The following is a 576,716-nucleotide window of genomic DNA, read 5'->3' on the forward strand; positions in this document are numbered from 1 at the left end:
AGAAATTTGTACTTACGCAGATTTCTGGACATCGCTAGTTTATCCGACTTACGGCACTTTAGCAATTGCTGGCGGGGTATATTGGATAGCACGAGTTGCGAGCTGAAACTACGGGCGGCAGGGGTTCTCTTGCTTGCGCCGCAAACTACGATGTACATCGGATCGCGCCCATGCTTTGGAGGAATTAATTTTTTTTAATTTTTTTACATTTTAGCAACTAATATAAATATCAACACAGTTATGCCAAAATGCATACAATACACTCATTTTGAAACTGAAACAAAAACAGTCAAAACAGAAATTAATAATATATGTAACACCATTTTTATTTATCTTTATACATTTTCTGGCATAGTGTGCATTAAAAGTTAATAAATGTTATGTTCTTATTTGTCTGTAGAATTTAAAGCGAAAACCCCCCCAAAACAGTTTTATTTATTTATTTTTATAAAAACTCCTGAATTTTAGCATGAAAATGTATCTCTTCCTGATGTATTTATATGCAAGAAACGACACTGGTGCATTAATATGGCTGTACACATGCTACAAAAGTTTTAATATATCTATATCTTGTCTAACATGATCCTTTAAATGTGTCATGTCTTCCTGGAAGACTGATTTTTAATTTAAGGATTCCTGAATTCTATACATATAGGTCAGTTGGTCCTTCTCCTGATTTCTGCAACTAGATTTTCTCTGGAGATACTAATCTGTTAAGAAGAAAATTAAATAATTATTATTATAAAGGAAAGAAAAATATTTGAAATAAAGTAATATAGATAATGATAACAGTATGGCAGTGTGCACTGCTAATGGTTTTGTGACCTATGTGAAAGTCAAGTACAGCAGAGAACAGTTATGTACTAGCAATAATAACCTTATTTATAATACAACTCAAGAAATTCAACTGACATTTATTGTGTTCAAAAGTCTTGCAGAGCTGTGAGTAAAATGTACATTTTCCCTTAGGTAAATTACATGAAAGGAACATTTTTACTATTTAAATTCATTAAAAGAGCATGTTTATAAAGTAGAAGTATTATAAACATTTTTGGCATGACCAACAGTGCTCTAATATGTACAAATCTTCCAGCATTTGTGGTCCACAACTTCACCTTTTTTTTTTAATTAAAATCAAAACAAGTAAAACTGCAAGGCCTTTGATCACTTGTATTTCAAGTCTAAAGAAGTCCAAAAAACATAATTTATGTAAGAAGTTACCTGATAAATTCATTTCTTTCATATTAGCAAGAGTCCATGAGCTAGTGACGTATGGGATATACATTCCTACCAGGAGGGGCAAAGTTTCCCAAACCTTAAAATGCCTATAAATACACCCCTCACCACACCCACAATTCAGTTTAACGAATAGCCAAGAAGTGGGGTGAAAAAAAGGAGCGAAAGCATCAAAAAAATAAGGAATTGGAATAATTGTGCTTTATACAAAAAAATCATAACCACCACAAAAAGGGTGGGCCTCATGGACTCTTGCTAATATGAAAGAAATGAATTTATCAGGTAAGTTCTTACATGTAATTAGCAAGAGTCCATGAGCTAGTGACGTATGGGATAGCAGATACCCAAGATGTGGAACTTCCACGCAAGAGTCACTAGAGAGGGAGGGATAAAATAAAGACAGCCAATTCCGCTGAAAAAAATAATCCACAACCCAAAACAAAAGTTTTAATCTTTATAATGAAAAAAACTGAAATTATAAGAAGACGAATCAAACAGAAACAGCTGCCTGAAGTACTTTTCTACCAAAAACTGCTTCAGAAGAAGAAAACACATCAAAATGGTAGAATTTAGTAAAAGTATGCAAAGAAGACCAAGTTGCTGCTTTGCAAATCTGATCAACAGAAGCTTCATTCCTAAAAGCCCAGGAAGTAGAAACTGACCTAGTAGAATGAGCCATAATTCTTTGAGGCGGGGACTTACCCGACTCTACATAAGCATGATGAATCAAAGACTTTAACCAAGACGCCAAAGAAATGGCAGAAGCCTTTTGACCTTTCCTGGAACCAGAAAAGATAACAAACAGACTAGAAGTCTTTCTAAAATCTTTAGTAGCTTTAACATAATATTTCAAAGCTCTAACTACATCCAAAGAATGTAACCATCTCTCCTTAGAATTCTTAGGATTAGGACATAATGAAGGGACAACAATTTCTCTACTAATGTTGTTAGAATTCACAACCTTAGGTAAAAATTGAAATGAAGTCCGCAACACCGCCTTATCCTGATGAAAAATCAGAAAAGGAGATTCACAAGAAAGAGCAGATAACTCAGAAACTCTTCTAGCAGAAGAGATAGCCAAAAGGAACAGTACTTCCCAAGAAAGTAATTTAATGTCCAGAGAATGCATAGGCTCAAACGGAGGAGCCTGTAAAGCTGACAAAACCAAATTAAGACTCTGAGGAGGAGAGATTGGCTTAATGACGGGTTTGATACAGACCAAAGCCTGTACAAAACAATGAATATCAGGAAGATTAGCAATCTTTCTGTGAAAAAGAACAGAAAGAGCAGATATTTGTCCTTTCAAAGAACTTGCAGACAAACCTTTATCCAAACCATCCTGAAGAAATTGTAAAATTCTAGGAATTCTGAAAGAATGCCAGGAGAATTTATGAGAGGAACACCAAGAGATGTAAGTCTTCCAAACTCGATAATAAATTTTCCTAGATACAGATTTACGAGCCTGTAACATAGTATTAATCACTGAGTCAGAGAAACCTCTATGACTAAGTATCAAGCGTTCAATCTCCATACCTTCAAATTTAATGATTTGAGATCCTGATGGAAAAAAAGGGCCTTGAGATAGGTCTGGCCTTAACGGAAGTGTCCAAGGTTGACAACTGGCCATCCGAACGAGATCCGCAAACCAAAACCTGTGCGGCCATGCTGGAGCCACCAGCAGTACAAGTGAGCGCTCCATTAAAATTTTGGAGATTACTTTCGGAAGAAGAACTAGAGGCGGAAAGATATAAGCAGGATGATAATTCCAAGGAATTGTCAACGCATCCACTGCTTCCGCCTGAGGATCCCGGGATCTGAAAATCGCACGGAGTTCCAAAATGTTGATTGGTAATCTCGCCTCTTGAGATTCCCAAACCCCTTGCGCTGTCAGAGATCCCCATACAGCTCCCCAACCTGATAGACTTGCATCTGTTGAGATCACAGTCCAGGTTGGACGAACAAAAGAGGCCCCTTGAATTAAACGATGGTGATCCAACCACCAAGTTAGAGATGATCGAACATTGGGATTTAAGGATATTATTTGTGATATCCTTGTATAATCCCTGCACCACTGGTTCAGCATACAAAGCTGGAGTGGTCTCGTGTGAAAACGAGCAAAATGGATCGCGTCCGATGCAGCAGTCATGAGACCTAAAATCTCCATGCATAATGCTACCGAAGGGAACGATTGAGACTGAAGGCTTCGACAGGCTGAAACCAATTTCAGACGTCTCTTTTCTGTCAGAGACAAAGTCATGGACACTGAATCTATTTGGAAACCTAAAAAGGTTACCCTTGTCTGAGGAATCAAGAAACTCTTTGGCAAATTGATCCTCCAACCATGATTTTGAAGAAACAACACAAGTTGATTCGTATGAGATTCTGCAGAATGTGAAGACTGAGCAAGTACCAAGATATCGTCCAAATAAGGAAATACCGCAATACCCTGTTCTCTGATTACAGAGAGAAGGGCACCGAGAACCTTCGAAAAGATCCTTGGCGCTGTTGCTAGACCAAATGGAAGAGCAATAAACTGGTAATGCTTGTCTAGAAAAGAGACTCTCAGAAACTGATAGTGATCTGGATGAATTGGAATATGCAGGTATGCATCCTGTAAGTCTATTGTAGACATATAATGCCCTTGCTGAACAAAAGGCAGAATAGTTCTTATAGTCACCATTTTGAATGTTGGTATCCTTACATAACGATTCAATATCTTTAGGTCCAGAACTGGTCTGAAAGAATTCTCTTTCTTTGGTACGATGAATAGATTCGAATAAAACCCCAGACCTTGTTCCAGAACTGGAACTGGTATAATTACCCCAGCTAACTCTAGGTCTGAAACACATTTCAGAAATGCCTGAGCCTTCACTGGATTGACTGGAATGCGTGAGAGAAAGAATCTTCTCACAGGCAGTCTTACTTTGAAACCTATTCTGTACCCTTGCGAAACAATGTTCTGAATCCAAAGACTGTGAACCGAATTGATCCAAACCTCTTTGAAAAATCGTAACCTGCCCCCTACCAGCTGCGCTGGAATGAGGGCCGCACCTTCATGCGGATTTAGGAGCTGGTTTTGACTTTCTAGAAGGCTTGGATTTATTCCAGACTGGATTAGGTTTCCAACCGGAAACTGTTCCTTTAGGGGAAGGATCGGACTTCTGCTCCTTATTCTGACGAAAGGAACGAAAACGATTAGCAGCCCTGTAATTACCTTTAGATTTTTTGCCCTGAGGCAAAAAGGCACCCTTCCCTCCAGTAACAGTTGAAATTATAGAATCCAACTGAGAACCAAACAACTTATTACCTTGGAAAGAGAGAGAAAGCAAAGTTGACTTAGAAGTCACATCTACATTCCAGGATTTAAGCCATAAAGCTCGTCTAGCTAAAATAGCTAAAGACATATACCGGACATCAACTCTAATGATATCAAAAATGGCATCACAGACAAAGTTATTAGCGTGTTGAAGAAGTTTAACAATGCTATATGTATTATGATCTGTCACTTGTTGCGCTAAAGCCTCCAACCAGAAAGTTGAAGCTGCTGCAACATCAGCCAAAGAGATAGCAGGTCTTAGTAGATTACCTGAACATAAATAAGCTTTTCTTAAAAAAGATTCAATTTTCCATCTAAAGGATCTTTAAACGAAGTGCTATCTGCCGTAGGAATAGCAGTACGTTTGGCAAGAGTAGAGATAGCCCCATCGACTTTAGGGATTTTATCCCAAAACTCCAATCTATCCGATGGCACAGGGTACAATTTCTTAAACCTTGGAGAAGGAGTAAATGAAGTACCCAGACTATCCCATTCCCTAGCAATCACATCTGAGAAAGCATCAGGAACTGGAAAAACTTCCGGAATTAACACATGAGGTTTATAAACCGAATTTAAATGTTTAGCAGTTTTAGTATCAAGAGGACTAGACTCCTCCATATCTAAATCAATCAAAACTTCTTTAAGTAATGAACGAATAAACTCCATCTTAAATAAATATGAAGATTTATCAGTATCAATATCTGAAGTAGAATCTTCTGAACCGGAAGAAATCTCACCAGAAACAGATAAGTCAGAATGATGGCGGTCACCTAAAAATTCATCTGAAGTGTGAGAAGTTTTGAAAGACCTTTTACATTTACTGGAAGGAGGAATAACAGACAGAGCCTTCCTAATAGAATTAGAAACAAATTCTTTAACATTAACAGGAACATCCTGAACAATAGATGTTGAAGGAACAACAACAGGTAAAGGATTATTACTAATGGAAACACAATCTGCATTGGAAAGTTTATCATGACAGCTTTCACAAACTACAGCTGGAAGAACAGTTACCACAAGTTTACAACATATACACTTAACTTTGGTAGAACCAGAATCAGGCAGCGTCTGTCCATTAGTGGATTTAGATCCAGGGTCAGGGTGAGACATCTTGCAATATGTAATAGAAAAAACAACATATAAAGCAAAATTATCAAATTCCTTAAATGACAGTTTCAGGAATGGGAAAGAATGCAAAAAATAAGCTTCTAGAACCAGAAGCAAAGAAAAAGAAATGTTTAAATAATGTGAGTAAAAAAGACGCCCACATTTTTTTGGCGCAAAAAAATGTCTGAATACGCATGCGTAACAGAATACAACTTCCGGCGTAAACTACGTCACCGGAAATGACAAAATTTTTAGCGCCAAAAAAGTTCGTGCCAAAAAATGACGTAATAAAAAGAAACATTTTCTGCCCCCGCGAGCCTAACAGCATGCAGGAAAAAATGGTCAAATGAAATTTTTCAAGGTAAGAAAAAATAATTAAATGCATTATCCCAATAATGAAACTGAGAGTCTGTATTTAAAAAGGAATACTGATTATCCTGAAACAAGGCAAATATAAGTTTATAGACATATATTTAGAACTTTACATATAAAGTGCCCAACCATAGCGTAGAGTGTCACAAAGAATAAGACTTACCCCAGGACACTCCTCTACATATAGCAGATAGCCAAACCAGTACTGAAACGAGAATCAGTAGAGGTAATGGTATATAAGAGTATATCGTCGATCTGAAAAGGGAGGTAGGAGAAGAAATCTCTACGACCGATAACAGAGAACCTATGAAATAAATCCCCTAGAGGTAGACCATTGTATTCAAATAGGCAATACTCTCTTCACGTCTCTCTGACATTCGCTGCACTTCGAGAGGAAAACCGGGCTTCAGCCTGTTGCGAAGCGCATATCAACGAAGAATCTTAAGCACAAACTTACTTCACCACCTCCACGGGAGGCAAAGTTGATAAAACTGAATTGTGGGTGTGGTGAGGGGTGTATTTATATGCATTTTAAGGTTTGGGAAACTTTGCCCCTCCTGGTAGGAATGTATATCCCATACGTCACTAGCTCATAGACTCTTGCTAATTAGATGAAAGAAACATAAATTATGCTTACCTGATAATTTAATTTCCATTATGGGGAGGAGAGTCCACGGCTTCATTCATTACTTGTGAGAATTAAGAACCTGGCCACCAGGAGGAGGCATAGACACCCCAGCCAAAGGCTTAAATACCTCCCCCACTCCCCTCATCCCCCAGTTATTCTGCCGAGGGAACAAGGAACAGTAGGAGAAATATCAGGGTATAAATGGTGCCAGAAGAAAAAAACTAGATTTAGGTCCGTCTACCTGAACTCTCCTCCCCACGATGGAAATTAAATTATCAGGTAAGCATCATTTATGTTTTCCATCTAAAGGGGAGGAGAGTACACAGCTTCATTCATTACTTGTGGGACCCTGAATGAACAAATTGGAGGGTAAAAAGGAGGCGGACCCTATCCTGAGGGCACCACATCCTGCAAAACCTTTCTCCCAAAAACTGCTTCCGAAGAAGCAAAAACGTCAAATTTGTAAAACTTTGTAAAAGTATGTAAGGAAGACCAGGTAGCCAACTTACAAATCTGCTCCATAGAGACCTCATTATTGAAGGCCCAAGAAGAAGCCACAGCTCTAATTGAAGGAGCCATGATCCTCTGAGGAGGCTTATGTCCCGCTGTCTCGTAAACCAAGCGAATCATGCTCCTCAACCAAAAGGACAAAAAAGTTGAAGAGGCTCTCTGTCTCTTGCGTTTTCGTGAATACACTACAAAAAGAGATGTAGATTGTCTGAAATCCTTTGTAGCCTGGAGATAAAACTTCAAGGCTCAAACCACATCTAAATTATGTAGTAACCTCTCCTTAGGGGAAGAAGGGTTAGGGTACAAAGAAGGAACAACTATTTCCTGATTGATGTTACGGTTAGACACAAACTTGGGAAGAAATCCCATACCAGTGCGAAGAACAGCCTTATCAGCATGAAAAACCAGATAAGGAGGCTCACATTGCAAGGCCACCAACTCAGATACTCTGCATGCCGATGCAATAGACAACAGGAAGAGAACCTTCCAAGAAAGAATCTTAATGTCAATAGAGTGCATAGGTTCAAATGGAACCTTCTGCAACACCCTAAGAACCAAGTTCAAGCTCCAGGGTGGAGCAGAATGTCTAAAGACAGACCTGATTTTAGACAGAGCCTAAACAAAAAAGACTGAATATCAGGAAGCTCTGCGAGCCTCTTGTGAAACAAAACAGATAACGCCGAAATCTGTCCCTTTAAGGAACTGGCGGCAAGCCCTTTCTCCAACCCATACTGGAGAAAGGACATAATCCTAGATACCTTAACCTTGTGCCAAGGATATGCATGTTTCTCACACCAGGACAAGTAAGTCCTTCGCACCTTATGATAGATGCGACGAGTGACCGGCTTCCTGGCCTGAACGAGAGTATCAATCACTCTCTCAGAGAATCCTCTCTTGACTAAGACTAAGTGTTCAATCTCCACGCTGTCAGCCTCAGAGAATCTAGATTTTGATGTTGGAAGAGACCCTGTACCAGCAGATCCCTGTGACAGGGTAACCTCCATGGCGAAGAAGATGACATCCCCACCAGATCCGCAAACCACGTCCTCCGTGGCCATGCCGAAGCAATCACAATAGCTGAAGCTTGCTCCTGAAAGATGAAGGCCACTACACAAGGTAGAAGTGGCAACGGTGGAAAAATGTAAACTAGGTTGAACCCCCAAGGCACCGCCAAGGCATTGCCCAGCTCTGCCTGGGGATCCCTGGACCGCGACCCATATTTGGGTAGCTTGCAATTGAGTCTGGACGCCATGAGATCTATCTCCGGCGTCCCCCATCTGTGACAGATCTCCACAAACACCTTGGGGTGGAGAGACCATTCCCCCGGATGGAAGGATTGTCTACTGAGTAAATCCGCTTCACAGTTGTCAACACCGGAATGCGGATTGCTGATAGCGAGCAGTTGTGGGACTCTGCCCATAGAAATATCTGCGATACCTCCACCATTGCTTGAGAGCTTCTCGTCCCCCCCTGATGGTTGATGTAGGCCACCGAGGTAATGTTGTCTGTCTGGAATCTGATAAAGCTGAACGACCCCAGGAGAGGCCAAGCTTTCAGAGCATTGTGGATTGCTCAAAGTTCCAGAATATTGATTGGGAGGCGAGATTCCTCGAGTCCACCTTCCTTGTGCCATCCTGGCACCCATCCTGCCAGACTCGCGTCCGTGGTCACAATCTCCCAGGACGGTCTCAGGAAGGATGTCCCTTGGGACAGTTGTTCCGGACAGATCCACCAAGAGAGGGATTGCGTCGTCCGATCATCCAGAGAAATCTGTTGGGATAGTCTGAATGATTGACGTTCCACTGCCGCAACATAAACAGCTGAAGAGGTCTGAGATGGAACTTGGCGAATGACATCGATGATGGATACCATGAGCCCAATCACCTCCATACACTGAGCCACAGAGGGTCTTGAGGAGGACTCAAGGACAAGACAGGTGGACACAATCTTCCTGCATCGCTGATCTATGAGAAATATCTTCATGGATATAGAGTCTATTATCGTGCCCAGGAATTCCACCCTGTTTCTAGGAACCAAGAAACTCTTTCCTGAGTTTATCTTCCATCTGTGAGATTGGAGGAGAAAAAGAAGAGCCCTCAAGTGTTCCTCTGCGAGACTGAACGATGGCGCTTGGAATAGGATGTCGTCCAGATATGGTGCCACAGCAATGCCTCTGGATCTTGCTACTGCAAGCAGACCCTCAGAACCTTCGTGAAGACTCCCAGGGCCATTGCCAGACCGAAGAGAAGGGCCACAAACTGGAAGTGTTGGTCCAGAAACACAAATCTCAGGAACCAGAAGTGATCCCTGTGGATTGGCACATGAAGGTAGGCATCCTTCAAGTCTATTATTGTCATGAACTGTCCCTTTTGAACTAGGGCCAGAAATTTGTTTAAACATTATTGGTCCAGAATCGGTCGGAACTTGCCCTCCCCTTCTTTGGGACCACGAAAAGGTTTGAAAAGTACCCTAAACCTCTCTCTGCTGGAGGTACTGGTACAATTACTCCAAAAGAAGAGAGATCCCTCACACATTCTAGAAAGGCATCCCTCTTCTATGGTATTGAAGACAGGTTTGACAGGAGGAATCTGCCCCTGGGCGGATGAGATCTGAACCCTATCCTGTAACCCTGGGCGATGACCTCCAGAACCCAAGGGTCCTGAACATCCTGCAATAAGACTTCTGAGAAGAGAGATATATAATCTGCCCCCCTACTCGGTCCGTTGACCGGTCGGGGGCCGCACCTTCATGACGATTTTGTCTCGGCAGGCTTCTTGTTCTGCTTGGACTTATTCCAAGACTGAGCTGGCTTCCAAGATCCCTTGGACTGCTCCACTTTTGCCGCGGGCTGCTGGCGATAGGCCTTGTCTGAACGAAAGGGACGAAAAGTAGATCCCTTAGGTTTAGCCTCCTTATCCTGAGGCAGGAAGGCACCCTTGCCTCCTGTGACCATGGATATGATCGAGTCCAGTCCTGGACCAAATAGGATCTTTCCCTGAAAAGGAAGGGAAAGAAGCCTAGATTTAGAGGTCATGTCTGCAGACCATGACTTCAGCCACAGAGCCCTACGGGCTAGGACGGAAAAACCTGATATTTTTGCATTCAAGCGAATAATCTGCAAATAAAAGAATCAGTTACCCTTAAGGCCTTAATTCTATCCTGTATCTCTTCAAGGGGAGTCTCCCTCTCGACCATCTCAGACAGGGATTCACACCAATATGTCGCAGCTCCGGCTACCACAGCTACCGCCGCTGCTGGCTGAAAAACAAACCCTGTGTGCTGAAACATCTTTCTCAACATGTTTTCTAACTTTTTATTCATGGGCTCCTTAAACGACGAACTATTCTTGAGAGGAATCGTTGTACGCTTTGCGAGCGTGGAGATAGCACCATCCACCTTAGGGACAGTCCCCCATAGCTCGAGCTGAGAGTCCGGAACGGGGAACAGTTTCTTCAAAGAAGAGGAAGGGGAAAAGGATGAACCCAATTTCTCCAATTCATTTTTAATAATGTTAGCCATCTTAACAGGAACCGGAAAGGTCTGACGCCCCACCCTGTCCTCATATACTTTATCAAGTTTAGGAATCAAAGGTTCCTGCGGCAGTTTCGGTTCCGGAACCTCCAGCGTAGCAAGCACTTGCTTCAGTAGAAAGAGTAAATGTTCTGGGGAGCTGCATGTGTAATTGAAGATGAAAGTAGGGAATGCACCTCACGGGATGGAGAACCCTCAGAGGTGGACAGCTCAGTAGTACTAAACATCTTATTCATTCTAGATGTAGTAATCTTGTCAAGGCATATGGAACAGAGTTGAGCAGGCGGATTTACCAGAACCTCCTCACAATAAACACAGGTATTAGACTAAATAGGGAGTTATAGAGGGAGTACCCTCCAACGCGTCAGAGTACTCCATAGCTTACGCCTTTATTACGGACTCGATATACTATATAAATGGCACCTTTATACTTCTAATGGCCGGGCACTCACCACCTTCCTTAGACCAGGACCACAGAAAAAAAACCAATTTGTCTCCTGCAACTGCTGGTCAAGAAGAGGAAGTTGAATAGGCCCCACCCGGTCACATGGAGAGCCTCGCAGGACCGTCCCTGCACTAGGGAGAAAAAACGCGCCAAATCAGCCGCGTAAAGTAACTCTCGGAAATGAAACCTAGAGCCTCATCTCACATATATCCCAGCAATGACACAACAAATAACATTATGTACAACCCCCCCCTGTTCAATAATCCCCCTTCTAGGGATATTAACCCTTGATTCTATAGAGATAAAAGGTGTCACACTGTGACTCTGTCTTCTTGCGTTATCATTATGTATATAAAAAATGAAACTATCTTACCAGAATCTATGCCATGGAACAGGAACACGGCTTCTCAAGTGTGATAGTATAGTAGCATCGCTCCTGACATGGACTTAAGTGCAGGAAGCAGGCAGCGAAACTCGTCAATGCCGATTGCTTATGGAGCTGTTAATGTGAGTTGGGATGGTTTAGCAGAAAGACTCTCCCTGCATCTGCGGACTCTTTCACCCATGCTCTTAGTGAGAGGCTGACAGGACTGCTTAAAACTCCAGTCCCATTTCAAAGAGTACTACCTTCCATAAGAGACTACTCTGAATATTCTGACACTTCTCTGCCAACCTCCTGTGACGAAAGGCAAAGAATGACTGGGGGATGAGGGGAGTGGGGGAGGTATTTAAGCCTTTGGCTGGGGTGTCTTTGCGTCCACCTGGTGGCCAGGTTCTTTATTCCCAAAAGTAATGAATGAAGCCGTGGACTCTCCTCCCCTTTAGATGGAAAGGGGCATTTTTAATCCACTACAGAGAAACTGGGAGGTATATATATATATCCTCTGAAGTTGGTCATTATTATAGTCATGTAAATATCTATACATTATATATATATAAATGTATATACAGTACACACACACACACACACACACACACACACACATATATATATATATATATATATATATATATATATATATATATACACATATATCTGAACTGGCATTTCTCCTTCATTGTATCTTCCTTTTACTTATTCATTATTATGTATATGCTTCTGTATCAATCTTGCACATGTATGTCTGTATCTCATTATTCTGTTAATATAATGTAAAGTAAAAAAAAAAGTACATCTGACCTATTACCATTTGGCAGTAAATTCCGAATCTAATAACAAACACCCTGTTTTGATCTATGAGGGCTTAACATTTCCAATAGTCCTCAGCTAGTAAGAAATGTCAGTGAACAAGTAATTTGGCTTTTTCCTGTGTTTATCATTAAGACTAGACATTTCCCTCCCCTGATATAAAAAAAACTAATATTATATCTAGAAATGCCAGTTTTCTATTACCTCTTCTCTTGTTGCAACAACTCTCAGCTTTACAACACCAGCTTTCAGTTCATCTTCCCCAATAATGGCCACAAGAGGGATTCCCTTCTCTTCGCAGTAATGCAGCTGACTCAAAAACTTTGGATCCTTCTTGTAAAATATTTCTGCCTGTGTGGGGGGAAAAAACCATAGGAAAGGGTCAGGTGAAATAAAAATGATGGGTGACTAACACCTTGTTTTTACTTAGCTTTACTTTAAAGTATTTGACACTTGTAACTTGAATGTGATTTCCACTCTCACAAGATGTTATTGGTAAACTTTTACTTACATAGATCCCGCACCTCAACCTTTTCAGCAAACCAAACCTAAATCCAGGGTGAATTTCTAAACTGTTTCCACCCATTTTGGATTAGGAGGGTTAGGATGTCTTAATTCGATCCATCTTGGATTAGGTTGGGAGAGAATAGTTCAATTCTACCCATTTTAGATTCAGTTGGGAGAGCGTGTCTTAATTGTACCCAGCTTGGATTAGGTTGGGAGAGCACAGTTTAATTATACCCATTTTAGATTCAGTTGGGAGAGCGTGTCTTAATTGTACCCATCTTGGATTAGGTTGGGAGAGCACAGCTCAATTCTACCCATTTTAGATTCAGTTGGGAGAGTGTGTCTTAATTGTACCCAGCTTGGATTAGGTTGGGAGAGCACAGCTCAATTCTACCCATTTTAGATTCAGTTGGGAGAGCGTGTCTTAATTGTACCCAGCTTGGATTAGGTTGGGAGAGCATGTTTTAAAGGGATAGGAAAGTAAAATAAAACTTGCATGATTCAGATAGAGCATGTAATTATTTTTTTTCATTTTATTTATTTTTTAATGGAAGCTAATTGGAAAATTATTAAAACTGCATGTTCTATCATCATTAGTGTCCCTTTAAGCACACTTACAATGACACATTAAAGGGCCATAATAAAATAGCGTGATTTTGTTGGTTAAATATTCTAAGTGCCCCACTCTTTTGAAAAGCACTTTCATTTTTTTAAGAAACAAGTTAGAAATAACACATTTACTTGCCTTTCTTTTTTTATTATTATTCATCATTTTTCAATACATTATAATAATGAAATAAGATAGTGGAAATAAGGAACCAAGTAGAATAAAACGAAGAAAAGACAGAAAAAAGCAAATGAACAAAAGAAGCATTAATCCAACAGAAATATTCATTGGATGTTTTGTCTCACGTTTGGGATGAATAAGTTCAAAGATAGTTCAAAGAAACCTTGAAGAATCCGTGAGATCCACCACGTCAAAACAATGTTCGTTAATAACAATAATACATGTAAACAATTACTGAAAAAAAATTACATTTTAAAAAGTTATACATTTGCTGAATAGCAAAATAATGAAGGGGGAAAAAATATTTAAGTACTATGACATCTTCTGCATTTGAATAAAAACATTATTTATGTAAGAACTTACCTGATAAATTAATTTCGTTCATGGTGGCAAGAGTCCATGAGCTAGTGACGTATGGGATATACATTCCTACCAGGAGGGGGCAAAGTTTCCCAAACCTCAAATGCCTATAAATACACCCTCACCTCACTCATACCTCAGTTTAACGTATAGCCAAGTTAGTGATGTGTAAAAGGAGTAAAAGCATAAAAAAGAGAAACCGGATAAATAAAGTGCTTTATATAAAAAAAATCATAACCCCAAAAAAATTGGGTGGGTCTCATGAACAATTTCCACCATGAAATAAATGAATTTATCAGGTAAGTTCTTACATAAATTATGTTTTCTTTCATATAGGTGGCAAGAGTCCATGAGCTAGTGACATATGGGATATAAATACCCAAGATGTGGAAGTCCACGAGCACTAGAGAGGGAGGGATAAAATAAAAACAGCTATTTTCGCTGAGAAATTAAATCCAAAAAATAATTAAGTTTTCTTTAAAAAGAATTAAAAAAACTCAAATCATAGGGACTAGAATCAAACTGCTGCTTTCAAAGAAGCAAACACATCAAAATGGTAAAATTTACTAAATGTATGCAAAGTTGCTGCTTTGCAAATTTGATCAACTGAAGCTTCATTCTTGAAAGCCCAAGATGTGGCGACCAATCTAGTAGAATGAGCTGTAATTGGCTAAGGCGGAGACTCCCCCGCCTCCAAATAAGCTTTGTGAATCAAAAGCTTCAACCAGGATGCCAAGGAAATGGCAGAGTCTTTCTGAAATCTTTAGTAGCCTCAACATAATATTTCAAAGCTCTTACCACATCCAAAGAATGTAAAGACCTTTCAAGAGTATTCTTAGGATTTGGACACAAGGAAGAAACAATAATTTCCCTATTGATGTTGTTAGAATTCACAACTTTAGGTAAAAATTTCAAAGAAAAACAGCTTTATCTGGATGAAAAATCAGATAAGGAGACTCACAAGAGAGAGCAGACAATTAAGAAACTATTCTAGCAGAAGAGATAGACAAAAGAAAACATAATTTATGTAAGAACTTACCTGATAAATTCATTTCTTTCATATTAGCAAGAGTCCATGAGCTAGTGACGTATGGGATATACATTCCTACCAGGAGGGGCAAAGTTTCCCAAACCTTAAAATGCCTATAAATACACCCCTCACCACACCCACAATTCAGTTTAACGAATAGCCAAGAAGTGGGGTGATAAGAAAAAAGTGCGAAAGCATATAAAATAAGGAATTGGAATAATTGTGCTTTATACAAAAAAATCAAAACCACCACAAAAAAGGGCGGGCCTCATGGACTCTTGCTAATATGAAAGAAATGAATTTATCAGGTAAGTTCTTACATAAATTATGTTTTCTTTCATGTAATTAGCAAGAGTCCATGAGCTAGTGACGTATGGGATAATGATTACCCAAGATGTGGATCTTTCCACACAAGAGTCACTAGAGAGGGAGGGATAAAATAAAGACAGCCAATTCCTGCTGAAAATAATCCACACCCAGAATAAAATTTTTAATGAAAAAACATAAGCAGAAGATTCAAACTGAAACCACTGCCTGAAGTACGTTTCTACCAAAAACTGCTTCAGAAGAAGAAAACACATAAAAAATGGTAGAATTTAGTAAAAGTATGCAAAGAGGACCAAGTTGCTGTTTTGCAAATCTGATCAACCGAAGCTTCATTCTTAAACGCCCAGGAAGTAGAAACTAACCTAGTAGAATGAGCTGTAATCCTTTGAGGCGGAGTGTTACCCGACTCAACATAGGCATGATGAAATAAAGATTTCAACCAAGATGCCAAAGAAATGGCAGAAGCTTTCTGGTCTTTTCTAGAACCGGAAAAGATGACAAATAGACTAGAAGTCTTTCGGAAAGACTTAATAGCTTCAACATAATATTACAAAGCTCTAACAGCATCCAAAGAATGCAATGATTTCTCCTTAGAATTCATAGGATTAGGACATAATGAAGGAACCACAATTTCTCTACTAATGTTGTTAGAATTCACAACCTTAGGTAAAAAATTCAAAAGAAGTTCGCAGCACCGCCTTATCCTGATGCAAAATCAGAAAAGGAGACTCACAAAAAAGAGTAGATAATTCAGAGACTCTTCTGGCAGAAGAGATGGCCAAAAGAAACAAAACTTTCCAAGAAAGTAATATAATGACCAAAGAATGCATGGGTTCAAAAGGAGGAGCTTGAAGAGCCCCCAGAACCAAATTCAAACTCCAAGGAGGAGAAAATGACTTAATGACAGGTTTTATACGAACCAAAGCTTGTACAAAACAATGAATATCAGGAAGAATAGCAATCTTTCTGTGAAAAAGAACAGAAAAAGCAGAGATTTGTCTTTCAAGAAACTTGCGGACAAACCTTTATCTAAACCATCCTGAAGAAATATAAGTCTTCCAGACTCTATAATATATCTCTCTAGATACAGATTTACGAGCCTGTCACATAGTATCAATCACAGAGTCAGAGAAACCTCTTTGACCAAGAATCAAGCGTTCAAACTCCACACCTTAAAATTAAGGTTTTGAGATCCTGATGGAAAAAAGAACCTTGAGACAGAAAGACTGGTCTTAACGGAAGAGTCCACAGCTGGCAAGAGGCCATCCGGACAAGATCCGCATACCAAAACCTGTGAGGCCATGCTGGAGCTACCAGCAGGACAAACGAGCATTCCTTAGAATATTGGAGAATACCCTTGGAAGAAGAACTAGAGGCGGAAAGATATAGGCAGGATGACACTTGTAAGGAAGAGATAATACATCCACTGCCTCCGCCCGAGGATCCCTGGACCCGGACAGATACCAGGGAAGTTTCTTGTTTAGATGAGAAGCCATCAGATCTATTTCTGGGAGTTCCCACATTTGAACAATCTGAGGAAATACCTCTGGGTGAAGACCATTCGCCCAGGTGCAACGTTTGGCGACTGAGATAATCCGCTTTCCAATTGTCCATACCTGGGATATGAACCGCAGAGATTAGACAGGAGCTGGATTCCGCCCAAACCAAAATTCGAGATACTTCTTTCATAGCCAGAGAACTGTGAGTCCCTCCTTGATGATTGATGTATGCCACAGTTGTGACATTGTCTATCTGAAAACAAATGAACAACTCTCTCTTCAGAAGAGGCCAAGACTGAAGAGCTCTGAAATTGCACGGAGTTCCAAAATATTGATCGGAAATCTCACCTCCTGAGATTCCCAAACCCCTTGTGCCGTCAGATACCCCCACACAGCTCCCCAACCTGTAAGACTTGCATCTGTTGAGATTATAGTCCAGGTCGGAAGAACAAAGAAGCCCCCTGAACTAAACGATGGTGATCTGTCCACCATGTCAGAGAGTGTCGTATAATCGGTTTAAAGATATTAAGTGAGATATCTTTGAGTAATCCCTGCACCATTGATTCAGCATACAGAGCTGAAGAGGTCGCATGTGAAAACGAGCAAAGGAGATCGCATCTGATGCGGCAGTCCTAAGACCTAAAATTTCCATGCATAAGGCTACCAAAGGGAATGATTGTGACTGAAGGTTTTGACAAGCTGAAATCAATGTTAAACTTCTCTTGTCTGACAAGGACAGAGTCATAGACACTGAATCTATTCTAGAAACCTAAAAAGGTTACCCTTGTCTGAAGAATCAATGAACTGATTAGTAAATTGATCCTCCAACCATGAACTTGAAGAAACAACACAAGTCGATTCGTATGAGATTCTTCGAAAATGAGAAGAATGAGCAAGTACCCAGATATCGTCCAATAAGGAAATACCAAAACCCTGTTCTCTGATTACAGAAAGAAGGGCACCGAGAACCTTTGAAAAAAATTCTTGGAACTGAGGCTAGAGCCACAAAACTGGTAATGCTTGTCTAAAAAGAGAATCTCAGACACTAAAAGTGATCTGGATGAATCGGAATATGCAGATACACATCCTGTAAATCTATTGTAGACATATAATGCCCTTGCTAAACAAAAGGCAGGACAGTCCTACAGAAACTGAATGTTGGAATCCTTACATAACGATTCAATATTGATAGATCCGGAACTGGTCTGAAGGAATTGACCTTCTTTGGTACAATGAAAAGATAAAATAAAACCCCAGCCCCTGTTCCAGAACTGGAACTGGCATAATTACTCCAGCCAACTCTAGATCTGAAACACATTTCAGAAATGCTGAGCCTTTGCTGTGTTAACTGGGACACGGGAAAGAAAAAATCTCTTAGCAGGAGGCCTTAACTGAAGCCAATGCTGTACCTTTCTGAAACAATGTTCTAAAACCAGAAATTGATCAAAATTTCTTTGAAGAAAACGTAATCTGCCCCATACCAGCTGAGCTGGAATAAGGTCCACACCTTCATGGGTACTTAGGAGCTGGCTATAGGTTTTCTATAAGGCTTGGATATATTCCAAACTGGAAATAGTTTCCAAACTGATACCACTCCTGAGGATGAAGGATCAGGCTTTTGTTCCTTATTGTGAGGAAAGGAACGAAAAATGAATATTAGACCTAAATTTACCTTAGATTTTTTATCCTATGGTAAAAAAAGTTCCCTTCCTTCCAGAAACAGTTGAAATAATAATTTATTACCCTGGAAAGAAAAAGAAAGCAAAGTTGACTTAGAAGACATATCAGCATTCCAAGTTTAATCCATAAAGCTTTTCTAGCTAAAATAGCTAGAGACATATACCTGACATCAACTCTAATGATATCAAAAGATGGTATCACCAATAAAATTATTAGCATTTTATAGAATAATAATAATGCTATAAAATTATGATCTGTTACTTGTTGCGCTAAAGCTTCTAACCAAAAAGTTGAAGCTGCAGCAACATCCGCTAAAAATATAGCAGGTCTAAGAAGATTACCTGAACATAAGTAAGCTTTTCTTAGAAAGGATTCAATTTTCCTATCTAAAGGATCCTTAAAATGAATTACTATCTACCGTAGGAATAGTAGCACATTTAGCAGGAGTAGAGACAGCCCCATAACCTTAGGGATTTTGTCCCAAAAAAACTCTAATCTGTCAGATGGCACAGGATATAATTGCTTAAACGTTTAGAAGGAGAAAAAGAATTACCCAAATTATTCCATTCCCTGGAAATTACTTCAGAAATAGCATCAGGGAGATTAAACACTTCTGGAATAACTACAGGAGATTTAAAAACCTTATTTAAACGTTTAGATTTAGTATCAAGAGGACCAGAATCCTCTATTTCTAATGCAATTAATACTTCTTTAAATAAAGAACGAATAAATTCCATCTTGAACAAATACAAAGATTTATCAGCATCAACCTCTGAGACAGAAACCTCTGAACCAGAAGAACCATTATCAGTATCAGAATGATGATGTTCATTTAAAAATTCATCTGAAAAAGAGAAGTTTTAAAAGACTTTTATGTAAACTAGAAGGAGAAATAACAGACATAGCCTTCTTAATGGATTTAAAAAATAAAATCTCTTATGTTTATCAGGAACACTCTGAAAATTAGATGTTGACGGAACAGCAACAGGTAATGTAACAGTACTAAAGGAAATTTTATCTGCATTAATAAGTTTGTCATGACATGCAATACCAACAACAGCTGGAGAAACAGATACCAAAAATTATAGCAGATACACTTAGCTTGGTAGCTCCAGCACTAGACAGCGATTTTCCTGTAGTATCTTCTGACTCAGATGCAACGTGAGACATCTTGCAATATGTAAGAGAAAAAACAACATATAAAGCAAAATTGATCAAATTCCTTAAATGACAGTTTCAGGAATGGGAAAAAATGCCAAAAAACAAGCTTCTAGCAACCAGAAGCAATGAAAAAATAAGACTTAAATAATGTGGAGACAAAAGCGACGCCCTTATTTTTTAGCGCCAAATAAGACGCCCACAATATTTGGCGCCTAAATGCTTTTGGCGCCAAAAATGACGCCACATCCGGAACGCCGACATTTTTGGCGCAAAATAACGTCAAAAAATGACGCAACTTCCGGCGACACGTATGACGCCGGAAACGGAAAAGAATTTTTGCGCCAAAAAAGTCCGCGCCAAGAATGACGCAATAAAATGAAGCATTTTCAGCCCCCGCGAGCCTAACAGCCCACAGGAAAAAAAAAAGAGTCAAATTTTTGAAGGTAAGAAAAAAATGATTAATTCAAATGCATTATCCCAAATATGAAACCGACTGTCTGAAAAATAAGGAAAGTTGAACATTCTGAGTCAAGGCAAATAAATGTTTGAATACATATATTTAGAACTTTATAAACAAAGTGCCCAACCATAGCTTAGAGTGTCACAGAAAATAAGATTTACTTACCCCAGGACACTCATCTACATGTTTGTAGAAAGCCAAACCAGTACTGAAACGAGAATCAGCAGAGGTAATGGTATATATAAGAGTATATCGTCGATCTGAAAAGGGAGGTAAGAGATGAATCTCTACGACCGATAACAGAGAACCTATGAAATAGACCCCGTAGAAGGAGATCACTGCATTCAAATAGGCAATACTCTCCTCACATCCCTCTGACATTCACTGCACGCTGAGAGGAAAACCGGGCTCCAACTTGCTGCGGAGCGCATATCAACGTAGAATCTAGCACAAACTTACTTCACCACCTCCATCGGAGGCAAAGTTTGTAAAACTGAATTGTGGGTGTGGTGAGGGGTGTATTTATAGGCATTTTAAGGTTTGGGAAACTTTGCCCCTCCTGGTAGGAATGTATATCCCATACGTCACTAGCTCATGGACTCTTGCTAATTACATGAAAGAAATAACAATTTCCAAGAAAGTAGGTTAATATCCAAAGAATGCATAGGCTTAAAAGGAGGAGCCTGCAAAATCTTTAAAACCAAATTGATACAAATCAAAGCCTGAATAAAAACAGTGAATAACAGAAAGCTTAGCAATCTTTCTATGAAATAAGACAGAAAGAGCAGAGATTTGTCCTTTCAAAGTATTTGCAGACAAACCTTTTTCCAAACTTTCCTGAAGGAACTGTAGAATACTAGGGATTCTAAAAGAATGCCAAGAATAATCATGAGTGGAACACCATGAAAACAGAATTTATGTTTACCTGATAAATTACTTTCTCCAACGGTGTGTCCGGTCCACGGCGTCATCCTTACTTGTGGGATATTCTCTTCCCCAACAGGAAATGGCAAAGAGCCCAGCAAAGCTGGTCACATGATCCCTCCTAGGCTCCGCCTACCCCAGTCATTCGACCGACGTTAAGGAGGAATATTTGCATAGGAGAAACCATATGATACCGTGGTGACTGTAGTTAAAGAAAATAAATTATCAGACCTGATTAAAAAACCAGGGCGGGCCGTGGACCGGACACACCGTTGGAGAAAGTAATTTATCAGGTAAACATAAATTCTGTTTTCTCCAACATAGGTGTGTCCGGTCCACGGCGTCATCCTTACTTGTGGGAACCAATACCAAAGCTTTAGGACACGGATGAAGGGAGGGAGCAAATCAGGTCACCTAAATGGAAGGCACCACGGCTTGCAAAACCTTTCTCCCAAAAATAGCCTCAGAAGAAGCAAAAGTATCAAACTTGTAAAATTTGGTAAAAGTGTGCAGTGAAGACCAAGTCGCTGCCCTACATATCTGATCAACAGAAGCCTCGTTCTTGAAGGCCCATGTGGAAGCCACAGCCCTAGTGGAATGAGCTGTGATTCTTTCGGGAGGCTGCCGTCCGGCAGTCTCGTAAGCCAATCTGATGATGCTTTTAATCCAAAAAGAGAGAGAGGTAGAAGTTGCTTTTTGACCTCTCCTTTTACCGGAATAAACAACAAACAAGGAAGATGTTTGTCTAAAATCCTTTGTAGCATCTAAATAGAATTTTAGAGCGCGAACAACATCCAAATTGTGCAACAAACGTTCCTTCTTCGAAACTGGTTTCGGACACAGAGAAGGTACGATAATCTCCTGGTTAATGTTTTTGTTAGAAACAACTTTTGGAAGAAAACCAGGTTTAGTACGTAAAACCACCTTATCTGCATGGAACACCAGATAAGGAGGAGAACACTGCAGAGCAGATAATTCTGAAACTCTTCTAGCAGAAGAAATTGCAACCAAAAACAAAACTTTCCAAGATAATAACTTAATATCAACGGAATGTAAGGGTTCAAACGGAACCCCCTGAAGAACTGAAAGAACTAAGTTGAGACTCCAAGGAGGAGTCAAAGGTTTGTAAACAGGCTTGATTCTAACCAGAGCCTGAACAAAGGCTTGAACATCTGGCACAGCTGCCAGCTTTTTGTGAAGTAACACAGACAAGGCAGAAATCTGTCCCTTCAGGGAACTTGCAGATAATCCTTTTTCCAATCCTTCTTGAAGGAAGGATAGAATCTTAGGAATCTTAACCTTGTCCCAAGGGAATCCTTTAGATTCACACCAACAGATATATTTTTTCCAAATTTTGTGGTAAATCTTTCTAGTTACAAGCTTTCTGGCCTGAACAAGAGTATCGATAACAGAATCTGAGAACCCTCGCTTCGATAAGATCAAGCGTTCAATCTCCAAGCAGTCAGCTGGAGTGAGACCAGATTCGGATGTTCGAACGGACCCTGAACAAGAAGGTCTCGTCTCAAAGGTAGCTTCCATGGTGGAGCCGATGACATATTCACCAGATCTGCATACCAAGTCCTGCGTGGCCACGCAGGAGCTATCAAGATCACCGACGCCCTCTCCTGATTGATCCTGGCTACCAGCCTGGGGATGAGAGGAAACGGCGGGAACACATAAGCTAGTTTGAAGGTCCAAGGTGCTACTAGTGCATCCACTAGAGCCGCCTTGGGATCCCTGGATCTGGACCCGTAGCAAGGAACTTTGAAGTTCTGACGAGAGGCCATCAGATCCATGTCTGGAATGCCCCACAGTTGAGTGACTTGGGCAAAGATTTCCGGATGGAGTTCCCACTCCCCCGGATGCAATGTCTGACGACTCAGAAAATCCGCTTCCCAATTTTCCACTCCTGGGATGTGGATAGCAGACAGGTGGCAGGAGTGAGACTCCGCCCATAGAATGATTTTGGTCACTTCTTCCATCGCTAGGGAACTCCTTGTTCCCCCCTGATGGTTGATGTACGCAACAGTTGTCATGTTGTCTGATTGAAACCGTATGAACTTGGCCCTCGCTAGCTGAGGCCAAGCCTTGAGAGCATTGAATATCGCTCTCAGTTCCAGAATATTTATCGGTAGAAGAGATTCTTCCCGAGACCAAAGACCCTGAGCTTTCAGGGACCCCCAGACCGCGCCCCAGCCCATCAGACTGGCGTCGGTCGTGACAATGACCCACTCTGGTCTGCGGAAGGTCATCCCTTGTGACAGGTTGTCCAGGGACAGCCACCAACGGAGTGAGTCTCTGGTCCTCTGATTTACTTGTATCCTCGGAGACAAGTCTGTATAGTCCCCATTCCACTGACTGAGCATGCACAGTTGTAATGGTCTTAGATGAATGCGCGCAAAAGGAACTATGTCCATTGCCGCTACCATCAAACCTATCACTTCCATGCACTGCGCTATGGAAGGAAGAGGAACGGAATGAAGTATCCGACAAGAGTCTAGAAGTTTTGTTTTTCTGGCCTCTGTCAGAAAAATCCTCATTTCTAAGGAGTCTATTATTGTTCCCAAGAAGGGAACCCTTGTTGACGGAGATAGAGAACTCTTTTCCACGTTCACTTTCCATCCGTGAGATCTGAGAAAGGCCAGGACAATGTCCGTGTGAGCCTTTGCTTGAGGAAGGGACGACGCTTGAATCAGAATGTCGTCCAAGTAAGGTACTACAGCAATGCCCCTTGGTCTTAGCACAGCTAGAAGGGACCCTAGTACCTTTGTGAAAATCCTTGGAGCAGTGGCTAATCCGAAAGGAAGCGCCACGAACTGGTAATGCTTGTCCAGGAATGCGAACCTTAGGAACCGATGATGTTCCTTGTGGATAGGAATATGTAGATACGCATCCTTTAAATCCACCGTGGTCATGAATTGACCTTCCTGGATGGAAGGAAGAATAGTTCGAATGGTTTCCATCTTGAACGATGGAACCTTGAGAAACTTGTTTAAGATCTTGAGATCTAAGATTGGTCTGAACGTTCCCTCTTTTTTGGGAACTATGAACAGATTGGAGTAGAACCCCATCCCTTGTTCTCCTAATGGAACAGGATGAATCACTCCCATTTTTAACAGGTCTTCTACACAATGTAAGAATGCCTGTCTTTTTATGTGGTCTGAAGACAACTGAGACCTGTGGAACCTCCCCCTTGGGGGAAGCCCCTTGAATTCCAGAAGATAACCTTGGGAGACTATTTCTAGCGCCCAAGGATCCAGAACATCTCTTGCCCAAGCCTGAGCGAAGAGAGAGAGTCTGCCCCCCACCAGATCCGGTCCCGGATCGGGGGCCAACATTTCATGCTGTCTTGGTAGCAGTGGCAGGTTTCTTGGCCTGCTTTCCCTTGTTCCAGCCTTGCATTGGTCTCCAAGCTGGCTTGGCTTGAGAAGTATTACCCTCTTGCTTAGAGGACGTAGCACTTTGGGCTGGTCCGTTTCTACGAAAGGGACGAAAATTAGGTTTATTTTTTGCCTTGAAAGGCCGATCCTGAGGAAGGGCGTGGCCCTTACCCCCAGTGATATCAGAGATAATCTCTTTCAAGTCAGGGCCAAACAGCGTTTTCCCCTTGAAAGGAATGTTAAGTAGCTTGTTCTTGGAAGACGCATCAGCTGACCAAGATTTCAACCAAAGCGCTCTGCGCGCCACAATAGCAAACCCAGAATTCTTAGCCGCTAACCTAGCCAATTGCAAAGTGGCGTCTAGGGTGAAAGAATTAGCCAATTTGAGAGCATTGATTCTGTCCATAATCTCCTCATAAGGAGGAGAATCACTATCGACCGCCTTTATCAGCTCATCGAACCAGAAACACGCGGCTGTAGCGACAGGGACAATGCATGAAATTGGTTGTAGAAGGTAACCCTGCTGAACAAACATCTTTTTAAGTAAACCTTCTAATTTTTTATCCATAGGATCTTTGAAAGCACAACTATCTTCTATGGGTATAGTGGTGCGTTTGTTTAAAGTGGAAACCGCTCCCTCGACCTTGGGGACTGTCTGCCATAAGTCCTTTCTGGGGTCGACCATAGGAAACAATTTTTTAAATATGGGGGGAGGGACGAAAGGAATACCGGGCCTTTCCCATTCTTTATTTACAATGTCCGCCACCCGCTTGGGTATAGGAAAAGCTTCTGGGAGCCCCGGGACCTCTAGGAACTTGTCCATTTTACATAGTTTCTCTGGGATGACCAACTTGTCACAATCATCCAGAGTGGATAATACCTCCTTAAGCAGAATGCGGAGATGTTCCAACTTAAATTTAAACGTAATCACATCAGGTTCAGCTTGTTGAGAAATGTTCCCTGAATCAGTAATTTCTCCCTCAGACAAAACCTCCCTGGCCCCATCAGACTGGTTTAGGGGCCCTTCAGAACCATTATTATCAGCGTCGTCATGCTCTTCAGTATCTAAAACAGAGCAGTCGCGCTTACGCTGATAAGTGTTCATTTTGGCTAAAATGTTTTTGACAGAATTATCCATTACAGCCGTTAATTGTTGCATAGTAAGGAGTATTGGCGCGCTAGATGTACTAGGGGCCTCCTGAGTGGGCAAGACTCGTGTAGACGAAGGAGGGAATGATGCAGTACCATGCTTACTCCCCTCACTTGAGGAATCATCTTGGGCATCATTGTCATTGTCACATAAATCACATTTATTTAAATGAGAAGGAATTCTGGCTTCCCCACATTCAGAACACAGTCTATCTGGTAGTTCAGACATGTTAAACAGGCATAAACTTGATAACAAAGTACAAAAAACGTTTTAAAATAAAACCGTTACTGTCACTTTAAATTTTAAACTGAACACACTTTATTACTGCAATTGCGAAAAAATATGAAGGAATTGTTCAAAATTCACCAAAATTTCACCACAGTGTCTTAAAGCCTTAAAAGTATTGCACACCAAATTTGGAAGCTTTAACCCTTAAAATAACGGAACCGGAGCCGTTTTTAACTTTAACCCCTTTACAGTCCCTGGTATCTGCTTTGCTGAGACCCAACCAAGCCCAAAGGGGAATACGATACCAAATGACGCCTTCAGAAAGTCTTTTCTAAGTATCAGAGCTCCTCTCACATGCGACTGCATGTCATGCCTCTCAAAAACAAGTGCGCAACACCGGCGCGAAAATGAGGCTCTGCCTATGATTTGGGAAAGCCCCTAAAGAATAAGGTGTCTAAAACAGTGCCTGCCGATATAATCTTATCAAAATACCCAGATTAAATGATTCCTCAAGGCTAAATATGTGTTAATAATGAATCGATTTAGCCCAGAAAAAGTCTACAGTCTTAATAAGCCCTTGTGAAGCCCTTATTTACTATCTTAATAAACATGGCTTACCGGATCCCATAGGGAAAATGACAGCTTCCAGCATTACATCGTCTTGTTAGAATGTGTCATACCTCAAGCAGCAGGAGACTGCTCACTGTTCCCCCAACTGAAGTTAATTGCTCTCAACAGTCCTGTGTGGAACAGCCATGGATTTTAGTGACGGTTGCTAAAATCATTTTCCTCATACAAACAGAAATCTTCATCTCTTTACTGTTTCTGAGTAAATAGTACATACCAGCACTATTTTAAAATAACAAACTCTTGATTGAATAATAAAAACTACAGTTAAACACTAAAAAACTCTAAGCCATCTCCGTGGAGATGTTGCCTGTACAACGGCAAAGAGAATGACTGGGGTAGGCGGAGCCTAGGAGGGATCATGTGACCAGCTTTGCTGGGCTCTTTGCCATTTCCTGTTGGGGAAGAGAATATCCCACAAGTAAGGATGACGCCGTGGACCGGACACACCTATGTTGGAGAAATATAGGTTTTCCAAACCCTATGTTGAATCGTCCTTGAAACAGACTTACGAGCCTGTATCATAGTGTTAATTACTGAGTCAGAGAAACCTCTATGACTAAGAACTAAGCATTCAATTTCCATGCCTTCAAATTTAGAGATTTGAGATCCTGATGTAAAATTGGGCCTTGAGACAGAAGGTCTGGTCCTATAGGAAGTGACCAAGGCTGGCAACTGGACATTCGGACAAGGTCCGCATACCAAAACCTGTGAGGCCATGCTGGTGCTATAATAAACACATTAGATAGTTCCATTATGTTCTTGGATATTACCTTTGAAAGAAGAACCAGAGGCAGAAAAATTTAAGCAGGTTGGTAAAACCAGGGAACTGCTAGAGCATCCATTATTTCCGCATGAGGATCCCTGGACCTGGAACGGTATCTGGGAAGTTTCTTGTTCAGACGAGAGGCCATCAGATATATTTCTGGAAGACCCCACATCTGTACAAGATGAAAAAACACATCTGGATGGAGAGACCACTCCCCCGGATGTAGAGAATGACGGCTGAGATAATCTGCTTCCCAATTGTCTATACCTGGGATATGAATTGCAGAGATTTGACAAGAGTTAGATTCCGCCCAAGAAAGTATCAGAGAAACTTCTTTCATTGCTAAAGGACTGCGAGTCCCCCCTTGATGATTGACTTATGCCACTGTTGTGATATTGTCTGTTTAAAAATGAATGTCAAGTTCTCTCTTCAATAGAGGCCAAGCCTGAAGAGCTCTGAAAATAGCAGAGTTCTAAAATATTAATTGGTAACCTCGCCTCTTGAGGATTCCAAAACCCTTGTGCTGTCAGAGACCCCCAGACAGCTCCCCAACCTGTAAGACTTGCATCTGTTGTGATCACAGTCCATGAAGGATGAACAAAGGAGGCCCCTTGAACAATAAGGTGATGGTTTAACCATAAAGTCAGAGAGAGCTGGGTGTTGGGATTTAAGTATATCAACTGTGATATCTGAGTATAATCCCTGCACCACTGGTGCAACATGCAAAGCTGTAGAGGTCTCATATGAAAACAAGCAAAGGGGATTGCGTCTGATGCCGCAATCATGAGACCTAAAACTTCCATGCACATAGCCACTGAAGAGAATGATAGAGACTGAAGGTTTAGAAAAGCTAAGACCAATTTCATTCGTCTCTTGTCTGTTAGAGAAAGAGTAATGGACACTGAATCTATCTGGAAACCTAAGAAGGTGAACTTTGTCTGAGCAATCAAGAAACTCTTTGGTAAATTGATCCTCCAACCATGTCTTTGAAGAAACAACATTAGTTGTTTTGTGTGAGATTCTGCTAAATGAAAAGATTGAGCTAGTACCAAGATATTGTCCAAATAAGGAAACACCGCAATACCCTGCTCACTGATTCAAGATAGAAGGGCAGAGAGAAACTTCGAGAAAATTCTTGGTGCTGTTGCTAGGCCAAATGGAAGAACGACAAATTGCTAATGCTTGTCTAGAAAAGAGAATCTCAGAAAACAATAGTGGTCTGGATGAATCGGAATGTGAAGATAAACGTCCTGTAAGTCTATTATGGACATGAAATTACCTTGTTGAACAAAAGGCAGAATAGTCCTTATAGTCACCATCTAGAAAGTCGGGACTCTTTCAAAACGATTTAAAGTTTTCAGATCCAGGATTGGTCTGAAAGAATCTTCTTTGGGACAATGAATAGATTTGAATAGAAACCTAATCCCTGTTCCTGCTGAGGAACTGGTACAATCACCCCTGAAAGCTCTAGGTCTGAAACACACTTCAGAAAAGCCTGAGCATTCACAGGGTTTGTTGGAACATGAGTAAGAAAGAATCTTCACATGAGAGGTCTTATACTGAAACCTATTCAATACCCTTGAGAAACAATATTCTGAATCCACTGATTTTGGACAGAATCTGTCCAAATGTCTTGAAATAACTTTAGTCTGACCCCCAGCAGAAGAACTGGTTTGAGGGCCGCAACTTCATGCAGTCTTAGGGACTGGATTTGGTTTCTTATAAGGCTTGGATTTATTCCAATTCAGAGATGGTCTCCAATTAGAGCCAAAGGTCTTAAGGGAAGGAGAGGTTTTCTATTCTCTATTCTGACGAAAGGAATGAAAACGATTGGGAGCTTTAAATTTACCCTTAGATTTCTTGTCTTGGGCAGAAAAACTCCCTTACCCCCAGTGATAGTGGAGATAATAGAATCCATTTGAGAACAAAACAAATTATTACCCTGAAAAGATAATAATCTAGATTTAGACATCATGTCAGCATTCCAAGATTTAAGACATAAAGCTCTTCTAGTTAGAATAGCTAAAGACATAGATTTGACATTCATCTTAATGAGATCAAATATTGAATCACAAATGAAATGATTTGCATGTTGAAGTAAAAGAACAATGCTAGATAGTTCAGGATCTGATAACTGCTGCGCTAAACTGTCAAACCAAAAAGTTGAAGCAGCAGCAACATCAGCCATAGAAATAGTTGGTCTAAGAATATAGCCAGTATGTAAATATGCTCTTCTAATGTAAGATTCATGCTTCCTATCTAAAGGATCCTTAAAAGAAGGAATAGTAGTACGTTTGGCAAGAATGGAAATAGCCCCATCAACCTTTTCCCAAAACTCTAGACTAGCCACAGGTAAAGGATACAAGTTCTTAAACCTAGAAGAAGGGTTAAAAGAGGTACCAGGTTTAGACATTTCTTTAGCAATCATATTGGAGATAGCATCTGGAATAGGAAAAACTTCAGGAGTAACCTCAGAAGTCTTAAGTACAGAATTTAAACGATTATTAGCTTTGCTATCAGTAAGACTAGACTCCTCAATACCCAAAGTAAACAATACTTCTTTAATAGAGAACAAATATGTTCAATTTTATATAAAGAAGATTTGTCAATTTCTGTCTCTGATGCAGGATCCTCTGAGTCAGAGGAACCCTCATCAGTAGAGGATATTTCAGTATGCTGTCGGTCAGTACAAAATTCATTAGATCTATGACAAGTTTGGAAAGACCTTTTACGTTTATTTGAAGTAGGAATAGCAGTCATAGCCTTCTTTATGGCTGTAGCAATAAAACATTTCATATCTGCAGGAATATCAGGTACATTAGACTGAGAAGGAATAATAGTAGATGCATTTATACTTATAGAAACATTATCAGCATGTAATAATTTGTCATAACAAATGCCACATAATTGAGCTGAAGAAATAAGATCAGCTTGTTTACAAAAAACAAACTTAGCTTTGGTAGAATTGTGTTCAGGCAGCTTAGTTTCTACAGTAACATCAGAGGCAGGATCAGTTTGAAACATCTTGCAAAATGTAACAAAAAAGAAAAAATAACATTTAAACAAAATAGCCAATTTCCTCAATATAGCAGTTTCATGAATGGAAAAAAATGCTTATGATAAAATTCTTATACAAAAAGTAAAATCAAGAGCAAGCATCATATATCTCTATAATATAATGAGAGCAGCGAGCATTAGAGGGAGAGGCTTAATATAACAAATTTTGGCGCCAAGAACGATGCACTGAAAAGACGCAACTCGCGTCATAACAGGCGCGACTTTGCGCCAAAAATGATGCAATGAAATGACGCAAGTCACGTCACAGCAGTGCAATTTCGCGCCAAAAATATTTGTGCCAAAAATGACGCAATAATGATGCAATTTGTGTCATTGCGTGCCTAATTTGCCCGCAAAGATTTTAAAAACAGACTCCATGTTAACAGCTAACCGGAACCCCAGGTAAGAAAAAAATACCTAAATTCTCCCATAAACATAATTTCCATTCTGAAACTGTGTGGCTGTAAAGGGAAATATTAACAGACCTGACTCAAGGCTAATATATGCAATATACATTAAGAAATTTATAATATAAAGTGCCTTCCATAACTGAGTGTGTTTTAAAAATTATATATACTTACCAGAAGACACCCATCCTCATATAGCAGACAGCCAAACCAGGTAATGGTAGAGGAGTATAATGTCGATCTGTAAAGGGAGGCAGCAGATGAATCCCTGCGATCGAATTTACAGAGAGCCCTAGAATAGATTTCCCATAGGCGAAAACATGGTATCATCAGGCAATACTCCCTTCACATCCCTCGGACAAACACTGTACTTAAGAGAGGAACTGGGCTACAATATGCTTAGAAGCACCTTTCACTGAAGAAATCAAGCACATCATGCTTCACCACCTCCTAAGGAGGCAAAGTTTGTAAAACTAAGGTATGAGTGAGGTGGGAGGTGTATTTATAAGCATTTGAGGTTTGGGAAGCTTTGCCCCCTCCTGGTAGGAATGTATATCCCATACATCACTAGCTCATGGACTCTTGCCACCTAAATGAAAGAAACGTATAATTTTTCGCTGTAAATTAATCTTTACTTTGTGTGTAAATCGATATCGGTATAGATTTTTATTCTTAGACTTTTACTTCCAGAATTGCCTCAATTTCAACATACAAATCTATCTGGTCCGTTAGCTGGTAATGTATTTTTTCTAGTGAGACTGTGGAGTATACTTGAGATCGCAATTCCAATACAGATGGAACCTTAGTTTGTTTCCAATATCTAGGTATGACTTGTTTAGCACTATTTAAGAGATTCAGTAATGCTCTATCTTGAGCTTTTGAAAATGTAGGTATAGGTTTATATAATAAAATAATAGTAGGGTCTTTTGGTATTTGGATCGTGAGTAGCCTATTTATCTCTTTTATTACTAAGGACCAATAGTTAGATATTTTTGGGCAGAACCACCATATATGTATGAGCGTTCCTCTCTCCCCACAATCTCTCCAACACTGGTCAGATTAATTCAGGTAGATTGCTTTGATTCTATTAGGGGTTAGATACCACCTCAGTAGTAATTTATAGTTTGTTTCTAGGATGGAAGCCAAAATAGATGCTTTAGCATGTCGTAAAAATATTGAGTTCCATTCTTTCCTAGAAAGAGTTGACATAGTTTTGCGCAACCAGGCATATGAGGGTAGTTTGGGAGTCTTAGGGGTATTTAGTAATTTATATATCAATGACAGTGTGCATTTGGTTTGGATATTTACAGTGCATAGCATTTAGAATGGAAGCCTTTGTCTAATTAAATTGTATTTTTTAGGATGAAGCTTCTGTTAACCAAATTTGCAAGGCAGCTTCTTGTTTGTTTTGTTTCTTTTTTTGCATTTTTGTTTTCTAAATTTTCCTATTTTGATGATTTTGCTTTTTCTCAGGCTCCATTTTGTAGGTTGATAAAAAATGTTTGAGTTGGAGATAGCTCAACCAGTTGTTAAATAATTCAGCACCACTTGGCCTTGGTCTTTAAGTTGTTTCCATATATTAAGGTATAAAACGGTATAGCATTGCTTAATAGTTTTATGTTAGTACAACTAGAGCATTTGCCAAATGGTAAGGAGTCATCCAGTAGAATAGATGTAAGTGGGGATGGTATGGATGAAATAGCGTTTGAGCATTTAAGGGTCTTTTTCCATGTCTGGTAAACTTCATGTATTATGGAATAGGTTCAAGATAATTTTGGCCATGTTTTTATTGGTGACCAACATCTACCCATCAATTGCCTATCTTGTTTTAAATTATGCTCTAGTTGTACCCATTCCTTTTGATTCACATTTTTGCACCAATCTACTATTCTTTGTAGTACAAATGCTCTCCTATACCTTTCTAAGCATGGAACCCCAAAACCCCCATTTAATTTATGGAGAAAAAGGGTAGATTTGGATACTCTCGGAGTGGATCCATACCATATATATTTATTCAGAATTGATTGGAATTTAGGGATATAGGAGACAGATAGAGGGATAGGTAAAGTTTGAAATAAATATAACAGTCTTGGAACAATGGTCATTTTCACTGTATGTATACAGCCTAACCAAGAAATAGGTTTTTGCTTTAATCTGTCCAACTCAGTCACAGTCTCTTTCAGTAACTTCTCATAATTTAGTTTTACTAAATTCTTCTGGTCATTAGCTATAATAATCCCCAGATATTTTATACAGTGGGACTTAGTTTGGAAATTACTAATTTGCTTAATTAATTGGAGATTGAGTTTGTCTAATCCAGAACTCAAAAGTTCAGATTTAGAGTGGTTTATAGAAAAGTTTGAATACTGGACATAAGTTCCAAGTGCATGGAGCACTGCAGAAATAGACTGAATTGGGTCAGAAAGTGTGAAAAAGACGTTGTAGGCATAAAATGAGATTTTAAAATGTCTTATCTCCTATGGAGATACCATGTATCTTATCATGATGTCTAATTTGGGATGCCATAACCTCTATTGCTAGAGCAAATAATATTGGAGATAATGGGGATCCCTGGCGGGTGCCATTATGAATGTAAAATGGGTTAGACAATGGGCCATTAAATTTAATGGTTACTGAAACCAAATTGTTGTAAAGTGAGTCATAAGAACTGCCAATTGAGTCAGTCGAAGGCTTTTTCAGCGTCCATTGCCAACACAACTGCAGGGATTCCCTTTTTTCTTAACAAATTCTAAGATCTGGGTAATTTTGTTGGTATTATCACAGGCCTCTCTCCCTGGTATAAAACCCACTTGGTTAAAGTGAATAAGATGCGGTAAAAAAAATATTAACTCTATTGGCTATGATTTTTGCATATATTTTTATATCTAAGTTTAATAGAGAAATTGGCCTATAGTTAGTTGGGGAGTCGGTTGGTTTACCAGGTTTAGGGATGACTGATATTCTGGCTCTGACGGGAAAGGATTGCCTGCATCAATTTTATGAAAGAGTGTTAACAAATGGGGAATAAGTATATCCTAGAAGGTTTTATGATATTTTGCAGATAATCCAACTGGACCCGGACGTTTTCCAATTTTTAAGCTTTTAATTGTATCTAGGAGTTCTTTTTTAGTAATAGACTGATCTAACATACCCCTCATATCATCTGAGAGGCATGGAAGGCCAGCGCTTTGAATATATTCTGTACAATGTTTTACAAAGTCTACTCAGTAAAAATTTGGCCTATATCTTTAGTAGTTTTAGCAGTCTTTCCCTCTTTATTTTTTAATTCATGTACATAGGATTTAAGGGTCTTTCTTTTTTAAGGTCCTTGCTAGGAGTTTGCCTGCTTTATTACCTTCAATAAAAATGTTTCTCTTTAGGTAAAATGCTGTTTCGTGTGCTTATTGATTTAATTGATCTTGAAGCTGCTGCCCAGTGTGATAATTGTAGGGTGTAATTTGTGTAAGTAATCTAGTCTTGATAGTTCTGAGGTTAGAGTGTTGTATTTTTCTCTTTTTTGTTTGTTTATGTATGCTTTATGTTGTATAAAGTTGTCCCTGATATAACACTTATGTGTTTGCATAATGTAGATGGGTGCACTTCTGGGGAGTTACTGATGTTAAAGAATTCAGATAGTGAAGTGGTAAGCTTTTGTGTAATAACTGGGTTAGTAAGCAAAAATGCATCCAGTGTCCATAAGAAGGGTGTGTTTGGTTTAGTTGGCCAATGTAATAGGTGTCGTTGCCGAGTGATCTGACCAAGAGGTATGACTAATATAAGCCTTTGTAATAAGCTGTAGTCCATTCTGATCAACAAATATATAATAGAGATGAGAATATGTTTTATTAGGGTTTGAAAAAAAACAAGTAATCATCTTTATTGGGGTTAAGATATCTCCATGAATCATGGAGATTTATATTTGAAAAATTAGACCAGATGGATTTAAATGTTTTTTTGTGTGGAACTGCAGTACTAGAAGTCGAAGAGTCTATTTTAGGATTGAAGGGGACGTACCTACAGGCAAAAATCAAAACAGACCTGCCTAAAGGACTTTCCTACAAAATGCCGCCCCGAGAAAAAGCAAAATCATCAAAATAGGAAAATTTAGAAAACAAAAATGCAAAAAAAGAAACAAAACAAAAAAACAAACAAGAAACTGCCTTGCAAATTTGGTCAACAGAAGCCTCATTCTTAAAAATCCAAGAAGTGACAACTGGAAGAATGAGCAGTAATCAATTGAAGAGGAGGCCATTCCACCTCCAAGAAAGCCTTATGCATCAAAAGATTCAATCAAGAAGCTAAAGAAACAGTAGCTTTCTGCGTTTTCCTGAAACTAAATAAGAAAACAAACAAACTAGATGTTTGTCTGCAATCCTTAGAAGTAACACTAACTACATAATACTTCAAAGGTCCAATAACATCCGGATTATGAAGAAGCCTATCTGACTAAATCTTAGGACTAGGACACAAAGAAGGGACCCATATTTCCAGACGTATATAATCCAAGGACACAACCCTAGGTAAAAAGACAAATTTTGATTCTCAAAACTGCCTTGTCTTGTTGAAATAAATACCATAAGGAGAAACACATGAATGAATGCCAAGAAAAAAAACATACAGAAAGAAATAAAGGCCCTTCGGATCTTATGAAAAATCTTCTTAGTCACAGGCCTGTATCAAAGTTTAAAAAACAAAACAAAAAAAAAACAATCAGAAAAAAACTCTGAGTAAAGACTAACTGATTAATCACTATGCCATCAACCTTAGAAACTTGAGATCCGGATGGAAATAAAACGGACCTTAATGGATGCAAAGGAAGAGACCATGGTGGGCATCTGGATAGCTGAACTATGTCTGCATACCAAACTCCCTCATGCCAAGCTGGAGCAATCAGCATTACGCGCACAATTATAAACCTACATGCGCTATCTTGATGTGCATAAAAAAATGGGCGCACACGAAAACTCGACATGCGTAAAAAAAAATGTCCGAACGTGAAAACCTGATGTAAGTTAAAAATCAAACTATAATTTTTTTTATTTAAAGAAGAATAACTAAGTGTAACATATCTGTCCCTAGGATATATATATATATATATATATATATATATATATATATATATATATATATATATATATATATATATATATAAATAGAAGCATGTACCAAGAACTATTTGTATGTATATATATATATATATATATATATATATATATATATATATATAATATTCTGCAAGAAAAATACAAAGCTATTCTTATCCAGCACTAACCAATCCCTATCTATATAAATGGATATGCATCCTAAAAAGTGTCAAACCTTGCAATAGCACAAAAATGTAAATATATATAAAGTGATACTGTGAAACAGTCATATACTACACAGAAAGGAGCATTAAAGGGACATTCAACACTGCCCACAACAATAATCTATGTTTCTAAACTAAGTATAAAGAGCAAGCTTCAATGTTCCCCCTTTCTCTTACTTACTGCCTTCACTGTTCAATCCTCATCGATAACTTCAAAATTTGTCTCCTAATATGGCTGCTTAACTCCCCCCACTGTGACGTATAGCTTGTCTTCTTCAAACTAGCCGGCAGTTATATCTCATTTCTCCTACTTCAATCCCAGCGCGTTCACGGGCGTTAGCGCATGTGCGATACAATAGGAACATTAAAAGCGGAACCATAATAACCCAAGTTGTTTCCGTTCCGATTATCTTACTTATAGTACTCCATTACGTAATATAAGCGGAACGGAAACAACTTGGATTATTTTGGTTCCGCTTTTAGTGTTCCTAGTATATTGCGCATGCGCTAACGGCCGTGAACGCGCTTGGATTTCAGTCCGGGGAATGGGCTCTCATTGGCTGCTAGTTTGAGAAAGAAGGCGAAGACGTCACGGTGGGGGGAGTTAGGAAGACATGTTAGGACACCAATTTGGAAGATAACAATGACGATTCAACAGTGAAGGCGGTAGGTAAGAGAAAGGGGGCACCTTGGAGCTTGATCTTTTTATTTAGTTTTGAAACATAGATTAATGTTGTGGGCAGTGTTGAATGTCCCTTTAAAAAGAGTGTTTAATTTGGAATAACACAAGGAGGTCATAAATAACAACCCAATGGATAATCTCACAATTCCTATCATAGTGCACTATGAAAATTTTTTCACCAGCTGAAAAATCATATAGACTAAATAAACAATTCGCTCAACGCAAATAATTTTGAATAAAAAATTATTTCTAAATAATATAAGGCCTGTTCAAATTCACAGGGCAATCCTGAAAGTTCCAATTCTATGGTGTAGGAGAGAAATCCAAAAAGTTCCTTATAACATGTATGATAGACTGAGTGAAATAGGCCTCGGTTGAATCAAGATGGCTCTATAGCAATAATAATCTCGGATGCAACTTGATATTACTAACAACCTGCAGTATGGTTACTGTTATTTCAACATGCTTGAACTCTTTTCACGTCAGCAAAATCCGCCGTAGCAGTAAATATTAGCCAGTCCTTAGCAATCAACAGCAAACACTGTGTGGAGTAGCGTGTTCCGCCGTAGCGGTAAATACTTGCGATTACTAGAGAGTCCCACTGTTGAGGTGCCGCACGTCCTAGGTCCCTTCTGTCAGTATTACGATACAGGTAATGAAAATCCTAGGGTGCTCCTCTCTTTGGCTGTTAAACTGCTTCGTGAACCAGTTATCTGCGGTTGCTTTCTCGGCCTCCAGGTCACTTCAGTCATCAGTTACTGCGCTGTAAACCTTTGCCTCTCTGTGTCCAAACAACACTCCTGCCAGCTACGCGCGTTTCACCCCTAAGGCTGTGGGGCTTCTTCCGGCTCCAAATTCTAATCAGTGAATAACAGGTGTTTGTAGATTCCTTTTAAAGAAAAGTTACGAAGGAAAACTCCTCCCTTCCTTGAAGCCTTTTAAATTTGATACTTTACTTGGGGTAAAATAGTAACATTGTTTAACAAAGATAATATACATTTCTTTCTTTACACCTTTAAGGACCAGCAACGTACCCTGTATGTCACTGGCCTTCTTTTGGGACTTGATTGTTTTATAGCGCGGTCTTGCCACCAGCGTTGAGACTGCTCTATTCCACAAAGCCTGCTGGAGGGAGTGCATTAATAGCGTGTTCTTGCTAGACTTGTGCTATTATGTCCGGAAAAAACCCTTAACGACCAGTGACATACAGGGTACATTGTGGTCATTAAGGGGTTAATACATATCTTTGATGCTAAACATAGGAGTATAAATAACGGAATTGTGAATTAAAAAAATACAGATTTCATAAAAATAAAGAATGCTCCTTTTCGATGTAGTACAACTTAATATAACTTACGAATAGATATTTGCCTAGATTAAATCTATCTCAAAGATATAGGTACCCACCAGGGTTTGGATATATTTAATTTAAAGCAACACTCAGCTGCTATAATGACGGATTTGGATACATAATAATTTAAGCAACCTTTTTGACATAATGAAGCCTATTTATGTAAGGGCCTTTTATTAATGGAGTATATTAAGACTCTCTGTGATTGGGGATTTCGACATGGATTAACCCTTAACTTCCACATTTTAAACCTTTCCCTTTTGGTTGAGAACAACAGATAGAGACAAAGAGCTCATAGATTTTTAGTAATTCACCCAAAAAGCATGCATAATTAATCTCCTCATTCATGCCTAGAGGGACAAGCGCTTTCAAATTAAAAATCCATTTACATTCGTTCTGCAATAATATTTTGTCCAGATTACCACCTCTATCTCTGAGGTCAATTTTTTGTAGACCTCTGAATTTTAATTCATGCTTGTTGCTGTTATGAAAATGGAAAAAGTGTCGTGCTACACTACTAGTGTCAATCAGTTTGTTCTTTATATCTCTCTTGTGTTCTTTTATTCTCTCTTTTAGTTCTCTATACGTTTTCCCAACATAATAACAAGGGCAGCTACAGTAAACTAGATATACAACTCCTTCACTAACACAATTTATGTGTCCCTGGATGTACCACTGCTTGCAAAATTTGTCAATGAATTTATTTCCAGTAGTCATATTAGGACAGACTGAACATTTTGAGCAATTAAAATTTCCATCTTTACATTTGTATTGTGACAGACAGCTGCTGGACTTATTTGTGCGAAAATGGCTTTTGACTAGTTTATCTTTAAGGTTGGGGGCTTTTCTTGCTGTCATTTGGGGAATACTGCCTACTTGCTTGGCTATGGAGTAATCTAAAGTCAAGATATGCCAGTGTTTTAGCAAGAGTGCTCTGATTTTGGTCCAAGAATCATTATAAGTACTAATAAATCTCACTGTGTCTACTTGCAGTTTGTCTTTTGGTTTGTATAACATTTCCTGCCTATCCCGATATCTGACTTTTCTGTATGCCTGTTTTAGGCAGCTTTGGGAATACCCCCTTTCTTTGAATCTTGTTTGCAAATCACTAGCCTCCATTTTGAATGTTTCAATTTTTGTGCAATTTCACCTATGTCTAAGTTATTGGCCATGTGGTATGTTGAATAATAAATGAGTTGGATGATGGCTATCAGCACGTAATAATGTGTTGCCAGCTGTAAGTTTTCTATGAGTGGAGGTGATAATAGTTTGGTTCACATTACTAATAATTAGGTCTAAAAAATTATTACTGTTTTACTGCTTGTATATATGAATTTTAAATTAAAGTATTTTTATTCAAAAATTCCATAAACATAATTAATTCTTCTTCTGACCCCTCCCATAGTAACAAGGCATCATCTATGAAGCGTATCCATAATCCTATAAGGTCCTTGTATTTACCATCTCAGATTACTTCTTTTTCCCAGTAGCCTAGGTACAGGCATGTATACGTTCATACGTTGGTGCACAACAAGTGCCCATGGCTGTACCTAGTGTTTGTTCATAATTTTTTTGATTAAATGTAAAATAATTGTGTCGCAGCAAAAAATCAAGGAGTGATAATACAAAGTTTGTGTGTTCAGTATATCTTTTTCCTCTCTGTTCCAAAAAGTACCTACAAGTTTCTACACCTTTAGTGTGTGGAATTGAAGAGTATAACCCTTCAACATCAATTGTTACTAAAAGTGTGTCTCTCTGGACAGTTAGGCCTTCTAGTTTTTTAAGTACATCAAGTGAGTCTTTCACAGAGGATGGCAGATTGTCAAGAAAAGGTCTTAAATTGTAGTCCACATATTCAGAGATTTTTTCTGTCAAAGAACCAATCCCCGATATTATTGGTCTACCTGGGGGCAGTAGTCTCCCCTTGTGTAATTTGGGGATGGTGTAGAAGGTGGGTGTAATCGGAAACAACTTTTAAATAATCAAATTCACGTTTATTGATTATACCTTCTTTCAAGGCTTCTAATAAAATGGAATCTAATTCAGAAGAATACTGTTCAGTAGGATCCTTTTTAAGATTTTTATAATGAGTTCTGTCCTGAACTTGGAGAATACACTCTTTTAGATAGTCTTTGGTATTAAGGACTACTACATTTCCGCCTTTATCTGACGGCTTAATGGTAATGTAGGGATTTTTTTGTAATTCTTTTAAAGCTGACTGCTGTTTTGATGTTAAATTATTCTTAATATATGTGCTATCTTCCATGTCAATAATATCCTTCTCCACTAGTTTGACAAAATTTTGTACACATGGTACCATTGATAAGGAAGGCATATAGGTAGATTTATTTTTCAGTGTACTAAATCCTATATGTAACGGTGATAAGTGTTCTTGTGTGTCTCCTTCTGAAGCCAAAACTTCTAGACCTGTCAATATTTGACGGTCATGAATATCTAGGGTAATATCAGTTGTTTTGTTCTCAAAAGTTTTCTTTAGGATTAGTTTTCTTGCAAACAAATTTAAATCCTTAATTACTGTAAATTTGTCACATTTGTTTGTAGGAGCAAAAGATAACCCCTTATCTAATACTTCAATTTGATGATCAGTGAGATTGGCTTCAGAAAGGTTCACCACTTTTTTTGATTTTATCAAATTTTCTGCTTCTCTTTCAGTTGATTTCTGAGTGGATATTTTCTGCTTTCCAGTGTGGTTTGCTTTGTGTTTCCTCCCTCCTCTCCTGGTTCTTTTGTTTCCTGTTGTCTCTGACCTAAAAAATCCCTTCTTCTGCCTCGTCTTGATCTAAATCTTTGCTTATTTTTATCCTCAGTTGATGAACCTCCTGATTCTGAGCTACTTGTCTGGAATGTATAGTTATAAACTTGGTTCTTTTGATAGTCATCCCAATCTCTTTCAAACTCTCCTTTTCCTAAATTTAATTGTGTCTTGGATTTTTCTTACTTCCAATTTTGCCACACCCATTAATTTATCATATTGTTCATTTGCCTTCATCTATTTTTTCAGTCGCTGCATTCAATTCAGTCTGCACTTGCTTCAGTCTTAATTCATTTTCATCAATCATTAACTTCATCCAGTTAAAGGCACACTCACTTGCATAATTATCCCATTTTTTTCTGAAAATCCTCTAAAAGTGGTTCATTCAGATTAGAGCCAGGTATTTTTCTAACCCTTAATCCCCTTGGTATCATTTTAGCTTCTAAATATTTATTTAAGCTTGAAATCTCCCATTTGAGTTTTTTTTTTTAGATTACTCCATAGCCAAGCAAGTAGGCAGTATTCCCCAAATGACAGCAAGAAAAGCCCCCAAACTTAAAGATAAACTAGTCAAAAGCCATTTTCGCACAAATAAGTCCAACAGCTGGCTGTCACAATACAAATGTAAAGATGGAAATTTTAAATGCTCAAAATGTTCAGTCTGCCCTAATATGACTACAGGAAATAAATTCATTGACAAATTTGGCAAGCAGTGGTACATCCAGGAACACATAAATTGTGTTAGTGAAGGAGTTGTATATCTAGCCGAAAATTTTATAAAATAAAAAAAAGTGGTGTACCTTTCTGAAGCCAATCTCACTGATCATCAAATTGAAATATTATGTAAGGGGTTATCTTTTGCTCCTACAAACAAATGTGACAAATTTACAGTAATTAAGGATTTAAATTTGTTTGCAAGAAAACTAATCCTAAAGAAAACTTTTGAGAACAAAACAACTGATATTACCCTAGATATTCATGACCGTCAAATATTGACAGGTCTAGAAGATTTGGCTTCAGAAGGAGACATACAAGAACACTTATCACCGTTACATATAGGATTTAGTACACTGAAAAATAAATCTACCTATATGCCTTCCTTATCAATGGTACCATGTGTACAAAATTTTGTCAAACTAGTGGAGAAGGATATTATTGACATGGAAGATAGCACATATATTAAGAATAATTTAACATTAAAACAGCAGTCAGCTTTAAAAGAATTACAAAAAAATCCCAACATTACCATTAAGCCGTCAGATAAAGGCGGAAATGTAGTAGTCCTTAATACTAAAGACTATCTAAAAGAGTGTATTCTCCAAGTTCACGACAGAACTCAATATAAAAATCTTAAAAAGGATCCTAATGAACAGTATTCTTCTGAATTAGATTCCATTTTATTAGAAGCCTTGAAAGAAGGTATAATCAATAAACGTGAATTCGATTATTTAAAAGTTAAGTTTCCGATCACACCCACCTTCTACACCATCCCCAAATTACACAAGGGGAGACTACCGCCCCCAGGTAGACCAATAATATCGGGGATTGGTTCTTTGACAGAAAAAATCTCTGAATATGTGGACTACAATTTAAGACCTTTTCTTGACAATCTGCCATCCTTTGTGAAAGACTCACTTGATGTACTTAAAAAACTAGAAGGCCTAACTGTCCAGAGAGACACACTTTTAGTAACAATTGATGTTGAAGGGTTATACTCTTCAATTCCACACACTAAAGGTGTAGAAACTTGTAGGTACTTTTTGGAACAGAGAGGAAAAAGATATACTGAACACACAAACTTTGTATTATCACTCCTTGATTTTTTGCTGCGACACAATTATTTTACATTTAATCAAAAATGTTATGAACAAACACTAGGTACAGCCATGGGCACTTGTTGGGCACCAAAGTATGCATGCCTGTACCTAGGCTACTGGGAAAAAGAAGTAATCTGGGATGGTAAATACAAGGACCTTATAGGATTATGGATACGCTTCATAGATGATGCCTTGTTACTATGGTAGGGTCAGAAGAAGAATTAATTATGTTTATGGAATTTTTTAATAAAAATACTTTTAATTTAAAATTCACATATACAAGCAGTAAAACAGAAATAAGTTTTTTACCTAATTATTAGTAATGTGAACCAAACTATTATCACCTCCACTCATAGAAAACTTACAGCTGGCAACACATTATTACGTGCTGATAGCCATCATCCAACCCATTTATTATTCAACATACCACATGGCCAATACCTTAGACATAGGCGAAATTGCACAAAAATTGAAACATTCAAAATAGAGGCTAGTGATTTGCAAACAAGATTCAAAGAAAACAGAATTTATGTTTACCTGATAAATTTCTTTCTCCAACGGTGTGTCCGGTCCACGGCGTCATCCTTACTTGTGGGATATTCTCTTCCCCAACAGGAAATGGCAAAGAGCCCAGCAAAGCTGGTCACATGATCCCTCCTAGGCTCCGCCTACCCCAGTCATTCGACCGACGTTAAGGAGGAATATTTGCATAGGAGAAACCATATGGTACCGTGGTGACTGTAGTTAAAGAAAATAAAATATCAGACCTGATTAAAAAAACCAGGGCGGGCCGTGGACCGGACACACCGTTGGAGAAAGAAATTTATCAGGTAAACATAAATTCTGTTTTCTCCAACATAGGTGTGTCCGGTCCACGGCGTCATCCTTACTTGTGGGAACCAATACCAAAGCTTTAGGACACGGATGAAGGGAGGGAGCAAATCAGGTCACCTAAATGGAAGGCACCACGGCTTGCAAAACCTTTCTCCCAAAAATAGCCTCAGAAGAAGCAAAAGTATCAAACTTGTAAAATTTGGTAAAAGTGTGCAGTGAAGACCAAGTCGCTGCCCTACATATCTGATCAACAGAAGCCTCGTTCTTGAAGGCCCATGTGGAAGCCACAGCCCTAGTGGAATGAGCTGTGATTCTTTCGGGAGGCTGCCGTCCGGCAGTCTCGTAAGCCAATCTGATGATGCTTTTAATCCAAAAAGAGAGAGAGGTAGAAGTTGCTTTTTGACCTCTCCTTTTACCTGAATAAACAACAAACAAGGAAGATGTTTGTCTAAAATCCTTTGTAGCATCTAAATAGAATTTTAGAGCGCGAACAACATCCAAATTGTGCAACAAACGTTCCTTCTTTGAAACTGGTTTTGGACACAGAGAAGGTACGATAATCTCCTGGTTAATGTTTTTGTTAGAAACAACTTTTGGAAGAAAACCAGGTTTAGTACGTAAAACCACCTTATCTGCATGGAACACCAGATAAGGAGGAGAACACTGCAGAGCAGATAATTCTGAGACTCTTCTAGCAGAAGAAATCGCAACTAAAAACAAAACTTTCCAAGATAATAACTTAATATCAACGGAATGTAAGGGTTCAAACGGAACCCCCTGAAGAACTGAAAGAACTAAATTGAGACTCCAAGGAGGAGTCAAAGGTTTGTAAACAGGCTTGATTCTAACCAGAGCCTGAACAAAGGCTTGAACATCTGGCACAGCTGCCAGCTTTTTGTGAAGTAATACCGACAAGGCAGAAATCTGTCCCTTCAGGGAACTTGCAGATAATCCTTTTTCCAATCCTTCTTGAAGGAAGGATAGAATCCTAGGAATCTTAACCTTGTCCCAAGGGAATCCTTTAGATTCACACCAACAGATATATTTTTTCCAAATTTTGTGGTAAATCTTTCTAGTCACAGGCTTTCTGGCCTGAACAAGAGTATCGATAACAGAATCTGAGAATCCTCGCTTCGATAAAATCAAGCGTTCAATCTCCAAGCAGTCAGCTGGAGTGAAACCAGATTCGGATGTTCGAACGGACCCTGAACAAGAAGGTCTCGTCTCAAAGGTAGCTTCCAAGGTGGAGCCGATGACATATTCACCAGATCTGCATACCAAGTCCTGCGTGGCCACGCAGGAGCTATCAAGATCACCGACGCCCTCTCCTGCTTGATCCTGGCTATCAGCCTGGGGATGAGAGGAAATGGCGGGAACACATAAGCTAGTTTGAAGGTCCAAGGTGCTACTAGTGCATCCACTAGAGCCGCCTTGGGATCCCTGGATCTGGCCCCGTAGCAAGGAACTTTGAAGTTCTGACGAGAGGCCATCAGATCCATGTCTGGAATGCCCCACAGGTGAGTGACTTGGGCAAAGATTTCCGGATGGAGTTCCCACTCCCCCGGATGCAATGTCTGCCGACTCAGAAAATCCGCTTCCCAATTTTCCACTCCTGGGATGTGGATAGCAGACAGGTGGCAGGAGTGAGACTCCGCCCAAAGAATAATTTTGGTTACTTCTTCCATCGCTAGGGAACTCCTTGTTCCCCCCTGATGGTTGATGTGCGCAACAGTCGTCATGTTGTCTGATTGAAACCGTATGAACCTGGTCCTCGCAAGCTGGGGCCAGGCCTGGAGAGCATTGAATATCGCTCTCAGTTCCAGAATATTTATCGGTAGAAGAGATTCTTCCCGAGACCAAAGACCCTGAGCTTTCAGGGATCCCCAGACCGCGCCCCAGCCTATCAGACTGGCGTCGGTCGTGACAATGACCCACTCTGGTCTGTGGAACATCATCCCTTGAGACAGATTGTCCAGGGACAGCCACCAACGGAGTGAGTCTCTGGTCCTCTGATTTACTTGTATCTTCGGAGACAAGTCTGTATAGTCCCCATTCCACTGACTGAGCATGCACAGTTGTAATGGTCTTAGATGAATGCGCGCAAAAGGAACTATGTCCATCGCCGCCACCATCAACCCGATCACTTCCATGCACTGAGCTATGGAAGGAAGAGGAACGGAATGAAGTATCCGACAAGAGTCCAGAAGCTTTGTTTTTCTGGCCTCTGTTAGAAAGATCCTCATTTCTAAGGAGTCTATAATTGTTCCCAAGAAGGGAACCCTTGTTGACGGGGATAGAGAACTCTTTTCCACGTTCACTTTCCAGCCGTGAGATCTGAGAAAGGCCAGGACAATGTCCGTGTGAGCCTTTGCTTGAGGAAGGGACGACGCTTGAATCAGAATGTCGTCCAGGTAAGGTACTACTGCAATGCCCCTTGGTCTTAGCACCGCTAGAAGGGACCCTAGTACCTTTGTGAAAATCCTTGGAGCAGTGGCTAATCCGAAAGGAAGCGCCACGAACTGGTAATGTTTGTCCAGGAATGCAAACCTTAGGAACCGATGATGTTCCTTGTGGATAGGAATATGTAGATACGCATCCTTTAAATCCACCGTGGTCATGAATTGACCTTCCTGGATGGAAGGAAGGATAGTTCGAATGGTTTCCATCTTGAACGATGGGACCTTGAGAAATTTGTTTAAGATCTTGAGATCTAGGATTGGTCTGAACGTTCCCTCTTTTTTGGGAACTATGAACAGATTGGAGTAGAACCCCATCCCTTGTTCTCTTAATGGAACAGGATGAATCACTCCCATTTTTAACAGGTCTTCTACACAATGTAAGAACGCCTGTCTTTTTATGTGGTCTGAAGACAACTGCGACCTGTGGAACCTCCCCCTTGGGGGAAGTCCCTTGAATTCCAGAAGATAACCCTGGGAGACTATTTCTAGCGCCCAAGGATCCAGAACATCTCTTGCCCAAGCCTGAGCGAAGAGAGAGAGTCTGCCCCCCACCAGATCCGGTCCCGGATCGGGGGCCAATATTTCATGCTGTCTTGGTAGCAGTGGCAGGTTTCTTGGCCTGCTTTCCCTTGTTCCAGCCTTGCATTGGTCTCCAAGCTGGCTTGGCCTGAGAAGTATTACCCTCTTGCTTAGAGGACGTAGCACCTTGGGCTGGTCCGTTTTTACGAAAGGGACGAAAATTAGGTCTATTTTTTGCCTTGAAAGGCCGATCCTGAGGAAGGGCGTGGCCCTTACCCCCAGTGATATCAGAGATAATCTCTTTCAAGTCAGGACCAAACAACGTTTTCCCCTTGAAAGGAATGTTTAGTAGCTTGTTCTTGGAAGACGCATCAGCCGACCAAGATTTCAACCAAAGCGCTCTGCGCGCCACAATAGCAAACCCAGAGTTCTTAGCCGCTAACTTAGCCAATTGCAAAGAGGCGTCTAGAGTGAAAGAATTAGCCAATTTGAGAGCATTGATTCTGTCCATAATCTCCTCATAAGGAGGAGAGTCACTATCGAGCACCTTAAGCAGTTCATCAAACCAGAAATATGCGGCAGTAGTGACAGGGACAATGCATGAAATGGGTTGTAGAAGGTAACCCTGCTGAACAAACATCTTTTTAAGCAAACCTTCTAATTTTTTATCCATAGGATCTTTGAAAGCACAACTATCCTCTATGGGAATAGTGGTGCGTTTGTTTAAAGTAGAAACCGCTCCCTCGACCTTGGGGACTGACTGCCATAAGTCCTTTCTGGGGTCGACCATAGGAAACAATTTTTTAAATATGGGGGGAGGGACGAAAGGAATACCGGGCCTTTCCCATTCTTTATTAACAATGTCCGCCACCCGCTTGGGTATAGGAAAAGCTTCTGGGAGCCCCGGCACCTCTAGGAACTTGTCCATTTTACATAGTTTCTCTGGGATGACTAAATTTTCACAATCATCCAGAGTGGATAATACCTCCTTAAGCAAAATGCGGAGATGTTCCAATTTAAATTTAAATGTAATCACATCAGATTCAGCCTGCTGAGAAATGTTCCCTAAATCAGTAATTTCTCCCTCAGACAAAACCTCCCTGGCCCCCTCAGATTGGGTTAGGGGCCCTTCAGAGATATTAATATCAGCGTCGTCATGCTCTTCAGTAACTAAAACAGAGCAGCCACGCTTACGCTGACAAGGGTTCATTTTGGCTAAAATGTTTTTGACAGAATTATCCATTACAGCCGTTAATTGTTGCATAGTAAGGAGTATTGGCGCGCTAGATGTACTAGGGGCCTCCTGAGTGGGCAAGACTCGTGTAGACGAAGGAGGGAATGATGCAGTACCATGCTTACTCCCCTCACTTGAGGAATCATCTTGGGCATCATTGTCATTATCACATAAATCACATTTATTTAAATGAATAGGAATTCTGGCTTCCCCACATTCAGAACACAGTCTATCTGGTAGTTCAGACATGTTAAACAGGCATAAACTTGATCAGAAAGTACAAAAAACGTTTTAAAATAAAACCGTTACTGTCACTTTAAATTTTAAACTGAACACACTTTATTACTGCAATTGCGAAAAAACATGAAGGAATTGTTCAAAATTCACCAAATTTTCACCACAGCGTCTTAAAGCCTTGAAAATATTGCACACCAATTTTGGAAGCTTTAACCCTTAAAATAACGGAACCGGAGCCGTTTTAAGCTTTAAACCCCTTTACAGTCCCTGGTATCTGCTTTGCTGAGACCCAACCAAACCTAAAGGGGAATACGATACCAAATGACGCCTTCAGAAGTCTTTTATAAGTATCAGAGCTCCTCTCACATGCGACTGCATGCCATGCCTCTCAAAAACAAGTGCGCAACACCGGCGCGAAAATGAGACTCTGCCTATGCTTTGGGAAAGCCCCTAAAGAATAAGGTGTCTAAAACAGTGCCTGCCGATATTATTATATCAAAATACCCAGATAAAATGATTCCTCAAGGCTAAATATGTGTTAATAATCAATCGATTTAGCCCAGAAAAAGTCTACAGTTTAAATAAGCCCTTGTGAAGCCCTTATTTACAATCGTAATAAACATGGCTTACCGGATCCCATAGGGAAAATGACAGCTTCCAGCATTACATCGTCTTGTTAGAATGTGTCATACCTCAAGCAGCAAGGGACTGCAAACTGTTCCCCCAACTGAAGTTAATTGCTCTCAACAGTCCTGTGTGGAACAGCCATGGATTTTAGTTACGGTTGCTAAAATCATTTTCCTCATACAAACAGAATTCTTCATCTCTTTTCTGTTTCTGAGTAAATAGTACGTACCAGCACTATTTAAAAATAACAAACTCTTGATTGAATAATGAAAAACTACAGTTAAACACTAAAAAACTCTAAGCCATCTCCGTGGAGATGTTGCCTGTACAACGGCAAAGAGAATGACTGGGGTAGGCGGAGCCTAGGAGGGATCATGTGACCAGCTTTGCTGGGCTCTTTGCCATTTCCTGTTGGGGAAGAGAATATCCCACAAGTAAGGATGACGCCGTGGACCGGACACACCTATGTTGGAGAAAGGGGGTATTCCCAAAGCTGCCTAAAACAGGCATACAGAAAAGTCAGATATCGGGATAGGCAGGAAATTTTATACAAATCAAAAGACAAACTGCAAGTAGACACTAGGGCCTAGATTTAGAGTTTGGCGTTAGCCGTGAAAACCAGCGTTAGAGGCTCCTAACGCTGGTTTTAGGCTACCGCCGGTATTTGGAGTCACTCAAAATAGGGTCTAACGCTCACTTTCCAGCCGCGACTTTTCCATACCGCAGATCCCCTTACGTAAATTGCGTATCCTATCTTTTCAATGGGATTTTTCTAACTCCGGTATTTAGAGTCGTTTCTGAATTGAGCGTTAGACATCTAACGACAAAACTCCAGCCGCAGGAAAAAAGTCAGTAGTTAAGAGCTTTCTGGGCTAACGCCGGTTTATAAAGCTCTTAACTACTGTACTCTAAAGTACACTAACACCCATAAACTACCTATGTACCCCTAAACCGAGGTCCCCCCACATCGCAGACACTCGAAAAAATTTTTTTAACCCCTAATCTGCCGACCGCCACCTACGTTATCCTTATGTACCCCTAATCTGCTGCCCCTAACACCGCCGACCCCTGTATTATATTTATTAACCCCTAATCTGCCCCCCTCAACGTCGCCTCCACCTGCCTACACTTATTAACCCCTAATCTGCCGACCGCAAAGCGCCGCCACCTACGTTATCCTTATGTAACCCTAATCTGCTGCCCCTAACACCGCCGACCCCTATATTATGTTTATTAACCCCTAATCTGCCCCCCACAACGTCGCCTCCACCTGCCTACACTTATTAACCCCTAATCTGCCGACCGGACCTGAGCGCTACTATAATAAAGTTATTAACCCCTAATCCGCCTCACTAACCCTATTCTAATAAATGTATTAACCCCTAAAGCTATATAAGCTATATAATAATATAATTTAAATCTAACGAAATTAATTAACTCTTATTAAATAAATTATTCCAATTTAAAGCTAAATACTTACCTGTAAAATAAATCCTAATATAGCTACAATATAAATTATAATTATATTATAGCTATTTTAGGATTTATATTTATTTTACAGGTAACTTTGTATTTATTTTAACCAGGTACAATAGCTATTAAATAGTTAAGAACTATTTAATAGCTAAAATAGTTAAAATAATTACAAATTTACCTGTAAAAGAAATCCTAACCTAAGTTACAAATAAACCTAACACTAGACTATCAATAAATTAATTAAATAAACTACCTACAATTAACCTAACACTACACTATCAATAAATTAATTAAATACAATTGCTACAAATAAATACAATTAAATAAACTAGCTAAAGTACAAAAAATAAAAAAGAACTAAGTTACAAAAAATAAAAAAATATTTACAAACATAAGAAAAATATTACAACAATTTTAAACTAATTACACCTACTCTAAGCCCCCTAATAAAATAACAAAGCCCCCCAAAATAAAAAAATGCCCTACCCTATTCTAAATTACTAAAGTTCAAAGCTCTTTTACCTTACCAGCCCTGAACAGGGCCCTTTGCGGGGCATGCCCCAAGAAATTCAGCTCTTTTGCCTGTAAAAAAAAACATACAATACCCACCCCCAACATTACAACCCACCACCCACATACCCCTAATCTAACCCAAACCCCCCTTAAATAAACCTAACACTAAGCCCCTGAAGATCATCCTACCTTGTCTTCACCATACCAGGTTCACCGATCGGTCCAGAAGAGCTCCTCCGATGTCCTGATCCAAGCCCAAGCGGGGGGCTGAAGAGGTCCATGATCCGGCTGAAGTCTTCATCCAAGCGGGCCAGAAGAGGTCTTCCATCCGATTGAAGTCTTCATCTAAGCGGCATCCATCCGGAGCGAAGCGGCAGCATCCTGAAGACCTCCACCGCGGAACATCCATCCTGGCCGACGACTGAACGACGAATGACGGTTCCTTTAAATGACGTCATCCAAGATGGCGTCCCTCGAATTCCGATTGGCTGATAGGATTCTATCAGCCAATCGGAATTAAGGTAGGAATATTCTGATTGGCTGATGGAATCAGCCAATCAGAATCAAGTTCAATCCAATTGGCTGATCCGATCAGCCAATCAGATTGAGCTCGCATTCTATTGGCTGTTCCGATCAGCCAATAGAATGCAAGCTCAATCTGATTGGCTGATCGGATCAGCCAATCGGATTGAACTTGATTCTGATTGGCTGATTCCATCAGCCAATCAGAATATTCCTACCTTAATTCCGATTGGCTGATAGAATCCTATCAGCCAATCGGAATTCGAGGGACGCCATCTTGGATGACGTCATTTAAAGGAACCGTCATTCGTCGTTCAGTCGTCGGCCAGGATGGATGTTCCGCGGTGGAGGTCTTCAGGATGCTGCCGCTTCGCTCCCGATGGATGCCGCTTGGATGAAGACTTCAATCGGATGGAAGACCTCTTCTGGCCCGCTTGGATGAAGACTTCAGCCGGATCATGGACCTCTTCAGCCCCCCGCTTGGGCTTGGATCAGGACATCGGAGGAGCTCTTCTGGACCGATCGGTGAACCTGGTATGGTGAAGACAAGGTAGGAAGATCTTCAGGGGCTTAGTGTTAGGTTTATTTAAGGGGGGTTTGGGTTAGATTAGGGGTATGTGGGTTGTAATGTTGGGGGGGGGGTATTGTATGTTTTTTTTTACAGGCAAAAGAGCTGAATTTCTTGGGGCATGCCCCGCAAAGGGCCCTGTTCAGGGCTGGTAAGGTAAAAGAGCTTTGAACTTTAGTAATTTAGAATAGGGTAGGGCATTTTTTTTATTTTGGGGGGCTTTGTTATTTTATTAGGGGGCTTAGAGTAGGTGTAATTAGTTTAAAATTGTTGTAATATTTTTCTTATGTTTGTTAATATTTTTTTATTTTTTGTAACTTAGTTCTTTTTTATTTTTTGTACTTTAGCTAGTTTATTTAATTGTATTTATTTGTAGCAATTGTATTTAATTAATTTATTGATAGTGTAGTGTTAGGTTAATTGTAGGTAATTGTAGGTAGTTTATTTAAATAATTTATTGATAGTCTAGTGTTAGGTTTATTTGTAACTTAGGTTAGGATTTCTTTTACAGGTAAATTTGTAATTATTTTAACTATTTTAGCTATTAAATAGTTCTTAACTATTTAATAGCTATTGTACCTGGTTAAAATAAATACAAAGTTACCTGTAAAATAAATATAAATCCTAAAATAGCTATAATATAATTATAATTTATATTGTAGCTATATTAGGATTTATTTTACAGGTAAGTATTTAGCTTTAAATTGGAATAATTTATTTAATAAGAGTTAATTAATTTCGTTAGATTTAAATTATATTTAATTTAGGGGGGTGTTAGTATTAGGGTAAGACTTAGCTTTAGGGGTTAATACATTTATTAGAATAGCGGCGAGATTCGGTCGGCAGATTAGGGGTTAATAATTGAAGTTAGGTGTTGGCGATGTTAGGGAGGGCAGATTAGGGGTTAATACTATTTATGATAGGGTTAGTGAGGCGGATTAGGGGTTAATAACTTTATTATAGTAGCGCTCCGGTCGGCAGATTAGGGGTTAATAAGTGTAGGCAGGTGGAGGCGACGTTGTGGGGGGCAGATTAGGGGTACATAGGGATAATGTAAGAAGCGGCGGTTTACGGAGCGGCAGATTAGGGGTTAATAATAATATGCAGGGGTCAGCGATAGCGGGGGCGGCAGATTAGGGGTTAATAAGTGTAAGGTTAGGGGTGTTTAGACTCGGGGTACATGTTAGAGTGTTAAGTGCAGACGTAGGAAGGGTTACCGCATAGCAAACAATGGGGCTGCGTTAGTAGCTGAACGCGGCTTTTTTGCAGGTGTTTGTTTTTTTTTCAGCTCAAACAGCCCCATTGTTTCCTATGGGGGAATCGTGCACGAGCACGTTTTTGAGGCTGGCCGCGTCCGTAAGCAACTCTGGTATCGAGAGTTGAAGCTGCGTTAAAAATGCTCTACGCTCCTTTTTTGGAGCCTAACGCAGCCTTTATGTGGACTCTCGATACCAGAGTTATTTTTATGGTGCGGCCAGAAAAAAGCCGGCGTTAGTTTTTCGGGTCGTTACCGACAAAACTCCAAATCTAGGCCAGTGAGATTTATTAGTACTTATAATGATTCTTGGACCAAAATCAGAGCAATCTTGCTAAAACACTGGCATATCTTGACTTTAGATTACTCCATAGCCAAGCAAGTAGGCAGTATTCTCCAAATGACAGCAAGAAAAGCCCCCAACCTTAAAGATAAACTAGTCAAAAGCCATTTTCGCACAAATAAGTCCAGCAGCTGTCTGTCACAATACAAATGTAAAGATGGAAATTTTAAATGCTCAAAATGTTCAGTCTGCCCTAATATGACTACTGGAAATAAATTCATTGACAAATTTGGCAAGCAGTGGTACATCCAGGGACACATAAATTGTGTTAGTGAAGGAGTTGTATATCTAGTTTACTGTAGCTGCCCTTGTTATTATGTTGGAAAAACGTATAGAGAACTAAAAGAGAGAATAAAAGAACACAAGAGAGATATAAAGAACAAACTGATTGACACTAGTAGTGTAGCACAACACTTTTTCCATTTTCATAACAGCAACAAGCATGAATTAAAATTCAGAGGTCTACAAAAAAACAGAATTTATGTTTACCTGATAAATTACTTTCTCCAACGGTGTGTCCGGTCCACGGCGTCATCCTTACTTGTGGGATATTCTCTTCCCCAACAGGAAATGGCAAAGAGCCCAGCAAAGCTGGTCACATGATCCCTCCTAGGCTCCGCCTTCCCCAGACCCAGTCATTCGACCGACGTAAAGGAGGAATATTTGCATAGGAGAAATCATATGATACCGTGGTGACTGTAGTTAAAGAAAATAAATTATCAGACCTGATTAAAAAACCAGGGCGGGCCGTGGACCGGACACACCGTTGGAGAAAGTAATTTATCAGGTAAACATAAATTCTGTTTTCTCCAACATAGGTGTGTCCGGTCCACGGCGTCATCCTTACTTGTGGGAACCAATACCAAAGCTTTAGGACACGGATGAAGGGAGGGAGCAAATCAGGTCACCTAGATGGAAGGCACCACGGCTTGCAAAACCTTTCTCCCAAAAATAGCCTCAGAAGAAGCAAAAGTATCAAATTTGTAAAATTTAGTAAAAGTGTGCAGTGAAGACCAAGTCGCTGCTTTACATATCTGATCAACAGAAGCCTCGTTCTTGAAGGCCCATGTGGAAGCCACGGCCCTAGTGGAATGAGCTGTGATTCTTTCAGGAGGCTGCCGTCCGGCAGTCTCGTAAGCCAATCTGATGATGCTTTTAAGCCAAAAAGAGAGAGAGGTAGAAGTTGCTTTTTGACCTCTCCTTTTACCAGAATAAACAACAAACAAGGAAGATGTTTGTCTAAAATCCTTTGTAGCATCTAAATAGAATTTTAGAGCACGAACTACATCCAAATTGTGCAACAAACGTTCCTTCTTTGAAACTGGATTCGGACACAAAGAAGGCACGACTATCTCCTGGTTAATGTTTTTGTTAGAAACAACTTTCGGAAGAAAACCAGGTTTAGTACGCAAAACCACCTTATCTGCATGGAACACCAGATAAGGAGGAGAACACTGCAGAGCAGATAACTCTGAAACTCTTCTAGCAGAAGAAATTGCAACCAAAAACAAAACTTTCCAAGATAATAACTTAATATCAACGGAATGTAAGGGTTCAAACGGAACCCCCTGAAGAACTGAAAGAACTAAATTGAGACTCCAAGGAGGAGTCAAAGGTTTGTAAACAGGCTTGATTCTAACCAGAGCCTGAACAAAAGCTTGAACATCTGGCACAGCCGCCAGCTTTTTGTGAAGTAACACAGACAAAGCAGAAATCTGTCCCTTCAAAGAACTTGCAGATAATCCTTTCTCCAAACCTTCTTGAAGAAAGGATAGAATCTTAGGAATTTTAATCTTGTCCCAAGGGAATCCTTTAGATTCACACCAACAGATATATCTTTTCCATATTTTATGGTAGATTTTTCTAGTTACAGGCTTTCTGGCCTGAACAAGAGTATCAATGACAGAATCTGAGAACCCTCGCTTTGATAAAATCAAGCGTTCAATCTCCAAGCAGTCAGTTGGAGTGAGACCAGATTCGGATGTTCGAACGGACCTTGAACAAGAAGGTCCCGTCTCAAAGGTAGCTTCCATGGTGGAGCCGATGACATATTCACCAGGTCTGCATACCAAGTCCTGCGTGGCCACGCAGGAGCTATCAAGATCACCGATGCCCTCTCCTGATAGATCCTGGCTACCAGCCTGGGGATGAGAGGAAACGGTGGGAATACATACGCTAGTTTGAAGGTCCAAGGTGCTACTAGTGCATCTACTAGAGTCGCCTTGGGATCCCTGGATCTGGACCCGTAGCAAGGAACCTTGAAGTTCTGACGAGAGGCCATCAGATCCATGTCTGGAATGCCCCACAACTGAGTAATTTGGGCAAAGATTTCCGGATGGAGTTCCCACTGCCCCGGATGAAATGACTGACGACTCAGAAAATCCGCTTCCCAATTTTCCACTCCTGGAATGTGGATTGCAGACAAGTGGCAGGAGTGAGACTCCGCCCATTGAATGATTTTGGTCACTTCTTCCATCGCCAGGGAACTCCTTGTTCCCCCCTGATGGTTGATGTACGCAACAGTCGTCATGTTGTCCGATTGAAACCGTATGAATTTGGCCTTTGCTAGCTGAGGCCAAGCCTTGAGAGCATTGAATATCGCTCTTAGTTCCAGAATATTTATCAGGAGAAGAGATTCTTCCCGAGACCAAAGACCCTGAGCTTTCAGGAGTCCCCAGACCGCGCCCCAGCCCACCAGACTGGCGTCGGTCGTGACAATGACCCACTCTGGTCTGCGGAAGCTCATCCCCTGTGACAGGTTGTCCAGGGACAGCCACCAACGGAGTGAATCTCTGGTCCTCTGATCTACTTGTATCGTCGGAGACAAGTCTGTATAATCCCCATTCCACTGACTGAGCATGCACAGTTGTAATGGTCTCAGATGAATTCGCGCAAAAGGAACTATGTCCATTGCCGCGACCATCAAACCTATTACTTCCATGCACTGCGCTATGGAAGGAAGAGGAACAGAATGAAGTACTTGACAAGAGTTTAGAAGTTTTGATTTTCTGGCCTCTGTCAGAAAAATCCTCATTTCTAAGGAGTCTATTATTGTTCCCAAGAAGGGAACTTTTGTTGACGGAGATAGAGAACTTTTTTCTACGTTCACTTTCCACCCGTGAGATCTGAGAAAGGCCAGGACGATGTCCGTGTGAGCCTTTGCTTGTGGAAGGGACGACGCTTGAATCAGAATGTCGTCCAAGTAAGGTACTACTGCAATGCCCCTTGGTCTTAGCACCGCTAGAAGGGACCCCAGTACCTTTGTGAAAATTCTTGGAGCAGTGGCTAATCCGAACGGAAGTGCCACAAACTGGTAATGCTTGTCCAGAAAGGCGAACCTTAGGAACCGATGATGTTCCTTGTGGATAGGAATATGTAGATACGCATCCTTTAAATCCACCGTGGTCATGAATTGACCTTCCTGGATGGAAGGAAGAATTGTTCGAATGGTTTCCATTTTGAACGATGGAACCTTGAGAAACTTGTTTAGGATCTTGAGATCTAAGATTGGTCTGAATGTTCCCTCTTTTTTGGGAACTATGAACAGATTGGAGTAGAACCCCATCCCTTGTTCTCCTAATGGAACAGGAGGAATCACTCCCATTTTTAACAGGTCTTCTACACAATGTAAGAATGCCTGTTTTTTTATGTGGTCTGAAGACAATTGAGACCTGTGGAACCTCCCCCTTGGGGGAAGCCCCTTGAATTCCAGAAGATAACCTTGGGAGACTATTTCCAGCGCCCAAGGATCCAGAACATCTCTTGCCCAAGCCTGAGCGAAGAGAGAGAGTCTGCCCCCCACCAGATCCGGTCCCGGATCGGGGGCCAACATCTCATGCTGTCTTGGTAGCAGTGGCAGGTTTCTTGGCCTGCTTACCTTTGTTCCAGCCTTGCATTGGCCTCCAGGCTGGCTTGGCTTGAGAAGTATTACCCTCTTGCTTAGAGGATGTAGCACTTGTGGCTGGTCCGTTTCTGCGAAAGGGACGAAAATTTGGTTTATTTTTAGCCTTGAAAGACCTATCCTGAGGAAGGACGTGGCCCTTACCCCCAGTGATATCAGAAATAATCTCTTTCAAGTCAGGGCCAAACAGCGTTTTCCCCTTGAAAGGAATGTTAAGCAATTTATTCTTGGAAGACGCATCCGCTGACCAAGATTTTAGCCAAAGCGCTCTGCGCGCCACAATAGCAAACCCAGAATTTTTCGCCGCTAATCTAGCCAATTGCAAAGTGGCGTCTAAGGTGAAAGAGTTAGCCAATTTGAGAGCATGAATTCTGTCCAAAATCTCCTCATAAGAAGAATCTTTATTGAGCGCCTTTTCTAGTTCATCGAACCAGAAACACGCTGCTGTAGTGACAGGAACAATGCATGAAATTGGTTGTAGAAGGTAACCTTGCTGAACAAACATCTTTTTAAGCAAACCCTCTAATTTTTTATCCATAGGATCTTTGAAAGCACAACTATCTTCTATGGGTATAGTGGTGCGTTTGTTTAGAGTAGAAACCGCCCCCTCGACCTTGGGGACTGTCTGCCATAAGTCCTTTCTGGGGTCGACCATAGGAAACAATTTCTTGAATATAGGGGGAGGGACGAAAGGTATGCCGGGCCTTTCCCATTCTTTGTTTACAATATCCGCCACCCGCTTGGGTATAGGAAAAGCTTCGGGGGGCCCCGGGACCTCTAGGAACTTGTCCATCTTACATAATTTCTCTGGAATGACCAAATTCTCACAATCATCCAGAGTAGATAACACCTCCTTAAGCAGAGCGCGGAGATGTTCCAATTTAAATTTGAATGTAATCACATCAGGTTCAGCTTGTTGAGAAATTTTCCCTGAATCTGAAATTTCTCCCTCAGACAAAACCTCCCTGGTCCCCTCAGACTGGTGTAGGGGCACTTCAGAACCAATATCATCAGCGTCCTCATGCTCTTCCGTATTTTCTAAAACAGAGCAGTCGCGCTTTCGCTGATAAGTGGGCATTTTGGCTAAAATGTTTTTGATAGAACTATCCATTACAGCCGTTAATTGTTGCATAGTAAGGAGTATTGGCGCACTAGATGTACTAGGGGCCTCCTGTGTGGGCAAGACTGGCGTAGACGAAGGAGGGGATGATGCAGTACCATGCTTACTCCCCTCACTTGAGGAATCATCTTGGGCATCATTTTCTCTAAATTTTGTGTCACATAAATCACATCTATTTAAATGAGAAGGAACCTTGACTTCCCCACATACAGAACACAGTCTATCTGGTAGTTCAGACATGTTAAACAGGCATAAACTTGATAACAAAGTACAAAAAACGTTTTAAAATAAAACCGTTACTGTCACTTTAAACTGAACACACTTTATTACTGCAAATGTGAAAAAGTATGAAGGAATTGTTCAAAATTCACCAAAATTTCACCACAGTGTCTTAAAGCCTTAAAAGTATTGCACACCAAATTTGAAAGCTTTAACTCTTAAAATAACGGAACCGGAGCCGTTTTTATATTTAACCCCTATACAGTCCCTGGTATCTGCTTTGCTGAGACCCAACCAAGCCCAAAGGGGAATACGATACCAAATGACGCCTTCAGAAAGCCTTTTCTATGTATCAGAGCTCCTCACACATGCATCTGCATGTCATGCTTCCCAAAAACAAGTGCGCAATAGAGGCGCGAAAATGAGGCTCTGCCTATGATTAGGGAAAGCCCCTAGAGAATAAGGTGTCCAATACAGTGCCTGCCGGTTATTTTACATAATTCCCAAGAAAAAAATAATTCCTCAAAGCTATGAAGTATTAAAAATGCTTATATATCAATCGTTTTAGCCCAGAAAATGTCTACCAGTCTTAAAAGCCCTTGTGAAGCCCTTTATTCTTATGTAATAAAAATGGCTTACCGGATCCCATAGGGAAAATGACAGCTTCCAGCATTACATCGTCTTGTTAGAAATGTGTCATACCTCAAGCAGCAAAAGTCTGCTCACTGTTTCCCCCAACTGAAGTTAATTCCTCTCAACAGTCCTGTGTGGAAACAGCCATCGATTTTAGTAACGGTTGCTAAAATCATTTTCCTCTTACAAACAGAAATCTTCATCACTTTTCTGTTTCAGAGTAAATAGTACATACCAGCACTATTTTAAAATAACAAACTCTTGATTGAAGAATAAAAACTACAGTTAAACACCAAAAAACTCTAAGCCATCTCCGTGGAGATGTTGCCTGTACAACGGCAAAGAGAATGACTGGGGAAGGCGGAGCCTAGGAGGGATCATGCGACCAGCTTTGCTGGGCTCTTTGCCATTTCCTGTTGGGGAAGAGAATATCCCACAAGTAAGGATGACGCCGTGGACCGGACACACCTATGTTGGAGAAATTGACCTCAGAGATAGAGGTGGTAATCTGGACAAAATATTATTGCAGAACGAATGTAAATGGATTTTTAATTTGAAAGCGCTTGTCCCTCTAGGCATGAATGAGGAGATGCTTTTTGGGTGAATTACTAAAAATCTATGAGCTCTTTCTCTCTATCTGTTGTTCTCAACCAAAAGGGAAAGGTTTAAAATGTGGACGTTAAGGGTTAATCATGTCGAAATCCCCAATCACAGAGAGTCTTAATATCAATTAATAAAAGGCCCTTACATAAATAGGCTTCATTATGTCAAAAAGAACAAGGAAAGAGGCGCCGTATGTGTGAATCTGCAGCGACCAAAATAAAAAAATACAACAAGTGCAGGGTACTCACAATGTGGAACGGCACTCAATTGTGCCTGTGGGTGTGGGCTGGTATTCACAGCTGTGAATACCAGCCCGCACCCACAGGCACAATTGAGTGACGTTCCACATTGTGAGTACCCTGCACTTGTTCTATTTTTTTGATTTTGGTCGCTGCAGATTCACACATACGGCGCCTCTTTCCTTGTTCTTTGTTTCTAGATATGCTGACCTTTGGATGGTGAAGATAGAGTGCTGCCTACAGTATTATTGGATTGTCATACTGGACTATACCACAATTTATCACCCTTATAAGGACTTTGATACTTATTGGTGATTGTATATTTACTTTGTGTTCTCTTATATACAATGATGTATGGTATTTTGTATATGGTATAGCGCCCCCTATTGGGTCCATTACCCTTGCTGCTTTGGATTATGTCAAAAAGGTTGCTTAAATTATTATGTATCCAAATCCGTCATTACAGCAGCTGAGTGTTGCTTTAAATTAAATATATCCAAACCCTGGTGGGTACCTATGTCTTTGAGATAGATTTAATCTAGGCAAATATCTATTCGTAAGTTATATTAAGTTGTACTACATCGAAAAGGAGCATTCTTTATTTTTATGAAATCTGTATTTTTTTAATTCACAATTCCGTTATTTATATTCCTATGTTTAGCACCAAAGATATGTATTAAAGAAAGAAATATATATTATCTTTGTTAAACAATGTTACTATTTTACCCCAAGTAAAGTATCAAATTTAAAAGGCTTCAAGGAAGGGAGGAGTTTTCCTCCGTAACTTTTCTTTAAAAGGAATCTACAAACACCTGTTATTCACTGATTAGAATTTGGAGCCAGAAGAAGCCCCACAGCCTTAGGGGTGAAACGCACGTAGCTGGCAGGAGTGTTGTTTGGACACAGAGAGGCAAAGGTTTACAGCGCAGTAACTGATGACTGAAGTGACCTGGAGGCCGAGAAAGCAACCGCAGATAACTGGTTCACGAAGCAGTTTAACAGCCAAAGAGAGGAGCACCCTAGGATTTTCATTACCTGTATCGTAATACTGACAGAAGGGACCTAGGAGGTGCGGCACCGCAACAGTGGGACTCTCTAGTAATCGCAAGTATTTACCGCTACGGCGGAACACGCTACTCCACACAGTGTTTGCTGTTGATTGCTAAGGACTGGCTAATATTTACCGCTACGGCGGATTTTGCTGACATGAACAGAGTTCAAGCATGTTGAAATAACAGTAACCATACTGCAAGTTGTTAGTAATATCAAGTTGCATCCGAGATTATTATTGCTATTGAGCCATCTTGATTCAACCGAGGCCTATTTCACTCAGTCTATCATACATGTTATAAGGAACTTTTTGGATTTCTCTCCTACACCATAGAATTGGAACTTTCAGGATTGCCCTGTGAATTTGAACAGGCCTTATATTATTTAGAAATTATTTTTTATTCAAAATTATTTGTTTTGAGCGAATTGTTTATTTAGTCTATATGATTTTTCAGCTGGTGAAATTTTTTTCATAGTGCACTATGATAGGAATTGTGAGATGATCCATTGGGTTGTTATTTATGACCTCCTTGTGTTATTCCAAATTAAACACTCTTTTTAATGCTCCTTTCTGTGTAGTGTATGACTGTTTCACAGTATCACTTTATATATATTTACATTTTTGTGCAATTGCAAGGTTTGACACTTTTTAGGATGCATATCCATTTATATAGATAGGGATTGGTTAGTGCTGGATAGGAATAGCTTTGGATTTTTCTTGCAGAATATAGTTTAAGTTTACTACTTTCCCCTTGAACCAGTGACCTGATAGGTACTCATATATTCAGATCACTGTCACCACCCCTTTTATTGGTAAAACTAGTAGTGCTGACAACATCTCTTTTACATATATATATATATATATATATATATATATATATATATATATATATATAGGGTCTCTGTACCCCAGACTGGGTATACCCCCTAAAGTCCGCTTCCTCCCACCAAGCGCCAACCAATGAACCTCCACTGGATACCAGCCGCTATTAGAATGCCGCTATTAGAATAACGGCTGCAGTAAGTTGTTATAGTTACCCCCAAGAACATTTTTACTGCACAGAAAACACAGCTTTTATACATTTCCAACAAAGGGGTGATAGTCGCCACATGATCAATAGAAACAAATATTATGCAAAGGGACAAACATCAGACAATGGTTAGCTAAACAAGATTCTAATCACAGCATGACTTACAAAAGGACAATGGATAACTCACACAATAACAGAAAGACACTTCACACCTAGACCAGATATGCAAACACATAACAGCAGAAGGTCCCAGCATAAGAGCAGGAGGCTGCAATCAGCTCAAACATTCTGTGTCTGAGTCGGGGGGGGGGGGGATTGGAACAGGCAATGCTGGTTTGGACTATCACCATATACTCCAACAAAACACAGGAACCCCAACTCTGTATCAAGGCCCTCCAGTTCTCTGAGTCTCTGGGAATTCGGGGAAACAAGGTAAACCTGAATCCATGATAAAAGTACTCCATATGTACCCTGGGCACCCACCTCCCAAATCACAGAATCCCCTCAAGTTCCAAGATCCATAGTCGGATGAGGGGGAGGCTGGTCTGCAGTCCTCTCCAAGTACAAAAGTAACGGATGCTTCTGTTACAATATATATAAAATAAATATATATTTAAATTAAGCTAAGAGGCTAACAGAGTGGCAATACAATAAAAAAAAATAGTATTTACCAATAGGCACTCCACTACAGGAGGAAACCAGTAGGAAGCCAAACCTGAAACATAGCAGAGGATATGGAATAGGAGTATACCAATGACCCAACAGGAGGAGGCAAATGACAGGTCCCCACTACACCTGTGGAAGGCTTGTGACTAATTCCCAACAGATTAAGTTTCTATTAATGACGTGTATTCAAATGAGGGGGCCGTTACTACAAGGGTCAATTCTTGGGCTTCCTGATTGCTTAGGAGCTGTTAATGCGAGTCTGAATGCGTTCGCAGAAAGACTCTCCCTGCAACTCCAGACATTTGTCAATGCTCTCACTGAGAGGCTGACAAGACTACTTAAAACTCCAGCCCCATTTCAAAGGGTAGATACCCTTCATAAGGAACTACTCCGAATCTTCTGACACTTCTCTGCCAACCTCCTGTGACGAAAGGCAAAGAATGACTGGGATATGAGGGAAGTAGGGGGAGTATTTAAGCCTTTGGCTGGGGTGTCTTTGCCTTCTCCTGGTGACCAGGTTCAGTATTCCCAACAGTAAGGAATGATGCCGTGGACTCTCCTCATATTAAGAAGGAAAAGGGGTTCAATGTATAGTTAAACTACTGTTCAGAAGCCTTAGAGAACTGTTGGTGCTGAGCAGAAACTGCCACAGACTCAATTAGCAGTGACAGTCACACAGCTGTGTTGTGCAACTACTGCTACTAATTGGGTCATCGGCAGTTTCCACCCAGGGCCAACAGTTCTTTGTGGCTCCAGAGCAGTATTTTAACTATGTGTTTAATGAATTAGAGCATGTATTTTTTTCACTAGAATAGCCCTTTAAAAATGAATATGTTCTATTGCTACCTAACAATGAAGATGTGTTGTGTTGCATGCTATATGTTAGCAAATGGAGAGGCAATGTAATCGTGTGAACATAGAAATAATACACTGATATGTGAAGTAGCGTATAGAGCTGCTTGAAAGGGATATTATTGCACTGCAGAACAAAATGACATATTTCAATGTACCTGGCTAACTGGTATAAATGGTAACTATATACTTATTTGTTTATGCACCAGATACATAATGCTCTGATAGAAAGCTACTCACTTTAATTCCTGAATTCCAAAGTATTGAAATAAGCTTTAATTTTTCATCAATTAACATTTTTTGTGCTGTTGCCACAAGGATTTGTGTCTCTGTGGAACGGATCTCCTCTTTGGAAGCCTAAATGATTGGAAAAGCAAAACAATGAAAAAATAAGAATTTTCAGCATCTGGAGGAAAACATAAAGGAGACGGATTTACAGAAAGTGGTGCAATGCAATGTTTTGTCAGAAGATCAATTATACAAATGTGTATGAAAAGGCCAAATACCTTTTATTCATATAAACTTTTTTTCTTTTATTGCTTTAAATAAACAACAGAAGGTCAGAGGTGACAACAGCATTTATCTTTGTTCAAGGAGGAAAGGGGAACTGTCAGTCAAGCAAGAGAGATCCCTCAACTTATAATATGATAAACTCTTTGTTAAATATTTATGTCTTGATATCTTGTATCAGTACTGAATGTGTAAGGTCACTGAAAGATAAATTATACAGACTTCAAAATTTATGATGATGTGTCACAATGTTTTCAAGTACTTCTGTGTGACCTCAATTGGAAGGTGATAAAAACTATCTAAAAAAATAATCAAATAACCAAAAAGCATTTAGATATTTTTAATCACCATATTGTATTTTAATTGTTATATCTGAATAATAGTAAGAGAGTTACATTTTTTGTGTGAAAAAAGACATCTGCCAACTGCAGCACATCATAGCATCATTTCTATGAGCAAATTGTTACCATCTTTGTTTGTAACATGACATTAGATTCCGCTAATCAGGGCCACAAAGACAAGACTAGGAAGGCAGAGTGGGACAAAAGCATTCGAGACCTGTATCCCAGAGAGCTTACAATCAAAGTGGTAGTTTGAGACAAGTCCGTATGTTGTTTGCACTTTCACTTACATGTATCAGTGGTTCATATCAGAAAGGGCTATACCACACTTGCTGGATTTCATTAAAGAGAAAAAATGCTGTTTCGGGGATTTCCTGAAATGTCTGTGTGTGTGTGTGTGTGTATATATATATATATACTTACGCACTAACTCTCTCAGCCGTAGCTTATCCAGTGCCTGGGTGTCTCCTTAAAGCCATGTACAAAAATCCTCCAAATGAAAGGGCATTCACAGGACTTGACAAAGGAGAATATCTTTATTGCATATAAATCATCATAAAGTGACACTTTATGATGATTTATATGCACTAAAGATATTTTCCTTTGTCAAGTCCTGTGAAACCAGGATGCTACAGATGCTTGGGATGCACCACCTGCAACGCTATGATTCCAGGGTCCACCTTTGGACATCCCCATCGAAACCAAAGATTTAAGATTAGGCATGTGATGACGTGCACCACTTCTCACGTGGTGTACCTACTGAACTGTAGCTGTGGGCGTTTTTATGTGGGAAAAACCACCGATGATGCCAGAACCCGGTTTGCTAATCACAGGTCATCTATCAGAACTGCTCTGAAAAAGGACTCTAGTGACCAACCTGTGGCCCGGCATTTTGTGGAGAAAGGTCATGGACTTCAGGACCTGAGATTCACCCTAATTGATCATGTCCCCCCATTGAGGAGGGGGGGTGATAGGGATACACTCCTCCTACAGATTGAGGCCAAATGGATTTTTCGCTTAAATACCCTGCAACCCCATGGACTCAATACTATGTTTGACTGGCATTGTTTTCTGTAGTATGGACCCAGACCTTGTGGATGCCTGACTGTCATACTATGAGAGTCCACGTCATTTAGGTTACCTATTTGGAGAGTCCACACTCCATTCTATGTCTGTTTATTCTTTGCTATCTTTGTTTCATTCTCTCTTTGTTTCTCATGCACATATGGGGTTTCTTTAGTTCATTCTTTCTGGGTTCTTTTGATCTATTTTGTATCTTTCATCTTCGTCTGAGGGGTTTCTTGTACCTCTTCTCTCTTGTACAACGTCTATTGGTGGTCGGGACTTGAGTCTGCTCCTGTGGCACTACTTTGCCATGCGGAGTGCGCTACCTTGTATGTGACCTATGCATTACTTACCAGGTTATGGCGATAGTATGGTAGGATAGTCACACTGTATATGTACAAACGTATAGAATGGTACTTTACAGCAATGTTGTAGCTAATACAGTGGCGCTTACTATGAGTGAAGGTGCATGTATGATACAGCACAGATAAGTTCCATTGATTGAGGTCTGACAATATAGTGCTATGCAATCAGGTAGGTTATGTCTTATTGACAACTTCTAATACCGCTACACACATTGTGTTGGTGCCCTCTCTGTTACAGATTGCGATCGTTGTGACTCATCACCATGGCAACCACAACCCTGTTGATTGGTGCATCGCCACCCACGTGAGCGGCTGATGCAGTTCCGGGTTCTGTTTCCCTTCTCAGCGTTGTATGCGGTTGCGATGGCGTGATGTATAGCGATCGGGGACAGGACTGTCTTCAAGTTTGTGTTTGGTAGGTTGTCAGTCATCTTATATTCATTTAGCATCTGACACGCTTGTTTTGAAATTTATGAGGCTATGAGCACTAGTTGGTTTTCCAAGCGTAATAGATGTATTGTTATAGCTGTGGAATGTATGTTTCTCACCATGTCCAGTATTGCTATAGGTCTTTTAACATGAACATATGCACTGTCACAATTTGTTTAAGAGCTGTGATGGCTCATATCGCATTTTATGTATTAGATTAACAATATGTTTACTTTGTGACGTATGGTCACCCTAGCAACATATTTGGCGTTTTTTTTGCTAATTGGGGGGAGGGGTTTGTTTGTTTGATTGTATAAATTCACTAATGTTTGAAGCAATCACTGTCTGAGGAAGGGGATACACTGTCCCCGAAACGTCACTATTTTGCCAAGTAAAGTTTTGTTGAAAAGTCCAGCGAGTGCAAGTTCTTTTTGTGATGGTATATTCAATTCCACTAGCACCCTGGCAGTTGCAATTGAGTGAGAGTGCACATCTCTGCTAACGGATATCATTTTGTTGTTGCACCCACATGATAGAAACCTCTCTCCAATTAGACATTTGTCTATTCACCACTATCACTTCACACCACACCTGACCTGTGGCAGTATATAATGGAACCTGATGTAGAAAATACACAGACTCTAACCTTTACGGTGGATGATGCAGCCAGAATTCTATTTAATCCTGAGGAGGAGACTACTGGTGGCAATACAGCACAAGCCATTTATTTGGCTTTGGTGAAATTGAAAAAGAAAGAAGTTGACTTGCGACTACATGGGGTCTACCTCTCAGAATACTATAGAAAGCTCATGATTCCAAGGGGCTTCAGGATACGTAATCAACCTACCATAGGACGAAACAACCCTGAGTTCTGTAAGCGCTGGTGCGCAATACTTAATAAATGTTCCCTTGACCTCATTCTCTTGGTTACAGAGGAGGTGAGGAATCAACTTGAAAAAATTAAAGTGGAGATTCAGGAATGGGAAAGAGATAAGATCTCTGTAATGATCGAGGATTCATCTGAACAGTGGCTTGACAAATTGTCTTCTCAGATTAAAGAATATAAGGAGACCCTCGTGCAATTCAAGAATAGGAAACTGCAAACAGTAACCGAGGACCATAAGGATAAAACTGTCTATAGATGGTTAAGTGGTGGCGAGAATAGAAGACCATTCCCCCAGAGGCGTAGGAGACAAAGATTCTACACAAAACAATCTCTCCAAACAGTTGATAGTAGCTCTGGATCAGACACAGAAACATCACAGACCCAGAGTGGAGTAAGTGGCGGCCAACCATCTGGCCAACAGGTTTTTCAAGGGGTTACTACCAGAGCCGGCCAGAGAGGACGAGGAAGAGGCCACACGTACGGAGGGGTGGCTGGAGAGAGAAAACCGCCACTGCCTACCAGAAAATAACCACCACTGGTCCTGTTGAGGACCTAGTGGTGAACATCAGTGACAGAGTTCTATCCATGGCAGAGAGAAGTGTGTTAAATAGAGGCTTGAGCTTTGTCCCTTCTGGCAAGGGCGACGAGTTCGCCAATTACATTGATTGCCAGAAATTCCAGCGGTCTTTGAGACTAAAAGAATTTTTCAAAGACCACTCCGCAGATGGTGACATACATAAGTTTAAGAACAAAAGCTCGTTTGACCCTTCAAGCAACAATGCCAGTATTAAGACCTTTATGAGATTGGTCTCTCAAGATCTGGGAGGATATGAGTCCAATAAATACCATACCAACCTAACTCCAGAAGAGAAAGCAGCCATCACTACATTGTCTAAGGACCCTGACATTGTGATTTGCACCGCAGATAAGGGCGGTGCGGTAGTTGTACTGAATTATAAATATTACAGTGACGAGATTAATCAGCAACTTAGTGACAATGAGACGTATCAGCCACTTCCAAGGGATCCCACTAACAACTTTCAAACCTTGATACATCAGGTGGTTCAGGAGGGACTGAAAGAAGGGTGGATCGATGAAGACATAGCTGGTTTCTTGAGGATCACACATCCAGTCTGTCCCATACTGTACACGCTTCCCAAAATTCACAAGGATTTAGAGAAGCCTCCGGGGAGGCCAATTGTTTCTGCTCGTAACTCTATCACCTCTAGGCTAGCAATCTTCGAGGACCATTTCCTACAGCCCCTTGTGAGGAATATGAGGTCATACCTAAGGGATTCGTCACAGCTGATTGCAGAACTTAAAACTATTAAGTTTGATGAGCCATATATTCTGGTTACAGCAGACGTCAACAGTTTATACACAATTATTCCGCACGAGACAGGGAAACAATATGTGTCTGATGCTTTGGATAAACATCCCTATGTAGGTCCCCCTAGAGACTTCCTGATAAAACTGCTAGACTTGAGCTTACGTCTTAATTATTTCAGGTTTGAGGGCAAGTACCACCAACAAATATCAGGTACGGCCATGGGATCAAACGTGGCCCCCTCACTGGCTAACATATATATGGAGCATTATGAATTATTCGTGATGGGGATATACCAGAAACCTGAAATACTATACTATAAACGGTATATAGACGATTTGTTAATTATTTGGAGTGGTACAGTTATGGAGTTGGAAGGATGGGTTGAGTATCTGAATTCACTTACTAATCCAGTGAAATTTAAATTTAAACATGATTTGGAAAGTATTGAGTTCTTGGACTTAAATATCTTTAAAACAGAGAGTGGCTATTTGGGTACCTCTTTATTTAGGAAACCCACAGACAGAAACTCTATCCTACACGCCACGAGCAACCATCCGACAGCACTCCTCAAGGCAATTCCGAAAGCCCAACTGCAGCGGGCCGCAAGGAACAATAGCGATGAGACCAAAAGACACCAACAACTCAATGAGATGCAACAACGATTCACTCAACGAGGTTACAATCCACACCTTATAAAACAGAGCAAAATGGTAGTGGAAAATGATACCTTGATGTCTCCCCGAATTGATCCAAAAGATGAGCATAGAATGACCTTCACTACGGTCTATAGTCCCTCAACGAGAGCCTTGGGTACATCATTAAGGGAACACTGGCACATTGTACAAGGCGATCCCTCTCTCCCATTCAATGGGTGGCAACCCCCTAGAGTGGGATATAAACGCGACAAGAATTTAAAAGACCTTCTGATGCTCACTGATCCTACCCATTGCTATAACCCGGAGACATGGTTGACACAAAGAAAGAAACCAGGATGCTACAGATGCTTGGGATGCACCACCTGCAACGCTATGATTCCAGGGTCCACCTTTGGACATCCCCATCGAAACCAAAGATTTAAGATTAGGCATGTGATGACGTGCACCACTTCTCACGTGGTGTACCTACTGAACTGTAGCTGTGGGCGTTTTTATGTGGGAAAAAACACCGATGATGCCAGAACCCGGTTTGCTAATCACAGGTCATCTATCAGAACTGCTCTGAAAAAGGGCTCTAGTGACCAACCTGTGGCCCGGCATTTTGTGGAGAAAGGTCATGGACTTCAGGACCTGAGATTCACCCTAATTGATCATGTCCCCCCATTGAGGCGGGGGGGGGGGGGTGATAGGGATACACTTCTCCTACAGATTGAGGCCAAATGGATTTTTCGCTTAAATACCCTGCAACCCCATGGACTCAATACTATGTTTGACTGGCATTGTTTTCTGTAGTATGGACCCAGACCTTGTGGATGCCTGACTGTCATACTATGAGAGTCCACGTCATTTAGGTTACCTATTTGGAGAGTCCACACTCCATTCTATGTCTGTTTATTCTTTGCTATCTTTGTTTCATTCTCTCTTTGTTTCTCATGCACATATGGGGTTTCTTTAGTTCATTCTTTCTGGGTTCTTTTGATCTATTTTGTATCTTTCATCTTCGTCTGAGGGGTTTCTTGTACCTCTTCTCTCTTGTACAACGTCTATTGGTGGTCGGGACTTGAGTCTGCTCCTGTGGCACTACTTTGCCGTGCGGAGTGCGCTACCTTGTATGTGACCTATGCATTACTTACCAGGTTATGGCGATAGTATGGTAGGATAGTCACACTGTATATGTACAAACGTATAGAATGGTACTTTACAGCAATGTTGTAGCTAATACAGTGGCGCTTACTATGAGTGAAGGTGCATGTATGATACAGCACAGATAAGTTCCATTGATTGAGGTCTGACAATATAGTGCTATGCAATCAGGTAGGTTATGTCTTATTGACAACTTCTAATACCGCTACACACATTGTGTTGGTGCCCTCTCTGTTACAGATTGCGATCGTTGTGACTCATCAGCATGGCAACCACAACCCTGTTGATTGGTGCATCGCCACCCACGTGAGCGGCTGATGCAGTTCCGGGTTCTGTTTCCCTTCTCAGCGTTGTATGCGGTTGCGATGGCGTGATGCATAGCGATCGGGGACAGGACTGTCTTCAAGTTTGTGTTTGGTAGGTTGTCAGTCATCTTATATTCATTTAGCATCTGACACGCTTGTTTTGAAATTTATGAGGCTATGAGCACTAGTTGGTTTTCCAAGCGTAATAGATGTATTGTTATAGCTGTGGAATGTATGTTTCTCACCATGTCCAGTATTGCTATAGGTCTTTTAACATGAACATATGCACTGTCACAATATGTTTAAGAGCTGTGATGGCTCATATCGCATTTTATGTATTAGATTAACAATATGTTTACTTTGTGACGTATGGTCACCCTAGCAACATATTTGGCGTTTTTTTTTGCTAATTGGGGGGAGGGGTTTGTTTGTTTGATTGTATAAATTCACTAATGTTTGAAGCAATCACTGTCTGAGGAAGGGGATACACTGTCCCCGAAACGTCACTATTTTGCCAAGTAAAGTTTTGTTGAAAAGTCCAGCGAGTGCAAGTTCGTTTTGTGATGATATATATATATATATATATATATATATATATATATATATATATATATATATATATACATATATATATATATATATATATATATATATATATATATATATATATATATATATATATATATATACATACATACATACACATACACACACACACACACACACAGGTAGAAATCCCCAAATCTGGAATACCAATATCCAAACTTATTCTGAAATCCAAGATTCTAATTAATATGTTTAAAAAAATAAAAAAGTTTTAAAAATGACTTTCTTATTTGGTTTGATATTTGTGTTCTAAAATGGAAATACTAGTATATATGTATTTAAAACCACAACTATTACCTTCTGATTACAGTAATGTACTATCTTTCTGATGGTACTATGTCCAATTTTTAAACAGCAGAACACATTTTTATAATTAAGAAAAACAAAACCCCAAACTGTTTGAAAAGAGGTAGAACTAGAAAAGGTAGACTATCACGGTTTATAACATCCTGTTATTCACTCTTTCAGAAACTTTGCACTGAAATGCAAAAATTTCAACATGTCCACATTTGCCAATTTTGCCAAAGTGTGATAATTAACTTTTGGCCAGATTACGAGTTTTGCGTTATGAGCGGCTCGGTAATAACATGCAAGTTATTTCCACCGCTCACCTTTAATAGCGCTGCTATTACAGGTTTGCAAAAACCCGGAGTTAGCAGGCAATATGGCAGCGTTGAGCTCCATACCGCACACAAATACCAGCGCTGCTTTGAGCTGGTTTTATGTGCTCATGCACGATTTCCCCATAGACATCAATGGGGAGAGCCGGTTAAAAAAAAGCCTAACGCTCCATAACACAGCCCCATTGATTCCTATGGGGAAAGAAAATTTATGTTTACACCTAACACCCTAACATAAACCTCGAGTCTAAACACCCCTAATCTGCCGCCCCTGACATCGCTGCCACCTACCTACACTTATTAACCCCATATCTGCTGCCCCACCTACATAAATTTATTGACCCCTAATCTACGGCCCCCAACGTCGCCGCCGCCACTATACTAAAGTTATTAGCCCCTAAACCTCTGGCTTCCCACATCACTAACACTAAATAAATATGTTAACCCCTAAACCTAAGTCTAAATCTAACCCTAACTTTAATATAATTAAAATAAATCTAAAATAAAATTAATATCATTAACTAAATAATTCCTATTTAAAACTAAATACTTACCTATAAAATAAACCCTAAGCTAGCTACAATACAACTAATATTTACATTGTAGCTATCTTAGGTTTTATTTTTATTTTACAGCTAAGTTTGTATTTATTTTAACTAGGTAGACTAGTTAGTAAATAGTTATTAACTATTTACTAGCTACCTAGTTACAGTTACCTGTAAAATAAAACCTTACCTGTTTTACACTAACACCTAACATTACACTAAAATTAAATAAATTACATTAATTAAATACAATTAACTAGATTACAAAATAAAAAAGAAATTACCAAATATTTTAACTAATTACACCTAATCTAATAGCCCTATCAAAATAAAAAAGCCCCCCCCAAAATAAAAAAAAACCTAGCCTAAACTAAACTGCCAATAGCCCTTAAAAGGGCCTTTTGCAGGGCATTGCCCCAAATAAATCAGCTCTTTTACCTCTAAAAAAAAATACAAACAACCGCCCAACAGTAAAACCCACCACCCACACAACCAAACCCCCCAAATAAAATCCTATCTAAAACACCTAAGCTCCCCATTGCCCTGAAAAAGGCATTTGGATGGGCATTGCCCTTAAAAGGGCATTTAGCTTTTTTTCGTTGCCCAAACCCCTAATCTAAAAATAAAACCCACCCAATAAACCCTTATTAAAACCTAAACAATAACCCCCGAAGATCCACTTACAGTTTTTGAAGACCGGACATCCATCCTCATCAAGCCGGGAGAAGTCTTCATCCAAGCGGGCAGAAGTCCTCAACGAAGCCGGGAGAAGTCTTCATCCAAGAAGTCGTCCTCCAGGCAGGCAGAAGTCTTCATCCAGACGGCATCTTCTATCTTCATCCTTCCGACACGGAGCGGCTCCATCTTCAAGACATCCGGTGCGGAGCATCCTCTTCTTTAGAATCCTCTTGAAGAATGAAGGTTCCTTTAAATAACGTCATCCAAGATGGCGTCCCTTGAATTCCGATTGGCTGATAGAATTCTATCAGCCAATCGGAATTAAAAAGTAAAAATCGTATTGGCTGATTGCATCAGCCAATAGGATTGAGCTTGCATTCTATTGGCTGATTGGAACAGCCAATAGGATTGAAGCTCAATCCTTTTGGCTGATTGCATCAGCCAATAGGATTGAAGCTCAATCCTTTTGGCTGATTGCATCAGCCAATAGGAGTTTTTACCCTTTAATTCCGATTGGCTGATAGAATTCTATCAGCCAATTCAGAATTCAAGGGACGCCATCTTGGATGACGTCATCTAAAGGAACCTTCATTCTTCAAGAGGATTCGAAAGTAGAGGATGCTCCGCGCTGGTTGTCTTGAAGATGGAGCCGCTCCGCATCGGAAGGATGAAGATAGAAGATGCTGTCTAGATGAAGACTTCTGCCCGCCTGGAGGAGAACTTCTTGCCGCTTGGATGAAAACTTCTCCCGGCTTTGTTGAGGACTTCTGCCCGCTTGGATGAAGACTTCTCACGGCTTGATGAGGATGGATGTCCGGTCTTCAAAAACTGTAAGTGGATCTTCGGGGGTTAGTGTTAGGTTTTATTAAGTGGGTTTTATTTTTAGATTAGGGGTTTGGGCAACGAAAAAGAGCTAAATGCCCTTTTAAACGCAATGCCCATCCAAATGCCCTTTTCAGGGCAATGGGGAGCTTAGGTTTTTTAGATAGGATTTTATTTGGGGGGGGGTTTGGTTGTGTGGGTGGTGGGTTTTACTGTTGGGGGGTTGTTTGTATTTTATTTACAGGTAAAAGAGCTGATTTCTTTGGGGCAATGCACCACAAAAGGCCCTTTTAAGGGCTATTGGCAGTTTAGTTTAGGCTAGGGTTTTTTTTATTGGGGGGGGGGGGGTTATTTTGATAGGGCTATTAGATTAGGTGCAATTAGTTTAAATATTTGATAATTTCTTTTTTATTTTGTGTAATTTAGTGTTTATTTTTTTGTAATTTAGTTAATTGTATTTAATTAATGTAATTTATTTCATTTTAGTGTAATGTTAGGTGTTAGTGTAAGAGAGGTTAGGTTTTATTTTACAGGTAACTTTGTATTTATTTTAACTAGGTAGCTAGTAAATAGTTAATAACTATTTACTAACTAATCTACCTAGTTAAAATAAATACAAATTTAGCTGTGAAATAAAAATAAAACCTAAGCTAGCTACAATGTAACTATTAGTTATATTGTAGCTAGCTTAGGGTTTATTTTACAGGTACGTAGAATTAAATAGGTATTATTTAGGTAATAATAATAGGTTTTATTTAGATTTATTTTAATTATATTAAAGTTAGGGGTGTTAGGGTTAGACTTAGGGTTGGGGTTAATATATTTAGTGATAGTGGATGTGATAGTTATGTGGGAGGCCAGAGGTTTAGGAGTTAATAACTTTATTATAGTGGCAGCAGATTAGGGGTTAATAATATTTAACTAGTGTTTACGATGCGGGAGTGAGGCGGTTTAGTGGTTAATATGTTTATTATAGTGGTGGCGATGTCTGGAGCGGCAGATTAGGGGTTAATAATTTTATTTTAGTGTTTGCAATGCGGGAGGGCCTCGGTTTAGGGGTTAATAGGTAGTTTATGGGTGTTAGCGTACTTTGTAACACTTTAGTTATGAATTTAATGGTACAGCTTTGTAACGTAAAACCCATAACTACCGACTTTTCAGTTTACGGTACGGATCTTGTAGTTATGGGCTGTACCGCTCACTTTTTGGCTGGACAGGCAAACTCGTAATACCGGTGCTGTGGAAGTCCCATTGAAAAAGGACTTTTTAAAAAGTGCGGTAGTTACATTGCTTGACGGCCAAAAAAGTGTGCGGTACAGCTGTACCTACAAGACTCGTAATACCAGCGGTAGTGAAAAAGAGCCATAACGCTGCTTTTTTTCACTCATAACGCAAAACTCGTAATCTAGCCGTTTGTTGGCTCTTCACCAATGCTACGTGTTTTCCACCTTGGCAAGGGGCCTCTCAACAAAGTAAGCCTGGACTTCATTCTAACATAAAAAATATATTGAATATCTATATGCAACGGCAAATAACCAGCTATAAGGTTAGGGAAAAATATCTAGCTCCGCTCTAAAAATAACAGATATATACTTAGAGGTTGAATCTGGTACATATCACAATTTATAAAAAATATAAAAAAAAACAACAATAAAAAAAAAATTCAAAAGCACTAAGTACTTTATATCAATAACAGGACAAAGCCTTAGACATTTATCTATACAGTACATATAAACAGCAATAGCAAGCAATCCGCTAATAATTGTGCAAACAGATACTAGTGCACATCAACTGAAATAACTCCCATGAATCTAGAGCTAGGTGTAACAAGCTCTGCACAGCATAGTCCCAAACCACCTGATTTAATATAATCAATCCAAATGATGACTCCTATTATTTCTGGGTTGCACATAAGCCAGGAGTAGTTATAAACTTATACCGTTCTGAAAAAGTGAAAAGTAAAAGTAGACGTCCTTTAGGCTAAGGGCATAACCATAAAACACAATACCATGTGCATAAGCTCAATGGAGTGAAGCAGCTGGTGTCGTGCACAGACCAACTAATTGCAAACCAACTAATCGATTATGAGATTCGCTGACAAATATTTTCATAATCGATTATAACAAATAGTTGTTTCAGCTCTACATGTAAATATTACATAAAGGACAAGAACATAAATTATGCTTACCTGATAATTTTATTTTCTTCAGATGGAAAGAGTCCACAGCTGCATTCATTATTTTTGGGAATTCAGAACCTGGCCACAAGGAGGAGGCAAAGACGCCCCAGCCAAAGGCTTAAATACCTCTCCCACTTCCCTCATCCCCCAGTCATTCTGCTGAGGAACAAGGAACAGTAGAAGAAATATCAGGGTAAAAAGGTGCCAGAAGAATAAAAATAACAGACTCCCCACAGAAAAAAAAATCACGGGCGGGAGGCTGTGGACTCTTTCCATCTGAAGAAAAGAAAATGATCAGGTATGCATAATTTATGTTTTTCTTCATAAATGGAAAGATTCCACAGCGGCATTCATTACTTTTGGGAAAACAATACCCAAGCTATAGAGGACACTGAATGCAAAAACGGGAGGGTACAAAAGGCGGCCCATTCTGAAGGCACCAGGCCTGCAAACCCTACCCAGAAAACCCCCCACTTCATTTGAAGCCGAGAAAACTTTGAAAAGAAAAGCCCAAGGACACTGACCCGCAGATAGTCCATAAGCCTAGCTAGAGACCGCAGAAATAGACTCGACTGAGCAAACACGCCTCCAGGAGACACCGCCGCCCAGCAGTCGGTCCCCAACAACACACCCCTTACAGAGAAAGGGAGCAACACTGACAACAAAAAAGGAGACGGCGTGAATAAAAATGAAAGATAACCAAAAGGACCCTAAATAGGGAGCAACCATTTCCAAAATAAAAAAATAAGGAACCCAGAGCCCAAGCTAAGCCCACAGAGACCCGAACTGGTCTTAAGATCAAGGCAGGCAACACCCAGACCCCGGAAGTACAGAAACCACAAGGTTAAAACCAGGAATCTGAAACCAAGAAGAAAACTTCTCTGAAATACAGTGCAACCGTGCCCTGAAAGACAACTGAAGACAGAGTCTTCAGGATACAAAATTATATAGAATACTGAAATATTCAGAGATCAAACACGTGCAGAAGACCCAGATAAACGAACACCTGAGTCAACACCACACGCCACAGTCATACCAGTATGACTCTAATAGAACACTTGTAAGAAAGGAGAGCAGCTGAAAGAGATAACAAACCCCAATCGACAGACTGCTAAACATACACTAAATAGTGGGTACATCACAGGCTATCTAAAAGCCGCCAGACCTACTCAAATATCTGGAACATGGAGAAGCACAGAACCTCAAGGAGGCTCACTGAACCTTAGGGACCCGAGGACGGATAACAGATTTCAGATCCTGCTCCACACCGGGCCAGCCCAAGCGACAGGCAGGTCTGAAAAACAGGGGAACAGAAAGGACCCCAATCACCAACCCCTACAGAAGGACGGAATGGAGAGGACTCGGCCCCCCCAACAGAACTTGGATGCTAACCCAAGAACTCCTCCAAGAAGTAAACTCAAAGAGAACCACAAAGGAGATGAACATAGTAAAATGCAGTAGACTTCAATGAAGACTTAGCATACTGACAGTCTCAACATGGAGATTCTAATCTCCCCAGATGGACCCAAACAATCCCCAGAGGGATAAACTGCTCATCCTAACAGGCTAAAAGCACCTGTCCCAACCTCCTGTACACAAGACAGGACAATAACCCTCCAGAGAGAGGAACCAAACAAATAATAAGCTTCCGGACATCCAGAAAAATCCCAAACAAAACTAAAGGCCCGAGCCACAGAATTGTTAAAAACAAACAAGAGCCCCAGGGAACACGCATACCTCGTCTGAAAAATCAGACCTCACAGGGGAATAACCAGACTAACGCCTAAGACAAAGGGAGAATATCAAGGACAAAGTCACCCGAGCGAGTAGCACAAAGACTAGTCTCCATATCTCCTCAGAGTACATGACCAGAGGACCATACCCAGGAGCATCCCAAACTCCCTGTAGAGAAAAACTCCTAAGCGAAGCTTGGGGAATGAGACAACCCAGCCTAACGTCCCTGAAAGGGAGACAACAAACTCTCGAAAGCAGGAAAAGCCACACGGCCCTCCTTAAAGAGAGTATAATCATCAGATGGCTCTTTCGGAAACCACAAGGCTACCTTGTATCACCCATAAGGCGGCCAAACCACTAAGGGTAACGGACAGTTCAGAAATTCCGACCTGAAGGAAGAGAACCTCAAAAGGATCAAGTCCAGGAAAAGGAATTTCCAAGTCCTTGAAGGCAAGACTGTCAGGAACCAGTGGCAAGGAGGCCCTAAGTCCTCCAAACTTCCAAACTACGCGGGAAGGAAACTCTCTAAGTCCCAATGAAATAACGGAAACAACCGAGTGTGTGTCGCAGCGGAACCTTACTGAGTCGCAGTCGACCAGCTAGAAAGACTAGCAAGGAATGAACAAATCCTCCATACCTCGCAGACCCCCAGATCCTTTCAAATGCTTAGCTGAACTTGTAAAAGAAAGACAAGGAAAAACACAAATAATAATGAGAAACACTCTGCGCCCCAACCGGACCAGCCAGGTAAACTGGCGCCACGTGTCTAAGATAGGTTGCAAGACAGAAGTGTCCTACTGTCAAGGCCGCAGATAGACATCCCCAGAGATGGAGGAGAATAAACATCCGACAAACATAGGACTAACATGTATTCACACCAACAAACTTCCAAAGAAGTAAACTAAGTGATCAAAAATCGCGAGTGTCGATTCCAGAAAAAATCCCGAAAGAAATACATAAACATGAGCTCAAATAAAAAATCATCCTAACTGGATTAAAATAAAAATAAGGCAACCCATAGGTTATCGCCCAAGAAGAACAGACACACCCGTATGACTGGGATCCTGTTCTCCCAGCTCAGGACTAGAAAGGATACTCAACAAACAAGGCTATAGAAAGATTACTTCATCCTCATATAGCTAATGCTGCAAGCCGCTCGAAGTAGAAGACTGAGAATTCCCACATCCGTTAAGGATGGGTCCTCCAATAACGCCAGAACGTGTCTCAAAAGAACACGAAGGTGCGCCATTTTAAAGAAAGGCACAGCATACCTTCGCCGGAGCAGAAGACGACCCCGAAGGTTGACCCCCTGAAGCCTCAGGGACAGTCGTTCCCCCGGAAAGCTGAGCAGGCCATCCCATGCCTGAAGAGCCCCTGTCAACAGAACACATACAATATCGCACGCACACTTCTGGCAGTTGCAAATGCGCCAGCGCCATAATAATGGACATGCAAAAACGTGCCATGACCTCCGGGGGGGAGGGGGGGAACAAGCCACCTTCCAGAGAAGGATAAGCAAAATCTGGGTTACCTGCATGTATAGTAAGTGTTGGTGGTAGGGAACTCGCCACTCGGTGAATGGATTCCCCCAGAGACGGATGGCTCAGCAGCCCCTTGATTCCCCGATCCCGAGGAATTGAGAACTCTAAGGCGGCATTCTGAACATAACTGAAGGGCATGTATCACCCGGGCCAATTCGTATTCCTCATGAGAAAAAGAATCTGAGTCAGAGACGTTCGTCTCCGCATTATCAGAATCCTCCATAACTGGGATACTGAATAAAAAAAAACCAGACCAAATAATAAACTGTAAACGGCACCTGACACCAACAATGGCTGGGGCACTTACCACCTCCTAGGACCCAGACAACAGTGGACCAGAAATTGTCAGTTGCCACACTGTCAGGAATGCGGAAATAGAGAGTTAAAACGTGACCACGCCCAGTCACCAGGTGCACCATGCGGTCCAAAAAGCATGCTCAACCGTAAAGGCCGCGTCACTTCTAAAGGCTGTTATGTTCCATAGCCAAGAGCCTAAGTAACATTTGTATGAATGTTGGAAAGTTTATGTAACATTAAACATAATCAGGTTGAATCACATAAACATGATTAAAAATCCCTGTTCAATAACCCCCCTCAGGAGATATTAAGCCTTGATTCCAAGATACAAAAGGAGCCTCACTGAGACCCTGAGTTATAGTTAGTCCCGCAAGGTGGTAGCCTGTCGGGAAAACATTTGTAATACAGACAATCATAACGAAAGTAAAATGAAACGATCTTACCGGAATCTACGCCGTGGAACAGGAACACGGCCCTTCAAGTGTGACAGATAGTAGCATTGCCTCTGCCATGGACTTGAGAGAAGAAAGCAGGCAGCGAAACTCGTCAACGCTGATTGCTTGTGGAGCTGTTAATATGAGTCGGGATGGTTTCGCAGAAAGACTCTCCCTGCATCTCCGGACTCTAACTTTCATCCATGCTCTCACTGAGAGGCTGACAGGACTACTAAAAACTCCAGTCCCATGCCGAAGAGTACTACCCCCCATAAGAGACTATCGAAACCTTCTGACACTTCTCTGCCAACCTCCTGGGAAGAAAAGCAAAGAATGACTGGGGGATGAGGGAAGTGGGAGGAGAATTTAAGCTTATGGCTGGGGTGTCTTTGCCTCCTCCTGGTGGCCAGGTTCTGAATTCCCAAAAGTAATGAATGCAGCTGTGGACTCTTTCCATTTATGAAGAAAATATTGTTTTTTTACACCTGGTTCCATCCCCTCTCCAAACTGTCCCATTTTACAGACTATTCCAAAATCCAAACTATTCCAAAATACAAACCTTTTCCAGTCCCAAACAGTTTGCATAAGGGTTTTCTAGCTTTACATTAGAACACACACAGGCATTTCAGAACATCTTAGATAACGTGATATTATCATTGCAAAAGAATACCCCTTGACACATATAGACTAACACTGCACATATTTATTTCCCCAGTAATTTTACTGTTGTTACTTGTAAATGTTCCTCCAGCCAGCAGAAGACTAGTCTACTCTAATCAGCTAAACACTTTTCTTTCATAATCTTTGATGAAAAATGTGGTACTGAAAATCATTTTCACAAAGGTAAAAGATGTGCTAGAAAAAAAATCAGTTCCTGATAGAACCTTGAGAACTAATCTCTGCATCCTATTCATACTGATTTGTGTGCTGTATAACAGCATCAAATATTTGCTTTTCTGAGATTATTGGGTTTGATTAACTAAAACAGCTTTTTCCTTATCTCCTAACATGGAATTTTATCAATTCAAAAATAAACAGGTCGTCACCTAGCTATGTGTAACCTCTTGTCCCCTAAATAGTAAGAGTCAACAAAGATATTAAACTAAAAATGTTGAATTATGCATACAGGAATACCCCGCCACTACAGCAGGTTAGGGAGTGGAGAGCCGCTGTAAAGCGAAAACTGTGTTAAAGTGGAGCAAGGCAGTTTTAGCATTTCATTTCACTTACCAGTGTGTTTAAAAACTTGAAAACATTTGAACTTACAAATTTTAGGTGTGCAATAGCTCTTTTTACTTTAACACAAGCACAGTACAGTACAGTAATCAATTAGTATTCCATAAAAACTGTACAGTACCTGTAAAACAGTGAAAATGACTGTAGTAAAATTTGCGACACTGAGTCACGGAGTCCACTGCAATGCTGTAAAAAGACCAAACTGTGCTTTACAAAATGGTATCTTTCTCGCAATGAGTACAGTACCGTTTCAAAATCCTTGGAGGTTCATATGAGCCCTGTATTAGCAAATTGCTGAAAAGCAAAGTGCCATAAAGCGGGGTATTAATAAAAGAACAACCTACATTCTTGATTCAGTTTGATTTTTTTCTGAATTTTTTTTTTCTCACTCCCCCAGGGAGGATGGAGTGGATCCTACAGGTTTCAGTTTTGAGACCCTCCTATATGCAACACATTGATCAGCTTGATCAGCGCAGGAGCATATTAATACCTCTACATAAATAGCCAGAGCAAACAAGTTAAGACAAACAAACATACTCAGGAGGCTTTTTAAGGGGTAAGTCACTGGATTTCTAAACAATAAAAACTATGGTTAGAAAATGAAAATTTGAAATAATGTTAAAACATGTTTTTGGAATGCACACCTTTAAAGACTGCGGTCCTTAATTGCTAATATATACTAGACCTTTAAAAAAAATATAATACCCCTTTAAAGATACTTCCTAAAATGCTAATTTATTTGCAAATGAGATGCCATTTAAAAGCAGAGTATTGGTTTCCTCTTTAATCCTACTGTGGGTGAAAGTTATTTACATGGTTTCTCTAATCTAAATAAAAAGAGACAAACGCACACACTGAAAAGGGACAAGCAAATCTCAGAATCAAGCATTTGACACCATATAAGTTAAAGAGGTATTTGAAATAACATATATATTAGAACAGGTATTGTTTGTTAAAGGGACATTAAACACTTTGAGATGGTAATATAAAATTATAAATTGTATATATACACAACAGCTCTGCAATATACTTTCATTATTTATTTTGTCCTCTTTGCCTGCAATTCCATTCTGAAATTGTGAGCTTTTCAGTTAATATTAGAAATGGTGCAGAACACTATTATATCCAGCACAACCATTGGCTGCACACTCTAGTGACCTATTTATAACGGTCCCTAATTGGCCACATCAGAGAAGGTAACACAAGTTACAATATTGCAGCTCCCAGTGTTTTATAGACACTAAAACTTTAAACTTATTTCTTTCATGTAATTAGCAAGAGTCCATGAGCTAGTGACGTATGGGATATATATTCCTACCAGGAGGGGCAAAGTTTCCCAAACCTCAAAATGCCTATAAATACACCCCCCACCACACCCACAATTCAGTTTTACAAACTTTGCCTCCCATGGAGGTGGTGAAGTAAGTTTGTGCTAGATTCTACGTTGATATGCGCTTTGCAGCAGGCTGGAGCCCGGTTTTCCTCTCAGAGTGCAGTGAATGTCAGAGGGATGTGAAGAATGTATTGCCTATTTGAATACAATGGTCTTCCTCTAGGGGATCTATTTCATAGGTTCTCTGTTATCGGTCGTAGAGATTTTCTTCTCCTACCTCCCTTTTCAGATCGACAATATACTCTTATATACCATTACCTCTACTGATTCTCGTTTCAGTACTGGTTTGGCTATCTACTATATGTAGATGAGTGACTTGGGTAAGTAAAATCTTATTTCTATTTATGACACTCTAAGCTATGGTTGGGCACTTTATATCTAAAGTTCTAAATATATGTGTTTAAACTTATATTTGCCATGATTCAGGATAATCAGTATTCCTTCATTCAGACTGTCAGTTTCATTATTTGGGATAATGCATATGAATAAATTATTTTTTCTTACCTTAAGAATTTTCAATTGACTTTTTTCCCTGCGGGCTGTTAGCAGAAAATGCTTCAATTTATTGCGTCATTCTTGGCGCAAACTTTTTTGTCATTTCCGGCGCCATAGTTGACGCCGGAAGTTTGTTCGTGGTTGCGTCATTTTTTTGACGTATGTGTGTTACAGACGTTTTTTTGCGCCAAAAAATGTGGGCGTCGTTTTTGATGTCAGAGGATGTTGCGTCATACTTGGCGCCAAAAATATGGGCGATGTACTTGGCGCAAATAATGTGGGCGTCTTACTTGGTGCCAAAAAATGTGGGCGTCATACTTGTCTCCACCTTTTTTCACATTATTTAAGTCTCACTTTTTTATTGCTTCTGGTTGCTAGAGGCTTGTTTATTTTGCATCTTTTCCCATTCCTGAAACTGTCATTTAAGGAATTTGATAATTTTGCTTTATATGTTGTTTTTTCTATTACATATTGCAAGATGTCACAACCGTACCCTGGATCAGAATCTACTTCTGGAAAGACGCTGCCTGATGCTGGTTCTACCAAAGTTAAGTGCATCTGTTGTAAACTTTTGGTAACTGTTCCTCCGGCTGTAGTTTGTGTTAGTTGTCATGATAAGCTTTCTAACGCAGATAGAGTCTCCATTAGTAATAATTCCTTCAACATCTAATGTTCAGGATGTCCCTGTTAATGTAAAAGAATTTGTTTCTAATTCTATTATGAAGGCTCTGTCTTTTATTCCTCCTTCCAGTAAACGTAAAAGGTCTTTTAAAACTTCTCATATTTCAGATGAGTTTTTAAGTGACCGCCATCATTCTGACTTATCTGTTTCTGATGAGGATCTATCTGGTTCAGAAGATTCTGCTTCAGATATTGACACTGATACATCTTCATATTTATTTAAGATGGAGTTTATTCGTTCTTTACTTAAAGAAGTGTTGATTGCATTAGATATGGAGGAGTCTGGTCCTCTTGATACTAAATCTACTAAGCGTTTAAATTCGGTTTTTAAATCTAATGTAGTTATTCCAGAAGTTTTTCCAGTTCCTGATGCTATTTCAGAAGTAATTTCTAGGGAATGGAATAGTCTGGGTACTTCATTTACTCCTTCTCCAAGGTTTAAGAAATTGTACCCTGTGCCATCTGATAGATTAGAATTTTGGGATAAAAACATAATTTATGTAAGAACTTACCTGATAAATTCATTTCTTTCATATTAGCAAGAGTCCATGAGCTAGTGACGTATGGGATATACATTCCTACCAGGAGGGGCAAAGTTTCCCAAACCTTAAAATGCCTATAAATACACCCCTCACCACACCCACAATTCAGTTTAACGAATAGCCAAGAAGTGGGGTGATAAAAAAGTGCGAAAGCATATAAAATAAGGAATTGGAATAATTGTGCTTTATACAAAAAAATCATAACCACCACAAAAAGGGTGGGCCTCATGGACTCTTGCTAATATGAAAGAAATGAATTTATCAGGTAAGTTCTTACATAAATTATGTTTTCTTTCATGTAATTAGCAAGAGTCCATGAGCTAGTGACGTATGGGATAATGATTACCCAAGATGTGGATCTTTCCACACAAGAGTCACTAGAGAGGGAGGGATAAAATAAAGACAGCCAATTCCTGCTGAAAATAATCCACACCCAAAATAAAGTTTAATAAAAAACATAAGCAGAAGATTCAGACTGAAACCGCTGCCTGAAGTACTTTTCTACCAAAAATTGCTTCAGAAGAAGAAAATACATCAAAATGGTAGAATTGAAAAAGTATGCAAAGAGGACCAAGTTGCTGCTTTGCAAATCTGATCAACCGAAGCTTCATTCCTAAACGCCCAGGAAGTAGAAACTGACCTGGTAGAATGAGCTGTAATCCTCTGAGGCGGAGTTTTACCCGACTCAACATAGGCAAGATGAATTAAAGATTTCAACCAAGATGCCAAAGAAATGGCAGAAGCTTTCTGGCCTTTTCTAGAACCGGAAAAGATAACAAATAGACTAGAAGTCTTTCGGAAAGACTTAGTAGCTTCAACATAATATTTCAAAGCTCTAACAACATCCAAAGAATGCAATGCTTTCTCCTTAGAATTCTTAAGATTAGGACATAATGAAGGAACCACAATTTCTCTACTAATGTTGTTGGAAATCACAACTTTAGGTAAAAATTCAAAAGAAGTTCGCAACACCGCCTTATCCTGATGAAAAATCAGAAAAGGAGACTCACAAGAAAAGAGCAGATAATTCAGAAACTCTTCTGGCAGAAGAGATGGCCAAAAGGAACAAAACTTTCCAAGAAAGTAATTTAATGACCAATGAATGCATAGGTTCAAAGGGAGGAGCTTGAAGAGCTCCCAGAACCAAAATCAAACTCCAAGGAGGAGAAATTGACTTAATGACAGGTTTTATACGAACCAAAGCTTGTACAAAACAATGAATATCAGGAAGAATAGCAATCTTTCTGTGAAAAAGAACAGAAAGAGCAGAGATTTGTCCTTTCAAGGAACTTGCAGACAAACCCTTATCTAAACCATCCTGAAGAAACTGAAAAAAATTCTCGGCATTCTAAAAGAATGCCAAGAAAAAAGATGAAAAAGACACCAAAAAATATAAGTCTTCCAGACTCTATAATATATCTCTCTAGATACAGATTTACGAGCCTGTAACATAGTATTAATCACAGAGTCAGAGAAACCTCTTTGACCAAGAATCAAGCGTTCAATCTCCATACCTAAAAATTTAAGGATTTCAGATCCTGATGGAAAAAAGGACCTTGCGACATAAAGTCTGGTCTAACGGAAGAGTCCATGGTTGGCAAGAGGCCATCCGGACAAGATCCGCATACCAAAACCTGTGAGGCCATGCCGGAGCTACCAGCAGAACAAACGAGCATTCCTTCAGAATCTTGGAGATTACTCTTGGAAGAAGAACTAGAGGCGGAAAGATATAGGCAGGATGATACTTCCAAGGAAGTGATAATGCATCCACTGCCTCCGCCTGAGGATCCCGGGATCTGGACAGATATCTGGGAAGTTTCTTGTTGAGATGAGACGCCATCAGATCGATTTCTGGAAGTTCCCACATTTGAACAATCTGAAGAAATACCTCTGGGTGAAGAGACCATTCGCCCGGATGGAACATTTGGCGGCTGAGATAATCCGCTTCCCAATTGTCTACACCTGGGATATAAACCGCAGAGATTAGACAGGAGCTGGATTCCGCCCAAACCAAAAAAATTTGAGATACTTCTTTCATAGCCAGAGGACTGTGAGTCCCTCCTTGATGATTGATGTATGCCACAGTTGTGACATTGTCTGTCTGAAAACAAATGAACGATTCTCTCTACAGAAGAGGCCAAACTGAAGAGCTCTGAAAATTGCACGGAGTTCCAAAATATTGATCGGTAATCTCACCTTCTGAGATTCCCAAACTCCTTGTGCCGTCAGAGATCCCCACACAGCTCCCCAACCTGTGAGACTTGTATCTGTTGAAATTACAGTCCAGGTCGGAAGCACAAAAAGAAGCCCCCTGAATTAAACGATGGTGATCTGTCCACCACGTTAGAGAGTGTCGAACAATCGGTTTGAAAGATATAAATTGAGATATCTTTGTGTAATCCTTGCACCATTGATTCAGCATACAGAGCTGAAGAGGTCGCATGTGAAAACGAGCAAAGGGGATCGCGTCCGATGCAGCAGTCATAAGACCTAGAATTTCCATGCATAAGGTTACCGAAGGGAATGATTGTGACTGAAGGTTTCGACAAGCTGGAATCAATTTTAGACGTCTTTTGTCTGTTAAAGACAGAGTCATGGACACTGAATCTATCTGGAAACCCAGAAAGGTTACCCTTGACTGAGGAATCAATGAACTTTTTGGTAAATTGATCCTCCAACCATGATCTTGAAGAAACAACACAAATCGATTCGCATGAGATTCTTCGAATGAGAAGACTGAGCAAATACCAAGATAATCGTCCAAATAAGGAAATACCAAAACCCCGTTCTCTGAATACAGAAAGAAGGGCACCGAGAATCTTTGAAAAAAATTCTTGGAACTGAGGCTAGGCCAAACGGTAGAGCCACAAAACTGGTAATGCTTGTCTAAAAAGAGAATCTCAGACACTAAAAATGATCTGGATGAATCGGAATATGCAGATACACATCCTGTAAATCTATTGTAGACATATAATGCCCTTGCTAAACAAAAGGCAGAATAGTCCTACAGTAACCATCTTGAATGTTGGTATCCTTACATAACGATTCAATATTGATAGATCCGGAACTGGTCTGAAGGAATTGACCTTCTTTGGTACAATGAAGAGATAAAATAAAACCCTAGTCCCTGTTCCAGAACTGGAACTGGCATAATTACTCCAGCCAACTCTAGATCTGAAACACATTTCAGAAATGCTGAGCCTTGCTGTGTTAACTGGGACACAGGAAAGAAAAAAATCTCTTAGCAGGAGGCCTTAACTTGAAGCCAATTCTGTACCTTTCTGAAACAATGTTCTGAAACCAGAGATTGAGAACGGAATTGATCCAAATTCCTTTGAAGAAAACGTAATCTGCCCCATACCAGCTGAACTGGAAAAAGGGCCGCACCTTCATGGGTACTTAGGAGCTGACTATAGGTTTCTATAAGGCTTGGATATATTCCAAACTGGAAATAGTTTCCAAACTGATACCGCTCCTGAGGATGAAGGATCAGGCTTTTGTTCCTTATTATGAAAAAAAGAACGAAAAAATGAATATTACCCTGGACAGAAAGGGAAAACAAAGTTGACTTAGAAGACATATCAGCATTCCAAGTTTAATCCATAAAGCTTTTCTAGCTAAAATAGCTAGAGACATATACCTGACATCAACTCTAATGATATCAAAAGATGGTATCACCAATAAAATTATTAGCATGTTATAGAATAATAATAATGCTATAAAATTATGATCTGTTACTTGTTGTGCTAAAACTTCTAACCAAAAAGTTGAAGCTGCAGCAACATCCGGTAAAAATATAGCAGGTCTAAGAAGATTACCTGAACATAAGTAAACTTTTCTTAGAAAGGATTCAATTTTCTTATCTAAAGGATCCTTAAATTTAGTACTATCTGCCGTAGGAATAGTAGTACATTTTAGCAGGAATAGAGACAGCCCCAAACCTTAGGGATTTTGTCCCAAAAAACTCTAATCTGTCAGATGGCACAGGATATAATTGCTTAAACGTTTAGAAGGAGTAAAAGAATTACCCAAATTATTCCATTCCCTGGAAATTACTTCAGAAAAAACATCAGGGAGATTAAACACTTCTGGAATAACTACAGGAGATTTAAAAACCCTATTTAAACGTTTGGATTCAGTATCTAGAGGACCAGAATCCTCTATATCTAAAGCAATTAATACTTCTTTAAAATAAAGAACGAATAAATTCCATCTTGAATAAATACAAAGTTTTATCAGCATCAACCTCTGAGACAGAAACCTCTGAACCAGAAGAACCATTATCAGTATCAGAATGATGTTCATTTAAAAATTCATCTGAAAAAAAGAGAAGTTTTAAAAGACTTTTATGTAAACTAGAAGGAGAAATAACAGACATAGCCTTCTAAATGGATTTAAAAAATAAAATCTCTTATGTTTATCAGGAACACTCTGAAAATTAGATGATGACGGAACAGCAACAGGTAATATAACAGTACTAAAGGAAATTTTATCTGCATTAATAAGTTTGTCATGACATGCAATACAAACAACAGCTGGAGAAACAGATACCAAAAATTTATAGCAGATACACTTAGCTTGGTAGCTCCAGCCCCGGCAGTGATTTTCCTGAAGTATCTTCTGACTCAGTTGCAACGTGGAACATCTTGCAATATGTAATAGAAAAAACAACATATAAAGCAAATTGAACAAAATCCTTAAATGACAGTTTCAGGAATGGGAAAAAAATGCCAGTGAACAAGCTTCTAGCAACCAGAAGCAATAAATAATGAGACTTAAATAATGTGGAGACAAAAGCGACGCCCATATTTTTTTAGCGCCAAACAAGACGCCCACATTATTTGGCGCCTAAATGCTTTTGGCGCCAAAAATGACGCCACATCCGGAACGCCGACATTTTTGGCGCAAAATAACGTCAAAAAAATGACGCAACTTCCGGCGACACGTATGACGCCGGAAACGGAAAAGAATTTTTGCGCCAAAAAAATCAGCGCCAAGAATGACGCAATAAAATGAAGCATTTTCAGCCCCCGCGAGCCTAACAGCCCACAGGGAAAAGAGTCAAATTTTTGAAAGGTAAGAAAAAATGATTAATTCAAATGCATTATCCCAAATATGAAACTGATTGTCTGAAAAATAAGGAAAGTTGAACATTCTGAGTCAAGGCAAATAAATGTTTGAATACATATATTTAGAACTTTATAAACAAAGTGCCCAACCATAGCTTAGAGTGTCACAGAAAATAAGATTTACTTACCCCAGGACACTCATCTACATGTTTGTAGAAAGCCAAACCAGTACTGAAACGAGAATCAGCAGAGGTAATGGTATATATAAGAGTATATCGTCGATCTGAAAAGGGAGGTAAGAGATGAATCTCTACGACCGATAACAGAGAACCTATGAAATAGACCCCGTAGAAGGAGATCACTGCATTCAAATAGGCAATACTCTCCTCACATCCCTCTGACATTCACTGCACGCTGAGAGGAAAACCGGGCTCCAACTTTCTGCGGAGCGCATATCAACGTAGAATCTAGCACAAACTTACTTCACCACCTCCATCGGAGGCAAAGTTTGTAAAACTGAATTGTGGGTGTGGTGAGGGGTGTATTTATAGGCATTTTAAGGTTTGGGAAACTTTGCCCCTCCTGGTAGGAATGTATATCCCATACGTCACTAGCTCATGGACTCTTGCTAATTACATGAAAGAAATCCCTAAAGTTGATGGGGCTATCTCTACTCTTGCTAAACGTACTACTATTCCTACAGCGGATAGTACTTCCTTTAAGGATCCTTTAGATAGGAAGCTTGAATCCTTTCTAAGGAGAGCTTATTTATGTTCAGGTAATCTTCTTAGACCTGCTATTTCTTTGGCTGATGTTGCTGCAGCTTCCACTTTCTGGTTGGAGGCTTTAGCGCAACAAGTGTCAGACCATAATGCTTATAGCATTGTTAAACTTCTTCAACATGCTAATAACTTTGTTTGTGATGCTATTTTTGATATCATTAGGATTGATGTCAGGTATATGTCTTTAGCTATTTTAGCTAGAAGAGCTTTATGGCTTAAATCTTGGAATGCAGATATGACTTCTAAGTTAACTTTGCTTTCTCTTTCTTTCCAAGGTAATAAATTATTTGGTTCACAGTTGGATTCTATAATTTCAACTGTTACTGGGGGGAAAGGAATCTTTTTGCCTCAGGACAAAAAATCTAAAGGTAAATATAGGGCTGCTAATCGTTTTCGTTCCTTTTAGTCAGAATAAGGAACAAAAGCCTGAACCTTCACTAAAGGAACGGTTTCCGTTTGGAAACCTTCTCCAGTCTGGAATAAATCCAAGCCTTTTAGAAAGTCAAAACCAGCTCCCAAATCCGCATGAAGGTGCGGCCCTCATTCCAGCACAGCTGGTAGGGGGCAGGTTACGATTTTCAAAGATATTTGGATCAATTCGATTCACAGTCTTTGGATTCAGAACATTGTTTCACAAGGGTACAGAATAGGTTTCAAGTTAAGGCCACCTGTGAGAAGATTTTTTCTATCACGCATTCCAGTAAACCCAGTGAAGGCTCAGGCATTTCTGAAATGTGTTTCAGACCTAGAGTTGGTTGGGGTAATTGTGCCAGTTCCAGTTTTGGAACGGGGTCTGGGGTTTTACTCAAATCTATTCATTGTACCAAAGAAGGAGAATTCCTTCAGACCAGTTCTGGATCTAAAAATATTGAATCGTTATGTAAGGATACCAACATTCAAAATGGTGACTATAAGGACTATTCTGCCTTTTGTTCAGCAAAGGCATTATATGTCTACAATAGACTTACAGGATGCGTATCTTCATATTCGAATTCATCCAGATCACTATCAGTTCCTGAGATTCTCTTTTCTAGACAAGCATTACCAGTTTGTTGCCCTTCCGTTTGGCCTAGCAACAGCTCCAAGGATCTTTTCAAAGGTTCTCGGTGCCCTTCTCTTTGTAATCAGAGAACAGGGTATTGCGGTATTTCCTTATTTGGACGATATCTTGGTACTTGCTCAGTCTTTACATTCTGCAGAATCTCATACGAATCAACTTGTGTTGTTTCTTCAAAGACATGGTTGGAGGATCAATTTACCAAAGAGTTCATTGATTCCTCAGACAAAGGTAACCTTTTTGGGCTTTCAAATAGATTCAGTGTCCATGACTTTGTCTCTAATAGAAAAGAGACGCCTGAAGTTGGTTTCATCTTGTCGAAACCTTCAGTCTCAATCATTCCCTTCGGTAGTTTTGTGCATGGAAATTCTAGGTCTCATGACTGCTGCATCGGACGCAATCCCCTTTGCTCGCTTTTACATGAGACCTCTCCAGCTTTGTATGCTGAACCAGTGGTGCAGGGATTATACAAAGATATCACAATTAATATCCTTAAATCCCAATGTTCGATCTTCTCTGACTTGGTGGTTGAATCACCATTGTCTAATTCAAGGGGCCTCTTTTGTTCGTCCAACCTGGACTGTAATCTCAACAGATGCGAGTCTTTCAGGTTGGGGAGCTGTATGGGGATCTCTGACAGAAAATTTACCAATCAACATTTTGGAGCTCTTCAGTTCGGGCCTCTTCAGTTATTTGTTTTCAGACAGACAATGTCACAACCGTGGCGTATGTCAATCATCAAGGTGGGACTCACAGTCCTCAGGCTATGAAAGAAGTATCTCGGATACTTGTGTGGGCGGAATCCAGCTCCTGTCTAATCTCTGCGGTTCATATCCCAGGTGTAGACAATTGGGAAGCGGATTATCTCAGTCGCCAGACGTTACATCCGGGCGAATGGTCTCTTCACCCAGAGGTATTTCTTCAGATTGTTCAAATCTGGGGACTTCCAGAAATAGATCTGATGGCCTCTCATCTAAACAAGAAACTTCCCAGGTATCTGTCCAGATCCAGGGATCCTCAGGCGGAAGCAGTGGACGCACTGTCGCTTCCTTGGAATTATCAACCTGCTTATATCTTTCCACCTCTAGTTCTTCTTCCAAACGTGATTTCCAAAATTCTAATGGAACGTTCGTTTGTATTGCTGATGGCTCCAGCATGGCCTCACAGGTTTTGGTATGCGGATCTCGTTCGGATGGCAAGTTGCCAACCTTGGACACTTCTGTTAAGGCCAGACCTTCTATCTCAAGGCCCTTTTTTCCATCAGGATCTCAAATCATTAAATTTGAAGGTATGGAGATTGAACGCTTGATTCTTAGTCATAGAGGTATCTCTGACTCAGTGATTAATACTATGATACAGGCTCGTAAATCTGTGTCTAGAAAGATTTATTATCGAGTCTGGAAGACTTACATTTCTTGGTGTTCTTCTCATAAATTCTCTTGGCATTCTTTTAGAATTCCTAGAATTTTACAGTTTCTTCAGGATGGTTTGGATAAGGGTTTGTCTGCAAGCTCTTTGAAAGGTCAAATCTCTGCTCTTTCTGTTCTTTTTCACAGAAAGATTGCTAATCATCCTGATATTCATTGTTTTGTTCAGGCTTTGGTTCGTATCAAGCCTGTCATTAAGTCAATCTCTCCTCCTTGGAGTCTTAATTTGGTTCTGAGGGCTTTACAGGCTCCTCCGTTTGAACCTATGCATTCTCTGGATATTAAATTACTTTCTTGGAAAGTGTTGTTCCTTTTAGCCATCTCTTCTGCTAGAAGAGTTTCTGAGTTATCTGCTCTTTCTTGTGAATCTCCTTTTCTGATATTTCATCAGGATAAGGCAGTGTTGCAGACTTCATTTAAATTTTTACCTAAGGCTGTGAATTCTAACAACATTAGTAGAGAGATTGTTGTCCCTTCATTGTGTCCTAATCCTAAGAATTCTCTGGAGAAATCCTTACATTCTTTGGATGTAGTAAGAGCTTTGAAATATTATGTTGAAGCTACTAAAGGTTTTAGAAAGACTTCTAGTCTATTTGTTATCTTTTCTGGTTCCAGGAAAGGTCAGAAGGCTTCTGCCATTTCTTTGGCATCTTGGTTAAAATCTTTGATTCATCATGCTTATGTAGAGTCGGGTAAGTCCCCGCCTCAAAGGATTACAGCTCATTCTACTAGGTCAGTTTCTACTTCCTGGGCTTTTAGGAATGAAGCTTCTGTTGGTCAAATTTGCAAAGCAGCAACTTGGTCTTCTTTGCATACTTTTACTAAATTCTACCATTTTGATGTTTTCTCTTCTTCAGAAGCAGTTTTTGGTAGAAACGTACTTCCGGCAGCTGTTTCAGTTTGATTCTGCTGCTTATTATTTCATTTTTTTGATTCGGGTTGTGGATTATTTTTTCGGCGGAATTGGCTGTCTTTATTTTATCCCTCCCTCTCTAGTGACTCTTGCGTGGAAGTTCCACATCTTGGGTATCTGCTATCCCATACGTCACTAGCTCATGGACTCTTGACAATTAAATGAAAGAAAACATAATTTATGTAAGAAATTACCTGATAAATTCATTTCTTTCATATTAGCAAGAGTCCATGAGGCCCACCCTTTTTTGTGGTGGTTATGATTTTTTTGTATAAAGCACAATTATTCAAATTCCTTATTTTTTTATGCTTTCGCTCCTTTCTTATCACCCCACTTCTTGGCTATTCGTTAAACTGAATTGTGGGTGTGGTGAAGGGTGTATTTATAGGCATTTTGAGGTTTTGGAAACTTTGCCCCTCCTGGTATGAATGCATATCCCATACGTCACTAGCTCATGGACTCTTGCTAATATGAAAGAAATGAATTTATCAAGTAAGTTCTTACATAAATTATGTTTTTGTCACTTTTTAAACAACTAATTAAACTTTAAAAAATACATCTACATGTTAGTCATGGACTAATCTTTTCTTTGAATGCATCATTCTATCTAGCATGTATTTAGTGTTTAATGTCCCTTTAATATCTGCCATTCACACACACGCTGGCCACAAGTAAATCCAAAATTGGTCAGTGTGGTATTTAAACTTGCTTGGAAAAGCAAATTACTGTAATGTTTCATTAATGAGGACTGTCACTTTAACCTTTTAACATTATTTATATGGTATGGTCTTGTCAGCATTATCTACAATTCCTCAATTTGCCTGGAAAATTAATGTGACTTCCCACCTTGACCATCTCACCTTTCTCCATCCCATGACTGTCCATCTTTCTTTAACACTATACTGACCTACTTTGGTCCTCTTTCTGCAAACTCACTCTCAGCCATGTCATACTCAAATGCACTGCTGAGTATTACTGGAAGAAACCTTGCACTATGAGTTTATACTACTACACTTCTGTAAGCAGAGCTATTCTTTCATATCCTTTTTTTTACTTGGTCCCAAATGTCTAGTTTACACTTAAACTAGAAGGAATGGTGAGTACACACCGCTTCTATTGTGCCCAGAATGTTTTCACACCGAGATCTCAGTTAGAATTAGTAAAAAGGAACATTCTGAAATTCAGTCATTTTGCTCACCCTGCATCTTGTCTGAAGGAAAGAAAAACAAAATTTATGCTTATCTGATAAATTTCTTTCTTTCTGTATATGGAGAGTCCACAACGTCATCAATTACTAGTGAGAATATCACTCCTGGCCCGCAGGAGGAGGCAAAGAGCACCACAGCAAAGCTGTTAAAGGACCAGTAAACACAGTAGATTTGCACAATCAACAAATAAATGCAAGATAACAAGACAATACAATAGCATTTATTCTGAATTTCAAATGAGTAGTAGATTTTTTCTAACACATTTCAAAGTTATGTCTATTTCCATTCCCCCTGTACCATGTTATAGCTATCAGCCAATCACAAATGCATATACGTATAGTCTGAATTCTTGCACATGCTCAGTAGGAGCTGGTGACTCAAAAAGTGTAAATATAAAAGACTGTGCACATTTTTTTTAATGGAAGTAAATTGGAAAGTTGTCAACACCAGAATTTTTGTTGTTTAAAAAGAAAGATAATCCCTTTATTACCATTCCCCAGTTTTTTATAACCAACACTGTTATAGAAATGAACTTTTCAACTCTGTGATTGCCTTGTATCTATGCTTCTGCAAACTGCCCCCTTATTTCAGTTCTTTTGACAGACTTGCATTTTAGCTAATCAGTGCTCACCCCAGGGTAACTTCACGTGAATGAGCTCAATGTTATCTATATCAAACACATGAACTAATGCCCTCTAATGGTCAAAATGCATTCAGATTAGAGGCATATGAACCTCCTAGGTTTAGCTTTCAACTAAGAATACCAAGATAACAAAGCAAAATTAGTGATAAAAGTAAATTGGAAAGTTGTTTAAATTTACATTCTCTATTTAAATCATGAAAGTTTTAATGGACTTGACTGTCCCTTTAAGTAAGTATCACTCCCATTCTCACAATCCCAAGTCATTCGACCGAAGGGAAATGGAAAAGGAATAACACAAAGGTGTAGAGGTGCCTGAGGTTTAGTAAAAAATAACTGTCTTAAAAATACGGATGGGGTCGTGGACTCTCCATATCCGGAAATAAATAAATTTATCAGGTAAGCATAAATTTTGTTTTCTTTCCTAAGATATGGAGAGTCCACGCCATCAACAATTACTAGTGTGAACCAATACCCAAGCTAGAGGACACAGATAACTAGGGAGGGAGAACAAGACAGGCAGACCTAGACAGAAGGCACCACCGCTTGAAGAACCTTTCTCCCAAAAGAAACCTCAGTCGAGGCAAAAGAATCAAATTCGGAAAAATTTGGAAAAGGATGCAGAGGACCAAGTTGCAGCTTTGCAATCTGTTACACTGAAGCTTCATCTTTGACATTTTAAGAAAAAGTAGATAGCCCTTATGGAATCGCCTGTAATTCTCTCAGGAGGCTGCTAACTAGCAGTCTCAAAAAACAAAACGAAGATACTTCTCAACCAGAGATAAAGAAGTAGCAGTAGCCTTCTGACCTTTACGTTTTCCAGAGAAACAAACAGAGCAGAAGACTGGCGAAAATCCTTAGTCGCCTGTAGATAAAACTTTTAAACCACCTAGATCTAGATCTATCTTCTGAGACAGATCCGAATGGTCCCCGTTCCACTGTCTGAGCATGCATAACTGCAGAGCTCTCAAATGAAATCGAACCAAGGGAAAGATGTTTATGGAAACAACCATCAAACCAAACACCCCCATACAAAAAGCCCGAACAGCAGACTGCAGAGAGAGGCAAGAATAAACAATTTAGGATTTTCTGATCTCTGTCAGAAATATTTACATAGATAGGGAATCTATTATGGTCCCTAAAAATCTACCCTTGTAGTCGGAGCAAAGGAACTCTTGTGTATATTCGCTTAGATCCGAGAAAATGAAGAAAACACAACAAGGTCTCTGAATGAGAGATTGCTTGAAAAAAAAAAAAAAAAAGGATGGCGCCTGAACCAAAATGTCATTCAGGAACGGCGCCCCTGCAATACCCCTAGACCTGCAAGAGTCTTCTAGAAAGGCAAATCTCAGGAACTTGAGACAATCCCTAAGGATGGGAACATGAAAATACACATCCTTCAGGTCTATGTAACGTCATGAACTGACCCTCTTGAGCCAAAGGAAGAATGGAACTAAAAGTTTCCATCTTGAAGGATGGTACTCGAAGAAACTTGTATAATAGATCCTAGGCCACTGTTCCATTACTGGAACTATCGCTCCCAGGGAGGAGGTCCAGAACACAGTTCAAGAATGCCTCTCTATTTACCTGGACTGCAGATAATCCTGAGGGGAGTAAACTGTCCTTAGGAGAGAAAATTTGAATTCTATTTGAAACCTTAAGATACTATGTCCACAGCTCAAGGATCTGGGACAACTCGTATCCATATCCAACCCCAGATTGGGTAAAACCCAATATGCTGACTTAGATTCAGTTGCGGTTATCTTTGATTACTTACCCTAGTTTCAAGACTGATTGGGTTTCCAAGAAGACTTGGACTGTTCCTGCATGATAGAGGGAGAGGAAGACGTTCCTTAGAAGTTACTGAAAGGAACGAAAATTAATTTGACATCCTTAATCTCTATTCTTCATAGCTTGTGGAAGAAAGGACCTTTCCACACGAAGAATCAAGAATTATTTCTGCCACCAGGTCCAAACAAATCTTACCCTTGTAAGGAAGCGCTAGAGCTTGGACTTTGATTTTAGCCACAGCGTCCTGTGGCTAGGACAGAGAAGCCATATATCTTGGTTCCCAGTCAAATAACTAGCACTGTAGCATCAGAAATAAAGGAATAATCCTGACTAGGATCTCCAAAAGAGTCTCTACCAAAATTGATACAGACAAGGCGTTGCACCAATAAAATGCCGCACTTGAAACAGCAGCAATACAAACTGCAGGTTGCCATGGAAGACCTTGATGAACATACATCATCTTCAAATATCCAGCCTTTTGTCCATAGGATCCTTAAAACTGCAGGTATCCTCTATAGGAATAGAAGTTCTCTTAGCCAGAGTAGAACAAGCCCCTTCTACTTTAGACACCATGCACCATGAATCATTAATGGAGTCAGCGACATGAAACTTTTAAAGGACAGGAGACAAGGAAAAGGGTATCCCTGGCTTCTCCCATTCCTGTGCAAAAAACTCAGATGCACGGTCTGGAACAGGCAACACTTCCACAGAGGAAGGAACATCGTAGTAACTCTTAAAGGGAACCACAACACCTGCTTGAAATGTTTTAAACTAACTTTTTCTGACTATTATTATTATTATTATCAGGTATTTGTAGAGGGCCAACAGATTCCGCAGCGCTGATTATCCAAAATAATCTGGCTTTAATTCTGTATGCAGTCTTTATCTCACCACATTCTGTTGTATATAAAAGCTTTACAATTATACGTTGATCTGCAGCATTGGATATGCTATGTATGCTGCCATCTTGTAACGTACGTTCCACAACACTGTCACGTGATGCACACGGCACCAGCTATTACTAAATTATAGTGAACCCTGCAGTCTCTCAGAAGGACGGCTTCAGGCACTGTTATGTTTTTAAACAGCATGAGCAGGGAAGGAAGTGTGAGGGGGGAGGAGAGGTGGAGAGGGAGGCACAGGGGGAAGAAAGAAAGCAAACGCATGCTGCATACATTTTTTTTAACAAGAGACATTTGCATTCCTTTTATCTACAACAGAATGCAGTAAGATGAAAAGACTGCATACAGCATTGTGAGTTAATTTATTTTGCACAATTAGAAAAAGTAAGTTTAGAATATGTCAACCAGGTGTTATGGTTTCCTTTAAGTTTACTAGATTTCTTAGGGTTGACAACGACAGACATATCGGAGTCGTCCAAGTAGCCAAAACCTCCTTTAACAATACACAAAGGTGTTCAAGCTTAAATATGAAGGATACTACTTCAGCATCAGATGAAGGACTCATACTGTTCGAATCTGAGATTTCACCCTCAGAGGCTACCAACATATCCTCCTTAGACTTATGAGGAAGGGCAACCTGTGTAGCAGCAGGTAGGACAGAAATCTTACTATCTGAATCACTTATTTTCCACTTGCGTTTTCCCTTTAACATAGGAAAAGCAAATAAAGCCGCAGATACCGCTGAGGATACCTGTGCAGCAATTTCTGCAGGCAAATACCCTCCTCCAGGAGGCTGAGAGGAACTGCAGGGCACTGTATGAGATGCCATTGAGGCTTGGGACATTTGAGGAGAAAGCTGTGGCATTGCCTTAACAGCATCATCCTGAGAGACATGAGGCTCAAACAAAAAAAGTTATCTTTTTTAAAGACTTATACTAAACATGAGGAACAGAAAAGTCTAGCACAAAATAATTCATTCCTCAAAAGACAATAATCATAAATTCATAGGAACCATGAAAAATATGCACTTTAACATTGAAGTTATTTAAATGAACGTTCATTAACAATGCAAAAACTTTTAGCCATGTCCTCTCTTAGGAAAAGAAACATAGCTGCTTTAGTATTCAAAGTCTCTTAACACTCATAGACAGTCTAAACACAAGTGCCGCTCCGTTCTCAGCCGGAGAAGGAGGCAGGGTCACATGACCGGACTCAGAGAGAGCCGAAAATGGCGCCGTTCTGCATCTTTAACAATGAAGGAGGTGGAGTCACGTGATCAGCAAAGAAATGAAGTGCGCAGAGACTAACAGCGCACTTCATTCTCCCAGCAGATTAGAATAGTACAAGGACAGTGACAATAGTGAGCATCCGGAGAATACTACCGAGAAGCAAAAAAAATAAACAATTCAGACCGTTGCCTCTGAAACTTGCGTGTCTCCAAGTTATGAGAGGGGCGCAAAGTCTCCTAAACACTCTGCCGTCATTAAAGATTAGACTATAAGCGGCACCCTGTTAAGTTAAAGCACAAACAGCCCAAATGCTTGCGTGTCTCCAAGTTATGAAGTAGGGCACAAAGTCTCCTAAACACCCTGCCGCCATTAAATATTAAACTATAAGCGGCAACCGGTTAAGTTTTAAGCACAAACAGCCCAAATACTTGCGTGTCTCCAAGTTATGAGGGAGGGCACAGAGTCTCCTAAACATACTGCCGCCATTAAAGATTAACTACAAACGGCACCCGGTTAATTTTAAGCACAAACAGCCCAAATAACACATAACCCTCAAAGTGGAATTAAAAGGAGCCTCAGGGAAACATTTCCCCAGAGAAGGGAAAATTAACCCTTATTCCCACACATTTCCCCTGCATACTGCCAATTGAATCCTGTGTAAAGGATTACAAAATCCCAACATTTTTCTGCAGTATTAAATAACTGATCCATTAAGTGCAAAGTCTTCAGTACGTAGACAAAAATCACTTACCTGCAGTCTTGCTGTCCGGCAGAAAGACAGCTTACACGGTGCGAGAGGACGCCACTCCTCACAGAGACCTGTACAAAAAAGAAAGTAAACCTACTTTGGCTTTCTATACTAGGGCAGCAAAATGTTAGAAAAACGCAGCAAGGCCCACCTTACAAGTTCCTAACTGCTTTAAAGGCACCACTACCCTACTGAAGAGATTAATGTGGATTACGGCTAGACCCAAAAATCTTGCTTGTAGATAAAGAAAATCCAATTTTCTTCAGACACCAAAACTTCACCTCCTCCATTGACAAATACAAAGAGAATGACTAGGGATTGTGGGAAGAGGAATGATACTTAACAGCTTTGCTGTGGTGCTCTTTACCTCCTCCTGCTGGCCAGGAGTGATATTCCCACTAGTAATTGATGACGTTGTGGACTCTCCATATCTTAGGACAAAAATAACAGATTTGTAAAGGCACAAGAAGGTGAATTTGGCTGCCATTGAGAAGAAGGAAACATTGTTATCTGTGATATGTACAACATCATTACTAGCCTTGTAAACAGTAGCAATTATATCACAGAGTTTTATAGTTAGAAGGGACAGTAAACACCTTGTAATTAGAAAACATTTCTGTTGTGTTGCTATAGAATAACCTATAAACAAGTCTAAATGTTTTTAAAATAAATTAACATCCTTTTTACTGAAGTTGTTTTTCAATAGCCAAAGTCCACCCACCGTTTGCTTTATTTGGTGGAGCCAATCTGGGCCTTAGGGGCCGAATTATCAAGCTCCGAATGGAGCTTGGTGCTCCTGTTTCCGCGCGAACCTTTCAGGCTCGCTGGAAAAGACTGCTGCTCCATAACTTGTCCGTCTGCTCTGAGGCTGCGGACTCAATCCGTCTGATCCTTTACGATCGGGCTGATTGACACCCCCTGCTAGCGGTCGATTGGCCGTGAATCTGCAGTGGGTGGCATTGCACAAGCAGTTCACAAGAACTGCTTTTGAAATGATAAATGCCGACAGCGTATGCTGTTGGCATTTATTGATGTGCGGCAGACACGATACGCTACATTGTATCATGTCCGCTCGCACTTTCATAAATTGGCCTCTTAGTCTGCAAACAACAAGGCTAGCCATGGTCATAAAGTTAGTATAAAGTATTTTTTTACAGTTGTTATTAGTTAAAGCCAATTATTGAAAGATATGTACTAGGTTTAGCCTAAAGAAGTCAACAGGGAGCGTTTCATTTTCTGTTTACTGTCCCTTTAATTTTATACAAAGGTACTGAAAATATCTTACTTTTTTCTTTTTGTCAATAATGGAAAATATCCTCTCAACTCCAATACTGATCCCCACGCAAGGTACTTTCTTGCCTTTCGGATCAAACATTCCCACAAGGTCATCATAGCGTCCTCCTGCAGCCACACTGCCTATGTTGACCATCTTCTCCATATCATAATGAGGCCTTCCCTGATTCTTGATCATCACAGCCTCATATATCACTCCTGTGTAATAATCCAATCCTCGGGCAAGACCAAGGTCAAAGGAGATCTAAAGGGGGATATAAATCACCTATTTAGTATAACAAAAGTGCCATATTTAGATGTTCTCACTGTATGGAGGGTCCAGCTTGTTAAAATGATGTACAGTATTTTTATAACAGCCTGTTCATTTTGCAATGCAGACTTTAAATGCCATTGAGCCTAAGGCAGACTGATACCTGGGACTAGTTTTTTAAACTGATATGTGGCCTGCTAGGTATTTGTAATGTTCTGGAGTGGTCTAACTTATTATTAGATCCCAAGAACTATTTTGGTTTCTAATTTACATTAAAGGGATACTAAATCTAAACTTTTTCTTGAATGATTCTGATAGAGCATGCAATTTTAAGCAACTTACTAATTTACTCCTATTATCAATTTATTTTTTGTTCCCTTGCCATCTTTATTTAAAAAGCAGGATTGTAAAGCTTAGGAGCAATCCCATTTTGGTTCAGAGCCTGGGTTACGCTTGTTTATTGGTTGGCTGAATGTAGTCACCAATAAGCAAGCGCTATCCAGGGTGTTGAACCAAAAATGGGCTGGCTCTTAAAGGGACAGTATACACCATGCAGTTAATTTTCATTTAACTACATGTAATAGACACTACTATAAAGAATAATATGCACAGATACTGATATAAAAATCCAGTATAAAACCGTTTAAAAAAAAAACCTTACTTAGAAGCTCTCAGTTTAGTGCTGTTAAAAAGGTTAGCTGGAACACCCACTGCAAGTGGTTATATAGCAAACAAAGCACACTCCCCCCCTTCCCCTGCATATGAAAAGACCCTTTAAACAAACAGGAGCAGGCTGAAGTAGGTATACGTCGGTATTCTCCTAAAACTTTGGGGCTTGGTTAGGAGTCTGAAAATCAGCGCAATGTTATTTAAAAATAAGCAAAACTATACTTTTTTTAAAAAAAAAAAAAAGCTGTATGGGCTATATAAATGGATCATCTAGAAAACATTTATGCAAAGAAAAATCTAGTGAATAATGTCCCTTCAAGCTTTACATTCCTGCTTTTTAAATAAAGATAGCAAGAGAACGAAGACAAATTAATAATAGGAGTAAATTAGTAAGTTGCTTAAAATTGCATGCTCTATCTGAATCATTAAAGAAAGAATGTGGGTTTAGTGTCCCTTTAAATGACACAATTATTATATCATTTATTGCTATTCGCTTCTGCTTAGAGAGGAAGTATATGGTAACATTTTTACTCCTTTTTCAATATCTCCTCCACTTAAAAAAGCAATGTCCTATATTTGTCCCTAAAGGTTGTAAACAAACACCACTGTGTACTGACTCTCTTGTTATCAAGTAACATGTAATGCTGGTCTTAAAGGGGAGTTCTATCTTAACTAACTAGTCTCCCTTAAAGGGACAGTAAAGTCAAAAATAAACTTTCATGATTCAGACAGAGAATGCAATTTTAAAAACTTTTCAATTTACGTCTATTATTTCATTTGCTTCATTCTCTTGGTATCCATTGTTGAAAAACACACCTAGGTGGGCTCAGGAACAGCAAGGCACTACTGGTAGATAGCTAGCTGCTGATTGGTGGCTGTACATATATTCCTCTTGTCATTGGCTCACCTCAGTAAGTTGTACTAGCTCCCAGTAGAGCATTGTTGCTGACAGGCTGCATATTTGAGGAGTAAGAATATTTAATTAGATGTATTAAAGGGACATGAAACCTAAACATTTTCTTTCATGATTCAGACAGAGTTTGTGATTTTAAGTAACTTTTCAATTTACTTTTATTATCCAATTTGCCTATTTATCTTGGTATCCTTAGTTAAAAAGCCTAGGTAGGCTCAGGACTGAGAGATAGCTTTTGATTGGTGGCTGCAAATAAATACATCTTGTCATTGGTTTACTAGATGTGTTCAGCTAGCTCCCAGTAGTGCATTGTTGCTTCTTGAACAAAGGATACCAAAAGAATGAAGTAAACAGGGAAATTGTTTAAAATAACATGCTCTATCACAAAAGAAAAGTTTTGGGTTTCATGTCCCTTTAAGGTTGGATATTCTGCACCATTTGGTGTTTTGTGTTATATATATATATATATATATATCAGAACTTTAACCCTGGTCCCTTAACGTGATATACTATCAATATTTGATGTAGAATATTCTTTGACTATCTGTAACTTCGTATGCTATTACTGAGTTAAATGGAGCAGATTTTGACTATTTGGGACACTGGTCAAATTGGAATTATTTTAATTTATTGCCATCTAGTGTTTACTTTTGTGTCTATATGTTTTTATGATAATATGTTTATTATGTTTTGGGAGATTTGTGCACAAATCAATTATTTATGTTTTTATTAGAACATATTAAATGATACTTTAGCTTATGATAGCGCTACCTTTTTGTTGATCACTTAATACACATTATCATCATATCACAGCCTCAAATTGTCATACAGTTTGCAGAATTGTACTAAATAAGAGCTGTTTTACTGTTCCTCTTTCTCTATTGAGCTTGTATTTATGCTCTGATTTCTCATAGAGCAGTGGTTCTCAACCAAAGTGACCTCAAGGCCCAGTAAATTTTAGCTAGACATGTCCAGGGCCCGGTAGTTTAAAAAAATAAATAAATAAATAAAAAATATATATATAGTGAGCAGCAGGGGCAGGCTGATCAGCCAGGCAAATAGGACCTGGGCCGAGGGACCAGCATGTAGGGGGGGGGGGCACAAATGGCATCTCCACGGATCCTGGTGCATTCCTTAAGCTGGAGTTTTCAGTTGCCCTATGAGTAACTAAGCAAAAAAAGTGTGGGTTTAGTGGGGGCCCTGGCGGGGGTCTGTCGCTGTGAGGGCCATGGAGTGTGGGGTCTGGCCCTGGAGGTTGGGTGCCCTTTCTCTGGACCTTAATGTTGGGGTCCTGGCTCTGGAGGTGGCGGGACCTGTTGGGGGCAGGGCAGGGAGACTACAATGTTCATTTGCATACAATTGAATACATTTTGGTCAATGTGAGACAGTTTTCCTGGGGCCTTGATTGGTATCAGTCTGCCCCTGGTGTGTAGTGGGGTAAGAATGTGCAGTGGGGGCATGACAGGTCGGGGCCCACCAGCAGGGCTATCACGGCCCGGTACTGGGCCACGGCCCGGCTGTTGAGAAACCAGGTCATAGAGAATACTGACACTAGCCCCCATATCTCACTAAGAAATGCCACAGCTTCCAAAACTACTGCCATCTGGTGGTCACATATAGCATAAACAATGTACTCAATGATACAATCTAATAGTCATTATTCTTGATTCATATAACACTGCCACCTAGTGGTCACAGAGCAAATTATCTACAATTAAAAAGAATAAAAATATACAAATCATGTCAATATATAGTACAGAGGTGCAGTTATATATTATAAAGGGTTTGAAAGGTGAGGCTGAGCAGAACCTATCGCTCCAATTAGAGAAAGAGACCAAACTAAGTCACTATTCAAGCCCTTTGATTATAAAGTATCCAATTTATAAATCCAGAAAATTTCACATTTCTTCAAAATAGTTTCCCTGTTACCACCTCTCCATGGTTTCTCAGCCAATTTTATAGCCTGATACTGTAATTGACTAATATTGTCACAATTAAAAAAAAAAATGACAAGCAACAGGGGCATCCAAATCCTATCCATTTTATACTCCCTTTTTGTTCTGATATTCTGTCTCTAAGTCTCCTAGTCATCTCACCTACATATATTAAAGAACAGGGGCGCGCAATTAAATATATCTCCCACCTTGAATTACAAGTCAAATAATTTTCAATCAAATATTTCTCTTCTGTAAAAGGTTGGTTAAAATATGACTCCTTTATGGCAGAATTGCAGCTGGCACAGCCCAGGTATGGAAAATAGCCTGTCCTTGCTGGGCTACCTCAGTATGCTGTCATGGAAAGAAGCTGTCAACAGAGGACAGCAACTGAAAGTGGTACATTTGATAATAAAAGTGATTTGGAAAGATGTATTTTTTTTTTTTTTTTTTTTAAATAATTTTTTATTGAGGTTTTTGGAAACAATGGTAATAGTAAATGAACAGACATCAATGTACAAATACACAATTGTAAATACTGGTCAAACTGAAAAAAAAAACAGCATTACAGATATAGATAATACACGTAAATTACGCGTAGATGAGTACCACATAGGAAAACAATTGTCATCGCAGAGGTGATACTGATCATAAGAAATTAGAGCACCTTTTAAGTTATTTGGGTGTCCTTCCTGCTGCTAATAGTGTCACTTATCAATATTGCGGGTAGGAGAGTAATTAGTATCATTTGATAAGGCTGCATAGTGCGTATATATAAGAAGTGGTAATCTATGGTAGAGATTAGATAATGTAGGTGTCTGAAAATGGAACCTCATTTTTCTTGTTTATAACTGTAATGATTCCCTGCTTAGGATAGTGGCCACTTTTGGACCTGAAAAATCTGATGAGGCGTAGTGAGGGAAATTGGTTTTTGCATGGCCACTTGTGGGCCTTAGTAGTGGTTGTGGGTAGGGGAAACAGCGGACAAGAGCCGCTCTAGAATGATAAAGGAAAGGGAATGGGAGGGGGCGTGTCAAGTTATCAGTGTCTAACAATCTAAATATAAGTGAAAATATCGTGGACCACAATAAAATGGTTATGTAAAGTCCATTCCTCTTAGGATATCTAAAGTCATTCTCAAATCATACCTATGGTGGACAAACTGAAGGAGGGGTAGTATTTACAGCGATCACTCCTGATCCAAGGAAGTATTGATGGGTGATAGGCTGTGGGAGTGGTTGAGTGGAGTATATGGCATAACGTATACAGAACACTCTAATTAGGCAATGATAGACATTAAATAACTATAAAGACATATATATTGGTGAAGATATATAGAGCCTATTACCCACCAGGAATAGCAGTGTGTAAAATACAAGGACATACCTGTGGTCTGAATAACTCTATCTAGTTCAAAGCCATAAGACAAGGAAATCTTTGAATAAGTATGCTTGCAAGAACAAGGGTATATGATAGTTGCCAAACTTCTCTTGCCTAGGGTAGTTAATACTCTTATCTGATTTAGGCTCTACGTTAAAAACATAGACAATAGGTGAATTTGCAGGATTAGTTGCTCTGTAGTAGTTAAAAGTAGTGTGGCTATGTATTCTAAGGTAGATCAATGTAGAGCAGTATATCTGTGCAACAGATATTACAAAGGACCTAAGGTAAGGAATAGGGAATGGACTATTTTTAGAGGCGCCCGAGAAGAGGTCGTCCTATAAGCCAAATGAAGGGATAACTATGAGAAAATTTTTTCATGAGGAGTGGGGAGCTGTTTGGTGTATGGTAAAAGGGGGCAGGAGTGCGTAATATTACATTAAGAAGGGCTATCCTATATAGTGGTAGACTAAAAGCCTAACGGTGGAATTGAGTACTACAGAAGCTCTATGTCTACTAGAGCCTATGATAGAATGGCTTGAAATGGGTTTCATATGAAATGGTGTGAGATGAAATCTGTCCATATACTGAACACTAACAAGCAAATGATGGACCTCTGACACATAGTGTGGTGATTAGATCATAATACATGGTCATTGGACTTATCCTCATTGACCTAATAAGGTATTTCTGGTTACCATAAACAGGTATTACTTATAAGCAATGATAGGAGTGTCTCAGCATATACATATAGTAGGTATCTCATTACATATACTAAGTAGATAAACTGGGTCAGGATCAATGTTGGAGTATAGAAAGGATCTCATATGATATCACAGACCCTGTAAGAGAATTATAAATGTGCAGACAAGAAAAGCATGAAGGTGAGGCTAACAACAGATCTAGTATGTCAGGTATTAAGTTATGGGAAAACAACTGATTTGCATGTCCGCATTGCAAAACACCATATACTTCTTAAATTTGTAAGTTTTACAACAAGTTTAAAAACCTCAAGATCAGGCAAAGTATACCACTACCCTTTCTGCTTACTATTACATAGACAATGAAATTAGCTGAGAAAAAGTAGTCCAGATAGTAAGCTAGATACGCTTATTCAGTGGAATGAGGGTTGGGTATTCAGTCCAGCGTATATTCTGAGCATAGAGGATCATATAAGCTCTAGGGTTAATGACTGAAAAATTGTTTGCAAATAGAGAGCATGCTATATCCCCAAACCACCCCATGAGAATTTATATGCTAATAAATCTTCAAGCCTGTAACATATTTTAGCAGATATTTGAAAGAGGTTAACCCTTGCATGGTGGCTTAGACAGAGCAGTAAAACATAAGAGGGTCACTCTTCAAGAGTGTTTATTGAGGAGGTTTCATGTGGCTGGGGTGTAAGATACTTCCTGCATGTGTGGTGTGATACAAGTTTAGAGTTACTAATATTACTGGTACGTGAGGCCTCTGCTATACTCCTAAGTATCAAAAAGAGAAATCAAAGCTTCCAGGTTTTATGAGATACATTATATTATTATGCTATAAAGAATCCTAGCTGTGTATAAGTGTGATAGCTAAATGAGCAGAGATTCAATTGCAGCCTTACCAAAAATGTAAAAATGTTAAGCAAACACTCTCATATGTAGAAACAATTAGCTCCCAATAGGAAAATAACATGCAATAGATATAATAAAACAAGAACCCAGAAGTGAGTAGGGACCCTCATGGCTTAGCATCTTCCTAATCTCTGGAGCCATGTTATTAGGGTAATACAATCGTCTACCTCACCCTATTCCAGTTCTAGTGCGGCGACTTAGGAGGAGATCACAGTCAGGTTGCAATACTGGATCACTTGCAGCGAAGATCGCACCAGATGGCCGTAGAACTAGATTGCATGGTGTGTAGGTCATACTAAGTGCCTTGTTAGATCTGGGCCATAGTAAAAGTCCTGTTGGCATGGTGATTTTAGCGCGATTGTCTGTGAAGCACATGCCGGAGAAAATTTGCATGCAGCTCAGATGAGATGAGACCAGAGCTGACACCCTGATCAAGTCGCAAGTTCTCCAAGCATCCTCCAGCATCAGTTCTGCGGGCGCTATAATCCAGGTCTCTGTACTCATTGTGATTGTCTTAGGGTTAGGAGGCCAAATAGAACTCGAGGAGCCAGAAATCTTCCTGTAGTGTTTCTCCGTTGCCGCCGCTGTCTCGGTATGCTGCGCCACAATGGTAAAGTTGAGGGGATCGGACTGCCGCCATTTATGCGAAGCTCCAGCAGTGAAGGGGTCATCTATGGTTGCAGATTCCAGATGCGCAACTCCGCTTCCCTCATTATTGTGGTGTAAGTCAATCTCAGCTATTTCTCGATCACTGCTCCGGGTTGGATAGGAGACTGGCTCAGCAGCGTTCCATTCCGGCGGCAGGCTTTCAAATAAGTTAAGGAGGTGCCTCGATAAGCTGTGAAAGCAGTCATCCAGCTTCTGCTGCATACGAGCCTCCCATCTATCAAGGGCCATCAGAGGACTTAAAGCCGCCAACTCTTGACGCCTGTCTTTGCAGCTCATGTTAGGTTAATGTACAAGTCAGGTATCCGTGTTGCCCTTAATAAAGAACGTTTAGACAGTTTCTTTGATAGTTCTATACCCGGTAAACCGGGAAGGGATGATAAAGGAGATATATATGGTAGGCCAATGGCAGATAGTTGTCCGTCCGATCCAGCTTCATCAAAGCAATCTATGCAGAAAAAAATTATATATCCATGCTCAGGTTCCCCTCAAAAAGCCAAATAGATAAGTTGTAAGCGTGGATGCAAGGGGTTTCTTATGATATTTTCCAGATTATCTTATGGATCCTCAGAGCTACTAAAATTTCAGTCTGCCATGGCTGCTGGTTAGACACGCCCCCCGGAAAGATGTATTTTTATTAAATTGACACGCTAGTTGAATGTTATTGTGACTTACATTTTCCTTTCACTATAAATATCCATTTATAATTCATAAAATGTGGATCTAACCATTTCTGATTATTTTGAGTAATTTTTATAATGATTTCTTTTAAATGCCCAAACAGTTAATTGTGTTCATCAGTTATCAGATAACACCTTATCTTATCTAAATGTATTTGTGTGCAAGTTTCGTGGTATAAAAGTATAATTTGAGTAATATTTCCAACTTTTTATTAAGCCACGTATACATTTTTAAAAAAATAAATAAAAAAAGCCAGAATCCCATTGGCTATCTTTAATAGATTGGAATAGCACTGCTGAACTGTCCCCATACAAGGTAAAAGGACAGTCATCAAACAATAAATGCATTTGAAAAGTTTGCATTAAATGGTTATCACAAAGTTTTCTAATGTAATGCAATGGTTATGAATTTGAAACCCCTGCAAAAAAAAGCTATTCTATGCATCTCACACTGTAATTCTGTCAGACTGGAAAATGTAGCCTTTGTAAGCGTGTACATAAATGGGTTATTTGCTTTTTATCATGAAAGGTGGGTGTGCAAGACCATAAGAAGAAAAAGACACAAATAAATACGTCACTTTCTTTGTTGTTGATAATTCTTAACAAACAGCCTCAGTTTTTACCACACTCACCTTGTCTCTCACATCTAACAGCTCCAAGTACTTATACAGCAGCTTCATGTCTCTCAGTCCTCCCACTGCCAGCTTATTCTGAGAAAGTTTTGGATCCTCCAGCAAGTGCTCAATTAAATCCAATCCACCTATGGGTGAAAAAATAACAGATGCCATATGATATAAGGCCATAAACTAACGTACACATACAAGGACACTTATACAGCAAAGAATATAACGGTTGGTTTCTTGGATGTGTAAAAGTTTATATCTTATTTTGGAAACATGAATTTCATACTTTATTTTTATTTTTTTGGTGTCACAGCACTCAGGATTTTACATGGTGATAACTAGTATAATTTTAACAGCTTATTTGCGTATGACAACACACTGTTGGTGTGTGCAGATGTCCCTGCAGTGTAGATTACACTGACAGCCATATATATGTGTTCATAGTACTGGGGGACCCTCTTCTGATTTGGATCCTGAGAATCCCCACACTGCAAGCTAGCCGAATGCAGATCTGCTTGTGAAATCCCCATGTAGGGGAGTGATGGCATTACATAAACCAGGAAGGGCATTCCTTTCCTATAGAGGGGTCACATGCCCCTGTAACATGCAGAAGATTGCCATAAAAAAAAAAATAACTGAAAAGCTGTTTACCCTAAGCAGGCTCTAAGAGGGCCCCTATCTACCCCTAGCTTGTGCTAGAGTGACAAGTGACACTAATTGGAAATATGGTAGTCTACCCGTTCAAGCTCGGGGTTGCATATCCTTGTAAGATGCAGGTGATGATTGTAAAAAATGTGATAACCTGCAACAACACTAGATTACGAGTGGAGCGCTATTTATCTCTCCCGCGTTTTTTGCAGCTCACTTATTACAAGTTGAAAGTAAAATGTTTTCGCTCGCATGCTAACCCGACAAACGCAAAAAGCTGAAGTTAGAATATTGCGACCGCGTTAACGTATATATATATAATAAAATTAAACCTAAACTAATACCTCTTTAAAAATAAAAAATCCCCCCCAAAATAAAAACACCCCCTAATCTAATACTAAACATCCAATAGCCCTTAAAAGGGCTTTTTGTAGGGCATTGCTCTAAAGAAATCAGCTCTTTTACATTAAAAATAAACAAAGTCCCCCATAACAGTAAAAACCACCACCTACCAAACCCCCCCCCCCAAAATAAAAAAAAACTAACACTAATAAACCTAAACTACTCATTGCCTCTAAAGGGGCATTTGTATGGGCATTGCCCTTAAAGGGCATTCAGCTCTTTTTAAAATTGCCCAATGAACCCTAATCTAAAAAAAAGAAATAAAAAAACTAACACTAAAGCCCCAAAAAGGTACTCACGGTTTCAGAAGTCCGGCGGAGAAGGTCTTCTTCCAGGCGGGTTCATCATCTTCATCCACAGCGAAGGCGGCGAGGAGGTCCGGAGCGGTCTTCCCAGATGTGGCCATCCTTGGCGGTGGTCATCTGTGGCGGCGTTGGTGGAGGCGGTGGTCCAAGGCGGCATGGAGCCTCCTCTTCATCCAATGTCAGTCGTATACTGAATATTGAATGCAAGGTACCGCAATCATTTTGGGGTACCTTGAATTCCTATTGGCTGAATTTTTCAAAACAGCAAATAGGATTAGAGCTACTGAAATCCTATTGGCTGTTCAAATCAGCCAATAAGATTTCAGTAGCTCTCATCCTATTGACTGATTTTGAAAATTTCAGCAATTGGAATGCAAGGTACCCTAATAAATATGGGGTACCTTGAATTCAATCTTCAGTGTGTGGCGGACGATCGCATGAAGAGGAACCTCCACACCTTCGCCAAGGATCGCCACATCATGGAAGACCGCCACATCTGGGAAGACCGTTCTGGACCTAACTGTGGAAGATGATGGAGCCGCCTGAAAGAAGACCTCCGCCGGACTTCTGAAACCGTGAGTACCTATTTGGGGCTTGTCACGCTGCTTCTCCCTCCGCTCTGCTGTGGTGTGGTCATTGCCACGGACGCAGTCAGTCCTCCTGTTGTGGGATGCGGCAGTGTAAATGCAGCACGGTAATGACATCATCACCGCCCGCCCTGTCTTCCCTATATAAGTGCCTAAGTCTTTCTCATCTGTGCCCAAGTATAGGTGTATTACTTTGTGTTCTCCTGGGTGCTGTATTTCTGTTTACTGGATTGCTATATTGATACTCTGTTGATGAACTCAGCCTGTTTGACTACTCTGCTTGCTTTAACCCCTGAACTACTGGATTGCTATAATGATACTAAACTCTGCTTGTTTGACTACTCTGCTTGCTTTAAACCCTGAACTACTGGATTGCTATACTGATACTGAACTCTGCTTGTTTGACTACTCTGCTTGCCTTAACCCCTGAACTAGGATTGCTATACTGATACTGAACTCTGCATGTTTGACTACTCTACTTGCCTTAACCCCTGATCTACTGGATTGCTATACTGATACTGAACTCTGCTTGTTTGACTACTCTGCTTGCTTTACCCGTGAACTACTGGATTGCTACTTTGTTGCTGAACTCTGCCAGTCTGACCATTCAATTGGTTTACCCCTGAACTGCTATACTGCTGGATATCTTTTTGATGCCGACTCCTGCCTGTTCCTGGTCCTTCTGTTGTTTTGTCCCTGAACTGCTATACTTCTGGATTACTTTCCTGTTGCCGCTAAGTACTGCCCTGGCTGCTGTGAGTACTGCTTACCTCATTTTACAAACTCTCTCTCTGCTCTGGGATATTTCCTATCATTCCACTTGATGCCGGCATAAGAAGACACCTGGCCAAGTTTGGTCTGATAGTGGAATATCTCATGAGCATTACAGGGCTTTAGTGTTAGTTTTTTTGAAAAAATGTTTTAGTTTTTTTTTTAGATTATGGTTTATGCCCTTTTAAGGGCAGTGAAAAACATAATTTATGCTTACCTGATAAATGTATTTCTCTTGTGGTGTATCCAGTCCACGGATCATCCATTACTTGTGGGATATTCTCCTTCCCAACAGGAAGCTGCAAGAGGATCACCCACAGCAGAGCTGTCTATATAGCTCCTCCCCTAACTGCCATATCCAGTCATTCGACCGAAGACAAGCAAGAGAAAGGAGAAACCATAGGGTGCAGTGGTGACTGTAGTTTAAAAATAAAAAACACCTGTCTTAAAATGACAGGGCGGGCCGTGGACTGGATACACCACAAGAGAAATAAATTTATCAGGTAAGCATAAATTATGTTTTCTCTTGTAAGGTGTATCCAGTCCACGGATCATCCATTACTTGTGGGATACCAATACTAAAGCTATAGGACACGGATGAAGGGAGGGACAAGGCAGGCGCTTAAACAGCAGGCACCACTGCCTGCAAGACCTTTCTCCCAAAAACAGAATTTATGTTTACCTGATAAATTACTTTCTCCAACGGTGTGTCCGGTCCACGGCGTCATCCTTACTTGTGGGATATTCTCTTCCCCAACAGGAAATGGCAAAGAGCCCAGCAAAGCTGGTCACATGATCCCTCCTAGGCTCCGCCTACCCCAGTCATTCGACCGACGTTAAGGAGGAATATTTGCATAGGAGAAACCATATGGTACCGTGGTGACTGTAGTTAAGAAAATAAATTATCAGACCTGATTAAAAAAACCAGGGCGGGCCGTGGACCGGACACACCGTTGGAGAAAGTAATTTATCAGGTAAACATAAATTCTGTTTTCTCCAACATAGGTGTGTCCGGTCCACGGCGTCATCCTTACTTGTGGGAACCAATACCAAAGCTTTAGGACACGGATGAAGGGAGGGAGCAAATCAGGTCACCTAAATGGAAGGCACCACGGCTTGCAAAACCTTTCTCCCAAAAATAGCCTCAGAAGAAGCAAAAGCATCAAACTTGTAAAATTTGGTAAAAGTGTGCAGTGAAGACCAAGTCGCTGCCCTACATATCTGATCAACAGAAGCCTCGTTCTTGAAGGCCCATGTGGAAGCCACAGCCCTAGTGGAATGAGCTGTGATTCTTTCGGGAGGCTGCCGTCCGGCAGTCTCGTAAGCCAATCTGATGATGCTTTTAATCCAAAAAGAAAGAGAGGTAGAAGTTGCTTTTTGACCTCTCCTTTTACCGGAATAAACAACAAACAAGGAAGATGTTTGTCTAAAATCCTTTGTAGCATCTAAATAGAATTTTAGAGCGCGAACAACATCCAAATTGTGCAACAATCGTTCCTTCTTTGAAACTGGTTTCGGACACAGAGAAGGTACGATAATCTCCTGGTTAATGTTTTTGTTAGAAACAACTTTTGGAAGAAAACCAGGTTTAGTACGTAAAACCACCTTATCTGCATGGAACACCAGATAAGGAGGAGAACACTGCAGAGCAGATAATTCTGAAACTCTTCTAGCAGAAGAAATAGCAACTAAAAACAAAACTTTCCAAGATAATAACTTAATATCAACGGAATGTAAGGGTTCAAACGGAACCCCCTGAAGAACTGAAAGAACCAAATTGAGACTCCAAGGAGGAGTCAAAGGTTTGTAAACAGGCTTAATTCTAACCAGAGCCTGAACAAAGGCTTGAACATCTGGCACAGCTGCCAGCTTTTTGTGAAGTAACACAGACAAGGCAGAAATCTGTCCCTTCAGGGAACTTGCAGATAATCCTTTTCCCAATCCTTCTTGAAGGAAGGATAGAATCCTAGGAATCTTAACCTTGTCCCAAGGGAATCCTTTAGATTCACACCAACAGATATATTTTTTCCAAATTTTGTGGTAAATCTTTCTAGTTACAGGCTTTCTGGCCTGAACAAGAGTATCGATAACAGAATCTGAGAACCCTCGCTTCGATAAGATCAAGCGTTCAATCTCCAAGCAGTCAGCTGGAGTGAAACCAGATTCGGATGTTCGAACGGACCCTGAACAAGAAGGTCTCGTCTCAAAGGTAGCTTCCAAGGTGGAGCCGATGACATATTCACCAGATCTGCATACCAAGTCCTGCGTGGCCACGCAGGAGCTATCAAGATCACCGACGCCCTCTCCTGATTGATCCTGGCTACCAGCCTGGGGATGAGAGGAAACGGCGGGAACACATAAGCTAGTTTGAAGGTCCAAGGTGCTACTAGTGCATCCACTAGAGCCGCCTTGGGATCCCTGGATCTGGACCCGTAGCAAGGAACTTTGAAGTTCTGACGAGAGGCCATCAGATCCATGTCTGGAATGCCCCACAGCTGAGTGACTTGGGCAAAGATTTCCGGATGGAGTTCCCACTCCCCCGGATGCAATGTCTGACGACTCAGAAAATCCGCTTCCCAATTTTCCACTCCTGGGATGTGGATAGCAGACAGGTGGCAGGAGTGAGACTCCGCCCATAGAATGATTTTGGTCACTTCTTCCATCGCTAGGGAACTCCTTGTTCCCCCCTGATGGTTGATGTACGCAACAGTTGTCATGTTGTCTGATTGAAACCGTATGAACTTGGCCCTCGCTAGCTGAGGCCAAGCCTTGAGAGCATTGAATATCGCTCTCAGTTCCAGAATATTTATCGGTAGAAGAGATTCTTCCCGAGACCAAAGACCCTGAGCTTTCAGGGATCCCCAGACCGCGCCCCAGCCCATCAGACTGGCGTCGGTCGTGACAATGACCCACTCTGGTCTGCGGAATGTCATCCCTTGTGACAGGTTGTCCAGGGACAGCCACCAACGGAGTGAGTCTCTGGTCCTCTGATTTACTTGTATCTTCGGAGACAAGTCTGTATAGTCCCCATTCCACTGACTGAGCATGCACAGTTGTAATGGTCTTAGATGAATGCGCGCAAAAGGAACTATGTCCATTGCCGCTACCATCAACCCGATCACTTCCATGCACTGAGCTATGGAAGGAAGAGGAACGGAATGAAGTATCCGACAAGAGTCTAGAAGTTTTGTTTTTCTGGCCTCTGTCAGGAAAATCCTCATTTCTAAGGAGTCTATTATTGTTCCCAAGAAGGGAACCCTTGTTGACGGAGATAGAGAACTCTTTTCCACGTTCACTTTCCATCCGTGAGATCTGAGAAAGGCCAGGACAATGTCCGTGTGAGCCTTTGCTTGAGGAAGGGACGACGCTTGAATCAGAATGTCGTCCAAGTAAGGTACTACAGCAATGCCCCTTGGTCTTAGCACAGCTAGAAGGGACCCTAGTACCTTTGTGAAAATCCTTGGAGCAGTGGCTAATCCGAAAGGAAGCGCCACGAACTGGTAATGTTTGTCCAGGAATGCGAACCTTAGGAACCGATGATGTTCCTTGTGGATAGGAATATGTAGATACGCATCCTTTAAATCCACCGTGGTCATGAATTGACCTTCCTGGATGGAAGGAAGAATAGTTCGAATGGTTTCCATCTTGAACGATGGAACCTTGAGAAACTTGTTTAAGATCTTGAGATCTAAGATTGGTCTGAACGTTCCCTCTTTTTTGGGAACTATGAACAGATTGGAGTAGAACCCCATCCCTTGTTCTCTTAATGGAACAGGATGAATCACTCCCATTTTTAACAGGTCTTCTACACAATGTAAGAATGCCTGTCTTTTTATGTGGTCTGAAGACAACTGAGACCTGTGGAACCTCCCCCTTGGGGGAAGTCCCTTGAATTCCAGAAGATAACCTTGGGAGACTATTTCTAGCGCCCAAGGATCCAGAACATCTCTTGCCCAAGCCTGAGCGAAGAGAGAGAGTCTGCCCCCCACCAGATCCGGTCCCGGATCGGGGGCCAACATTTCATGCTGTCTTGGTAGCAGTGGCAGGTTTCTTGGCCTGCTTTCCCTTGTTCCAGCCTTGCATTGGTCTCCAAGCTGGCTTGGCTTGAGAAGTATTACCCTCTTGCTTAGAGGACGTAGCACTTTGGGTTGGTCCGTTTCTACGAAAGGGACGAAAATTAGGTTTATTTTTTGCCTTGAAAGGCCGATCCTGAGGAAGGGCGTGGCCCTTACCCCCAGTGATATCAGAGATAATCTCTTTCAAGTCAGGGCCAAACAGCGTTTTCCCCTTGAAAGGAATGTTAAGTAGCTTGTTCTTGGAAGACGCATCAGCCGACCAAGATTTCAACCAAAGCGCTCTGCGCGCCACAATAGCAAACCCTGAATTCTTAGCCGCTAACCTAGCCAATTGCAAAGTGGCGTCTAGGGTGAAAGAATTAGCCAATTTGAGAGCATTGATTCTGTCCATAATCTCCTCATAAGGAGGAGAATCACTATCGACCGCCTTTATCAGCTCATCGAACCAGAAACATGCGGCTGTAGCGACAGGGACAATGCATGAAATTGGTTGTAGAAGGTAACCCTGCTGAACAAACATTTTCTTAAGCAAACCTTCTAATTTTTTATCCATAGGATCTTTGAAAGCACAACTATCCTCTATGGGTATAGTGGTGCGTTTGTTTAAAGTGGAAACCGCTCCCTCGACCTTGGGGACTGTCTGCCATAAGTCCTTTCTGGGGTCGACCATAGGAAACAATTTTTTAAATATGGGGGGAGGGACGAAAGGAATACCGGGCCTTTCCCATTCTTTATTAACAATGTCCGCCACCCGCTTGGGTATAGGAAAAGCTTCTGGGAGCCCCGGCACCTCTAGGAACTTGTCCATTTTACATAGTTTCTCTGGGATGACCAACTTGTCACAATCATCCAGAGTGGATAATACCTCCTTAAGCAGAATGCGGAGATGTTCCAACTTAAATTTAAATGCAATCACATCAGGTTCAGCTTGTTGAGAAATGTTCCCTGAATCAGTAATTTCTCCCTCAGACAAAACCTCCCTGGCCCCATCAGACTGGGTTAGGGGCCCTTCAGAAATATTATTATCAGCGTCGTCATGCTCTTCAGTATCTAAAACAGAGCAATCGCGCTTACGCTGATAAGTGTTCATTTTGGCTAAAATGTTTTTGACAGAATTATCCATTACAGCCGTTAATTGTTGCATAGTAAGGAGTATTGGCGCGCTAGATGTACTAGGGGCCTCCTGAGTGGGCAAGACTCGTGTAGACGAAGGAGGGAATGATGCAGTACCATGCTTACTCCCCTCACTTGAGGAATCATCTTGGGCATCATTGTAACATAAATCACATTTATTTAAATGAATAGGAATTCTGGCTTCCCCACATTCAGAACACAGTCTATCTGGTAGTTCAGACATGTTAAACAGGCATAAACTTGATAACAAAGTACAAAAAACGTTTTAAAATAAAACCGTTACTGTCACTTTAAATTTTAAACTGAACACACTTTATTACTGCAATTGCGAAAAAACATGAAGGAATTGTTCAAAATTCACCAAATTTTCACCACAGTGTCTTAAAGCCTTAAAAGTATTGCACACCAAATATGGAAGCTTTAACCCTTAAAATAACGGAACCGGAGCCGTTTTGAACTTTAACCCCTTTACAGTCCCTGGTATCTGCTTCGCTGAGACCCAACCAAGCCCAAAGGGGAATACGATACCAAATGACGCCTTCAGAAAGCCTTTTCTAAGTATCAGAGCTCCTCTCACATGCGACTGCATGCCATGCCTCTCAAAAACAAGTGCGCCACACCGGCGCGAAAATGAGGCTCTGCCTATGCTTTGGGAAAGCCCCTAAGAATAAGGTGTCTAAAACAGTGCCTGCCGATATTATTATATCAAAATACCCAGATAAAATGATTCCTCAAGGCTAAATATGTGTTAATAATGAATCGATTTAGCCCAGAAAAAGTCTACAGTCTTAATAAGCCCTTGTGAAGCCCTTATTTACGATCGTAATAAACATGGCTTACCGGATCCCATAGGGAAAATGACAGCTTCCAGCATTACATCGTCTTGTTAGAATGTGTCATACCTCAAGCAGCAAGAGACTGCTCACTGTTCCCCCAACTGAAGTTAATTGCTCTCAACAGTCCTGTGTGGAACAGCCATGGATTTTAGTGACGGTTGCTAAAATCATTTTCCTCATACAAACAGAAATCTTCATCTCTTTTCTGTTTCTGAGTAAATAGTACATGCCAGCACTATTTCAAAATAACAAACTCTTGATTGAATAATAAAAACTACAGTTAAACACTAAAAAACTCTAAGCCATCTCCGTGGAGATGTTGCCTGTACAACGGCAAAGAGAATGACTGGGGTAGGCGGAGCCTAGGAGGGATCATGTGACCAGCTTTGCTGGGCTCTTTGCCATTTCCTGTTGGGGAAGAGAATATCCCACAAGTAAGGATGACGCCGTGGACCGGACACACCTATGTTGGAGAAAATAGCCTCCGAAGAAGCAAAAGTATCAAATTTATAGAATTTTGAAAAAGTATGAAGCGAAGACCAAGTCGCCGCCTTACAAATCGGTTCAACAGAAGCCTCATTTTTAAAAGCCCATGTGGAAGCTACCGCTCTAGTAGAATGAGCTGTAATCCTTTCAGGAGGCTGCTGGCCAGCAGTCTCATAAGCTAAGCGTATTATACTCCTTAGCCAAAAAGAAAGAGAGGTTGCCGAAGCATTTGGCCTCTCCTCTGTCCAGAGTAGACAACAAACAATGCAGATGTTTGACAAAAATCTTTAGTAGCTGGTAAATAAAACTTTAAAGCACGAACCACGTCAAGATTGTGTAAAAGACGTTCCTTCTTTGAAGAAGGATTAGGACACAGTGACGGTACAACAATCTCCTGATTGATATTTTTATTAGATACCATCTTAGGTAAAAAAACAGGTTTGGTACGTAACACTACCTTATCTGCATGAAAAATGAGATAAGGGGAATCACATTGTAAAGCAGATAACTCCGAAACTCTTCGAGCCGAGGAGATAGCTACTAAAAACAGAACCTTCCAGGATAAGAGCTTAATATCTATGGAATGCAAAGGTTCAAACGGAACCCCTTGAAGAACCTTAAGAACTAAATTTAAACTCCAAGGCGGAGCAACAGGTTTAAACACAGGCTTGATTCTGACTAAAGCCTGACAAAACGTCTGCACGTCTGGAACCTCAGCCAGACGTTTGTGCAAAAGAATAGACAGAGCAGAAATCTTTCCTTTTAAGGAACTAGCTGACAAACCCTTCTCCAATCCTTCTTGGAGAAAAGATAATATCCTAGGAATCCTGACCTTACTCCATGAGTAACCCTTGGATTCACACCAATGAAGATATTTACACCATATCTTATGATAGATTTTCCTGGTGACAGGCTTTCGCGCCTGTATTAAGGTATCAATGACCGACTCTGAGAAACCACGCTTTGATAAAATCAAGCGTTCAATCTCCAAGCAGTCAGCCGCAGAGAAATAAGATTTGGATGGTTGAAAGGACCCTGAAGTAGAAGGTCCTGCCTCAGAGGCAGAGTCCATGGTGGAAAGGATGATATGTCCACCAGATCTGCATACCAAGTCCTGCGTGGCCACGCAGGTGCTATCAAAATTACCAATCCTCTCTCCTGTTTGATCTTGGCAATCAGACGAGGGAGCAGAGGAAACGGTGGAAACACATAAGCCAGGTTGAAGGACCAAGGCGCTGCTAGAGCATCTATCAGCGCTGCCTTGGGATCCCTGGACCTGGATCCGTAACAAGGAAGCTTGGCGTTCTGGCGAGACGCCATGAGATCCAGTTCTGGTTTGCCCCAACGTTGAATCAACTGTGCAAACACCTCCGGATGGAGCTCCCACTCCCCCGGATGAAAAGTCTGTCGACTTAGAAAATCTGCCTCCTAGTTCTCTACTCCTGGGATATGGATAGCTGATAGATGGCAAGAGTGAATCTCTGCCCATTGAATTATCTTTGAAACCTCCAACATCGCTAGGGAACTCCTTGTTCCCCCTTGATGGTTGATGTAAGCTACAGTCGTGATGTTGTCCGACTGAAATCTGATGAACCTCACTGCCGCTAGCTGAGGCCAAGCCTGAATTGAATATCACTCTTAGTTCCAGAATGTTTATTGGAAGGAGTGCCTCCTCCTGAGTCCACGACCCCTGAGCCTTCAGAGAGTTCCAGACTGCACCCCAGCCCAGAAGGCTGGCATCTGTTGTTACTATTGTCCAATCTGGCCTGCGGAAGGTCATACCTTTGGACAGATGGACCCGAGATAGCCACCAGAGAAGAGAATCCCTGGTCTCTTGATCCAGATTTAGTAGAGGGGACAAATCTGTGTAATCCCCATTCCACTGACTGAGCATGCAGAGTTGCAGCGGTCTGAGATGTAGGCGGGCAAACGGAAGTATGTCCATTGCCGCTACCATTAAGCCGATTACTTCCATACACTGAGCCACCGAAGGGCGAGAAGTATAATAAAGAACACGGGAGGAATTTACAAGTTTTGACAACCTGTCCTCTGTCAGGTAAATCCTCATTTCTACAGAATCTATCAGAGTTCCCAGGAAGGAAACTCTTGTGAGAGGGGATAGAGAACTCTTCTTTTCATTCACTTTCCACCCATGAAACCTCAGGAATGCCAGAACAATGTCCGTATGGGATTTGGCAATTTGGAAATTCGACGCCTGTATCAGAATGTCGTCTAAGTAAGGGGCTACTGTTATGCCCCGCGGCCTTAGGACCGCCAGAAGTGACCCCAGAACCTTCGTAAAGATTATTGGTGCCGTAGCTAACCCAAAGGGAAGAGCCACGAACTGGTAATGCCTGTCTAGGAAGGTGAACCTGAGAAACCGACGATGATCTTTGTGTATCGGAATGTGAAGATAAGCATCCTTTAAGTCCACGGTAGTCATGTATTGACCCTCCTGGATCATAGGTAGGATGGTTCGAATAGTCTCCATCTTGAAAGATGGGACCCTGAGAAATTTGTTTAGGATCTTGAGATCTAAGATTGGTCTGAAGGTTCCCTCTTTCTTGGGAACCACAAAGAGATTTGAATAGAAGCCTTGCCCCTGTTCCTCCTTTGGAACTGGGTGGATCACTCCCATAACTAGGAGGTCTTGAACACAATGTAAGAATGCCTCTCTCTTTATCTGGTCTGCAGATAATTGTGAGAGGTGAAATCTTCCTTTTGGGGAAGAAGCTTTGAAGTCCAGAAGATATCCCTGGGACACAATTTCCAACGCCCAGGGATCCTGGACATCTCTTGCCCAAGCCAGGGCGAAGAGAGAAAGTCTGCCCCCTACTAGATCCGTTACCGGATCGGGGGCTGATCTTTCATGCTGTCTTAGAGGCAGCAGCAGGCTTCTTGGCCTGCTTACCTTTGTTCCAGGCCTGGTTAGGTCTCCAGACCGGCTTGGACTGGGCAAAATTTCCCTCTTGTTTTGCATTAGAGGGAGTTGATGCCGCGCTCGTCTTAAAGTTTAGAAAGGCACGAAAATTAGTTTGTTTGGTCCTTAATTTATTAGACCTATCCTGAGGAAGGGCATGACCTTTTCCTCCAGTAATATCAGAAATGATCTCCTTCAGTCCAGGCCCGAATAGGGTCTGCCCCTTGAAGGGAATGTTAAGAAGCTTAGACTTTGAAGTAACGTCAGCTGACCAGGATTTAAGCCATAGCGCCCTACGCGCCTGTATAGCAAAACCTGAGTTCTTAGCCGTTAGTTTGGTTAAATGAACAACGGCGTCAGAAACAAATGAATTGGCTAGCTTAAGCGCTTTAAGCTTGTCAAGTATATCATCCAATGGAGTTTCTACCTGTAAGGCCTCTTCCAGAGACTCAAACCAGAAGGCCGCAGCAGCAGTGACCGGGGCAATGCATGCAAGAGGCTGGAGAATAAAACCTTGTTGAATAAACATTTTCTTAAGGTAACCCTCTAACTTTTTATCCATTGGATCTAGGAAAGCACAACTGTCCTCGACGGGAATAGTTGTACGCTTAGCTAGGGTAGAAACTGCTCCCTCCACCTTAGGGACCGTTTGCCATAAGTCCCGTGTAGCGGCATCTATTGGAAACATTTTCTTAAAAATAGGAGGGGGAGAGAGAGCGGTACACCTGGTCTATCCCATTCCTTAGTAATAATTTCTGAAAACCTTTTAGGTATTGGAAAAACATCAGTGTAAACAGGCACTGCATAGTATTTATCCAATCTACACAATTTCTCTGGCACTATAATGGTGTCACAGTAATCCAGAGTAGCTAAAACCTCCCTGAGCAACACGCGGAGGTGTTCAAGCTTAAATTTAAATGTAGACATATCAGAATCAGGTTGAAGCATCTTCCCTGAGTCAGAAAAATCACCCACAGAAAGAAGCTCTCCTGCCTCAGCTTCTGCATATTGTGAGGGGATATCAGACATAGCTACTAAAGCGTCAGAGAGCTCTGTATTTTTTCTAATCCCAGAGCTGTCTCGCTTTCCTTGTAACCCTGGTAGTTTGGACAATACCGCTGTAAGGGTATGATCCATAACTGCCGCCATGTCTTGTAAAGTAAACGCCATGGGCACGCTAGATGTACTTGGCGCCACTTGAGCGGGAGTCCCTTGAGCGGGAGTCAAAGGTTCTGACACGTGGGGCGAGTTAGTCGGCATAACTTCCCCCTTGTCAGTTTCCTCTGGTGATAAATCTTTTAAAGACAGAATATGATCTTTATAACTTAAAGTAAAATCAGTACATTTGGTACACATTCTAAGAGGGGGTTCCACAATGGCTTCTAAACATAATGAACAAGGAGTTTCCTCTATGTCAGACATGTTTAAACAGACTAGCAATGAGACCAGCAAGCTTGGAAAACACTTTGATAAATGTAAACAAGCAAAAAATAAAAACGGTACTGTGCCTTTAAGAGAAACAAATTTTGTCAGAAATTGAAAAACAGTGATAAAAAGCAGTAAATCTTACGAAATGTTTACAGTGTGTATAATAGACTAACAGAGCATTGCACCCACTTGCAAATGGATGAATAACCCCTTAGTTTCAAAACCGATATAAACGTTTTTTTAACAGTCACAACAAACTGCCACAGCTCTGCTGTGGCCCTACCTGCCCATACAATGACTTTTGAAGGCACAAAAAACCCTTTGTAGAGGTTCTAAGTGTTCAGGGAACTCCTTCAGAGAAACTGGATGTCTCAAATTGCAAAATCTAATGCGCATTTAAACGCGAAAATAGGCCCCTCCCAACCTGTATTCACAGTGAGAGGGCCTAACAAAACTAACCCTAGGCAAAATCTAGCCAGCCATGTGGAAAAAACTGGGCCCCAATAAAGTTTTATCACCAATATGTAGAAAAAAACATTTAAACACTTCCAGCAAACGTTATCTTATTTTCAGTAATGTGAGAAAGTAATAAGAATATTACCTTTTACAGCAAGCATGATACTAGTCATTATTAAATCACTGTAATCAGGCTTACCTTAAATAAATCCGGTATTAACAGCATTTTCTAGCATATTCATTTCTCTAGAAAAATTTAAATTGCACATAACTCATAGCAGGAGACCCTGCACTCCATTCCCCCAGCTGAAGTTACCTCATCTCTTCAGTTATGTGTGAGAACAGCAATGGATCTTAGTTACAACCTGCTAAGATCATCAAAAACCACAGGCAGACTCTTCTTCAACTTTCTGCCTGAGGCTAAAACAGTACAACTCCGGTACCATTTGAAAATAACAAACTTTAGATTGAAGATAAACTACATAAGTTCACCACATCTCTCTAGCTACTTCCTATCTTGTCGAGAGCTGCAAGAGAATAACTGGTAGTGGCAGTTAGGGGAGGAGCTATATAGACAGCTCTGCTGTGGGTCATCCTCTTGCAGCTTCCTGTTGGGAAGGAGAATATCCCACAAGTAATGGATGATCCGTGGACTGGATACACCTTACAAGAGAAAAGAGCTGAATGCCCTTTTAAGGGCAATGCCCATACAAATGCCCCTTTAGGGCCAATGGGCCAATTATGCTTACCAGATAATTTCCTTTCCTTCTGTACAGGGAGAGTCCACAGCTGCATTCATTACTTGTTGGAATAGAGAACCTGGCCACCAGGAGGAGGCAAAGACACCCCAGCCAAAGGCTTAAATACCTCCCCCACTTCCCTTAACCCCAATCATTCTGCCGAGAGGACAAGGAACAGTAGGAGAAATATCAGGGTGAAAAAAGGTGCCAGAAGAAAAACAATTTAAATTTAGGGCTGCTCATCGGAGAACACCGGCGGGAGCTGAGGACTCTCCCTGTACAGAAGGAAAGGAAATTATCTGGTAAGCATAATTTATGTTTTCCTTCTTAATACAGGGGGAGTCCACAGCTGCATTCATTACTTGTGGGAAATTATATCCAAGCTACAGAGGACACTGAATGCTAACGGGAGGGAAAGTAAAGGCGGCCCAAATCTGAGGGCACCACAGCCTGCAACAAATCCATTCTCCTGATGGCTGCTTCAACAGAAGTAAAAGAATGCTAGGAGGACCAGATAGCCGCCCAACAATCAGAACCATAGAGATCTCATGCCAGAGATGCAAGATGACATCACTGCTCTCAAACTGAGCTATAACCTCTGAGGAGGCTAGTGTCCCGCTGACCCCTAGGTCAAGCGAAAAAAACATAATTTATGCTTACCTGATAAATTTATTTCTCTTGTAGTGTATCCAGTCCACGGATCATCCATTACTTATGGAATATATTCTCCTTCCCAACAGGAAGCTGCAAGAGTCCACCCACAGCAAAGCTGCTATATAGCTCCTCCCCTAACTGCCATATTCAGTCATTCGACCGAAAACATGCAGAGAAAGGAAAAACCATAGGGTGCAGTGGTGACTGTAGTTCAAATGAAAAAATTACCTGCCTTAAAGTGACAGGGCGGGCCGTGGACTGGATACACTACAAGAGAAATAAATTTATCAGGTAAGCATAAATTATGTTTTCTCTTGTTAAGTGTATCCAGTCCACGGATCATCCATTACTTATGGAATACCAATACCAAAGCTAAAGTACACGGATGATGGGAGGGACAAGGCAGGTACTTAAACGGAAGTTACCACTGCCTGTAAAAAACCCTTTCTCCCAAAAATAGCCTCCGAAGAAGCAAGGTATCAAATTTGTTAAATTTGAAAAGTATGAAGCGCAGACCAAGACTCCGTCTTGTAAATCTGTTCAACAGAAGCCACATTTAAAAAAGGCCCAAGTGAAAACCACAGCTCTAGTAGAATGAGCTGTAATCCCTTCAGGAGGCTGCTGTCCAGCAGTCTCATAAGCTAAATGAATTATGCTTTTTAACCAAAAAGACAGAGAAGCTGCTGAAGTCTTTTGACCTCTCCTCTGTCCAGAATAGACAACAAACAAGGTGAACGTTTGATGAAAACTGTAGTAGCTTGTAAGTAAAACTTTAAAGCACAAACCACGTCCAATATTGTGTAATAGACGTTCCTTCTTTGAGGAAGGATTAGGATACAAGCATGGAACAACTATCTCTTGAGTGATGTACTTGTTAGATACCACCTTAGGAAAAAACCCAGGTTGGTACGCAGGACTACCTTATCCGTACGAAGGACCAGATAAGGAGAATCACATTGTAACACAGATAACTTGGAGACTCTACGAGTCGAGGAATTAGCTACCCAAAAGGAACTTTCCAAGATAAAGATTGATATCTATGGAACAAAAAAGGTTCAAACGGAACTTCTTGAAGAACCTTAAGAATCAGGTTTAAGCTCCATGGCGGAGCAACAGTTTTAAACACAGGCTTGGATCTAACCAAAGCCTGACCAAATGCCTGAACGTCTAGAATACCTGCCAGACGCTTGTGCAAAAAAATAGACAGAGTAAAAATCTGTCCCCTTTTAAGGAATTAGCTGACAACCCTTTTCTCAAAAACATCTTGGAGAAAAGATAATATCCTGGGAATCCAGACTTTACTCCATGAGTAACCCTTGGATTCATAACAATCAGATATTTACACCATATCTATGTTCAATTTTCCTAGAGACAGGCTTTCATGTCTGTATTAAGGTATCAATGACTGACTCGGAGAAGCCATGCTTTGATAACATCAAGCGTTCAGTCTCCAGGCAGTCCATCTCAGATTGATTCTATTTAGATGGTTGAAAGGACCCTGAGGTAGAGGGACCTGTCTCAGAAGCAGAGACCGTGATGGAAAGGATGACATGTCCACCAGATCTGCATACCAGGTCCTGCGTGGCTACGCAGGCGCTGTCAAAAACACCAAAGCCCTCTCCTGCTTGGTCTTGACCTCCGGAGGAAATCCCACTCCCCCGGAAGAAAAGTCTGACGACTTAGAAAATCCACCTCCCAGTTCTCAACACCTGGGATATGGATAGCTGATAGACAAGAGTGAGTCTCTGTCCAGTGCATTATTGTAAGACTTCTAACATCGCTAGGGAACTTCTGTTCCCCCTTGATGGCTGATGTAAGCCACAGTCGTGTATATTGTCCGACTGAGTATGATGTACCTCAGAGTTGCTAACTGAGGCCAAGTCTGAAGAGCATGGAATATCACTCCCAGTTCCAGAATATTTATTAGAAGGAGGGTCTCCTCCTAAGTCCACTATCCCTGAGCCTTCAGGGAATTCCAGACTGCATCCCAACCTAAAAGGCTGGCATCTATTGTAACAATTGTCCCATCTGACCTGCGGAAGGTCATACCCTTGGACAGATGGACCCGACATAGTCACCAGAGAAGAGAATCTCTGGTCTCTTGGTCCAGGTTTAACAGGGGGACAAATCTGAGTAATCCCCGTTCCTCTGACTGAGCATGCATAGTTGCAGCGGTCAGAAATGTAGACGTGCAAACGGTACTATGTCCCTTGCCGCTACCATTAAGCCGATTTCATTCATGTACTGAGCCACCGAAGGGCGCGGATGGGATGAAAAAACACGGCAGAAATTTAGAAACTTTGACAACCTGGACTCCGTCAGGTAAATTTTCATTTCTACAGAATGTATCAGAGTCCCTAGGAGGGAAACCCTTGAGATTGGGGATAGAGAACTCTTTCCTTGTTCACTTTCCACCCATGTGATCTCAGAAATGCCAGTACTACGTCCATATGAGACTGGGCAATTTGGATGTTTGACGCCTGTATCAGGATGTCGTCTAAATAAGGGGCCACTTCTATGCCCCGCGGTCTAAGGACCGCCAAAGCGACCCCAGAACCTCCAAAAAGATTCTTGGGGCTGTAGATATCCCAAAGGAAAGAGCTACAAACTGGTAATGCCTGTCTAGAAAGGCAAACCTGAAAAACGATGGTGATCTTTATGCATCACAATGTGAGGATAAGCATCCTTCAAATCCATTGTAGTCCTCTATTGACTCTCCTGGATCATAGTTAAGATGGTACGAATAGTTTCCATCTTAAATGACGGAATTCTGAGGAATTTGTTTAAGATCTTTAGATCCAAAATAGGTCTGAAGGTTCCCTCTCCTTGGGAACCACAAACAGATTTGAGTAAAAACTCTGTCCCTGTTCCTCTCTTGGAACTGGATGGATCTCGTACACAATGTAAGAATGCCTCCTTCTTTATCTGGTTTGCAGATAATTGTGAAAGGCGAAATCTCTCCTTTTTTTGGGGGGGAATCTTTGAAATCCAGAAGATATCTCTGGGATATAAATTCCAATGCCTAGGGATCCTGGGCATCTCTTGCCCACGCCTGGGCGAAGAATGAAAGTCTGCCCCCTATAGGATCCGTTACCGGATAGGGGTCCGTTCCTTCATGCTGCACCTGACGTTTTTAAAAGGTACGAAAATTAGACTTTTTTTTTTTTTTTTTTTCCCTTGATTTAGACCTATCCTGAGGAAGGGCATGACCTTTTCCTCCAGTGATATAAGCAATAATCTCCTTCAAACCAGGCCCGAATAGGGTCTGCCCCTTGAAGGGAAGTTAAGTAGCTTATTTATTAAAGTCACGACAGCTGACCATGATATAAGCCATAGCGTTCTGCGCGCCAGTATAGTAAAAAACAGAATTCTTAGCCGTTAGTCTAGTCAAATGAACAAGGCATCAGAAAACAAAGGAATTGGCTAGCATAAGCTTGTCAAATATATTCATCCAATGGAGTCGCTTAACTGTAAAGCCTCATCAAGAGACTCAACCCAGAACGCTGCAGCAGCAGTGACAGAAGCAATGTATGCAAGGGGCTGCAGGATAAAACCCTGTTGAATAAACATTTTTTATCCATTGGATCTAAAAAGCACAACTGTCCTCGTCAGAGGTAGTGGTTCGCTTAGCTAGAGTAGAAACTCTTCTCTCCACCTTAGGAACTGTCTGCCAGAAGTCCCGTGTGGTGGTAACTATTAGAAAACATTCTTCTAAAAAATAGGAGGGGAAGAGAATGGCACACCTGGTCTATCCCATTCCTTATTAAAAAAAATTTAGTAAACCTCTTTAGGTATTGGAAAAACATCAGTACACACCGGCACTGCATATTATTTATCCAGTCTACACAATTTCTCTGGCCCTGCGATTGTACACATTCATTCAGAGCAGCCAAAGCCTCCCTGAGCAACAAGTGGAGGTTCTCAAGCATAAATTTTAAATGTAGAAATATCAGAATCAGGTTAAATCATCTTCCCTGAGTCAAAAAAAAAAATCACCCACAGACTAAGCATATTGTGAGGTAGTATCATACATGGTTCTTAAAGCGTCTGTATGCTCTGTATCTACCCCCAGAGCTAACTGCTTTCCTTAAATTTCAGGTAGTCTGACTAATACTGCTGCCAGAATATTATTCACCACCTTTGCCATGTCTTGTAAAATAAACGCTATGGGCGCCCTTGATGTACTTGGCGCCATTTGAGCGTGAGTCCCTGAAGCGGGAGTCGAAGGGTCTGACACGTGGGGAGAGTTAGTCGGCATAACTTTCCCCTCGACAGAATCCCCTGGTAAAAGAAACGCTATGGGTGCCCTTGATGTACTTGGCGCCATTTGAGCGTGAGTCCCTAAAGCGGGAGTCAAAAGGTCTGACACGTGGGGAGAGTTAGTCGGCATAACTACCCCCACGACAGAATCCTCTGGTGATAATGTTTTTAAAGACAAAAAATGATCTTTATTGTTTAACATGAAATCAGTACATCTGGTACACATTCTAAGATGGGGTTCCACCATGGCTTTAAAACATAATGAACACAGAGCTTCCTCTATGTCAGACATGTTAGAACAGACTAATAATGAGACTAGTAAGCTTGGAAAACACTTTAAATCAAGTTAACAAGCAAATATATAAAACGTTACTGTGCCTTTAAGAGAAACAAATTTTGTCAAAATTTGAAAAACAGTGAAAAAAAGGCAGTAAAACAAACGAAATTTTTACAGTACATGTAATAAGGTAACAGAGCATTGCACCCACTTGCAAATGGATGATTAACCCCTTAATGCAAAAAACAGATAAAAAAAAAACAAAAAAAACGACATAGACGTTTTTAAAAACAGACACAACAAACTGCCACAGCCAACAGTGGGAAGCTTCAGTTAACTGTTTCTATGCAAAATTTAAGCCAGCCATGTGGAAAAAACTTAGGCCCCAATAAGTTTTATCACCAAACATATGTTAAAAAACGATTAAACATGCCAGCAAACGTTTTAAAACACATTTTTACAAGAGTATGTATCTCTATTAATAAGCCTGATACCAGTCGCTTTTACTGCATTTAAGGCTATACCAACATTACAGTGTTATCACCAATGTACGTTAAAAAAACGATTAAACATGCCAGCAAACGTTTTAAAACACATTTTTATAAGAGTATGTATCTCTATTAATAAGCCTGATACCAGTCGCTATCGCTGCATTTAAGGCTTTACTTACATTACTTCGGTATCAGCAGTATTTTCTTAGTCAATTCCATTCCTAGAAAAATATTTTACTGCACATACCTTATCTGCAGGAAAACCTGCACGCCATTCCCCCTCTGAAGTACCTGACTCCTCAGAATGTGTGAGAACAGCAAATGGATCTTAGTTACGTCTGCTAAGATCATAGAAAAACGCAGGCAGATTCTTCTTCCAAATACTGCCTGAGATAAACAGCACACTCCGGTGCCATTTAAAAATAACAAACTTTTGATTGAAGAATAAACTAAGTAGAAAGCACCACAGACTCTCACGACCTCCTATCTATGTTGAGGCTTGCAAGAGAATGACTGAATATGGCAGTTAGGGGAGGAGCTATATAGCAGCTTTGCTGTGGGTGGACTGGATACACTTAAGAGAAAACACCCCTCCACTAAAATAAAGAAGGCAACTAAGCCTCCATAGTCTAAAAGGAACAGCAAGACTGGATTCCCTTATAGGGGGAAAAAAAATCTTCCCATTTAGAAAGGGAAATGACATATAAAATAAGAATTATAGGGGAAAAAAACCTGTCTCTCTCCCCCTCTCTTTTGCTCGTTCTCTCCCCCTCTATTATGCTCTCTCTATCCCCCTCTATTATGCTCTCTCTATCCCCCTCTCTTTCCCCCCTCTGTTTTGCGCTCTCTCTCCCCTCTCTTTTGCGCTCTCCCTCCTCTCTTTAGCTCTCTCACTCTCTCTTTTGCTCTCTCTCTCCCCTCCTCTCTTTCCCTCCTCTCTCTTTTGTTCTCTCTCTCCCCTTTCTCCCCCTCTATTTTGCTGTCTCTATCTCCCCTATTTTACTCTCTCTCCCCTTTCTTTTGCTCTCCCTCCCCCCTCTCTTTTGCTGTCTCCCGCTCTCTCTATCCCCTCTCTTTTGCTCTCTCCATTCCCCCCCTTTTGCTCTCTCTCTATCCCCCCCTTTGTCTCTCCCGTCCGCCCCCCCCCCCCCCCACATCACGCCCGGTACCTGATAAAACACAAGCAACAGCTGTAACATAAAGGTATAAGAACATTGGACTTCATGCATGAAGCAGCGTAAATTAATGCAAATCCCTTGGGGGGCAGGTTTGCGAGCCTGCTTCCCGCAATGTAAGAAAGCAGTGGTCTACACTCTAAGGTGGCGAAGAGAAATCACCCTGAAGTCGCTCACTCTAGGTGATTGACAGACCACATCATAGTGTGTAATAATGCATAGAGGACAGTGGACATACAGGTGTGCGTTCAACTTCTCAAGTTCAGAAGCTTGTCCGCACGCCGTTAATACATGGAGCCCATTGGATCTGAGTAAATGCTGTCTGTATAACTTCACCAGATTAGGATGGCAACAAATAAAACTGGGTATATACTGTATATATATATATATATATATATATATATATATATATATATATATATATATACAAAAACTGACTTTTTTTTTAAAGTCGCTTGTGCTTTACTTTCTCATGCATTTTAATATCACACTGTTGTTTTAATACCAATCTGACATCCTATTTTTCTCCACACAAAAAGCAAAACAAAACATGATATATAATACAGAATAAGATGCAAATCTATTTGGTCAGCTTAGTTTGATATGCTATACCTGTTAGGAAACCTCAGACTCAGGTTGACCTTTTAAAGATATATCAAATGGTGCATGTCTTCTTGAATTATATTTAAATGTCCCTCTAAAACCTTTTTCACATACAGTCCATAAATTTATGTACAAATCTTTATCTACTCAATTTTTCTCTTACAACATTGTCTAACCTATCTTACTGTAAATAATGTATGCAGCATACTTGGTTTTGTCGCTTGCTGAACTTTAACAATGAACAAACGTGATATCCAGACCTTAATTTGTTTTGTTGAGTTTTACTGTTTTTTTCTGCTTTATATTTATTCTTGTGATTCTTGAAAATAATCAGTCAAACTTTATAGTTGTGTGGAGATTCCTTAAAGGGATAGTAAACACTAAAATGTTATTGTTTAAAAAGATAGATAATACCTTTATTTACCATTCTCCAGTTTTGTATAATCAACACTGTTATAGAAATATACTTTTTACCTCTGTGATTACCTTGTATCTAAGCTTCTGCTGACTGCCTCCTTATCTCAGATCTTTTGACAGACTTGCATTTTAGGCAATTAGTGCTGACTCTTATATAACTCCACGTGCGTGAGCACAATGTTATTTATATAAAACACATGAACTAACGTCCTCTAGCTGTGAAAAACTGTCAAATACATTCAAATTAGAGGTGGCCTTCAAGGGCATAGAAATTAGCATATGAGCCTACCTAGTATTAGCCTTCAACTAAGAATAACAAGTGAACAAAGCAAATTTGATGATAAAAAATTAGAAAGTTGTTTAAAATGACATGCCCTATCTGAATCATGAAAGTTTAATTTGGACTTTGCTATCCCTTTAAACACAATAATTTATATGATGTAAATGGATATTGTAAATGTTTTATGTTTATGTTAAACCCTTAAGGACCGGGCATTTCAGACTAAAACTACCCCAAAAGACCAGAGCATTTTTAGCATTTTTGCCATTACTCAATTTAAACAGAAATACAGGGAGTGCAGAATTATTAGGCAAGTTGTATTTTTGAGGATTAATTTTATTATTGAACAACAACCATGTTCTCAATGAACCCAAAAAACTCATTAATATCAAAGGTGAATAGTTTTGGATGTAGTTTTTAGTTTGTTTTTAGTTATAGCTATTTTAGGGGGATATCTGTGTGTGCAGGTGACTATTACTGTGCATAATTATTAGGCAACTTAACAAAAAACAAATATATACCTATTTCAATCATTTATTTTTACCAGTGAAACCAATACAACATCTCAACATTCACAAATAACATAATTTATGTAAGAACTTACCTGATAAATTAATTTCTTTCATATTAGCAAGAGTCCATGAGCTAGTGACGTATGGGATATACATTCCTACCAGGAGGGGCAAAGTTTCCCAAACTTCAAAATGCCTATAAATACACCCCTCACCACACCCACAATTCAGTTTAACGAATAGCCAAGAAGTGGGGTGATAAAAAAGTGCAAAAGCATATAAAATAAGGAATTGGAATAATTGTGCTTTATACAAAAATCATAACCACCACAAAAAAAGGGCGGGCCTCATGGACTCTTGCTAATATGAAAGAAATGAATTTATCAGGTAAGTTCTTACATAAATTATGTTTTCTTTCATGTAATTAGCAAGAGTCCATGAGCTAGTGACGTATGGGATAATGATTACCCAAGATGTGGATCTTTCCACACAAGAGTCACTAGAGAGGGAGGGATAAAATAAAGACAGCCAATTCCTGCTGAAAATAATCCACACCCAAAATAAAGTTTAATGAAAAACATAAGCAGAAGATTCAAACTGAACCCGCTGCCTGAAGTACTTTTCTACCAAAAACTGCTTCAGAAGAAGAAAATACATCAAAATGGTAGAATTTAGTAAAAGTATGCAAAGAGGACCAAGTTGCTGCTTTGCAAATCTGATCAATCGAAGCTTCATTCCTAAACGCCCAGGAAGTAGAAACTGGCCTAGTAGAATGAGCTGTAATCCTTTGAGGCGGAGTTTTACCAGACTCAACATAGGCAAGATGAATTAAAGATTTCAACCAAGATGCCAAAGAAATGGCAGAAGCTTTCTGGCCTTTTCTAGAACCGGAAAAGATAACAAATAGACTAGAAGTCTTACGGAAAGACTTAGTAGCTTCAACATAATATTTCAAAGCTCTAACAACATCCAAAGAATGCAGCGATTTCTCCTTAGAATTCTTAGGATTAGGACATAATGAAGGAACCACAATTTATCTACTAATGTTGTTGGAATTCACAACTTTAGGTAAAAAATCAAAAGAAGTTCGCAACACCGCCTTATCCTGATGAAAAATCAGAAAAGGAGACTCACAAGAAAGAGCAGATAATTCAGAAACTCTTCTGGCAGAAGAGATTGCCAAAAGGAACAAAACTTTCCAAGAAAGTAATTTAATGTCCAATGAATGCATAGGTTCAAACGGAGGAGCTTGAAGAGCCCCCAGAACCAAATTCAAACTCCAAGGAGGAGAAATTGACTTAATGACAGGTTTTATACGAACCAAAGCTTGTACAAAACAATGAATATCAGGAAGAATAGCAATCTTTCTGTGAAAAAGAACAGAAAGAGCAGAGATTTGACCTTTCAAGGAACTTGCGGACAAACCCTTATCTAAACCATCCTGAAGAAACTGTAAAATTCTCGGAATTCTAAAAGAATGCCAAGAAAAATGATGAGAAAGACACCAAGAAATATAAGTCTTCCAGACTCTATAATATATCTCTCTGGATACAGATTTACGCGCCTGTAACATAGTATTAATCACAGAGTCAGAGAAACCTCTTTGACCAAGAATCAAGCGTTCAATCTCCATACCTTTACATTTAAGGATTTCAGATCCTGATGGAAAAAAGGACCTTGCGACAGAAGGTCTGGTCTTAACGGAAGAGTCCACGGTTGGCAAGAGGCCATCCGGACCAGATCCGCATACCAAAACCTGTGAGGCCATGCCGGAGCTACCAGCAGAACAAACGAGCATTCCTTCAGAATCTTGGAGATTACTCTTGGAAGAAGAACTAGAGGCGGAAAGATATAGGCAGGATGATACTTCCAAGGAAGTGATAATGCATCCACTGCCTCCGCCTGAGGATCTCGGGATCTGGACAGATACCTGGGAAGTTTCTTGTTTAGATGAGACGCCATCAGATCTATTTCTGGAAGTTCCCACATTTGAACAATCTGAAGAAATACCTCTGGGTGAAGAGACCATTCGCCCGGATGCAACGTTTGGCGACTGAGATAATCCGCTTCCCAATTGTCTATACCTGGGATATGAACCGCAGAGATTAGACAGGAGCTGGATTCCGCCCAAACCAGAATTCGAGATACTTCTTTCATAGCCAGAGGACTGTGAGTCCCTCCTTGATGATTGATGTATGCCACAATTGTGACATTGTCTGTCTGAAAACAAATGAACGATTCTCTCTTCAGAAGAGGCCAAGACTGAAGAGCTCTGAAAATTGCACGGAGTTCCAAAATATTGATCGGTAATCTCACCTCCTGAGATTCCCAAACTCCTTGTGCCGTCAGAGATCCCCACACAGCTCCCCAACCCGTGAGACTTGCATCTGTTGAAATTACAGTCCAGGTCGGAAGCACAAAAGAAGCCCCCTGAATTAAACGATGGTGATCTGTCCACCACGTTAGAGAGTGTCGTACAATCGGTTTTAAAGATATTATTTGAGATATCTTTGTGTAATCCTTGCACCATTGATTCAGCATACAGAGCTGTAGAGGTCGCATGTGAAAACGAGCAAAGGGGATCGCGTCCGATGCAGCAGTCATAAGACCTAGAATTTCCATGCATAAGGCTACCGAAGGGAATGATTGTGACTGAAGGTTTCGACAAGCTGAAATTAATTTTAGACGTCTCTTGTCTGTTAAAGACAGAGTCATGGACACTGAATCTATCTGGAAACCCAGAAAGGTCACCCTTGTCTGAGGAATCAATGAACTTTTTGGTAAATTGATCCTCCAACCATGATCTTGAAGAAACAACACAAGTCGATTCGTAAGAGATTCTGCTAAATGTAAAGACTGAGCAAGTACCAAGATATCGTCCAAATAAGGAAATACCACAATACCCTGTTCTCTGATTACAGACAGAAGGGCACCGAGAACCTTTGTAAAAATTCTTGGAGCTGTAGCTAGGCCAAACGGCAGAGCCACAAACTGGTAATGATTGTCCAGAAAAGAGAATCTCAGGAACTGATAATGATCTGGATGAATCGGAATATGCAGATATGCATCCTGTAAATCTATCGTGGACATATAATACCCTTGCTGAACAAAAGGCAAGATAGTCCTTACAGTTACCATTTTGAACGTAGGTATCCTTACATAACGATTCAATATTTTTAGATCCAGAACTGGTCTGAAGGAATTCTCCTTCTTTGGTACAATGAAGAGATTTGAATAAAACCCCATCCCCTGTTCCGGAACTGGAACTGGCATAATTACTCCAGCCAACTCTAGATCTGAAACACAATTCAGAAATGCTTGAGCTTTCACTGGATTTACTGGGACACGGGAAAGAAAAAATCTCTTTGCAGGAGGTCTCATCTTGAAACCAATTCTGTACCCTTCTGAAACAATATTCTGAATCCAAAGATTGTGAACAGAATTGAACCAAATTTCTTTGAAAAAACGTAACCTGCCCCCTACCATCTGAGCTGGAATGAGGGCCGCACCTTCATGTGGACTTAGAAGCAGGCTTTGCCTTTCTAGCAGGCTTGGATTTATTCCAGACTGGAGATGGTTTCCAAACTGAAACTGCTCCTGAGGATGAAGGATCAGGCTTTTGTTCTTTGTTGAAACGAAAGGAACGAAAACGATTATTAGCCCTGTTTTTACCCTTAGATTTTTTATCCTGTGGTAAAAAAGTTCTTTTCCCACCAGTAACAGTTGAGATAATAGAATCCAACTGAGAACCAAATAATTTGTTACCCTGGAAAGAAATGGAAAGTAGAGTTGATTTAGAAGCCATATCAGCATTCCAAGTCTTAAGCCATAAAGCTCTTCTAGCTAAAATAGCTAGAGACATAAACCTGACATCAACTCTAATAATATCAAAAATGGCATCACAGATAAAATTATTAGCATGCTGAAGAAGAATAATAATATTATGAGAATCATGATCTGTTACTTGTTGCGCTAAAGTTTCCAACCAAAAAGTTGAAGCTGCAGCAACATCAGCCAATGATATAGCAGGTCTAAGAAGATTACCTGAACACAGATAAGCTTTTCTTAGAAAGGATTCAATTTTCCTATCTAAAGGATCCTTAAATGAAGTACCATCTGACGTAGGAATAGTAGTACGTTTAGCAAGGGTAGAAATAGCCCCATCAACTCTAGGGATTTTGTCCCAAAATTCTAATCTGTCAGACGGCACAGGATATAATTGCTTAAAACGTTTAGAAGGAGTAAATGAATTACCCAATTTATCCCATTCTTTGGAAATTACTTCAGAAATAGCATTAGGAACAGGAAAAACTTCTGGAATAACCACAGGAGATTTAAATACCTTATCTAAACATTTAGAATTAGTATCAAGAGGACCAGAATCCTCTATTTCTATAGCAATTAGTACTTCTTTAAGTAAAGAACGAATAAATTCCATTTTAAATAAATATGAAGATTTATCAGCATCAATCTCTGAGACAGAATCCTCTGAACCAGAAGAATCATCAGAATCAGAATGATGATGTTCATTTAAAAATTCATCTGTAGGGAGAGAAGTTTTAAAAGATTTTTTATGTTTACTAGAAGGAGAAATAACAGACATAGCCTTCTTGATGGATTCAGAAACAAAATCTCTTATGTTATCAGGAACATTCTGCACCTTAGATGTTGAAGGAACTGCAACAGGCAATGGTACTTTACTAAAGGAAATATTATCTGCATTAACAAGTTTGTCATGACAATTAATACAAACAACAGCCGGAGGAATAGCTACCAAAAGTTTACAGCAGATACACTTAGCTTTGGTAGGTCCAGCACTAGACAGCGATTTTCCTGAAGTATCTTCTGACTCAGATGCAACGTGAGACATCTTGCAATATGTAAGAGAAAAAACAACATATAAAGCAAAATTGATCAAATTCCTTAAATGACAGTTTCAGGAATGGGAAAAAATGCCAAAGAACAAGCTTCTAGCAACCAGAAGCAATGAAAAATGAGACTTAAATAATGTGGAGACAAAAGCGACGCCCATATTTTTTTAGCGCCAAATAAGACGCCCACATTATTTGGCGCCTAAATGCTTTTGGCGCCAAAAATGACGCCACTTCCGGAACGCCGACATTTTTGGCGCAAAATAACGTCAAAAAATGACGCAACTTCCGGCGACACGTATGACGCCGGAAACGGAAAAGATTTTTTTTTTTTGCGCCAAAAAAGTCTGCGCCAAGAATGACGCAATAAAATGAAGCATTTTCAGCCCCCGCGAGCCTAACAGCCCACAGGGAAAAAAGAGTCAAATTTTTGAAGGTAAGAAAAAATGATTAATTCAAATGCATTATCCCAAATATGAAACTGACTGTCTGAAAATAAGGAATGTTGAACATTCTGAGTCAAGGCAAATAAATGTTTGAATACATATATTTAGAACTTTATAAACAAAGTGCCCAACCATAGCTTAGAGTGTCACAGAAAATAAGATTTACTTACCCCAGGACACTCATCTACATGTTTGTAGAAAGCCAAACCAGTACTGAAACGAGAATCAGCAGAGGTAATGGTATATAAATAAGAGTATATCGTCGATCTGAAAAGGGAGGTAAGAGATGAATCTCTACGACCGATAACAGAGAACCTATGAAATAGACCCCGTAGAAGGAGATCACTGCATTCAAATAGGCAATACTCTCCTCACATCCCTCTGACATTCACTGCACGCTGAGAGGAAAACCGGGCTCCAACTTGCTGCGGAGCGCATATCAACGTAGAATCTAGCACAAACTTACTTCACCACCTCCATAGGAGGCAAAGTTTGTAAAACTGAATTGTGGGTGTGGTGAGGGGTGTATTTATAGGCATTTTGAGGTTTGGGAAACTTTGCCCCTCCTGGTAGGAATGTATATCCCATACGTCACTAGCTCATGGACTCTTGCTAATTACATGAAAGAAATACATTTCTGACATTCAAAAACAAAACAAAAACAAATCGGTGACCAATATAGCCACCTTTCTTTGCAAGGACACTCAAAAGCCTGCCATCCATGGATTCTGTCAGTGTTTTGATCTGTTCACCATCAACATTGCGTGCAGCAGCAACCACAGCCTCCCAGACACTGTTCAGAGAGGTGTACTGTTTTCCCTCCTTGTAAATCTCACATTTGATGATGGACCACAGGTTCTCAATGGGGTTCAGATCAGGTGAACAAGGAGGCCATGTCATTAGATTTTCTTCTTTTATACCCTTTCTTGCCAGCCACGCTGTGGAGTACTTGGACGCGTGTGATGGAGCATTGTCCTGCATGAAAATCATGTTTTTCTTGAAGGATGCAGACTTCTTCCTGTACCACTGCTTGAAGTAGGTGTCTTCCAGAAACTGGCAGTAGGACTGGGAGTTGAGCTTGACTCCATCCTCAACCCGAAAAGGCCCCACAAGCTCATCTTTGATGATACCAGCCCAAACCAGTACTCCACCTCCACCTTGCTGGCGTCTGAGTCGGACTGGAGCTCTCTGCCCTTTACCAATCCAGCCACGGGCCCATCCATCTGGCCCATCAAGACTCACTCTCATTTCATCAGTCCATAAAACCTTAGAAAAATCAGTCTTGAGATATTTCTTGGCCCAGTCTTGACGTTTCAGCTTGTGTGTCTTGTTCAGTGGTGGTCGTCTTTCAGCCTTTCTTACCTTGGCCATGTCTCTGAGTATTGCACACCTTGTGCTTTTGGGCACTCCAGTGATGTTGCAGCTCTGAAATATGGCCAAACTGGTGGCAAGTGGCATCTTGGCAGCTGCACGCTTGACTTTTCTCAGTTCATGGGCAGTTATTTTGCGCCTTGGTTTTTCCACACGCTTCTTGCGACCCTGTTGACTATTTTGAATGAAACGCTTGATTGTTCGATGATCACGCTTCAGAAGCTTTGCAATTTTAAGAGTGCTGCATCCCTCTGCAAGATATCTCACTATTTTTGACTTTTCTGAGCCTGTCAAGACCTTCTTTTGACCCATTTTGCCAAAGGAAAGGAAGTTGCCTAATAATTATGCACACCTGATATAGGGTGTTGATGTCATTAGACCACACCCCTTCTCATTACAGAGATGCACATCACCTAATATGCTTAATTGGTAGTAGGCTTTCGAGCCTATACAGCTTGGAGTAAGACAACATGCATAAAGAGGATTATGTGGTCAAAATACTCATTTGCCTAATAATTCTGCACTCCCTGTAGAGCCTTGTTTTTTTACCTATCAAAACTATATATATTTTTTTTTAGTAGACAACCCCAAGTATTGTATAGTAACAACATAGTAGGTAAAGTAGTACTAATGGTAAGTACCTAAAGGTGTCAAATATTTTTTTATGGGGGCGGAGCTGGCCGCAGCAAAGATGACTGCTTAACACCATAGCTCTGCAAATCAGCTCCACAAACCTGTCTGAAAAGACCCTACTTATTGCAGATAAATGCCATGATAATAGCGGTAAAAGATGCCCTGAATATAGGGAACAGAGGGACCTGAGCAGATCTGACACCGCTGTGTAAATGCCGGTGCAGCCACTAACTACGTCTACCACCGAGGCCTCAGATGCATGCTGCACATACCCGGCGCTGAGAACAGCAGAAGAAAATGAAAGGCAGCGCATCATCAGAAACTGGACAGACCGGAGAGCGGTGAGACTGAGCGCTTAAATTTACACATGGACACTGACTCTAACACCTGCTCGTGGGAACGGTACATGTCACGCCACAGATAGCGAGCCGCCATTTTACCTGCAGAGCAGACGTCCCGGTGACAACACGAGCAGGCTACGTAGACTAGGCATAGCAGCTCTGGCAACCGCATGTAAAATACCTACACACGCTGACATCGGACTTACACACAGATCCATCACAGGGCTTCCCTAATTAAAGTAAAAGGCCGCAACAGAAAGCCACTGTGATTGAAGCGTAAGCACACCGCGCTCAAGAGCAGCCCCACCAGACACACTCAGTTAGCCCCTGTGCATAATCCTGTGAAAGACTGATTCTCACCCTATAAATAGTGGCACAGCGGAACAAGCTTATCCTAGACAATAGGGTGCTACAGTTTACCCAAATCAGAAGGATTGGCTGGGGCCTGCAGTACACCTTTTAGAAGATATTTTATTCAGCAGAGCCAGACAGTCTGTATATATCAACAGCCTAAAACAAGGGCACTGATTGCTAGCTCACAGTGGGGCTATTAAGGAGGCAATTAAGTAGTCACTGACAAAGGACACTGAGGCAACATGTACGCCAATCGCTCTACAAAACCCCACAAATTGTTACAATCAACTAGCCATAAAGACAATATGGTAGAACAGTTTTTCTACCCCACAAGCTCTAAGACCTCAGCAAGTGAAGAGCACAGAAGATCGCTTTCACAAAAGCAAATCGACACCACAAAAAAACATGGAGGAACCAGAAGAAAGCACCTCAGTACCAAATAATATTCTCTCCACGCTGGCGTCCAAACAGGACATAGCCGATATCATACGCTCATGCATACGCGAAGAAATTGCCGAAATCAAACAGGACCTGCACTCTGTGAACAACAGAGTGGAGGCGTTGGAAGAGTTCTCTGACCACTTACAGGAAGAAATCAACGAGGTCCATGACACTGCCACCAACCATACAAAAATTATAGCTGATCTATATGACAAAATAGAGGACCTTGAGAACCGAAGCCGACGGAAAAACCTTAGAATCCGTGGGGTCCCTGAGTCTGTGTTACCCAAAGACTTTCCAACATACCTCCCGGCACTTTTTGGTTAGAGCACATAGAGCCCTCAGGCCTAAACCCCCAGACACGGCACCACCAAGAGATATAATCATGAAGTTTAAAGACTTCGGAGTGAAAGAGGAGCTACTAAACCTTTCTCGTAAACATCAACCAGTGAAATTCAGGGGTACTGTGCTCCAATTCTACCAGGACCTATCGAAACGGACACTCCAAAGGAGACGAGATTTAGCCCCACTGACGGCACTTCTCCGTCAAAAGAAGATTCTCTATAGATGGGGATTTCCTTTCCATCTATATGTTCTGCATGGCAACAGAAAACTGAATTGCAGATCCCAAGAAGATGTCAGCGATTTCTGCTCTGCATTGGAAATATTTTTTTATAACCAACAAGCACCTGTTAGGGGGGCAATATAGCACAAAGGAGACTCAGAAAAATGAGTTACAAAGTCTGTAACAAAAAAAAGAGTGCTTTCCCCCTACAATTATATAGGAACAATTCTCACTGAATAATACAGGAATTTTTTTTAACCATTCATACTTTATCTTTATTGGATTAACTATTCAATCATACACGTTTAAAAACACTTAAACTCTTTAGATATTATTTAGCATAGGTGTGTGAATAATACCTCTGAGAATCATGTATCTAGATGTGAGACATTGTAATTGGTTTGTATAATATCAAGCAGTCAGATACAAACAATATCTTTTGTAGCAGGCTATTAATAAATTCAGAAATAATTTTGTAACAAGAGGACCTGTTAATATGTGGGATATCAGATTATGAGATTAAAGATATCTAACTAATACTCCAACTTGTTTCAGTATCATAGCATAACGTCTGATCTCAGAATATAACACACATTTACAAGATATTGGCAAAAATAATTGCAATCAACAATTATCATAGGGAGTAAGTGATTAAAAAACGAGAGTATGAACTCTCTGAAGCCAGACCCCTGACACGTGTTCCTCAGAGGGAGCGTGAGCGAAACAAGTGTCAGGGGTCTGGCTTCAGAGAGTTCATACTCTTGTTTTTTAACCGCTTACTTCCTATGATAATTGTTGATTGAAATAATTTTTGCCAATAGCTTGTAAATGTGTGTTATATTCTGAGATCAGACGTTATGCTATGATAGTGAAACAAGTCAGTTAAACGTTAATCTAGCCCCCGCTATAGAAGGGGCGTAAGCAGACAGAATCTATTACACTGAACAGCTCTGCTAAAGTTAACTGTGCAAGCAAGGACTTTATAATTACAGATAGAGTATTAGCTAGATAGCTTTAATCTCGCTATCTGACATCCCATATATTAACAGGTCCTCTTGTTACAATGTTATTTCTGAATTTATTAATAGCCGGCTACAAAAGATATTGTTTGTATCTAACTGCTTGATATTATACAAACCAAACACAATATTTCACATCTAGATACAGGATTCTCAGAGGTATTATTCACACACCTATGATATATATTTATATGTAGAGAGTTTAGGCAGACAGAATCTATTACACTGAACAGCTGTGCTAATGTTAACTGTGCAAGCAAGGACTTTATAATTACAGATAGAGTATTAGCTAGAAAGCTTTAATCTCATAATATGACATCCCACATATTAACAGGTTCTCTTGTTACAATGTTATTTCTGAATTTATTAATAGCCGGCTACAAAAGATATTGTTTGTATCTGACTGCTTGATATTATACAAACCAATTACAATGTCTCACATCTAGATACATGATTCTCAGAGGTATTATTCACACACATATGCTAAATATTAATATCTAGAGAGTTTAAGTGTTTTTAAACGTGTATGATTGAATGGTTAAACCAATAAAGATAAAGTATGAATGGTTAAAAAATCATTCCTGTATTATTCAGTGATAATTTTTCCTATATAATTGTAGGGGTAAAGCACTCTTTTTTTTGTTACAGACTTTGTAACTCATTTTTCTATGATCTAGGCCCATTTTGGTATATTTCATGCCACCGTTTCACTGCCAAATGCGATCAAATAAAAAAAAAATTGTTAACTTTTTCACAAACTTTCACCGAGATTACGAGTTTTGCGGTAACAGGGATGCGTTGCTAACGAGCATTTTTTTTTTCATCGCTCACTTAAGACAACGCTGGTATTACAGGTTTTTTTAAACCCGGCGTTGGCCGCAAAAAGGTGAGCGTAGAGCAAAATTTAGCTCCACATCTCACCTCAATACCAGCGTTGCTTACGGTAGCGGTGAGCTGGCAAAACGTGCTCGTGCACGATTTCCCCATAGGAATCAATGGGGCAGATTCGACTGAAAAAAAACCTAACACTTGCAAAAAAGCAGCGTTCAGCTTCTAACGCAGCCCCATTGATTCCTATGGGGAAACAAAAGTTATGTCTACACCTAACACAGTAACATAAACCCAGAGTCTAAATACCCCTAATCTTACACTTATTAACCTCTAATCTGCCGCCCCGACATCACCGACACCTGCAAAATATTATTAACCCCTAATCTGCTGCTCCGGACACCGCCGCCACCTACATTATCCCTATGAACCCCTAATCTGCTGTCCCCAACATCGCCGACACCTACTTTTTATTTATTAACCCCTATCTCTGCCACCCCCAATGTCGCCGCCACCTAACTACACTTATTAACCCCTAATCTGCCGCAGCCAACGTCACCGCCCCTATAATAAAGTTATTAACCCCTAAATCGAAGTCTAACCCTAACCCCACCTAATTTAATTATAATTTCAAATAATCTAAATAAAATTGCTACATTATTCCTATTTAAAACTAAATACTTACCTATAAAATAAACCCTAAGATAGCTACAATATAACTAATAGTTACATTGTAGCTATCTCAGGGTTTATTTTTATTTTACAGGCAACTTTGACGTCATCCAAGATGGCGTCCCTTGAATTCCGATTGGCTGATAGGATTCTATCAGCCAATCGGAATTAAGGTAGGAAAAATCCTATTGGCTGATCTAATCAGCCAATAGGATTGAGCTCGCATTCTATTGGTTTATTGGAACAGCCAATAGAATGCAAGCTCAATCCTATTGGCTGATTGGATCAGCCAATAGGATTGAACTTCAATCCTATTGGCTGATTGCATCAGCCAATAGGATTTTTCCTACCTTAATTCCGATTGGCTGATAGAATCCTATCAGCCAAACGGAATTCAAGGGACGCCATCTTGGATGACGTCATTTAAAGGAACCATTATTCATCGTGTAGTCGTTGATCTGGATGGATGCTCCGCGTCGGTTGGCTTCAAGATGGACCCGCTCTGCTTCGGATGGATGAAGATAGAAGATGCCGTCTGGATGAAGACTTCTGCCCGTCTGGAGGTCCTCTTCTGCCCGGATCGGATGAAGACCTCTGCCCCTCTGGAGGTCCACTTGTGCCCGGCTGGGTGAAGACGTCTCACGGTAGGGTGATCTTCAAGGGGTTAGTGTTAGGTTTTATTAAGGGGGGATTGGGTGGGTTTTAGAGTAGGGTTGGGTGTGTGGGTGGTGGGTTGTAATGTTGGGGGGGTATTGTATTTTTTTTTACAGGTAAAAGAGCTGATTACTTTGGGGCAATGCCCTGCAAAAAGCCCTTTTAAGGGCTATTTGTAATTTATTATAGGGTAGGGATTTTTATTATTTTGGGGGGCTTTTTTATTTTATTAGGGGGATTAGATTAGGTGTAATTAGTTTAAAATTCTTGTAATTATTTTATTTTTTTCTATAATTTAGTGGTTTTTTTCCCCGTACTTTAGTTTATTTAATTTAATTGTAATTTTTTGTAGGTAATTTAGTTAATTTATTTAATGATAGTGTAGTGTTAGGTGTAATTGTAACTTAGGTTAGGGTTTGTTTTACAGGTAAATTTGTACTTATTTTAACTAGGAAGTTATTAAATAGTTAATAACTATTGTACCTAGTTAAAATAAATACAAAGTTGCCTGTAACATAAAAATAAACCCTGAGATAGCTACAATGTAACTATTAGTTACCGTATATTGTAGCTAGCTTAGGGTTTATTTTATAGGTAAGTATTTAGTTTTAAATAGGAATAATTTAGTTAATGATAGTAATTTTTTTTTCTTTTTCGTTTTATTTAAATTATATTTAAGTTAAGGGGGTGTTGGGGTTAGACTTAGGTTTAGGGGTTAATAAATTTAACATAGTTGCAGCGACGTTGGGGTCGGCAGATTAGGGGTTAATAATGTAGGTAGGTGTCGGTGATGTTAGGAACAGCAGTTTAGGGGTTAATAAAATTTAACTAGTGTTTGCGAGGCGGGAGTGTGGCGGTTTAGGGGTTAATATATTTATTACAGTGGCGACGATGTCCGGTCGGCAGATTAGGGGTTAAAAACTTTATTTAAGTGTTTGCGATGTGTGTGTGGGGGGGGGGGGGGGGGCTCGGTTTAGGGGTTAATAGGTAGTTTATAGGTGTTAGTGTACTTTTTAGCACTTTAGTTAAGATTTTTACGTTACGGCGTTAGCCCATAAAACTCAACTACTGACTTTTAAATGCGGTAGGAGTCTTGACAGGAGAGGGTGTATCGCTCACTTCTTCCAAGACTCATAATACCGGCGTTATGCAAGTCCCATTGAAAAGATAGGATATGCAATTGACGTAAGGGGATTTGCGGTAAACTCGAGTCGCGGAAAAAACGTGAGCGGTACACCTGTAACTGCCAGACTCGTAATACCAGCAGCGTTAAAAAGCAGCGTTGGGACCTAGCCGTATAGGTTTCTCACTAAAATTATTTAAAAACAGCTTGTGCAATCATGGCACAAATGGTTGTAAAAAAAATTCTGGGATCCTCTTTTTCAGAAATAGCAGACATATATGGCTTTGCCACTGCTTTTTGGTAATTAGAAGGCCGCTAATTGCAGCTGCGCACCACATTTATTATTCCCAGCAGTGATTAATTAGGTATCTTGTAAGGTTAATTTTAGCTTTAGTGTAGAGATCAGCCTCCCACCTGACACTTCCCACCCCTGAGCCCTCTCAAACAGCTCTCTTCCCTGCCCCACCCCCAATGGTCACCCCCATCTTAACTATTGGCAGACAGTCTGCCAGTATGCAGTTTTAAGCCTTTTTTTTTAATTGTTATTAATATTTTTCTTAGTGTAGGATTACCCCATTACCTTCCCACCTTCCTGATCCCTCACAAAAAGCTCTCTAACCCTCCCCCCTCTAAATAATTACCACCATTTTAGGTACTGGCAGCTATCTGCCAGTACCTAGTTTTCCAAAATTTTCTAACTTTATTTTATAATAAATTTTAAAAACAAAACACACATTTTTCTCAATATTATTCTGGAAAAGCTGGGGATGTTTAAAATTCTTTGAATTTAGTCAGGATGAAAAAATAAATTCCAATAACTCTTGAGGTTGTAAACAAAAACAGAATTTATGTTTACCTGATAAATTACTTTCTCCAACGGTGTGTCCGGTCCACGGCGTCATCCTTACTTGTGGGATATTCTCTTCCCCAACAGGAAATGGCAAAGAGCCCAGCAAAGCTGGTCACATGATCCCTCCTAGGCTCCGCCTTCCCCAGTCATTCGACCGACGTAAAGGAGGAATATTTGCATAGGAGAAATCATATGATACCGTGGTGACTGTAGTTAAAGAAAATAAATTATCAGGCCACGGTGTGGCCGTGGACCGGACACACCGTTGGAGAAAGTAATTTATCAGGTAAACATAAATTCTGTTTTCTCCAACATAGGTGTGTCCGGTCCACGGCGTCATCCTTACTTGTGGGAACCAATACCAAAGCTTTAGGACACGGATGAAGGGAGGGAGCAAATCAGGTCACCTAGATGGAAGGCACCACGGCTTGCAAAACCTTTCTCCCAAAAATAGCCTCAGAAGAAGCAAAAGTATCAAATTTGTAAAATTTAGTAAAAGTGTGCAGTGAAGACCAAGTCGCTGCCTTACATATCTGATCAACAGAAGCCTCGTTCTTGAAGGCCCATGTGGAAGCCACAGCCCTAGTGGAATGAGCTGTGATTCTTTCAGGAGGCTGCCGTCCGGCAGTCTCGTAAGCCAATCTGATGATGCTTTTAAGCCAAAAAGAGAGAGAGGTAGAAGTTGCTTTTTGACCTCTCCTTTTACCAGAATAAACAACAAACCAGGAAGATGTTTGTCTAAAATCCTTTGTAGCATCTAAATAGAATTTTAGAGCACGAACTACGTCCAAATTGTGCAACAAACGTTCCTTCTTTGAAACTGGATTCGGACACAAAGAAGGCACGACTATCTCCTGGTTAATGTTTTTGTTAGAAACAACTTTCGGAAGAAAACCAGGTTTAGTACGCAAAACCACCTTATCTGCATGGAACACCAGATAAGGAGGAGAACACTGCAGAGCAGATAATTCTGAAACTCTTCTAGCAGAAGAAATTGCAACCAAAAACAAAACTTTCCAAGATAATAACTTAATATCAACGGAATGTAAGGGTTCAAACGGAACCCCCTGAAGAACTGAAAGAACTAAATTGAGACTCCAAGGAGGAGTCAAAGGTTTGTAAACAGGCTTGATTCTAACCAGAGCCTGAACAAAGGCTTGAACATCTGGCACAGCTGCCAGCTTTTTGTGAAGTAACACAGACAAGGCAGAAATCTGTCCCTTCAAGGAACTTGCAGATAATCCTTTCTCCAAACCTTCTTGAAGAAAGGATAGAATCTTAGGAATTTTTATCTTGTCCCAAGGGAATCCTTTAGATTCACACCAACAGATATATTTTTTCCATATTTTGTGGTAGATTTTTCTAGTTACAGGCTTTCTGGCCTGAACAAGAGTATCAATGACAGAATCTGAGAACCCTCGCTTTGATAAGATCAAGCGTTCAATCTCCAAGCAGTCAGTTGGAGTGAGACCAGATTCGGATGTTCGAACGGACCTTGAACAAGAAGGTCCCGTCTCAAAGGTAGCTTCCATGGTGGAGCCGATGACATATTCACCAGGTCTGCATACCAAGTCCTGCGTGGCCACGCAGGAGCTATCAAGATCACCGATGCCCTCTCCTGATTGATCCTGGCTACCAGCCTGGGGATGAGAGGAAACGGCGGGAATACATAAGCTAGTTTGAAGGTCCAAGGTGCTACTAGTGCATCTACTAGAGTCGCCTTGGGATCCCTGGATCTGGACCCGTAGCAAGGAACCTTGAAGTTCTGACGAGAGGCCATCAGATCCATGTCTGGAATGCCCCACAACTGAGTAATGTGGGCAAAGATTTCCGGATGGAGTTCCCACTCCCCCGGATGAAATGTCTGACGACTCAGAAAATCCGCTTCCCAATTTTCCACTCCTGGGATGTGGATTGCAGACAAGTGGCAGGAGTGAGTCTCCGCCCATTGAATGATTTTGGTCACTTCTTCCATCGCCAGGGAACTCCTTGTTCCCCACTGATGGTTGATGTACGCAACAGTCGTCATGTTGTCTGATTGAAACCGTATGAATTTGGCCTTTGCTAGCTGAGGCCAAGCCTTGAGAGCATTGAATATCGCTCTCAGTTCCAGAATATTTATCGGGAGAAGAGATTCTTCCCGAGACCGAAGACCCTGAGCTTTCAGGGGTCCCCAGACCGCGCCCCCGCCCACCAGACTGGCGTCGGTCGTGACAATGACCCACTCTGGTCTGCGGAAGCTCATCCCCTGTGACAGGTTGTCCAGGGACAGCCACCAACGGAGTGAATCTCTGGTCCTCTGATCTATTTGTATCGTCGGAGACAAGTCTGTATAATCCCCATTCCACTGACTGAGCATGCACAGTTGTAATGGTCTTAGATGAATTCGCGCAAAAGGAACTATGTCCATTGCCGCTACCATCAAACCTATTACTTCCATGCACTGCGCTATGGAAGGAAGAGGAACAGAATGAAGTATTTGACAAGAGTTTAGAAGTTTTGATTTTCTGGCCTCTGTCAGAAAAATCCTCATTTCTAAGGAGTCTATTATTGTTCCCAAGAAGGGAACCCTTGTTGACGGAGATAGAGAACTTTTTTCTACGTTCACTTTCCACCCGTGAGATCTGAGAAAGGCCAGGACAATGTCCGTGTGAGCCTTTGCTTGTGGAAGGGACGACGCTTGAATCAGAATGTCGTCCAAGTAAGGTACTACTGCAATGCCCCTTGGTCTTAGCACCGCTAGAAGGGACCCTAGCACCTTTGTGAAAATTCTTGGAGCAGTGGCTAATCCGAACGGAAGTGCCACAAACTGGTAATGCTTGTCCAGAAATGCGAACCTTAGGAACCGATGATGTTCCTTGTGGATAGGAATATGTAGATACGCATCCTTTAAATCCACCGTGGTCATGAATTGACCTTCCTGGATGGAAGGAAGAATTGTTCGAATGGTTTCCATTTTGAACGATGGAACCTTGAGAAACTTGTTTAGGATCTTGAGATCTAAGATTGGTCTGAATGTTCCCTCTTTTTTGGGAACTACGAACAGATTGGAGTAGAACCCCATCCCTTGTTCTCCCAATGGAACAGGATGAATCACTCCCATTTTTAACAGGTCTTCTACACAATGTAAGAATGCCTGTTTTTTTATGTGGTCTGAAGACAATTGAGACCTGTGGAACCTCCCCCTCGGGGGAAGCCCCTTGAATTCCAGAAGATAACCTTGGGAGACTATTTCTAGCGCCCAAGGATCCAGAACATCTCTTGCCCAAGCCTGAGCGAAGAGAGAGAGTCTGCCCCCCACCAGATCCGGTCCCGGATCGGGGGCCAACATCTCATGCTGTCTTGGTAGCAGTGGCAGGTTTCTTGGCCTGCTTACCTTTGTTCCAGCCTTGCATTGGCCTCCAGGCTGGCTTGGCTTGAGAAGTATTACCCTCTTGCTTAGAGGACGTAGCACTTGGGGCTGGTCCGTTTCTGCGAAAGGGACGAAAATTAGGTTTATTTTTGGCCTTGAAAGACCTATCCTGAGGAAGGGCGTGGCCCTTGCCCCCAGTGATATCAGAAACAATCTCTTTCAAGTCAGGGCCAAACAGCGTTTTCCCCTTGAAAGGAATGTTAAGCAATTTGTTCTTGGAAGACGCATCCGCTGACCAAGATTTTAGCCAAAGCGCTCTGCGCGCCACAATAGCAAACCCAGAATTTTTCGCCGCTAATCTAGCCAATTGCAAAGTGGCGTCTAGGGTGAAAGAGTTAGCCAATTTGAGAGCATGAATTCTGTCCACAATCTCCTCATAAGAAGAATCTTTATTGAGCGCCTTTTCTAGTTCATCGAACCAGAAACACGCTGCTGTAGTGACAGGAACAATGCATGAAATTGGTTGTAGAAGGTAACCTTGCTGAACAAACATCTTTTTAAGCAAACCCTCTAATTTTTTATCCATAGGATCTTTGAAAGCACAACTATCTTCTATGGGTATAGTGGTGCGTTTGTTTAGAGTAGAAACCGCCCCCTCGACCTTGGGGACTGTCTGCCATAAGTCCTTTCTGGGGTCGACCATAGGAAACAATTTCTTAAATATAGGGGGAGGGACGAAAGGTATGCCGGGCCTTTCCCATTCTTTGTTTACAATGTCCGCCACCCGCTTGGGTATAGGAAAAGCTTCGGGGGGCCCCGGGACCTCTAGGAACTTGTCCATTTTACATAATTTCTCTGGAATGACCAAATTCTCACAATCATCCAGAGTAGATAACACCTCCTTAAGCAGGGCGTGGAGATGTTCCAATTTAAATTTGAATGTAATTACATCAGGTTCAGCTTGTTGAGAAATTTTCCCTGAATCTGAAATTTCTCCCTCAGACAAAACCTCCCTGGCCCCCTCAGATTGGTGTAGGGGCACTTCAGAACCAATATCATCAGCGTCCTCATGCTCTTCAGTATTTTCTAAAACAGAGCAGTCGCGCTTTCGCTGATAAGTGGGCATTTTGGCTAAAATGTTTTTGATAGAATTATCCATTACAGCCGTTAATTGTTGCATAGTAAGGAGTATTGGCGCACTAGATGTACTAGGGGCCTCCTGTGTGGGCAAGACTGGTGTAGACGAAGGAGGGGATGATGCAGTACCATGCTTACTCCCCTCACTTGAGGAATCATCTTGGGCATCATTTTCTCTAAATTTTGTGTCACATAAATCACATCTATTTAAATGAGAAGGAACCTTGGCTTCCCCACATACAGAACACAGTCTATCTGGTAGTTCAGACATGTTAAACAGGCATAAACTTGATAACAAAGTACAAAAAACGTTTTAAAATAAAACCGTTACTGTCACTTTAAATTTTAAACTGAACACACTTTATTACTGCAAATGTGAAAAAGTATGAAGGAATTGTTCAAAATTCACCAAAATTTCACCACAGTGTCTTAAAGCCTTAAAAGTATTGCACACCAAATTTGAAAGCTTTAACTGTTAAAATAACGGAACCGAAGCCGTTTTTATATTTAACCCCTTTACAGTCCCTGGTATCTGCTTTGCTGAGACCCAACCAAGCCCAAAGGGGAATACGATACCAAATGACGCCTTCAGAAAGTCTTTTCCATGTATCAGAGCTCCTCACACATGCATCTGCATGTCATGCTTCCCAAAAACAAGTGCGCAATAGAGGCGCGAAAATGAGGCTCTGCCTATGATTAGGGAAAGCCCCTAGAGAATAAGGAGTCCAATACAGTGCCTGCCGGTTATTTTACATAATTCCCAAGAATAAAATAATTCCTCAAAGCTATGAAGTATTAAAATATGCTTATATATCAATCGTTTTAGCCCAGAAAATGTCTACAGTCTTAAAAGCCCTTGTGAAGCCCTTTTTTTCTTATGTAATAAAAATGGCTTACCGGATCCCATAGGGAAAATGACAGCTTCCAGCATTACATCGTCTTGTTAGAAATGTGTCATACCTCAAGCAGCAAAAGTCTGCTCACTGTTTCCCCCAACTGAAGTTAATTCCTCTCAACAGTCCTGTGTGGAAACAGCCATCGATTTTAGTAACGGTTGCTAAAATCATTTTCCTCTTACAAACAGAAATCTTCATCACCTTTCTGTTTCAGAGTAAATAGTACATACCAGCACTATTTTAAAATAACAAACTCTTGATTGAATAATAAAAACTACAGTTAAACACCAAAAAACTCTAAGCCATCTCCGTGGAGATGTTGCCTGTACAACGGCAAAGAGAATGACTGGGGAAGGCGGAGCCTAGGAGGGATCATGTGACCAGCTTTGCTGGGCTCTTTGCCATTTCCTGTTGGGGAAGAGAATATCCCACAAGTAAGGATGACGCCGTGGACCGGACACACCTATGTTGGAGAAAGCACAATTATTTTGCAAGCTAAAAATTATGAAGACAACCTGGCATGGTGACAAAGACAAAATAAAACTTTCAGGGCTCAGACACATCATGCACTTTTAAGATTTAAAGCGTTTTCATTTTACTTCTATTATACCATTTACTTTGTTCTCTTGGTATCCTTTGTTAAAAAGCATACATAGGTAGGCTCCGGAGCAGCAATACACTACTGTGAGTTAGTGGCTACACACATATGCCTCTTGTCACTGGCTCAGATGTTTTAAGTTGGATATCAGCACTGCTGCTCTGGAGCTGACTAGTACAATACTACAATGAATGATGTAATACAGTACAGCATTTTCTTTTTGCACCTTTATGTCCCTTTAAGAAATGACTGAAATGCTTGAAACAAAAAGGCAGTCAGAAAATATTAGGTTAGTGGGAAAGGAAGATGGTTCCAAATGTATTAGCCCATGACATTATTGAGTATTGGAGCCAACCACCTGGGGTTAAACATAAGGTAATTGTTAGAATTTCTTACAAATGCTGTAGGAAATAAAGCATTAGATTAGTATACAGTTTTATATAAAAGTTATATATAAGACACAGTTGAAGGGTGCATTATAAAAATAAAGGATATGCCCTTAATCACAAGATAATGCATTTTTACAATAAGACTTTGCATAATTATATTAATACAGTTTAAAACTATAAATATATATGATAGTTTACACAATGACTTAATTACTAATACAATATTTAGATTCCAATTGCTCTTAGATCATCTCTTTAACAAAAATAATGCTAGAAAGTATCTTGCAAATAAAAAAAATCCACCATTGCATTGCTGGGAGCTAGCTGGTTGCACATGTATATCTCTTGTCACTGGCTCATCAAATGTATTCTGTTAACTTCTAGTGGTGCATTACTGCTCATGAGGCTACCTAGGGTTACTCTTCAACAAAGGAAAGAAATAGAACAAAGGACATTTAATAACTGTTGTTTAAAATCACATGCTCTGCCTGAATTATACCAGTTACATTTTGAGATTACTGTCCATTAAAGACTGTAACATACATGAAAAGATGGAGTATGCAGTTTGATTATTTTGCTAGACTTTTTTGTAACATCACCAGATATGTTGATTAATGCACTCTGTATAAAATATTTGCAAGTCTGCAAAATATATACAGTACATGTGTAGTTGTAAGGTTATGTGCATTCTTTGTGTATAATCAGTTGCAAGTAGATGCATATTTGCTCATGTGCTTTATCTATGGCATTTGTTATATTTAAAGGGACATTAAACACTTTGATATAGATATATAAAATGATAAATCATATATATATATAAACCTCTGCAATATACTTTCATTATTTATTTTGTCCCCTTTTTCTGTAATTCCATTTTTAAATTGTGAGCTTTTCAGTTCCTATTAGAAATGGAAGTTATTCCACACTCTAGTGACCTATTTATAACTGTCCCTAATTGGCCACAGCAGATAAGGTAACCTAAGTTACAACATGGCAGCTCCCACTGTTTTATAGACATTAAAACGTTACACTGATTTTGTCACTAATTAAACAGCGATTGGAACTTTCATAAATACATCTACATGTTATTCTCAGACTAATCTTTTCTTTGAATGCATTTATTTAGTGTTAAATGCCCCTTTAACTTCCTTTTATGTACATACCTGTGTGCAGTTTTTGTGTGCCCAATACAAATAAAATAGCCTTGCAGTAAAAAAACAACAACAGAAAATGTCCACTTCAAACACAGAAATATATTTCCCCTCACACAGAAATAGTTAATATACAGTATATGTCTAGCTGTTACTAGCTATATATATTCTAGAAGTATGTCATGATATGCATACTAATTGCAATGGGAGTATATCATTAACCTGCACTGCCCATGCCATCAGTCGGCACTGCCCATGCCATCAGCCCACACTGCCCATGCCATCAGCCGGCACTGCCCATGCCATCAGCCCGCACTGCCCATGCCATCCGCATATACTGCCCATGCCATCAGCATACACTGCCCATGCCATCAGCGTACACTGCCCATGCCATCAGCGTACACTGCCCATGCCATCAGCGTACACTGCCCATGCCATCAGCGTACATTACCCATGCCACCCGCATATACTGCCCATGCCATCAGCATACACTGCCCATGCCATCAGCATACACTGCCCATGCCACCAGCCTGCAATGCCCATGCCATCAGTGTACATTACCCATGGCATGAGCATATACTGCCCATGCCATCAGCATATACTACACATGCAATCAGCGTATACTGCCTATGCCATAAGCCTGCACTTCCCTTGCCATCAGCATATACTGCCCATGCCATAAGCGTATACTGCCCATGCCATCAGCATACGCTGCCTATGCCATCAGTGTACACTGCCCATTCCATCACATATACTGCCCATGCCATCAGCCTGCAATGCCCATGCCATCAGCATATACTGCCCGTGCCATCAGCGTACACTGCCCTTGCCATCAGCGTACACTGCCCTTGCCATCAGCGTACACTGCCCTTGCCATCAGAGTATACTGCCCGTGCCATCAGGGTATACTGCCCGTGCCATCAGGGTATACTGCCCGTGCCATCAGCAAACACTACCCATTCCATCAGCGTACACTACCCATACCATCAGCGTACACTGCCCATACCATCAGCGTACTCTGCCCATTCCATCAGCGTACACTGCCCATGTCATCAACCTGCACTGGCCATACCATCAGCATACACTGCTCATACCATCAGCGTATACTGCCCATGCCATCAGCGCATACTGCCCATGCCATCAGCGCATACTGCCCATGCCATCAGCTCATACTGCCCATGTCATCAACCTGCACTGGCCATACCATCAGCATACATTGCTCATACCATCAGCGTATACTGCCCATACCATCAGCGTATACTGCCCATGCCATAAGCGTACACTGCCCATGCCATCAGCGTACACTGCCCATACCATCAGCGTATACTGCCCATACCATCAGCGTATACTGCCCATGCGGCCATCAGCATACACTGCCCATGCCATCAGCATACACTGCCCATGCCATCAGCGTATACTGCCCATGCCATCAGCGTATACTGCCCATGCCATCAGCATACACTGCCCATGCCATTAGCGTATACTGCCCATGCCATCAGCGTACACTGCCCATGCCATCAGCATACACTGCCCATGCCATCAGCCTGCACTGCCCATGCCATCAGCCTGCACTGCCCATGCCATCAGCCTGCACTGCACATGTAATTAACAGGTTTCCCAGCTTCCATGACCATTTTCTAAATTAGTTTTTAACATTGTCTGACACCCTTGCTTATACTTATTTTTATGGTTTTACAGCTTTAACCTTGCTCGTGTTTCTCTGTCCCTCTATCTCTGTCTTATGCCTTTTGCCCTGACATATCCAGATCCTGCCATAAATTTCTCCTTTGTCTCAGATAAGAAAGTGTAAATCTGCTGTTTGATCCTCTCACAAAAAGATGGTTTATTCAGGATTAAATACTGCCCATGCCATCAGTGTACACTGCCCATGCCATCTGCTTACACTGCTTATGCCATCAGTGTACACTGCCCATGCCATCAGCATATACTACCCATGCCATCAGCCTGCAATGCCCATGCTATTACATATACTGCCCATGCCGTCAGCATACACTGCCCATGCGATCTGCATATACTGCCCATGCCATCTGCTTACACTGCTTATGCCATAAGTGTACACTGCCCATGCCATCAGCCTGCACTGCCCATGCCATCAGCCTGCACTGCCCATGCTATTACATATACTGCCCATGCCATCAGTGTATACTGCCCGTGCCATCAGTGTGTACTGCCCGTGCCATCAGTGTGTACTGCCCGTGCCATCAGTGTGTACTGCCCGTGCCATCAGTGTGTACTGCCCGTGCCATCAGTGTGTACTGCCCATTCCATCAGTGTTTACTGCCCATGCCATCAGCATACACTGCCCATGCCATCAGCCTGCACTGCACATGCAATTAACAGGTTTCCCAGCTTCCATGACCATTTTCTAAGTTAGTTTTTAACATTTTCTGACACCCTTGCTTTTACTTATTTTTATGGTTTTACAGCTTTAACCTTGCTGGTGTTTCTCGGTCCCTCTCTTTCTGTCTTATGCCTTTTGCTCTGACACATCCAGATCCTGCCATAAATTTCTCCTTTGTCTCAGATAAGAAAGTGTAAATCTGCTGTTTGATCCTCTCACAAAAAAACTGGACTGAATACTGCCCATGCCATCAGCGTACACTGCCCATGCCACAAGCCTGCAATGCCCATGCCATCTGCGTACACTGCTCATGCCACAAGCCTGCAATGCCCATGCCATCAACACAGTTATGATTATACACGTTTTACCTCTGTAATTGCCTTGTATCTAAGCCTCAGCAGACTGCCCCCTTATTTCAGTTCTATTGACAGACTTGCATTTTCGTCAATCAGAGCTGACTCCATGGTAAATTCACGTGCATGAGCTCAATGTTATCTATATGAAACACATGAACTAATGCCCTCTAGTGGTGAAAAACTATCAAAATGCATTTAGATTAGAGGCGGCCTTCAAGGTCTAAGAAATTAGCATAAGAACCTCCTAGGTTTAGCTTTCAACTAAGAATACCAAAAGAACAAAGCAAAATTGGTGATAAAAGTAAATTGAAAAGTTGTTTAAAATTGCATGCCCTATATGAATCATGAAAGTTTTTTTGGGACTTGACTGGCCCTTTAATCTTGATTTAAAAAAACATTTTTACTTCAAACAGATAAATTCAAGATTTATAAATAAACAATTGACATATGCTTTAATAACAGTTCATTCATATAATAAACAAAATTAAAAAATAAATAAGAAGAATATTAAAGGGACACGGAAACCACATTTTTTTCTTTCGTGATTCAGATAGAGCATGCAATTTTAAGCAACTTTCTAATTTACTCCTATTATCAATTTTTCTTTGTTCTCTTGGTATCTTTATTTGAAATGCAAGAATGTAAGTTTAGATGCCGGCCCATTTTTGGTGAACAACCTGGGTTGTATATATATTAAGATTCCTTCTCTGCAGACTTAAAGGGACATTAAACCCCAAATTTTTCTTTCATGAGTCAGAAAGAGAATACAATTTTAAACAACTTTCTAATTTACTTCTATTATCTAATTTACTTCATTCACTTGATATTCTTGCCAGAAAAGCATATCTAGATAGGCTCAGTAGCTGCTGATTAGTGGCTGCACATAGATGCCTCGTGTGATTGGCTGACCCATGTGCATTGCTATTCCTTCAACAAAGGATATCTAAAGAATGAAGCAAATGAGCTAATAGAAGTAAATTTGAATGTTGTTTAAAATTGTATTCTCTGTCTAAATTTTGAAAGAAAATTTTGGGGTTTAATGTTCCTTTAAGTCTTTAATGAATAAAGTGCATTGGTATTAAAAATCTGATTAGCACTTTAAAGCTCTCAGCTGGTTTCAGCTGTACGTGTATGTTAAATATTGCAGGAGAAAGGTTTTACCTTTAATTTTATGGCAAAGACTGCATCTAAAAGTCGCCGTTTCTGTATTTAGTGGTTTTACCTTATTCTCCAAGTAATATCTGTTAACCCCTTAGTGACCGGACCATTTTTCAATTTTCTTAAAGGGACAGTCTAGGCCAAAATAAATGTTCATAATTCAGATAGAGCATGTAATTTTAAACAATTTTCCAATTTACTTTTATCACCAATTTTGCTTTGTTCTCTTGGTATTCTTAGTTGAAAGCTTAACCTAGGAGGTTCATATGCTAATTTCTTAGACCTTGAAGGCCACCTCTTTTCAGAATGAATTTTAACAGTTTTTCACCACTAGAGGGTGTTAGTTCATGTATTTCATATAGATAACACTGTGCTCGTGCACGTGAAGTTATCTGGGAGCAGGCACTGATTGGCTAAACTGCAAGTCTGTCAAACGAACTGAAATAAAGGGGCAGTTTGCAGAGGCTTAGATTCAAGATAATCACAGAGGTTAAAAGTGTATTATTATAACTGTGTTGGTTATGCAAAACTGGGGAATGGGTAATAAAGGGATTATCTATCTTTTAAAACAATAAAAATTCTAGTGTAGACTGTCCCTTTAAGGACCAGAGCTATGTTTAAATTTTTGCGGGTTTTTTGGGTTTAGCTGTAATTTTCCTCTTACTCATTTACTGTACCCACACATATTATATACAGTTTTTCTCGCTATTAAATGGACTTTCTAAAGATACCATTATTATATCATATAATTTACTATAGAAAAAATAATAAAATATGATGAAAAAAATTGAAAAAAAACACACACTTTTTCTAACTTAAACACCAAAATCTGTTACACATCTACAACCACCAAAAAACACCCATGCTAAATAGTTTCTAAATTCTGTCCTGAGTTTAGAAATATCCAATGTTTACATGTTCTTTGCTTTTTTTGCAAGTTATAGGGCAATAAGTACAAGTAGCACTTTGCTATTTCCAAACCATTGTTTTGTTTCAAAATTAGCGATAGTTACATTGGAACACTGATATCTGTAAGGAATCCCTGAATAACCCTTCACATGTATATATTTTTTTTTAGTAGACAACCCAAAGTATTGATCTAGGTCCATGTTGGTATATTTCATGCCACCATTTCACCGCCAAATGCAATCAAATAAAAAAAATAGTTAACTTTTTCACAAACTTAAGGTTTCTCACTGAAATTATTTACAAACAGCTTGTGCAATTACGGCACAAATGGTTGTAAATGCTTCTCTGGGATCCCCTTTGTTCAGAAATAGCAGACATATATGGCATTGGCTTTTTGGTAATTAGAAGGTTGCTAAATGCCGCTGCGCACCACAGTTGTATTATGCCCAGCAGTTAAGGGGTTAATTAGGTAGCTTATAGGAATAATTTTAGCTTTAGTGTAGAGATCAGCCTCCCAACTGACAAATCCCACCCCCTGATCCCTCCCTGACTCCCTCAGCTCTCTTTACTCCCCCACCTCACAATTGTTACCACCATCTTAAAGGGCCACTGTAAGTAAATATTTTCTATGCCTGTTACTAACTAACTACCCCAAATACGCTTTTTATCAATATCATTTTATTAACATATCTCTACTGTATATCAGAAATCTTGTCTGCAAATGTAATTGTTTTCCAAACCCACTCCGTGGGTATCCTTTGCTCTGTACCAATCCGTTTACAATACCTAGGTTTCAAAATGGCGCTTTAAACACAAAGTTATTGGTTTAAGTATTTTGAACATGCAGTGCTGAAAATAGTGGACAGGATAACGTGACATCATCGGCGAATAAAAGATATAACTTTTAGAACGTTATGAAACTTCGTTTTGGAGAAAATATAGGTCAGTAGGTTTTAATTAATGTTTATTAACTTTAATATGTTAGTTGTTTAGCTTAAAAATTATAACAGAAAGTAATCCTTTAAGTATCGGCAGACAGTCTGCCAGTACTAAAATAAAAGTCTTTTTTTTTTTTTTTTTTTAATAGTTATTCTGCAGTGTTGGGTCCCCCTTAGCCCCCAATCTCCCCCAAACAGCTCTCTAACCCTCCTCCCTCTACCTAATTGCCGTCATCTTGGGCATTGGCAGTTTGAAGTAAAAAAAATTTTTTAACTCAGGATTAAGGCTGTGTATATTATTAAACACATATTGGTGTTCAATCGTTTGTCCCCCCTAGCCTAGAGCGCTCTATTTTGTAACTCCAATTTTTTCTAGCATTTTTTGACCTGTGAGTGCATGCAGGTTTTTCAATAGAGCTTTAAGGGGTTTGTAAAGTGCTACTCTATTCTCGTTTGTTTTACATCAGCATACACTGCCCATACCATCAGCGTATACTGCCCATGCCATCAGCGTATACTGCCTATGCCATCAGCGTACACTGCCCATGCCATCAGCGTACACTGCCCATGCGATCAGCGTACACTGCCCATGCCATCAGGGTACACTGCCCATGCCATCCGCCTGGATAATAATCAGTTTGTCCCCCCTAGCCTAGAGCGCTCTATTTTGTAACTCCAATTTTTTCTAGCAGTTTTTGACCTGTGAGTGCATGCAGGTTTTTCAATAGAGCTTTTAGGGGTTTGTAAAGCGCTACTCTATTCTTGTTTGTTTTACATCAGCATACACTGCCCAAACCATCCGCGTACACTGCCCATGCCATCAGCATATACTGCCCATGCCATCAGCATATATACTGCCCATGCAATCAGCATACACTGCCCATGCCATCAGCGTGCACTGCCCATACCATCAGCGTATACTGTCCATGCCATCAGCATATATACTGCCCATGCAATCAGCGTACACTGCCCATGCCATCAGCGTACACTGCCCATGCCATCAGCGTACACTGCCCATGCCATCAGCGTATACTGCCCATGCCATCAGCGTATACTGCCCATGCCATTAGCCTGCACTGCCCATGCCATCAGCCTGCACTGCCCATGCAATTAACAGGTTTCCCAGCTTCCATTACCATTTTCTAAATTAGTTTTTAACATTGTCTGACACCCCTGATTATACTTATTTTTATGATTTTGCTACTTTAACCTTGCTGGTGTTTCACTGTCCCTCTATCTCTGTCTTATGCCTTTTGCCCTGGCTGACATATCCAGATACTGCCATAAATTTCTCCTAGAGCGCTCTATTTTGTAACTCCAATTTTGTCTACAACTTTTTGACCTGTCAGTGCAAGCAGGTTTTTCAATAGAGCTTTTAGGGGTTTGTAAAGCGCTACTCTATCCTTGTTTGTTTTACATCAGCATACACTGCCCATACCATCAGCGTATACACCCATACCATCAGCGTACACTGCCCATGCCATCAGCGTACACTGCCCATGCCATCAGCGTATACTGCCCATGCCATCAGCATACACTGCCCATACCATCAGCGTATACTGCCCATACCATCAGCGTATACTGCCCATGCCATCAGCGTACACTGCCCATGCCATCAGCACACTGCCCATGCCATCAGCATATACTGCCCATGCCATCAGCCTGCACTGCCCATGCCATCAGCCGGCACTGCCCATATAAGTAACAGGTTTCCAAGCTTCCATTACCATTTTCTTAATTAGTTTTTAACATTGTCTGACACTCTTGCTTTTACTTATTTTTATGGTTTTACAGCTTTAACCTTGCTGGTGTTTCTCTGTCCCTCTATCTCTGTCTTATGCCTTTTGCCCTGACACATCCAGATCCTGCCATAAATTTCTCCTTTGTCTCAGATAAGAAAGTGTAAATCTGCTGTTTGATCCTCTCACAAAAACAGAATTTATGTTTACCTGATAAATTACTTTCTCCAACGGTGTGTCCGGTCCACGGCGTCATCCTTACTTGTGGGATATTCTCTTCCCCAACAGGAAATGGCAAAGAGCCCAGCAAAGCTGGTCACATGATCCCTCCTAGGCTCCGCCTTCCCCAGTCATTCGACCGACGTAAAGGAGGAATATTTGCATAGGAGAAATCATATGATACCGTGGTGACTGTAGTTAAAGAAAATAAATCATCAGACCTGATTAAAAAACCAGGGCGGGCCGTGGACCGGACACACCGTTGGAGAAAGTAATTTATCAGGTAAACATAAATTCTGTTTTCTCCAACATAGGTGTGTCCGGTCCACGGCGTCATCCTTACTTGTGGGAACCAATACCAAAGCTTTAGGACACGGATGATGGGAGGGAGCAAATCAGGTCACCTAGATGGAAGGCACCACGGTTTGCAAAACCTTTCTCCCAAAAATAGCCTCAGAAGAAGCAAAAGTATCAAATTTGTAAAATTTGGTAAAAGTGTGCAGTGAAGACCAAGTCGCTGCCTTACATATCTGATCAACAGAAGCCTCGTTCTTAAAGGCCCATGTGGAAGCCACGGCCCTAGTGGAATGAGCTGTGATTCTTTCAGGAGGCTGCCGTCCGGCAGTCTCATAAGCCAATCTGATGATGCTTTTAAGCCAAAAAGATAGAGAGGTAGAAGTTGCTTTTTGACCTCTCCTTTTACCAGAATAAACAACAAACAAGGAAGATGTTTGTCTGAAATCCTTTGTAGCATCTAAATAGAATTTTAGAGCACGGACAACGTCCAAATTGTGTAACAAACGTTCCTTCTATGAAACTGGATTCGGACACAAAGAAGGTACAACTATCTCCTGGTTAATATTTTTGTTGGAAACAACCTTCGGAAGAAAACCAGGCTCAGTACGTAAAAACCACCTTATCTGCATGGACCAGATAAGGCGGAGAACACTGCAGCGCAGAGCGGAAGAAATTGCAACCTAAAACAAAACTTTCCAAGATAATAACTTAATATCTATGGAATGTAAGGGTTCAAACGGAACCCCTTGAAGAACTGAAAGAACTAGATTAAGACTCCAGGGAAGAGTCAAAGGTCTGTAAACAGGCTTGATTCTAACCAGAGCCTGAACAAACGCTTAAACGTCTGGCACAGCTGCCAGCCTTTTGTGAAGTAAAACAGATAAAGCAGAGATCTGTCCCTTCAGAGAACTCGCAGAAAATCCTTTCTCCAAACCTTCTTGTAGAAAGGAAAGAATCTTAGGAATTTTTATCTTGTTCCATGGGAATCCTTTAGATTCACACCAACAGATATATTTTTTCCATATATTATGGTAAATTTTTCTAGTTACAGGCTTTCTAGCCTGAATAAGAGTATCTATTACAGAATCTGAAAACCCACGCTTTGATAAAATCAAGCGCTCAAACTCCAAGCAGTCAGTTGGAGGAAAACCAGATTCGGATGTTCGAAAGGACCCTGAATAAGAAGGTCCTGTCTCAAAGGTAGCTTCCATGGTGGAGCCGATGACACATTCACCAGGTCTGCATACCAAGTCCTGCGTGGCCACACAGGAACTATCAAGGTCACCGAAGCCCTCTCCAGATTGATCCTGGCTACCAGCCTGGGAATGAGAGGAAACGGTGGGAATACATAAGCTAGGTTGAAGATCCAAGGTGCTACTATTGTATCCAATAGAGTCGCCTTGGGATCCCTGGATTTGGACCCGTAACAAGGGACCATGAAGTTCTGACGAGAGGCCATCAGAACCAAGTCTGGAATGCCCCATAATTGAGTTATTTGGGCAAAGATTTCCAGATGGAGTTCCCACTCCCCCGGATGCTCCTCCATCGCCAGGGAACTCCTTGTTACCCCCTGATGGTTGATATATGTAACAGTCGTCATGATGACTGATTGAAACCTTATGAATTTGGCCTTTGCTAGTCGAGGCCAAGCCTTGAGAGCATTGAATATCGCTCTCAGTTCCATTATGTTTATCGGGAGAAGAGAGTCTTCCCGAAACCATAGACCCTGAGTTTTCAGGGGTTCCCAGACCGCGCCCCAGCCCACCAGACTGGCGTCGGTCGTGACAATGACCTATTCTGGTCTGCGGAAGCTCATTCCCTGTGACAGGTTGTCCAGGGTCAGCCACCAACGGAGTGAATCTCTGGTTATTTGATCTACTTGTATCGTCGGAGACAAGTCTGTATAATCCCCATTCCACTGTCTGAGCATGCCCAGGTGCAATGGTCTTAGATGAATTCGTGCAAAAGGAACTATGTCCATTGCCGCAACCATCAACCCTATTACTTCCATGGACTGCGCTATGGAAGGAAGAAGAACAGAATGAAGTACCTGACAAGAGCTTAGAAGTTTTGATTTTCTTGCCTCTGTCAGAAAAACCTTCATTTCTAAGGAAACTATTATTGTTCCCAAGAAGGGAACTCTTGTTGACGGGGACAGAGAACTTTTTTCTATGTTCACTTTCCACCTGTGAGAACTGAGAAAGGCTAGGACAATGTCCGTATGAGCCCTTGCTTTTGACAGAGACGACACTTGAATCAGGATGTCGTCCAAGTAAGGTACTACTGCAATGCCCCTTGGTCTTAGCACCGCTAGAAGGGACCCTAGTACCCTTGTGAAAATCCTTGGAGCAGTGGCTAATCCGAATGGAAGTGCCACAGGTAATGCTTGTCCAGAAAGGCGAACCTTAGGAACCGAAAATGTTCCTTGTGGATAGGAATACGTAGGTACGCATCCTTTAAGTCCACCGTGGTCATGAATTGACCTTCCTGGATGGTAGGAAGGATCGTTCGAATGGTTTCCATTTTGAATGATGAAACCCTTAGAAACTTGTTTAGAATCTTGAGATCTAAAATAGGTCTGAATGTTCCCTCTTTTTTGGGAATTATGAACAGGTTGGAGTAAAAACCCATCCCTTGTTCTCCTAATGGAACAGGATGAATCACTCCCATGCTTAACAGGTCTTCTACACAGTGTAAGAATGCCTGTTCGAAGATAATTGAGACCCGTGGAACCTTCCCCTTGGGGGTAGTTCCCTGAATTCCAGGAGATAACCTTGAGAAACTATTTCTAGCGCCCAAGGATCCTGAACATCTCTTGCCCCAGCCTGAGCAAAGAGAGAAAGTCTGCCCCCCACCAGATCCTTCCCAGATCGGGGGCCAACACTTCATGCTGTTTTGGTAGCAGTGGCAGGTGACTTGGCCTGCTTACCCTTGTTCCAGCCTTGCATCGGCCTCCAGGCTGGCTTGGTTTGAGAAGTATTACCCTCTTGCTTAGAGGGTGTAGAATTTGAGGCTGGTCCGTTTCTGCGAAAGGGACGAAAATGTGGCTTCTTTTTAGCCTTAAAAGACCTATCCAGAGGAAGGGCGTGGCCCTTTCCCCCAGTGATGTCTGAAATAATCTCTTTCAAGTCAGGGCCAAACAGTGTTTTACCCTTGAAAGGGATGTTAAGCAAAAGCGCTCTGCGCGCCACGATAGCAAACCCTGAATTATTCGCCGCTAATCTAGCTAATTGCAAAGCGGCATCTAAAATAAAAAAGAGTTAGCCAATTTAAGAGCTTGAACTCTGTCCAAAACCTCCTCGTACGAAGATTCTTTATTGAGCGACTTTTCTAGTTCTTCGAACCAGAAACACGCAGCTGTAGTGACAGGAACAATGCATGAAATTGGTTGTAGAAGGTAACCTTGCTGAACAAACATCTTTTTAAGCAAACCCTCTAACCTTTAATCCATAGGATCTTGAAAGCACAACTATCTTCTATAGGAATAGAAGTGCGTTTGTTTAGAGTAGAAACCGCCCCCTCGACCTTGGGGACTGTATGCTATAAGTCCTTTCTGGGGTCGACTATAGGAACTAATTTCTTAAATATAGGGGGAGGACAAAAGGTATGCCGGGCCTTTCCCACTCCTTATTTACTATGTCCGCCTTGGGTATAGGAAAAACATCGGGGGGCACCGGAACCTCTAGGAACTTGTCCATCTCACCTAAATTTTCTGGAATGACCAATTGTCACAATCATCCAGAGTAGATAATACCTCCTTAAGTAGTGCGTGGAGATGTTGAAATTTAAATGTTACAATATCAGGTTCTGCTTGTTGAGAAATTTTCCCTGAATCTGAAATTTCTCCCTCAGACAAAACCTCCCTCCTGGCCCCTTCAGATAGGTGTGAGGGTATGTCAGAACAGTTATCATCAGCGTCCTCTTGCTCTTCAGTGTTTAAAACAGAGCAATCACGCTTTCTCTAATAAGTAGGCATTTTGGAAAAAAATGCATGCAATAGAATTTAATTGTTGTATGGTAATAAGTATTGGCGCACTAGATGTACTAGGGGCCTCATGTGTGGGCAAAACTGGTGTAGACACAGAAGGGGATGATGCAGTACCATGCTTACTCCCCTCATTAGAGGAATCATCTTGGGCAATATCATATCTATGGCATTATTATCCCTACTTTGTTTGGACATTATGACACAAATATATCACATATATTTAAATAGGGAGACACATTGGCTTTCATACATATAGAACATCGTTATCTGATGGTTCAGACATGTTAAACAGGCTTAAACTTGTCAACAAAGCACAAAAAACGTTTTGCAATAAAACCGTTACTGTCCCTTTAAATTTCAAACTGAACACACTTTATTACTGAATATGTGAAAAAGTATGAAGGAATTGTTCAAATTTCACCAAAATTTCACCACAGTAACTTAAAGCCTTAAAAGTATTGCACACCAAATTTGAAAGCTTTAACCCTTAAAATAACGGAACCGGAGCCGTTTTTACATTTAACCCCTATACAATCCCAGGTATCTGCTTTGCTGAGACCCAACCAAGCCCAGAGGGGAATACGATACCAAATGATGCCTTCTATAAGCTTTTTCAGTGGTTCTTAGCTCCTCACACATGCATCTGCATGCCATGCTTTCCAAAAACAACTGCGCATTAGAGGCGCGAAAATGAGGCTCTGTCTATGACTAGAAAAGGCCCCCAGTGAAAAAGGTGTCCAATACAGTGCCTGCCGTTTTTATTAAAACAATCCCCAAGATTTAACAACTATTAAAAGTAATAATCTGCCAAATATACTTAGTAAAGTAATCGTTTTAGCCCAGAAAAATGTCTACCAGTTTTTTAAGCCCAATGAAGCCCTTTATTCTTTTACTTAAACTAAGAAAATGGCTTACCGGTTCCCATAGGGAAAATGACAGCTTCCAGCATTACCGAGTCTTGTTAGAAATGTGTCATACCTCAAGCAGCAAAAGTCTGCTCACTGTTTCCCCCAACTGAAGTTAATTCCTCTCAACAGTCCTGTGTGGAAACAGCCATCGATTTTAGTAACGGTTGCTAAAATCATTTTCCTCTTACAAACAGAAATCTTCATCTCTTTCCTGTTTCAGAGTAAATAGTACATACCAGCACTATTTTAAAATAACAAACTCTTGATTGAAGAATAAAAACTACATTTAAACACCAAAAAACTCTAAGCCATCTCCGTGGAGATGTTGCCTGTACAACGGCAAAGAGAATGACTGGGGAAGGCGGAGCCTAGGAGGGATCATGTGACCAGCTTTGCTGGGCTCTTTGCCATTTCCTGTTGGGGAAGAGAATATCCCACAAGTAAGGATGACGCCGTGGACCGGACACACCTATGTTGGAGAAAAGTGGGTTTATTCAGGATTGAATACTGCCCATGCCATCAGCATACGCTGCCCATGCCATCATCATCATACACTGCCCATGCCATCAGCATAAACTGCCCATGCCATCAGCCTGCAATGCCCATGCCAACAGAACATACTGCCCATGCCATCAGCATACGCTGCCCATGCCATCAGCATAAACTGTCCATGCCATCAGCATAAACTGCCCGTGCCATCAGCATAAACTGCCCATGCCATCAGCCTGCAATGCCCATGACACCAGAACATACTGCCCATGCCATCAGCGTATACTGCCCATGCCATCAGCGTATACTGCCCATACCATCAGCGTATACTGCCCATGCCATTAGCTTATACTGCCCATGCCATTAGCTTATACTGCCCATACCATCAGCTTATACTGCCCATACCATCAGCATATGCTGCTCATGCCATCAGCATATACTGCCCATGCCATCAACGTATACTGCCCATGCCATCATACACTGCCCATACCATCAGGGTACACTGCCCATACCATCAGGGTACACTGCCCATACCATCAGGGTACACTGCCCATACCATCAGCCTGCACTGCTCATGCCATCAGCGTATACAGCACATGCCATCAGCCTGCACTGCCTGTGCCATCAGCATACACTGCCCATGCCATCAGCATACACTGCCCATGCCATCAGCGTATATTGTGCCCATGACATCAGCATACACTGCTTATGCCATCAGCGTATACTGCCCATGCCATCAGCATACACTGCCCATGCCATCAGCGTACACTGCCCATGCCATCAGCATACACTGCCCCTGCCATCAGCATACACTGCCCATGCCATCAGCATACACTGCCCATGCCATCAGCATACACTGCCCATACAATTAACAGGTTTCCCAGCTTCCATTACCATTTTCTAAATTAGTTTTTAACATTATCTGACACCCTTGCTTATACTTATTTTTATGGTTTTACAGCTTTAACCTTGCTGGTGTTTCTCGGTCCCTCTCTTTCTGTCTTATGCCTTTTGCTCTGACACATCCAGATCCTGCCATAAATTTCTCCTTTGTCTCAGATAAGAAAGTGTAAATCTGCTGTTTGATCCTCTCACAAAAAGATGGTTTATTCAGGATTGATTTGCTACTGATATGTTCTGTCCCTTCTTTTATCTACATCACCCTAAATCACTATACAAAACATCCTCACACCAACCCTCCATATATTTTAATCCTACCCTCTTATCTCTCAACCCATGTCCTTATTCGCCACCTCCTCATTCTTGACATAGGAACAGAAACAATACTTTAAATCCCATCACCATTAAAGGAACAGTATATACTAATTTTTTCCCTTTAATTTGTTCATAATGATTCATTTTACCTGCTGGAATGTATTAAGTTGTTTACGAATATCTAATTTTACTCTGTTTTTATATGAATTATATTATATATTAAAGTATCGGCGATAGAAAAGCTGGTTAAACACAGCCAGCAGAAGAAATTACACTCCCAGTGGGAGGTACGTGAGATAACAAATTTCAATTTTCAATTGTATTGGGCATTGGTTTACAGATAGAGATAATGTAAAAAAAATTATGTATATAAAAAAAAGATAAAATAAGGATATCTAATTGCATTGCAAGCTCAACTTATTTTGATGGGTTGTGGTTTCAAAGATCAAAACCAGCTATTTCATAAACAAAAAAAACAGAAAAACAATGTCATATACAGTTTATACTCTGCAGCTGGTATAACAAATCATTGAAAACACATTAAGGAAAAACATAATGTATGCCTACTTGATAAATGTATTTCTTTCATGGTGGTGAGAGTCCACTATCCATTACTCATGGGAATTTTTCTTCTCTACCACTAGGAGGAGGCAACGAATCCTAAATCCTAAGAGCTCTATAAAACCCCTCCCACCTCACACATATCTCAGTGTAACCTATAGCTAAGCAAGTGAGGTAAGAGAATAGGAGCCACAAAAGTAGCAGGGGAAAAAGATGTGCTGAAAAATTCTAACCCCCAAAAAACAAAGGGTGGGGTCTTGTGGACTCTCACCACCATGAAAGAAATTAATCAGGTAAGCATAAATTATTTTTTCTTTCATACAGGTGGTGAGAGTCCACAATCCATTATTCATGGGAACTAATACCTAAGCTGTGGAGACCACAAGTAATAACATAAAGGGAGGGATTTAAAAACATATTCTCCCTGAGAAAATAAATCCACAAGCCCAAAGCAATCTTTTTTTTTTCTTTTATATTACTCTTTAAAACAGGCATAATCATCAAACTGAGACAACTGCCTGAAGAACCTACTACCAAAGGCTGCTTCAGAAGAAGCAAAAACATCAAAATGGTAGAATTTAGTAAAAGTAAACAAAGAAGACCAAGTAGCTGCCTTTCAAATTTGTTCAACGTCCCTTTAGTTTTCACAGGAACACTAAAGGGACTTGCACTAACCTGACAAGCAAATCCGGCACACAAAAATACCTGCAGCTCTTAAAGGGACAGTCTACACCAGAATTTTTATTGTTTAAAAAGATAGATAATCCCTTTATTACCCATTCCCTAGTTTTGCACAACCAACACAGTTATGTAAATACACTTTTTACCTCTGTGATTACCTTGTATCTAATCCTCTGCAAACTGCCCCCTTATTACAGTTCTTTTGAGAGACATCCATTTTAGCCAATCAGAGCTGGCTCACCTGAACTCCACGTGCCTGAGCACAGTGTTATCTATATGACACACATGAACTAACACCCTCTAGTGGTGAAAAACTGTCAAAATGCCCTGAGAGAAGAGGCGGCCTTCAAGGGCTTAGGAATTAGCATATGAACCTCCTAGGTTTAGCTTTCAACTAAGAATACCAAAAGAACAAAGCAAAATTGGTGATAAAAGTCAATTTGAAAATTGTTTAAAATTACATTCTCTATCTGAATCATGAAAGTTTATTTTGGACTAGACTGTCCCTTTAAGAGACTAAGGGACGTGCACTAACCCTGCAACCGATTACAGAGGGTTTATGAAAGATTTCCCATGAAAACAAAGCAACATAAACCAAACCCCAAATACATCCCTCTGATAAGCACTGAGGGGAACTAGGCCTCAACATAGACAAAAAAAAAACCTTTCTCTGAAGAATCCTATGCACATCTTCATTCTTCAACCAAAAAAAGACTAATGTATGTGTGAGGTGGGAGAAGTTTTATAGAGCTCTTGGGGTTTGGGAATCTTTGCCTACTCCTAGTGGCAGAGAAGAGTAATTCCCATGAGTAATGGACCGTGGACTCTCACCACCTGTATGAAAGAAAACAATTTCACAGTGCAGGTTCTGTCTAATTCTCCTATTGACTGCTTGATATATTTCACCTAATCCTGGCCCTCGTTATAAAAATATGTCCCAAACTAATCTAACATTTCCTTAAAATACACAAAACCTCTGCAGCCTTAATCCCATTAGCTACCACTCTCCTGACCCAGTCTCTTTCTCTTGTGATCTATGAAAAGCCCATTCTGTTTATTGCTATATAACACCCCTTCATCTCTACATTAACCCTATATGCACCCTACTGTACGTGCATGCCCTCTACACCACCTCCTTATATTAGATCTTTTGATATTATGTTATACATTTTTTCTCTACTCTCTCTCTGTCTTCTTGTGTTTCCCTGGACTATATAAATGATTTATTTACCTCTTTGCAGCCTGGCTTCCTCTCTTTCTTCCAACATTCTACCATTCTAGGTGATTTCAAAATTCCTATGAACATATGTCTCTCTACTTTCAAACTTTTCAAGTTCTTTTGGCCTTTCCCAACTTTGTTAACTCACTATAATGGTCTTTTGATAACTATACCCCTTTAATCCTCCTGAACCCCTGCTTGTATCTGCAAGAACATGCAAGCTATAGGCTCTACTCACTCTGATTATCACTCGCTTACTATACCCCTCAGGATCCCTGTTCATGCTTTACACTCTCAAATATGTATCCAGACCCTACCCTCAAATTTTCTTTACCATTGCCTGCCCTTGCTTTGCTGCTGTGGCACACTACAAATGCTCACTGTCATCTATCATTCAAACAGCGTCTACCAACCATACACCACTCCAAATGCACTAAGCCCAACCTCAGCATACCAAACTCACACACTACCTAAAAGATGCTCTAGTAGGGCCAAGTTTCTTTGAAGGAAACCAAATACTCAAGCAGACCTTTCCAACTACAAATTTATCATATGATGGTAATCCCCTATTCAGTAAAACATCATCTCCATTAGACAAGTGCTAGAAACAGACAATTATTTCCCATACACTGCTCAGTTACCACCAGTAGAAAAGTGTCCACTCAACTGCCGCCTCTCAAATTGACCGCTTGATACTATGCCATCAAAATGGCCTTACCTCTCTTCTATCCTAGCACAAGTTTTTACCAATATACTCAACCTTTCCTCCCTCCCCTAGGTCAAGCATGATTACTGCAAAAGCCAACAGACATTTCTCGCTATTTCTTCTTCTTGACCACTCTGCTGATTTTGAAAACTCCAACCAACTGAACAGTATCTACATGTGGCTGACCCCAACTGTTTGTGGTTTGTGCTGGGTAGTTATAACTTCAGAGAGGTAACAATCTACTATATTTTTAATAAGAGACTATTCACTGGCTGTGTTCAGCTAGGGAACTGCAATTCTTGAGGCTCCCAAGCAGGACTTGTTGAACACATAAAATGTATACTCCCTTTAAAATGAACTCCTTATCCTCAAATATACCCCATTCATATTTTTAATTTTGACATCAACCAATTAGAATAATGGGTGGACTTAAAGGGACAGTAAACACCATGTAATTACAATTCATTTTTGTTGTGTTACTATAGAATAATCAGCCAAGGTAAAATGTTTTTATTTTTTTTACTGAAATTGTTTTTCCATAGCCAAACTCCACCCACCATTTGCCTTTTTTTGAGTAACCAATCCAACATTGAGTCTGCAGACAACAAGGCCTAAAAGCTGAACTATATTAAAAGGGGCAAAATAAATAATACAAGTACATTGCAAAGTTGTTTCCCTGCAAAACTAAACAATCTCTAAAAAAATCTCAAGGTGTTTCCTTTTAACTGTGACAGTTAGCCTGCCCGGTCGTACCCTTTACATAGAGAATCTTCAAGCAAGAGGAACTAAACCATGCTACAGGATTGTGAGAAGAGGACCCTTTTGCTACTAAGAGGGTTTCAATTTTTTATTTTATTTTTTTTATTTACTTTATATATTTAACTTAGGGGGCTTAGCAATGAGTGATTTGTAGTGGTGGGGGTTTGCAGGGGGCACACAATGGGTGGTAGTTATTTTGGGATAGGGGTTCATTTTAAGAGTGGGTAATATTAGGGGAGATAATTTAAAGATGGGTTAATTTATTTAAATGGATATGAAACCCCAAAATGTTCTTTTTGATTCAGACAGAGCATACAATTTCAAAAATGTTTCCAATTTACTTCTATTATCACATTTCCTTAGTTCCCATAGTATTCTTTGTTGAAGAGATACTTAGGTAGGTGTCTGGAGCACTACATGGCAGGAAATAGCGCTACTACTAGTGCTCTTGCAAACTGATAACATTCTTGGAAAACTGCTGCCATATAGTGCTCCAGACACTTGTATGATCCTGAACTTATGTCTCTGCTTTTCATCAAAAGATACCAAGATAACAAAGAATAATTGAAAAAAGAATGAGAAAGTTGTTAAAAATTGCATTCTCTATCTCAATAAGGAAAGAAAAATGTTGGGTTTCGTGTCCCTTTAATGGTGGGGAGTTAATTTTAGGGATATATTAGAAGGCGAACAAGAGAAACTTTAAATCCAAAGTTTATCAGCTAATCCAGGAGTAATCTGGCAATGATATTTGCAATAATGAATCCAGTAAAATCTCTAGAATTTAGTAATCTCAATATTCTATGGACATTCTGTTTTTCCATTCTGGACCATTGAGGCCTTCAGTGGCATATAAGAGATCATATCTACAACAACCCCCCTTGCCTGGGGGTAACAAGATATTGCTAATCTATGCTTTACCACTAGCTTTACGGCCCTGGAGGTACTTTGCAAGGGGTCTTTGAGAGACATTTTAAAGCATGAGGGGTGAAAGGTATATGCGGTTATTCATATAGAGGGAAGATTAGTCCTTTGGTTTTAATAACTTTTTGCTGACTACAGACAATTGTTAAATATATATTATGTACTGTTGGACTTTTCTATAGAGACACCATTTACAAAGCTCTACAGTAATTATTAAACTTTAATACCTTTGATAAACAGATCTAGCAACTTGTATTTTTATCTAGTACTATTGATTGTGAAGCTATATAGATGTGTATCTGATATACTGCTTAGTACTCCTGAGATTTCTTTTTTGCCATACAATAGTAAACAGTGATCTAAAAAGGGAGAGACTTTATCTTTTAGCATTATTCTCAACCTGACCATAGGGGTTCTCTAGATCAGTGTTTTTCAACCAGTGTGCCGTGAGAGATCCTCAGGTGTGCCGCGGCAGACTGACAACAGTGCGGGGGTGTCCCTCTTTCAAATTTTTAAATATTGTGAGGTATGTGACAGAATCATCAGGCATCATTTACAACCATGACATTGACATTCATTCACAGACAATCATTATGATTGTTTGTGAATGAATGTCAATATGTCATGTATAGTTTGTAGGAGGCATGGCATGACAGCACAGTACAGTGTATATATATATCCTGTATTAGGCTACAATGTGTGATTTTGTAAAATTTTGGGATGGTGGTGTGCCACATGCAAAAAAAAGGTTGCAAATCACTGCTCTAGATATTAAAGGGAAGTAAACTTACTCTCTTGATTGAAGGTCTGCAGGATATTTGTTTTTATGACTCTACAATAAATTATGCAGTTGGGTATATTAGTCTGGATAACTCTATATTAATACCACTTCTGGAAGGAGTTTATCATTTGGTTTCTGGACCTAATAGATATAGTCAAACTGTATTAATAACTGTGGGAAATATTTAACTGATTTGAGCAAGGTATGCTCTGAGACCTAGGAGAATACATAGTAGTTTATCCCTCTCAGTTTATACACAATACCCCTCTCTCACTAACATACTCCTATTAGAATTCCATCTTCACTGGGACTTATAGTATGTCTTATGTAAGTTATGTAACCCAGATGGGTCTTTGATTAGGTGACCCACTATATTTTTGTTAAGATTACATTTATGTTTACTACTCCTATTTACTTTGTTCTTTTACATTTTGAGTTCTAGTATATACTTGTCTGCAACTCTGTGTCACCTACCATTTAATATCTGTTTAATTAAATTATTAGTGTAGAAGTTGTGCCAAGTGTTTTAGCTTTTCCCATAAAAAGCACTGTCTAATGGAATAACACATCCCACTCTTTCTATCTAGATAACAGCAGCTGCTATGAGAACAGAAGAGAATGTAAGTGTAACTGATTTCTTAAAGGCAATACTCTTAGAGGGACATTCTACAGTAGATGTTTCTTTGTATAAATGTTTTGTAGATGATCCATTTATATAGCATTTCTGGAAGTGTTTTTGGAAAAATGTATAGTTTTGCTTTATTTTTTAAGAACATTGTGCTTATTTTTAGACTCCTAACCAAGCTACACAGTGCCAGATGTATACACACGTTTACAGACTCCTGCATGTTCCTGTTTATCTAATCTGTCTTTTCATATGCAAGAAGGGGGAAAGGGGGGAGTGTCTGCTCTTCTTGTTTACTCAACCCCTTTCAGTGGGTGTCCCAGACTAACCTCATCAACAATGCTAAACTGGGAGCTTCTAAGAAAGTTTTTAAAAGTCTTTATACTGGATGTTAATATTAGTATCTGCATATTCTTCTTTATAGTAATGTCTATTACATGCAGTTATATGAAAATTGGTGCATACCGACCCTTTAGGTGTGTGTGTGTGTGTGTATATATATATATATATATATATATATATATATATATATATATACATACATATATATACATTGTTTGATTCATTATTTGTGCATAGAATCATGAAAAGTTTTCAATCCTTTACAACGTTGCAGCTATTTAAATCTGATCATCAACATATCTACCATTTTCCCTGGGTCACCCACTGGTTGTCCAGAATTTTTGTGAGAAAAGTCTCCCAAGTTAATTCTAATGATCTAGCTCACTAAATACTGAAGACATTCTCTAAATCTTAGTGACTTAGAAGTTGATCACAATCCTATAGAAGAACATATCTAATGTTTTTCAACAGAAAACCACCATTAAAGTCTAAGGGGAGATATGTAGATACATCATTTGGTAAGTTTTTCTAAAGTATTGTGGTCAATATATAAATAAAACTCTATCACTGGATGGAGAGTTCTCATAATTATTAGCCAACCTAGGATAGTATATAACTTGGAAAATAATAAAAAAAAAAACTACATATAAGAAAATATAACACAGGTACCTAACTTCTCAAAGAGTAAAAGGGACAATAAATGTGACATTTTTAACCCTTTAAAGGACACATTTAAATTCAGAAAGAGCATGTAGTTTAAGGACAGTTTCCAATTTACTTCCATTATCAAATTTTGCACAGGCTTTTTATATTCACACTTTATGGGGAACAAGCTTCTACAGAGCATGTGCTACAGCTCACAGGGTATACATATACTAGTCTGTGATTGGCTGATTTCTGTCACATGATATAGGGGGTCGGAAAATGGGAGCAAAAATAAATTTGCCCGAAAAAAAATCTACTCCTTATTTGAAATTCGAGTAGGTATTATTGAATTTCTTTTTATTATGCAACTGTACTGTATTTAGTGGTCCTTTAAGTATTCACTGTGCGTTAAAATAAAGTTTACACCTGCCTTTTTATATCACATTTTTACCTTTAAAAGAGATTCTTAAGATGCACCACCAGCCTCTCACTTCTCATTGGCAGTACAGCCAACGAGAAGCTACTGCCTATGGCATTCAATTTTATTTGTCTGCGCTCCCGAAGCAGTCCGCCTGCCTTGTTAATGCAGACTACAATCCCCTACTTGCATTGGTGTGCTGGATGGAAAGACTGACATACGCACGCGCTGCAGTTCTTCATTGAGAACCCAGGAAGTCAGCTTGATCTAATAGCGCAGACAATGGAAATTGAATGGCGCAAACAGTAAACTTTTCATTGGTTGTAACATCCGGAACTGAAAGATAGAAAAAAAGCTGCAGACTTGGGGGTGGTTGGGAAGCATTTCAGGAGTCGTTGCTAAAGGTAAAAATGTAATATAAAAGTGCACTTGTGAATATCTTTTTAGCATATAGAGCATACTTAAAGGCACACAGTTACAGGGTTAAAATTGTCACATTTTCTGTACCTTTAAATATACAATTCATTGCCAATTCAAATGGCAACTATTGAGGAGGGTGAGGGCAAATGGGTACAATGGCACATATATATATATGTCGGTGGTCATGCCTGAAACTGGTAAAACTGTGGTAATAGTCGAAAAATTATATGTTCTAATTTGAGCATGTCATTTTAAGACTAATCAACCCAATGCTACTGTGTGTTTATCGGTTTACTCCCCCCCTGCAAAGGTGTTAAACACACAGTAGAAGTACCGCTCAGGACCTGCAGAGAACTACAAGTGTGTCACGCTGCTCCTCCGCTCTGCTGTGGCCATTACCATGGACGCAGGCATTCCTCCTGTTGCTAGGAATGCTGCACTGTAACTGCAGCACAGTGATGACATCATCACCGCCCGCCCTTTCTTCCATATGTAAGTGCCTCAGTCCCTCTCACCTGTGCCCAAGTATATTTGTTACTTCATGTGTTCCTGGGTGCTGTATTTCTGTTTACTGGATTGCTATATTGATACTCTGTTGATGAACTCTACCACCTGTTTGACTACTCTGCTTGCCTTAACCCCTGAACTACGGGATTGCTATACTGATACTGAACTCTGCTTGACTACTCTGCTTGCCTTAACCCCTGAACTACTGGATTGCTATACTGATACTGAACTCTGCTTGTTTGACTACTCTGCTTGCCTTAACCCCTGAACTACTTTAAATGCTCTCTGAAGACTTTTCTGTTCAGAGAAGCCTACCACCCAACTTAATAATATTTCTGTTACCTAACAACATTTCCCTCCCCTAACTCTGCATTAACATCTTTCTCAATCTTGCAGTCCTCACCTCCTGTTTCTCAATCCCCTACCCTTCTAGATTGTAGGTTTCCACAGGAATGGGACCCTCAATTCCTCCTGTATGTGTTTGTAAATTTTGTCCTGTGTCTTAGAAGTTTTATATTATTGTTTTATTTAAATGAACTGTATCCATGGACAGCGCTGAGGAATATGATGGCGCTTCATAAATAAAGTATATTAATAAAATAATAATAATTGCTATACTTATACTGAACTCTGCTTGTTTGACTACTCTGCTTGCCTTAACCACTGAACTACTGGATTGCTATACTGATCCTGAACTCTGCTTGTTTGACTACTCTGTTGCTTAACCCCTGAACTACTGGATTGCTACTTTGTTGCTGAACTCTGCCAGTCTGACCATTCTATTGGTTTACCCCTGAACTGCTATACTGCTGGATATATTTTTGTGGCTGACTCCTGCCTGTTCCTGGGTCTTCTATTGGTTTATCCCTGAACTGCCATACTTCTGGATTACTTTTCTGTTGCCGCTGAGTACTTCTCTGCCTGCTGTGAGTACTGCTTACCTCATTTTACAAACTCTCTCTGCTCTGGGATATTTCCTATCATTCCACTTAACGCCGGGATAAGAAGACTACTGGCCAAGTTTGGTCTGATAGTGGAATATTCCACGAGCATTACATTATACTTGGGCCATAGACCCAAATGAGGTAGCAAATGCAGTTACTCATCAGGGTCTGACGCTGGGAACAAACACCGCACATTTGCAGAGTGTGGATTCAAAACTACAGGCTATAACCGCTTTGCTCTCCTCACTGGTTGCAGAAAAGAATGCTGCTCCTGTTGTTACACAGCCAGTACCCGCTGCTAGTGCCGCAGCTAATTCCCCTGCTTCTGGAAGTATACCCCGGATACCATTACCTGACAAGTATGATGGTACTACCGACTGTAGGGGTTTCCTCAACCAGTGCAGGCTGCACTTTCGCAATGAGCCCCGCACTTTCCAGTCTCATCAGTCACTTTTATAATTTCCTTACTGAAAGACAAGGCCCAACCTGGGTCTCTCCTCTTTTGTAACAGAGTGCACACAAACAGACGGTGTAACTAAGTACACCAAGTAGCGCTAATCCTTAAACTCCTGAACGATGCCGATGCCTTCACTTCTGCATTATCTTCTGTATTTGGGACCTCCGGCAGTGCTGCTGCTGCAGAATACTCTCTCTTGGATCTCCGCCAGGGTAATAGAACTGTGGCACAATACGCCATCGAGTTTCGCACTTTGGCACTCGAGACCAGTTGGGATAGCAGTGCTCTCAAGGCGGCCTTTAGGAGAGGTTTGCATGAATGCATCAAGGATGAGCTTACCTATCGTGATGTCCCTACTTCCCTGGATGAATTCATAGCACTTTGTATTAGTCTGGATTCTCTCTTTCAGGAGAGACAAGCCGAGAGAGAAAGAACTCATAGAATCCTTCCCTCTCATCCTCCTACTCGTCCGATCTCTAGACCATCCTCTACCTCTTCAGCACCTCCAGTTACCTAATAGAGGAACCCATGGATCTCTCCTCCTTCAAACCAACAGAATCTGAAAGACAGAGAAGAAGGAGATTGAGACTGTGTTTCTACTGTGGTTCTAACTCACACCAGCTAAAGAACTGTGATATCCTGCCGGGAAAAGCCAATGCTTAGAGGATAAAACTGGGGTACCTCTAAGGGTGGTCACTACTAAATCCCCTCAATCTTCTCGAATCCTGGTACCTGTTACCATCTCCTTTCTTCAGAATCCTGTCCACACTCAGGCCTTTATTGATTCAGGGGAAGCTGAAAATTGTCTGGATCACCGTTTCATGATTCAGGCAGGTTTACCTCTTCTGCAGAAAAAACACTGTCTTAAAATAACTGCTCTGGATGGCACTCCCCTTGGATCAGGTTTAATCCATTTCGAATCAGCACCCCTAACCATGACTGTGGGAGTCCTTCATACCGAACAGTTGCAGTTCAATGTCATTCGTTCTCCAGCACAACCAGTAATCCTTGGTCTTCCTTGGCTCCGTATACACAATCCACAGTTTGACTGGACTGAGAGACAGTTGGCCTCCTGGGGTACATCCTGCTTCCACTCCTGTCTGGCTTAAGTTACTCCATTATGCCACATCCCCATTGACAGCCTACAGATCCCTTCAAACCTTCCCTGAATTTACGCAGATTTAATTGATATGTTTGAAAAGAAAGCAGCTGATCTGCTGCCACCCCTCCATCCTTATGACTGCAAGATTGACCACTTTCCTGGAACCCCACTTCCTAAAGGGAGGACTTATCCACTCTCCAAAGCTTAAACCAAGGCCATGGAGGAGTATATTCAGGAGAACCTAGCTAAAGGTTTTATTCGCCCTTCCTCTTCTCCTGCCGGGGCTGGTTCTTTTTTGTCAGTAAGAAGGATGGTGGGCTCAGACCCTGTATCGACTACAGAGCCCTTAACAACATCATTATCAAGAATCGCTATCCTATTCCGTTAATCGATGAACTTTATGATTCGCTCCAGAATGCTCGCTACTTCACTAAGTTGGATCTACGTGGGGCATACAATCTTGTTCGTATATTCCCAGGGCATGAATGGAAGACTGCCTTCAACACAAGATCAGGGCATTACGAATACCTCGTAATGCCTTTTGGGCTGTGTAATGTCACTGCTGTCTTCCAGGCATTTGTCAACAATGTCTTCCGTGACCTCCTCAATCGCACTGTCATCGTCTATCTGGAAAACATTATTTTTTTCTCCTCCACCCTTGAAGAGCATAATGAACATGTGAGACAGGTACTTCTTCAACTCAGAGACAATTCCCTGGTAGCCAAACTGGAGAAATGTTAATTTGACCAAGTTCAGATCCAGTTCCTTGGCTATGTTATCTCGAAGGAGGGTTTTGCCATGAATCCTTCTAAGCTCACCGCAGTCCTGGAATGGCGTCAATCCACCTCATTAAAGGAACTACAGAGATTCTTGGGGTTCTCCAATTATTACCGCAAGTTTATAAAAAACTTCTCCCAAATAGTTGCTCCCCTCACTGAGTTAACTAAACGGAACAGAGACTGCAAAAACTGGCCTCCCGAAGCCGTGGATGCCTTCTCTCACCTGAAAAAGGCCTTTTGTTCTGCTCCTGTGCTCCGCAATCCTGATCCTGACCTGCAGTTCACTTTAGAGATTGACGCCTCCGAAATTGGAGCTGGAGCAGTCCTAACCCAAAGGGATCCTTTATCCTCTAAGTAGCACCCTGTAGTCTTTTTCTCCAAGCGCTTTACTCATGCAGAGAAGAACTATGACGTGGGTAATCGTGAACTCTTTGCTATTAAGATGGCTCTGACTGAATGGCATCATTGGCTAGAGGGTACCGCCAATCCCATTCAGATTCTCACTGACCATAAGAATCTGACGTACCTTGAGACTGCTCATAGACTCAATCCTCGACAGGCCAGGTGGGCCTTGTTCTTTTCCCTTTTTATACTTTATGGTCTCTTATCTTCCTGGGACCAAGAATAAAAAGGCTGACACCCTTTCCTGTCAGTTTCCTCACTCTAGTGATTCCTCTGAAGCTCCTATTGAACACATTATACCCCCTCCTGTGGTTGCCCAACTTAGCACTTCTCTTCTTCAAAGACTGCAATGTGCCCAGTCTAGAAAGCCTCCTGAAGCCCCCGCGGCTCCCAATATCTTCTTTGTACCTCTGAACCTACTCACCCCTGTGCTATCCTGGGCTCATGATAGTAAACTTTCAGGACATCCTGGTTTAACTAGAACTTTTAAGCTTCTTTCCAAGCACGTATGGTGGCCTACCATGAAGACCAACACTCAGGATTATGTGAAAGCCTGCACGATTTGTGCTGCCAATAAGACTCCCCGATCCTTGCCTGCTGGCTTACTCCAACCATTGTCCATTTCCAAACAACCTTGGACACACATAACAATGGGTTTCATTGTGGACCTCCCTCCTTCTGACCATCATATGGTTATCTGGGTTGTGGTGGATCGATTTTCCAGACTGGCTCATTTTGTACCCTTAAAGAAACTGCCATCTGCCAAAGAGTTATCTCTTTTTCTGTTACATGTGGTACGATTTCATGGCATTCCCATGAATATTGTTTCCGACAGAGGTCCACAATTCATCTCTACCTTTTGCAAGTTGATTGGAACCACCGTTTCCTTGTCGTCCGGCTACCGTCCTTAGACTAATGGGCTGACCGAGAGAGTGAATCAAGATCTCAAAGTCTATTTCAGAACTTTTGTTAAATCTCTCCATACCAACTGGTCTGAATTGTTGCCCCTAGCTGAGCTGGCAAAGAACACTCATTGGCACTCTTCTATACGATGTTCTTCATTTCAAGCTTCAGCAGGTTACCAACCTCGTGTCTTTCCTCTTTCTGCTCAGTCCACAGGGGTTCCTGCTGCAGACCGACATGTGACTAACCGCACTACTCATTGGCAACGTATTTGCTCTCAGTTACGATCAGCTGTCTCTAGATACAAGAGGTTTGCTGATCATAAAAGAGCTACTGTTCGTGCCTTTTCGGTAGGTGAACGTGTTTGGGTCTCTACTCAACATATATGTCTACGTCAACCCAGTCACAAATTAGGGCCTAGGTTTATCGGCCCCTACAAGGTCCTTAAAAGACTGTCTCCTGTTGCCTACAAAGTGGCCTTACCCAGAACCCTGCACTCACACTCAGTCTACCACATCTCATTACTCAAGCCTTACATCAAGAACAGATATACCCAGCTCCGACCACCTCCCCCTACGCTCCTGATTCATGGTGACCCTGAATATGAGGTTGCTAATATCCTGGACTCCAGATACAGGCGCAGGCAACTACAATACCTCATACACTGGAAGGGTTACTCTATGGCAGATTGTTTCTGGCTTCCTACCTGTGATGTGCATGCTCCTTCTTAGGTCTCCAGATTTCATGCTGCACATCCCACCAAGCCTATGTAGGGTCCCGGAGGTACCCTTTGAGAAGGGGGCTCTGTCAAGCTGCTCCTCCGCTTTTCTGTGGCCGTTGCCACAGACTCAGGCAGTCCTCCTGTTGCTAGGGATGCGGCAGTGTAACTGCAGCAAGGTGATGACATCATCACCGCCCGCCCTGTTTTCCCTATGTAAGTGCCTCAGTCTCTCTCACCTGTGCCCAAGTATAGGTGCTACTTCGTGTATTTCTGTTTACTGGATTGCTATACTGAAACTCTGTTGATGAACTCAGCCAGTTTGACTACTCTGCTTGCCTTAACCCCTGAATTACTGGATTGCTATTCTGATACTGAACTCTGCTTGTTTGACTACTCTGCTTGCCTTAACCCCTGAACTACTGGATTGCTATACTGATACTGAACTCTGCTTGTTTGACTACTCTGCTTGCTTAACCCCTGAACTACTGGATTGCTACTTTGTTGCTGAACTCTGCCAGTCTGACCATTCTATTGGTTTACCCCTGAACTGCTATACTGCTGTATATCCTTTTGTGGCTGACTCCTGCCTGTTCCCAGTCCTTCTATTGGTTTACCTTTGAACTGCCATACTTCTGGATTACTTTCCAGTTGCCGCTGAGTACTGCCCTGCCTGCTGTGAGTACTGCTTACCTTATTTTACAAATTCTCACTCTGCTCTGGGATATTTCCTATCATTCCACTTGACGCCGGGATAAGAAGACTACTGGCCAAGTTTGGTCTGATAGTGGAATATCCCACGAGCATTACAAAGTGCTAGTTACATGACTCAGATGTGTAACTAGCGCTGCTATTTGATTTTTTTTAGACTGTTATGGCCCTTTAATGTCAGTTATTTCAGATAATGATACTTTAAAAGCTATTGTTTTAAAGTATCATTCAGTGGTTCTGGTCTAGTTATTTAGGCACTCCAATTACACTTAGCAACATTAGAGAACAAAAATATAGTCGGAGTAGTTGGGATCGTTTATAATAAAGGGAAAAAAAATTATTCTATACATTGCATGGTGGTATAATGTTGCATCTCATATCTTTGTACCTAACTGAAAGATTAGCAATATAAGTAAACATGGTTATCACATACTTTGGTAGTATCATAAAGCATAGAGTGATGCATTATTTTGTAGGTTTGAAAAATCCATAGTAAAATAGCAAGCTTTGATTCATTGTAACAATATCTGTAGAGAATATGCCTTCACCATTGGATTAGACTTTATTTGTTCTATGTTTTCTATTGACTGATGTGACAGACAATTAATTAATATCTACAGAAACTATAATTTGTAACGCCTTTGTTAAATAATACTTGATTTGGTCCGCACCAAAGGAACAAATAACAAAAATACAATAAAACTACACAACAGTGTTCTAAAACTGGTGCACAGAAAAAATATTATTTAAAAAAACAGCATATTTTGAAGGACAATATATTGAAAACTATTACAAAGTGCAACAGCTCCACCTTTTTTAGAAATTGCCAAGTATTTTTATAGTTAGGAGAGTATAACTTGTACTGCAAGATAGTATAATAAATATGCAGCTATGTTATACACACCGCTCTGATTTTCCCTAGTATTATTTTTTATATGAGCTAGTGCTGCTTTTCTCTTTAAAATAAATAAATAATATAAATATATATATATATATATATATATATATAAAAAACACAAACACCCCCTATATATATATATATACACACACAAACACCCCCTATATATATATATATATATATATATATATATATACACACATACACACACACAAACACCCCCTATATATATATATATATATATATATACACACACACAAACACCCCCTATATATATATATATATATATATATATATATACACACACACACACACACACAAACACCCCCTATATATATATATATATATATATATACACACACACAAACACCCCCTATATATATATATATATATATATATATACACACACACACAAACACCCCCTATATATATATATATATATACACAAACACCCCCTATATATATATATATATATATATAGACACACAACACACAAACACCCCCTATATATATATATATATATATATATATATATATATATATATATATAGACACACACTGAATAATCTTAACATGTGTTGTTTTGTGGCAATATATGCTTGCAAATAGCCAGTATTTCCTCTTTAGTCTGTAATCTGAATCTTTTTGCTAACCTGCAAAATACTTACTTAGCCAATGCTGGATCATTTAGTTATAATTTATGCTTCTGACTAAATGTGCTGGGATTCAGTATTTTTCTGATGAATTTCCACAGGCATAACTACAATTTAATTAGCTTCCCAGAGATAAAATCTTTTTCCAGTTCGAGAACCAATTATTCTGTGTTGCAACGTATGCAAAAAGAAGAGCTGAAATTACACTACTGCCCTTTACTTTCACTATATGCAATTTATCATCAGCACCTCTATGGTTCATACCCATGCTTCATACCGCTAAGTCTGATGTATTCACCAATCTGCTCTACGGCTTCTGGTGTGAGATTCTTGTCCTCAATCATTTCAGTCCTGATGTCCTCCCAAGGGATCTGGAATTAAAAAGGGTTCTGAAATTTTAAAACTGTAAGAGTTTCTCAGTCAGACATAGCTGGCAATTGCACTGGCATGATGGGGATAAGTACCAAAGGATAAGAGGGGTGATTACAGCAGACCCCATATAAATTATTTCTCTCTCAGCCAAAACAATATATAAATACATACATACACACGCACATATTCATATATATATATATATATTCATATATATATATATATATATATATATATATATATATATATATATATATATATATATAGACATGGGAACCTTACTGGAAAAATTAAAAACACAGCTTTTAATCAATGACCAACATCACCCTTTAGGTATTATATAGATGAAGCTGAAACATCCATGTATTAAACCTTTATATACCAGATTTAGAGTGATAAAGTAGGAGCAAATTAATAAAAGCCTCTTTCTTACAAACAAATAAATCCATACAACGTAAGACTTCTCATCTGAAAGAGTAAAGGTTCCTCTTCAAATGATAGGAAAAATGGCCTTCTAGATATCACATGGTTAATGAAAAATAATATATATCACATAATGCATCTACTGCTATTGAATGTCTATATTTAGGATACAGGAACAATGCATAATCAACTGATAAGAGATCACTGATCAAAGATTAATCTTAAAATGTCTCTACCACCCCTCTGGGAAATTAATTTTTGCTGCTGTCTCTAGTTTACATAGCTATTCTACTGCTGATAAAGCAGATTTTAAATATTCAGTATAAGTGGCGGTTTCAGCAGACACAAGCAGATATCTTAAATGTCAAAATTAAGGTAAAGAGGGGATTTCTACAATGTCCCTTTAACTGAGCTGTCCTGACACAAACACTGCAGTGCACAGGGCAATATGATAGCCAATATCAGCTTCATATTAATGCTCTATATGTACATTAAACCCAGTGGATTTTATACAAATCTGGTGACAGTTATACTGATATGCACACTTAGTGACATGTTCAGTCATTGCAGGTCTGGAGCAAAGTACCTGTTTATTTTCAGATGCTGCCTGTTGGCCTTTCATACCCTCTTATAAAATTTTGAAAAAGTAAATTTATGCTTACCTGATAAATGAATTTCTTCTACGATATGACGAGTCCACGGATTTCATCCTTACTTGTGGGATTTATCCTCCTGCTAACAGGAAGTGGCAAAGAGCACCACAGCAGAGCTGTATATATAGCTCCTCCCTCCTCTCCACCTTCAGTCATTCGACCGAAGTTAGGAAGAGAAAGAAAAAGCTAAAGGTGCAGAGGTGACTGAAGTTTACAAAAAATATATAACCTAAATCTGTCTTAAAAAATGACAGGGAGGGCCGTGGACTCGTCACATCGTAGAAGAAATTAATTAAACAGGTAAGCATAAATTTACTTTTCTTCTACAAGATATGACGAGTCCACGGATTTCATCCTTACTTGTGGGATACAATACCAAAGCTACAGGACACGGATGAAAGGGAGGGACAAGACAGAGACCTAAACAGAAGGCACCACTGCTTGAAGAACCTTTCTCCCAAAATCAGCCTCAGAAGAAGCAAAAGTATTAAATTTGGAAAATTTGGAAAAAGTGTGAAGAGACGACCAAGTTGCAGAATTGCAAATCTGTTCAACAGAAGCATCGTTTTTAAATGCCCATGAGGAAGCCACAGCCCTAGTAGAATGAGCCGTAATTCTTTCAGGAGGCTGCTGTCCAGCAGTCTCATACGCCAGACGGATGATACTCTTCAGCCAAAAAGAAAGAGAGGTAGCTGTAGCTTTCTGACCCCTACGCTTTCCACAATATTCAATGAATAATGAAGATGATTGACGGAAATCCTTAGTCGCCTGCAAGTAAAACTTCAAGGCACGGACCACGTCCAGGTTATGCAACTTACGCTCCTTCTTAGAAGGATTAGGACATAATGAAGGAACAACGATTTCCTGATTAATATTCTTATTAGAAACAACCTTAGGAAGGAAACCAGGTTTGGTACGTAAAACTACCTTATCAGAATGGAAAATAAGATAAGGTGAATCACATTGTAACGCTGAAAGCTCAGAAACTCTACGAGCAGAAGAAATAGCAACTAAAAACAAAACTTTCCAATAAAAATAATATCTATGGAATGAATAGGTTCAAACGGAACCCCTTGAAGAACATTAAGAACTAAATTCAAACTCCAGGGAGGAGCAATTGGTCTAAACATAGGCTTAATTCTGGTTAAAGTCTGACAAAAAGACTGAACGTCTGGAACATCTGCCAAACGTTTGTGAAGTAAAATTGACAAAGCAGAGATCTGTCCCTTTAAGGAACTCGCTGATGACCCTTTCTCCAATCCTTCTTAGAGAAAAGACAGAATCTTGGGAATCCTAACCTTACTCCATGAGTAGCCCTTGGATTCACACCAAAAAAGATATTTACGCCATATCTTATGATAGATCTTTCTAGTGACAGGCTTACGTGCCTGAATCAAAGTATTAATGACCACATCAAAGAAACCCCGCTTAGATAAAATTAAGCGTTGAATCTCCAGGCAGTCAGCTGCAGAGAAATTAGATTTAATTTGTCCAAAAATTATTGCACCCACATAAGTACAGGAGAAATGACCCTTAAAGAGACATTTTAATGCAAAATATAAACTTTAACAATGAAAATGGCCCCTGCACCTCGCCACATCTCTGCTGTGGCGCCTACCTGCCCTCAGGACTCGACAACGATCCGGTGACTGCAAAATAACTTTAGGCCCTACCGGAGCTAATGCCTGCTGCCTTCTTAGAGAAAGAAAACTGCGCGCCTGGGCGAGCGAAATAGGCCCCGCCCATCAAGGACGTTGCATCTACAATCAGCTTAACCGCATGGGAAGCGGTTTGAAAAGTAAAAGCCATGTGGTCCCCTGTATACAATACACGAATAAAAAACTGCAGCCCAACTGACCTAAATATAAAACATATATATGTCAAGCTGCCTCTTCCAGTGTCAAGCCCAGTATAAATATGCAAACCGTAGCAGCAATATGTATAACACACAGGAATCCAGTAACACCCTCAATCAAACAGGTCTACTGCTTACCAGTTCTGATATAACATGTCTCCTCAGAAAATAAAAGACTGAACATACCTCAATGCTGCTTGTAGCAGGACACCGTTCTCTTGCACTACCTTCAGAAGTTCTGTGGGAACCAAAATGGATCTATATTACGTCTGCTAAGATCATCAACCTCAGGGCAGAAAATTTTCTTCATTCCATTTCTCCCTGAGGAAAATAGTACACACCGGTACCATTTAAAAATAAAAAATTTCTTGATTGAAGAATCTAAAACTAACACCTCACTTTACCTCTTCCTATTACTAACACAGGCAAAGAGAATGACTGGGGGTGGAGAGGAGAGAGGAGCTATATATACAGCTCTGCTGTGGTGCTCTTTGACACTACCTGCTATCAGGAGGATAAATCCCATAAGTAAGGATGAAATCCGTGGACTCGTCATATCTTGTAGAAGAAATATAAATAGCTGCAGAATAAAAAATCTCACTTTCCAAGCAAATAAACTCTGATCTAACACATGTCTCCTGCAGCGGAAGGATAAGCCTGTAACATTCACCTAGGCCTGTTGTAAAAGGTTGAGGCGTCACCCTCAGGCAATATGCTCACTAATTGCTCAGTGATTGCTTGAATTAGGTCAACTTTATAAACAACAAAAATAGCAGATCAAGAAATGCTCTTTTGCTGTGACCTGTGATATTTATCCCATGTTCAATTTTTATTTAATGTTGCAAAATATATGTGGTTTAAAAAGCAATTGATATGTGACGTGACAGTAAACAAAAAATGCATATGAAAGGCTACTATTCAAACATTTTTAGTATAATAAGAGTAAACACTTTGAATTGATGTTGGAACTAGCAGGAAGTGTTAGGGACATTTCTCATTGGCTGCCCAGAACAATCCCTAAACTCTGGGCCGAATTGCTCAACAAGTATAATAAAAAGTATGTTTTTTTTCCAGCACAGGAACATTAGTTTAAAAACAAAAACAAAACAATAACATTTAAAGGGTCACTAAAGTGAAAATAAACTTTTATGATTCAGAAAAAAACCTGGAGTTTTACAAGACTTTCCAATTTACTTCCATTATCAAATTTAGCAGTCTTTTTATATTCAAACTTACTGAACATGTGCAAAAGCTCACAGGGCTGAAGGGAGGGAACAAGACAGGTACCTTAAACGGAAGGCACCACTGCTTGTAAAACCTTTCTCCCAAAAATAGCCTCCAAAGAAGCAAAAGTATCGAATTTGTAAAATTTGGAAAAAGTATGCAGCGAAGACCAAGTCGCTGCCTTACAAATCTGTTCAACAGAAGCCTCATTTTTAAAAGCCCATGTGGAAGCCACGGCTCTGGTAGAATGAGCAGTAATTGTTTCGGGAGGCTGCTGGCCAGCAGTCTCATAGGCCAAACGGATGGTGCTTTTCAGCCAAAAGGAAAGAGAGGTAGCAGTCGCCTTCTGACCTCTCCTCTTACCAGAATAGATAACAAACAATGAAGTTGTTTGTCTGAAATCCTTAGTTGCTTGTAAATAGAACTTTAAAGCACGAACCACATCAAGATTGTGAGATACTTTCTAGTAATAATGAACAAATAATATATAAGACAAATAAGGCTATGATAACATTCAAACTTTGGATATCAATTACTGCCTTTTGTTCATTTCAACAACAATAAAATAAGACAAGGTGGACAAGTCACTGTTTTGAGCAACCATCGATCCAAAGCACTTTCCTTCCTTCCCCCTTTCTCTTTTAGGTCAAAATCAAACCTTCTGGCTTGAGGCTAGCTGACTTAAATCCGGGAGTTCAACCACTCCCTGTCTTTCTGTACCAGTTCACTGGGTTCTGTTATACATGTGAGCTGCGTGTGCATAAGCGAAGGGTAACTTCCCCCACCCTCTCTAGGGCCCAGACTAGATTAGCCTTTTAGACCAAGGGAAAAAATTAAGAGTACACAAGTTCTACTGTGATAATGTGCCAAGTAGGGGGGGAATATAAGCTTTATCTGAGTAGCTAGCAGAGCACAGCCCAACGAATCCCTGGTTATATTCACTGGGTTGTATAAACTTTGGAGGGAGGACTTGGTAACAACACAGTTTACCTGTTCCCAAACTATATATCTGACACACAGCAGATTTTTTCCTCCCTTTTCTTTTTCCTCTGCAAATTTTAAGGGAATTATGCACAGACTTCACCTCCTCTTAAGCACCCAGACTTTTAACTCGGGGAAATATACCAAGGTTACACATTCCACAAGTTCAAAATACTTTAACTTTTCCTTTCTCAGCCTCTCCTTGCCTTTTCCTCTCTTTTAATACCCAGGGGGTGAGATAGAGAAACTTTAGAGTTGAAAAACACAGTTTTTTGGCTTATGTCTTTTGTGCTCTTTACTACTTTAGAAAGATCACTCCAATAAAGGACTTTGGCCGGTATGGGGAGGACCTCAAAGGCAATTTTCCACCCTTCCTTGCCCAGCCCCTAGGCTATAACTCGGCAGCAGTCATCGTTTGCGAAAAGATTGACATTATTTGTTTTTAGAGGCAAGAGTCTTATGGCATACAGTAAGCAAAATAATACAGACTGTCCTTGGCCAGAGGACTTTTCAAGGCCAAATCAGGATTACCGGACCAAGCACACGGCAGTGTGCTTTAGACGACTGCCTTGCCGCTTCTCCACTTCTTTCCACAGCGGTCTATCTCAGGCGGAACCAGGCCGCCACGAGCTGCGTCGTCCTTGCAGAGCTGAGGTGCCGGGGTGAGCCGAACAGAGCTGTTTGATTAGTGTCAGCACTGAGAACTTCCGCCCTGCTGGGCGCTCCTCCTGCCGCGTAGGAGTTATCCCGGCGGGCTGCTGGCAATAACAAGCTGTGCTGTGTTTGGTTTCCCGGAGGCTCGTGTGCCTACACACCGTGCTCACTATTCTCGCACGTCAGACGCGAACGTCAGGGCTGCTGACGTCAGATCCGGATCATCCGCCCTTGACTGTCTTTCCCTTAGGATGAACTACTACCATAGTGTCGCCAATGTAGCTAAACCTCCTTAAGTAACTTGAGGAGGTGTTCTAGCTTAAACCTGAAGGAAACAACTTCAGTATCAGCAGGAGGAATTAAACTGTCAGAATCTAAGATCCCCCCTCAGATGCTACCGAAAGATCCTCCTCCGGCTTCTGGGAAGGGGCATCCGAAATAGCCACAACTGCGTCAGTAACCCCCACTGAATGTTTACTTTTCCTCTTGCGCTTTCCCTGCAGAATGGGAAAAGTAGACAATGCATCAGAAACCGCAGAGGACATGAGAGAAGCGATGTCTTGCAATGTAACCCCAGGAGGAGTTAGAGATGAAGCGCAGTGCACTGTATGTTAGGGGGGTTCCAAGTTGTGACGCCTGAGGAGAAAGCTGCGGTATATATTGAACATTGACATTAGACTCCTGAACAGCATCCGCCTTGGAAAATGTTGGCTCAGAAAAAAAGTCTATCCCTATAGTTTGAAGTCCTCTCAATACATGAGGAACAGAAAAGGATTGGTGGTTCCACATTGGCATCAAAACACAAAGAACAAGTGACATTTTGCAAAGCCTCTTGGTCCACTCTGACTCACAATGGATCAAATAAACAAATAATAACCTCAATTTTTTAATACAAATTTAAATTGAAAAAAACGTTACTTTAAAAAAACGTCCCTTTAAATTTTAAACCGCAACTTTTTTATTTAAATCTGTAGAATGCGGTATTAAGCTAAATAACATAAGGAAAAACACCTCTACACCTCAGCTTCTTTGCTGAGGTGCCTACCTGCACTGCAACACCGGAGTTTAGTCCCTCTAAGTAGATAAACGATCCGGACTCCAGCAGCAGACAAGATGAGCTGTTCTCCGTTCCTAGAAACACATGCTTTCAGAAAATCATGCGTTTCTAAACAGACCCTTGAAATTCTGTTTCCTCCGCACTCGGAAGTGAAGAAAGTGGAGCGCAATACAGATTGCCACCTTACTTAGCTCTGCCCCTCGTGGGCGTCCTCAAAAATAACAATCTCCTGGACGACATATTGATTATTAGTTTAACCGCCGGGAGAAATGGAACCACCAAAGTTCAACTACCAAGCAGACTATTCTCAGCCCCAGTGCCTGCATAAACTGCTGTCTGAGAGTCCTCTCCAGTATAGGAGAGTTTAAGTGTCCCATATTAAAAAATAAAGTGCTTTAAATTAAAAGGCCCTTATTTTCTTTTCCTTTGTGTTTGAAATAGAGTGTCTTCTCCTTTCCAGAATAAAAAAAGTAATCAGTTACCTCACAAATCTACCAGACAGCAAGGCAGCTCACCAGGTTTGAGAGGTCCTCTCCCTCACATAGCCCTGTGGAAAGAAAAAAGACTGAGTAATTTTACTCAGACTTTCAGAGTTAGGGCAGCATAAATTACATGGAATTATGTCCCAGAAGTTCCCATTGCTCTAAAGCCACCACTGCCCTACTGAAGAGACTGATGTGGACTACGGCTACACCCTAGAATAAAGCAGCACAATCTTGCACTACTTAAAAAATAATAAAATCTTGCTTGAAGAATATTAACACCTAACTTTACCACTTTCTTGCTCTAACAAGGCAAAGAGAATGACTGGGGTGGGAGGGAAGGGAGGTGATATTTAACAGCTTTGCTGTGGTGCCCTTTGCCGCCTCCTGCTGGGCAGGAGTGATATTCCCAATAGTAATTAGATGATCCGTGGACTCATCGTGTCATTAGAAAGAAAGACTCCTAGTCACCGAGATGATTATAGATACTAGGAAGGATTCTCAAGTCAGAAGAGTTAAAGAGCTCTTTGGTAGGTTTATTTTCCAACGAGGACTGCAAAACAGAAGATGAACCTCTTGAGTGTATTTCATTGCCAGCTGAAGAGAGGGTTCTTGCACCAGAATATCGTTCATGTATGGAGCTACAGAGATTCCATGACCTTGCTCCACAGTAAGCAAAGCTCCTAGAACTTTTGCAAAGACTGTGGGCGCTGTTGACAGACAAAACCGAATCAGAACAAATTGATAATGCCTGTTTAGAAAGGCAAATCTCAGGAACGTGACATGATCCTTGTTAATAGGCATATGTAACTAGGCATCTTACGAAACTCAAAAATTTTCTTTCATAAATCAGAGTAATACAATTTTTAACAACTTTCCAATTTACTTCTGTTATGCAATTTGCTCTATCCTCTTGGTATTATTTCTCGAAGAAGCAGCAATGCACTACTAGGAGCTAACTGAAGGCATTGGGAGAGCCAATAGCTTGAGGCATATATGAGCAGCCACCAATCAGCAGTTTCTCAGTATATCTAGGTATCCATTTTGACAAGCAATATCAAGAGAACAAAACAAATTAGATAATAGAAGTAAACTGGAAAGTTGTTTAAAATCACATATGGTATCTTAATAATGAAAGGAAAAAAAATGCGTTTTATATCCCTTTAAGTCAATGGTACACATAAACTGACCCTCCTGCACTAAAGAAAGTATAGTACAAATCGTCTCTATTTTGAAGGTTGGTACTTTAAAAAACTCATGGAGGGGTAAAATTATTATTGTACATACGGACATGATACGATGTAGTGTATCATGTCCGCCGCACATCGATAAATGCCGACAGCATACTCAGTCGGCATTTATTATTGCACCAGCAGTTCTTGTGAACTGCTGGTGCAATACTGCCCCCTGCAGATTCGCGGCCAATCGGCCACTAGCAGGGGGTGTCAATCAACCCGATCATATTCGATCGAACCGATTGCTGTCCGCCACCTCAGAGGTGGCGAACGAGTTAAGGAGCAGCAGTCTTAGGACCGCTGCTTCTTAACTTCCGTTTCAGGCGGAACTGAAGCGGAGTGGATCAGAAGCAGCATTCGCTGCTTCATAAATCGACCCTTAAGAGTCAAAGTAGGAAAAGGCTGGAGTAGAACAATTGGTTTATTTCTGAAACTGGAACATATTTCTCCCATTTCCCAAGGCACAACAGGCAGTATGTCTGCAGACAGAATGAGATACAGGAACACTTAGCGCTTTCTCTTTGCAGTGCTGCTACATATCAAGCTGTTCTCTGCAAACAGCACTGTGCTCTGGCTACCTTGTGTAAGTTTTCCTACATTTTAATAATTATGTGATGTTAGACCAAGAGCAAAGGAAACAAATGTATTTTAAAATCATTTAAAAAACAAACAAAAAAAACAAAACAATAAAATGTCTTTTCATTTGCAAAGCAATTTTCAACTGTTGCAATTTATTATAAACTTTAAAAATGCCTTTATTCTCCAGTGAATCAAAACATTGCAATTGAGTAGGTACTTTAGTGTAAATAATGCTTTGTTTGGGCGGTGCATTTACAAAGAGGATAAAGCTTCCACATTTGACCTTTCCAAGTGCTGTATGTGCCACTGCAAATAAGGTAGCACAATAGTGCAGTTGGCTTAACACTAATAAGACACTAATTAAAAATACTCACAGGGAGTCAAGTGCCGAATCACAGATTATATATTCCACAGAATAAAAACAACAATAAAAAGCTCCAAGTAGAATAAATTGCTCAACATGTCTCAACGAATGTCTTTTTAAAGAGCAATAACAATATTTTATGTTATTTCTCCATCCACCAAAGGGAGTGAAACGTGCGCCAAATCACCTTTGAGTGTGGTTTCGATGCTGTGCCATGCAAAGTAAGGAGCCAATTATTATTTATAAGCAAATACATTTATGGCTGCAGTGAGACAGCGGAGTGAAAACAAGTGAGCTCCCTGTTGATATCTTCTCAAGTGATCTATGGAAATGGAAGCCCTTAGATTGGGCTGTGATCTCAACATGTAGGGGGCAGAGGTTGTGAGTATTGTGCTGCTCTGTCTCCCCTATTCTTCTATGACCCTATCTCTGTTGTAATAAGTTTGGGTTATAGGGTTGAGCCAAACTCTTATTTAATAGCCAGATTGATAAATAAGAGCACTACAATGACTTTTTATTATATGTTAAAATTGTTTTTATTAGATTTTAAAAGAAGAAAAAATACAGTAGGTGACAATCCAGCAGTACATATAGTTATGTAAGTTAGCCCCATTACATTGTTAAATATGCAGTGAATACACATAAGTGCATAAGAATATGACTTTTGTAATGCGTACATAATAGAAAACAAATGTAGGTAATACACTTCTTCTATAAACTTTCTTAACCAGTTGATAGGAACAACTTTTAGTGGGGTGGAAAAAGTTAAATAGGAAAATAAATGAATACAATGGGTAGTTATTTCTGTCTTGGTTGTTTGCAGGTTGAACTGTGAAGATAATGAAGTGAAAAAAAAAAATTAAAAGAAAATTAGGTAGATGCTTATCTTAAAGTGAAGGTAAAGTTATTCTAATAGAAATGTCTCTTTATTTTCCTTTTCTAACTTACAAGGTAGTCGCTAGGTTTATTTTTTAAAAAAACTTTTATTTTAATGTGCCTTACGATTGTAATCCCCTCCCATCCAGCAGTTCCGTGTTTTCAATACATAGACGTATAGAGCGGTCCCACCCGCTCTATACGTCAGAACTACACTCGTGCACATCTATTCTCTGCTTACCGCGCATGCCCACAAAAACGTTTGCTCTCAAAAGCACATGCGTTAATCGCGCTCAACGAAGTCCTCTGCAGCGCATGCGTCCCAAATCAGCAACATAGTATTGAATGAGTTGCGAGACTCATTCAATACTATATTTGTGAAGCGACACTATCGCAAGTGTGAATATTGCTCGTTCGTTCCTTACAGTATTTGATCCGATGCGGTGGGTGTTTGGAAAACAAATGAAACTCCTAATGCGCATAAGCAAAACGAGGACGCGCTCGCTTTGAAGGAGGAGATAGAATCACTCGCGCATGCGCACAATCAAGCATCAGCTTGTGACGTCAATTGACGGCCGCCTAACGGCCAGAAAATCAATTGGCTATATAAACAACGTGATCATTGTTTATAAAAAAAAAAAAAAGAGACGGGTTGTTTTTTGACAAGCGAAATCGCAGCAAATTATACAAGAAAACAAAGGTAATAAATAAAATTAGAAAAAACCATGGGGGGTAGTTATCAAGCCGTCTACTTTTCTGGCTTCGCCGGCCCAATACGTCCGCCTAAGCTCGCCTACCTTCGCCGCCGCGGACCTGAAAAAATACGCCTAAGTTATCAAATAAAGCTGTCAAAAAGCCGCGGGGCGATGAGCAGCGGACTGTGAGAGTTATCACTCATCCGATCCCGCTGCCCTTCGGCTTTTTCCCAGCTTTATTGCTAGCCTGTCACTAAGCACTCACACTAAACTACACTGTTCTACCCCCTATACCGGTGCCCCCGGAGCCCCCCCGCAACTAAATAAAGTTACTAACCCCTAAACCGCCGCTCCTAGACCCTGCCGCAACTCTTATAAATGTATTAACCCCTAAACCGCCGCTCCCGGACACCGCTGCCACCTACATTATACCTAGTAACCCCTATCCTGCCCCCCCTACACCGTCGCCACCTATAATAAATGTATTAACCCCTAATCTGCCCCCCCTACACCGTCGCCACCTATAATAAATTTATTAACCCCTATCCTGCCCCCCACTACGCCGCCGCCACTGTAATAAAATTATTAACCCCTAAACCTAAGTCTAACCCTAACGCCCCCCTAACTTAAATATTAATTAAATAAATCTAAATAAATTAACTCTTATTAACTAAATGAATCCTATTTAAAACTAAATACTTACCTTTAAAATAAACCCTAATATAGCTACAATATAAATAATAATTATATTCTAGCTATCTTAGGATTTATATTTATTTTACAGGTAACTTTCAATTTATTTTAACCATGTACAATAACTATTAAATAGTTATTAACTATTTAATAGCTTACCTAGCTAAAATAAAGAGAAATGTACCTGTGAAATAAATCCTAACCTAAGTTACAATTACACCTAACACTACACTATACTTTAATAAATTATTCCTATTTAAAAATAAATACTTACCTTTAAAATAAACCCTAAGATAGCTACAATGTAATTAATAATTATATTATAGCTATCTTAGGATTTATATTTATTTTACAGGTAACTTTGTATTTATTTTAGCTAGTTAGAATAGTTATTAAATAGTTATTAACTATTTAATAACTACCTAGCTAAAAGAAATACAAAATTACCTGTAAAATAAACCCTAACTTAAGTTACAATTAAACCTAATACTACACTATCATTAAATTAACTAAATAAACTACCTACAAATAACTACAATTAAATACAATTACATAAACTAACTAAAGTACAAAAAATAAAAAAAGCTAAGTTACAAAAAATAAAAAATTAAGTTACAAACATGTTAAAAATATTACAACAATTTTAAGCTACTTACACCTAATCTAAGCCCCCTAATAAAATAACAAACCCCCCCAAAATAAAAAAAATCCCTACCCTATTCTAAATTAAATAAATTTCAAAGCTCTTTTACCTTACCAGCCCTTAAAAGGGCCATTTGTGGGGGCATGCCCCAAAAAGTTCAGCTCTTTTGCCTGTAAAAGAAAAATACAACCCCCCCCCCCGACATTAAAACCCACCACCCACATACCCCTAATCTAACCCAAACCCCCCTTACAAAAACCTAACACTAATCCCCTGAAGATCATCCTACCTTGAGTCGTCTTCACTCAGCCGAGCCACCGATGGAACTGAAGAGGACATCCGGAGCGGAAGAAGTTAATCCTCCAAGCGGCGCTGAAGAAATCTTCCATCCGATGAAGTCATCATCCAGGCGGCGCTGAAGAAGTCTTCGATCCGGCCGATGTCATCTTCAAAGAGGCGCTGAAGAGGTCTTCTATTCGGGCGAAGTCATCTTCCAAGCCGGGTCTTGAATCTTCCTTCCGCCGACGCGGAACCACCTTCTTCACCGACGGACTACGACGAATGACGGCTCCTTTAAGGGACGTCATCCAAGATGGCGTCCCCTCAATTCCGATTGGCTGATAGGATTCTATCAGCCAATCTGAATTAAGGTAGGAAAATCTGATTGGCTGATGGAATCAGCCAATCAGATTCAAGTTCAATCCGATTGGCTGATCCAATCAGCCAATCAGATTGAGCTTGCATTCTATTGGCTGATCGGAACAGCCAATAGAATGCGAGCTCAATCTGATTGGCTGATTCCATCAGCCAATCAGATTTTTCCTACCTTAATTCCGATTGGCTGATAGAATCCTATCAGCCAATCGGAATTGAGGGGACGCCATCTTGGATGACGTCCCTTAAAGGAGCCGTCATTCGTCGTAGTCCGTCGGTGAAGAAGGTGGTTCCGCGTCGGCGGAAGGAAGATTCAAGACCCGGCTTGGAAGATGACTTCGCCCGGATAGAAGACCTCTTCAGCGCCTCTTTGAAGATGACATCGGCCGGATTGAAGACTTATTCAGCGCCGCCTGGATGATGACTTCATCGGATGGAAGATTTCTTCAGCGCCGCTTGGAGGATTAACTTCTTCCGCTCCGGATGTGCTCTTCAGTTCCATCGGTGGCTCGGCTGAGTGAAGACGACTCAAGGTAGCATGATCTTCAGGGGATTAGTGTTAGGTTTTTGTAAGGGGGGTTTGGGTTAGATTAGGGGTATGTGGGTGGTGGGTTTTAATGTTGGGGGGGGGTTGTATTTTTCTTTTACAGGTAAAAGAGCTGAACTTTTTGGGGCATGCCCCCACAAATGGCCCTTTTAAGGGCTGGTAAGGTAAAAGAGCTTTGAAATTTATTTAATTTAGAATAGGGTAGGGTTTTTATTTTTATTTTGGGGGGGTTTGTTATTTTATTAGGGGGCTTAGATTAGGTGTAAGTAGCTTAAAATTGTTGTAATATTTTTAACATGTTTGTAACTTAATTTTTTATTTTTTGTAACTTAGCTTTTTTTATTTTTTGTACTTTAGTTAGTTTATGTAATTGTATTTACTTGTAGTTATTTGTAGGTAGTTTATTTAGTTAATTTAATGATAGTGTAGTATTAGGTTTAATTGTAACTTAAGTTAGGATTTATTTTACAGGTAATTTTGTATTTCTTTTAGCTAGGTAGTTATTAAATAGTTAATAACTATTTAATAACTATTCTAACTAGCTAAAATAAATACAAAGTTACCTGTAAAATAAATATAAATCCTAAGATAGCTATAATATAATTATTAATTACATTGTAGCTATCTTAGGGTTTATTTTACAGGTAAGTATTTATTTTTAAATAGGAATAATTTATTAAAGTATAGTGTAGTGTTAGGTGTAATTGTAACTTAGGTTAGGATTTATTTCACAGGTACATTTCTCTTTATTTAAGCTAGGTAAGCTATTAAATAGTTAATAACTATTTAATAGTTATTGTACATGGTTAAAATAAATTGAAAGTTACCTGTAAAATAAATATAAATCCTAAAATAGCTAGAATATAATTATTATTTATATTGTAGCTATATTAGGGTTTATTTTAAAGGTAAGTATTTAGTTTTAAATAGGATTCATTTAGTTAATAAGAGTTAATTTATTTAGATTTATTTAATTAATATTTAAGTTAGGGGGGCATTAGGGTTAGACTTAGGTTTAGGGGTTAATAATTTTATTACAGTGGCGGCGGCGTAGTGGGGGGCAGGATAGGGGTTAATAAATTTATTATAGGTGGCGACGGTGTAGGGGGGGCAGGATAGGGGTTAATACATTTATTATAGGTGGCGACGGTGTAGGGGGGGCAGGATAGGGGTTAATAAATTTATTATAGGTGGCGACGGTGTAGGGGGGCAGGATAGGGGTTAATACATTTAATATAGGTTGCGGCGGGTTCAGGGAGCGGCGGTTTAGGGGTTAATACATTTATTATAGTTGCGGTGGGCTCCGGGAGCGGCGGTTTAGGGGTTAATATGTATAGAGTAGCTTGCGGTGGGCTCCGGGAGCGGCGGTTTAGGGGGTAATAACTTTATTTAGTGGCGGCGGTGTAGGGGGGGTCAGATTAGCGGTGTTTAGACTCGGGGTACATGTTAGGGTGTTAGGTGTAGACAGCTCCCATAGGAATCAATGGGATGTCTGTCAGCAGCGAACTTGTACTTTCGCTATGGTCAGACTCCCATTGATTCCTATGGGATCCGCCGCCTCCAGGCTGGCGCTTTGAAAACCAGGTACGCTGGGCCGTAAAAGTGCCGAGCGTACCTGCTAGTTTTTTGATAACTAGCAAAAGTAGTGAGATTGTGTGCGGAACATCTGGAGTGACGTAAGAATCGATCTGTGTCGGACTGAGTCCGGCGGATCGAAGTTTACGTCACAAAATTCTACTTTTGCCGGTCTCTAGCGTTTGATAACTAAGGCGAATCAGCCTCGCCACAAATACGCTGCGGAATTCCAGCGTATTTGAGGTTGACGGCTTGATAACTAGGCCCCCATGAATGAACATCATATTCAATTTTAATGCTTTATCGATTTTAACATAGAAGAGAGAGTAAGTTTACCTTCACTTTAAGTTTTCCTTTTGTCAAGATTCTCCTGTCGGACCACCGGATTCTCCAGTTTAAATGCCATTCCTTAGAGCTGCTACCTCTTACATCTCACCTAACATCAGGGTCATCTATAAATGTGTATTAGTGTTGTGCCTCATGCATTATCCAATAAAACCATGTTTTTTTTAAAACTGCCCGAGTGTCTTGCATAAAAGCTGCTTGTTCATACATATGATAAAAATATCTGATTTTGTGGACTTTTTATTATATGTGATAGGGTTTGAACCAATGCTTTCCTCCTCAACTACCTTTTTCTTTCCTAAGACATGGAGAGTCCACAACAGGTCTCTGTAAGGAGTATGTGTCCTTCCTGCCGGACAGCTAGATTGCAGGTAAGTGCCTTTGTCTTCTAGGTGTTGGAGAGTTGCACTTCAGGAGTTAACTCTGCAGAATATTGGGACTAATAGATAATCCTTTACGATGAGGATTGCTGAGGCAGTGGGCAGGCACTTATGTATGTGAAGGGGACAATTAGGGTTAATTATTCTCTTCATTGGAGAAGTTTTTCCTCATATGGCTCTTAAATATAATATTCTCTGTGTGTACAAGTTTATTTTGGTGTATGTTGTGTTAATCTGCAAACTGGGGACAAACTTCTTTTTTTGTCTGTTTTTATTTCCTTATGGCGGTTCCTTTAAGAGAACTGCAAACGGCTTTTCTTTTATCTTCGGCAGGAGCGCGCCCTTTTAGTGTTGCGCAGTTCCTCCTTGCCGATCACGTGATCTCCTTCTCTTCCGTAGTTAGAGCGGAGTGGAGTCACGTAGGAGCTGCCTTTATTCTGTGTCGGCTGATTGCGACAGTAGAAGATTTAAGTCAGACAGTGGAGAAGTAGCTAGCAGTCCCTATGCAATCGTTTTGGGATCCTCTGAAGGTGGTAGGGCACATCAGGCTGTCTGAGGTGCAGAGGTGTCTGCAGTTTTTCTTTTCCTTTTTTTTGTCTATTTAGCGTATTATCGCTTATAGGATTTTAGAGTTTTCTTAAAGTGACAGTAATTTTTATTTAAATAATTAAATAAATAATTAAATAAAATTTCTCATTAATTTGGGGTATATTTTTTATTTGCAGACGTGGACATGGATCAAGAATCTGATTCTTTTGACATTTATTATGCCTAGAGGCCCAAATTGTTTTGCCTATGCAATTTTGTGCTACATATTTAGCTAGAACGCTAGAATGTAAAGACAAAGGGGCCTATCTATCAAACTCCGAAAGGAGCTTGATGGTCCGTGTTTCTGGCGAGTCTTCAGCACAAAGACCGCTGCTCCATAACCTGTCCGCCTGCTCTGAGCAGGCAGACAGACATTGCCGGAAATCAACCCGATCGAGTAGGATCGGGTTGACACCCCCCTGTTGGCGGACCATTGGCCAAGTCTGCAGGGGGCAGCGTTGCACCAGCAACTCTTGTGAGCTGCTGGTGCAATGCTGAATACGTAGAGCGTATTGCTCTCCGTATTCAGCGAGGTCTGGAGGACCTGATCCGCACTGTCGGATCAGGTCTGCCAGACCTTGTTAAATAGAGGCCAAATTATTGTCCTCTGAGCCTATTCTCTCCCAGGTTAATGCTGTTTAGGTTATGCTGCAGCTTTCTCCTCAAACGTCCCAAGCCTCATTGGCGTCACATGCAGTGCCCTGCATTTCCTCTCAACCTCCTGGAGGAGTATATTTGCCCGTAGATTATGCTGCACAGATATCTACTGCGGTATCTGCACCATTATCTGCTTTTCCCATGTTAGGGAAGCGCAAGAGGAAATTAAACATTTTTCTGATAGTAAGGTGTCGTTTCTGCTGCGGCGAAGGTTGACCTCCATCCTAAATCTGATGAGGAGGATACCTCAGTAGCTTCTGAGGGTGAAATCTCAGATTCGAACAGTATAATTCCTTTGTCTGATGCAGAAGAAGTAAACTTCAGATTTAAGCTTGAACACCTTTGTTTATTGTTAAAGGAGGTACGGGCTACTTTGGACGACTCCAACTCTTCTGTCGCTCTAAACTCTAAGAAATCTAGTAAGCTTAACAAATAGTATGAAGTTCTTTCCACTGTGGAAGTGTTTTGTGTTCGAGACCGTGTGACGGAGATTATGTAACAGGAATGGGAGAAGCCTGGGATACCTCCCTGTCTTCAAAAATATGTTTCCTGTTGCCGATTCCATTAGAGATTTATGGCGCACGGTGCCTAAGGTAGAAGGGGCTATTTCTACTCTGGCTAAGAGAACTACAATTCCTATCAAGGATAGCTGTTCCTTTAAGGATCCCATGGACAAAAAGCTGGAGGCTTGTTTGAAGAAGATGTATGTTCATCAGGGTCTTCACTGGCAACCTGCAGTTTGTATTGCCATGGTAGCAAGTGCGGAATCTTATTGGTGCGATGCCTTGTCTGAATTAATTTTAGAAGAAACTCCATTGGAGGAGATTCAAGATAGAATTAAGGCTTTCAAATTAGCCAATTCTTTTATCTCTGATGCTAACATGCAAATCATTAGACTGGGAGCCAAGATGTCCGGCTTCACTGTTCTAGCCCATAGGGCTCTGTGGCTTAAATCTTGGTCAGCCAATGTCACCTCCAAGTCTAAGCTCATGGTGCTTCCTTACAAGGGTAAGACCTTGTTTGGGCCTGGTCTGGCAGAAATAATTTCTGATATTACGGGTGGAAAAGGGTCTTTTCTTCCACAAGACAAGAAGAACAAACCTAAAGGACCTCAAAGTAATTTTCGTTCCTCTCGTAACTTCAAAGGTCAAAAGCCTTCCTCTCCCTCTTCCAAGCAGGAGCAGTCCAAGTCTTTTTGGAGACCCAATCAGTCTTGGAACAAGGAGAAAGAAATCAAAGAAACCCTCAGCTGAGCCTAAGTCAGCATGAAGGGTCTGACCCCGGTCTGGGATCGGATCAAATGGGGGGCAGACTTCCCCTGTTTTGTCAAGCATCGCTATGAGATGTCCCAGATCCTTGGGCAGCGGACATAGTATCTCAGAGTTACAAAATAGAATTCAAATCTCTTCCTCCTAAGGATAGATTTCTCCTCTCAAGGTTATCTGCGGCTCAGGTAAAAAGAGAGGCATTATTAAAGTGCGTTCAGGACCTCTCCTGATTGGGAGTGATTGTTCTAGTAAGAGAACAGGGTCTAGGATTTTATTCAAATCTGTTTGTGGTTCCAAGAAAAAAAGGGAACTTTTCCACCAATTTAGACTTCAAAAGTCTAAACAAGTTTCTCAGGGTTCCGTTCTTCAAAATGGAGACCATTCATTCCATTCTTCTGTTGGTCGAAGAGGGTCAGTTCATGATGACCATAGATCTGAAGGATGCCTATCTTTATGTTCCCATTCACAGGGATCATCACCAGATCCTGAGATTCACTTTTCAGGACAAGCACTTTCATTTTGTTGCTCTTCCGTTTGGCCTTGCAACAGCTCTCAGAATCTTTCCAAAGGTTCTGGGGGCTCTCTTGGGAGTTGTCAGGTCTCGGGGAATTGCGGTGGTGCCTTATCTGGATGACATATTGGTTCAGGTGCCATCTTTTCAACAAGCAAACTATTATACAGAGATCTTGTTGTCTTTTCTACGTTCCCACGGAAGGAAAGTAAATCTAGAGAAGAATTCCCTTGTTCCAGCTAAAAGGGTTTGTTTCTTAGGGACCATCATAGATTCCCTGTCTATGACAATTTTTCTGACGGAGGTCAGGAAATCCAAACATCTCTCCTCTTGCCTTTCTCTACAATCTACTGTTCGGCCATCAGTGGCTCAATGTATAGAGGTAATTGGTCTGATGGTCGCTTCCATGGACATCATTCCCTTTGCTTGATTCCATTTGAGGGCTCTGCAATTATGCATGCTCAGACAATGGAACGGAGACCATTCGGATCTGTCTCAGAGGATAGATCTGGACCAGTTGACCCGAGACTCACTCTCATGGTGGATTTCTCATGAGCATCTGTCTTAGGGCACATGCTTCCGGACACCCTCCTGGGTGATCGTGACCAAGCAGTCTGGGACTCGTTAAAGCCTCAGGGCCTATGAACTCGGGAGGAGTCTTCTCTCCCTATAAAAAACTTGGAGTTGAGAGCGATCTTCAGTGCTCTGATGGCGTGGCCTCAATTATCCTTAGCCCGTTTTATCAGGATCCAGTCGGACAACATTACCTCAGTGGCTTACATCAACCACCAGGGAGGAACTTGGAGTTCCTTAGCCATGATGGAGGTGGCACGGATTATTCGGTGAGCGGAAGCTCACAACTGTTGTCTATCTGCCATCCACATTCGAGGAGTGGACAACTGGGAGGCGGATTTCTTGAGCAGACAGACATTTCATCCCGGAGAGTGGGCTCTCCATCCAGAGGTGTTCTCCAGGTTAACCCTCAAGTCGGGGGTGCCGGTGTTGGATCTGATGGCGTCTCGGCAGAACGCCAAGCTTCCAAGGTATGGTTCAAGGTCAAGAGATCTGCAGGCCGCTCTGATAGATGCTCTGGCGGTTCCTTGGGATTTCGGTATAGCATACCTGTTTTCTCCGTTTGCACTCCTTTCACGAGTCATTGCTCGTATTAAACAGGAGAGAACGACTGTAATTCTAATAGCTCCTGCATGGCCTCGCAGTATCTGGTATGCAGACCTAGTGAAGATTTCATATCTTCCTCCTTGGAAGTTACCTCTGAGGAAGGACCTTCTAACTCATGGTCCATTCCTCCATCCAAATCTCGATTCTCTGAAGCTGATTGCTTGGAGATTAAACGCTTAGTTCTGGCTAAGCGTGGGTTTTCTGAGTCTGTCATTGATACTATGATTCAGGCTCGCAAGCCTGTTACTCTTAAAATTTACCAGAAGGTATGGCATAAATACCTTTATTGAGGTGAATCAAAGGGCTACTCTTGAAGTAGGGTCAGGATTCCTAGAATTGTGTCTTTTCCAGGAAGGTATGGAGAAAGGGTTGTCAGTCAGTTCTCTGAACTATCTATTCTTTTACATAAGCGTCTGGCGGATGTGCCAGATGTTCAATCTATTTGTCAGGACCTGGTCAGAATCAGGCCTGTGTTTAAACCTGTTGCTCCTCCTTGGAGCCTTAACCTTTTTCTTAAAGTTTTGCAGTAGGCTCCGTTTGAGCCAATGCATTACATAGATATTAAGCTGTTATCTTGGAAGCTTTTGTTTCTTATTGCTATCTCTTCTGCTCTGAGAGTTTCAGAACTCTCGGCTTTGCAGTGTGATTCGCCTTACCTTATCTCTCATGCGGATAAGGCGGTTCTTCGTACCAAATTTGCGTTTCTCCCTAAAGTTGTTTCGGTTTGAAATATTAATCAGGAAATTGTTGTTCTTTCTTTCTGTCCTAATCCTTCTCATAAGGAACGTCTGTTGCACAACTTGGATGTGGTGCCTGCTCTAAAATTCTATCTACAGGCTACTAAGGATTTTCACCAGTCTTCTCCACTAATTTTTTGTTTTCAAGGAAAGCGTAAGGGTCAGAAGGCTACTGCTGCTTCTCTTTCCTTCTGGTTGAGAAGTATGATTCATTTGCTTATGAGACTGCTGAACAGCAGCCTACTGAGAGACTTATAGCTCATTCCACTATGGCTGTCTCCTCTTCTTGGGCTTTCAAAAATTAAACTTCTGTAAAAAGGTTTGCAAGGCTGCAACTTGGTCATCTCTGCATACTTTTTCCAAATTCTACAAATTTGATACTTTTGCCTTAGCTGAGGCTTCTTTTGGGAGAAAGGTTCTTCAAGTGGTGGTGCCTTCTGTTTAGGTCTACCTGTCTTGTTCTCCCTCCCTATTCATTCTGTGTCCTCTAGCTTGGGTATTGGTTTCCACTAGTAATTGAAATGACGTTGTGGACTCTCCATGCCTTAGGAAAGAAAACAAAACGTATGCTTACCTGATAAATGTCTTTCTTTCCGGACATATAGGAGTTCACAACCCAACCCTTTTAATTAGACAGCATTTTTTTAATAAACCTCAGACACCTCTACACCTTTGTGTTATCTTTTTTTTCCATTTCACTTTGGCTGAATGACTGGGGGTTATGGGTAAGGGAAGTGACACTTAACAGCTTTGTTGTGGTGCACTTTGCCTCCTTCTGTTGGCCAGGAGTGAATATCCCACTAGTAATTGGAATGACGTTGTGGACTCTCCCTGTCCGGAAAGAAATTTATCATGTAAGTAAAAATTTTGTTTTTGCTTGTGCACAGGAATAGATATTTAAACACACCAGCAAAAATGTTTTACCTAATGGAAACTTTAAACCTATTTTTAGCATTTTTGTCAACAAACTTTATCAATAATCTATTGAGAATAAATCTTACAATCATTATTCATTTATTCCAAATCTCTTTGCATGCGTCTCAAAAAATATACCCACACACAAATGGACTATTTCAATGCAGTAATAGTATTATTTACAATTGCTTTACAGTCTTTTTACAATTACTTTGTTATCACTTAATACCTTGCACCTTGGGAATTAATTGTTCTTTTGAAGATTCTGCTCATCAGCTATCTTAGATGAAAGCTGCATTGCAATACTGAAGCAAAAAGGCCTATTTGATCTTTGCAGTGTCAGCATTAGCAATTAAGATAAGAAATAATAGATTTTTTTTTAATGTGGCCAGTACTAATTTTAAATATTTGACAATCCGAGTCCCATGGTTGCCGAGCTTGATGAAGTAACCATATAGAATAAACAATATAGCTTTTCTATTTCAACAAAAGTGAAAGGCAATAGTAGTGATTTGTAGTATGTATATATATATATATATATATATATATAATGTAGAGAAAATAACGCATTGTGTAAACTATTTACAAATCTAGACAAGTCAGAAGACTTGCTTTTCCCACAGAAACTCTCCGATTACACTGTTTCCAATGCAGCAAAGGATTCTGGGCAAGATATGCAAATGAGGTTCACAATGACTCATCTTTTTACCTTTAGCCTGCTTTTTAAGGCAGACTTCCCTTTACGCCATAGCATCGCCGCATTACACAGCTTTTACGCTTAGCAAGGGTTAGTACAGTGATTCACTGTATATAAAATAAATACCTGAATCACTGTACTAACTCTTGCTAAGCGTAAAAGCTGTGTAATGCGGCAATGCTATGGCGTAAAGGGAAGTCTGCCTTAAAAAGCAGGCTAAAAGTAAAAAGCAGAATCCTTTGCTGCATTGGAAACAGTGTAATCGGAGAGTTTCTGTGGGAAAAGAAAGTCTTCTGACTTGTCTAGATTTGTAAATAGTTTACACAATGCGTTATTTTCTCTACATTTTGTATTTAGTGGAGGATTTTAACCCCTTAGTGACCAGAGCACTTTTCCATTTGTTGACCGTTTGGGACCAAGGCTATTTTTACATTTCTGCGGTGTTTGTATTTAGCTGTAATTTTCCTCTTACTCATTTACTGTACCCACACATATTATATACCGTTTTTCTCGCCATTAAATGTACTTTCTAAAGATACCATTATTTTCATCATATCTTATAATTTACTATTAAAAAAAATATAAAATATGAGGAAAAAATGAAAAAAAAAACAATTTTTTCAAACTTTGACCCCCAAAATCTGTTGCACATCTACAACCACAAAAAAACACCCATGCTAAATAGTTTCTAAATTTTGTCCTGAGTTTAGAAATACCCAATGTTTACATGTTCTTTGCTTTTTTTGTAAGTTATAGGGACATAAATACAAATAGCACTTTGCTATTTCCAGACCACTTTTTTAAAAAATTAGCGCTAGTTACATTGGGACACTGATATCTGTCAGGAATCCCTGAATATCCATTGACATGTATATATATTTTTAGAAGACATCCCAAAGTATTGATCTAGGCCCATTTTGGTATATTTCATGCCACCATTTCACCACCAAATGCGATCAAATAAAAAAAAATGTTCACTTTTTCACAAATTTTTTCACAAACTTTAGGTTTCTCACTGAAATTATTTACAAACAGCTTGTGCAATTATTGCACAAATGGTTTTAAATGCTTCTCTGGGATCCCCTTTGTTCAGAAATAGCAGACATATATGGTTTTTACGTTGCTTTTTGGTTATTAGAAGGCCGCTAAATGCCACTGCGCACCACACGTGTATTATGCGCAGCAGTGAAGGGGTTAATTAGGGAGCATGTAGGGAGCCTGTAGGGTTAATTTTAGCTTTAGTGTAGTGTAGTAAACAACCCCAAGTATTGATATAGGCCCATTTTGGTATATTTCATGCCACCATTTCACCGCCAAATGCGATCAAATTAAAAAAAACGTTAAATTTTTCACAATTTTAGGTTTCTCTCTGAAATTATTTACAAACAGCTTGTGCAATTATGGCACAAATTGTTGTAAATGCTTCTCTGGGATCCCCTTTGTTCAGAAATAGCAGACATATATGGCTTTGGCGTTGCTTTTTGGTAGTTAGAAGGTCGCTAAATGCCGCTGCGCATCACACGTATATTATGTCTAGCAGTGAAGGAGTTAATTAGGTAGCTTGTAGGGAGCTTGCAGGGTTAATTTTAGCTTTAGTGTAGAGATCAGCCTCCCACCTGACACATCCCACCCCCTGATCCCTCCCAAACAGCTCCCTTCCCTCCCCCACCCCACAATTGTCCCCGCCATCTTAAGTACTGGCAGAAAGTCTGCCAGTACTAAAATAAAAGTTTTTTGGGGGGTTTTAGTTTTTTTGTTTTTTTTTTTAAAAATAACTCTTCTGCTGTGTAGGACCCCCCTTAGCCCCCAACCTGCCTGATCCCCCCCCCAAACAGCTCTTTAACCCCCCCTCTGCCTTTATTGGGCACCATATTGCGTACTGGCAGCTGTCTGCCAGTACCCAGTTTGAAAAATAATAATGTATTTTTTATTTTTTTAAATATTTTATTTATTTCTGTAGTGTAGCTGCCCCCCCCTCAACATCCAACCCCCCACCCTCTCCCAGATGCCTTGATTTTAAAATCCCACCCTCCCCAGTCCTCTCTCCCACCCTCCAGATCTACAGCATATTGATGCTGTTTTCATAGACCTAACGTGCACGCGCATGCACTAGATCCCTCCCCCCTCCTCCACCAATTACTGCCCACCCGCCTCCCTGGATGAGCTCCCACCCACCAATGATAACGGCCATCGATAGCCGATGCAGAGAGGGCCACAGAGTGACTCTCTCTGCATCGGATGGCTAAAAACAGCTGGAAGCTATCAGGATCGCTTCCACTGCTTTCAAAGACCAACGACGTATGGGGTACTGTACGTCCTTGATCATTAACTGCATTTTTTTGCAGGACGTACCCCATACGTCGTTGGTCGTTAAGGGGTTAAACTCACTTTTCGCCTCCCCATAATTTTAATTGTTGTTGTGTGTGTGTGTGTGTGGACATGTGGAATATACATATTATTATACATAGGTACACAGGTAAGCCTATGTCCACACTTTTGTCTTTTTTAACTTTTGTATTCCCCCTGTATATACAATTTCACATCTTTATAGATAATGATTCAATGTTGATATATAACTTTATGTCAGTATATACTCTATGTAAAGCTATATATTTCCCCTGTCTGTTCTCCTACACTGGACACTGTCTGCCTGTTTTTTTTTTTTTTTAAACTTTTTTTATTGAAAAACTTTTTTCACAGGGGGACCTGGACAACGCCACATGGCATTGAACAGCATCAAACATCATAAGGCATGTTTTAGGCATCAAAATACAGTCCTGGCAACATAGTAAAGTTCACTTGGGGGCCAAAAAGTCTTTTCATGAACCATGTGGGGCGGCCAAGCCCTCTGTATTATTATAACATACAAACAAAACAACAAATAAAACAAAACACAATAAAATCAAAAAACAAGAGAAAAGACAACAGTAGATAACCATTGGTATGGATTGATTTGAAGACCCAGTATTTTTAGAGCATAATTGAGCGCATTGAGGGAGGGGAAGAGGGGGGGGGGGGGAGACAATTCAGGAGGAACTGACTGCACAACAACCAAGTTGCTTATCAACACATATAAGAGATCCTTTCTGTTATCTGTGGTGTTGTGCCCATTCAGGCCCCCCTCCTGAAACCATAGTGCTTGCGCTCTGCAGTTAAGTAATTAACTGAGTGGCCTATTTCCATCGTAGAAAGTAAGCAGTGTTAATACCATATGACTTATATATATATGTGTATGCAGCGACGGATGGTCTTGGTTACACACCTTAGGTCTAGTCAAGGAGCTACAGCCTATTCATTGCGTCTGTCATGTGAAACATTAGTTACACCTGTGAAATCGTGTCAACTCCAGAACCCGTCAGGCACCAACGGCCATGGAGATTTTCATTAAGCATAAACACTGTATGCTGGAACGTACTCAGAATTCTTTCTCGTATTCCTCTCGGTAAGTTTAGTATGTACGGTTCCCACTTATTTAAAAATGCTTTTATTCTGTCCTCCCGGTCCCCTTGTACATCTACCTGTTCTGTCAGTAGCTGCTGGTACAGCACGTGGGTTAGTTTATTGAAGGGGGGTTCCCTATTCTTGGCCCAGTATTGTAACATTAATTTTCTAGCCATAAGTATGACTAGGTTGAAAAACTTTTTATGTTTGGAGGGTATGTCAATGTCCTGAAAGAATAGTATGTTTGCTGCGGCCAGTGTTATATTAGTCTTCAGCACTCTTGTCAGCCAGAATTTAACTTTGCCCCAGAATCTCTGCATCTTAGGACAGTCCCAGACTAGATGTATCAGGTCAGGGGTGGGGGCCATGCATTTAGGACATATGTTTGACGCATCTGTAATCCATTTCGCTCTAAGTTTGGGCGTGATGTATGCGTGGTGTAAAAATTTTACCTGTGTTTCCCGCAAATTCGAAGACAGGGTGGCTGCTCTAACAGCTTGTATGCTATGTGTGATGTGCTCTTGCGTAACTTCAGGGATTCTCTGTCCCTGCCATTTAGTCACTATGTCTTGCATTGTTTGCGTCTCATTGTGTGCTACAATTAGCTTATAGATAGGTGTGATGGAGTGTATCCCTTGGGAGGCCAAATTACAGAGTGTTACAATTTTAGTATGAATCTTATCTAACAGTGATGAGCCCTCAGGCAGGAGGTTCCGGACATAGTGTCGACTTTGAAAATAAGCGAATCTATGTGCATTGGGGAGAGTGTATTGCGCTTGGAGGTCTGAAAAAGGAAGTATCTGATGAGTGGTAGGGTTAAGCAATTGCGCCACCATCTTTAGCCCCTGACGTTCCCAGAGTCCAAAAACGGCCGTTGTGTATCCTGGTATGAAGTCAGGGTTGCCCTGCAATGGTAAGTATTTGCTGAATGTAAAGTCCATTCCCCATGTTTTGCAAAGTTTTGTCCAGGCTCTCAACGGGTCTCTAAATAGTATGCTTTGTTTTACGTGCTGAGGGAGGGCTGAGAGCCGGGTGTGTGGTAAGAAAGCAGGATGTATTGGTGCTAGTAATTCCTTTTCTATGGGGTGACTGAAATGGTCTGAATGGGTCAGCCATCCCACTATAATCTTGGTCAGTGATGCCCAATTATACCATCTGAGATTAGGGAGGCTAAGTCCCCCCGAGCTGATTGGCATTGCCAATTGGAGTCTACTTATTCGTGGTTTTCCTCTATTCCAGATAAACTTACCAAATAATGTGTCTAAATTATTGAGGTCTCGTTTTGTGAGGAGGATAGGAAGCATCTGGAGAGGATAGAGCAGCTTTGGCAAGACGATCATTTTTAAAAAGGTGTATCCTGCCTGTGAGGGAGAGGGGCAAGTTTCCCCACCCCTTCACCTGGCTACTAATAAGGGTTATAGTGTTACTTATATTCAGATGATACAATTTATTAGTGTCAATATGCAAGTGAATCCCTAGATAGGTGAAAGTTCCTGAGGTTATTTTTAAGTCGGTGCCTTGCAGTGGTTTATTCTGAGAGTTAAGTAGCCATGTCAGTTCGGATTTGTCCGTATTAACTTTGTAGCCTGTGAATTTGCCAAATGCAGTTAGTATGCGTAACAAGTTGGGTACATTTACATGTGGGTTGGGGACATACAATAAAAGGTCGTCAGCATAGAGAGACAGGTGTACAGTTTGTTTATGAATTTTTAGGCCTTCGCTACACTGACGGATATAACATGCTAGTGGCTCTATTGCAAAGTTAAAGAGTAAAGGGGACAGGGGGCAAGCCTGTCTGGTCCCTCTCTCCAAGAGGAATGAGGGGGATAACTGGCCATTAATAATTATGGAGGCTGATGGTGATGTATACAGCTGTCGGATTATGTTAAGAAAGTCGCCAATTATGCCAAATTTTTCCAAGGAAGTGTACAAGTGGTCCCATTCTATTCTATCGAACGCCTTCTCGGCGTCAATGGCGAGAAGGCAGGCATCAATGTTGGGCTTCTGTGAGGCTGCGTGGTGCTGGGTGCTATAGTGGGATATAATGGCTAATGTCTTTCTGATATTTATCACTGACGTGCGGTGCTTGATGAAACCTGTCTGGTCAGGGTGTATGATTTCCGGTAATAAAGCTGCCAACCTGTCTGCTAAAATCTTTGTGAATAATTTATAATCGCTGTTAAGCAGCGATATCGGTCGGTATGAGGAGGGTTGTGTATGGTCTCTATTTGGTTTCGGGATTATACAAATATTAGCGTCTGTAAATCTCCCATCCGGTATGGATTTCCCTAGTAGGTAGTTAGAATATGTGGTGGCCAAGGTTGGGGCTATGTCTGTGCTGAGGATCTTATAATATTCAATCGGGAGGGCGTCAGGACCTGCTGCCTTCCCTATTTTCGAATTCCCAATAGCACGCAGTAACTCCTGTGCATGTATGGGAGAATTAAGGCTATCTCTTTGTGTATCCGACAGCCGGGGTACAGTAACTTTCTGCACAAATGTGTTCTTGTCTTTTCCACTTATATTTTGTCTGGTATATAGGGATTTGTAATAGTCTGTGAACACCTGCATTATGTCTTTAGTGTCTGTCTTAAGGTGGTCTCCCGATTTGATTGCGGTTATAATGGACTTGGGCGTGTGGAGTCTCACTAAGTTTGCTAAAAGTTTACCAGCCTTGTTACCATGACGATAAAACCTGCCTTGCCTATGTAGATTAAATTTATGATCTAGAATCTGCAAGTGTGTGTCTCTGTCCTTTTTAACAGTGTAGTATCTTTGGCGGTTTAACTCTGTGGGGTGAGCTAGGTAATCGTTGTAAGCATTAGTTAAGTCCGATAGGAGCTGTGTAGTGACTCTCCTCTGGGATTTAAAATGATGGGCTGTGTACGCAGTGATTTTACCCCTAATGACCGCCTTAGAGGCATGCCAAAACAGGTCCGGATTTGTGCTGTGTTGCTCATTGTCAAAAGTGTATTCTAACCAGTATGCCTTAAAATGTTGTCTAAAGTCTGCATTGGTGTATAGCTGGGAGGGAAACTTCCATGACTGCTTATGGGATTCTGTTCCAAAAGGTTGAAGTGTTAGTTTTATGGGGGCATGGTCTGAGATCGTAATTGGAAGGATAGATGTGCTCAGTATGTTGGGAGTGATTTGAGGGGAAGTAAGAAAATAATCTATTCGGGAGAGAGTGTGGTGCGCCTTAGAGACACATGTGTAATCCCGTTGGTCCGGATGTTGAGATCTCCATAGGTCGTGTAGGCCCAGTCCATCTCTGAACATAGCTATAATTTGCGTTTCTTGTTTATGTTTAAAATGGGTAACCTTTTTAGTGCCAAGGTGGGTTGGGTCAAAGAATCTGTCCAATGGGTGGGCTTGCGCCATATTAAAGTCTCCCCCTACTATTACTGGCGAGTCAGAGTATTGGGCAAGAAGTGATTGTAGGGTTGTCCAGAAGGTTTGGTCAGAGTGATTTGGGCCATACACATTGCACAGTTGGAAAGTGTGAGTATGGACGTGTAGTGAGGTGAAAATATATCGCCCCTGTCTATTTTTGTGTCGGAAAAGGTCACCGCCAAGTTTTTCCGTACTAGGATTGCTACTCCACACCTCCTCCCCTCGGACGGTGAATACATAATCTGCCCCACCCATCTGATCTTTAATTTTTCATGTTCCTCAGCAGTGAGGTGCGTTTCCTGCAGAAACGCAATGTCTGCATGTATAGAGTTAAGGTATTGGAGTATTCTGCTCCTTTTGGCCGGAGAAGTTATGCCCCCTACATTCCAGGACACTATATTAATGTTTGTAGTCATAAGGTGAGTTGGGGGGGAGGTAATGTCAGCAAAGGCGTCTGGTGGTGGAGAGTTGGATCAGTGACCCTAACATAAGTTCGGGGGTATTTGGGCCAAATGGCTGTGGGAAGGAAGTAGAGAGCGCAAGTGTTTTTGTTTATGTGCCCTTGTGTGTGGTGTAATAACAGAAAAGACTCACAGGTATCTTTAGTTAGCGGTCGTTGTGGTAATATTTTGTCTTTGCTGTCAGACCATCCGTCGTGCACAGACCCATTGATTCCTACTAAAGACAAAAAAATGGTTAATACATGTACCAGCTTTAGGATGAGTGGTTAGGGAGCATATCTGTAGCAACAAATTATAAAGAAGAGAAAGGTTAACGCATGAACCAGCCTCAAGGTGAATATTTAGGGAGCATTTCTGTAGCAACAAGATATAAGGGATGCTCATCAACAGACACCCAAGGTCAGATAAGTGGGCCCTGGCATAACTGAAGGCGAGCATACACATCATATAGAGGATATCAACATAATCAACATAAAAAACAACAACAATAATAACAGTTTGAACTAGCCCTTTTCTCAATGGAGCAGGGATAACTGCCCCAGGAGCAAGGGTATCAGCAGGAGTCTGAAAGAAGAGAACCCAGAGGGTATTGACAATACTTTCTGTAGAAGCATGGGAGGCGTCTCCTGTTCCCCAAACCAGGTGCTTGCATCTAGGACCTTCTGTCCAAAGAAGAAACATTCAAGTGTCCTTAGGTGCTCCCAATTCATGGGTCCGCTTGGTGTTTTTCAGCATCTAAGAAGGCTTTTAGTTCTTTGGGAGAGCGGAAAAACTTGGCACCTCTGGGAGTTTGTAGTCAAAGCTTTGCTGGATATAGGAGTGCAACTTATCTGCCCTCCTCATATAGTTGAGAACAGTAAGGGGCAAATTCCTTTCGCATCTTTGTTACCTCCGCAGAAAAGTCTTGAAATAGTAAGAGCTTTTTCCCGTCAAACAGAACGTCTGCATTCAACGATCTGTATGCCCTTAGCAGCGTGAGCTTTTCCTGATAATTTAAACATTTAAAGATGACCTGTCGGGGCTTTGCTGAGGTAGTGGTGGAGAGTCCATTATCTGGACCAATGCAGTGAGCTCTTTCCACATCCAATGGAAGTCTGTCAGGGTCTATGCCCAGTAGCTTAGGAAATGTCAATGCTGTGAATTCCAATAGGTCTTTGTTTTTGATATTTTCAGGGACACCAATTATACGGAGATTGTTGCGTCTACTACGGTTCTCAAGGTCCTCTACCTTGTCTTGTAGGGCTTGATTCTGGCGTAATAATTGCCTGATGGAGGTAGTATTGCTATTCTGACGATCTTCCATGTCCGATATTCTCTGTTCTGCCTGGTTCATCCTTGCAGAAAATTGTCGCACTTCGCTTGTCAAGGTATCCATACCAGCTTGCAAAGATTCCATATTTGGCAGGAAGAAGGATTTCAATTCCTGTAGTAGATTTGTTGGGTCCCCGTTAGTTATATGTGAAGTATTCGGTGAAGGCGGATTTTCAAGATGTATTTCCGCAGTATGACGTTGTCTCCTATCTGCTTGTTTGGATTTTGAAGACATTGTGCTCACCGATGAACTGGAGAGGGGCTTGAAGTATTTATCCACCTTCATATGAGGTTCAAAAGACCAGAAAAAAAGAGTAATGTTTGTGTTCAGGTAAATATCTAGGCCTAAGAGTTGGCACCTGTAGGTGGCGCTGTTGCGTTGGGATTGTAGGATGTTTTAAATTTTGTATTAGATTTACAGTGCTTTATGATAGATCCAGTAAAAAGCAATAAAGCCAAAAGTTGTCAGACCTATCCCCAACACCACAATGTCAGTAATGTCCCTGCTAAACAGCCGCTGGTGAATGCAGATTTGATTACATTGTGCTTCTAGGTAATTAGTAGAGTGTTTTGTGGCTGAGATGTATCATTTTATGCCTCTACTTCTTCTCAGACAAGGCAGGGTGGTATGATTAGAGCTGCTGGGCACAGGCCGTACAACTCATGGGGCTGCTCATCATGTGTGATAGGTATCTTGTTTATAGTCTCTTCAAATTGTAGGAACTCAATGTTTATTGCAATCTCTGCCTCTGTCTGCAAGTAGTCGCAGCTTTAAGGTGTGAGTCTCTGCAGGAGATTAATTCCCCAGACTGTCAGTAGGCTTGTGCTGCGCTGTGTCCCTTCTTAGATAATGTAGGTTGGTGCAAATAAAGTTACTTGTCCCAGCTAGAAAACATATAAGGCTTCATAGAATATTGAATAGCTGTATGAGGACCTTGAGGTAAGAGTTCAAAAAATGCCTTTCTGTCACTGCTTCTCTCTGTGAGCTAGTGCTGCGTTAAGGTATGAGGTAGGAAAAGTTACATAAGTACCTTAGGCTATCACAGAATAATTCATTATATTGTGCTTTCTTTTAAGTGGGGCTGATTGGTGTGATGAAGGCTGCCTGCCACTATCTGTACATCACATAAGGTCTCATAGCATGCGTACTAAGGGACAAAGACTCTCTGTGTATTTATCTATCAAGGCAGATATTACCAGCCTCGTGGTCTCCTGCGTCGTTGTAGCGACCACTCCGGCTCCTTGTGCCGGGTCAGTTCTAGTGTGTCGCCAAAGCCAGTGCACTCACGGAGGTGAAAGAGGGCTCCTCCAAGATGGCGCCTGCGAGTTTAGTTGTTTGCGCATCGTGGCGCAGTTTCAAATGCCTCCCGGGGCAAGGGCGATGTATCAGCCCTTCACGCTCTTCTCCTGGCCGGTTGGGGTTCTCTGGGCAGTCACCCAACAAGGCAATGGCATGGGAAGAGACAGCTGGCAGCATAAAAATAGCCTTTATACAGAGCTAGTTTACGGAGCTCTTTCCCTTTGCTGCCAGCCGCTAGCTCCACCCACCGGAAGTCAATCACACTGTCTGCCTGTTACCTAAGCCCCCCTCATGATTTTTAAGACACCTTCTCCTCTCCCTGCACTGTCTTCTTAGCTATTCTGTGTTTTAAGATATAATCTGTAAATTCCATTGAATTGGTCAGTATTGCTTTAGACTTGATAAAGGAAGGAACTCTTCCGAAAGCTTGTCAACTTATAAATGTATAGTTAGTCCAATAAAAAAAAGTATCATTGCTCAATGCAATACTCATTATTTTGATATCTAAATCTCTGGACTAACACGGCTACTCCAATCAACGTATATATATATATATATATATATATACATATACATATACACACACATATATACACACACACAAATACTACTGATTATACTACATAGTCTGAATTCTGCAGACCTAGTTTCCATTGAGGTGGTAAAGTTTGGAACGGTTTTTACCACTAGTTTCCAAACTTTACCACCTCAATGGAAATGAGCCCTATGCTGGTACGAAGGATATATTATTATTGTGTGTCTTACTTATGCTAATTTATCCGGTGTGTTGAGGCCTAAGGTAGAACCTAGGAGGAGAGGCTCTCAACACCCCCCCAGTAGACAAAAGGCCGGGTGTTTGGAGTTTAGGGTGCGTGGAACAGATACAAAGAACAAAACCTTACTGATTGATAAGCAAAATAACAGTTGGTAGTTCAAATTGAAGATCACAGAAACGGCAAGTTTGAACACAGGCACCGTGGAAAACAGGAAAACACTAAAGTCCAATACAAGGTATATATATCAGAATACTTTAAGTAGTTTGCAGTAACAAAGTCCAATGACCACTGGTGATTGAATAGAACAGTAAAGGGTGAGGTTGTCACATAATACCTGGTAGGTGTAGCAGGCATAGCTGGTGAGATGAAAGCAAACACACGATTCTCAGCAGGCACAGGATACCCGGCAGATACTGTTCGTAAGATTGTCACGGGATACCAGATAGGTACAGCAGGCACAGCTAGTTTGAGGAAAGCTGTCACTGGTATGGCAGACACAGGTTTCTCAGCAGTCACAAGATACCCAACGGGTACTGTTGATGAGACTGTCATGGGATACCAGATAAGTACAGTAGGCACAGCTGGTTTAAAGAAGTCTGTCTCTGTTATTGTAGACACAGGTTTCTTAGCAGGCACAGAATACCCAGCTGGTACTGTTGGTAAGATTGTCATGGGATACCAAATAGGTATAGCTTCAGGAGCAAGGTGAGCATACACAGGTATCAAGCAAGTCTGCTTGGCTTTCAGGAACCAGGACAGCGTATGCAGGTGTAAGGTAAGTATGCTTGGTCTCTGGAACAAGGTGAATATACACAGGTATCGGGTAAGTATGTGTGGTCTCTGGAACAAGGTGAGCATAAAACGGTACAAGGTAAGTATGCATGAGTCTCTGGAACTAGGTGAACATACACAGGTATCGGGTAAGTATGTGTGGTCTCTGGAACAAGGTGAGCATACAAAGGTACAAGGTAAGTATGCGCAAGTCTCTGGAAAAAGGTGAGCATACACTGGTAGCAGGTAAGTATGCTTTAGCTTAACAGGTACCAGGAGCAAGGTTGAAAGGCAATAATGCAGCCGAGAATGAAGGGCAAGGTGAGCTTTTATAGGAGCTCCAACACCTGAGTCATCCAGGTGGAAGTTCCAGTAATTAAGACATGGCCACTTTAAATTCTAGCAGCGTTCAGCCGCACATGCCTAGGGGAGCTAAAGGCAGAAACAGGAGGATTTGAGTCTCTGTGTTTCTCCATGTGGGATGCCGAGATGGAAGCAGTGGTACTCAACGTTTGCAGAGACTGGAGGAGCTGGACCGGGAGCTCCCAAGTGAGTCCTTTACACCAGGTAAACAGTATACTGACACTGATAAAAACAATATACTGATGACCCAACAACCTGTCATATTTGAAGTGAGCTAGAATAAAAGGGGACTTGTGACAAGTGTTTAGTCTACATATAGAAATTGCTAATATTTTAGTGATAATTTCTTTATATCTTGCCCCCCCCCCCTGTTAATACCAGCAAGAAGAGTAAATAGCAGTATGAAAAAAGAAAGAGTGGGAAAAAAATAAAAACAGGGACTACTACAAGTCAGATACTAATTTGGGAAGAAATTTTGAAATTGTCAGAAGAACAACCTTATTTTGGTGAAAAACAATATAAGGACCCTTGATTAAAAGGGCCTGTAATTCAGAAACATGTCTTGCTGATGTGATAGCCACACAAAAAAAAAAAAAAAACCACACAAAAAAAAAAGTCTTCAAGGTAACCAGAAGGAAACTTCATGTAACAGCTCAAATGGAGAATCCAGCAGGGCATCCAACACCAAAGGCAAATCTCAGGATGGAACAGCCGATCTTAAAGAAGGACGACATGGGCCAGAGCTTGAAAGAACTGGATCATCAAAGACTCCTGAGCCCATGTAACTCCTGAAAAAGCAGACATTACCAAAACTTGGACCTTAAGGGTTCTGACACTAAGACCCTGAAGAAAGCCATCATGGAGACTATCAAGCAAATGTGAAAGCTGAAGGGATGCTGTAGAGATGTCATGCTGTGTTACCCAAGAAGAAAAAGTGTCCCAAATTCTATAATAGGTCTTAAAAGTTGAGCCCTTCGGGGCCTGTAAAAGATTCATAATCACAGGAGCTGAAATATTCATCTTTTGAAATCTAGAGACCTCAGCAACCATGCTGTAAGTATGAAACGTTGCAGACTTGGATAAAATACTGGTCAATAGCTCAACATGTCGCAGGAAACTGGGAAGTGCCATGGAGCATAGAGTGCCAATCTCTGGACCAGTGGAAACCAATACCTGCAAGGCCAAAAAGGAAGAATCACTATGAAGGTTGCTGACTCCCTTAAGATCCTTCTAAAAAGACAAGGAATAAGAGGAATTGGAGGGAACACATATATGAGACTGAATGGCCACTCTTGAAGAATAGCATCCAACCCTAGAGCCTGCGGCGTTAGATTGTGTTTAAAAAATCTTGAAAGCTAATTATTCCCCTCGGATGCCATCAGATTTATCTCCGGAAGTCCCTATCTGCTGACAGTCATCAGAAATATAAGAAAAAACATAATTTATGTAAGAACTTACCTGATAAATTTATTTCTTTCATATTAGCAAGAGTCCATGAGCTAGTGACGTATGGGATATACATTCCTACCAGGAGGGGCAAAGTTTCCCAAACCTCAAAATGCCTATAAATACACCCCTCACCACACCCACAATTCAGTTTAACGAATAGCCAAGAAGTGGGGTGATAAAAAAGTACGAAAGCATATAAAATAAGGAATTGGAATAATTGTGCTTTATACAAAAATCATAACCACCCCAAAAAAAAGGGTGGGCCTCATGGACTCTTGCTAATATGAAAGAAATGAATTTATCAGGTAAGTTCTTACATAAATTATGTTTTCTTTCATGTAATTAGCAAGAGTCCATGAGCTAGTGACATATGGGATAATGATTACCCAAGATGTGGATCTTTCCACGCAAGAGTCACTAGAGAGGGAGGGATAAAATAAAGACAGCCAAATCCTGCTGAAAATAATCCACACCCAAAATAAAGTTTAATGAAAAACATAAGCAGAAGATTCAAACTGAAACCGCTGCCTGAAGTACTTTTCTACCAAAAACTGCTTCAGTAGAAGAAAATACATCAAAATGGTAGAATTTAGTAAAAGTATGCAAAGAGGACCAAGTTGCTGCTTTGCAAATCTGATCAATCGAAGCTTCATTCCTAAACGCCCAGGAAGTAGAAACTGACCTAGTAGAATGAGCTGTAATCCTTTGAGGCGGAGATTTACCCGACTCAACATAGGCAAGATGAATTAAAGATTTCAACCAAGATGCCAAAGAAATGGCAGAAGCTTTCTGGCCTTTTCTAGAACCAGAAAAGATAACAAATAAACTAGAAGTCTTTCGGAAAGACTTAGTAGCTTCAACATAATATTTCAAAGCTCTAACAACATCCAAAGAATGCAATGATTTCTCCTTAGAATTCTTAGGATTAGGACATAATGAAGGAACCACAATTTCCCTACTAATGTTGTTAGAATTCACAACTTTAGGTAAAAATTCAAAAGAAGTTCGCAACACTGCCTTATCCTGATGAAAAATCAGAAAAGGAGACTCACAAGAAAGAGCAGATAATTCAGAAACTCTTCTGGCAGAAGAGATTGCCAAAAGGAACAAAACTTTCCAAGAAAGTAATTTAATGTCCAATGAATGCATAGGTTCAAACGGAGGAGCTTGAAGAGCCCCCAGAACCAAATTCAAACTCCAAGTAGGAGAAATTGACTTAATGACAGGTTTTATACGAACCAAAGCTTGTACAAAACAATGAATATCAGGAAGATTAGCAATCTTTCTGTGAAAAAGAACAGAAAGAGCAGAGATTTGTCCTTTCAAAGAACTTGCCGATAAACCTTTATCTAAACCATCCTGAAGAAACTGTAAAATTCTCGGAATTCTAAAAGAATGCCAAGAAAAATGATGAGAAAGACACCAAGAAATATAAGTCTTCCAGACTCTATAATATATCTCTCTGGATACAGATTTACGAGCCTGTAACATAGTATTAATCACAGAGTCAGAGAAACCTCTTTGACCAAGAATCAAGCGTTCAATCTCCATACCTTTAAATTTAAGGATTTGAGATCCTGATGGAAAAAAGGACCTTGCGACAGAAGGTCTGGTCGTAGCGGAAGAGTCCACGGATGGCAAGAGGCCATCCGGACAAGATCCGCATACCAAAACCTGTGAGGCCATGCCGGAGCTACCAGCAGAACAAACGAGCATTCCTTCAGAATCTTGGAGATTACTCTTGGAAGAAGAACTAGAGGCGGAAAGATATAAGCAGGATGATACTTCCAAGGAAGTGATAATGCATCCACTGCTTCCGCCTGAGGATCCCGGGATCTGGACAGATACCTGGGAAGTTTCTTGTTTAGATGAGACGCCATCAGATCTATCTCTGGAAGCTCCCACATTTGAACAATCTGAAGAAATACCTCTGGGTGAAGAGACCATTCGCCCGGATGCAACGTTTGGCGACTGAGATAATCCGCTTCCCAATTGTCTATACCTGGGATATGAACCGCAGAGATTAGACAGGAGCTGGATTCCGCCCAAACCAGAATTCGAGATACTTCTTTCATAGCCAGAGGACTGTGAGTCCCTCCTTGATGATTGATGTATGCCACAGTAGTGACATTGTCTGTCTGAAACCTGTGAGACTTGCATCTGTTGAAATTACAGTCCAGGTCGGAAGCACAAAAGAAGCCCCCTGAATTAAACGATGGTGATCTGTCCACCACGTTAGAGAGTGTCGTACAATCGATTTTAAAGATATTAATTGAGATATCTTTGTGTAATCCTTGCACCATTGATTCAGCATACAGAGCTGAAGAGGTCGCATGTGAAAACGAGCAAAGGGGATCGCGTCCGATGCAGCAGTCATAAGACCTAGAATTTCCATGCATAAGGCTACCGAAGGGAATGATTGTGACTGAAGGTTTCGACAAGCTGAAATCAATTTTAGACGTCTCTTGTCTGTTAAAGAAAGAGTCATGGACACTGAATCTATCTGGAAACCCAGAAAGGTTACCCTTGTCTGAGGAATCAATGAACTTTTTGGTGAATTGATCCTCCAACCATGATCTTGAAGAAACAACACAAGTCGATTCGTATGAGATTCTGCTAAATGTAAAGACTGAGCAAGTACCAAGATATCGTCCAAATAAGGAAATACCACAATACCCTGTTCTCTGATTACAGACAGAAGGGCACCGAGAACCTTTGTAAAAATTCTTGGAGCTGTAGCTAGGCCAAACGGCAGAGCCACAAACTGGTAATGCTTGTCCATAAAAAAGAGAATCTCAGGAACTGATAATGATCTGGATGAATCGGAATATGCAGATATGCATCCTGTAAATCTATTGTGGACATAAAATGCCCTTGCTGAACAAAAGGCAAGATAGTCCTTACAGTTACCATTTTGAACGTTGGTATCCTTACATAACGATTCAATATTTTTAGATCCAGAACTGGTCTGAAGGAATTCTCCTTCTTTGGTACAATGAAGAGATTTGAATAAAACCCCATCCCCTGTTCCAGAACTGGAACTGGCATAATTACTCCAGCCAACTCTAGATCTGAAACACAATTCAGAAATGCTTGAGCTTTCACTGGATTTACTGGGACACGGGAAAGAAAAAATCTCTTTGCAGGAGGTCTCATCTTGAAACCAATTCTGTACCCTTCTGAAACAATGTTCTGAATCCAAAGATTGTGAACAGAATTGATCCAAATTTCTTTGAAAAAACGTGACCTGCCCCCTACCAGCTGAGCTGGAATGAGGGCCGCACCTTCATGTGGACTTAGAAGCAGGCTTTGCCTTTCTAGAAGGCTTGGATTTATTCCAGACTGGAGATGGTTTCCAAACTGAAACTGCTCCTGAGGATGAAGGATCAGGCTTTTGTTCTTTGTTGAAACGAAAGGAACGAAAACGATTATTAGCCCTGTTTTTACCCTTAGATTTTTTATCCTGTGGTAAAAAAGTTCCTTTCCCACCAGTAACAGTTGAGATAATGGAATCCAACTGAGAACCAAATAATTTGTTACCCTGGAAAGAAATGGAAAGTAGAGTTGATTTAGAAGCCATATCAGCATTCCAAGTTTTAAGCCATAAAGCTCTTCTAGCTAAAATAGCTAGAGACATAAACCTGACATCAACTCTGATAATATCAAAAATGGCATCACAGATAAAATTATTAGCATGCTGAAGAAGAATAATAATATTATGAGAATCATGATCTGTTACTTGTTGTGCTAAAGTCTCCAACCAAAAAGTTGAAGCTGCAGCAACATCAGCCAAAGATATAGCAGGTCTAAGAAGATTACCTGAACACAGATAAGCTTTTCTTAGAAAGGATTCAATTTTCCTATCTAAAGGATCTTTAAACGAAGTACCATCTGACGTAGGAATAGTAGTACGTTTAGCAAGGGTAGAAATAGCCCCATCGACTTTAGGGATTTTGTCCCAAAATTCTAATCTGTCAGACGGTACAGGATATAATTGCTTAAAACGTTTAGAAGGAGTAAATGAATTACCCAATTTATCCCATTCTCTGGAAATTACTTCAGAAATAGCATTAGGAACAGGAAAAACTTCTGGAATAACCACAGGAGATTTAAATACCTTATCTAAACGTTTAGAATTAGTATCAAGAGGACCAGAATCCTCTATTTCTAAAGCAATTAGTACTTCTTTAAGTAAAGAACGAATAAATTCCATTTTAAATAAATATGAAGATTTATCAGCATCAATCTCGGAGACAGAATCCTCTGAACCAGAAGAGTCATCAGAATCAGAATGATGATGTTCATTTAAAAATTCATCTGTAGAGAGAGAAGTTTTAAAAGATTTTTTTATGTTTACTAGAAGGAGAAATAACAGACATAGCCTTCTTGATGGATTCAGAAACAAAATCTCTTATGTTATCAGGAACATTCTGCACCTTAGATGTTGAGGGAACTGCAACAGGCAATGGTACATTACTAAAGGAAATATTATCTGCTTTAACAAGTTTGTCATGACAATTAATACAAACAACAGCCGGAGGAATAGCTACCAAAAGTTTACAGCAGATACACTTAGCTTTGGTAGTTCCAGCACTAGACAGCGATTTTCCTGAAGTATCTTCTGACTCAGATGCAACGTGAGACATCTTGCAATATGTAAGAGAAAAAACAACATATAAAGCAAAATTGATCAAATTCCTTAAATGACAGTTTCAGGAATGGGAAAAAATGCCAATAAACAAGCTTCTAGTAACCAGAAGCAAAAGAAAAAATGAGACTGAAATAATGTGGAGACAAAAGCGACGCCCATATTTTTTGGCGCCAAATAATACGCCCACATTGTTTGGCGCCTAAATGCTTTTTGGCGCCAAAAATGACGCCACATCCGGAACGCCGACATTTTTGGCGCAAAAGGACGTCAAAAAATGACGCAACTTCCGGCGACACGTATGACGCCGGAAACAGAAAAGATTTTTTGCGCCAAAAAAGTCAGCGCCAAGAATGACGCAATAAAATTAAGCATTTTCAGCCCCCGCGAGCCTAACAGCCCACAGGGAAAAAAAGTCAAATTTTTAAGGTAAGAAAAAATGATTGAATCAAATGCATTATCCCAAATATGAAACTGACTGTCTGAAAAACAGAATTTATGTTTACCTGATAAATTACTTTCTCCAACGGTGTGTCCGGTCCACGGCGTCATCCTTACTTGTGGGATATTCTCTTCCCCAACAGGAAATGGCAAAGAGCCCAGCAAAGCTGGTCACATGATCCCTCCTAGGCTCCGCCTTCCCCAGTCATTCGACCGACGTAAAGGAGGAATATTTGCATAGGAGAAATCATATGATACCGTGGTGACTGTAGTTAAAGAAAATAAATCATCAGACCTGATTAAAAAACCAGGGCGGGCCGTGGACCGGACACACCGTTGGAGAAAGTAATTTATCAGGTAAACATAAATTCTGTTTTCTCCAACATAGGTGTGTCCGGTCCACGGCGTCATCCTTACTTGTGGGAACCAATACCAAAGCAACTTCCGGCGACACGTATGACGCCGGAAACAGAAAAGATTTTTTGCGCCAAAAAAGTCAGCGCCAAGAATGACGCAATAAAATTAAGCATTTTCAGCCCCCGCGAGCCTAACAGCCCACAGGGAAAAAAAGTCAAATTTTTAAGGTAAGAAAAAATGATTGAATCAAATGCATTATCCCAAATATGAAACTGACTGTCTGAAAAACAGAATTTATGTTTACCTGATAAATTACTTTCTCCAACGGTGTGTCCGGTCCACGGCGTCATCCTTACTTGTGGGATATTCTCTTCCCCAACAGGAAATGGCAAAGAGCCCAGCAAAGCTGGTCACATGATCCCTCCTAGGCTCCGCCTTCCCCAGTCATTCGACCGACGTAAAGGAGGAATATTTGCATAGGAGAAATCATATGATACCGTGGTGACTGTAGTTAAAGAAAATAAATCATCAGACCTGATTAAAAAACCAGGGCGGGCCGTGGACCGGACACACCGTTGGAGAAAGTAATTTATCAGGTAAACATAAATTCTGTTTTCTCCAACATAGGTGTGTCCGGTCCACGGCGTCATCCTTACTTGTGGGAACCAATACCAAAGCTTTAGGACACGGATGATGGGAGGGAGCAAATCAGGTCACCTAGATGGAAGGCACCACGGTTTGCAAAACCTTTCTCCCAAAAATAGCCTCAGAAGAAGCAAAAGTATCAAATTTGTAAAATTTGGTAAAAGTGTGCAGTGAAGACCAAGTCGCTGCCTTACATATCTGATCAACAGAAGCCTCGTTCTTGAAGGCCCATGTGGAAGCCACGGCCCTAGTGGAATGAGCTGTGATTCTTTCAGGAGGCTGCCGTCCGGCAGTCTCATAAGCCAATCTGATGATGCTTTTAAGCCAAAAAGATAGAGAGGTAGAAGTTGCTTTTTGACCTCTCCTTTTACCAGAATAAACAACAAACAAGGAAGATGTTTGTCTGAAATCCTTTGTAGCATCTAAATAGAATTTTAGAGCACGGACAACGTCCAAATTGTGTAACAAACGTTCCTTCTATGAAACTGGATTCGGACACAAAGAAGGTACAACTATCTCCTGGTTAATATTTTTGTTGGAAACAACCTTCGGAAGAAAACCAGGCTCAGTACGTAAAAACCACCTTATCTGCATGGACCAGATAGGGCGGAGAACACTGCAGAGCAGATAACTCAGAAACTCTTCTAGCAGAAGAAATTGCAACCTAAAACAAAACTTTCCAAGATAATAACTTAATATCTATGGAATGTAAGGGTTCAAACGGAACCCCTTGAAGAACTGAAAGAACTAGATTAAGACTCCAGGGAAGAGTCAAAGGTCTGTAAACAGGCTTGATTCTAACCAGAGCCTGAACAAACGCTTAAACGTCTGGCACAGCTGCCAGCCTTTTGTGAAGTAAAACAGATAAAGCAGAGATCTGTCCCTTCAGAGAACTCGCAGAAAATCCTTTCTCCAAACCTTCTTGTAGAAAGGAAAGAAACTTAGGAATTTTTATCTTGTTCCATGGGAATCCTTTAGATTCACACCAACAGATATATTTTTTCCATATATTATGGTACATTTTTCTAGTTACAGGCTTTCTAGCCTGAATAAGAGTATCTACTACAGAATCTGAAAACCCACGCTTTGATAAAATCAAGCGTTCAAACTCCAAGCAGTCAGTTGGAGGAAAACCAGATTCGGATGTTCAAATGGACCCTGAATAAGAAGGTCCTGTCTCAAAGGTAGCTTCCATGGTGGAGCCGATGACACATTCACCAGGTCTGCATACCAAGTCCTGCGTGGCCACACAGGAACTATCAAGGTCACCGAAGCCCTCTCCAGATTGATCCTGGCTACCAGCCTGGGAATGAGAGGAAACGGTGGTAATACATAAGCTAGGTTGAAGATCCAAGGTGCTACTATTGTATCCAATAGAGTCGCCTTGGGATCCCTGGATTTGGACCCGTAACAAGGGACCATGAAGTTCTGACGAGAGGCCATCAGAACCAAGTCTGGAATGCCCCATAATTGAGTTATTTGGGCAAAGATTTCCAGATGGAGTTCCCACTCCCCCGGATGCTCCTCCATCGCCAGGGAACTCCTGATGGTTGATATATGTAACAGTCGTCATGATGACTGATTGAAACCTTATGAATTTGGCCTTTGCTAGTCTAGGCCAAGCCTTGAGAGCATTGAATATCGCTCTCAGTTCCATTATGTTTATCGGGAGAAGAGAGTCTTCCCGAAACCATAGACCCTGAGTTTTCAGGGGTTCCCAGACCGCGCCCCAGCCCACCAGACTGGCGTCGGTCGTGACAATGACCTATTCTGGTCTGCGGAAGCTCATTCCCTGTGACAGGTTGTCCAGGGTCAGCCACCAACGGAGTGAATCTCTGGTTATTTGATCTACTTGTATCGTCGGAGACAAGACTGTATAATCCCCATTCCACTGTCTGAGCATGCCCAGGTGCAATGGTCTTAGATGAATTTGTGCAAAAGGAACTATGTCCATTGCCGCAACCATCAACCCTATTACTTCCATGGACTGCGCTATGGAAGGAATAAGAACAGAATGAAGTACCTGACAAGAGCTTAGAAGTTTTGATTTTCTGGCCTCTGTCAGAAAAACCTTCATTTCTAAGGAAACTATTATTGTTCCCAAGAAGGGAACTCTTGTTGACGGGGACAGAGAACTTTTTTCTATGTTCACTTTCCACCTGTGAGATCTGAGAAAGGCTAGGACAATGTCCGTATGAGCCCTTGCTTTTGACAGAGACGACACCTGAATCAGGATGTCGTCCAAGTAAGGTACTACTGCAATGCCCCTTGGTCTTAGCACCGCTAGAAGGGACCCTAGTACCCTTGTGAAAATCCTTGGAGCAGTGGCTAATCCGAATGGAAGTGCCACAGGTAATGCTTGTCCAGAAAGGCGAACCTTAGGAACCGAAAATGTTCCTTGTGGATAGGAATACGTAGGTACGCATCCTTTAAGTCCACCGTGGTCATGAATTGACCTTCCTGGATGGTAGAAAGGATCGTTCGAATGGTTTCCATTTTGAATGATGAAACCCTTAGAAACTTGTTTAGAATCTTGAGATCTAAAATAGGTCTGAATGTTCCCTCTTATTTGGGAATTATGAACAGGTTGGAGTAAAAACCCATCCCTTGTTCTCCTAATGGAACAGGATGAATCACTCCCATGCTTAACAGGTCTTCTACACAGTGTAAGAATGCCTGTTCGAAGATAATTGAGACCCGTGGAACCTTCCCCTTGGGAGTAGTTCCCTGAATTCCAGGAGATAACCTTGAGAAACTATTTCTAGCGCCCAAGGATCCTGAACATCTCTTGCCCCAACCTGAGCAAAGAGAGAAAGTCTGCCCCCCACCAGATCCTTCCCAGATCGGGGGCCAACACTTCATGCTGTTTTGGTAACAGTGGCAGGTGACTTGGCCTGCTTACCCTTTTTCCAGCCTTGCATCGGCCTCCAGGCTGGCTTGGTTTGAGAAGTATTACCCTCTTGCTTAGAGGGTGTAGAATTTGAGGCTGGTCCGTTTCTGCGAAAGGGACGAAAATTTGGCTTATTTTTAGCCTTAAAAGACCTATCCTGTGGGAGGGCGTGGCCCTTTCCCCCAGTGATGTCTGAAATAATCTCTTTCAAGTCAGGGCCAAACAGTGTTTTACCCTTGAAAGGGATGTTAAGCAAAAGCGCTCTGCGCGCCACGATAGCAAACCCTGAATTATTCGCCGCTAATCTAATTGCAAAGCGGCATCTAAAATAAAAAAGAGTTAGCCAATTTAAGAGCTTGAACTCTGTCCAAAACCTCCTCGTACGAAGATTCTTTATTAAGCGACTTTTCTAGTTCTTCGAACCAGAAACACGCAGCTGTAGTGACAGGAACAATGCATGAAATTGGTTGTAGAAGGTAACCTTGCTGAACAAACATCTTTTTAAGCAAACCCTCTAACCTTTAATCCATAGGATCTTGAAAGCACAACAATCTTCTATAGGAATAGAAGTGCGTTTGTTTAGAGTAGAAACCGCCCCCTCGACCTTGGGGACTGTATGCTATAAGTCCTTTCTGGGGTCGACTATAGGAAACTAATTTCTTAAATATAGGGGGAGGACAAAGGGTATGCCGGGCCTTTCCCACTCCTTATTTACTATGTCCGCCACCCGCTTGGGTATAGGAAAAACATCGGGGGGCACCGGAACCTCTAGGAACTTGTCCATCTTACCTAATTTCTCTGGAATGACCAAATTGTCACAATCATCCAGAGTAGATAATACCTCCTTAAGTAGTGCGTGGAGATGTTGAAATTTAAATTTAAAAGTTACAATATCAGGTTCTGCTTGTTGAGAAATTTTCCCTGAATCTGAAATTTCTCCCTCAGACAAAACCTCCCTCCTGGCCCCTTCAGATAGGTGTGAGGGTATGTCAGAAAAGATATCATCAGCGTCCTCTTGCTCCTCAGTGTTTAAAACAGAGCAATCACGCTTTCTCTGATAAGTAGGCATTTTGGAAAAAAAAGCATGCAATAGAATTATCCATTATAGCCATTAATTGTTGTATGGTAATAAGTATTGGCGCACTAGATGTACTAGGGGCCTCTTGTGTGGGCAAAACTGGTGTAGACACAGAAGGGGATGATGCAGTACCATGCTTACTCCCCTCATTAGAGGAATCATCTTGGGCAATATCATATCTATGGCATTATTATCCCTACTTTGTTTGGACATTATGACACAAATATATCACATATATTTAAATGGGGAGACACATTGGCTTTCATACATATAGAACATCGTTATCTGATGGTTCAGACATGTTAAACAGGCTTAAACTTGTTAACAAAGCACAAAAAACGTTTTACAATAAAACCGTTACTGTCCCTTTAAATTTTAAACTGAACACACTTTATTACTGAATATGTGAAAAAGTATGAAGGAATTGTTCAAATTTCACCAAAATTTCACCACAGTAACTTAAAGCCTTAAAAGTATTGCACACCAAATTTGAAAGCTTTAAACCTTAAAATAACGGAACCGGAGCCGTTTTTACATTTAACCCCTATACAGTCCCAGGTATCTGCTTTGCTGAGACCCAACCAAGCCCAGAGGGGAATACGATACCAAATGATGCCTTCTATAAGCTTTTTCAGTGGTTCTTAGCTCCTCACACATGCATCTGCATGCCATGCTTTCCAAAAACAACTGCGCATTAGAGGCGCGAAAATGAGGCTCTGTCTATGACTAGAAAAGGCCCCCAGTGAAAAAGGTGTCCAATACAGTGCCTGCCGTTTTTATTAAAACAATCCCCAAGATTTAACAACTATTAAAAGTAATAATCTGCCAAATATACTTAGTAAAGTAATCGTTTTAGCCCAGAAAAATGTCTACCAGTTTTTTAAGCCCTAATGAAGCCCTTTATTCTTTTACTTAAACAAAGAAAATGGCTTACCGGTTCCCATAGGGAAAATGACAGCTTCCAGCATTACCGAGTCTTGTTAGAAATGTGTCATACCTCAAGCAGCAAAAGTCTGCTCACTGTTTCCCCCAACTGAAGTTAATTCCTCTCAACAGTCCTGTGTGGAAACAGCCATCGATTTTAGTAACGGTTGCTAAAATCATTTTCCTCTTACAAACAGAAATCTTCATCTCTTTCCTGTTTCAGAGTAAATAGTACATACCAGCACTATTTTAAAATAACAAACTCTTGATTGAAGAATAAAAACTACATTTAAACACCAAAAAACTCTAAGCCATCTCCGTGGAGATGTTGCCTGTACAACGGCAAAGAGAATGACTGGGGAAGGCGGAGCCTAGGAGGGATCATGTGACCAGCTTTGCTGGGCTCTTTGCCATTTCCTGTTGGGGAAGAGAATATCCCACAAGTAAGGATGACGCCGTGGACCGGACACACCTATGTTGGAGAAATAAGGAATGTTGAACATTCTGAGTCAAGGCAAATAAATGTTTGAATACATATATTTAGAACTTTATAAATAAAGTGCCCAACCATAGCTTAGAGTGTCACAGAAAATAAGATTTACTTACCCCAGGACACTCATCTACATGTTTGTAGAAAGCCAAACCAGTACTGAAACGAAAATCAGCAGAGGTAATGGTATATAAATAAGAGTATATCGTCGATCTGAAAAGGGAGGTAAGAGATGAATCTCTACGACCGATAACAGAGAACCTATGAAATAGACCCCGTAGGAGATCACTGCATTAAAATAGGCAATACTCTCCTCACATCCCTCTGACATTCACTGCACGCTGAGAGGAAAACCGGGCTCCAACTTGCTGCGGAGCGCATATCAACGTAGAATCTAGCACAAACTTACTTCACCACCTCCATAGGAGGCAAAGTTTGTAAAAACTGAATTGTGGGTGTGGTGAGGGGTGTATTTATAGGCATTTTGAGGTTTGGGAAACTTTGCCCCTCCTGGTAGGAATGTATATCCCATACGTCACTAGCTCATGGACTCTTGCTAATTACATGAAAGAAATAAAGGACAGAAAAAGAGCATCCCCAAAGCACTCTAAAAATGGTCCATACAATAATTAATTCAGGTCTCAACCAATATGAGAGATATAAAATTTAACTTTTATTAAAGTAAACTCTAAAATTAGAAATAGAGATTCAAATATACTAAAATCATTTAAAAATTAAATATGTACACATGCAAGATCAGTCCATAGACCAGTAAATATCAAATAAATTAAAAATTGCTCTCAATTGCTAGTAGCCAAGTATCAGACCAGTACAACAAAGGTAATTATCCCCATTGCACTGGGTCACGCGAAACAGGCCTTTGACAAAGCAAGATTGTGAAACGTGCGTCAGGCGTTTCTTGCATGATTCAGTCCAGTCCAGTCCTGACCAGGGACGATTAGGATATATGTGGTATCTGATATGATGGGATTTGTACTTATATTGTATATTCCCCTTTTTTTCTTCTTTGCTTTCATGATTGATTTGCCTACTGTTTTATCGGACTAGTACAGGAATACCCAGTATTTCTTAAATATTTGTAATGGAAGCCAGCAGATCGCCAACCTATTTTGCTCCTGAGGGAGGCTTATGAGCCATTGATAGCCTGTAGATAGGGGCCTTTTGTTTCGTGTGACCCAGTGCAATGGGGATAATTACCTTTGTTGTACTGGTCTGATACCTGGCTACTAGCAATTGAGAGTAATTTTGAATTTATCAGATATTAACTGGTCTATGGACTGATCTTGCATGTGTACATATTTAATTTTTAAATGATTTTAGTATATTTGACTCTCTATTTTAGAGTATACTTTAATAAAAGTTAAGTTTTATATCTGTCATATAGGTTGAGACCTGAATTAATTATTGTATGGACCATTTTTAAAGTGCTTTGGGGATGCTCTCTTTCTGTCCTTTATTTTTCTTACATTTCCCCTGCATCCAGCACCATCTAAGAAGTTTTATAGAGATACTTACAGAAGGCAGTAGCAGCAGAGACAAATCATCATGGGATAAGGAGCGTAGACAGGCAGACTAGAACTTCGGAATGCACGAGTTGAAGGTTTACGCCGACTGCAGTGATGTGCGGTGAGGTCAGAGGCAGGTGAGGCACTAGATAGGATATGCCGGAGAAACACTTATACTGCGGGCCACAAGTACCCCCAACCGGGCAGGTTTTAATTATAGCTGAACCAGTGCACAGGTCAAATAATCAGTTGATGGGTGAGAGCAAGTTAGTAACCATGGTGTAACTGATCAGCTGATTACTTCACCTGTGCACTGGTTTCAGCTATAAGCAAAACCTGGCCTGTTGGGGGTACTTGAGGGCAGTGGTTGAGAAACACTGCACTGAAGCAACAGCTCATCTGAAATGTGTTGATTACCTGGAGAATAAAGCACATATACTCTGCTCACTGACACACACACTACACGCACACAAACATTCTGCTCACATACCCACTTGCACAATTCGGTGGCACAGTGCCAGTTACTAAGCAATTAGAATGATACACAATCTCTTCTCTACTTAGTACTGTGTTGTAAAAAGAAAAAACTGAATTTATGTTTACCTGATAAATTTCTTTCTCCAACGGTGTGTCCGGTCCACGGCTTCATCCTTACTTGTGGGATATTCTCTTCCCCTACAGGAAATGGCAAAGAGAGCACCCAGCAAGAGCTGTCCATATAGCTCCCCCTCTGGCTCCGCCCCCCAGTCATTCGACCGACGGTTAGGAGAAAAAGGACAAACTATAGGGTGCCGTGGTGACTGTAGTGTATAAAGAAAGAAATTTTTCAAACCTGGTTAAAAACCAGGGCGGGCCGTGGACCGGACACACCGTTGGAGAAAGAAATTTATCAGGTAAACATAAATTCTGTTTTCTCCAACATTGGTGTGTCCGGTCCACGGCTTCATCCTTACTTGTGGGAACCAATACCAAAGCTTTAGGACACGGATGAAGGGAGGGAGCAAACCAGGTTACCTAAACGGAAGGCACCACGGCTTGCAAAACCTTTCTCCCAAAAATAGCCTCCGAAGAAGCATAAGTATCGAATTTGTAAAATTTGGCAAAAGTATGCAGAGAAGACCAAGTCGCTGCCTTACAGATCTGATCAACAGAAGCCTCGTTCTTGAAAGCCCATGTGGAAGCCACAGCTCTAGTAGAATGAGCTGTAATTCGTTCAGGAGGCTGCCGTCCGGCAGTCTCATAAGCCAATCGGATTATGGTTTTCAGCCAAAAAGAAAGAGAGGTAGCAGTAGCTTTCTGCCCTCTCCTCTTACCAGAATACACAACAAACAAAGATGATATCTGTCTGAAATCCTTTGTTGCTTCTAAATAGAACTTTAAAGCACGGACCACATCTAGATTGTGTAACAAGCGTTCCTTCTTTGAAACTGGATTCGGACACAGAGAAGGAACAACAATTTCCTGGTTAATATTCCTGTTGGAAACGACCTTTGGAAGAAAACCAGGCTTGGTACGTAAAACTACCTTATCTGTATGGAATACCAGGTAGGGAGAAGTACACTGCAAAGCAGATAATTCAGAAACTCTTCTAGCAGAAGAAATAGCAACCAAAAACAGAACTTTCCAAGATAGTAACTTAATATCTATGGAATGCATGGGTTCAAACGGAACCCCCTGAAGAACTGAAAGAACTAAATTTAGACTCCAAGGAGGAGTCATGGGTCTGTAAACAGGCTTGATTCTAACTAACGCCTGTACAAACGCCTGTACATCTGGCACTGCTGCCAGACGTTTGTGTAACAAAACAGACAGAGCAGATATCTGTCCTTTTAAGGAACTAGCTGACAAACCTTTATCCAGACCTTCTTGGAGAAAGGAAAGTATCCTAGGAATTTTAATTTTACTCCAAGGGAATCCCTTGGATTCACACCAACGGATATATTTTTGCCATATCTTATGGTAAATCTTCCTAGTTACAGGTTTTCTGGCGTGAACCAGAGTATCTATGACTGTATCTGAAAACCCACGCTTAGATAGAATCAAGCGTTCAATTTCCAAGCAGTCAGTTGGAGAGAGACTAGATTTGGATGTTCGAACGGACCTTGTACTAGAAGATCCTGCCTCAAAGGTAGCTTCCATGGTGGAGCCGATGACATATTCACCAGGTCTGCATACCAAGTCCTGCGTGGCCACGCAGGGGCTATTAGAATCACCGAGGCCTGCTCCTGTTTGATCCTGGCTACAAGCCTGGGAAGGAGAGGAAACGGTGGAAATACATAAGCTAGGTTGAACGACCAAGGCGCCACTAATGCATCCACCAGTGTCGCCTTGGGATCCCTGGATCTGGACCCGTATCGAAGAACCTTTGCGTTCTGGCGAGACGCCATCAGATCCATATCTGGAATGCCCCATAGTTGAGTTAACTAGGCAAAAACCTCCGGGTGGAGTTCCCACTCCCCCGGATGAAAAGTCTGACGACTCAAATAATCCGCCTCCCAGTTGTCCACTCCTGGGATGTGAATTGCAGATAAGGTGGCAGGAGTGATCCTCCGCCCATTTGATGATCTTGGATACCTCTCTCATCGCTAAGGAACTCTTTGTTCCCCCCTGATGATTGATGTACGCTACAGTCGTCATGTTGTCCGACTGGAACCTTATGAATTTGGCCTTTGCTAGGTGAGGCCACGCCAGGAGCGCATTGAATATCGCTCTCAGTTCTAAAATGTTTATCGGGAGAAGAGACTCTTCTCGAGACCATAGACCTTGAGCTTTCAGAGAGTCCCAGACCGCACCCCAGCCTAAGAGACTGGCGTCGGTCGTGACAATGACCCATTCTGGTCTGCGGAAACTCATTCCTTGAGACAGGTGATCGTGAGACAACCACCAGCGGAGAGAATCCCTGGTTACCTGGTCTACTTGAATCTGGGGAGACAAGTCTGCATAGTCAACATTCCACTGATTGAGCATGCACAGTTGTAATGGTCTTAGATGAATTCGAGCAAAAGGAACTATGTCCATTGCTGCAACCATCAATCCTACTACTTCCATGCACTGAGCTATGGAAGGCTGAAGAATAGAGTGAAGAACTTGACAAGCGTTTAGAAGCTTTGACTTTCTGACCTCTGTCAGGAAGATCTTCATTTCTAAAGAATCTATTATTGTTCCCAAAAAGGGAACTCTTGTTGACGGAGACAGGGAACTCTTTTCTACGTTCACCTTCCACCCGTGAGATCTGAGAAAGGCTAGAACAATGTCTGTATGAGCCTTTGCTTTGGAAAGGGACGACGCTTGGATTAGAATGTCGTCTAGATAAGGGGCTACAGCAATGCCCCTCGGTCTTAGAACCGCTAGAAGGGACCCTAGCACCTTTGTGAAAATTCTGGGAGCAGTGGCTAAACCGAACGGAAGAGCCATGAACTGGTAATGTTTGTCCATGAAGGCGAACCTCAGGAACTGATGATGATCTTTGTGGATAGGAATATGCAGGTAGGCATCCTTTAAGTTCACGGTAGTCATATATTGACCCTCCTGGATTGTTGGTAAAATTGTCCGAATGGTTTCCATTTTGAATGATGGAACTCTGAGGAATTTGTTTAGAATTTTTAGATCCAGAATTGGCCTGAAAGTTCCCTCTTTTTTGGGAACTACAAACAGGTTTGAGTAAAAACCCAGACCTTGTTCCGCTGTTGGAACTAGGTTTATCACTCCCATTTTTAATAGGTCTCCTACGCAATGTAAGAATGCCTGTCTCTTTATCTGGTCGGAAGATAAGCGAGACATGTGGAACCTTCCCCTTGGAGGAAGTTCCTTGAACTCTAGAAGATACCCCTGAGAGACTATTTCTAGTGCCCAGGGATCCTGAACGTCTCTTGCCCAAGCCTGAGCGAAGAGAGAAAGTCTGCCCCCTACTAGATCCGGTCCCGGATCGGGGGCTACCCCTTCATGCTGACTTGGTAGCAGCAGCAGGCTTCTTGGCCTGTTTACCCTTGTTCCAGCCTTGCAATGGTTTCCATGCTGGCTTAGGCTGGGAAGAGTTGTCTTCTTATCTGGAGGCCGCAGAGTTATTCGGTCCGTTCCTGAAATTGCGAAAGGAACGAAAATTAGATTTGTTCTTAGCCTTGAAAGGCCTATCCTGTGGGAGGGCATGTCCCTTTCCACCAGTAATGTCTGAAATAATCTCTTTCAATTCCGCCCCGAAAAGGGTCTTACCCTTGAAAGGAATATTAAGCAATTTATTCTTGGACGACACATCCGCCGACCATGATTTCAGCCAAAGCGCTCTGCGCGCCACTATTGCAAACCCTGAATTTTTCGCCGCTAACTTAGCCAATTGGAAAGCGGCATCCAAAATAAAGGAATTAGCCAACTTTAGTGCGTGAATTCTGTCCATGACTTCATCATATGGAGTCTCTTTTTGGAGCGAATTTTCTAGTTCCTCGAACCAAAAATACGCTGCCGAGGTGACAGGAATAATGCACGAGATTGGTTGAAGCAGGAAGCCTTGCTGAACAAATATCTTTTTTAGCAATCCTTCCAATTTTTTTATCCATAGGATCTTTAAAAGCGCAACTGTCCTCAATAGGAATAGTTGTGCGCTTAGCTAACGTTGACACTGCCCCCTCAACCTTAGGAACCGTTTGCCATGCGTCCCTTCTGGGGTCAACAATGGGGAACATTTTCTTGAATATAGGAGGTGGAACAAAAGGTATACCTGGCTTTTCCCACTCCTTAGTCACTATATCCGCCACCCGCTTGGGTATCGGAAAGGCATCAGCGTGCACTGGGAAGAATTTGTCCATCTTGCACAATTTCTCTGGAATTACCAAAGAATCACAGTCATCAAGAGTAGTTAGGACCTCCTTAAGCAAACGCAATTGCGCGTAAACTGCGCAATTGAGGCGCGAAAACAGGGCCTCCTTCCTCTGCATACCAGAGTGAAGGGGCCTTCCTAACTGAAATAGCCGTCTAACTCAATGCCAGGCGATAAAAAACGTTCCCAAAGTGCTTTTAAGTGCACAAAACACTCTAAATGCCATTAAAATATGAAATAAAACAATCGATTTAGCCCACAATAGTGTCAACCAGTGTATAGCCCATTTGTAAGCCTTAATCTGTTATGAGTCTGAGAAAATGGCTTACTTACCCCTTAAGGGAAAAATGACAGTCTTCTACCATTAGCATGTCTTGTTAGAAATATGACTGATCATACCTTGAGCAGAAAAGTCTGCAAACTGTTCCCCCCAACTGAAGTTCTCTGGGCTCAACAGTCCTGCGTGGGAACAGCAATTGATTTTAGTTACTGCTGCTAAAATCATACTCCTCTTTAAACAGAACTCTTCATCCTTTTCTGTTTTAAAGTAAATAGTACAAACCGGCACTATTTTAAAATAACAAACTCTTGATAGAAGAATAAAAAACTACAACTAACACCACATACTCTTTACCATCCCCGTGGAGATGCTACTTGTTCAGAGCGGCAAAGAGAATGACTGGGGGGCGGAGCCAGAGGGGGAGCTATATGGACAGCTCTTGCTGGGTGCTCTCTTTGACATTTCCTGTAGGGGAAGAGAATATCCCACAAGTAAGGATGAAGCTGTGGACCGGACACACCAATGTTGGAGAAATAATATTTTACCATACTAAGAGGTGCCACAAATCCACTCCTAGTTTTCTATTATGAGTGTGAGAAGTTGAAAAATACATTGCATGCAGCCCTGCTCAATGGAGCACACACAAACTGCCCTTGCCTAACTTTTAGCCTAACAAGGGATTGCTATATAAAGTTTAAAAGGTGCACAATCCAATACCAGCAGATAAAAGCATGCAGTAAAGTAATGCATATATCTCAAATACAGCTCCAAGACCAACAGATAACACCATATAGTAAATGCATATATTTATATTATTGAAAAAATGGCTGTGTTTAAAAAATAATGGTTGGGTTGTGTGTGACAATAGAATTTATAACAGTTTTGAGGATAAACAAGCAGTCTGGCAACTTAAAGGGACAGGGTTCAGTGTCTCTTTAAAGTTAAATTAGTGGGAAGCAGTGAAGCAAGAAAACATTTAACATTGATTTATGGCAGGTGACCCAGCAGTAAGGATCTATAATAATTTATATAGGCTGAGCAGGATAGGTGGAAGTAAATCTTGATGTTTGTGGAGTGGCAGGCAGTACAGATTGAGGGACTAAAGAATAAATTGAGCTTTTACAAATATTGCAGTAACTCAGAAAGTGATTTACAATGAAACTAATGATATAATAATGTGTCTGGTCCCTTGAAGAGGGTTTCTGTGTATTGCTGTGGATAGTGTGAGTTAATTCACTATGAAGCCTAAACAAGTTGTGTGCAAACCAGTGCTTTGTTGAAAGGATTAATGAGGAGTTGAAGAATGTGATGTGATGATTTACGGAAGCAGTTTGGGAGCCTCAGCATTATACTACCTGACAACTGGAATTACCTTGGGGTACAATTTTTATATATATATATATATATATATATATATATATATATATATATATATATAATTTTTTTTATTAAACATCATAAAAATAGTGTAATTCACACTTAGGACAGGTAAGGCGCTGCCCTTAAACCCACGTTGTTCTTCAGCTGAGGTTGCTGGAATTTCTCGAGAAAGCATTTACATACAATCATTTTCAGGATTAGCAGTCAGATACTTATCAGTATGTCATGTATTCATCTATATTTCAAGGTCAAAATAAATGTGTGTGTAATATTATAAATTCACATGTAGTTATTTTTAGAATAACAAAAAAAAACTATGTAAAGTCATTCAAATCTCCTTGCACTTTATGAGCTGCCCAGGTACGACTTGCAGCCAATATCTTGTGGTAACAGTGTTAACAAGCATGTTAGCCTGTACACATTGTCTAGCCTCTAGCAGTTTTCAGTTACACAAAGGACCTAAAAGCAGAACACAAGCACAGACACAATCTCCCTGCAGGGTCATGTGCTCTCCTTCACATCACAGACAACAATTAGTCTCCCAAACACCAATTAGGCAAATCAGGGACCACCATTAGCCCTAGCAGCAGAAGTACATGTTACTTTCCAGATGCTGCCTGAACTGTCACACTCCCTTGTTGTTATGGGTTACTTGCTATCTCCAGGTACTGACTGCATTAACCTCTTAACTACCAAACCCACTATCTACTGTAAGGTATTGGTATATTACCATCAGGTATTACTTCAGCATTTCTTGCTATTACTAAAGAATTTTAATCCTGCTGTGAGTAGCTTCCCCTCCACCTTGCCTAAAGGATCTGAATATTAATCTAAAAGTACTTAAGATAATCTATTTTCTCTTCTTTTGAACAATAGGTGGGATTGGCAATCATTCCAGGTGAGTCAGTTCATGATGACTTAAAGGGACATTTAACCCATAATTTTCTTTCATGATTGAGATAGAGAATACAATTTTAAACAATATTCCAATTTACTTCTATTATTTAATTTGCTTCATTCTTTTGATATCTTTTATTGAAGAAAAAGCAATGCACATGGGCGAACCAATCACACGAGGCATCTATGTGCAGCCACCAATCAGCAGCTACTGAGCCTATCTAGATATGCTTTTCAGCAAAGAATATCAAGAGAACGAAGCAAATTACATAATAGAAGTAAATTAGAAAGTTGTTTAAAATTGCATGCTCGTTTTAAATCATGAAAGAAAAAATTTGGGTTTCATGTCCCTTTAAGTTGACCCACCTCTGACATGGAGTGTAGCTTCAGAAACAGAATCCTGCTTCTTAACTTGAACATGCAGGTTTTAATGAGCAAGACTGCATAGCACAAGCACAAAAGCTGATTTAGAAGCTTTATAAATAAAGCTCATCATATTTAGAGCAATGTCAGTACAAATAGTTATTATCTGTTGTAAACAAATAAACAAGCTTAAAATGATTTCAACCCCTTTAAGGTTGTAGTATAAAATATTTAATTATGTATAGTAAAAACAAATTTGTCAAATTAATTAAATTGAAGAATTTTAGGTTTTCCAATTCTAAGCATTGGGAATGCACACTGAAGACTTCACATGCCTGCTACAATTTTGTTTCTGAATGGCTTTAGTAGAGGTGATAAGATACTGAAAGTTTTGCTCAGTAAATGACAATAGAAATGACAGTCTACCAAAATAAAACATTTGGATAGGTTGCTTAGTGTAAGCCAAGTAGTGGAGGGAGTTTTACCATTAAAAAACTATTACATGATCAAACAAGATGTTAAAGTATCCAGAACATTTTCACACTACGTTGGTAGTTTAATTTTTTTTCAAGACTGCAAAAATCTTGCACATTTTGTATGTCTGTAAGAAGAAAAAACATTTTGAACCTTTATGCAATATTAGATGTTAATCCTAGCAGGAAAGTTCATGAAAAATGGTGCATACCCACCCCAGCTGTATTCTCTCGTTAGCTCACCTGGCACTGCAACTAGTCCGTTCCACTCACACCCGACACCGTGACCGTCCGCGTCTAGATGTGGGATCACTGACACGGAGTGCAACATGCGTGGCTGGCTCAGGGGCTCACTGCAGTGGGAGACAGTGTCACAAGACCTCTCGTGCGCCGCATCTTCTAGTCTCCGCGCCTGGATCATCTCCCGCCTGCCGCACCAGTCCCACCCCCACTGACTAAGTCAGTGAGACTGGGACCGCTGATTGGCTGATGGGGCAGGCAGGGCTCCCGAGGCTGCTATAGACTAGCTTCTATTGGGAGCGGTATGGGCCGCGAAGAGGAGACATTAAAGCTAATATTCGCCACTGGGTGGCAGTCTGAGTCTCCGCCGGCCCATACAAACAAATACAAACATATTGCGCAACGGCTCACAGCCTCTACCTAATTGCGCAATGTGTATGTATTTGAGAATAAATTATGCACTGCCACGCAAAATTAATCAAAATAGAAGCTGAGCGGGTGGCGGGGGGTCACCAATAAATACCCCCCCCCCCAAAAAAAAATGTATAAAAAATTAAAAACAATTTTTTTTATTATTATTAAAATTTATTAAATCAGGTGTAATTACACAGATCGGACAGGTGAGACGCTGCCTCACCTGCCTCCTATGACAGCACGTCACCGACAACGAGGCTAGATTAAATTGTGAGCATGCGAAAGGGCCACCCTCAGACGACAACCCCAGGACTGGCCAAAAATTAGAGGCATAGAAAGGGACTCCAAGTCCTGTCCACCATAAGGCTAGACAGAACTAGGAGGAGGAAGGGTTAGTGCTTCTGAGCTACCTTTGTAAAGGTAGCTAGCGGTGGGGGAGTGGGCAGATCTGTCCACACCCATTAAGATTGTGGCATCTAGTGAGGGTGGGTGAGGAAAGTTCCATACATTAAATACATTTAAACAAATATATTCAAAAGCAAACAACTTACCTTAAACCGCATACTGGCAGACTGTCTGACAGTACTTCAGATGGTGGTGAACAGTGGGAAGGTAAGGGAGGGAAGAGAGGTATTTGGAAGGGATCAGGGGGTGGGAAAGTAATCTCTACACTACAGCTAAAATTAACCTTACAAGCTACCTGATTAACCCCTTTCACTACTGTGAATTTAAGAAGTGTGGTGCGCAGCTGTAATTAGCGGCTTTCTAATTGCCCAAAACAACGGCAAAGCCATGCATGACTGCTGTTTCTGAACAAAGGGGACCCCAGAGAAGCTTTTACAACCATTTGTTTTATGACGCAGTAGTTGTGAGTAAATAATTTCAGTGACAACCCCAAAGCTTGTGAAAAAGTCAACAATTGTTTTTTAATTTGATCGAATTTGGCGGCTAAACAGTTGCTTGAAATTTACCAAAATGGGTATCTCTACTAAATATATATTGTTAATAGGTAAATTAAAAAAAAAACAAAACAAAAAAAAAACAAGGCTCTATTTCTGTTTAAACGGAGTCATAACAAAAATGCTAAAAAGTAAATTTATGCTTACCTGATAAATTAATTTCTTTTACGATATGACGAGTCCATGGATTTCATCCTTACTTATGGGATATTAACCTCCTGCTAACAGAAAGTGGCAAGGAGCACCACAGCAGAGCTGTATATATAGCCCCTCCCTTCCCCTCCACCCTCAGTCATTCGGCCGAAGGAATAGGAAGAGAAAAGGAAAGGCTAAAAGGTGCAGAGGTGACTGAAGTTTACAAAAAAATATAAAGAAAAACAGTCTTAAAAAGGACAGGGTGGGCCGTGGACTCGTCATATCGTAAAAGAAATTAATTTATAGGGTAAGCATAAATTTACTTTTCTTTTACAAAGATGTGACGAGTCCACGGATTTCATCCTTACTTGTGGGAAACCAATACCAAAGCAATAGGACACGGATGAAAGGGAGGGACAAGACATGAACCTAAACAGAAGGCACCACTGCTTGAAGAACTTTTCTCCCAAAAATTGCCTCAGAAGAAGCAAAAGTATAAAATTTGGAAAAAGTGTGAAGGGACGACCAAGTCGCAGCCTTACAAATCTATTCAACAGATGCATCGTTTTTAAAGCCCATGTGGAAGCCACAGCCCTAGTAGAATGAGCCGTAATTCTTTCAGGAGGCTGCTGTCCAGCAGTCTCATATGCCAGGCGAATGATACTTCTCAGCCAAAAAGAAAGAGGTAGCCGTAGCTTTCTGACCCCTACGCTTTCCAGATTAAACAATGAATAATGAAGATGATTGCCGGAAATCCTTAGTTGCCTGTAAGTAAAACTTTAAGACACGGACCACATCCAAATTATGCAACATACGCTCCTTCTTAGAAGAAGGGTTCGGACACAAGGAAGGGACAACAATTTCCTGATTAATATTCTTATTTGAAACAACCTTAGGAAGGAATCCAGGTTTGGTACGTAACACCACCTTATCAGAATGAAAAATAAGGTAAGGGGAATCACACTGTAGTGCTGAAAGCTCAGAAACTCTTCGAGCAGAAGAAATAGCAACTAAAAACAGAACTTTCCAAGATAAGAATTTGATATTCATGGAATGCATAGGTTCAAACGGAACCCCTTGAAGAACTCGAAGAACTAAATTCAAACTCCAGGGAGGAGTAATGGGTCTATATACAGGCTTAATTCTAGATAGAGCCTGACAAAAAGACTGAACATCTGGCACATTTGCCAAACGTTTGTGAAACAGAATTGACAAAGCTGAAATTTGTCCCTTTAAGGAACTCGCTGATAACCCTTTCTCCAATCCTTCTTGGAGAAAAGACAGAATCCTAGGAATCCTAACTTTACTCCTTTGGATTCACACCAATAAAGATATTTACGCCATGTCTTATGATAGATCTTTCTAGTGACAGGCTTTCTGGCCTGTATCAAAGTATTGATGACCGAATCAGAGAATCCTCGCTTTGATAAAATCAAGCGTTCAATCTCCACGCAGTCAGCTGCAGAGAAATTAGATTTGGATGTTGGAAAGGACCTTGAATGAGAAGGTCCTGTGTCAATGGAAGTTTCCACAGTGGCAGAGAGAATATGTCCACTAGATCTGCATACCAAGTCCTGCGTGGCCACGCAGGCGCTATCAGGATCACTGATGCTCTCTCCTGTTTGATTCGAGCAATCCCGCGTGGGAGGAGAGGAAACGGTGGAAACACATAAGCTAGGCTGAACAACCAAGGCACTGCCAAAGCATCTATCAGTTCGGCCTGAGGATCCCTTGACCGGAATCCGTATCATGGAAGCTTGGCATTTTGTCAAGATGCCCTCAAATCCAATTCTGGTCTGCCAATCTGAGAATCAATGAGGCAAATACCTCCGGGTGAAGTTCCCACTCCCCCGGATGAAAAGTCTGTCGACTTAGAAAATCCGCTTCCCAGTTCTCTACTCCTGGGATGTAGATCGCTGACAGATGACAAGTGGGCCTCCGCCCAACGGATTATTTTGGATACTTCTATCATCGCTAAGGAACTCCTTGTTCCCCCCTGATAATTCATATATGCCACAGTCGTAATGTTGTCCGACTGTAATCTGATGAATTTGGCCGAAGCCAACTGAGGCCACGCCTGAAGTGCATTGAATATTGCTCTCAGTTCCAGAATATTGATTGGAAGAAGAGACTCCACTTGAGTCCAAACACCCTGAGCCTTCAGGGAGTTCCAAACTGCACCCCAGCCCAGAAGGCTGGCATCCTTTGTCACTATCACCCACGAGGGTCAGCGGAAACAAGTCCCTTGGGACAGATGATCTGGCGACAACCACCAAAGAAGAGAGTTTCTGGTCTCTTGATCCAGATTTATCTAAGGAGACAAGTCTGCATAATCCCCATTCCACTGTCCGAGCATGCACAGCTGTAGTGGTCTGAGATGAAAGCGAGCAAACGGAACTATGTCCATTGCTGCTACCATTAATCCAATTACCTCCATACACTGAACCACTGATGGCCGAGGAATGGACTGAAGTGCTCGGCAAGTATTTAGAATCTTTGATTTTCTGACCTCCGTCAAAAATATTTTCATGGCTACCGAGTCTATCAGAGTTCCCAAGAAAGGAACCCTTGTCTGTGGGACAAACAAACTCTTCTCTATGTTCACTTTCCAGCCGTGAGTTCTCAGAAAAGACAACACAGTGTCCATGTAAGATTTTGTCAGCTGATATGTTGACGCCTGAATCAGAATATCATCCAGATAAGGCGCCACTGCTATGCCTCACGGTCTGAGAACCGCCAAAAGAGACCCTAGAACCTTTGTGAAGACTCTGGGTGTTGTAGCCAACCCGAAGGGAAGAGCCACAAACTGATAATGTTTGTCCAAGAAGGCAAACCTTAGAAACTGATGATGATCCTTGTGGATTGGAATATGAAGGTAAACATCCTTCAAGTCCACGGTAGTCATAAATTGACCCTCCTGGACGGTAAAATTGTTCGTATTGTTCGTATTGTCTCCATCTTGAATGATGGAACTCTTTTGTTTAGACACTTGAGGTCTAAGATGGGTCTGAACGTTCCCTCTTTTTTGGGGACCACAAATAGGTTTGAGTAAAACCCCTGTCCCTGTTCTAATTTTGGGACTGGACAAATTACTCCCATAGTCGAAAGGTATTTTACACAGCGTAAGAACGCCTCTCTTTTTATCTGGTTTGCAGATAACTTTGAAAGATGAAATCTCCCTCTTCGGAGAAAGTCCTTGAATTCCAATTGATAACCATGGGTCACTATTTATAGTGCCCAGGGATCCTGAACATCTCTTGCCCAAGCCTGAGCAAAGAAAGAGAGTCTGCCCCCTACTAGATCCGGTCCTGGATCGGGGGCCGCCCCTTCATGCTGTCTTAGGAGCAGCAGCGGGCTTTTTGGATTATTTACCCTTATTCCAGTTCTGATTGGGTCTCCAGACTGACTTAGATTGGGTAAAATTCCCTTCCTGCTTTGAGGAAGAAGAAGAAGTGGGGGTCCTCCTTTAAAGTTCTGAAAGGAACGAAAATTATTCTGTTTACCCCTCATTTTAACCGACTTATCCTGAGGTAGGGCATGGCCTTTACCTCCTGTAATATCAGAAATGATTTCCTTCAATTCTGGCCCGAAAAGGGTCTTACCTTTAAAGGGAATAGCTAAAAGCTTATGTTTTGATGACACATCGGCAGACCAAGATTTGAGCCACAATGCTCTACGTGCTAAAATAGCAAATCCTGCATTCTTTGCCGCTAATTTAGCAATTTGAAAAGCGGCATCAGTAATAAAAGAATTAGCTAGCTTGAGAGCCATAATTCTATCTAAGATGTCATCTAATGGAGTCTCAACCTTAAGAGACTCTTCTAGAGCCTCAAACCAAAAAGCTGCTGCAGTAGTTACAGGAAAAATGCAAGCCGTAGGTTGTAAAAGAAACCCCTGATTAACAAATATATATAACATTTCTTTAGTAGACCCTCTAATTTCATATCCATAGGGTCTTTGAAAGCACAACTATCCTCAATCGGTATAGTAGTACGCTTAGCTAGGGTAGATAAAGCTCCCTCTACCTTAGGGACCATTTGCCATGAGTCCCGAATGGTATTTGATATGGGAAACATTTTCTTAAAATTAGGAGGGGGAGAAAACAGTATACCTGGTCTATCCCATTCCTTTACACAATTTCTCTGGAGGAATCACAATAGGGTCACAATCATCAAGAGTCGCTAAAACCTCCCGAAGTAACAGGAGGAGGTGTTCAAGCTTAAATTTAAATGACATAGTGTCCGAATCTGTCTGAGGTAAAACATTGCCTGAATCTGAAATTTCACCCTCAGACAGTAATTCCCTGATCCCCAACTCAGAGTACTGTGAGGGAACATCAGAAATAGCTAATAAAGCATCAGAGGATTCAGTATTTACATTAATACCTGACCTACTGCGTTTACCCTGTAACACTGGTAATTTAGACAAGACATCTGTAAGGGTAGTTGTCATAACTGCAGCCATCTTCTGCAGAGTAAAAGAATTAGACGCACTAGAAGTACTTGGCGTCGCTTGTGTGGGCGTTAAAGGTTGTGACACTTGGGGAGAATTGGATGGCATATCCTGATTCTCTTCAGACTGAGAATCATCCTTAGGCACACTTTCTTGACCTAATATATGGTCTTTACAATGTAAGGCTCTTTCAGTACAAGAGTTACACAATGTTAGAGGGGGTTGCACAAAAGCTTCTAAACACATAGAACAATGAGAATCCTCAATGTCAGGCATGTTGAACAGACTAGTAATAACCACAAAAGTCGTTTAAACACTTATTTATTGCATAAAAACAGAATTTATGTTTACCTGATAAATTACTTTCTCCAACGGTGTGTCCGGTCCACGGCGTCATCCTTACTTGTGGGATATTCTCTTCCCCAACAGGAAATGGCAAAGAGCCCAGCAAAGCTGGTCACATGATCCCTCCTAGGCTCCGCCTACCCCAGTCATTCGACCGACGTTAAGGAGGAATATTTGCATAGGAGAAACCATATGTTACCGTGGTGACTGTAGTTAAAGAAAATAAATTATCAGACCTGATTAAAAAAACCAGGGCGGGCCGTGGACCGGACACACCGTTGGAGAAAGTAATTTATCAGGTAAACATAAATTCTGTTTTCTCCAACATAGGTGTGTCCGGTCCACGGCGTCATCCTTACTTGTGGGAACCAATACCAAAGCTTTAGGACACGGATGAAGGGAGGGAGCAAATCAGGTCACCTAAATGGAAGGCACCACGGCTTGCAAAACCTTTCTCCCAAAAATAGCCTCAGAAGAAGCAAAAGTATCAAATTTGTAAAATTTAGAAAAAGTGTGCAGTGAAGACCAAGTCGCTGCCTTACATATCTGATCAACAGAAGCCTCGTTCTTGAAGACCCATGTGGAAGCCACAGCCCTAGTGGAGTGAGCTGTGATTCTTTCAGGAGGCTGCCGTCCGGCAGTCTCATAAGCCAATCGGATAATGCTTTTAATCCAGAAGGAGAGAGAGGTAGAAGTTGCTTTTTGACCTCTCCGTTTACCAGAATAAACAACAAACAAAGACAAAGTTTGTCTGAAATCCTTAGTAGCTGCTAAGTAAAATTTGAGAGCACGAACTACATCCAAGTTGTGCAACAAACGTTCCTTCTTTGAAACTGGATTAGGACACAAAGAAGGCACAACTATCTCCTGGTTAATGTTTTTGTTAGAAACAACTTTTGGAAGAAAACCAGGTTTAGTACGCAAAAACCACCTTATCTGCATGGAACACCAGATAAGGAGAAGAACACTGCAGAGCAGATAATTCTGAAACTCTTCTAGCAGAAGAAATTGCAACCAAAAACAAAACTTTCCAAGATAATAACTTAATATCAACGGAATGTAAGGGTTCAAACAGAACCCCCTGAAGAACTGAAAGAACTAGGTTGAGACTCCAAGGAGGAGTCAAAATTTTGTAAACAGGCTTGATTCTAACCAGAGCCTGAACAAAGGCTAGAACATCTGGCACAGCTGCCAGCTTTTTGTGAAGTAACACAGACAAGGCAGAAATCTGTCCCATCAAGGAACTTGCAGATAATCCTTTTTCCAATCCTTCTCGAAGGAAGGATAGACTCTTAGGAATCTTAACCTTGTCCCAAGGGAATCCTGCAGATTCACACCAACAGATATACCAAATTATGTGGTAATTTTTCTGGTTACAGGCTTTCAGGCCTGAACAAGAGTATTAATAACAGAATCTGAGAACCCTCGCTTTGATAAGATCAAGCGTTCAATCTCCAAGCAGTCAGCTGGAGTGGGTCGAACGGACCTAGAACAAGAAGGTCTCTCAAAGGTAGCTTCCATGGTGGAGCCGATGACATATTCACCAGATCTGCATACCAAGTCCTGCGTGGCCACGCAGGAGCTATCAAAATCACCGACGCCCTCTCCTGATTGATCCTGGCTACCAGCCTGGGGATGAGAGGAAACGGCGGGAACACATAAGCTAGTTTGAAGGTCCAAGGTGCTACTAGTGCATCCACTAGAGCCGCCTTGGGATCCCTGGATCTGTACCCGTAGTAAGGAACTCTGAAGTTCTGACGAGAGGCCATCAGATCCATGTCTGGAATGCCCCACGGTTGAGTGACTTGGGCAAAGATTTCCGGATGGAGTTCCCACTCCCCCGGATGCAATGTCTGACGACTCAGAAAATCCGCTTCCCAATTTTCCACTCCTGGGATGTGGATAGCAGACAGGTGGCAGGAGTGAGACTCCGCCCATAGAATGATTTTAGTCACTTCTTCCATCGCTAGGGAACTCCTTGTTCCCCCCTGATGGTTGATGTATGAACTTGGCCCTCGCTAGCTGAGGCCAAGCTTTGAGAGCATTGAATATCGCTCTCAGTTCCAGAATATTTAATCGGTAGAAGAGATTCTACCCGAGACCAAAGACCCTGAGCTTTCAGAGATCCCCAGACCGCGCCCCAGCCCATCAGACTGGCGTCGGTCGTGACAATGACCCACTCTGGTCTGCGGAAGGTCATCCCTTGTGACAGGTTGTCCAGGGACAGCCACCGACGGAATGAGTCTCTGGTCCTCTGATTTGCTTGTATCTTCGGAGACAAGTCTGAATAGTCCCCATTCCACTGACTGAGCATGAACAGTTGTAATGGTCTTGGATGAATGCGCACAAAAGGAACTATGTCCATTGCCGCTACCATCAAACCTATCACTTCCATGCACTGCGCTATGGAAGGAAGAGGAACGGAATGAAGTATCCGACAAGAGTCTAGAAGTTTTGTTTTTCTGGCTTCTGTCAGAAAAATCCTCATTTCTAAGGAGTCTATTATAGTTCCCAAGAAGGGAACCCTCGTTGACGGAGATAGAGAACTCTTTTCCACGTTCACTTTCCATCCGTGAGATCTGAGAAAGGCCAGGACAATGTCCGTGTGAGCCTTTACTTGAGGAAGGGACGACGCTCGAATCAGAACGTCGTCCAAGTAAGGTACTACAGCAATGCCCCTTGGTCTTAGCACCGCCAGAAGGGACCCTAGTACCTATGAGAAAATCCTAGGAGCAGTGGCTAATCCGAAAGAAAATGCCACGAACTGGAAATGCTTGTCCAGGAATGCAAACCTTAGGAACCGATGATGTTCCTTGTGGATAGGAATATGTAGATACGCATCCTTGAAATCCACCTTGGTCATGAATTGACCTTCCTGGAAGGAAGGAAGAAGTGTTCGAATGGTTTCCATCTTGAACGAAGGAACCTTGAGAAACTTGTTCAAGATCTTGAGATCTAAGATTGGTCTGAACGTTCCCTCTTTTTTGGGAACTATGAACAGATTGGAGTAGAACCCCATCCCTTGTTCTCCTAATGGAACAGGATGAATCACTCCCATTTTTAGCAGGTCTTCTACCCAATGTAAGAATGCCTGTCTTCTTATGTGGTCTGAAGACAACTGAGACCTGTGGAACCTCCCCCTTGGAGGAAGCCCCTTGAACAGAACATCTCTTTCCCAAGCCTGAGCGAAGAGAGAGAGTCTGCCCCCCACCAGATCCGGTCCCGGATCGGGGGCCCGCATTTCATGCTGTCTTGGTAGCAGTGGCAGGTTTCCTGGCCTGCTTTCCTTTGCTCCAGCCTTGCATAGGTCTCCAGGCTGGATTGGCTTGAGAAGTATTACCTTCCTGCTTAGAGGACGTAGCCCCTGGGGCTGATCCGTTGTTGCGAAAGGGACGAAACTTAGGTTTATATTTGGTCTTGAAAAGACCTATCCTGAGGAAGGGCGTGGCCCTCGCCCCCAGTGATATCAGAGATAATCTCTTTCAAGTCAGGGCCAAAGAGTGTATTCCCCTTGAAAGGAATGTCAAGCAATTTGTTCTTGGAAGACGCATCCGCTGCCCAAGATTTTAACCAAAGCGCTCTGCGCCACAATAGTAAACCCAGAACTTTTTCGCCGCTAACCTAGCCAATTGCAAGGTGGCGTCTAGGGTGAAAGAATTAGCCAATTTAAGAGCACGAATTCTGTCCATAATCTCCTCATAAGAAGAAGAATTACTAATAATCGCCTTTCCTAGCTCATCAAACTAGAAACACGCGGCTGCAGTGACAGGGACAATGCATGCAATTGGTTGTAGAAGGGAACCTTGCTGAACAAACATCTTTAGCAGACCTTCTAATTTTTTATCCATAGGATCTTGGAAAACACAACTATCTTCTATGAGTATAGTGGCGCGCTTGTGTAGAGTAGAAACCGCCCCCTCGACCTTGGGGACTGGCTGCCATCAGTCCTTTCTGGGGTCGACTATAGGAAAACAATTTTATAAATATGGGGGGAGGTACTAAAGGTATACCGGGCCTGTCCCATTCTTTACTAACAATGTACGCCACCCGCTTGGATATAGGAAAAGCTTCGGGGGGCCCCGGGGCCTCTAAGAACTTTTCCATTTTACATAGTGGTTCTGGAATGACCAGATAATCACAATCATCCAAATTGGATAACACCTCCTTAAGCAGAGCGCGGAGATGTTCCAACTTAAATTTAAAAGTAATCACATCAGGTTCAGCTTGTTGAGAAATGTTTCCTGAATCTGAAATTTCTCCCTCAGACAAAACCTCCCTGGCCCCCTCAGACTGGTGTAGGGGCCCTTCAGAACCCATATCATCAGCGTTCTCATGCTCTACAGAATTTTCTAAAACAGAGCAGTCGCGCTTTCGCTGATAAGTGGGCATATTGGCTAAAATGTTTTTGATAGAATTATCCATTACAGCCGTTAAATGTTGCATAGTAAGGAGTATTGGCGCACTAGATGTACTAGGGGCCTCCTGTATGGGCAAGACTGGTGTAGACGAAGGAGGGGATGATGCAGTACCATGCTTACTCCCCTCACTTGAGGAATCATCTTGGGCATCATTTTTACTAAATTCTTTTATGACATAAAATACATATAGTTAAATGAGAAGGAACCTTGGTTTCCCCACAGTCAGAACACAATCTATCTGGTAGTTCAGACATGTTAAACAGGCATAAACTTGATAACAAAGCACAAAAAACGTTTTAAAATAAAACCGTTACTGTCACTTTAAATTTTAAACTAAACACACTTTATTATTGCAATTGCGAAAAAGTATGAAGGAATTGTTCAAAATTCACCAAAATTTCACCACAGTGTCTTAAAGCCTTAAAAGTATTGCACACCAAATTTGGAAGCTTTAACCCTTAAAATAACGGAACCGGAGCCGTTTTTATATTTAACCCCTTTACAGTCCCTGGAATCTGCTTTGCTGAGACCCAACCAAGCCCAAAGGGGAATACGATACCAAATGATGCCTTCAGAAAGACTTTTCTATGTATCAGAGCTCCACACACATGCAGCTGCATGCCATGCTGTCCTCAAAAACAAGTGCGCCATACCGGCGCGAAAATGAGGCTCTGACTATGATTAGGGAAAGCCCCTAAAGAATAAAGTGTCTAAAACAGTGCCTGCCGATATAATCATATCAAAATACCCAGAATAAATGATTCCTCAAGGCTAAATATGTGTTAATATCAATCGATTTTAGCCCAAAAAAAGTCTACAGTTTAAATAAGCCCTTGTGAAGCCCTTATTTACAATCGTAATAAACATGGCTTACCGGATCCCATAGGGAAAATGACAGCTTCCAGCATTACATCGTCTTGTTAGAATGTGTCATACCTCAAGCAGCAAGAGACTGCAAACTGTTCCCCCAACTGAAGTTAATTGCTCTCAACAGTCCTGTGTGGAACAGCCATGGATTTTAGTTACGGTTGCTAAAATCATTTTCCTCATACAAACAGAATTCTTCATCTCTTTTCTGTTTCTGAGTAAATAGTACGTACCAGCACTATTTGAAAATAACAAACTCTTGATTGAATAATGAAAAACTACAGTTAAACACTAAAAAACTCTAAGCCATCTCCGTGGAGATGTTGCCTGTACAACGGCAAAGAGAATGACTGGGGTAGGCGGAGCCTAGGAGGGATCATGTGACCAGCTTTGCTGGGCTCTTTGCCATTTCCTGTTGGGGAAGAGAATATCCCACAAGTAAGGATGACGCCGTGGACCGGACACACCTATGTTGGAGAAATAAACTTTATAAAAAACGTGTACTGCGCCTTTAAGAAAAGAAAAAAGTGAACAATTTTTCCAAAATGCTCAAAAAACGTTAAATTATCTCAAAATTTAATCTAAGATCGTTGGTTTATCCAAAAATTACTGCACCCTGAAGCAAGGGCAGAAAATAAGGCTCTAAATTACTTAATAATTAGTCATTTTATAGACAAAAATATCCTCTGCACCTGTGGCGCCTACCTGCCCCCAGGGTACATCAAAATAACTTTCCAACACTTCAGACCAGCTTGCACAGTCCAGGAGCCACCGGAGTTACTGCTTGCTGCTGCCTAGCCTGAAGGAAGTGCGCATCTGAGCGCGCAAAAATAGGCCACGCCCCTTGAGGTCGATGCCGAAGTAGGCCCAAACACAACCGCATGGAAAGCGGTTTCACACCTAAGTTTAAACAGCTAATGCCCTACAACCCCTCAAATGCACCAGTAAGCAAACATGCATGTCAAAAATGAAAATGTTATGTATCGTTTTTCTTTGAATGCCCATAGTGTCACACAATGCCCATAAGTCAACCATTAAATAAAATCAGGGACTCCAGTAATACCCTTTATTAAAATAGGAATACTGCTTACCCCATTCCCATACAGGGAAAAAATGCCAGCCAGTTCTGATATATATGAAGTCTCCTCAGAATAAAAAAGGCTGCACATACCTTAATGCTGCTTGTAGCATGAAACCGGTCTCCACACTGAAGATGTCTCATGGTTACCTTCAGAAGTCTTGATCCAGCGTGGATCTTAGTTACAACTGCTAAGATCATCAACCTCAGGGCAGAAATCTTCTTTCATATCCCCCTGAGGAAAATAGTACTCACCGGTACCATTTAAAATAAAAAACTTCTTGATTGAAGAAACTAAAACTAACACCTCACTTTACCATGTCTTCCTAGTATAACACAGGCAAAGAGAATGACTGAGGGTGGAGGGGAAGGGAGGGGCTATATATACAGCTCTGCTATGGTGCTCTTTGCCACTTCCTGTTAGCAGGAGGTTAATATTCCACAAGTAAGGATGAAATACGTGGACTCGTCATATCTTTGTAAAAGAAACTTCTCTGGTACTTTGGGCAAGTTTTTCTCTAAAATTCACAGTCCTTAAAGGGACATGAAACCCACATTTTTTCTTTTGTGATTTAGAAAGGGCATGTCATTTTAAACAACTTTCTAATTTACTTATATTATCTCATTTGCTTCATTCTCTTGATATAACTTGCTGAAAAGCATATCTAGATATGCTCACTAGCTGCTGATTGGTTGCTGCACATAGAGGCCTTGTGTGATTGGCTCACACATGTGCATTGCTATTTCTTCAACAAAGGATATCTAAAGAATTGAGCAAATTAGATAATAGAAGTAAATTGGAAAGTTGTTTAAAATTACATGCCCTATCTGAATCATGAAAGTTTAATTTTGACTAGACTGCTCCTTTAAGTGGTTAAATACACACACATAAAATGCCACATAAAAAGCACTCCACAGTTAAGTCTGTGCTATCTAGTGGCATTATAAGAGGGAGTTAACAGAGAGGATCACAAAAGCGTGGCTATGGTGTTTTCCACGGATAACAGCATTGGATCTACTTGCTTGGTACATCTTCACTGAGGGATAGGCAAGGTGTCCATACACGGACACTGGTGTCCGTGACTGGCCCTTGCAGTCTCCGGGGGGGAGGGAGGAGTAGGACAGATGAATGCTGGCAGGCGGCACCAGGTTTTGCGGGTTTGGGGCCACACCCACGGGACGCCGCCTAGTAGTGGGACAGTGAGTGAGAGTGAAGAAGCAAGCTGCCTGCAGTGCAGCCTGTGTCAACCACCCATGAGCCGTGACCCGTCCAGATTCCTTGATCTGTGTGGCAGCGTGGTGCTGGTGTCTGTGTGTAGAAGACCGCAGCCTACTCTGATAAACCTTATCTAACCAAATAGATAACCAACCATAGTGATCATGCGATTAACATCAAGGTGGGTAAGTTTGGTTAGGAGTTGCAGACTCTCAATACAACAACAACAAAAAAAGAAAGGTTAGAATTTTGAAAATATTTTATATTAGTATACCACAAGCAGTCTTTATATAAATGTTATTTTAAACTTGTTTGATTAGATGACTAATTTGTGGAACTAGACCAGGGGCAACCAACAAGCAGCCCAGTGTCACTCTCCTGAATTATAGAAACTTATAATGTGTTGGCAGATAGGAACCTTTCGGCCCATCCAGTCTGCCCAATTTTCTGAATACTTTTATTAGATAATGGCCTTATCTTATACCCAGCATAGCCTTATGCCTATCCCATGCATTTTTACATTTCTTCACTGTCTCTACCACTTCTGCTGGATGTCTATTCCACCATGCATCCACTACCCTCTCGGTAAATATAGTGTTTTTTGATGTTTTTAATTTGAAATGTACCTTGGTGTCCTTCACTAAGGTCTGTACTTTGGAAAATGTCCGCCACAGCCTTTGTCTGTGCCTATCCCCCCTCTGCAAGGCCGGAGTGATTAACAGATGACAGCACTGTGACGACGGTGCTTGACCAGTTGTGTCGTACCCATTTCATTTAATGACAGTGTCAGTTGGAATTAGGATCTGCAGAGGAATCCATTGAGGGTCAGGTACCATTTTAGGGCTCACATGGGAGGAATCTCTTACTGGAGAAGAATACAGCATTGAGGTGTATGTGTATCTAGAAGTGCATGCTTTTGTGATCCTCTCAGTGCTCACTAGCTCCCCCCTTATAATGACACTAAACAGCATGGATTTAACTGTGGAGTGCTTTTTTTTTGAGTGCATTTAAACATATGTATTTTGTACATGTTCCACTTAAAAATGTATAGAAAAAACCCAAATGACAGATTATCTGTTTTGTATCTTAAAAGGGTGCTGTGTTCCCTGACATATATTGGTGGATGTATTATCATCCACTAAAATATTTTCTAATACTGCTAAATTAAGCAATTACAGCAAGGCTCTGCACCAAATGTACAGATCTTTTTTTAACTTAAAAGGGACATGAAACCCAAAATGTTTCTTTCATGGTTCAGATGATCATACAATTTTAAACAACTTTCTAATTTACTTCTATTATTTAATTTCCTTCATTCGCTTGTTATCCTTTGTTGAAGGAGCAGCAGTGCACTACTGGGAGCAAGCTAAAAGCCAATGGCAAGATGCATATATGTGCATACACTAATCAGCAGCTTCTGAGTCTACCTAGATATACTTTTCAACAAGGGATACAAAGAGAGCAAAACAAATGAGATAATACAAATACAATTGGAAAGTTACTTAAAAATGCATGCTCCATCTGAATTATGAAAGAAAAAAAAATTGGGTTTAATATCCATTTAAGTTAAAGCCTATTTGCCCTGTTTAAATAATTTCTACTGATTCCCTCTTCTTGAGTGATGATTAATTAGAAAGTTGATTAAAGTTGCATGCTGTCTGAATCATGAAAGAAAAAATAAAATTTATGCTTACGTGATAAATTCTTTTCTTTCTTGGCAGTGAGAATCTAGAAATTCATTCACAACCTATGGGAAAAACTTCACCTGGCCACCAGGAGGCAGAAAAGACACCCAGAGAGCATTAAATATCTCTCACACTTCCCATTTCCTCTCAGTAGTTCCAGCCGAGGATAAGGAAAAGTAGAGAGATAAAAGGGGTAAAGAGGTGGCATAAGACTCCTGCCACTACACTATTTTAGAGAGGGTTCTAGATTTTGATAGAAGAACGGACCCTGCACCAGAAGGTAGCCGTCATGGAGGAGCAGATGACATTCTCTCATGGCCATGCAGGCGCTAACAGGGTCGCTGTAATTCCCTCCTGCTTGATTCGAGCTATTACTCGAGGGAGCAGAACAATTGGAGGAAAAAGATACACTAGATTGAAATGCCACAGAACTGCCAAAGTGTCCACCAACTCTGCTTGAGGATCCCTCGATCTCGACCCATATCTTGGCAGTTTGGCATTGAGACGGGAAGACATCAAATCTATCTCCGGATACCCCCACCTGCGGGTGATCTTGCAGAACACCTCCTGGTTTAGCGACCATTCCCTGGAGTGCAGAGTCTGTCTGCTCAGAAAATCCGCTTCTCAATTTTCTACACCTTAAACGTAAATGGCTGATATTTGGCAGTGATATGTCTCTGTCCAATGAAGGATACAAGACACCTCCTGCATCGCCAGAGAACTGCGAGTTCCGCCCTGGTGATTGACATACGCCACAGTAGTGATGTTATCCGATTGAAATAGAATAAAATGGACGGAACGCAACTGGGACCACGACTGAAGAGCATTGAAGATGGTCCTCAGTTCCAGAATGTTGACTGGAAAGATCACTTCCTCTAGGCTCCAGGTGCCCTGAGCTCTCAGAGAACCCCACACAGCACCCCAGCCTTTCAAACTCGCATCTGTTGTTAAGATATCCCTAGTTGGGCATAGAAAGCAGGAAAGAGACTCTCTCGTCTCTGCATCCAGATATATTACCTGAGACATGTCTACATGATTCCCATTCTATTGCTTGAGCATACATAACTGTAGCAGTCTCAGATGAAAGCGAGCAAAAGCAATAACATCTGAAGCTGCCACCATAAGACTTACCACTTCCATGCATTGAGCCACTCAAGGCCGAGGAGTGAATTGAAGAAGACGGCAGGCAGCCTGAAGCTTCTCCCTGCATTGATCTGTGAGATAAATACGCATGCTGATTCAATTTTCCTGGGATAATCATAGATTCTCGTGCTGGGGGAGAGAGAGCTTTTTTCCAGGTTTAACCTCCAGCCATGTGTCCGAAGATACCATAGTAACTTCTCTGGGTGAGATGTTGCTAAATGTAAAGATGGAGCCTGAACCAAGATATCGTCCAAGTATGGTGCCACTGCAATCCCCTGTAGTCTGACTACAGCAAGGAAGGCCCCTAGAACCTTTTAAAAGATCCTTGGAGCCGTTGCTAAACCAAACGGAAGAGCTATGTATTGATAATGCTTGTCCAGAAAAGCAAAACATAGATATTAGTGATGATCTTGGTGGATTGGAATATGAAGGTAGTCACAAATTAACCCTCCCGCACGAGACGAAGTATGGACCTGATGCTTTCCATTTTGAAGGAAGGTACCCATAAGAATTTGTTGAGGCACTTCAGGACTAAGATGGGACGAAAGGTTCCCTCCTTTTTGGGAACGATGAATAGGTTTGAATAAAACCCTTCTCCTCTCACTGCTAGAGGGACAACAACCCCCCATAGATACAAGATTGTCTACACAGCGCATGAAGGCTGATCTTTTTCCGGTTTCCCTGAGATACTTGATAGAGGAAACCCTTGGAGGGTGAGATCGGAACATTATTTTATAACCCTGAGATATGATGTCCAGAACCCAAAGGTCCTGAACTGACTGAGCCCAGACCCCATGAAATAGAGACAGAGATAATCTGTCCCCTACTTGACCTGAGCACAGGTCGGGGGCCGACCCTACCTTCTGCCTTGTTGCCTGGGGTAAATTTATTTGGCTGATTGTTCTTACTCCACACTGGGTTTGACTTCCAGGTACTCTTGGGCGTTTCAGACTTGGTTGTAAAGGCAATCCTCTGTGTTTTGTTCTGATGAAAGGAGCGAAAACATTCCATAGGATGTCCTTTAGTTTTAGATTTATTATCCTGAGGCAGAAAAGCACCCTTACCGCCAGTTACCGTAGAAAGAATGGAGGTCATAACCTGGCCAAAAAAGGATTTTCCCTTAAAGGCCAAAGACTTTAATGACTATGGTTTCTTTTTTTTCTCTCAGTACAGGAACATCTATTTTACAAAAAAAATGGTAATATAATTTAAAATGCAACAAAGAAAAAAAATAAAATCACTTTTGTGCCCACAAACATATACATTAGGGGAACTTGCAACTTTTCTGCCCCACAAAGTGAGCACATATTTATGAAAACTGATGGAAAATCTTGGTGAGGCTTCTGGTAAGGAGGAGCTAGTTGGAGCACTCGATAGCAGTGTGTTACCTGTGTGCTACCTGAAGGAGCTCTACTGAGATCTTACGGTCACAGTCCGTTGTTGGAGTGTTTTTCCCTTTCACTCTCTAGGACTAAGCCCTGTTGTCACCAGGGCGCACCTGGAAGCCTGCACATAGCCGGTTGGACATTATTGTTAAGGAACCAAGATGCAGCTGAAGCTAGCTATCAATAAATCCCTTTAAATCTGCTAGATTGCGGTGAGAAAAAAAACGAACAGCTGGCAAAATAAGGTCAGCCGTGGAGACTATTTCCAACGCTGTGAATAGACGGCTCCCAGCGAGACTCACCTGGTTGAGAGCGGGGTCGGAGCAGAGGCTGATCACGCCCACACAGCACACCTCTCAAGCGGAACATCAGGAGGGTGCGCGGCGCACCAGTGAACCCCCGGTTGGCTGAGACCGCAGTATAGAGGACTCCCTGTCGCGAACTGTGAGGCGGCAACAGTCAGGACGAGAGGAGATATTGGCGGTGAGTTCGGCTGTTGCCGCTGGGGGAGTGAGAAGGTGAGGGGCAAAGAGAGAGGCAGGACGCTTGTATAGAAGCTGCCATTGGGGTGTCCGGCTTGAATTCCTGCCTCCACCAGGCCCTGAATGTTTGGAATTTATTAAGCTCCTATTTTGAACCAAATAATTCACAACAGGCTCTGTATAAATTGCGGTTTGGAGCATCTAGACTTATTTACAGGGGCAAGCTAGTTCATAACGCCGCAATATTTACTAGTCCTAAAGAAACTCAGTGGGAGCTATCTAAGCTCATAAAACTTTGTATCCAGATATACCTGGAGAGTGTGCACTAACTATTCTTGGCTTTGGTCTACCTCTCTTTTTTTCACCGGGAACAAATGACTCTCCTGGATAAAAGTTAAGCTCCAATTGGGACGCTGAATCAAAAAATTTGGGGTTCTAATACTGAATTTTGATTTTGGAACCAAGGCATTGTAATGAAGTCTAAAATATGTTTTTATTTCTGAAAGGAAATTTGCTCTCTTTTTCTTACTGTTTAATATAAGTAAGGGTGTGTAAGATCTGATGGCAGGATATCATATTGGATACTTTTTTGCTATAACGCTATATTTGTATCTGCATGTTAGCTGTTTAAATTGTATCCAAATTATCCTCTAAAGAGGATTGACCTTATTGAATGCTATTCAGGGGTTGTATACATGGGTTATGAATCTCTTTAGCTAAATAATTAACATGATATGTTAGAAGTTTCTGTGCAGGAAACAAAATAGGGTTGGTCTTACCAAATTGAGCTTATATATATGGATTACACTGGTTAGTTCTAAGAATAATAGAAGATTTAAACAGGAAGAAAGATAAAAACTTTTTTGCTTTAAGCCATGAGTACAGAGATGTGGCGACAGGCCGCTTCTTTGCAATTCTAGTGTGTCAAACATAACTTTGTTTCTAAAATTACATTTAAGAAAGATTAACGAGGACCTTACTGCCTCATTTAGCTCTAAGTTTACAAAGTGCTTGGGTTCTCTTAAACCTTTGAATTGCTTAAGAGGGTAAATAAATAAGTAAATAGCTAATTAGTCGTTGAATAGTAAACACACATACAAAGAAATACAAAAGATAGCAGGCAAGGTCTCTTAATTTATTAGGATATCCCTCACTTACTCCACTGTTTCACTACCCTCACTGATTTCCCCCCCCCCCTTTTTTTTCCCCCCTACCTTCACCTAAACTAGATTTAATCAAATTCACCATTGGGGCTTCCCCCCCCCCCTTTTAAAAATTATAAAATTTCACAAATAGTTTGCCTTCTCTGTTTTTTTTTTCTCTCACAATCACGTATAACATATGGAAAGATTTCTCCTCACTTCCCACACACCTTCACAGACCATGCATCCCAAAATCAGAGACAAAAAATCGCGTTTATCTGACGCCATGGTTGAACAGACTAGCGAAGGAAGTAATTCTAGATTTGACCTTCAACCACTAGTTAACCAACTTAGTGATATTTTTTAACCCCAATTTGAATCTCTTAAGACTCAGATATCTGGTTTATCATCTGAATTAAAAGTATTTTCTGATAGACTTACTGAGGCAGAAGAGCGAATATCTATAACAGAAGATGTATGTAATAATTACGCATCAAGAATATCTGAACTTGAAAAGAAAAATATGACATTAATGACTAGGATAGACGTTCTAGAAGATGGATCTAGGCGGAGTAATTTAAAAATTATAGCCTTACCAGAGACAGAACAGCACAAAAATCTCTTGCAATTCGCAACAACAACTCTCCCTCTAACTTTAGGTATAGAACAGTCCCAGCTCCCAATATCTGTAGAAAGAGCTCACCCAGAACTGGAGCTAATGGGAAAATGATTCATAGACCAATACTTATTAAATTCTTGAGCTTCCAAGATAAAATCGATATTCTCAGAGCATACAGAAAGATTAAAAATGTTCAAGTGGGAGAAAGCAGGATTTTAGTATTTCAAGATTATTCCGCTGAAACAGCGGCTAGAAGAAAGGAAATGGCACCTTTCTGTACAAGACTGATCCAAGAGGGTCTTTCAGCAAGATTAGTGTACCCTGCAAAAATATTCATACAAGAAAAGGAGGGAATATCTAGATTAAATAGTCGAGAGGAAGCTAAAGCTTATCTGGAAAAACACAAAATGTCTCTTACATGAAATCATGTGATCTCAAAAAGGCGTATTTGAAATTGGTTAGTTTATATTTTTTTTGATTTAAGTGTCAGAAATGGAAAAAATATATAGTTGTATTGGAATAAACACGTGTTTTAGTATTGCTAAATTGGTATATAAAACAGAGGAGTGCGCAGATAGCACCCTGACTGTGAAGGTTCTGTTGCTGTATGAATGTTTACTTTTTTTTTTTTTTTTTCTCCCTCCCCCCTCTCCCCCTCTTTCTACGTCAGCCCATGCCCTCCCCCCTTCTCACCTCCGCCTATCATTCACATTTCTATTAGTTGCTGGATTTGACGGGGAATATTAGATGTCTTTCATGGAATGTGGGGGGTATTACCTCCCCAATCAAAAGGAAAATGATAATTAGACAACTGGGCAAATATAGCCCCGATATAGCATTAATACAGGAAACTCGCTTGAAAGCAGAGGAAATACATAAGCTTAAAAGTAAATGGGTTGGGGAGGTGATAGCTACCCCCTGTATTGGAAGGAAGAAGGGAGTTGCGATTTTGATAAATAAAAAATTATCTTATAAAATACTAAATACTACTTCAGATCCGTATGAGAGATGGCTAGTTTTGGAAATACAATTTAATAATTCTAGGCTGGTGATATGTAATGTATATGGGCCCAATAATACAGACTCTAGCTTTTGGAATAGTTTGATGTTCTTGCTGTCTAAATTTCATGGACAAAATTTAATTTTAGCAGGAGATTTTAATTTAATTCCTTCTGATATATTAGACAAATTTACTCCCATAAATTCAACTTTCTCTAAACATAAAGCTCATATCTTTAAACAAATCTGTAAAAGCCTCAAACACCATGATATCTGGCGTTTGCAACACCCGGATACCAGAACTTTCTCTTGCAATTCTAAAAGCTATGGCTCTTTTTCCCGTATAGATTTCTTTCTAGTGTCTAGCTCTCTAATTAAGTTAGAAATTAAGACAGAGATATTTGATATATTGATCTCTGATCATGCTATCATCTCACTAGATCTTCAATTACATTCAGTGCAAAATAAAGAGAGAAATAATTTTTATTTTCCGAATTTTCTGGTTAACAATTTTGAATTTAATAATTGGTTAAAACAAAAGTGGCGAGAATTTGAGCTGACAAACAGAGAGTATAAAGAGAAGGTAGAAGTATTTTGGGAAACTGCTAAAGCCTATTTAAGAGGCGATATCAAAGCCTACATGATTTAAAAAAAAAAGAAATTTTTAACTAGGGAGGTTCAATTATCTAGACAAGTGCAAAATGCACATCGTAAATACCTTCATAAACCCTGTAAACAATTAAGAGAAAAATACAACGTTCTCAAGGCAGAGAGAGATATTTTTATTAGGAAAAAAAGTTGAATTAGAAGAACTCAGAACAAGCATTAAATATAAAGGCCAATATGGAAAATCCGCCAAATTTTTATCCATATTAGATAAAGCAAGGAAAAAATCTAATATTATAGAGGCCATTAATGATGGGACAAACAGAGTTACGGAACAGTCTAAAATTAAAAAGGTCTTTTTTGAATATTATCAAAATTTATATGAAGCCAAGGAGATCAATGTCGGTAATAAGAATACATTTTGGCAGGGGATTAACTTGCCCAAAATAACCACAGAAGTTGTTGACACTCTCAATAGACCAATAACAAATGAGGAAGTCTTGGATGCAATAAATAATACCAAATCTAATAAAGCTCCGGGCCCAGATCAAATACCAATTGAAATGTATAAAATACTTAGAACAGAGATAGTGGACACTTTGGTTTCACTGTTTAATGGATATTATATCGAGGGTTTAAAAATGTCTAAATATTTTACTGCTTCAATCATATCGCTTATTTTGAAAAAAGGGAAGAATCCATTAGACCCCAAATCATATAGACCAATTTCATTACTTAATGCAGACTATAAGCTTTTGACGCATATCATTGCAAATAGATTAAAATTGTGTCTCGATCCTATTATACATCCCGATCAAACAGGATTCATGTCTCAAAGAGCTTCCACTAGGAACACTAGGAAGGTAATTTTACTAATAGAGCATTTTTGGAATAAAATAGCGAAGACATAAACAAATAACCAAGACTTCGCATTAATTACAATAGACGCCGAAAAGGCATTTGATTCGGTAGAATGGAACCATTTATTCTCGACATTGGTCTCTTTTGGCTTCACAGGTCATTTTGTACAGTTCATCCAAACCATATATGACCATCCCAGGTCCAGTATCTTAATTAATGGTAGCTACACTACGGATCTTACTCTAAACAGGGGGACAAGACAGGGGTGCCCACTTTCCCCCTTATTTTTTAATCTTGCCCTAGAACCCTTGGCTATTATATTGCGACAGGAGCTACAAGGCATCAGATTAGGACAAGAAAAATTGGTATTAGCATTATATGCAGATGATTTGATGTTATGTGTAAGAAATACAAAGAGGAATATACCACAGGCACTAAAAATCATCGACATGTTTAGCTCTTTCTCTGGCTACAAAATAAATGCTAGTAAATCTGAGATGTTATGGTTACACAGGACTAGGGCAAGCATCCAAGAACATCCCTTTCAAGAGGTCGATAGTATTAATTATTTAGGATTAAATTTACACTCTGACGCAAACCAATGGTATAAACTTAATTATTCTATCTTCTTTAAAAAAGCCTCAGAAAAAATGCAACGTTGGTCAACATTTCCCATTTCCCTGTCTGCTAAAATTATGATTATAAAAACTATTCTTTTTCCCCAATTGATATATATCATGCAAAATCTACCATTATTTATAAAGACCCAAGATATAAAAAGATTCTATAGTAAGTCAACTAAATTTATATGGAATAACAAGAGACATACGATATCTATAACCAAATTATCCCTTGGATCTGAGGAAGGAGGCTTATCCTTCCCAGATATTAAAAAATATAATATTGCTATATTAGCTCGATCAGCATTTGACTGGCTAACAGAAGTTAATTATCTTACACATTTTCAAGTTGAAAAATACCTATGCAAACCATATGCATTAAAAGCCCTGCTACATTGTCCAGTGTCTCAGCTGCCAAAGGACATTAAAGCTACGACTATAATATGTAATACTATTGATGCCTGGCAAAAATGAAACAGATTATTTAATGTTAATTTTGAGATCACCCCATTACTTCCAATACAAGGTAACCCAAAATTTATTCCCGGGTTATCAAATGAAGTTTATAATATCTGGGCACAGAAAGGTCTATTGAATGTATATCAATGTTTAAATAATCACCTTCAAATGAGAACGTTTGAGGAACTCGCTAGTGTTTTTTCTCTGTCAAATAAAAACTTTTATGCCTATCTTCAGATTAGACATTTTATCGCTGATAGTAGAGTATCAAACACTGACACTGAAGGATGGGCTAAGATTGAACAATATTTCACCTATTACAAATCTGGTTACCATAGCATTTCCCTATTATATAAGATTATGCTCGCTAAACAGGGCCAATTGAGCATTAACCCCTTAATGACCACAGCACTTTTCCATTTTCTGTCCGTTTGGGACCAAGGCTATTTTTACATTTTTGCGGTGTTTGTGTTTAGCTGTAATTTTCTTCTTACTCATTTACTGTACCCACACATATTATATACCGTTTTTCTCGCCACTAAATGTACTTTCTAAAGATACCATTATTTTCATCATATCTTATAATTTACTATAAAAAAAAATATAAAATATGAGGAAAAATTGAAAAAAACACACTTTTTCTAACTTTGACCCCCAAAATCTGTTACACATCTACAACCACCAAAAAACACCCATGCTAAATAGTTTCAAAATTTTGTCCTGAGTTTAGAAATACCCAATGTTTACATGTTCTTTGCTTTTTGTGCAAGTTATAGGGCCATAAATACAAGTAGCACTTTGCTATTTCCAAACCACTTTTTTCCAAAATTAGCGCTAGTTACATTAGAACACTAATATCTTTCAGGAATCCCTGAATATCCCTTGACATGTATATATTTTTTTTTAGTAGACATCCCAAAGTATTGATCTAGGACAATTTTGGTATATTTCATACCACCATTTCACCGCCAAATGCGATCAAATACAAAAAATTGTTCACTTTTTCACAAATTTTTTCACAAACTTTTGGTTTCTCACTGAAATTATTTACAAACAACTTATGCAATTATAGCATACATGGTTGTAAATTCTTCTCTGGGATCCCCTTTGTTCAGAAATAGCAGACATATATGGCTTTGGCGTTGCTTTTTGGTAATTAGAAGGCCGCTAAATGCCACTGCGCACCACAAGTGTATTATGCCCAGCAGTTAAGGGGTTAATTAGGGAGCTTTTAGGGAGCTTGTAGGGTTAATTTTAGCTTTAGTGTAGTGTAGTAGACAACCCCAAGTATTGATCTAGGCACATTTTGGTATATTTCATGCCACCATTTCACCGCCAAATGCGATCAAATTGAAAAAAAAGTTAAATTTTTCACAATTTTAGGTTTCTCACTGAAATAATTTACAAACAGCTTGTGCAATTATGGCACAAATGGTTGTAAATACTTGTCTGGGATCCCCTTTGTTCAGAAATAGCAGACATATATGACTTTGGCGTTGCTTTCTGGTAATTAGAAGGCCGCTAAATCCTGCTGCGCCTCACACGTGTATTATGGCTAGCAGTGAAGGGGTTAATTAGGGAGTTTGTAGGGAGCTTGCAGGGTTAATTTTAGCTTTAGTGTAGAGATCAGCCTCCCACCTGACACATCCCACCCCCTGATCCCTCCCAAACAGCTCCCTTCCCTCCCCCACCCCACAATTGTCCCCGCCATCTTAAGTACTGGCAGAAAGTCTGCCAGTACTAAAATAAAAGGGTTTTTTAAAAAAAATTAAAAATTTTTTTTAGCATATTTACATATGCTAGGGTGTAGGATCCCCCCCTTAGCCCCCAACCTCCCTGATCCCCCCCAAAACCGCTCTCTAACCCTCCCCTCTGCCTCATTGGGGGCCATCTTGGGTACTGGCAGCTGTCTGCCAGTACCCAGTTTGCAAAAAAAAAGTGCTTTTTTTATTTTTTTGGGGCTTTTTTCTGTAGTGTAGCTTCCCCCCCCACACAGACAAACCCCCACCACCTTGCTGATCTTTTTTTTTTTTAAATATTTCGAAATTTATACATTTTTTATTAATTCATTTTCTGTAGTGTAGCGGTTCCCACCCGCTCCCTCCCCGTGCACGCGCCCGCCCTCCCGTGCACGCGCGCGCCCCTGCTCGTCCCCGCCCACGATCCCGCCCCCCCTGCACATAACCAGGGCCATCGATGGCCGCCACCCGCCTCCCGGTCCGGCTCCCACCCAACAGCGCAGGGAGCCACCGATCTCCGGTGCAGAGAGGGCCACAGAGTGGCTCTCTCTGCACCGGATGGCTACCAAAGGTTATTGCAGGATGCCTCCATATCGAGGCATCACTGCAATAACCGGAAAGCAGCTGGAAGCGAGCAGGATCGCTTCCAGCTGCTTTCCACACCGAGGACGTGCAGGGTACGTTCTCAGGCATTAACTGCCTTTTTTTTGAGGACGTACCCTGCACGTCCTCGGTCTTTAAGGGGTTAATAGCCTTTCTGAAAAATGGAATTCCCATTTTTCTGATGTATCTGTAGATACATTATATACAGGCTTTAAATGGGTCAAAAAAGCTATCATTTCTACAACCTGGAAAGAATCACATCTAAAGTTAATGAATAATGCATATCTTACACCTAGGAAAATGTCTAAATGGCATACAAAACACCCCCTTAATAAAGATAATAATTGTCCCAGATGTAACAAGGCAAATGCAGATATAGTCCACTGTTTTTGGGATTGCCCTAAAATTAATCAGTTTTGGTGTAAAGTCGAGTTCTGGATTAATAAGATGTTAGAGAATAGAATTAAATTTACATCCAGATACATTTTTTTCCTTGCTCCTAAAGAAAATAATAGAAATAATAGCAACCTTATCAATACAGTGATTATGATAGGACGTAATCTTATCCTTAAAAATTGGAAGAGTAACAAGGCTCTGTCGATCTCATGCTTCTTAAACTCAATGCTTTCTCAGATAATTTTTGAACAAATGACCATATCACCTTCACACAAGAAAAAGCTTACAGTTTTTTTTTAACGTGGTTAAGAGTTATATTATCTTATCCTCGAGATACACAATTTTCCCTTATCTCCAGCCTACGTAGAACAGAGTATTTTGAAACTTTAATTTTGTCAGGGGTATTCCCGCCCGAATGGTACTGAGCCTCGGAGTGGTTTTGTTACGAGATAAGACTATAGGGAATAGATAGAACACTTAAAATGGGACAAGGGGGAGTGGGGGCGGCCGGCCCCGGAGAGAGTGATGAGACTGAGGGATGGGTGTCCTTTTCTTTTCTTTTTTTTCTCTTTTTTCCCCCTCCTCTTTTCGTTTCTATTTCTCCTTCTTTTTCTTCCTTTAGTATGAATGTAAGTGCCTTCCCTCCCAAGAGAGACAAGGCAAACGTCTCTTAAAATTTAAAGGATAACAAGCACAAGAATAATATCTTTAGACACTGATTTAGAATTGTATAAAGTATATGAGAATGTACTTTGGGTTTTTTTCTTGTTTTTTCTTCTGCTATGGCAAGTGTACTTGTTTCCTTTCAATAAAAAATATGATTTAAAAAAAAAAAAATGAAAACTGATGGAACCAAAAAAGGCATTAATTATAGAGTGAATGAGATCACGTATCCAGCATTACTACTGGGCATAAATTGTATGGAAATGCCTAATGTTAGACCTAATGCCTCGGTTAGACCGTGAGACTGGTTTTACTCAGTTGCTTTCTACCTTTTGAGGGTGGCAGACGTGTACATTATGGCCCGTGACATGGAGGATTTTATCAATATTAAAAAAAGTGTTAACTTGTAATCAATCACAAATAAAATAAAAAAAACAATGTTATATGGCAATTGTAGAAGGAAATACAATCTACAGGAATCCTGATGTAAATGTCCTTACAAAAAAAGGGAACAAACATCAACAAATAGCTTTTTTTATGTTTGAGAAGGCTCTATATATGCAAATAAAATGTTTTTTTGCTTTACTATAATGTATGTTTAATAATATGATGGTTCATGTATGATAGTATATATCAAGTTATTTTTTCGGATCATATATTTTGAATGTTTTGGAGAGATAAGAGTTATCTGGAAGGACCAATAAAGGAGATTATAAAAGAGCCTGAGAAGGACTACACAACATCCTTGAAAAAGCCGGCGGTGACCGGTGCAACATGAGTTGGATTTTATTGGACTGTTGGGACTCTGTCAACGTCAATATTGGTTATTTAACGTCGGCTGTGTGATTCTGTTCTCATGTTTCCTGAATACCTGAGTGATTTGCGAGTTGATAAATAAATCATTTTAATCGAGCTTGATGTCCCCGATACATCTTTATTTTATACATGAGCCTTTTTACTAAGTTATAGCTCTATCGAGTGTGAGTAGACCTATTCCACTTATTTTTTTAACATTTTAAGGACATTTACATCATTCCTGGAGATTGAATATCCTTCTTCAAGTGCCATATCACATTATGGAGGATTTTATACTTTTGGTTGCGCATTCATGCAGATTGCAAAGAAGGTATCTGCAATCTGCTGTATATCGCATTGATTAGAAGAGGATATTCTTACAGCAAACCTGACCTATGTTCTTCAAGAACGCTCGACACAACAAATACTAACTAGGCCATAAATGATCCTCTAAATAGAGAGCTGCATGGCCGAGGCGGTCACATACATTCCTCCCCAGATTCCTGGGTAAAGAAACACAGAGATACTTGGACTCTTACACTTCTTCTACAACAACTGTCATACCACAATAGCTACGATTGCAAGCAGTAACCCCTCTACACATCTAGAGCCCACATCACCTTTTGATGTCCCCACTACACTACCTAATAAAAGGGGTGAAATGTCATAAAGAGAACATTACCAAAGCGGCGGGATTGAAGAAGTAGCTATCTGGGACAAGTATCTGCCCAAGCCTGACAATGCATTCAAGCTCTGAAGCGACTCGACAATACCGGAGATTTCTGCCCTTGGAACAGCGGAGGACAAAGGCTTGAAGGGAAATCCTACTGCAGAGACTAGCCCGTTACTGGGGAGTGCCCCTGGTGCAATTCGAAATGAAGATACGGTCTTATTGATCTGTTTGGCGTCTTTTTTAGCTGTGGAATATCTATCCCATACTGTGCAGCAATTCTACCATATTTTCCTATACAGGCAAGCGTGTTCTGAGAAAGCTGTCTGGACTGCACAAAAATTTGGGATAGGGTGAGTTCCCTACTCGAAGAAAACAAGTTGCAGCTATATATTTCAAAATCTGACATTGAACCGACTCTTGCTGGTTAGAAATGTTTATACAGTTTTATCGCATGCTGTTTGTATCCTCTTTGATACTAACTAAATCAATATATTCAGTTTTATGTACCATAATGACATACATTATATCCAAAAAAAAATTAAAAGTTTTTTCTACAGTAAGATGTTTTTCTGTGCTGAATTTGAGGCTGTAGCTGTCTAGGATTAGCCAATCTTGGTGCCTTGAGTTCATTGGGAGTCCCCTATAATACATATTATACTAATATGCTGCATTATATAACATATCTGTTTGTATGTTTTTTTACTAAGAATTTTATATATATTTATATTGTATCTGGCAGGGCTGATATGGGTACTGAAGTATTTGTGGCAGTTACCTAGTACTTACTTGAACGAGTTGTTTCGTTTTGAATCGGGCAGGAGTAAATGCACTACACTACAATTCCTGTGTCCATCTTAGGCACTAAGCTAGCCCATTTAAATATACCTCATATGTATAATAGGGAGATAGCACATTCGTTATACTCCCTACTCTCTTTTTTAACTCCATTCTAAATGGTCAGTTGGAATATAATTATACGGCTGCGCTGTCAGCGCCCGAGATGGTGCAGCCTAGGTCTTATCCTAAATCCTAGTGAGAAATCTCTATAGTGTCGAGACCTTCCATTGACCCTAAATTTTATTCTTATATACTGACCTTTACTATAATCCAAAAGTGCGTTTATAGAGAACTGATAACTCCCATCCCAGGTAAGTTTACGTGCGCTACACTGGACAGCAAACACATCTTAGTATTATCCTCCAGCTAATATGAGTTTTCATATGACATGGCTCCCTAGCTATTACTCTCCTTCTAGTCTCACATATCATAAGAAAAATGTTTTGTACTAGAGCGACACTACTTATTAGTTCAGAATAATATACAAGAGACTAGCCACCGATAACCTAAATTACTTTTTCCTACCTATCACAAGTTATATCCCAGTTAGTACGAGGTCTAAAGAGATTATATATCTGTGCCATATCAGTTTGAGACCACAATATTTTCCTATAAGAACCCGTTATCTATATTATATAAATTACAATCTGTGTTACTTCCTCTGTTTAGAGGATGATTTGTATAGTTACCCCTGTTCCCCTACTAGCTTGCCACTAGCTCTGCCCCCTCATACAGGTAGTTTACTTGGTAAACATTGGAAAATGCAATCTCTGAATGTTCTCTGACCCTGAGTTTTTCTTTTACATGTTTTAACATAGAAGCATCTGACTAAGCCTGTCTTCTAGGTAATTTGATAACCCATAGTGAGCCTGTACATATGTAAATGTAATAACCACTCCAATCCAGATGCTAAGGATATTGTTTAGCTGAACAGTAGCTTCTGTTTCGTTCCTGTTCTAACCATACGCATCTTGGGATAGGCTCCCCAGTAAGTACCTTAGTTAAGCTCTAAATCTCTCAAAGGGGATGGATAGTACAAGTTACTTACTTTTAAATCATTCCTGTATATCACTTGTCAACGCTAGCGTCCTATCACAGTATGCTTCTTTCAATTAGCATTCCCCTTTACCCTCTAGAAAAAATAAGGTTCACCATCTGAGACACAAGAGTGGTCTCCTTCTGTAGACAATTACCTGCTTTACACACACACATTTTACACTATTAAGAGGTCCAAGAGTGACCTTGCAAATCATTTAGTGGGTATATAGTGCGATAGACAAATAATGTATATACTTAATTTACATTCGTCATCTAAACAAGTAATGCATATCCATTCCGACTTATATTTGCTATAACTTGATATTATTTTGAAGTGTATGGTCTGCTATTTACTGGCATTCTTTTCTTTGTAAGCCTTGAATTGAACCTCAATAAAAATTATTTTAAAACCCCCCCCCATAAATTATGCTTACCAAATAATTTCCTTTACATCTGTAAGATGAGAGTCCACAGCTTCAATCCTTACTTGTGGGAATACAGAACCTGGCCACCAGGAGGAGGCAAAGACACCACAGCCAAAGGCTTAAATACCTCCCCCACTTCCCTCATCACCCAGTCATTCTGCCAAGGGAACAAGGAACAGTAGGAGAAATATCAGGGTATAAAAAAGGTGCTAGAAGAACAAAAAATAAATTTAGGTCCGTCCAACATAGAAAACGGACGGGGGCCGTGGACTCTCCTCATACAGATGGAATGAAAATGATCTGGTAAGCATAATTTATGTTTTCCATCTTAATATGAGGAGAGTCCACAGCTTCATTCCTTACTTGTGGGAAACATATACCCAAGCTCTAGAGGACACTGAATGAAAACGGGAGGGTAAAAGAGAGGCGGACCCTATTCTGAGGGCACCACAGCCTGCAAAACCTCTCTCCCAAAAGCCGCCCTACAAATCTGCTCCATAGAGGCCTCATTTTTGAAGGCCCAAGAAGAAGCCACAGCTATAGTTGAATGAGCCGTAATCCTCTGAGGAGGCTTATGTCCCACTGTTTCATATGCTAAGCAAATGATGCTCCTCAACCAAAAAGATAGGGAAGTGGAAGAAGCCTTCTGCCCTCTTCGCTTCCCAGAATAGACAACAAACAATGCCGAAGTCTGTCTAAAATCTTTCGTAGCCTGAAGATAGAATTTCAAAGATCGAACCACATCCACATTATGAAGTAATCGTTCCGTAGAAGAAGGATTAGAACATAAGGAAGGAACCACAATCTCCTGATTGATGTTGCGATCAGACACAACCTTAGGGAGAAAACCCAGCCCAGTGCGAAGAACAGCCTCATCAGCATGAAAAACTAGGTAAGGAGGCTCACACTGCAAGGCCGCCAACTCAGAGACTCTGCGTGCCGAAGCAATAGCCAATAGAAAAAGAACATGTAACTATGTGAGTGAGTAGAGCGCTGGAGATGGTGATTCCAAACACCTCACTTAGAAAAAAAGTCCTTCTAACTTTTTATATAGAAAATAAAGATTATTTGGGTGTAGTGAGGGCGCTAACAAGAGCTTAAGGAATTATAATCCTATAAAATTAACTTATCTAAGTGACAGATTTGCTTCAGAAATAAAGGCAGTGAGAAAATATATCTTTTACAAGTGATAATGTGAATGATCAACGATATTAAAGATGTGCGTTTCTATCTTGTATAAATGATTTTAAAGTGCAACGTGCTGAGTACTCTGAATTCCTAATATAAAACAACCTGGATATTTATATTAATCAGAGAGATGTGCAGTGAATATTATCTTAATCTTTAAATAATAAATTGTGTTTCTTTCAGTAGTATGAGGTGTAGTTGGATATTTCAATCTAATAATCTTCCATATAAAAGGTAGTCTATATACAAAACAAAATACAATCTCTTAGGGGTACAATGTAAAATATATTTATTACAATACAATTTGTTTCTAAAGGATTTGTAGCTTAGGGGACGTCTCCCCAAAAATTAGTGGTTTCAGATAACTTGATTACTTTAATATAACATTTTCCATTTAAGCAACAATGTAACAGCTAAAATTAGCGTCTAAAGTAAAAGTTTAGATACTTTTGTATAACAAAACTGTATCGCAGATAATTATTTGTTTTAAAACGGAATAAAAGTTCTTTTCACAGTCCAATATTGTGCAACAAACAGTTTGGGTGTTTAAAAGTCTCTTTGTATAGAGAAGTAATAAAAAATAATAATAAAAATCTTCGGTATGAGTTATCTTATCCTCTTGGATATTAAAAAAACCTTTAAAGTTTCTTTTTAACAGAAGGTTGTTTTAAATACCTTTTAGTATGAGTACCTTTATTTTCTTATGTGATCCGCTTGTCCTGTTTACTCACTTACTGCAGTTTTCTTTCTCCTTCTTGTTTGCTTACTCAGAAGCGGTTTGTGGTTTAGAGCCGCCACATATTTATCGGCGTCTGACGTCACTCTTGGATCTTTTTTCGGCCGATTCCAAATAGATGACAATCACTTGGCGATTCCGGTTTCTTTTAGATTCCTTTTTCAAAACCTTCCTGCTCTTAGTGCCTTGCATGCAGGGGATGTGTAGTATAGGTAGATGGAATTTGCAATGTGTAATAGATGCAAATAGAAAATAACCCGGGTTATAAAGTTGTAGCGGTGGTATCAGGATGCAGGGCTTGCAGACCTTAGATACTTTTAGAAGTCACTTGAAGTCACAAGGGTCGCAAGGCCATAGATGTACCATTCATCCTATGTCATGCAAATGTAACATGCTTCTCGTTCACCCCCGATAGTTGATTTAAGCCACAGAGGTAATGTTGTCCGATTGGAATCTGATAAACTGGGACGAACCCAGAAGAGGCCATGCCCTTAGAGCATTGAAGATTGCTCGAAGTTCCCGAATGTTGATCGGGAGAAGAGACCACCGGCCCTGTGCCTTCCTGGCACCCCAAACGGCTCCCCATCCTGATAGACTTGCATCAGTAGTCACAATCTACCAGGATGGTCTCAAGAAGGATGTCCCTTGGGACAGGCGATCTGGACAGAGCCACCAAGAAAACGATTGGCTGTCCAGAGAAATCTGTTGGGATAGATCTGAGTGATTGCCGTTCCATTGCCTTAGCATGCAAAGCTGCAGGGGTCTGAGATGGAACCTGGCAAATGGGATGATATCTATGCTGCACACCATGAGCCCAATCATCTCCATACACCGGACCACAGATGGCCTTAAGGAGGTCTGGAGGACAAGACAACTGGAAGTAATTTTGCAACGTCTCTGGTCTGTAAGAAATATCTTCATGGATATGGAATCTATTACCGTGCCCAGGAATTCCACTCTGGTACTGGGAATCAGAGAACTCTTTTCTAAGTTTATCTTCCATCCATGAGATTGAGGAAGAAGAAGAGCTCTCGTATGATTTTCTGCCAGCCGGCAGGACGGAGCTTGGACCAGAATGTCGTCCAAATAAGGTGCTACTGCAATGCCTCTGGATCTCGCCACCGCGAGCAGAGCACCCAGGACCTTCATAAAGACTCTTGGAGCCAGACCAAAAGGAAGAGCTACAAACTGGAAGTGCTGATCCAGAAAAGCGAATCTTAAGAACTTGAAGTGATCCTTGTGTATTGGAACATAAAGGTAAGCATCCTTCAAGTCTATATGGTCATGAACTGTCCCTCTTGAACTAAGGGCAGAATAGACCTTACTGTTTCCATCTTGAATGATGGCACGGACAGCAACTTGTTTAAGCACTTTAGGTCTAGAATCGGGCAAAACGTACTCTCCTTCTTTGGGACCACAAAAAGGTTTGAGTAGTATTCCAGACCTCTCTCTGCTAGAGGTACTGGTACAATGACTCTTAGGGAGGAGAGATCACTCACACACCCTAGAAAGGCGTCTAATTTTTCTGATCTTGAAGACAGGTTTGACAAGTGGAATCTGCCCCTAGGTGGATGAGATTTGAAACCTATCCTGTAACCCTGGGCAACGAACTCCAGAACCCAAGGGTCTTGCACGTCTCCCAGCCAAGCCTCCACAAAGAGGGACACTCTGCCCCCCACATAAGCCAGTGACAGATTAGGGGCCGCCCCTTCATGTCAATTTTATTCGGCGGGCTTCTTGTTCTGCTTGGATTTGTTCCAAGATTGAGCTGGTTTCCAAGTTCCCTTGGACTGATCAGACTTTGCGGAGGGCTGCTGACGTTAGGACTTATACGAACAAAAGGGATGAAAATTAGGACCTTGTCCTTTAGCTTTATTCTTCTTATCCTGCGGTAAAAAGGCACCCTTGCCTCCAGTGACCGTGGATATGATAGAGTCCAGTCCTGGACCAAAAACAACCTTCCCCTTAAATGGAAGGGAAAGTAATCTAGATTTGGGAGTCATGTAAGCCGACCAAGACTTCAACCATAGAACCCTACGCGCTAGAACAGAAAAGCCTGATGATGTCTTGACATTCAAGCGGATAATCTGCATATTTGCATCACAAATAAACAAATTAGCAACCCTCAAGGCTTTAATTCTTTCCTGGATCTCATCGAGGGGAGTTTCCACCTCGATCTCCGACAGAGAGTCACACCAATAGGTAGCGGCTCCAGCCACCACAGCAACCGCCGCTGCCGGCTGAAATAAAAATCCTGTGTGCTGAAACATCTTTCTTAACAGAGTTTCTAGCTTCTTATCCATGGGCTCCTTAAACGACGAACTATCCTCAAGCGGGATAGTGGTGCGCTTAGCAAGCATGGAGATAGCTCCATCCACTTTAGGGACAGACCCCCACAACTCTAATTGGGAGTCAGGAACAATTTCTTAAAGGAAGAAGAAGGGGAAAAAGAGGATCCAAGTCTTTCCCATTCATTTTTGTGGCACCACCCTCTCCTCATAAACCTCATCAAGCTTAGGAATAGAAGGTTCCTCGGGTAACTTGGGTTCCGGAACCTCTAACGTAGCCAACACTTCCTTCAACAGAAAGCGTAAGTGCTCTATACTACACCTAAAGTCTGGTTCCTCCGCAGCTGGAGGCTTAGAGGCAGCCAATTCCGACCCAGAAAGAGCCTCCTCTGAAGTATCAGAGGCGTCTTCATCAGCGGATAATCTAGTATCAGATAAATCGAACAAGTTGGTAGATGACCCCTGGGAAGGATAGCAGTATTTAATCTTTCGCTTGCTCTTAGCAGGGCGAGGTAAAGCACTAAAGGCCACAGACACTGCAGTTTGCAACTGTTCAGAAAAGTCTGATGGTAACAGGGCCCCTCCCCAAGGAGGATTAGTAGTGCAATGGGGAGCTGCATGTGTAAAAGGAGATGAATGTAGGGAACGCACCTCGCCGGATGGAGACACCCTCAGAGGTGGACGGCTCAGTGGTATTAAAAATCTTGTTCTTTTAAGATATAACTACTTTATCAAGGCATGTGGAACACAATTGAGCAGGCGGGTATACCGTAGCCTCCTCAAAATAAAAACAGGTATTATTATATTTGGTTAAAGAGGGAGTACCCTCTAACGCATCAGAGTCCTCCATAGCTTGCCCTTGTACGATGGACTACAGAAAAAATAAATGGCACCATGGAGTGCCATGCAGGACCGCTTCTGCTTCAGGAAGAAAGCGTGCCAAACTGACAGGCTGCGCAGTTGAAAAGTAAAACCTGAGTGTTCACACATCTGCCAGAGCCTCATCTCACACATGTTGCAGCATAAAACATAATAAAGCAAATCATGTATAAATCCACCCTGTTCAATAATCCCCTTCTGGAGATATTAACCCTTGATTCCGTACAGATAAAAGAGTCACACTGTGACCCTGTCTTCTTACGTTATCATATGAGATAAAATTAAACAATCTTACCGGAATCATCGCCGTGGAACAGACACACAGCCTCTCAAGTTTGACAGTCTTGTAGCATTGCACCTGACATGGACTTGAGTGATAGAAACAGGCAGTGAAACTCGTCAACACTGATTGCTTAGTAGTTGTTAATACGAGTCTGGATGGTTTGGCAGAAAGACTCTCCCTGCATCTCCAGACCCTAACATTTGTCAATGCTCTCACTGAGAGGCTGACAAGACTACTTAAAACTCCAGTCCCATAGCGAAGAGTACTACCCTCCATAAGAGACTACTCTGAATCTTCCAACACTTCTCTGCCATCCTCCTGTGACAAAAGGCAAACAATGACTGGGGAATGAGGGGAGTGGGGGAGGTATTTAAGCCTTTGGCTGGGGTGTCTTTGCCTCCTCCTGTTGTCAAGGTTCTGTATTCCCACAAGGAATGAAGCCGTGGACTCTCCTCATATTAAGATGGAAAAAAGTTTCTTGAAGTAATGTAGCGATTTTTTCCATGCAGAAGAATTTACTGTTTTTTGTTTTGTTTTTGTTTTTAATATTTGCACATAGTGGATTTACATACTGGTGATTTGTTACACACATTTGTCTTTTGTCATTGGCTTACCATATATGTTCAGCTAGCTCCCAGTAGTGCATTGCTGCTCTGTTTATAATGCATAAATGTTACATTATTTTACTGTAAAATACATCTGAAATATCTGCTTGTTCTACTTTCTCCTAGGAAGACTTGGAATAATACAGCAATATCAGATTTTCTGTGAGCTAGTGTTTACCTCCCCTATCTTTTCTCTAGTCATTTGTTCATTTAAAATTTAACTTTAATGATTCAGAGCATGCAAGTTTAACAACTTTTCAATCTACTTCGATTATCTAATTTGTTTTGTTCCTTTGGATCCTTTGTTGAAAAGCATAACTAGGTAGGCTCGGGAGCAGCAATGCACTACTGGGAGCTAGCTGGTGATTCGTGGCTGCACATATATGCCCCTTGCCATTGGCTCAACCCATGTTTCAGACAGATCCCAGTAGTTTGCTGCTGCTCCTTCAACAAAGGATACCAAAAGAAGTAAGCAAATTTCATAATAGAAGTAAATTTGAAAGACGTTTAAAATTGGTATGCTCTATCTGAATCACGAAAGAAAACATCTGGGTTTAAAGATGATCAGTTTTGCATCAACAAACATGATAAAAATCATTGTTTGAAATAGCAGTGGGCAAACTAGGAAGTATAGATGTGAATATTGTGTGTATATTTAGCTATTATATGGAGATCAGAAAGGAAAACATGTCTGTTTAACTAAATTATTATCTACTAAGCTGAATCGGTGATAAACCACCTTAAGGGATTTGCTACCTTAATTTCTTTCCAGAAAAGAGCATAAAATGTTCAATTATTGAAAGTATAACATTATGACAATATACAGTACATTATATACAGTATTTTTCTCCACTTTGCTGTAAATTGTGTTTGTTCCACTTTCTCTCAGGGAGGCTTGGATAAATACTTATCTAATTTTCTGTAAACTAATGCTTATCCCCCAATTTCCATCGCTTTCCTTTAATGCACCAGTGCAAACCGTTCATGCAATATATGTGTATTAGTTTGCGATTGGATAGCAAGGGTTCTTTTGTTATGGGGCAGCGAAATCGAAAACAAATAAAGCTGCATTATTCATTGAAAATGTTCTTATCAGATATGAAAGTACATTATCACACAGCTTACGATTTGTGTTTAATGTACCTTTCTGCACATGTGTAAACAACCTTTTACATGTTTTTATTAGTTTGTGATTGGCTAGCAGGGTTTTTTGTTCTGGTGGGGAAGGGAAATCAGGGAAAACATAGAAAGAATAGATTCATTTGACAAAGTAAAGATGCATAATTCACTGCAAAATTATACATTATCATGCAGCTAAAATGTAATTTTAAATGTGCCTTTAAGAGATAAACTGACGGGTTGTTTGAACAATCAAAAGTGCCTAATGCTATACTTTTGGAATGGTTTACATTTTTTATGTATTTTAATACAGATTGCTATGATCAGGCTACATAAGAGTCTGAAATATTGGTAATTTATTTCACAATTAAAATTTACCTTGTCCAACTTGTCAATGGAAGAGCAAACTGTTCTAAATTTGTTGCCTGGGACACCACAGACTGTCAGAATACCCTCGAGAAGCCTCCTGTCATTTACCTGGCAAAGACAGACCCAAGATACATAAGCTTATCTAGAGCTTTCAAGAAATCAAACAAAACAGAATTTATGCTTACCTGATGCATTCATTTCTTTCATGGTGGTGAGAGTCCATGAACCATTACTCCTGTGAATTACTCTTCACTACCACTAGGAGGAGACAAAGATTCCCAAACCTCAAGAGCTTTACAGTATATAACCCCCCCCCCCCCCCACCTCACAGGTACCTCAGTCTAACGTAAAGCCAAGAAAAATGAGGTAGGAAAAAGAAATGAGAGCACAAATAAAAGGGCACAGGGAAAAAGATGTGCAAAAGATAGAAACCAACACCAAAAAAAAACACATGGTGGGGCCTCGTTGGCCACACCATCAGGAAAGAAAATAATTTATCAAGTAAGCATAAATTATGTTTTCTTTCATATAGGTGGCGATCCATTACTCCTGGGAACTAATCCTAAATTGTGGAGTCCATGAGTAATCATACATAAAGCGTGGGATTAAAGAAACATCCTTTTTTTCACTGAAAATACACAACTCCAAAAGAACCAAAAATGGGCATACATTTTTTTATTGCACTTAAAATGAATCAACAGACAAACTAAATCAAGCTAATAGAAATGCCTCTAGGACTTTCCTACAGAAGGCTGCCTCAGAAGAGGCAACAACATAAAAATGGTAGAATTTAGTAAAAGTACTGTATGTAAAAGAAGACCAAGTAACTGCCTTGCAAATTTGGTCAACATAAGACTCATTCTTGAAAAGCCCAAAAAGTAGCAAATGATCTTGTGGAATGAGCAGTAATACATTTAGATGAGGCTGACCTGCATCCAAGTAAGCCTTATGAATCAAAAGTTTCAACTAAGAAACCAAAGAAACAGCAGAAACTTTCTGTCCTTTCCTAGCACCAGAAAAGTTAACAAACAAACTATAAGTTTCTCTGAAATCCTTAATAGCATCAATATATTTCAATGCTCTTGAGGAATGGAAAAACAGAATTTATGTTTACCTGATAAATTTCTTTCTCCAACGGTGTGTCCGGTCCACGGCGTCATCCTTACTTGTGGGATATTCTCTTCCCCAACAGGAAATGGCAAAGAGCCCAGCAAAGCTGGTCACATGATCCCTCCTAGGCTCCGCCTACCCCAGTCATTCGACCGACGTTAAGGAGGAATAATAGCATAGGAGAAACCATATGGTACCGTGGTGACTGTAGTTAAAGAAAATAAATTATCAGACCTGATTAAAAAACCAGGGCGGGCCGTGGACCGGACACACCGTTGGAGAAAGAAATTTATCAGGTAAACATAAATTCTGTTTTCTCCAACATAGGTGTGTCCGGTCCACGGCGTCATCCTTACTTGTGGGAACCAATACCAAAGCTTTAGGACACGGATGAAGGGAGGGAGCAAATCAGGTCACCTAAATGGAAGGCACCACGGCTTGCAAAACCTTTCTCCCAAAAATAGCCTCAGAAGAAGCAAAAGTATCAAACTTGTAAAATTTGGTAAAAGTGTGCAGTGAAGACCAAGTCGCTGCCCTACATATCTGATCAACAGAAGCCTCGTTCTTGAAGGCCCATGTGGAAGCCACAGCCCTAGTGGAATGAGCCGTGATTCTTTCGGGAGGCTGCCGTCCGGCAGTCTCGTAAGCCAATCTGATGATGCTTTTAATCCAAAAAGAGAGAGAGGTAGAAGTTGCTTTTTGACCTCTCCTTTTACCTGAATAAACAACAAACAGGGAAGATGTTTGTCTAAAATCCTTTGTAGCATCTAAATAGAATTTTAGAGCGCGAACAACATCCAAATTGTGCAACAAGCGTTCCTTCTTTGAAACTGGTTTCGGACACAGAGAAGGTACGATAATCTCCTGGTTAATGTTTTTGTTAGAAACAACTTTTGGAAGAAAACCAGGTTTAGTACGTAAAACCACCTTATCTGCATGGAACACCAGATAAGGAGGAGAACACTGCAGAGCAGATAATTCTGAAACTCTTCTAGCAGAAGAAATTGCAACTAAAAACAAAACTTTCCAAGATAATAACTTAATATCAACGGAATGTAAGGGTTCAAACGGAACCCCCTGAAGAACTGAAAGAACTAGATTGAGACTCCAAGGAGGAGTCAAAGGTTTGTAAACAGGCTTGATTCTAACCAGAGCCTGAACAAAGGCTTGAACATCTGGCACAGCTGCCAGTTTTTTGTGAAGTAACACCGACAAGGCAGAAATCTGTCCCTTCAGGGAACTTGCCGATAATCCTTTTTCCAATCCTTCTTGAAGGAAGGATAGAATCCTAGGAATCTTAACCTTGTCCCAAGGGAATCCTTTAGATTCACACCAACAGATATATTTTTTCCAAATTTTGTGGTAAATCTTTCTAGTTACAGGCTTTCTGGCCTGAACAAGAGTATCGATAACAGAATCTGAGAAACCTCGCCTCGATAAAATCAAGCGTTCAATCTCCAAGCAGTCAGCTGGAGTGAAACCAGATTCGGATGTTCGAACGGACCCTGAACAAGAAGGTCTCGTCTCAAAGGTAGCTTCCAAGGTGGAGCCGATGACATATTCACCAGATCTGCATACCAAGTCCTGCGTGGCCACGCAGGAGCTATCAAGATCACCGACGCCCTCTCCTGATTGATCCTGGCTACCAGCCTGGGGATGAGAGGAAACGGCGGGAACACATAAGCTAGTTTGAAGGTCCAAGGTGCTACTAGTGCATCCACTAGAGCCGCCTTGGGATCCCTGGATCTGGACCCGTAGCAAGGAACTTTGAAGTTCTGACGAGAGGCCATCAGATCCATGTCTGGAATGCCCCAAAGTTGAGTGACTTGGGCAAAGATTTCCGGATGGAGTTCCCACTCTCCCGGATGCAATGTCTGACGACTCAGAAAATCCGCTTCCCAATTTTCCACTCCCGGGATGTGGATAGCAGACAGGTGGCAGGAGTGAGACTCCGCCCATAGAATAATCTTGGTCACTTCTTCCATCGCTAGGGAACTCCTTGTTCCCCCCTGATGGTTGATGTACGCAACAGTCGTCATGTTGTCTGATTGAAACCGTATGAACTTGGTCCTCGCTAGCTGAGGCCAAGCCTTGAGAGCATTGAATATCGCTCTCAGTTCCAGAATATTTATCGGTAGAAGAGATTCTTCCCGAGACCAAAGACCCTGAGCTTTCAGGGATCCCCAGACCGCGCCCCAGCCCATCAGACTGGCGTCGGTCGTGACAATGACCCACTCTGGTCTGTGGAATGTCATCCCTCGTGACAGGTTGTCCAGGGACAGCCACCAACGGAGTGAGTCTCTGGTCCTCTGATTTACTTGTATCTTTGGAGACAAGTCTGTATAGTCCCCATTCCACTGACTGAGCATGCACAGTTGTAATGGTCTTAGATGAATGCGCGCAAAAGGAACTATGTCCATTGTCGCTACCATCAACCCGATCACTTCCATGCACTGAGCTACGGAAGGAAGAGGAACGGAATGAAGTATTCGACAAGAGTCCAGAAGCTTTGTCTTTCTGGCCTCTGTTAGAAAAATCCTCATTTCTGAGGAGTCTATAATTGTTCCCAAGAAGGGAACCCTTGTTGACGGGGATAGAGAACTCTTTTCCACGTTCACTTTCCAGCCGTGCGATCTGAGAAAGGCCAGGACGATGTCCGTGTGAGCCTTTGCTCGAGGGAGGGACGACGCTTGAATCAGAATGTCGTCCAGGTAAGGTACAACTGCAATGCCCCTTGGTCTTAGCACAGCTAGAAGGGACCCTAGTACCTTTGTGAAAATCCTTGGAGCAGTGGCTAATCCGAAAGGAAGCGCCACGAACTGGTAATGTTTGTCCAGGAATGCAAACCTTAGGAACCGATGATGTTCCTTGTGGATAGGAATATGTAGATACGCATCCTTTAAATCCACCGTGGTCATGAATTGACCTTCCTGGATGGAAGGAAGGATAGTTCGAATGGTTTCCATCTTGAAAGATGGGACCTTGAGAAATTTGTTTAAGATCTTGAGATCTAGGATTGGTCTGAACGTTCCCTCTTTTTTGGGAACTATGAACAGATTGGAGTAGAACCCCATCCCTTGTTCTCTCAATGGAACAGGATGAATCACTCCCATTTTTAACAGGTCTTCTACACAATGTAAGAACGCCTGTCTTTTTATGTGGTCTGAAGACAACTGAGACCTGTGGAACCTTCCCCTTGGGGGAAGTCCCTTGAATTCCAGAAGATAACCCTGGGAGACTATTTCTAGCGCCCAAGGATCCAGAACATCTCTTGCCCAAGCCTGAGCGAAGAGAGAGAGTCTGCCCCCCACCAGATCCGGTCCCGGATCGGGGGCCGATATTTCATGCTGTCTTGGTAGCAGTGGCAGGTTTCTTTGCCTGCTTTCCCTTGTTCCAGCCTTGCATTGGTCTCCAAGCTGGCTTGGCCTGAGAAGTATTACCCTCTTGCTTAGAGGACGTAGCACCTTGGGCTGGTCCGTTTTTACGAAAGGGACGAAAATTAGGTCTATTTTTTGCCTTGAAAGGCCGATCCTGAGGAAGGGCATGGCCCTTACCCCCAGTGATATCAGAGATAATCTCTTTCAAGTCAGGACCAAACAGCGTTTTCCCCTTGAAAGGAATGTTTAGTAGCTTGTTCTTGGAAGACGCATCAGCCGACCAAGATTTCAACCAAAGCGCTCTGCGCGCCACAATAGCAAACCCAGAATTCTTAGCCGCTAACTTAGCCAATTGCAAAGAGGCGTCTAGAGTGAAAGAATTAGCCAATTTGAGAGCATTGACTCTGTCCATAATCTCCTCATAAGGAGGAGAGTCACTATCGAGCACCTTAATCAGTTCATCAAACCAGAAATATGCGGCTGTAGTGACAGGGACAATGCATGAAATGGGTTGTAGAAGGTAACCCTGCTGAACAAACATCTTTTTAAGCAAACCTTCTAATTTTTTATCCATAGGATCTTTGAAAGCACAACTATCCTCTATGGGAATAGTGGTGCGTTTGTTTAAAGTAGAAACCGCTCCCTCGACCTTGGGGACTGACTGCCATAAGTCCTTTCTGGGGTCGACCATAGGAAACAATTTTTTAAATATGGGGGGAGGGACGAAAGGAATACCGGGCCTTTCCCATTCTTTATTAACAATGTCCGCCACCCGCTTGGGTATAGGAAAAGCTTCTGGGAGCCCCGGCACCTCTAGGAACTTGTCCATTTTACATAGTTTCTCTGGGATGACCAAATTTTCACAATCATCCAGAGTGGATAATACCTCCTTAAGCAAAATGCGGAGATGTTCCAATTTAAATTTAAAAGTAATCACATCAGATTCAGCCTGCTGAGAAATGTTCCCTAAATCAGTAATTTCTCCCTCAGACAAAACCTCCCTGGCTCCCTTAGATTGGGTTAGGGGCCCTTCAGAGATATTAATATCAGCGTCGTCATGCTCTTCAGTAACTAAAACAGAGCATCCACGCTTACGCTGACAAGGGTTCATTTTGGCTAAAATGTTTTTGACAGAATTATCCATTACAGCCGTTAATTGTTGCATAGTAAGGAGTATTGGCGCGCTAGATGTACTAGGGGCCTCCTGAGTGGGCAAGACTCGTGTAGACGAAGGAGGGAATGATGCAGTACCATGCTTACTCCCCTCACTTGAGGAATCATCTTGGGCATCATTGTCATTATCACATAAATCACATTTATTTAAATGAATAGGAATTCTGGCTTCCCCACATTCAGAACACAGTCTATCTGGTAGTTCAGACATGTTAAACAGGCATAAACTTGATAAGAAAGTACAAAAAACGTTTTGAAATAAAACCGTTACTGTCACTTTAAATTTTAAACTGAACACACTTTATTACTGCAATTGCGAAAAAACATGAAGGAATTGTTCAAAATTCACCAAACTTTCACCACAGTGTCTTAAAGCCTTGAAAATATTGCACACCAATTTTGGAAGCTTTAACCCTTAAAATAACGGAACCGGAGCCGTTTTAAGCTTTAACCCCTTTACAGTCCCTGGTATCTGCTTTGCTGAGACCCAACCAAACCCAAGGGGAATACGATACCAAATGATGCCTTCAGAAGTCTTTTATCAGTATCAGAGCTCCTCTCACATGCGACTGCATGCCATGCCTCTCAAAAACAAGTGCGCAACACCGGCGCGAAAATGAGACTCTGCCTATGCTTTGGGAAAGCCCCTAAAGAATAAGGTGTCTAAAACAGTGCCTGCCGATATAATTATATCAAAATACCCAGAATAAATGATTCCTCAAGGCTAAATAAGTGTTAATATCAATCGATTTAGCCCAAAAAATGTCTACAGTCTAAATAAGCCCTTGTGAAGCCCTTATTTACAATCGTAATAAACATGGCTTACCGGATCCCATAGGGAAAATGACAGCTTCCAGCATTACATCGTCTTGTTAGAATGTGTCATACCTCAAGCAGCAAAGGACTGCAAACTGTTCCCCCAACTGAAGTTAATGCTCTCAACAGTCCTGTGTGGAACAGCCATGGATTTTAGTTACGGTTGCTAAAATCATTTTCCTCATACAAACAGAATTCTTCATCTCTTTTCTGTTTCTGAGTAAATAGTACGTACCAGCACTATTTGAAAATAACAAACTCTTGATTGAATAATGAAAAACTACAGTTAAACACTAAAAAACTCTAAGCCATCTCCGTGGAGATGTTGCCTGTACAACGGCAAAGAGAATGACTGGGGTAGGCGGAGCCTAGGAGGGATCATGTGACCAGCTTTGCTGGGCTCTTTGCCATTTCCTGTTGGGGAAGAGAATATCCCACAAGTAAGGATGACGCCGTGGACCGGACACACCTATGTTGGAGAAAACTCACCCCTTTCTAAAGTGGTTCAAAAAGACTTACAGGTTAAGGCATGCTAAGCCAAAACAAAAAGCAGGAGACAAGTACACTCCACACACGATATCTGGATAACGTAGCAAAGTATTTTTGAAAACTACAATGTTAAAAATGACATTAGCGCACCAAAACCCGACACGCAGGAAAAAAAAACCCAAACGCCCCTAAATGAGAAAAACTCAGACATGCGCAAACCAGTGGCCTTATGTGCGTAAACCTGACACGCACACAAAGGCGAACACAAGGTAAAGACACAAAATAACTCTGCGTGCCAAAAAAACGATTGTGCTAAAAATTTAAAGGGGAAAATAAATATAATGATTTTGTCCAATTGCTATATATTTTAAATAAATATATAATTATAGATGCCAAACCTAGGCTACAGAGTATCAAATCAAATCAAAATAAAACATTTACCAATATACACTCATCTGCTTAGTAAAGTAGATCAAAGACAAGACTGAGTTACCTGTGAGGTAGGAGGGGTAATATAGAGCGCCTGGGGTTTGGGAATCTTTGTCTCCTCTTAGTGGTAGGTAAGACTAATACCCAGTAGTAACAGATCATGGACTCAACGCCTGCATAAAAGAAAAACAAAATGTATGCTTACCTGATAAATGTCTTTCTTTCCGGTCATGGAAAGTCCACAACGTCATTCCAGTTACTAGTGGGATATGTAACTCCTGGCCAGCAGGAGGAGGCAAAGAGCACCACAGCAAAGCTGTGAATTATAACTTCCCTTACCCATAATCCCCAGTCATTCAGCCGAAGGAAAATGGAAAAAGAAGAAACACAAGGGTATAGAGGTGCCTGAGGTTTACTCAAAAAAACATAATTTAAAAAGAGGGCGGGTGGTGGACTCTCCATGTCCGTAAAGAAAGAAATTTATCAGGTAAGCATAAATTTTGTTTTCTTCCCTATGTCATGGATAGTCCACAACATCATTCTAATTACTAGTGGGAACCAATACCCAAGCTAGAGGACATGGAATGAAAAGGGAGGGAGAACAAGGCAGGAGGACCTAAAGAGAAGGCACCACCGCTTGAAGAACCTTTCTCCCAAAAGAGGCCTCAGCCGAGGCAAAAGTATCAAATTTGTAGAATTTGGAAAAAGTATGCAAAGAGGATCATGTTGCCGCCTTGCAAAGCTGTTCCACAGAAGCTTCAGTTTTGAAAGTCCAAGATGAGGAGACAGCCCTAGTGGAAAGAGTCATAATTCTCTCAGGAGGCTGCTGTCCAGCTGTCTCATAAGCAAAACGAATCATACTTCTAAACCAGAGGGAAAGGGTAGTAGAAGTGGCCTTCTGATCCCTATGCTTTCCAGAGAAAACAACAAACAGGGCAGGAGATTGTCGAAAATCTTTAGTAGCTTGTAGGTAAACTTTTAGAGCACGCACAACATCCAAGTTATGCAAAAGACGTTCCTTATGAGAAGAAGGATTAGGACAAAAAGAAGGAACAAAAAATTCCTTGATTAATGCTTCGATTCGACACCATCTTAGGGAGAAACCCCAATTAAGTACGAAGGATCGCTTTATCTGCATAAAAAACAAGGTACAGGGAATCACACTGTAGAGCTGAAAGCTCAGAAACTCTGCGAAAGAAATAGCAAGGAAAAACAAAACCTTCCAAGATAACAATTTGATATCAACAACATGCATCGGCTCAAACGGAGCCTGCTGCAAAACTTTAAGAACTAGGTTAAGGCTCCAAGGAGGAGCAAGAGGTTTAAACACAAGACCACAATATTGTTCGATCAAACTTCCGGAGGGCTATAAGTGTATACTTTCATTAGGAGATATCTATCTTCTAAACCAGTCTTTTTCAAGTTTGCTTATACACAGCACCCTTCAGCTCATTGTATATATATTTACTATTTCATTCTATTATTAAACTTGAGCTATTGGAAGTTTTTTTATAATTTTCAAGTAGTGCCTTTGGACCCATTCTTCTTCGAACCAGGTTTAAACACAGGCCTGATTCTGACCAGGGCCTGAACAAAAGTTTGAACATCTGGTAAATCTGCCAGACTATGTGCAAAAGAATAGACAGTGAAGAAAATTCAACCCTTCAGAGTACTGACTGACAAACCTTTCTCCAGGCCATCCTGAAGAAAAGATAACATTCGGGGAATCCTCACCCGGCTCCAGGAGAAACCCTAGGATTCGCACCAAAAAAGGTATTTACACCATACCTTATGGTAAATCCTGAGAGTAACAGGTTTACGAGCCTGAAGCATAGTATCAGAAAAACCACGTCTAGACAGGACTAGGCGTTCAATCTCCAAGCAGTTAGCTTCAGAGAATCTAGATTTGGATGGAGGAATGGACCCTGAATTAGAAGGTCCTTCCTCAGAGGTAACCTCCAAGGTGGAAGAGAAAACATCTTCACCAGATCCGCGAACCAGATCCTGCGAGGCCAGGCCGGAGCTATTAGAATCACAGACGCTCTCTCCTGTTTGATACGAGCAATGACTCGTGGAAGGAGAGCAACTGGAGGAAACTGGTATGCTAGACCGAAATTCCAAGGAACCGACAGAGCTTCTATCAGAGCAGTTTGAGGATCTCTTGACCTTGATCCGTACTTTGGAAGCTTGGTGTTTTGATGAGACGCCAACAGAACCAACTCCAGAACCCCCCACCTGAGAGTTATCCTTAAAATCACTTACGGATGGAGAGCCCACTCGCCGGGATGAAAAGTCTGTATGCTCAGAAAATCCGCCTCCCAATGTCCACTACTAGAATGTGGATGGCAGATAGGAGACAATCGTGAGCTTCCGCCCACTCCAGAATGCGAGTCACCTTCTTCATGGCCAAGGAACTCTGAGTTCCTCCCTGGCGGTTGATGTAAGCCACTGAGGTGATGTTATCCGACTGGAATCTGATAAACCGGACAAAATATAATTGAGGCCAAGCTGTCAAGGCATTGAAGATTGCTCTCAATTCCAAGATGTTTATGGGAAGAGAAGACTATTCCCGAGACCACAGGCTCTGAGCTTTAGAGAACCCCAAACAGCTCCCCAGCCTAACAGGCTGGCGTTCGTAGTCGCAATCACCCAGGAAGGTCTCAGGCAGCAAGTGCCCCGAGACAGATGTTCCTGTGAATTACACCATGAGAGAGTCTCTTGTTAGGGGATCCAGATTTATTCTCTGCGATAAATCTGAATGGTCTCCGTTCCATTGACTGAGCATGCAAAGATGCAGCGGTCGCAGATGGAACCGAGCAAAAGGAATAATGTCCATGGAAGCCACCATCAGACCAATCACCTCCATGCATTGAGCCACTGATGGACGAATAGCAGACTGGAGAGAAAGGCAAGAAGCAAGAAGTTTGGATTTTCTGACATCTGTCAAGAAATTCTTCATGGACAGGGAATCTATGATTGTCCCTAGGAAACACACTCTTGTAGCTGGAACTAGAGAAATCTTTTCCAGATTCACTTTCCACCCGTGGGAACGTAGAAAAGACAACAACATCTCTGTATGAGATTTTGCTAGTTGAAAAGATGACGCCTGAACCAAGATGTCATCTAGGTAAAGCACCACAGCAATTCCCTGGGATCTGACCACTGCCAAAAGAGTCCCCAGAACCTTTGTGAATATTCTTGGTTTCTGGATAGTCTTTATAGGAGAAATCTGCCCCTTAGAGGGCAAGACTTGAATCCTATTCTGTAACCCTGGGATTCTATGTCCACAGCCACGGATCTGGGACATCGCGTATCCAAGCTTTTTAAAAAAGAGAAAGCCTGCTCCCCACTTGATCCAACATTGGATCAGGAGCAGAACCTTCATGCTGATTTAAAATAAGTGGAAGGCTTCCTGTTTTGCTTTCCCTTATTCCAAGGCTGGCTGGACTTCCAAGAGGACCTGGATTGTTCTGTTTTGGAAGAAGAGGAGGAAGACTTCTGTCCTTTAAAGTTGCGAAAGGAACGAAGTCTGTCAACCCTTAGGTCTATTCTTCTTTTCTTGAGGTAGGAAAGATCCCTTTCCACCCGTAATCTCTGAAATAATTTCAACCAGACCCGGACCAAATAGGGTTTTTACCCTTATAAGGTAAAGACAAAAGCTTGGTCTTTGAAGATACATCAGTCAACCAAGATTTTAACCACAGAGCTCTGCAAGCTAGGACAGTGAAGCTAGACATCTTAGCTCCCAGTCTAATTACCTGAATTTTGGCATTGCAGATAAAGCTATTGGCTAATTTAAGATACTTGATCCCATCTTGGATCTTCTCAATCGTAGTCTCTTCTGATATCAGATCAGACAGGGCATCGCACCAATAAGATGCTGCACCCGCAACCGTAGAAATACTTGCCGAAGGTTGTCGCTGTAATCTTTGATGGATGTACATCATGTACATTTTTAAGTAAGCCTCTAGCTTCTTATCCATAGGATCCTTAAAAGCACAACTATCCTCTATAGGAATAGTAGTTATTTTAGCCAGAGCAGCGATAGCTCCTTCAACCTTAGGCACTGTACGCCATGAGTCGCGAATGGAAACATCTTTTGAAAAACAGGGAAAGGGGAAAAAGGAACCCCTGGCTTATCCCATTCCTGAGCTATAATATCAGACATCTTGTCTGGAACAGGAAAAACATCCTCAAAAGAGGGAGAATCATAAACTCTGTTAAGTTTAGAAGACTTTTAGGGTTGACAGCAACCGAAGGTTCATAGTCATCCAAAGTACCTAGAACCTCCTTCAGTAGTAACCAGAGATGTTCAAGCTCAAATCTAAAATTAACTTCTTCAGATTCACAAGATTTCCCCCCCCCATAGTATCAGAGTCTGAGATTTCACCTTCAGAAGCAACTGAAGTATCTTCCTCATCAGACATCTTGGAAAGGTTGACCAACACAGATTTAGAGGGTTCAGAAACCTTACTTGCAGAAATATGTCTAGATTTCCTCTTACGCTTACCCGAAGAAAGGAAAGCAGATAAAGCTGCAGACACCGCAGAACTTATCTGAGCTGCAAAATCTCCTGGCAAATATACACCCCTAGGAGGTTGAGAGGAACCGCTGGGCACTGCATGTGAAACCATTAAGGCTTGGCATATCCTGAACAGCATTATCCTGGGACAATTGGCTCAGAAGGGAGTAATTTATCTTTGAATTTTAGAGTCTTAGCTAAGCATGAGGAACAAAATTGCATAGGCAAAACAATTTGGGCCTCTAAACATAATAAACATTTATCCAGAGAAACAGAGTCTTGGTCTATGTAAAAGTTGAAAAGTTCCCAATAATAATTGAGGAAATAAAAATAACCGGTATGTCACTTTAAGAGAAAGTAACCGTTATGTCACTTTAAGACAGGAAAATCCAATAAAGAATATAATGCAGAGAAATATATATCTATCTCAGATTATATCAATAAAAATGCCTAACACCTCTTACCACATCGGACTGGAGTTGTACTGGTAAATGCAGGGAGAAGTCGCATGCAGATAAATCCACTGTCAGAAACGTAATGCTGTCAGACCTGGAACGCTTCAGAGAAAACAGAGAAAATATAGAAGAGCCGAAACAAAACGAGATCCTTTGTGTCCTCGCTAAGACACACGCACTGCCTTCCACTCCGCTCAGAATAAGGAAGAGCAGAGAGCGGAGGTCCCGTGACCGGACCTCAGAAAAGAAACTGTGCCACTAAAGGGTGCACATTTCTGTCTCTCAGATAAAGTACAAAAGTAACTGGTATGCATTGGAACCCTTTCTTTTAGTCAAAATAACACTGGAAGTCAAATAAAAGGTCAAAGACCCTCCTTCTGATCCCTTATATAATACCCTTCAGCCAGTCTCTCTATGAAAGGGGAAAATTTAATCCCTTAAATTCCACACACATCAGTGCCTGCCAATCTGCCCCACTGATAACCCCTTAAGGAGATTACATGTCCTAGATGATGATCCACAAGAGGAATTAACCTCCAAAGTGCTGTCCTTCAGTACCTAGAAGGCAAAGGCACTTACCTGTGGATCAAGCTGCAGGGCAGGAACAGCTTCTTAGGTATGATAGACACTCCACTCTCTATCAGGGACCTGAAGAAAAAGTAAGAGCAGAGTAACCAACCCTGGCTTTCTTTGAAGGAGTAGCAATAATGTTAGAAATAAAACAAAGACAACCTTGCTGCTTTCTAACTGCTAATAGCCACCATTACTCTTACAGACATGGACACAGCATAGCCCCTAATCCTTGCTTGCAGGGAAAATTAACCCATAAAAGGATTAAATATCTTCCAACATCCTCCATTGATAAAGGAAAAGAGAATGACTGGGGATTATGGGTAAGGTAAGTTACACTTAACAGCTTTGCTGGGGTGCCCTTTGCCTCCTCCCGCTGGAGGAGGCAAGGAGCTTGCAGGGTTAATTTTAGAGATCAGCCTCCCACCTGACACATCCCACCCCCTGATCCCACCCAAACAGCTCTCTTCCCTCCCCCACCCCACAATTGTTCCCGCCATCTTAAGTACTGGCAGAAAGTCTGCCAGTACTAAATAAAAGAGTTTTTTTTTTTTTTTTTTTTAAATAAAAATAATAAAATATTTTAGCTGTGATGGACCCCTGCCTTAGCCCCAACCTCCCTGATCCCCCCTCCAGCCCTCTAACCCTCTCCCCTACCTAATTACCGCCATCTTGGGTACTGGCAGCCCCCCCAAAAAGTATTTTTATTTTATTTTTTACTTAAAAACATAATTTATGCTTACCTGATAAATTCCTTTCTTCTGTAGTGTGATCAGTCCACGGGTCATCATTACTTCTGGGATATTAACTGCTCCCCTACAGGAAGTGCAAGAGGATTCACCCAGCAGAGCTGCATATAGCTCCTCCCCTCTACGTCACTCCCAGTCATTCGACCAAGGACCAACGAGAAAGGAAAAGCCAAGGGTGAAGTGGTGACTGGAGTATAAATTAAAAAATATTTACCTGCCTTAAAAACAGGGCGGGCCGTGGACTGATCACACTACAGAAGAAAGGAATTTATCAGGTAAGCATAAATTATGTTTTCTTCTGTTAAGTGTGATCAGTCCACGGGTCATCATTACTTCTGGGATACCAATACCAAAGCAAAAGTACACGGATGACGGGAGGGATAGGCAGACTCTTTATACAGAAGGAACCACTGCCTGAAGAACCTTTCTCCCAAAAATAGCCTCCGATGAAGCAAAGGTGTCAAATTTGTAAAATTTGGAAAAAGTATGAAGCGAAGACCAAGTTGCAGCCTTGCAAATCTGTTCAACAGAGGCCTCATTCTTGAAGGCCCAAGTGGAAGCCACAGCTCTAGTAGAATGAGCTGTAATTCTTTCAGGGGGCTGCTGTCCAGCAGTCTCATAAGATAAACGAATTATGCTACGAAGCCAAAAAGAAAGAGAGGTAGCGGAAGCTTTTTGACCTCTCCTCTGCCCAGAGTAAATGACAAACAGAGAAGACGTTTGTCGGAATTCCTTAGTTGCCTGCAAGTAAAATTTTAGAGCCCGGACTACATCCAGGTTGTGCAGAAGACGTTCCTTCTTTGAAGAAGGATTTGGGCATAAAGAAGGAACAACAATCTCTTGATTGATATTCCTGTTAGTAACTACCTTAGGTAAGAACCCAGGTTTAGTACGCAGGACTACCTTATCCGAATGAAAAATCAAATAAGGAGAATCACAATGTAAGGCTGATAATTCAGAGACTCTTCGAGCCGAGGAAATAGCCATTAAAAATAGAACTTTCCAAGATAACAACTTTATATCAATGGAATGAAGGGGTTCAAACGGAACGCCCTGTAAAACATTAAGAACAAGGTTTAAACTCCATGGTGGAGCAACAGTTTTAAACACAGGCTTAATCCTGGCCAAAGCCTGACAAAAAGCCTGGACGTCAGGAACTTCTGATAGACGTTTGTGTAACAGAATGGACAGAGCTGAGATCTGTCCCTTTAATGAACTAGCAGATAAACCCTTTTCTAAACCTTCTTGTAGAAAAGACAATATCCTAGGAATCCTAACCTTACTCCAAGAGTAACCTTTGGATTCACACCAATGTAGGTATTTACGCCATATCTTATGGTAAATCTTTCTGGTAACAGGTTTCCTAGTCTGTATTAAGGTACTAATAACTGACTCAGAAAACCCACGTCTTGATAAAATTAAGCGTTCAATTTCCAAGCAGTCAGCTTCAGAGAAGTTAGATTTTGATGTTTGAAGGGACCCTGTATCAGAAGGTCCTGTTTCAGAGGTAGAGACCAAGGCGGACAGGATGACATGTCCACCAGGTCTGCATACCAAGTCCTGCGTGGCCACGCAGGTGCTATTAGAATCACTGATGCTCTCTCTTGTTTGATTCTGGCTATCAATCGAGGAAGCAACGGGAAGGGTGGAAACACGTAAGCCATCCTGAAGTCCCAAGGTGCTGTCAGAGCATCTATCAGGACTGCTCCTGGATCCCTGGATCTGGACCCGTAACGAGGAAGCTTGGCGTTCTGTCGAGACGCCATGAGATCTATCTCTGGTTTGCCCCAACGTCGAAGTATTTGGGCAAAGACCTCCGGATGAAGTTCCCACTCCCCCGGATGAAAAGTCTGACGACTTAAGAAATCCGCCTCCCAGTTCTCCACTCCTGGGATGTGGATTGCTGACAGGTGGCAAGAGTGAGACTCTGCCCAGCGAATTATCTTTGATACTTCCATCATAGCTAGGGAGCTTCTTGTCCCTCCCTGATGGTTGATGTAAGCTACAGTCGTGATGTTGTCCGACTGAAACCTGATGAACCCCCGAGTTGTCAACTGGGGCCAAGCCAGGAGGGCATTGAGAACTGCTCTCAATTCCAGAATGTTTATTGGCAGGAGACTCTCCTCCTGACTCCATAGTCCCTGAGCCTTCAGGGAATTCCAGACGGCACCCCAACCTAGAAGGCTGGCGTCTGTTGTTACAATTGTCCAGTCTGGTCTGCTGAATGGCATCCCCCTGGACAGGTGTGGCCGAGAAAGCCACCATAGAAGAGAATTTCTGGTCTCTTGATCCAGATTCAGAGAAGGGGATAAGTCTGAGTAATCCCCATTCCACTGACCTAGCATGCACAGTTGCAGTGGTCTGAGGTGTAAGCGTGCAAAGGGTACTATGTCCATTGCCGCTACCATTAAGCCGATTACCTCCATACATTGAGCCACTGACGGGTGTTGAATGGAATGAAGAGTGCGGCAAGCACTTTGAAGTCTTGATAGCCTGTCCTCTGTCAGGTAAATCTTCATTTCTACAGAATCTATAAGAGTCCCCAGGAAGGGAACTCTTGTGAGTGGAACGAGTGAACTTTTCTTTTTGTTCACCTTCCATCCATGTGACCTTAGAAATGCCAGCACTAACTCTGTATGAGATTTGGCAGTTTGAAAGCTTGAAGCTTGTATCAGAATGTCGTCTAGGTATGGAGCTACCGAGATTCCCCGCGATCTTAGTACCGCCAGAAGAGCACCCAGAACCTTTGTGAAGATTCTTGGCGCTGTAGCCAATCCGAATGGAAGAGCCACAAACTGGTAATGCCTGTCTAGGAAGGCAAACCTTAGGTACCGGTAATGATCTTTGTGAATTTGTTTAGGATCTTTAAGTCCAGGATTGGTCTGAAAGTTCCCTCTTTTTTGGGAACCACAAACAGATTTGAGTAAAACCCCTGTCCCTGTTCCGATCGTGGAACTGGATGGATTACTCCCATTAACAAGAGCTCTTGTACGCAGCGTAGAAAAGCCTCTTTCTTTGTCTGGATTGTTGACAATCTTGACAGATGAAATCTCTCTCTTGGAGGAGAGTATTTGAAGTCCAGAAGGTATCCCTGAGATATTATCTCTAGCGCCCAGGGATCCTGAACATCTCTTGCCCAAGCCTGGGCGAAGAGAGAAAGTCTGCCCCCCACTAGATCCGATCCCGGATCGGGGGCCCTCAATTCATGCTGTTTTGGGGGCAGCAGCAGGTTTCCTAGTCTGCTTGCCCTTGTTCCAAGACTGGTTAGGTTTCCAGCCTTGTCTGTAGCGAGCAACAGCTCCTTCCTGTTTTGGTGCAGAGGAAGTTGATGCTGCTCCTGCTTTGAAATTACGAAAGGAACGAAAACTAGACTGTCTAGTCTTGGCTTTGGCTTTGTCCTGAGGCAGGGCATGGCCTTTACCTCCTGTAATGTCAGCGATAATCTCTTTCAACCCGGGCCCGAATAAGGTCTGCCCTTTGAAAGGTATATTAAGCAATTTAGACTTAGAAGTAACATCAGCTGACCAGGATTTTAGCCACAGCGCCCTGCGTGCCTGAATGGCGAATCCTGAATTCTTCGCCGTAAGTTTAGTAAGATGTACTACGGCCTCCGAAATGAATGAATTAGCTAGTTTAAGGACTCTAAGCCTGTCCGTAATGTCGTCCAGAGTAGCTGAACCAATGTTCTCTTCCAGAGACTCAATCCAGAATGCCGCTGCAGCCGTGATCGGCGCAATGCATGCAAGGGGTTGCAATATAAAACCTTGTTGAACAAACATTTTCTTAAGGTAACCCTCTAACTTTTTATCCATTGGATCTGAAAAAGCACAGCTATCCTCCACCGGGATAGTGGTACGCTTAGCTAAAGTAGAAACTGCTCCCTCCACCTTAGGGACCGTTTGCCATAAGTCCCTTGTGGTGGCGTCTATTGGAAACATTTTTCTAAATATCGGAGGGGGTGAGAACGGCACACCGGGTCTATCCCACTCCTTAGTAACAATTTCAGTAAGTCTCTTAGGTATAGGAAAAACCTCAGTACTCGTCGGTACCGCAAAATATTTATCCAACCTACACATTTTCTCTGGTATTGCAACTGTGTTACAATCATTCAGAGCCGCTAACACCTCCCCTAGTAATACACGGAGGTTTTCCAGTTTAAATTTAAAATTTGAAATATCTGAATCCAGTCTGTTTGGATCAGAACCGTCACCCACAGAATGAAGTTCTCCGTCCTCATGTTCTGCCACCTGTGACGCAGTGTCTGACATGGCCCTAATATTATCAGCGCACTCTGTTCTCACCCCCGAGTGATCACGCTTACCTTTTAGTTCTGGTAATTTAGCCAAAACTTCAGTCATAACAGTAGCCATATCCTGTAATGTGATTTGTAATGGCCGCCCAGCTGTACTCGGCGCTACAATATCACGCACCTCCCTCTGAGCGGGAGATGTAGGTACTGACATGTGAGGCGAGTTAGTCGGCATAACTCTCCCCTCGTTGTTTGGTGAAATTTGTTCAATTTGTACAGATTGATTTTTATTTAAAGTAGCATCAATACAGTTAGTACATAAATTTCTATTGGGCTCCACTTTGGCATTGCAACAAATGACACAGGTATCATCTTCTGAATCAGACATGTTTAACACACTAGCAAATAAACTTGCAACTTGGAAATACAATTCAAATAGAATAATATTAAAACGTACTGTGCCTTTAAGAAGTACAGAAGATCTATGACAGTTAAAAATTAATAAATTGAAACAGTTATAGCCTCAATCCTTGTAAACAACACAACTTTAGCAAAGGTTTAATCCCATTAGCAAAGATAACAATTTCTGAAAGCAGGAAACAAATTACAGAATAAAAGTTTTTATTTCAGTCAAACTATAATTCTCACAGCTCTGCTGAGAGAAATTACCTCCCTCAAAATAAGTTTTGAAGACCCCTGAGCTCTGTAGAGATGAACCAGATCATGCAGGGAATACAATGAGTTGCTGACTGAAATATTTGATGCATAGTAAAAGCGCCCCTCCCCCACACACACAGCAGTGAGGGAGAACAGAAACTGACAGAAAAAACAGATTTAAGCAACTGCCAAGTGGAAAAATGGTGCCCAAACATTTATTCACTCAGTACCTCAGCAAATGAAAACGATTTTACATTCCAGCAAAAACGTTAAACATAATCTCTAGTTATTAAACAGCTTTATGTCTTTCTTACAGTGTAATTCTAGTGAAGTACCATTCTCCCAGAATACTGAAGTGTAAAGTATACATACATGACATTATATCGGTATGGCAGGATTTTCTCATCAATTCCATTGTCAGAAAATAAAAACTGCTACATACCTCTATGCAGATTCATCTGCCCGCTGTCCCCTGATCTGAAGTTTACCTCACTCCTCAGATGGCCGAGAACAGCAATATGATCTTAACTACTCCGGCTAAAATCATAGCAAAACTCTGGTAGATTCTTCCTCAAACTCTGCCAGAGAGGTAATAACACACTCCGGTGCTATTTTAAAATAACAAACTTTTGATTGAAGATATAAAACTAAGTATAATCACCATAGTCCTCTCACACGACCTATCTAGTTGCTGGGTGCAAGAGAATGACTGGGAGTGACGTAGAGGGGAGGAGCTATATGCAGCTCTGCTGGGTGAATCCTCTTGCACTTCCTGTAGGGGAGCAGTTAATATCCCAGAAGTAATGATGACCCGTGGACTGATCACACTTAACAGAAGAAAACTATTTCTGTAGTATAGCAGCCCCCCACAATACCCCCACCCCCTCCCAGATCCTTTTATATTTAAAAAAAATTCCCTTTTTTTTTCCCCCCTTTCTGCCCTCATTCATTGGTGTCAGTGTGGCTAATGGGTGCACGTGCACGCGCACACGCACGCGTGCCCCGTGCACGCGCACATGCACGCGCACCCTCACACCCGGCGGACACTGTCACCATCTACCGGTGCAGAGAGGGCCACAGAGTGGCTCTCTCTGCATCGGAGGCTTGTAAAGTGGTATTGCAGGATGCCTCCATATCGAGGCACCACTGCAATACCCTCAGAGCTGCTGGAAGCATTTGTGATCGCTTCCAGCACTCTGTTAGACAACTGACGTACCAGGTACGTCCATTGTCATTAACTGTTAGTTTTTGCATGACGTACCTGGTACGTCAGTTGTCATTAAGGGGTTAAGGATGTTTAAAGGGACACTGAACCCAATTTTTTTCTTTTGTAATTCAGAAAGAGCATGCAATTTTAAGCAACTTTCTAATTTACTCCTATTATCAATTTTTCTTTGTTCTCTTGCTATCATTATTTGAAAAAGAAGGCATCTAAGCTTTTTTTTTGTTTCAATACTCTGGACAGCACTTTTTTATTGGTGGATGAATTTATCCACCAATCAGCAAGGACAACCCAGGTTGTTCACCAAAAATGGGCCGGCATCTAAACTTACATTCTTGCATTTCAAATAAAGATACCAAGAGAATGAAGAAAATTTGATAATAGGAGTAAATTAGAAAGTTGCTTAAAATTTCATGCTCAATCTGAATCACAAACGAAAAATTTTGGGTTCAGTGTCCCTTTAAATTGATACTAAAGCTAGCAGGTTTGTGCACAACTAGTATATGAGTCCTCATTGCTCACTGACTGACAAAGATAAACCCCAACAGCTCTATTGGTGGAACGACTCAAGTCTCCATAAATATGTATTTAACCATTTTTTTAAGCAAAGTCAGAAAAATATGTTTTAAAATACCTTTAACAAGTCTTTAAAGTCTTTTTAATGAAAACTGGATTTGAAAACCATGTGCTGACTGACAACTCTATTTTGATAAAGCATTTATATCAGTTCCTATTCTATACAAGGGTTCTGCAAACTTTTCCGCCCCAAGACCCAGTAGAATAGTACCACATACCTTTGCGACCCTGTTTTTATGCTTTGTTCTGAAAATAATATACAAGACAGGTGCAATTTTTGCCAATGTGACTGAAATGTGGGCTTATACCAGATTTTAGTCAGACTTGTTTGTGTTGTATGAGAGTTTGTTATTACCTTTCACAACACTTTCACCACACATACTTTCATACAACTCACACCCACACACTATCATACACACTTTCATACAATACAACATCCACAGACACTCTCATACAATGCACACATACACCACGCACTCTAATATAAACACACACACTGCACACTCTCCTACAACAAACATACAAGTCGCCACCCAGTAAACATGGTGTTGCGACCCAGCAATGGGTTCCGACCAGTAGTTTTAAGAACCCGGTTCTATATTGAACTTAAATTTGTAACTCCAGGTATTATTGCTGCGCCAATAATGATATTGTATAAAGACTATGAAGTCTATGACTGATCTAACCATGGAGTTAAAGAAGAGCGGATTTTAAGAAGTTTATTTCATGCCACATCACGGATCGGAAAAAAAGGTAAAAACACTTAAAAGTTTAGAGAATGAGTTCTGCTGGGGTGAAAGTGTCAAACAAACTTACACTTAAGATTAATTTGGATATTTCTCTGAAACTGCAGAGGATGCAAACCATGCTACATGTATTTAATTTCCTTACACTTAATGTGATTGCACTTCAAGATCAGCATTTACCTTAATGAGAAACTCTCCCAGCTGCAGCTCACTCAGTATCTCGTGCACAATCTTCAGACACTCCGCATCAGGAATCATTGGGTCATACTGGCCGGCAATGTCAAAATCCTGGCATGAAGATGCATTGTTTAATTAACAGAGACACCCGTGTAATACAAAATAATCAAGGATAGCTTTTGGTGCTATGTTTAAAAAGAATACATAGGATACATTTTTTTAATAATAATAATAAAAGCTGTTTTTAAAAAAATTACGTTAGATTGTTATTTTTGCACCACTAACTCAAGCTTACTATAAGTTTCACCTTTAAAAAAGGGGGTTAAATACACAGCTAAATTCCACCTTGAGAGTATTGCAGCTCATAGGCAGAACATGGCTGGTGAGCCAATAAGGAATGGCAGTTGCACATAGCCAACTATCACTAGAGTGTTATTGTGCAACAAATGCATTTGATACAGTGTAAATGAAGCCAGTTAGATCTATAGCTTTAAATTGTATATGTTTTTTTTAGTTCAAATATTATTTAATCCAGTTGTACAAATGTTAACACTGCAAACTCAATAGGGAACCATGGGATGTTTGAAAAAAATCAGATTACATGTAAACAACCTAGACTACCATTTTTTGGGGGTGTTATTGCAGAGGTCACAGGCCCATTTTTGGTTCAGCACTTGGGTAGCGCTTGCTGATTGGTGGCTAAATGTAGCTATCAATCAGCAAGCGCTACCCAGGGTTCTAAACCAAAAATGGGCCAGCTCCTAAGCTTACATTCCTGCTTTTAAAAAAAGATACCAAGAGAATGAAGAAAAATTAATAATAGGATTAAATTAGAAAGCTGCTTAAAATGTGCATGCTCTATCTGAATCATGAAAGAAAACATTTGGGTTTCATATCCCTTTAATTTTTTTTTACCTGAGATGTTAATGTGCTGGGATTGTCAGCCATTTCTCCACGTTTAATATTGAAAGCAAAAGAGTAACTAGTTCCCAGGCAAACTACTGAACTGACTTGCTATGACATCACACGTTAGCAAAATGGGAACTATATTTATTTTTTACAGTGTTTTGACACATTCTGGAATTGTAATTCCAAAAAAAGAATTGTACTTACAATAGAAAATAAAATTGTATTGTCAGACATCCCAACTCTCCCGGATGTTCTGGGAGTATCACACATTGAAATAGCAGCTCCCTGACGCCCACAAATTAAATACCGTATCCCAGAAACTCGGCTGTGCCGGGATAGGAAGGTCACTGACAGATAATCACAGAGGGACCGAGCTGCAGCTCTCACGCCAAGGAAAACAAGGGAAGCGGTAAGTGTGCCGGTGCGTTGGCTGATGTGGTGCTAGAGGACTTTTTTTTTGTTGTATTCGTAGTGAGTGCTATGATCTTAAAATCAGCAGCCAATGTGGTAAAGAGTGAAGCCGGTTACCTATAGTGCCAGGGGGCCACTTAGTGAATCAGCCTCAGAGGTGTATACAACAAAAGGAAAGTTATAGGAAACTTGTAACAGCTCAGCTGCTATTTGTACCCATCCCCTTTTCCTGGCATTCTGCACACTGCACCCTTCATGCCTGCAGCAGCTGAGTTTTTGCGGTTTCTAAAAAGAGATTAGATTAGAATGTATTTCATATTTTTGTCATTTGAAAAAAACATATTCATGTCCCTAAAGGGACTTTACTGGTGTAAAAATAAAATTATTTTGCTAAATCATTTTTAAAGATTTTTTTTTATTATTGTTTGCAGTGTGCTTAAACGCAGCAAAGGGGTTAAACACATAAGGTTGTCCACATGCTGCACTCCTGTTTCAGATTAGTGGATATATACGTCTGCTGCTATCTGCGACCAATTAACTCACCAGTCCTTGACAAGCGACTATTGCTTTTCAAAGGTGAAACACATAGGGATATATTTATTAAGCTGTGTATGCACATTGGGAGCCTGCAAACCCCAAATTAAGATGTTGCAGTTTTAGGGGGGCGGTGCAGTGGCTGGTAAAGCCACCTCTCTGAAATTAGTTTTTGAAGGTTTGGATGTCTGTATTGTATTTCCAAAAAACAAAAGTGTAATTTGGAAGGGGGGGGGGGGGAAAAGATTAGTATGGCCGCATTATCTTAGAGCTTCATAGCACACTCTACGTTAGGGCATGAAAATGTTGAGATAAAATCCTAACCACAGCACTAAACTACAGCCTCAATACAAGTGAATAGCAGAGGGTCAGGAGGGATTCCGATGACAACCGGAGCGACCCTGTATGAGACAGAATTAAAGTGGGGGCCTTCTCCATACTTACTGCTCAGATCACCACTGTGAGTAGGAGTAAGGCACAAAAAAAGCACATTGCCGCTCCCTGCTTCCAATCCGTACAGAACCTAACTACACACTACGTAGGCTGCTAATTGAGGTTCATTATTTTATGGCGAGGCAACGTTATGTGAAGGCATCCATATATGTATGTGACTAACAACCACTATCTCAAGCAGGAATCAAAAGAGGGATCATTGAATGGTTGTGGTATGTAACTCTTATGGACCACTAGTACTATATGTCCCAAAAGATTCCTTGATATATAGAGGTGTTAAAAGTCCTATACCTTCACAACAAGCTGCAAACCATACCACCTTCATTCTTTACCTCCTATAGTTAGTAAAATAGTTATGAAAACCAGAATGGGTTATCAGAATTAATTTCTAATACTTTCTAATCTCTGTTCAGTTGCAGATCTGCAACCACCATGACATCTAAGAATGAATCAAAATCTGACACAGCTAACAGAAGTCTCAACCACCCAGGAGGGAAAATGAATACATATTTCAAATCGCTAGAGAAAACCACTACCCCGACTCTTATACGTCCACAGAGATAATAAAGATAATGCTCCTATCACCAAGGCTGACCTCCTCTCCCTCCCAACTAAAGGGGATCTTTTCTCCTTTATGACACAGGTTGGTCAACTATTAAAGAGGGCCTGGTTGAAGTTAAAAAAGGTATTAATGACCTGAGACACAGAGTCCTCCAGCTAGAAAACTAACAGAATACATCTCCAATTCCTCTGACATGATAACACTGTCAATACAACAGCAGAATGCCACAATTAAACAATTACAAGCTCAAGAAGAAGATCTAGATAAAAGGAAGATCTAGATAAAACTTAAGGATCAGAGAAATCCCTAAAGCTAATCCTCCAACACAGCTCCCAATTTATCAACAAAAATGATTTCAATTCCTTCTGGGGAATGAAGAGGAAGCACATATTTCCCTGGATAGAGCTCATAGAGCTCTGTGGCCTAAGCCATCAACCTCTGCATCCCCTAGAGATATTCTAAGATGCCGCAAGTTCACTGATAAGGAGAAACATTTTCCAAGCAGTAAGAAAAAAAAAACCACCTCTCACATTGAACTGTGACCTTATTCAAATATAAGAGGATCTTAGCCCAATTAACCTCTCAAAACAGAAGGAATCTCGCTATCTTACACTTTCGCTTACAGATCTGGGAATCCCATACAGATGGGGCTTTACATTTTTCATCAAAGTTATAAAGGGTGATAAGGTAGTGATTTACAAAAGATCCAGTAAATATGGAACAGTTTTGTAAACTATTGAATATTTCCCAATCATCATTGCCTTCCTTATCTGAACAACCACCCCACAACCTGTCACCGCAAAATACATAACCTAAACCTCAGCGTCCAGCATGGTCCACAGTAGTGAGAAAACGGAAGAACACGACTACTTCTGCTGCAATCTCATCAAATACAACTATAGACTCCACCTGATACAATGTCCATCAAGACTTGTTCCATTTAAAATAAGTATCGTATCTCTTGAATTCTCTCAGCATTAGTATATGTTTCTTTATTTGTGACGTTGGGCATAATTATAGATTTTTGCAATACATGGATGCACAGACCCAAATAGTTTTAATTATTGTGTGAGCAGTACTTTATCACAATTATTTTGTGGGGACTATGTCCTCTTTAGCTAGTTATTGATTTTTTGTAGCGCTCACACAATGGGACAACCGTTGCTAATTGCTCATTGATTGCATTTTTCTTGCCCCCCCTAATTTGATGGTACGTCGAATTTAGGTGATTTATGCTGTTTGGATTCAGTATCCATTTGGGATTTTTACTTCTTTTAGTGTAATAATTTCATTCACTATATTAATAAAGGTTAAGTTTTATTTTTTTTCCTGAGGGATAGCCTCCTTCCTATACCGTGTCCTTAGTGAGGGCTCTGTATATATGCAGCCACCAATAAGCAGCTAGAACCTAGGTTTTTTGCTGCTCCTGAGCTTACATAGATAAACCATTCAGCAAAAGATAAAAAGAGAAGGAAAAAAAATTAAATAAAAAAAAAGTAAATTGGAAAGTTGTTTAAAATTGTATGCTCTGTCGAAATCATGAATGTCTAATTATGACTTTACTGTCCCTTTAATATCTCAGGAAACACCATAGAGAGATAAAACCAAGCTATTCTTAAAGTGACAGGAGCCATTACAAAAATGAGAAACATTAAAAGTGCCAAAATGTGCCTTTAATAAAGTGTGTAATGTATGTGTACACGCCACAGGCTATGTGAGTCATATGTACATGTTCATGCCAATAACCGGTGGGTTGAGGAAGGTGTCATTTACTTACCTGTTAGCACTTTCCCTTACCATGCTTGTCACAGTTGCAGGAGATCAATTAGAAGGGCTATCAGAGGCAGTGCAAGCACAGTGCCAAGGATCTCACAAGAAGCAGCATACAGTAGACAAGGGTTGTCCTGTAACATCTCCACACTGGGAGACGATTCTCACTATCTGACTGAACTCCTGTCATCCCCTCTTTCTAGGATGCATTTTGGGGTGAAAATGAGTCTCGGATTGGTTAGAGAACCCCAATCAACAATGTGCAGATCAGCACTTCAGTATTCACCTCACTCTATTTTGGAGGCAAAAAACTGACTGAGGGATTCTGGGAGAGCGGGAAAGATTAAAGCTCTGGTTTTATATGATGTGTTTTCCCCCCTCCTAATGGACTGGAGTATAATCCCACACATCTACACAAACACTTGTAATGGTATAAATCCTAAAGAAATCTATTGATTATCCAATATGTCTTACAAATCTGTGTTCCATTTTGCTTTAGAATATCAGGCAAACGACTGCAATGTCCATTATACTTTACAATTAAACGGACACTAAACCCAAAATGTTTCTTTCATGATTCAGATAGAGAATACAATTTTAAACAACATTCCAATTTACTTCTATTATCTAACTTGCTTCAATTTTTAGATATCCTTTTTTTAAGAAACAGCAATGCACATGGGTGAGCCAATCACACGAGGCATTTATGTGCAGCCACCAATCAGCAGCTACTGAGCCTATCTAGATATGCTTTTCAGCAAAGAATATACAGAGAACGAAGCAAATTAGATAATAGAAGTAAATTAGTAAGTTGTTTAAAATTGCATGCTATTTCTAAATCATGAAAGAAAAGATTTGGGTTTCATGTCCCTTTAGCATAGAAATAAAATTAGAGAATAGTCATTACTCACACACTGATAGAACTCTCGGTAGCGCCCTCTAGCAGGATTGTCTCGTCTGTACACCTTGGCAATGTGATATCGCTTCATATTATTTATTTTGTTCATAGCCAGAAAACGAGCAAAAGGAACCTTTATTGTAAATTAAGGACAGTACACATATGTATTTAAAAAAAAAAAGTTGTCTTACTAGAAGCTACTTACCTTCTTAACTAAAAAATATGCAATCTAGAAAACATTTTGTGAGGCAACTTCTAATTTAAAAGCTTTGATTGATACAGTGATGCACAGACCGAATGTATTTGCATAGAGTAATTTAATTGGCCAATTTTTTAGAACAAATTAGTGGACAGTGGGCAGCATGCAATATTCTTGACGTTGTCTATTTTAAATGTTTCAGAATAAAAACATTTTTCTGAAAGAATATAGAAATAATAGTCACACTTATTTTCTATATTCCTCTATAATATTTTTAACCCCTTAATGACCGCAGCACTTTTCCATTTTCTGTCCGTTTGGGACCAAGGCTATTTTTACATTTTTGCAGTGTTTGTGTTTAGCTGTAATTTTCCTCTTACTCATTTACTGTACCCACACATATTATATACTGTTTTTATCGCCATTAAATGGACTTTCAAAAGATACCATTATTTTCATCATATCTTATAATTTACTATAAAAAACATTATAAAATATGAAGAAAAAATGGAAAAAAACATACTTTTTCTAACGTTGACCCCCAAAATCTGTTACACATCTACAACCACCAATAAACACCCATGCTAAATAGTTTCTAAATTTTGTCCTGAGTTTAGAAATACCCAATGTTTACATCTTCTTTGCTTTTTTTGCAAGTTATAGGGCCATAAATACAAGTAGCACTTTGCTATTTCCAAACCACTTTTTTTCAAAATTAGCGCTAGTTACATTGGGACACTAATATCTTTCAGGAATCCCTGAATATCTATTGACATGTATATATTTTTTTTAGAAGACATCCCAAAGTATTGATCTAGGCCCATTTTGGTATATTTCATGCCACTATTTCACCGCCAAATGCGATCAAATAAAAAAAATTGTTCACTTTTTCACAATTTTTTTCACAAACTTTAGGTTTCTCACTGAAATTATTTACAAACAACTTATGCAATTATAGAATAAATGGTTGTAAATGCTTCTCTGGGATTCCCTTTGTTCAGAAATAGCAGACATATATGGCTTTGGCTTTGCTTTTTGGTAATTAGAAGGCTGCTAAATGCCACTGCGCACAATACGTGTATTATGCCCAGCATTGAAGGGGTTAATTAGGGAGCATGTAGGGAGCTTCTAGGGTTAATTTTAGCTTTAGTGTAGTGTAGTAGACAACCCCAAGTATTGATCTAGGCCCATTTTGGTATATTTCATGCCACCATTTCACCACCAAATGCGATAAAAGTAAAAAAAACTGTTAATTTTTTTACAATTTTAGGTTTCTCACTGAAATTATTTACAAACAGCTTGTGCAATTATGGCACAAATGGTTGTAAATGCTTCTCTGGGATGCCCTTTGTTCAGAAATAGCAGACATATATGACTTTGCCGTTGCTTTATGGTAATTAGAAAGTCGCTAAATGCTGCTGCGCATCACACGTGTATTATGGCTAGCAGTGAAGGGGTTAATTAGGTAGTTTGTAGGGAGCTTGCAGGGTTAATTTTAGTTTTAGTGTAGAGATCAGCCTCCCACCTGACACATCCCACCCCCTGATCCCTCCCAAACAGCTCCCTTCTCTCCCCCACCCCACAATTGTCCCCGCCATCTTAAGTACTGGCAGAAAGTCTGCCAGTACTAAAATAAAAGTTTTTTTTTGTTTTTTTTTAAGAAAAGAAAAAAAAAAAAAAAAGCATATTTACATATGCTGTGTTTAGGATCCCCCCTTAACCCCCAACCTCCCTGATCCCCCCCAAAACAGCTCTCTAAGCCTCCCTCTCAGCCTTTTTGGGGGCCATCTTGGGTACTGGCAGCTGTCTGCCAGTACCCATTTTGAACAATCAAATGTTTATTTTTATTTTTTTTAAATTCTGTAGTGTAGCTCAATCCCCCCCCCCCCCCCACGGACCAACCCCCACCACCTAAATCACACCTAAGGGCTTTTTTATTGATTTAAATTTTGTCCCACTTTTATTGTTTTGGGACACATTTTTTCCGTAGTGTAGCGGTTCCCACCCGCTCCCTCCCCGTGCACGCGCCCGCCCCCTCGTGCACGTGCACGCCCCCGCCCTTACCCGCCCACGATCCCGCCCCCCTCCACATGACCAGGGCCATCGATGGCCGCCACCCACCTCCCACACCGGCTCCCACCCACCAACGATACCGGCCATTGATGTCCGGTGTAGAGAGGGCCACAGAGTGGCTCTCTCTGCATCGGATGGCCGTGAAAGGTTATTGCAGGATGCCTCCATATCGAGGCATCACTGCAATAACCGGAAAGCAGCTGGAAGCGAGCAGGATCGCTTCCAGCTGCTTTCCACACCGAGGACGTGCAGGGTACGTTCTTAGGCGTTAACTGCCTTTTTTCTGAGGACGTACCCTGCACGTCCTCGGTCGTTAAGGGGTTAATGAGATCCATGAATGTGTTATAAATAGGTTTATTGAAAACAATAAATATTTAATTATATAAGTTTTTACTATTCATTTGCCAATTACTGTATATTATGAAAATGAAATTCAAGCAGTATAAATATTAAAACAGAATTATCTTATCTGCACATAAGCAAGAAGGTAATAGAATGCGTCAAACAAACTGCTTAAAGTGACAACTTATCTAAGCAAAGAATCACTATTTGCATTATGGTTTGGAGGAATAGTAGTGTGGGGAAAAAACTCAGAACAATATACAATTTTAAGAGACATTGCCAAGGTTTTTCCCAGTTTCCGTGCATAAATGACACAAGCAATTTTGTCATTTTTGCACCCATACATATTATACACAGTTATTTTTTTGTTTTAAAAGATAAACAGGTCTTTCTAGTGATACGCCATATGGGTATATGCAGTAAAATAACAATAAATATGAATGGAAAAAAAAGCTTTTTTTTTTGCAGTTTTCTTTATAATATTTTTTACACAACTAGTGTAGCTAAAGAAAAATACAGTCAAATAGATTCATTATGTTGTCCTGATTTTAGGAATACCCCATATGTCTATGTTTCTAATTAATTTATAGCAAACATAGGCCAAATACTACCAAGATTGAATTATTGGTTTAATGCTAAAATTTGCTATGCTTGAACTGTAAGATAAATGGTCACCCAATTCAAAACTATACAAAAATATATATTTGTAGAATTTAGACACCCCATGGTATTTACCTATAGGTATTTTGACACATTATTTTACCCCTGAATTTTATTTTCTGCCCTTAGCGATAAAATTGTTAAACACAAAAAAAAAAACACTTTCTTAAAATAAAATTATAAAAAATAAACTTTCTTAAAATAAAATATGCATACACATATATTAAAATACATTTCACACTTGTGTCACTGTATATGTTCACTGGGAGGGGTCAATACAAGACATTGTTCAACAATGGCTTATCATTTTTGACATGCGATCACTGTAACTGGCTGTCACAGTGATCACATGACCATGAGACACTTGTTTTTTACTGGACTGCTGCACTCCTGAGGCATCCAGTGTTTGGCCACTGAGACTGAGACAAGCATGCACTGCTACATGCTAGTATCTAGGCTCCTTTTTAAGTATACAATCACTGTGACTGGCTGTCACAGTGATTGTATACACAGTAACTGTAATTTTTGACAGTTACTGTACGGCTGCTGGCTAGCCTCACATACAGGCTTCCAGCAGCAGCGTGTATCTCATGAATGGCGGCATTCCACTGACAGGCATCGGGACACCCAGTCCTCCATTTACGCTATTTCTGCACTGTGTCACTTCCAGGACACAGCTGCCGTACAGGGTTTAGCGCTGATCCTTATAATGATTCTAGAGTTTCAGAAACTCTAAAATAAAGGCGACTTTTATTCATCAGATTAGAAAAAAATGATGAATAGGTACCTTTATTTTCCAGCGGCTTTAGCACTAACCTAAGCGCCTCTGGCCACCCACGGCGATATAAAGGTACCTGTTAATCAGTTTTTGTTTTGTTTTTTTTTATTAATAAATGAAGGTCGCTTTTATTTTGAGTGATGGTAAATCCTAGCGTTTTTTAAACACTAGAATTTACCATCACTTTAAAGGCTAAACAACCATTGCCGTACACTGTAAGACGCTGGTTGTTAAGGGGTTAAGGTCATTTTTATATATATATGCACCTTGTATATCAGCAAATAAGTATAGCAAAACATCTCTATACAAAGTAAATGCTTTACATGAATTAAGAGTGTCATAAAAGTGCAAAGAGAGCATTGGATTACTGTAATGTTGATTGCATATAACTATGTGTTTATCCCTGCAAATTCAGCTCCAGAACAGCAATGCCCTACTGGGACCTAGCTGGACACATCTGGTGAGCCAATGACAGGACGCATATGTGTGTAGCCACCAATCACCTCCCTGTAGTACAATACTGCTCCTGAGCAAAGGTATAATTTTTACAAAGGATACTAAGAGAATAAAGCACATTGGATCCTAGAAATAAATTGAAAAGTTGTTTAAAACTGCATTTTCTATATCATGGGTTAATAATTCCCACTCTTCCCCTTAATTCCCCTCCTCCCCTTTTTTTTTTTCCCTCTCTTACCCCCTGCTTTTTGGTTGTTGAAAATGATCCCAGTAGTGTACAGGGAGTGCAGAATTATTAGGCAAATGAGTATTTTGACCACATCATCCTCTTTATGTATGTTGTCTTACTCCAAGCTGTATAGGCTCGAAAGCCTACTACCAATTAAGCATATTAGGTGATGTGCATCTCTGTAATGAGAAGGGGTGTGGTCTAATGACATCAACACCCTATATCAGGTGTGCATAATTATTAGGCAACTTCCTTTCCTTTGGCAAAATGGGTCAAAAGAAGGACTTGACAGGCTCAGAAAAGTCAAAAATAGTGAGATATCTTGCAGAGGGATGCAGCACTCTTAAAATTGCAAAGCTTCTGAAGCGTGATCATCGAACAATCAAGCGTTTCATTCAAATTAGTCAACAGGGTCGCAAGAAGCGTGTGGAAAAACCAAGGCGCAAAATAACTGCCCATGAACTGAGAAAAGTCAAGCGTGCAGCTGCCAAGATGCCACTTGCCACCAGTTTGGCCATATTTCAGAGCTGCAACATCACTGGAGTGCCCAAAAGCACAAGGTGTGCAATACTCAGAGACATGGCCAAGGTAAGAAAGGCTGAAAGACGACCACCACTGAACAAGACACACAAGCTGAAACGTCAAGACTGGGCCAAGAAATATCTCAAGACTGATTTTTCTAAGGTTTTATGGACTGATGAAATGAGAGTGAGTCTTGATGGGCCAGATGGATGGGCCCGTGGCTGGATTGGTAAAGGGCAGAGAGCTCCAGTCCGACTCAGACGCCAGCAAGGTGGAGGTGGAGTACTGGTTTGGGCTGGTATCATCAAAGATGAGCTTGTGGGGCCTTTTCGGGTTGAGGATGGAGTCAAACTCAACTCCCAGTCCTACTGCCAGTTTCTGGAAGACACCTTCTTCAAGCAGTGGTACAGGAAGAAGTCTGCATCCTTCAAGAAAAACATGATTTTCATGCAGGACAATGCTCCATCACACGCGTCCAAGTACTCCACAGCGTGGCTGGCAAGAAAGGGTATAAAAGAAGAAAATCTAATGACATGGCCTCCTTGTTCACTTGATCTGAACCCCATTGAGAACCTGTGGTCCATCATCAAATGTGAGATTTACAAGGAGGGAAAACAGTACACCTCTCTGAACAGTGTCTGGGAGGCTGTGGTTGCTGCTGCACACAATGTTGATGGTGAACAGATCAAAACACTGCCAGAATCCATGGATGGCAGGCTTTTGAGTGTCCTTGCAAAGAAAGGTGGCTATATTGGTCACTGATTTGTTTTTGTTTTGTTTTTGAATGTCAGAAATGTATATTTGTGAATGTTGAGATGTTATATTGGTTTCACTGGTAAAAATAAATAATTGAAATGGGTATATATTTGTTTTTTGTTAAGTTGCCTAATAATTATGCACAGTAATAGTCACCTGCACACACAGATATCCCCCTAAAATAGCTATAACTAAAAACAAACTAAAAACTACTTCCAAAACTATTCAGCTTTGATATTAATGAGTTTTTTGGGTTCATTGAGAACATGGTTGTTGTTCAATAATAAAATTAATCCTCAAAAATACAACTTGCCTAATAATTCTGCAATCCCTGTATAGCGGAAGTATAAGGTCATTTTTGTGGGCCAAACTTTCTGGCCTTAACTGGGTTGTGATTTAAAACAATCGGCTAGATTACAAGTTTTGTCGGTAAAGACTTGCGTTGCTAACGAGCCTTTTTTTTTTCCAGCGCTCACTTTAAACAACGCTGGTATTACAAGTTTTCTGAATGGCTGCGTTAGCCTCAGAAAAGTGAGCGTTGAGCAAATTTAGCGCCACTTCTCCCTGTAATACCAGCGTTGCTTACGGTAGCGGTAAGCTGGCAAAACGTGCTCGTGCACGATTTCCCCATAGGATACAATGGGGCTGAGATGGCTGAAAAAAAACCTAACACCTGCAAAAAAGCAGCGTTCAGCTCCTAACGCAGCCCCATTGTTTCCTATGGGAAAATACTTTCTAAGTCTACACCTAACACCAAGCCCAAGTCTAAACACCCCTAACCTTACACTTATTAACCCCTAATCTGCCGCCCCCGACATCCTCGACACCTGCATTATATTATTAACCCCTAATCTGCCGCTCAGGACACCGCCGCCACCTACATTATACCTATGAACCCCTAATCTTCTGCCCCTAACATCGCCGACACCTACATTATATTTATTAACCCCTAATCTGCTGCCCCCAACGTCGCCGCCACCTAACTACAATTATTAACCCATAATCTGCCGCCCCCAACGTCGCCGCTACTATATTAAATGTATTAACCCCTAAACCTAAGTCTAACCCTAACACCCCCTAACTTAAATCTATTTTTAATAAATCTAAATAAAATTACTATAACTAAATAAAGTATTCCTATTTAAAACTAAATACTTACCTATAAAATAAACCCTAAGATAGCTACAATATAACTAATAGTTATATTGTAGCTACAGTGGGGCAAAAAAGTATTTAGTCCGCCACCAATTGTGCAAGTTCTCCCACTTAAGAAGATGAGAGAGGCCTGTAATTTTCATCATAGGTATACCTCAACTATGAGAGACAAAATGTGGAAACAAATCCAGACAATCACATTGTCTGACTTGGAAAGAATTTATTTGCATATTATGGTGGAAAATAAGTATTTGGTCAACATCAAAAGTTCATCTCAATACTTTGTTATATATCCTTTGTTGGCAATGACAGAGCTCAAACATTTTCTGTAAGTCTTCACATGGTTGTCACACACTGTTGCTGGTATGTTGGCCCATTCCTGCATGCAGATCTTCTCTAGAGCAGTGATGTTTTGGGGCTGTCGCTGGACAACACGGACTTTCAACTCCCTCCAAAGGTTTTCTATGGGGTTGAGATCTGGAGACTGGCTAGGCCACTCCAGGACCTTGAAATGCTTCTTACGAAGCCACTCCTTTTTTGCCCGGGCGGTGTGTTTGGGATCATTGTCATGCTGAAAGACCCAGCCACATTTCATCTCCAATGCCCTTGCTGATGGAAGGAGGTTTGCACTCAAAATCTCACGATACATGGCCCCATTCATTCTTTCATGTACACGTTTCAGTTGTCCTGTTCCCTTTGCAGAGAAACAGCCCCAAAGCATGATGTTGCCACCCCCATGCTTCACAGTAGGTATGGTGTTCTTTGGTTGCAACTCAGCATTCTCTCTCCTCCAAACACGACGTGTTGTGTTTCTACCAAACAGTTCTACTTTGGTTTCATCTGACCATATGACATTCTCCCAATCCGCTTCTGGATCACCCAAATGCTCTCTAGCATACTTCAGACGGGCTGGACATGTATTGGCTTAAGCAGGGGGACACGTCTGGTACTGCAGAATCTGAGTCCCTGGCGGCGTAGTGTGTTACTGATGGTAGCCTTTATTACGTTGGTCCCAGCTCTCTGCAGGTCATTCACTAGGTCCCCCCGTGTGGTTTTGGGATGTTTGCTCACAGTTCTTGTGATCATTTTGACCCCACGGGGTGAGATTTTGCGTGGAGCCCCAAATCGAGGGAGATTATCAGTGATCTTGTATGTCTTCCATTTTCTAATTATTGCTCCCACAGTTGATTTCTTCACACCAAGCTGCTTGCCTATTGCAGATTCAGTCTTCCCAGCCTGGTGAAGGTCTACAATTTTGTTTCTGGTGTCCTTCGACAGCTCTTTGGTCTTCACCATAGTGGAGTTTGGAGTGTGACTGTTTGAGGGTGTGGACAGGTGTCTTTTATACTGATAACAAGTTCAAACAGGTGCCATTAATACAGGTAATGAGTGGAGGACAGAGGAGCCTCTTAAAGAAGAAGATACAGGTCTGTGAGAGCCAGAAATCTTGCTTGTTTGAAGGTGACCAAATACTTATTTTCCACTATAATATGCAAATAAATTCTTTCCAAATCAGACAATGTGATTGTCTGGATTTGTTTCCACATTTTGTCTCTCATAGTTGAGGTATACCTATGATGAAAATTACAGGCCTCTCTCATCTTCTTAACCCTTTAAGGACACAGCTTTCAGTTTACTCAATTGTTTTATGACGGAAAAATTCCGTCATATGACCTTAAGAGGTTAAGTGGGAGAACTTGCACAATTGGTGGCTGACTAAATACTTTTTTGCCCCACTGTATTTTAGGATTTATTTTTATTTTACAGGCAACTTTGTATTTATTTTAACTAGGCACAATAGTTATTAACTATTTAATAACTACCTAGCTAAAATAAATTCAAAAGTACCTGTAAAATAAACCCTAACCTAAGTTACAATTACACCTAACACTACTCTATAATTAAATTAATTACCTAAACTACCTACAATTAAATACAATTAAATTAAATAAACTAAATTACGAAAAAAAAACCCACTAAATTACATAAAATAAAAATGAAATTATAATATTTTAAACTAATTACACCTAATCTAATCCCCCTAATAAAATAAAAAAGCCCCCCAAAATAATAAAATTCCCTACCCTACACTAAATTACAAATAGCCCTTAAAAGGGCCTTTTGCGGGGCATTACCCCAAAGTAATCAGCTCTTTTACCAGCCCTTAAAAGGGCTTTTTTGTGGGGCATTGCCCCAAAGTAATCATCTCTTTTACCTGTAAAAAAAAAAGAAATACAATACCCCCCCAACATTACAACCCACCACCCACACACCACTACTCTAAAACCCACCCGATCCCCCCTTAAAAAAACCTAACACTACCCCATTGAAGATCACCCTACCTTGAGCCGTCTTCACCCAGCCGGGCACCACTGGTCATCCGATGGGGCAGAAGAGGACATCCGGACCGGCAGAAGTCTTTATCCTATTCGGGCAGAAGAGGACATCCGGACCGGAAGACATCTTCATCCAAGCGGTATCTTCTATCTTCATCCATCCGACGAGAAACGGCTCCATCTTGAAGACCTCCGGCGCGGAACATCGTTCTCGGCCGACGGACTGACGACGAATGAATATTCCTTTAAAGAACGTCATCCAAGATGGCGTCCCTCGAATTCCGATTGGCTGATAGGATCAGCCAATCGAATTTAAGGTAGGAAAAATTTGATTGGTTGATTTAATCAGCCAATCAGATTGAAGTTCAATACGATTGGCTGATTGGATCAGCCAATAGAATTGACCTCACATTCTATTGGCTGACCCAATCAGCCAATCGGCTTGAACTTCAATCCGATTGGCTGATTAAATCAACCAATCAGATTTTTAAGGGCTGGTAAAAGAGCTGATTACTTTGGGGCAATGCCCCGCAAAAAGGCCCTTTTAAGGGCTATTTGTAATTTAGTGTAGGGTAGGGAATTTTATTATTTTGGGGGGCTTTTTTTATTTTATTAGGGGGATTAGATTAGGTGTAATTAGTTTAAAATATTGTAATTTCTTTTTTATTTTATGTAATTTAGTGGGGGGTTTTCTTCGTAATTTAGTTTATTTAATTTAATTGTATTTAATTGTAGGTAGTTTAGGTAATTAATTTAATTATAGAGTAGTGTTAGGTGTAATTGTAACTTAGGTTAGGGTTTATTTTACTTTTGAATTTATTTTAGCCAGGTAGTTATTAAATAGTTAATAACTATTTAATAACTATGGTGCCTAGTTAAAATAAATACAAAGTTGCCTGTAAAATAAAAATAAATCCTAAAATAGCTACAATGTAACTATTAGTTATATTGTAGCTATATTAGGGTTTATTTTATAGGTAAGTATTTAGTTTTAAATAGGAATAATTTATTTAATTATAGTAATTTTATTTAGATTTATTAAAAATAGATATAAGTTAGGGGGGTGTTAGGGTTAGACTTAGGTTTAGGGGTTAATACATTTAATATAGTAGTGGCGACGTTGGAGACGGCAGATTAGGGGTTAATAATTGTAGTTAGGTGGCGGCGACGTTAGGGACGGCAGATTAGGGGGTTAATAACAAATTTTATAGTGTTTGCGAGGCGGGAGTGCGGCGGTTTAGACATTAATACATTTATTATAGTGGCTGCGATGTCCGGTCGGCAGATTAGGGGTTAATAATTTTTATTATAGTGTTTGCAATGTGGGGGGGGGCCTCGGTTTAGGGATTAATAGGTAGTTTATGGGTGTTAGTGTACTTTGTAGCACTTTAGTTAAGAGCTTTATGTTCCGGCGTTAGCCCATAAAACTCTCAACTACTGACTTTTATATGTGGTAGGAGTCTTGGAGGTAGAGGCTGTACCGCTCACTTCTTCCAAGACTTGTAATACCAGCGTTAGCAAAATCCCATTAAAAAGATAGGATACGCAATTGACGTAAGGGGATTTGCGGTATGGAAAAGTCGCGGAAAAAAAGTGGAGCGGTACACCTGTACCTGCCAAACTTGTAATACCAGCGGGCGTTAAAAAGCAGCGTTAGGACCTCTTAACGCTGCTTTTTATGGCCAACGCCAAACTCGTAATCTAGCCGAATGTTAATAACATATTTCATCTTTTTGTTAGATACGATTGTACCGATTGATGGCCTTGCAAGGCGCAAACTATTTGTTTATTTTTTTTTCGCTGCACTGCTGGTTCCAAAATAAAAAAGATTTTTAAAAAAATTGCATCCTCTATTCGAATTATGAAAGTTTAATATTGATTTTACTGTCTCATTAAATGCATCTGTTTCCACAACCGTTTACCCACTTTGACTTGAAGCATATGTACATAGCCAACTATCTCCAGCTAGCTCCCTGCAGAACACTGTTGCTCCTGAGTCTACAAAGCTGTTTCATTTAACAAAGGATTCCAAGAGAGCAAAGAAAATGTGATAACTGATGTCATTTGAAGTCTCCTATATTTGCATGTTCTATCTGAACCTTGAAAGTTTTAATTTAGTTTGTAGTTTTGAAAAATGATATGCTCTTATTGGCTAGAGCATGATATGTTATCGCAATTCACCCTGCAAATCTGTGTGTTTAACCCCTCCCGAGTAATGCTCTGGAACCACAGAGAACTGTTGGTCCCAAGCGGAAACTACCTTTGAGCCAGTCAGCAGTACTAGTTGCACAGCTGGATCATGTGACTAGCGCTGCTGATTAGGTCAGTGGCAGTTTATTTGGCACAAACAGTTCTATGTTGCCCCTGAGGGCTACTTTACCTTTTCAGTGGACATGAAACCACATTTTTGATTCAGTTACACAATACAATATTTATAAACTTTCCAATTTACCTATATTATCAAATTTGCTTCATTCCCTAATCTCTTGGTATCCTTTGTTGAAAGAACTGTAATGCACTACTGGGAGCTTGATGAACACATTGGGTGAGCCAATGACATGAAACATATGTGCAGCCACCAATCAGCAGCAAGCATCCAGTAGTGCATCACTGCTCCTGAGCCTACCTATGTATGCTTTTCAACAAAGGATACAAATAGAACAACGATTGCAAGTTCCCACGGGAATAGGGCCCTCAATTTCTCCTGTATGTTTGTAAATTTTGTCCTGTTTCTTACTAGTTTCATATTATTGTTTTATTTAAATGAATTGTATCCATGGACAGCGCTGCAGAATATGTTGGCGCTTCATAAATAAAGTATAATAATAATAACAAAGCAAAATAGATATTGTAAGCAAATTTGAAAGTTGTTTAAAATTGAATGAGCTATATGAATAATAAAAGTGTATCTCTGACATTACTGTCCCTTTAAACACACAGATTTGCAGGGTTGATAGTAATAAAATGACGTGCTAATGGTTGACAGCATGTCATTTTTTTCATTATAATGGCCCTTTAATTTTGACTTTCATGTCCTTTTACAAAAAATTTTTAAACAATTTTTAGGGTTATAAAATTTTTATTTGAATCTCCCTTTGAAATAACATTATTTGCCAATTACAGAATATAAGCCATTTACAGTAGCTCAGTACCATTTAATACATTGTAAAATGGATTCTTATTATTACCACTTCTACCACTATTGTTACTATACAAAGTCTAAGCAAATATTATTTTTCTCTTGCATTGTCACATTGGATTGTAAGGAAAATAGATTGGCCACTAGAGGTCTCTCACAACTCAGTTTTCAATGCATTGGGGAACCAGATATAAGGAGCTGTTACCAGCACTGATTAAAAAAAAAAGCACATGCTCAATAAATAAGCTGTATAAAAGGATACAGTCAGATCATATCGCAAGGACAGAAGCTCCCCTCCCTGGTCCTTCAGATCATAGATGAGTTTAGCGTCCTCTCCATATTTACCCACCAGTGTTTCCTACACAAAACAATTTAGAGATCCAATGAAAAAAAAATGTATACAAAAATGACTGAAACAAATAATAATTTTGTTCATCAAACTAAGCTAAATATTTGTACCATATTATCTTGCATGGAAATTTTATATAAAGCTTTGTAGCCTGTAAGTAAATATAGGAATTATTTTTTTTTCCAACAAGGTTTTGTGTATAAAATACATATATAATAAAAAAAGAAGTAACCAAGGTAACATTTTTGGAGCTGTGTGATTCCTGCCAGTTGTAGACAAATATTCCATAAGAAACATTATTGTGGTTCATAGTTCATAAACATACTTTAAAAAAAACTATTCGAGTTCAATGGTATCCATATGAAATGCTGAAGAGGTCACCATAAGAAATAGTTAACATATTTTATATTTGGTGAATATGGAACCTTTCTGAAGAGCTGATTGGAGGAGATAGCTGAGCATTGATTGGCTGATATCACATCTATGTATTTATAGATATCTCATAACAGAAAAGGAAAGCTGTAAAAGGAAATAACCTTGCTCCTGACACAAGCACAGCAAGAAGGTGACGTCTTGTCTCTAGTTCAATTAGTAGCAACAAAGCACGTCAACTTTACCTTCTCTCCTCCCTGCTGCTGGGTTGAAGTTTATGGATGTGGTAGGGTTGAGAGATTGCTGCTTCTGATTGGGCCACAGGCAGTTTCTGCTTGGGACCAGCAGTTCTCTGCAGCTTCCAAGCAGTACTTTAATTATGCGTTTAACCCCTTTTTGGGAGTTAAACACATAGACTTGCAGGGACACAAGTGCTAAGCATGGCATTTTTGCTCTAGAATAGCTCTTTAAGGGCAGTGTGCTATAACATTTTCTCCCCTTTAATGTGTTCCCAGTTATCTATTTTACCTGCTGGAGTGTATTAAACTGTTTGCAAATAGCTCCTTTGTCTTTATTTCCTTCATCTGAAATATTTTAAAACCTCCTCCTACACTAAAAAATGTATTACTGCAGTAATGGCTACAGAAAAGTTATGTAAACAAGGAGGTAGCAGATGAAATTAAAGAGACATTGTACACTAGATGTTTATTTGCATAAATGTTTTGTAGATTAATCAATTTATATAGCCCATCTGGGATTGTTTTTGTAACAATTTATAGTTTTGCTTATTTTTTAAGACTCCGAGTCCTAACCAACCCCAAAGTATCAAATGTATACTGATGTCTACAGGTTCCTGCTGCTCCTGAGGAGGTGGGGGAGTGTCTGCTCTTCCCGATTGCTCAACCCCATTCCCTGGTCCCAGCCTAACCTCATCAACAGTGCTAAACTGGGAGCTTCTCAGTACGTTTTTAAAAGGTTTTATATTGGATTTTTAGATCAGTATCTGTACATATTCTTCTTTATAAAAGTGTCTACTACATGCAGCTATATGAAAATGTGTGTATACTGTCCCTCTAACCTCCCAGTGTGGGGTGGGAGAGAGAGCCCAACCCTTTTTAAAAAAATGCAGTCACGTATCTTGACATCCCCTCTCACTTGTAAAAAGATGAATTGCTATGAAATGAGTTACAGTCATCTCAAGTCATGCAAGGGGTTAATAGCTGTGCAAGTCGTTGCAGCCGTTGTACGGTGGTTTACAGATTCTGCGACTCGTCTCTCGCATGCGCACTTTCTGGTTACAAAATCCGAAGACAGACAGCTGTTCCGTCTGATTTTGCAACCAGTCAGTCACGTGCGCTCAGGAATGTGGTGACGTCACGGTGCACATTCCGACACTACACCGTGTTCCAGCATCAGTTATAAATACAATGAACTCTTATCTGCTGCTTCCCTGAGTATACTGTGCTTTTCTAGTTTTGGAATAACAAATTTTCATGAAAATGGAAACAAATAATGAATGTAAATTTCACAGTTGTGTTGCTAGGTATAATTTAACACTTTTATATTACAATCCCTTTACTCCTATGTACTTGCCACCTCTATTGGAGGTATATTCCATGAATCACCCACCCAATCAGTAAAGTATCACATCAGCAAATTACTCATGAATTTACTATCCTCAATCTTGAGATTACAATCACTTTATTTTGGTGTTGTTTTTATGACACTACAGCTCAAGCGGAATCATTGTTCTTCAGAGATCCAGCCTAAAGTTTCTATAATATAAGTTTTGCACCTTTGCTGTGCTTGTATAGGATAACAGCAGGCTGCTAACAACTTTTGTTGGGTTTATTGATCCATCCCTAGAAAGCTAAGCAAAAATACTAGAAGCAAGCAAAGAATCAGCAGAGGAATAGGCCAATGAATAAAACATTCTGAATGAGACTGGCTGTAGACTGAGTTACAGGAATTATTAACCATAAAGCAGATCAAGGACACCCCAAAGACAAAATATACAGAAGTGATCTGTTCATACATAATATATTCTGCTATAAGACGACTTTATTACCCACTAAATATTTATTCATGCCCTCTTTTTCCAAATGAAACTCCCTAAAGCATAGCAGAGCTTCTAAACATGTGCTTTAAATAGCAGTGTAATAAAAGTACAGACTGTCTGATTTCTTTCTGATATAATGGTTAATATATGGGCATAAGCTAAAGCAAAAAGCTCTATCCTGCTTTTTGAATATAGATACTCTATAGGGGGCAAACACCCTAACCCTGATAAAACAGATTGCAATCAACTACAGCAACCTCACTTTTTTTCTGGCTGAACAGTGTTCACTAATGCCCTGATTTTATTTCAGTTGTAAACGTTACAACCTGGCAATAACATCTACATGGACATTAAAGAGACATAGAAAAAAGAAAATGCTTTAATGTATTATCATTGCATTATTGCTGGCATGTAAATACGTGTTTAACCGCTGCAGAGAGTTTACATACATAGATAAAATCATCTCCAGAGCAGCAATGCACTACTAGGGACTTGGTGAGGAATCAAAGGGAATCTAAATTCATTCTGAGCGATTTGACTCACGAAAATGGGGAAAATTTTCCTGCTTACTTATGGGGTAGTAATATAGGGAGATATATAGGATTTGGCAACACATATTAGATATGTTGGTATTTTATTGAGGTATAGCAAGAACTTGCATTTCCTTAGGGCAAATTATTTGTAAAATAAATATGCAGCATAACTTATTGTTACTATGTTAAAAATTAACACCAAAGATAGTTTATGTCTGCTTTTATCCTTTATATAACAACTAAAGACTGGGCGACAGGATAACTTTAAATAACAGGGTTATAGACACGTAACAATACAAATTGAGAAAACTTAAATTTTACAATAAGTGTTCATTAATCACATTAGAAACAAGTTTTATGTTACAGTATTCGGTTACATATTTATTCCTGCAACATAAACATGATTGGGGAATACAAGAGAGAATAGATTATTATATGATTTTCAACATTAGATCTTAATTAAATGCTGAAGGTTACCACCACATGCTAAAGCATAGACTCTATAATATTATACACACTGTTTAATGTTGAATCAATTGTGATGGATTTTCAATTCCCATTTTAGTATAATTTGTTTTGAATAATTTTATTTTATTTCTTTACAAACACTGAGTCTTTTCAGCCGCATATTCTCCCTGGTCCCACCAAGCGTTCCTATAGCCCAAAACCACAATGCAAATATAGGATATAGATTTATTAAAGCTGAGGCGTACAGGGGCGTGTATACGCGCCCCTGTACGCCTCAGCTTGCCTGTGGTGGGGCGACATTACCCGCAGGTATTCACCATTGCACCCGAGCGCAATTTTGCGCTCGCGTGCAATCCCACCTCCTGCCCGCGCACAGCCAACCACGCTCGGGCAGGAGTTGTCAATCTCCTCGGTCTGACTAGACCGAGGAGATTGAATTTTGCCACATTAGAGGTGGCGAAGAGGTTAGGGAAGCGGCGGTCTGGTGACCGCTGCTTGATAAATGACGGCGAGCAAGTTCTTGTGAGAACTTGCAGCCGTAGGGCTTTAATAAATCTAGCCCATAGTGTACCTTTCTTATATTCTGGATACATATATCCCAAGATGTAAATAATATTCTATTAATCCCTTCCCACATGAACTGTGATATGTTCGAGAAGCTCTTAAGTACCATTATATGTAATGAAGTTTCTATAGTCAGTGTTTTTATAATCATTTACAAGTTTTTATTTTTATGGTTGTATTCAACTAAATAAAGGTTAAGTTTTAATTATTGTAATCATTCCCATTTTAGGAAGAAAATATATTGTTTATTACTTGGATACAAATTTCCTAGTTGACTCTTAACTGCTACCAGGTGTATTCTGTCAAGGGGGCCTATAACCCACTATATTTTTAGCACAGCACTGAAACCCTAATAATTAAATCTCAATTCAGAGGGTTTACTAAGAGGTATAGAGTCTGTAAATATACACAACTAGTGCCATTGGTTCTTGCATTTCAATAAATCACTATTGGGACCTAGCTGATCCCATCTGGTGAGCCAAAGACAAGAGGCATACATGTATAGCCACCAAATACCAGCTAACTCTCAGTAGTGCATTGCAGCTCATGAGCCTGCCTAGGATACTTTACAACATAGAAAACACACCAAGAGAACAAAAGTATATCTGATAACAGACGACAGTTTAAAAGTCTATTGAAATTGCATGTTTATCTGAACCATGAAAGTTTCATTTTGACTTTTATATATACATACACACACATATAATGAATTTATACTGTCACTTACAAAACCATTTGTTTTCCTTCTAAACCTATACTCAATCATAGAATTTTTTTTATTTATTATTGTTATTATTTTTTTAATATAGAAATTTCAGGATACAAGGACCACTAAACACTGAACTAGACATAATAAGTAAATGCTTAATAAAAAGAGAATGGAAAAGCACTTTGTTTGAATTTCAAATGAGTAGTAGATTGCCTTCTGACAAATTTTATATTGAATTTTTTCTCCCTCTGTGTCATGTGACAGCTGTGAGCCAATTACAAAATGCATAGAAATATATTCTGTGAATTCTTGCAGCTCAGTAGGAGCTGGTGTTTTAGAAAGTGTGTAAATAAAAAAAAAAAAAAGATTGTGCATATTTAGATAACGAAAGAACATATGGAGCTTAAAAATTTAACATGTAATGGTTTCAAATGATTAAAAAAGGGAACAGCTTTGAAGAGGAGGAAAAACAGAATTTATGTTTACCTGATAAATTACTTTCTCCAACGGTGTGTCCGGTCCACGGCGTCATCCTTACTTGTGGGATATTCTCTTCCCCAACAGGAAATGGCAAAGAGCCCAGCAAAGCTGGTCACATGATCCCTCCTAGGCTCCGCCTACCCCAGTCATTCGACCGACGTTAAGGAGGAATATTTGCATAGGAGAAACCATATGATACCGTGGTGACTGTAGTTAAAGAAAATAAATTATCAGACCTGATTAAAAAACCAGGGCGGGCCGTGGACCGGACACACCGTTGGAGAAAGTAATTTATCAGGTAAACATAAATTCTGTTTTCTCCAACATAGGTGTGTCCGGTCCACGGCGTCATCCTTACTTGTGGGAACCAATACCAAAGCTTTAGGACACGGATGAAGGGAGGGAGCAAATCAGGTCACCTAAATGGAAGGCACCACGGCTTGCAAAACCTTTCTCCCAAAAATAGCCTCAGAAGAAGCAAAAGTATCAAACTTGTAAAATTTGGTAAAAGTGTGCAGTGAAGACCAAGTCGCTGCCCTACATATCTGATCAACAGAAGCCTCGTTCTTGAAGGCCCATGTGGAAGCCACAGCCCTAGTGGAATGAGCTGTGATTCTTTCAGGAGGCTGCCGTCCGGCAGTCTCGTAAGCCAATCTGATGATGCTTTTAATCCAAAAAGAGAGAGAGGTAGAAGTTGCTTTTTGACCTCTCCTTTTACCAGAATAAACAACAAACAAGGAAGATGTTTGTCTAAAATCCTTTGTAGCATCTAAATAGAATTTTAGAGCGCGAACAACATCCAAATTGTGCAACAAACGTTCCTTCTTCGAAACTGGTTTCGGACACAAAGAAGGCACGACTATCTCCTGGTTAATGTTTTTGTTAGAAACAACTTTTGGAAGAAAACCAGGTTTAGTACGTAAAACCACCTTATCTGCATGGAACACCAGATAAGGAGGAGAACACTGCAGAGCAGATAATTCTGAAACTCTTCTAGCAGAAGAAATTGCAACCAAAAACAAAACTTTCCAAGATAATAACTTAATATCAACGGAATGTAAGGGTTCAAACGGAACCCCCTGAAGAACTGAAAGAACTAAGTTGAGACTCCAAGGAGGAGTCAAAGGTTTGTAAACAGGCTTGATTCTAACCAGAGCCTGAACAAAGGCTTGAACATCTGGCACAGCTGCCAGTTTTTTGTGAAGTAACACAGACAAGGCAGAAATCTGTCCCTTCAAGGAACTTGCAGATAATCCTTTCTCCAATCCTTCTTGAAGAAAGGATAGAATCTTAGGAATCTTTACCTTGTCCCAAGGGAATCCTTTAGATTCACACCAACAGATATATTTTTTCCATATTTTGTGGTAAATTTTTCTAGTTACAGGCTTTCTGGCCTGAACAAGAGTATCAATAACAGAATCTGAGAACCCTCGTTTTGATAAGATCAAGCGTTCAATCTCCAAGCAGTCAGCTGGAGTGAGACCAGATTCGGATGTTCGAACGGACCTTGAACAAGAAGGTCTCGTCTCAAAGGTAGCTTCCATGGTGGAGCCGATGACATATTCACCAGATCTGCATACCAAGTCCTGCGTGGCCACGCAGGAGCTATCAAGATCACCGACGCCCTCTCCTGATTGATCCTGGCTACCAGCCTGGGGATGAGAGGAAACGGCGGGAATACATAAGCTAGTTTGAAGGTCCAAGGTGCTACTAGTGCATCTACTAGAGTCGCCTTGGGATCCCTGGATCTGGACCCGTAGCAAGGAACCTTGAAGTTCTGCCGAGAGGCCATCAGATCCATGTCTGGAATGCCCCACAGTTGAGTAATTTGGGCAAAGATTTCCGGATGGAGTTCCCACTCCCCCGGATGTAATGTCTGACGACTCAGAAAATCCGCTTCCCAATTTTCCACTCCTGGGATGTGGATTGCAGACAGGTGGCAGGAGTGAGTCTCCGCCCATTGAATGATTTTGGTCACTTCTTCCATCGCCAGGGAACTCCTTGTTCCCCCCTGATGGTTGATGTACGCAACAGTCGTCATGTTGTCTGATTGAAACCGTATGAACTTGGCCTTTGCTAGCTGAGGCCAAGCCTTGAGAGCATTGAATATCGCTCTCAGTTCCAGAATATTTATCGGTAGAAGAGATTCTTCCCGAGACCAAAGACCCTGAGCTTTCAGGGATCCCCAGACCGCGCCCCAGCCCATCAGACTGGCGTCGGTCGTGACAATGACCCACTCTGGTCTGCGGAAGGTCATCCCTTGTGACAGGTTGTCCAGGGACAGCCACCAACGGAGTGAGTCTCTGGTCCTCTGATTTACTTGTATCTTCGGAGACAAGTCTGTATAGTCCCCATTCCACTGACTGAGCATGCACAGTTGTAATGGTCTTAGATGAATGCGCGCAAAAGGAACTATGTCCATTGCCGCTACCATCAAACCTATTACTTCCATGCACTGCGCTATGGAAGGAAGAGGAACGGAATGAAGTGTTTGACAAGAGTTTAGAAGTTTTGTTTTTCTGGCCTCTGTCAGAAAAATCCTCATTTCTAAGGAGTCTATTATTGTTCCCAAGAAGGGAACCCTTGTCGACGGAGATAGAGAACTCTTTTCCACGTTCACTTTCCATCCGTGAGATCTGAGAAAGGCCAGGACTATGTCCGTGTGAGCCTTTGCTTGAGGAAGGGACGACGCTTGAATCAGAATGTCGTCCAAGTAAGGTACTACTGCAATGCCCCTTGGTCTTAGCACCGCTAGAAGGGACCCTAGTACCTTTGTGAAAATCCTTGGAGCAGTGGCTAATCCGAAAGGAAGCGCCACGAACTGGTAATGCTTGTCCAGGAATGCGAACCTTAGGAACCGATGATGTTCCTTGTGGATAGGAATATGTAGATACGCATCCTTTAAATCCACCGTGGTCATGAATTGACCTTCCTGGATGGAAGGAAGAATTGTTCGAATGGTTTCCATTTTGAACGATGGAACCTTGAGAAACTTGTTTAAGATCTTGAGATCTAAGATTGGTCTGAACGTTCCCTCTTTTTTGGGAACTATGAACAGATTGGAGTAGAACCCCATCCCTTGTTCTCCTAATGGAACAGGATGAATCACTCCCATTTTTAACAGGTCTTCTACACAATGTAAGAATGCCTGTCTCTTTATGTGGTCTGAAGACAATTGAGACCTGTGGAACCTCCCCCTTGGGGGAAGCCCCTTGAATTCCAGAAGATAACCTTGGGAGACTATTTCTAGTGCCCAAGGATCCAGAACATCTCTTGCCCAAGCCTGAGCGAAGAGAGAGAGTCTGCCCCCCACCAGATCCGGTCCCGGATCGGGGGCCAACATTTCATGCTGTCTTGGTAGCAGTGGCAGGTTTCTTGGCCTGCTTTCCCTTGTTCCAGCCTTGCATTGGTCTCCAGGCTGGCTTGGCTTGAGAAGTATTACCCTCTTGCTTAGAGGACGTAGCACTTGGGGCTGGTCCGTTTCTACGAAAGGGACGAAAATTAGGTTTATTTTTGGCCTTGAAAGACCTATCCTGAGGAAGGGCGTGGCCCTTACCCCCAGTGATATCAGAGATAATCTCTTTCAAGTCAGGGCCAAACAGCGTTTTCCCCTTGAAAGGAATGTTAAGGAGTTTGTTCTTGGAAGACGCATCCACTGACCAAGATTTCAACCAAAGCGCTCTACGCGCCACAATAGCAAACCCAGAATTCTTCGCCGCTAACCTAGCCAATTGCAAAGTGGCGTCTAGGGTGAAAGAATTAGCCAATTTGAGAGCACGGATTCTGTCCATAATCTCCTCATAAGGAGGAGAATCACTATCGATCGCCTTTACTAGCTCATCGAACCAGAAACACGCGGCTGTAGTGACAGGGACAATGCATGAAATTGGTTGTAGAAGGTAACCTTGCTGAACAAACATCTTTTTAAGCAAACCTTCTAATTTTTTATCCATAGGATCTTTGAAAGCACAACTATCTTCTATGGGTATAGTAGTGCGTTTGTTTAAAGTAGAAACCGCTCCCTCGACCTTGGGGACAGTCTGCCATAAGTCCTTTCTAGGGTCGACTATAGGAAACAATTTTTTAAATATGGGGGGAGGGACGAAAGGTATACCGGGCCTTTCCCATTCTTTATTTACAATGTCCGCCACCCGCTTGGGTATAGGAAAAGCTTCTGGGAGCCCCGGGACCTCTAGGAACTTGTCCATTTTACATAGTTTCTCTGGGATGATCAAATTCTCACAATCATCCAGAGTGGATAATACCTCCTTAAGCAGAGCGCGGAGATGTTCCAACTTAAATTTAAATGTAATCACATCGGGTTCAGCTTGTTGAGAAATTTTCCCTGAATCTGAAATTTCTCCCTCAGACAAAACCTCCCTGGCCCCCTCAGACTGGTGTAGGGGCATTTCAGAACCATTATCATCAGCGTCCTCATGCTCTTCAGTATCTAAAACAGAGCAGTCGCGCTTACGCTGATAAGTGGGCATTTTGGCTAAAATGTTTTTGATAGAATTATCCATTACAGCCGTTAATTGCTGCATAGTAAGGAGTATTGGCGCGCTAGATGTACTAGGGGCCTCCTGAGTGGGCAAGACTCGTGTAGACGAAGGAGGGAATGATGCAGTACCATGCTTACTCCCCTCACTTGAGGAATCATCTTGGGCATCATTTTCAGTGTCACATAAATCACATTTATTTAAATGAGAAGGAACCTTGGCTTCCCCACATTCAGAACACAGTCTATCTGGTAGTTCAGACATGTTAAACAGGCATAAACTTGATAACAAAGTACAAAAAACGTTTTAAAATAAAACCGTTACTGTCACTTTAAATTTTAAACTGAACACACTTTATTACTGCAATTGCGAAAAAGTATGAAGGAATAGTTCAAAATTCACCAAAATTTCACCACAGTGTCTTAAAGCCTTAAAAGTATTGCACACCAAATTTGGAAGCTTTAACCCTTAAAATAACGGAACCGGAGCCGTTTTTAACTTTAACCCCTTTACAGTCCCTGGTATCTGCTTTGCTAAGACCCAACCAAGCCCAAAGGGGAATACGATACCAAATGACGCCTTCAGAAAGTCTTTTCTATGTATCAGAGCTCCTCACACATGCGACTGCATGTCATGCTGCTCAAAAACAAGTGCGCAATACCGGCGCGAAAATGAGGCTCTGCCTATGATTAGGGAAAGCCCCTAGAGAATAAGGTGTCTAAAACAGTGCCTGCCGATATTATTTAACAAAAATACCCAGATTAAATGATTCCTCAAGGCTAAATATGTGTAATATATGAATCGATTTAGCCCAGAAAATGTCTACAGTCTTAATAAGCCCTTGTGAAGCCCTTATTTACTGTCTGAATAAAAATGGCTTACCGGATCCCATAGGGAAAATGACAGCTTCCAGCATTACATCGTCTTGTTAGAATGTGTCATACCTCAAGCAGCAAAAGACTGCTCACTGTTCCCCCAACTGAAGTTAATTCCTCTCAACAGTCCTGTGTGGAACAGCCATGGATTTTAGTAACGGTTGCTAAAATCATTTTCCTCATACAAACAGAAATCTTCATCTCTTTTCTGTTTCAGAGTAAATAGTACATACCAGCACTATTTTAAAATAACAAACTCTTGATTGAATAATAAAAACTACAGTTAAACACTAAAAAACTCTAAGCCATCTCCGTGGAGATGTTGCCTGTACAACGGCAAAGAGAATGACTGGGGTAGGCGGAGCCTAGGAGGGATCATGTGACCAGCTTTGCTGGGCTCTTTGCCATTTCCTGTTGGGGAAGAGAATATCCCACAAGTAAGGATGACGCCGTGGACCGGACACACCTATGTTGGAGAAAAGAAGAGTATGGGGAGTAGTTAACCTGCTACTGTAGCTGTATCCAGCAGTTTAATATCCCTTTAAATAGACAGACAAGAAAGAACAGTAATTACACTAACCTTCAGCTCAAAAACCGGAGTGTCAATACTCTCAGCGCCATGTCGTTTAAAGCAATTCACAATAGTTTTGAAGACTTTCTCTCGCACTGCCATTTGTTTGGGGTTAACATCGTGAGTGCCCTATAAAAGCAACACAAAATAAATGCAAGAACGTATTGCTTGACACACATAATGTAAATGGCTGCTACATTTTACCTTGGGAGTTTTGAGCACAATATTTTGCTTCTGCACGCAGCCTGCTAACTCAGGTGGTGTATTTTGTTGTCCTAATGTTTGGTTAGCCTGCAAAAATAGACACAAATGGTGTCAGTGACATGACAATGATATTTCTTCTGGAATAGGTCCTTACAATAAATAAAAAATCAGCACTTTTCTTACTAACAGAATATCAGTTTTGAAAACAAAAACCCCTCATACCTGATCACTGTGACAAATAGCCATGGAGCGGAGAGTTATTTTTTGAAACACCATTTTTTGTCCCATCAATAGAGTCCAGCATGATGTAGAGATATACTTTAGTGGAACCATGGTGAGTCGTAGTAAGGTTACTCAAATCTTTTGTAATGCATTTATCCTCCTTGTCCTTTACTTCATTGTGCTAATTATTCATCTGCCAACACAGCTTCATCTTTACAAAAACTGAAATACAAACATGAGATGTTATTCTGAAATCTTATATTTTTCAAAGGAACTGTACAGTGAAATAAAGCTAGCTGTGTTCTACTACAGTGAATAAGGTAAATAGGATAACACAAAAACTGGAGGGACATTTAATCCTTACTAGAGTGAGCTCTAATTGAATGTAGACCTCTGTATTAATGGGACGGTAAAGTCCAAATTAAACTTTCATGATTCAGATAGGGCATGTAATTTTAAACAACTTTCCAATTTACTTTTAGCATCAAATTTGCTTTGTTCCTTTGGTATTCTTTGTTTAAAGATAAACCTAGGTAGGCTCATATGCTAAATTTCTAAGGCCTTGAAGGCCGCCTCTTATTTGAATGCATTTGACAGTTGTTCACAGCTAGAGGGTATTAGTTCATGTGTGCACTATAGATAAATAACTCCACAGGTGTGAGTAAAATGTTAAGAGTCTGCACTAATTGCTTGAAATGCAAGTTTGTCAAAAGAACTGAAATAAGGGTGCAGTCTGCAGAAGCTTAGATACAAGGTAATCACAGAGGTAAAAAGTGCAAAACTGGGGAATGAAAAATAAAGGGATTATCTATCTTTTTAAACAGTAACATTTTTTTGTGTTTACTGTCACCTTTAAAGTAATATTTGATTGTTATATTAAAGAATATAGAATTCACAATTTAGGCCACTGAGATACAAGATTTTTGGTATAAAGCTTTTCTTTCTAAAGCGACACTGACTAGCAACAGTGTAGTGAAAGAGTTAATCATAATGGTGTAATATTTGTCTGTGATGGTATGGTCTGAGATAAACATTGTAGGCAAGTAAGGGGAACAAATGTGTATAAATATATAAATACTGTATCGCCAACTGGTTTTATTTGATCATTTATTGATAAGTAAAATATTATAATCAGATAATAAATAATATATTCTTGAACAGTAAGTGTAACAGAGAGAAATCAATTTTCTCTTTGTTTAATCTTTGTGTAATATTTATAATTAATATGAATATCCTCTTCCCTCACCATTTTTATCTATGTATTCTCCTGGGTGCCAAAAAACTGTTACCAGCTAACTATAACATTAAAAGGCCATGATACCCAAATGTTAAAACACTTGAAAGTGATGCAGCATAGCTGTAAAAAGCTGACTAGAAAATATCACCTTAAAGGGACAATGAACCCTCATTTTTTTATTTCATGATTCACATAGAGCATGCAATTTTAAGCCCCTTTCTAATTTATTCCTATTATCATTTTTTCTTCGTTCTCTTGTTATCTTTATTTTAAAAAGAAGACATCTAAGCTTTTTTTTTATTCATAACTATGGACAGCAAATTTTTATTGGTGGATGAGTTTATCCACCAATCAGCAAGAACAACCCAGGTTGATCACCAAAAATGGGCCGGCATCTAAACTTACTTTCTTGCATTTCAAATAAAGATACCAAGAGAATGAAGAAAATTTGATAATAGGAGTAAATTAGAAAGTTGCTTAAAATGTCATGCTCTATCTGAATCACAAATGAAAATTTTTTGGTACAGTGTCCCTTTAACATCTCTATGTAAAAAAGAAAGATATTTTACCTCAAAATGTCCTAAGTATTCAAACCCCATTGCAAAGGACTTTAAGCAGCAAATCAGTATGTCTGTCCTGAGACAGGAAAGGGAGGGAGCCTCGTGCACACTCTTGCAATTTCCCTATTCAGTTTAAGGAAGCTTACTATGAAATCTCATGAGAGTTAAGTGAAAGGAAATTGTGAGGTAAAATATCTTCCTTTTTTTACATAGAGATGCTCAGGTGATATTTTCCTGTCAGCTTTTTACAGCTATACTGCATCAGTTTTAAGTGATTTAGCATTTGAGTATTATGTCCCTTTAATACAGAATAAAATAATGTGCATCCACAATTCAGGCCCAGCTGAACCAAGAACATTGTATTCCAGTAAGCAAAAGCATGTTTAAAAGATGAATAACAAAGGGTGGTCTTCATGAGAGAGTAACAAACTGCTTCTTTGTCGAAAAACATCACACTACTGACAAACCAAATTTTGACATTTCTTGTCGCAATCAGAGTTCATGTGAGGAGGCTAACACTTACTGTGTCAAACATACAACTAAATATGATGCAGGAAATGTTCAAGTGTGGGATCTCTTGACTATTCTGGAGCTGGTGGGAGATAAAACCTTTTCCAGATAAAAACAACATCTTAGTGCTTTTCTTGCAATGACCAGACTACACAACAATGCTATGCACCATTCCCTGCCACAGAAGTGTTAACTGATCATCCAGCGAGCAGCTAAATATTGTTCAAATTGAATTTAATCATGATTTAAAGGGACAGTAAACCTCAAAAATAATGTTATATAATTCTGCACATAGTGCAGAATTATATAACATTATATTAGCGCAAACTTTATAAAACATAATATTCCCTTTGAATTTTTTTAAAACAAAAGCTGTTTTTCAGACCCGCTCTCTGTGCTCTTCTAAGCGGGTCTGTTTTTTTCACACAGCGCATCGGGCCAGCTGTATAGTCACAGCCCGGCCCGACCGCGCCATAACATTAAGTGCAGCTCGCTCCTGCTCTGTCTGACAGCAGGAGCGAGCTGCACTTAATAGTTATGGCACGGTCGGGCCGGGCTGTGACTATTCAGCTGGCCCGATGCGCTGTGTGAAAAAAACAGACCCGCTTAGAAGAGCACAGAGAGCGGGTCTCAAAAACAGCCGTTGTTTTAAAAAATTCAAAGGGAATATTATGTTTTATAAAGTTTGCGCTAATATAATGTTATATAATTCTGCACTATGTGCAGAATTATAAAACATTATTTTTGAGGTTTACTGACACTTTAAGTCACAATTTAAATCACCATCATGGTTTTCTACTTAAAGGTTTCATTTTTAGAATAATAACCTTTCAGATTATGAGTATATTGTTTTATGTTTATTAATTTAACTGATTTCTCTGTCCCCCACAACAAAATAATCCTTCCTATCCAATCACAAACTAATATTGAGATATAGCACAAACTCTGTTTGCACATGTGAAGTTGAGTGAGACTGGGTAAGCATGCCCTTATCAACTTGGTTACTATTGCAAAGAATGATATCCCTATCATGATTGTTGATGCAAAACTGAAAATCCACTTTTTACAAATATGTGACTACTGAGAATCTAAGGCCGGAGGGTCAAGTAAGCAAAAGCTTGCATAAATTGCCAAAAAGTATTAATCCAAACCTCCCTGGGAGAAAGTGAAACAAGCATATGTTTTAGATGTATTTTACAGAAGAAGGCAGCATAATAAATAATGAATGTATATTGCTATAATGTAATAATGCAACATTTTATGCATTGTTGAAATAAGTTTAATAGTCCTTAAAATAAATTTAAAAAAAGTTTTTTTTTTTTAATTTATTCGTTTTTATCTACACTGATTAAAACTGCATAGCTTCCATTACTCTTTAAATACCTTCCAAATTTATTTCTGTTATCAAATTTGCTTTGTTCTCTTGGTAAGTTTGTAAAAGTGAAGGTATGCTCATAGGACCTCAACAACAGTGTATAACAGTGTATAACATTGCTAAAAATCATTCTTGCAAACACAGCTGCCATACACCTAGATTACGAATTTTGTCGGTAAGGCTGTGCGGTGCTAACGAGCAATTTTCCCTCACTTACAGACAGCGCTGGTATTACGGGTTTTTACAAACCCGGCGTTAGCCGCAGAAAAGTGAGCGGAGAGCAAAATTTAGCTCCACATCTCACCTCAATACCAGCGCTGCTTACGTTAGCAGTGAGCTGGCAAAACGTGCTAGTGCACGATTTCCCCATAGGAATCAATGGGGGAGAGCCGGCTAAAAAAAAAAAACTAATACCTGCAAAAAAGCTCCTAACGCAGCCCCATTGATTCCTATGGGGAAATACTTTTAATGTCTACACCAAACACCCTAACATGAACCCCGAATCTAAACACCCCTAATATTACACTTATTAACGCCTAATCTGCCACCCCCGACATCGCTGCAACCTACATTATAATATTAACCCCTAATCTGCCGCTCCAGACACCGCCGCCACCTATATTATACTTATGAACCCCTAATCTGCCGCCCCCAACATCGCCAACATCTACATTATATTTATTAACCCCTAATCTGCCGTCCCCAATGTCGCCGCAACCTAACTACACTTATTAACCCCTAATCTGCCGTCCCCAACATCGCAGCCACTATATTAAACCCTAAACCTAAGTCTAACCCTAACAACCCCTAACTTAAATATAATTACAATAAGTCTAAATAAAATTACTATAATTCACAAAATTATTCCAATTTAAAACTAAATACTTACCTATAAAATAAACCATAAGATAGCTACAATATAACTAATAGTTACATTGTATCTAGCTTAGGGTTTATTTTTATTTTACAGGCAACTTTGAATTTATTTTAACTAGGTAGAATAGTTATTAAATAGTTATTAACTATTTAATAACTACCTAGTTAAAATAAAGACACATTTACCTGTAAAATAAATCCTAACATAAGTTACAATTACACCTAACACTACACTATAATTAAATTAATTACCTAAATTAACTACAATTAAATACAATTTTAAAAAATTATCTAAAGTACGAAAAAAACACAGTAAATTACAGAAAATAATAACATAATTACAAGTTTTTTAAACTAATTACACCTAATCTAACCCCCCTAATAAAATAAAAAAGCCCCCCAAATAATAAAAAGCCCTACCCTATACTAAATTACAAATAACCCTTAAAAGGGCCTTTTGCTGGGCATTGCCCCAAAGTAATCAGCTCTTTTACCTGTAAAAAAAATACAATACCCCCCCAATATTAAAACCCACCACCCACACACCCAACCCTACTCTAAAACCCACCCAATCCCCGCTTAATAAAACCTAACACTAACCCCTTGAAGATCACCCTACCTTGAGAAGTCTTCACCCAGCTGTGCCGAATTCATCAACAAAGCCGGGCGAAGTGGTCCTCCAGACGGGCAGAAGTCTTCATCGATGCCGGCCAGAAGAGGTCCTGCTCGGAGCGACTCCAACTTCAAGACATCCGACGCGGAGCATTCTCTTCAAACGAAGTCCAACTGAAGAATGAAGGTTCCTTTAAAAGACGTCATCCAAGATGGCGTCCCTTGAATTCCGATTGGCTGATAGAATTCTATCAGCCAATCGGAATTAAGGTAGAAAAAATCCTATTGGCTGATGCTAAAATAATTATTTTATTATTTTCTGTAATTTAGTGGAGTTTTTTTCCGTACTTTAGATAATTGTTTTAAATTGTAATTAATTGTATTTCGTTTAGGGAATTTATTTAATTATAGTGTAGTGTTAGGTGTAATTGTAACTTAGGTTATGATTTATTTTACAGGTAAATTTGTCTTTATTTTAACTAGGTAGTTATTAAATAGTTAATAACTATTTAATAACTATTGTACCTAGTTAAAATAAATACAAAGTTGCCAGTAAAATAAAAATAAACCCTAAGCTAGCTACAATGTAACTATTAGTTATATTGTAGCTATCTTAGGGTTTATTTTATAGGTAAGTATTTAGTTTTAAATAGGAATAATTTAGTGAATTGTAGTAATTTTATTTAGATTTATTTAAATTATATTTATGTTAGGGGGGGGTTAGGGTTAGACTTAGATTTAGGGGTTAATAACTTTAATATAGTTGCAGCGACGTTGGGGGGGCGGCAGATTAGGGGTTAATAAATGTAGGTAGGTGTCGGCGATGTTAGGGACAGCAGATTAGGGGTTAATAAAATTAAACTAGTGTTTGCAATGCGGGAGGGTGGTGGTTTAGGGGTTAATATATTTTTTATAGTGGCGGCGATGTCCGGTTCTGCAGATTAGGGGTTAAACATTTTTATTTAGTGTTTGTGATGTGGGGGGGGGGCGCCCTCGGTTTAGGGGTAAATAGGTAGTTTATGGGTGTTAGTGTACTTTTTAGCAATTTAGTTAAGAGTTTTATGTTACGGCATTAGCCCATAAAACTCTTAAAGGATTACTTTCTGTTATAATTTTTAAGCTAAACAACTAACATATTAAAGTTAATAAACATTAATTAAAACCTACTGACCTATATTTTCTCCAAAACGAAGTTTCATAACGTTCTAAAACTTATATCTTTTATTCGCCGATGATGTCACGTTATCCTGCCAACTATTTTCAGCACTGCTTGTTCAAAATACTTAAACCAATAACTTTGTGTTTAAAGCGCCATTTTGAAACCTAGGTATTGTAAACGGATTGGTACAGAGCAAAGGATACCCACGGAGTGGGTTTGGAAAACAATTACATTTGCAGACAAGATTTCTGATATACGGTAGAGATATGTTAATGAAATGCTATTGATAAAAAGCGTATTTGGGGTAGTTAGTTAGTAACAGGCATAAAAAATATTTACTTACAGTGGCCCTTTAACTACTGACTTTTAAATGCGGTATCAGTCTTGAGAGGAGAGGCTGTACTGCTCACTTTTTGGAAGACTCGTAATACCGGCGTTATGCAAGTCCCATCGAAAATATAGGATACGCAATTGACGTAAGTGGATTTGCGGTATTTTCGAGTCTGACCAAAAAAGTAGGCGGTACACCTGTCATTTCAAGAATCGGAATACCAGCGGGCGTTAAAAAGCAGTGTTAGGACCTTTTAACTCTGCTTTTTAACCCTAATGCACAACTCGTAATCTAGCCGAATGAGTTCTTAAGATACAAGCACATTCCTCTTACTTAGCTTTACCCTTCAACAAAAGGATACAAATGGCTAGATTACGAGTTTTGCGTTATGAGTGAAAAAGCAGCGTTAAGGCTCTTTTTCACTACCGCCGCTATTACGAGTCTTGTAGGTACAGCTATACCGCACGCTTTTTTGGCCGTAACGCAACGTAACTACCGCAGCTTTCAAAAAGTCCTTTTTCAATGGGACTTCCACAGCGCCAGTATTACGAGTCTGCCTGTCCGGCGAAAAAGTAAGCGGTATAGCCTATAACTACAAGAACCATACCGTAAACTGAAAGTCAGTAGTTATGGGTTTTACGCTACAAAGCTGTAACATAAAACTCATAACTAAAGTGCTAAAAAGTATACTAACTCCAATAAACTACCTAATAACCCCTAAACCGAGGACCTCCCGCATTTCCGCCACTATAATAAACATATTAACCCCTTAACCGCCGCACTCCTGCATCGTAAACACTAGTTAAATATTATTAACCCCTAATCTGCTGTCCCTAACATCGCTGCAACCTACATTACTGTTATTAACCCCTAATCTGCTGCCCCCAAAATCGCCGCCACTATACTAAAGTTATTAACCCCTAACCCTAAGTCCCCTAACTTTAATATAATTAAAATAAATCTAAATAAAAATTACTATCATTAACTAAATAATTCCTATTTAAAACGAAATACTTACCTGTAAAAAAAAAAAACTACGCTAGCTACAATATAACTAATAGTTACATTGTAGCTATCTAGGTTTTATTTTTATTTTACAGGTAAGTTTGTATTTATTTTAACTAGGTAGATTAGTTAGTAAATAGTTAACTATTTACTAACTACCTAGTTAAAATAAATACAAATTTACCAGTAAAATAAAATCTAACTTGTCTTACATTAACACCTAACCTTACACTACAATTAAATAAATTACATTAATTAAATACAATTAACTAAATTACAATAAAAAACCCACTAAATTACACCAAATAAAATTATCAAATATTTAAACTAATTACACATAATCTAATAAGACCTATCAAAGTAAAAAAAGCCCCCCAAAATAAAAAAAAACCTAGCCTAAACTAAACTGCCAATAGCCCTTAAAAGGGTCTTTTGCGGGGCATTGCCCCAAAGAAATCAGCTCTTTTACCTGTAAAAAATAATAGAAACAACCACCCCCAACAGTAAAAACCCACCACCCACACAACCAACCCCCCGAATAAAATCCTTTCTAAAAAACCTAAGCTCCCCATTGCCCTGAAAAGGGCATTTGGATGGACATTGCCCTTAAAAGGGCATTTAGCTCTTTTTCCTTGCCCAAACCCTAAGCTAAAAATAAAACCCACCCACTAAGCCCTTAAAAAACTAACACTAACCCCCGAAGATCCACTTACAGTTTTTGAAGACCGGACATCCATCCTCAACGAAGCCGGGAGAAGTCTTCATCCAAGTGGCAAGAAGTGGTCCTCCAGACAGGCAGAAGTCTTCATCCAGACGGCATCTTTTATCTTCATCCTTCCGACACGGAGCGGCTCCATCTTCAAGACATCCAGCGCGGAGCATCCTCTTCTGTCGATGGATCTTCAAGAATGAATTCTCCTTTAAATGACGTCATCCAAGATGGCGTCCCTTGAATTCCGATTGGCTGATCCAATCAGCCAATAGGATTGAGCTTGCATTCTATTAGCTGATTGGACCAGAAGTCTTCATCCAGACGGCATCTTTTATCTTCATCCTTCCGACACGGAGCGGCTCCATCTTCAAGACATCCAGCGCGGAGCATCCTCTTCTGTCGATGGATCTTCAAGAATGAATTCTCCTTTAAATGACGTCATCCAAGATGGCGTCCCTTGAATTCCGATTGGCTGATCCAATCAGCCAATAGGATTGAGCTTGCATTCTATTAGCTGATTGGAACAGTGATTGTAGTGTAAGGTTAGGTGTTAGTGTAACTCAGGTTAGGTTTTATTTACAGGTAAATTTGTATTTATTTTAACTAGATAGCTAGTAAATAGTTAATAACTATTTAGTAACTAGTCTACCTAGTTAAAATAAATACAAACTTACCTGTAAAATAAAAATAAAACCTAAGATAGCTACAATGTAACTATTAGTTATATTGTAGCTAGCTTAGGGCTTATTTTACAGGTAAGTATTTAGTTTTAAATAGGTATTATTTAGTCAATAATAGTAATTTTTATTTAGATTTAATTTAATTATATTAAAGTTAGTGGGTGTTAGGGTTAGACTTAGGGTTAGGTTAAGGGGTTAATAACTTTAGTATAGTGGCGGCGATGTTAGGGGAGGCAGAATAGGGGTTAATAAGTGTAATGTAGGTGGCGGCGACATTGGGGACGGCAGATTAGAGGTTAATAACTGTAATGTAGGTGGTGGCAATGTTGGGGCTGCAGATTAGGGGTTAATAAATATAATGTAGGTGGCGGTGATGTCAGGGGCAGGAGATTAGGGGTGTTTAGACTCAGGGTTTATGTTAGGGTGTTAGGTGTAAACATAAATGTTGTTTCCCCAAAGGAATCAATAGAGCTGCGTTACGGAGCTTTACACTCCTTTATTGCAGGTGTTAGGCTTTTTTTAACCGGCTCTCCCCATTGATGTCTATGGGAAATCGTGCACGAGTAGGTAAAACCAGCTCAAAGCAGCGCTGGTATTTGAGTGTGGTATGGAGCTCAATTTTGCTCAATGCTGCAATATTGCCTGCTAAAGCCGGGTATTTGCAAACCTGTAATAGCAGCGCTATAGGGAGGTGAGCAGTGGAAATAACTTGCAAGTTAGCACCGAGCCGCTCATAACACAAAACTCGTAATCTAGCCATAAGTGAATAAAACAAATGTAATAGAAGTAGAATGTTAAGTTTTTAAAAATGTAACACTTTATCTCAATCATGAACATTTGTGACATTACTGTTCCTTTAAAATAACAACATGATTTAGAAGAAAGAAATCTTATGGACTGATGAGAATATTAACTGAAGATAACTGTACTAACTGCAGGCTATTTATAGTCATTGGGATTATGTCATTCACAAACTGGAACTCGGTCCTATCCTCTAGAGGTAAAGCTACTCATTGAAGGTCATTGTTATCTATTGGGAGCAATAAATAAAATGTATAAATACATTTATACAGGGGAGTCTTAAGAGCTGAATGATCAGACATTTGCTGGCATTAAAAGGAAAGGAAACTCCAATTTTTTCTCTTTCATTATTTGGATAGAACATACAATTTTAAACAAATTTACAATTTACTTCTCAAATTTCCTTCATTATCTTGTTATCCTTTGCTGAAGGAACAGCATTGCACTACTGGCAGCTAGATGAACACATTTAGTTAGCCAATCTAAACTGAATGTAAAAGTGTCTTAAAATTACATGCTCTATCTGAACCATGCAAGTTTAATTTTGACTTTCCTATCCCTTAAAGAGAAAAAATGCAAAATATTTGTGGGCATTTTTAGAGCATTATATTATAAGCCCTGCATACCAAGATAAACAGCTGTCAAGGTATAATTTGCTTTTCTAAGTTGTTTTGTAGGGGCCGCCCAGTGCTGATTCCAGGGGCGCGATCCGATATAGATCGTAGTTTGCGGCGCAAGCAAGGGACTCCCCGCCACCCGTAGTTTTAGCTCACAACTCGAGCTATCCCATATACGGCGCCGTCAGAGGCTAAAGTGCCGTAAGTCTGACAAACCAGCGATGTCCAGAAATCTGCGTAAGTACACATTTCTGGAGTCGCCAGTGACTTACGGCACTTTAGAAACTGCCGGCGCCTACAAAACCTGACTAAGTTATAAAATCACCCGTACTATCTAACACGCCTCCCAAACATAGACCGACACGTCCAACCCTCTATCCGCTATCCCCCCTCACTATCCTAACAATAAAAAATGTATTAACCCCTAAACCGCCGCCCCCCGGACCCCGCCGCCAGCTATATTAAATCTATAACCCCCTAATGTGAGCCCCTACCCCGCCGCCATCTACCTTACCTACCCCCCTAAAATGAGCCCCTACCCCACCACCATCTACCTTACCTACCCCCTAAAGTGAGCCCTACCCCGCCCGCCATCTACCTTACCTACCCCCTAAAGTGAGCTCCTACCCCGCCGCCATCTATTTTAAAAATATTAACCCCTAATTTAATCCCCCTACACAGCCGCCATGTCTTCAAGCAAAGCGGCATCTTCAAAATATTAATCCCTAATTTAATCCCCCTACACCGCCGCCATGTCTTCAAGCAAAGCGGCATCTTCAAAATATTAACCCCTAATTTAATCCCCCTACACCGCCGCCATGTCTTCAAGCAAAGCGGCATCTTCAATCTTATTTCTTTGCTCCTCCACCGCAGAGCATCCATCCGGCACGACGACTGAACGAGGAATGAGGTACCTTTAAATGACGTCATCCAAGATGGCGTCCGTCGAATTCCGATTGGCTGATAGGATTCTATCAGCCATTCGGAATTAAGGTAGAAAAATCTGATTGGCTGATTGGCTGATTGAATCAGATTCAAGTTCAATCCGATTGGCTGAACCAATCAGATTGAACTTGAATCCGATTGGCTGATTCAATCAGATTTTTCTACCTTAATTCCGAATGGCTGATAGAATCCTATCAGCCAATCGGATTCGGCGGACGCCATCTTGGATGACGTCATTTAAAAGGTACCTCATTCCTCATTCAGTCGTCGTGCCGGATGGATGCTCCGTGGCGGAGGAGCGAAGAAAGAAGATTGAAGATGCCGCTTTGCTTGAAGACATCGCCGGATGGAAGAAGACTTCTCTGCCGCTTGCTTGAAGACATCGCCGGGATGAAGACATCGCCCGGATGGAAGAAGACTTCTCTGCCGCTTGATTGAAGACATCTGCCCGGCTGGGTGAATACAAGGTAGGGAGATCTTCAGGGGGGTAGTGTTAGGTTTTTTTAAGGGGGGTTTGGGTGGGTTTAGAATAGGGCTATGTGGGTGGTAGGTTGTAATGTTGGGGGGTGGTATTGTGGGGGTTTTTTACAGGCAAAAGAGCTGTTTTCTTTGGGGCATGCCCCGCAAAAGGCCCTTTTAAGGGCTGGTAAGGCAAAAGAGCTGTTAACTTTTTAAATTTAGAATAGGGTAGGGAAATTTTTTTATTTTGGGGGGCTTTATTATTTTATTAGGGGGCTTAGAATAGGTGTAATTAGCTTAAAAATCTTGTAATCTTGTTTTATTTTTTGTAATTTAGTTTAGTTTATTTAATTGTATTTTAGTTTAGATATTTGTAGTTTATTTAATTTATTGATAGTGTAGGTGTATTTGTAACTTAGGTTAGGATTTATTTTTACAGGTAAATTGGTAATTATTTTAACTAGGTAGCTATTAAATAGTTATTAACTATTTAATAGCTATTGTACCTAGTTAAAATAAATACAAAGTTACCTGTAAAATAAATATAAACCCTAAAATAGCTACAATGTAATTATTAATTACATTGTAGCTATCTTAGGGTTTATTTTATAGGTAAGTATTTAGATTTAAATAGGAATATTTTAATTAATAATATTAATATTAATTAGATTTATTTTAATAAGATTTAGTTAGGGATGTTAGAGTTAGATCGGGTTATTATACTTAATATATATAATATAATAACGATATTAACCCTAATATAATTAGGGTTAATATAGTTAATATATATAATATAATAACGATATTAACTATATTAACGCTAATATAATTAGGGTTAATATAGTTAATATAGCTGGCGGCGGTGTAGGGGTATTAGATTAGGGGTTAATGTGTTTAATATAGGGTGGCGGCGGTTGAGGGGGATTAAATTAGGGGTTAATATTTTTAAAATAGATGGTGGCGGGGTAGGGGCTCACTTTAGGGGGTAAGGTAAGGTAGATGGCGGCGCGGGGTAGGGGCTCACTTTAGGGGGTAGGTAAGGTAGATGGCGGCGGGGTAGGGTTCACTTTAGGGGGTAGGTAAGGTAGATGGCGGGACCAGGGTAGGGGCTCACTTTAGGGGGTAGTATGGTAGATGGCGACGGTTGTGTAGGGGGATCACATTAGGGGGTCATACTTTTAATGTAGGTGGCGGCGGGGTCCGGGAGCGGCGGTTTAGGGGTTAAATACTTTATTAGGGATTGCGGCGGGGGATCGCGGTTGACAGGTAGATAGACATTGCACATGCGTTAGGTGTTAGGTTTTATTTGGCAGGTAGTTTAGGGAGTTACGGGGCTCCAATATACAGCGTAAGGCTTACTACGGCTGCATTTTGTGGCGAGGTGAAAATGGAGTAAGATTTCTCCATTTTCGCCACGTAAGTCCTTACTCTGTATGGGTTTGGTATACCTGCCTATGGCCCAAAAAACTACGGGCGAAGGCAGAAATATACGAGCGTAACTTCTAGGTAATGCCGTATATAGGATACCAAAACCGTGCAAAATTCAGGCGTTGCCGGCTTTTGCGGGCGACGCTGCATATCGGATCGGGCACCAGAACTGAGAACTTTAGATAATCAAGCCCTAAATTATATTAAACTGCAGGAAATTAATAGAGACACTGCTTATCATGATGTTTTAGAACAAATTAGCTAGCTTTTCTGAAAATTACCATTAGTATTCAACATATTTAAAGATATTAATAAAATATTAATATAGATGGATATTGGTGTATATGCATGAATTATACATGATCTGGCACAATTTACTAACGATTCTGAAAATTCTGCCATTTGTAAATCTTCGGAGATGTGTTTAACCCCATGCCACCTTTAGGACGTTCCATGCCGTCCAAACTGCGCTGGGCTTTAGCACCGTTAGGACAGCATGGAACGTCCTAGCCGTTTGGCTGTACTGAAGATATAGCAGCTTCCTAACTGGGATTGCGGGCTGGAGGGCGTGTCTAACCCAATGCCCCGAACCCATCATTGAAACCACACGATTGCATGAATAATCGTGTGATTTCAATTTTTGCTTATTTCTTTAAATCAGAACTTTGTTCCGATGTAGACAAATAAGTACCTGCGGGAAAGGGTTAAATGAATTAACGAAGGATCTGATGTTTGTTTGGTTTCATTTTGCAAATTAAGCGCAGATTAGACTGAATATGTGTAAACGTTCCATCAATCTTAAAGAGCCACAATGAGATTCCATAAAAGTAACAAGGATCTAGAAGAATTTGTGAAGATTAGGTTAAATATAAGATAAAGCATTATTAAAACATTGTATATGCAGAATATTATCCATGGATCTGGCAGTATCCTGGTGTTTTGACAATTTTTGGATGACGTTACAATACTTAGGTGTTCAAAGTAAATGATTCTGTTCTAGAAGCAGACACAGAGATTGAGTGACTTGCAGACATGGTGAAGAAAAGTAATGACAGAAACGCTCTAAATTTTATATATTTGGACAAAGAGATAAAAAAGCAAGTAAAAAAGAAGATTGATTCACATGAAAAAGAGCAACTGGTAAGCAAACATGTTGCAACTTTAGATTCTGAAACCTCGAAAAATGAGGATGAGGCGCAATTGATGGGTCTACCTACATGAATAATGGAAGGCATGGAAAAGCTAGTAGAATAGAGCCCTGATGAAACTTACAAAAAGAACAGCTTCTAACAATCTTCCAAGGACAGTTCAACTAAAAGTTCAGCTCTAGAGAATGAGGTCTCAGACATCAATAGCTCATCAGCTTCAACTGCTGAGGAGGAAAAAAAAGGGGAGGTCCAACCAAAGTCTCTTATCCTTCCAAAAGACTTAAAAAAATGTTTTTCACATCACAAAGCTGAACACGGGTGACGTATGACCTTCTTTGCCAATGACTATACATACTCTTTGCAAAAGTAGTGGCTATCATATAAGCAAACCCATGCATAATCTATAAGAAATCCCTGGTATAGTGGAGAAATGCAAAGTTTAACAACTTGGGACTACATGAACAAACAACGGCCTGCAGTTCCAGCATCCCACAAGGTTTTCTGTTTCAAGTTTGTTTCAAACCAAGTGTTTACACACCATACTCATGAAATAGAAGATGCAATGTTCCTTGCTACCATTCAACTCCCCACTCTAGATAAAACTAAAGGGACATTATATACTAAATTTTTCTTTAAATAAATGTTTTGTAGATTAACCTTTTATATAGCCCATACAGGTTTTGTTTTTTAAATGTATAGTTTTGTTTATTTTTAAATAACATTGCTCTGATTTTCAGACTCCTAACCAAGCCCCAAAGCGTTAGGAGAATACTGATGTATACCTACTCCAGCTTGTTCCTGTTTGTGTAAAGATTCTTTTCATATGCAAAGGAAGGGGGAGGGGTCTGATATTTCCCACTTGCAATGGGTGTTCCAGCTACTTTTTTAACAGAGCTAAACTGGGAGCTTCTAAGTAACTTTTTAAACAGTTTTATACTGAATTTTTAGATCTGTATCTAAATTATTAAATTAAATTATTAAATAATAACCGATGAGTGCTTTGCTATTGGATGCGTGATAAGATATATATATATATATATTTGATAAGGTATATAATTTGAACATTTCCACTTAGGGGTGTACTCACTTTTGATGCCAACGGTTTAGACATAAATGGCTGTGTTTTGAGTTATTTTGAGGGGACAGCAAATTTACACTGTTATACAGGCTGTACACTCACTACTTTACATTGTAGCAAAGTGTCATTTCTTCAGTGTTGTCACATGTAAAAAGATATAATAAAATATTTACAAAAATGAAAGAAGCACATGGCCTGACGAAGCCCGTTTTGAAATTTGCTTAGTGCGGGTGAAACGCGTGTAGCAGCAGAAACACTGGGGGTAGCAGCTGTACCCCCCTTTCTATCGACCGGATGACAGCCGTCTGAGGAGCGACATAGAGGTTGAGACTGTTAACCCCTGTACATCAGTTGATCTACGGAAATTAAAAGAGCGCTAGGGTGAGTGTCAATATTCACCTTTTTTTGCAGCAGAAAAAGACGGATTTAACAGCGTGAAGAGCTTAAAGGCACAGTGCGGACCGTCTAAGGATGGGTCAGGTGAGAAAAGAATTATCCCTGATACAGGTATCCGTTTCCTCTTTTTAAGTTGACTTTCTGAAATTTGCTGCATTAGCCACCCTAGCGATCTGGTAGAACAGATTTATCTACTTATGATCACAAGATTGTACTACTCCATGCTGGACGCTATATAAAGTTCACTAAATACATGGGTTATACAACTCTAGCAGCTCCCTCTTATTGTCTACAGTTTTTCCTCTGTTTATTCAAGCACCATCATCCAAGGAGAACTTTGTGTTGATGTCCTTTAATAACATGAACTACATGCACTTCAGGAATTTTATCAGTGCATTCATATAAATTTCTTGGGACATTACCATACTATTTGCCTCCCGGGATGGTGCTAAAACAGAGGTCATATGACTAGTCTATCTGTGTCGACACAATTAGTATCTGTGGTTACTGCTTTACCCATGTGTTTATTTTTATTTTATTTTATTTTATATTTTTGTTTGGGGATTTGAAATTTTGAATTTGCGGTAATTATTAAACTGTGTGAGTTAGCACAGGTTACTGTATCCGTGTGGTTTTTTCACTTTGTCCATCTGTTCCTACCTTTCTGGAGCTCAAAATTTGCCCTTTATTAATCAGTGCAGGCTATAGTAGACTTTGTGGTTCTTGAACCATTTTTTCTTTTTCTTTTTTATTATATATATATATATATATATATATATATATATATACACATATACATATACACACACACATACTGCATATCACTAGAGCATCATCTTATCAACAGGAAAAGATACCTTATATGTATGTTTATATATACTGATCAGTGATTCTATTTGACAGATAAAACAGTCGCATACAGCTCATTTGGCTAAGAAACACATTCTGAAGAAAATTCTGTTCTTTTGAATACCTTTTTATGCAGTGTGTATTATCCATTTTTTTTATAAAATTACTTTGAACTAAAATTTTGAATGCTGCTAGTCCAGAGGGAATTTTAAAGGGACTGTCAACACCAGAATTTGTTGTTTAAAAAGAAAGATAATCCCTGTATTACCCATTCCCCCAGTTTTGCATAACCAACACTGTTATATTAATACACTTTTTACCTCTGTAATTACCTTGTATCTAAGCTTCTGCTAACTGCCCCCTTATTTCAGTTGTTTTGACTTACTTGCATTTTAGCCAATCAGTGCTCACTCCTAGGTCACTTCATGTGCATGAGCTCAATGTTATCTAAATGAAACACATGAACTAATGCCCTTTAGCGGTCAAAATGCATTCAGATTAGAGGCAGTCTTCAAGGTCTAAGAAATTAGCATTTTAGCTAAAGGTTTAGCTTTCAACTAAGAATACAAAAAGAATAAAGCAAAACTGACTATAAAAGTAAATTGGGAAGTTGTTTAAAATGACATGCCCTATTTAAATCATGAAAGTTTTTTCGACTTGACTGTCCCTTTCCCTTAACGACCAAGGATGTACCAGGCATGTCCTACAAAAAAATACACTTAAGGACCAAGAACGTGCCTGGCACGTCCTCTGGGGTTTGAAGCTCTGAAAGCAATCCTCATTGCATTTACCCAGCTACTAATGGAAATCTATGGGAAGGAGGGAGAGGGAGGGTGGAATAAAACGTGCTGGGCAAGGGATCTTGGAGGGTGAGGGTGGGTAGGGTATTGAGGGGGGACAGCTACACTACAGAAAATATTAATTTTTACATTTAAAAATTAAAAAAAAACACATTTTTGGGGGCAAATTGGGTACTAGCAGACAGCTGCCAGTACCCAAGATGGCGGCAAATAGGTAGAGGGGGAGGGTTAGAGAGCTGTATGGGGGGGGGGGGATCAGGTAGGTGGTTGGGGGCTAAGGGGGGATCCAACACTGCAGAATCAATATAAAAAATAAATTTAAAAAAATGCTTTTTATTTTAGCACTGGCAGACTTTCTGCCAGTACTTAAAGGGACAGTCTACCATAGAATTGTTATTGTTTTAAAAGATAGATAATCCCTTTATTACCCATTCCCCAGTTTTGCTCAACCAACACAGTTACTTTAATACAAGTTTTACCTCTGTGATTACTTTGTATCTAGGAACCTTCTTCCAGCCCCCTGATCACATGACTGTGACTGTTTATTATCTATTGTCTTAAATTTAGCATTGTTTTGTGCTAAATCTTAAATAACCCCCTGTGCCTGAACACAGTGTTATCTATATGGCCCATGTGCACTTTGTCTCTTTGTGTTGAAAAGAGATTTAAAAAGCCTGTGATAATAGGCAGCCCTCAAAGGCTTAGAAATTAGCATATGAGCCTACCTATGTTTAGTTTCAAGTAAGAATACCAAGAGAAAAAAGCAAATTTGATGATAAAAGTAAATTGGAAAGTTGATTAAAATTAAAAGTCCTATCTGAATAATGAAAGTTTAATTTATACTAGACTGTCCCTTTAAGATGGTGGTGACAATTGTGAGGTGGGGGAGGGAAGAGAGCTGTTTGAGGGGGTCAGGGAGGGATCAGGGGGTGGGATATGTCAGGTGGGAGGCTGATCTCTACACTAAAGCCAAAAATTATCCCTACAAGCTACCTTATTAACCCCTTAACTGCTGGGCATAATAAAAGTGTGGTGCGCAGCAACATTTAGCGGCCTTCTAATTACCAAACAGCAACACCAAAGCCATATATGTCTGCTTTTTCTGAACAAATGGGATCCCAGAGAAGCATTTACAACCATTTGTGCCATAATTGCACAAGCGGTTTGTAAATGATTTCACTAAGAAACCTAAAATTGTGAAAATGTTAACAATTTTTTTTTATTTGATTGCATTTGGCGGTGAAATGGTAGCATGAAATATACCAAAATGGGCCTAGATCAATACTTTGGGTTGTTTACTACACTAAAGCTAAAATTAACCCTACAAGCTCCCTAATTAACCCCTTAAATACTGGGCATAATACAAGTGTGGTGCGCAGCAGCATTTAGCGGCCTTCTAATTACCAAAAAGTAATGCCAAACCCATACATGTCTGCTATTTCTAAAGAAAGGGGATCCCAAAGAAGCATTTAAAACCATGTGTGCCATAATTGCACAAGCTGTTTGTAAATTATGTCAGTGAGAAACCTAAAGTTTGTGAAAAAGTGAACAATTTTTTTTATTTGCTCGCATTTGGCGGTGAAATGGTGGCATGAAATATACCAAAATGGGCCTAGATCAATATTTTGGGTTGTCTACTAAAAAAAATATATATATACATGGGAAGGGTTATTCAGGGATTCCTGACAGATCAGTGTTCCAATCTAACTATCCCTAATTTTGAAACAAAACGGTTTGGAAATAGCAAAGTGCTACTTGTACTTATTGCCCTATAACTTGTAAAAAAAGCAAAGAACATGCAAACATTGGGTATTTCTAAACTCAGGATAAAATGTAGAAACTATTTAGCATGGGAGTTCTTTGGTGGTTGTAGATGTGTAACAGATTTTGGGGGTCAAAGTTAGAAAAAGTGTTTTTTTTTTCATTTTTTCATCATATTTTATAATTTTTTTAATAGTAAATAATAAGATATGATGAAAATAGTGGTATCTTTAGAAAGTCCATTTAATGGCGAGAAAAACCGTATATAATATGTGTGGGTACAGTAAATGAGTAAGAGGAAATTTACAGCTAAACACAAACACTGCAGAAATGTAAAAATAGCCTTGGTCCCAAATGGTCAACAAATGGAAAAGTGCCATGGTCACTAAGGGGTTAAGGGGCCATTATAGTATTAGAACTGTATGCTCTAATTTGTTTGAGCTTGTCATTTTAATACTAGTGATGCTTTAATTCTATGTGTTTAACCCCAGACAAATCAGCAGTGCCCCCTTATTTCAGTTCTTTTGACAGACGTGCATTTTAGTCAATCAGTGCTGACTGCTAGGTACCTCCACGGGAGTGAGCACAATGTTATCTAATACAGAACACATGAACTAGTGCTGTCTAGCTGCAAAAAAAAAAAAGTTAAAATTCACTGAGATAAGAGGCAGCCTTCAAGGGCTTAGAAGTTAGCTATGAGTCCACCTAGGTTTAGCTTTCAACAAAGAATACCAAGAGAGCAAAGCAAATTTGATGATATAAGTATATTGGAAAGTTGTTTACAATTGCATGACCTATCTGAATCATGAGAGTTTAATTTTGACTAGACTGTCCCTTTAAACACATAGCATTACTGCCTCGCTAGGGTTGAAATGACAGATTAGAGCATGTCATTTGTATTACTATATTGGCCCTTATAGTTCCAGCCTGCCGATAGACAGAATTTGTTTGGTGTTTTAAACATGAGTAGACTACATATCGGTGGGTCTAGAAAGATACAATCTTTAACATCACAGGACATGTTATGCAATGCCCTCAACTTTTGCTTTGCACAGTTATACTCTACAATGATACCCAATTACTTTTATTTTTCTTTTCTTTTATAACAGGCTTAGAAAAATCTAGTTACCAAAAGACTGACACAGTGAGATTCCTACATGCTGCACAGTGATTGGGTGATAGATGTAGTTTTTTTGTTTTTTTCGCTGTCCCTAATTGGTCACAGCTAAGAAAATAAGATAAACAACATTCAAGAGACCTTTAAGGGATTTGCCATCTTGTAAAAGCAATGCATATTTAAATCATTTTAAAACATTAATTTAGCACCTGAATCTTTGATGTAAATAAATTCTGCTGCATGAAAGAAAACTATTGGATACCATATCCATCAATGTGAGAGAACTTGTTGGCTTATTTAAATACAGACTCGCACATGTTGAAATATATTGTGACTAGGTAATAAATACATATATACATTTTTATATAGATACGTGTGTAACACGAATATGTAATATTGTGGTTTTAAATCAACACATTCACGAATTAACTTACCTATAGTCATAAACGTTGCTTATGTGCACACTTAAACTGTATGATGATATATATAAAGTTAATATGTTGAGCAGCTTTTGTAAGGCACGTCATGCCAGAATATTATGCAGTTACCATCGGTAAATGCATAGCAAAAATAAACCAAAAAATGCCCCTAGAATTGATTCACCGGAGATATGGTTTTGAACAAACCCATGTGAAACAGTACAGTTTCACCTCTGGTGCTCATCTGTCATAGAAAGTGACGCTTTTGCGGTCATCTTTAAAGAGGGCATATTCATAACCTTTCATTTTGCGGATAAAGGGCTAAAACTAAATGAATAATCAAATAAACCTATTTTATTTTGTGTTTTCGGTGCCACGTTTTACATTTGCTAGGCAACAAAAATTTAAAATGATCTAATTTGCCCAAAACAAAAATGGTACCTCATGATAGCAAGGATCGTCAATTTTGTGGGACAATTGGATAGTGCGTTTCCACAGTGACCAAAACTATCTTCTGCGGTTACGTCATTGAGAGCGACGGGTTGTTTTAAGCAAGATGGCGTCAGGAAGTGGGGTGAGTTTTGTATTTTAGCTAGTGGGCGCCGCGTTTACTGGGAGTGCTGGGATTCATTTTTAAAGTCGATGTTTCAGGGGAAGGGGATACCCAATTTACGCACACATGGGAATTAATAAAATATAATGTTTGTTTCTTCTCATTATTCGTTACCCGTCCCAGATATTCATATTTAATTAAAGGGACATGAAACCCAAAATGTTTATTTCATGATTCAGACTGAGTGTGTAATTGTAAACAGCTTTTACAAAATTTACTTCTATTATCTAATATAGTTAGTTTTCTTGGTATTCTTTGTTGAAAAGCATACCTAGGTAGGTTTAGGTGCAGCAATGTATTGCTGGGAGCTAACGACTGATTGGTCGCTGCACATAACTGCTACTTGTCATTGGTTCACCAGATGTAATCAGCTAGTTCTCAGTAGTGTTTTTCTGCTCATTCAACAAGCAATTCCAAGAGAATTAAGCAAAGTTGATAATAAAAGTAGTAGTTGAGTTGATTAAAATTGATTGTATATTCTATCTGAATCATTAAATCTTTTTGTAGTAATAATACATTTGACATCAGTATAAACTTATGTTTTTACACCAATATAATAGTAAACAAATCATGTGCATGCTCATAAACCTATGTAAATCATATGTTGGCTTGGAATATGGTAACATAGGTCATCACTAGAGATCTGGCTAGAACAAATGTACATTGTTTACAAATTTATTAAAATAACTCCTGTAGGTTGGGATTGGTTCACACCTAATCATACTCCCCTGATAACACCCACATCGAGGAAGAGGTAGTATTCAGAGATCTTTTATTCATTTTAATTGTAATGTCCCTTTCCACTGGTGAAGGCTTATTGGAAATAGGCTTTTAATCTTGTATGGGGATTTCTATGTATCAATATATCATCTATATATGAAGGCAGTGTTCTCCTCAGGATCAGCTGGTGCACTACCCGGCACACTGCAATGTATTTGACTTCTAGGGTTGCACATGGGATTCAGCTGTTAGGGCTGTGTCAAATTGACTATATATAGGGCCAGATTACAAGTGGCGCAGTAATAAACTATCCTGTCTAAGCGTTAATTGCGCTAGATGTAAGCTTTTTGAGTTAGTCAGGTTGTGTTTGTATTATGTTTTTGGTCGCACGCTAACCTGACCAGCGCAAAACACTGAACAATATCTTGTGTGCGTTTACGTATTCCCCCCATAGAAGTCAATAGAAAAAAAAAAAAAAACTAAAACCCCACTCTTGTTAAAACCTGATCACATATTATGAACCAATAATGCTTACCTGCTTTTTCAAACAAAGATAGCAAGAGAACGAAGACAAATGTATAATAGAAGTAAATTAGTAAGTTGCTTAAAATTGCATGCTCTATCTGAATCACGAAAGCAAAAAAAAATCTGGTTTTTGTGTCCCTTTTTAGGTTCAATGAGCCTCACTTATGTGCTATTTAAAAAGACAAGAGACCCATAATTTTTGTTGCGTGAATCAGATTGCGGATACAATTAAAAAAAAAAAAAACGTTTTCAATTTATAACCCAACATTATTCTTTCCTTATTCCGGTAAAGCATACAATTTTAAACAACATTCCAATTTACTTCTTTTATCAATTTAGCTTCGTTCTCTTGTTATCTTTTGTTGAAGGAACAGCAATGCACTACTGGTAGCAAGCAGAACACATCAATAAGCAAATGATAAGAGGTATATGTGTACAGCCCACCACCAGCAGCTATCTCCTGAGGCCTATCTAGATATGCTTTTCTTGAAAAAAGTGACTACAGCCTTGGCAGGTTTCATAAAAGAAAGACCCTTTATTGTACCTTGGTCCACACAAAAGCAACAACGTTTCAGACCTGTTCTAGGTCCTTAGTCAGGTCTGAAACGTTGTTGCTTTTGTGTGGACCAAGGTACAATAAAGGTCTTTCTTTTATGAAACCTGCCTAGGCTGGAGTCACTTTTCAAGTATTTGCTGATCAGAGGGGTGGCTGACTCCTTACTCCTTGCTAATTGTTTTGGCTGCTGTTCCCCACTTCTTTGCTTTGCTTTGCTAGATATGGTTTACAACAGCAGCTGCCAAGAGGACAAAGCAAAGTAGCTAATAAAAGCAAATGGAAAGTTTTTTTTTTAATTGTATTCTCTATCTGAATCATGAAAGATTTTTTTGGGGGTTTCATGTCCCTTTTATTCTTATGGTAGTCTTTCTTAAAGATACACCTAGGTAGTTAGGGTGGGCATTCTTGGAATACTACATGACAGAAAAGACTGCTTGTCACCTAGTGCTCTTGTGAAAGTATAATTCGAAGCATTCTCACAAAACTTGCTCCTGATTCTTTTTACCTGCTTTTCAATATAGGATATTGCAAAACACGAAGAACCTAATTCCCTCTGTGCGAATAATGCCTAAATCCTCTGAAACCGTTAGATCTCCTTTCTAACAGAAATAGTGAGACAATTTATGCAAACAAGAGAATAGCGCTAAAAAGCTATTATTTTCCCAGATTAAAAATGTTTAATAAAATCAATACAGTCAATTACTTAAAACTGGATGCATCCATAAACTTAGTACAAATAATACATCATATAATACATCAATGAGTATGAAACTAGCTATCAATATTGTACCCAGATTATAAAAAAAAATCTCTCCTTGATAATATAATCGTGAGTGATACAGTCTTGTAACAAGATGGATAGGTATCCCAATGATGGTGGTAGAAACACTGCTCTTTAATTAACTTGTTACAGTGTGTGCAAATGTCCGTTGATCTTGGTGACAGTTCTCCGATCACGGGGACCATTAGAATCCAATCACAGGTCTCATTCTCCGGCATCGTATTGGTATATTATATTCTATACAATTGAATCACTTGTTTATAGTCCTAGGTAAATTTGGCTTTAAAGAGCACTTCTTCAAACATATTGAGCGGCTCTATACTAATCCTGTTTCTGCCTTAATAGTTAATGGTGAGGTTTCAGACAATATAAAATTATCAAAAGGTACAAGGCAGGGCTGCCCTCTATCCCCCTTATTATTTAATCTTGCTATTGAACCTTTGCAAGTGTTATAAGGGGAAAAGTGGAAGGCATAGTACTGGGCTCACAGGAATTACATATAGCTCTTTATGCAGATGATTCATTGATCTTTATTTGGGACTCTAAAAATATGCCTAAATTACTGCAGATTTTGAATCAATATAGCTCATTTACAGGCTACAAGATAAATCCTTTTAAAATCTGAGATATTATGGATTTCGAAAACAAATGCCACTGTAAGAGTTTCCTTTAAGGAAGTAAAAAAGTCAATGAAATATCTGGGATTACAAATCAGTATTTGTCCTAGTGAATGGTACAATCTAAATTTCAAAGAATTATTGCTGAAATTTAAACAGGACTTTAAGAATTGGGTTCACTTGCCGCTATCTCTGACTGGAAAAGTAAATTTAATAAAAATGATCATCTTTCCCAAGCTATTATATATTATGCAGAATCTTTATAAAGTATAGATATATTAACTACCTAAATAAGATATTCAGAGATTTTATTTGGGGTAAGATGAAACCTAGAATCTCCCTTCATAGGCTCACACAGAAAAATGAATTTGCTGGGTTGAGACTACCCTCAATAAGGTGGTATAACTGGATATGTATAGCAAAGATAGCAATTAGACTGATTACAGAGGGCAGGTTATTCTCTCATTGATTTAGAGATTGCTTAAGCCTCTATCATTACAAGCAAGTATGCATAATCCAATTAAAGGTTTACCTAAAGAAATTAGGTGGATGGAAACTATACGAAATCCAGTGCTAGTCTGGCATAAAGAGTGCAGGCTCTGGGAAGTCGACCTAGCAGTTTATTGTGTATTTACCATAATAGGAAACCCCAACTTTACTGAGGGTGTCAACTCTAATTTATTTGAAAGATGGGGGAGAAATGGCCTTGAATATTATATCAGTTTGCTAGATATGGGTAGACAACACAGTTTAAATATTTTGAGGAATTAGAAATGTAGTTAATATATCAAATAAAGATTTTTTCGCATATTTTTCAACTACGTCATTATTTATACACAATTAACCTAGAGAAGACTCTAGGGATAACTGGTAACAAATTAGAAGTCGGTCTCCAACTCTATAAAAAAGGTTATAGGTCCATTTCATTTTGGTATAGGTTAGTGTTACAGAGAAGCAGGAGGGGGTAAATGTTATCTGTACTATGTAAAGGCTGTCAACGAGACCAGATCATTATTAACCCTGATCTCATTTTAAAAAAGTTTTGACAGGGTATGGTCTTCTACTCTAGCCACCTCATGGAGAGACTTACATACCAAATTGGTAAATAGAGTAAGTTGACCCCAAGCTTTAATATCCAAGTGGGATAGAAATTTCATAGCTGGTCTGTTCTAGATGTAATAACCCAGATGCAAACATAATTTACTGTTTATGGAATTGTGTTAAAGTAAATCCGTTTTGGAAGAAAATATCATATTGGTCATCCAAAGTCTTAAAGCAAAGTATACAATTGGAAGTTTAATATGTTCTATGCTCCAAAATCCAGTTAGACTGAAAAATGGTCAGCCTGAAATTTATTAACTGTATTATTCTTGCTGGAAGATACATAATGTTTTCAAGTTGGAAAGATAATAGAAAACCCAGCTTCACCAAGTTCATAGCCAACATAGAAGTCAAATGATAAATGAACAACTTGACCTTTTAATTGAACACTGAATTAGAAGTTAAGAATTTTTTTTCTCTAAATGGACAGCATTTATTAAAATGAATTCTCCGGAAGTTCAGAAACAATATATATTCCCCTTTAGAAACACAGAGTAAATACAAAAGTGCTATTCTGTCAGGTGAATTTATATAGCTTTCTTAATGGGAGGGTAGGGATATAAGGATTGAGAGAGGATATTATTCAAACCGTTTGCTTTTTCTTTTTTTTTTTTCTTTTTTCCTCCTTTCCCCACCCCTATGACAATGCACTGATATGTGTTTCAGATGCGAAGTATATTTACTTTAGATATAACAATAAAAGCATTTGTAACTCACAGAACTGGTAAATATATAATGTATGTTCTATTTCTTTAATGTATAAAAATAAAACCACTTCCATTTCAGTATGTATTATGCACTGTACGATTATGGAGTGTCAATAAAAAGTGTTTAAAAAAGAAAGTTTAAAAAAAAAAAAAAAAGCATGTCTATCTGAATCAGTAAGGAGATACATTTTGGGTTTCATATCCCTTTTAAAGGGACACGAAACTCAAAATTTGTATTTCATAATTCAGATAGCACATGCGATTTTTAAACAGCTTTCCAATTTATTTCTATTATCTAATTTGCTTTGTTCTTTTCGTATCCTTTGTGGCTGCACATATATACTTATCATTTGCTTAATCTGCTCAGCTAGCTCAATGAAGGATATCAAGAGAAGAGAAGCAACATTTATAATAGAAGTAAGTGGAAAGTTAGCTTAAAATGCGTAATTATGAAAGAAAAAAATTGGGTTTTATGCCCTTTAAAGCCTTCATTTTAGTAATATTAAACTGCCATTATAGTGGAAAAATGACATCTTAATTTAAAAGAGAATGTAATTTTAACAGTAGCATCCCAACAATGCTATTGACCCCTGCAAACTACCTCTCGGTTGCTGATTATCTGCGGTGGTAGTAGCACAGCTGGGCAGTCTCGCTACCTCTGCTGATTGGGTCAGCAACTGCATCTGCTCGGGGCGAGCAGTGCTCTGCTTTTCTTAAAGGGCCATAATACCCAAATGTTTGAACACTTGAAAGTGATGCAGCATAGCTGTAAAAAGCTGACTAGAAAATATCTCCTGAACATCTCTATGTAAAAAAGAAAGATATTTTACCTCAAAAGTACCTCAGAAGCCACCTCCCATTGTAAAGGATTTCTAAGCAGCATTTTAGTGTGTCTGTCCTAGGACAGCTTAGGGGATGAGCCTCGTGAACTCTCATATTATTTCACCAATCAGGTAAAGGAAGTTTACTATGAATTCTCATGAGAGTTACCTGCAGCTGGGAGCAGGTGAAGTATAACTTTTTACACAGAACTTACTCTGCTGAGCTGAGGAGATTGTGAGGTAAAATATCTTCCTTTTTTACATAGAGATGCTCAGGTGATATTTTCCTGTCAGCTTTTTACAGTTTATACTGCATCAGTTTCAGTGATTTAACATATGAGTATTATGCCCTTTAAATGGTACCTTTAAAGTGAATGTTAATTTTGATGCTAAATTGCCCGTTTATTTAAAATTTGATTAAAAACAGGGGCACTTTAATTCATCAAAATTTACATTATCACTCGTTGTGAAGAAATACTTGCCCTTTAAAGCTTGACGAGTATCTCCACCTTCCTCCGGTCCTCTCAGCCTTTACTGCTGATAGGTCATCCTCCAATCACGGCTCCCCCCCCCCCGGGGAGAATCCGGTGTCTGATTCAACGCCCGTGATTGGAGGAAGCCCTGATTCCTCCTTTAGACCCCAGGAAGAGGCTTTTCGACGGGTGGAGGAAGCTGGAGCTTGCGCTCATTAAAGGTAAGTATTTTTTTTCACAGCATGAGTGAAATGTAAATTTTGATGAATTAAAGTGCCCCTGTTTTTAATCGAATTTTTAAAAACCAGGCACGTTAGCATCAAAATTTACATTCACTTTAACTGCTTTGCTGATGTTAACACATGTTGCAGGGTCGCTAGTTTTAAATTGATGCAATTTAACAAAAAAGTAGGAAGACATTCATTGAGAGAGTGTTAGTAAACAGACCTAAACATGGACACAGACAAGTAGAGCAGATATTTTTCAGTGACTTGTGGTTTGTATTCGTGCACAATAGATCAGGGCTTGGAAAATATCATACACTGTAGAGCTCTGACTCTTAAAATGTACCTCTTACTCCTACTGTATCTTATTACTCTACATATAAAGATTCTGAAATACAAATTTTTTTTTAATAGGGCACCAAGGAAAGATATTTATTTATTTATTGAATTTAAAAAAAAAAGTGTTCAAATTTGTTATACTCTCAAACCTTACCTCCAATAGGAGAATATTGATGGACTATATCTCCTTCAAGGTCTGAAATTGTGTGACATAGCGGAGCATATACTTACTTCTGTAAACTATTCATATTGTTTATATTGTATACATTTGTCTCTACTGTTCTTGTATAGTAAATTTCAATAAAGCTGTGTTTAAAAAATAAAAAGTGTAAGTGGGGCTAATACAGGGAGTGCCCAGAATTATTAGGCAAGTTGTATTTTTGAGGATTAATTTTATTATTGAACTACAACCATGTTCTCAATGAACCCAAAAAACTCATTAATATCAAAGCTGATAGTTTTTGAAGTAGTTTTTAGTTTGTTTTAGTTATAGCTATTTTAGGGGGGATATCTGTGTGTGCAGGTGACTATTACTGTGCATAAATTATTAGGCAACTTAACAAAAAACAAATATATACCCATTTCAATTATTTATTTTTTACCTAGTGAAACCAATATAACAATCTTCAACATTCACAAATATACATTTCTGACATTCAAAAACAAAACAAAAAAAAATCAGTGACCAATATAGCCACCTTTCTTTGCAGAAGGGACACTCAAAAGCCTGCCATCCATGGATTCTGTCAGTGTTTTGATCTGTTCACCATCAACATTGCGTGCAGCAGCAACCACAGCCTCCCAGACACTGTTCAGAGAGGGTGTACTGTTTTCCCTCCTTGTAAATCTCACATTTGATGATGGACCACAGGTTCTCAATGGGGTTCAGATCAGGTGAACAAGGAGGCCATGTCATTAGATTTTCTTCTTTTATACCCTTTCTTGCCAGCCACGCTGTGGAGTACTTGGACGCGTGTGATGGAGCATTGTCCTGCATGAAAATCATGTTTTTCTTGAAGGATGCAGACTTCTTCCTGTACCACTGCTTGAAGAAGGTGTCTTCCAGAAACTGGCAGTAGGACTGGGAGTTGAGCTTGACTCCATCCTCAACCCGAAAAGGCCCCAAAAGCTCATCTTTAATGATACCAGCCCAAACCAGTACTCCACCTCCACCTTGCTGGCGTCTGAGTCGGACTGGAGCTCTCTGCCCTTTACCAATCCAGCCACGGGCCCATCCATCTGGCCCATCAAGACTCACTCTCATTTCATCAGTCCATAAAACCTTAGAAAAATCAGTCTTGAGATATTTCTTGGCCCAGTCTTGACGTTTCAGCTTGTGTGTCTTGTTCAGTGGTGGTCGTCTTTCAGCCTTTCTTACCTTGGCCATGTCTCTGAGTATTGCACACCTTGTGCTTTTGGGCACTCCAGTGATGTTGCAGCTCTGAAATATGGCCAAACTGGTGGCATCTTGGCAGCTGCACGCTTGACTTTTCTCAGTTCATGGGCAGTTATTTTGCGCCTTGGTTTTTCCACACGCTTCTTGCGACCCTGTTGACTATTTTGAATGAAACGCTTGATTGTTCGATGATCACGCTTCAGAAGCTTTGCAATTTTAAGAGTGCTGCATCCCTCTGCAAGATATCTCACTATTTTTGACTTTTCTGAGCCTGTCAAGTCCTTCTTTTGACCCATTTTGCCAAAGGAAAGGAAGTTGCCTAATAATTATGCACACCTGATATAGGGTGTTGATGTCATTAGACCACACCCCTTCTCATTACAGAGATGCACATCACCTAATATGCTTAATTGGTAGTAGGCTTTCGAGCCTATACAGCTTGGAGTAAGACAACATGCATAAAGAGGATGATGTGGTCAAAATACTCATTTGCCTAATAATTCTGCACTCCCTGTAATGTTGACTTCTAAGAAAAAATTTGGTAATGGTACTAAAGAAGTTTACTGTTACAATGTGGTTTGAGAGTGGAGGTTAGTAACCGTTTGAAAACTGTAAAATACAAAACTTTTGTTTGTTTCTAATTTATTTGTTTGTTGTACCCTTACCTACCATTATTATGGTAAAACTGATCAATGGTTTGAATTCTATTCTAGTCAAAAAGTACAGACTTTCGTCGGAAGTGGGACAAGGATGAGTATGAGAAACTTGCAAATAGACGAATCACTGAAGAGCGAGAAAAGAAAGATGGTTTGTATTCTTGTATTATTATAAAACCTTTTTTTCCTAAATTACATCAGCAATGATTTCCTTGAAGGGACATAAATTCAAGGAAATCATTGCTCTAGTTTATTGGAGCATTTCATTATTGCTCTGTTGCTTGCAACTGGACGTGCGTGCAAGGGGGGAGCACCTGGTTGTACATGCAGGATTGGGGAAGCACCAGTGTGGTTGTGTGAGCGTGCAAGGGTGTGGGAGCACTTGGGGGGTTGTGGGTGTGTGAGAGGGTGGTAAAGTACCTGGGTGGTTGAGGGTGTGTGCGTGCAGGGGTGAAGGCAGTATCTGGACATGGGGGAGCACCAGAGAGTTGTGTGCATGTTGGAGAGCACCTGGGTGATTGTGTGAGTGTGCAAGGGTAGGGGAGCACCTGGGTGGTTGTGGGTGCATGCACATAAGTGGGTGGGTGAGCACCTGGGTGGTTGTGGGTGCGTGCGTGCATGTGACAGACTGGGGAAGCACTTTGGTGGGTGGTTGTTTGCATGCAGTGTTAGGAGAGGACCTTGGGGAGTATTTGAAGGTGTTTAGACATGGGTTGGAAAGTGTGCAGTGATTGTGTGAGTATCATAGAGTACCTGGGAGCTTTTACATAAGAGTGGAAGAGTGCCTTGAGGCAATTATGTAAAAATGAAGAGTTTCTTCAAGCTGAACACCTCTCCCTGCCATCTGGGAGTGGTGATCAGCTTTATATAGGTCTAATGAAAAGATAGGATAACAGTCCTCCAAACAATTACTCCCCAATGATGTCCAACAGATCATTTTTACTGGGAGGGGAGAAGAGCATATATAGCTGCAGGGTAACACTTCTGAATGTGGGAGGTCAGGACATTAAAATGTTTCTGCCCCAGGTTGACCACCAGAACCATCTCCCTCCAGGGACCCTCCTTTAGATGAAGAGGTGACCAGGGTGTCAGAATAGAGGGGGAAGGATGATATTAAACATATTAATTGAAATTGAGATTTTGTTCACAGTGTGCTTCTGCCATGTGTACATTTTTAAAGTTGCCAAAGGGAACCATGCAGAGCAATGCTACAAAATAGGAATGGTATTTGTGTACCAGGTGGTGTTACATGCAAACAGGGGACCAGAAAAACGGGACTCCTGACATAATTAGCCCCTTTAAAATTCCCTTGACGTATGCACACACAGTTTGTACCAAAGTATAAGCAATTTTGTTGTGCCTTCTATTCCCCTATAACCCATTATATCTTTTGTCTTGTTTAAAAAAACAAATCAGATTTTATGCTGGATCTTCCAGTAGCAAATACCACATATAACAGCATTTTACTTACTATGGATTTGGTGTTAAATATTAAAATTTGATTACTTTCCTTTGAAATTTAGGTAAAGTTACATTTCATGAGGACCCCCAACAGTGGGCACAGTATTATGTTCTAATGATGTGATTGGCTAGGAATTTTTCACTGCATTCCGTCAAATGCTACCTGCCAGTACAGAGGGATACTACAGAGAGGGGCCTTTTTCTTTACCTATCATTTGAGCTTTATTGTCATATTGTTATATGGTGTAAAAATGAAACCCATATAACCTTGATTCAGATCTTTCGTTAGTAATGTTTCATATACTGTTAAAGGGACAGACACTGTAAATATGGTTTTCTCTAATCTGTTTCCAGTTACGTGTGTGTATACCCAGCAGCAGAGTTTAAAATGTATGGGAAAATTGTTACGCTAGGTATATGTTGTATATGAAAATAGCAGTTTTCTGCTAACTGAAACCACAACCAAAAACAATGGCTCATCTTTTAGGAGAGAATACCTATTTGTCTTATCTGTCTAAAATGATTTACACAAAGTCTTCCTTATCTTCTTTATTACTGTTTACTCAAAAAGCCATTACTTAGAGAGGACAATCGAAAATAATCATTTTTAGTACCTCTTATTTAAAAACTTTCTTGTTATACATGTTTATAAAAGGACAGTATACACCAATTTGAATTTAACGGCATGTAATAGGACACTACTATAAAGAATAATATGCACAGTAAAAAACATTTTAAAAAAAAGTAGTTCAAAGCTCTCAGTTTAGCTCTGTTGAAAAGGTTAACTGGAAACACCCACTAAAAGTGGGTTCTATAGCAAAAAAAGCAGATACCCCCCCCCCCTGCCCCCTTCCTGTGCATATGAAAAGGACTCTTACACAAACAAGGAGCAAGCTGGAGTAGGTTTACATCAGTATTCTCCTAAAACTTTGGGGGCTTGGTAAGGAGTCTGGAAATCTTATGTTAAATGTTATTTAAAAATGAGCAAAACTATACATTTAAAAAAAAAAACTGTATAAATGATCATCTAAAAAACATTTATGCAAAGAAAAATCTAGTGTATAATGTCACCTTAAGAAAGAATAATAATTTCATCAGTAACTGCAACTTCTAAAAAAAGCAGGTAATGTTTTTATACCATATAGTTTTTATACGTCAAATTAGTAACGTTCCAAAATGGCTGCAAAGCCATTTGATTTTTGAAATGTAAATTTAGTTTCTCAGTTAGTCATTTTTTTTTTGTGTTGATTTTTAGGAAAGCCCTTACAGCCTCCCATTAAAAGGGAGCTTCTCCGGCATAGAGACTACAAGGTGGATCTGAGTCCAAACTTGGAAAAACCATTGGTCATCACTAAAACCACCCCACAATCGGAGATGGGCGGGTAAGGAAAAAATATAAAGCTTGGTGGATGGGTTTAAGAGACATTCTACTCAAAGGTGTTCAGAATTTAAACATGCTGAAAATATGTGTCTAAAAAAAAAATGGAAAGAGACATAAAACATCTTGCAATTAAGACTTCTGTAGCAGTAAATTAACTTGCTAAATATTAAACCTTTCTGAATATATAGACATATAGGCCTCTAGTTATCAACGTGTCCTACTTGCCTGCCTTAGCCGGGCCCAATACGCTCGCCTAAGCTCGCCTCACATCGACGCCGCAGACCCTGAATACGTTCGCCAAAAGTTATCAAAAAAGCTGTCAAAAAGCTGCGCACCAAGTACGGGGCGATGAGCAGCGACTGTGATAGTTATCACTCATCCGATCTCGCTGCTCTTCGGCTTTTTTACAGCTTTATTGATAAGCTGTCACTAAGCACCCACACTAAAACTACACTGTTCTACCCCCTGATAACCGGCGCCCCCCCGGAGCCCCCCGCAACTAAATAAAGTTATTAACCCCGTAAAACCGCTGCTCCTAGACCCCGCCGCAACTATAATAAATGTATTAACCCCTAAACCGCGCCTCCCAGGACCCCGCCGCCACCTACATAATACCTATTGAACCCCTATCCTGCCCCCCCTATAAGTCCGCCTCCACCTATAATAAATTTATTAACGCCCTATCCTGCGGATCCAGGTACCCGCCGCCGCAACTAAATAAATTGTTTAACCCCTAAACCCCGCCGCCACCTATATTAAACTTATTAACCCCTAATCTGCCCCCCCCCCACACCGTCGGCCACCTATAATAAATTTATCAACCCCTATCCTGCCCCCCTATAGCGCCGCAACCTATAATAAAATTATTAACCCCTAAACCTGAGTCTAACCCTAACACCCCCCCTAACTTAAATATTAATTAAATAAATCTAAATAAATTTACTATTATTAACTAAATTATTCCTAGTTAAAACTAAATACTTACCTATAAAATAAATCCTAATATAGCTACAATGTAATTATTAATTAATTGTAGCTATTTTAGGATTTATTTTTATTTTACAGGCAAATTTAAATTTATTTTAACTAGGTAAACATAGTTATTAAATAGTTATTAACTATTTAATAACTACCTAGCTAAAAGAAATACAAATTTTAATCCTGTAAAACTAAATCCTAACCTAAGTTACAATTAAACTTAACACTACTACAACTATCATTAAATAAATTTAATTAATTAATTTACAAATACCTACAATTAAATACAATTAAAGTAAACTAACTAAGTACAAAAAAATAAAAAAATATTACAAGATTTTTAATCTAATTACACCTAATCTAAGCCCCCTAATAAAATAACAAAGCCCCCCAAAATAAAAAAATGCCCTACCCTATTCTAAATTGCAAAAGTTAACAGCTCTATTACCTTACCCAGGGCCGTTTGCGGGGCATGCCCCAAAGTTATCTGCTCTTTTGCATTTAAAAAAAAATACAAACCCCCCCCCCCCAAACATTAAAACCCACCACCCACATTCCCTACTGCTAACCACCCCAATCCCCCCTTAAATAAAAACTAACACTAACCCCCTGAAATATCTCCTACCTTGAGTCGTCTTCAGCAGCCGACACCCGAGATGGAAACAGAATATGACATCCGCAGCGGCCGAAGTCATCATCCAAGGGGCGCTGAAGAGGTCTTTCCATCCGATAGAAGTCTTCAAGCCATGAGCGGCCCGTCTTCAATCTTCAATCCATGCCGTGAGGCGAGCCTTCTTCAAACAAGCAGACCGCGGAGCCATCCTCTTCCATCGACGCCTACCCGACGAATGGATATTCTCTTAAGTGACGTTATCCAGGATGGAGTACCTCGAATGCCGATTGGCTGATAGGATTCTATCAGCCAATCGGAATTAAGGTAGGAAAAATCTGATTGGATGATGCAATCAGCCAATCAGATTCAAGTTCAATCCGATTGGCTGATCCAATCAGCCAATCAGATTGAGCTTGCATTCTATTGGCTGTTCCGATCAGCCAATAGAATGCGAGCTCAATCTGATTGGCTGATTGCATCAACCAATCAGATTTTTCCTACCTTAATTCCGATTGGCTGATAGAATCCTATCAGCCAATCGGAATTCGAGGGACGCCATCTTGGATGACGTCACTTAAAGGAATATCCATTCGTCGGGTAGGCGGCGTTGGAAGAGGATGGCTCCGCGTCGGCTCGTTTGAAGAAGGCTCCGCTCTGGATGGATGAAGATTGAAGACGCCGCATGGATGAAGACTTCTATCGGATGGAAGACCTCTTCAGCGCCCCTTGGATAATGACTTTGGCCGCTGTGGATGTCCTCTTCTGTTCCATCGGTGGTCGGCTGGCTGAAGACGACTCAAGGACTCAAATCTTGTAATATTTTTTTTATTTTTTGTACTTTAGTTAGTTTATTTAATTGTATTTAATTGTAGGTATTTGTAGTTAATTAATTTAATTTATTTAATGATAGTGTAATGTTAGGTTTAATTGTAACTTAGGTTAGGATTTATTTTACAGGTAAATTTTTGTATTTCTTTTAGCTAGGTAGTTATTAAATAGTTAATAACTATTTAATAACTATTCTACCTAGTTAAAATAAATACAAAGTTGCCTGTAAAATAAAAATAAATCCTAAAATAGCTACAATATAATTATTAGTTAGATTGTAGCTATATTAGGGTTTATTTTAAAGGTAAGTATTTAGTTTTAAATAGGATTAATATAGTTAATAAGAAAAATATTTATTTAGATGTATTTAATTAATATTTAAGTTAGGGGGGTGTTAGGGTTAGGGTTAGACAGGTTTAGGGGTTAATAATGTTGTTATAGTGGCGGCGGTGTAGGGGGGGCAGGATAGGGGTTAATACATTTATTATAGGTGGCGGCGGTGGTAGGGGGGCAGATTACGGGGTAATAGGTAGTACGTAGTGGCGGTGGGGTCATGGAGCGGCGGTTAGGGGTTAACCATATTTATTATAGTTGCGGCGGGTTCCGGGAGCGGCAGTTTAGAGGGGTTAACATATTTTTATTATGTTTGCGGCGGGTCCGGGAGCGGCTTGTTTAGGGGTTAACATATTATTTAGTTGCGGCGCGGGTCCGGGAGCGGCGTTTATGGGGTGAATAAGTTTATTAGAGTGGCGTGGGCTCCGGGAGTCGGTGGTTTTGGGGGTAATACATTATTTAGTTACGGCGGTGTGGGGGGGGGGGCAGATTAGGGGGTGTTTAGACTCGGGGTACATGTTAGGGTGTAGGTGACCACACTTCCCATAGGAATCAATGGGATGTTCGGGCAGCAGCGAACATGAGCTTTCGCTATGGTCAGAGCTCCATTGATTCCTATGGGATCCGCCACCTCCAGGGCGGCGGATTGAAAAACCAGGTACGCTGGCCCGGAATAGTGGCGTAGCGTACCTGGTAGTAGTTTGGATAACTACCAAAAGTAGTCAGTTTGTGTCAAACTTGCGTTCGGAAACATCTGGAGTGACGTAAGAATCGATCTGTGTCGGACTGAGTCCGGCGGATCAAAGCTTACGTCACTAATTCTATTTTTTGCCGGGCTGTAGTGCTTGATAACTAAGGCGAATCAGCCTCGCCACAAATACGCTGCGGAATTCCAGCGTATTTGAGGTTGACGGCTTGATAACTAGAGGCCATAGTTTGTTGCATTTTTGTTGTTTTATATTACAACCTCAACATATTTATTGTCCCTAACAATGACAGTGGCAAGCCTGATCTTCTCCAGTGAATTTTCTGGAATGGCGTCTCCATAGAGGTAAATTGGTGATTTGGCCAATAAAACAGTTGCAGAAAGTTTAGATTATTTTTATGTTAATACAAAACTATACAAACTTTGTGTAATTAAAAGGTGTTTTATGTCCTTTTAGCTGATAGTAAGGAGCACTCATCCTCCCCCCCCAGTTGTATTGAGTGAATCAACCTGTCTAGTGAGATTATTTATTTCTATCTATATATATATATATATATATATATATATATATATATATATATATATTATATATATATATATATATATATATATATATATATATATATTATAGCAAAGATGTGCACTCTCACCTTGAAAACATCTACCAGGGTGCTAGTAGATAATTATAAACAACATGAAAGAAGACGTTTCGGGGACAATATATCCCCTCCTCTGAGGGAGGGGATATATTGTCCCCGAAACGTCACACGGTCACAGTAAAATCTGTTTAAAAAATCCAACGAGTGCAAGTCTTCTTTCATGCTATATATAATGATATATATATATATATACACACACACACAGCAGAATTCCTGACAATTTTATGGGTTCCACATTCTTCTGAATGGTATAAAGAGTATTCTTAATTGTTTCTTTATCATATGTAACTAAATACAGTGCACTTTAACTGTAGTAGCACACAAACAAAATAAAAATGAGGTCCCTATTAAAGTTATATGTAACAGTCTGTTTCATTGTTGTAATGAGAAAGCACTAAGCAGTGGTTTATACTTAATAAAAATCATTGCAATATGTATTATTCACCATTTTATTTTATTTATTTTTTAATAAAAGCGTTTACTTTTTGTCTGTCCTTCTGTGAATATATCATAGTTATGGAGGACTTTGATATCCCATTAGAAGGTTCTGCTCCTTCTGTACTGATTAATAATTCCTGTTTATATTGTGCGGAGGCTCCATTCCTAAGGTGAATGGCGCTATTTCTACGCTTGCTAAGCGTACTACTATCTCTCTGGAGGATAGTTCTTCTTTTAGAGAAAGATGTTTCAACATACAGGGTTTTTTATTTCAACCAGCGGCAGCTGTAGCCGTGGTTGCTGGAGCAGCTACCTACTGGTGCGACACTCTGTCAAAGCTCATTGAGGTCGTGACTCCCCTCGAGGATATTCAGGAGAGATAATTGCTAACTCGTTCATCTGTGACGCGAATTTGCAGATTATTCGCCTAAATGCAAAGGGTTCTGGCTTTGCGGTCAGAGCCCGCTGGGCTCTCTGGTTGCAGACTCTTTTCTCTTCCCTTCAAGGGGAATATTTTTTCTGGTCCAGGGCTCAACTCCATTATTTCTACGGTTACCGGAGGGAAGGGTGCCTTCCTACCGCAGGATAAGAAAAATAGGCCTAAGGGACCGCAACTGTCTAATTTTTGTTTCTTTCGTTCTGACAAAGCACAACAGTCCTGGAAGCAGGCTCAGTCCTGAAATAAGTCCAAACAGACTAAGAAGCCCACTGAGAACAAATCGGCATGAAGGGGCGGCCCCCGATCCAGGATCAGATCGAGTAGGGGGGCAGACTGTCTCTTTTTTTCAGACTCTTGGTTCCAGGATGTACAGGATCCTTGTGTCCTGGAGGTTGCATATCAAGGATACAGGATAGGATTCAAGTCTCATCCGCCACGGGGCAGATTCCTACTCTTTAGTCTGTCTACAAGACCAGAAAAGTGGGCTGCCTTCTTAGGTTGCGTACGGGATCTCTCCTCTCTAGGAGTAATTGTCCCGGTACCTACAGCAGAAAGAGGTTTGGGGTTTTATTCAAACCTTTTTGTGGTTTAAAAGAAGGAGGGGACTTTTCGTCCAATTCTGGACTTAAAGTGCCTTAACAAGTTTCTGAGTGTTCCCTCTTTCAAGATGGAGACAATACGATCAATCCTTCCTCTGGTTCAGGAAGGACAGTTTTTATGACCACCATAGACCTGAAGGATGCATACCTTCACATTCCAATACACAGGGAACATTTTCAGTTCCTGGGGTTTGCCTTTCTGGACCAGCACTTCCAGTTCATAGCTCTTCTGTTTGACCTAGCTACTGCTCCAAGGATATTGTCGAAGGTTCTGGTGGCTCTTCTAGCCGTTGCCATAACACAAGGTATTGTAGTAGCGCCTTATCTGGGCAATATCTTGATGCAGGCACCATCTTTTCGTCTAGCGGAAGAACATTCGGAGTCCCTTCTCAGTCTTCTTCGATCACATGGATGGAAGATAAACTTGGAAAAGAGTTATCTTACTCCAAGTACAAGGGTGAATTTCCTGGGGACATTTCTCTTGCATCCCTCTTGCACCTAAAGCCTCCACCCCCTTCACCTGGGCACTTTGCAACTCTCGCTCTGTTTGTAACAAGCTCACTTCTATCCATGACCTCTTTATCTCACACTCTCTCAATCTTCTGGCTCTCACAGAAACCTGGCTCTCTCCTTCAGATGCAGCTTCTGCCTCTGCACTGTCACATGGGGGTCTTCACTTCAGCCACACTCCTAGGCCTGATAATAAACAAGGAGGTGGTGTTGGTATTTTACTTTCCTCTCATTGCACCTTTCAACAAATACAGCCCTTCTCTTCCCTCACATTTCCTTAATTCAAAACACACACGGTTCGCTTATTCTTCTAGAGACAATTACTCCTTATTCTCTCCCCTCTCTATACGTATTGCAGTCATATACCGCCCCCCTGGCTCATCAGATTTGTTTTTAGATCACTTTGCTGCCTGGCTACCTTATTTCCTTTCCTCAGACACCCTTGCCCTCATTCTTGGCTACTTCAACCTCCCTTTTGACAACCCCACTGCCTCCTCTGCAAAACAACTTCTGCAACTCACTTCCTCTTTCGGCCTGTCTCAATGGACTGACTTTCCCACTCACAAAGATGGTCACTTGATCTGATTTTCAGTTATCGATGCACTCGATCTCAAACTTCACAAACTCCCCTTTTCCTCTTTGGACCATCATCTCCTCACTTATAACATCACATCCCTCCCTACAACTCTCCCTCCTTCTACCCCTCACACCAAACTTCACAGAAGCAACAAGTCATTAGATCAGAAACAGCTCGCTAGCTCTCTCGAACCTCTCCTCTCTTCCATCCCCTCCTTTTCCTGCCCTGATTAATCTATCTGCCACTATAACGCCACCCTTACATCAGTCCTTGACCATCTGGCCCCACCTACCATAGCTCGGCAATCAACACTCATCCTCATCCCTGGCATACTCCTCTGACACGGTACCTACGCAGATGTTCCCGTACTGCTGAGCGACACTGGAGAAAATCTCTGAGTTCAGCTGACTTTCTTCACTACAAGTTCATCTTGAACTCTTACTATTCCGCCCTTAATCTATATAAGCAACATTACTTCGCCACTCTTATCTCTTCTCTTTCTTCAAACCAAAAACGTCTTTTCTCCACGTTGAATACTCTTATCTGCCCACCCCCACCTCCTACTACAACTTCTCTCTCGGCTCAAGATTTTGCCAGCTACTTCAATAACAAAATAGACTCCATCAGAACTGAAATCAGCTCTCAACATGCTACCGGGTCTCAAACCCCCTCAAAACCTCACTATCATCCAAAACCAACATAGCCATAAATTTATCTCTTTTGCCACTGTTACAGAGGATGAAGTTTCTGCCCTTATACTATCCTCTCACCTTACTACCTGTCCCCTCGACCCCATCCCCTCACAAATACTCCCTGCCCTCTCTTCTACCCTTACCCCTATACTCACACACATCTTCAACCTCTCCCTCAGCACTGGTACATTTCCCTCATCTCTTAAACACGCACTGGTCACACCTATCCTCCAAAAAACCTTCTCTCGACCCAACCCCCCCATCCAACGACCGCCCTATTTCCCTATTCCCTCTTGCGTCAAAGCTTCTCGAAAAGCTAGTTTATGTACGTCTATCCCATTTACTTACACTAAACTCCCTCATTGACCCACTACAATCTGGATTTCGCCCCCACCACTCCACTGAGACAGCAATTGTTAAGGTTGCCAACGACCTACTTACAGCAAAATCCAAAGGCCTCCTCTCTCTGCTTATCCTCCTTGATCTGTCTGCACCTTTGATACTGTCGACCACCCTCTTTTGCTCCAAACCCTTCAATCCTTCGGCATTTGCGACACCGCTCTCTCGTGGCTCTCTTCCTATCTGTCTAACCGTACCTTTAGTGTAGCCTTCTCTGGGGCATCCTCTGCCCCGTTTCCACTTTCTGTTGGGGTACCGCAAGGCTCTGTCCTTGGTCCCCTTCTCTTCTTAATCTAAATATCAACTTTAGGTTCCTTAATAAAGTCCCATGGGTTTCAATACCATTTGTACATTTGTATGCCGATAACACCCAATTCTACCTCTCTGCACCAGACCTATCTTCTTCCTTGCAAACCCGTGTCACTAACTATCTTTCCTATGTCTCATCTTGGATGTCCTATCTACACATTAAGCTAAATCTCTCCAAAACGGAGCTCCTTATTTTCCTCCCTTCTTCAAAAATTTCCACCCCCGACTTCTCTATAACTGTTGATAACTCCTACATTACCCCTACCCCACATGTGTCTTGAGGTCACATTTGATTAAGAGCTTTCTTTCACTCCTCACTTTCAGTCCTTGGTTAAAGCCTGCCGCTTCCACCTTAAAAACATCTCTAAAATTAGACATTTCTCAATCTCTTCACTGGCTTCCTCTTGCCTCCAGGCTTAAACAAAAAATTCTCACTCTGACATACAAAGCCCTCAACTGCACTGCTCCCCCCTACATCTCAGACCTTGTCTCCAGATACTCTCCCTCCCGACCCCTTTGCTCTGCCCACAATCTCCTCCTCTCTTGTTACCTCCCCATATTCCCGTTTACAAGACTACTCCAGACTTGCTCCCATCTTGTGGAACTCTCTGCCTCACTCCACAAGTCTCTCACCTAGTTTTAAAATCTTCAAGCGCTTCCTAAAGACTGTACTATTCAGGGATGCATACAACCTACACTAACCTTTCCTAACTCCACTGCTTTCCCCTTGAACCCCTTAGCATGTAAGCCTATGAGACCAGCTGTTTGTAGATCACCTGCATAAGAGCCGATTACAACAATGCAACTCTCGGCAGGGATCTCTACCCATTTGACCCCCTATAAATGTTACCTTGTATACCGCCTATGTGTATAGCACTGCGGAATCTGTTGGCACTCTACAATTACCTGATGATAATAATAATAGACTCTATATCCATGAGAATATTCCTCACAGATCAGAGAAGATGCAAGCTAAATACTGCATGTCTTGCCCGCCATGCCTCCTTGACACCCTCAGTGGCTCAGTGTATGTAGGTAATCGGACTCATGGTGTTCTGTATGGATATCATTCCTTTTGCTAGATTCCATCTCAGACCCTTACAACTATGCATGCTGAGACAATGGAACGGCGAGCATTCAGATCTGTCTCAACAGATTGTGCTGGACAACCTGTCGAGAGACTCGCTCTCTTGGTGGCTCTGTCGAGATCATCTGTCCCAAGACACGCGCTTCTTGAGACCGTCCTGGGAGATTGTGACGCAAGCCTTTCCGGGTGTGGAGCCATTTGGGGTGCCAAGAAAGCACAGGGACTTTGGACTCAGGAGGAGTCCTCCCTTCCGATCAATATATTAGAACTTCAGGCAATCTTCAATGCCTTGAAGGCTTGGCCCCTTCTGGGTTCGTTCCAGTTTATCAGATTCCAATCAGACAATATAACCTTGATTGCCTACATCAGAGCTTTCCAAACTTTTCATGTTGGTGACACACTTTTCAGACCTACATAATTTCACGACACAGTAATTCAGTTGTACTAGCAAAAAAGGAGGTTAAACTAACTTGTTTTAAGAGATACGGACACATACATAAATTATATAATAATGAAATGTCCTTACAAGTAACAGTAAGTATGTGCAAGAATTAAAAAAAGTTTAATAACACCAATAGCTACTTACTATTTTAATGGGATGTATGAGGTTGATGGGATGAACACAATTTCGGAATATTTGGTGGAATATTAGATAAAGAAACTCGCATTTCATCATTATGCATTTTTAAGCTTCCACTTCCTATCCATATATCAAGAGCATGTACAGCAATGCACTACTGGGAGCTAGCTGCAAAAAAAAAAACCCACTGACTTCAGCTCAGCGTTTAAGCTGCCGCCCTCAGAGCTTGGTGAGTCCGATTGACTACTGCCCGCACTGCATACACACTGCTGTCCCACTCATTGACTACACATGCAGTCACGAGCCAATTAAGGAGACTACACGTGCAGTCAGGAGCCAATGTGCCGCCAATGGGAATAGTTTCAGTTCCCACTGAGCTGCGCCAATAGGTTAAGATGATCTGTGTCCCCCTAGGTATCAATCACGTGTCAACCATTTGATATGCGTAGCAGGCAGGCGGAAAGTCAGAAATCAAAAACAAATTTAAAAAAAAATTTGTGCTGAAGCAGGGACACACCTACACACTGCTGCCGACACACTAGTGTGTCCCGACGCACAGTTTGGAAAGCACTGGCCTACATCAACCATCAGGGGGGAACGAGAAGTTCCTTGGCGACGAGAGAAGTATCTCAGATACTAGAGTGGGTGGAGACTCACAGATGTACGCTGTCAGCGATCCACATTCCGTGGAAAGCGGACTTCCTCAGCAGGCAATTCTTTCACCCAGGGGAATGTTCTCTCCACCCTGAGGTGTTTACAGAGATATGCAGCGAGTGGGGGACGCCGGAGATAGATCTCATGGCATCCCGTCTCAATACCAAGCTACCCAGGTACGGTTCGAGGTCGAGGGATCCTCAGACGGAATTGATAAATGCCCTATCAGTACCATGGAGGTTCAGACTCATATCTTTTCCCCCCATTAACGCTTCTCCCTTGTGTGGTGGCTCGCATCAAGCAGGGCGAGCATCAGTGATTCTGATTGCTCCATCGTGGCCGCGAAGGACGTGGTTTACGGATCTGGTGGGGATGTCTTCATCTCCTCAGTGGAGGTTACCTTGTCGCAGAGATCTGCTGATACAGGGTCCCTTTGTTCATCAAAATCTAGATTCTCTGAGGCTGACTGTGTGGAGATTGAACGCTTATTCTTAGCCAAGAGAGCGTTCTCTGAGAGTGTTATTGACACTCTGGTTCAAGCTCTTAAACCAGTTACTTGTCGTATCTACCATAACGTGTAGAGGACTTACTTGTTCTGGTGTGAATAGCGTGGCTTTTCCTGGCATAAGGTTAAGGTTGCCAGAATTGTATCTTTTTTTCAGGATGGACTGGAGAAGGGTCTATCTGCTAGTTCCCTGAAGGGACAGATATCGGCCCTGTCGGTGTTATTGCACAAGAGATTGGCTGAGCTTCTGGATGTGCAGTTCTTTGTTAAGGCTCTGACTAGGATCAGACCTATGTTTAGATCTGGGGCTCCGCCCTGGAGCCTCAATCTTGTTCTTAGTGTTTTGCAGCAGGCTCCGTTTGAGGCTAGGGCTGGGCGATATGGGAAAAAATGAAAATCGAGATTTTGGACCTAAAATATTGCGATTTTAATCCTGATTTTTAAAAAATAGATTTTACATGACACACAGCTCTATGAAACCTTACAGTTGTGTTAGTTACACAAATTTAGCAGATATCTAATAGCAATTAGCAAAATCTTGGTATTGATTGTTTTATGAAGTTCTGAATCCTTATTCTAGCAGCTCTGTCCTGCAGCATGATCAGAAGTTCATAAAACTGATACAATTAGGAGAGACTGGGGGGAAGAATTGAAAGCACACTATATACAATTACATTAAAGCAAAACATTTGGGCTATTCTAATGCTAGGAAAAATGTAATCAACACTTCCTATATTCTCTATTATTGAGGTCCATGCAGATTTTTGTATGATTTTTGTTGGAATATAGCCTCATACCTCCCAACAAGTAACACACTTCTAGTGTTAGCAGGCAGCTGAGGTTTTTGCAGATATTCAGTACAGCAGTGATTTGCAACCTGTTTTTGCCGTGGCACACTTTTTTACATTAAAAAAATCCTGCGGCACACCACCATCCCAAGATTTTACAAAATCACACATATATTATATATATATATATATATATATATATATATATATATATATACACACACTATACTGTCATGCCATGCCTCCTACAAACTATACATGACATATAATGACATCATAATGATTGTCTGTGAATGAATGTCAATGTCATGGTTGTAAATGATGCCTGATGAGCCTGTCACATACCTCCCAATATTTCAAAATTTGAAAGAGGGACACCCCCGCACTGTTGTCAGTCTGCCGCGGCACACCTGAGGATCTCTCACGGCACACTGGTTGAAAAACACTGCAGTACAGCATAATGTGTGAACTGCTCCTGTCACTCAGTTATGAGTCTCTCTCACTGGTATAACATACCAAAGTTGAGCTGAACTAGCAAAGCTCTCTCTGCCTGCCCGTCCCCCTCCCCTACCTGCCTCCCTTCTGCTTACCATGAGGGGCTTGTTTTCTTTCCAAGTTACATGTCATGACCTCCCTCTGCATGCTGTGATAAATCCAATTTGCATTGACACTCAGAGCACGGTATCTCTGGGCTTGGGCTGCCTTTATTTTATGCATATACTCCCACAAAGTGGCACAGAGGATTACAAGGGAGCCCACAACTTCCCATACATCAGAAAAAAATATTTCTTTCAAAAAGGAAGCCTCTTCTTTAAAATAAATTCTTGTTGAAGGGTTTAAAAACATTTCAGAATGTGCACCATGAAAAATAGATCAGACAGTAGAGTAAAAGTGCACCTGTGCTTCCCTGTCTGAGCTATTTTCCATGGTGCACTTTCTGAACTGTTTGCGTCAATAAATACTTTCTTTTATAGAAGAGGCTTCATTTTTTATATGTAAACAAGCTTTATTTTACCTGTGTAGGCAGCTGTGACTGCTGCCATCAGAGCTGACCCAAACCGGCAAATTCCTGCATAGCTTCTCTACTCCCCCCACCCCCTCCTCCTCCTTTCCCTACAGAAGCCTGCGCGCAATAAACAGTTACAGCCAGCCCTCCTGTACGTCATAGGGGGCGGGGTTATAAATCGCATACTTCCGCAATTCGAAATTGCAGCGATTTTAAAATCGTGATTAATCGCATCATGCGATTAACCGTGCAGCCCTATTTGAGCCTATGCATACTGTTGACATTAAATTGTTATCTTGCAAGTTTTTTCTTTTTGTTGGCTATTGCCCCCCTTAACTGTTTTTTTCATGCAGATAAGGCGGTTTTACGCACTAAATTAGGGTTCCTCCTTAAGGGGGTGTGGGATCGTAACATTAATCAAGAAATTGTTGTTCCTTCCTTGTGTCCTAATCCTTCTTCAACGAAAGAACGTTTGCTTCACAATGTAGATGTGGTTCGTGCCTTGAAGTTCTATCTTCAGGCTACTAAGGAATTCAGTCAATCTTCCTCTTTGTTTGTCATCTATACAGGGAAGCGTAAGGGGCAGAAGGCTACTACGACTTACCTATCTTTCTGGTTGAGGAGTGTTATCCGCTTAGCTTATGAGACAGCGGGGCGACAGCCTACTGAGAGGATAACGGTTCATTCCACTAGAGCAGTGGCTTCCTCTTGGGCTTTTAAGAACGAAGCCTCTATAGATCACATTTGTAAGGCGGCTACCTGGTCCTCCTTACACACTTTTTCTAAATTTTACAAGTTTCATGTGTTTGCTTCAGCTGAAGTAGTTTTCGGGAGAAAAGTTTTGCTGGCTGTGGTGCCCTCAGAATAGGGTCCGCCTCTTATTTTTTTTTGTTCCCTCCTGTTGTTCATTCAGTGTCCTCTGGAGCTTGGGTATAGTTTTCCCAACAGTAAGGAATGAAGTCATGGACTCTCCCTGCCTTATGGAAGGAAAACATAATTTATGCTTACCAGATAAATTCCTTTCCTTCCTGGCAGGGAGAGTCCACGACCCTGTCCATAATTTATTTTTTGTTGGGTGGCTCCCTTTTTATAGTTTCTTCTGGCACCTTTATACCCTGATGTTTCTCCTACATTTCCTTGTTCCCTCAGCAGAATGACTGGGGGGATAGGGGAATTGGGAGGGATATTTAAGCCTTTGGCTGGGGTGTCTTTGCCGCCTCCTGGTGGCCTGGTGTTGTATTTCCCAACAGTAAGTAATGAAGTTGTAGACTCTCCCTTGCCAGGAAGGAAAGGAATTTATCTGGTAAGCATAAATTATGTTTTTTTTTTAAGTCTGTTTCTTTTTTTGTTTACTTTAATTTAACATTTGTTTTTACCAAATGAGCACTTATTAATATCCATTTTAAAGGGAACATGAAACTCAAGTTTTGTCATTCATGATTCAAACGGAACATGCAATTTTAAACAGCATTCCAATTTGTTTGTTATTTTTGCTTTGTTTCCTTGGTATCTTTTGTTGGAAAGCATACCTAGGTAGGCTCAGGTGCAGCAATGCACTACTGGGGGCTAGCTACTGATATCATTGACATTTGCTCATACAATCTGTGCTGAAAGAGGGAACCTCCCTGTAACACCCTGGAGCTGCAACATCACAGCAGGACTCACTTCAGGAGCTACCTGCGGGGATAGCAAGGTCCACGCAGGTCCCACCCACCATTTTGTCCACGGTCTTTACTGCATCGGCAAAGGGGGCACATGCTCTGTAGTGCAAGGTTAGAGGTAACCATCTGCATTGTAGCTGCAGATTAATGTGAAGACTGTTACACAGAGCACTGGGATAAGACAAACAATACTACAGTTTGGGCCCATCATTGGAAGCTATCCCTGCACACTGGATTGGGGACAATAGGCCTATAAAGTATTACACTGCGCAATAGTGCTTCATACATTTTATAATTGGCACCATAAGCCATCGATCCTGGAGTGCACCCCAAAGACCCATAGCTGGGACATGTACTATGTTTGTGATAATTAATGGCAGCTTATGTAACTGTCTGGCATGAATATATGGACAGTCACTTTAATTTAGTATATACTCTGCATGGCCCTTTATAAAGATATGTCAACTTGCTTGGGAGCTCTGTAAATTTGCCCTGTGAGCACATCTATTTTACTCTAGATCTCTGAACATTTTTTTCACTTGTGAACCTTTAGATTGCCTTTTAGAACTTGTATGTACTAACTTTTGGCAATGTTTGCTATTTAATTGCCAAGTGTCATATTTTCTACTATATCTATGAGTTATCAACCACTCCTGCATTCAAACTATTTAACTCATTATCATTTATATTATTATAACATTAGACCTACCTTTACACAGGCTTGTGGACCCTTCTCCTCATTTGCCAATTCTATGTCTGGAAGTGACTTGATTTGGGTCTAGACGCATAGAGCACTCTGGCTGAAACCCCCAGAGAGATATTCTAATAAGATTCAAGCACTTTCAAGATAAGGAGATGTCTCGAAAAGCCCAACCACTATGTTTTAGGGGAAATGTTCTACAATTTTACCAAGATCTTTCCACATGGTCATACCAAGTTAGAAGAGTTTACTGAGGAATAAAAAGATCCCTTATAGATAGGGTTTTCCTACCCAGGTGTGGGTTCTGTGAGAAAAAGTGTTTAATCTGTAAAATACTAGATGGCATTGATTCCTACTGCTCATCACTGGACCCACCTGATACCTCCCTAGCTGAATCATTCAGTCTAAAACAATCTTCCAGATGATTTTCTAAGGGGACGGAGAGGTGGCAAATTGTGGGACCTATGACGCTTTCCTGTCCGTTGCACAAAAGACCACTAGCCCAAATTATTTGAGCCATTCCTCCAGGTCAGACTCTGATTACCCCCCCCCCCAGCTTCACCAAGGTATAAACCAGCTTCAGGGACTATGTATCAACAAATCATCAGGTTGAGATTTTATGTACCCTATGATACATTTAACAAGTTGTATCAACTGGATAAGTACCCCCCTATTGTTGTAATAGAGATAGAATGCACAATCTTGAGTAGATATTCTTTCTATAAAATTGTTCTGAAGGGACTGTGAAGGAACCCCCCCATATTGCTTTCTTAATTTCCTATGTCAGGTAGAGAGAATATGTTTTCTTGTATTCTTTATGGTTTTATATAATATTTTTGTATTTGTTCAACAACTATTCTTTCCTTTTGATTTGAGTTTCACAACTCCTCCAGTGGGCCATTAGAGATAATCAGAAGCTCTATGAGATCCTGCTTAGCTAGTTTCCACCCCCACAACCCAATATGGTACAAAAAAATTGGGATAGTCCACATTAACTTTGCCTTTTAGATTTAGCAAAAAATAGGCTGATATCCTTTTCCGCCATGAAACTACACTTTATAAACCAAAGAGAACCAAAATACTTTGGCCATGTGTATACCCAACACTATCATAGCTTGGGAGCATCTAAGAAATATGGGGCTAGTATCCTTCTTAAAGGGACAGTCAAGTCCAAAAAAACACTTTCATGATTTAAATAGGGTATGTAATTTTAAACAACTTCCCAATTTATTTTTACCACTAATTTTGCTTTGTTCTCTTGGTATTCTTAGTTGAAATTCATATGCTAATTTCTTAGACCTTGAAGACTGCCTCTAATCTGAATGTATTTTGACCACTAGAGGGCATTAATTCATGTGTTTCATATAGATAACATTGAGCTCATGCACGTGAAGTGACCTAGGAGTGAGCACTGACTGGCTAAAATGCAAGTCTGTCAAAAGAACTGAAATAAGGGGGCAGTCAGCAGAAGCTTAGGTAGAAGGTAATTACAGAGGTAAAACGTGTATTATTATAACTGTGTTAGTTATGCAAAACTGGGGAATGGGTAATAAAAGGATTATCTTTCTTTTTAACCCCTTAATGACCACATCACTTTTCCATTTTCTGTCCGTTTGGGACCAAGGCTATTTTTACATTTTTGCGGTGTTTGTGTTTAGCTGTAATTTTCCTCTTACTCCTTTACTGTACCCACACATATTCTATACCGTTTTTCTCGCCATTAAATGGACTTTCTAAAGATACCATTATTTTCATCATATCTTATAATTTACTATAAAAAAATTATAAAATATGAGGAAAAATTGAAAAAAACCCCACTTTTTCTAACTTTGACCCCCAAAATCTGTTACATTTCTACAACCACCAAAAAACACCCATGCTAAATAGTTTCTAAATTTTGTCCTGAGTTTAGAAATACCCAATGTTTACATGTTCTTTACTTTTTTTGCAAGTTATAGGGCCATAAATACAAGTAGCACTTTGCTATTTCCAAACCATTTTTTTTTTCAAAATTAGCGCTAGTTACATTAGAACACTAATATCTTTCAGGAATACCTGAATATCCCTTGACATGTATATATTTTTTTTTAGTAGACAACCCAAAGTATTGATCTAGGCCTATTTTGGTATATTTCATGCCACCATTTCACCGCCAAATGCGATCAAATAAAAAAAATCGTTCACTTTTTCACAAATTTTTTCACAAACTTTAGGTTTCTCACTGAAATTATTTACAAACAGCTTGTTCAATTATGGCACAAATGGTTTTAAATTCTTCTCTGGGATCCCCTTTGTTCAGAAATAGCAGACTTATATGGCTTTGGTGTTGCTTTTTGGTAATTAGAATGCCACTAAATGCCACTGCGCACCACACGTGTATTATGCCCAGCAGTGAAGGGGTTAATTAGGGAGCATGTAGGGAGCTTTTTGGGGTAATTTTAGCTTTAGTTTAGTGTAGTAGACAACCCCAAGTATTGATCTAGGCCCATTTTGGTATATTTCATGCCACCATTTCACCGCCAAATGCGATCAAATTAAAAAAAAAAACGTAAAATGTTTCACAATTTTAGGTTTCTCACTGAAATCATTTACAAACAGCTTGTGCAGTTATGGCACAAATGGTTGTAAATGCTTCTCTGGGATCCCCTTTGTTCAGAAATAGCAGACATATATGGCTTTGGCGTTGCTTTTTGGTATTTAGAAGGCCGCTAAATGCCGCTGCGCATCACACGTGTATTATGGCTAGCATTGAAGGGGTTAATTAGGTAGCTTGCAGGGTTAATATTAGATTTAGTGTAGAGCTCAGCCTCCCACCTGAAACATCAGACCCCCTGATCCCTCCCAAACAGCTCTCTTCCCTCCCCCACCCCACAATTGTCCCCGCCATCTTAAGTACTGGCAGAAAGTCTGCCAGTACTAAAATAAAAGCTATATATATATTTTTTTTTTTAAAAAGCATATTTACATATGCTGCTGTGTACGATCCCCCCTTAGCCCCCAACCTCACTGATCCCCCCCAAACAGCTCTATAACCCTCCCACTCTAACTTGATAGGCGCCATCTTGGGTACTGGCAGCTGTCTGCCAGTACCCAGTTTAGAAGAAAAAATGTTTTTATTTTTATTTTTGTAAGCATTTCTGTAGTGTAGCTTCCCCCCACACAAAACCAACCCCCCACCCCTCCACGATCTCTTTTTGTGCTTTTGCACAAACAAGATTAGGCCAATTATTACTTAAAAAATTTTCCGTAGTGTAGCAGTTCCCACCCGCTCCCACCCCGTGCACGCGCCCGCCCGCCACCCTCCGTGCACGCGCGCGCGTCCGTGCGCGCCCCCCGGCGGTGCCGCCCCCAATCCCACCCCCCGTGACTTAACACAGCACACCGATGGCCGCCCACCCGCCTCCCAAGTCGGCTCCCACCCACCAACGATACCGGCCATCGATGTCCGGTGCAGAGAGGGCCACAGAGTGGCTCTCTCTGCATCGGATGGCCATGTAAGGTTATTGCAGGATGCCTCCATATCGAGGCATCACTGCAATAACCGGAAAGCAGCTGGAAGCGAGCAGGATCGCTTCCAGCTGCTTTCCACACCGAGGACGTGCAGGGTACGTTCTCAGGCGTTAACTGCCTTTTTTTTTTAGGACTTACCCTGCACGTCCTCGGTCATTAAGGGGTTAAACAACAAAAATTCTGGTGTTGACTGTCCCTTTTAATAGATCAATTCATTTTATACTAACTCAACTCACTAAATATTTATGCCTCTAATACCAATTATCACCTTTTTTTAATACAATGCTTTGTCATATATCCTTGATAATTTTTATAGGCCCAATTTTTCTAGGTGGAGACTTAAATCTTCCCCTCCAACCATAAATAGATAGCTCAAACCCCAATATAAGGATCTCTAATAGAACAGTCTCCTCCCTATGGAACATATTGAGAGATCATTATTTATATGATACATGGCGTTTTGTCCATCCAGACAAAAGAGATTATACCTTTTAAGTGACACATATTTTTATATCTCCAATTTCTTATTCAGACCATTTTGTAGTTAAAATAAAGATCCTATAGTTAGATGACCCCCTGATCCTTATGTGTCGAAGCTAGATTAATCCAGGTTGGACAACATTGACACAGTAGATAAATTGAATAGAACAATCTACAAATATTTCCAATTGAATACTCCCTATGTGGATAAAAAAATCTGCAATCTGGAGAGTTTATTAAAGTACAGTTGCAAAATAAAATTAATATAAAAAAATTGTAAAGCCTATGAAGTTAGCTTTCAAATTTTCTTATGTAGAATATCTGCATAAACTGACTTAATTGGATAGTAAGGTGCTGAAAGTATTGGGACAGGCTAAAAGAGCTCTGGACATTTTTTTAATATAGACTATTAGGCTACATCTCATAAAATAAAGAGTGTGTTTTATTATGAAAGCTATAGGGCAGGCAACTTAAACATTTGTTTATCTATTAATTACATTTGCCAGACCATTTTCCATGTAAAACCACCCTCAAAATCCTCACACAGTTCCACAAATATTATACTAAATTATATAACTTAAAGGAATCAAATATATTACCCACCCATAAGGCAAGCTTACTGTCTCATATAGAGAGTTGTTCCCTTCCTAAATTGACATTAGAACAAGTACTTGAATTTAACTCCCCTAAAAAGAAGAAGTTTGGAGCAACACGAGCACTTGGTCAAGGAAAAAGTCCTGGCTCTGATGGGTTTGCCATTTAAGACTGACAGATTTTTGCCCAAATGTTGACACAGGTTATATTTACCGAGTTAGCTAACAGTCTCCAATTTCTAATTTTCACCTTCTATGCTAGAGGTGCATGTTGTAGTGCTTCCTAAGCCTCGAAAGCCCTCTAATGTTCCGGCAAAGTTTGCCCAATTTCTCTTTTAAACGTGGATATAAAAATTTATGCTAACATTTTAGCAGGGAGGATAAATAAAATGTAACCCCTATTAATTCACCCAAATCAAATAGGCTTTACTCCTTAAAGGGATACTAACCCCTCATTTTTTTCTTTCATGATTCAGATAGAGCATGCAATTTTAAGCAACTTTCTAATTTACTCCTATTATCAATTCTTCTTTGTTCTTATGTTATCTTGATTTGAAAAAGCAGTAATAAAAGGTTAGGAGCCGGCCCATTTTTTAGTTCAGCACCTTGGTAGAGCTGCTGATTGGTTTGCTACATTTAGCCACAAATCAGCAAGTGCTACCCATGTGCTGAACAAAAAATGGTCTGGCTCTAAAGCTTACAGTACTGCTTTTTCAAATCAAGATAGCATGAGAACAAAGAAAAATTGATAATAGGAGTAAATTAGAAAGGTGCTTAAAATCTAATGCTCTATTTGAATCATGAAATAAAAAAATTGGATTTAGTATCCCTTTAATGGTCAAGATTGCAAGTTGCGTGGCAAATCAGTTGCGAAAACACCACGCACCTTATGGATTTTTTGCATTTGGGGTAACGCAGCTATTAAAAGTTGCAAAATAACTTATTTTATACGTGCATTAAGCCGCGTAATGCAAACAGAAAAATTGCGTGTGCGTCCACATAATCCCCATAGAAGTCAATGGAGAAAACAAAAAGGAAAAAAAACACACACATAAAACCCTAATATGTTCTGCAAAGCCCAGGACGCATTCTCCTTGAAAAGGGTACATGAAAATGCAAATATTTCATATTGCAAAAATGTTTTCCCAACAGAATATTTTCTATTAATTTCTAAATAAATATTTTTCTATATATGTGATGATGTTTGGACTGATATATCTATTTATAACGAGATATGTATATACGACTATATATATGTATAGATATCTCAAGATCTATATGCAAAGTTCGCTTTGAAAATCCCTCTGAGATATTGTTTAATGTGCATAAGATTGTAATGTAAAATGGGGGCGGAGCTAGCCAGCCTAGGAGATGGCTGCTTTCTGACGGAGCTCCTGTGCCCTATCTAAATGTGAACGTTAACGGCATTAGCCACCCTGCACTTTGAAGCTCCAGATTGCCTGACATGTGAGCAAAATCACTCCAGCCCATGATACGAGGGTCCTGCTCTGCTTGTCAGACCGACATATACAGCAAACGCTCACTACGCACTTAGGCCTATCGCGGCGCAAATCCAGCTTGGAGCCGATCGCCTTATACTGGTCACTTGGGAGCATCGCAACAGTGAGCCATTCAAAGAGAACACCCCCGGAGAATAAACCGGACCGCTAAAACAAATAGCTGCTGGGGACCGGAGCGGACCGCACTTTGAAATAACCTCCGTGGTAGGCCGCATCCCACGCTCAATTACACAGCGCACTCGACATTCAAGGTCCTGCTATGGAGACAAGTTGAAGGGCGAAACACTCTAGGGTAAGAGAGGGGATAAATTGCGGTAAACTGTCTATGACACTAGCACCGGGGACATTAACAAAGAACTTTAATATGTGCATTCTCAATAGAAATAACCGCTCACAAGCCGCAAACATCATTCTTCTAACAGCTCAATCTGGGATGTAATCCCCCATGTTAACACCTTCAACGTCCTTACAATGGAAATGATGTAATCACACCCCCTCCACTATAAGTTCTCAAATACTGCTCTAAGCAAACAAAACTGCAGTTTGTATTTCTGTCAAGTACCTGCACCATTAGCAAAAGACTTAATGAACTGCACATAGAGCATTAATCAGTGCCTCTGCCTCTATCTTAAAGCGACAACCAAAGCAAGGAGGCTTGACCTCTTTAGACACATACAGCTATGTCTCCAAAAAGGGTTACTAAACCAAGTAAAAGCACTAAACCTCTTAATACACCTACTCATTCAGTAAACAGCTTTTTCAAGACACTAGAAGCTAAGACACCAGCTCCCATGGAAGAAGTGTTACCAGATCAAAGGTCTAACCAAAGCTCATCAGACTCTGAAAGTGATCATACACCAGAAAATATTACAATCCCTACAGCCCTTTTTAAAACACTACCATCAAAGAAAGATTTTTCCTCCCTCCTCTCTCAGGTCAAGCAATGCATCAAAGATGAAATTTCAGACCTTAAAAAAGATATCACAGAAATCGGTCACAGAGTTGAAGCTCTGGAAAACCGCCAAGATTTACATGCAGAAGCCATCTCAGACCTACATGACACTATTCATAAACAAGATACGTCCATTACTGAATTAGAAGATAAGATAGACGATGTTGAAAACCGCAGCAGACGTCAGAACATCAGATTGAGGGGAATTCCTGAATCCATTTCACCATCTGATATTGAACAATACCTCCAAGATCTGTTTAGCACATTAAAAAAAGAAGAAACGCCATCCAAAATAAGTCTAGACAGAGCCCACAGGGCCTTACGCCCCAAACCGCTAGCGGGACAACCACCAAGGGATGTTATAGTCCGTGTCACTAACTTTCAAGAAAAAGAAGAGTTAATGAGACTAGCTAGAGAACAACAGCCCATCAAATATGAAAATGCAGAGATACAGATGTTTGCTGATCTATCACAGAGAACTCTTACAAAAAGAAAAGAACTCAAACCACTTACTATGTTGCTAAGGAAGCTAAATATACCGTACAGATGGGGTTTTCCCTTCCATCTCTTGATCCTCTGGAGGGGGAAACGCTTCACATGTTTATCCATCAAAGATATACCAGGTATATGTAAAGATCTGGACATTCCATCTCCCCAAATGGAGGAAAACACCACTTCACAAGAGGGACATTCAAGCACGGACAAGCCCTCCCCCCTGCCACAAAGAAACGAATGGAGACAAGTCTCACAAAGAAAGATGCGCAAATCCACACAGCCAACATCTCCAACATTAGATGAAAGGAGATAGGGACTAATCGCCTCCTCCAAAGATGCAATACTCACCAATTTGAGTCTACTCCTAGAGGGATACCAACTGCAAGTACCCCCAGCAAACCTTAATATATTGGACCTGAAAACCCTGAGAAATGCTGATATGAAGTTTCAAAGGGTAAAATGTTAACTGTTAACTGATATTGACGTTTTTTTTTTTTCTTGTTCTCATTTAGTTGGGAGTTTATCTCCTTTAAGATAGAAATATGTTGCTAAGATTGTTATGTCTTATTATGTTTCTTCACTGTCTTTTCTGTTCACCTTTCTTCTTCTGTCCTTTCTTCCCTATCCTTTGTAATTCTGTATTGCTAAATACTCACATGCCAGAATGCAAAATATGTTATTGTCAACCACCCTCATTTTCATTGATTACACATGATGGTTAATCATACATCACAAAACCTCAACATCTATACGCAAAACACCAAAGGCCTCAACTGTCCCAATAAAAGAAGAATGGCTATTCTAGATCTCCAAAAAAAAGGAGGACATATCCTAATGCTCCAAGAAACCCACTTTAAAGGCAAAAACATCCCCAAATATTTTTCTACACACTACCCCCTACATTTCCATAGCTCTAACCCGCACAAAAAAATTAATGGAGTGAGCATCCTAATCCACAAATCGATCCCTTTTACCAAGACACATATTATACGTGACAAGGAGGGCAGATATCTATGCTTGAAAGGCCTTCTTTACGGTAAACCGGTAACCTTAGTGAATGTTTACGCCCCAAATTCCCATCAAGATAAATTTATAACATCAGTAACGGATCTAATTCTTACAGAGGCAAAGGGATCATTGATCATAGCAGGAGATTTTAATCTTCCCTTAGACCCCACTGTTGATTGCTCAAACCCACTCACTAGAGCTAGAATCCCACATCACCACACCGTATGGCAAAAATTTAAACTTCTCGGCCTACATGACACATGGAGGTATTTCAACCCCCAAAAATTAGACTTCACCTTCTTCTCACACCCTAATAAGACATATTCTAGGCTGGATTATATTTTAGTAGATCACCTAATATTATCCCACACCATACACTCAGGCATTCAGCATACAACATGGTCAGATCATTCACTAGTGACATGCACCATAAAATGGCCTACAGCTCCCACCAAACCTTTCCAATGGAGATTAGATGATTCAATATTACTAGATCCAGCACAAAAGGAACTCTTTCTAGAACATATAACCTCATACTTCTCCATAAATCTGTCACCAGACATTAATGTGACCACCCTTTGGGAGGCCCACAAGAGCACTATAAGAGGCGAGTTTATCAAGACTGCCGCCCAAATCAAAAAGAAAAGTCGAGAAGAGATAAATTTACTAGCTATGGAAATCGCAGATTTAGATTTCAAACACAAATTGAACCCCTCTGATACTTCTACCCTAGATCAACTCAAGCTTAAAAGAGAAAATATGAACTCTATACTGCATATCCAAACACAAAGAAAACTTCTGCACTTACACCAAACATTCTACAGGGAGGGAAACAAGTCAGGGAAGCTTTTAGCCAGGGCATTAAAAAAACAACAACAAAAAACTTACATTCATTCCATCAAAACATCACATGGTAAACAATTAGAAGACACCAAGTCCATAGCCAGGGAATTCAAGGAATTCTACCATAAACTTTATAATCTTTTCCCTCTTAGAAACCCGCAAAATCATATACTCCTCTGTAATCGATATCTAGACAGCCTGCCTATTCCCAAGCTTAACGCAGACCAATGCCAGCACCTAGATCGCCCCATCCAACCATCTGAAGTACTAGAGGCAATAAAACAATTAAAACAAAACAAAGCTCCAGGCCCTGATGGCTTTACAGGACTATACTATAAGACATTTGCTTCTGTTCTAATACCCCACTTAACATCACTATTTAACTCCATACCAGAAAAATTACTTTTCCCAGACACTATGATGCAAGCGAATATCTCAGTCTTAGCTAAACCTGGCAAGCCCCCAAACATTCCAGCCAACTTTAGGCCCATCTCTTTATTAAATATTGATCTCAAACTATATGCAAAAATACTAGCCTCCCGCCTCAACCACATTCTCCCATCCATAGTTCACCAAGACCAAGTAGGCTTTGTCCCACATAGAGAAGCAAAAGATAATACGGTCAAAGTACTCAATTTGCTAGAACATGTTACACAAAACAAGACCCCGACTGTTTTCGTATCCACCGACGCTGAAAAAGCCTTCGACCGACTGGACTGGACATACCTTCTTTCGACCCTACAGCATTTCCACATCCCAGACTCTTTTATCCAAAAAATTCTTGCTTTATACTCAAATCCCACGGCACAGATTAAGATCAATGGAACCCTCTCTGAGCCGTTTGAAATTCGGAACGGCTCCAGACAGGGATGCCCCTTATCACCACTTTTGTTCATTTTATCCCTAGAACCCCTGGCTATTAAAATAAGACTGAACGACCAAATCCACGGAATATCCATAGCAGACCATATGCACAAACTGGCCATATTCGCGGACGATATCCTCTTGACCCTCACAAACCCTATATCATCGCTACAACAAGCAATCACTGAATTAACACAGTTTGGGACGATATCAAATTTCCTAGTAAATATGTCTAAATCTGAATACTTACCAATACATCTGACAACTAACGCCCTTAATACATTAAAATCCATTTGTCCCCTCAAACAGCAAACAAAATTCCTGAAATATCTTGGCATTCACATTACCCCAGATAAGACAGATCTCCGCAAATATAACTATGGAGGCCTGATCACAGAACTCCAAACACTAACATCCCAATGGCTCCCAAAAAACATATCCTGGACAGGTAGAATACAGGCAGCAAAAATGACTCTACTACCGAAAGTTTTATACATTCTTCAGACAGTTCCTATCCCAGGCATACAAAAAGATTTAGATACTATGCAAAAGATCATAAATGACTACATTTGGAAACGTAGACCCCCAAGGATTAACAAAAACACACTCTTTAAGCCACCAGCAGAAGGAGGCTTGGGAGTTCCCCATCTTCGCTCTTATAAACTCGCTATATCCCTACAGAGAATTCTTGATTGGTACAAATTTAATACACCTAATCACAAAAGCTGGGTCCAAATTGAGTCTAACCTAGCTACCACAGACAACCTAAATACCGCAAGCTGGAACCCGGCACATTTTGCCAAACACTCCATCTCAACATCATCCATTTCCAACGAAACCTGGACAGACTGGAAATACATCTGTAAAACACCAAACAAAATCTCATCTAGATACTCACCCCTCACTACACTACTGAACAACCCGGAATTTAACCCCGGCATAACCCCAGGTCCCAACTCTCACACAGACCCTCAAAAACTCCTCCCCATATATCTCCTAATAGAGGATAATAAGACCATTAAAGGAAAACCCCAACTTGACTTAATAGAACACCCCTTCCTCTCTTCTTGGCTCCGTGTACACCAAATGAAACACTATATATCTACACATAAATACAAAGGTGACCTATTTCGCTCCCTTACAGCATTTGAACAGATCTGTATATCCAAAGAGAATATTAAAGGAATAATCTCCAAGCTATACAAACTTACCTTAGCACTCGCCTATCCAGACCTTCCATCCTACACAAAGAGATGGGATAATGAATTACACTTAAATACACCAACAGAGACATGGCTACACAGATTCTCAAATCTTTCGCATTCAGCACACTCAGCCCATGCAAAGGAAACTAATATCAAACTATTAATGAGATGGTACTTAACGCCAGCCAGAATTAAATATATATTCAAACAAACCTCAGGCTCATGCTGGAGAGGATGCTCCAGGGAAGGGCACCTTTCCCACATTTGGTGGGATTGCCAACATATTAAATCATTCTGGTCTGGTGTTTTTGAGACCATCAACAAAACCTTAGGTAGCCAAATGACACCCACTCCAGAACTAATAATGCTAAGCCAACCACCGGAGGTCACTTGTAAAATAAGGAAACACCTTTACTACATCATGCTAAATACAGCCAATCAGTTGATACCGAAAAAATGGAAATCAGCAAACACACCCACCATTTCAGATTGGATTGACTTAGTCAATAAAAACTTAAAACTAGAGAGATTATACTATCTTAAACTAGACCAACTATCATTATATCTGGACATGATGTTTTTGTGGGAATCTGTTCAACATAACACTCAGAACACATAATATAATTGCTCAATAACATACATAACCAAAGTGATACAGAAATTTTGGTATTCATAAATGTCTAAGCTTATCTCTTACACTACATCCTTTATTTTCTTTTTCTCTTTCTGTCTTCACCACTATTTATTCCCCTTTCTACAAGGCAAGAGACAAGTTACTAATGTTCCACAAAAATGTACCTGGTTCAAGTTACGACTTATAAGAAAAACAGATTTATTGATGTCCTCACATTATTAAAAAATGGGAAAGTTCTCATGCTGCACTTATTAGTCTAGAGATCTTGGACTTTCCGGAACCACAGCGAAACTGTGAAGAGACTCTAAGCCTGAGGCATCATAGAAAACAAAAGCTTTAGGCCCTAGTTGTTGTGACTTGACTCAATGTGAAAGCTTTATTTTCTTTGTATCTATGAAAATAGACTTGCCTTATACTACTCTTGTATTACTCTGTTACTTTATCACTGTATTAATGTAAAATTCAATAAAAAAATAAAATAAAAAAAAAAATAAAAAAAAAAAAAAGATTGTAATGTAAAATATTTTCATTATTTCTATTGTTAAACATATGTCTGTACAAATAAATCCATGTTTCTCTATGTATGTGTATGTATGTCAATGTAAAATCCCTGCATCATTTTTTTTTTTTTTTAAACACCCGAGGTCTCGTATCTTTGAGCCCTTATAACTTTTGTGTGCAATATTTTATTTTAAGCATTTTTATAAGACAGTGTTAATATGAGTGTAACTGTACTTTGTAATGTATTTTGGAAATGTTTTGTGAAAATTTTATGTTGTGCAAAACTGTTAACTGCAGCTCTTTGAGTGCGGAAATGATTGTTGCACAAAATGCGAATGCACGTGCGCACTCGTGATTTTTCAAGACTTTACCTGCGCAATGGAAATTGATTGCGAAAAGTCCATATTGTGTGCGGAAAAATCATTATGTACTCCTTTTAATCTTGCCCAAAGGGAAGCCCGAGATAACACAAATAAAATTCTACACTTGATGGATTATGCCACAATTCACAAAATACCCTGTGTTTATCTCTTTGGATGCTAAAAAAGCCTTTGATAGATTCAGCCGATCCTTTCTGAAGGCTTCTTTAGCTAAATTTGGGTTTGATGACTCATTTATTCAAAAAATCTTTGCTTTGTATCGTTAACCAACAGCAAAAATTAAAAAAAAAGGCTTAATTTTTGCTGTTGGTTAACGGTATAGAGCAAACAATTCTTTTTCACAACCGTTTCAAATCTTCAATGGCACCTGACAAGGTTGCCCTTTATCTCTGATTCTATTTATCTTGGCACTGGAAATATTAGCCACTACCCTTAAACATAATTCAGATATTTCAGGTTTCAAATATGTGATAAGAAATATAAAGTAACCCTATATGCCGACATTGTTTTTCTAACTAATACTAAAAAAATAAATACCCTCCCTGAAGCATAGTTCACTAAATTATGATGCTCTATTGCAGCATATAGAAATATGCAAAACAAAAAGAGAATCAGTCTGCCAGGAACGAACAGCAGCATCAATAGCTTGTTATATGGCCCGGTTGCCACCTGGGAGTAGCCCAATTGTGCTTTTCAGAGAGGAAAACTTTCCTGTAGTATATTAGTCTGATCCCGCCAACATGGTCAGTCCAGCCCCGAAATACCAGGCAATTCTCCTATGAACAAGGAGCATGACAACCCCAGACGATCGTTTCGGCCTCCTTTGGGCCTCGTCAGTGAGGTGCAGCCATATCCCTCTAAGCAGATTGGGCAAGGAGTCCACGTCTGTTTTCCCCCATCACCCTTAGGGAGACTATCTCCAGGGTCATATTTACATATGCAAAACAGAAAGAGAAGCATATAGAAATATCACTGCTACTGCGAAAGTTGGAGAGTAAACTTTTATCATAGATAGACCTAGAGTATATGATTCAAATGGCAATTCTACCACATTTTTTTTTTTATATATTTTTTCCAAATGACAACGTTTGGCCAATAATAATCTTCGAAAAACAATCTCTTTATGTAAGTCCACAGCTTAATCAAGAATATATATAACAATTATATCCATAATTCCATATAAATATATATATATATATATATATATATTTTTTTTTTATATAAAACTTACATATTACACAAATTGGAATTGAACTCAGGGACTCCTATATAAAATAGTCACTACTGTGCTACCAACACCGTTAATTATGGGAAGAATAAAATACAATATAACATATTTTATATAATGCTTTGGTTTTGTTCTTATTTTATATAGGATAACCCTGGGTTTGATTCCCATTTTTGTACTATGTAAGTTTTTTTTTTTTTTTATATATATATAAAATTTTAGATAGATGTTCATATGCATATAATTGTTATATATATTCTTAAGTTGTGGCTTTATATCTAGAGATTGTTTTCCGTGGATTATATTCTTTTTTCCTAAATGCCCCTAATGAATGAGTGGGTTCAAACTGAGCATGACTTGGCAAGATAATAGGTGGCCTTCAAGGGCTTAGAAATTAGCATATAAGCCTACCTAGGTTTAGCTTTCAGTAAAGAATACCAAGAGAACAAAGCAAATTTGATGATAAAAGTAAATTGGAAAGTTGTTTAAAATTACATGCCCTATTTGAATCATCAAAGTTTAATTTTGACTTGACTGTCCCTTTAAGGGAGTTTAAACCATTTCTACCAAACCATCACCTCTTACTTACTTGATAATTTATCCTTCCCACTAAAGACTACTACTCATAATATGACAGAGAACACTTTGCACCGATTGATCCCTTGTTAAATAATAATTAAATAATAGCAAATGAAAACTATCCCGTGTCTTCTCTAACCATTCCTCACAAAGCAGACATATATTGTGCACTCAAAGCATTTAGAAGTGTATATTACAATCCTTTCTCCCTAAAAGGAACACTTTTCCTTACCTATAAAATGCTTGCTCAGATACATTACCCTCATATACTGTATGGTGGGAAGAAGTGCATCAATCTATAAACAAGACAGAGTGGTTTTTGATTTTTAAACAGATATATACATCCACTTCTTCAGTCTTAATAATGGAAATGAATATGAAACTGTTGAGTAGGTGGAACCTTACACCAGCACGACTGGGATTGATAATTCCTGGGGGTTCCGACTAATTGTTGGAGAGGGTGTATAGACAGGGGTACATATATGCACATTTTATCAACGTATCCAGTTGCTCAAACGTATTGCTCTGTAATTAGAGTTGAGATGGAAAAAGCTGTATCACTCCAACTACCTATAAACCCAATGCTGTTCCTCTTTAATAAGTTCCCTAAGATAGTGTTCATTGCAATCAAACCTGATGACAATGATAAATAACTGTACAAAGCCACTGATACCTGCGTATTGTAAAAACACTTCCTTGCCTTCCCTTTTACCTATTGAGGAAGAGAGTCTCCATTACTTCACAATTGGAGAAATTCCATTACGCACAGATCAAACATATTGATTATAATTACTCTGTTTTACCTGGGATGATTATGTGTCAAAACTAGTATAAAGATTTAATACAGCTGATAGTCTGCTGGATATGGACATTGCAATCTGCAGATAAAACAAGTATAACAACTGGAACATTGAATTGTGTCATCAAGAGAATAAGACACTGTGAACTATTTATTTCAATATTTCCTTGTTTTATTTGTTAGTGTTTTGAAAATGTTAAACAAAAATAATAAAATTAAAATAAATAAGAATAATGGAACTTATAGAATAAAACACATGCTGAAAATAAAATACCAAAAGGCAAAATATAAAGGGAATTATATACTAGCATAATCAGGCAAAAGAACTATTCGATTAAATGGGTACAATACAATCAATAAAGAATACATTTAAAAGAACATTAAAGGGATATGAAACCCAATTTTTTTCTTTTATGATTCAGATAGAGCATGCAATTTTTAGCAACTTAATAATTTACTCCTATTATAATTTTTTTCATTGTTCTCTTGCTATCTTTATTTGAAAAGCAGGAATTTAAGCTTAGGAGCCTGCCCATTTTTGGTTTAGCACCTGGGTAGCGCTTGCTGGTTGGTAGCTACAATGCAGTGAGACATAAAAGTACAAAAAGAAAATGCTGTGATGTGTTATAACATTTTATTATGGCACTATTGCTTGCATATAACTGTATTTAACCAAGTAGGGTATTGCTGCTCCTGAACCTATCTAGGTATGCTTTTCAACAAAGGATGTAAAGGGAAAATTGGGTTTAATAAAAGTAAAGTAAATTTAAAAAAAAGGTTTATTAAAATTGCATGCTGTATCAGAATCATTTCCATTTTGTAATAAACCATACTCCTAAATACCAAGAAAATGTGTATATGTATGTTTGTATGTTTTCTCCACAAAAAGCTATGTATAATTGAACATGTTATTTGATAATTTGTGCAATAAACATTAGATACATTAATATTAGCTCATTTTAGCTTAATATTGGCTTAACATTTTTGGCTACTGGTCAGTAAAATCAACCACGTGGTGCACCCTTGAAAAAGTTTCTGGGGAGAACACAATATTGATTTATTGTCTCTTAAATGTCCTGAAAAGTATAAAAATTGTGATCAAGAAGTGTCATTCTAACCTGTCAGTGCCATTGCAGACTCGCTCCTCTGTATTTTAGACGGTACTTAAGGTAACGCTGTAATCATTCTTTATGCTCTGTATATTTTTCTTTTCCAATAAAGGAAAACCTCAAAGGAAGCCATTTACACACAATTCATAAAAATGTATTGATCCATTCCAAAAGACCAGCTTGGCTAAATATCAAGCAAAATAATTAAATGTCTTGTGGAGGAACTAAGCAAATCCTTTGACCAATATTATCACAGTTCAGATAACCTTCAGTGTGTTTCATTATTTAGTGAGCGTACTGCTCAAGTATGAAGATCTATCATTATAGGCATGAAATAGCCACTTCCAGAAATTAATGTTCGTTACACGCACACACAAACAACAACAAAATTAATTACTTTAAGAAAAAGTATTATTTGACAATATGTTTTTTCTTTTTCCCCCCAGTTATTACTGCAATGTCTGCGACTGCGTTGTAAAAGACTCAATCAACTTTTTGGACCATATTAATGGAAAAAAACGTAAGTGCTAATTTTCTGCTTATAAAATAGCAAGTGATGTCTATAAATAATATGTTGATTACTTTAAAGGAAGATTAAACACTAAATACAAGCTATCAAAAAATATATATTTAAATTAAAGATCAGCTTGAGAATATGATGTAGATGCATTTTTTTTTCAAATTATATTATTTGTGTAAATATTGAACAAAATAAGTTTAAAGTTTTAGTCAATAAGCGTGTTTAAACTTTAACCCTTTCGTGTCGGGTTTAAATTGTCTACAAATTGAAATCGCGCAATTGTGCTTACGATCGCAAGATTTCAATGATAGGATCGGGTCAGGGGGCGTCCCTATGATGCTAGGCACGCCCTCCATGCCGCAATCCCAATCTTTAAGCGGCGTTGGCTTCAGTACAGCCAAGCGGCAAGGACGTTCCATGCCGTCCTAACGGCGCTAAAGCCCAGTGCAGTTAGGACGTCATGAAATGTCCTAACAGCAGGAAAAGGTTAAAATGGTAATATAAAATGAAAATATATATATATATATATATATATATATATATATATATATATATATATATATATAAAGCCTGCTTTCATTCTTTGTCTCCTTTCCCTGTAATTCCATTCTGAAATTGTGAGCTTCTCAGTTCCTTTTAGAAATGGAAGTGCAAAACACTGTTATATTCCACACAGCCATTGGCTGCACATTCCAGTGACCTATGTATAAGGGTCTCTAATTGGCCACAGCAAATAGGGTAACGCTAGTTACAACATGGCAGCTCCCACTGTTTTATACACTAAAATGTTACACTTATTTTGTCAATATTTAAACAGCTAATGAAACAATAAAAAAAAAAATCTACACGCCTTTACGCTTTCCTTTATCTAATTTCTACTGCAACAACTTAAGTACAGCTATAAATTAGTCACAAAAACATGCAGTCAGTATTTGTGTGGGATATGGAGTTTGCAGTTCCAATTCTAACAGGATGGCATTTTTCAGAATAAAATTAGTTAAAAGGACAAAATAAATAAAGTATGTTTTTGGGAATCTGGTACCCTTAAAAAGTAAGTAGAATGTTACATTTCGTACACCTGTGCAGTAACTCTCCTTCAAACAGGTCAGAACTGGAATGTAATGAAAGATAGATTTCAACATGGTGACACCAATGACTAGAGGGAGGTGCGGAATGACCTCAATACTACTCTTATTAGAAGAATTTAGCGTTTAAAGGGACATTAAACTCCTGAGTACAACTACAGTAGCATGGTAACTACTAACCATGCTAGTGTTTTTCCCCCTTCTTTTCCTGCAGCTCTCTTAAAAGCCTCTCTTTTATTTTAACCCATTACAGAAACCAGTTGGTTACAGCTTTATATGTTTATACTAGGCGCCGCCATCTTGTAGCATGTGTATTGTTGCATCCTGTGATAGAAGCAGTGTGCTTTTACCAGATCAGTGATGTTACTGTCTTTTTGACAGCCGTTACCTTGTACTTTGGTTTTGTATGCACAACAGAAAGCAGAGGCTTTACATATTTCCAGTTTTTTTTAACACATTCTTAAAAATTACATAACAAATATTAAAAAGCCCTCATGAATAATATAGGGACATGCAGCCACTGCAAAAATGTACAGCTCCCGTTTTGTACTGTGCTCTTTAAACTGAGGTGCGCAGTAATGCTTGTCAAGAAGACAATCATATCACAGATCTGTGCATGAACACTTAAACTCCAAGATGACGGCAGCCACTGGGATTAAAAGGTGGAGCAATGGATCAAATTTTATTAAAAAAGATTGAGAGAACCAATCTTGACCAATTTGAACATTTATCTATAACTGGAAGCTTCTAGATGACCTTAGCTGCATGATTTGCATCTGATCAATTCTGATTTGATTTTTAATCCGTAAAGTTTTTTCAAAAGTTGTTTTTATTTTTTATTCAATGCATAGCACATACGTTGCTGCAAGTGATGTATTATTAGATCTTACTTAAAAAGATGTCAAACTACAGTTGCATATCTGATCTCTATCTAATTGTAAGGATTATACTTTTTCTAAAAAAATAATCTACTTTTCAAGAAGTCGTTTTCATGCTGTTAACAATTATCCATATCTAACTTCATTGTCAGCTCAGTAAATTACCTGCAGACTTGGTGTATTGTATTTCTACTAATACAGGACATCTGTAGTTGTTACACTAATTATTGTCTTTGAGAATGTTCACTAGTGTTGTCTGCTGCTGAATGGTGGATTTGACATTTTAGTTTGAAGGCTGTGCATTATAACAAATGTGCTGCCCTTTACTAGGTAGAACAAGGCTCTTGGCTATTCCTGTAATCAAGTTGCTGTTATTTAAGGATGCTCTGTCTCTATCCCCCATAGTCTGAATGACAATCATTTTTACATATTTAAAGGTTTGGATGCATCTGTTACATATATGAAGTTATTGGAAAAGAGAAATAACATTCATTGTGTTCTTAGATAAGTTGTTTTTTTTTTTTTTTGTATTTAATCTCACTTCCACCCCTTCCCAAAATTGTTGCATTTTTGAAAATCTTCTGGGTTTAATTATTGTAGACATTACCAGATTTATCTGATTCTCGGTTGCCATACCTAGAGCTAGTATTTAGGTAGTTTTGTAGTCTTGTTTTCTCCAACATTGGTGTGTCCGGTCCACGGCGTCATCCTTACTTGTGGGATATTCTCTTCCCCAACAGGAAATGGCAAAGAGTCCCAGCAAAGCTGGTCACATGATCCCTCCTAGGCTCCGCCCACCCCAGTCATTCTCTTTGCCGTTGCACAGGCAACATCTCCACGGAGATGGTTAAGAGTTTTTTGGAGTTTAAATGTAGTTTTTATTCTTCTATCAAGTGTTTGTTATTTTAAAATAGTGCTGGTATGTACTATTTACTCTGAAACAGAAAAGGATGAAGATTTCTGTTTGTAAGAGGAAGATGATTTTAGCAGACAGTAACTAAAATCGATTGCTGTTTCCACATAGGACTGTTGAGATGAAGTAACTTCAGTTGGGGGAAACAGTTAGCAGACTTTTCTGCTTAAGGTATGACTAGCCATATTTCTAACAAGACTGTGTAATGCTGGAAGGCTGTCATTTCCCCTCATGGGGACCGGTAAGCCATTTTCTTAGTCAAAAACAAACAGAATAAAGGGCTTATTATGGGCTAAAAAACTGGTAGACATTTTTATGGGCTAAATCGATTGCTTTATTTGTGCATATTATTCAAATTTAGGCTAACAATTGACATTTATAATCTTGGGGAACGTTTATAAAACGGCAGGCACTGTATTGGACACCTTTTTCAGTCAGGGGGCCTTTCTAGTCATAGACTGAGCCTCATTTTCGCGCCATTAATGCGCAGTTGTTTTTTGAGAGCAGGGCATGCAGATGCATGTGTGAGGATCTAAGAATCTCTGAAAAAGCTTTTAAAAGGCGTCATTTGGTATCGTATTCCCCTCAGGGCTTGGTTGGGTCTTAGCAAAGACTGTATCTGGGACTGTATAGGGGTTAAATTGAAAAACGGCTCCGGTTCCGTTATTTTAAGGGTTAAAGCTCTGAAATTTGGTGTGCAATACTTTTAAGGCTTTAAGACACTGTGGTGAAAATTTGGACAATTCCTTCATACTTTTTCACATATTCAGTAATAAAGTGTTTTCTGTTTGAAATTTAAAGTGACAGTAACGGTTTTATTTTAAAACGTTTTTTGTGCATTGTTGACAAGTTTAAGCCTGTTTAACATGTCTGTACCTTCAAATAAGCTATGTTCTATATGTATGAAAGCCAATGTGTCTCCCCATTTAAATTTATGTGATAATTGTGCCATAGCGTCCAAACAAAGTAAGGACAGTACTGCCACAAATAATGATATTGCCCAAGATGATTCCTCAAATGAGGGGAGTAAACATGATACTACATCATCTCCTACTGTGTCTACACCAGTTTTGCCCATGCAGGAGGCCCCTAGTACATCTAGTGCGCCAATACTTATTACCATGCAACAATTAACGGCTGTAATGGATAACTCCATAGCAAATCTTTTATCCAAAATGCCTACTTATCAGAGAAAGCGCGATTGCTCTGTTTTAAACACTGAAGAGCAAGAGGACGCTGATGATAATTGTTCTGTCATACCCTCACACCAATCTGAAGGGGCCATGAGGGAGGTTTTTGTCTGAGGGAGAAATTTCAGATTCAGGAAAAATTTCTCATCAAGCTGAACCTGATGTTGTGACATTTAAATTTAAATTAGAACATCTCCGCGCACTGCTTAAGGAGGTGTTATCTACTCTGGATTATTGTGACAATTTGGTCATTCCAGAGAAATTATGCAAGATGGACAGGTTCCTAGAGGTTCCGGTGCCCCCCGACGCTTTTCCTATACCCAAGCGGGTGGCGGACATAGTAAATAAAGAGTGGGAAAAGCCCGGCATACCTTTTGTTCCTCCCCCTATATTTAAGAAATTATTTCCTATGGTCGACCCCAGAAAGGACTTATGGCAGACAGTCCCCAAGGTCGAGGGGGCAGTTTCTACTCTAAACAAACGCACTACTATTCCTATCGAAGATAGTTGTGCTTTCAAAGATCCTATGGATAAAAAATTGGAAGGTTTGCTTAAAAAGATTTTTGTACAGCAAGGCTACCTTCTACAACCAATTTCATGCATTGTTCCTGTCACTACGGCAGCGTGGTTCTGGTTCGAGGAACTAGAAAAGTCGCTCAGTAGAGAATCTCCATATGAGGAGGTTATGGACAGAGTTCACGCACTTAAATTTGCTAACTCTTTTATTTTAGATGCCGCTTTGCAATTATCAAAATTAGCGGCGAAAAATTCAGGGTTTGCTATTGTGGCGCGCAGAGCGCTTTGGCTAAAGTCTTGGTCAGCGGATGTGTCATCCAAGACAAAATTACTTAACATTCCTTTCAAAGGTAAAACTTTATTTGGACCTGATTTGAAAGAGATTATTTCAGACATCACTGGGGGAAAGGGCCACGCCCTTCCACAGGATAGGTCTTTTAAGGCTAAAGATAAGCCTAATTTTCGTCCCTTTCGCAGAAATGGACCAGCCTCTAATTCTGCATCCTCTAAGCAAGAGGGTAATGCCTCACAACCCAAACCAGCCTGGAAACCAATGCAAGGCTGGAACAAGGGTAAGCAGGCCAAGAAGCCTGCCACTGCTAGCAAGACAGCATGAAGGAGTAGCCCCCGATCCGGGACCGGATCTGGTGGGGGGCAGACTCTCTCTCTTTGCTCAGGCTTGGGCAAGAGATGTTCAGGATCCTTGGACGCTAGAAATAGTTTCTCAAGGATATCTCCTGGAATTCAAGGAACTACCCCCAAGGGGAAGGTTCCACAAGTCTCACTTATCCTCAAACCAAATAAAGAGACAGGCATTCTTACATTGTGTAGAAGACCTGTTAAAGATGGGAGTGATACACCCAGTTCCAATAAAGGAACAAGGAATGGGATTTTATTCCAATCTGTTCGTAGTTCCCAAAAAAGAGGGAACGTTCAGACCAATTTTGGATTTGAAGATCCTAAACAAATTTCTCAGGGTACCATCGTTCAAAATGGAAACTATTCGAACGATTCTACCCACCATCCAGGAAAGTCAATTTATGACTACCGTGGATCTAAAGGATGCGTACCTACATATCCCTATCCACAAGGAACATTATCAGTTCCTAAGGTTCGCTTTTCTGGACAAACATTACCAGTTTGTGGCTCTTCCATTCGGATTAGCCACTGCTCCAAGGATTTTCACAAAGGTGCTAGGGTCCCTTCTAGCGGTTCTAAGACCAAGGGGCATTGCAGTAGTACCTTACTTGGACGACATTCTAATACAAGCGTCGTCCCTGTCAAAGGCAAAGGCTCATACGGACATCGTTCTAGCCTTTCTCACATCTCACGGATGGAAGGTGAACAAAGAAAAGAGTTCTCTGTCCCCGTCAACAAGAGTTCCCTTCTTGGGAACAATAATAGATTCCTTAGAAATGAGGATTTTTCTGACAGAGGTCAGAAAATCAAAACTTCTAAGCTCTTGTCAAGTGCTTCATTCTGTTCCTCGTCCTTCCATAGCGCTATGCATGGAAGTAATAGGATTGATGGTTGCAACAATGGACATAGTTCCTTTTGCACGAATTCATCTAAGGAGATTCACTCCGTTGGTGGCTGACCCTGGACCATCTGTCCCAGGGAATGAGCTTCCGCAGGCCGGAATGGGTCATTGTCACGACCGACGCCAGTCTAGTGGGCTGGGGTGCGGTCTGGGAATCCCTGAAAGCTCAGGGTCTATGGTCTCGGGAAGAGTCTCTTCTCCCGATAAACATTCTGGAACTGAGAGCGATATTCAATGCTCTCAGAGCTTGGCCTCAACTAGCAAAGGCCAAATTCATAAGGTTCCAATCAGACAACATGACGACTGTTGCTTATATCAATCATCAAGGGGGAACAAAGAGTTCCCTGGCGATGAAAGAAGTGACCAAAATAATTCAATGGGCGGAAGATCACTCCTGCCACTTGTCTGCGATCCACATCCCAGGAGTGGAAAATTGGGAAGCGGATTTTCTGAGTCGTCAGACATTTCATCCGGGGGAGTGGGAACTCCATCCGGAAATCTTTGCCCAACTAACTCAATTATGGGGCATTCCAGACATGGATCTGATGGCGTCTCATCAGAACTTCAAGGTTCCTTGCTACAGGTCCAGATCCAGGGATCCCAAGGCGACTCTAGTAGATGCACTAGTAGCTCCTTGGACTTTCAACCTAGCTTACGTATTCCCACCGTTTCCTCTCATTCCCAGGCTGGTAGCCAGGATCAATCAGGAGAGGGCCTCGGTGATCTTGATAGCTCCTGCGTGGCCACACAAGACTTGGTATGCAGACCTGGTGAATATGTCATCGGCTCCACCATGGAAGCTACCTTTGAGACAGGACCTTCTTGTTCAAGGTCCATTCGAACACCCAAATCTGGTCTCCCTCCAACTGACGGCTTGGAGATTGAACGCTTGATTCTATCAAAGCGTGGGTTTTCAGATTCGGTGATAGATACTCTGGTTCAGGCCAGAAAACCTGTAACTAGAAAAATTTACCATAAAATATGGAAAAAATATATCTGTTGGTGTGAATCCAAAGGATTCCCATGGAATAAGATAAAAATTCCTAAGATTCTCTCCTTTCTTCAAGAAGGTTTGGAGAAAGGATTATCTGCAAGTTCTCTAAAGGGACAGATCTCTGCTTTATCTGTCTTACTACACAAAAGACTGGCAGCTGTGCCAGATGTTCAAGCATTTGTTCAGGCTCTGGTTAGGATCAAGCCTGTTTACAGACCTTTGACTCCTCCCTGGAGTCTAAATCTAGTTCTTTCAGTTCTTCAAGGGGTTCCGTTTGAACCTTTACATTCCATAGATATTAAGTTACTATCTTGGAAAGTTTTGTTTTTGGTTGCAATTTCTTCTGCTAGAAGAGTTTCAGAGTTATCTGCTCTGCAGTGTTCTCCTCCTTATCTGGTGTTCCATGCAGATAAGGTGGTTTTGCGTACTAAGCCTGGTTTTCTTCCTAAAGTTGTTTCTAACAAAAATATTAACCAGGAGATAGTTGTACCTTCTTTGTGTCCGAATCCAGTTTCAAAGGAACGTTTGTTACACAATTTGGACGTTGTCCGTGCTCTAAAGTTCTATTTAGAGGCTACTAAAGATTTCAGACAAACATCTTCCTTGTTTGTTGTTTATTCTGGTAAAAGGAGAGGTCAAAAAGCGACTTCTACCTCTCTTTCCTTTTGGCTTAAAAGCATCATCCGATTGGCTTATGAGACTGCCGGACGGCAGCCTCCTGAAAGAATCACAGCTCACTCCACTAGGGCTGTGGCTTCCACATGGGCCTTCAAGAACGAGGCTTCTGTTGACCAGATATGTAAGGCAGCGACTTGGTCTTCACTGCACACTTTTGCCAAATTTTACAAATTTGATACTTTTGCTTCTTCGGAGGCTATTTTTGGGAGAAAGGTTTTGCAAGCTGTGGTTCCTTCCGTTTAGGTGACCTGATTTGCTCCCTCCCTTCATCCGTGTCCTAAAGCTTTGGTATTGGTTCCCACAAGTAAGGATGACGCCGTGGACCGGACACACCAATGTTGGAGAAAACAGAATTTATACTTACCTGATAAATTACTTTCTCCAACGGTGTGTCCGGTCCACGGCCCGCCCTGGTTTTTTAATCAGGTCTGATGAATTATTTTCTCTAACTACAGTCACCACGGTATCATATGGTTTCTCCTATATATATTTCCTCCTGTCCGTCGGTCGAATGACTGGGGTGGGCGGAGCCTAGGAGGGATCATGTGACCAGCTTTGCTGGGACTCTTTGCCATTTCCTGTTGGGGAAGAGAATATCCCACAAGTAAGGATGACGCCGTGGACCGGACACACCGTTGGAGAAAGTAATTTATCAGGTAAGTATAAATTCTGTTATCTTGCCCAGTTTGTGATAATACTTGAACAATAAAGGGACAGTCTAGTCCAAAATAAACTTTCATAATTCAGATAGAGAATGCAATTTTAAACGATTTTCCAATTTACTTTTATCACCAATTTTGCTTTGTTCTCTTGGTTTTCTTAGTTGAAAGCTAAACCTAGGAGGTTCATATGCTAATTTCTAAGTCCTTGAAGGCCGCCTCTTCTTTCAGGGCATTTTGACAGTTTTTCACCACTAGAGGGTGTTAGTTCATGTGTGTCATATAGATAACACTGTGCTCACGCACGTGGAGTTCCAGTGAGCAAGCTCTGATTGGCTAAAATGGATGTCTGTCAAAAGAACTGAAATAAGGGGGCAGTTTGCAGAGGCTTAGATACAAGATAATCACAGAGTTAAAAAGTGTATTTATATAACTGTGTTAGTTATGCAAAACTAGGGAATGGGTAATAAAGGGATTATCTATCTTTTTAAACAATAAAAATTCTGGTGTAGACTGTCCCTTTAAACAAACTAAATAAAGAAAACCTTGATTTAGATGTAAAACATTTTAATAAATGTAGATTAGATTATGTACCACCTCTTGTAAAAAGCCTGGTTATGTCCTGGGTCTTTTTTTTTTTCATTTTTATTGGAGTCAAGTAAGCTAGCAGAAGAAAGCTTTTAAATGTATATCAGCTGTATATAATTATTTGTTTTATTTTTTGTCATATATTTGAAGTAGCAGTCTGTATCCCTATCTGTCCATTTCCTGGCTCCTAAAAATGTAGCTTTATCCTCAAAATTGTAGCTTCTAAGTTTAATGAAAACTATGTAGAAGCTTGCTGTAAACCTTTTGATCCCATCAACTAGTTTTAGTTTTTTTTTCACCCACATTTCTTATAAGATCTCGAGGAACATGACGACCATCTTTATTGTAAATATAGATATTTACATGCATGCTTCATACAAAATACTTTTTTTGCATCTAAAAGGGGACATATTTGTTTATATTTTAATTTTTGGTGGAGGAAGGTCCTTATATATTTTTTTTTTTGTTTCATGCTGAAAATACTATTCATTCATTTATTTTAATTGAGTTTTATATTCTTTCTTTTATTTTTCTCACAAAGCTCTTTCAATGTTAATCTGAAATCACAGACATACTAACATGATATATCATTTATTCTGTTTTTGCTTTTTATTTATTTATTCTTCTATTTCAGATCAGAGGAACCTGGGAATGTCCATGAGAGTAGAGCGCTCCACATTGGATCAAGTGAAGAAACGATTTGAAGTAAACAAAAAGAAGATGGAGGAGAAACAGAAGGACTATGACTTTGAAGAGAGAATGAAAGAACTTAGAGAAGAGGTACAGCATTTTTATTATAAGTATTAAAAAGATATTAAACACTTGCATTTATGTAAAAAAAAATGTTCTTACCACCACTCTCCCTAGAGAGGCCAAAAAGCAAATTCTTTAACTTAGACTGGGGGTCAACAAATTTGTTTTAAATTGAAGAGCCAGTAAGAATATTTTGGAGCCAGGCAGTGGTATTTGGATATAGATATACAGAGAATAAAAAGTTAAGAGCCAGGGATAAATTTCTAGGAGCCAGTGGCTACCTTGCTCCTGGGTTTTTGGACCTTCTTAAGTAGCGTGGAATCAGCATAATTTCTTTCCTTAGATATGGTGAGTCCACGGCATCCTCAATTACTGTTGAGAATGCCAGCAGGAGGAAGCAAAGAGCACGGCAGCCAAGCTGTTAAGTATCACTCCCCTTTCCACAAACCCCAGTCATTCTCTTTGCCTTCGTTCATGGAGGAGGTGAAGTTTTGGTGTCTGAAGAAAATGTAAATTTTACTACAAGCAAGTTTATTGGGTATAGCCGTACTCCACGTTAATCTCTTCAGTAAGGGTAGTGGTGGCTTTCAAGCAGTTAGGAACTTGTAAGGTGGGCCTTACTGTGTTTTTACTAACATTTTTGCTGCCCTAGTATAGAAAATCAGAGTTGGTTTACTCTGTTCTTTCTCTTGTACAGGTCTCTGTGAGGAACTGTGTCCTTACATACCTAGTGAGCGTTCTACATGCCGGACAGCGGACTTGGCAGGTAAGTGCTTTTTCTTCCAGGTGGAGAGTTTATGCACTTAAATATTTTCCTGCATATATTTCATTAAGGGACAAGGTAATCCTTAACTAAGGATTAGTCTGGACATGGAGCAGGCACTGCATACAATGTGACTATGTTAACCTTTTTGTGTGGGGTTAATTATTTTTATTAGAGACATTTTCTGGTGGAGACTTATTGTATTCTCTGTGAAAAGCTACTGCTCTATTGAGCTGCTCTTAGTAAAGAGAGCTTATGGTCTACGGAATTTTTTGTCAGTTTAGCGGGGTTTTTAGTTAACCGCTATTGAGTTCTCAGGGGCTCTGTTTTGAGAGGTTGTCAGTACGTTAGAAGTGGCGTACCAGGAAGTAAGTTACTTTTGCGCCTTGTCGCAGCACAGCAGCTTGTTCCCGATGACATGATACTCAGTCAGCTTTAGTGTAAGACGGAGCGGTGTCGGCTGCAAAGATATTGCGCTATTATCTGGAGTCCGGCTGTTCGTTGTGAGGAAGTCCGGTCAGATTAAGGAGCAGGTAGGCGCCTCAGCTAAGACTGAAGTGTGAGGTTCCGTGAGGTTGATTATTTTGAGCGTACTATCGCTCGGTTGTGTATTAAAGGTTTTTATTGAAAGACTGCTTGGAATCATATACCCTAGCTAGTAAGTGGCAGTGCTACCTAGCAATCGCTGTTATATTCTTGTCAGGTGGAAATTATATTTGATAGCATCATGTCTGATGTAGAGCAAGGTTCTGCACAGATGAATAATTGTCTGTTGTGTTTAGAAGCACAGATTGTTGATCCTATGCAATTCTGTTCCTCATGTGTTAAGAGGACGTTACTATGTAAAGAAAATATTTTTATAGTTGAGCCTAATGTCTCAGGATGATGCTGTTCAGGTAATTCCACAGCCTTCCCCTGTAACGTCCCAAGCCTCAACTGCGTCACATGCAGTGCCCTGTGGTTCTTCTATAACTCCTAGTGGAGTATGTTTGAAGGCGGAGATTGCCGCACAAGTTTCTTTTGCAGTTTCGGCGGCGTTAGCTGCTTTTTCTATGTTAAAGGGGAAATGCAAAAGGAAAGTTAAAGATTCAGATAGTAAGGTTTCTGATTCTAGTAATGTTTCTCAGATGGTCCTTCCTCTTGAGTCTGATGAGGAAGATTCGTCAGTACTTTTTGAGGGAGAAATTTCAGATTCAGACAGTGTAATACCTTCTTCTGAAGTTGAGGGGGTTTCCTTCAGATTTAAGCTTGAACACCTTTGTTTTTTATTATTATTATTATTATCGGTTATTTGTAGAGCGCCAACAGATTACGCAGCGCTAACAGATTACGCAGCGCTAATTGTTAAAGGAGGTTTTGGCTACCTTGGACAACCTTGAAACTCGTGTCGTTGTCCACCCTAAGAAATCTAGTAAACTTAATATTTACTTTGAAGTTCATTCCTCTAAAGAGGTTTTCTCCAACATTGGTGTGTCCGGTCCACGGCGTCATCCTTACTTGTGGGAATATCTCTTCCCCAACAGGAAATGGCAAAGAGTCCCAGCAAAGCTGGCCATATAGTCCCTCCTAGGCTCCGCCCACCCCAGTCATTCTCTTTGCCGTTGCACAGGCAACATCTCCACGGAGATGGTTAAGAGTTTTTGGTGTTTAAATGTAGTTTTTATTCTTCTATCAAGTGTTTGTTATTTTAAAATAGTGCTGGTATGTACTATTTACTCTGAAACAGAAAAAGATGAAGATTTCTGTTTGTGAGAGGAAGATGATTTTAGCAGACAGTAACTAAAATCGATTGCTGTTTCCACATAGGACTGTTGAGATGAAGTAACTTCAGTTGGGGGAAACAGTTAGCAGACTTTTCTGCTTAAGGTATGACTAGCCATATTTCTAACAAGACTGTGTAATGCTGGAAGGCTGTCATTTTTCCCCTCATGGGGATAGGTAAGCCATTTTCTTAGTCTCAAACAGAATAAAGGGCTTAATATGGGCTATAAAACTGGTAGACACTTTTATGGGCTAAATCGATTGCTTTATTTGGGCATTTTATACATGATGATGATATGATGATATCTCACATTTATAAGCTTGGGGAACGTTTTTTAACGGCAGGCACTATTTTAGACACCTTTTCCAGTCAGGGAGGGCCTTCCCAGTTGTAGGCTGAGCCTCATTTTCGCGCCTTTACTGCGCAGTTGTTTTTGAGAGCAAGACATGCAGATGCATGTGTGAGGACCTGAAAATAGCTGGAAAAGTTTCTAGAAGGCGTCATTTGGTATCGTATTCCCCTCTGGGCTTGGTTAGATCTCAGCAAAAGCTGTAGCTGTGTCTGTATAGGGGTTAAATTTGTAAACGGCTCCGGTTCCGTTATTAAAGCTCTGAAATTTGGTGTGCAAAACTCTTAATGCTTTAAGACACTGTGGTGAAATTTTGGTAATTTTTGAACAATTCCTTCATAGTTTTTCACATATTCAGTAATAAAGTGTTTTTGTTTAAAATTTAAAGAGACAGTAACGGTTTTGTTTTAAAACGGTTTTTGTGCTTTATTAACAAGTTTAAGCCTGTTTAACATGTCTGTGCCTTCGGATAAGCTATGTTCTATATGTATGAAAGCCAATGTGTCTCCCCATTTAAATTTGTGTGATAATTGTGCCATAGCGTCCAAACAAAGTAAGGACAGTACTGCCACAGATAATGAAATTGCCCAAGATTATTCCTCAGATGAGGGGAGTAGACATGATACTGCATCATCTCCTACTGTGTCTACACCAGTTTTGCCCACGCAGGAGGCCCCTAGTACATCTAGCGCGCCAATGCTTATTACCATGCAACAATTGACTGTAATGGATAACTCCATAGCAAATATTTTATCCAAAATGCCTGCATATCAGAGAAAGCGCGATTGCTCTGTCTTAAACACTGAAGAGCAGGAGGGCGCTGATGATAATTGTTCTGTCATACCCTCACACCAATCTGAAGTGGCCATGAGGGAGGTTTTGTCAGATGGGGAAATTTCAGATTCAGGAAAAATTTCTCAACAAGCTGAACCTGATGTTGTGACATTTAAATTAGAACATCTCCGCGCACTGCTTAAGGAGGTGTTATCTACTCTGGATGATTGTGACAACTTGGTCATTCCAGAGAAATTATGCAAAATGGACAAGTTCCTAGAGGTTCCGGTGCACCCCGACGCTTTTCCTATACCCAAGCGGGTGGCGGACATAGTGAATAAGGAGTGGGAGAAGCCCGGCATACCTTTTGTTCCCCCTCCTATATTTAAGAAATTATTTCCTATGGTCGACCCCAGAAAGGACTTATGGCAGACAGTCCCTAAGGTCGAGGGGGCAGTTTCTACTTTAAACAAGCGCACTACTATTCCTATCGAGGATAGTTGTGCTTTCAAAGATCCTATGGATAAAAAATTGGAAGGTTTGCTTAAAAAGATTTTTGTACAGCAAGGTTACCTTCTACAACCCTTTTCGTGCATTGTTCCTGTCACTACTGCAGCGTGGTTCTGGTTCGAGGAACTAGAAAAGTCGCTCGGTAGAGAGACTCCATATGAGGAGGTTATGGACAGAGTTCACGCACTTAAGTTGGCTAACTCTTTTATTTTAGATGCCGCCTTGCAATTAGCTAAATTAGCGGCAAAAAATTCAGGGTTTGCAATTGTGGCGCGTAGAGCGCTTTGGCTAAAGTCTTGGTCAGCGGATGTATCATCCAAGACAAAATTGCTTAACATCCCTTTCAAAGGTAAAACTCTCTTCGGACCAGAATTGAAAGAGATTATCTCAGACATCACTGGGGGAAAGGGCCACGCCCTTCCACAAGATAGGCCGTTCAAGGCCAAGAATAAGTCTAATTTTCGTTCCTTTCGCAATTTCAGGAACGGACCGGCCTCGAATTCTGCATCCTCTAAGCAAGAGGGTAATGCCTCACAGCCCAAACCAGCCTGGAAACCTATGCAGGGCTGGAACAAGGGTAAGCAGGTCAAGAAGCCTGCTGCTGCTAACAAGACAGCATGAAGGAGTAGCCCCCGATCCGGGACCGGATCTAGTAGGGGGCAGACTCTCTCTCTTTGCTCAAGCTTGGGCAAGAGATGTTCAGGATCCCTGGGCACTAGAAATAGTTTCTCAGGGTTATCTTCTGGAATTCAGGGAACTACCCCCAAGGGGAAGGTTCCACATGTCTCACTTATCCTTAAACCAAATAAAGAGACAGGCGTTCTTACATTGTGTAGAAGACCTGTTAAAAATGGGAGTGATACACCCTGTCCCAATAAAAGAACAGGGAATGGGATTTTATTCAAATCTGTTCGTAGTTCCCAAAAAAGAGGGAACATTCAGACCAATTTTGGATCTGAAGATCCTAAACAAATTTCTCAGGGTACCATCGTTCAAAATGGAAACCATTCGAACGATTCTACCCACTATCCAGGAAGGTCAATTTATGACTACCGTGGATCTAAAGGATGCGTACCTACATATTCCTATCCACAAAGAACATCATCAGTTCCTAAGGTTCGCCTTTCTGGACAAACATTACCAGTTTGTGTCCCTCCCATTCGGGTTAGCCACTGCTCCAAGGATTTTGACAAAGGTACTCGGGTCCCTTCTAGTGGTTCTAAGGCCGAGGGGCATTGCAGTAGTACCATACCTGGACGACATTCTAATACAAGCGTCGTCCCTCTCAAAAGCAAAGGCTCATACAGACATTGTTCTGGCCTTTCTCAGATCGCACGGATGGAAGGTGAACGTAGAAAAAAGTTCTCTGTCTCCGTCAACAAGAGTTCCCTTCTTGGGAACAATAATAGATTCCTTAGAAATGAGGATTTTTCTGACAGAGATCAGAAAATCAAAGCTTCTAAGCGCTTGTCAAGTTCTTCATTCTGTTCCACGTCCTTCCATAGTTCAGTGCATGGCAGTAGTAGGGTTGATGGTTGCAGCAATGGACATAGTTCCTTTTGCACGAATTCATCTAAGACCATTACAACTGTGCATGCTCAAACAGTGGAATGGGGACTATACAGACTTGTCTCCAATGATTCAAGTAGATCAGAAGACCAGAGATTCACTCCGTTGGTGGCTGACCCTGGACCATCTATCCAAGGGAATGAGCTTCCGCAGACCAGAGTGGGTCATTGTCACGACCGACGCCAGTCTAGTGGGCTGGGGCGCGGTCTGGGAATCCCTGAAGTCTCAGGGACTATGGTCTCGGGAAGAGTCTCTTCTCCCGATAAACATTCTGGAACTAAGAGCGATTTTCAATGCTCTCAGGGCTTGGCCTCAACTAGCAAAGGCCAGATTCATAAGATTCCAATCAGACAAAATGACGACTGTTGCGTATATCAATCATCAGGGGGGAACAAGGAGTTCCCTGGCGATGAAAGAAGTGACCAAAATAATACAATGGGCGGAGGAACACTCCTGCCATCTATCTGCGATCCACGTCCCAGGTGTGGAAAACTGGGAAGCGGATTATCTGAGTCGTCAGACTTTCCATCCGGGGGAGTGGGAACTCCATCCGGAGATCTTTGCCCAACTGACTCAATTATGGGGCATTCCAGACATGGATCTGATGGCGTCTCGTCAGAACTTCAAGGCTCCGTGTTACGGGTCCAGATCCAGGGATCCCAAGGCGACTCTAGTAGATGCACTAGTAGCACCTTGGACCTTCAACCTAGCTTATGTGTTTCCACCGTTTCCTCTCATTCCCAGGCTGGTAGCCAGGATCAAACAGGAGAGGGCCTCGGTGATCTTGATAGCTCCTGCGTGGCCACGCAGGACTTGGTATGCAGACCTGGTGAATATGTCATCGGTTCCACCATGGAAGCTACCTTTGAGACAGGACCTTCTTGTTCAGGGTCCATTCGAACATCCAAATCTGGTCTCCCTCCAGCTGACGGCTTGGAGATTGAACGCTTGATTCTTTCAAAGCGTGGGTTTTCAGATTCTGTGATAGATACTCTAGTTCAGGCCAGAAAACCAGTAACTAGAAAGATTTACCATAAGATATGGAAAAAATATATCTGTTGGTGTGAATCCAAAGGATTCCCATGGAATAAGATAAAAATCCCTAAGATTCTCTCCTTTCTACAAGAAGGTTTGGAGAAAGGATTATCTGCAAGTTCTCTAAAGGGACAGATCTCTGCTTTATCTGTCTTACTACACAAAAGACTGGCAGCTGTGCCAGATGTTCAAGCATTTGTTCAGGCTCTGGTTAGGATCAAGCCTGTTTACAGACCTTTGACTCCTCCCTGGAGTCTAAATCTAGTTCTTTCAGTTCTTCAAGGGGTTCCGTTTGAACCTTTACATTCCATAGATATTAAGTTACTATCTTGGAAAGTTTTGTTTTTGGTTGCTATTTCTTCTGCTAGAAGAGTTTCTGAGTTATATGCTTTGCAGTGTTCTCCGCCTTATCTGGTGTTCCATGCAGATAAGGTGGTTTTGCGTACTAAGCCTGGTTTTCTTCCAAAGGTTGTTTCTAACAAGAATATTAACCAGGAGATAGTTGTTCCTTCTTTATGTCCGAATCCAGTTTCAAAGAAGGAACGTTTGTTACACAATTTGGACGTAGTCCGTGCTCTAAAATTCTATTTAGAGGCTACAAAAGATTTCAGACAAACATCTTCTTTGTTTGTTGTCTATTCTGGTAAGAGGAGAGGTCAAAAAGCGACTTCTACCTCTCTTTCCTTTTGGCTTAAAAGCATCATCCGATTGGCTTACGAGACTGCCGGACGGCAGCCTCCTGAAAGAATTACAGCTCACTCCACTAGGGCTGTAGCTTCCACATGGGCCTTCAAGAACGAGGCTTCTGTTGACCAGATATGTAAGGCAGCGACTTGGTCTTCACTGCACACTTTTGCCAAATTTTACAAATTTGATACTTTTGCTTCTTCGGAGGCTATTTTTGGGAGAAAGGTTTTGCAAGTCGTGGTGCCTTCCGTTTAGGTGACCTGATTTGCTCCCTCCCTTCATCCGTGTCCTAAAGCTTTGGTATTGGTTCCCACAAGTAAGGATGACGCCGTGGACCGGACACACCAATGTTGGAGAAAACAGAATTTATGCTTACCTGATAAATTACTTTCTCCAACGGTGTGTCCGGTCCACGGCCCGCCCTGGTTTTTTAATCAGGTCTGATGAATTATTTTCTCTAACTACAGTCACCACGGTACCATATGGTTTCTCCTATATATTTTCCTCCTGTCCGTCGGTCGAATGACTGGGGTGGGCGGAGCCTAGGAGGGACTATATGGCCAGCTTTGCTGGGACTCTTTGCCATTTCCTGTTGGGGAAGAGATATTCCCACAAGTAAGGATGACGCCGTGGACCGGACACACCGTTGGAGAAAGTAATTTATCAGGTAAGCATAAATTCTGTTTTTCCGGTTCCAGACAATGCTCTGGATATTATTAATTAGGAGTGGGAGAAGCTGGTGGTATTGTTTTCCCTATTTCCTATTTTTAAGAGGATGTTTCCAATCGCTGACTCCATACAGGAACAATGGCACACGGTCCCTAAGGTAGAAGGGGCCATTTCTACTCTGGCTAAGAGGACCACTATTCCTATTGAGGATAGCTGCTCATTTAAAGATCCTATGGACATAAAGCTGGAGGTGGTTTTGAAGAGGATATATGTTCATCATGGTCTTTTATGGTAACCTGCAGTGTGGCATTGTACTGGTTTGACGCCTTGTCTGAGTCCCTTCAGGTAGAGACCCCTTTGGATGAGATCCAAGACAGGATTACGGCTCTTAAGTTAGCTAATTCTTTTATCTCTGATGCTATTCTGCAGGTGATTAGGCTAGGAGCTAAGACATCTGGCTTTGCGGTGCTAGGCCGCAGAGCATTGTGGCTGAAATCTTTGTCAGCGGATGTTTCCTCTAAGGTCAAGCTGTTGGTGATTCCTTACAAGGGTAAGACCTTGTTTGGCCCTGGTTGTGCAGAAATCATTTCTGATATTACAGGTGGAAAGTGTGACAGCATAAAGCACTTTAATTGTTTAAAACCACAGAGTTACAGGCAGCAATGTTTCGGGAAACATCCCTTAGTCATGCATGACTAAAGGATGTTTCCCAAAACGTTGCAGCCTGTAACCCTGTGGTTTTAAACAATTAAAGTGCTTTATTCTGTCACACTTTCTGCTGTTTGGAATATTCGTTTTTTAGTGGGTTTTGAAAAGTTGCCCACTGTGACGTGCAAGTATACCTGTGTGCTGGACTTATAACTTGTTGGTTGATATTACAGGTGGAAAAGGGTCTTTTCTACCTCAAGATAAAAGATAAAAAGAATAGACCAAAGAGACAGAGTAATTTTCATTCCTTTTGTAACTTCAGAGGTAAGTCTTCCCCTTCCTCGTCTAAGCAGGTACAGTCCAAGCCTTCTTGGAAGCCCAGTCAGTCTTGTAACAAGGGGAAGCAGTCAAAGAAGCCCGCAGCTGACTCTAAATCGGCATGAAGGGATTGCCCCCGATCCGGGATCGGATCAAGTGGGGGGGGGGGGCAGACTTTCTCAGTTCTCTCAAGCATGGATACGAGATGTCCCAGATCCTTGGGCCGTGGACATAGTATCCCAGGGTTACAAATTAGAATTCAAGACCTTTCCTCCCAGGGGCAGGTTCCACCTCTTAAGATTATCTGCAGACCAGATAAAAAGAGAGGCGTTCTTGAAATGTGTACAGGATCTTTCCTACCTGGGAGTGGTAGTTCCAGTACTGGAACAGGGTCTAGGGTTCTATTCCAATCTGTTTGTGGTTCTCAAAAAAGAGGGAACTTTCCGACCAATTCTAGATCTGAAGTGTCTAAACAAGTTTCTCAGAGTACTGTCCTTCAACATGGAGACTATCTGTTCCATCCTTCCTTTAGTGCAAGAGGGTCAGTTCATGACGACCATAGACCTGAAGGGTGTGTACCTTCATGTTCCCATCCACAGGGATCATCACAAATTCCTGAGATTCGCCTTTCTAGACAAACACTTTCAGTTTGTGGCTCTTCTGTTTGGTCTTGCCACAGCTCCCAGAATTTTCTCAAAGGTTCTGGGGGCTCTCTTGGCAGTGATCAGGGCTCAGGGAATTGCAGTGGCGCCCTACTTGGACCACATATTGGTTTAGGCACCATCTTTTCAACAAGCGAACTCTCATACAGAGATCTTGTTGTCTTTTCTACGTTCCCACTGATGGAAAGTGAATCTGGAAAATAGTTCCCTTGTTCCAGCTACAAGGATGGTTTTCCTAGGGATCATAATAGATTCCCTATCAATGAAAATATTTCTTCTTGCCTTTCTCTTCAGTCTACTGTTCGGCCATCAGTAGCTCAATGTATGGAGGTAATTGGTCTGATGGTCGCTTCCATGGACATAATTCCTTTTGCTCAATTCCGTTTGAGAGTTCTACAGTTATGCATGCTCAGGCAATGGAACAAAGATCATTCGGATTTGTCTCAGAGATCTAAATCAGTCGACAAGAGACTCTCTTCCATGGTGGCTTTCTCAGGAGCATCTGTCACAAGGAAGATTCTTTCTGAGACCCTCCTGGGTGATTGTGACTACGGATGCCAGCCTTCTGGTCTTGGGGAGCTGTCTGGGACTCGTTAAAGGCGCAGGGACTCTGGACTCGGGAGGAGTCTGCTCTCCCCATAAACATCTTGGAGTTGAGATCGATTTACATTGCTGTGATGGCTTGGCCTCAGTTGTCTTTAGCCCGATTTATCAGGTTTCAGACGGACAAAATCAACTCAGTAGCATACATCAATCACCAAGGTGGAACTCTGAGTTCCTTAACCATGAAGGAGGTAACTCGGATTTTTCAGTGGGCAGAAGCTCACAATTGCTGTCTATCTGCCATCCACATTCCAGGAGTGGACAACTGGGAAGCAGATTTCCTGAGCAGACAGATTTTTCATCCCGGGGAGTGGGAACTCCATCCGGAGGTGTTCTCCAGCTTAATCCTCAAATGGGGGGTGCCGGAGTTGGATCTGATGGCGTCTCGGCAGAACACCAAGCTTCCAAGGTACGGTTCAAGGTCAAGGGATCCACAGGCCGCTCTCATAGATGATCTGGTGGTTCCTTGGGACTTCAGGCTAGTATACCTGTTTCCTCTGTTTGCTCTCCTTCCACGAATCATTGTTCGGATCAAGGAAGAGAGAGCGTTGGTGATTTTATTAGCACCTGCGTGGCCTCGCGGGATATGGTATGCGGATCTAGTGGAGATGTCATCTCTCGCACCTTGGAAATTGCCTCTGAGGAAGGACCTTCTACTTCAGGGTCCCTTCCTTCATCCAAATCTCGTTTCTCTGAAGCTGACTGCTTGGAGATTGAACGCTTAGTTCTGGCTAAGCGTGGGTTTTCTGAGTCGGTCATTGAGACCATGATTCAGGAGCGTAAGCCTGTTATTAGAAATATTTACCATAAGATTTGGCGTAAATATCTTTATTGGTGTGAATCCAAGGGCTACTCTTGGAGTAGGGTCAGGATTCCTAGGATTTTGTCCTTTCTCCAGGAAGGTCTGGAAAAAGGTTTGTCAGTACACTGAAGGGTCAGATTTCTGCTCTATCTATCTTGTTACATAAGCGTCTGGCAGATGTGCCAGATGTGCAATCTTTTTGTCAGGCCTTAGTCAGAATTAGGCCTGTGTTTAAGTCTGTTGCTTCTCCTTGGAGCCTTAATCTTGTTCTTAAGGTTTTGCAGCAGGCTCCGTTTGAGCCAATGCATTTCATAGATATTAAGTTGTTATCTTGGAAGGTTCTGTTTCTTATGGCTATCTCTTCTGCTCGAAGAGTTTCGGAACTCTCAGCTTTGCCGTGTGATTCGCCTTCTCTTATCTTTCATGCAGAGAAGGAAGTTCTTCGTACTAAGTTTGGTTTTCTTCCTAAAGTTGTTACTGATAGAAATATTAATCAGGAAATTGTTGTTCTTTCTCTATGTCCTAATCCTTCTTCTCATAAGGAACGTTTGTTGCACAATTTAGATGTTATGCGTGCTCTGAAATTCTACCTACAGGCGACTAACTATTTTCGCCAGTGTTCTTCCCTGTTTGTTTGCTTCTCTGGGAAACGTAGAGGTCAGAAGGCTGCTGCTACTTCTCTTTTTCTCTGGTTGAGAAGTTTAATTTGTTTGGCTTATGAGACTGCTGGACAGCGGCCTCCTAAAAGAGAATTACAGCTCATTCCACTAGGGCTGTCTCCTCTTCTTGGGATTTCAAAAATGAAGCTTCTGTGGAACAGATTTGCAAGGCTGCAACTTGGTCTTCTCTGCATATTTTTTCCAAATTTGATACTGTTGCCTTGGCTGAGGCTTCTTTTGGGAGAAAGGTTCTTCAAGCGGTGGTGCCTTCTATTTAGGTCTACCTGTCTTGTCCCTCCCTTGTCCTCTGCGTCCTCTAGCTTGGGTATTGGTTCCCAACAGTAATTGAGGACGGCATGGACTCACCATATCTTAGGAAAGAAAACAAAATGTATGCTTACCTGATAAATTTCTTTCCGGATATGGTGAGGCCCCGCCCTTTGTTTTTTTTACTAAACCTCAGGCACCTCTACACCTTGTGTTACTCCTTTTTTCTCCTTTACCTTCGGTCGAATGACTGGGGTTTGTGGGAAGGGGAGTGATACTTAACAGCTTGGCTGTGGTGCTCTTTGCCTCCTCCTGCTGGCCAGGAGTGATATTCCCAACAGTAATTGAGGACGCCGTGGACTCACCATATCTGGAAAGAAAGAAATTTATCAGGCAAGTATAAATTTTGTTTTTTTACTATTGATGCTCCAACATTGTGTTTAATTCATGCAAAGGAACTTAAATACGACAATGGCGTTTAAATAAACACATTTTATAGAATTTCTGTTGGTTTTAAAAACTCTGGAAATTGTGCTAACAATGTTCAAAGAGATAATCAAATGTAGTGTGATTTAAAAATTATATTTTAAGTCTCAACATATTCCCTTTTTGTATACAAAAAGCACAGTGTTTGCAGAGGCATAATCTTTGATTAACAGCAAGGGAAAATGTATAGCAAAACATTTATTTCTCCTGTTAAGTGTGGTCAGTCCACGGGTCATCATTACTTCTGGGATATTATCTCCTCCCCTACAGGAAGTGCAAGAGGATTCACCCAGCAGAGCTGCTATATAGCTCCTCCCCTCTACGTCACCTCCAGTCATTCTCTTGCACCCAACGAATAGATAGGATGTGTGAGAGGACTGTGGTGATTTTAATTAGTTTATTACCTTCAATCAAAAGTTTGTTATTTTATAATAGCACCGGAGTGTGTTATTCATTCTCTGGTAGAATTTGAAGAAGAATCTACCTGAGTTTTTTCTATGATTTTAGCCGGAGTAGTTAAGATCATATTGCTGTTTCTCGGCCATCTGAGGAGAGGTAAACTTCAGATCAGGGGACAGCGGGCAGATTAATCTGCAAAGAGGTATGTAGCAGTTTATTATTTTCTGACATGGAATTGATGAGAAAATCCTGCCATACCGTTATAATGTAAACTCAGCCTTAAATGCAGTAGATGTAGCTGGTATCAGGCTGTCATGTATGTATATTTTACTCTTCAGTATTCTGGGGAATGGTACTTCACTGGATTTATACTGTATGCATAGACTTAACCTAATTTGCAGGGACTTGCAATAGGTTTTAAATAACAATTAATTTATTGAGGTTAAACGTTTTTTTGCTGGCATGTAAAATCGTTTATTTCTCTGAGGTACTGGGTGAAAAAATGTTTTGGGCACTAATTTTTCCACTTGGCAATAGTTTTGTTTAAATTAAAGCAGTTTACTGATCTCTCTCACTGTTATGTGTGAGGGGGAGGGGCCATTTTTGGCGCTTTTACTACGCATCAAAAAACTCAGTCAGAAGTTCATTTTCTTCCTGCATGATCCGGTTCATCTCTACAGAACTCAGGGATCTCCAAAGCTTGTTTTGAGGGAGGTAATCATTCACAGCAGAGCTGTGAAGATTGTAATTGACTGTGATAAAAAATGTTTATTTGTGTATTTTTTCTGCTGTCAGGGTTAGTTATCCTTTGCTAATGGGAACAATCCTTTGCTAAAATTGTATATTTCTTACAAAGATTTGATGCTATAACTTATTTATTTTCAACTGTCATAATTTTTTCTGTGCTTCTTATAGGCACAGTTCGTTTCATATTATTGTAAATTACTTAAAAAGCATTTCCAAGTTGCTAGTTTATTGCTAGTGTGTTAAACATGTCTGATTCAGAGGAAGATACATGTACTATATGTGCTAATGCCAAAGTGGAGCCCAATAGAAATTTATGTACTAATTGTATTGATGTTACTTTAAATAAAAGTCAATCTGTACAAACTGAACATATTTCACCTAACAACGAGGGGAGAGTTATGCCGACTAACTCGCCTCACGTGTCAGTACCTGCATCTCCCGCTCGGGAGGTGCGTGATATTGTAGCGCCGAGTACATCTGGGCGGCCATTTCAAATCACATTACAGGATATGGCTACTGTTATGACTGAAGTTTTGGCTAAATTACCAGAACTTAGAGGCAAGCGTGATCACTCTGGGGTGAGAACAGAGTGCGCTGATAATGTTAGGGCCATGTCAGACACTGCGTCACAGGTGGCAGAACATGAGGACGGAGAACTTCATTCTGTGGGTGACGGTTCTGATCCAAACAGACTGGATTCAGATATTTAAAATTTTAAATTTAAGCTGGAAAACCTCCGTGTATTACTAGGGGAGGTGTTAGCGGCTCTGAATGATTGTAACACAGTTGCAATACCAGAGAAAATGTGTAGGTTGGATAAATATTTTGCGGTACCGGCGAGTACTGATGTTTTTCCTATACCTAAGAGACTTACTGAAATTGTTATTAAGGAGTGGGATAGGCCCGGTGTGCCGTTCTCACCTCCTCCGATATTTAGAAAAATGTTTCCAATAGACGCCACCACACGGGACTTATGGCAAACGGTCCCTAAGGTGGAGGGAGCAGTTTCTACTTTAGCTAAGCGTACCACTATCCCGGTGGAGGATAGCTGTGCTTTTTCAGATCCAATGGATAAAAAATTAGAGGGTTACCTTAAGAAAATGTTTGTTCAACAAGGTTTTATATTGCAACCTCTTGCATGTATTGCGCCTGTCACGGCTGCAGCAGCATTTTGGTTTGAGTCTCTGGAAGAGACACTTGAATCATCTACACTAGATGAGATTACACACAAACTTAAAGCCCTTAAGTTAGCTAACTCATTTATTTCAGATGCCGTAGTACATTTAACTAAACTTACGGCTAAGAATTCCGGATTTGCCATTCAGGCACGCAGAGCACTGTGGCTAAAATCCTGGTCAGCTGATGTTACTTCTAAATCTAAATTGCTTAATATACCTTTCAAAGGGCAGACCTTATTCGGGCCCGGGTTGAAAGAGATTATCGCTGACATTACAGGAGGTAAAGGCCATGCCCTGCCTCAGGACAAAGCCAAACCTAGGGCTAGACAGTCTAATTTTCGTTCCTTTCGTAATTTCAAAGCAGGAACAGCATCAACTTCCTCTGCACCAAAACAGGAAGGAGCTGTTGCTCGCTACAGACAAGGCTGGAAACCTAACCAGTCCTGGAACAAGGGCAAGCAGGCCAGGAAACCTGCTGCTGCCCCTAAGACAGCATGAATCGAGGGCCCCCGATCCGGGACCGGATCTAGTAGGGGGCAGACTTTCTCTCTTCGCCCAGGCTTGGGCAAGAGATGTTCAGGATCCCTGGGCGTTAGAGATCATATCTCAGGGATACCTTCTGGACTTCAAATCCTCTCCCCCAAGAGGGAGATTTCATCTGTCAAGGTTGTCAACAAACCAAATAAAGAAAGAAGCGTTCCTACGCTGCGTACAAGATCTTTTATTAATGGGAGTGATCCATCCAGTTCCGCGGTCGGAACAAGGACAAGGGTTTTACTCAAATCTGTTTGTAGTTCCCAAAAAAGAGGGAACTTTCAGGCCAATCTTGGATTTAAAGATCCTAAACAAATTCCTAAGAGTTCCATCGTTCAAGATGGAAACTATTCGAACAATTTTGCCCATGATCCAAGAGGGTCAGTACATGACCACAGTGGATTTAAAGGATGCTTACCTTCACATACCGATTCACAGAAATCATTACCGGTATCTAAGGTTTGCCTTTCTAGACAGGCATTACCAGTTTGTAGCTCTTCCATTCGGATTGGCTACGGCTCCAAGAATCTTCACAAAGGTTCTGGGTACTCTTCTGGCGGTACTAAGACCGCGAGGAATTTCGGTAGCTCCGTACCTAGACGACATTCTGATACAAGCTTCAAGCTTTCAAACTGCCAAGTCTCATACAGAGTTAGTACTGGCATTTCTAAGGTCGCATGGATGGAAGGTGAACGAAAAGAAGAGTTCTCTCTTTCCACTCACAAGAGTTCCCTTCTTGGGGACTCTGATAGATTCTGTAGAAATGAAGATTTACCTGACAGAAGACAGGTTAACAAAGCTTCAAAATGCATGCCGTGTCCTTCATTCCATTCAACACCCGTCAGTAGCTCAATGCATGGAGGTGATCGGCTTAATGGTAGCGGCAATGGACATAGTACCTTTTGCACGCCTACATCTCAGACCGCTGCAATTGTGCATGCTAAGTCAGTGGAATGGGGATTACTCAGATTTGTCCCCCACTCTGAATCTGAATCAAGAGACCAGAAATTCTCTTCTATGGTGGCTTTATCGGCCACACCTGTCCAGGGGGATGCCATTCAGCAGGCCAGACTGGACAATTGTAACAACAGACGCCAGCCTACTAGGTTGGGGCGCTGTCTGGAATTCTCTGAAGGCTCAGGGACTATGGAATCAGGAGGAGAGTCTCCTTCCAATAAACATTCTGGAATTGAGAGCAGTTCTCAATGCCCTTCTGGCTTGGCCCCAGTTAACAACTCGGGGGTTCATCAGGTTTCAGTCGGACAATATCACGACTGTAGCTTACATCAACCATCAGGAAGGGACAAGAAGCTCCCTAGCAATGATGGAAGTATCAAAGATAATTCACTGGGCAGAGTCTCACTCTTGCCACCTGTCTGCAATCCACATCCCGGGAGTGGAGAACTGGGAGGCGGATTTCTTAAGTCGTCAGACTTTTCATCCGGGGGAGTGGGAACTTCATCCGGAGGTCTTTGCCCAGATACTTCGACGTTGGGGCAAACCAGAGATAGATCTCATGGCGTCTCGTCAGAACGCCAAGCTTCCTCGCTACGGGTCCAGATCCAGGGATCCGGGAGCGGTTCTGATAGATGCTTTGACAGCACCTTGGACCTTCGGATGGCTTATGTGTTTCCACCCTTCCCGATGCTTCCTCGATTGATTGCCAGAATCAAACAGGAGAGAGCATCAGTGATTCTAATAGCACCTGCATGGCCACGCAGGACTTGGTATGCAGATCTAGTGGACATGTCATCCTGTCCGCCTTGGTCTCTACCTCTGAAACAGGATCTTCTGATCCAGGGTCCATTCAAACATCAAAATCTAACTTCTCTGAAGCTGACTGCTTGGAAATTGAACGCTTGATTTTATCAAAACGTGGGTTTTCTGAGCCAGTTATTGATACCTTAATACAGGCTAGGAAGCCTGTTACCAGAAGGATTTACCATAAAATATGGCGTAAATACTTATATTGGTGCGAATCCAAGAGTTACTCATGGAGTAAGGTTAGGATTCCGAGGATATTGTCTTTTCTACAAGAAGGTTTAGAAAAGGGGTTATCCGCTAGTTCTTTAAAGGGACAGATTTCAGCTCTGTCCATTCTTTTACACAAACGTCTGTCAGAAGTTCCGGACGTTCAAGCTTTTTGTCAGGCTTTAGCTAGGATCAAGCCTGTGTTTAAAACTGTTGCTCCGCCATGGAGTTTGAACTTAGTTCTTAATGTTTTACAGGGTGTTCCGTTTGAACCCCTTCATTCCATTGATATCAAGTTGTTATCTTGGAAAGTTCTGTTTTTAATGGCTATTTCCTCGGCTCGAAGAGTCTCTGAGTTATCTGCCTTACATTGTGATTCTCCTTATCTGATTTTTCATTCAGACAAGGTAGTTCTGCGTACTAAACCTGGGTTCCTACCTAAGGTGGTCACTAACAGGAATATCAATCAAGAGATTGTTGTTCCATCTTTGTGTCCTAATCCTTCCTCGAAGAAGGAACGTCTGCTACACAATCTAGATGTAGTCCGTGCCCTGAAATTTTATCTACAGGCAACTAAGGATTTTCGTCAAACGTCTTCCCTGTTTGTCGTTTATTCCGGTCAGAGGAGAGGTCAAAAAGCTTCGGCTACCTCTCTCTCTTTTTGGCTTCGTAGCATAATACGATTAGCCTATGAGACTGCTGGACAGCAGCCTCCTGAAAGAATTACAGCTCATTCTACTAGAGCTGTGGCTTCCACTTGGGCCTTTAAGAATGAGGCTTCTGTTGAACAGATTTGCAAGGCTGCAACTTGGGTCTTCTCTTCATACTTTTTCCAAATTTTACAAATTTGACACTTTTGCTTCTTCGGAGGCTGTTTTTGGGAGAAAGGTTCTTCAGGCAGTGGTTCCCTCCGTATAAAGAGCCTGCCTGTCCCTCCCGTCATCCGTGTACTTTTGCTTTGGTATTGGTATCCCAGAAGTAATGATGACCCGTGGATTGACCACACTTAACAGGAGAAAACAAAATTTATGCTTACCTGATAAATTCATTTCTCCTGTAGTGTGGTCAGTCCACAGCCCGCCCTGTTTTTTATGGCAGGCTAAAAAATTTTTTGGATTATACTCCAGTCACCACTACACCCTTGGGCTTCTCCTTTCTCGTTGGTCCTTTGGTCGAATGACTGGAGGTGACGTAGAGGGGAGGAGCTATATAGCAGCTCTGCTGGGTGAATCCTCTTGCACTTCCTGTAGGGGAGGAGATAATATCCCAGAAGTAATGATGACCCGTGGACTGACCACACTACAGGAGAAATGAATTTATCAGGTAAGCATAAATTTTGTTTTTTTGTCAAATCTAACGACAACTTTGTATCACTCTAACTCTTATTAGTCCCTTATTAAAGGGACATTTTAATGTAAATATGACATGGTCTAGTTTGTTAGAGCATGCAATTTATGCTTTACACCAAAGGCATTAAACACACAGGTCCTGTGTGGGAGCAGCAAGCATTGAAGCTTCAGAGCAGGGCCTTACCGCTGAGTCAATATGCATCAGCTCCTGAGCAGGACTTTAACCGTGAATAGGTTAAACACATAGGTGAGCATATGGGGTTGATCACACTCCTTTGGAAAAAGCTTAGCTAATGAGTCATCAAAAAAAAATCCCATAAAAGAAAAATTATTAAATAAACTTTTCTAAAGGATTGCATATTTTGGTGGGGTCTGTAATGCAAGAATATGATCCAACATAGTGTATACAAATAAAAAAACAATGAAAAATCAATTTTGGTCTCTCCTACAGTCCCCTCCTAATAAGGCAAAGTAACAAACATTTGATTTAAAATAGCCATCAGGCTGGTATCTTAATATAATGAACTGTGTTTTTTATATTTTATAGTAATCCTAGAGTAAAATGATCAACAATAGCAGGAATTATGGGTTTGTTTTTAATAATCTCCCATGAAATAAAGTAATTTGGTTTGTGTGTTGGGTAAACGATTATATTCAGTAGTGTGTCTGGGCAGCAACCAAGTATGGCTGTAATATCAGGAGCTCTATGACATAACTAGGATATCTGCTGAGTATCTTTGGTTTTTATACAGCATTATCTAAGCTAGAGAATTTTTTTTTTGCTTTATTGTTGCTAACTGTATTTAACGGTACCAAGATAGCTGTATGTTTAATTATAGAAAACTGATCTGTACCATCAGGATCTTTGGCGGTGGCCTAATATTGGGATCTTAACACCCCTCACCAGTAACCCAGGTTAGGCAGTTGCTTTAGAACTGCTATCTTGTTTTTCCACTCTGTTCTACAATATAAAATGGAGGAATTATGTGCGATTTTTTTAAGACTTGTTACTATACTTTGAGTGCAGGATGGTTAAAAAATTTGACCACCTTATACTCCTCACTAAACCTTATCGTGAAAAGGGGAATATCTTTGAGGCTAAATGAGGGGATGGTGTGGCCCCTACTGATCAATTAAGAGAAACACAAGTTGATCCCAGACAGCTATCTATAAAGGAGGATTTAATTTGTGATGGAGGACCCTCTCATTCTTTTCATTTATGTTCTTCCCTAGCTCAGGGGATGTGGCCAGTCCTCCTTAGCAGTGAATGCATTTATTTTATCAACCAGTTGCGGCCTATTCAAATCCCTTGACAACTAGCTGTTGGACTTAAAGACCAGACTTTGGAGTGGTCTGCGGATTCTCATGCGTACTGGAATCTCTCATGTGCTTCATCTAATCAGCCTTGCTTGCTGGGATGTAAAAGCAACTTTTCTCAAGGTCCATCTGGAGATTCCTTATCCCAGCTCAATTTCTCATGAAGCTCTATAGTTCTTGGGCAAGAGATGTCCAGGATCCCTGGGCGTTGGAAATCGTGTCCCAGGGATATCTTCTGGACTTCAAAGCTTCTTCCCAAAAGGAAGATTTCACCTCTCACAATTATCTGCAAACCAGATAAAGAGAGAGGCATTCTTACATTGTGGTCAAGACCTCCTAGTTATGGGAGTGATCCACCCAGTTCCAAAGGAGGAACAGGGGCAAGGCTTCTATTCAAATCTGTTTGTGGTTCCCAAGAAAGAGGGAACCTTCAGACCAATCTTAGATCTCAAGATCCTAAACAAATTTCTCAGGGTCCCATCCTTCAAGATGGAGACTATTCGAACCATCCTACCTATGATCCAGGAGGGTCAATATATGACTACCGTGGACTTAAAGGATGCTTATCTGCACATTCCGATACACAGAGATTATCATCGGTTTCTCAGGTTCGCCTTCCTAGACAGGCATTACCAGTTTGTGGCTCTTCTCTTTGGGTTAGCTACGAAGGTTCTGGGGTCACTCCTAGCGGTCCTAAGGCCGCGGGGTATAGCAGTAGCCCCTTACCTAGACGACATTACAGGCGTCGAATTTTCAAATCGCCAGGTCCCATACAGACATTGTTCTGGCATTCCTGAGGTCACATGGGTGGAAAGTGAACGAAGAAAAGAGTTCTCTATCCCCTCTCACAAGAGTTTCCTTCCTAGGAACTCTGAAGTGAAGATTTACCTCACAGAGGCCAGGTTGTCAAAACTTCTAAATTGCTGCCGTGTTCTTTATTCTACTTCTCGCCCTTCAGTGGCTCAGTGTATGGAAGTTATCGGCTTAATGGTAGCGGCAATGAACATAATGCCGTTTGCCCGCCTACATCTCAGACCGCTGCAACTCTGCATGCTCAGTCAGTGAAATGGGGATTACACAGATTTGTCCCCTCTACTAAATCTGGATCAAGAGACCAGGGATTCTCTTCACTGGTGGCTATCTCGGGTCCATCTGTCCAAGGGTATGACCTTCCGCATGCCAGATTGGACAATAGTAACGACAGATGCCAGCCTTCTGGGCTGGGGTGTAGTCTGGAACTCCCTGAAAGCTCGGGGCTTGTGGACTCAGGAGGAGACACTCCTTCCGATAAACATTCTGGAACTAAGAGCGATATTCAATGCTCTTCAGGCTTGGCCTCAGCTAGCTGTGGTCAGGTTCATCAGATTTCAGTCAGACAAGATCACGACTGTAGCCTACATCAACCATCAAGGGGGAACAAGGAGTTCCCTAGCAATGTTGGAGGTTTCAAAAATAATTCTATGGGCAGGGGTTCACTCTTGCCATCTATCAGCTATCCATATCCCAGGAGTAGAGAACTGGGAGGCGGATTTTCTAAGTCGACAGACTTTTCATCCGGGGGAGTGGGAACTCCATCCGGAGGTGTTTGCACAGTTGATTCAACTTTGGGGCAAACCAGAACTGGATCTCATAGCGTCTCGTCAGAACGCCAAGCTTCATTGTTACGGATCCAGGTCGAGGGATCCCAAGGCAGCGCAGATAGATGCTCTAGCAGCGCCTTGGTCTTTCAACCTAGCTTATGTGTTTCCACCGTTTCCTCTGCTCCCTCGTCTGATTGCCAAGATCAAGCAGGAGAGAGCTTCAGTGATTTTGATAGTACCTGCGTGGCCACGCAGGACTTGGTATGCAGATCTGGTGGACATGTCATCCCTTCCACCATGGACTCTACCGCTGAGGCAGGACCTTCTACTTCATGGTCCTTTCAACCATCCAAATCTAATTTCTCTGCATCTGACTGCTTGGAGATTGAACGCTTGATTTTATCAAAACGTGGTTTCTCCGAGTCGGTCATTGATACCTTAATACAGGCTCGAAAGCCTGTCACCAGGAAAATTTATTATAAGATATGGTGTAAATATCTTCATTGGTGTGAATCCAAGGGTTACTCATGGAGTAAAGTCTGGATTCCCAGAATATTATCTTTTCTCCAAGAAGGATTGGAGAAGGGATTGTCAGCTAGTTCCTTAAAGGGACAGATTTCTGCTCTGTCTATTCTTTTGCACAAGCGTCTGGCGGATGTTCCAGACGTTCAGGCGTTTTGTCAGGCTTTAGTTAGAATCAAGCCTGTGTTTAAACCTGTTGCTCCGCCATGGAGTTTAAATTTAGTTCTTCAAGGGGTTCCGTTTGAACCTCTGTATTTCATAGATATCAAGCTTTTATCTTGGAAAGTTCTGTTTCTGGTAGCTATCTCTTCGGCTCAAAGAGTTTCAGAGTTATCTGCCTTGCAGTGTGATTCCCCTTATCTGATCTTCCATGCAGATAAGGTAGTTTTGCGTACCGAACCTGGGTTTCTTCCTAAGGTGGTATCTAATAAGAATATCAATCAGGAGATTGTTGTTCCGTCACTGTGTCCTAATCCTTCTTCAAAGAAAGAACGTCTTTTACACAATCTTGACGTGGTTCGTGCTTTAAAGTTTTATTTACAAGCTACTAAAGATTTTCGTCAAACATCTGCATTGTTTGTTGTCTACTCTGGACAGAGGAAAGGCCAAAAGGCTTCAGCAACTTCTCTTTCCTTTTGGTTAAGAAGTATAATCCGCTTAGCTTATGAGACTGCTGGCCAGCAGCCTCCTGAAAGAATTACAGCTCATTCCACTAGAGCGGTGGCTTCCACATGGGCTTTTAAAAATGAGGCTTCTGTTGAACAGATTTGTAAGGCGGCAACTTGGTCTTCGCTTCATACTTTTTCTAAATTCTACAAATTTGATACGTTTGCTTCTTCGGAGGCTATTTTTGGGAGAATGGTCTTACAGGCAGTGGTGCCTTCCGTTTAAGCGCCTGCCTTGTGCCTCCCTTCATCCGTGTCCTATAGCTTTGGTATTGGTATCCCACAAGTAATGGATGAATCCGTGGACTGGATACACCTTACAAGAGAAAACAAAATTTATGCTTACCTGATAAATTTATTTCTCTTGTGGTGTATCCAGTCCACGGCCCGCCCTGTTATTTTAAGGCAGGTGTTTTTTATTTTTAAACTGCAGTCACCACTGCACCCTATAGTTTCTCCTTTCTCTTGCTTGTCTTCGGTCGAATGACTGGGGGTGGCAGTTAGGGGAGGACCTATATAGACAGCTCTGCTGTGGGTGATCCTCTTGCAGCTTCCTGTTGGGAAGGAGAATATCCCACAAGTAATGGATGAATCCGTGGACTGGATACACCACAAGAGAAATAAATTTATCAGGTAAGCATAAATTTTGTTTTAGTGATTCGGATAGAGCATGACATTTTAAACAACTTTCTAATTTACTTCTATTATCAAATTTTCTTCATTCTCTTGGTATCTTTATTTGAAATGCAAAAATGTACGTTTAGATGCCGGCCCATTTTTAGTGAACAACCTGGGTTGTTCTTGCTGATTGGTGGATAAATTCATCCACCAATAAAAAAAGTGCTGTCCAGAGTACTGAACCAAAAAAAAAAAAAAAAAAAAAAAAACTTAGATGCCTTCTTTTTCAAATAAAGATAGCAAGAGAACAAAGAAAAATTGATAATAGGAGTAAATTAGAAAGTTGTTTGAAATTGCATGCTCTATCTGAATCACAAAATAAAAAATGGGTTCAGTGTCCCTTTAATTGAATATATTATTGTTTGGCTTTAGTTATTAAATTAGCTATATATAGTCTCTTATGTGTTTGTTTCTAGTATACTAACGAGAAAGGTATTACTTATAGCTGAGATAAAGAACTTATTAAGACCTTTAATTGGATGATGTAGTGGTCTTGCTGCACTTACTGATGTAACCGTAGACCTTATGATGGATTATAGTAATGTGTCTTTTTATCAAGCACAGTCTTCCTTCTTACTTTATTTTATTACTGCTTAAATATTGTATTCCCTCAGATACTGCTAATGTGAGAGCTGAGGTCCAAGAGTGGCCTCTAGAATATGTTGAGGGAAGTTTAATATATAGTTATACAACATTTCTATTTTAACGGGATCATAGTTACCATGGTTGTCTAGTTTATATATATATATATTTTGGGTATGAGTGTAGAGCTGAAACCATTAATCGATAATAATTGATGATGAATATCGTGGTAAACAATTCTCATTATTGATTAGTTGGTGGTCGATAAGTTGGTTGTGAACTCCAACTCTGGTGGGAGGAGGAGCATGGAGGAAGCGGCTTGAGGAAGCAGATGTTGCTATAGCTACTAACGATACTAGCGGTTCCTGTGCCTTTCGGTTGTTCCTGTAACTTCTTGAAGACTGTCTTAAAGTAATAGTACGCTCAAATTGCTCTTAACATATTTAATATACATGTAGTTATATAATAAAAGAAACTTTTTATTTTGTTCATTGCCTGACTTTTCCAATAGTTACCCTCTGCAAATTTACGGCTAGATTACGAATTTTGCGTTAGGCTTAAAAAGCAGCGTTGGCCGGTCCCAGGGCTGCTTTTTAACGCCCGCTGGTATTACGAGTCTTGCAGGTACAGGTGTACCGCTCACTTTTTTGGCCAGACTTGGAAATACCGCAAATCCACTTACGTAAATTGCGTATACTCTTTTTTTTTTCAATGGGACTTGCATAGCACATTTTTAAGGTCAGTAGCATAAAACTCTTAACTAAAGTGCTAAAAAGTACACTAACACCCATAAACTACCTATTAACCCCTAAACCGAGGCCCTCCCACATCGCAAACACTAAAATTATTTTTTTAACCCCTAATCTGCCGAACCGGACATCGCCACCACTATAATAAATATATTAACATCTAAACCAACACACTCCCGCCTCGCAAACATTAGTTAAATATTATTAACCCCTAATCTGCCGTCCCTAGCATCGCCGACACCTACCTACATTTATTAACCCCTAATCTGCCGCCCCCAACGTCGCTGCCACTATGCTAAAGTTATTAACCCCTAAATCTAAGTCTAACCCTAACACCCCCTAACTTAAATATAATTTAAATTGATCTAAATAAAATTACTATAATTAACTAAATTATTCCTATTTAAAGCTAAATACCTATAAAATAAACCCTAAGATAGCTACAATATAACTAATAGTTGCATTGTATCTAGTTAAGGGTTTATTTTTATTTTACAGGCAAGTTTGTATTTATTTTAACTATATAGAATAGTTATTAAATAGTTATTAACTATTTACTAACTACCTAGCTAAAATAAATACAAAAGTACCTGTAAAATAAAACCTAACCTAAGTTACAATTACACCTAACACTACACTATAATTAAATTAATTCCCTAAACTAAATACAATTAAATAAAATTAGCTAAAGTACAAAAAAAACAAAACACTAAATTACAGAAAATAATAAACAAATTACAAGATTTTTAAACTAATTACACCTAATCTAATCCCCCTAACAAAATAAAAGCCCTACCCTACACTAAATTACAAATAGCTGTTAAAAGGGCCTTTTGCGGGGCATTGCCCCAAAGTAATCAGCTCTTTTACCTGTAAAAAAAAAAATTACAAATCCCCACCTCCCATACAATCAACCCTACTCTAAAACCCACCCAATACCCCCTTTAAAAACCTAACACTAACCCCTTGAAGATCACCTTACCGGGAGAAGTCTTCATTCAACCGGACCGAAGTCCTCAACGAATCCGGCAGAAGTGGTCCTCCAGACGGGCAGAAGTGGTCCTCCAGATGGGCAGAAGTCTTCCTCCAGACGGCATCTTCTATCTTCATCCATCCGGCGCGGAGCAGGTCCATCTTCAAGACATCCGATGCAGAGCATCCTCTTCTTTCCACGGCGACTGAAGAATGAAGGTTCTTTTAAGTGACGTCATCCAAGATGGCGTCCCTTAGATTCCAATTGGCTGATAGAATTCTGTCAGCCAATCGGAATTAAGGTAAGAAAAATCCTATTGGCTGATGCAATCAGCCAATAGGATTGAACTTCAATACTAGTGTTAGGTTTTTTTAAGGGGGTATTGGGTGGGTTTTAGAGTAGGGTTGGTTGTGTGGGTGGTGGGTTTTAATGTTGGGGGGGATTTGTAATTTTTTTTACAGGTAAAAGAGCTGATTACTTTGGGGCAGTGCCCCGCAAAAGGCCCTTTTAAGGGCTATTTGCAATTTAGTGTAGGGTAGGGCTTTTTTTTATTTTGGGGGGGCTTTTTTATTTTGTTAGGGGGATTAGATTAGGTGTAATTAGTTTAAAAATCTTGTAATTTGTTTATTATTTTCTGTAATTTAGTGTTTTTTGTTTTTTTTTGTACTTTAACTAATTGTATTTAATTTAGGGAATTAATTTAATTATAGTGTAGTGTTAGTGTAACTTAGGTTAGGTTTTATTTTACAGGTACTTTTGTATTTATTTTAGCTAGGTAGTTTATGAAATAGTTAATAACTATTTAGTAACTATTCTACCTAGTTAAAATAAATACAAACTTGCCTGTAAAATAAAAACAAACCCTAAACTAGATACAATGTAATTATTAGTTATATTGTAGCTAGCTTAGGGTTTATTTTATAGGTAAGTACAGGTAGCCCTCAGTTTACGCCGGGGTTAGGTTCCAGAAGGAATGGTTGTAAATCGAAACCGTTGTAAATTGAAACCCAGTTTATAATGTAAGTCAATGGGAAGTGAGGGAGATAGGTTCCAGGCCCCTCTCAAAATTGTCATTAGTAACACCTAATACATTATTTATAAAGCTTTGAAATTAAGACTTTAATTGCTAAACAGCATTATAAACCTAATAAAATAATCACATAACACAGAATATATAATTAAACCAAGTTAAATGAACAAAAACAATTGCTAAACAGCATTATAAACCTAATAAAATAAACCTAATAAAATAATCACACAACACAGACTTCACTTGCATTTTTCTGCAAACAGTTCTTTCTGTGCATTCCATTTTGGACTGATTTATAGACAGGAAGATTTTGTTCCTTTGAAAGCTGCTCTGTAGCTCAGGTCTGGTTAAACTTATTAATTTCAGCTTGCTTGGCTTTGCTGCAACACAAGCGGATAGCTCCACCTACTGTCTATTTTAATAAATGCACTGCTTCTCAATGCTTTTCAATAGCAGCATGACTGGAAAAAAAGGTTGTTATTCTGAAACGGTGTAAATTGAACCGTTGTAAAACAAGGGTCACCTGTATTTAGTTTTAAATAGGAATAATTTAGTTAATTATAGTAATTTTATTTAGATTTATTTAAATTATATTTAAGTTGGGGGGGTTAGGGTTAGGCTTAGGTTTAGGGGTTAATATGTTTATTATAGTGGCGGCGACGTTGGGGGCGGTAGATTAGAGTTTAATAAGTGTAGGTAGGTTGCGTAGACATTTGGGGCGGCAGATTAGGGGTTAATAAATATAATGTAGGTGTCGGCGATGTTGGGGGCAGCAGATTAGGGGTTCATAAGTATAATGTAGGTGGCGGAGGTGTCCGGAGCGGCAGATTAGGGGTTAATAATATAATGCAGGTGTCAGGGGCGGCAGATTAGGGGTTAATAAGTGTAAGATTAGGGGTGTTTAGACTCGGGGTTCATGTTAGGGTGTTAGGTGTAGTCATAAATTTTATTTCCCCATAGGAATCAATGGGCTGCGTTAGTAGCTAAACGCTGCTTTTTTGCAGGTGTTAGACTTTTTTTCAGCCGGCTCTCCCCATTGATTCCTATGGGGAAATCGTTCAAGAGCAGGTAACACCAGCTCACCGCTGACTTAAGCAGCGCTGGTATTGGAGTGCGGTAATGAGCAAATTTTTGCTCAACACTCACTTCATGTCTTTTAACGACGGGTTTGTAAAAACTTGTAATTCCAGCGCTGCATGTAAGTGAGTGGTGAGAGAAAACTGCTCGTTAGCACCGCATAGCCTCTAACGCAAAACTCGTAATCTAGCCGTTAGATTTTTTCAGTGCCCCAGCATGACCTGCAACATGCTATACAGTAAGGAGCACTGTCCCTAACTGGACGCAGCAATTAAGATAGTACACAAGTGACTTTTTCTAGGGGTTTTGTGTTGGACTGCAACACAGTGCAAGTGATGTTTAAAAAAAGTTTTAAATACTCGTTAACATTTTTTCAAAATATTTTCCAGTGTAGTGCATAGGTGAACAATAACACTATGTAATTTAAAGCCACGTGTTTTCTTGCAATACAATTACTTTTTTAGTGTTTTAGAATAGCCAAACTTCACCCGCCACTTGCCTCATTTGGAGTAGTCAATCTGCACCTGGCAAGGCCAGCCATGGTCATATAAATATAAATTGCATTGTTTTGCAGTTCTTATCTGCTAATGCCAAATTAGATAAATATATGTAGCAAGGTTAGCCTTGAGAGGCAAGAAGGGTGTTTTAAGTTCTGAGAAGTAGAGAATCGGCACTTTTTATAGCTAAAGTATAGGAAAAGGGACAAAATAAATGAGTATATTGCATTATATTAAACTCTTAAGGTCTTTACTGCCCCTTTAAAGTTGTTAGTATACTACCAAGAAAATAGCTGCTGCAAAGGAGCATTAAAAAAGGCGAAAATGCCAAAGTCAGCACCATACTTGTGCATGCATTACCAGTCTTAATGCTAATAGGGAGCTGATTGGTTAGTGTTTTCTGTGGTTTGCCCACCTAGCATACCTACCAAGTAGTGCTATTGACTAACTTGTCGCGTTATTGCAGTGTGAGTGTAAAATGACAACCGAATCTGAGCTTTGAAAAATATCACGTAGTATTAAGGTCTGTGTTTTTAAATATATAGATTTGTCATGCATGAACTTCTAAACAGATTAAAATTTGTCTAGAAATATGTAAAAATCCTAATGATTTTCACTTTGTCATTTTTTTAAGTAATCTAAAAAAAATTGTATTTTTCTTTTATCCGATTAATGGAAAAAAATAATCAGCCAACTAATCGATTATGAAAATGAGGTATGTGCATTTGGATCCTTTGTGAAGAGAGCTGTTTGGGAGGGATCAGGTAGGGTTCAGGGGGTGGGAGGGTAATCTCTACACTACAGCTAAAGGTAACCTTACAAGCTAACTGATTAACCCCAATCACTGCCAGGAATAATAAAGTGTGGTGCGCAAAGCTATGTATGTCTGCTATTTCTAAACAAAGGGATCCCAGGGAAGCTTTTACAATAATTTGTGTAAAGTAATTTCAGTGGGAAACCCAAAGATTGTGAAAAATTAAACTTTTTATTTTTTTATTTTTATTTGATCGCATTTGGCAGTGAAATGGAAGCATCAAATATACCAAAATGGGCCTAGATCAATACCTTGTCTACTTATAAAAAAATATATATAGTTTGGCAGGTAAATAAAAAAAAAAAAAAAAAGCAAGACTATTTAAATAGAGTGATAGCAAAAATGCTAAACATTCTCTAGTATTGTGGGCAAGTTTTTCTCTGAAGTTCCTAGTAGCGAAGGGAATATATATTAAATAAATAAATATATGTATATTATATAAATATATTATATATTTTTAGAATATATGTTGATCTAAAGTATATTTAGAAGGTCTAAAAGTGGCCTGCGCTATTTAAACCATATAAACCTATATACAGGTCCAAAAGTGGCCTATTCTATTTAAAGTATGTAAACCTCATGTATTTTTTATAGCAGGTGTTTAAGGTCCAAGAGAGGACTAAATATACTTAAGAGGACAGAAAAAATAAAGTTTTACATGTAATTAATCCCTCATATTATGTATACATGAAAATTGAGGTTCAAGAGTGGCCTATAATGTTTAGGAGGGTAAAAAAGAGGTTTGTTTATTAGTTTGCACCTAGTAGTATTAGATATTCTGTTTAACTTTGACTTTTAGTTTGTCAATCTGTATATAGACACTTAAACTTTCTGTTTGTATCCTGACATGTTTGTGTTCTTACAGCTTTTTTCGATGTTTCTTTTGCATTGTGCAAGCCAGATGTCGTTTGTAATCGATTCAATTGATGTGGATTCAACAAATCCTATAGCATTACATAGAACACCCCACATAATGACCAAGTCTCAGATCTAGATATATAAAACCTGATTAAAAAATGTAACATTTTGTGTTCTGCGGTTCTTTTTTTTCTTTTTTTATTTGCGGAGTTCATAAAGATTTATAGCTGCCCCTAGTCAAAGCTAGTTGTGGGTCACTCTCCATTATAATTAATTAATGGAGCAGCATTTTATTTTATTATTTATTTATAAAATATTTTACCAGGAAAGATACATTGAGATTTCTCTCATTTTTCAAGTATGTCCTGGGTACACAAAACATTGCATTGATACAATGGGTACAATAAAATACAAAACAATAATAATACATGATATATGCACAAAAATGTAACATAGAACAGGTAGGAAATATATAATCTCGTAATTGTTCACTTCTTGGTGTATATAAAGCAGGACAGAGACTCCTCTGCATGCAGGTAAGAATCACTTCAGGAGAGAGTCTCTTAGAATTCTGCATGCAGGTAAGAATCACTTCAGGGGAGAGTCTCTTAGAATTCTGCATGCAGGTAAGAGTCACTTCAGGAGAGAGTCTCTTAGAATTCTGAATGCAGGTAAGAGTCACTTCAGGAGAGAGTCTCTTAGAATTCTGCATGCAGGTAAGAGTCACTTCAGGAGAGAGTCTCTTAGAATTCTGCATGCAGGTAAGAGTCACTTCAGGAGAGAGTCTCTTAGAATTCTGCATGCAGGTAAGAGTCACTTCAGGAGAGAGTCTCTTAGAATTCTGAATGCAGGTAAGAGTCACTTCAGGAGAGAGTCTCTTAGAATTCTGCATGCAGGTAAGAGTCACTTCAGGAGAGAGTCTCTTAGAATTCTGCATGCAGGTAAGAGTCACTTCAGGAGAGAGTCTCTTAGAATTCTGCATGCAGGTAAGAGTCACTTCAGGAGAGAGTATCTTAGAATTCTGCATGCAGGTAAGAGTCACTTCAGGAGAGAGTCTCTTAGAATTCTGCATGCAGGTAAGAGTCACTTCAGGAGAGAGTATCTTAGAATTCTGCATGCAGGTAAGAGTCACTTCAGGAGAGAGTCTCTTAGAATTCTGCATGCAGGTAAGAGTCACTTCAGGAGAGAGTCTCTTAGAATTCTGCATGCAGGTAAGAGTCACTTCAGGAGAGAGTCTCTTAGAATTCTGCATGCAGGTAAGAGTCACTTCAGGAGAGAGTCTCTTAGAATTCTGCATGCAGGTAAGAGTCACTTCAGGAGAGAGTATCTTAGAATTCTGCATGCAGGTAAGAGTCACTTCAGGAGAGAGTATCTTAGAATTCATCATGCAGGAGAGAGTCTCTTAGTATTCTACATGCCTCTGGAATGCCCAAAGCCAGCCTGAGACACCTTTTGTTCTGTCCAGCAAGACTACTTTACTTTAACAAAACCAACCTAGAAATCTTTTATAACCGATATTTACCTTTTTTACAAGTGTTTTTCTGAAAGGGACAGTCTAATCAAAATTAAACTTTCATGATTCAGATAGGGCATGCAATTTTAAACAACTTTCCAATTGACTTTTATCATTAAATTTGCTTTGTTCCCTTGGTGGTATTTTTGAAAAGCTAAACCTAGACTCAAACTGATTTCTAAACCGTTGAAAACCGCCTCTTAGCTCAGAGCATTTTGAAGGTTTTTCACAGTTAGACAGTATTAGTTCATGTGTGACATATAGATAACATTGTGCTCACTCCTGTTGAGTTATTTAGGAGTCTGCAGTGATTGGCTAAACTGCATATTTGTCAAAACCACTGAGATAAGGGGGCAGTCTCCAGAGGCTTAGATACAAGGTAATTACAGATGTAAAACATATATTAATATAACTGTGTTGGTTATACAAAACTAGGGAATGGGTAATAAAGGGATTGTCTATATTTTTAAACAATAAGAATTCTGGTGTAGACTGTCACTTTAAGTGTTGTGGTTTGTTAAGCACAGTAGAAATGCGTAATCAACAAATATATTATAAAAAAGATGATGGAAAATCGCAGAGTTTGGCTTTAAAATGAGATTATTTTTTTTCTGACAAGTTTCAAAGTTAGTTAAATTTTCATTCCCCCTGCATCATGTGACAGCCATCAGCCAATCACAAAATACTGTGAGTGCCTCAGAAAGAGTGCATATAAAAAGGTCATTTAGAATAGATAATGTAAGTGAATTGGAAAGTTGTTTAAAATAGTGTGCTCTTTCAGAATCCTTAAAGTTTAATTTTGACTTAAAGGGACACTAAACCCAAATTTTTTTCTTTTGTGATTCAGATAGAGCATGACATTTTAAGCAGCTTTCTAATTTACTCCTATTATCAAATTTTCTTAATTCTCTTGGTATCTTTATTTGAAATGCAAGAATGTAAGTTTAGATGCCGGCCCATTTATGGTGAATAACCTGGGTTATTCTTGCTGATTGGTGGATAAATTCATCCACCAATTAAAAAAAGTGCTGTCCAGAGTTCTGAACAAAAAATAAGCTTAGATGCCTTCTTTTTCAAATAAAGATAGCAAGTGAATGAAGAAAAATTTATAATAGGAGTAAATTAGAAAGTTGCTTAAAATTGCATGCTCTATCTGAATAACAAAAGAAAAAAAATTGGCTTCAGTTTCTCTTTAAGTGTTCCATCCTTTATTAGATAATAATGGCAGGAACACCCAGTAAAGTGTTACATCCTTTATTAGATGGTAATGGCAGGAACACCCAGTATTAAAATGCTGTAGAAGATAGGTAAAGTGAAAAGCCCAATTCATTTCAAACTTGATCTTGTCTTTACATCAATGCCATTCAAAAGCATCTGTGAACTAAGCACCAATTGTGTTAACAGAAAAATGTCACACTTTTTTTTTCTTTTTTTTTTTCCATTTTCTGTCATTATAATTTTTTTTTCATAATAATTAAAGTAAAAGTTTTAAATTGAAACTAATATTGCTGTATCAGTTGTGTACTTAATAATACTCATTGGCTGATAGAATTTCCTACTATGCTCACACAGGGCTTGATTTATCAAGCCCTTCTCCTCCCTATGACTGCAGGTTCTCACAAGAGAACCTGCAGTCACGATTTATCAAGCAATGACCGCTGCTTCCTACCATCTTCACCACCTCTTATGTGGAGAATTTCAATCTCGCCGGTCTCGTCTGACCGGGGAGATTGACAGCTCCTGCCCGTGCGTAATTTGCTGGGCGCCGGCAGGGGGTGAGATTTGAAGGCAAATGCAAAATTGCGCTCGTGTGCAATGTTACATTCCGGGAGCGGATTGCTGCCCGCCAGAGGAAAGCTAGGGCAGATAGGGGCGAATATGTCCGCCAATGCATTAGCTGCAGGTACCTATAAGCCAATTGGCATTGCTAAGTGGAGACCAAACATACTGGTATATTTGTTTAGTATCTACTATCTGGTATACTAATTTTATTTCATATTTTTCAGGCAAAAGTCATCCTGTTTAAATACTGCTCTTTTACATGAATGATACAAAATATACAGTGTTCTTTATTAATTATTTGGCAGTCGAAAAACTATCATGGTCTTTTTCTGGGCTTGGATTGTTAATATTAATGACTTGTTTTGCCACTGCAGGAAGAAAAAGCACGTGCATATAAGAAAGAGAAGCAAAGGGAAAAGAAGAGGAAGGCAGAGGAGGATCTTACGTTTGAAGAAGATGATGAAATGGCTGCTGTCATGGGATTTTCAGGCTTTGGATCGTCTAAAAAAAATCACTGATGCAACTTACAGAAGCAACATGGCAGTTAAAATTTCATTTTCTTCTCTAAAATTTAGTCTTTTTATATTGAACCATAAAAGCTTTTAAAAAAGTTTAATTTATGTATATTTTTACCTTTATAGGAATACGCTAAACACTTATATCGACCAATACTGTGAATTAATATAACCACTGTTGTTTACGTAAAAACTACATATTATTTAGTGGTGTAGTATGCCAAATCATTCCCACTTTTGAAAAAAATGAAATTTATATATTTATCACTTGCAAAGCATTTGTTCAGCTGTTCTAATTACAGTGTATTCCGACACCAAAAAAATAAAAAGGTAAACAAATTCCAGCATCATTATGAAACTTTTGGTTTAAAATCCCTTGCGGGAACTATAAGCAGAAATGCTAAAAGCTTTGTTTAATATAAAAAGACTTTTTCAGGGTTAAAAAATGAACAGGGAACACCCTAGCACCGAAGGTGCGATTGCCATCAGGACAAATTACTCTGTTGTTCTGCTTTTATGGACTGCAGTCTCTTGGGATGTTTCCTTGTTGGCAGCCGATTAAAGGTTTTCCATGAAGCAAACCAGGGGTGCAGAAGGGCTTGGATTAAGTGTGTGGATTTTTTTTTGGATTTTATTTTGTAATAAATATAATTTGAATTTTTCTCTTTTAGTTCACAAAACATTTTTCCAATGGGATTGTTCATTAACTGCACTAAGCGTGCAGATTCGGACACTGTGTACAATCTATAAATAAATATGTTTGTTTGTCTTTTATTCACTTTGAGCTTAAAATGAAATGAAAGGCAAAAACAACCTTAAATTAGTTGGAAATGACCCGTGTCTTCAGAATTCATGCCCCCGCACACACACTTTAAAATAAATTCATTGCCACTGTCACGCCTGCTGATTTTCATTATTGCCATCCATTGTGAGAAGTCTGGAGCCTAACACTTTTTTTATGAGAAACCATTTTCCCTTCCCCCTGCCATGTTAATCTCCATGCTGGTTCATAATATTTGTTAATGTTTGCCTCTACAGACTTGTGCTGGGTACATTCTGTGTTGATAAACATTAATAAAATCCATTCCCAACTATTTTGGTAATGAACTATGATAGCAATTCGCCTATGACATAAGACAATATTTCTTTTTTTTCTTCTGCAGAGTCGGTCAGTGTGAAGCACCTAGGCGGAAAATTAAAAAGGGCTGTTTTCTTTCGTTTGTTTATGGTCTATCATAGATATGAAACATCGTCAGGCATTTAAATTTGCCAGTTTACCTAGGAGATATGATTTAAATAATATTTTTTTAGCCTTTTCACAGTTCTCCTTTCCACCTTCAATGTAAGTTTCGATTTCTTTTTATTTAAAAAAATAATATAAAGCCATTTTCCACATTACTGAAATATAAATTTGAATAGCAAGCTTTCAGATATGATATTAAACATAGAACATATAAACTTGCAATACTTAGTTCTTTTTTTATTTAATTAACATATCCAACTTGCTCATTACTGCAATCCAAACTAATATTAGTCCTCTATAACAGTTTCTTCAGCAATTAAAAAAAAATATTAGACATTTTAAATAAAATGTTTCCATAATGTTTTGCACATATTTTTATATGCTCACTACTTTAAGGGACAGTCAACACCAGAATTTTTTTTTTTTTTTTTAAATAATTTTTTTATTGAAGTTAAAGCATATATCATTGCAACAAGGACTCGCCCTAAGGCCAAAGTTACAACAGAGAAAGTAATACATTGTCTATAGGAAAGCATTATTGAGAAAGCAATATGTGCATAAAGCAATAGTAAATACATTTCAAATCTGATTATGAAGATAGACAGTATCTTAGGCGAGATGACACATAACTTCATTTTATATTATAATGTCAGCGTATGAACTCCACATTCTAAAAATATTTAATCTAAGACCAAAATAGCAGCCTGTGGAGGGTTTGCATAGAAATCAGCCACTCTTGGGCCGAGATATATAGGGGGGAGGGGGATATTCAGCGGGTAAGCACCGCTATACGCATAGGGAAAGGAGGTGGGGGGGACGGAGCCATATATAAATGTAAATAGTATATGGTACTTGGTGTGGACTCATAAGTGTCCATTAATCAACTTAGGAGTATATAGTGGAGTAAAGTAACATTCCAACACAAAATGGAGTAACTAGGTAGGGGCTATAGGCCACTCTGTTGATTCATTCAGGGAGACCCAAACATCACAAATATAAACTACAAGGGAATGTATACTTGTCACGATATTAGTAATTTACTTAGGTGCTCAGGCCTTGTCTAGAGAGTAATGAAACAGGCAAAATGGGAGCTTATCTAAACATTGCGTAGCAAACTTGCCTGCTAATTAAAGTGGAGCGTGATAGAAAATATACATTTCCATATAACATTTGAGAAGATAGTAAACTGTTTAGGAACGCTGAGATACATTTGATCGTATAATAAACACATTACATTAATAGTACACATCATAACCTGCAAGGAGGTAAGGAACTTTATAGAATCCCTTTAGCATCAATATATAATAGAACTACATAGGTTATCTTCTGGGTCTATATTATAAGAGTGTGACACAAAGGTATCTAAGCATTTATAAGCACTAGCGAGTGTGTGAAAGACATATTAACAAACATTGCAATAAGCATGTTGTAGTTTCAGAAAAAACCTGGGGAGAAATATATTATTTCTGCTGTAGGAGTGTATAGTAAACAAAATGTACTATTGGAGTGAAGAAACCAAGCTTAATTCTATACCCGTTTAAACACAGGAACATGGAGCAGCCATGGAGTAACATATCATGTGCCATACGGATCTTAGCCTCGTGTGGTACTAAGATTAAGAAACAATTGTTCCCTACCCTTATATTGAAGCCAAGAGAGTTTTAGGTCAGACTAGGTAAATTATAGGGAGACTTGGGTTATATATACTCTGACAGTGTAAGTATTAGGCCTAACTGCACTATAGCTATACACTTTAGTAACATGTGCCTTGTACACTGAAGTTGTCTGTAAGTAACAAAATAAATGAGCTACTGAGACCCGCTTAGCAGGATGAATAAGTAACGGTTGCTCTTTTGTGTAAGTTTAAATTATGAAGATTTGGTGTGAAGAAAGCTGTATATATCATCTCAGGCATAGTTTATGTACTGTCTCAATGCTAGCTCAGGTGCATGGTATGTCTAAAAATATTAGTGAACACTCTGCTTGTCCTTAACTGGTAGACAGGCTGTATAATTAACAGTGCAAGTATAATGGCAATATCAGTTGAATGGCACTAATCTTAGACCATGTCCATAGGTCATAAAAATTTATACAAGAAAAGTTTGGTTCAGGATATCTGTATTTAAACTATGTTCTAAATGTGAGGCTAGGCAGAGAGAGATGCACAATATAAGCACGGGGGTAGCAGTTGCTGCAGCTCACGCTGTAAGTGGAGTATAAGCACAGATAGAGGCTGAAAATACAGTCCGGTAGCGTCAATTGAGATACTTTCTATTTGTGCACTAACTATGTTAAATAAAAAACATTACAGGTAATAGGGCTCCTGATTTCTAGCCACATGTTAAAACTTCTATATAGTAAACACACATATTGGTATGCAAATGTCCCAACTAAACCAGCAACAAAAGGGTGCAACTATACTAATAAAAACTATGGAGGAAAAAAAATTAGTCTTTACAAGCTGTGTAGTCAAATTACCGGGGGCTTGCTGACACTTTTGTTAAGTCCCACTGTAGCTTCAGCCCACTCCAACTGGGTTCCTAAGTATCCAGCAATAAAATTCCCAACTGGCCTGGTGATTTAAGAGCCAGAGTTGCTTCTCTAAGATGTGGAGGGACATCACAAGGATTCTTAGTTGTTGCCCGCTATGTAGCTGTGATGTACAAGTAAGGCTCAGAGATTGTGAATCCCCGTAGCGAGCAGACAAAGTGTTTATAGCGTTGTTTAGATGGGATTTCTTATCCACCGGCTGTGTCAGCCCGACTCTGCCGGGTAGGATGTCAGCAGCTGGAGGAGCGCAGAGTAAAGCATCAGGACATACAGGCCTCGAGAATGTTTCTGCAGCGTCCCAAGAAGGCCCCTGTGGGTGAGTAATCTGGTGCCGCAGGTAAGTGGTGAGAAAGGGCTGAGTGTGATTCCCGGCGATGGTCGGAGCTGTTCCTGTTACCTCCATCAAGACCTCAGGAAAGGGCATCGCAGCAGCTGTATACGGGTAGTCCGGGTCGGAGCTCACCGCCCCAAGTATGGTGTTTGCGGGGACCTGTCCGGTCTCTTGCCCCTGCGGTCGTTTGTGTGAGAGTAGAATTGGTGATGATAGATTTTCTGTCAGGTCTGCCACATCTGCATCTCTGTCAGCTAGGTGAACAGCGCCATCTTTGTTGCGCAAATCAGTAATGAGAGACCGCAGGCCATGAAAATGTCTGTCGGCTTTGTTGCATAGCCCCTCTAGAAGTAAAACCAGGTTAATGGGCGACTCTTCCATCCTCAAAATGCTGCAAGGTTAACAGCAACCGGCTAGTTGATAAGCCAGGACCTTCCTTCTAATGGATAATTAGTGGCTCAGTTACCACGTTGCATTCCCCGTCTCGGTCTGAGCCGTTTATCAGGCCTCTGCACCGTCTCAAAGGCTAGTGAATTAAATTACAGGTTCAAGCTATAGAGACCCTGCTTCAGCACATATTAAGAGTAAATCCTAGATAGATATAGCTTCTTAGTACGCCATAATTTAATATTTCAATACAAAAGTGTCAGGAGCTCTGCTATGGTGCGTCTTGTCTCTCTGGCAGTTGGCTCCGCCCTCCCGAATTTTTGTTGTTTTAAAAGATAATCCCTTAAGTACCCATTCCGCAGTTTTGCATAACCAACACAGTTATAATAATACATGTTTTACCTCTGTGATTACCTTGTATCTAAGCCCCTGCAGACTGCCCCCTTATATCAGTTCTTTTGGCAGACTTGCATTTTAGCCAATCAGTGCTCACTCCTCTGTAAATTCACGTGCATGAGCTCAATGTTATCTATATGAAACACAAGAAACTAACACCCTCTAGTGGTGAAAAACTGTCAAATGCAGAGGCGGCCTTCAAGGTCTAAGAAATTAGCATATGATCCTCCTAGGTTTAGCTTTCAACTAAGAATACCAAGAGAACAAAGCAAAAATGGTGATAAAAGTAAATTGGAAAGTTGTTTAAAATTACATGCCCTATTTGAATCATGAAATATTTTTTTGGACTTGACTGTCCCTTTAAAGGGACCTTAAATTGAATTGCAAAAATAGAATGTTTTAATGCGTTATGCAAGCAACGGTGCATTAAAGGGACATTAAACACTTTGAGATGGTAATATAAAATGATAAATCGTATATAAAAAAAAGTCTGCAATATACTTTTATTTATTTTGTCTCCTTTCCCTGTAATTCCGTTCGGAAATTATGAGCCTTTCAGTTTCTGTTAGAAAAGGAAGTGCAAGACACTGTTATATTCCACACAACCATTGGCTGCACACTCTAGTTACCTATTTATAACTGTTCCTAATTGGCCACAGCAGAGAAGGTCCCCTAAGTTACAACATGGCAGCTCCCATTGTTTTATAAACACTAAAACGTGACACTTATTTTGTCACTATTTAAACAACTAATGAAACTTTAAAAAATCGACATGTTCTTATCAGACTGAATTTTTCTTCTTTGAATGCATCATTCTATATAGCATTTATTTAGTGTTTAATGTCCCTTTAATAGAATTATCTAACCCCTGTAAAGGTTAAAGTCCAGAGCAGCAATACATTACTGGGACTTAGCTGAGCAAATCTGTTGAGCCAATGACAAAAGGCATATGTGTTTAGCCACCAATTACCAGCTAGCTCACAGTAATGCGCTGCAGATTCTTAGCCCACCTAGGTATGATTTTCAACAAAGATACCAAGGGAACAAAATACATTTGATAACAGAAATAAGTGTCTTAAACTTATACGCTCTATCAAAAGCAAGGACGTTTTTGACTTAGACTGAGAAATAACATACTTTGCAAAAATAGGTTTATGGGCATTTTTTTACACTATCTGTAGCAATTTGTTTGTCATGCATATGCAAGAAAAATGTGAAAATAGATTCAGTTTAAACAGTTGTTACATAATCTATCAGGAAATGCATGTTTCATCATTGGCTGGTAGGGCTAATGGCACACAGCTATATTGGTGGACAGGCATAATTCAGGCTTGAAAAGTTAGGCTTATTCAGTAAACAAATTGTAGATGGAACAATGGAAAATATTTAGTCTTTAATTGATAACCTCGTGTTAATAATGCTATGTTATATTTCTGATATTTTGGCTGAGCAACATTTCTCTTGTTAAGTGTATTCAGTCCACGGATCATCCATTACTTATGGGATATATTCCCTTCCCAACAGGAAGTTGCAAGAGGATCACCCAAAGCAGAGCTGCTATATAGCTCCTCCCCTCCACGTCATATCCAGTCATTCTCTTGCAACTCTCAACATAGTAGGAAGGTTTTTTTTAATGGCACCGGAGTGTGCTGTTTTTCTCTCGGGCAATATTTAGAAGAAGAATCTGCCTGCGTTTTCTATGATCTTAGCAGAAGTAACTAAGATCCACTGGCTGTTCTCGCACATTCTGAGGAGTGGGGTAACTTCAGAAAGGGAATAGCATGCGGGGTTCCCTGCAGATGAGGTATGTGCAGTAAAATATTTTTTCTAAGGCATGGAATTGACTAGAAAATACTGCGGATACCGATGTAATGTAAGTACAGCCTTAAATGCAGTAGTAGTGACTGGTATCAGGCTGATGAATGTATGTGCAGTAAAGTAATTTTCTAAGGAATGGAATTTGACTAAGAAAATGCTGTTAATACTGAAGTAATATATGAGCCTTAACTGCAGTAGAAGCGACTGGTAGCAGGCTTATTGATAACACTACATAACTTTTAAAATGTATGTTTAAAACGTTTACTGGCATGTTATTCGTTTTTGTGAGGTACTTTGGTGATAAATCTTTTGGGGCATGATTTTTTCCACATGGCTGACGTATATTTCTGCATAGAAAAGGTTAACTGAGTTTTCCCACTGTTGTAATATGAGTAGAGGGGCCTATTTTAGCGCTTTTTCTCTTGTTAAGTGTATCCAGTCCACGGATCATCCATTACTTATGGGATATTAACTCCTCCCCAACAGGAAGTGCAAGAGGATTCACCCAGCAGAGCTGCTATATAGCTCCTCCCCTAACTGCCATTACCAGTCATTCTCTTGCACCCAACGAATAGATAGGATGTGTGAGAGGACTGTGGTGATTATACTTAGTTTCATACCTTCAATCAAAAGTTTGTTATTTTATAATAGCACCGGAGTGTGTTATTCCTTCTCTGGTAGAATTTGAAGAAGAATCTACCTGAGTTTTTCTATGATTTTAGCCGGAGTAGTTAAGATCATATTGCTGTTTCTCGGCCATCTGAGGAGAGGTAAACTTCAGATCAGGGGACAGCGGGCAGATTAATCTGCAAAGAGGTATGTAGCAGCTTATTATTTTCTGACAATGGAATTGATGAGAAAATTCTGCCATACCGATATAATTTAAACTCAGCCTTAAATGCAGTAGCAGCAACTGGTATCAGGCTGTCATGTATGTATATTTTACACTTCAGTATTCTGGGGAATGGCACTTCACTGGAATTATACTGTATGCATAAAACTTTAGCCTAATTTGCAGGGACTAGCAACAGGCTTTTTAATAACACTCAATTTATTAATGTTAAACGTTTTTTGCTGGCATGTAAAATCGTTTAATTTTCTGAGGTACTGGGTGAAAAAATGTTTTGGGCACTATTTTTTTCCACTTGGCAGTCGTTTTATTTAATTTATGACAGTTTACTGATCTCTCTCACTGTTATGTGTGAGGGGGAGGCTATCAGGGTTAGTTATCCTTTGCTAATGGGAGCAATCCTTTGCTAAAATTGTGTTTTTTTACAAAGATTTGATGCTATAACTTTTCAGTTTATTAATTTTCAACTGTCATAACTTTTTCTGTGCTTCTTATAGGCACAGTACGTTTTCATATTATAGTAAATTACTTGAAAAGTATTTCCAAGTTGCTAGTTTATTTGCTAGTGTGTTAAACATGTCTGATTCAGAGGAAGATATCTGTGCTATATGTGCTAAAGCCAAAGTGGAGCCCAATAGAAATTTATGTACTAACTGTATTGATGCTACTTTAAATAAAAGTCAATCTGTACAAATTGAACATATTTCACCAAACAACGAGGGGAGAGTTATGCCGACTAACTCGCCTCACGTGTCAGTACCTGCATCTCCCGCTCGGGAGGTGCGTGATATTGTAGCGCCGAGTACATCTGGGCAGCCATTACAAATCACATTACAGGATATGGCTACTGTTATGACTGAAGTTTTGGCTAAATTACCAGAACTAAGAGGTAAGCGTGATCACTCTGGGGTGAGAACAGAGTGCGCTGATAATATTAGGGCCATGTCAGACACTGCGTCACAATTTGCAGAACATGAGGACGGAGAGCTTCATTCTGCGGGTGACGGTTCTGATCCAAACAAACTGGATTCAGATATTTCAAATTTTAAATTTAAGCTGGAAAACCTCTGTGTATTACTAGGGGAGGTGTTAGCGGCTCTGAATGATTGTAACACAGTTGCAATACCAGAGAAAATGTGTAGGTTGGATAAATATTTTGCGGTACCGGCGAGTACTGACGTTTTTCCTATACCTAAGAGACTTACTGAAATTGTTACTAAGGAGTGGGATAGACCCGGTGTGCCGTTCTCACCCCCTCCGATATTTAGAAAGATGTTTCCAATAGACGCCACCACACGGGACTTATGGCAAACGGTCCCTAAGGTGGAGGGAGCAGTTTCTACTTTAGCTAAGCGTACCACTATCCCAGTGGAGGATAGCTGTGCCTTTTCAGATCCAATGGATAAAAAGTTAGAGGGTTACCTTAAGAAAATGTTTGTTCAACAAGGTTTTATATTGCAACCTCTTGCATGCATTGCGCCTGTCACGGCTGCAGCAGCATTTTGGTTTGAGTCTCTGGAAGAGACACTTGAATCAGCTCCATTAGATGAGATTACACACAAGCTTAAAGCCCTTAAGTTAGCTAACTCATTTATTTCAGATGCCGTAGTACATTTAACTAAACTTACGGCTAAGAATTCCGGATTCGCCATTCAGGCACGCAGAGCACTGTGGCTAAAATCCTGGTCAGCTGACGTTACTTCTAAATCTAAATTGCTTAATATACCTTTCAAAGGGCAGACCTTATTCGGGCCCGGGTTGAAAGAAATTATCGCTGACATTACAGGAGGTAAAGGCCATGCCCTGCCTCAAGACAGAGCCAAACCTAAGGCTAGACAGTCTAATTTTCGTTCCTTTCGTAATTTCAAAGCAGGAGCAGCATCAACTTCCTCTGCACCAAAACAGGAAGGAGCTGTTGCTCGCTACAGACAAGGCTGGAGACCTAACCAGTCCTGGAACAAGGGCAAGCAGGCCAGGAAACCTGCTGCTGCCCCTAAGACAGCATGAATCGAGGGCCCCCGATCCGGGAACGGATCTAGTGGGGGGCAGACTTTCTCTCTTCGTCCAGGCTTGGGCAAGAGATGTCCAGGATCCCTGGGCGTTAGAGATCATATCTCAGGGATACCTTCTAGACTTCAAATTCTCTCCCCCAAGAGGGAGATTTCATCTGTCAAGGTTGTCAACAAACCAAATAAAGAAAGAGGCGTTTCTACGCTGCGTACAAGATCTTTTATTAATGGGAGTGATCCATCCGGTTCCGCGGTCGGAACAAGGACAAGGGTTTTACTCAAATCTGTTTGTGGTTCCCAAAAAAGAGGGAACTTTCAGGCCAATCTTGGATTTAAAGATCCTAAACAAATTCCTAAGAGTTCCATCGTTCAAAATGGAAACTATTCGGACAATTTTACCCATGATCCAAAAGGGTCAGTACATGACCACAGTGGATTTAAAGGATGCTTACCTTCACATACCGATTCACAAAGATCATTACCGGTATCTAAGGTTTGCCTTTCTAGACAGGCATTACCAGTTTGTAGCTCTTCCATTCGGATTGGCTACGGCTCCGAGAATCTTCACAAAGGTTCTGGGTGCTCTTCTGGCGGTACTAAGACCGCGAGGAATTGCGGTAGCTCCGTACCTAGACGACATTCTGATACAAGCTTCAAGCTTTCAAACTGCCAAGTCTCATACAGAGTTAGTACTGGCATTTCTAAGGTCGCATGGATGGAAGGTGAACGAAAAGAAGAGTTCTCTCTTTCCACTCACAAGAGTTCCCTTCTTGGGGACTCTTATAGATTCTGTAGAAATGAAGATTTACCTGACAGAAGACAGGTTAACAAAGCTTCAAAATGCATGCCGTGTCCTTCATTCCATTCAACACCCGTCAGTAGCTCAATGCATGGAGGTGATCGGCTTAATGGTAGCAGCAATGGACATAGTACCCTTTGCACGCCTACATCTCAGACCGCTGCAATTGTGCATGCTAAGTCAGTGGAATGGGGATTACTCAGACTTGTCCCCTACTCTGAATCTGGATCAAGAGACCAGAAATTCTCTTCTATGGTGGCTTTCTCGGCCACATCTGTCCAGGGTGATGCCATTCAGCAGGCCGGACTGGACAATTGTAACAACAGACGCCAGCCTACTAGGTTGGGGCGCTGTCTGGAATTCTCTGAAGGCTCAGGGACAATGGAATCAGGAGGAGAGTCTCCTACCAATAAACATTCTGGAATTGAGAGCAGTTCTCAATGCCCTTCTGGCTTGGCCCCAGTTAACAACTCGGGGGTTCATCAGGTTTCAGTCGGACAACATCACGACTGTAGCTTACATCAACCATCAGGGAGGGACAAGAAGCTCCCTAGCAATGATGGAAGTATCAAAGATAATTCGCTGGGCAGAGTCTCACTCTTGCCACCTGTCAGCAATCCACATCCCGGGAGTGGAGAACTGGGAGGCGGATTTCTTAAGTCGTCAGACTTTTCATCCGGGGGAGTGGGAACTTCATCCGGAGGTCTTTGCCCAAATACTTCGACGTTGGGGCAAACCAGAGATAGATCTCATGGCGTCTCGACAGAACGCCAAGCTTCCTCGTTACGGGTCCAGATCCAGGGATCCGGGAGCGGTTCTGATAGATGCTTTGACAGCACCTTGGACCTTCGGGATGGCTTATGTGTTTCCACCCTTCCCGATGCTTCCTCGATTGATTGCCAGAATCAAACAGGAGAGAGCATCAGTGATTCTAATAGCGCCTGCATGGCCACGCAGGACTTGGTATGCAGATCTAGTGGACATGTCATCCTGTCCACCTTGGTCGCTACCTCTGAAACAGGACCTTCTGATCCAGGGTCCCTTCAAACATCAAAATCTAATTTCTCTGAAGCTGACTGCTTGGAAATTGAACGCTTGATTTTATCAAAACGTGGTTTTTCTGAGTCAGTTATTGATACCTTAATACAGGCTAGGAAGCCTGTTACCAGAAAGATTTACCATAAGATATGGCGCAAATACTTATATTGGTGCGAATCCAAGAGTTACTCATGGAGTAAGGTTAGGATTCCGAGGATATTGTCTTTTCTACAAGAAGGTTTAGAAAAGGGTTTATCCGCTAGTTCCTTAAAGGGACAGATTTCAGCTCTGTCCATTCTTTTACACAAACGTCTGTCAGAAGTTCCGGACGTTCAAGCTTTTTGTCAGGCTTTAGCTAGGATCAAGCCTGTGTTTAAAACTGTTGCTCCACCATGGAGTTTGAACTTAGTTCTTAATGTTTTACAGGGGGTTCCGTTTGAACCCCTTCATTCCATTGATATCAAGTTGTTATTTTGGAAAGTTCTGTTTTTAATGGCGATTTCCTCGGCTCGAAGAGTCTCTGAGTTATCTGCCTTACATTGTGATTCTCCTTATCTGATTTTTCATTCAGACAAGGTAGTTCTGCGTACTAAACCTGGGTTCCTACCTAAGGTGGTCACTAACAGGAATATCAATCAAGAGATTGTGGTTCCATCTTTGTGTCCTAATCCTTCTTCGAAAAAGGAACGTCTGCTTCACAATCTAGATGTAGTCAGTGCCCTGAAATTTTATCTACAGGCAACTAAAGATTTTCGACAAACGTCTTCCCTGTTTGTCGTTTATTCTGGTCAGAGGAGAGGTCAAAAAGCTTCGGCTACCTCTCTCTCCTTTTGGCTTCGTAGCATAATACGGTTAGCCTATGAGACTGCTGGACAGCAGCCTCCTGAAAGAATTACAGCACATTCTACTAGAGCTGTGGCTTCCACTTGGGCCTTTAAGAATGAGGCTTCTGTTGAACAGATTTGCAAGGCTGCAACTTGGTCTTCTCTTCATACTTTTTCCAAATTTTACAAATTTGACACTTTTGCTTCTTCGGAGGCTGTTTTTGGGAGAAAGGTTCTTCAGGCAGTGGTTCCTTCCGTATAAAGAGCCTGCCTGTCCCTCCCGTCATCCGTGTACTTTAGCTTTGGTATTGGTATCCCATAAGTAATGGATGATCCGTGGACTGGATACACTTAACAAGAGAAAACATAATTTATGCTTACCTGATAAATTTATTTCTCTTGTAGTGTATCCAGTCCACGGCCCGCCCTGTCACGTTAATTGTTAAATTGATTATCCGTTTTGGGTATTAAGGGGTTAATCATCCATTTGCTAGTGGGTGCAATACTTTGCTAACTTTGGTTGCTATAACTGATTTGGTTCATTGTTATTTCAACTATGACAGTTTTTTTGTGCTTCTTAAAGGCGCAGTAGCGTTTTTTATATTGATTGTAAACTTATTTGAAAGGATTTTCCAAGCTTGCTAGTCTCATTGCTAGTCTGTTTAAACATGTCTGACACAGATGAATCTGTTTGTTCACTATGTTTGAAGGCCAATGTGGAGCCCCATAGAAATATGTGTACTAAATGTATTGATGTCACTTTAAATAAAAGTCAGTCTTTATCTGTAAAGAAATTATCACCAGACAACGAGGGGGAAGTTATGCCGACTAACTCTCCTCACGTGTCAGTACCTTTGTCTCCCGCTCAGGAGGCGCGTGATATTGTGGCGCCAAGTACATAAGAGAGACCCTTACAAATCACTTTGCAAGACATGGCTGCTGTTATGACAGAGGTATTATCTAAATTACCAGAGTTAAGAGGCAAGCACGATAGCTCTGGGTTAAGGACAGAGCGTGCTGATGATGTGAGAGCCATGTCCGATACTGCGTCACAATTTGCAGAACATGAGGATGGAGAGCTTCATTCTGTGGGTGACGGATCTGATCCAGGGAAACCGGATTCAGAGATCTCTAATTTTAAATTTAAGCTTGAGAACCTCCGTGTATTGCTTGGGGAGGTATTAGCTGCTCTGAATGACTGTAACACAGTTGCAATTCCAGAGAAATTATGTAGGTTGGATAGATACTATGCGGTGCCGGTGTGTACTGACGTTTTTCCTATACCTAAAAGGCTTACAGAAATTATTAGCAAGGAGTGGGATAGACCCGGTGTGCCCTTTTCCCCACCTCCTATATTTAGGAAAATGTTTCCAATAGACGCCACTACACGGGACTTATGGCAGACGGTCCCTAAGGTGGAGGGAGCAGTTTCTACTTTAGCTAAGCGTACCACTATCCCGGTGGAGGATAGTTGTGCTTTTTCGGATACAATGGATAAAAAATTAGAATGTTACCTTAAGAAAATATTTGTTCAACAAGGTTTTATCCTACAGCCCCTTGCATGCATTGCGCCTGTCACTGCTGCTGCGGCATTCTGGTTTGAGTCTCTGGAAGAGGCCATTCGCACAGCTCCATTGGATGAGATTATGGACAAGCTTAAAGCACTTAAGCTAGCTAACGCATTTGTTTCTGATGCCGTTGTACATTTAACCAAACTAACGGCTAAGAACTCCGGATTCGCCATCCAGGCGCGCAGAGCGCTATGGCTTAAATCCTGGTCAGCTGACGTGACTTCTAAATCTAAATTGCTTAATATTCCTTTCAAAGGGCAGACCTTATTCGGGCCCGGCTTGAAAGAAATTATTGCTGACATTACTGGAGGTAAGGGTCATACTCTTCCTCAGGACAGGGCCAAATCAAAGGCCAAATAGTCTAATTTTCGTGCCTTTCGTAACTTCAAGGCAGGAGCAGCATCAACTCCTTCCGCTCCAAAACAGGAAGGAACTGTTGCTCGTTACAGACAGGGCTGGAAAGCTAACCAGTCCTGGAACAAGGGCAAGCAGGCCAGAAAACCTACTTCTGCCCCTAAGACAGCATGAAGAGAGGGCCCCCTATCCGGAAACGGATCTAGTGGGGGGCAGACTTTCTCTCTTCGACCAGGCTTGGGCAAGAGATGTCCAGGATCCCTGGGCGTTGGAGATCATATCTCAGGGATATCTTCTGGACTTCAAAGCTTCTCCTCCACAAGGGAGATTTCATCTTTCAAGGTTATCAGCAAACCAAATAAAGAAAGAGGCATTTCTACGCTGTGTACAAGACCTCTTAGTAATGGTGGTGATCCACCCAGTTCTGCGGACGGAACAAGGGCAAGGGTTTTACTCAAATCTGTTTGTGGTTCCCAAGAAAGAGGGAACCTTCAGACCAATCTTGGACCTAAAAATCTTAAACAATTTCCTAAGAGTTCCATCATTCAAAATGGAAACTATTCGAACCATCCTACCCATGATCCAAGAGGGTCAATACATGACCACAGTGGACTTAAAGGATGCCTACCTTCACATACCGATTCACAAAGATCATTATCGGTACCTAAGATTTGCCTTTCTAGACAGGCATTACCAGTTTGTAGCTCTTCCCTTCGGATTAGCTACGGCCCCGAGAATTTTTACAAAGGTTCTGGGCTCACTTCTGGCGGTGCTAAGACCGTGAGGCATAGCGGTGACTCCGTACCTAGACGACATTCTGATACAAGCTACAAGTTTTCAAATTGCCAAGTCTCATACAGAGATAGTTCTGGCATTTCTGAGGTCGCATGGGTGGAAGGTGAACGTGGAAAAGAGTTCTCTATTACCACTCACAAGAGTTCCCTTCCTGGGGACTCTTATAGATTCTATAGAGATGAAGATTTACCTGACGGAGTCCAGGTTATCAAAGCTTCTGAATGCTTGCCGTGTCCTTCATTCCATTCCACGCCCGTCAGTAGCTCAGTGCATGGAAGTAATCGGCTTAATGGTAGCGGCAATGGACATAGTACCGTTTGCGCGCCTGCATCTCAGACCTCTGCAATTATGCATGCTAAGTCAGTGGAATGGGGATTACTCAGATTTGTCCCCTCTACTAAATCTGGATCAAGAGACCAGAGATTCTCTTCTCTGGTGGCTTTCGCGGGTCCATCTGTCCAAGGGGATGACCTTTCGCAGGCCCGATTGGACGATTGTAACAACAGATACCAGCCTTCTAGGTTGGGGCGCAGTCTGGAACTCCCTGAAGGCTCAGGGATTATGGACTCAGGAGGAGAAACTCCTCCCAATAAATATTCTGGAGTTGAGAGCAATATTCAATGCTCTTCTAGCTTGGCCTCAGTTAGCAACACTGAGGTTCATCAGATTTCAGTCGGACAACATCACGACTGTGGCTTACATCAGCCATCAAGGGGGAACCAGGAGTTCCCTAGCGATGTTAGAAGTCTCAAAGATAATTCGCTGGGCAGAGTCTCACTCTTGCCACCTGTCAGCGATCTACATCCCAGGCGTGGAGAACTGGGAGGCGGACTTTCTAAGTTGCCAGTCTTTTCATCCGGGGGAGTGGGAACTTCATCCGGAGGTCTTCGCTCAACTGATTCATCGTTGGGGCAAACCAGAACTGGATCTCAGGGCGTCTCGCCAGAACGCCAAGCTTCCTTGTTACGGATCCAGGTCCAGGGACCCGGGAGCGGCGCTGATAGATGCTCTGGCAGCCCCTTGGGTTTTCAACCTGGCTTATGTATTTCCACCATTTCCGCTGCTACCTCAACTGATTGCCAAGATCAAACAGGAGAGAGCATCGGTGATTCTGATAGCGCCTGCGTGGCCACGCAGGACCTGGTATGCAGACCTAGTGGACATGTCGTCCTGTCCACCATGGTCTCTGCCTCTGAGGCAGGACCTTCTAATACATGGTCCTTTCAACCATCCAAATCTAATTTCTCTGAGGCTGACTGCATGGAGATTGAACGCTTGATCCTATCAAAGCGTGGCTTCTCGGAGTCAGTTATTGATACCTTAATACAGGCACGGAAGCCTGTTACCAGAAAAATTTACCATAAGATATGGCGTAAATATTTATATTGGTGCGAATCCAAGAGTTACTCATGGAGTAAGGTTAGGATTCCTAGGATATTGTCCTTTCTACAAGAGGGTTTAAAAAAGGGCTTATCTGCTAGTTCGTTAAAGGGACAGATTTCTGCTCTGTCTATTCTCTTACACAAACGTCTGGCAGAAGTTCCAGATGTCCAGGCTTTTTGTCAGGCTTTGGCTAGGATTAAGCCTGTGTTTAAGATTGTTGCTCCTCCGTGGAGCTTAAACTTGGTTCTTAAAGTTCTTCAAGGGGTTCCGTTTGAACCCCTTCATTCCATTGATATTAAGCTTTTATCTTGGAAAGTTCTGTTTTTGATGGCTATTTCCTCGGCTCGAAGAGTCTCTGAGTTATCTGCCTTACATTGTGATTCTCCTTATCTGATTTTCCATTCAGACAAGGTAGTTCTGCGCGTGGCCGGACTTTTAGCCGACGGACACTTGGCCGACGGACATTTGGCCGAAACACAATTGGCTGTTAGATAACAGTCCGGCCACGAGATAGATAGATTTGATAGATAGATAGATACATAGATTAGATAGATAGATCAATAGATGCAATAGATACATTTGATAGATACGATAGATAGATAGATTTGATAGATAAATAGATAGATTTGATAGATAGATAATTTCCCAGACAGAGAATTACAAAACGTGCGGCCTGGGACCCATGGTAAGGTTCCCAGAGGCAGTTGCGGCGCCCGAGGCTCTGATTAGAACAGAGCACTCTGGAACGTATCTGCCCTCGGCCGAAATCGGAAAATTCTTTAGCTTTCTGTCTGTCAGCCAAATGTCCGTCGGCCAAATGTCCGTCTGCCAAATGTCCTTCTGCCAAATGTCCTTCTGCATTTTGTCAGAGCACCAGTTCTGCGTACTAAACCTGGGTTTTTACCTAAGGTAGTTTCTAACAGGAATATCAATCAGGAAATTGTTGTTCCATCATTATGTCCTAATCCTTCTTCAAAGAAGGAACGACTTTTGCATAATCTGGACGTAGTCCGTGCCCTGAAGTTCTATTTACAGGCAACTAAAGATTTTCGTCAAACTCTTCCCGGTTTGTCGTGTACTCTGGACAGAGGAGAGGTCAAAAAGCTTCGGCAACCTCTCTCTCCTTTTGGCTTCGTAGCATAATACGTTTAGCCTATGAGACTGCTGGACAGCAGCCCCCTGAAAGAATTACAGCTCATTCCACCTGGGCCTTTAAGAATGAGGCCTCTGTTGAACAGATTTGCAAGGCTGCAACTTGGTCTTCGCTTCACAGTTTTTCAAAATTTTACAAATTTGACGCTTTTGCTTCTTCGGAGGCTGTTTTTGGGAGAAAGGTTCTACAGGCAGTGGTTCCTTCCGTTTAAGTTCCTGCCTTGTCCCTCCCATCATCCGTGTACTTTAGCTTTGGTATTGGTATCCCATAAGTAATGGATGATCCGTGGACTGAATACACTTAACAAGAGAAAACATAATTTATGCTTACCTGATAAATTTATTTCTCTTGTAGTGTATTCAGTCCACGGCCCGCCCTGTCTTTTTTAAGGCAGATCTAAATTTTAATTAAAACTCCAGTCACCACTGCTCCCTATGGGTTCTCCTTTCTTGTCTTGTTTCGGTCGAATGACTGGATATGACGTGGAGGGGAGGAGCTATATAGCAGCTCTGCTTTGGGTGATCCTCTTGCAACTTCCTGTTTGGAAGGGAATATATCCCTTAAGTAATGGATGATCCGTGGACTGAATACACTACAAGAGAAATAAATTTATCAGGTAAGCATAAATTATGTTTTTTTCCCCCAGCAGGCACATTTTAAAAATCTTTTGAAGGCCCTTTCTGTATTAAAGAGACAGTCTAGTCAAAATTAAACTTTCATTATTCAGATAGAACTTGTAATTTTAATCAACTTTCCAATTTACTTTTATTATCAAATTGGCTTTGTTTTCTTGTTATTCTTAGTTGAAACTAAACCTAGGTAGGCTCATATGCTAATTTCTAAGCCCTTGAGGGCTGCCTCTTATCACATGTTTTTTTAAATTGCTTTTAACAACAAGAGACTGTGGGCCATATAGATATCACTGTGTTCAGGCACAGGGAGTTAGTTAAGAGTTAGCACAATACAATGCTAAATACAACTCAATAGCTTTTATATAGTCACATTCATGTGATCAGGGGGCTGTCGAAAGGTTATTAGATACAAGGTAATCACAGAGGTAAAAAGATTATTAATATAACAGTTTTGGTTATGCAAAACTGGGGGATGGGTAACAAAGGGATTATCTGTCTTTTAAAACAATAACAATTCTATTGTAGACTGTCCCTTTAATGTTGCTCTTAACAATACAGTTTATGCTTACAAAGACCTTGCTTAAAACCGATTTCCTCTTAAAGGGACACTCAAGTCAAAATTAAAGTTTCATGATTCAGATACAGCAGCAATTTTAAACAACTTTCCAATTTACTTCCATTATCAAAAAGTGCACAGTCTTTTTATATTTACACTTTTTGAGTCACCAACTCCTACTGAGCATGTGCAAGAATTCACAGCATATACGTATAAGCATTTGTGATTGGCTGATAGCTGTCACATGACACAGGGGGAGTGGAAATAGACATAACTTTGCAATTTTTTTAGCAAAAATCTACTACTCATTTGAAGTTCAGACTAAGTGCTATTGCATTGTCTTCTTATCATGCATTTGTTGATTATGCAAAGCTACAGTGTTGACTGGTCCTAGGTGAACATATTTTATTTTAAAAATCCAGCGGCCCACCTGGAGCCATATTCATCCCTCCTAGGTTTCTTCTGACACTCTTATGTCCTGTAAAGAGTCGAGAGCAGTTCCTCTTCTTTGGTTTACAGAACTCTTGTATTAGCAGTTCACCCATACTCAGAAATTGTAAAACTTCTATTGTGGCTTCATATGTGGTTACTAAAGTAATATTTGTGCCTGTTATCGACATGGTGGTGTACTTTGGTCTAGGCAAAATAGGCCTGTTGGTTTTAGTGGACAGTTTGATTTCATGATGCTCTCCAATGAGGGTTTTCACATAAGGGGATAACTACTGTATGTTCTTGGGAAACATTTGAAACAAATATGAGCTAAAATTGAAGAAGGTGCAGAATTTGAGTTGGTAGATTTATCAGTGCCTAGAGCAGCAGAAGGCCTAAATATCTACCTGCACTGGTTATACCCTTGTAATAAAGGAGGAGACAGATTAATAGAAGAATGAACTAACATTACTATAATGCAGGGCTGCTCAAACTGTGGCACAAGGGTCACATCTGGCCTTTTTTTTTCTTCATGTGGCCCTCAGCACCACTGAGCAGAAAACATATATTAGTAATTTATCAAGCAAGCAGTTCCACACTTCATTATGTAATTATGCATGTGTATTTATATGGACTTTTTGTATTTTTTTGTAGTATATGCAATTAAACTACATACTGTTTGAAACAACTTTCTAATTTCCTTCTGTTATAAAATGTGCTTTGTTCTCTTGGTATCTTTTGTTAGAGCATACCTAGGTAGGCTCAGGAGAAGCAATGCACTACTGCTAGCTAGCTGAGCACATCTGGTGAACCAAAGACAAGAGACATATATGGGCAATCACCACCTAGATCGCAGTAGTGCATTGCTGCTTATGAGCCTACCTAAGTATGCTCTTGAACAAAAACTACTAAACGAATGAAGCAAATTTGACTAAAGAAGTAAACAGGAAAGTTGATTAATATTCCAAGCTGTATCGGATCCATGAAAGTTTGATTTTCACTTTAGTGTCCCTTTAATAGTAATCAATTTTCTATGCAGTTTTTAACTAAAATAATCGTATTTTATTTCAAGGCATTAGGTTTAGCCTAAGTGTATTATATAATATGGGCCATTGCCAATCCTACCATTAGTAACTGTAACTGACCCTCCATATAAAAGTCGTTTGGGCGCCCCTGCCAATATATAATATATAACATTATAGTAGGGAGGAGACTTCAACATGCCATGGGGTCCATTTATCATTGTGCGGACGGACATGATCTGCTATAGCGAACCATGTCTGCCGCACATCGATAAATGCAGACAGCATACGCTGTTGGCATTTATTATTGCACCAGCAGTTCTTGTGAAATGCTGGTGCAATACCGCCCCCTGCAGATTTGCAGCCAATCAGCTGCTAGCAGGGGGTGTCAACCCGATCGAATACGATCTGGTTGATTTCTGTCCGCCGCCTCAGAGCAGGCGGACAAGTTATGGAGCAGTGGTATTTAGACCACTGCTTCATAATTTGTGGCGAGCCTGAAGGCTCGCCAGAAACAACGCATCATGCTCCGTCCGATGGCAGCAGTTTTACAACAATGTTATACATTAGCAAGAACACTGGAAGGCAGCCCTATTTCCTGTCATAGAAACATAGAAACATAGATATTGACGGCAGATAAGAGCCATAGGCCCAGCAAGTCTGCCCGACCTTACCTAACAGTATAAACTTATCTAGTTCGTAGGATAGCCTTATGCTTGTCCCATGCATTTTTAAAGTCCCCCACAGTGTTTGTTGCTACTACCTCTTGAGGAAGTTTATTCCATAAATCAATCACTCTTTCTGTAAAGAAGTGCTTCCTCAAATTACTTCTGAATCTACTACCCTTTAGCTTGAGCTCATGACCCCTTGTTCTTGAATTTTCCATTTTATGTAAAATACCCACAGCCTCAGTTTTACTAAACCCTTTAATGTACTTGAAAGTTGCTATCATATCACCTCTTTCCCTTCTCTCCTCTAAGCTATACATATTTAGGTCATTGAGCCTATCCTGGTAAGTTTTATTTTTTAGACCATGTACCATTTTGGTAGCCCTCCTTTGCACAGATTCAAGTTTGTTAATATCCTTCTGAAGATATGGTCTCCAGAACTGCACACAATACTCAAGATGAGGCCTAACTAATGATCTATAAAGTGGCATAAGAACCTTACTATTTCTGCTGCAAATACCTCTACCAATACATCCAAGCATTCTGCTAGCCTTACTTGCTGCATTACTACATTGTTTACTAAGTTTTAAATCATCTGAAATAATAATTCCCAAGTCCTGTTCCTCGTCTGTAACAGTCAGTAAAGTGTCATTGAGTCTGTAATTAACATTTGGATTTTTCTTCCCTAAATGCATTATTTTACACTTTGCTGTGTTAAACTTTAGACCCCAGTCATTTGTCCAATCCTCCAATTGTTGTATATCACTTCTCATTTTGTCTACCCCCCCTGGAACATCCACTCTGTTGCAAATTTTTGTATCATCTGCAAAGAGACATACTTTCCCCTGTAGCCCTTTGCTGATATCGCAGATAAATATGTTAAACAAAACAGGCCCCAGAACTGACCCCTGAGGAACACCACTAGTAACAGCCCCCTCTGCTGAATGAACTCCATTTACTAAGACACTTTGTTTTCTGTCCTTAAGCCAGCATTCCACCCAGTTCACAATGTAGTGCTCCAGATGTGCACAATACCTATCTAGATATATCTTCAACGAAGAATAACATGAGAACAAAGCAAATTTGGTAATAAAAATAAATTGGAAACTTTTTAAAAATTGGGGTTTCATATCCCTTTAAGTAGGCAATATTTGTTCTCACAAACAGATATTTGTTAATGAGAGCTTAGCGTGAAGTAGGCTATGAATGAGGAAGACAACAGCCGCCAGCGCCATTCAGCTTTATTCGGAGCTGGATTTCTTTTTGTGAAACTGCAACACACGAAGATTTGTGCAAATCCAGATCTCCGTGTAGTGCACTTTCACAAGAAAAAATCCGGCTCCGAAAAGCACAGAATGCCTTAAGCGGCCACCGCTGTCCGCTAACAAAGCATCCAAATGCACACGCCTAATATGAAGCTCATCAGTAAGTATAGATGAGTCAGGTATAGGCATTGCACAACTACATTAAAAATGTTTTACATTTTAGAAAGACAGATTATATATGTACACACACACATATATATATATATATATATATACACACACACACATATATATATATATATATATATATATATATATATATATATATACACACACACCCAATTTAGCAGTGCTTTAAAAAACATATCCTTAAAGTAATATCAGTCTTTGTTTTACATGTGCATGATATATTATTTAAAACATTATTTTATGTGCATGTTTTGTAGTGTAAACTGTCATTTTGTTTGCAAAAATTTCCTTTTTTTTTTACAGTGCAGGACAACACATTTAGTGTGTTTTTGTCTTATTTCCTTTGTCTGACATATACAAATAAGCTTCAAGATATAGCAACAATCACAGTGCAGATTGTAGAAGATTAAAACAAAATTTTGTTTGCAAACAATTGCATTTTTGTGCAGTACAGCAAAACACCTCTTTTGTTTGTTTTTATCGTATTATCTTTGTTGTTACACATACCAACATCTAGAAACTTTATATCAATCAATCACTGTGCAGATTGTAGAGGTAAGGATTCGGAATTCCACAGTATGCTCTCCATCTTCTCTAGGGGCTGTTAAAAAAAAAAAAACTACATATTTAAATGACAGAAAACGGTCAAGATAACAAAAAGTGAACTGCTAAGGTTTTTTCCACTAAGTATAATTATGACAAATGTTCACAGTATCAGGCCTGTTTCTTAAAGAGAACTGAACTCATACTGGTTCTTTAGAAAACAAGCAGATGATGTAAAGATATAAGCTTCGGGAATATGGAAATATGAAGAATGCAAGAACATACTAAAGCTCACATGAATAAGGAACAGTCAGTTGAATATGGTGAAAATCAGTTCTTTATATACAATATTTATTATTAGTGAAAGGGGAAAAAAATAAGGAATGGACGGTAAAAATCAGGACAGCTGACAGTAGATTTGTGGATGGAAATAAGGAAGTAGGGGATTGCCTACAACATGATTAGTTATCTTCTCTATTTACACAGACTGTGCAGATTGGAAAATGTCATTCAAAGAATGGTTAGCACTTCTTTATTTACAGAGAATTTTATTGGCATTATCAAAAATAAAAATGAATTAGTTTGTAGATTTAGATAAAATACACCCTATTGTTGTAAAGGATAGGTGTACCATAAGCTGATCTATTTACCGAATACGGTTGTTCCAGACAATTGGAGAATTGTTTATGTTCTATATCTTCATAAAAAACTATCAAAAACTGCAGACTTGAATTGACTTCATTGGTGGGAAAAATAATAAAAACTCTAACAAAGAATTGTGTCATTCAAAGTAAACAATATACAGGGTCAAAGACTGCATGAAGATTGTCTTAATCTAATCTAGCCAGTTCAGCAGTAACTGGTGTAAATTATGTTTCATGGAACAGACATCAAGTAGAGGTAGTAAGGACAAATACTGTAAGAGAATTTTAGATGGCCTAAGCTTATACTTAAAAACATTAGAACAAAATAATCAGCAGACGCAATCAGATGTATAGTTCTTATTAACTGTCACAATAAAACAAACTTTTCAGTTTACTCAAAAATGTTCTCCCCTTTAATTTGTTCCCAATAATCTACTTTACCTGCTGGAGTGTATTAAATTGTTTGTCCTTTACCCTTATATTGGTATTAGGAATAGATGATTTAGCCTGTGGTATCGCCACCTATTCTGAAAGTTTCTGTAGAAAAGCTGTGTTAACACAGCCAGCAGAAGAAATGACACTCCCAGTGGGGTATAGAAGAGATAAGGTAATAAAATGTTAATTTTCCATTGTTATCTCCAAGTATTGGTCTTTTGTTTACGGACAGAGATAAGATAAAGAAGCATTTATATGTACACAATGTGATAAAGTAATGAGATCTGATTATACCTACAAGCTCAACCCATTTCCATCTAAAGGGGAGGAGTGTCCACTGCTTCATTCATCAATTGTGGGAAATAAGAACCTGGCCACCAGGAGGAGACAAAGACAACCCAGCCAAAGGCTTAAATACCTCCCCCACTTCCCTCATCCCCCAGTCATTCTTTGCCTTTCGTCACAGGAGGTTGGCAGAGAAGTGTCGGAAGATTCGGAGTAGTCTCTTATGGAGGGTAGTACTCTTCACAGTGGGACTGGAGTTTTAAATAGTCCTGTCAACCTCTCAGTGAGAGCATTGGTGAATGTTAGAGTCTGGAGATTCAGGGGAAGTTCTCCTGCGAAACCATCCCGACTCATATTAACAGCTCCTTAAGCAATCAGCATTGATGAGGTTCGCTGCCTGCTTTTATTCTCTCAAGTCCATGTCAGGAGCAACGCTACTAACCTATCACACTGGAAGGGCCGTGTTCCTGTTCCACAGCGTTGATTCTGGTAAGATTGTTTCATTTTTTATATATATATATGTGTGATAACGCAAGAAGACAGAGTCACAGTGTGACTCCTTTTATCTGTATAGAATCTAGGGTAATACCCTCGGAAGAGGGTTATGGAACAGGGGGGATTTTAAAATACATAAAAATGTTTATTGTGTTTTCTGCTGCACTTGTGTGAGATAAGGCTCTGTCAGTGTGGAACAGTTAGAGTTTAAGGCGGGCTTTTTTGGTGCGTCTCTCGCTCAGTGCAGGGGCGTTCCTGCATGGCACTCCATGTGACCGGGTGTGGCCTCAGTAACTTCCTCTTTCTTGACCTGTGTTCAGAGGAGACGAAAGCTGTTTCTTGTAATCCGGGTCATAGGAGGTGGTGAGTGCCCCGGCCACTGGGATATAAAGGTGCCATTTACTTAATCAAGTCCATAATAAAGGCGCAAGCTATGGAGGACTCTGATATGTTTATCTAAACCTACTAACTGTGTATACTGTGAGGAGGTTCCAGTGGAACTGCCGTTACAGCTCTGTTCCACGTTATGACAATATTACTACTTCCAAAAAGAATAAGGTGTTTAGTACAACTGAGCCGTCTACCTCTGAGGGTTTCCCGTCCCGCGAGGTGCGTTCCCTACAAGCATCTCCGATTACACAAGCAGTTCCCCAGGGCACTACTAACCCTCCCGCGGGAGGGGCCCTTTGGCCTCCAGAATTTGCCGATCAATTGCAGACGGCGGTCTCTGTGGCCATAAATGCGATGCCTTGTGCTACTAAGTGCAAGCGGAAGGTACGGCACAGCTATCCGTCTCAGGGGTCTTCGACTCCGCTGGATATCTCGGACAATTCCAACTTATCGGAGAATGTCGCTTCTGAGTCGGAATCGGCTACTTCTAGGCCTCTGTCCACGGGGGAACCAAATTTCAAATTTAAGATGGAGCATTTGCATTTCCTGCTGAAGGAAGTGCTTGCTACGCTGGAGGTTCCGGAACTGAAGCTACCGAAGGAACCTTCGATCCCTAAATTGGATAGGGATTACGAAGACAGGGTAGTCCCCCAGGCCTTCCCGGTTACTATCAAAATGGCAAACATTAATAAAAATTAATGGGAGAAACTAGGTTCGCCCTTTTCTCCCTGTCTTCTTTTAAGAAGCTTCTCCCTGTTCCGGATGCGCAGCTTGAACTGTGGGAACCGTCCCTAAGGTATCAGAGAACAAAAAATAGCAGTGCACAGGAGAGCACTTGTAGAATGCAAATTACATTTATTGGCAGCTGGATAAAACAATAAACAATAAAATTGCGACTTCCGGTGAGCGGCTCAGCAAGATGGCCACTGCTTCACACTGCTCTGTGAACAACAAATGCTTCTAAGAGAATTGTGGCCAAACCTCAAGCCATCCAGACCTCCCTTGACAATAATTGTGTCCGGGAAACTTATAGGATCAGGAAACTCTAACTCCTGGCCACCGAGAAGGCATAAAACGAAACTTAAGCCCATTAACTTTTTGGGAGTGTTCACCCTGTCAGCACACAAGATGGAGCGCACTATTTCCTCCCTCATTGATATTTTTCAGCCCTTGTTTGACTCCCTAGCAGATGCCATGGAAGAGCTTCTCTGGGAAGCGCGAGTGCTTCGCACAGCTGACCGTTCAAAGACCTCCCCTGCCGGCTTGAGAGTACTGCGGCAGATAGCAACAGGCAAAATGAATACAGAAGGGGCCTTTTTAACAGCGGCCATTTTAAACACCAGCGTGGTATCCCCGGCGAGGAATAGTTGCTCTATCAGGGCCTCGGCACAAATGGATGACCGGGTTATTTGGGAGGCTGAAACAGGCAAACGCAAAGCACAACACCCTGCCAATGTCCCTGAAGAATGGGATTCTACATCTAGAGATTGGCCGCATAGTTTGAGGAAGAAATCTAAGGACTCTGCTAACCTTGTCTCATACTCGCCTTGGCACTACAATCCAACAGCAAGCAGCTTCAGCACGTATGTAGGTGTTTACGGCTTCATGAGTTTTGCTGCTGCCTTTTCTCAACTACATGGTTCTATACTCAGCACCTCACTATGTCATAGCGCTACTGCCAGCTGTCGCCTCAGATTTAGATTAAAAGGACTGGATCTACCGAAGGCTGGAGTGGGTTGATAATACGCAGCACCCTCAGCTAACTTATGTGTAAATAATTTTTGGCAAACGGAGGTGAAGCTGCATGGCAAGTTAATTTCACACTTTGAAACGCAGACTTATGTTGAAATTGATCATTTTACTGCATGAATAACGGAACTGCGCTTTACCACTAATAAGCACAACAGCATAGACTGGAACATTTCATGCAGCCGTGGACTGGTATAATGCTAGAGCCTGTGTTACCCTCCCTGTTGTTTGTCTATGAGATGCATAAAGCACCTTCACCAACAGAAGCCTGGCGACAGGCGGGAATCTTCATGGGGCAGTCTGGAGAAGGAGTTTTTTATACTGCGCTATGCAGGGGGAACTATATATTTCGGCAGTTTTGCTTGCCTACTGGAGTCAGCTGAAATATAGTGTGCGTCCCTGAGCCGCTACCTGTTATGCACCCTCCCCTTTTATCATACAATGCGGGTATGACAGACCCCCATACCTCCAATTTCTGCGTGAAGTTGAATTCACAAGAGCACTTGACCTTGGCCCAGTTGGCCACTTATTTTGTTTTCAAGATGTTCTAAGCTGTTGTTAACCTGTTTCACAGTACCCTCTTCAAAGCTGTATCTGTACCGATATCCTAATCCTAGCTGTGTATTTGCTTTCTCTTGTGCGCATACAAGCATCATTATGGGCGCAGGGAGGGTTGATCCAGACGGGACATTGAACACTGCTATGTACACTAATCTTAGACGGCACAATTCTCCTATGCTATGTAGTCGCTGCAGCCCCCTCAACACATGCCGCAAAGCTGTGTTTATTCAGACATCCTAATTGAATGTGGAACAAATCATATACATTTCTTGTGTAGGTAGATAGTTTTTTAGTTTTGGGTGCTATAGATATTTTTGATAGTTTTTTTTTTTTACTTATCTGCATAGGTTAGCAATGAGAATGTAGTTAGTCTTTAATTGCTTATTCATGGATTACACCTAACACACTATTTATTGGTCCCATACTAGAGGATAAATGAGATCACCTGGTGTCTGATTGTAAGTCATTCTGTTAACTACATGTCAGTCCTCATATTTAAACTTGAGCGCCATAAAACTTGCTAACTGAGTGTTGCAATTTTGATAACCCACCTATATCATACCCCGTAATATTATTTCCGATTTGTTGGAGCTGTTCTATTTTTATATACCCATTTTGATTAAAGTTGGAAAAGTTGAGACCCCTTGGATCCCTCCCCTTTGGCTGGGACATCAACCATCCCTGAACATGCTTGTTGTTATCATAGCATAAGTTTTAAAATCTGCAGCACAGGTAACATATCTCGTTATCCCATTCCACTTCCATGGAGGTGATACGCTCTAGATCAACGAGTAACAGCCTATTCAAAATGCAAGTTTAGTTTTGTTGCTATTATAAAATTTAGGGACATGGGTGCAACATCAGAAGATGCCTGAACAAGCTTTATGTACCTCTAAATGCATAAGTATCTTTAATTTTTTCTCAAAAATATGCGAATACTGTATATCGGTGCTTATAATGTAGCCTTTAATCTAGAACTCTGATTGTGACTTACTCTCTGTAATCTTACTTTGAATGTATAGGTTGTCTTGTTCCTATGTCTCATAACTCTGTTTGATGGGGTAACAACATTGTTAACAGTTGGGCGGGGAGCCCCCCCCCCCTTCCAGCTTCTATGGCAGTAAAATACTAATCACTTGACTGCTACATTTGTAGGCCCAACCCATCTGTAATACCCATTTATACTGCTGACAATACAAACACAAGTCGAATCGTCAACATCCCACTTTGAGCATATCTATATATTTAAAGCTGCAAACAGTTTCTTTTGCCTATACGTTCTTAGAAGTATTGTCCCTCTGGATGTCTCCCACTGCATAACCACAGAGGTAAAACTTCCGGCTTTCAGCTGTAATATTCCTATAGTCCTTAGCACATTATATTCTTATCTTTTACTTTTCTAGCCCCCAAACATTCCCTTTTATCTAACACAAGATTCTGGTTAAAGAATGGCCCTTACTGTCTCACTCTTTAGATCCCTCCTTCTGGTCCACAGGGCACGGGCTGTGGTGTATCTTGAGCTGTCCAACACTCGCGCACCACCATTATTCATTATGACACTGAACCCTTACTTATGAGACCACATTATCAATCGGCTTTACAGGGTGCAATATATATCCATGTTCATGGGGGGAGAGGGGATTGGTTTTGTTTTATTTTAGTTAGTGCTTAGTTTGGGTTTTATTTAGTTTAGTTTAGTTTTGATGATACTATAAAATTTAGGGACATGGGGGCAATATAAGAAAATGCCTGAATAAGCTATATGTACCTCTAAATGCATAAGTGTCTTTCATCTTTCTCAAAAGTACGCGAATACTGTATATCGATGCTTATAATGTAGCATTTAACCTAGAACTCTGATTGTAACTTATTCTCTGTAATATTACTCTGAGTGCATATGAATATGTTGTCTTGCTCCTATGTCTCTTCAATAAAAAGAAATGTAAAAAAAAAACAATAAAATTGCTTGCAAGCACAAGAAAAAACATGGTATGCCGCGTTTCGGCATTACGCCGTCATCAGATACCTGCATATTTCTCATACTAATTACCTTATAAAGGTACCTGTTTTAACTGATTGGATATTCCTAAACCTTCATTGAAAACTCCCCCTACTTAACCCTTAAAGGGGTGTGAGAGGCTTGCAGCATTGTTAACTCATTCAGGTGTTGATAAAAGACATCTTAAATCATGCAAGGTTTATTCTTTTTGTATTTACTAGTTGTGTATGGTGAAAAGTTTGTCATTTAGCAATCTTTATACTAAGTTCTTTCAAAGTACACTGCTTGAAGAAACTGTATTTGCTTTTATAAATCGACCTCATCTTCACTATATACAATGTAATACTTTAAAATATCATCTAAGCCAAACTAGAGGCTATTAGAATGCAATGTGATTAAAGAACATCTGAATACTCCACAAGTAGGAAGATGCTACTATTCTCTCATTATTGTAATAAAACTTTTTTTCCTTACTTCCAGACATTAAAGGGATATTAAACCCAAATTTTTTCTTTCATGAGTCAGACAGAGAATACAATTTTAAACAACATCCCAATTTACTTCTATTATCTCATTTGCTTCATTCTTTAGATATCTTTTGTTAAAGAAATAGTAATGCATATCGGTGAGCCAATCACATGAGGCAAATACGTGCAGCCACCAATCAGAAGCTACTGAGCATATCTAGATATGCTTTTCAGGAAAGAATATCAAGAGAATGAAGCAAATTAGATTATATAAGTAAATTAGAAAGTTGTTTAAAATGGTATTCTCTATCTAAATCATGAAAGAAAAAATTTGGGTTTAATGTCCCTTTAATAATGTCAGCCTCTGTATTGAATCCATAAGACAATCTGGTGTCCATTACAAAGATCCAGAAAGCCTCTCTTCTGGATAAAATCTTGTCACAATTTCCACCCCTTTCTGGAGTTCTGACTTTATCTATAATTAACCATTTAAAGGTGTCAACGTTTCCATTATGTCTCTCCATGAAATGCTCTGCAAGGACAGAGCAGGGAACTAATGAAGAAATATTATTCAGATGTTCCCTGATTCTCACCCTTGCCTCCCTAGTGGTCATGCCACAAACTGCATCCTGCATTCAGTACACTGTGCCAGGTAGACCACATATTTTGTCCTACAGTTGGTAAAACTCGTGACATCATTTTTTAGACCTTTTGAGTTACATATGACTGAAAAAACTTTTTTACCCATCCGTGGAGGAACAAGATTTCAAATTTAAGATGGAGCATTTGCGTTTCCTGTTGAAGGAAGTGCTTGCTACGCTGGAGGTTCCGGAATTGAAGCTACTGGAGGAATCTTCGATCCCTAAATTGGATAGGGTATACAAAGACAGGGTAGTGCCCAAGGCCTTCCCGGTTCCTGTCAAAATGGCGAACATTAATAAAAATGAATGGGAGAAACTAGCCGCTGGATTTAGAATTCTGCGGCCAAAGGGGTGCATTAGCTATGCATGCTTTTTTTCCCCCACACCTTTTAAATACCACTGGTATTTAGAGTTCACAGAAGGGCTGCGTTAGGCTCCAAAAAGGGAGCGTAGAGCATAATTTACCGCCACTGCAACTCTCAATACCAGCGGTGCTTACGGACGCGGCCAGCTTCAAAAACGTGCTCATGCACGATATCCCCATAGGAAACAATGGGGCCGTTTGAGCTGAAAAAAAACCTAACACCTGAAAAAAAGCAGCGTTCAGCTCCTAACGCAGCCCCATTGTTTCCTATGGGGAAACACTTCCTATGTCTGCACCTAACACCCTAACATGTACCCTGAGTCTAAACACCCCTAACCTTACACTTATTAACCCCTAATCTGCCGCCCCGCTATCGCTGACCCCTGCATATTTTTTTAACCCCTAATCTGCCGCTCCGTACACCGCCGCCACCTACGTTATCCCTATGTACCCCTAATCTGCTGCCTCTAACACCGCCGACCCCTATATTATATTTATTAACCCCTAATCTGCCGCCCCCAATGTCGCCGCCACCTACCTACAGTTATTAACCCCTACCTATGTACCCATAAACCGAGGTCGCCCCACATCGCCGCCACTCTAATAAAAATTTTTAACCCCTAATCTGCCGACCGCACACCGCCGCAACCTACATTATCCCTATGTACCCCTAATCTGCTGCCCCTAACACCGCCGACACCTGCATAATATTTATTAACCCTTAATCTGCCCCCCCCAATGTTGTCGCTACCTACCTACACTTATTAACCCCTAATCTGCCAACCGGACCTCACCACTACTATAATAAAGTTATTAACCCCTAATCCGCCTCACTAACCCTATAATAAATAGTATTAACCCCTAATCTGCCCTCCCTAACATCACCGACACCTAACTTCAAGTATTAACCCCTAATCTGCCGACCGGACCTCACCGCTACTCTATTAAATTTATTAACCCCTAAAGTTAAGTCTAACCCTAACACTAACACCCCCCTAAGTTAAATATAATTTTTATCTAACGAAATAAATTAACTCTTATTAAATAAATTAATCCTAATTAAAGCTAAATACTTACCTGTAAAATAAACCCTAATATAGCTACAATATAAATTATAATTATATTGTAGCTATTTTAGGATTAATATTTATTTTACAGGCAACTTTGTATTTATTTTAACCAGGTACAATAGCTATTAAATAGTTAATAACTATTTAATAGCTACCTAGTTAAAATAATTACAAAATTACCTGTAAAATAAATCCTAACCTAAGTTACAATTAAACCTAACACTACACTATCAATAAATTAATTAAATAAAATACCTACAATTATCTACAATTAAACCTAACACTACACTATCAATATATTAATTACATAAAATACCTACAAATAAATACAATTAAATGAACTAACTAAAGTACAAAAAATAAAAAAAGAACTAAGTTACAAAAAATAAAAAAATAATTTACAAACATTAGAAAAAGATTACAACAATTTTAAGCTAATTACACCTACTCTAAGCCCCCTAATAAAATAACAAAGCCCCCCAAAATAAAAAAATGCCCTACCCTATTCTAAAATAAAAATAAAAAAGCTCTATTACCTTACCAGCCCTTAAAAGGGCCTTTTGCGGGGCATGCCCCAAAGAATTCAGCTCTTTTGCCTGTAAAAAAAAACATACAATCCTATCAGCCCTCGAATTCCGATTGGCTGATAGGATTCTATCAGCCAATCGGAATTAAGGTAGGAAAAATTCCATCAGCCAATCAGAATTTTCCTACCTTAATTCCGATTGGCTGATAGAATCCTATCAGCCAATTGGAATTCGATAGACGCCATCTTGGATGACGTCATTTAAAGGAATTGTCATTCGGCAAGTAGGCGTTGGTAGAAGAGGATGGATCCGCGTCGGCTGGAAGAAGATGGCTCCGCTCCGGATGGATGAAGATAGAAGATGCCGCTTGGATGAAGATGTCTACCGGTCTGGATGTCCTCTTCTGCCCGGATAGGATGAAGACTTCTGCCGCTCCGGATGTCTTCTTTTGGTCCATCGGTGCCTGGTTGGGTGAAGACGACTCAAGGTAGGGAGATCTTCAGGGGCTTAGTGTTAGGTTTATTTAAGGGGGGTTTGGGTTAGATTAGGGGTATGTGGGTGGTGGGTTGTAATGTTGGGGGGGTATTGTATGTTTTTTTTTACAGGCAAAAGAGCTGAATTCTTTAGGGCATGCCCCGCAAAAGGCCCTTTTAAGGGCTGGTAAGGTAATAGATTTTTATTTTAGAATAGGGTAGGGCATTTTTTTTATTTTGGGGGCTTTGTTATTTTATTAGGGGGCTTAGAGTAGGTGTAATTAGCTTAAAATTGTTGTAATCTTTTTCTAATGTTTGTAAATTATTTTTTTTATTTTTTGTAACTTAGTTCTTTTTTTATTTTTTGTACTTTAGTTAGTTTATTTAATTGTATTTATTTGTAGGTATTTTATGTAATTAATGTATTGATAGTGTAGTGTTAGGTTTAATTGTAGATAATTGTAGGCATTTTATTTAATTAATTTATTGATAGTGTAGTGTTAGGTTTAATTGTAACTTAGGTTAGGATTTATTTTACAGGTCATTTTGTAATTATTTTAACTAGGTAGCTATTAAATAGTTATTAACTATTTAATAGCTATTGTACCTGGTTAAAATAAAAACAAAGTTGCCTGTAAAATAAATATTAATCCTAAAATAGCCACAATATAATTTATTTTGTAGCTATATTAGGGTTTATTTTACAGGTAAGTATTTAGCTTTAATTAGGATACTTTATTTAATAAGAGTTAATTTATTTTGTTAGATAAAAATTATATTTAACTTAGGGGGGTGTTAGTGTTAGGGTTAGACTTAGCTTTAGGGGTTAATAAATTTAATAGAGTAGCGGTGAGGTCCGGTCGCAGATTAGGGGTTAATACTTGAAGTTAGGTGTCAGTGATGTTAGGGAGGGCAGATTAGGGGTTAATACTATTTATTATAGGGTTAGTGAGGCGGATTAGGGGTTAATAAGTGTAGTTAGGTAGCGGCGACGTTAGGGGTTAATAAATATTATGTAGGTGTCAGCGGTGTTAGGGGCAGCAAATTAGGAGTACATAGGGATAATGTAGGTTGCGGTGGTGTGCGGTCGGCAGATTAGGGGTTAAAAAATTTTATTAGAGTGGCGGCGATGTGGGGGGACCTCGGTTTAGGGGTACATAGGTAGTTTATGGGTGTTAGTGTACTTTAGAGCACAGTAGTTAAGAGCTTTTTGAACCGGCGTTAGCCCAGAAAGCTCTTAACTCCTGGCTTTTTCTCTGCGGCTGGAGTTTTGTCGTTAGAGTTCTAACGCTCACTTCAGCCAAGACTCTAAATACTGGCGTTAGAAAGATCCCATTGAAAAGATAGGATACGCAAATGGCATAGGGGGATCTGCGGTATGGAAAAGTCGCGGCTGGAAAGTGAGCTTTAGACCCTTTCCTGACTGACTCTAAATACCAGCGGGCGGCCAAAACCAGCGTTAGGAGCCCCTAACACTGGTTTTGACGGCTAACACAGAACTCTAAATCTAGCAGGAGGTTTGCCCTTTTCTCCCTCGTCTTTTAAGAAGCTTCTCCCCGTTCCGGATGCGCAGCTTGATTTGTGGGAACTGTCCCTAAGGTGGATGGTGCTATCTCCACGCTCGCTAAGAGAATGAGCATTCCGCTTGAGGATAGCTCCTCTTTTAAGTAACCCATGGATAAAATAATGGAGTCCATGTTGCAGAAGATGTTCCAACTGACAGGGTTCGTTTTCCAACCGGCGGCGGATGTCGCTGCGGTGGCTGGTGCGGCTACCTATTGGTGTGACGCACTAGCAGCAATGGTCGAGGTAGAGACCCTCCTCAATGAGATTTTGGATTGAATCAAAGCCTTAAGGGTAGCGCATTCGTTCATTTGTGATGCTAACATGCAGATTATTCACCTGAATGCTAAGAAGTCAGGATTTTCTGTTTTAGCTCGCAGGGCTTTGTGGCTAAAATCGTGGTCTGCAGACATGACATCTAAGTCTCGCTTGCTTTCCCTTCCATTCAAGGGGAATGTTTTGTTTGGCCCGGGCCTGGATTCTATTATATCTACAGTCACGGGTGGCAAGGGTGCCTTCTTACCTCAGGATAAGAAAGCCAAACCTAAGGGATCTACTTTTCGTCCCTTTCATGCAGACAAGACTCAGCGCCAGCAGCCTTCCGCAAAATCTAAACAATTCAAGGGATCTTGGAAGCCAGCAAACTCTTGGAATAAGTCCAAGCAGAACAAGAATCCTGCTGAGTCAAAGTCGGCATGAAGGGGTGGCCCCCGACCCGTCCTTGGACCAGGTAGGGGGCAGACTATCTCTTTTTGTGGGGGCCTGGAGGGGAGACGTTACAGACCCTTGGGTCCAGGAGGTCGTCGCCCAGGGGTACAGGATCGTATCCGCCCAGAGGCAGGTTCCTCCTGTCAAACATCTCTTCAAAACCAGAAAAGAGAGAAGCCTTCCTAGGATGTGTAAGGGATCTCTCATCTCTCTGGGTAATCGTCCCAGTTCCTCATGCAGAAAGAGGTCTGGGGTATTATTCAAACCTTTTCGTGGTCCCAAAGAAGGTGGGTATGTTTCGTCCAATTCTGGACCTAAAGGCCCTAAACAATTTTTTGTCAGTCCCATCGTTCAAGATGGATGATCAGGTCAATTCTGCTCCTGGTTTAAGAGGGGCAATTCATGATGACTATAGACCTGAAGAATGCTTACCTTCATGTTCCAATCCACAAGGATCATATCAAATTACTAAGGTTCGCCTTCCTGGACCAGCACTTCCAGTTTGTGGCCTTTCCGTTTGGTCTCGTGACGGCCCAAAGAGTCTTTACAAAGGTTCTGGGAGCTCTTCTCGCAGTAGCGAGAGCCAGAGGAATTGCAGTGGCTCCGTATCTGGACGATATCCTGGTTCAGGCTCCATCCTAGAGTTTGGTGGAGGATCATTCGAGAGCTCTCCTACTTCTACTTCGATCCCATGGGTGAAAGATAAACAAAGGCAAGAGTTAATTGGTCTGTTGGTGTATGTATCAAAAAGACACTGGAAGCTTTTAAAGAAAACTGCATTAGGCTTTACTTGTACAGATGCATCAGCAATATTTAGAACATACCAAAGGACTTGTAAAATGATAGTCTGCACACACAGAGGAGGAAAACACAATAGATAATAATAAAACAACTTCCTTCCTGTAAAAAGAATGAACAAGATCACAGATATAAACAATCAGCAATCTAAACTGAACAGCACCATCTACAGCATTAATGTTGTTCATACATGTGGTATAGTACATGCTGTTGTATTTCCCAACACCCCTTCTCAATGGCATGTACATAATTACACTACATTCAGTTTCTTTTGAAGAAAACAATGCCGTTCCTTTGGCAACGGTTTTGTGAGTGCATCTGTAGTCATCTCTTCCGATGGGCAGTATTGAATGTCAATAATACCTTGTTCTTGCATGTCCCTGAGTAAATTATATTTTACATCAATGTGCTTGGTTCGAGGATTCACTCTTTCTGATTGTGTCAACTTTATACACCCTTGGTTGTCTTCAAGGATTGGTATGGGTTTAGACACATCCAGTCCCATATCTAGAAAAAGTTGACAAATCCAAATTGCTTCTTGACATGCATGTGCTGCTGCTATATATTCTGCTTCCGTTGAAGAGAGTCCAACAGTCGCTTGTTTTTGACTGGACCAACTTATTGTTCCTTCTCCATACTGGAAGATGTAACCACTTGTAGATTTGCGGTCAGTGGTATCTCCAGCCCAATCAGCATCAACATATCCAATTAGTTTTGGGTTTGATGTTGCTGGCAGTCGCAGCTTCATCCAAATTGTTCCTTTTAGGTACTGTATCACCCTCTTTATTGCATTCCAGTCGCGTTGACATGGTGTCGCAAGTTTTCTACAGAGTATACCTATTGCTGCGGCAATGTCTGGTCTTGTCACGGTGGCAATGTATAGCAATTTTACAATTGCCCTGCGGTAATTGTCATTATTGGGTAACAAGTTTTCTATTCCGTTGTTTTTCAGGTAATCTGGTTCCATAGGTGTTTTCACCTCTTTTGCATCTTGCATGTGAAACTGCTCTAATATTTCTATAATTTTCTGACTTTGGTTAAGAAGATAGCTTCCATCCTCTTCCCTTTCTATTTGGATTCCTAAATAATGAGTGATGTTCCCTAGTTCTTTAATCTCAAAGTTCTGTTTTAATATATGAACTATTTGGTCACAGTCCCCTTCTTGTTCAAAACAAGTTATGATGTCATCAACATAAATTAGGATGTATATCCATTTGTTTTCTTGATGCCTTGAAAATAGACATGGATCTGCTTTGCTTCTTGAGAATCCTTGTTTCATGAGTACTTCATTCACTTTTTCATTCCACATTCTCGCAGCTTGCTTTAGTCCATAGATGCTCTTTTGAAGTTTGCATACAAGGTTCTGTTCCCTCTCAAATCCAGGAGGCTGTTCCATGTAGAGATCCTCCTTGATGTCTCCATATAGGAAAGCAGTTTTGACGTCCAGGTGCATTCCCTTTCCGGCTGCAATGCTAATGAGCGCTCTGATGGTGGAGTGTTTTACAACTGGAGCAAAAGTTTCATCATATTCTTCTCCAAATTTCTGTGAGTATCCCTTTGCAACTAATCTTGCCTTGTATCTGTGGATATTTCCTTCTGCATCGTATTTTACTTTAAAAGTCCATTTGCTTCCTATAGCTTTGCGACTGGGGGGGAGCTCAGTGAGTGTCCAGGTTTTATTTTCCTGAAGTGATTTTATTTCTTCTTCGCTGCTTTTCTCCATTGGTTGGCTTCCCTTTTTGGCAATTTTTCTATATCTTCCCAGGATGTTGGTTCGAGTGTTTCATGTGTCTTAGCGATGTATGACAGCTTGCGGAGTTGTATACCTTTCGTCACCCGAGTCGATTTTCTGATTTCTGGTTGTTCAGTGGGTTCTATTGGTTTGTGAGTAGCTGTTTTTTTTCTATTGTGAGCTCCACTTCTTGCTCTGTCTCCTGTACAGCTTCACTTTGGTCAGCATCTCTTGCTGATTCAGTGGAGAGGTTCTCTTTATGGCTTTCGAGGGACATTTTTTCTGATGTTTGACTTTCATCAAAATAAACACTGCGGCTTATTGTGATCTTGTTGGTCTTTGGATGAAGAATTCTATAGCCTTTACTTTGTTCACTGTAGCCCATAAGAATGCCTTCTATGGCTGTGTTCTCTAATTTGGAGCGTTTCTCACTTGGAACATGGGCATATGCTTTACATCCAAACACTCTAATATGTCCCATACTAGGTTTTGATCCATTCCACATTTCATATGGGGTACTCTCAATAGTTTTTGATGGCAGCCTGTTCTGTAAGTATATTGCAGTCATTATTGCTTCACCCCAGTACTGGTTAGGTAAATTGGCGTCTGAAAGCATGCATCTTGCCATTTCTATGAGAGTGCGATTTTTCCTTTCTGCAACACCATTTTGCTCAGGAGTGTATGGTACAGTTGTTTGGTGTATAATGCCTTGTTTCTTCATGTATGACTCCACTTCCTTACTTATATATTCCCCTCCGTTGTCGGTACGTATTGTTCCTGGTTTCCGTTGAAATTTATTGCTGAATGTAGCTATAAATTCTTGAAGTTTCTCTGATATCTCACGTTTGTGCTTCATCAGATATGTTGTTGTGTACCTGGAATAATCGTCAATGAAAGTCATTAAATATCTGTTCCCGCCGGGTGTGGGGGTTTTCATTGGTCCACACACATCACTGTGTATGAGTTCCATGGGGTGAGTGTTTTTTTTTTTTACTGGCTTGTGTAAGTGGGGTACATGTGGCCTTTGCTTTGATACAACATGTGCACTTCATGAGCATGTCACAAGGCAAAATTATCATGTCTTCTGATAAACCTTCCTTTGCAAGTTCCTTTATGGCCTCTGGGTTTCGATGCCCTAATCGCCTGTGCCACAGGTGGATACATTTGTTGTGTGGATTATGAATGGCTGTTTTGGCTTGCTTCCTTTCAGTGATAAGTTTGTACAGGTGTTCGTTCAATCTTCCTTTTGCTAGGATTTGTTTCCTGTTTCGAATTGTGCATTCATTGCCTTGGAACTGAACTGTGAGTCCATTGTTAGCAAGAGTTTTCACTGATAGGAGGCTTCCTTCTAAACTTGGGACGTACAGAACATTCTTTACTAGAATGCTTTGTTTATCTCCTGATGGTGTGATGCAAGTAAGGAACCCTTGACCATTACCTTCAGCTGTAATACTTTTCCCATTTGCTAGGAAGACTTTATCTTTAGTATTGAAATCAATTTCTGTGAAGAATGTCTCGTCACTTGTCATGTGACTAGTTGCCCCTGAGTCAATGCACCATCCGTGTCACTTTAAAGCTGCCGCTCCATGATGTAGCTGCAGTTTGCTTTGTGGCTGCCTTAGCTCTCTCTCTTGTAGGTGGTTCTAACCTTCGCTGCTCAGCTTTCCAGATTGAGCAGTTCTTTTTCAGGTGACCGACCTTTTTGCAGCGAAAACACATTCTGGTTTCTTTGTTTTGTTTTGTGCCTTCTTGCGCCTTCAGAGCTACCTCTGATCTTTCATTTTCTTCACTATGCATGTTTTCCTTTCTTCTATTATATTCATCAATTAGTTTTTACTTAGCATATTCTAGTGTTAGTTCTTGTTCAGGTCTGGTTTCTAGAGCGTTGATAAGGGCACTATATGACTCTGGAAGGCTGCATAGTAACAATGCTACTATGGGATTGTCTTTCATTTCTTCTCCAATTGCACATAGCTGTTCCACAATCTCTAGCATAGCATTCACATGTTCACACATTTCCTGGCCTTTTTCCAGCCTCATCTTATATAGTTTGCGCAGCAAATATAGTTTACTATTTAAGTTTGAACGCTCATGCAGTTTTTGTAGTGCAGTCCACATACCTTTAGCTGTGTTTTCTTTTCTTATGTGAATGAGTTGATCATCCTCCACTAACAGGCTTATAACTGCTTTTGCTTGCCTGTTTTTCTTGTCCCATTCCCCTGGATTATCAGTGGGTCTGTTTGTATCCAGCACCTCCCATAAATCATCTTTGGATAACAGCATTTCAAGCTTAAACTTCCACAGCTAGTAGTTGGTATTGTTTAGCTTCGCTATTGCATATTTCACATCTGAACCACTTGCCATCTTTCAGTAATTTGGATGCAGCTCTTTTTTCCTCACACAGTATTTGCTTGGATCATAGATGCAACACTTACTGACTTGTAGTTTTTTTTTTTTTTCTTCAGTGTCTGGGCCCATAACCTGTTGGTGTATGTATCAAAAAGACACTGGAAGCTTTTAAAGAAAACTGCATTAGGCTTTACTTGTACAGATGCATCAGCAATATTTAGAACATACCAAAGGACTTGTAAAACGATAGTCTGCACACACAGCAGAGGAAAACACAATAGAGAATTATAAAACAACTTCCTTCCTGTAAAAAGAATGAACAAGATCACAGATATAAACAATCAGCAATCTAAACTGAACAGCGCCATCTACAGCATTAATGTTGTTCATACATGTGGTATAGTACATGCTGTTGTATTTCACAACACCTAGCAACAGGGTGGAGTTCCTCTGTACAATAATAGATTCTTCTGCAATGAAGATATTCCTGACAGACCAGAGACGTTGCAAGCTGGTGTCCAACTGTCTAGCCCTGCAGTCATCCTCCAGGACATCTGTGGTCATGGTATCCAGCATAGATGTAATTCCATTAGCCAGGTTTCATCTCAAACTTCTGCAGCTGTGCATATTGAGACAATGGAACGGCGATCATTCAGACTTGTCCCAACAGATATCTTTGGACAGACCGGTGAGGGAGTCCCTGTCTTGGTGGACCCAACCGGGCCAGTTGTCCCAGGGGACTTCTTTTCTGAGACCATGCTGGGAGATTGTAACCACGGATGCGAGTCTATCAGGTTGGGGAGCTGTTAGGGGTGCCAGAAAGGCATAAGGCAGATGGATTTGAGAGTAATCGAGCCTACCTATAAACATTCTGGAACGATTTTCAACGCTCTGAAGGCTTTGCCCCCTCTGGCCTCCTCCCAATTAATCAGATTCCAATCAGACAACATCACCTCGGTGGCTTATATAAACCACCAGGGGGGACGAGAAGCTCCCTAGCAATGAGGGAAGTATCTCGGATTCTGCAATGTGTGGACACTCACAATTGTTTGCTCTCAGCGATCCACATTCCAGGTGTGGACATCTGGGAAGAGGATTTTTTGAGCAGACAGACGTTTCATTCAGGGGAATGGTCTCTCCACCCTGAGATGTTTGCGGAGATCTGCAGCAGATGGGGGATGCCGGAAATAGATCTCATGGCGTCCAGAGTCAATTGCAAGCTACCCAGATATGGGTCGCGATCCAGGGATCCCCAAGCGGAACTGATAGACACCTTGGTGGTACCCTGGGACTTCAACCTAATCTACAAATTTCCACAGTTGCCTCTTCTACCTCGAGTAGTGGCCCACATCAAGCAGGAGCAAGCTTTGGCTATTCTGATTGCTCCATTGTGGCCGCGGTGGACATTGTTTGCGGATCTAGTGGCGATGTCGTCTTATCTGCCATGGAAGTTACCTTGTCGCAAGGACCTGCTAGTTCAAGGTCCTTTTCTATATCAAAATCTCGATTCTCTGAGGCTAACTGCGTAGAGATTGAACGCCTAGTCTTAGCCAAGAGAGGCTTTTCGGAGAGAGTGATCGACACTGTCATCCAGGCCAGGAAGCCGGTCACTAGACACATCTACCACAAGGTGTGGAGGACCTACTTGTCCTGGTGTGAGGAATGAGGATACCCTTGGCACAAGTTCAAGGTATCCAGGATTTTGGCCTTTCTCCAGGATGGTCTGGATAAAGGTCTTGCCGCCAGTTCCCTAAGAGGACAGATCTTGGCTTTATTGGTGCTGTTACACAAGAAGCTTGCAGAGCTTCCTGATATTCAGTCCTTTGTTCAGACTCTGGTTAGGATTAGACTGGTTTTCAGGAATCCGGCTCCTCCCTGGAGCTTAAGCTTGGTGCTTAAGGTCTTGCAGAGGGCTCCGTTTGAGCCTATGGATGTTCTGGACATTAATATTCTCTCATTGAAGGTCCTGTTGTTATTGGCTATTGCTTCGGCACACAGAGTCTCTGAGTTGGTGGCCTTACAATTTGAGTCTCCTTACTTGGTTTTTCATGCTGACAAAGCCATTCTGCGAACCGGTTTGCGATTTCTTCCCAAGGTAATGTTGAGTCGTAACATTAACCAGGAAATAGTGGTTCCTTCCTTTTTTCTAACCCATCCTATTCAAAGGAGAGGTTACTTCATAATCTGGATGTGGTTCGGGCCCTGAAGTTTTATCTTCAAGCCAAGAAGGAGTTCAGACAGACGTTGTCCTTATTAGTTGTGTATTCTGGAAGGCACAGGGGGCAGAGGGCCTTTGCAACTTCTCTATCCTTTTTGTTGAGGAGTATAATCCATCTGGCTTACGAGACAGTGGGACACAAGCCTCCTCAGAGGATTACGGCTCACTTGACTAGATTTGTGGCCTCTTCTTGGGTCTTTAAGAATGAGGCTTCTATGGAGCAGATTTGTAAGGCGGCTACCTGGTCATCCTTACATACTTTTGCAAAATTTTACAAATTTGACGTTTTTGCTTCGGCGGAAGCAGATTTTGGGAGAAAGGTTCTGTAGGCTGTGGTGCCCTCAGTATAGGGTCCATCTCCTTCACCCTCCCATTTTCTTCATTCAGTGTCCTCTAGAGCTTGGGTATTTGTTCCCACAAGTGATGAATGAAACAGTGGACTCTCCTCCCCTTTAGATGGAAAACATAAATTATGCTTACTTGATAATTTAATTTCCAGCGTGGGGAGGAGAGGCCACTGCACCCGCCCGTTCTCCAGTGTGCGGACCCAAATTTTTTTTTTGTTCTTCTGGCACCATTTATACCCTGATATTTATCCTACTGTTCCATGTTCCCTTGGCAGAATGACTGGGGGGGTGAGGGAAGTGGGGGAGGTATTTAAGTCTTTGGCTGGGCTGTCTTTGACTCCTCCTGGTGGCCAGGTTCTTATTTCCCACAAGTGATGACTGAAGCAGTGGACTCTCCCCCCCCCCACAATGGAAATGAAATTATCAGGTAAGCATAATTTATGTTTTTATTAGGTTGTGGCTTCAAAACACAAAATCAGCTATTAAATATACACAAATAAACCTTAAAAGTTAATTCTCATACATTTTATACTCTGCAGCTGGTAAAAAAAGTAACTGGAAACACATTAAGGGAAAAACAATTTTACAGTATACTGTCCCTATTACGGTCCAGTATTAGTTAGCTGCAGCTAAGTAACTTATGGAATTACACAAATACCAGCTTAAAGGGAAACTGAACTCAATTCTTTTCTTTCGTGATTCAGATAGAGAATGAAATTTTAAGCAACTTTCTAATTTACTCCTATTATCAAATTGTCTTCATTCTCTTGGTATCTTTATTTGAAATGTAAGTTTAGATGCCGGCCAATTTTTGGTGAACAACCTGGGTTGTCCTTGCTGATTGGTGGATAAATTCATCCACCAATAAAAAGTTCTGTCCAGAGTACTGAACCCAAAAAAGCTTATATGCCTTCTTTTTCAAATAAAGATAGCAAGAGAACAAAGAAAAAATGATAATAGGAGTAAATTAGAACGTTGCTTAAAATTGCTTGCTCTTTCTGAATCATGAAAAAAAATAATTGGGTTCAGTGTCCCTTTAAAAGAACATTAAACATGTCATTAAACATAAAATGACCCCCCACCACCACCGCAAAACAATCTAAGCATAGACTTTCTATTTCACAACAGTAGCTGATGAATTGTCACTGTGTTAATCGAGCCACTACTTAGATAATGATAGAAACTTCACACCTCTCTTACTCATTGTTTTTTACACATTTCTGCTTGGTGCTTTGTTATCTTTCTATTGTATCCCACATACCTTTCCTAAATGTGTTGTGTGATCTTGTAGTAGAATCCCAGAGCCCAAGTTTGTCTGGTCTGTCTCTTTATTTACCCTTAAAGGGACAGTAAACACCATGATATTTTTATATAAAATGTTTTGTTATGTATAATGAAACAACACTGCAATGTATTTAATTATTTATATTGCCTCATTTTAATGTAATTTAGCTCTGAAAACTGAGGATTCTCTAATACTCTGAACTTCAACTGCTCCCTGATGACTTCTCAAGGCTAACGCTGCTGCATAGCTGTCCCTAATTGGCTTTATCAGATAACAACTGCAAAAGAATAAATTTTATACTTTATTATTATTAGTATTATTATCAGGTATTTGTAGAGCGCCAAAGAAGGTAAGTGGAGCACCGGCTTCGTTAAAAAATTAAAAATTTATTGTAACAACATTAAAAGCTCAGGAAACAATGGTTACAACCGAACATGAGTCAGCAAGCCCAGCTGACATGTTTCGGCTTTACGCCACTGTCAAAGCTGATGGAGTTCAGAAGAAACTCCCCGCCTTTTAAAATTCCAAAATGACTCCTATTGGTTCACATATGTTAATACATATTAACTCTTTCCTAGTCCTTATCGGACTAGCTAGTGTAAACATCAATGACCCTATACAAACTAGCTATGTACATTATAATTGTTGGAATAAATATGAAAATTATAAGAGACCATGAGGACAAAATTTAAACCCAGAGAGAAACACAAATAAGTATAAAGTTAAAATTTAAAGTTAACATTTTACCGGAGTCACATAAAGTCTATGAGTTTAACAGGGTTTATGCTATATGAGTCTAAGGTGTCTACAGATATCACTTTGCAATTGGGAATATTTTTAAAAATATTAATCCCTTTAACTTCAGCATAAACTGGGTTGGTCTCTTTATACAGTCCGGACTGATACACAGCTATAGTAGTTCCTCCTGCTGGAAAACTAAAGATCACAGAATTATATTGTGGGGAAACATACATCTTAATTCAACAGTGCAACAATGTTACCTCAGTAGTGTATGATGACAAACAACTTATTTCAACAATGCAGCAATATTTCTACTGTGTGGTGTTGTGTGTCCCCTTACTCACTATTGGCAAGCTCCCAATCACGTTATTAGACACTAAACTTAGCTGGTAGGAGGCAACAAATTAATCCTATATATATAGGAGGGGAAGAGGGAGGGGGTGGCCAAACTAGTCTACGTCTGAGAACTAAGTTAATAGTGCCCCTAAGCGGAACAAAACCAAGTCAAGGGGAATAAACCTAACAACATGGCGAGTGCTAATTAGTGGAGAATTGTGTCGCTAGGTGTTAGATTTGCACAGACTCCATTATAAGGTATCTTAGGGATGTGGCCCTAAAATAGGAAAAAGGACAGGGTCTATAAGGCTACAAAGTCTGACCAGCAAGAGACTACTCCCAGAAATTAATCAAATCATAGTCAGAATTTAACCCTGTTGGGTGTTTGGTTTTTAGAGTAAATATCCAGTAGACTTCTTGTTTGCCCAGTAGTCTCTCCCTGTCACCCCTCTAAGCGGGGAGAGAATCCTCCCTATGCAAGTCCATTTAAAGGTATCAGCATTTTTATTGTGTCGATGAACAAACTGTTGTACCAATAGAGTACTAGCATGTCTAATTCTAATACTAGAGAGGTGCTCCCTAATCCTAGATCTAGCCTTGCATGTTGCGAGACCTATATACTGTTTATCACAGTTAATACAAGTGATAAGGTAAATCACAAAGGTGGATCTACAATTGAGGCACATATTTTTTGTGTAGGTTTGACCTGTAGCAGAGGACTTAAATGTTTCTCCCATTTCAACTTTTTCACATGCTACACAATCTCTATTGTGGCACTTGTACATGCCCCTAGATGTCAACCAAGCTGACGCTTTTGGTTTGGTAGAAGGTAATCTAGTGGAAGCTACTAGGTTCCCTAAAGTTCTATTCCTTCTAAAAGCAAATCTGCAATGTCCCATTGAGAGGTTTGCCAACCCGTCATCTGCTTTGAGTATGGGCAGATGTTTTCTCACAATACTGCAAACCTGATTGTAATGTTCAGTGTATTCAGTGATAAAAATCAGGCCATCATTGGTATCATTGTTTCTAGTGGGTGTGGACTGGTTAGGTCCTGGCGATCTATGGCCCTAACTGTCTCTATAGTCTTATCTATAGTGTCTTTTTTGTACCCTCTAGATAACAGTCTATCTTTCAGATTGCCCAACTCAACTTTGGATTGATCTGAGTCTGAGCAGTTCCTTCTCAGGTGGATATATTGTCCCTTGACTATTCTTGTGAACACACTTCTTGAATGGCAACTCCTTGCATGGAGAAGGGTGTGCCCAGAGATAGGTTTTCTGTATACAGTTGTATGCACTTTCTCATTACATCTGCCAGAGAGAGTAACATCTAAAGAGTTAATGCTACTGGGGCTTGATTCAGACGTGAAACTGATTCCCAAATTATTAGTGTTGAGGTATTCAACAAACAAGGGTAAATATCTCTTTGCACCCCTCCAAATGAATAACAGGTCATCAATAAACCTCCTGTACACAGAAACAAGAGGACCAAAGAACAGTGGGTGTTTACACGGAGATGTGGCACAAGTGAAATGTTAATCAATAATGGTGGTGTATGGATATAGTAGTAAAACGTTTTAACACCCACCACTAGATTTGCCTCAGGTTGGACAGTTCAAGTTCAGTCCTGTACAGCAGGGTTCCTCCCTCCCTGGGTACAGGTATTTATGTGCAGGGAAACAGGTCTATAGTTATACGCCAAATAAGCACTCTCAATCCCAGAGGCTAAGGCCTAATACTATTGAAATAGCAACATGGCAGACACCTCTTGAGAATACATTAGGTAAATACCTTGTCAAATTCTGCTCCAGCGGCTTTCCTTATATCACACCGGATAGTGGAGTTGATTACCTAAGCTGTAGTCAGAGGGCTGTCATCGACCCCCAGTCCTGCGAGCTGTCCCTCGACGATCCAGTGAACCAGCAACTCACGGCCCAGGACCAGTGCTCACTCCGGCCTGGATACGAAGTAAAGCACAAAAAGAAACACAGGAGCACCTGGAGATGGCCGTTACACAGTGATTTAATAGAAAACATGAACAGGGTACAAGTTTTACAAAGACAATTCAGGGAAACGTCCCTATTAAGATAATATAATGCACCCAATACAGAGAAGGGAGTGCAAAAAAATGTGAGCTAAATGACAGAACAGCGGCTAACGCGTTTCGGCATGAGCCTTACTCATAGAAGAGGCTATGAGTAAGGCTCACGCCGAAACGCGTTAGCCGCTGTTCTGTCATTTAGCTCACATTTTTTTGCACTCCCTTCTCTGTATTGGGTGCATTATATTATCTTAATAGGGACGTTTCCCTGAATTGTCTTTGCAAAACTTGTACCCTGTTCATGTTTTCTATTAAATCACTGTGTAACGGCCATCTCCAGGTGCTCCTGTGTTTCTTTTTGTGCTTTACTCCTGTACACAACCATCCTCGAGCCAAAGGGGTTCCCACCTCCATAAATTTGGTCCTGCTCCCACCACCCCATAAAGAGGTATGTGTAGGAAGGGGCAGATTTTGCCCCCATAGCAGTCCCACAAATCTGAAGGTAGAAAACCCCTTGAACTCGAAGTAATTGTGTTCTAGGAGGAACTGTGCAACCCTGATCAGATACTGGCAGTACTCTGGATCATTTCCATAATATTTTCTCATGAAGTATGTAAAGGGGCCAAAAGGCCCTTTTCATGGGGAATAGATGAATATAGGGCTTTTACGTCTACCGTTAACCAAATGTATTCTTGTTTCCACTCTATTTTCTCCATGAGCTTAAGGATATGTTTTGAATCCCTCACATAACTCCACAACTCTCGTACCATGGGTTGCAGAATTAGATTGAGCCACTCAGATACATGTTCCAACAGTGATCCATTGCCACTGACAATGGGCCTCCCCACCACATTTTTGAGGGATTTATGTACCTTTGGGAGGTGATTAAAAACTGTGACCATGGACTGTGGGACTATCAAATGTTACAAACAAATACTACATTGTATCTTTGTCAAAGTAGCCCTTCTCCATACCATCATCAATGAGATCCTTTCATTTTCTACTGAAAACTCTTGTAGGATCAGAGCTCAATATACGATAGTCATGGGTGTTACTGAGCTGCTTAAGGGCCTAATTGACAATGCTACTTTTATCTAGCACCACCACAGACCCCCCTTGTCAGCAGCATGGATCACCAGGGAAAAATTAGAGTTAAGGGTTTTCAGGGCATCCCTCTCTTTTCTGGTCACATTGAAGTTGATCTTTTTTTCTTGATAGTGTAATTTAGTCAAGTCTCTTTTGATCCTACTCTGGAATTTTTTAATTATGGGACCATGACTCTGTATGGGGTAAAAATCTGATGGGCATTACAATCTAGGTGTTTTGTGATTGCCCACGGAATGATTGTCTTCCTGTTCCTGATTTAATAATTCCAGTACTGAGATACTACACAAATCTTGGAAATTTAGGGTTTCTAAATTAGCGTTAGTATATGTCCCAAGATTATGTCAGAGAACAATGTGTATGGAGAAGCGCTAGAAAGCTAAAGGTGCAACAGTGAATCACAAAGACAGGTATATCAACTGGCTATGCCAAAAATTTAATAAAACAATTAGATAGAGTACATAAATGTAAAGATGTAAATATCGGACGTCTATGATATGAAATAAAATAACAAATTAAAACTAAGTGCTGTTGCCACTTAAGATAAATGAAGTCTCTGAAATAGTGCTGAATTAGTGGTACAGGGGCCCCTCAAGCATAAGGAAAGTCTCAACAGGCGAGATCCATATTGGGGTAAAATTAATACTTACCTTCCTCCCACGGGTGGTCTAGAGTTCGACTGGCTTGTCAGATAACACCTCCATGAGGCGCGTATGTAGCTCGTGATGTCACCAACCAGGGGCGTTGTCTCCAGGTTGAGATCCTATTGGTCAGGATCGCCGAGCATGAAGTATAGCGGCCGCTATATTGTAGAATTGTAGAATTAACCAGGTCTCCACTCTTAGTGCAGATAAGCACGCAGGATTAGACTTGTTATACAGCAACTTCGTAGGAACTTGTAGCTTATTTTAGTACCGGTTTCTTCTTGCTGTCAATGGGCTCTGTGTATTCGATATCCAAAAAGCTTTATTCGGAACAGTGTCCTTCTCAGCACAATCTCAATGCTCTTAAGTGGATAACATAAAACACAGGGTAGCTGTGGCTTCTTATCATCAACTCGTTTCTCCCTCTTACAGGGCTTTTTCAAGATGAATTTGCTCCAGTCACAGCTTCCTTTTAAACAGTCCAAACACATTACCTATTGGTCAGGTTGGATTAATTAGTGAGACAGGTGTATTCCCTGTAGCAGTACTATTGGCAACAGTATTGGCAACTTTCTAGCACTTATAGTAAAGAAAGTAGCGCAGAGAGCGAAAAATGAAAGAAAAAATTGTTTAAACATATACTCTTACATAGAGAATTACGTGATATGTGTGTGTAAGAAATTAGAGTATTTAAGATCAGTAATACAGTAAAGAGTCCGGAATATGGACAGATATCTAGGAAATATATATACAATGTTAAAATTCATTCTTTTAAAAAATACAATGTACACTAATAGTGAAGAAGTTAATATATATAAAAAGTTTACCTAAATGGCAATTGACAATATTAGATAGAAAAGATATATGTGTATATCGCTGGTGGACATTAGCCGCTTAAGTGCAAAATCCGTGAAAATATGTAGTTACGCTTATGCGTTTAAAAGGGTGTATATTGTGATACGGATATATCAAAGATGGGGTGAAATAAGAAATTAAACTAAGGTACTATTAAGGTGTGATTAGCACACTTGGTGTGTTTATAATAAGAAAATTAAATGAGTAATAGAGCAAAAAAGTTTCACTGTGAAAGAATTTTTAATATATAGTGCAGATCAAAGATGTGTATTTTACTCCTATCAGAGTCCATATTTAGGTTTATAATATGTACACATATAGGCATATATGAATTGCAGGCTTCATATTCAAAGAGAATTCTCCCTGATAGACGATGTAGGTGTACACCACACCACACCACACCACACATAAGCACATATATATGCATATATATATATATATATATATATCTATATACATATTACTATATCTAAACCAGAAGATATTTGGAAATTAGCATATTAATCCAGAACAAATGGTGAAATGTCTAGTTCAGAGTTCAGACCAGCTGGATATAGGGTATCATATTTATATATGTACTCTGCCTCTTTTATACGTAATATTTTATCTATGTTTCCTCCCCTCCAGTGACACTTGATATGTTTAATTCCCCAGAACTTTAGATCCTTCGTTCTCCCTTTGTGTACTTCTTTGAAGTGTTTATATAGTCTGGTATCTTCTTTATTTTTCTCTATACAGAGAAGGTGCTCTCTAATCCTGTCTTTTATCATCCTCTTAGTCTCCCCAAAATATATTAGGTTACACGTGCACTGGAGTATATATATGACCCCATTAGTTGTGCATCTGATAAATTCTTTTATTAGGATTACTTCTCCTGTGGGTGAGATTTTTATGGGAGGTTTTTTTACAACTATGCTGACAGGCCTTACATGTATAACATGGGAAGAAGCCTACCACTTTCTTTCCGGAGATATCTTTATATGTGTTGGTTTGTGTTTGGTTTTCTTGAAAAGCACTGGGTACCAGTATCTGTTTTAGATTTCTTGTTTTCCTAAAAATGAGTTTCGGTCTATTGGTCAGTTTGTTTCCTATAATGGGGTCTGACTGTAGAACATGCCAATGTTTATTAAGGATCTTTCTTATAGTGCCATGATCATTACTATAGTCAGTTATGAATGGGATATCGATAATGTCTTTTGTGTCCTCATTGTCTTTCTGTTTATATGTAAGGAGTGTCTGCCTATTAGTTGATCTAGCTCTTGTAGTGGGCTTATTTACTAGGTCTTCATCATATCCCCTGTCCTTGAACCTCTCAACAAGTGTTCCTATTTGTTCCTCACAATCCGATAGTCTAGAACAGTTCTTTCTAATTCTTAAGGCCTGACCCACAGGAATGTTATTCTTCCATTGTTAAAGATGACAGCTTTTGGAGTGTATAAAGCTGTTTGAGTCTACGTCTTTGAAGTGTGTCTTTGTTTCAATCAAATTATTTACTACCATAATTTCCAAATCGAGGAAAATAGCACTTACTTTACTATAGTTATGTGTGAATGTCAGGCCTCTGTCATTTGTATTCATACTTTTTAACATATTATTTAATTCGGTTTCAGAACCTCTCCAAACCATTAGCATATCGTCTATATATCTCCTATAGAGCACAAGGTTTGCACCATAGCCACTCTCATTGAAGAAATTTTCTTCCCAGTGGCCCACGAACAAGTTAGCGTAACTAGGTGCAAACCTCGTGCCTATAGCTGTCCCTTCTATTTGGAGATAAAAACTCTTATCAAATATGAAATAGTTGTTATTTAGTATGAATGCTATGCTTTTTAACAAAAAGGCAGTTTGTTCTGGCCTAATCTCTGGATCTGTATCTAGGTATCTTTTTATGGCTAATATACCTTTCTCGTGGTCAATCACTGTATATAGTGAGGTAATGTCACAAGTCACTATAAAAAGATCTTCTTCCCATTGAATCGTATCCAAAATGTTTAATACCTAGGTAGAGTCCCTCAGATATGAATTCAGACCCCTGACATACTTTTGCAGGAAGGAATCCACGTATTGAGAAAGATTAGAAGAGAGGGCCCCTACCCTGGAAATAATTGGCCTTCCAGGGGGGTTATTCAAATCCTTGTGGATTTTTGGCAGGAAGTAGAAAACTGGGACCCTGGGAAACCTAGGGTCCAAGAAATCTACCTCCTTTGCATTTAGAACTCCCAAAGTTTTTCCTTCGGTAATAATTTTCTTCAAGTTGGCTGTAAATTTATTGGTGGGATTAAGTTCAAGCTTTTTATAAGTTTTGGTATCACTAAGAAGTCTCAAGGCCTCATATTTGTAGTACCTGGTGTCCATGACTACAATCCCGCCGCCCTTGTCGGCGGGCTTTATGGTCACGTCACCATTCTTTTTTAATCTATCCAAAATTAGTAAATCTTGTTACTCATATTGGATTTCATATACTGTGAGGGTTGACTTTTCTTATGGTCCCTGAGTACCATTAACTCAAAAGTTTCTAAAATACTCCCTTTACAGAACGTGGGATTAAAAGTAGATTTATTTTTCAGACCTGTATGAGTGAATTTTTTCACTTGTTTCACTTCTACCTCTCTAGTCTTATCCAGTGGGTCTTTCATAAAGTATCGTTTAAGCGTCAAATTTCTTATACATTTTTTCACATGTATGTGTGTGTTAAATTTGTTCATTTTCGTACGTGGTGCAAATGAGAGACCATGACTCAAAATTCTTATTTCTTCATCTTTCAACTTAGTATTACTGATATTAAAAACCCCATTGGTATTTACCTCGTTCTCTTTGCCTCTTTTGTTATTTCGCTTCCCTCTTGCTCCTCTAGGGGTCTTTTTCTGTTTACCCAAACATTCTCCATATTTTCTTTTTGGAGATTCCTTGAGGTGCCCTCCCTTGGAGGGCTGTGCCCTAAAAAATGAGTTTTATTGTATCTAGTTTTGGGGGTTTCAAATTGATGGTATGGTTGTTTAGTGTTGCTATTGACAGGTGTTTGCCATCTCTCATTATTTTCCCAATGCCTGTTTGTGTTGTATAATGTTGTTTCCTTTTTGTCATAATTATAGTTTTCATCTCTAAACCTATTAGGTTGGTAATTTGTATGTCTATATGAGTCATATTTGTCATGGTTGTAATAACCCCTATTTCCTATATTTTGTCTATTGTATGTGCTTGGTCTCCATGAATTATATGTGTCTCTATCTCTATACTCATGTGTTCTAACTTCTAGGATAGGTGTGGTGCCTTTTTTCTTTCTTTTTGTAGCTGACTGTGGTCCATTTATCCTGAGATGAAGTTGTTTCCATTTCCTCACTTTTATTATTCACTTCTGCTTGGGGTTTAATCATATCTCTATCAAGCTTTTTCCATTTGGTCTTTAATAAATCCTTATTGAGATTGTTTATTCTGTCAATCATTACTTTCTGTTCTCTTTATATTCTCTTGTCTTTTCTTCTTTAAGTTTTTCTTTGATCTCTAAAATCTCTTTCTCTAAGTCTAGGAGGGTGTCTTTTCTAGATCTCTTTAGAATATCTATTAAGTCTATGGAGGCTTTATTTAAAACGCCCTCCCATTCCAATTGGAATGATTCTTTAAGTGGCAATGCACAATCTTTATTTAATTTCAGACCTTTTGGTATTAGCCCTTTGAGTATGTATTTATTTAGAAATAAAATCTCAGTTTTCTGTTTTAGTTCTCCAATAAGTAATTTTTTCGAATTTATTTAGGATGTCATCTAAATTTTCAAAGTCTGAGTATACTGGTATATCTCCTTTAAAACCAGACATGGTCTTATAGATGCTTTCCCTAAATTCGAAAATATCCTCTATTTAAATAAGCGAGGTAATAATAATAAAGGTAATAAACACTCTGCTGCTACACTAAATAGGGACTAAAGATAAAAAGGTGAGTAAAAAAAGTGTGCGCAAGAGAGCACCAAACTGCTCCAACCCTATAGCCCCTAACGTATAGGGAAAAAAGATAATGTCAGAGAACAATGTGTATGGAGAAGCGCTAGAAAGCTAAAGGTGCAACAGTGAATCACAATGACAGGTATATCAACTGGCTATGCCAAAAATTTAATAAAACAATTAGATAGAGTACATAAATGTAAAGATGTAAAAATCGGACGTCTCCGATATGGTATAAAATAACAAATTAAAACTAAGTGCTGTTGCCACTTAAGATAACTGAAGTCTCTGAAATAGTGTTGAATTAGCGGTACAGGGGCCCCTCAAGCATAAAGAAAGTCTCAACAGGCGAGATCCATATTGGGGTAAGATTAATACGTATTACCTTCCTCCCACGGGTGGTCTAGAGTTCGACCGGCTTGTCAGATAACACCTCCGTGAGGCGCGTATGTAGCTCGTGATGTCACCAACCAGGGGCGTTGTCTCCAGGTTGAGATCCTATTGGTCAGGATCATCGAGCATGAAGTATAGCGGCCGCTATATTGTAGAATTGTAGAATTAACCAGGTCTCCGCTCTTAGTGCAGATAAGCACGCAGGATTAGACTTGTTATACAGCAACTTCGTAGGAACTTATAGCTTATTTTAGTACCGGTTTCTTCTTGCTGTCAATGGGCTCTGTGTATTCGATATCCAAAAAGCTTTATTCGGAACAGAGTATTTAAGATCGTATATATATTTCCTAGATATCTGTCCATATTCCGGACTCTTTACTGTATTACTGATCTTAAATACTCTAATTTCTTACACACACATATCACGTAATTCTCTATGTAAGAGTATATGTTTAAACAATTTTTTCTTTCATTTTTCGCTCTCTGCGGTACTTTCTTTACTATAAGTGCTAGAAAGTTGCCAATACTGTTGCCAATAGTACTGCTACAGGGAATACACCTGTCTCACTAATTAATCCAACCTGACAAATAGGTAATGTGTTTGGACTGTTTAAAAGGAAGCTTTGACTGGAGCAAATACATCTTGAAAAAGCCCTGTAAGAGGGAGAAACACGTTGATGATAAGAAGCCACAGCTACCCTGTGTTTTATGTTATCCACTTAAGAGCATTAAGATTGTGCTGAGAAGGACACTGTTCCGAATAAAGCTTTTTGGATATCAAATACACAGAGCCCATTGACAGCAAGAAGAAACCGGTTCTAAAATAAGCTACAAGTTCCTACGAAGTTGCTGTATAACAAGTCTAATCCTGCGTGCTTATTTGCACTAAGAGCGGAGACCTGGTTAATTCTACAATTCTACAATATAGCGGCCGCTATACTTCATGCTCGGCGATCCTGACCAATAGGATCTCAACCTGGAGACAACGCCCCTGGTTGGTGACGTCACAAGCTACATACGCGCCTCACGGAGGTGTTATCTGACAAGCCGGTCGAACTCTAGACCACCCGTGGGAGGAAGGTAATACGTATTAATCTTACCCCAATATGGATCTCGCCTGTTGAGACTTTCTTTATGCTTGAGGGGCCCCTGTACCGCTAATTCAACACTATTTCAGAGACTTCATTTATCTTAAGTGGCAACAGCACTTAGTTTTAATTTGTTATTTTATTTCATATCGGAGACGTCCGATTTTTACATCTTTACATTTATGTACTCTATCTAATTGTTTTATTAAATTTTTGGCATAGCCAGTTGATATACCTGTCTTTGTGATTCACTGTTGCACCTTTAGCTTTCTTTTTTTTTTTTTTTTTTTTTTTTTTTTTTAATTTGTGTCAAGAGATAATAACAAAAGCATATGTTTTACAATCAAAAATTCTTTTACAAAATATGCTAAAACATGAAAACGAGAAAGTACAACACAGATATGTTGTATCGAATTACATCTCAGTCACTGGATATCTCACCTAGCGATTACTAGTGATCTCAACATTACAGTGTCTGGTCATATACTGTATATACAAAATCCCCAAAACGACCAACATAAGCAGAAAAAATAATACATCCAATTACAAGCGGTCGCTAACATTCTCGACCGAGCTAACCTATGTATAATTCGTCACTATAGTTATACTACTTACAAGTTAAAACAAACAGGACCCCACCTCGGATAGAAGTAGTGGGCTCCAACACTCCTACCCCAATACGCCTGGACTCCTCTCGCCTGTGAGCCCCTCTCTTCCCCTCCCTTCCCCCCTCTCCTCTTGATCTGCCTATTTGGTTCTAACTAACATATCAGTGTAGAATATATGGAAAAAATTTTTACCACAAATTACCACAAAATACGCGACAAACAGACCACATAAAAACAAACAAAACAAAAACAAAACAAAAGGTCTCTCTCTTCCGCCCCCACCCCCCCAGACCCTCACTCCGCGTCCTCCGCCCAGTCCCCGGGAAAATGACCTGCTAAAATATTTGTCAAGACGAAATCGGATTCCCTAAATGGTTTAATCATTTTTTTCTGATAAGCTGGAGGCAGGGATCTTATAAATTTCTCCCATTTTCTGAAGAACGCGGGCAAGTATTGATCGTGCGGGAAGGGCATGTTGTACTGCTCTGTTGTATATTGGCTAACTACCGCCGCTTTAAGTTGAACCAATGTGGGTGCCGAACATGACTTCCATAGTTTAAGGATGAGATTGCGCCCCGTTAGTATTATTGTGTTTATAAGGCGATAATTTTTTTTAAGACCTTGATATATCACCAAAAAGAAAATCTCAGTGGGAGCTAACTCATGCTCCAATTTTGAAACAGTGCTCATCCAATATGCAATCTTACTCCAAAATTGTCGAGTTTTTGGGCAGCCCCATAGACAATGGAATAAGTCTGCATCCATCCTCGAGCATCTGGAGCATAAAACCTTTGCGTTATACCATTTAGAAAGCATGCCGGGGGTAAAATACCTCTTGAGCCCGATTTTTATCTGAGATTCTCTCCAACCAGTAGGGACCCAATTCTGTTGAATAATTTTAAAACTTCCTACAATGGTTTGCTCATCTATATCCGGGAATTGGATAGACCATTTAGAAATCATCTCGCCTACCTGTAAATCCGAAGATTTCTGAGTTACAAGTTGATATAAAGGGGAAATTCCAAATTTCCCTGCTGCATACAGGGAGATCCTGGGCTGTAACTCACCCAAAGACCAATTATTCCCGAAGTTATTGTGCAACTCCTGTAAGAAATGCCTGACTTGAAGGTAGGCGTAAAATTCTCGCGGCCCTAGACTGAATTTATTTGCGATTTCAGTGTAGGTTAATAGATATCCGTCTGGTCCCAGAAATTGACTCATGGCATTTAAGCCTTTCAACTCCCAGTCTTTAAATATCTGACTTGAGAGTCCAGGGCAAAAATTTGGATTACCACATATGGGTAAATATTGTGAGAGATACGGGGAGTAATCTAACGCAGTACACAACCTCTGCCATGCTATAATTATATTCCTGAAAGTGGACAGACTAAATATGTTCGAAGGGAGAGAGGTCATCGGGCAATGTAATAAAGCCTTCAAATTAAACGGGGCCACTATCCGCGACTCGCAAATGGACGCCGAAATCTGGTCCTTACCCGTTATCCAATCTAATGCAAATCTAGCTATAATCACTAGATTATACATCTGAATGTTAGGCAGTGCGAGGCCAGCTGCCAGCTTAGAATTCATGAGTCGATGAACGGCGATCCGTGGTTTACTACCTTTCCATAGAAATCTGGAGCAAGCACTATTATATGTAACAATGTCTTTATGGTGTAGGAATAACGGAATATTTTGAAATATATACATAAGTTTCGGGAAAATAATTGATTTAATTAATGTTACCCGTGCAGATAAAGAAATAGGCAGTGAAGTCCATTCATCCAGTTTTTTTTTTACAGCAACTAACCCCGAACGCGTAATTCATCTTATACCAATCCTCTGGGTTTCTGGAAATATAGAGCCCCAAATAGTTAATCTGAGAGACTTCCACAAAGGGTTGTTTTACGTCACCTAAAGGATTTCTATAGAGCCACATTAATTCTGATTTCAATGTGTTAACCCGGAATCCGGAGATCTCACCAAACTCATGGATAATATCCTGGAGAATCGGCAGCGAAACCGAAAGATTAGATAGACATATCAACAGATCATCCGCATATGATAGAAGTACCAGTTGCTCACCTGCAAACGAAATACCTTCTAATTCTTGAAATAATTGTATGGCCAGTGGTTCCAAACTGATATTAAATAATAGGGGGGATAGTGGACACCCCTGTCTGGTCCCTCTATGCATAACGAATCGTTGGGAGGTCACATTGTTAATAATGACCGATGAAGTGGGAACACTATAGATTAACCTAATATAATTATGAAAGAACCCGGAGAAACCAAACTTCTCTAGAGTAATGAATAGATGGTCCCAACTGACCCGATCGAAGGCCTTCTCAGCGTCGACCGTAAGAATGGCCTTGTCAAGAATATCGTTGCTATACGAGGCCTTGTATTTGTTCCAGTAAGACTCAATGAGAACTAATAATTTCCTGGTATTTCTCACAGGATTCCGGCCAGGCATAAATCCGGATTGGTTCTCATGGATTAGGTCCCCGATATAAGGTTTCATTCTGGAAGCTATGATAGATGCTAATAATTTATAGTCGGTGTTAAGGACAGAAATAGGTCTAAATGAGCTAGGAAGCTCCGGGTCCTTGCCCTTTTTTAAAATTAGCGTTATGTTTGCCGCGGCGAAAGAAGGGGAACAGATAATATTATCTGAAAAATAGAAATTGAATAGCCTAGACAGAATAGGGGTCACCTGAGATTGTAACATTCGATAAAATTCAATAGGGAATGAGTCGGGCCCGGCCGCTTTGTTGGGTTTAGCGTTCTTAATTGCAGTTGCGATCTCCTCCTCAGAAATGGGGGCGTTAATAACTTCCAAGGCTTCCGGCGCTAGTCTCGGGGTCTTGATCTTCGACCAAAATTTTATTTGCTGTCCTGCATTAGACGGTTCTGATTTGTACAAGTCTTGGAAAAAGTCAAAGAACACTCGTTCGATGTCGGGGTGGCTCGTGAACCTCTTTGTACCTTGTTTAATGGCGGAGATTGCCTGCCTAGGGGAGGATTTAGCTATTCTGGCTAGGAACTTAGCGGATCTACCTACGAATCCACTGTATCGCGCTTTAGTTCTAAGTTCTTCTAGTGAGCTGTTCTGCTTAATTTGCATGTCACGAAATGCCTTGGCCCTTACATAAGCGTCCCAGTGTCCTCTACTAGGATTGTTTAAATACGCTCTAAACTAGTTTTTTACTTGATTTGCACACTGTCTAGCCGCCTGATTACACTTCTTCTTCCAGTATATCATATATGATTTAATTTCGCCGCGTAAGACGGCCTTAGAAGCCTCCCAAAACACTTCCACTTTGTCCAGGTAGTTACCATTGATCTTATGATAATCTGCCCACTTAATTTGTAGCCAGTTTTGAAAACTGGCATTGTTACTTAAGAATCTAGGAAAATATATGTGCTTATTCCCTAAATTCGAACTATTAGGTTTGCAGTACAGCAAAATGGCAGCATGATCCGATATAACTATGTCTTCAATTTTAGTAACCCAGTCCCAGCTTAGTAGTGAGTCCGACACCAGAAAATAGTCAATCCTGGAGAAGGCTTGCTGAGCATGTGATACACATGGGAATACTCGGGCGTCCGGGTTCTGTACCCGCCAGATATCTACTAAGCCCAACTGTGAGCACAATTTCTGAAAGATGCGCACTTTCCTACCTCTGCTGTTAAGGGTTCTTCTTTTAGAGCAATCTAAAGTTGCGTCAGCTGTCAAATTAAAATCACCCGCAACAATTAAATTATGCCCTATAAATCTGTGTAATCTAGCCATTAAGGCCGCCCAAAAATTCTGTTCAATTTGGTTAGGACCATAAATGTTACATAGTGTATATTTGATCTTTTTAATCACAATCTCCAATATCAGGAATCTGCCTTCAGGATCCACTTCGGTATTAGTTATTTTATACTCCAGTTTCCGATTCAGCAAAATGGCAACCCCCCTTTTCCTGGTTGTAGAAGGAGCGGCTATAACCTCCCCAACCCATTTAGTCTTGAGTTTGGGAATTTCTGGGGGTTTCAGGTGTAATTCCTGCAGAAAAACTATATCAGGGTTGAATTTCCCTGAGTACTTTATTATGGCTTTCCGTTTAATTGGAGAGGTTATGCCGCCAACGTTCCAGGAAAATAAATTAATATTAGAGGCCATCAAATCCTATATCTGTTGTCCTATACATACGGAGGGAAAAACCTCCGAATATAATGGAACAAGGGCAGCAGGGGCGCGGGGGAGGGAACAGGGAGGGAGTGAGAGAGAGAAAAACCACAAAAAAAAAAAAAAAAAACACACAGAGCCATACTCTTTAACCACACAAACATTTCTGGGTAAACCCACAATATTGACTCAAGATGTTTTAAGGGACGCCTGCTTCTCGACAGAAATTATCAGCTTCCAAGACATTATTTAGCATATGAGAGATTCCTTCTTTGGCTACCACTAATTTTGCAGGGTAAAACATTTTGATATTATAATTTTCTTTCTGTAATCTACCATAGAAAAAAGACATGTCTCTTCTCTTAGATAGAGTTTCAGAAGAGAAATCTTGAAAAAGTAGTAACTTATGGGAGTCCACAACTAAAGGCATACATTTCCTGTAATACTTAAGGTATAGTAATTTGTCTTGGAAGTTTACAAACTTAAATATCACAGGCCTCGGTCTCTGGCCCTCGGTTTGTTCCCTGCGTGGCCCTATTCTGTGTGCCCTCTCTATCTGAAATGGAGTGGCCGGAGCTGGAATCAGCAAAGCCTTGGGTAATGTATTGGTTACAAAATTCAGTAAATCTTGAAATTCGGGCAATTCAGGGAGGCCAATCACTTTTAGATTATTGCGTCTTGAGCGATCCTCAAGATCTTCGATCTTAGCTTGTAACGCTACTATCGTTTTGCTATGTGCATCCACAGTGGAATCATGAATATTAAGCCTGTCTTCTAGATCGGACACTCTATTTTCAGCTTCATCTAGTCTTGATGAAAACTGACGAACCTCTGCCGTGAGATTGGAAATCTCATTCCTAATCTCGAGCTTAATCAGATCGAATTGCGGCAGCAGGATTTTAGCTACTTCCGCTGCATATTCTGACATACTATTACCCGAGGGGATCCCTTTCTCTGGGGGAGTGTCAATGCTGGCATCCAGAGTCCTGCCACTCCCTTTTTTATCTTTAGCTTTGGGGGGCATATTGGAAGGTGAACTCCTTTGGAGCATGTATCTGTCCATGAACCAAAGGGCCACTAAACTCTAGATAAATTATTCAAAGTCTATGAAAAAAAAAAAAAAAAAACTTAACACTTATTAACCCCTAATCTGCGGCCAACAACATCGCCGACACCTACATTATACTTATTAACCCCTAATCTGCCGCCCCCAATGTCGCCGCCACCAAAATTATACTTATTAACCCCTAATCTGCCGCCCCCGACATCGCTGACACCTACATTATACTTATTAACCCCTAATCTGCCACTCCAGACATCGCCGCCACCTACATTATATTTATTAACCCCTAATCTTCCACCCCAATGTCGCCACAACCTACCTACACTTATTAACCCGTAATCTGCCGTCCCCAATGTCGCCGCCACTATAATAAACATATTACCCCTAATCTGCCGTCCCTAACATCGCCGCCACCTACCTACATTTATTAATCCTTAATCTGCCGCCCCCAACGTCGCCGCCACTATATTAAATTTATTAACCCCTAAACCTAAGTCTAACCCTAACACCCCCTAACTTAAATATAATTAAACTAAATCTAAATAAAAATTCCTATCATTAACTAAATAATTCCTATTTAAAACTAAATAATTACCTATAAAATAAACCCTAAACTAGCTACAATACAACTAATAGTTACATTGTAGCTAGCTTAGGGTTTATTTTTATTTTACAGGCAAGTTTGTATTTATTTTAACTAGGTAGAATAGTTACTAAATAATTATTAACTATTTAATAACTACCTAGCTAAAATAAATACAAATTTACCTGTAAAATAAAACCTGACCTGTCTTACACTAACACCTAACCTAACCCTACAATTAAATACATTACCTAAATTAAATACAATTAACTAAATTCAAAACAATTAGCTAAATTACAAAAAAAAACAAACACTAGATTACAGAAAATACAAAACAAATTACAAGATCTTTAAACTAATTACAGTTTAAAAACTAATCTAATAGCCCTATCAAAATAAAAAAAGCCCACCCAAAATAAAAAAAACCTAGCCTAAACTAAACTACCAATAGCCCTTAAAAGGGCCTTTTGCGGGGCATTGCCCGAAAGAAATCAGCTCTTTTACCTGTAAAAAAAAATACAAACAACCCCCCCAATAGTAAAACCCACCACCCACACAACCAACCCCCCAAATAAAACCCTAACAAAAAAACATAAACTCCCCATTGCCCTGAAAAGGGCATTTGGATGGGCATTGCCCTTAAAAGGGCATTTAGCTCTATTGCGGCCCAAAGCCCTAACCTAAAAATAAAACCCACCCAATACACCCTTAAAAAATCCTAACACTTACCCCCCAATATCCACTTACCGGGAGAAGTCTTCATCCAAGTGGCAAGATGTCCTCAACAAAGCCGGCAGAAGTGGTCCTCCAGACGGGCAGAAGTGGTCCTCCAGACGGGCAGAAGTCTTAACCCAGACGGCATCTTCTATCTTCATCCTTCCAACGCAGAGCGGTTCCATCTTCAAGACAACCGTAGCATCCTCTTCCAACGACGACTACCCGATGAATGAAGGTACCTTTAAGTGACGTCATCCAAGATGGCATCCCTTAGATTCTGATTGGCTGAAAGAACACTATCAGCCAATCGGAATTAAGGTTGAAAAAATCCTATTGGCTGATCCAATCAGCCAATAGGATTGAGCTTGCATTCTATTGGCTGTTCCAATCAGCCAATAGAATGCGAGCTCAATCCTATTGGCTGATTTGTTTTTATTTTGTGTGGGCTTTTTTTTATTTTGATAGGGCTATTAGATTAGGTGTAATTAGTTTAAAGATCTTGTAATTTGTTTTTTATTTTCTGTAATTTAGGTTTTTTTTGTAATTTAGCTAATTGTTTTGAATTTAGTTAATTGTATTTAATTTAGGGAATTTATTTAATTGTAGGGTTAGGTTAGGTGTTAGTGTAAGACAGGTTAGGTTTTATTTTACAGGTAAATTTGTATTTATTTTAGCTAGGTAGTTATTAAATAGTTAATAACTATTTAGTAACTATACTACCTAGTTAAAATAAATACAAACTTGCCTGTAAAATAAAAATAAACCTTAAGCTAGCTACAATGTAACTATTAGTTATTTTGTAGCTAGCTTAGGGTTTATTTTATAGGTAAGTCTTTAGTTTTAAATAGGAATAATTTAGGTAATGATAGGAATTTTTATTTACATTTATTTTAATTATATTTAAGTTAGGGGGTGTTAGGGTTAGACAGGTTTAGGGGTTGATAAATTTAATATAGTGGCGGGGACGTTGGGGGCGGCAGATTAGGGGTTAATAAATGTAGGTAGGTGGCGGCGATGTTAGGGACAGCAGATTAGGGGTTAATAATATTTAACTAATGTTTGCGAAGCGGGAGTGCGGCGGTTTAGGGATTAATATGTTTATTATAGTGGCGGCGATGTCCGGAGCGGCAGATTAGGGGTTAATAATTTAATTTTAGTGTTTGCGATGCGGTAGGGCCTCGGTTTAGGGGTTAATAGGTAGTTTATGGGTGTTAGTGTACTTTTTAGCACTTTAGTTATGAGTTTTATGCTACAACGTTGTAGTGTAAAACTCATAACTACTGACTTTAAAATGCGGTACGAATCTTGACGGGATAGGGTGTACCACTCACTTTTTGGCCTCCCAGGACAAGCTCGTAATACCGGCGCTATGGAAGTCCCATACGCAATTTGCGTAAGTTGATTTGCGGTAAGGCCAAAACAGTGTGCGGTGCCCCTAAATCTGCAAGACTCGTAATACCAGCGGTAGTAAAAAAGCAGCGTTATGAGGCTTAACGCTGTTTTTTTACTCATAACGCAAGACTCGTAATCTAGCCATAAGCGAATTGCAACAAATGTTGCTTATAATAATAATAACCCAGAAGATGAGGAGGAGAAAATGTCCGTGACGGAGACTGAGGAGCAACTGAGGGCGGGAAACAGAAATATGGTGATGCGTCACTAAGAGGGGCGGAGACAAAGGCAGACAAGAAGCAGCCCTGAAATGGAGACGCAAGAGTATAACCAACAAAGTAAGATAAAAAGACCCGGGAGAAAACTTCTTGAATCAAAACGGAAATGGTTTGGAGAGGGAATAAAATATTATAGAAAACAAAGAATTAAAAATAAAATGGGATTATTAAAAATAAAATGGGATTAAAAATAAAATGGAAATTAAATAGATCAATTGGGAACAACTTATATAAACAATTTGAGAAACATGAAATTATATAATTAAATAACAATAAATAATTTATTAATAACAGAAAAACATTAATAACGTTTGAATACTTAACGTCTGTTCAGCAAAGTGAAAAGAGGATTAGATGTTATACCTCTGTCCACTTATACCTTTGGATATTATCTGATTGGTTGTTTACATATTGCATAACATGTACCTGTAATCTTATTTGTTACATTTTTCTGTATACTTTATTCAAATTTGTCAATGCTTTTAAGTGCTGTCTGTTCAGTAAATGGAAAGTTATTGCAAAATACGAACCTTTGTCCTTGTAATAAAATCACTATCTCTAAGGTTAACATCACACTCCCATGCCTACTGTCAGGTACAAGCTTTTCTAAGGAACCTTTAGGTTCATTCAATCTCATTTCAAGCTCTTCTTCTTCAAGTATCTCAGAGGACCAAACTGTCCATATTGACACTTACCTTTACAACAAACTTTCTTTGGTCCATGTTTCTGACAACTGACCAATCTCATACTCAACAGCACTGCGTCCATGATAAAAACTTTTTACAAGCAATTACTAGAAAAATGTTTTGTTTCTGCCCATGAAGTTACTATATATCTAATCTCATAAATGAAGATTGGGAAAACCCAGGAAGATATTTGATGAATCTACACCAACTACTTTAAACCCCATTTTTCAGTAATCTCTTTGGTTTACAATCAAAAACCGATAAGAGGAAAAGAGCATACCTGCGCTATTCCCCTCACTTTCTGCCTAGTATACAAAAAGATCCTCTCTCTAAAAAGAACCAAAGGGCAAGGTTATACTAGATACAAAAAAGGTATACACTGGTGCTAGTGACAGCTGGAGTGGATCAAATAAAATCACATAAAACATAATGATGAAGCTACATAGAATGAGATAAACTTAAAAGTCAAAATATGTAATAACAGAATACAAATCACACGTAAATATGAAAATAAATTTAAAAATGATTTAATATAGTTTTCTAAAAACAAACAGATACCACAATATTAAAAAGAGATATTAGAGATGTGCACATCTCATAAAAATATATCTATTGGATATCCAAAAAGATGTTAGTTAAAAAACATAAATTGTGGAAGTGGCTACTACTAATAGTAGGATCCAAGACTTCTGGAATCTGACGTCAGCTGGATTGAGGACTGTTATAGGTCATGTGACTTCAGACAGCATCACCGTAGCTATCGTTAGGGAATTCCCTTCGTAATCACACAGTCAATGAAAAATATGCTGGTTCTGGGAATAGCAATATCCAAGTTGCTTGCCGTCCTCTGGTTTCTAAATAAGTTTCTTATAGCTTCCACCAGAGACAAGATGGTTTTTATTACCATATCTCCACACAGGAGAGCTGATATTAGAAAGCAGATTGCACTGGTAGGTGCACAGACTTCAATCAACGTGTTTCACCCGTCAGGGCTTTTTCAAGATATGAAGGTGTCTGGTCAAAGTTACCACCAAAAATCACCTCCTTGCACAGGTAATTCAATCTGTTTCCTTGCATGAACAAAGGGTCAAAATGTATACTCTGCACTTTTATTAATACTCATTAACCTACAATATCTAAACAGTATTGTCAAACCTTATAATGTGGATTTGAGGTTCAATGCAGGATATGGAGCCTGATCATTGGTCTACTATTGACCTTGAGAATGTCTACCTACATATTCCACTTCATGCTCACAACTAAAGTGCCGCATTTTGAGTTGTGGTTCTTCCTTAAGTTAAGTCTCTCACCCAAGGATCCTTCATTGTTCACTGCCTTTCAGTTACTTGGTATATTTATCTCTTCTTACTCAACCAATATCCTTATTATAGCCCTGTCATACAGAAAAGCCAAATTCCACATCAACAATGTGCTGAGCTGTTATTGACAGATTAATCAAGCAGCCCACTTTTTGTTTTTAAAACCAAACAATTAGTGGAACAACACACAACTCACTGTAGTATGATGTGTCCACAAGGAAAAAGGTGCGCCTCTGTTATGCTACTCTCTAAAATGGGAATGTGAAAAATACAAATAGGGATAATATATATAAATAAGGGGAACTCTGTAATACCCGAAACTCCAAAAATAGGAGGATGTAAGTGAATAATATATATTGAAAATATATAATATATAAATTGGGAATCCTATTTGGAGATACTAGTTATATAAGGATTATAAGAGATTATATCATGCGATACATATATTCATATATTCACCAACAACAGAACTTTCTTTTATTCTTATAGTGGTTCTTAGGTAATAACCTTACTCAAATAAAAGTCCAACTAAAGTCCATAGATGTACAAACAAATAGGTGTAGTAATCTTGATATAACAACGAACATCAGATAATCCCCATCGAGTGGCTGCTCTCTCCGTATAATATACACAGATATAACAAGTCCTGTAAGACAAAAAAGGCAGAGGCGCTCTTGGTGCAGACAACCCTAAAACAGTGGTATGTACACTTTTTGTTTTTATTGTCCTTTACTTAGAGAAGTGTTTGTCTCCCTCTTTTTCGAGAGATTTATCCCTAGAATTCTCTGCCTTTTCTAACAAAATTACTTCCTAAATACTTGTGAAGTATATATAATATATAAATAAATACACACTACACACACAGGAAAGCCAGCACTCACTTAGATACATACAGTTAGATTAAAAGCATAAAATGAAGAGCTACAGTCCTTTGTCAAACGGTCATAGGACCAGGTGCCATGTCAAGGTCTTCTTATCTGGGTCCTAACTTACAGCCATACATGCTAACTTCCAACCAAACACACTGAAATACATACACTATATGGCCCAAGGTATGTGTACACCCCTACTAATAATTGAGTTCAGGTTTCAGCCACACCCATTGCTAACAGGTGCATAAAATCCAGCACATAGCCATGCAATCTCCATAGACAACCATTGGCAGTACAATGGGTCATACTAAAGAGCTAAATTACTACAAACATGAAACTGTCATAGGATACCACCTTTGCCACAAGTCAATATGTGCAATGTCAAGTGTGGAGTAGTATAAAGAATGCTAATACTGGACTCTAGAGCAGTGGAAACGTGTTACCTGGATTGATGAATCACAATACTTTATCTGGTAGTCTGATGGAAAAATCTGGCTGTGGAGGATATAGAAGGGTGTTACTGCTATTGGTAATTCTCTTTAGACACACACAAAACATTAGAGTGGACTGCTCTCTCAAACTGGAGTGGGTACACATCTAATAGCCCTGGCAAAACACACAGTTCTGGGTGCTCAATCAAGAACTCACAAAAAGCTGGATTTACTTCAGTGACTCAAGTAGTTAATCCCAGAGATTCCTAGGTAAAAGCAAATAGGGAAAATCACATTTAAATATCAAACACAACACACATGAAGTCCAGCACTCACTTCCATGTTGCGTATCTATCTGTCTGTCTGTCTGTCTGTCTATCTATCTATCTATCTATCTATCTATCTATCAATCAAGTATTTTTTTTTATGCAATGTAATATTAGAGGACTATATTATTCTGAAATAATCTAAGCACCAAAGAGTATCTCCCTGAGTACATATGCAATGTCCTGTGAGAGTGGTCAAATCAGCTAAGCAGAGTTCATAAACAAAAACAGTCACTGGGATCCTGAGCAATTCTTTGCTTACCCTTGATATGACTGTTCAAAGCAGCAGGAAAAGAAGTACCGGTCTTGCTGGGCTCATTGCAAACACTTTTTGTTGTGACCGCTCCAGCTGTGGATATCCTCACCGGACCCTCTGACTTCAGATGCCGCACCAAACAATACTCCGCCAAGCCGTTGTCGGAAGCTCTTGTGACCTCAGGAAGCCAAACCGGAAGTCCCCACTTGGTCTGCCTCTTTTCACTGATTGGTCCGCTCCGCCACACTCTCCAGGATAGAATGAATCAATGTCCCACGGACACTCCGTTTGCCGGGTAATTACTCACAAATAATACGGAGCTGGGTATCTTGGCATCAACCTGTTGTGCTGCACTCCAATAGGTCAGGATAATGTAGAAAACACACAAGCGTTTGAGGAGCACCAGACGGGAGCCAGATAAAATTAAAAAAGTTTCAAAATTTATTCAGCATCAGTTAAAAATGGTCTGTAACCCAGACCCACAAAAAGTACAAGTTGAGGTCAGCAAATAGAAAGCACAAGCTGACGCGTTTCGGCTGTTGCCGTAGTCGTAGCTGCTGGCTTCCAAATTAAAACACACCTTTTTAAAACAACACGCTGCCTCTGATAGGTTTACAAATGAGGAATGATTATTTACTCCTATTCCCTCCAGTTAACTATTTGTGGTACAAGTGTAGCCAACACTAACGGACTTTACTTGAAAGAGATGTAACTTCACTTGAAAAATAAATTAATAAGTGTAACTTGGAGCCTTCGTCCCATTTTCAACAGCAAAATTAGATTAAATAAACATTAGTAATAAATAATAAGAAATAATAATGATAATGTGTATCCACAATTAGACACTACCCTGCACTATAATAGCACTCAGTCAATGTATATTTATGGTATTGGGCACTGAAACTACTATTTTATTCCATAAATGATGGATTATAACCTATTCCTGTACTTTTGTGTCTTGCACTACTGAGTGGAACAGGTTTAGACTTCTTCCCACTGATAAGTTTCCAAAAGAATGATTATACACTCTAAATGGTGCATTACTATATAGTTGGGAATAAGTTTTAAATCATACACTGAAAGCATGTAAGGTGTTATATTATATTCTATCTCCATTCAGTGAAAGATCTACTCTCCTATACATGTCTGCCTTGCACTACTGAGTAAAAATAGGTGTAAATTCTTCCCACTGATAAATTTCCAGATCAATGATTTTACACTCTAAGTGGTGCATTAGTATGATATTAGGGAATGAGCTATAACCTATACACTAAAAGAATGTGGGGTATTATATTATTTTATTTCTTTTTATTCTATACAAATGGAAAATGAATCGGGTTTAAACCATTAGTTTTTGATTGTGATAACTAGGAAAATTAATTTTGTAATTTTCAATATTTGGATGTTTAGTGTGATGTTCATGGGACAAAAAAGTCCTAGTTACCGGAGCCATAGAGCATACATTAAGTTTGATTTAATTGTTCCCTAGACATGACTCATATATAAAGAGATCAGTAATAATAATACAACTACATATAGTTAGGCACATAGACTTTAGTGGTTCCCTTTATTGCCAGAAGTTGATGAGATCGTAATCTGAATTAAGGCCTCCTGGGTATCTGTTTTTTAGCTTAAATATCCAGAAAACCTCTCTTTTACCCAGGAGTACCTCACGATCACCACCCCTTTCTGGGAGGGTAACCCTCTCAATGCATGTCCAACTAAAAGTCTCTGAGCTCTTATTATGTATTTGTGTGAAATGCTGTATTAGTGGAGTGCTAGCCTTTCCTATTTTAATGTTCGATAGATGTTCCCTAATCCTTGATCTTATCTCACGTGTCGTGAGACTCACGTATTGTTTTTCACAGCTTCTACAGGTTATAAGATAAACCACAAAAGTGGACCTACAGTTTAGACAGGATCGTTTATTGAAAACTTGTCCTGTGACCGTAGAATTGAAAGTATTTCCTGTGTCAACTTTTGCGCATGCCACACAAGTTCTGTTGTGGCACCGAAACATGCCATGGGTAGTGAGCCAAGATTCATTAGTTACCCTCTGTGGTAATTTTGTGGGAGCAATCAGATTTCCAATAGTCTGAAATAAGCCTAATCAATTTATAGGCACACCAGTAATATATAGACCTGTGAGAACAGCTGAAGTGAAAGATTATTGCTATGTTGAAATATTCTAGAATTATAGCAAAAATAATTATAAACATATATGTCATGACAATAAACTTTAGTCATAGGATAACACTCTCTATAATATTTTGCAGCTGACACCGCCCCCCCCCCCCCCGGAATTCTTAGACATCCCTAGAGACTCAGTGTAAAACACACACACATAAACTGCATAGTTTACTTGCCCTGTTTTTACCTTATGAGACATGAAAGTGATTTCTTAGCACCATTCTATTCCACCTAGTACATAATAAAAAATGGTTACTCATTAGCAAACGAATACAGTGAAGGGCTGTTGTACAAGTGCAAAAAGTATCACAATGCCATCCTTTATATCCAGCAGTGTACTGTATTTCATTTTTGTGGTGTCCTAGACATTGGGGAATCTGCTGTGCTTAAATACCCTACCCCACTAAATGTAGCTTATGTTTGCCTCATATATTTCTTACAACCAATGGCCAGGGACACATAGAGTGGTCATGCACCATCACTAGACAACCAGGGATTATTGTAATAAAATTAATATAACAAATATTTAGAGACAACAGGCACAATTTGATTCCCTCCTAAAATGTGCTGCTGTGCCTACACCCCTGTGAATATCTTGTGTACGCAGCACTGGGTATGATAGTTTCAAACTGTTCTGTTTTTCCTGGGACAATCTAATTTTTTGGTTTCCTTTCCCTGTTTAGTAAGTCTGTTCCATGTTCAGTTCAGCCTGTATGTAGTTTAATACTATTGAGTGCAGTGCACTACTCCCACCACAGAGGTCACTGTGGCTTCCTGTATGTTGAAGTTTGTAGAGAGGTGTCAGGTAAGGGGAAGTCATGTGATATATAATACCAGGGTAGGTAGGAGACAAGGGGTGATGAAGCAAGGTATCTTAATGGTGTTGCACAATTTGGAACACATGTAATTTCCCCCATTTATATACTTAGGCTTTGCTTAGCAGGGACTACAAGCTTTAGGGTCGAACTGGGAGTAAAAAGCAGCCCTGGAAAATTAGAGATCATCCCTATATTGTGAATGTATAAGGGTGTGTATTTATATATATATATATATATATATATATATATATATATATATATATATACTGTATATATATATATATATATATATGTAAATGTTTGCAACTCAACTTTCAAACTTGCCTACTGATGTGGGCTGCTGCGGCCACAGTAAGACTGTACTCCAGGTGTCCTTCTTGAAAACCGTCACCATGTTAAGGTCCAGAACTTTTCCACCCTGATACAATCCCAGAGAGGGCAGCGACTGATCTCCCCCAGTGGTTCTATTACTAACTTGGAGAAGTCACATCTCCTTGTGCTCTTTGACCATTTGCTCCCTCATTGTTAAACTTGTCACAGGATTCACAGACTGTGTGCAGTCAACAGTCTCTTATTCCCTCCCCATGGTGCTAACTTGGAGATGAGCAGTGGCCTTGTAATATGCAAGCGCTGTGCACTTAAAACAGGTCAATTCGTGCATGGCCTCTCTCCCTCCCAGCTGCTCACTGCTGTGATGTCTGCCCAAGACCCCAGCTGGGCTGTCCACCAGGGAAATCAACCGGCATCCTGGTAGGCCAATCTGGCCTAGTCAGGCTCTTCATGTGCTAGGACTGGAATTTAGAGAACATACAAGCAAAGATAAAAAATGTCTATTCACTGGACGCTTACCTGCTATTCATACACGCTTGAGACCAACTACCACGGTGGTTACACAATTAGTTGCCATCCATGTACTGAGAAAAGTGTTGCATATGCTATACTCCGGTCACTGACATAGACCCTTTAGTGACATTATATCGCCCATTATATTTGTATTTTTTATTGCATTTAATGCTTTTAATAAATGTATCTTTTAACTAGGATATACCTGGAATACTGATTGCCTGTTCAGTATAAAAACAGGCTTGAGCTATAAATTGAGCTAGTTATAGCTCTGAACGGCGTGAGCAGAAAATTTGCATTCACATTCTATAAAGTTATATATACAGATTCACGCTATGCAATTTTTTTTTATTTGAGGAACAAAGAACAAGAGAGGATATCGTTTGCATTTATCTATTGGGCCCTTTTCCATTATATATCCTTTTATCACATTTATTTTAAACTTTTATTACGGCTAGATTTGGAGTTTGGCGGTAAAAGGGCTGTTAACGCTCCGCGGGTTTTTTTCTGGCCGCACCATAAATTTAACTCTGGTATCGAGAGTTCAAACAAATGCTGCGTTAGGCTCCAAAAAAGGAGCGTAGAGCATTTTTACCGCAAATACAACTCTCGATACCAGAGTTGCTTACGGACGCGGCCGGCCTCAAAAACGTGCTCGTGCACGATTCTCCCATAGGAAACAATGGGGCTGTTTGAGCTGAAAAAAAACCTAACACCTGCAAAAAAGCAGCGTTCAGCTCCTAACGCAGCCCCATTGTTTCCTATGGGGAAACACTTCCTACGTCTGCACCTAACACTCTAACATGTACCCCGAGTCTAAACACCCCTAGCCTTACACTTATTAACCCCTAATCTGCCGCCCCCGCTATCGCTGACCCCTGCATTACACTTTTAACCCCTAATCTGCCGCTCCGTAAACCGCCGCCACCTACGTTATCCCTATGTACCCCTAATCTGCTGCCCTAACATCGCCGACCCCTATGTTATATTTATTAACCCCTAATCTGCCCCCCACAACGTCGCCGACACCTACCTACACTTATTAACCCCTAATCTGCCGAGCGGACCTGAGCGCTACTATAATAAAGTTATTAACCCCTAATCCGCCTCACTAACCCTATCATAAATAGTATTAACCCCTAATCTGCCCTCCCTAACATCGCCGACACCTACCTTCAATTATTAACCCCTAATCTGACGACCGGAGCTCACCGCTATTCTAATAAATGTATTAACCCCTAAAGCTAAGTCTAACCCTAACACTAACACCCCCCTAAGTTAAATATAATTTTTATCTAACGAAATAAATTAACTCTTATTAAATAAATGATTCCTATTTAAAGCTAAATACTTACCTGTAAAATAAATCCTAATATAGCTACAATATAAATTACATTTATATTATAGCTATTTTAGGATTAATATTTATTTTACAGGTAACTTTGTATTTATTTTAACCAGGTACAATAGCTATTAAATAGTTAAGAACTATTTAATAGTTACCTAGTTAAAATAATTACAAATTTACCTGTAAAATAAATCCTAACCTAAGTTATAATTAAACCTAACACTACCCTATCAATAAAATAATTAAATAAACTACCTACAATTACCTACAATTAACCTAACACTACACTATCAATAAATTAATTAAACACAATTGCTACAAATAAATACAATTAAATAAACTATCTAAAGTACAAAAAATAAAAAAGAACTAAGTTACAGAAAATAAAAAAATATTTACAAACATAAGAAAAATATTACAACAATTTTAAACTAATTACACCTACTCTAAGCCCCCTAATAAAATAACAAAGACCCCCAAAATAAAAAATTCACTACCCTATTCTAAATTTAAAAAGTTACAAGCTCTTTTACCTTACCAGCCCTGAACAGGGCCCTTTGCGGGGCATGCCCCAAGAAGTTCAGCTCTTTTGCCTGTAAAAGAAAACATACAATACCCCCCCCCCCCAACATTACAACCCACCACCCACATACCCCTAATCTAACCCAAACCCCCCTTAAATAAACCTAACACTAAGCCCCTGATGATCTTCCTACCTTGTCTTCACCATGCCAGGTTCACCGATCCGTCCTGGCTCCAAGATCTTCATCCAACCCAAGCGGGGGCTAGACATCCACTGAAGAAGTCCAGAAGAGGGTCCAAAGTCTTCCTCCTATCCGGCAAGAAGAGGACATCCGGACCGGCAAACATCTTCTCCAAGCGGCATCTTCTATGTTCTTCCATCCGATGACGACCGGCTCCATCTTGAAGACCTCCAGCGCGGATCCATCCTCTTCTTCCGACGACTAGACGACGAATGACGGTTCCTTTAAGGGACGTCATCCAAGATGGCGTCCCTCGAATTCCGATTGGCTGATAGGATTCTATCAGCCAATCGGAATTAAGGTAGGAATTTTCTGATTGGCTATCAGAATCAAGTTCAATCCGATTGGCTGATCCAATCAGCCAATCGGATTGAGCTCGCATTGTATTGGCTGATCGGAACAGCCAATAGAATGCGAGCTCAATCTGATTGGCTGATTGGATCAGCCAATCGGATTGAACTTGATTCTGATTGGCTGATTCCATCAGCCAATCAGAAAATTCCTACCTTAATTCCGATTGGCTGATAGAATCCTATCAGCCAATCGGAATTCGAGGGACGCCATCTTGGATGACGTCCCTTAAAGGAACCGTCATTCGTCGTCTAGTCGTCGGAAGAAGAGGATGGATCCGCGCTGGAGGTCTTCAAGATGGAGCCGGTCGTCATCGGATGGAAGAACATAGAAGATGCCGCTTGGAGAAGATGTTTGCCGGTCCGGATGTCCTCTTCTTGCCGGATAGGAGGAAGACTTTGGACCCTCTTCTGGACTTCTTCAGTGGATGTCTAGCCCCCGCTTGGGTTGGATGAAGATCTTGGAGCCAGGACGGATCGGTGAACCTGGCATGGTGAAGACAAGGTAGGAAGATCATCAGGGGCTTAGTGTTAGGTTTATTTAAGGGGGGTTTGGGTTAGATTAGGGGTATGTGGGTGGTGGGTTGTAATGTTGGGGGGGGGGGGTATTGTATGTTTTCTTTTACAGGCAAAAGAGCTGAACTTCTTGGGGCATGCCCCGCAAAGGGCCCTGTTCAGGGCTGGTAAGGTAAAAGAGCTTGTAACTTTTTAAATTTAGAATAGGGTAGTGAATTTTTTATTTTGGGGGTCTTTGTTATTTTATTAGGGGGCTTAGAGTAGGTGTAATTAGTTTAAAATTGTTGTAATATTTTTCTTATGTTTGTAAATATTTTTTTATTTTCTGTAACTTAGTTCTTTTTTATTTTTTGTACTTTAGATAGTTTATTTAATTGTATTTATTTGTAGCAATTGTGTTTAATTAATTTATTGATAGTGTAGTGTTAGGTTAATTGTAGGTAATTGTAGGTAGTTTATTTAATTATTTTATTGATAGGGTAGTGTTAGGTTTAATTATATCTTAGGTTAGGATTTATTTTACAGGTAAATTTGTAATTATTTTAACTAGGTAACTATTAAATAGTTCTTAACTATTTAATAGCTATTGTACCTGGTTAAAATAAATACAAAGTTACCTGTAAAATAAATATTAATCCTAAAATAGCTATAATATAAATGTAATTTATATTGTAGCTATATTAGGATTTATTTTACAGGTAAGTATTTAGCTTTAAATAGGAATAAGTTATTTAATAAGAGTTAATTTATTTCGTTAGATAAAAATTATATTTAACTTAGGGGGGTGTTAGTGTTAGGGTTAGACTTAGCTTTAGGGGTTAATACATTTATTAGAATAGCGGTGAGCTCCGGTCGTCAGATTAGGGGTTAATAATTGAAGGTAGGTGTCGGCGATGTTAGGGAGGGCAGATTAGGGGTTAATACTATTTATGATAGGGTTAGTGAGGCGGATTAGGGGTTAATAACTTTATTATAGTAGCGCTCAGGTCCGCTCGGCAGATTAGGGGTTAATAAGTGTAGGTAGGTGTCGGCGACGTTGTGGGGGGCAGATTAGGGGTTAATAAATATAACATAGGGGTCGGCGATGTTAGGGGCAGAAGATTAGGGGTACATAGGGATAACGTAGGTGGCGGCGATTTGCGGTCGGAAGATTAGGGGTTAATTATTTTAAGTAGCTTGCGGCAACGTTGTGTGGGGCAAGTTAGGGGTAAATAAATATAATATAGGGGTCGGCGGGGTTAGGGGCAGCAGATTAGGGGTACATAAGTATAACGTAGGTGGCGGTCGGCAGATTAGGGGTTAAAAATTTTAATCGAGTGGCGGCGATGTGGGGGGACCTCGGTTTAGGGGTACATAGGTAGTTTATGGGTGTTAGTGTAGTTTAGGGTACAGTAGTTAAGAGCTTTATGAACCGGCGTTAGCCAGAAAGCTCTTAACTCCTGCTTTTTTCAGGCGGCTGGAATCTTGTCGTTAGAGCTCTAACGCTCACTGCAGAAACGACTCTAAATACCAGCGTTAGAAAGATCACATTGAAAAGATAGGCTACGCAAATGGCGTAGGGGGATCTGCGGTATGGAAAAGTCGCGGCTGTAAAGTGAGCGTTAGACCCTTTAATCACTGACTCCAAATACCAGCGGGCGGCCAAAACCAGCGTTAGGAGCCTCTAACGCTGGTTTTGACGGCTACCGCCGAACTCTAAATCTAGGCCTTAGTGTTTTAACAAAAGTAAAAAAAAAAAATCCTTGGTATATCTACACATATAATGTTTTCCATTTCAGCAGCCCCAACACGACAGTTAGCAGGTTAAACATATTGAGATAATATTACTGTCTAATTTCAGGCAGTGTAACATCTATATAAACTAGTTTTTTTGTGTTGTGGTGTCTTGCTATACAGATGCTAAAAAGGTAAATAATTTAACCATTGCTTGCTTATGTTGGTACTTGCTGTAAAAGTATTCTTCCTATGCCAATTATATGCTTGAAAGTAAGGGAGGTGATGAGGAGCTTAAAGGGACATGAAACCCATTTTTTTTCTTTCATGATTTAAAGAAAGCAGACAATGTTAAACAACTTTCTAATTTATCTCTATTATCTATTTTGTTTCATTCTCTTGATAGCCTTTGCTGAAAAGCATATCTAGATAGGCTATGTAGCTGCTGATTGATGGCTGCACATAGATGCCTTGTGTGATTGGCTCACCCATGTGCATTGCTATTTCTTCAGCAAAGGATATCTAAAGAATGAAGCAAATTAGATAACAGAAGTAAATTGGAAAGTTGTTTAAAATTGTATTCTCTACCTGAATCAGGAAAGAAAACATTTGGCTTTAGTGTCCCTTTAATGATTTAACTTGCATTAAAGGCTATAACAGTGCAAAAAGAAAATCTTCTAATAGAGCAATTTTATTTTTCCACTATTGCTTTCATTTAACCATGTGTTTAATCTCTGCAAAGCGATTAAACACATAATTAAAGTCATCTCCAGTGCAGCAATGCACTCCTGGGAGCTAGGTGAGCCAATGACAAAAGACAAATGTGTGTAGCCACCTATCACCAGTGGTGCATTGCTGTTGCTGAGGATATGCACATATTCTTTTTAATATAAGAGAATAAACAAAATTTCATAGCAATTTAAAAATGTATATTCTCTATCTGAAATATAATTAAAGGGATATAAAACCCCAAATTTTTCTTTCAGGATTCAGAGAGATCATACAATCTTAAACAACTTTACAATTTATTTTAATTAACACATTTTTCAACAAAGCATACCAAGAAAAAAAGTTAATTTGATAACACAAGTACGCTGGAAAGTTGTTTAACCCCTTAATGACAGAGGACTTACCAGGTACGCAAAATATACCGGAACAAAATGAAAAAAAAAAAATATAATCAATGCAGATGCATGGGGATCTTCTTGTTTAGTAAGTGATCTGGGAGGGGAGGGATGTAGATGTTTTAAGGGGGGCCAGCTACACTACAGAAAACAAATTTTTAATCTAAAAAAGTTAAAAAAAAAAACTATTTTTGGGGGCAAATTGGGTACTGGCAGACAGCTGCCAGTACCCAAGATGGCGGCAAATAGGTAGAGGGGGAGGGTTAGAGAGATGTATGGGGGGATCAGGGAGGTTGTGGGGTAAGGGGGGATGCAGACTGCAGACAGTATGAAGAAAAAAAAAAAAAAAAATAATAAATGATTTTTATTTCAGTACTGGCAGACTTTCTGCCAGTACTTAAGATGGCGGTGACAATTGTGAGGTGGGGGAGGGAAGAGTGCTGTTTGAGGGAGGTCAGGGGGGGATCAGGGGGTGGGATGTGTCAGGTGGGAGGCTGATCTCTACACTAAAGATAAAAATTAACCCTACAAGCTACCTAATTAACCCCTTAACTGCTGGGCATATTACAAGTGTGGTGCGCAGCAGCATTTAACGGCCTTATTATTACCAAAAAGCAACGCCAAAGCCATATATGTCTGCTATTTCTGAACAAAGGGGATCCCAGAGAAGCATTTACAACCATTTATGCCATAATTGCACAAGATGTTTGTAAATAAATTCAGCGAGAATCCTAAAGTTTGTGAAAAAGTCAACAATTTTTTTTATTTGATCGCATTTGGCGGTGAAATGGTGGCATGAAATATACTAAAATGGGCCTAGATCAATACTTTGGAATGTCTTCTAAATAAAAATATATACTTGTCAAGGGATATTCAGGGATTCCTGAAAGATATCAATGTTCCAATGTAACGAGCGCTAATTTTGAAAAAAAGGGGTTTGGAAATAGCAAAGTGCTACTTGTATTTTTTGCCCTATAACTTGCAAAAAAAAAAAAAGAACATGTAAACATTGGGTATTTCTAAACTCAGGACAAAATTTAGAAACTATTTAGAATGGGTGTTTTTTGGTGGTTGTAGATATGTAACAGATTTTGGGGGTCAAAGTTAGAAAAAGTGTGTTTTTTTCCATTTTTTCCTCATATTTTGTATTTTTTTTATAGTAAATTATAAGATATGATGAAAATAATGGTATCTTTAGAAAGTCCATTTAATGGCGAGAAAAACGGTATATAATATGTGTGGGTACAGTAAATGAGTAAGAGGAAAATTACAGCTAAACACAAACACTGCAGAAATTTAAAAATAGCCATTGTCATTAAGGGTAAGAAAATTGAAAAATGGTCCGGTCATTAAGGGGTTAAAATGTTATGCACTATCTAATCCATGAACATTTAATTTTTCTTTCCGGTCCCTTTAGTTATGATGATGATGATTATTATTATTAATATTATTAATAATAATAATAATAATAATAATAATAATAATAATAAGACAAGTAAGATAGACTTGTACAGAGAGAAAGATTACATAGTCCTCATCCCTAGCAAGTTCTTAATTAAATATTGAAACAAAATTAAATTAAAAAAATAATAATACCGCATCACTCCCACATCCCTTTAAAAAGACAACTTACTTGTCATTGTATGGTCATGTAGAATAAGAGTGTAATTAAAAATACACCATTTCTTTTTTTAGATATTTCAGAGCTTTGCAAATTTAACAAACACAATGATCTCTGGAGTTGCTTACGTGAGTCGTATTCATGGCCTGAGTTCCAAAAGCAGAGCTGATGGATTTTTACTGCTGAGGCTGGAAGCTGTGACTGATGCAATTCAGTGTTTATATGGTTGCAGCATAAGCAGTTTGCTTAACAAATGTCTTTGGACTAATATGAAAAAAAATGTTTTTGTATATTTTGCTAATGGCTGATTTTACAGAACAATGCAGCAGCATCTGTCTTCCTTTATATGATAGTTAAACTCACATTATCTGCTTCATATTTCTAGAAGAAAAATTGTAAACAGGATGAACTTCTTCATTGCTGACAAAGCAATGGCCCAGCCCCCTTTCTGATCTATAACAAACATGATTTAAACAGAGTAATCAGGAGGCAGGGGGACGCATGCATCACAGAACATGTAAGAGAAAGAGGAGGTTATTGTCATGTACATCCTTGGCTCCCTCCCTACAGCTCCCAGCAGGACACAGCTTTTTACCCCCTTTGCAACCAGGAGTGATAAGATACTAATAATATTGGTTATACTCTCTCTCCTCCGCCCCCCTTACTCTCTTCCCACTCTTCCCACTCTCCTCTCTCTTCCTCTTGTCTCTCTTCTTCTTTCTCTCACTTTCCCTCTTTTATCTGTTTCCCTTTTCTCCTCCTCCCCTATCTCCCCCTCCTCTTTCTCTTCACTATCTGTCTCCCCCCACACTCTCTCTTCTTCTTCTTCTTCTTCTTCTTCTTCACTCTATTCTCTCTCTTCACATTTCTTTCTTGTACTTCCTGCATTCTCTTCACTTTCTTCACTCTTTTCTATCTATCTCCTTTCTCTATCCACTCTATATTTTCTATCTCTCACATCTTCGGCCACTTTCTCCCTTGCCTAACCACTTTCTGTATTCTCTCTTCCATTTCCCTCTCTCTTATTTCTCTTTTACTCTCTTTTCTCCCTTTTATCTCTCCTCTTTCACCCTCCCCTCCCTCTTTCTCAGTCTCCTCTCTTTATGCCCATCTCCCTCCCCTATCTAGTAGTAGGAACCAGCTAGTAACTTGGGGTGTACCAGCAAACCCTCCCCTGGCTCTAGCTAGGTATGCAAGTGCAGTCCAATCCACTACAGAAGTGGGCAGCTTCAGTGACTCAGATATGGTATAATGATAGGTCAGACAAAAACAGGTGCTTCCACTCAGCTTGTAGTAAAAATGGTTTATTTAAAACTATCAAAAATTAAAAACATACAAGCAGTGGCTATAGGGGGCATGTGCAATGTACCCCCTATCTATACAACGCGTTTCTCAGCCTTAAAACTGGCTGTTTCCTCAGGCATAAAGCACCTTGTAACAAACAAGTCTGACCAATTAACAAATTAGTAACGCCCACCATGGGCGTGTAAGCACACCATGGTTCTTGATCAATCATTAAATCCACAGCTGGCTAAATCTTATTACACAATGTGCATATAACAAAACAGAAAAATTATTTTCATATATATGTGTGATATACATTTAAACATCATCTCTATAGGAAACATTTAATCCTACAATGTTACATATTGAAAACAATATAGAAACAATATTATAATTTCTTAAAGACAAGAACATATAGAAACAATAATATAATTTCTTAAAAACAAAAACAAAACATGATTACTGATAGTCTTTATATCCCACTTGATAGTATGTTTATACTCATTTGTAGCGGTTTAAGCCCATTTAATCTTATTCTTACTTGATCTAGATAAAATCAGTGGCTCCTATTCTTAGTGGAGCTATTGACAGTACCTTTGTAATATTCATATTCCCAATTCTATACGATCGTTGTTGTGATGGCTGCAAATGTATTCCTTCCGTGATCTATTTCCGGATGCTGTGATTGCAGCATAGTCACGTGATTGGGAGTAACCTATGTTAAAGGGACACTCAAGTCAAAATTAAACTTCATGATTCAGATACAGCATGCAATTTTAAACAACTTTCCAATTTACTTCCATTAACAAAATGTGCACAGTCTTTTTATATTTACACTTTTTGAGTCACCAACTCCTACTGAGCATGTGCAAGAAATCACAGCTTATACATATATGCATTTATGATTGGCTGATGGCTGTCACATGATACAGGGGGAGTGGAAATAGACATAACTTTGCAATTTATTTAACAAAAATCTACTACTCATTTGAAGTTCAGACTAAGCGCTATTGCATTGTCTTCTTGTCATGCATTTGTTGATTATGCAAATCTACAGTGTTGGTCCTTTAACTCTGGTGGTTGAAATGGTATATAAAAGTTACAGCGCGATCACATGGTAAGGAGTGACCTATGAAAGCTCTAATGTTGAGAATAGTCAGCAGAGAGGAGTGTATATCACGTTGTTAGGAGACTATGAACTTAATGTGTGTAGCGTGTAGAGTCAGTGAGCCAATCCTGTTAGTCTCGACTGCTCCTAAAGTGAAACTATAATAGTTTAGTCCATAGAGTGTATTACCCTAATAACAGTAGGAATGTGGAGGTGTATAAAATCTAACGAGTAATAAAGTGTTAATGGACAATTGCAAAGTGACGTCTTATAAAAGGTACAAGTGTCTAACTCTCTAAACTAATGTAGAAACAGGTAAGCTAATATTAATGTTCTACAATAATAATATGATCTACTGTGTACTTATTAAACAGTGCTAGTGGATAATGAGAGAATCAGTTAATCTCTCTTGACAAATATACAATCAAATGTATGTGTAATGGGTTGTGATGGGGTAGTGATGTATAAAGAGTGTAAGTGAAAGAGAAATTAACTAACTATGAACTAATTAACTCTACACCAGACTGGCTTAAACAAAGTTTTAGATTTGGCTGCGTTTTAATTTTTTAAATAATTTTAGAGGGTCTATTTAGATGCTATTAGTCTTCTTATCTTTGGTTCCTAGATAGAGATATGTAACTTGGATTAGATTTTTATGTTTGATTTGTATATTGTATCCCTCTTGGTATGTCTATGCCATTAGGTGGGCGACAGATATGGTTACTAATATTAATAGCTATAAATATTTGTATATTTCTACTTAATTCTTCTAGACTTAGACCTATTGCAATTTAGATGACAAGAATTTGCATCTTTATTTGTTCTTGCGTACTCCCAATATTCTCACTAGTACATAGGATGTTGAATATAACTTCAACTACACGTTATAGTATTTCACTTAGTATATACTTTTTTACACCTATATTCCTTTTACATCACTTCAAATATAGCTCTAACTATATGTTATGGTATCTCACTTTAGTTAGTTAATTCCTCTTTCATTTACACCCTTTATACATCACTACCCCATCACAACCCATTACACATACATTCGATTGTATATTTGTCAAGAGAGATTAACTGATTCTCTCATTTTCCACTAGCACTGTTTAATACGTACACAGTAGATCATATTATTATTGTAGAACATTAATATTAGCTTACCTGTTTCTACATTAGTTTAGAGAGTTAAACACTTGTACCTTTTATAAGATGTCACTTTGCAATTGTCCATTAACACTTTATTACTCGTTATATTTTATACACCTCCACATTCCTACTGTTATTAGGGTAATACACTCTATGGGCTCCATGTACTAAGCAGTCAGCAAACTGCCTGCAAAAATTTTCAAGTCAAAACTCACACACAGATATGTTACAAAGCCGTCAACTATGTTCAAACCCACATTTTTAAACTTGCAAGCGTATTTATCCGCCAAACCTCGCTACCACTCAATTTTTCAATGTAAATAGACAGATTTGACCACCAGCTTGCAATAAACTAATGTATTAAAAAATATATTTATCCGCTCGCTACATTTTTCGCTACCACCTCGTTATTTTTGCCTTGCCACCTTTTAGGTGGCGGGCAAGGTACAAAGCAATAGGAAAGTCAATGTAGACGCCAGTCTAGACCTATATAAAAGGCAGTAATATAATCATTGTACTTACATTGTTTATTTCTGCATCATTGTTTCTTCTTCGTGTGATGCAAATCCGGTCTAGAAGACAGAATACTGAAGAAAATGTTGCTAATCGATTAGTTAGAAGGAGAGTTTGGGTCCCCTGTGTATTCCTTCCACGGGTTAGTTTGCATGGCCATTCAGACCGAGAGATTGTACAAAGATTCCGGCTTGATCGTGAATCCATATTACACTTGTATAGAGAGATAGATTATTTGGAGCCAATGACGGTGCGTTCACGGCCTATTCCTATTAAAACTATTAGCTGCATTGCATTTTATGGCAACAGGCTCTTTTTAGTTGGTTTCTAGCGTCATTATTGGAATAAGTCAATCAGCATTTTCACGTCACTTAACAAAAGTCATAGAGGCTATGATGATTATTTTTCCATGATATGTTTGCTTACCATCTACCCAAGAAGAATGGCAATCTATAAAATCTAATTTTTATAAGATGGCTGGGATGCCCAATGTTCTAGGGGCCATCGACTGTACCCATGTTGCAGTAAGACCACTTCAAGCTCGTGAGGAGGTCTATAGGTATAGAAAGCATTTCCATTCCTTGAATGTTCAGATGGTCTGTGACCCCAACATGAAGATAATCAGTGTCCGTTCAAACTACCCCGGCTCATATCATGATTCTTACATCTTAAGGCAGACTGGCTTATATCAAAAGTTTGAAGATGGAGATATGCCCGAAGGATGGCTTCTAGGTGAGCATAAGTGGCGTCTAATTTGTCTTTTTTAATTTCCATTTACATAAATTCAGCCAAATGTGTCTTCTGTAATTAAACTGTAATGTGTTGTATATTTTACATTACAATCGTATTATTTAGAAATCATTCTGACTAATGTAATTATAATATTTTTATTTTTTATTTTATTTCCTATTAGGAGATGGCGGGTACTCATGTACAGAATTGCTGTTGACTCCCTATAACAACCCACAATCCAGAAATCATGTTAGTTTCAATGAAGCATATCGATCTACCAGGGGGATAATTGAGAGGACTTTTGGTCTTTTGAAAATGAGATTTCGCTGTCTTAATCGTTCTGGCGGTGCAATGCAGAATGCACCAGAGAAAGTCGCTAGAATTACTACATAATCTAGCAATTAAAATAGGGTGCCCATTAGAGGAAGAAAATACCATACCTGCTGATGATTGGACAGAAGAATTATGTAGAGAACAACCTAATTGGCATGGTATGGCAACAAGGGACATGGTGTCAGAACAATATTTTGATGAATAAATTTGATATCATACTTTTATTAATAAAAAAAAATCATATATTTTATATAGTAAACATTCATTGATTGTTCATTTTTTTTATTTTTTTCTAAATATATAAATTGATGTAAAATAACATATAGCAGACCAAAAGTAATCATGGTTCTCATCAATAGACAAAACAATGGTAACAAATCATGGTATCCAACAACTAACAAAAATTCTAATGATATGTATACTTCAAGGGATCAAAAAGGACTATTGATAAACATCTAACTAGATAATGTTGTCTTTAATTAAATAGTAATTATAAATCATTTTTATGATAAAGGTCATAAAAAACAACTGTTCTTTATGAAGCCATATCAAATTTGTAAATAAATATTACAAAAATAACACACAGAATGAACTGATCCAAAATTTTTGAACAATAATAAAGTTCTTTAGAAAAGTTGCACTTTTATAGTAGCCAAATTCTGTTCCCGCGACTACTATGACGTTTCTGACACCTTGCCTAATAATTGGCCATACAATTCTACTGACATTTAAGTACATCAGATTAGTCGCGGCGAGTAAGGCGTCAAATTTATCAATAATCCGCCACTGCTCGCAGCGGGCTAGATGTGTCTATTTCTGGGTGTTCTTTTAGTACATAGTGACAGCGGACACCATTTTGCCCGCAGCAAGTAAGAGCGAGTTTATCCGCGTCTACAATGTCGGATTAATTGACGGCTTCGAACATGGTGCCCTATGCACTAAACTATTATAGGTTCACATTAGGAGCAGTCGAGACTAACAGGATTGGCTCACTGACTCTACACGCTACACACATTAAGTTCATAGTCTCCTAACAACGTGATATACACTCCTCTCTACTGACTATTCTCAACATTAGAGCTTTCATAGGTCACTCCTTACCATGTGATCGCGCTGTAACCATGGCACCCTTTGTATACCATTTCAACCACCAGAGTTAACATAGGTTACTCCCAATCACGTGACCATGCTGCAATCACAGCATCCAGAAATAGATCACAGAAGGAATACATTTGCAGCGATCACAACAACGATCGTATAGAATTGGGAATATGAATATTACAAAAGTATTGTCAATAGCTCCACTAAGAATAGGAGCCACTGATTTTATCTAGATCAAGTAAGAATAAGATTAAATGGGCTTAAACCGCTACAAATGAGTATAAACATACTATCAAGTGGGATATAAAGACTATCAGTAATCATGTTTTGTTTTTGTTTTTAAGAAATTATATTATTGTTTCTATATTGTCTTGTTTTTGAGAAATTTTATAATATTTTTTCTATATTGTTTTCAATATGTAACATTGTAGGATAAACGTTTAAATGTATATCACACAAACATATAAAAATAAGTTTTCTGTTTTGTTATATGCACATTGTATAATAAGATTTAGCCACCTGTGGAATTAATGATTAATCAAGAACCATGGTGTGCTTACACGCCCATGGTGGGCGTTACTAATTTGTTAATTGGTCAGACTTGTTTGTTACAAGGTGCTTTATGCATGAGGAAACAGCCAGTTTTAAGGCTGAGAAACGTGTTGCATAGATAGGGGGTACGTTGCACATGCCCCCTATAGCCACTGCTTGTATGTTTTTAATTCTTGGAATTTTTAAATAAACCTTTTTTACTACAAGCTGAGTGGAAGCACCTGTTTTTGTCTGACCTATCATTATACCATATCTGAGTCACTGAAGCTGCCCACTTCTGTAGTGGATTGGACTGCACTTGCATACCTAGCTAGAGCCTGGGGAGGGTTTGCTGGTACACTCCAAGTTACTAGCTTGTTCCTACTAGTACATAAGTGTACTTTCACCAAATGTGAGTATAAATTTGGCTTGGATATCCATTTGCTCATATCTGAATATGCTGATACACACATGAGGCGCCCTTCTGTTTTATGCTTTCTTCATAGTATCATCCGGATCCGTCTCTGAGGAAGAGAGCTGCCTTTGTGATTTGATCCCTTAAAGATTGTGCATATTACACAGTATTGGACTTTTTGGGACTTTGCACCTATTGCAATCCTTCAACTACTTGTGTTCTATTACTATACATATAGATGCATGGATTGATCTTAACTTTTTCTGATATTTCCTGTATAGTGTACTCCCCCTCATATTCTTAGATTACCCCTCCCCTATCTGTCTTTCTCTCCTCTTTATCTCTCATAACAAACTTTATTTTCTCTCTCTCTCTCTCTCTCTCTCTCTCTCTCTATATATATATATATATATATATATATATATCTCCCTCCTTTTTCCTTTCTCTCCTGATATACTGAGAAATGTGGTGCCTCGATACTCCAAATCACTACATGTGTAATGGGTAATAAAACATAAAAAAGTCATATTTTATTTTTTGCCTAAGGCCTCACTTACTCTGGTGTAAATCATCCTTCCCCTTGGTAAGTCTGAGCTAGATTACATGTGTAGGGTGACTATATTGCCGCTGTAAAAAGGGACACATATCAAAAATACATATGTCAGGGTTCTTATACAAAACAACATAATTTATGTAAGAACTTACCTGATAAATTCATTTCTTTCATATTGGCAAGAGTCCATGAGCTAGTGACGTATGGGATATACAATCCTACCAGGAGGGGCAAAGTTTCCCAAACCTCAACATGCCTATAAATACACCCCTCACCACACCCACAATTCAGTTTAATGAATAGTCAAGAAGTGGGGTGATAAAGAAAGGAGTAAAAAGCATCAACAAAGAAATTTGGAAATAATTGTGCTTTATACAAAAAAATCATAACCACCACAAAAAGGGTGGACCTCATGGACTCTTGCCAATATGAAAGAAATGAATTTATCAGGTAAGTTTTTACATAAATTATGTTTTCTTTCATGTAATTGGCAAGAGTCCATGAGCTAGTGACGTATGGGATAGCAATACCCAAGATGTGGAACTCCACGCAAGAGTCACTAGAGAGGGAGGGATAAAAATAAAAACAGCCATTTCTCGCTGAAAAAATAATCCACAACCCAAAATATAAGTTAATTCTCATTAAATGAAAAGAAAAAACTTAAAACATAAGCAGAAGAATCAAACTGAAACAGCTGCCTGAAGAACTTTTCTACCAAAAACTGCTTCCGAAGAAGCGAATACATAAAAAACGGTAGAATTTAGTAAATGTATGCAAAGAAGACCAAGTTGCTGCTTTGCAAATCTGATCAACTGAAGCTTCATTCTTAAAAAGCCCACAAAGTGGAGTCTTATCTAGTAGAATGAGCTGTAATTCTCTGAGACGGGGCTTGACCCGACCCCAAATAAGCTGAATGAAACCAAAGCTTAACCACGAAGCCAAGGAAAACGTCAGAAGCCCTCTGACCTTTCCTAGGACCAGAAAAGATAACAATTAGTAGATATGTTCATGATCGAAAAAAAAAATTTGGTTCGGTACGGATCGATTCGGAGGTTTTCGAATTTTGTTTCGGATCGATTCAAATTCGGAAAACTCAAATGAATATGTTTCGGATTCGTTTCGGATTCATTCGGATTCGAAAAAATTCGGCTGGATTCGGTTTCATTCGGTTCAGTTCGGAAATTCGGAATTTCGGTATGTGTGCTGTGTATTAGACTAGTATTATGTACTGTATATTAGGTGTAACCCATAGCAGAGTGATATTACCTAATATACTGTACAATACTAGTGTAATCCATGTCCATCCAAATTTACTGAATAAATCCGAACTAATTCGGATTTTTTCGGTAAATTCTGCAGTATTTTAATTCAGAAATTCGGTTCGATCCGAATCTCCGAATTTGCCGAATTTGCCGAATTTCCGAATCGAACTGAACCGAATTGCACATGTCTAACAAATAGACTAGAAGTCTTCCTGAAATCTTTAGTAGCTTCAACATAATATTTCAAAGCTCTTACCACATCCAAAGAATGGAAGAATTTCTTCAAAGAATTCTTAGGATTAGGACACAAGGAAGGGACAACAAATTCTCTATTAATGTTGTTAGAAATCACAACCTTAGGAAAGAATTTAAATGAAGTCCGCAAAACCGCCTTATCCTGATGAAAAATCACAAAGGAGATTCACAATAAAGAGTAGATCATTCAGAAACTCTTCTAGCAGAAGAGATGGCCAAAAGGAACAACACTTTCCAAGAAAGTAGTTTAATATCCAAAGAATGCATAGGCTCAAATGGAGGAGCATGTAAAGCCCACAAAACCAAATTAAGACTCCAAGGAGGAGAGATGGATTTAATGACAGGCTTGATACAAACCAAAGCCTGTTAAAAACAGTGACTATCAGGAAGCTTAGTAATCTTTCTGTGAAATAAGACAGGAAAAGCAAAGATTTGTCCCTACAAGGAACTTGCAGACAAAACCTTATCCAAACCATCCTGAAGAAACTGAAAAAATTCTAGGAATTATGAAAGAATGCCAAGCGAATTTATGAAAAGAACACCATGAAAATAAGTCTTCCAAACTCAAACTCAAAGAAATCTTTCTAGAAACAGATTTACGAGCCTATAACATAGAATTAATCACTGAGTCAGAGAAACCTCTATGACTAAACACTAGACTTTCAATCCCCATACCATCAAATTTAATGATTTGAAATCCTGATGGAAAAAAAACGACCTTAAAACAGAAGATCCAACCTAAATGGAAGAGGCCAAGGTTGGCAACTGGACACCCGAACAAGATCCGCATACCAAAACCTGTGAGGCCATGCTGGAGCTACCAGCAATACAAATGGCTGTTCCATGATGATTTTGGATATCACTCTTGTAAAAAGAACTAGAGGCAGGAAAATATAAGCAGGTTGGTAGCACCAAGGAAGTGTCAATGCAACCACTGCTTCCGCCTGAAGAACCCTGGACCTGGACAGGTACCTAGGAAGTTTCTTGTTTAGATGAGAAGCCATCATATCTATTTCTGGAAAACCCCACATCTGAACAATCTGAGAAAACACATCTGGATGGAGAGTCCTCTCCCCTGGATGTAAAGTCTGACGGCTGAGATAATCTGCTTCTCAATTGTCTACACCTGGGATATGTACCACAGAAATTAGACAAGAGCTGGATTCCGCCCAAGAAAGTATTCAAGATACTTCTATCATAGCTAGGGGACTGTGAGTCCCACCCTGATAATTGACATATGCCACAGCTGTAATATTGTCTGTCTGAAAACAAATGAACGGTTCTCTCTTCAACAGAGGCCAAGCCTGAAGAGCCCTGAACATTGCACGGAGTTCCAAAATATTGATTGGCAATCTCGCCTCTTGAGATTTCCAAACTCCTTGTGCTGTCAGAGATCCCCAAACAGCTCCCCATCCTGAAAAGACTCACATCTGTTGTGATCACAGTCCAGGTTGGACAAACCAAAGAGGCCCCTAGAACTATACGATGGTGATCTAACCACCAAGTCAGAGATAGTCAAACACTGGGATTTAAGGATATTAATTATGATATCCTTGTATAATCCCTACACCATTGATTCAGCATACAAAGCTGGAGAGGTCTCATATAAAGATGAGCAAAGAGAATAACGTCCGATGCTACAGTCATGAGACCTAAAACTTCCATGCACATAGCTACTGAAGGGAATATAAGAGACTGAAGGTTCCGACAAGCTGAAAACAATTTAAATTGTCTCTTGTCTTTTAGAGACAGAGTCATGGACACTGAATCTATCTTGAAACCTAAAAAGGTGACCCTTGTCTGAGGAATCGAGGAACTTTTTAGTAAATTGATCCTCTAACCATGTCTTTGAAGAAACAACAGTAGTTGATTCATGTGAAATTCTGCAGAACGTAAAGACTGAGCAAGTACCAAGATATCGTTCAAATAAGGAAAAACCGCAACACCCCGCTCTATGATAACAGAGAGTAGGACACCAAGAACCTTTGAAAAGATTCCTAGAGCTGTCGCTAGGTCAAAAAGGAAGAGCAACAAATTGGTAATGCTTGTCTAAAAAAGAGAATCTCAGAAATTGAAAGCAATCTGGATGAATCAGAATATGAAGATATGCATCCTGTAAGTCTATTGCGGGCATATAATGCCCTTGCTGAACAAAAATCAGAATAGACCTTATAGTCACCATTTTGAAAGTTGGTACTCTTACATATTGATTCAAAATTATTAGACCAAAAACTGGTCTGAATAAAATTACTTTCTTTAGGACAATGAATAGATTTGAATAAAACCCCAGACCCTGTTCCTGAAACAGAACTAGCATGATTACCCCAGATAACTCCAGGTCTGAAACACACTTCAGGAAAGCCTGAGCCTTTACCGAGTTTGCTGGAATGCGTGAGAGAAAAAAAATCTTCTCACAGACGGTCTTACTCTGAATCCTATTCTTTACCCCTGAGAGCCAATATTCTTAATCCAATGATTTTGGAACAAATTGATCCAAACATCTTAGAAAAATCTTAATCTGCCCCCTACCATATGAGCTGGAATAAGAGCTGCACCTTCATGCGGATTTAGGGGCTGGCTTTGAACTCTTAAATGGCTTGGATTTATTCCAATTTGAAGAAGGCTTCCGATTGGAAACAGATTCCTTGGGGAAGAATTGGGTTTCTGTTCCTTATTTAAGAACAAAAATGGTTAGAAGCTTTAAATTTACCCTTAGATCTTATCTTGAGGCAAACCACTCCCCCCCCCCAAGTGACAGTTGAAAATATTGAATCCAACTGAACCAAATAATTTATTACCTTGGAAGGAAAGAAATAGCAATCTGGACTTAGAAATCATATCAGCATTCCAAGATTTAAGCCACAAAGCTCTTTTAGCTAAAATAGCTAAAGAAAGAGATGTAACATCAATTTTGATGATAACAAAAAATGGCATCACAAAAGAAATTATTAGCATGTTGAATCAAGTTAACAATGCTAGACAAATCATGATTCGATACTTGTTGCGCTAAAGTTTCCAACCAAAAAGTTGAAGCAGCTGCAACATCAGCCAAAGAAATTGCAGCCCTAAGAAGAAGACCTGAAAATAAATAAGCTTCCCTCATTTATCTAAAGGATCTTAACAAGAAATACTATCTTCCATAGGAATAGTAGTACGTTTAGCAAGAGTAGAGATAGCCCCATCAATTTTGGGGATCTTTTCCCAAAACTCCAATCTAATTGCTGGCAATGGATACCATTTTTTTAACCTTAAAGAAGGAATAAAATAAGTACCAGGCCTATTCCACTCCTTAGAAATCATAACAGAAATAGCATCAGGAACTGAAAAAAAACCTCTGAAATAACAGGAGGTTTATAAACAGAATTTAAACGTTTACTAGCTTTAAAATCAAGAGGACTAGTCTCCTCAATATCCAATATAATCAACACTTCTTCAACAAAGAACGAATGTACTCCATTTTAAATAAATAAGTAGATTTTGTTAGTGTCAATATCTAAGGAAGGATCTTCTGAATCAGATAGATCCTCATCAGAGGAGGATAATTCAGTATGTTGTCGGTCATTTTAAATTTCATCAACTTTATGAGAAGTTTAAAAAGACCTTTACATTTATTAGAATGCGGCATGGCAGACAAAGCCTTCTGAATAGAATCAGCAAAAAATTCTTATAAATTCACAGGTATATCTTGTACATTAGATGTTAAAAGAACAGCAACAGGCAATGTATCATTACTGATGGACACATTCTCTGCATGTAAAAGTTTATCATGACAACTTATTACAAACCACAGCAGGATATATAATCTCCATAAGATTACAACAAATGTACTTAGTTTTGGTAGAACTCTTATCAGTCAGCAGGATTCCAACAGTGTTTTCTGAGACAGGAACAGATTGAGACATCTTGCAAAATGTAAGAGAAAAAACAACATATAAAGCAAAATTACCTTATATGGCAGTTTCAGGAATGGGAAAAATGCCAACAGAATAGCCCTCTGACATAGAAAAAGGCAAGAGGCAAATAGGAATGGGGTCTAAAATAATTAAAATATATATTTTTAGGGCGCCAAAAACGTCCAGAAACGACACACTCAGGTCATAGATGACGCAACCTTGTGAAAGGACCCGGCGTCAACTAAGATGCAGGAAGTGGCGAATTTGCGTCAACGAACGTAACTTCGCGCCAAAAAATCTTGCACCAAAAATGACGCAATAAACGTAAGCATTTTGCGCCCTCGCGAGCCTAATTCTGCCCGTGATATAGAAAAAGACAATCAATTGAAAAAAAGACTACACCCCAGGTAAGAAATACATTTCTAAAAAATGCATTTCCCAGATATGAAACTGACAGTCTGCAAAAGGAAATATACTAAAACCTGAATCATGGCAAATATAAGTACAATACATATATTTAGAACTTTATAAAATACATAAAGTGCCAAACCATAGCTGAGAGTGTCTTAAGTAATGAAAGCATACTTACCAAGACACCCATCCACATATAGCAGATAGCCAAACCAGTACTGAAACGGTTATCAGTAGAGGTAATGGAATATGAGAGTATATCGTTGATCTGAAAAGGGAGGTAGGAGATGAATCTTTACGACCGATAACAGAGAACCTATGAAATAGATCCCCGTGAGGAAAACCATTGCATTCAATAGGTGATACTCCCTTCACATCCCTCTGACATTCACTGTACTCTGAGAGGAAACGGGCTTCAAAAAAGCTGAGAAGCGCATATCATCGTAGAAATCTTAGCACAAACTTACTTCACCACCTCCATAGGAGGCAAAGTTTGTAAAACTGAATTGTGGGTGTGGTGAGGGGTGTATTTATAGGCATTTTGAGGTTTGGGAAACTTTGCCCCTCCTGGTAGGATTGTATATCCCATATGTCACTAGCTCATGGACTCTTGCCAATTACATGAAAGAAATTTCTTTAAACAGCCCTGTATTTTTCATATGCCTCCCTTTTTAAAGCAGCAATATGGTCACCCTACACATGTGCAGTTATCTTAAAAACCCTGCAACCATATTGAAAATTCAATTACATAGACTTTCATTAGTTTGTAGAGGGCATACAGAGGGGCCAGACATAATGCTGGTGATTGATATTACTACTGATTGCAGGGCCCAAATGGGTCCAGTTCCAATTGAGACATCTGAGACTGTTATATCCCTTTCTTATTATGCTACATATGCAAACATATGAATTACATTTGTTCTTGATTACTACAAGTAAGAAAAAAAAATTTAATGCTTAAAGGGACAGTCAACACCAAAATTGTTATTGTTTAAAAAGATAGATAACGCCTTTACTACCCATTCCCCAGCTTTGCAGAACCATTTAAACCTCTAAATGTCTGGCTGTTTTTAAGCCACTACAGACAGCTACTTATCACATGCTTTTTTATTAGCTTTACACAACAGGAGACTGCTAATCCATGTGCGCCATATAGATAAAATTGTGCTCTCTCCTGTGGAGTTGTGGATAACACAGCACTAATTGGCTACAAGGGAAGTCAACAAATAATAAATAAATAAATAGCGATGTGATCAGGGGGCTGTCAAAAGAGGCTTAGATACAAGGTAATCAGAGGTTAAAAGTATATTAATTTAACCATGTTGGCTGTGCAAAACTGGGGAATGGGCAATAAGGGGGTTATCTATCTTTTTTAAACAATAACATTTTTGGAGTTGACTGTCCCTTTAAGGAAAAATAATAAAATGCTCTAATGTGCTACATCATGTTAATAGCCGATGATTGGTGATTACACACATATGCCTCTTGCCATTGGCTCACCAGATGTGTTTATCTAGGTCCCAGTAGCGCATTTCTGCTCTGAAAGTTTAACCCTATTGCACGGATTAAACAGTTATATGCAAACTATGCACTAAATCATAAAAAACACATTACAGCATTTCCTTTTTGCAATGTTTTGCTCTTATAACTATGTGTTTAACCCCATTTGTGGTTGTTAAACAAACAGTTCATGCAAACAATAATAAAATATTCTAGCACATTAGAGCATCTTATTATTGCATTGTTAACTACGTTTTTTTCATTATTCCTAGTCCTGCTGGGATGTAATCTCTTCGTAGCCTTTATTGGCTAAATAGAACTGCATTAGTTAAGGCCGTAGTTTGGTTAAGTCTTAGGTTTTTGTCTAATTGTATAAAGCTGATGTTTTTCTCTAATAAATGTAATCGATTTTGTTTATGTTTTTTTATTCCTCTTCCAGATGTTGTTATTGAAATGGCCTACGCTGTTTTCTTTGATTAACGGTTATATCTCTAATGTTGCCTGTGTTGTAATCCTTTATTTGCTGACCTCCTTTGACAGCTGTCTTGCCAGAGCCATCACTTCTTCAATTCAGATCTTAATCCCTGAAAGGAAGACATTGAAATGCTTTGCCACTGGCGCTGCCATCTGATACAATGTGACCTTTACTGTGTGACCTGCGTGTACCCTCCTTTCAGTATACAACGCACATGACATCTGTCACTTCTCTTCTCGCCTTAACAACTGTCTGTGCACACTAAACACATAATAAACTGGTTGAATCATGTGTGTGTTGCTAATCGTTTTTTAATGCGTTTTCTGTAATGTTTCCAACAGAGACCCATTATCACTTATAATGAGGTACTCTTCATTAATAAAACAAGGAGTTATGGTAGCTGTCATTTTATTAAATATTATTCCTAGGCTTTGTGCATACTGTCTCTCCTTAACTGCTCTGCATAAAACTTTGGATAGTCACATTCCAAGCTTTATTTAAAGTGCTCATTAGGCGCTGTATTCAATAAGGGAATGTGCCACTAGCATGAAATGGAAGACATAGGGTCCCTTGTGATTACTTACACCCTGTGCTAATTAAGATAAATTGGGTTTACCTCAGTTTCTGATGTCACAAAAATCACACTATTAATCTTATGCTCTGTTTCATCCCACAGCAATAAAGTTTAAAACTTCATTTTTAATGAGTTGATTTAACTATTTCTTTTCTACAAAATGATACAAGAGGAAGGGTGAGATTAGAGTGGGTGAAGATTTCCTATAGAATTATATGTTTTCAAGAGCACTAAAGCCAATATTTATTGATTCACTATAAGATATGCATGTTAAATGGACATTAAACACCTCAAGATATTAATATAAATTACATGTAGAAAAACAACTTTGCAATATACTTTCATTATTTTTTTTCTCCTTTTCTGTAATTTAATTCTGAATATTGTGGACTTTCCAATTCATGTTAAAGGGACACTGAACAGAATTTTTTCTTTCGTGATTCAGACAGAGCATGCAATTTTAAGCAAATTTTGAATTTACCCCTATTATCATTTTTTTTCGTTCTCTTGCTATCTTTATTTGAAAAAGAAGGCATCTAAGCTAAGGAGCCAGCCAATTTTGGTTCAAAACACTGGGCAGCACTTGCTTATTGGTGGGTGAATTTATCCACCAATCAGCAAGAACAACCCAGGTTGTTCACCAAAAATGGGCCGGGATCTTAACTTACATTCTTGCTTTTTCAAATAAAGATATCAAGAGAATGAAGAAAATGTGATAATAGGAGTAAATTAGAAAGTTGCTTAAAATTGCATGCTCTATCTGAATCACACAAGAAAAAAAAAATGTGTTCAGTGTCCCTTTAAACATGAAAGTGCAGACACAACTATATTCTACACAGTTATTGGTTGCACACTCTGGTAAGCCATTTAAAACCATTTGTAATTGGCCTCAGCAGAAAAGGTAACCTAAGTTACAATATGGCGGCGGCCACTGATTGATAATTTTATGTTTTAAATATTTAAACAACTAATATATTTTTAAAAAATACATGAACAAAGTATTCTCAGGCTAATCTTTGCTCTAAATACATCATTCAAGCAATGATCTGTGAAGTGTTTAATATCCCTTTTTAAAACTAGTCTTCTGTCACATAGTGTCACATTTGAGAGTGAATCTCGTGTTATATGGTGCAATGTGTGTGTGTGTTGGGAGGGGTTTGCATTTAGGTTAAAAGGACAGTCAACACTTAATTGTTTTTGTTTAAAAAGATAGATAATGCTTTTACTACCCACAGTGTTGGTTATGCAAAACTGGGGAGAGGGAAATAAAGGGATTATATATCTTTTAAAACAATAAACATTCTGGAGTAAACTGTCTCTTTAATTTCAATGTTTAAATACTCTAATGTGTTTATTATTGCACTATTGCTTGCATATAACTAATGAGTGCACAAAGGTTAAAAACACAGTTAAAGCCAGCACCAGTGCAGCAATGTACTACTGGAAACTAGATGAACACATATGGTGAATCAATGACAACAGGCATAAGTGTATAGCCACTAGCCATCAATTATAACCAGTTAGCTCACAGTAGTGCATTGTTTCTCTTAAACCAACCTAGGTATACTTTTTAACAAAGGAAACAAACGTAAAGTTGGTAATAGAAGTAAATTGAAAAATCATTTAAAAGTGAATGCCCTATATGAACCATGAAACTTTAAGTTTGACTTTCATATCCTTACAAGTGTGGTGTAGGATCAGATCAACATGATTTTGGTATTTTACAGTGTGGGAGTAATATCAGGTCAATTATAGCAAGGGTTGCCACCTCGGCCATGTTTTCCTGGACACTTATGAGTTACACATGCTGCAGGGTGTGCCGGTGTTCTGTCGAGATCTCCAATTCCTCGAAAACTCCAATCTGACGTCACTTCCAGTGACTCTTCTATTTTCACTATCTTTTTGCCTGTCTTGGGGGGTGCACCGCCGATCCTCTGGTATACACCCCAAATAAACCTTGGGGAATGAGGTTTACAAGGGGGGTTTCATCCCCCTTGAACCTCCAGATGGAGGCAAAATAGATAGTGAAGATAGGTGATTACAGTGCCCATCTGATTGTTTGTGAATCCTGTCACTCACTGAGACACGGACCAATCAGATGTCTGGAATCACCTGAAGTGATGTCACATTGGCGTTTTCGATGTATTGGAGTTCTTGATAGAACATTGGGAGGAACATGGATAGTGCTGTTCAGTGTAACTCTTTGTATGCTGTCCAGAGCATGTATAACTTATAAGTGTCAAGGAAGGAGGTGACAACCATAATTATAACAAAGTCACTAAAAAAATGGTATAAAAAAATCTGCTGTTGATCCTTTTTTTTTTTAGTGCAGGACAATTATAATGACCTGCATAAGATCTAGCCCATAGTGCTTAATTATTGAAAGAACTATGTGGTTTTGAAAAAAACATACAAGTAATCTGATATACAAAATATGCAAATAAGCAATTAGAAATGAAAAACTGCTGGCAAAGTCCCTTTAAGCAATGCACTTGTTAGTGCTCCTTGCAGATGGCAGTGCCTGACAAATAAATACATTTCTTGAAAATGTCACAATTTTGTGTCAGACTCTATACGTGAAAGCGTGCAGCTGTCTTTATATTGATTCGTGAATATTTTTGGCAAGGGCAATTGAGATCCTGTAATTTATGTTTTTCATCCACAGTCCAGAGAGATAAGCAGCTGAAATGCATTAAACTAAGCAAGTAGTGGCCCTATCTCATAAATTGAATACACAATGTTCAGAAGCACAAATTGTTTTCATTAATGCTTGAGGACCCTGAGTTAACTAGACCCATGTTCCTGTTCTTTTGTTTATTCAAGGTCAAAAAATGACATTTCAAATTACATTTTCGTTATTGTGACATCTTGTGCTAGTTTTTGTATGTATAAACGTATCTTTAATATCATAATTAAGTGTGACCTATTCATAGTGCATAATCTATATACCATGACTGGTATAACCCGAAAAAACATAATACATTTTTTGCTCACTGTACTTAAAATAATGTTTTCTGGAAACAAGACAAAATTGCTTTGAATTATCTGTTGCGCATTTGAAACATCTAAATTGTTATCTTGGGATTTTTTATTTTTTTTTAATATTTATAATAGCGTTTTCTCTCTTCCCTATAATGGATATTATTTCTCTCAAGAGGTTTTTCTTTGACATAGTTGTTTTGCTGGCTGCTGTTCCGCAGATATCGTCATTGCTAGGAGCAACTAAACTTTAATAGCTGAGAAGGTACTTATGCCAAATCTGCTTCTGAATTCCCATCACAAGCAAAATAGCTATTGGATATCTAAATATACGAGAAAGGGAGAAGAGACAGAAATGTGCCTTAGGGTTGAATTCTATTAATGTTGGAACGGACATTTTTTTGGCTGAAACCATCCATTGAAGTTTTAACAGAATTCAGATTTTATTAATACATGATAACGCGTACAATGTGAGATTGTAAAATAGCCTTAGCAGTGGGATATTAACTATACTTTCCTGCTGTAATCTCTAGCTGGTAAAAAAAACCACGAATATCATACTTAAAGGGACATTAAACACTAAATACATGCTAGATAGAATTATGCATTCAAAGAAAAGATTAGTCCATGACAAACATGTAGATGTATTTTTTAAAGTTTCATTAGTTGTTTAAAAAGTGACAAAATAAGTGTAAAGTTTTAGTGTCTATAAAACACTGGGAGCTGCCATGTTGTAACTTGTGTTACCTTCTCTGCTCTGGCCAATTAGATACAGTTATAAATAGGTCACTAGAATGTGCAGCCAATGGTTGTGCTGGATTTAACAGTGTTCTGCACTTCCATTTCTAACAGGAACTGAAAAGCTCACAATTTCAGAATGGAATTACAGGCAAAGAGGACAAAATAAATAATGAAAGTATATCGCAGAGTTGTTTTATTATATACAATGTACCATTTTATATTACCATCTCAAAGTGTTTAATGTCCCTTTAAATGGACATAGTGATTTCAAACATACTTATATGACATATTCCTTTTGTAATTTTCTCTGCTTTTTTAAAAAAGGGGGGGGAGCTAAAAGGGACAGTAAAGTCATAATTAGACATTTATGATTCAGACAGAGCATACAATTTTAAACAACTTTCCAATTTACTTCTATTATTTAATTTGCTTCATTCTCTTGTTATCCTTTGATGAAAGGTTTATCTAGGTAAAGCTCAGGAGTAGCAAATAACCTAGGTTCTAGCTGCTGATTGGTGGATGCATAATTTTATTTATATATATATATATATATATATATATATACCGATTGTCTTTGGCTCACCCATGTGTTCAGTTAGAAACCAGTAGTGCACTGCTGCTCCTTCAACAAATGATACCAAGAGAATGAAGCACATTTGATAATAAAAGTAAAGTTGAAAGTTGTTTAAAATTGTATATTCTACCTAAATCATGAAAGAAATTTTTCAGGTTTCATTTCCCTTTAATTTTCTGACAACCACCTGCCATTTACTAGATTGAATTAAGACAAAAAGGACTTAAACAAAAAATAACTATTTATCTTGCACATAAAATAGCCCTTTTTAATTCGTTGTTGTTATTATAATTATTATTTTATTTGCATGCAAAAGGATTGTAATAGCGGTTTGTTTTGATGTTGAAGCAGAAAGTTCATGTTTGTGCAGTGTTACTAGTTCATGTTTGTGCAGTGTTACTAGTTCATGTTTGTGCAGTGTTACTAGTTCATGTTTGTGCAGTGTTACTAGTTCATGTTTGTGCAATGTTACTAGTTCATGTTTGTGCAGTGTTACTAGTTCATGTTTGTGCAATGTTACTAGTTCATGTTTGTGCAGTGTTACTAGTTCATGTTTGTGCAGTGTTACTAGTTCATGTTTGTGCAGTGTTACTAGTTCATGTTTGTGCAGTGTTACTAGTTCATGTTTGTGCAGTGTTACTAATTCATGTTTGTGCAGTGTTACTTGTTCATGTTTGTGCAGTGTTACTAGTTCATGTTTGTGCAGTGTTACTAGTTCATGTTTGTGCAGTGTTACTAATTCATGTTTGTGCAGTGTTACTAGTTCATGTTTGTGCAGTGTTACTAGTTCATGTTTGTGCAGTGTTACTAGTTCATGTTTGTGCAGTGTTACTAATTCATGTTTGTGCAGTGTTACTAGTTCATGTTTGTGCAATGTTACTAGTTCATGTTTGTGCAGTGTTACTAGTTCATGGGAAACAAGAAGCCCACATGCTGATAAACTCTATTGGTAGATAGTGACATTCCCCACAGCAATAAAAAAAAATCCCTCAGTAAATACAGGGAGTGCAGAATTATTAGGCAAGTTGTATTTTTGAGGATTAATTTTATTATTGAACAACAACCATGTTCTCAATGAACCCAAAAAACTCATTAATATCAAAGCTGAATAGTTTTGGAAGTAGTTTTTAGTTTGTTTTTAGTTATAGCTATTTTAGGGGGATATCTGTGTGTGCAGGTGACTATTACTGTGCATAATTATTAGGCAACTTAACAAAAAACAAATATATACCCATTTCAATTATTTATTTTTACCAGTGAAACCAATATAACATCTCAACATTCACAAATATACATTTCTGACATTCAAAAACAAAACAAAAACAAATCAGTGACCAATATAGCCACCTTTCTTTGCAAGGACACTCAAAAGCCTGCCATCCATGGATTCTGTCAGTGTTTTGATCTGTTCACCATCAACATTGCGTGCAGCAGCAACCACAGCCTCCCAGACACTGTTCAGAGAGGTGTACTGTTTTCCCTCCTTGTAAATCTCACATTTGATGATGGACCACAGGTTCTCAATGGGGTTCAGATCAGGTGAACAAGGAGGCCATGTCATTAGATTTTCTTCTTTTATACCCTTTCTTGCCAGCCACGCTGTGGAGTACTTGGACGCGTGTGATGGAGCATTGTCCTGCATGAAAATCATGTTTTTCTTGAAGGATGCAGACTTCTTCCTGTACCACTGCTTGAAGAAGGTGTCTTCCAGAAACTGGCAGTAGGACTGGGAGTTGAGCTTGACTCCATCCTCAACCCGAAAAGGCCCCACAAGCTCATCTTTGATGATACCAGCCCAAACCAGTACTCCACCTCCACCTTGCTGGCGTCTGAGTCGGACTGGAGCTCTCTGCCCTTTACCAATCCAGCCACGGGCCCATCCATCTGGCCCATCAAGACTCACTCTCATTTCATCAGTCCATAAAACCTTACAAAAATCAGTCTTGAGATATTTCTTGGCCCAGTCTTGACGTTTCAGCTTGTGTGTCTTGTTCAGTGGTGGTCGTCTTTCAGCCTTCCTTACCTTGGCCATGTCTCTGAGTATTGCACACCTTGTGCTTTTGGGCACTCCAGTGATGTTGCAGCTCTGAAATATGGCCAAACTGGTGGCAAGTGGCATCTTGGCAGCTGCACGCTTGACTTTTCTCAGTTCATGGGCAGTTATTTTGCGCCTTGGTTTTTTCACACGCTTCTTGCGACCCTGTTGACTATTTTGAATGAAACGCTTGATTGTTCGATGATCACGCTTCAGAAGCTTTGCAATTTTAAGAGTGCTGCATCCCTCTGCAAGATATCTCACTATTTTTTACTTTTCTGAGCCTGTCAAGTCATTCTTTTGACCCATTTTGCCAAAGGAAAGGAAGTTGCCTAATAATTATGCACACCTGATATAGGGTGTTGATGTCATTAGACCACACCCCTTCTCATTACAGAGATGCACATCACCTAATATGCTTAATTGGTAGTAGGCTTTCGAGCCTATACAGCTTGGAGTAAGACAACATGCATAAAGAGGATGATGTGGTCAAAATACTCATTTGCCTAATAATTCTGCACTCCCTGTAGTGCTGCCATCTAGTGCTCTTGCAAAGGGATAACATTCTTGCAAAACTGCTGTCACATAGTGCTCCAGACATGTGTATACTCCTGAGCTTTTTTAACAAAAGACACCAAGAGAATCAAGAAAATGTGATAATTGAAGTAAATTAGAAAGTTGTTTACTTGCATGCTTTTTCTGAATCATGAAAGAAAAAACTGGGTTTCATGTCCCTTCAAAATTTTAATAAACAAGGTTGTATAAAATAGTGTGTGATTTTTTTCTAAACTCTATTGTACAAAAGGGTCTTGGGGGTCTCTAGACTTTTTTGATGAGCTGTTACAGTCTAATAGAGGTCCCTACATACAGACTGTGTTTGTCTTTCCCCCCAAAACATGCTTTTACTTTACACCCCCCAAATTACCAGGTGATTGCTTTCAGACCATGGGTTGTGGGTGTTTCTAGAGCTTAAAGGGATATTCATGATTCAGATAGAGCATGGAATTTTAAGCAACTTTCTAATTTACTCCTATTATCAATTTTTCTTCTTTCTCTTGCTATCTTTATTTTAAAAGCAAGAATGTAAGCTTAGGAGCTGGCCCATTTTTGGTTCAGGACCTGGGTTGCGCTTGCTGATTGCTGGCTAAATGTAGCCACCAATCAGCAAGAGTTATCCAGGGTTCTGACCCAAAACTGGGCCGGCTCCTAAGCTTTCATTGCCGGGCCACTAGTTCACCAGGGATACAGTGGTAAGTACAGGGGGGTGGGATGAGCTCCGAAAGTGTCCCCCCCCAAATGACGACACATGGTTGCCATTGGCACTAAAACCTTAGTGTTATCATGCACAGAGAAAGGGTTAAGATATGACAGCCAAGTACATACCTTAGTGTCCCTTTACATGTAATTCCCCCAAAGCAAAATTAATTAATTACATTCATGGAATTGAAACAACCTTGCAATCTATGTGCATTATTTACATTGATTTGTGTAAAAATATGCTGGTCCCACACTCCCATAAGAGGCTGAAAGCCAAATTGTATAAACTATGTGTGCTGCAAAATTCATAAATCAGATACATGGTACACAGTGATTCCTTAGAACAATGATCAAACTCATTTACAGCTGGTCTTATTTGACAGATTTAAAGGGTATAATGTAAAGATAATTGCCTGGGGTTTTAAGTAATGTGTTAGCACAACGGGCACACTTTTTTGAATTATTAATAAAATGGTAGTTTTAAATGTTTTTAAAACATTTCTTTTTATAAGGATCTTTTCCACTCAGATGCTTAATTATTGATATAGTTTGAGATAGTTATGCATATAAATGCCCCTTTAAATTATTACCTTTGTCCGAATCTGAAAGGTACTGCCAGGAATAAATGCCTAAATATAATAAAAACCCGTGTGAAACTATATCTCGCTAAATAATTTGCAACAACAGTTCGAATTGAAAATTGCAGAATTCATAAAGCTTTGTACTCGCCCCCCTGTTTCAGCTGCGTCACTCTCCATGATAAACAATGGACCTGTATCTATCCGTTCATTTCTTGTGCATAGAACCACTGTAAAGGATACCTGCGTAAAAAAATGTCTTCAAACCATTCAGAACAAATTGATAACTGGATATAAAGATAACCAAGCCCACACATTTAATGTGATTTCATTGTAGATGTAGACATGCTGCTTCAGACAAATTGTGTTTAAAGCCACAGGTACATTAGCCAAAATGTAAAAATCCTTCTCCTATATCGCTGGTTCAGTATTACAAAGTTAGTGCGCTTAAGGCACCTGCCTGTTACTCACACTAGCAATAACCTTGGCATCAGTTATACACCAGTTGTTAAATATCCCAGATGCTGCAGAAACAGAAAGAGTGCCCCCAGCAAAAGTAACTAAAACCTGAACGGCTCAGTTTAACCATTAAGTGGAGAAAGTTGTTAAACCATAATGCTGCAAGTGTAACAGATCCCAGTGTCAGCTGGGAAGATCCTACAAGTTTGTTGGCAAACACAGTAGTGATGATAGGATGACCTGGCTTCAAGCTACATCCTCTCTACAAATTAGTATATATACATATCAGCTATTAAGCACTGCATTGTACAACAGCTGTATGCATTTTTAAAATGGAATACTGAATACATTTGCATTATTTTGCAGTGTAGAGACATTAAAGGATTACTTTCTGTTATAATTTTTAAGCTAAACAACTAACATATTAAAGTTAATAAACATTAATTAAAACCTACTGACCTATATTTTCTCCAAAACGAAGTTTCATAACGTTCTAAAAGTTATATCTTTTATTCGCCGATGATGTCATGTTATCCTGCCCACTATTTTCAGCACTGCATGTTCAAAATACTTAAACCAATAACTTTGTGTTTAAAGCGCCATTTTGAAACCTAGGTATTGTAAACGGATTGGTACAGAGCAAAGGATACCCACGGAGTGGGTTTGGAAAACAATTAAATTTGCAGACAAGATTTCTGATATACGGTAGAGATATGTTAATGAAATGCTATTGATAAAAAGCGTATTTGGGGTAGTTAGTTAGTAACAGGCATAGAAAATATTTACTTACAGTGGCCCTTTAACCTTGAAAATCATTGTGATTATGTTTATATTCTGTGCAGATATAAATGAGCTCTTCCACTGATTAACAATCCCTGTGTAGCAAGTTGCTTGCAGGGTCATAGTTGTAGATGTTTAAGCACCCCCCTTCCCAGTCTTTCTAGAGGCAGTGTGAAAGCCATCAGTTTTAGAATTAAATAACAGGAAAAGTGGGCAAAATAAAGATAATACATTACAATACATATTCATTTAATGTGGAATTAACAAAGGGGTTAAAAACACATAGGTAAAGCCCCACTTGGAAGCTGTCAAGTTCTAAAAATGTTATTTAGGCCTGCTTTTCATTTTAATACCCTTTTAATACCCAGGATAGTTTTAGATGGCCGTGAAGTACCCAGTAATTACCTTAATTATATTTACTCCTTCTCCTTGATCCTTTTTTCATACACATTCCTTATAGGGATACTGAACCCACATTTTCTTTCATGATTCAGTTAGAGCATGCAATTTTAAGCAACTTTCTAATTTACTCCTATTATGAATTTTTCTTCCTTTTCTTGGTTTCTTTGTAAGTTTAGAAGACTGCCCATTTTTGGTTCAGCACCCTGGATAGTGCTTGCTGATTGGTGGCTACATTTAGGCCCCAATCAGCAAGCGCTACCCAGGTGCTGAACAGAAGTTGGGCCGGCTTGTTAGCTTACATTCCTGCTTTTTTAAATAAAGATACCAAGAGAACGAAGAAAAAATGATAATAGGAGTAAATTAGAAAGTTGCTTAAAATTGAATCATGAAAGAACAAATTTGAGTTCAGTATCTCCTTCAACATCTGATAAATATTGTACTTTTTATGTTTCTTCATACTTTTTAGAGCATAAAATTGTATTGCTAGTCTGTAGTTTATATTATAACTGACTAGAGACTCGGCTCCTGATTGATTTGTTATGCTCTGCTTGTGTTCAGCTTATGATCAATACAAATATTTGAAATATCTAAAAAGAAATCTGGGCAAAAACAAATGTATTTTAGAACATTGTGAGGGTTTTGAAGATTATTGTGCATGGACAGTCTAAATGGCATTGCCTAATTCACATTAAATTAACTAATTGCTCAGTAGACCTAACCTGATGTTGAACCTTACCCTATTTTAAGAAATAAATCTATTACATGTCAGGTATGGAGTTCTCTTCAAAATATTTGTTTGAATTTAGAAACAAATGTACAATTTATATCCATAGTAACCTACTCTCTTGTCCAAAAAACCAATAACTTTTAAATAAAGTATTATGAGGACACGCATAAAAAATATGACTGCACATCCATGCATAGAGGAACAATATATTACTAGTCCCCTATTGAACAGATAATATTACTATAAGTATAGGCAATTTTATAATATTAAAGGTCTAGTCAAAAAAATTATAATACAGAAACTAATGAGGGATGTGTAAGAAAAACACTGTCAATTAAATTTTCCCAAGAGGGACTCCTACATTAGACAGTAAGGGTTAAAACCACCTTTCCTTTGATTTCCACCTTACTAACATGAACTACACCGGGATCCACTACCCAACATACCCCTTTATTATCTAATACCTCAATAACCACAAAACACACAGAGCTTGGAAGAAAGACTATGGACATGGTCACATTTATTAAAGGGGCACGAAACCCAAAATGTTTCTTTCATGATTCATATAGAGCATACAACTTTAAACAACTTTCTGGTCTATTTCTATCATCTAATTTGCTTCATTCTTGAAGGAACAGTATGAACAACTGGGAGCTAGCTGAAAGCCAAAGATAAGAGGAAAATATTATTATTATTATTATTGGTTAGTTGTAGAGCACCAACAGATTCTGCAGCGCTATATGTGCAGTCACCAATCAGCAGCTTCTAAGCCTACCTAGGTATACTTTTACAACAAAGAATACAAAGAGAAAGCAACAAATTAGATAGCAAAAATAAATTGTAAAAGTTATTTAAAATTGCATGGTCTATCTGAATAATGAAAGAAATTAAATGAAAGCAATAATTTGGGTTTCATGTCTCTTTAAGTCAGGCATGAAGCTTAAATACATTTACTAAACTTTTAGGTAAATTTAGAACTCAATAGTCACAAGCACATTAAATCTATAACCCCAAGCACACAGAGGTCAGTGGCCCCAATAGATTTACTGCAGAGCCACTGTCGAGCTCTGTCCATCAAACATGGGAGACAGTCTGTTAGGGGTTTACTGGTCAGCATACCCGCGAGGAGTGTTGCTCCAGACTCCGACCTACAAAATCGTTCCCCTCCCATTAGCTTGACCCATTCAAACTCACTCAGTGATCTGTGCTGCAACTCCCATTGCGCCAGGAGTAAAAAATAAAACTCCAAACCATAAGGTCCCCCTTTAGTACAAGATGTCAAAACATGTCTCGCCGAGGGGGAGTCAAAATTTACCACTTAGGTCTTACAAAAGCTAGCTTAAATAACCATATCAGCCAAAGCAACTAAAGCAGCTCTATAACAGCTGTAAACTCAGTGCCGCACCCCAACTGCACCTGCAACAAAGCACAAATGGTCACAAACAAAGGAGGGAATAAAGGGTGGGAACAAATTTTCTCAGCAGGATAGATGCCAAAAAAGGAATAGGATCAGAAGGTGAGAGCTTACATAAGGTAAGCCAATCCCTCCCTAACACTGCCAACAATGTTGTGAATACACCACAGATTTAGATTTCAGAAGGTAGGCTAACCCTTAGGGTCAGCAGCAAAGATGACCAGCAAGCCTCAAGGCGTAAAGTTTTAAAGTTCTTTATTGAAAACACATGTTAAAAAGCATAAAAGCTTAATCCCTTAGTGACAAGTGAAAAAAGAAGGTCCTACGCGTTTCGGCAGCCCCCTTATTCATGGAGACCATGAATAAGGCAGGAGACTCTACTCTCAACGCCTCATTCCAGATCCACTGTGTTGATGTCACACTTGACTCTAATCTCACAGTCACTTAACACATACAAGCATTTAACAAATCCTGCCATTCATATCTATGCAACATTTCTAGAATTCACCCATTCCTTACCTACAAAAATACTAATTCATTACATCATGCTGTCAGTCACATATTGAATACTGCAACCTACACCTAAATGGCCTTCCCAAATTCCTCCTCTCCCCCTCCAGTGTATCATGAATGCTTAAAGGGCCACTAAACCCAAAATCTTTCTTTCATGATTCAGATAGAACATACAAATTTAAACAACATTATAATTTACTTCTATTATTTATTTTGCTTCATTTTCTCTTACATGGTGTATCCAGTCCACGGATTCATCCTTACTTGTGGGATATTCTCATTCCCTACAGGAAGTGCAAAGAGAGCACACAGCAGAGCTGTCCATATAGCTCCCCCTCAGGCTCCGCACCCCCAGTCATTCTCTTTGCCGCTCTAACAAGTAGCATCTCCACGGGAGTGTAAAGGGAATGTGGTGTTAGTTTGTAGTTTTTTATTTCTTCAATCAAAAGTTTGTTATTTTAAAATAGTGCCGGTTTGTACTATTTACTCTGAGGCAGAAAATGATGAAGATTTCTGCTGAGAGGAAAACGATTTTAGCATGTTGTAACTAAAATCCATTGCTGTTCCCACGCAGGACTGTTGAGTACCAGAAAACTTCAGTTGGGGGGAACAGTTTGCAGGCTTATCTGCTAAAAGGTATGTTCAGTCATTTTTTTCTAGTCAAGACTTAGTAATGCTGGAAGACTGACAGAATCCCCATGTGGGGAAGGTAAGCCATATTCTGAGACTTAGTATAGAAGGAAGGCTTATTGAAAGGGCTCATTACACTGGTGGACACTGTTAAGGGGCAATCGATAATTTTTTAAGATAATCTGACATTTATACAAGTTTTATATTACATTTGAAACACTTTTTGGGGTTTATTCCACATGGCATATGTTTAGACACCTATTTTGGCTTGGGAAGGCCCCACAACTCTAGAGTGAAGAGGGAGGGGGCCTGAAATTCGCACCTCAGTTGCGCAGTTGATTTTACAGACAGCTTCATGCAGCTCCATGTGAAGAGTCTAAAGATTACTTGAGGACTTCAGGGAGGCTTATTTTTGATCAAAACTAATCCCCAAGGAAGGTAGGGCCACAGCAGAGGCTGTGGCATGGTACTGTAGTTTGCTAACCGTTGCCAGCTTTAATTTGCTCCGGTTTGGGCAGTAAGGGGTTAATCGACTTGAAATTTACTGTGCAATCATTTCAAAGCATTAGGATCATATGGTGAATTTCATAAAGATTGGATGATTTTTTGAGGTTTAGTAAAAAAGTGTGCGCTTTTTATTATTTAAAGGCACAGTACCATTTTTTCAAAAATTGTATTTTATTGTATTTGAGTGCTGTCTAAGTCTGTTTAACATGTCTGAGCTGTGTTTAAAAGCCATGGCGGTCCCCCCTTTACATTTGTGTTTAAAGTGTGCCAAGATATCTAAACATTTTAAAGACCATGCAGTGACACTTAAAAATGTAGCCCAAGATGATTCTTTAACGGAAGGTAATGAGGATAGTCCTCCTTCCTCTCCCCATGTGTCGACACCAGTTCCGCCCGCGCAAGCGATGCCTAGTACCTCTAGCGCATTGGCCCCTATTACATTACAACAATTATCAGCAGTCATGGATAATTCCCTTGCGGCATTTCTATCCAAACTGCCAGTTTTTCCTAAAAAACGTGATAGCTCAGTTTTAAGAACAGAGGATGAGCAATCAGAAGTTTTGGATGATTTATCTGTTGTACCCTCACAACCCTCTGAAGTGGCGGTGAGGGATGTACTGTCTGAGGGAGAAATTTCTGACGCAGGTAAAATTTCTCAGCGGGCAGAATCAGATTCCTTAGCATTTAAATTTAAGCTAGAACACCTCCGCGTACTGCTTAAGGAGGTTTTAGCTACGCTAGATGATTGTGACCCCATGGTGGTCCCAGAAAAATGGTGTAAAATGGACAAGTTTCTAGAAGTCCCTGTATACACTGATGCGTTTCCGATCCCGAAGAGGGTGGCGGATATTGTGACTAGGGAGTGGGAGAGACCAGGTGTACCTTTTGTTACCCCCCCATCTTTAAGAAAATGTTCCCCATAACTGACCCCAGGCGGGACGCGTGGAAAACGGTCGCTAAGGTAGAGGGAGCAGTTTCAACACTAGCTAAGCGCATAACCATACCAATAGAAGACAGTTGTGCTTTCAAAGATCCTATGGATAAAAAATTAGAAGGTTTACTAAAGAAAATATTTGTTCAACAAGGTTTCCTTCTTCAACCGATTGCCTGCATTATTCCTGTAACTACTGCAGTGGCTTTTTGGTTTGAGGCACTGGAGGAGTCGCTCCAGAGGGAGACTTCATATGACGAAGTCATGGATAGAATTCATGCTCTAAAGCTGGCTAATTCTTTCATCACAGATGCCGCTTTACAACTAGCTAAGTTAGCGGTGAAAAATTCTGGTTTTGCCATTATGGCGCGAAGAGCGCTTTGACTCAAATCATGGTCGGCTGACGTGTCATCCAAGACAAAATTACTAAACATTCCTTTCAAGGGAAAGACCCTATTCGGCCCAGAGTTGAAAGAAATTATTTCAGATATCACTGGGGGAAAGGGCCATGCCCTTCCGCAAGATAGACCATTTAAGGCCAAAAACAAGGCTAATTTTCGCTCCTTTCGCAACTTCAGGAGCGGAACTGCTTCAACCTCTGCAGCCACAAAGCAAGAGGGTAACGCCCAAAGCAACATGGAAGCCTTTGCAGGGCTGGAACAAGGGTAAACAGGCCAAGAAGCCTGCTGCTGCTACCAAGACAACATGAAGGGGTAGCCCCCGATCCGGGACCGGATCTAGTAGGGGGCAGACTTTCTCTCTTTGCTCAGGCTGAGGCAAGAGATGTTCCAGATCCCTGGGCATTAGAAATTGTTGCTCAGGGGTATCTTCTAGAATTCAAGGACTCTCCTCCAAGGGGAAGGTTCCACATTTCTCGTTTGTCTTCAGACCAGACAAAGAAACAGGCGTTCTTACGCTGTGTAGAAGATCTTCTAAAGATGGGAGTGATACACCCAGTTCCAATTGCAGATCAAGGACTGGGTTTTTACTCAAACCTGTTTGTAGTTTCCAAAAAGGAAGGAACTTTCAGGCCAATCCTGGATTTAAAAATTCTAAACAAATTCCTCAGAGTTCCATCATTCAAAATGGAAAACATTCGGACAATCTTACCGATGATCCAGGAAGGTCAATTTATGATTAACATGGATTTAAAGAATGCGTGCCTTCATATTCCTATCCACAAAGATCACCATCAGTTCCTAAGGTTCGCCTTTCTGGACAAGCATTACCAGTTCGTGGCCCTTCCTTTCGGGTTGGCCACTGCCCCAAGAATTTTCACAAAGGCGCTAGGGTCCCTGTTGGTGGTACTAAGACCAAGGGGCATTGCAGTAGCACCTTACCTGGACGACATCTTAATTCAGGCGTCGTCTTTTCAAAGAGCCAAGGCTCATACAGAAATCGTTCTGGCCTTTCTAAGGTCTCACGGGTGGAAGGTGAACGTCGAAAAAAGTTCTCTGTCCCCGCTCACAAGGGTTCCCTTCCTGGGAACACTAATAGACTCGGTAGAAATGAAAATATTTCTGACGGAGGTCATAAAGTTAAAGCTTTTAACTACTTGCTGAGTCCTTCATTCCATTCCTCGGCCTTCTGTAGCTCAGTGTATGGAGGTAATCGGATTAATGGTTGCGGCAATGGACGTTGTCCCTTTTGCCCGAATTCATCTCAGACCACTGCAACTGTGCATGCTCAAGCAGTGGAATGGGGACTATGCAGATTTGTCTCCTCAAATACTACTAGATCAGAAAACCAGAGATTCTCTTCTGTGGTGGTTGTCTCAGGATCACCTGTCTCAGGGAATGTGCTTCTGCAGACCAGAGTGGATCATTGTCACGACCGATGCCAGTCTGTTAGGCTGGGGTGCGGTCTGGGACTCCCTGAAAGCTCAGGGCCTATGGTCTCGGGAAGAATCTCTTCTCCCGATAAACATTTTGGAACTGAGAGCGATATTCAACACGCTCCAGGCATGGCCTCAGCTAGCGGCGGCCAAATTCATCAGATTTCAGTCGGTCAACATCACGACTGTAGCATACATCAATCATCAGGGGGGGAACAAAGAGTTCCCTAGCAATGAAGGAAGTATTTAAGATCATCAAATGGGCGGAGGATCACTCCTGCCATCTATCTGCAATTCACATCCCAGGAGTAGACAACTGGGAGGCGGATTTTCTGAGTCGTCAGACTTTTTACCCGGGGGAGTGGGATCTCCACCCGGAGGTTTTTGCTCAGCTGACCCAGCTATGGGGCATTCCAGAGTTGGATCTGATGGCGTTCCGTCAGAACACCAAGCTTCCTCTTTACGGATCCAGGTCCAGGGACCCCAAGGCGGCATTGATAGATGCTCTAGTAGCACCTTGGTCCTTCAATCTGGCTTATGTCTTTCCACCGTTTCCCCTTCTCCCTCGTCTAGTAGCCAGAATCAAACAGGAGAAGGCTTCGGTAATTTTGATAGCCCCTGCGTGGCCACGCAGGACTTGGTATGCAGACCTAGTGGACATGTCATCTGTTCCACCGTGGACATTGCCACTGAGGCAGGATCTTCTAATACAGGGTCCATTCAAGCATCCAAATCTAGTTTCTCTGCAACTGACTGCTTGGAGATTGAACGCTTAATTCTATCTAAGCGTGGGTTCTCTGAATCAGTTATAGATACTTTGATCCAGGCTAGAAAGCCTGTCACCAGGAAAATTTACCATAACATATGGTGGAAATATCTTTGTTGGTGTCAATCCAAGGGTTACTCGTGGAGTAAGATCAGGATTCCCAGGATATTGTCTTTTCTCCAAGAAGGATTGGAGAAAGGATTGTCAGCTAGTTCCTTAAAGGGACAGATATCTGCTCTGTCTATCCTGTTACACAAGCGTCTGGCAGAAGTACCAGATGTTCAAGCGTTTGCACATTCTTTAGTCAGAATCAAGCCTGTCTATAAACCTGTGGCTCCTCCATGGAGTCTAAATTTAGTTCTTTCAGTTCTTCAAGGGGTTCTGTTTGAACATTTACATTCCATAGATATTAAGTTATTATCTTGGAAAGTTTTGTTTTTGTTAGCTATTTCTTCTGCTCGAAGAGTTTCAGAATTTTCTGCTTTGCAGTGTAATTCACCCTATCTGGTGTTCCATGCAGATAAGGTTGTTTTGCGTACCAAACCTGGTTTCCTTCCGAAAGTTGTTTCTAATAAGAATATTAACCAGGAAATCATTGTTCCTTCTCTGTGTCCTAATCCAGTTTCTAAGAAGGAACGACTATTACACAATCTCGATGTGGTTCGTGCTTTAAAATTCTATTTAAAAGCAACTAAAGATTTCAGACAAACATCATCCTTGTTTGTTGTCTATTCTGGCAAGAGGAGAGGTCAAAAAGCGACTGCTAACTCTCTTTCCTTCTGGCTGAAAAGCATCATCCGATTGGCATATGAGACTGCTGGACAGCAGCCTCCTGAATGAATTACAGCTCATTCCACCAGAGCTGTGGCTTCCACATGGGCTTTCAAGAATGAGGCTTCTGTAGAACAGATCTGTAAGGCAGCGACTTGGTCTTCACTGCATACTTTTGCCAAATTTGACAAATTCAATACTTTTGCTTCTTCGGAGGCTATTTTTGGGAGAAAGGTTTTACAAGCAGTGGTGCCTTCCGTTTAGGTTACCTGACTTGTTCCCTCCCTTGATCCGTGTCCTAAAGCTTTGGTATTGGTATCCCACAAGTAAGGATGAATCTGTGGACTGGATACACCATGTAAGAGAAAACAGAATTTATGCTTACCTGATAAATTACTTTCTCTTACGGTGTATCCAGTCCACGGCCCGCCCTGGCAATTAAGTCAGGTTCAAATTTATTTTTGTAAAACTACAGTCACCACTGCACTCTATAGATTCTCTTTTTTCTCCTAACCATCGGTCGAATGACTGGGGGGGGGGGCGGAGCCTGAGGGGGAGCTATATGGACAGCTCTGCTGTGTGCTCTCTTTGCACTTCTTGTAGGGAATGAGAATATCCCACAAGTAAGGATGAATCCGTGGACTGGATATACCGTAAGAGAAAGTAATTTATCAGGTAAGCATAAATTCTGTTTTTAGATATCCTTATTTGAAAAAAAAGCAATGCACATGGGTGAGCCAATCACATGAGGCTTCTATGTGCAGCAACCAATCAGCAGCTACTGAGCATATCTAGATATGCTTTTCAGCAAAGAATATCAAGAGAATGAAACAAATTAGATAATAGAAGTAAATTAGAAAGATGTTTAAAAATGCATTCTCTTTCTAAATCATGAAATAAAAAATGTGGGTATCATGGCCCTTTAAGCTAGACTCATCAACCTAATTTGCCAATCTACATCAACTGCCCCGCTCTGCCAGTCCGTACACTAAATCCTTAAACACTTTAGGACACATTTTAAAATATAAACACTTATGGCTAGATTTAGAGTTCTGCGGCCAAAGGGGTGCGTTAGCTACGCATGCTTTTTTCCCCCCGAAACTTTTAAATACAGCTGGTATTTAGAATTCACAGAAGGGCTGCGTTAGGCTCCAAAAAAGGAGCGGAGAGCATAATTTAACGCCACTGCAACTCTTGATACCAGCGGTGCTTACTGACGCGGCCAGCTTCAAAAATGTGCTCGTGCACGATTCCCCCATAGGAAACAATGGGGCTGTTTGAGCTGAAAAAAAACCTAACACCTGCAAAAAAGCCGCGTTCAGCTCCTAACGCAGCCCCATTGTTTGCTATGTGGAAACACTTCCTAAGTCTGCACCTAACACCCTAACATGAACCCAGAGTCTAAACACCCCTAACCTTACACTTATTAACCCCTAATCTGCCGCCCGCTATCGCTGACCCCTGCATATTATTATTAACCCCTAATCTGCCGCTCCGTACACCACGGCAAGCTACATTATAGCTATGTACCCCTAATCTGCTGCCCCTAACACCGCCGACCCCTATATTATATTTATTAACCCCTAATCTGCCCCCCTCAACGTCGCCTCCACCTGCCTACACTTATTAACCCCTAATCTGCAGAGCGGACCGCACCGCTACTATAATAAAGTTATTAACCCCTAATCCGCCTCACTCCCGCCTCAAATAACCCTATAATAAATAGTATTAACCCCTAATCTGCCCTCCCTAACATCGCCGACACCTAATTTCAAGTATTAACCCCTAATCTGCCGATCAGAGCTCACCGCTACTCTAATACATTTTTTAACCCCTAAATCTAATTCTAACCCTAACCCTAACACCCCCCTAAGTTAAATATAATTTTATTCTAACGAAATAAATTAACTCTTATTAAATAAATTAATCCTATTTAAATCTAAATACTTACCTGTAAAATAAACCCTAATATAGCTACAATATAAATTATAATTATATTGTAGCTATTTTAGGATTAATATTTATTTTACATGCAACTTTGTATTTATTTTAACCAGGTACAATAGCTATTAAATAGTTAAGAACTATTTAATAGTTACCTAGTTAAAATAATTACAAATTTACCTGTAAAATAAATCCTAACCTAAGTTACAATTAAACCTAACACTACACTATCAATAAATAAATTAAATAAACTACCTACAATTATCTACAATTAAACCTAACACTACACTATCAATAAATTAATTAAATACAATACCTACAAATAAATACAATTAAATAAACTAACTAAAGTACAAAAAATAAAAAAGAACTAAGTTACAAAAAATAAAAAAATATTTACAAACATTAGAAAAATATTACAACAATTTTAAACTAATTACACCTACTCTAAGCCCCCTAATAAAATAACAAAGACCCCCAAAATAAAAAAATGCCCTACCCTATTCTAAAATTAAAATAAAAAAGCTCTTTTACCTTACCAGCCCTGAAAAGGGCCCTTTGCGGGGCATGCCCCAAAGAATTCAGCTCTTTTGCCTGTAAAAAAAAAAATACAATACCCCCCCCAACATTACAACCCACCACCCACATACCCCTAATCTAACCCAAACCCCCCTTAAATAAACCTAACACTAAGCCCCTGAAGATCTCCCTACCTTGTCTTCACCACACCGGGTCCCGATCTGTCCAGAAGAGCCTCCGATGTCTTGATCCAAGCCCAAGCGGGGGGCTGAAGAGTGACGTCCATTCTCGGGCTGAAGTCTGGATCCAAGCGGCGGATGAAGAAATCTATCATCGGGCTGAAGTCTTGATCCAAGCGGGCGCTGAAGAAGTCCATAATCGGGATGAAGTCTTCTATGAAGCAGCATCTTCAATCTTCTTTCTTCCGGAGCCATCATCTTCCAACTGACGCGGAACATCCTCTTCTACCGACGCCTACTCGCCGAATGACGGTTCCTTTAAATGACGTCATCCAAGATGGCGTCCGTCAAATTCCGATTGGCTGATAGGATTCTATCAGCCAATCGGAATTAAGATAGGAAAATTCTGATTGGCTGATGGAATCAGCCCATCAGATTGAGCTCGCATTCTATTGGCTGATCGGAACAGCCAATAGAATGCAAGCTCAATCTGATTGGCTGATCGGATCAGCCAATCGGATTGAACTTGAATCTGATTGGCTGATTCCATCAGCCAATCAGAATATTCCTACCTTAATTCCGATTGGCTGATAGAATCCTATCAGCCAATCGGAATTCGAGGGACGCCATCTTGGATGACGTCATTTAAAGGAACCGTCATTCGGCGAGTAGGCGTCGCTTGAAGAGGTTGGATCCGCGTCGGCTGGGAAGAAGATGGCTCCGCTCCGCTTCGGAAGAAAGAAGATTGAAGATGCGGCTTGATAGAAGACTTCATCCCGATGATGGACTTCCGACTTCAGCCCGATGATGGAGTTCTTCAGCCGCCGCTTGAATCAAGACTTCGGACCCTCTTCTGGACCGATCGCTGAACCCGGTGAGGTGAAGACAAGGTATGGAGATCTTCAGGGGCTTAGTGTTAGGTTTATTTAAGGGGGGTTTGGGTTAGATTAGGGGTATGTGGGTTGTGGGTTGTAATGTTGGGGGGGGGTATTGTATGTTTTTTTTTTTACTGGCAAAAGAGCTGAATTCTTTGGGGCATGCCCCGCAAAGGGCCCTTTTCAGGGCTGTAAGGTAAAAGAGCTTTGAACTTTTTTAATTTAGAATAGGGTAGGGCATTTTTTTATTTTGGGGGGCTTTGTTATTTTATTAGGTGGCTTAGAGTAGGTGTAATTAGTTTAAAATTGTTGTAATATTTTTCTGTTTGTAAATATTTTTTTATTTTTTTGTAACTTAGTTCTTTTTTATTTTTTGTACTTTAGTTAGTTTATTTAATTGTATTTATTTGTAGGTATTGTATTTAATTAATTTATTAATAGTGTAGTGTTAGGTTTAATTGTAGATAATTGTAGGTATTTTATTTAATTAATTTATTGATAGTGTAGTGTTAGGTTTAATTGTAGATAATTGTAGGTATTTTATTTAATTAATTTATTGATAGTGTAGTGTTAGGTTTAATTGTAGATAATTGTAGGTATTTTATTTAATTTATTTATTGATAGTGTAATGTTAGGTTTAATTGTAACTTAGGTTAGGATTTATTTTAATTGTAACTTAGATTAGGGGTATGTGGGTTGTGGGTTGTAATGTTGGGGGGGGTATTGTATGGTTTTTTTTTTACTGGCAAAAGAGCTGAATTCTTTGGGGCATGCCCCGCAAAGGGCCCTTTTCAGGGCTGTAAGGTAAAAGAGCTTTGAACTTTTTTAATTTAGAATAGGGTAGGGCATTTTTTTATTTTGGGGGGCTTTGTTATTTTATTAGGTGGCTTAGAGTAGGTGTAATTAGTTTAAAATTGTTGTAATATTTTTCTGTTTGTAAATATTTTTTTTTTTTTTTGTAACTTAGTTCTTTTTTATTTTTTGTACTTTAGTTAGTTTATTTAATTGTATTTATTTGTAGGTATTGTATTTAATTAATTTATTGATAGTGTAGTGTTAGGTTTAATTGTAGATAATTGTAGGTATTTTATTTAATTAATTTATTGATAGTGTAGTGTTAGGTTTAATTGTAGATAATTGTAGGTATTTTATTTAATTAATTTATTGATAGTGTAGTGTTAGGTTTAATTGTAGATAATTGTAGGTATTTTATTTAATTTATTTATTGATAGTGTAGTGTTAGGTTTAATTGTAACTTAGGTTAGGATTTATTTTACAGGTAATTTTGTAATTATTTTAACTAGGTAACTATTAAATAGTTATGAACTATTTAATAGCTATTGTACCTGGTTAAAATAATTACAAAGTTGCCTGTAAAATAAATATTAATCCTAAAATAGCTACAATATAATTATAATTTATATTTAAGCTATATTAGGGTTTATTTTACAGGTAAGTATTTAGTTTTAAATAGGATTATTTCGTTAGATAAAAATGATATTTAACTTAGGGGGGTGTTAGTGTTAGGGTTAGACTTAGCTTTAGGGGTGTAAAAATATATTAGAATAGCGGTGAGCTCCAGTCGGCAGATTAGGGGTTAATGTTTGAAGTTAGGTGTCGGCGATGTTAGGGAGGGCAGATTAGCGGTTAATACTATTTATTATAGGGTTATTGAGGCAGGAGTGAGGCGGATTAGGGGTTAATACATTTATTATAGTAGCGGTGCGGTTTGGTCGGCAGATTAGGGGTTAATAAGTGTAGGTAAGGTAGCGGCGACGTTGGGGGGGAGAGATTAGGGGTTAATAAATATTATGTTGGTGTCGGCGATGTTAGGGGCAGCAGATTAGGGGTACATAGGGATAATGTAGCTGGCGGCGGTGTACGGAGCGGCAGATTAGGGGTTAAAAAAAATTAATAGAGTGGCAGCGGTGTGGGGGGGCCTCGGTTTAGGGGTACATAGGTAGTTTATGGGTGTTAGTGTACTTTAGAGCACAGTAGTTAAGAGCTTTATGAACCGGCGTTAGCCCAGAAAGCTCTTAACTACTGTTTTTTTTCTGCGGCTGGAGTTTTGTCGTTAGATTTCTAACGCTCACTTCAGCCAAGACTCTAAATACCGGCGTTAGAAAGATCCCATTGAAAAGATAGGATACGCAAATGGCGTAGGGGGATCTGCGGTATGGAAAAGTCGCGGCTGCAAAGTGAGAGTTAGACCCTTTCCTGACTGACTCCAAATACCAGAGGGCGGTAAAAACCAGCGTTAGGAGCCTCTAACGCTGGTTTTGACGGCTACCGCCCAACTCTAAATCTAGCCGTTGGCCAATAAAAGGTTTACCTTGTTTGTAATCTGGAACCAAGCTTGCGGGAGCTGCAAAGTATTCAATGGTCAGAAACAGGCCAAAGTCATCACCAAATAAGCAGAAGCTGGTGTCAGCATAAAGGGTTAATCCGAAAGTAGTCAATAGCCAAGCTTAAGTTCAATACAAGTATCCATCAGGAACCAAATGTCACAGCAAAGGGAGCAGGCAAAAGGATAGTCAAAAGTTATGTTCCAGAGGTCAGTAAATCAGTCCTTAGATCCAGGTGAAGGCAAGGATAAGGCTTGAGGGGTAGGACATGACGTAAACAGGGGTCAAAACCAAGAAAACAACAACATGATATAACCAAGAATCAGACTGGCATCAGTAGAGGCCTTTTAACATTTCCCCCATAAGTCTTTGTGCCAAAACCACTACAGGGTCAATGCCGACATCCTGGTCAGAAATATCACTACCTTTACCTGGACACTGCTACCATGCTTAAAGGGACACTAAAGTCAAAATTCAAGTTTCATGATTCAGATAGAGCAGTCAATTTTAAACAACTTTCCAATTTATTTCCATTAACAAAATGTGCACAGTCTTTTTATATTTACACTTTTTGAGTCACCAGCTCCTACCGAGAATGTGCAAGAATTCACAGAATATATGTATATGCATTTGTGATTCTCTGATGGCTGTCACATCATACAGAAGGAGTGGAAATAGACATAACTTTGAAATTTGTCAGAAAAAAGAAACTACTACTCATTCAAAGTTCAGACTAAGAGGCCCATTTATCAAGCTCCTTATGGAGCTTGTGGGCCCGTGTTTCTGGCGAGTCTTCAGACACGCCAGAAACAGCAGTTATGAAGCAGTCTAAAGACCGCTGCTCCATGACCCTGTCCGCCTGCTTTGAGCAGGCGGACAGGAATTGCCACAATTCAACCCGATCGAATAGGATCGGGTTGATTGACACCTCCCTGTTGTTGGCCGATTGGCTGCGAGTCTGCAGGGGGCGGCGTTGAACCAGTAGCTCTTGTGAGCTGCTGGTGCAATGCTGAATACGGAGATCGTATTGCTCTCCGCATTCAGCAAGTTCTTGCGGACCTGATCCGCACTGTCGGATCAGGTCCGCAAGACCTTTGATACATTGGCCTCTAAGTGCTATTGCATAGATTGTTTTATGATGCATTGGTTGATTATGCCCCTACCATACTTAGGTGAGAGCCTGAGACCATTATAACACTAACCTACAAATCACCCAACAACCTCACTTCCAACTATGGGCCAGATTACGAGTGGAGCGCAAAATTGCGATTTTGCGAGAGCAATATTTCCACTACACTTGTAATATCAGTGCACGCAATTGTGCATTGGTATTAGAGGTGAGGCGCAATGCATTGCAGGGAAGCTTTGTGCTCACGAGAGCATGCTTCCATAGGCTACAATGGGAGCCTCGTTCTCATGCTGTGAGACATGGCAGAAAACCTAGCACATCGAAGGGGGTAAGTTGCGCAGCGATGGGCAGCAAATGTAAAATATATATGTATATGAATATATACATATATATTTCTGTGTTTATATGTGTATATACACATATTAACACATAAATATATATGTATATAAGCATATACATATATATTTATAGCGAACACACAGTCCCCATAGACCGCAATGTAAATGCACTTTTCACATCCCTATCTTTAACCCCTAACCCGCTTCATGCAGTTATTATTTTGGGGGCAATTGGGGGCATTATTAAAATTAACCAAAAATCTGATCTCTGGCTAATTTTTGGAGCACTAATTGCTACAGCGAGTTTACGGTAGTATTAATCAGTTACTAGTAATAGCTTGTTATATATTGTGCACCCGTAACGGGCACATTTGCCTATTTACGGGCACGCATTAAATTAGTGTTACACTTGTAATCTATCCCTATATTTCCTCATTTATATCCAAATTTCCCCACTCATCTCTAAATAATCCCAGGTCCAATCAACCTCTGATCTACGTCTCAAGCTTCTATTATTTTTACTTCCCTTTTTTGCCTCCAAGATATCTCACACACTGCTCCTATACTTTAAAGCTATCTACCCCACTCCATCAGCGTGTCTCTGTCAGGGTTTTTTCCCTGTTTTGTTTGCCATGTGCTGCTGGCAGCCATTTTACTCACCTCTCTTGCTGACTCTGCATTTCCTGCACTTCCTTTTATGGCCAGACTGGTGTACATCATCCGTGTGAGACAGGATGCAGTCTCAGAATTGTGATATCATCACTTATTATTTAAAGGTGCTCTGTTCAGTATGCTTTGCCCTTGCATTGTCTCAGACCTGTTAGTGAGAGCTCCTGTGTATTACCTGGCTGTCTGACGTTCCTCCTGGTTCCTGATCTCTGGCTTGTTCCTGACTCTGCTGTTCTCCTTTTTCCTGATTCCGGGTCGTCTGACTACTCGCTTTGGCTTCATCTGACTACCAGCTCTGGTTTTGATTCCTGGCTTGTTATTTGACTTGTGGACTTTTTATTATTTTTTGCTATTAATAAAGGTGTGATTATTTTTGCACTTCTCATCTCAGTCTGATTCCTGGCACCCTGACAGTCTCCAACCTTATATAGTTTCAGGCGCTCTTTAAAAAATCCACCTATTTAGAGAGGCTTACCATCTCACCTGTTTTTCATCCTAACCAAAATAAATCCTGAACTGCCTTGTCTTGCTGTTACAACTACAACACACGTGATTAAGTACTCCAAACCTTATGCCTCTACACCCTCAACCTGTAGACTGTAAGCTCTTCGGAGCAAGACCCTGTGCTAATTAGTTTTGTTTAGACTGATAGGTATTCATTACTTACCACAAATCTTATCATTGTAAAGCCCTACTTTTGTACGCAGCGCTACAGAATTTGGCAGCACTATACAAGTAAATGATAAAAATAATAATAATGGGAAGGTGTACCTATATCCAATTTCAGTCTTAAAATCTATTACATTTATCCTTTGTAAATTTGCAGTGTTTTTAGAGACTGGCAATCTGTTTTCTTAATCCTAAACAGACAGTTTTGTTTCTGCATTCAGAAGATATGAGCATCTGTTATTTAGCATTCGACATACATCCTTTGTTCAAATATAATTCTAGTTAAAGGGGTTAATGAAAAAGTAGAGTCATCTTTGTTACACTTTAGAGTGGTTTGAACCTTGTCGGAAAGCAGTAATGCAGATTACAGTGCTTTAATTTATGTTCAGTAGTGTAGATAATTACAATGGTTTACTATGTGTTCAATACAGATAATTCCACACTGGGTGGGAGGGTTTGTGAGTGATTATGGAGAGCAGTCATGAATAAAGAGTTTGTATGACAGTCTTTTCCAGTCATCTCCCTTGACATTGTAACTATTTTAGTGCTGTGTATTTTTAGAGTCAGATTATGATAAGCATTCAACAATTTGATGTTGAGCTGTCAGTCTGATCTCTTTTTCCTTCTAGCTATAGCAGCAGACTTAGTGTGGGAGTCAGCAGTACAGCAATCCTCTATCTGAGCATCAGCTGCCTGCCATGATGGATACTCCAGCCCTAGTTCCTCTGGCCATTTTTATATTTACCAGTGCATGCATTATTTTCTTACTTTCTCCGTGGCTAAAAATCATCTCATTGCAAACCCACTGAATGGGAAACAAAATCACTGATCTTATTTCTCTAGACTGTCTAAGGCATCAAATGACTGTCCAGTATGACTTTTAGCCCAACTGCGTCTCTATTAATTGATGTAATTTAAAAATCCACATTATTTTGATGACATCTAAATGGCTGCTAAATAAATCATTTTTTTGTTAATTGACTAATCTATTAAGAGGTATATTAATTTAATTTAGCTATTTTAAATTCCATTTGTTGTGAAATGATGCATTGTGTGTTTTGCTTCATTATAGATAATGTTAGCCTATGGCGGTGTTCAGTGCATGCAGTGCTTTACAGCATAATGTGTAAGTCATAACTCATACAAGCCGATCCACCCTCTTTTGAATGAACAGGAAAATATATTACTACTGTACAGGATTCATAAATAATATTATATTTAATAGATTCTGATATGTTTAATGGACAAGCCCATTTATAAATCAAGATGTTGAATTGTATAAGCCTTCATGATATCCAATTTTTGTAAAAATGTCTTTATTGTGAGTCAAATGTGCCATATATAATTGTGTGATGTGCAGATCACGAAGAGTTTCATATGCATACGAGTGAATGTGATTCGCAGATCACCAATAGCAGTAATTTTCATATCTCACATTTTTCAATATAAATAGCAAACACAAGAAGAAAAGAAAATCAGAACACAGTAACCTAAAATGTCCTTGTAACAATTGAGTCCTAATATTAGAGAATAAATGGGCCCATGTATCTGGATGTCTAGTTGATGGTGTGGGGAGGGATAAAATGAAATAAAAGACAGAGGCCCTATCTCTACCCCCCCTCCCATCACCCAGTGTGTCCATCACACAAGGTCTCCCTTCAATATAGTTGTTCCACTAACAATTTGTCTCCCTCAATTGAAGTCTATAACCCCTCCCCCATTGGTGTAAGATACTCCATTTCCCCTCAAGTAAGGCTGTCAATAGAAACTCAGTTTGGGAAAAGGGCAGTAGCACCTGTCTCTGTAGGGCAGAAGTGAGTGTTTTAATGTAATCTTGCTACTTTCTTCAAAATGGAGGGAGTCTTTTTCTAATATCTAATTTGACATGCTGTTGTTCAATGAACAGTTGTTTCATAAGGGAACATTTGAATTGGGTTATAGAGGGAGTCCTTATGTCTGTCCATAATTGCAATTACAGTTACTGGCTAGTATAATAATAAGGGAAAGTGATATTGTGGAGTCTCCCCAAAGAAGGGTCCCAATCTTAAAGACAGATCTGTAATATTCCCAAAGACTATTGACTTTAAATGTTTTACCATCTAGAATTGAAGCTGATTCCAAAATTGCTTTATTTTAGGACAATGCCAAAATTAGTGATAAAAGTCTGGAGCCCTGAGTTTACATTTTACACACTCATTGGTGATTGATGATCCACTAGTGGTAATCTGCTGTAATACTAATGGTTCATCAGTATCCCTATTCCATAGGTCTAACAGGTCACCTAGTACACTGTTGGTTCCTTTGCAAGTTAATATTTTATAAAAGCCAGATAATGAAAATCTACCTAACTTGTAAGCAACTTGGGGAATAGTGAACAGAGGGGTGGCCCAGAAAGCTGAGTCATGATGGATAAGACCATCTATGTAATGCCTGAGTTGTAAGTAAGCATACAAATTAGTTTGTGCAATATTATATTGGGACTGAAGAGCAAGGAAAGGTTTCACTCTGCGAGACAGAAGATCCAGGACATCCCCAGGACATCCCCTACAACTCTAATTTCATTCTCCCTCCATACACAAAATGATTGTTTCCGATCCTGCAGGAAATTCCAGATTACCTGCTAATGGTATATATCTGGGGGTTGGATAACTGCATTTCAGGTACCTATAAGCTAAGTGCCATGCACGTAACGTGTGTTTGTAGAGAATATGAGAGGTAATTGCAGTGGGAAGCTCCATCAAGCTTGCATAAGGTAAATACGATAGATCACACAACTGTATAACATCTTTTTCTAGCTCTATGTCAGAAAAATGCCCAGTATTTAGTTGCCAGTCTGTGGCTACACGTAATAAAGCAGCCCAATTACAATGTTTAAGGTTTGGGAGGCCTAGGCCACCACTAATATAAGGGGCATAGAGCTATACGTGGCTTCCTAACACAGCTTAGATCCACTCTAGTGAGAAGGAAGGGTAGCATGAGTAGGGATGGGCGAATCTGCTTGTATTCGAATTTCGATTGTTAGAACGAATGTTATTGTAGAAATTCGATTTACATAATAGAATGTTGATAAGAACGAATATTCTTAAAAATTCTATTATCGAATGTTATTTACAGTTTTCGAATGTCACATTCGAATTCGAATGTCACATTCGAATTCGAATATTACATTTATAAAATACAATTGTAGACTAGAAATACTATTTCGAATTCGAATGTGACATTCGAATTCGAATGTCACATTCGAATTTGAATATTACATTTATAAAACACAATATTAGACTAGAAATAATATTTCGAATTCGAATGTTACATTCAAATTCGAATGTAGCATTCGAATTCGAATATTACATTTATTAAACACAGTTGTAAACTAGAAATACTATTTCAAATTCGAATGTGACATTCGAATTCGAATGTGACATTCAAATTCGAATATTACATTTAAAGAACACAGTATTAGACTAGAAATACTATTTTGAATTTGAATGTGACATTCGAATTCGAATGTCACATTCGAATTTGATTATTACATTTAAAAAACACAGTATTAGACTAGAAATACTATTTCGAATTTGAGTGTGACATTCGAATTCGAATGTATCATTCAAATTCGAATATTAAATTTATTAAACACAGTTGTAGACTAGAAATACTATTTTGAATTTGAATCTTACAATCACATTTGAATTCGAATATTACATTTCGAAATTGAATAAATACATAGCTAAACATTTTATTAGTCGTCTGAATATTTTCGAATTTTATTAAAAAATTAAAAAACGAAAATTCTAAAATAGAATGTTAGAATGTTATATAAACATTCGAAATTCGATTGGAATGAACAAATGTATCAAAATTTGTTTTAAATTTTGAATTTTTAGAAACAATCGCCCCTCCCTAAGCATGAGCAAAGAGTATAATAGGCGAGGCAACGTAACCATTTTGATCAGGCAGATTCTACCTGTAAGGGATAATGGGAGAAGCTTCCAACTCTGGAGCTGTGAGATTAATATTCCACATTGCTTAGATATGTTTAATTGATATAAGAGATGTGGGTTAGGGTGAAGATAGGTTCCAAGATACTTGAGCTTGTTTTTAACTTCTTGAATGGGTAGTTCCCCTCACCCCGGACACCCCTATGCACCCACATTATTTCCAACTTTGAAGTATTTACTTTATATCTTGAAATATCACCAAACTCCCCGATAGATTTGAGAATTAAAGGCACAGTCTACACAAAAATTGTTATTGTTTCCTTATGCTGCTGCTGTAATACTGTGTCTTATGTATTTAATTGGTCCCACTTTTGTAAAAATCCTCAATATCTTTATATTCCTTTTTGCTACCTCTTGTCTCTATAACAAACTACTTAATTCAATTACTCCTTCCCCCTCACCACCAGCACTGTTCATTAGCCCATCTATCTTAAACTCACATTACTTTTGTACTCATGAACTTTATCTATTCCTAAACACTCTCCCCCCCACTGCACCTCGTCTCAAAAACAGTCTCATTACTGCAAATCTGTATCTCATCTCATGTCACTCTCCCTCTTGCTTATACTAGCTGCTGGTATCATCTCTCCTAATTCTGGTCCCCAACAACTTCCTAGCCGTGCACATCCATGTGTACCGTTCCATAGACTCAGAAAACAAAACTCTGGTAACCTTACTCACATTCCTCTTGCATCTAAAGCCACTACCCCTTTCACTTGTGCACTCTGGAACTCTCGCTCTGTTTGCAACAAGCTCACTTCTATACATGACCTCTTTATCTCCCGCTCCCTCAACCTTCTGGCTCTAACTGAAACCTGGCTCTCTCTCCTAGACACAGCATCCACTGCTGCTCTGTCACATGGGGGTCTCCACTTCAGCCACACTCCTAGGTCTGGTAATAGACAAGGAGGTGGTGTAGGTATTTTACTTTCCTCTCGTTGCACCTTCCAACAAATACAGCCCATCTTTTCCCTCACATTTTCCTCATTCGAAACCCACATGATTTGCTTATTCTCTCCCCTCTCTATATGTGTTGCAGTCATATACCGAGCCCCTGGTTCCTCAACTCAATTTCTAGATAACTTGGCTGCCTGGCTACCTCTTTTCCTTTCCTCAGACGCCCCTCATTCTTGGCAATTTCAACATCCCTCTTGACAATCCCACTTCCTCCGCTGCAAAGCAACTTCTGCAACTCACTTCCTCTTTCGGTTTGTCACAATGAACTGACTCTCCCACTCACAAAGATGGTCACTCCCTTGACCTGATCTTTAGCTATTGCTGCACTATTTCAAACTTCACAAACTCTACTTTTCCTCTTTCTTATCACCATCTCCTCACTTGCAACATCTCATCCCTCCCTACAACTCTCCCTCCTTCTTCTCCTCACACCATACTTCACAGAAGCATTATGTCATTAGATCAGCAACAGCGTGCTAATTCCCTCAAACCTCTCCTCTCATCCATCTCCACCTTCTCCTGCCCTGACCAATCTATCTGCCACTATAATTCCACCCTTACATTCGTCCTTGACAATCTGGCCCCTCTTACCATTGCTCGGAAATCACACACTCATCCTCAGCCCTGGCATACTCCTCTGACACAGTACCTACACAGATGTTCCCGTACTGCTGAGTGACACTGGAGAAAATCTCAGAGTTCAGCTGATTTCCTTCATTACAAGTTCATTTTGAACTCTGTTCTCCACTTTCAATACTCTTCTCCACCCCACCCACCCCTAATACAACTTCTCTGTCAGCACAAGACTTTGCCAGCCACTTTAATAACAAAATCAACTCCATCAGAAACAAAATCAGCTCTCAACATACTTCCATTCTCTCACCCCCTCAAACGCTCGCAATCAACCACAAGCCACATAGCCATACATTTAGCTCTTTCTCCCCTGTTACTAAGGAAGAAGTTTTGGCACTTATATTGTGCTCTCACCTCACTACCTGTCCCCTTGACCCTATCTCCTCACAGATACTCCCCTCCCTCTCTTCTACCCTTACCCCTATACACACACACATTTTCAACCTCTCCCTCAGCGCTAGTATATTTTCCTCATCTCTGAAACATGCACTGGTCACACTGATCCTCAAAAAACCTTCTCTTGATCCAACCTCCCCATCCAACTACCGCCCTATTTTCCTACTTCCTCTTGCCTCAAAGCTTTTTGAAAAGCTAGTATATGCACGCCTATCCCATTTCCTTACATTAAACTCCCTCCTTGACCCATCACTCCACAGAGACAGCAATCGTTAAGGTTACCAACTACCTACTGCAAAAAGAAAATGCTTTAATGTAGTCGAACATTTTTTTATTCAGAGTTGGAAACAATACAGACAAGAGATCCCAAAACTTTGGATAGATCTAAGGAGAAAGAGGAGAGTAGTATGGGCCCAGCAGGCACAGAACAACGACCCGTAGCACCCAATAAGCCATTACCATCTTTGGGAGCTATTCCCAAAACTAGAAAAAACGCTTGTAAAAATGTAGAACAATCATATGTCACGGGTCAGGTGCAGAGTACTTTCCAAGAAACCCCAAATATGGGTTCTCAGGTAACATTGGTTTAACGGTCAGCCATGAAAGTCAAGGGAGGGGGTGGAATAGAGAACTCAAGAAGTACAAGGGGAAGGAACAGGTATGCACTCAGAGAACCGAATAAATTAAAGAAAACATAGTAATTGATGTTTCCTCTTATGTCCTGAATGAAAATTAATTTAAAGTTTTGAATTTAGGTTTGGGTTTCTGTCCATCAAGCAAGTTTGATCTTTTCCAAATTAATTTAGATGTAAACAAATTTGTAAGAAATCTTACCATCCGTAGACAATTCAGTAATAATGAAACCACACAAACTGCTTTGACAAATACAGATGAAATGACATCAGAGATTAATTCCCTTTTTTCATGCGCTGACATGTACGATCTAGTTACACTTCAGACTTTGGGACAAGAACAAGATTTGATTCCCTTAGAGGATTCTGTACCAGTATCTAGTATGAAGAGTAGATTGAGATTCTATCCTGTTCAGTCTAGAGGGAAATCTCTGGAGAATTTTTATAAAAGGGTTTTGAAGGATTTGAGTAGTCTGAACGCTACCACTAATGCAGGCTACTCTAATTTATCTAGAAAAGAAAGGGGAGCTATTTAATCCTTACAAAACAACATGCTAATAGTTATAAAACAGATAAAGGTTGAAGCATTGTGGTGATGGACACACAGTTTTATATCACAGAAGCTCACAGACAATTGAATGACTAGAGTTCCTATAATATATTGAAAACAAATCCAACTAGACTGTTTCAGAATAGACTCAAATCCCTCCTAGATAATGGTTTATATATGGGAGTAATTGACCAAAACACTTTTGAATATTTATTTGTCATGAGTCCACAAGTGTTTGGATGACATAAAGGGATGTCCAATAGTTGCTGGTATAGACTCACTCTATGATCATCTTTCAGAGTGGGTAGACAATATACTGAAGCCTTTGGTAACGTCCCTTCCAAGTTATTTGAAAGAGACAACCCATATGTTGACTCTGGTGGAGCCTCTGCAGGTGGATGAAGATATGAGTTGGCTGACCGTAGATCTTACCGTGTTATATACATCAATCCCACATACGTATAGCTGTCCAATTTTTCTTAGATTTGATGACCAACTACAATGACGAAACAAAAGATTTTGTTTTAAGGTCATCAAGTTCCTTTTGGAACATAATTATTTTCTTTTTGAGGGGTTTTACTATTTCCAGAAGAGAGGTACGGCGATGGGTGCAAAATTTGCCCCATCATATGCCAACCTATTTATGGGTTGGCTTGAATATACCTTTCTTCTTGGAGATAGTAACCCCTTTTTGCATAAGATAACATTTTACAAAAGATTTATCGATGACCTTATTTTCATCAGCACATTAACTGAAAATGAAGCTGGTCACTTTGTAGAATTTTTAAATTTCTGTGTACCGGAAATTCAATTCACACATGAGTGGCACATGTCCGAGATCAATTTTTTGAATATTAATCTTAAGTTTGACCACTCACAAAAGTGTGTTGAAACAAGTCTGTACCGCAAAACCATTTCTGTCAATTCACTATTACATGCTTCAAGTGCCCATCCTAAGCACGTTTTTCGAGGGATAGCCAAAGGCCAGTTCCTTAGAACTAGACGAATTAGCTTGAAAGAAGTATCATTCAATAAAGAATCAAAGGTTTTACAGGATAGACTAAAGAATAGAGGCTATCCTGAAAAAGTGATAGGTAGAGCTTTTGAGGAATCAAGGATTCAGGAACGAAGTGCTCTTTTGCACAAAACTAAGGAAGAAAGGGGGACACGATAGAGATATTAAAAACTAATTAACTAAGTCTTCTTCTCAATATTATCAAATTTGTAATATTATTAAGAAATACCTTCCCATTTTGTATGGGAATGAACTCATTAAAGGGACATTATACACCCAAAAAAATATGGGCTATTTAAATAGAGCATTCAAAGAAGAGAAAGTTTGTAATTGATATGTTAAAGCAATTTTGCAGCTAAAACTCCTAAAAATTATGTTAAACTTTCAAGTGATCTCACTACATAAGAATACGTTCGCACTACCCACTAGCTACAGAGTAAAGCTTTTTCCCTCAGTCACTAGCTAGTGTAATTACAGCCAGCCCCCATGCTGGAGCTGTCTTTGTACTCACTAATACATGTGATTTACAATTCAATCCCCTCACCTGCACACTTTGCAAACAGCCGTTTCTCCCTGACTGTTACACTGGGCACGATCTCACTCCCCCCTCTGCCCTCACCGTAGCAACACAAGCTGAATATTCCAATCACAGTTCTGTGAAATATGATCCTGTGATTGTTTACAGAGCTGTGTGTGAATTATTCAGTGTGCCATTGTGAGAACATAGGGGAGACAGGTGTATGCACATGCACAATAATAGGCACATAGGCATACAACAACTGTGCATACATCTGACTCCACCTATGTTCTCACTACGGCACTCTGAATAATTCACACACAGTTCTGTAAACGATATAGCTTGTGTTGCTATGGTGAGGGCAGAGGGGGGAGTGAGATCCGTGCCAGTGTAACAGTCAGGGAGAAACCGATGTTTGCAAAGTGCAGGTGAGGGGATTGAATTGTAAATCACATGTATTAGCGAGTACAAAGACAGCTCCAGCATGGGGGCTGGCTGTAATCACACTAGCAAGGGACTGAGGAAAAAAGCTTTACTCTGTAGCAAGTGGGTAGTACGAACGTATTTTTATGTAGTGAGATCACTTGAAAGTTTAACATTATTTTTAGGAGTATTAGCTGCAAAATTGCTTAAACATGTAAATTACAAACTTTCTCTTCTTGAATGCTTTATTTAAATAGCCCATATTTTTTGGGGTGTATAATGTCCATATAATGTCCATTTAAAGGGATACTAAACACATTTTTTTTCATGATTCAGCTAGAGCATGCAATTTTAAGCAACTTTCTAATTTACTCCTATTATCAATTTTTCTTCGTTCTCTTGCAATCTTTATTTGAAAAAAAAAGGCATCTAAACTAAGGAGCCAGACAATTTTTGGTTCAGACCCTGGACAGCACTTGTTTAATGGTGGGTGCATTTAGCCACCAATCACCAGGAACAACTCAGGTTGTGAACCAAAAATGGTCTGGCTTCTAAACTTACATTCTTACTTTTCAAATAAAAATAGCAAGAGAATGAAGAAAAATTAATAATAGGAGTAAATTAGAAAGTTGCTTAAAATTGCATGCTCTATCTGAACCATGAAAGAAAAGATATGGGTTCAGTGTCCCTTTAAGGATAATATTAGAGAAGGTTGTAGGTTTGTATATACCAGAAATCTTACATTGGGTAACATGGTATCCACCAGTCAACTGAAAAGTCCACCTGGTAATATCTCATGGCTTACACACAATGATACTTACAAATGGGGGAAAATTTGTAAAGCATGTAACTATATTAAGACTGGCCCCAATTTTACATCACATGTAACAGGTCAAAGTTTTAACACTAAAGGTTGTGTAAAATGTTCCTCCACATTTGTGATATATCTCTTTGAATGCTCTCAACATTCTAAACAATATATTGGGATGACCACACGAACTAGGATATGTGAGCATCTAGGATATATCACAAATGTAAACCGCTGTTCAGACATTTTATAGATGTACACAAAGGTCAAGTTTGTTCTTTCAAGTGGAATATGATTGAGTTAATAAATAATCCCCCTAGGGGAGGTTACAAATGGTCTATATTAGCCAGACAAGAAGTCTATTATAAAATTAGTACTTTGACACCTTTTGGATTTAATTCAGAAAATGACATAATCAATTTATGGGAATTAACACCATAGAGCTAATAATTTCTATAAATTAGCTTCAACATGCTGGTAACTGATGTTATATTATTCCTTTTGTTCATGTTAACATTTACTGCTTTTAATATGTATAGCCAATTGAACAAAATAAATGAAGGAAATAAAGGGTAGAAATAACTACACTACAAATACATTGTATCATTCATTTGCAAATAGCTGGGTTTCTAAATATGTAATTATACCCTTCAATTAACTGGATCTACTTTTATATGTATCCAGATTTCCATCAGTTATTGTACATTGTATATTATACATGAGATGATATTGATTACTTGACATATATGCATATACATATTTTGTTTGCTATTGATGAATTTGTCCCATTAATTTATCTGTAACTCTATCCTAGCCACCTACTGTTATTGTATCACATTAAGCACATTAAATTCGATTACACTCAAGCTAATGCATTTTCTTTCAACTTGTAATATGTGCATCGGAAATAGCAGGTATTACAAGTTGATAGTAAACGCAAAGAGCCACAAAATACCCGTCATCACTGGTGTGCTACGCTTAGCACGCTGCTTGTAATCTAGCCTTTTATTGGCTCCTGATATGCCTTTTTAGACACTGGAGCAATCAAAATGTAAATAAAAAAGCCACCCATACATGGACAACATGGACACATTGAATTCAGTAGATAAAGGCTCTTGATAAACTACAGAAGTGGCCTTTTAACATGTTTGTGAGTATTCCAAGATAATTTGGAATAATTCTATTATCTTGTGCATGTGCAGTTCACTCTGAAATACCCACTGACGCCATTTTAGATGCATATATGGTATAGATTCAATAAACATATATTCATTAGTATTGTATAGTATGTCAGTATTGAGTGGGAAAGAAATTTACTTAAGTACATGTATTTAAAAGACATAGGCCTAGATTTGGAGTTTGGCGGTAAAAGGGCTGTTAACGCTCCGCAGGCTTTTTTCTGGCCGCACCATAAATTTAACTCTGGTATCGAGAGTTCAAACAAATGCTGCGTTAGGCTCCAAAAAAGGAGCGTAGAGCATTTTTACCGCATATGCAACTCTCGATACCAGAGTTGCTTACGGACGCGGCCAGCCTCAAAAACGTGCTCGTGCACGATTCTCCCATAGGAAACAATGGGACTGTTTGAGCTGAAAAAAAACCTAACACCTGCAAAAAAGCAGCGTTCAGCTCCTAACGCAGCCCCATTGTTTCCTATGGGGAAACACTTCCTACGTCTGCACCTAACACTCTAACATGTACCCCGAGTCTAAACACCCCTAACCTTACACTTATTAACCCCTAATCTGCCGCCCCCGCTATCGCTGACCCCTGCATTTTTTTTTAACCCCTAATCTGCCGCTCCGTAAACCGCCGCAACCTACGTTATCCCTATGTACCCCTAATCTGCTGCCCCTAACACCGCCGACCCCTATATTATATTTATTAACCCCTAATCTGCCCCCCACAACGTCGCCGACACCTGCCTACACTTATTAACCCCTAATCTGCCGAGCGGACCTGAGCGCTACTATAATAAAGTTATTAACCCCTAATCCGCCTCACTAACCCTATCATAAATAGTATTAACCCCCTAATCTGCCCTCCCTAACATCGCCAACACCTAACTTCAATTATTAACCCCTAATCTGACGACCGGAGCTCACCGCTATTCTAATAAATGTATTAACCCCTAAAGCTAAGTCTAACCCTAACACTAACACCCCCCTAACTTAAATATAATTTACATCTAACGAAATAAAATAACTCTTATTAAATAACTTATTCCTATTTAAAGCTAAATACTTACCTGTAAAATAAATCCTAATATAGCTACAATATAAATCATAATTATATTATAGCTATTTTAGGATTAATATTTATTTTACAGGCAACTTTGTAATTATTTTAACCAGGTACAATAGCTATTAAATAGTTAAGAACTATTTAATA

General features: G+C 40.0%; 2 protein-coding genes across 2 annotated transcripts; one reads left to right on the forward strand and one right to left on the reverse strand.

The window, feature by feature from the left end:
• Nucleotides 1-301: 301 nt before the first annotated feature.
• Nucleotides 302-354,614, reverse strand: LOC128663982 (histidine--tRNA ligase, cytoplasmic). Its single transcript, XM_053718604.1, has 14 exons — nucleotides 354,386-354,614; nucleotides 333,496-333,717; nucleotides 333,274-333,360; nucleotides 333,079-333,198; nucleotides 321,853-321,948; nucleotides 308,959-309,078; nucleotides 303,412-303,519; nucleotides 282,101-282,199; nucleotides 186,302-186,395; nucleotides 110,155-110,282; nucleotides 101,404-101,655; nucleotides 63,760-63,876; nucleotides 12,539-12,685; nucleotides 302-710 (listed from the first exon to the last, which is right to left on the reverse strand). The coding sequence occupies exons 2-14, from the start codon at nucleotides 333,604-333,606 to the stop codon at nucleotides 657-659; spliced, it is 1,533 nt and encodes a 510-aa protein (XP_053574579.1). The 5' UTR covers nucleotides 333,607-333,717; nucleotides 354,386-354,614; the 3' UTR covers nucleotides 302-656.
• A 279-nt stretch (nucleotides 354,615-354,893) lies between these two features.
• Nucleotides 354,894-443,606, forward strand: ZMAT2 (zinc finger matrin-type 2). Its single transcript, XM_053718605.1, has 6 exons — nucleotides 354,894-354,944; nucleotides 363,957-364,050; nucleotides 366,616-366,742; nucleotides 398,949-399,022; nucleotides 408,698-408,843; nucleotides 442,569-443,606. Exons 1-6 carry the CDS (start codon nucleotides 354,927-354,929, stop codon nucleotides 442,710-442,712), a joined length of 603 nt encoding a protein of 200 aa, XP_053574580.1. The 5' UTR covers nucleotides 354,894-354,926; the 3' UTR covers nucleotides 442,713-443,606.
• The last annotated feature ends 133,110 nt before the right edge of the window (nucleotides 443,607-576,716 follow it).

This window comes from Bombina bombina, chromosome 6, assembly GCF_027579735.1.
Source record: "Bombina bombina isolate aBomBom1 chromosome 6, aBomBom1.pri, whole genome shotgun sequence".
NCBI lineage: Eukaryota > Metazoa > Chordata > Amphibia > Anura > Bombinatoridae > Bombina > Bombina bombina.

Coding starts and splice junctions, on each gene's coding strand:
- LOC128663982 (XM_053718604.1), bottom strand. CDS start 333,606: ATGGTTCCACTAAAGTATATCTCTACATCATGCTGGACTCTATTGATG. Junction 186,396..282,100: donor CCATTGACAAGTTGGACAAG/GTAAATTTTAAT, acceptor TTTTAATTCCAG/ATCCCTTGGGAGGACATCAG. Junction 711..12,538: donor TTGTTGCAACAAGAGAAGAG/GTAATAGAAAAC, acceptor TCTTCTTAACAG/ATTAGTATCTCCAGAGAAAA.
- ZMAT2 (XM_053718605.1), top strand. Junction 366,743..398,948: donor CCACAATCGGAGATGGGCGG/GTAAGGAAAAAA, acceptor TTTTCCCCCCAG/TTATTACTGCAATGTCTGCG. Junction 399,023..408,697: donor CCATATTAATGGAAAAAAAC/GTAAGTGCTAAT, acceptor CTTCTATTTCAG/ATCAGAGGAACCTGGGAATG.